General features: G+C 50.3%; 181 protein-coding genes across 181 annotated transcripts; 97 read left to right on the top strand and 84 right to left on the bottom strand.

Moving 5' to 3' along the window:
* Window positions 1-721: 721 nt before the first annotated feature.
* Window positions 722-988, top strand: N7498_003068 (uncharacterized protein; the record flags this gene model as incomplete). The annotated part of the gene is made up of 2 exons (XM_058450130.1): window positions 722-845; window positions 884-988. 2 exons carry the CDS (start codon window positions 722-724, stop codon window positions 982-984), a joined length of 225 nt encoding a protein of 74 aa, XP_058312474.1. The 3' UTR covers window positions 985-988.
* Window positions 989-1,348: 360 nt separating this feature from the next.
* Window positions 1,349-2,220, top strand: N7498_003067 (uncharacterized protein; the record flags this gene model as incomplete). The annotated part of the gene is made up of 2 exons (XM_058450129.1): window positions 1,349-1,401; window positions 1,596-2,220. The coding sequence occupies 2 exons, from the start codon at window positions 1,349-1,351 to the stop codon at window positions 2,218-2,220; spliced, it is 678 nt and encodes a 225-aa protein (XP_058312473.1).
* Window positions 2,221-3,304: 1,084 nt separating this feature from the next.
* N7498_003066 (DYRK family protein kinase) lies at window positions 3,305-5,032 on the top strand (the record flags this gene model as incomplete). The annotated part of the gene is made up of 4 exons (XM_058450128.1): window positions 3,305-3,595; window positions 3,678-4,406; window positions 4,465-4,528; window positions 4,602-5,032. 4 exons carry the CDS (start codon window positions 3,305-3,307, stop codon window positions 5,030-5,032), a joined length of 1,515 nt encoding a protein of 504 aa, XP_058312472.1.
* A 1,205-nt stretch (window positions 5,033-6,237) lies between these two features.
* Window positions 6,238-7,116, top strand: N7498_003065 (uncharacterized protein; the record flags this gene model as incomplete). The annotated part of the gene is made up of 4 exons (XM_058450127.1): window positions 6,238-6,325; window positions 6,458-6,943; window positions 7,008-7,036; window positions 7,096-7,116. 4 exons carry the CDS (start codon window positions 6,238-6,240, stop codon window positions 7,114-7,116), a joined length of 624 nt encoding a protein of 207 aa, XP_058312471.1.
* Window positions 7,117-7,176: 60 nt separating this feature from the next.
* N7498_003064 (uncharacterized protein) lies at window positions 7,177-7,584 on the top strand (the record flags this gene model as incomplete). The annotated part of the gene is made up of 1 exon (XM_058450126.1): window positions 7,177-7,584. One exon carries the CDS (start codon window positions 7,177-7,179, stop codon window positions 7,582-7,584), a length of 408 nt encoding a protein of 135 aa, XP_058312470.1.
* Window positions 7,585-17,318: 9,734 nt separating this feature from the next.
* Window positions 17,319-21,312, top strand: N7498_003063 (uncharacterized protein; the record flags this gene model as incomplete). Its single annotated transcript, XM_058450125.1, has 3 exons — window positions 17,319-17,737; window positions 17,786-19,364; window positions 19,414-21,312. The coding sequence occupies 3 exons, from the start codon at window positions 17,319-17,321 to the stop codon at window positions 21,310-21,312; spliced, it is 3,897 nt and encodes a 1,298-aa protein (XP_058312469.1).
* An 8,252-nt stretch (window positions 21,313-29,564) lies between these two features.
* Window positions 29,565-32,281, top strand: N7498_003062 (uncharacterized protein; the record flags this gene model as incomplete). The annotated part of the gene is made up of 4 exons (XM_058450124.1): window positions 29,565-29,955; window positions 30,461-30,864; window positions 30,930-31,674; window positions 31,734-32,281. 4 exons carry the CDS (start codon window positions 29,565-29,567, stop codon window positions 32,279-32,281), a joined length of 2,088 nt encoding a protein of 695 aa, XP_058312468.1.
* Window positions 32,282-33,484: 1,203 nt separating this feature from the next.
* N7498_003061 (glycosyltransferase) lies at window positions 33,485-36,098 on the top strand (the record flags this gene model as incomplete). Its single annotated transcript, XM_058450123.1, has 8 exons — window positions 33,485-33,582; window positions 33,659-33,810; window positions 33,873-34,228; window positions 34,279-34,751; window positions 34,800-34,908; window positions 34,960-35,301; window positions 35,362-35,738; window positions 35,800-36,098. The coding sequence occupies exons 1-8, from the start codon at window positions 33,564-33,566 to the stop codon at window positions 36,096-36,098; spliced, it is 2,127 nt and encodes a 708-aa protein (XP_058312467.1). The 5' UTR covers window positions 33,485-33,563.
* Window positions 36,099-37,696: 1,598 nt separating this feature from the next.
* N7498_003060 (sugar porter family MFS transporter) lies at window positions 37,697-39,403 on the top strand (the record flags this gene model as incomplete). The annotated part of the gene is made up of 3 exons (XM_058450122.1): window positions 37,697-38,099; window positions 38,150-38,996; window positions 39,052-39,403. The coding sequence occupies 3 exons, from the start codon at window positions 37,697-37,699 to the stop codon at window positions 39,401-39,403; spliced, it is 1,602 nt and encodes a 533-aa protein (XP_058312466.1).
* Window positions 39,404-42,661: 3,258 nt separating this feature from the next.
* N7498_003059 (uncharacterized protein) lies at window positions 42,662-45,109 on the top strand (the record flags this gene model as incomplete). Its single annotated transcript, XM_058450121.1, has 1 exon — window positions 42,662-45,109. The coding sequence occupies one exon, from the start codon at window positions 42,662-42,664 to the stop codon at window positions 45,107-45,109; it is 2,448 nt and encodes an 815-aa protein (XP_058312465.1).
* Window positions 45,110-47,846: 2,737 nt separating this feature from the next.
* Window positions 47,847-49,253, top strand: N7498_003058 (uncharacterized protein; the record flags this gene model as incomplete). Its single annotated transcript, XM_058450120.1, has 5 exons — window positions 47,847-48,008; window positions 48,060-48,167; window positions 48,249-48,640; window positions 48,702-48,766; window positions 48,850-49,253. 5 exons carry the CDS (start codon window positions 47,847-47,849, stop codon window positions 49,251-49,253), a joined length of 1,131 nt encoding a protein of 376 aa, XP_058312464.1.
* A 2,098-nt stretch (window positions 49,254-51,351) lies between these two features.
* N7498_003057 (Zn(II)2Cys6 transcription factor domain-containing protein) lies at window positions 51,352-52,805 on the bottom strand (the record flags this gene model as incomplete). The annotated part of the gene is made up of 2 exons (XM_058450119.1): window positions 51,352-52,515; window positions 52,584-52,805. 2 exons carry the CDS (start codon window positions 52,803-52,805, stop codon window positions 51,352-51,354), a joined length of 1,386 nt encoding a protein of 461 aa, XP_058312463.1.
* A 1,065-nt stretch (window positions 52,806-53,870) lies between these two features.
* Window positions 53,871-57,978, top strand: N7498_003056 (ABC transporter ATP-binding protein; the record flags this gene model as incomplete). The annotated part of the gene is made up of 7 exons (XM_058450118.1): window positions 53,871-54,119; window positions 54,141-54,242; window positions 54,303-54,881; window positions 54,940-55,494; window positions 55,547-57,496; window positions 57,553-57,668; window positions 57,732-57,978. The coding sequence occupies 7 exons, from the start codon at window positions 53,871-53,873 to the stop codon at window positions 57,976-57,978; spliced, it is 3,798 nt and encodes a 1,265-aa protein (XP_058312462.1).
* A 1,541-nt stretch (window positions 57,979-59,519) lies between these two features.
* N7498_003055 (RTA1 domain-containing protein) lies at window positions 59,520-60,739 on the top strand (the record flags this gene model as incomplete). The annotated part of the gene is made up of 4 exons (XM_058450117.1): window positions 59,520-59,541; window positions 59,588-59,966; window positions 60,059-60,299; window positions 60,353-60,739. The coding sequence occupies 4 exons, from the start codon at window positions 59,520-59,522 to the stop codon at window positions 60,737-60,739; spliced, it is 1,029 nt and encodes a 342-aa protein (XP_058312461.1).
* Window positions 60,740-62,682: 1,943 nt separating this feature from the next.
* N7498_003054 (choline/carnitine O-acyltransferase) lies at window positions 62,683-64,634 on the top strand (the record flags this gene model as incomplete). Its single annotated transcript, XM_058450116.1, has 3 exons — window positions 62,683-62,731; window positions 62,796-64,458; window positions 64,508-64,634. The coding sequence occupies 3 exons, from the start codon at window positions 62,683-62,685 to the stop codon at window positions 64,632-64,634; spliced, it is 1,839 nt and encodes a 612-aa protein (XP_058312460.1).
* Window positions 64,635-67,143: 2,509 nt separating this feature from the next.
* Window positions 67,144-67,443, top strand: N7498_003053 (uncharacterized protein; the record flags this gene model as incomplete). Its single annotated transcript, XM_058450115.1, has 2 exons — window positions 67,144-67,157; window positions 67,278-67,443. The coding sequence occupies 2 exons, from the start codon at window positions 67,144-67,146 to the stop codon at window positions 67,441-67,443; spliced, it is 180 nt and encodes a 59-aa protein (XP_058312459.1).
* A 21,155-nt stretch (window positions 67,444-88,598) lies between these two features.
* Window positions 88,599-90,355, top strand: N7498_003052 (MFS transporter; the record flags this gene model as incomplete). Its single annotated transcript, XM_058450114.1, has 2 exons — window positions 88,599-89,992; window positions 90,067-90,355. The coding sequence occupies 2 exons, from the start codon at window positions 88,599-88,601 to the stop codon at window positions 90,353-90,355; spliced, it is 1,683 nt and encodes a 560-aa protein (XP_058312458.1).
* A 4,811-nt stretch (window positions 90,356-95,166) lies between these two features.
* On the bottom strand, window positions 95,167-95,734 carry N7498_003051 (uncharacterized protein; the record flags this gene model as incomplete). Its single annotated transcript, XM_058450113.1, has 3 exons — window positions 95,167-95,445; window positions 95,493-95,539; window positions 95,674-95,734. 3 exons carry the CDS (start codon window positions 95,732-95,734, stop codon window positions 95,167-95,169), a joined length of 387 nt encoding a protein of 128 aa, XP_058312457.1.
* Window positions 95,735-97,205: 1,471 nt separating this feature from the next.
* Window positions 97,206-98,385, bottom strand: N7498_003050 (uncharacterized protein; the record flags this gene model as incomplete). The annotated part of the gene is made up of 6 exons (XM_058450112.1): window positions 97,206-97,346; window positions 97,392-97,422; window positions 97,459-97,610; window positions 97,632-97,983; window positions 98,005-98,175; window positions 98,333-98,385. The coding sequence occupies 6 exons, from the start codon at window positions 98,383-98,385 to the stop codon at window positions 97,206-97,208; spliced, it is 900 nt and encodes a 299-aa protein (XP_058312456.1).
* An 897-nt stretch (window positions 98,386-99,282) lies between these two features.
* On the bottom strand, window positions 99,283-100,251 carry N7498_003049 (amidohydrolase family protein; the record flags this gene model as incomplete). The annotated part of the gene is made up of 1 exon (XM_058450111.1): window positions 99,283-100,251. One exon carries the CDS (start codon window positions 100,249-100,251, stop codon window positions 99,283-99,285), a length of 969 nt encoding a protein of 322 aa, XP_058312455.1.
* A 1,043-nt stretch (window positions 100,252-101,294) lies between these two features.
* Window positions 101,295-102,454, top strand: N7498_003048 (uncharacterized protein; the record flags this gene model as incomplete). The annotated part of the gene is given in 3 exon segments (XM_058450110.1): window positions 101,295-101,465; window positions 101,513-101,840; window positions 101,853-102,454. 3 exon segments carry the CDS (start codon window positions 101,295-101,297, stop codon window positions 102,452-102,454), a joined length of 1,101 nt encoding a protein of 366 aa, XP_058312454.1.
* A 697-nt stretch (window positions 102,455-103,151) lies between these two features.
* Window positions 103,152-104,621, bottom strand: N7498_003047 (uncharacterized protein; the record flags this gene model as incomplete). The annotated part of the gene is made up of 6 exons (XM_058450109.1): window positions 103,152-103,185; window positions 103,244-103,582; window positions 103,643-104,243; window positions 104,302-104,338; window positions 104,397-104,416; window positions 104,477-104,621. The coding sequence occupies 6 exons, from the start codon at window positions 104,619-104,621 to the stop codon at window positions 103,152-103,154; spliced, it is 1,176 nt and encodes a 391-aa protein (XP_058312453.1).
* A 1,795-nt stretch (window positions 104,622-106,416) lies between these two features.
* N7498_003046 (ATP-binding protein) lies at window positions 106,417-109,293 on the top strand (the record flags this gene model as incomplete). The annotated part of the gene is made up of 3 exons (XM_058450108.1): window positions 106,417-106,978; window positions 107,163-108,997; window positions 109,135-109,293. The coding sequence occupies 3 exons, from the start codon at window positions 106,417-106,419 to the stop codon at window positions 109,291-109,293; spliced, it is 2,556 nt and encodes an 851-aa protein (XP_058312452.1).
* Window positions 109,294-109,634: 341 nt separating this feature from the next.
* On the bottom strand, window positions 109,635-110,848 carry N7498_003045 (malate dehydrogenase; the record flags this gene model as incomplete). The annotated part of the gene is made up of 4 exons (XM_058450107.1): window positions 109,635-110,228; window positions 110,298-110,542; window positions 110,600-110,717; window positions 110,786-110,848. The coding sequence occupies 4 exons, from the start codon at window positions 110,846-110,848 to the stop codon at window positions 109,635-109,637; spliced, it is 1,020 nt and encodes a 339-aa protein (XP_058312451.1).
* A 319-nt stretch (window positions 110,849-111,167) lies between these two features.
* Window positions 111,168-112,054, bottom strand: N7498_003044 (golgi SNAP receptor complex member 2 family protein; the record flags this gene model as incomplete). The annotated part of the gene is made up of 4 exons (XM_058450106.1): window positions 111,168-111,608; window positions 111,658-111,839; window positions 111,901-112,000; window positions 112,052-112,054. The coding sequence occupies 4 exons, from the start codon at window positions 112,052-112,054 to the stop codon at window positions 111,168-111,170; spliced, it is 726 nt and encodes a 241-aa protein (XP_058312450.1).
* Window positions 112,055-112,513: 459 nt separating this feature from the next.
* N7498_003043 (uncharacterized protein) lies at window positions 112,514-113,179 on the bottom strand (the record flags this gene model as incomplete). Its single annotated transcript, XM_058450105.1, has 3 exons — window positions 112,514-112,547; window positions 112,608-113,018; window positions 113,118-113,179. The coding sequence occupies 3 exons, from the start codon at window positions 113,177-113,179 to the stop codon at window positions 112,514-112,516; spliced, it is 507 nt and encodes a 168-aa protein (XP_058312449.1).
* A 1,092-nt stretch (window positions 113,180-114,271) lies between these two features.
* N7498_003042 (putative pyruvate dehydrogenase complex, dihydrolipoamide acetyltransferase component) lies at window positions 114,272-115,917 on the bottom strand (the record flags this gene model as incomplete). The annotated part of the gene is made up of 4 exons (XM_058450104.1): window positions 114,272-115,333; window positions 115,406-115,629; window positions 115,697-115,746; window positions 115,808-115,917. The coding sequence occupies 4 exons, from the start codon at window positions 115,915-115,917 to the stop codon at window positions 114,272-114,274; spliced, it is 1,446 nt and encodes a 481-aa protein (XP_058312448.1).
* Window positions 115,918-116,261: 344 nt separating this feature from the next.
* On the top strand, window positions 116,262-122,247 carry N7498_003041 (Arf family guanine nucleotide exchange factor SEC7; the record flags this gene model as incomplete). Its single annotated transcript, XM_058450103.1, has 4 exons — window positions 116,262-120,339; window positions 120,400-120,766; window positions 120,817-121,848; window positions 121,905-122,247. The coding sequence occupies 4 exons, from the start codon at window positions 116,262-116,264 to the stop codon at window positions 122,245-122,247; spliced, it is 5,820 nt and encodes a 1,939-aa protein (XP_058312447.1).
* A 196-nt stretch (window positions 122,248-122,443) lies between these two features.
* N7498_003040 (bifunctional precorrin-2 dehydrogenase/sirohydrochlorin ferrochelatase MET8) lies at window positions 122,444-123,195 on the bottom strand (the record flags this gene model as incomplete). Its single annotated transcript, XM_058450102.1, has 2 exons — window positions 122,444-123,046; window positions 123,103-123,195. 2 exons carry the CDS (start codon window positions 123,193-123,195, stop codon window positions 122,444-122,446), a joined length of 696 nt encoding a protein of 231 aa, XP_058312446.1.
* Window positions 123,196-123,350: 155 nt separating this feature from the next.
* Window positions 123,351-125,056, top strand: N7498_003039 (ribose phosphate diphosphokinase subunit PRS1; the record flags this gene model as incomplete). The annotated part of the gene is made up of 5 exons (XM_058450101.1): window positions 123,351-123,624; window positions 123,683-123,692; window positions 123,747-123,867; window positions 123,929-124,971; window positions 125,026-125,056. The coding sequence occupies exons 1-5, from the start codon at window positions 123,366-123,368 to the stop codon at window positions 125,054-125,056; spliced, it is 1,464 nt and encodes a 487-aa protein (XP_058312445.1). The 5' UTR covers window positions 123,351-123,365.
* A 2,582-nt stretch (window positions 125,057-127,638) lies between these two features.
* Window positions 127,639-127,950, top strand: N7498_003038 (uncharacterized protein; the record flags this gene model as incomplete). Its single annotated transcript, XM_058450100.1, has 1 exon — window positions 127,639-127,950. The coding sequence occupies one exon, from the start codon at window positions 127,639-127,641 to the stop codon at window positions 127,948-127,950; it is 312 nt and encodes a 103-aa protein (XP_058312444.1).
* Window positions 127,951-129,386: 1,436 nt separating this feature from the next.
* On the bottom strand, window positions 129,387-132,291 carry pldA (uncharacterized protein; the record flags this gene model as incomplete). The annotated part of the gene is made up of 7 exons (XM_058450099.1): window positions 129,387-129,401; window positions 129,495-130,040; window positions 130,098-130,558; window positions 130,611-130,871; window positions 130,926-131,547; window positions 131,599-132,152; window positions 132,231-132,291. The coding sequence occupies 7 exons, from the start codon at window positions 132,289-132,291 to the stop codon at window positions 129,387-129,389; spliced, it is 2,520 nt and encodes an 839-aa protein (XP_058312443.1).
* Window positions 132,292-133,722: 1,431 nt separating this feature from the next.
* Window positions 133,723-136,359, top strand: N7498_003036 (RFX family transcription factor; the record flags this gene model as incomplete). Its single annotated transcript, XM_058450098.1, has 2 exons — window positions 133,723-134,387; window positions 134,448-136,359. The coding sequence occupies 2 exons, from the start codon at window positions 133,723-133,725 to the stop codon at window positions 136,357-136,359; spliced, it is 2,577 nt and encodes an 858-aa protein (XP_058312442.1).
* Window positions 136,360-137,093: 734 nt separating this feature from the next.
* N7498_003035 (DODA-type extradiol aromatic ring-opening family dioxygenase) lies at window positions 137,094-138,057 on the bottom strand (the record flags this gene model as incomplete). Its single annotated transcript, XM_058450097.1, has 3 exons — window positions 137,094-137,819; window positions 137,876-138,006; window positions 138,054-138,057. The coding sequence occupies 3 exons, from the start codon at window positions 138,055-138,057 to the stop codon at window positions 137,094-137,096; spliced, it is 861 nt and encodes a 286-aa protein (XP_058312441.1).
* A 624-nt stretch (window positions 138,058-138,681) lies between these two features.
* N7498_003034 (uncharacterized protein) lies at window positions 138,682-141,538 on the top strand (the record flags this gene model as incomplete). The annotated part of the gene is made up of 5 exons (XM_058450096.1): window positions 138,682-138,875; window positions 138,921-139,363; window positions 139,419-140,170; window positions 140,222-140,481; window positions 140,533-141,538. The coding sequence occupies 5 exons, from the start codon at window positions 138,682-138,684 to the stop codon at window positions 141,536-141,538; spliced, it is 2,655 nt and encodes an 884-aa protein (XP_058312440.1).
* Window positions 141,539-142,487: 949 nt separating this feature from the next.
* Window positions 142,488-143,837, top strand: N7498_003033 (histidinol dehydrogenase family protein; the record flags this gene model as incomplete). Its single annotated transcript, XM_058450095.1, has 2 exons — window positions 142,488-142,846; window positions 142,898-143,837. 2 exons carry the CDS (start codon window positions 142,488-142,490, stop codon window positions 143,835-143,837), a joined length of 1,299 nt encoding a protein of 432 aa, XP_058312439.1.
* A 355-nt stretch (window positions 143,838-144,192) lies between these two features.
* Window positions 144,193-146,049, top strand: N7498_003032 (uncharacterized protein; the record flags this gene model as incomplete). The annotated part of the gene is made up of 1 exon (XM_058450094.1): window positions 144,193-146,049. One exon carries the CDS (start codon window positions 144,193-144,195, stop codon window positions 146,047-146,049), a length of 1,857 nt encoding a protein of 618 aa, XP_058312438.1.
* Window positions 146,050-146,413: 364 nt separating this feature from the next.
* Window positions 146,414-147,325, bottom strand: N7498_003031 (DUF3425 domain-containing protein; the record flags this gene model as incomplete). The annotated part of the gene is made up of 2 exons (XM_058450093.1): window positions 146,414-147,144; window positions 147,193-147,325. 2 exons carry the CDS (start codon window positions 147,323-147,325, stop codon window positions 146,414-146,416), a joined length of 864 nt encoding a protein of 287 aa, XP_058312437.1.
* Window positions 147,326-147,936: 611 nt separating this feature from the next.
* Window positions 147,937-149,691, bottom strand: N7498_003030 (glycoside hydrolase family 43 protein; the record flags this gene model as incomplete). The annotated part of the gene is made up of 5 exons (XM_058450092.1): window positions 147,937-148,019; window positions 148,072-148,515; window positions 148,561-148,734; window positions 148,776-149,232; window positions 149,290-149,691. The coding sequence occupies 5 exons, from the start codon at window positions 149,689-149,691 to the stop codon at window positions 147,937-147,939; spliced, it is 1,560 nt and encodes a 519-aa protein (XP_058312436.1).
* A 693-nt stretch (window positions 149,692-150,384) lies between these two features.
* Window positions 150,385-151,951, top strand: N7498_003029 (uncharacterized protein; the record flags this gene model as incomplete). The annotated part of the gene is made up of 4 exons (XM_058450091.1): window positions 150,385-150,612; window positions 150,738-151,139; window positions 151,192-151,551; window positions 151,604-151,951. The coding sequence occupies 4 exons, from the start codon at window positions 150,385-150,387 to the stop codon at window positions 151,949-151,951; spliced, it is 1,338 nt and encodes a 445-aa protein (XP_058312435.1).
* Window positions 151,952-152,815: 864 nt separating this feature from the next.
* Window positions 152,816-155,046, top strand: N7498_003028 (uncharacterized protein; the record flags this gene model as incomplete). Its single annotated transcript, XM_058450090.1, has 2 exons — window positions 152,816-153,181; window positions 153,244-155,046. 2 exons carry the CDS (start codon window positions 152,816-152,818, stop codon window positions 154,963-154,965), a joined length of 2,088 nt encoding a protein of 695 aa, XP_058312434.1. The 3' UTR covers window positions 154,966-155,046.
* Window positions 155,047-156,220: 1,174 nt separating this feature from the next.
* Window positions 156,221-158,109, bottom strand: N7498_003027 (uncharacterized protein; the record flags this gene model as incomplete). The annotated part of the gene is made up of 4 exons (XM_058450089.1): window positions 156,221-156,322; window positions 156,378-156,845; window positions 156,901-157,258; window positions 157,322-158,109. 4 exons carry the CDS (start codon window positions 158,107-158,109, stop codon window positions 156,221-156,223), a joined length of 1,716 nt encoding a protein of 571 aa, XP_058312433.1.
* A 1,582-nt stretch (window positions 158,110-159,691) lies between these two features.
* N7498_003026 (C6 zinc finger domain protein) lies at window positions 159,692-160,365 on the bottom strand (the record flags this gene model as incomplete). The annotated part of the gene is made up of 3 exons (XM_058450088.1): window positions 159,692-159,698; window positions 159,788-159,903; window positions 159,964-160,365. 3 exons carry the CDS (start codon window positions 160,363-160,365, stop codon window positions 159,692-159,694), a joined length of 525 nt encoding a protein of 174 aa, XP_058312432.1.
* A 903-nt stretch (window positions 160,366-161,268) lies between these two features.
* N7498_003025 (beta-glucosidase) lies at window positions 161,269-163,872 on the bottom strand (the record flags this gene model as incomplete). The annotated part of the gene is made up of 7 exons (XM_058450087.1): window positions 161,269-162,562; window positions 162,618-162,780; window positions 162,829-163,078; window positions 163,128-163,350; window positions 163,403-163,455; window positions 163,505-163,698; window positions 163,752-163,872. The coding sequence occupies 7 exons, from the start codon at window positions 163,870-163,872 to the stop codon at window positions 161,269-161,271; spliced, it is 2,298 nt and encodes a 765-aa protein (XP_058312431.1).
* Window positions 163,873-167,093: 3,221 nt separating this feature from the next.
* N7498_003024 (sugar porter family MFS transporter) lies at window positions 167,094-168,891 on the top strand (the record flags this gene model as incomplete). Its single annotated transcript, XM_058450086.1, has 6 exons — window positions 167,094-167,118; window positions 167,167-167,218; window positions 167,271-167,346; window positions 167,394-168,107; window positions 168,156-168,446; window positions 168,502-168,891. The coding sequence occupies 6 exons, from the start codon at window positions 167,094-167,096 to the stop codon at window positions 168,889-168,891; spliced, it is 1,548 nt and encodes a 515-aa protein (XP_058312430.1).
* A 1,729-nt stretch (window positions 168,892-170,620) lies between these two features.
* N7498_003023 (uncharacterized protein) lies at window positions 170,621-172,337 on the bottom strand (the record flags this gene model as incomplete). Its single annotated transcript, XM_058450085.1, has 2 exons — window positions 170,621-170,924; window positions 170,986-172,337. The coding sequence occupies 2 exons, from the start codon at window positions 172,335-172,337 to the stop codon at window positions 170,621-170,623; spliced, it is 1,656 nt and encodes a 551-aa protein (XP_058312429.1).
* Window positions 172,338-176,174: 3,837 nt separating this feature from the next.
* Window positions 176,175-177,997, top strand: N7498_003022 (MDR family MFS transporter; the record flags this gene model as incomplete). The annotated part of the gene is made up of 4 exons (XM_058450084.1): window positions 176,175-176,360; window positions 176,409-176,788; window positions 176,843-177,272; window positions 177,320-177,997. The coding sequence occupies 4 exons, from the start codon at window positions 176,175-176,177 to the stop codon at window positions 177,995-177,997; spliced, it is 1,674 nt and encodes a 557-aa protein (XP_058312428.1).
* Window positions 177,998-179,161: 1,164 nt separating this feature from the next.
* N7498_003021 (uncharacterized protein) lies at window positions 179,162-180,415 on the top strand (the record flags this gene model as incomplete). The annotated part of the gene is made up of 1 exon (XM_058450083.1): window positions 179,162-180,415. One exon carries the CDS (start codon window positions 179,162-179,164, stop codon window positions 180,413-180,415), a length of 1,254 nt encoding a protein of 417 aa, XP_058312427.1.
* Window positions 180,416-180,910: 495 nt separating this feature from the next.
* On the bottom strand, window positions 180,911-182,523 carry N7498_003020 (putative MFS sugar transporter; the record flags this gene model as incomplete). Its single annotated transcript, XM_058450082.1, has 3 exons — window positions 180,911-181,525; window positions 181,578-182,098; window positions 182,148-182,523. The coding sequence occupies 3 exons, from the start codon at window positions 182,521-182,523 to the stop codon at window positions 180,911-180,913; spliced, it is 1,512 nt and encodes a 503-aa protein (XP_058312426.1).
* A 489-nt stretch (window positions 182,524-183,012) lies between these two features.
* N7498_003019 (UDP-glucose 6-dehydrogenase) lies at window positions 183,013-184,939 on the bottom strand (the record flags this gene model as incomplete). The annotated part of the gene is made up of 2 exons (XM_058450081.1): window positions 183,013-184,215; window positions 184,265-184,939. Coding segments are annotated over 2 exons (1,878 nt in total), but the record flags the coding sequence as incomplete, so codon positions are not given.
* Window positions 184,940-186,820: 1,881 nt separating this feature from the next.
* N7498_003018 (uncharacterized protein) lies at window positions 186,821-188,058 on the bottom strand (the record flags this gene model as incomplete). Its single annotated transcript, XM_058450080.1, has 4 exons — window positions 186,821-187,270; window positions 187,325-187,547; window positions 187,598-187,773; window positions 187,825-188,058. 4 exons carry the CDS (start codon window positions 188,056-188,058, stop codon window positions 186,821-186,823), a joined length of 1,083 nt encoding a protein of 360 aa, XP_058312424.1.
* Window positions 188,059-188,696: 638 nt separating this feature from the next.
* Window positions 188,697-190,265, top strand: N7498_003017 (glycosyltransferase domain-containing protein; the record flags this gene model as incomplete). The annotated part of the gene is made up of 1 exon (XM_058450079.1): window positions 188,697-190,265. The coding sequence occupies one exon, from the start codon at window positions 188,697-188,699 to the stop codon at window positions 190,263-190,265; it is 1,569 nt and encodes a 522-aa protein (XP_058312423.1).
* Window positions 190,266-190,995: 730 nt separating this feature from the next.
* N7498_003016 (alternative oxidase) lies at window positions 190,996-191,982 on the top strand (the record flags this gene model as incomplete). The annotated part of the gene is made up of 3 exons (XM_058450078.1): window positions 190,996-191,044; window positions 191,138-191,420; window positions 191,472-191,982. The coding sequence occupies 3 exons, from the start codon at window positions 190,996-190,998 to the stop codon at window positions 191,980-191,982; spliced, it is 843 nt and encodes a 280-aa protein (XP_058312422.1).
* A 507-nt stretch (window positions 191,983-192,489) lies between these two features.
* On the top strand, window positions 192,490-193,664 carry N7498_003015 (Alpha/beta hydrolase fold-3; the record flags this gene model as incomplete). Its single annotated transcript, XM_058450077.1, has 3 exons — window positions 192,490-192,935; window positions 193,027-193,352; window positions 193,375-193,664. The coding sequence occupies 3 exons, from the start codon at window positions 192,490-192,492 to the stop codon at window positions 193,662-193,664; spliced, it is 1,062 nt and encodes a 353-aa protein (XP_058312421.1).
* A 1,115-nt stretch (window positions 193,665-194,779) lies between these two features.
* Window positions 194,780-194,962, top strand: N7498_003014 (uncharacterized protein; the record flags this gene model as incomplete). The annotated part of the gene is made up of 1 exon (XM_058450076.1): window positions 194,780-194,962. One exon carries the CDS (start codon window positions 194,780-194,782, stop codon window positions 194,960-194,962), a length of 183 nt encoding a protein of 60 aa, XP_058312420.1.
* A 1,558-nt stretch (window positions 194,963-196,520) lies between these two features.
* On the top strand, window positions 196,521-199,376 carry N7498_003013 (uncharacterized protein; the record flags this gene model as incomplete). Its single annotated transcript, XM_058450075.1, has 1 exon — window positions 196,521-199,376. One exon carries the CDS (start codon window positions 196,521-196,523, stop codon window positions 199,374-199,376), a length of 2,856 nt encoding a protein of 951 aa, XP_058312419.1.
* Window positions 199,377-200,569: 1,193 nt separating this feature from the next.
* N7498_003012 (uncharacterized protein) lies at window positions 200,570-201,172 on the top strand (the record flags this gene model as incomplete). The annotated part of the gene is made up of 1 exon (XM_058450074.1): window positions 200,570-201,172. The coding sequence occupies one exon, from the start codon at window positions 200,570-200,572 to the stop codon at window positions 201,170-201,172; it is 603 nt and encodes a 200-aa protein (XP_058312418.1).
* A 398-nt stretch (window positions 201,173-201,570) lies between these two features.
* N7498_003011 (uncharacterized protein) lies at window positions 201,571-204,111 on the bottom strand (the record flags this gene model as incomplete). Its single annotated transcript, XM_058450073.1, has 1 exon — window positions 201,571-204,111. One exon carries the CDS (start codon window positions 204,109-204,111, stop codon window positions 201,571-201,573), a length of 2,541 nt encoding a protein of 846 aa, XP_058312417.1.
* A 173-nt stretch (window positions 204,112-204,284) lies between these two features.
* Window positions 204,285-204,551, top strand: N7498_003010 (uncharacterized protein; the record flags this gene model as incomplete). Its single annotated transcript, XM_058450072.1, has 1 exon — window positions 204,285-204,551. The coding sequence occupies one exon, from the start codon at window positions 204,285-204,287 to the stop codon at window positions 204,549-204,551; it is 267 nt and encodes an 88-aa protein (XP_058312416.1).
* Window positions 204,552-204,623: 72 nt separating this feature from the next.
* On the bottom strand, window positions 204,624-207,645 carry N7498_003009 (putative vacuolar morphogenesis protein AvaB; the record flags this gene model as incomplete). Its single annotated transcript, XM_058450071.1, has 4 exons — window positions 204,624-204,681; window positions 204,739-205,191; window positions 205,237-205,345; window positions 205,395-207,645. 4 exons carry the CDS (start codon window positions 207,643-207,645, stop codon window positions 204,624-204,626), a joined length of 2,871 nt encoding a protein of 956 aa, XP_058312415.1.
* A 279-nt stretch (window positions 207,646-207,924) lies between these two features.
* On the bottom strand, window positions 207,925-209,786 carry N7498_003008 (bifunctional nucleoside/nucleotide kinase/histidine phosphatase family protein; the record flags this gene model as incomplete). The annotated part of the gene is made up of 4 exons (XM_058450070.1): window positions 207,925-208,566; window positions 208,619-209,205; window positions 209,257-209,329; window positions 209,730-209,786. The coding sequence occupies 4 exons, from the start codon at window positions 209,784-209,786 to the stop codon at window positions 207,925-207,927; spliced, it is 1,359 nt and encodes a 452-aa protein (XP_058312414.1).
* A 380-nt stretch (window positions 209,787-210,166) lies between these two features.
* On the bottom strand, window positions 210,167-211,371 carry N7498_003007 (uncharacterized protein; the record flags this gene model as incomplete). The annotated part of the gene is made up of 5 exons (XM_058450069.1): window positions 211,337-211,371; window positions 211,245-211,281; window positions 210,941-211,199; window positions 210,445-210,885; window positions 210,167-210,392 (listed from the first exon to the last, which is right to left on the bottom strand). Exons 2-5 carry the CDS (start codon window positions 211,276-211,278, stop codon window positions 210,167-210,169), a joined length of 960 nt encoding a protein of 319 aa, XP_058312413.1. The 5' UTR covers window positions 211,279-211,281; window positions 211,337-211,371.
* Window positions 211,372-211,748: 377 nt separating this feature from the next.
* On the top strand, window positions 211,749-212,604 carry N7498_003006 (histidine phosphatase family protein; the record flags this gene model as incomplete). The annotated part of the gene is made up of 2 exons (XM_058450068.1): window positions 211,749-211,804; window positions 211,848-212,604. 2 exons carry the CDS (start codon window positions 211,749-211,751, stop codon window positions 212,602-212,604), a joined length of 813 nt encoding a protein of 270 aa, XP_058312412.1.
* A 440-nt stretch (window positions 212,605-213,044) lies between these two features.
* Window positions 213,045-213,500, bottom strand: N7498_003005 (gamma-glutamylcyclotransferase family protein; the record flags this gene model as incomplete). Its single annotated transcript, XM_058450067.1, has 1 exon — window positions 213,045-213,500. The coding sequence occupies one exon, from the start codon at window positions 213,498-213,500 to the stop codon at window positions 213,045-213,047; it is 456 nt and encodes a 151-aa protein (XP_058312411.1).
* Window positions 213,501-213,754: 254 nt separating this feature from the next.
* Window positions 213,755-215,724, bottom strand: N7498_003004 (uncharacterized protein; the record flags this gene model as incomplete). The annotated part of the gene is made up of 3 exons (XM_058450066.1): window positions 213,755-214,417; window positions 214,467-215,273; window positions 215,326-215,724. The coding sequence occupies 3 exons, from the start codon at window positions 215,722-215,724 to the stop codon at window positions 213,755-213,757; spliced, it is 1,869 nt and encodes a 622-aa protein (XP_058312410.1).
* A 1,394-nt stretch (window positions 215,725-217,118) lies between these two features.
* On the top strand, window positions 217,119-217,946 carry N7498_003003 (uncharacterized protein; the record flags this gene model as incomplete). The annotated part of the gene is made up of 1 exon (XM_058450065.1): window positions 217,119-217,946. The coding sequence occupies one exon, from the start codon at window positions 217,119-217,121 to the stop codon at window positions 217,944-217,946; it is 828 nt and encodes a 275-aa protein (XP_058312409.1).
* Window positions 217,947-218,444: 498 nt separating this feature from the next.
* N7498_003002 (amidohydrolase family protein) lies at window positions 218,445-219,519 on the top strand (the record flags this gene model as incomplete). The annotated part of the gene is made up of 2 exons (XM_058450064.1): window positions 218,445-218,746; window positions 218,805-219,519. The coding sequence occupies 2 exons, from the start codon at window positions 218,445-218,447 to the stop codon at window positions 219,517-219,519; spliced, it is 1,017 nt and encodes a 338-aa protein (XP_058312408.1).
* Window positions 219,520-219,941: 422 nt separating this feature from the next.
* Window positions 219,942-221,515, bottom strand: N7498_003001 (zinc-dependent alcohol dehydrogenase; the record flags this gene model as incomplete). The annotated part of the gene is made up of 5 exons (XM_058450063.1): window positions 219,942-220,220; window positions 220,273-220,853; window positions 220,921-221,148; window positions 221,222-221,317; window positions 221,404-221,515. The coding sequence occupies 5 exons, from the start codon at window positions 221,513-221,515 to the stop codon at window positions 219,942-219,944; spliced, it is 1,296 nt and encodes a 431-aa protein (XP_058312407.1).
* Window positions 221,516-222,352: 837 nt separating this feature from the next.
* N7498_003000 (cupin domain-containing protein) lies at window positions 222,353-222,964 on the bottom strand (the record flags this gene model as incomplete). The annotated part of the gene is made up of 1 exon (XM_058450062.1): window positions 222,353-222,964. One exon carries the CDS (start codon window positions 222,962-222,964, stop codon window positions 222,353-222,355), a length of 612 nt encoding a protein of 203 aa, XP_058312406.1.
* Window positions 222,965-224,770: 1,806 nt separating this feature from the next.
* N7498_002999 (uncharacterized protein) lies at window positions 224,771-225,774 on the bottom strand (the record flags this gene model as incomplete). Its single annotated transcript, XM_058450061.1, has 2 exons — window positions 224,771-225,056; window positions 225,104-225,774. The coding sequence occupies 2 exons, from the start codon at window positions 225,772-225,774 to the stop codon at window positions 224,771-224,773; spliced, it is 957 nt and encodes a 318-aa protein (XP_058312405.1).
* Window positions 225,775-226,119: 345 nt separating this feature from the next.
* Window positions 226,120-226,961, bottom strand: N7498_002998 (E3 ubiquitin-protein ligase MARCH; the record flags this gene model as incomplete). Its single annotated transcript, XM_058450060.1, has 2 exons — window positions 226,120-226,227; window positions 226,275-226,961. 2 exons carry the CDS (start codon window positions 226,959-226,961, stop codon window positions 226,120-226,122), a joined length of 795 nt encoding a protein of 264 aa, XP_058312404.1.
* Window positions 226,962-227,161: 200 nt separating this feature from the next.
* Window positions 227,162-228,157, top strand: pre8 (proteasome core particle subunit alpha 2; the record flags this gene model as incomplete). Its single annotated transcript, XM_058450059.1, has 5 exons — window positions 227,162-227,205; window positions 227,254-227,273; window positions 227,324-227,374; window positions 227,425-227,988; window positions 228,039-228,157. 5 exons carry the CDS (start codon window positions 227,162-227,164, stop codon window positions 228,155-228,157), a joined length of 798 nt encoding a protein of 265 aa, XP_058312403.1.
* Window positions 228,158-228,398: 241 nt separating this feature from the next.
* On the top strand, window positions 228,399-229,067 carry N7498_002996 (uncharacterized protein; the record flags this gene model as incomplete). Its single annotated transcript, XM_058450058.1, has 1 exon — window positions 228,399-229,067. The coding sequence occupies one exon, from the start codon at window positions 228,399-228,401 to the stop codon at window positions 229,065-229,067; it is 669 nt and encodes a 222-aa protein (XP_058312402.1).
* A 547-nt stretch (window positions 229,068-229,614) lies between these two features.
* On the top strand, window positions 229,615-230,565 carry N7498_002995 (uncharacterized protein; the record flags this gene model as incomplete). Its single annotated transcript, XM_058450057.1, has 1 exon — window positions 229,615-230,565. One exon carries the CDS (start codon window positions 229,615-229,617, stop codon window positions 230,563-230,565), a length of 951 nt encoding a protein of 316 aa, XP_058312401.1.
* On the bottom strand, window positions 230,558-231,747 carry N7498_002994 (uncharacterized protein; the record flags this gene model as incomplete). Its single annotated transcript, XM_058450056.1, has 5 exons — window positions 230,558-230,716; window positions 230,774-231,327; window positions 231,372-231,424; window positions 231,470-231,656; window positions 231,702-231,747. 5 exons carry the CDS (start codon window positions 231,745-231,747, stop codon window positions 230,558-230,560), a joined length of 999 nt encoding a protein of 332 aa, XP_058312400.1.
* A 182-nt stretch (window positions 231,748-231,929) lies between these two features.
* On the top strand, window positions 231,930-233,198 carry N7498_002993 (MOSC domain protein; the record flags this gene model as incomplete). Its single annotated transcript, XM_058450055.1, has 1 exon — window positions 231,930-233,198. One exon carries the CDS (start codon window positions 231,930-231,932, stop codon window positions 233,196-233,198), a length of 1,269 nt encoding a protein of 422 aa, XP_058312399.1.
* Window positions 233,199-233,310: 112 nt separating this feature from the next.
* Window positions 233,311-235,081, bottom strand: N7498_002992 (nucleobase:cation symporter-2 family protein; the record flags this gene model as incomplete). The annotated part of the gene is made up of 2 exons (XM_058450054.1): window positions 233,311-234,937; window positions 234,990-235,081. The coding sequence occupies 2 exons, from the start codon at window positions 235,079-235,081 to the stop codon at window positions 233,311-233,313; spliced, it is 1,719 nt and encodes a 572-aa protein (XP_058312398.1).
* Window positions 235,082-236,921: 1,840 nt separating this feature from the next.
* Window positions 236,922-238,346, top strand: N7498_002991 (stearoyl-CoA 9-desaturase sdeA; the record flags this gene model as incomplete). Its single annotated transcript, XM_058450053.1, has 2 exons — window positions 236,922-237,159; window positions 237,217-238,346. The coding sequence occupies 2 exons, from the start codon at window positions 236,922-236,924 to the stop codon at window positions 238,344-238,346; spliced, it is 1,368 nt and encodes a 455-aa protein (XP_058312397.1).
* A 498-nt stretch (window positions 238,347-238,844) lies between these two features.
* N7498_002990 (M3 family metallopeptidase) lies at window positions 238,845-241,185 on the top strand (the record flags this gene model as incomplete). Its single annotated transcript, XM_058450052.1, has 2 exons — window positions 238,845-240,281; window positions 240,331-241,185. Coding segments are annotated over 2 exons (2,292 nt in total), but the record flags the coding sequence as incomplete, so codon positions are not given.
* Window positions 241,186-241,776: 591 nt separating this feature from the next.
* N7498_002989 (uncharacterized protein) lies at window positions 241,777-242,256 on the top strand (the record flags this gene model as incomplete). Its single annotated transcript, XM_058450051.1, has 1 exon — window positions 241,777-242,256. The coding sequence occupies one exon, from the start codon at window positions 241,777-241,779 to the stop codon at window positions 242,254-242,256; it is 480 nt and encodes a 159-aa protein (XP_058312395.1).
* A 297-nt stretch (window positions 242,257-242,553) lies between these two features.
* On the bottom strand, window positions 242,554-243,296 carry N7498_002988 (uncharacterized protein; the record flags this gene model as incomplete). Its single annotated transcript, XM_058450050.1, has 4 exons — window positions 242,554-242,675; window positions 242,786-242,926; window positions 242,980-243,133; window positions 243,294-243,296. 4 exons carry the CDS (start codon window positions 243,294-243,296, stop codon window positions 242,554-242,556), a joined length of 420 nt encoding a protein of 139 aa, XP_058312394.1.
* A 219-nt stretch (window positions 243,297-243,515) lies between these two features.
* Window positions 243,516-245,926, bottom strand: N7498_002987 (putative C2H2 finger domain protein; the record flags this gene model as incomplete). Its single annotated transcript, XM_058450049.1, has 2 exons — window positions 243,516-245,737; window positions 245,785-245,926. 2 exons carry the CDS (start codon window positions 245,924-245,926, stop codon window positions 243,516-243,518), a joined length of 2,364 nt encoding a protein of 787 aa, XP_058312393.1.
* A 935-nt stretch (window positions 245,927-246,861) lies between these two features.
* Window positions 246,862-250,069, bottom strand: N7498_002986 (mRNA transport regulator MTR10; the record flags this gene model as incomplete). Its single annotated transcript, XM_058450048.1, has 7 exons — window positions 246,862-246,950; window positions 247,000-247,530; window positions 247,587-249,293; window positions 249,347-249,437; window positions 249,487-249,759; window positions 249,804-249,896; window positions 249,944-250,069. 7 exons carry the CDS (start codon window positions 250,067-250,069, stop codon window positions 246,862-246,864), a joined length of 2,910 nt encoding a protein of 969 aa, XP_058312392.1.
* A 244-nt stretch (window positions 250,070-250,313) lies between these two features.
* Window positions 250,314-250,682, top strand: N7498_002985 (small nuclear ribonucleoprotein E; the record flags this gene model as incomplete). The annotated part of the gene is made up of 3 exons (XM_058450047.1): window positions 250,314-250,436; window positions 250,488-250,578; window positions 250,633-250,682. 3 exons carry the CDS (start codon window positions 250,314-250,316, stop codon window positions 250,680-250,682), a joined length of 264 nt encoding a protein of 87 aa, XP_058312391.1.
* Window position 250,683: 1 nt separating this feature from the next.
* Window positions 250,684-251,432, bottom strand: N7498_002984 (5-formyltetrahydrofolate cyclo-ligase; the record flags this gene model as incomplete). Its single annotated transcript, XM_058450046.1, has 3 exons — window positions 251,337-251,432; window positions 250,861-251,289; window positions 250,684-250,793 (listed from the first exon to the last, which is right to left on the bottom strand). Exons 1-3 carry the CDS (start codon window positions 251,422-251,424, stop codon window positions 250,684-250,686), a joined length of 627 nt encoding a protein of 208 aa, XP_058312390.1. The 5' UTR covers window positions 251,425-251,432.
* Window positions 251,433-251,589: 157 nt separating this feature from the next.
* On the top strand, window positions 251,590-252,409 carry N7498_002983 (uncharacterized protein; the record flags this gene model as incomplete). Its single annotated transcript, XM_058450045.1, has 3 exons — window positions 251,590-251,694; window positions 251,743-252,081; window positions 252,131-252,409. 3 exons carry the CDS (start codon window positions 251,590-251,592, stop codon window positions 252,407-252,409), a joined length of 723 nt encoding a protein of 240 aa, XP_058312389.1.
* A 41-nt stretch (window positions 252,410-252,450) lies between these two features.
* Window positions 252,451-253,149, bottom strand: N7498_002982 (uncharacterized protein). Its single transcript, XM_058450044.1, has 2 exons — window positions 252,965-253,149; window positions 252,451-252,909 (listed from the first exon to the last, which is right to left on the bottom strand). The coding sequence occupies exons 1-2, from the start codon at window positions 253,111-253,113 to the stop codon at window positions 252,507-252,509; spliced, it is 552 nt and encodes a 183-aa protein (XP_058312388.1). The 5' UTR covers window positions 253,114-253,149; the 3' UTR covers window positions 252,451-252,506.
* Window positions 253,150-253,404: 255 nt separating this feature from the next.
* On the top strand, window positions 253,405-257,660 carry N7498_002981 (putative non-repetitive nucleoporin; the record flags this gene model as incomplete). The annotated part of the gene is made up of 5 exons (XM_058450043.1): window positions 253,405-253,678; window positions 253,730-256,180; window positions 256,227-256,315; window positions 256,367-256,996; window positions 257,046-257,660. 5 exons carry the CDS (start codon window positions 253,405-253,407, stop codon window positions 257,658-257,660), a joined length of 4,059 nt encoding a protein of 1,352 aa, XP_058312387.1.
* Window positions 257,661-258,292: 632 nt separating this feature from the next.
* On the bottom strand, window positions 258,293-259,486 carry N7498_002980 (TauD/TfdA dioxygenase family protein; the record flags this gene model as incomplete). Its single annotated transcript, XM_058450042.1, has 2 exons — window positions 258,293-258,405; window positions 258,481-259,486. 2 exons carry the CDS (start codon window positions 259,484-259,486, stop codon window positions 258,293-258,295), a joined length of 1,119 nt encoding a protein of 372 aa, XP_058312386.1.
* A 973-nt stretch (window positions 259,487-260,459) lies between these two features.
* Window positions 260,460-261,156, top strand: N7498_002979 (EXPERA domain-containing protein; the record flags this gene model as incomplete). The annotated part of the gene is made up of 3 exons (XM_058450041.1): window positions 260,460-260,724; window positions 260,872-261,024; window positions 261,086-261,156. 3 exons carry the CDS (start codon window positions 260,460-260,462, stop codon window positions 261,154-261,156), a joined length of 489 nt encoding a protein of 162 aa, XP_058312385.1.
* Window positions 261,157-261,254: 98 nt separating this feature from the next.
* On the bottom strand, window positions 261,255-262,623 carry ddiA (putative DNA damage-inducible v-SNARE binding protein Ddi1; the record flags this gene model as incomplete). The annotated part of the gene is made up of 2 exons (XM_058450040.1): window positions 261,255-261,952; window positions 262,011-262,623. Coding segments are annotated over 2 exons (1,311 nt in total), but the record flags the coding sequence as incomplete, so codon positions are not given.
* A 718-nt stretch (window positions 262,624-263,341) lies between these two features.
* N7498_002977 (putative salicylate hydroxylase) lies at window positions 263,342-265,659 on the bottom strand (the record flags this gene model as incomplete). Its single annotated transcript, XM_058450039.1, has 5 exons — window positions 263,342-264,285; window positions 264,344-265,181; window positions 265,226-265,300; window positions 265,348-265,476; window positions 265,534-265,659. The coding sequence occupies 5 exons, from the start codon at window positions 265,657-265,659 to the stop codon at window positions 263,342-263,344; spliced, it is 2,112 nt and encodes a 703-aa protein (XP_058312383.1).
* A 331-nt stretch (window positions 265,660-265,990) lies between these two features.
* Window positions 265,991-267,807, top strand: N7498_002976 (CocE/NonD family hydrolase; the record flags this gene model as incomplete). The annotated part of the gene is made up of 2 exons (XM_058450038.1): window positions 265,991-267,672; window positions 267,726-267,807. The coding sequence occupies 2 exons, from the start codon at window positions 265,991-265,993 to the stop codon at window positions 267,805-267,807; spliced, it is 1,764 nt and encodes a 587-aa protein (XP_058312382.1).
* A 480-nt stretch (window positions 267,808-268,287) lies between these two features.
* Window positions 268,288-268,869, top strand: N7498_002975 (cupin domain-containing protein; the record flags this gene model as incomplete). The annotated part of the gene is made up of 1 exon (XM_058450037.1): window positions 268,288-268,869. One exon carries the CDS (start codon window positions 268,288-268,290, stop codon window positions 268,867-268,869), a length of 582 nt encoding a protein of 193 aa, XP_058312381.1.
* Window positions 268,870-269,021: 152 nt separating this feature from the next.
* N7498_002974 (uncharacterized protein) lies at window positions 269,022-269,428 on the bottom strand (the record flags this gene model as incomplete). The annotated part of the gene is made up of 2 exons (XM_058450036.1): window positions 269,022-269,102; window positions 269,153-269,428. 2 exons carry the CDS (start codon window positions 269,426-269,428, stop codon window positions 269,022-269,024), a joined length of 357 nt encoding a protein of 118 aa, XP_058312380.1.
* A 264-nt stretch (window positions 269,429-269,692) lies between these two features.
* Window positions 269,693-271,284, top strand: N7498_002973 (uncharacterized protein; the record flags this gene model as incomplete). The annotated part of the gene is made up of 5 exons (XM_058450035.1): window positions 269,693-270,082; window positions 270,128-270,615; window positions 270,662-270,751; window positions 270,799-270,914; window positions 270,962-271,284. 5 exons carry the CDS (start codon window positions 269,693-269,695, stop codon window positions 271,282-271,284), a joined length of 1,407 nt encoding a protein of 468 aa, XP_058312379.1.
* A 63-nt stretch (window positions 271,285-271,347) lies between these two features.
* On the bottom strand, window positions 271,348-271,967 carry N7498_002972 (RING-H2 finger protein; the record flags this gene model as incomplete). Its single annotated transcript, XM_058450034.1, has 2 exons — window positions 271,348-271,492; window positions 271,543-271,967. The coding sequence occupies 2 exons, from the start codon at window positions 271,965-271,967 to the stop codon at window positions 271,348-271,350; spliced, it is 570 nt and encodes a 189-aa protein (XP_058312378.1).
* A 1,447-nt stretch (window positions 271,968-273,414) lies between these two features.
* N7498_002971 (uncharacterized protein) lies at window positions 273,415-274,240 on the bottom strand (the record flags this gene model as incomplete). Its single annotated transcript, XM_058450033.1, has 2 exons — window positions 273,415-274,014; window positions 274,088-274,240. The coding sequence occupies 2 exons, from the start codon at window positions 274,238-274,240 to the stop codon at window positions 273,415-273,417; spliced, it is 753 nt and encodes a 250-aa protein (XP_058312377.1).
* An 866-nt stretch (window positions 274,241-275,106) lies between these two features.
* N7498_002970 (N-acyl-phosphatidylethanolamine-hydrolyzing phospholipase D) lies at window positions 275,107-276,185 on the bottom strand (the record flags this gene model as incomplete). The annotated part of the gene is given in 4 exon segments (XM_058450032.1): window positions 275,107-275,451; window positions 275,465-275,776; window positions 275,836-276,109; window positions 276,178-276,185. The coding sequence occupies 4 exon segments, from the start codon at window positions 276,183-276,185 to the stop codon at window positions 275,107-275,109; spliced, it is 939 nt and encodes a 312-aa protein (XP_058312376.1).
* A 1,027-nt stretch (window positions 276,186-277,212) lies between these two features.
* N7498_002969 (uncharacterized protein) lies at window positions 277,213-278,484 on the bottom strand (the record flags this gene model as incomplete). The annotated part of the gene is made up of 6 exons (XM_058450031.1): window positions 277,213-277,381; window positions 277,448-277,666; window positions 277,741-278,120; window positions 278,181-278,290; window positions 278,346-278,382; window positions 278,434-278,484. 6 exons carry the CDS (start codon window positions 278,482-278,484, stop codon window positions 277,213-277,215), a joined length of 966 nt encoding a protein of 321 aa, XP_058312375.1.
* Window positions 278,485-279,241: 757 nt separating this feature from the next.
* On the top strand, window positions 279,242-281,156 carry N7498_002968 (GMC family oxidoreductase; the record flags this gene model as incomplete). The annotated part of the gene is made up of 2 exons (XM_058450030.1): window positions 279,242-279,487; window positions 279,558-281,156. 2 exons carry the CDS (start codon window positions 279,242-279,244, stop codon window positions 281,154-281,156), a joined length of 1,845 nt encoding a protein of 614 aa, XP_058312374.1.
* Window positions 281,157-283,520: 2,364 nt separating this feature from the next.
* Window positions 283,521-284,973, top strand: N7498_002967 (MFS transporter; the record flags this gene model as incomplete). The annotated part of the gene is made up of 3 exons (XM_058450029.1): window positions 283,521-284,610; window positions 284,668-284,841; window positions 284,891-284,973. 3 exons carry the CDS (start codon window positions 283,521-283,523, stop codon window positions 284,971-284,973), a joined length of 1,347 nt encoding a protein of 448 aa, XP_058312373.1.
* A 130-nt stretch (window positions 284,974-285,103) lies between these two features.
* On the bottom strand, window positions 285,104-285,433 carry N7498_002966 (uncharacterized protein; the record flags this gene model as incomplete). Its single annotated transcript, XM_058450028.1, has 1 exon — window positions 285,104-285,433. The coding sequence occupies one exon, from the start codon at window positions 285,431-285,433 to the stop codon at window positions 285,104-285,106; it is 330 nt and encodes a 109-aa protein (XP_058312372.1).
* A 2,009-nt stretch (window positions 285,434-287,442) lies between these two features.
* Window positions 287,443-301,089, top strand: N7498_002965 (uncharacterized protein; the record flags this gene model as incomplete). The annotated part of the gene is made up of 4 exons (XM_058450027.1): window positions 287,443-287,633; window positions 287,868-287,889; window positions 287,941-300,999; window positions 301,066-301,089. 4 exons carry the CDS (start codon window positions 287,443-287,445, stop codon window positions 301,087-301,089), a joined length of 13,296 nt encoding a protein of 4,431 aa, XP_058312371.1.
* A 447-nt stretch (window positions 301,090-301,536) lies between these two features.
* N7498_002964 (alpha/beta fold hydrolase) lies at window positions 301,537-302,490 on the top strand (the record flags this gene model as incomplete). The annotated part of the gene is made up of 1 exon (XM_058450026.1): window positions 301,537-302,490. One exon carries the CDS (start codon window positions 301,537-301,539, stop codon window positions 302,488-302,490), a length of 954 nt encoding a protein of 317 aa, XP_058312370.1.
* A 1,747-nt stretch (window positions 302,491-304,237) lies between these two features.
* N7498_002963 (uncharacterized protein) lies at window positions 304,238-305,104 on the top strand (the record flags this gene model as incomplete). The annotated part of the gene is made up of 1 exon (XM_058450025.1): window positions 304,238-305,104. The coding sequence occupies one exon, from the start codon at window positions 304,238-304,240 to the stop codon at window positions 305,102-305,104; it is 867 nt and encodes a 288-aa protein (XP_058312369.1).
* A 950-nt stretch (window positions 305,105-306,054) lies between these two features.
* Window positions 306,055-311,136, top strand: N7498_002962 (uncharacterized protein; the record flags this gene model as incomplete). The annotated part of the gene is made up of 8 exons (XM_058450024.1): window positions 306,055-307,491; window positions 307,562-308,053; window positions 308,124-308,333; window positions 308,395-308,493; window positions 308,571-309,621; window positions 309,696-309,819; window positions 309,897-310,466; window positions 310,563-311,136. Coding segments are annotated over 8 exons (4,557 nt in total), but the record flags the coding sequence as incomplete, so codon positions are not given.
* A 4,062-nt stretch (window positions 311,137-315,198) lies between these two features.
* Window positions 315,199-317,153, bottom strand: N7498_002961 (uncharacterized protein; the record flags this gene model as incomplete). Its single annotated transcript, XM_058450023.1, has 3 exons — window positions 315,199-315,322; window positions 315,375-317,092; window positions 317,151-317,153. The coding sequence occupies 3 exons, from the start codon at window positions 317,151-317,153 to the stop codon at window positions 315,199-315,201; spliced, it is 1,845 nt and encodes a 614-aa protein (XP_058312367.1).
* Window positions 317,154-317,425: 272 nt separating this feature from the next.
* On the top strand, window positions 317,426-318,769 carry N7498_002960 (E1 ubiquitin-activating protein AOS1; the record flags this gene model as incomplete). The annotated part of the gene is made up of 4 exons (XM_058450022.1): window positions 317,426-317,465; window positions 317,514-317,571; window positions 317,619-317,811; window positions 317,855-318,769. 4 exons carry the CDS (start codon window positions 317,426-317,428, stop codon window positions 318,767-318,769), a joined length of 1,206 nt encoding a protein of 401 aa, XP_058312366.1.
* A 301-nt stretch (window positions 318,770-319,070) lies between these two features.
* On the bottom strand, window positions 319,071-320,718 carry N7498_002959 (Ytp1 family protein; the record flags this gene model as incomplete). The annotated part of the gene is made up of 5 exons (XM_058450021.1): window positions 319,071-319,336; window positions 319,404-319,533; window positions 319,581-320,423; window positions 320,471-320,548; window positions 320,605-320,718. The coding sequence occupies 5 exons, from the start codon at window positions 320,716-320,718 to the stop codon at window positions 319,071-319,073; spliced, it is 1,431 nt and encodes a 476-aa protein (XP_058312365.1).
* A 300-nt stretch (window positions 320,719-321,018) lies between these two features.
* N7498_002958 (SWI5/SAE3 family protein) lies at window positions 321,019-321,387 on the top strand (the record flags this gene model as incomplete). The annotated part of the gene is made up of 3 exons (XM_058450020.1): window positions 321,019-321,042; window positions 321,096-321,181; window positions 321,228-321,387. The coding sequence occupies 3 exons, from the start codon at window positions 321,019-321,021 to the stop codon at window positions 321,385-321,387; spliced, it is 270 nt and encodes an 89-aa protein (XP_058312364.1).
* Window positions 321,388-321,777: 390 nt separating this feature from the next.
* mdr1 (ABC multidrug transporter Mdr1) lies at window positions 321,778-325,904 on the bottom strand (the record flags this gene model as incomplete). Its single annotated transcript, XM_058450019.1, has 2 exons — window positions 321,778-325,458; window positions 325,512-325,904. 2 exons carry the CDS (start codon window positions 325,902-325,904, stop codon window positions 321,778-321,780), a joined length of 4,074 nt encoding a protein of 1,357 aa, XP_058312363.1.
* Window positions 325,905-327,193: 1,289 nt separating this feature from the next.
* On the top strand, window positions 327,194-328,029 carry N7498_002956 (60S ribosomal protein eL39). The gene is made up of 3 exons (XM_058450018.1): window positions 327,194-327,251; window positions 327,324-327,424; window positions 327,559-328,029. Exons 1-3 carry the CDS (start codon window positions 327,246-327,248, stop codon window positions 327,605-327,607), a joined length of 156 nt encoding a protein of 51 aa, XP_058312362.1. The 5' UTR covers window positions 327,194-327,245; the 3' UTR covers window positions 327,608-328,029.
* A 989-nt stretch (window positions 328,030-329,018) lies between these two features.
* Window positions 329,019-329,717, bottom strand: skpA (SCF ubiquitin ligase subunit skpA; the record flags this gene model as incomplete). Its single annotated transcript, XM_058450017.1, has 5 exons — window positions 329,019-329,025; window positions 329,079-329,248; window positions 329,298-329,465; window positions 329,526-329,611; window positions 329,663-329,717. 5 exons carry the CDS (start codon window positions 329,715-329,717, stop codon window positions 329,019-329,021), a joined length of 486 nt encoding a protein of 161 aa, XP_058312361.1.
* Window positions 329,718-330,524: 807 nt separating this feature from the next.
* smp3 (glycosylphosphatidylinositol-alpha 1,2 mannosyltransferase smp3) lies at window positions 330,525-332,404 on the top strand (the record flags this gene model as incomplete). Its single annotated transcript, XM_058450016.1, has 4 exons — window positions 330,525-330,633; window positions 330,816-331,198; window positions 331,253-331,380; window positions 331,441-332,404. 4 exons carry the CDS (start codon window positions 330,525-330,527, stop codon window positions 332,402-332,404), a joined length of 1,584 nt encoding a protein of 527 aa, XP_058312360.1.
* Window positions 332,405-333,456: 1,052 nt separating this feature from the next.
* Window positions 333,457-334,974, bottom strand: N7498_002953 (putative UV excision repair protein (RadW); the record flags this gene model as incomplete). The annotated part of the gene is made up of 7 exons (XM_058450015.1): window positions 333,457-333,573; window positions 333,629-334,093; window positions 334,153-334,470; window positions 334,521-334,600; window positions 334,674-334,749; window positions 334,823-334,870; window positions 334,957-334,974. 7 exons carry the CDS (start codon window positions 334,972-334,974, stop codon window positions 333,457-333,459), a joined length of 1,122 nt encoding a protein of 373 aa, XP_058312359.1.
* A 1,424-nt stretch (window positions 334,975-336,398) lies between these two features.
* On the top strand, window positions 336,399-337,580 carry N7498_002952 (uncharacterized protein; the record flags this gene model as incomplete). Its single annotated transcript, XM_058450014.1, has 1 exon — window positions 336,399-337,580. One exon carries the CDS (start codon window positions 336,399-336,401, stop codon window positions 337,578-337,580), a length of 1,182 nt encoding a protein of 393 aa, XP_058312358.1.
* A 1,452-nt stretch (window positions 337,581-339,032) lies between these two features.
* N7498_002951 (uncharacterized protein) lies at window positions 339,033-341,322 on the top strand (the record flags this gene model as incomplete). Its single annotated transcript, XM_058450013.1, has 3 exons — window positions 339,033-340,322; window positions 340,371-340,475; window positions 340,531-341,322. The coding sequence occupies 3 exons, from the start codon at window positions 339,033-339,035 to the stop codon at window positions 341,320-341,322; spliced, it is 2,187 nt and encodes a 728-aa protein (XP_058312357.1).
* A 634-nt stretch (window positions 341,323-341,956) lies between these two features.
* On the top strand, window positions 341,957-342,921 carry N7498_002950 (translation initiation factor 6; the record flags this gene model as incomplete). Its single annotated transcript, XM_058450012.1, has 4 exons — window positions 341,957-341,991; window positions 342,056-342,127; window positions 342,193-342,279; window positions 342,375-342,921. 4 exons carry the CDS (start codon window positions 341,957-341,959, stop codon window positions 342,919-342,921), a joined length of 741 nt encoding a protein of 246 aa, XP_058312356.1.
* A 513-nt stretch (window positions 342,922-343,434) lies between these two features.
* Window positions 343,435-346,244, bottom strand: set2 (SET and WW domain protein; the record flags this gene model as incomplete). Its single annotated transcript, XM_058450011.1, has 4 exons — window positions 343,435-343,968; window positions 344,018-344,098; window positions 344,152-345,773; window positions 345,860-346,244. The coding sequence occupies 4 exons, from the start codon at window positions 346,242-346,244 to the stop codon at window positions 343,435-343,437; spliced, it is 2,622 nt and encodes an 873-aa protein (XP_058312355.1).
* Window positions 346,245-348,051: 1,807 nt separating this feature from the next.
* On the top strand, window positions 348,052-349,116 carry N7498_002948 (putative AT DNA binding protein; the record flags this gene model as incomplete). Its single annotated transcript, XM_058450010.1, has 3 exons — window positions 348,052-348,093; window positions 348,167-348,281; window positions 348,341-349,116. The coding sequence occupies 3 exons, from the start codon at window positions 348,052-348,054 to the stop codon at window positions 349,114-349,116; spliced, it is 933 nt and encodes a 310-aa protein (XP_058312354.1).
* Window positions 349,117-350,343: 1,227 nt separating this feature from the next.
* Window positions 350,344-353,009, bottom strand: N7498_002947 (serine/threonine-protein kinase; the record flags this gene model as incomplete). The annotated part of the gene is made up of 6 exons (XM_058450009.1): window positions 350,344-351,489; window positions 351,537-351,674; window positions 351,721-352,515; window positions 352,581-352,730; window positions 352,787-352,856; window positions 352,915-353,009. The coding sequence occupies 6 exons, from the start codon at window positions 353,007-353,009 to the stop codon at window positions 350,344-350,346; spliced, it is 2,394 nt and encodes a 797-aa protein (XP_058312353.1).
* Window positions 353,010-353,300: 291 nt separating this feature from the next.
* N7498_002946 (TRAPP subunit BET5) lies at window positions 353,301-354,010 on the top strand (the record flags this gene model as incomplete). Its single annotated transcript, XM_058450008.1, has 5 exons — window positions 353,301-353,337; window positions 353,387-353,579; window positions 353,637-353,782; window positions 353,834-353,922; window positions 353,993-354,010. The coding sequence occupies 5 exons, from the start codon at window positions 353,301-353,303 to the stop codon at window positions 354,008-354,010; spliced, it is 483 nt and encodes a 160-aa protein (XP_058312352.1).
* A 118-nt stretch (window positions 354,011-354,128) lies between these two features.
* On the top strand, window positions 354,129-354,317 carry N7498_002945 (uncharacterized protein; the record flags this gene model as incomplete). The annotated part of the gene is made up of 1 exon (XM_058450007.1): window positions 354,129-354,317. One exon carries the CDS (start codon window positions 354,129-354,131, stop codon window positions 354,315-354,317), a length of 189 nt encoding a protein of 62 aa, XP_058312351.1.
* Window positions 354,318-356,963: 2,646 nt separating this feature from the next.
* N7498_002944 (serine/threonine protein kinase SAT4) lies at window positions 356,964-358,652 on the top strand (the record flags this gene model as incomplete). The annotated part of the gene is made up of 2 exons (XM_058450006.1): window positions 356,964-358,466; window positions 358,521-358,652. 2 exons carry the CDS (start codon window positions 356,964-356,966, stop codon window positions 358,650-358,652), a joined length of 1,635 nt encoding a protein of 544 aa, XP_058312350.1.
* Window positions 358,653-359,880: 1,228 nt separating this feature from the next.
* On the top strand, window positions 359,881-360,942 carry N7498_002943 (amphiphysin-like protein RVS161; the record flags this gene model as incomplete). Its single annotated transcript, XM_058450005.1, has 6 exons — window positions 359,881-359,893; window positions 359,963-360,013; window positions 360,067-360,112; window positions 360,171-360,244; window positions 360,293-360,440; window positions 360,489-360,942. 6 exons carry the CDS (start codon window positions 359,881-359,883, stop codon window positions 360,940-360,942), a joined length of 786 nt encoding a protein of 261 aa, XP_058312349.1.
* Window positions 360,943-361,265: 323 nt separating this feature from the next.
* On the bottom strand, window positions 361,266-361,904 carry N7498_002942 (aminoacyl-tRNA hydrolase; the record flags this gene model as incomplete). The annotated part of the gene is made up of 1 exon (XM_058450004.1): window positions 361,266-361,904. One exon carries the CDS (start codon window positions 361,902-361,904, stop codon window positions 361,266-361,268), a length of 639 nt encoding a protein of 212 aa, XP_058312348.1.
* A 1,216-nt stretch (window positions 361,905-363,120) lies between these two features.
* N7498_002941 (class I SAM-dependent methyltransferase) lies at window positions 363,121-364,262 on the top strand (the record flags this gene model as incomplete). Its single annotated transcript, XM_058450003.1, has 2 exons — window positions 363,121-363,233; window positions 363,284-364,262. 2 exons carry the CDS (start codon window positions 363,121-363,123, stop codon window positions 364,260-364,262), a joined length of 1,092 nt encoding a protein of 363 aa, XP_058312347.1.
* Window positions 364,263-364,779: 517 nt separating this feature from the next.
* N7498_002940 (rRNA-binding ribosome biosynthesis protein RPF1) lies at window positions 364,780-366,069 on the bottom strand (the record flags this gene model as incomplete). The annotated part of the gene is made up of 1 exon (XM_058450002.1): window positions 364,780-366,069. The coding sequence occupies one exon, from the start codon at window positions 366,067-366,069 to the stop codon at window positions 364,780-364,782; it is 1,290 nt and encodes a 429-aa protein (XP_058312346.1).
* A 255-nt stretch (window positions 366,070-366,324) lies between these two features.
* Window positions 366,325-370,723, top strand: N7498_002939 (glycine--tRNA ligase; the record flags this gene model as incomplete). Its single annotated transcript, XM_058450001.1, has 4 exons — window positions 366,325-368,028; window positions 368,083-368,462; window positions 368,568-368,814; window positions 368,867-370,723. The coding sequence occupies 4 exons, from the start codon at window positions 366,325-366,327 to the stop codon at window positions 370,721-370,723; spliced, it is 4,188 nt and encodes a 1,395-aa protein (XP_058312345.1).
* A 395-nt stretch (window positions 370,724-371,118) lies between these two features.
* N7498_002938 (MFS transporter) lies at window positions 371,119-373,012 on the bottom strand (the record flags this gene model as incomplete). The annotated part of the gene is made up of 2 exons (XM_058450000.1): window positions 371,119-372,074; window positions 372,124-373,012. The coding sequence occupies 2 exons, from the start codon at window positions 373,010-373,012 to the stop codon at window positions 371,119-371,121; spliced, it is 1,845 nt and encodes a 614-aa protein (XP_058312344.1).
* A 1,269-nt stretch (window positions 373,013-374,281) lies between these two features.
* On the top strand, window positions 374,282-374,584 carry N7498_002937 (uncharacterized protein; the record flags this gene model as incomplete). The annotated part of the gene is made up of 1 exon (XM_058449999.1): window positions 374,282-374,584. One exon carries the CDS (start codon window positions 374,282-374,284, stop codon window positions 374,582-374,584), a length of 303 nt encoding a protein of 100 aa, XP_058312343.1.
* A 545-nt stretch (window positions 374,585-375,129) lies between these two features.
* N7498_002936 (uncharacterized protein) lies at window positions 375,130-376,147 on the bottom strand (the record flags this gene model as incomplete). The annotated part of the gene is made up of 2 exons (XM_058449998.1): window positions 375,130-375,607; window positions 375,666-376,147. 2 exons carry the CDS (start codon window positions 376,145-376,147, stop codon window positions 375,130-375,132), a joined length of 960 nt encoding a protein of 319 aa, XP_058312342.1.
* A 462-nt stretch (window positions 376,148-376,609) lies between these two features.
* On the bottom strand, window positions 376,610-377,843 carry N7498_002935 (uncharacterized protein; the record flags this gene model as incomplete). Its single annotated transcript, XM_058449997.1, has 6 exons — window positions 376,610-376,671; window positions 376,727-377,176; window positions 377,232-377,295; window positions 377,371-377,435; window positions 377,493-377,684; window positions 377,741-377,843. 6 exons carry the CDS (start codon window positions 377,841-377,843, stop codon window positions 376,610-376,612), a joined length of 936 nt encoding a protein of 311 aa, XP_058312341.1.
* Window positions 377,844-378,870: 1,027 nt separating this feature from the next.
* Window positions 378,871-381,307, top strand: N7498_002934 (uncharacterized protein; the record flags this gene model as incomplete). The annotated part of the gene is made up of 7 exons (XM_058449996.1): window positions 378,871-379,052; window positions 379,115-379,172; window positions 379,225-379,809; window positions 379,883-380,258; window positions 380,315-380,445; window positions 380,506-380,725; window positions 380,784-381,307. 7 exons carry the CDS (start codon window positions 378,871-378,873, stop codon window positions 381,305-381,307), a joined length of 2,076 nt encoding a protein of 691 aa, XP_058312340.1.
* Window positions 381,308-382,153: 846 nt separating this feature from the next.
* N7498_002933 (serine/threonine protein kinase CLA4) lies at window positions 382,154-384,777 on the bottom strand (the record flags this gene model as incomplete). The annotated part of the gene is made up of 3 exons (XM_058449995.1): window positions 382,154-382,566; window positions 382,616-382,715; window positions 382,771-384,777. The coding sequence occupies 3 exons, from the start codon at window positions 384,775-384,777 to the stop codon at window positions 382,154-382,156; spliced, it is 2,520 nt and encodes an 839-aa protein (XP_058312339.1).
* A 711-nt stretch (window positions 384,778-385,488) lies between these two features.
* On the bottom strand, window positions 385,489-386,894 carry N7498_002932 (NADH kinase POS5; the record flags this gene model as incomplete). The annotated part of the gene is made up of 3 exons (XM_058449994.1): window positions 385,489-386,548; window positions 386,607-386,718; window positions 386,771-386,894. 3 exons carry the CDS (start codon window positions 386,892-386,894, stop codon window positions 385,489-385,491), a joined length of 1,296 nt encoding a protein of 431 aa, XP_058312338.1.
* Window positions 386,895-387,329: 435 nt separating this feature from the next.
* N7498_002931 (lysophospholipid acyltransferase family protein) lies at window positions 387,330-388,628 on the top strand (the record flags this gene model as incomplete). The annotated part of the gene is made up of 2 exons (XM_058449993.1): window positions 387,330-388,186; window positions 388,241-388,628. The coding sequence occupies 2 exons, from the start codon at window positions 387,330-387,332 to the stop codon at window positions 388,626-388,628; spliced, it is 1,245 nt and encodes a 414-aa protein (XP_058312337.1).
* A 427-nt stretch (window positions 388,629-389,055) lies between these two features.
* Window positions 389,056-392,679, top strand: N7498_002930 (putative RNA polymerase II transcription elongation factor (Ctr9); the record flags this gene model as incomplete). The annotated part of the gene is made up of 2 exons (XM_058449992.1): window positions 389,056-389,910; window positions 389,971-392,679. The coding sequence occupies 2 exons, from the start codon at window positions 389,056-389,058 to the stop codon at window positions 392,677-392,679; spliced, it is 3,564 nt and encodes a 1,187-aa protein (XP_058312336.1).
* Window positions 392,680-397,215: 4,536 nt separating this feature from the next.
* On the top strand, window positions 397,216-399,579 carry N7498_002929 (uncharacterized protein; the record flags this gene model as incomplete). The annotated part of the gene is made up of 2 exons (XM_058449991.1): window positions 397,216-397,696; window positions 397,766-399,579. The coding sequence occupies 2 exons, from the start codon at window positions 397,216-397,218 to the stop codon at window positions 399,577-399,579; spliced, it is 2,295 nt and encodes a 764-aa protein (XP_058312335.1).
* Window positions 399,580-400,095: 516 nt separating this feature from the next.
* Window positions 400,096-401,532, top strand: N7498_002928 (splicing factor ESS-2 family protein; the record flags this gene model as incomplete). Its single annotated transcript, XM_058449990.1, has 1 exon — window positions 400,096-401,532. One exon carries the CDS (start codon window positions 400,096-400,098, stop codon window positions 401,530-401,532), a length of 1,437 nt encoding a protein of 478 aa, XP_058312334.1.
* A 183-nt stretch (window positions 401,533-401,715) lies between these two features.
* N7498_002927 (zinc-dependent alcohol dehydrogenase family protein) lies at window positions 401,716-402,964 on the bottom strand (the record flags this gene model as incomplete). Its single annotated transcript, XM_058449989.1, has 5 exons — window positions 401,716-401,893; window positions 401,947-402,304; window positions 402,360-402,441; window positions 402,517-402,729; window positions 402,758-402,964. The coding sequence occupies 5 exons, from the start codon at window positions 402,962-402,964 to the stop codon at window positions 401,716-401,718; spliced, it is 1,038 nt and encodes a 345-aa protein (XP_058312333.1).
* A 531-nt stretch (window positions 402,965-403,495) lies between these two features.
* N7498_002926 (uncharacterized protein) lies at window positions 403,496-404,095 on the top strand (the record flags this gene model as incomplete). The annotated part of the gene is made up of 1 exon (XM_058449988.1): window positions 403,496-404,095. The coding sequence occupies one exon, from the start codon at window positions 403,496-403,498 to the stop codon at window positions 404,093-404,095; it is 600 nt and encodes a 199-aa protein (XP_058312332.1).
* Window positions 404,096-404,218: 123 nt separating this feature from the next.
* On the bottom strand, window positions 404,219-406,146 carry N7498_002925 (MID1 family protein; the record flags this gene model as incomplete). Its single annotated transcript, XM_058449987.1, has 2 exons — window positions 404,219-404,889; window positions 404,943-406,146. The coding sequence occupies 2 exons, from the start codon at window positions 406,144-406,146 to the stop codon at window positions 404,219-404,221; spliced, it is 1,875 nt and encodes a 624-aa protein (XP_058312331.1).
* A 515-nt stretch (window positions 406,147-406,661) lies between these two features.
* Window positions 406,662-408,685, bottom strand: N7498_002924 (magnesium transporter CorA family protein; the record flags this gene model as incomplete). Its single annotated transcript, XM_058449986.1, has 2 exons — window positions 406,662-407,241; window positions 407,295-408,685. The coding sequence occupies 2 exons, from the start codon at window positions 408,683-408,685 to the stop codon at window positions 406,662-406,664; spliced, it is 1,971 nt and encodes a 656-aa protein (XP_058312330.1).
* A 1,483-nt stretch (window positions 408,686-410,168) lies between these two features.
* On the top strand, window positions 410,169-411,361 carry N7498_002923 (homoserine kinase; the record flags this gene model as incomplete). Its single annotated transcript, XM_058449985.1, has 3 exons — window positions 410,169-410,586; window positions 410,666-410,964; window positions 411,017-411,361. 3 exons carry the CDS (start codon window positions 410,169-410,171, stop codon window positions 411,359-411,361), a joined length of 1,062 nt encoding a protein of 353 aa, XP_058312329.1.
* Window positions 411,362-412,027: 666 nt separating this feature from the next.
* On the top strand, window positions 412,028-412,452 carry N7498_002922 (signal peptidase complex subunit 1; the record flags this gene model as incomplete). The annotated part of the gene is made up of 3 exons (XM_058449984.1): window positions 412,028-412,075; window positions 412,141-412,200; window positions 412,252-412,452. The coding sequence occupies 3 exons, from the start codon at window positions 412,028-412,030 to the stop codon at window positions 412,450-412,452; spliced, it is 309 nt and encodes a 102-aa protein (XP_058312328.1).
* A 261-nt stretch (window positions 412,453-412,713) lies between these two features.
* On the bottom strand, window positions 412,714-413,231 carry N7498_002921 (SCF ubiquitin ligase complex subunit HRT1; the record flags this gene model as incomplete). The annotated part of the gene is made up of 4 exons (XM_058449983.1): window positions 412,714-412,812; window positions 412,867-412,937; window positions 412,995-413,073; window positions 413,127-413,231. The coding sequence occupies 4 exons, from the start codon at window positions 413,229-413,231 to the stop codon at window positions 412,714-412,716; spliced, it is 354 nt and encodes a 117-aa protein (XP_058312327.1).
* Window positions 413,232-413,772: 541 nt separating this feature from the next.
* Window positions 413,773-415,182, top strand: N7498_002920 (uncharacterized protein; the record flags this gene model as incomplete). Its single annotated transcript, XM_058449982.1, has 1 exon — window positions 413,773-415,182. One exon carries the CDS (start codon window positions 413,773-413,775, stop codon window positions 415,180-415,182), a length of 1,410 nt encoding a protein of 469 aa, XP_058312326.1.
* Window positions 415,183-416,904: 1,722 nt separating this feature from the next.
* On the top strand, window positions 416,905-418,607 carry N7498_002919 (SMI1/KNR4 family protein; the record flags this gene model as incomplete). Its single annotated transcript, XM_058449981.1, has 2 exons — window positions 416,905-416,977; window positions 417,038-418,607. The coding sequence occupies exons 1-2, from the start codon at window positions 416,967-416,969 to the stop codon at window positions 418,605-418,607; spliced, it is 1,581 nt and encodes a 526-aa protein (XP_058312325.1). The 5' UTR covers window positions 416,905-416,966.
* A 419-nt stretch (window positions 418,608-419,026) lies between these two features.
* On the bottom strand, window positions 419,027-419,707 carry N7498_002918 (thioredoxin domain-containing protein; the record flags this gene model as incomplete). Its single annotated transcript, XM_058449980.1, has 1 exon — window positions 419,027-419,707. The coding sequence occupies one exon, from the start codon at window positions 419,705-419,707 to the stop codon at window positions 419,027-419,029; it is 681 nt and encodes a 226-aa protein (XP_058312324.1).
* A 492-nt stretch (window positions 419,708-420,199) lies between these two features.
* On the top strand, window positions 420,200-421,521 carry gmtA (GDP-mannose transporter; the record flags this gene model as incomplete). The annotated part of the gene is made up of 4 exons (XM_058449979.1): window positions 420,200-420,445; window positions 420,501-420,588; window positions 420,655-421,026; window positions 421,079-421,521. 4 exons carry the CDS (start codon window positions 420,200-420,202, stop codon window positions 421,519-421,521), a joined length of 1,149 nt encoding a protein of 382 aa, XP_058312323.1.
* Window positions 421,522-422,112: 591 nt separating this feature from the next.
* Window positions 422,113-423,445, top strand: N7498_002916 (25S rRNA (uracil2634-N3)-methyltransferase; the record flags this gene model as incomplete). Its single annotated transcript, XM_058449978.1, has 3 exons — window positions 422,113-422,320; window positions 422,542-423,365; window positions 423,425-423,445. 3 exons carry the CDS (start codon window positions 422,113-422,115, stop codon window positions 423,443-423,445), a joined length of 1,053 nt encoding a protein of 350 aa, XP_058312322.1.
* A 42-nt stretch (window positions 423,446-423,487) lies between these two features.
* N7498_002915 (FYV10 family protein) lies at window positions 423,488-424,874 on the bottom strand (the record flags this gene model as incomplete). The annotated part of the gene is made up of 4 exons (XM_058449977.1): window positions 423,488-423,919; window positions 423,975-424,169; window positions 424,232-424,771; window positions 424,821-424,874. The coding sequence occupies 4 exons, from the start codon at window positions 424,872-424,874 to the stop codon at window positions 423,488-423,490; spliced, it is 1,221 nt and encodes a 406-aa protein (XP_058312321.1).
* A 348-nt stretch (window positions 424,875-425,222) lies between these two features.
* cbf5 (pseudouridine synthase CBF5) lies at window positions 425,223-426,820 on the bottom strand (the record flags this gene model as incomplete). The annotated part of the gene is made up of 4 exons (XM_058449976.1): window positions 425,223-425,737; window positions 425,795-426,426; window positions 426,500-426,656; window positions 426,712-426,820. 4 exons carry the CDS (start codon window positions 426,818-426,820, stop codon window positions 425,223-425,225), a joined length of 1,413 nt encoding a protein of 470 aa, XP_058312320.1.
* A 414-nt stretch (window positions 426,821-427,234) lies between these two features.
* N7498_002913 (uncharacterized protein) lies at window positions 427,235-428,563 on the bottom strand (the record flags this gene model as incomplete). The annotated part of the gene is made up of 5 exons (XM_058449975.1): window positions 427,235-427,662; window positions 427,713-427,755; window positions 428,148-428,245; window positions 428,297-428,475; window positions 428,529-428,563. The coding sequence occupies 5 exons, from the start codon at window positions 428,561-428,563 to the stop codon at window positions 427,235-427,237; spliced, it is 783 nt and encodes a 260-aa protein (XP_058312319.1).
* A 250-nt stretch (window positions 428,564-428,813) lies between these two features.
* On the bottom strand, window positions 428,814-429,963 carry N7498_002912 (uncharacterized protein; the record flags this gene model as incomplete). The annotated part of the gene is made up of 2 exons (XM_058449974.1): window positions 428,814-429,193; window positions 429,258-429,963. The coding sequence occupies 2 exons, from the start codon at window positions 429,961-429,963 to the stop codon at window positions 428,814-428,816; spliced, it is 1,086 nt and encodes a 361-aa protein (XP_058312318.1).
* Window positions 429,964-430,147: 184 nt separating this feature from the next.
* On the top strand, window positions 430,148-431,161 carry N7498_002911 (prephenate dehydratase PHA2; the record flags this gene model as incomplete). The annotated part of the gene is made up of 2 exons (XM_058449973.1): window positions 430,148-430,213; window positions 430,277-431,161. 2 exons carry the CDS (start codon window positions 430,148-430,150, stop codon window positions 431,159-431,161), a joined length of 951 nt encoding a protein of 316 aa, XP_058312317.1.
* A 241-nt stretch (window positions 431,162-431,402) lies between these two features.
* N7498_002910 (translation termination factor eRF1) lies at window positions 431,403-433,607 on the bottom strand. Its single transcript, XM_058449972.1, has 6 exons — window positions 433,309-433,607; window positions 433,197-433,246; window positions 432,770-433,141; window positions 431,952-432,708; window positions 431,723-431,872; window positions 431,403-431,666 (listed from the first exon to the last, which is right to left on the bottom strand). The coding sequence occupies exons 1-6, from the start codon at window positions 433,433-433,435 to the stop codon at window positions 431,617-431,619; spliced, it is 1,506 nt and encodes a 501-aa protein (XP_058312316.1). The 5' UTR covers window positions 433,436-433,607; the 3' UTR covers window positions 431,403-431,616.
* Window positions 433,608-434,350: 743 nt separating this feature from the next.
* Window positions 434,351-436,530, top strand: N7498_002909 (putative transporter; the record flags this gene model as incomplete). Its single annotated transcript, XM_058449971.1, has 6 exons — window positions 434,351-434,508; window positions 434,571-435,547; window positions 435,608-435,736; window positions 435,791-435,888; window positions 435,942-436,108; window positions 436,158-436,530. 6 exons carry the CDS (start codon window positions 434,351-434,353, stop codon window positions 436,528-436,530), a joined length of 1,902 nt encoding a protein of 633 aa, XP_058312315.1.
* A 41-nt stretch (window positions 436,531-436,571) lies between these two features.
* On the bottom strand, window positions 436,572-437,423 carry N7498_002908 (25S rRNA (adenine2142-N1)-methyltransferase; the record flags this gene model as incomplete). The annotated part of the gene is made up of 1 exon (XM_058449970.1): window positions 436,572-437,423. The coding sequence occupies one exon, from the start codon at window positions 437,421-437,423 to the stop codon at window positions 436,572-436,574; it is 852 nt and encodes a 283-aa protein (XP_058312314.1).
* A 303-nt stretch (window positions 437,424-437,726) lies between these two features.
* N7498_002907 (60S ribosomal protein uL23) lies at window positions 437,727-438,633 on the top strand (the record flags this gene model as incomplete). Its single annotated transcript, XM_058449969.1, has 4 exons — window positions 437,727-437,748; window positions 438,047-438,105; window positions 438,194-438,480; window positions 438,546-438,633. The coding sequence occupies 4 exons, from the start codon at window positions 437,727-437,729 to the stop codon at window positions 438,631-438,633; spliced, it is 456 nt and encodes a 151-aa protein (XP_058312313.1).
* Window positions 438,634-439,331: 698 nt separating this feature from the next.
* N7498_002906 (Tim10/DDP family zinc finger protein) lies at window positions 439,332-439,696 on the bottom strand (the record flags this gene model as incomplete). The annotated part of the gene is made up of 2 exons (XM_058449968.1): window positions 439,332-439,504; window positions 439,591-439,696. The coding sequence occupies 2 exons, from the start codon at window positions 439,694-439,696 to the stop codon at window positions 439,332-439,334; spliced, it is 279 nt and encodes a 92-aa protein (XP_058312312.1).
* A 208-nt stretch (window positions 439,697-439,904) lies between these two features.
* N7498_002905 (BUD31 family protein) lies at window positions 439,905-440,642 on the top strand. Its single transcript, XM_058449967.1, has 3 exons — window positions 439,905-440,126; window positions 440,211-440,341; window positions 440,445-440,642. Exons 1-3 carry the CDS (start codon window positions 439,955-439,957, stop codon window positions 440,586-440,588), a joined length of 447 nt encoding a protein of 148 aa, XP_058312311.1. The 5' UTR covers window positions 439,905-439,954; the 3' UTR covers window positions 440,589-440,642.
* Window positions 440,643-441,264: 622 nt separating this feature from the next.
* On the bottom strand, window positions 441,265-443,376 carry N7498_002904 (forkhead box transcription factor; the record flags this gene model as incomplete). Its single annotated transcript, XM_058449966.1, has 1 exon — window positions 441,265-443,376. One exon carries the CDS (start codon window positions 443,374-443,376, stop codon window positions 441,265-441,267), a length of 2,112 nt encoding a protein of 703 aa, XP_058312310.1.
* A 1,612-nt stretch (window positions 443,377-444,988) lies between these two features.
* Window positions 444,989-446,753, bottom strand: N7498_002903 (aspartate kinase; the record flags this gene model as incomplete). The annotated part of the gene is made up of 4 exons (XM_058449965.1): window positions 444,989-445,086; window positions 445,181-446,430; window positions 446,488-446,568; window positions 446,638-446,753. The coding sequence occupies 4 exons, from the start codon at window positions 446,751-446,753 to the stop codon at window positions 444,989-444,991; spliced, it is 1,545 nt and encodes a 514-aa protein (XP_058312309.1).
* A 1,005-nt stretch (window positions 446,754-447,758) lies between these two features.
* Window positions 447,759-449,404, top strand: N7498_002902 (C78 family peptidase; the record flags this gene model as incomplete). Its single annotated transcript, XM_058449964.1, has 6 exons — window positions 447,759-448,253; window positions 448,313-448,780; window positions 448,829-448,860; window positions 448,911-449,065; window positions 449,113-449,317; window positions 449,365-449,404. The coding sequence occupies 6 exons, from the start codon at window positions 447,759-447,761 to the stop codon at window positions 449,402-449,404; spliced, it is 1,395 nt and encodes a 464-aa protein (XP_058312308.1).
* Window positions 449,405-449,802: 398 nt separating this feature from the next.
* On the top strand, window positions 449,803-450,546 carry N7498_002901 (nucleoside triphosphates FAP7; the record flags this gene model as incomplete). Its single annotated transcript, XM_058449963.1, has 3 exons — window positions 449,803-449,985; window positions 450,150-450,298; window positions 450,354-450,546. 3 exons carry the CDS (start codon window positions 449,803-449,805, stop codon window positions 450,544-450,546), a joined length of 525 nt encoding a protein of 174 aa, XP_058312307.1.
* A 50-nt stretch (window positions 450,547-450,596) lies between these two features.
* Window positions 450,597-451,487, bottom strand: N7498_002900 (non-canonical purine NTP pyrophosphatase). Its single transcript, XM_058449962.1, has 6 exons — window positions 451,279-451,487; window positions 451,155-451,228; window positions 450,949-451,093; window positions 450,850-450,886; window positions 450,736-450,797; window positions 450,597-450,674 (listed from the first exon to the last, which is right to left on the bottom strand). The coding sequence occupies exons 1-6, from the start codon at window positions 451,447-451,449 to the stop codon at window positions 450,606-450,608; spliced, it is 558 nt and encodes a 185-aa protein (XP_058312306.1). The 5' UTR covers window positions 451,450-451,487; the 3' UTR covers window positions 450,597-450,605.
* Window positions 451,488-451,611: 124 nt separating this feature from the next.
* N7498_002899 (type V myosin) lies at window positions 451,612-456,888 on the bottom strand. Its single transcript, XM_058449961.1, is given in 8 exon segments — window positions 451,612-451,818; window positions 451,875-452,089; window positions 452,153-452,226; window positions 452,283-454,772; window positions 454,792-456,139; window positions 456,206-456,395; window positions 456,450-456,582; window positions 456,665-456,888. The coding sequence occupies 8 exon segments, from the start codon at window positions 456,797-456,799 to the stop codon at window positions 451,715-451,717; spliced, it is 4,689 nt and encodes a 1,562-aa protein (XP_058312305.1). The 5' UTR covers window positions 456,800-456,888; the 3' UTR covers window positions 451,612-451,714.
* A 940-nt stretch (window positions 456,889-457,828) lies between these two features.
* nap1 (histone chaperone NAP1) lies at window positions 457,829-459,506 on the bottom strand (the record flags this gene model as incomplete). The annotated part of the gene is made up of 6 exons (XM_058449960.1): window positions 459,298-459,506; window positions 459,160-459,239; window positions 458,986-459,071; window positions 458,348-458,915; window positions 457,937-458,280; window positions 457,829-457,879 (listed from the first exon to the last, which is right to left on the bottom strand). Exons 1-6 carry the CDS (start codon window positions 459,342-459,344, stop codon window positions 457,829-457,831), a joined length of 1,176 nt encoding a protein of 391 aa, XP_058312304.1. The 5' UTR covers window positions 459,345-459,506.
* Window positions 459,507-460,312: 806 nt separating this feature from the next.
* N7498_002897 (uncharacterized protein) lies at window positions 460,313-465,415 on the top strand (the record flags this gene model as incomplete). The annotated part of the gene is made up of 21 exons (XM_058449959.1): window positions 460,313-460,404; window positions 460,458-460,497; window positions 460,554-461,090; window positions 461,150-461,491; window positions 461,541-461,675; window positions 461,732-461,798; window positions 461,866-461,997; window positions 462,051-462,400; window positions 462,467-462,612; window positions 462,667-462,774; window positions 462,830-463,142; window positions 463,195-463,348; window positions 463,403-463,735; window positions 463,793-463,875; window positions 463,929-464,063; window positions 464,131-464,363; window positions 464,422-464,545; window positions 464,607-464,652; window positions 464,708-464,858; window positions 464,915-465,063; window positions 465,126-465,415. The coding sequence occupies 21 exons, from the start codon at window positions 460,313-460,315 to the stop codon at window positions 465,413-465,415; spliced, it is 3,960 nt and encodes a 1,319-aa protein (XP_058312303.1).
* A 579-nt stretch (window positions 465,416-465,994) lies between these two features.
* On the bottom strand, window positions 465,995-466,323 carry N7498_002896 (uncharacterized protein). The gene is made up of 3 exons (XM_058449958.1): window positions 466,295-466,323; window positions 466,145-466,242; window positions 465,995-466,083 (listed from the first exon to the last, which is right to left on the bottom strand). The coding sequence occupies exons 2-3, from the start codon at window positions 466,238-466,240 to the stop codon at window positions 466,018-466,020; spliced, it is 162 nt and encodes a 53-aa protein (XP_058312302.1). The 5' UTR covers window positions 466,241-466,242; window positions 466,295-466,323; the 3' UTR covers window positions 465,995-466,017.
* A 488-nt stretch (window positions 466,324-466,811) lies between these two features.
* N7498_002895 (uncharacterized protein) lies at window positions 466,812-468,825 on the top strand (the record flags this gene model as incomplete). The annotated part of the gene is made up of 8 exons (XM_058449957.1): window positions 466,812-466,963; window positions 467,014-467,095; window positions 467,150-467,246; window positions 467,303-467,457; window positions 467,510-467,537; window positions 467,597-467,810; window positions 467,861-468,055; window positions 468,141-468,825. The coding sequence occupies exons 1-8, from the start codon at window positions 466,854-466,856 to the stop codon at window positions 468,823-468,825; spliced, it is 1,566 nt and encodes a 521-aa protein (XP_058312301.1). The 5' UTR covers window positions 466,812-466,853.
* Window positions 468,826-469,295: 470 nt separating this feature from the next.
* N7498_002894 (D-3-phosphoglycerate dehydrogenase) lies at window positions 469,296-471,015 on the bottom strand (the record flags this gene model as incomplete). Its single annotated transcript, XM_058449956.1, has 6 exons — window positions 469,296-469,324; window positions 469,386-469,467; window positions 469,518-469,619; window positions 469,704-470,293; window positions 470,354-470,661; window positions 470,720-471,015. The coding sequence occupies 6 exons, from the start codon at window positions 471,013-471,015 to the stop codon at window positions 469,296-469,298; spliced, it is 1,407 nt and encodes a 468-aa protein (XP_058312300.1).
* Window positions 471,016-471,549: 534 nt separating this feature from the next.
* Window positions 471,550-473,312, bottom strand: N7498_002893 (serine--tRNA ligase SES1; the record flags this gene model as incomplete). Its single annotated transcript, XM_058449955.1, has 7 exons — window positions 471,550-471,717; window positions 471,772-472,140; window positions 472,199-472,289; window positions 472,343-472,764; window positions 472,839-473,000; window positions 473,057-473,127; window positions 473,180-473,312. The coding sequence occupies 7 exons, from the start codon at window positions 473,310-473,312 to the stop codon at window positions 471,550-471,552; spliced, it is 1,416 nt and encodes a 471-aa protein (XP_058312299.1).
* A 688-nt stretch (window positions 473,313-474,000) lies between these two features.
* On the bottom strand, window positions 474,001-474,806 carry rhbA (Rheb family small GTPase rhbA). The gene is made up of 4 exons (XM_058449954.1): window positions 474,719-474,806; window positions 474,519-474,658; window positions 474,335-474,463; window positions 474,001-474,276 (listed from the first exon to the last, which is right to left on the bottom strand). Exons 1-4 carry the CDS (start codon window positions 474,771-474,773, stop codon window positions 474,037-474,039), a joined length of 564 nt encoding a protein of 187 aa, XP_058312298.1. The 5' UTR covers window positions 474,774-474,806; the 3' UTR covers window positions 474,001-474,036.
* Window positions 474,807-475,229: 423 nt separating this feature from the next.
* N7498_002891 (WAPL family protein) lies at window positions 475,230-477,792 on the bottom strand (the record flags this gene model as incomplete). The annotated part of the gene is made up of 2 exons (XM_058449953.1): window positions 475,230-475,505; window positions 475,558-477,792. 2 exons carry the CDS (start codon window positions 477,790-477,792, stop codon window positions 475,230-475,232), a joined length of 2,511 nt encoding a protein of 836 aa, XP_058312297.1.
* Window positions 477,793-478,281: 489 nt separating this feature from the next.
* On the top strand, window positions 478,282-479,208 carry N7498_002890 (uracil phosphoribosyltransferase; the record flags this gene model as incomplete). The annotated part of the gene is made up of 4 exons (XM_058449952.1): window positions 478,282-478,436; window positions 478,501-478,859; window positions 478,915-479,086; window positions 479,141-479,208. The coding sequence occupies 4 exons, from the start codon at window positions 478,282-478,284 to the stop codon at window positions 479,190-479,192; spliced, it is 738 nt and encodes a 245-aa protein (XP_058312296.1). The 3' UTR covers window positions 479,193-479,208.
* Window positions 479,209-479,530: 322 nt separating this feature from the next.
* Window positions 479,531-480,062, bottom strand: N7498_002889 (transcription elongation factor 1 family protein; the record flags this gene model as incomplete). Its single annotated transcript, XM_058449951.1, has 4 exons — window positions 479,531-479,703; window positions 479,761-479,899; window positions 479,952-479,996; window positions 480,060-480,062. 4 exons carry the CDS (start codon window positions 480,060-480,062, stop codon window positions 479,531-479,533), a joined length of 360 nt encoding a protein of 119 aa, XP_058312295.1.
* A 709-nt stretch (window positions 480,063-480,771) lies between these two features.
* On the top strand, window positions 480,772-481,878 carry rps1 (40S ribosomal protein eS1; the record flags this gene model as incomplete). The annotated part of the gene is made up of 5 exons (XM_058449950.1): window positions 480,772-480,785; window positions 480,924-481,008; window positions 481,074-481,099; window positions 481,166-481,667; window positions 481,735-481,878. 5 exons carry the CDS (start codon window positions 480,772-480,774, stop codon window positions 481,876-481,878), a joined length of 771 nt encoding a protein of 256 aa, XP_058312294.1.
* Between the last annotated feature and the right edge of the window lie 14,836 nt (window positions 481,879-496,714).

Raw genomic sequence — 496,714 nt, 5'->3', positions numbered from 1 at the left:
TGTACTTCGTTCAGTTACGTATTGCTAAGGTTAAGAGGGGATCTACCAACGCTTCAGCGCAGAAATAATTTTCTCCAGGGCTTAACTATGTGTATTGCTGATACGATATTACCTTCAACGATCGGCACGTTCTATGTGGGGTTCATTTCCAATGGCGGGTAATCTAGTAAGCCGTTGTACCATACAAACACAGTTTACAATCAGGGGAAGTTCCGAGACTAAATGCGGATTCGTCTTGTTTCTCCTGTCTTTTTGGTCCTTTTTTATCCTTCTTCTTTTCCTCTCTTCTCAGGACACATTAGGTGTTCTTTGACATTTCCCTACTTCATCTTAATCCCCTTTGTGGTGCCTTTGTTGGTGGATCCTGATACCCTGCGACCGCCTTAGCACCTGCCCCAGCAACACGACCAAAGCTACACCAAAATTATTTTTGAGTGATTGGAAATCTCCCATCCTCAGTGTTCTCCCCTAACGTCCCGAACTGCACATTATCTCGGGCATCGCATACGGCCGTTCCTCTGTTATGCCCCGATATGGACCGGTAACCGCCATTTGACGAGTCGCGCGACTGTGCTCAAGGCTCTTCCGAGTGGGGATTCCAAAGCCGCTTTCTCCTGAATGCCATTGCGGCCAGTTCCTGGCATTTCTCGGTCTGATCAGCGCATCGGGCTGTCAACTTAAGGGATCGGTCCTGTTTCAATCGGACCTCTGATTGGGAACAATGCCCGCCAACCCATCCCAAACTCAGGGAGGGGTCAAGCTGGTTCTGTACAATCCCGCTCATCTAACCCGTCTAGGAACGATGACTCGGGCTCTGGAGGTAAGCCAGATGGGAGCTGAGCCTCGTAACGCAATCAGATGATTGCTCACGTACTTTAAATAGCCGAAACCCCCGCCCGCAGACGTCTTGTAAAGGCCGCTTCAACCACCTTCCATACGAATTCTACGACCAATTTTGATTCTCAGCCCTCGAGAGGGGTGTAGCAGGGCCCCGTGTTGGGGGGACGACTCGCGAGGCAATTGTCTGTTCGAGGCAATGCTCCTCAGGGGCCGCGACCACAGGACGCTTCGCGCTGGAGGTGGGTGTTGACTGCCCCCTGATTTTCGCGGCCGGCAATCGCTCATATTTTACGCAATAATAACTAATTATGATCTTTTATAGCAAACCGTCCGGTGGCTACTTCCACTCTGAAACCTCATCGGTTGACTCCACCAACGATTCGCAAGGGTTACAATCTCCGATCTACGAGTGTGGGAAATTTGGCGAAGCAAGACACCACCCAAATCCCCCCGGACAACATGGATTTTTTGGCGCCAATAAATTTCGACTGACTTCCACAACAGCATCATGGCGGAGCCAAGCTTGAATCATTTCCCCATGCCTGGAAATGGAGGCGCGGGGTCTGAAAATAGGGACTCAGGCCTGTCAACCAACAGCTCCTGGACAAACCACAGCTATGAGAGCAATATCTCGGATCGCACAAGAAACGCGTCCACCCGCCGGAAGAGCGAAGTATCACGCTTCCACGGTCAGAATGTTCCAACTCCTGGGATGCTCACGACCTCCCTGGCAACACCCGATCGCGACGTCAAAGTCTTGCTCAGCCCGCCGCTAATGGTGGTAATCATCCCACTGTCGGGGCGCGAGCTTCTCGCAAGTCAATCAGCTCCGGCGCATTTGCACCCACGAGTGCTTCAGCGAGACGCGCCAGCTTGAGTGCTCGCAAAGTCAGCACCGATCCATCACGAGACCCGAACAATTTCCTTCGGCCGCGGGGTACACAGCCAGACTCGGGACGAGATGAGCCTAAAGTGCCCTCCTCCGTCCGAAGCCTCAAGGCAAAGTCTTTCCAGCCCACTGCACGAGAGCCACCCGGGGCTTATCTGACCGCGTCTGGGACCTCGGACCACAGCCGATCGTCGTCGACTAATGCTGTTCGCACACCGGTCAAGAACACAACCGGAACCCTACTGCACAACGCCCACTCTTCGTGTTCATCTTCCAAGCGTATGTCTGTCATGCCGCATGCAACTGGTTTAGGTGCCCGTACCATCAGTCCCACGGATGCACGCCGCATGAAGCGGATGTCCATTGCACCTCCTGCACCTCCTATGCCACATACCCCACCCACCCAGACGGAGCCCCTTCCTGTTCGGCCTCTTTCCTCGAACTCAATCCCCTTCCTTCCTCCCAAGAAAAAGCATCACCCCATCCTCTAACCGGACCACTCCAGATCCCAACCGCAAGTCCTACAGCTCTGGGTTATCGCTGTCATCGAACACCAGCTACAACTCGATCCGGAACTCTAGCAGCTCGCTTCAGCCACGTCTCTCCCAAAATTTCTCTTCCTCGCGATTACCCACGCCCAAGCCGCGCACGGAGCAATCATCATCGAATGCCGAGGAAGAAGGTGCCTCCTGTTCCCCGCAATCCCCAAGGCTTATGAATCCCCCAAGGGTGAACTGGACGCGCCGGTCTTCCCGGCCCCAAGGAAGTCCAGCTTACCAGTGGATATCAGCCTATTGAACATTGCTCAGGATTCGGACAAGGACCTCCAGGGCCGACACGGTGCCACCGCCGATGACAACAATAATGACTATACGACTGAGCTGGGCGGCGAAAACGCCCGAGTCGCGAACACGAACCTCCACGGTCCTGGGTCGCAAGGGCTTGCAACCATTGAAGCTGCCTCCATTGAACCTTCTGCCACTGGGTACCCCAATGACGACCAAGATTGAAGCTCTAAGAGACCGGGAAGCTGAAGAGCGGAAATCATACACCCCTTCCAACCAGGTCATTTCGAAGACCCCTAGCACGCCAATGACTGCATCAAAGGCATCCAACTTCTGGTCTTTCCGTACGACGATGAAGATAAAGCACCTGCTACTCAGGTACGGAGCAGTACGTCCCACTTTGCGATCAGCTCCTAGCGCAACGGCGGCGTCATTACGGGCGGCCAGCAGTACTAGCGCGTTTGAGTCTCTCGATACGCCCAATGGCACACCGCAATATATCGCCATATGCATCATACACACTGCCCAAGAGCAGCAGCGAGTTCAATGCTCTCCGTCACCAAGCTAGCGGGCGACTATTCCAATAACCGAGCTTCTCAGTCGTATAAGTTGACTGGTCCACGCCCGCAGACACAAAGTGCCAGTTTTACACCTGCTACGGAAAGATTGAGTCAGATTTCGACCCCATCTGAGCCAGAAAGCACTACTGCGGTGTCGGGTCCCTCGTCTTCGGGATCGCTTGAATGTTGCACGAGTTCGCAGCAACTCCAAGATAAAGCCCTCGTCTGACATGGATACGGATCCAGCCAAATACGACCATATGCCACCACCCAAACTCCCGGCATCCGCAACTTGGAACAATTTGTCTTCTGTGCCTTCGACCAGTCCTAGTGTCAAGACATCTTACCTCAAGCCCCGCCGTCAATCATCTGTGTCTAGTATAACAAAACAATCGGCGTCCCCTCGCAAGCCCAGTGTCAGCAGTGAACAAGGCGTCAACTTGGAGCCAACTCGTTCAAATGATTCTTCTGGGAGTCTGGATCCCTCGCATACCCGACCCAACAGCACCTATGTGTCTCCGGTACATAAAATAATCAACTCTGCTCGTTCTAGCGCCGCCGCTTCTTCTCGGCCGACCGATGCCAGCGTTGATGCTGACATAGTGGTGGCGGATGAGGAAATGCGCAGGCTTGGAGCCAAACGGAAGAGACTTTGAAAGCGCCGCCAAAGCATTGGATGAACTGCGTCGCAAGGCGGGACCAAAGGATCGTGTCAGTCCCGCTGCGGCTCTCAAGATGGCCAATTTGAACATCTTTGAGCGCGGCGAAATTATTGATTACCGAGACATCTTCTTCTGCGGCACTCAAAATGCGAAGAAGCATGTCGGGGATCTTCACTCTGGTGCTGCAAATTTCGGATATGACGACGATAGGGGCGACTATAACATCGTGATGGGCGATCACCTTGCATACCGCTACGAGGTTGTGGATGTCCTTGGTAAGGGAAGTTTCGGACAAGTCGTGAGATGTGTCGACCACAAGACTGGTGCTTTGGTCGCAATCAAGATCATTCGCAACAAGAAGCGTTTCCATCAACAGGCTTTGATCGAAGTCAACCTTCTCCGCAAGCTGAAGGACTGGGACCCGGATCGCCGCCACAGCGTGGTCAACTTTGTTGAGAATTTCTACTTCCGTGGCCATCTCTGCATATCGACGGAACTCCTGGGAATCAATCTTTACGAGTTTCATCAAGGCTCACGACTTCCGAGGCTTCAACATCAAGCTCATTCGGCGATTCACCAAGCAAATGCTCAGCAGTCTTACCCCCTCTTGCATGCAAAGAAGGTCATTCATTGCGATTTGAAACCCGAGAACATTCTTCTCGTTCACCCCGTTGAATTCCGAAATTCGCGTTATCGATTTCGGCTCTAGTTGTTTCGAAAATGAAAAGGTCTACACTTACATCCAGAGTCGTTTCTACCGGTCACCTGAGGTCATCTTGGGCATGTCATACGGTATGCCCATCGACATGTGGAGTGTTGGGTGTATCCTGGCTGAGTTGTTCACCGGTTATCCCTATCTTTCCAGGTGAGAACGAACAGGAGCAACTGGCCTGTATCATGGAAGTCTTCGGTCCTCCAGAGAAGCACTTGATTGAAAAGAGCACGCGCAAGAAGTTGTTCTTTGATTCCCTGGGCAAGCCACGTCTGACCGTTTCGTCCAAGGGACGGCGCCGTCGTCCCAGCTCTAAAGAGCTTCGTCAAGTTCTCAAGTGCGACGATGAGGCTTTCCTGGATTTCATCACCCTCTGTCTGCGCTGGGATCCTGCCCGCCGAATGACCCCTCACGAGGCGCTGAAGCACGAATTCCTTACCGGTATCAAGCCGACAGCTCGCCCCAGGATGTATGCTCAGACCACCGCAAGCTCACCCTCTAAGCGTGGCGCCTCAGTGGGCGCCCGCTTCCGGAGCCTCCCAGCTCGAACCTTGAAGACCGGCGGATTTCTGCGCTACCCGTGATGCATCTGGTAATTCTCCGGTCAAGGGCTCCGGGCAAGCGCCATTCGACAATCAACGGTCCACCGCCGTCCAGCCCCGCCAAGCGAGCGGTCTAAGGATTCCACCACCCAGCATTGCCTCGTGCTTCCGCACGAAGCATCAGTGGGAAGCCCGACCTTGCCACCGCGGCGGCGGCGACCAGCTTGGTGAGTTAGCATGGGAGCCAGTGGCTGGTTAGGAACCTTAAAACAAAAGCTGACCAGCCGACAGAGGACCAAATAAACCCTCTTCTCCCCTACGCCCTGTAATAGCGATATTCCCCCTGTTTTCATACATTGTTTTCTTTTGTTCTTGTCTCATGTTCTCTCATGCATCAGGTGGTTTGTCATGTCATGCATTTGTTGATCTGGTTCGGGGAACCCACGGCCAGAAAGGACGGCATCCATCCTATACCCTTTTATGTTTGTGGACAGCATTTGCATCTGGGCCCTGATATGATTCATGCGACGGGGTTTTATTATGTTCATGTCTTTCGTTTGTCCTGCTGTCTTTCGCTTCTATACTGATGACCCATCATTACCCCCATCAGGCCCTTTTCGGTCCTGCTTTTGTACAGTTTGACGTTTTTTTTATTTCCTTGCATCTCTCCGAGAGAATTTCACGACCGTGAGGCTTTCTGTAGAGCATTCGGATTGGCTTTGAATCCAATGCATTACTACGATACATAACTATCCCAATATAGACCTGGAGTACGAATACTGAGTACACGATTGCACATTCTATTCTTTCAAAGGTAATCTTCCAAGCCCTCAAGCCCCGAGGGCTAATCCTTCATGTCACTTGAAGCTTCAGTGATACGAGTCTACGAACCTCGGAATGCTGAGGTTTTGTATAATCCTGACGATCTATCCTCGCGGAATATATACACTGCCAAAGGTACACTCGTCAATACGGGAAATTTAAATCCACGTTATCAAGTCTAATGTTCAAAAAAACAAGATACACTATTGGATTCAGAAGTGATTGTTCAAGATTAGATCTTTCCACTCTCATTTTATCATCAAGTAGACCTCGGGAAATTCCAGTGAGAAACGCTGCAAATCGCGGCTATCGTGTACCTGACAGAGTGGGTCGCGGCGAATCGGACTACTTGGCCTCATCGCCTTATCTGACCCGCACTCCACCTTTCCATTTCTGTTCCTTCACTGCTGTCCTCTCAATTCGCAATGAATGGCTTTGACTCTAAGGGCCTCGATGAGGATGCCTTTGGAGAGAAAGGCGCTCTGTCGGGGCTGAAGACCTTTGACGCTTTCCGTGAGTCTTCTTTGCCCTAACGCTATACATATGCAGACACGCGATCCGCGAACATCAACCTCAAACCTTACCCCAATTTCACCACCACTACGAGACAAAGACATGGCAGGCTAATTTTCCTACTCTTAATAGCGAAAACAAAAGCCTCCTACACAACCCCAACCCACCGCGGTGGCCAATGGACCGTCCTTATTCTCCTCGTCTGCACTGTCTTCAGCTTCTCCGAACTAAAAACATGGTGGCGTGGCACAGAACAGCACCACTTCAGCGTGGAGAAGGGCGTCTCCCATGAACTCCAGCTCAACCTCGATATCGTCGTCAACATGCCCTGCGATACCCTTCGTGTCAACATCCAAGACGCAGCCGGCGACCGCATCTTAGCCAGCGACATGCTCAAGCGCGAGGAAACGAGCTGGAACCTGTGGATGCACAAGCGGAACAAGGACAAGCACGAGTACCAAACACTGAGTCACGAGGAGGAGGACCGATTGACAGCACAGGAGGCAGATGCACATGCGCACCACGTTCTGGGCGAGGTGCGACGCAACCCCAGGCGCAAGTTTGCGAAGGGTCCCTCGATGCGATGGGGCGACACTGCGGATTCTTGTCGAATTTATGGTAGTCTGGAGGGAAACAAAGTACAGGGAGATTTCCATATCACCGCGAGAGGTCATGGGTATAGGGAGTTTGCGCCGCACTTGGATCACAGTGGTATGTTTCGATTCCGATTTCGCCCCAGGTTTGACCCATTTACTTATCCTTCAATCCAGCTTTCAACTTCTCGCACATGATCACCGAGCTTTCTTTCGGCCCTCACTACCCAACTTTGATGAATCCCTCTCGATAAAACCATGGCCGAGACCGACAAGCATTACTTCAAGTACCAGTACTTCCTCTCCGTCGTGCCTACTCTATACACCAAGGGTCGAAGCGCCCTGGACGCATACACCCGTTCTCCGGCGTCGGCCACCGCTCGCACTGGCCGTAACACGGTCTTCACGAACCAGTACGCGGCGACTAGCCAGTCTGAAGAGATGCCCGAGACCCCGTACTTGGTCCCGGGCATCTTCTTCAAGTACAACATTGAGCCGATTTTGCTGCTTGTCAGTGAAGAACGGGGCGGGTTCCTGGCGCTTGTTATCCGGGTGATCAACACCGTTAGTGGAGTTCTTGTTACCGGTGGTTGGATTTACCAGATCTCGGGTTGGGTCACCGAGATTGCTGGGAGGAGGAAGAAGGAGCAGCCTGAGGGATCCTAAACCCTAACCCTAAACCCTAAACCCTAAACCCTAAACCCTAACCCTAAACCCCCCTAAACCCTAAACCCTAAACCTACCTACTAACCTACTAACCTACTAACCTACTAACCTACTAACCTACTAACCTACTAACCTACTAACCTACTAACCTACTAACCTACTAACCTACTAACCTACTAACCTACTAACCTACTAACCTACTAACCACCCACTAACCTACTAACCCACTAATACTACCCTACTACCCTACTTACTACTCACTACCCTACTCCTCTACTTACTACCCACTACTCTACTCCTCTACTTACTACTTGCTACTCTACTCCTCTACTCTACTACTTTATTCTACTACTTTATTCTACTATCCTACCCTACTATCCTACTCTATACTACCCTACTTTATTATCTATAGCGGTTTAGCGGTTTACCCTACTATCTTACTACCCTACCTTACCTTCCTTAGCTACTAAGCTTATATATATTTGTACCTACTACTAACCATAGCACATTATATATAATTAAATACTACTAGCAGCCACTACGCCTAGCCTACTAACTAACCCCTTCCGCCCTATATTCTAGCCTCTATACTATCCTCTCTATTATTCTATCTACCTATGTCTCTCTTATAGACCCCTTTACGCTATACCTCTAGTAGAAATAATATATATATCCTACTAGTATTGAGAAGATATCACTTTATCAATTCCTCTTATATATTAGTACGATATATCATTCGGATCTATATTTATAACTACTAAGCGTAATAGATTTCAACGCTTAATAACTTCGTGGAGACTAGCCTAATCAGGATACTACTAATATTAATCTAACCGCCAAGACTCCCTCTATTAAACTAGCCTACATAGGATTAGTCATCTAGTAAAAAGTTTCAAACTCCCTATCCCTATAGATTCTACTAGTATAAGGCTTGCTTACGTAATATAAATCCCCTAGCCTAGTAGCGAGAGGGCTATAGTATCTAGAACTTCTTCCCTTATAATAATAGCTTACCTCATTCGCGAGATATTAAGGGATTACTATTAGCCCTGATACTAGCCTTAAGGACTTTATAGGGTCTAGAAGTTAGCCTAATAGCTAAGCCTAGTACTTACATAAGGGATGTCTAGCTTAAATAGGGATAGGCTACCCGCGCGAAAAGGTCTTGGCATCCCCCATCAAAAATAATTCACGAAAACCAGACCCCCTTAGCCCTCACTATTCTAGGTCGAAATCTAAAAATGTAAATAAGCCAAAAGATTGGAAAGGCTTTAATATTAAAAGATTTAAAAGACCCGATCGAAAAATACTAAGATTTGACCTACTTAGGGGGGGTACCGTGTTGACTCGGTACCCCCCCCCTTGCCAAGACTTTTTAACTATGGGTACCCCCCCCCCCTACCGGGCGATTCTATGTTTAGGATGCGAACCACCTAGTTCTTACCACAGTATTTTAGGGGCAGCGTATACTTAGGGTAGCTATATAATGGGCTCTCTTTAAGTAGCCACTGCAAAAGCTACCGCTATACCATCTAAACCGCCCTCGCACTCTAATAGTCACAGTTATAGAACCGCACTATAGCAATCTGACTATAAGAAGTGTTAGGTGCATTAAGATCACTAAGAATTCGCTAGCAGAGTATATAATAATTACCCTACTCCTTGACTACCGCCCGAAGTCAATTAGCCGTTAGCTACGGATTAGGCTAGGAGGATACAACGCGGGGAGAGGAGCGACGCTAAGGGCTTACCTCCGCTTAGCGAGATAACGTAGATAGGTTAGGTAAACTAGCTAGGCCTAAGGACGGCGCCCATACACTAGGTGAAGGACTCTAGTGGGAGGTTGCCCAAGCAGACTTAGTAGAGCTAGATAGACCTTAGTGCTTAGTCCGTAGCGGAGGAACGGCCACCACGACCTCCAGTGTCGCTAGCTATACGTTAGATTCCTCTATCCCCTCTACGCCAGCGGGGACCGTCTAAGAAGATGGGCCAACAACCACTAGGTAATAAGTCGCTCCCTAGCCACGCGTGATTAATAACTAGCTCGTCACTCTCGTCCAGGGGAGGGATTCGCGGTCGAGAGAGCGATTATACTATAACCAAAGGTCGGGATTCTCCTAGGCATAGCGGCGCCAAGTATATTCTTGGATTTAATATAGGTTATATCCGATGTACTAGTAGGATAGGTAGGTACACTAGAAGGTATTATAGTATACTATAATGCTAGGAATAGCGGGCATCGGACAAGAGGGTAGTTAAAAGGACCTAATACTACGGATCCAGTCAAGGAACTTGGCAAAATACTTAATAGCGTCCGTAGTCGAGAGATACGGTTTAGGGCTATACCAATAGAACTTACGGAGGTGCCGACTAAGCTACGACTCTATATTAAACACCGCACACCAACAGGGAATATAGATAAAGACGCGATGTAGGGGAGAATAGCGGAAGATCTAGGCAGCGAGTACACGTCCGTTAATAGGTCCTAGAGGATTAGGGGTTCCACTAGACCGCGCCATAGTGGAGGCCGAGACGAGGTTAGTTATCTAGGTGAAGGGGAAAGGCATAAGCGCAAGTGTAGAGGTATTAATATTTTGACCTAAATAGCTACCCTACAGAGGGGCCAGATACAACACGAGTCTAGGGTCACCGCCTACGGAAACGAGGAACTAATAATGGAGGAGATAGTTAATTCTCCCAAAAATTATAAAGCTACGAGGTAATTAATATTAAGGGACGCCTAAAGGGGTATAAAAGCGAGCGTCTATAAGCTAGGAGGAGATAGATTTTATAGATACTAGATAGACTATAGCTATAGACGCGTGGACTGCTAAGAGACCCGTTCGAGTCGTAATAGGACGACCTCGCGATCTTAGCGTAATGCTCGAAACTACTCACTATACTTTTAGTCCTACTTAGCCTAGTTGAATCTCCCACTAGCGGCGAGTCGACGATAGCGATCTTTCTTCTAGCTCAAGCCTTGGAGGGTATTAATATACCACTACGTTACTTAAAGCCAAACCTATATTCGATTAAGACGACGATTGAGTTTATCACGCTACGACTATAGGCTCTCTAGGTCCGAATCATCCTCCTCGAGCTACTCAACGCGAAGGCCAAACTACCGAAGTCCTTCTTCGAGTCGGGGACGCCGCTAGCGCTACTAGCTCTAGTACTTAGGCCATGAAAGTTAGTCCACCTCGCGCCGGTGGGTAATCGCAACGACGATAAGATAGTTTATAAGATATTTCTAGAGCTATTAGTGGTTGCGGTGTAGGGGATCCGTCTAGATGCTATACTAGTATATAAAGGAACGGAGCATACGTTACTCTAGGGCGTGCTCCCAAAGGTAAGCACTAATGGAACCCTCCACTATCCCCGCCGTAGGAAGAATCGGACCACTAGGATAGGACGCGGCGTTATCTCAATCATTTATAATAGTAAGGGTAGCGGGGACGTCTAAGGGCACAGGGGATAACGTGACTTCGAATAGGCTTAGCACCGAGCTAGCGACCTATCCCTAGATAGGGAGCTAGTCTACGTCGAGAGGCGAGATGATTAGAGGCCAACGTTACTACTTATAATACTACTTAACGAGGAGATAACGACTTACCTACGTCTATAGATGGCCGGCCTCGCGCGACCAGAACGTGCGAGCGTTGGGGTACGGTAGGATATAATAGGTCCGTATCTAGGTTTCCTTGAGGCGGAGCCGTTATTCGCGGGCCTAAAGGACCCTATAGACCTAAGCGATCACGCCGTAGCATTATCGGTAGATAACACAATACGTACGGAACTCCTAGCCGCGGCGATCCCAGTCACCCTAGTTACCGTCACTATCCTAGCCCTAGAGGAAGATAAATAGAGTCTTAATATAGCTTACACTCGCTCGCTAGGGATTAATAAAGTGAAGATCGTCAAGTAGGTGATCGTGCTTAAACACCGACTAGAACCCCGCCGCTGTTAATAGCACGTGGCCTGCTATGGCCTTACGAAGACGATCTAGATAGAGCGATTACTGATATTTAAGGGTGCTAAGGGCGCGGAAGATATCCTATTAGAATGCACGTAGATAGGCATTAAGTAGGACTTAAAGGAGGAAGGCCGAGCGGGATTGATGTATCCGATGCTAATGTAGCAGCGAAAAGAGCTCATAGAAAAACAGAAAATCGCCCTTAGTTTAGACCACATCCTAGTATTAGATAATGTACGCTGACTGGAGACTCGGCGTGTTAAAGACTATAGAGAGATGGTGGTTAGGCAAGAACACTATAACCTCCTAATCGATCTTGTTGGCTATCTAAGCGTATCTAGAACACTTAAGGTGCACCCCTATCGCTATACCCTCTTAGACTATCTCTTAATCGGACCCTTCCAGGGGCGCTTAGGTGCGGCGGTCGATCTAGAGCCCAAGACTCCGACGGAGGTGTTGACCCTAGCCACTATATATCCGCAGTAGGCACTGGAGGAATATCATTATCACCTAAGTGTGCTCCTAGTGTACAAAGGTACACGGTCGAAGACTATAAGTTATCTCGAAACCAATATAGAGCTTATTAATGTTCCAACGCCACTAATCGAGGACTAGTGGCGTTAGGTACGTAAAGAATGGTATAGGAGAGGTGGCTAGTTCGATCAGCTAATTAGCAAGGCCTCGCTTATAGATAATAGCGTCTATCGCCGCCAGTAATGCACCACTTACGCGATATTCCTTATAGGTGCCATATAAGTGGGTATAGCACCTAACTAGAGCGGTATAGCACCGCTACTTAGTATATAGATATACTCGGAGGATAGCGAGCGGAGAATGACTTATAGCTCCGCTAGTGTATTGCTAGGAGCGTACCATCCTAGGGTCGAGTGCTAGCGTGTCGAGTTTCTCGTTACCAAAAAGATAGTGGTTACTAGCCGCAAAAATCTCCTTAGACGTATTATATATCTAGTAGTACCGTAATCCCTATTACTATAGAGTACTCTTCTAGGAAGGCTCGATAGTTAAAGACCCCTAGTCGCGAAGAAAGCACTATAGGTAAAACTAAACTCGCTAACCTTTAGGAGGCTAGGGCCGTTGAGGCGAGGCCTAGGCTCTAGCTTCCGTAGGAGGCAGATTCGAAGGACGGTTATTAGTCCTAGGCTAGGCAGAGCTTAATGCTTACGTCTCCACTTATTCTTCTTCGACTACTTATTCCTCTTTATCTACTTATTCCTCTTTATCCACTTATTCCTCTTTATCCACTTATTCCTCTTCATCCACTTATTCCTCTTCATCCACTTATTCCTCTTCATCCACTTGTTCCTCTTTATCTACTTATTCCTCTTTATCCACTTATCCCTCCTATCCCTCCTCTCCTTCCTCTTCACTTAATATATCAGCTAGTGTGGAGGCCTAGTCTCGCTACGGCGAGCCTGATGAAGAGGTAGTCGAGGTCTCAACTGGTTGCTCAAAAGAAACTTTATTATATATAAGCTATTAACTAAATATATAGAGATAGCATCGTCGCTAGCTAAGAATCATAGTAGGGTCTATAGACCTAGGTAGTTATAGGGTCCTTTGATAGGAAATCACCTCTTTCGTAATATCGTAGAAATCGTGGTGGAGGTAGTTAGGGTTCACCGCACGGTTCCACTAGGTGAAGAATAACTGCTAGGTTACAGCCTAAGTCGAGTGCTACGTCTAGAGCTTAAGGTTCTTAGCGGTGAGAACAATCTAGTAGTCTAGAAAATAGATATGGCCCAATAGGTTAACCTAGCGCTAAATCTCCACCTATAACGTATCGAGCCCGTCGCTCTAGAGGGAATAGTGGAAGTCTTAGGTACGCCCTAATAGTGTATGGTTCTATACGTCTGTCTCAATCTAGGGAGCCTAGGTATTGCGCTTAATGTGCTTAGAACTAGATAGGAGATATTGCGTGATTAAAGACCGGTAAACGGCGTATATAGATGGGAGAAAGATCTCGTCTGTCTATATTCGCCAGTTATCTTTCGTGATAATAAAGTGATCGAGAGATAGGTAGAAAAGACGAGGGAACAATAGATAAACCTCAACCGCGTAATACCCATCTAGTCGACCGAATAGGAGATAGGGTATTCGGTAGATAGGCTAGAGTCGCCGTTAAGGACGCGAAGAGGTCGTCTCGATCCACTAGACTAGAATAGGGGCTAGATATAGCGAACTTTAAAGATTGCTAATCTACGCGCGCTACGCTTTCTAGGAGATACCCTTACGGGCCACTATAAGGCTAGATGCTAGGCCTCTAGCGCTATCGATATCCAAAAGAACCTATAGTCGGCCTTCCGGAGAAATTATATCTACCTCGAGATCCACGGTTAGGGGCGGGATAGGCCACAGGCCTATAGGCTATTTATCGTCGTAGGTTAGACCCATAAAGAGTCGTCAGCGCTCTATTGGAGGAAGTAGGGTATTCTAGTCGGTTAGGTACTATAAGATTTACTAATTATAAGGGGCCGCAAGGAGATCGGGACAGTTCTAGGATGCTAGCGTAGATAGTGAGACGCTTACTCGACCTTAGTGGCTTAAGGATAATAATGCTAATAGCGCTAGGTGCTCTTTATAGCTATAGTGTTAGAGAAGTTAGTCTACGAGTGCCCTAGCCAGGGACCGCGGTGATAGGGGCTGCTTGAGAGCTTATATAGTAGTAAATAGGAGACGGTCCACCGGTTCGGGAGTCGTTGGTAGATAAGTAGGCGAGCTATCGATAGTTAGTTTAAGGTGCGGCTCGGGGGAAAGTTAAGTAGCTATAGAAAAGGCTAGTTAGTAATCGATCCAACTAGGCAAGGAATAAAGGAGTGGTTACTAGGAAATTATAAACTATAGGCCTTAGAGGGCAAAGAGTAACTATCTCCCACTAGCACAGCATCGACAATCGAGTTACTTAGCGACTAACTTAACCGAGCTAGCTAGCTCAGGGCATTATTGCTAAGCAACCGTTCTTATTAAAATAATATATTACTATTAAGTGATAATATATTAATACCCTCACCCTCGTGCGAGAGTGGGACCGCACTTAGCGTATCCCTAATTTCGTCGAATTAGCTTCTCGACTCTACGTACCACGTGCTCTCACCGGGAATAATCTAGGGGTTATAGTAGAGAAAGGTATATAGGAATTGTTCTCCAGTAATCTAGGAGTTATCTAGTCGAATAGCCTAAGCCCGTCGACTTTCCTAGACGTCGCGGTAGATACGTAGACGCCCACGACGGCCTAGATAGAGCTTAGTTATTACGTACTAGCTCGATAGGCGAAAACAAATCCGCCTAAGTTACTTTAGTAGCGATAACTAGGGTGATTGGACTTAGGGGCGTTAATAGTATAACCGACTAATCATAGACCGTTAGACGTATCTACTCTTATGCCTTATACGGGAACTTAGGGTAGAGAAACCCTCTACGCGCACTCTACAATATTAATCACTAGGGGTAAAAAATCAACAAAATCATAACAGAGTCTACTCGATCCTCCATATAGAGAGACTCGAGACAAACGTCTATATTAGATAGTATATAACTACTAAGCCTAGTAATACGGATCCCGTGGATATATTAGGGGGAGCCCGCACTAGCTTAGGCCATAAGCTAGGTAGTCAATAAAAATGGTAAGTATAGGATAGAAGGCCGACGGAGTGAGGAGCTAATAGTTACTTAATAGTAGATACGGTATATAATAATCTCTAGGACGATATCGAGCTCGAGTAGTAGGCGGTAGCGGAGAAGCGAGAATCGATCTAGCCCTAGAGCTCGACGCTCTATTCGCCGGAGAGGGGCGCTAGACTAGTATAGCCAACTAGCCAATCGATAAAGTAGGACCGTCGTGCTACCGAAGTGAACTATTTAGGTAATCCAAACTACTTTAAAGCACTAATAGGAAACCCATTAAGACAGCCAGTGTAGGGGAAGCTATTTTAGCGCGGACGACCCTCTAAGGAGAGGCCTCGAAAAAAAGGGGTAGTTAGGGACTGTAGGGTAATAGAAATTAAGGATAACGATAAGGATATACCTTTTCAGGATAGCCCTACAGTATCTCGCCTATCGATAGATACTTCGCCCCAAACTACGCTAAGACGGTCAGAACCCCCTAGGGCTCCATCTAGTGTATTAGGCACGATGCCTCCCCTATTATCTTCCTAGCCGCTGAAGGAGTCTTAAAGGTCTTACAGTAGCGCCGAGACAAGGAGCACCACTACTCCCACAACGTAGTCACGAAACTGCCAAGCCGCTAGTTTAGGAATTGGGTATAGATAAATGGTCCTGGGTACATGACGCTGTACATGACGTCATGATCAATCGAACCAATCAATGGCTTGCAGTCTCTTGTGGGTAAGTGGACGAACATAACTGGGCTCCACAGCTCAATATACAAGGATCTCTTAGCATCTACACGCTATTTCATGTTATTCCAGAAACGAATCTCATAACAGTGAAGCTCCCTTGAGCTATATATTAGTCAAAGAGTTGCTAGGCCTCTTCGACATTTATGTCTAATCTGACTGCTCTTCAACCACAACGTTCGCATGCCGGAAATGACCTTCCGCACTCTCTCTTTTCGCCCCAACGACATCCAAGCTCCATTCAAGAAAATCTTCAAAATCTTGACCTATGTGATGTTGCCAATTCCGTCTTACGAATGCTTTAAGCTCCGCGAAGAATTCCTCGATCGGGTTTAAATCAGGCGAGTACGGTGGTAAATACAACAACTTCACACCAGCATTTAAACATAGTTCTGTTATTCGTTCAGTATGGTGGAAAGACGCGTTGTCCATGATGAGAACGGATTTGGGCTCCGGCCATCTACCACAATGATGAAGAAGCTGTTCAATAAAGTCCTCAAACATACTCGCGTCTGTCGATCCTTGGAAGACTCGCGACATCAAAATGCCATCTTGGCAATATGCGGGGAGAATTTGATACCGCTGGCCGCGCTGGAAACGTGAAACCTGGACAGGTGTCACCCCGCGTGGGGACCAGCCGGTCCTCCTGAACCCAGCCCGTTTATCACAGCCTGATTCGTCTATGAAGACTAGGTGATACGAGCGAAAATCTGAGAGCTGATGCAGATAATGATCTCTCAGATCCGCATTTCGTTCTTGTGCTATTCGTCGTGCTATCTTTTTGGTCCAACCCTGCGATCGAAGGGCTCGACTAACAGTGTATGTAGACACGAGCAGTTCGAATTCGTCATATAGGAAGTCTGCCATTTCGTCCAGGTATAAATCGGGTTTCTCAATCAAGTGTTCGCATAGGGCTTCGAGCATAAACGGTGTGATCATAAGAGGACGGCCTCCAGGGATCAAGGGTGCTCGAACATCGGCGAACATTCGGAGGTTGTTACTGATGGTGATAATCGAACGCTTGCTGCAGCCAGCCGCTTCTGCCATCTCTAAGGTGGTCAGCGATCTGCTGTCAATCATATCACGAATCATCACAAGCTGGGAGGGGGCGAGTCGAGGCGCCATGATGGGCCTCTGTCGCGCTGTCAACCAAGTTTGATGAGGTGGTAAGGGCGGAAGGAAGCGTGATGGAGATGGATCTGGGTCGGTTCGGGCCGACAATCCAGCCGACAACCCAATGATGTACCCGCCGCCTAACTTACCCCTCTTTAACTCTTCTTCATCTCGCCAACAAAGCCTAACTATATATCGAACCCGAAGTTTATACACTTCAACCGCCATCCTACCTACCTGTGTCGAAAATAGGTTATTGTGCCGTGTTCTCCACAATGGATGGTTTATCGGGGGCGGCGAGCGTTATCGCGGTCATTCAACTAACGGGAAGCCTTGTGAAGCTTTGCGGGGGCTACATTCAAGAGGTTAAAGATGCACGAGAAAAAATTTTCACCCTACAACAGGCGATCTCAGGCCTCCAAGGGACAATCCAAGACCTGCAGAAATTCCTTCAAAGTAACGACGGAAAGGCCCTACCTACGTCCTCACAACTAGACCGCGATATTGCCGATTGCATCTCCGACCTCCGAGCCTTAGAAGCGAGACTTGATCCAGGAAAAGGAAAGAAGCTAATGAGCAAGATGGGATTACGAGCCTTAAAGTGGCCCCTGAAACGGACACAGGTGGAGGGCGTTATTCAGAACATCGAGAGATATAAGTCTTCATTCCTCTTATCTTTACAGGTGGATCAAACGTACGTTTAGCGAGCTCGATATTATGGCTCTGTATAATTGACCCAAAGCCTGCGTAGTTCTCTGATGGTCAGCGTGGTCCAAGGTATGGATCTTGAGAAGTTGGAAGGTGCGATGGAGGCAGGGTTTGAGTCATTCTCCGACCGAGACGAAGTCCAATGTCTCCAAGGCACTCGGACCCAGCTTCTACAGCAGATAATGGATTGGGCTATGTCGCCGTCCCAAAAACCCATTTTCTGGTTAAAGGGAATGGCTGGGACAGGAAAATCCACAATATCTCGGACTGTGGCAAGGTCGCTCAAGGACACTAATTATCTAGGTGCCAGCTTCTTCTTTAAGAGGGGTGAAGGGGACCGAGGGAACGCGAAGAAGTTTTTCCCGACATTAATAAGGCAACTGATGCTTATGATTTCTGAGCTGAGGTCTAGTGTGCACAAGGCACTCCACGATGACCCTGACATTATATCAAAATCGTTGAGGGAGCAGTTTGAGAAACTACTCCTTCAACCGCTGCTCGATCTTGACCAACTCGGCCGACAACCTCAAACCGCTGTGATAGTGATCGACGCTTTGGACGAATGCGAACATGACCAAGATGTCCGAAACATCATTCGATTACTGGCTCTTCTACAGAAGGCAAAATCGGTTCGTCTTCGGATCTTCTTGACTAGCAGACCCGAACTCCCAATCAGCCTCGGCTTTTCAGAGATCGCGGCTCATGGGTATCAGGATCTAGCTCTACATGAGATACCCGAAGAAGTGACGGAACATGACATACATTTATTCCTGCAGGACAGATTTGCGAGAATCAAACATGACAGAAATATTTCCCAAGACTGGCCGGGCGATGACGTCATCCAAAAATTGGTCACGATGTCCGTTCCATTGTTTATTTCGGCTGCCACGGTGTGCCGTTACATCGAAAATGCAAAATGGGAATCCAAATTGCGCCTCGCAGAGCTTCTAACGGACCACGCTAAATATATATCGAAAATGGATAAGACTTACCTGCCAATTCTGACGCGACTACTGGACGATCAAGAGAGTGATGAATCGGAGCAGCAGCAGCTCCTGCAAGAGTTCCAGGACATAGTCGGTGTCATAATCCTTCTGGCTGATCCACTTTCTATAAATGCCCTGTCGCTGTTTCTTGAGATAGGAGCAGACCAGATCAGCAATCGATTGGATTTATTCCGCTCTGTTTTGAGCATTCCCGGTGACCGAGATCGGCCTGTTAGGATTCTACATCTATCATTTCGGGATTTTTTGGTCAGATCTAGTAGCAAGTTTTTTGTGGATGAGCAAAGAAAGCACAAAGAAATTGCTAAGTCCTGTCTCAAAACGATGCATAGTCATCTACGGAAAGATATCTGTAATCTCGAAGACCCTGGAGCGTGTAGGGCAGACATTGACCCTAAACATATCCGCCAATATCTACCGTCGGAATTACAGTACTCTTGTCGCTACTGGATACACCATCTCGAACAGAGTCAGGATCTTTCTTTCGGGATAGAAGATGTGATACTATTCCTCCAGGAGCATTTTCTGCATTGGCTGGAGGCGATGAGTCTACTAGGTCTTATATCGGAGGTGGTGGGCATGCTTGATCTCCTCCACCCGCTTATACAAGTAAGTAACATAGAACACAGCTATTTAACACTTACACTAATAGATATAGGGCGACGATAATTCTGTAATATCAAATTTTCTGCATGATGGAACGCGCTTTGTTCTGAAAAACCACCAGATAGCCGACGAAGCACCGCTCCAGATTTATTGCGCAGGGCTAGTCTTTATACCTCGAACGACAATAATTCGCAGAGAGTTCAAGTCGGAGCTTCCAAGTTGGATATGCCAGTTCCCACAAGTTAATGAAAAATGGAGTGCAGAATTACAGACTCTCGAGGGCCATTCGGGCCTGGTCAGCTCGGTGGCCTTCTCGCCCGACGGCCGGCTGTTGGCGTCCGGCTCTTACGATAACACAGTGCGGCTCTGGGACACGGCGACGGGCGGCCTGCAGCAGACTCTCGAGGGCCATTCGGACTGGGTCAACTCGGTGGCCTTCTCGCCCGACGGCCGGCTGCTGGCGTCCGGCTCTTACGATAACACAGTGCGGCTCTGGGACACGGCGACGGGCGGCCTGCAGCAGACTCTCGAGGGCCATTCGGACTGGGTCAACTCGGTGGCCTTCTCGCCCGACGGCCGGCTGCTGGCGTCCGGCTCTGGGGATAAGACCGTGCGGCTCTGGGACACGGCGACGGGCGGCCTGCAGCAGACTCTCGAGGGCCATTCGGGCCCGGTTAACTCGGTGGCCTTCTCGCCCGACGGCCGGCTGCTAGCGTCCGGCTCTGGGGATAACACCGTGCGGCTCTGGGACACGGCGACGGGCGGCCTGCAGCAGACTCTCGAGGGCCATTCGCGCTCGGTTTGGTCGGTGGCCTTCTCGCCCGACGGCCGGCTGCTAGCGTCCGGCTCTGGGGATAAGACCGTGCGGCTCTGGGACACGGCGACGGGCGGCCTGCAGCAGGCTCTCGAGGGCCATTCGGGCTCGGTCAACTCGGTGGCCTTCTCGCCCGACGGCCGGCTGCTAGCGTCCGGCTCTTACGATAAGACCGTGCGGCTCTGGGACACGACGACGGGCGGCCTGCAGCAGACTCTCGAGGGCCACTCGGGCTGGGTCAACTCGGTGGCCTTCTCGCCCGACGGCCGGCTGCTAGCGTCCGGCTCTTACGATAAGACCGTGCGGCTCTGGGACATGGCGACGGGCGGCCTGCAGCAGGCTCTCGAGGGCCATTCGGGCCCGGTTAACTCGGTGGCCTTCTCGCCCGACGGCCGGCTGTTGGCGTCCGGCTCTGGGGATAACACAGTGCGGCTCTGGGACACGGCGACGGGCGGCCTGCAGCAGGCTCTCGAGGGCCATTCGGGCCCGGTTAACTGGGTAGCCTTCTCGCCCGACGGCCGGCTGCTGGCGTCCGGCTCTAGGGATAAGACCGTGCGGCTCTGGGACACGGCGACGGGCGGCCTGCAGCAGACTCTCGAGGGCCATTCGGGCCCGGTTAACTCGGTGGCCTTCTCGCCCGACGGCCGGCTGCTGGCGTCCGGCTCTGGGGATAACACCGTGCGGCTCTGGGACACGGCGACGGGCGGCCTGCAGCAGACTCTCGAGGGCCATTCGCGCTCGGTTTGGTCGGTGGCCTTCTCGCCCGACGGCCGGCTGCTGGCGTCCGGCTCTGGGGATAACACCGTGCGGCTCTGGGACACGGCGACGGGCGGCCTGCAGCAGACCTTGAACACTAAGGGATTCGTCCACGAACTCGCCTTTTCTCAAGAGGGTCCGTATCTAATCACTAACTTGGGCACCCTTGATGTTCAGTCCGGGCACGAAAACCTTGCTTCTAATTCAACCCGCAAGAATCTGGCGATCTGCATTGAGCAAGGGCGGTGGATAAACATGAACGGCAAAAATGTACTATGGCTTCCTCCTGACTTTCGGCCTAGCTGTTCCGCGATTAATGGGGATTCACTTGCCTTAGGACACGTATCAGGGCGGGTTTCTTTCCTACGATTTCGTCTATAGCAGTCGTCAATATTTTCCATTTTCACTCCTTCCTCTATATTCTAATCTCTCTGTAAAAGAAGGGCCTGGGAGAAAAGTAGAATTTATGTGGCCCTTTCGTGCTAATGGAATGTGCCATCAAGTTTCTAAGAGGTTCCAGATCGGATTGCCACAATTAAATGGCTGAGTCAGTGACAAGGTCTGGAAGGTTCTACACCAGGGGAGAAAGAAGAGTACATGCCGTACCCCACTAAACCGCACTCAGTTTTCAGGCTGGAGTCTTATCAGTGGGGCACAGAATTAACAAAAGTGTGCAAATTGGTGAAGCTGGATTTGCACTTGTGTGTAGCTAATTTGCTACTTGCAAAGCGCGGTTCAAAGGGTATTGACCTAATCGGCCAAAATTGGGTTGCAAACTTTGTTAAAAGACATCTAGAGCTTAAGGCTCGTTTTTCACGCCGATACGACTATCAGCGAGCAAAATAAGAGGACCCAAAGGTTATTCAAGAGTGGTTTAATAGCATACAAGCTACGGTTCAGCAATATAGTATCCTACCAAAGGATATCTATAATTTTGACGAGATAGGCTTCGCGATGGGCCTCACTGCGACCGCAAAAGTTATTACTCGCGCAGAATACTACGGTCGGAGATCAGTTTTATAGCTAGGAAACCGTGAGTGGGTGACCACAATTAAGTTAATTAGCGCTTCTAGATGGGCGCTCCCGCCTACAATTATCTTTAAGGCCAATATCGATTATTAGTCCTTGATGGGCATAGGAGTCATTTAACTCTATAATTCGACTAAATGTGCGCAAAAAACGAGATAATTCCTATATATATGCTAGCGCATAGCTTACATCTTTTATAGCCGCTTGATATTGGTTGTTTTGCGGTTCTAAAGCGCTCCTACGGAAGCTTAGTTAATCAAAAAATACAGCTTAGCATTAACGTAATTCACAAGCGAGCCGGCCACCCAAGCGAGCCGGCCACCCAAGCGAGCCGGCCACCCCAAAACACCATATTAAATGCTGTTTTTTACAACCTTATATCTCAACAATCGGGGCTCTTATAGATAGCAAACTCTAAGGCCATATTCTATACAGTAAACAAAGTACTTGGATGGAGTCTAGGAAATTTTGGTAGCGGAATATATATATTTCTGGTTTATTTAGCTAAATTACAACGTAATTTATGGTATTGTGAGTATACGACATTTTGATCGGCTTGAAATTAATATCCACAAGAAAAAATGCCTCTCAATACCAGTATACTTATATTGGAATAAATTAGAGCTTTGGTTGTTGAGATATAAGGTTGTAAAAAGCAGTATTTAATATGATGTTTTGGGGTGGCCGGCTCGCTTGGGTGGCCGGCTCGCTTGTGAATTACGTTAACTATAACGTAATTCACAAGCCACCCGGCCACACAAGCCACCCGGCCACACAAGCCACCCGGCCACACAAGCCACCCGGCCACACAAGCCACCCGGCCACACAAGCCACCCGGCCACCTAACCACCTACTTCCTGTTTATATCTATTTTTTTCAACCAAAACGCCTTTATATTAATTATTCTACCTAACTGGGTATATAGGGGACTTATGCCCTTTTTCACCGCATATAGAACAGGTGTATTGACGTCGTCGCGCTAGTGCTACCGCCTGCTGAATAGGCTGGTTGGGTGCTGCTGGAGACGGTGCCGTAGGCTATATAATAGGCTCATGGGCTTGTAAATACTCCTGAGCTTCCTGCACTGACATACCAGCTTCGTAGGCTATGCGTCTATTAACCCGTGCGCGCTTTTGCTTCTGCGCTACGTTGGAAGCGCGTAATTCCTTAACTTCTTGCTCAAGTAATATACTATTTTGTATAGCGATCTGACAGCCCTTAATAAGCTGGTTTAACGCGGTTTTTGAGGGTGTTGGTGGGCTATTTGAGCGTCGTTTTAGGAAAGCTTAGATTGATGCTCCTTGTTTAAGTAATTTAGCGATGGTCGCTAGTGTTTTTGGGGTAAAAACGCTTGATCGGCTGCTTAGGCGGCTTCCTAAGGGTGTAGGCGTCCGAAGCTGGATATTAAGCTTTGAAAGCACTCGTTCTAGATCGAATAGCACTAAACCCGCTGCTGCGAAGCTATTTTTTATAGTAGGCGCTTGAAAAGCGCTATCGCGATCATTTAGGTAGGCAGCGAGGAAATCAAACTTATCAATATAGTTAATGCTAAGCCGCATTTTTTGATCAACCAAGGTTCTATATAAGCGCTTTAAAACCGCAAAACAACCAATATCAAGTGGCTATAAAAGATACGAGCTATACGCTAACATATAAATAGGGATAATCTCGTTTTCTAAGCAAATTTGGTCGAAATAGGGCGTAAGATGGCTACCGTGCCCATCAAGGACTAATAATCGATATCGGCCTTGCGTACGGCTATTTGTTGATGGTATAAATAGCTTTTGAAGCCATCGAAGGCCAATCTCGTCTATCGTCTATCTATTTTGACTAACTTCAAAGCGCCAATCTCTTAGAAGGTTATTGGTCTAAGCTAGATTATATAGTTTGGCTTTGAAGATAATCGTAGGCGGAAGCGCCCACCTAGAAGCGCTAATTGACTCGATTGTAGTTACCTACTCACGATTTCCTAGTTGTAAAACTAATCGCCAACCGTAGTATTCTGCTTAGGTAATAACCTTTACGGTCGCTGTAAGGCCTATCGCGAAGCTAGTCTCGTCAAAATTGTAGATATCCTTCGGTAGGATACCGTATTGCTAAATTATAGTTTATACGCGATTAAACCACTCTTGAATAACCTTTAGATCCTCTTGTTTTGCTCGCTGATAGTCGTATCGACGTGAGAAACGAGTCTTTAGCTCTGGCTATCTTTTGACATAGTTTGTGACCTAGTTTTCGCCGACCGTCTAGATTAGGGTTGAACCGCGCTTTGCAAGCAAAAGATTCGCCATTTCTCGCACTATAGCTAGCCTAGGGGCTGCTCTACGCGTATCTATTGATAATATCCACTTCTTAAGCGATTCCTCTTCAGTTTGGGTCAGTTTATGGTTGTTGGCGCGTCTTTCAGAGCGATTTTGGTGGCCATTAATGCGGTCGGCGTAGACCTCGCCCAAACCCGTGGGTAGACGGGTTGGACCTAATCCGTACCCGTTTCTTGGTGGGTTTTGGGTCGAGGGTATGGACCTAAAGGTTGGGTATGGGTTGAGATATTAAACCTGTGGGTTACCCGCGGGTTACCTATAGGTTGGTAAATAATATAAATATAAAGAATCTCGTGATATATATATATTATGTATTTATAGGCTATATTTATAGGTATCTAGCTTATAGGTAGTGTATTCCTGTAGAAATAAGGTTAAGGATAAGTATAAATGTCTTTAATTCTAGAACTAAACTAATAAACTATAAACTAATTATTATTATGCCGCGGCCGCTTCCTAGATCTTCCTAAGACACACTGTTGTGTCTCTAGTAGAGGAATATCTTCCTCCTCGTTACTATCCTTATAGCCTTCAGTGTCTAGTTTAGATGCAACACTCTTTCTTCTCTTTCCAAGAGCACGTTTCGAGGGACCTTCCGTTATTAATTACATTTAAATAAGGACTAAACCCACCTATATATCGTCCTTATTACTCTCCTTATTGTCACTAATTAGGTCGACAGTACCCTCTTATTATTGGGTATCTTTCTCTTTATGATCCGCTTCTATCTCCCCTATAGAAAGATACTCCTTCCGAAAAGCGATTTCGTCCTCTTCGACTTTAAATTGCCTTATATATCTATATAATATAATCTCCTAGATTATTATAGTATTTAGTGAGCCTCGACGATAATAATAGATATCCTAAGTAGTGTTAAATAGCTACTCAACGCTAGCGCTAGTTATAGGAATTAAGAGTATATCACGCGCGAGCTTTATAAATATAGGGAATATAATCTAGTTCTCCTTCTAGAACGCTCGTATTAGAATACTAGAAACAGTGACTAAGGTATATATATTAGTATAAGCCTAGTAATTAATAAAATAAGGATACTTACTACTATCGAGATATCTTGTAAGCTCGTCCTACTAGCTAGCTTAGATAGTCTAATCTAGATTAATTATCCGATTAAGGTCTATACCTATACTCTGCGTAGAAGATCCTTCACCGTTCTCTATCTATTCCTCTAATAGACGTTACTTATATAGTTTAAAGTAGTCCACGAGGCTTTATCTATATCTAGTAAGCTACTTAGGGCCCTAATCTTTACTCTAGAAGAACTAGAGCTTATATTATAGTGCGAGTATTATACTAATAGTAAAGAGATCACTAGGAATATTATCTATCTTACTATAGTACTGCCTAAGCTTTTCCTCCGTCGTATAGAGAGCGGTAAGTATAAGCTTCTTCTAGGCTATCTTCTTTCTTATAAGCTACTTAATCGACTTCTTAAGATAGTCGAAGAGCTTATTATAGATAGTAAAGACAAGGTAGACAATAATATCTTTAGTTTTTAATAGCATAGTAGTGAACTAGAAGAATAGCTATATAATCTAGAGTAAATAGTTAATCTAACGCTATTACTCTTAGTTAAATATAAGATATAGATAGCTATACTTTAAGTAAAACTTATCTAAGACGGATTATAGTCGTTTAGTACGACGAAGTATTAAAAACGTCGAATTCCACTACGTACGAACATCTTGTATTAGAATAAGAGCTATAGAACCTATCTAGAGGCTATAGAAAGCTTTATAGCGCTATAGGCTTACGTTGATAAAGATAGCTAAGCTTCAAAGCTATAAAAATAGATTAGAAGTAGGTTTTTAATAGGTTTAATAGTGACGAGCCTTATTTAAAGTGTTAATGATCTCCCATTTTTATTGTCTAGAACGAATTAATTAGTCCTAGGATTTAGTCTATTATATTTAAGTAGTATCGTTCTTTAGATTTACCTTTATCTAACCTAGGAGTTACTTTAAGCTTAGTTAGATAATATAGGCAATATATAGAACGTAAATGATTATAGTATTATCGCTAAGATTAAGGGACTAGATAGTCTCTTAGATACTTACTACTAAAGTATTATTATTCGATATATTATCGATAGTGATTATAAGTACTTAATTAGTTAAATTATACTTCTATAGAAGCTAGAATAGAATAGCGCTAAGGTTAATACCTAAGTGTATTCTATAAAGAGGCTTAAATCCTAGAAGTAGCTCCTAATAATTCTAGTCTTTATTAAGGAAGTAGCCCGTAACTACTATAAATACCTACTAGAAAGGAGATATCTAATAATTAAGGGCAATGGAAATCTTTCTATCTTTAGGAAGTTTCTATAGTATATTCTAATAGCGTTTAAGTACCGTACTTCGTAGCTAGCGCTATACTACCTTTATAGATAGAATATTAAGCTATCTTAGGGCATTTTAGGCTATAGATATTATATTACGGAACCCTAGATACTCTAGAAGCTAGAAGGGTAGCCTTGATTTAATAATAAATTAAAGAAGACTTAATTCCTATTTTTCCTAGCTAAATAGAGTATCGACTAGAGGGCTCCGCGCCTATAGAAGTAGTCGAAATTAGTGTATATCCTATAGACTATTAGGCTAGCTTACCGCTTATATAAATTACCTAATATTTTGGCTTTTGGCTTCCTACTATAGCTAGTAGTATATTTCTTTATTATAGAAGTTCTATTTCTAAGCCTTAGGTGATTAAGGATAGCCTTGTAATGCTTATATATAATCTTTAGCGCGCTATCACTAGCCCTAGCTACCTAATTAAAGTGGTGCTAAACGTCGGAAGAGTGTTATAAGTCCTAGTGTATATACTTCTTCCTTCCGAAGTCCGTTTATAGCCACTATTATATATAGTTATCACTTATTATTTTAGAGTAGACTATATATATAGTGATACGATTAGGTCGAACGCTCTCGAGGGAACTAGGCACCGAGGGCGAAGGTAATCCTAGTAGGATAAAATTAGTATCGCCTATAGAGCTCGCGATATAAGCGAAGTTTTATTAGCTAATCGATAGATTAGGGGTTAGATTACCTAATAGGAGGAGTTGAAGGTTATCTAAAAGGTCTATATCATACAAAGATAATACGTAGGTATTAGTGAATTAAGATATCTAGTGATATAATAATTAACGAGTACTTAGCTAAGGATAGTCAAAAGTCTTATAAAAGAATTTCAATATATAAGCGTAGATTCTAGGGCCTCGTAGTACCCTATTCTTCTAAAGTGAAAAATATAATATATTAATAAAGGCCTATATAGGTAGATAAAAGCTATGCTTATTAGCTTATAGCCTATATATATAATAGGTAACCCGTGGGTAACCCGCTTATAACCTATAAACCTATAGGTAACCTGTTTTCCTTAAATAATTTCCTTCTAAGTCTTTAATCAAGGTAAAATCAATCCACTTTTTCGCATTTAATAGCTTAAATAAGATAAAAGAGCATTCGATTAGTTAACGTATAGCTTAATAAATATATACTAATTATTATGAGATCAAAAATTCCTTATAAGCTATAGGATTGCAAGGACAATATAGAATTATATTGTCCTTACAAAAATATACGTACTACATTCTATAGTTTATATATATTTCCGCACTTCTGATGATAGTTTTAATAAATATTAGTTTTTACAACCCCAATAATATCATATAGTCCTTAAAGCGAAATATATAAGATTACTGCTATTCATTAATTAGAAAATAGACTAATTTCTTAATCTTTTATAAGGGAAAGAGGGTTTTGTTAATTAGAACCACAGAGGTGACCGGAACAGATATAAATAACGGTATTTTATTAAGGTTAATCAGCAGTTTTGTGCGTCTTGGCGTAGACTAAATTAGGATATTTATGCCAAAACGGGTTCTACGGGTATGGGTTTTGGGTATTGGGTATGAACCCGACCCGCGGGTACGGGTCCTGAAGTTGGACCCAAACCCGACCCGAAGCGAGGTCTAGGTCGGCGAGCGTAGAACGTGGAACGTTAAATTGGCGCGCTGCGTCTCGAATAGAGCTAATTTCTTCCTTTTTTATAGCCTGTATAGCTAACAAAAGACGGCCCTCTTGTTCGATGGAATTACGGCTTGATTGAGCGCGTTTTGGAGGCATGGTGGTTGGTAGAAAATAGGAGAGACGCGTTGGGACGCGTAAATTTAGTTGGGTGGCCGGGTGGCTTGTGTGGCCGGGTGGCTTGTGAATTACGTTAATAACTCTTATATTTCTTATATAATTAGTTTAGCGTAGGTATTTTTAGTGGGCCTAACCTATTTTAACCTATTTTAACCTATAAGAACCTATCAAGAACCTATAAGAACCTATTATAACTAGACCTCGGCAAGGACCGGGTCCGGTCCTAAAAGTTAGGACCGGGACCGGACCATGCGGTCTTTGGTCTTTTTTCAAAGTAGTCAGGACCGCACCACGGTCCCCCGCGGTCCTTTGCGGTCCCCCGTGCGGTCCCCCGCAAATTCATAATTATGCCAAGACCTTCCTTTTCTGGCCGTATAAACCGATTATTCAGCTGCGTTTTTTACTGTTATTAAACACTGTTTTGGTATATACGCGAATACTAATAATAAATCAGGTCTACCAATTAACAAAATAGGTGAAATCACCTCGTATTTATTTTCTTGAAGCTTCGTATTAAGTTAATTACTAATGAAGTTTGAATTTCGGATCGTTGTGGTAAGTATTTTAGAATATACTTGTGAGAATGCGAAGATATATATTTTATGGTAGGAGGACACATACGTTTACAAGTGTCGTGTCTACTACTATCCCCACTATATTTCTGACGGCCGTCAGAATTAAGGCTATCTACGGCATAGAAACTGGTGATATCCCTACTAGTTTTTCTGACGGCCGTTAGAAGCTACGGCCTAGAAACTGTTGATACTCCTACTAGATTTCTGACGGCTGTCAGAAAAGAAACTAGTCAGTGCGGATTGGGTTGCTTGTGGGTTCTAATAAGTTCTGACGGTCTTTGCGGTCCTTATGCGGTCCTTATGCGGTCTTTGCGGTCTCCTGGCGGTCCCTGCGGTCTTAGACCGCAGGGATCATAGCGGGGTAGGTTTTATCAGCCAATCACGGTCTATAATTTAGTTCGTTCTATCTCAAATTATTTACCTATCACTTTCTTCAGTATTGGTACCCCCTATTATTTCTTTGTCTAGATAAAAAGAGAATTGTATGTCTTTCCTATAACTCTCAAGCCCTACTACCTACCTTCTCTTTCATATTATTTATCAATATGTCACAGAGCCACGCATCCCAATTCTCCGATAACTATCCCTCATCCATCTTTGAAGATAACCCTGTGGATGCACTCTCCTTCCTTACATCTGATGGGCCGTTTAACCTAGACGGACACGAAACACCAACCTCTACTCCAAGTGTGACTTTCACACGGCCAGTAGTACCTATCCTGATTCCAGAAACCCTTGAGCGTGTTGGGCCATGTGGCGGGAAGAAGTATATCCTTTGGACAGAGATGTTTAACGAAGATTTTGTCGCCTGGTGGTTAAAAACTGAGTACGGAAGTGCAACAAAACGAAATATCTTTGAGGGTAAACGACAGGCAGGCTCTTGGGAGCACTTCCACCAGGTTGCTACGATCTCTGATGGATCCCCTAAGGTGATGTGTAAGCAGTGTGATCATATCCTTGCTCATCCTGCCGACCGGCACCGGGGAACGTCTACTATGAATAGGCATTTCTTACAGGCCGCTACCTGTCAAAAGCGAAAGACTAAAACACATGATATCAGAAAGATGATCTCGAATGGGGTATGAATATTATCTATATAGCTCATTTTATACTAACTAAGATGATTATTTCTAGGCAAACCTTCCGTCTCGCAAAAAGGTCTTTTCACCAGGAGCTTGGATGGATAGGTTAACTACCTTTATTGTTGCTTTACGCCTACCATTTCAGCTCGTTGAGCACCCTGAATTTCGCGCCCTTATCGAAATAGCTTCGTCTGCCCCAACTATCCCTGAAATTCCTGGTGCTAGGACTATCCGTCGGCATCTTCAGGAGACAGTCAGGGAACGTCAGGATTCTCTACTGCAAACATTCCCAGAGGGCGCCAAGCTTTCTATAGCATTAGATTGCTGGACCTCCCCTTTTCGCTAGGCTTTTATGGCAGTCACAGGCTACTTTATTGACCTTGAGTGGAACTACCGTGAGATCTTACTCGGCTTTGAACCTCTACGTGGCTCCCATACAGGCGCTTATCTAAGTAGTGTACTACTTGAGTTACTTGAGAAGCACCAAATTACCAACCGCGTGCTTACGATCACTACTGATAATGCATCGAATAACGATACATTACTGACTACTCTCGAAGAGGCAGTTTCGTCTCTTGAGCTGCCTAGTCATATACCGATTATTCGTATACCATGTATTGCACATGTTATACAGCTCAGTCTCAAGGAGCTCCTTGGTCAGATGGATGCGAACCCATTGAATGATAGGGAAGAGATGGAATGGGCCGATCAGAGATATAGCGCCCGGCAAGAGAACAGACAGATTGTGCAAACCCTGAATAAAGTATATTACCTCCCTCTTTCCACTATTATCTTTCTATCTAATACTAACTATTCATTCTCCTCTAGGTTCGGAAGATTACAGTCTATATCAATAAAAGCCCCCAGCGCCGCGAGAGCTTTATCGGACTGCAGACAAAAGAACCGAAACTTATGCCAATCCAAGATGTCCGAACACGCTGGAATTCCACATTTCTTATGCTTCGGCGCGCACGTCGGCTACAGACTACATTTGATGGATTTTGTGCACAGTTCAATCTGACGGATATGAAGATGGATAAAGATGAATGGCGACAGGTTGACTATCTACTGTCAATTACCTATCCCTTCTTTAAATTCACTTCATCTTTATCAGCTACAACTGATGTGACTATCCATAATGTGTTTGGGATCTACAATGCCTTATTTACCCACGTTGACAAGGCAAAGGCGCAGCTAGCACGAAAGAAAGTCGGGTGGAAGAAGGTAATGAAGCTGGCGCTAGAGCATGGGCGCGATAAGCTTACGGAATATTACGGCAGGACTGATGATATTCCAAATGATCTCTATGCAATTGGAACTATCTTAGGTCCCCGCAATAAGCTTGAATTCTTCTTAACACTAGAATGGGAGACACACTGGGCACCGCGGTATAAGCAGTCCCTTGAGACTTATGTCCAGCCTTACCAGCAGCGTCATATAGAGGCACAGTCAATATCAACTATCCAGTCAATGAGCAACGATATTTCTGACATTGATATCCTTCTGAGACCTACTACATCTCTCCAGTCAAGACCGACCACTTCAGATGAACTCACAAGGTATCTTGGAAGTAGTAAGTTTAATATCTCTCCCTCCTATATGATTACTTTTATTAATCTAATACTTTTCTAGGTACTGTCCAATCAACACCACTAGTATTCTGGAAGGCTCATGAGGCAGAGTATCCTATCCTCGCAAGCCTTGCCCGAGATATCCTTACAACTCCAGCTAGTGGCTCTGGGGTAGAGAGGCTTTTCAACTCTGCTCGCGATATATGCCACTATCGCCGGGGATCGTTAAGACCACAGACTATTCAAGATCTAATGATGTTTATGTGTACAACAAGATTTGATATCCAGTCGGAGCAGCTTGCGCTAGTGGATGAGTTTCTCTCCACCCAAGAGAGGCATACAAAGAAGGAGCAGGATGATGCTGAGCAAGAGACTAAGGAGTATGATCCTATCAGCGATGATGAGGAAGATCCTATAATAGACGCTTCCGTTGAAGTATCTATTGAGCGACCTAGTTTACGCGCGCTAGGGAAAAGAAGGGCTGTTGATGATCAGCTTACTGAGCCAGATGATGATGAGATCCCTTTACCTGATTTTGATATCCAGAGGCGTTCATCAGGGCGGATTCCAAAGAGATTGAGATATGATGAGGATTTTGTATATAATTAGTAGAGACAAAGGGTCATTAGAGGTTAAAATCTTGTTTATTACATAAATCATAAATCATCTACACAAGTGATTTCTGCAAAAATCCTCTTCAATTTTTTCAGTAGGCATCAGCTATGACTATTCCTTATAAAGAATGAAAGTAAAATACTGAAAAATACCTACAGATTCTACATAAAATATGCATATCACGGGGTTTTCTATGTTTGTCCTGTTTACAGGACCGCAGGACCGCACCGGACCGCATTGGTGCGGTCCTTAAAAAGTTGGGACCGTGCCGGTCCTTGAAAAGTTAGGACCGGGCCCTGCATAGTGCGGTCCGGTCCGCGGTCTGGTCCGGTCCCTTGCGGTCCTTGCCGAGGTCTAATTATAACCTATAAGAACCTATTAAGAACCTATAGAAACCTATTAAAACCTATAAAAAACCTATTAAAACCTATAAATAATCTATACCTAACCTATATCGACTATCTCTAAACTAAAAAAGTTTCATAAAGACTAGAGCTTTTTAACTTTATTTCTACTTTACGACTAATAAATATAGCTTAAGGATTAAATAAAATATATTTAAAATAAAATAGGCTATAAAGAATTACTTATTAGAGAAAAAAGTATATTTTATAGGCGTAACGTAAGTAAAGTAGAGAAGATTTATTATCTTTAAAAGAGCGCACTACCTTCGCTCTATAATAGATATATATTTCTACAATAATATAAGCTTCTTAGAATATATTAGGTTTCCACTATAACTCTAGGGCTATATTATATTAAAACTACGTAAATAACTAATTACTAGTATTAATAAATATATATTTAAGTGAATTTCTTAAAGTTACTAATATATTTTAGAGGAAGTCGATAAATTATTATTATAGTTACAAAAATAAGTGTAAAAAATAGTATTAAATTAAGATGAATTAGCCGAATTATATACGCTAAGACTAGGATTTTATATAAGAATAGGTCGAAATAGGTTATTTACGGGTTTTTAACTTTAGATTTAAAACCTATTAGGTTAGGTTAGGTTCTAGGTGCAGAACCCAAAACCCGCGTTGGGTTAGGTTAGGTTTTGATTCCAGAACCCATTCGCGGGTTATGGCGCAGTCTATTCAGTATAGATATCAGTGCTAGGTCGCGTACTTCAGCCATCCTGCAAACCATCCTCACGCCCACCCATCGTCCTAAAGTTATCGAAATTTCTGCCAGGCCAAGCTCAAACTCATATCCAGATGACTGCGTTGAAAATACATCCGAAAACGATGCCCTTAAATTGGACATTGTCCTCATGCTTGTGGGAAGTAGAGGTAAGAACACACGGTACTTGCAGACCAGCAAGCAATCTCTACCGACGACTGACATTAACATTTGAAATATTTCCAGATGAGGTAAAATTATCTATCTTCGTGGGTCAAGAACTGCAACGCCACGGTCACCGTGTCAGGGTTGCGATCCATTCCATCTTTCAGTCCGTTGTCATGAAACGTGGCCTTGAGTTCTTCTCTATTAGCAGTGACCCAGAGCACCCCGTTGCTGTAAGTGAACGGCATTTTGTCGTCCGGTGTAGTAGAAAGAAATTACTGATCAAAAAACATAGAGACGAGATTCTGGTCTCATGCCCGGCTTGGCTAGCTCCCGGAGAGTTGAAGTTCAGAAGAGCAGTAAAATACTAATAGACAGTCTGAAGGCTTGTTGGATTGCTTGTACCCATCCAGGGGTGTGGAAGGAGAAGCCCTTTCTCGCAGAATTGATCATCGCCACACCACTTGCTCATGCCCATATTCACTGTGCTGAGCGCTTGTCAATTCCGCTTCACATAATTTCAACTACGCCCTGGACCCCAACAAGGGACTTTCCCCATCCACTGGCACATATTAGCAGAAGTCATGAGGTTGATCACGAGGCTCAGAATTACCTGTCTCACCTCTTGATTGAAAAATCTGTCTGGCATGAGTAAGTGGGCTTCATTCTTGTCATGAGGCTAATTACTGACTAGTCCTCAGGATTTACCATGTAGTTGATTACTTTAGAAGAGCAGTTCTGGGCTTGCATCGGATTTCTATTGAGGGATGCGAAGATATGCTGCGACGTTTTGATGTTCCCCACACATATCTTTTCCCATCTGCTCTAATCCCCAAGCCAGGAAACTGGGGCAACGGAATTAGTACTTTCCCATCTCCACAAGATTCGAAGTACCGTCTAATATCCATGATAGATATCGCGGGCTATATTGCCGAAGAGAAGCAAGTTCCATACACACCACCCGACGATCTTGCCCGCTTTCTCAAATCTGCAGTCGCACCAATATTCATCTCGATAGACATCTGTCTACTAAGGAATCCCGAGAGATTTGTTCGATGCATCAAAGAGGCCTCCAATGAATACGGTTTTGCTTTTCTTCTACCTAGTACATTCCACCCGGTGTGCGGGATTTCAGAGAGCCCTGATCTCTTTGTGTTATTTAACGTACCGACAGGTAAGGACCTCATGCCTTCGCGAAGAAAGAGCTAATTAAATTGTATAGAATGGCTAGTAACTCAAGTCGATGTTCTATTTACTCATGGCAACGTTCCTACGCTATCAATGGGACTGCGTCATGGAAAGCCGATTGTTTCGCTACCAATTCTTCAAGAGTAAGAGATGAAGTAGTCTGTTCGATTTCCTACGTGTTAACTTCAGAATAGTCGGCCATTCTGGTCTGCCGCCGTCTTTCAAGCTGGAGTTGGACCACCGCCTATTCATGAGAAGGACTTCTCTTGTGAGACATTGGCCCAAGCGATTCGCTATTGCTATCGAGCCGAGACACAAAATGCTGTGAGTTTAGTCAAAGATCGCATCAACAGGGAGGATGGTCTGATAAATGCCGTCGCCTCAATCCATCGTCATTTGCGACGAACGCCTTGCAGTATTGTGAAATCTACTCTTGCAAATTATAGACTCAAGAACAAACGATACATTCAGCTTTCTGCTGTTGCAGCGGAGGTCTTGATCAGATCAAACGCATTACGGCAGTCGGAGTTAGAGCTGTATGTCATTGTTTCTGTCGCTTCCTCAGGGTCTCGTTTTTTAATTCAATGAAAATATAGCATTGAGCAACGATTATGGTGCAGCCAGGACCATGAAACAGACGCCGTTTCAGAGATTTCGGCATCTCAAGTTGCGGTGGTGAAGTCTGTGGCCGTCAAGACTGTGGGAAAAGCCTTGATCAAATCGATCGCCAAACCAACCGTTTCGCATATCGCGGAAGCGTATAATGGCAGAGAGGTAAGAGTCGTTTATCAAAGAAGCCTACTTCCAACGATAGCTAACAAAAGTACTGACAACCAGGGTAATAGCGGCGCAGTTGCGAAGACAAGCGAAGAAAGCCAAAGATCGAAACGTGTTATGGCTATTGATGCTGCCCAAACTGTGGGCTTCATATCGGCCGTGTTTCTGGGAAAAGTTGCGATGTTGCCATTCAAGAGTGAGAGAACTGCAAATATTATTATCTATAACTCGAAAGATGAATTGCTGATGGTAACTAGCTGTCTATTACATGGGAGAAACAGCGTCATACAGCGTGAAAAGTTTGCAAGGCTCCAATCATCGAGAAAAGAAAGAGCTCGAGATTGGAGAGCAATTTGAGCCAGTGAAATTTCAAAGGCCCGTCGATGCGCAAAGCCCAATGAACAGGCAACTGTCCAGAACAATTGAGAACCTTCACGGTGAGCGAGGGAAGAGAGATGTGAGGATACAAGATCCAGGATTTGCAAAGATGGTTCTCTCTGAATTTGAAAACATGTGCAATACCAATGCTGGTAGTGCGTTGGGCCAAGCTAACTGAAGCTATATTTTCAGAATTAGAGACTTCTATGCTTTGATGGCCTGTTTGAAGGAAATCGTCTGTTATTTTTTTTCTTCTCTGTCGTGTTGCAATTTCACAGATGTTGTATTAATCCAATTCATAGATTCTTCAAAGTCATCAAATGGTAAATTTAGAACATGACAAATACCACAGTTTCTGGTCTGAGTGCAAGCTTGATAAAAAGAAGTCGGATGGTTTTCGTATTCCGTCATGCCCTGAACTTGACGTGGTAGTGCGGTTGTGCGGTCGAAACTTGGATCCGCACTTACACAATGAAGGCAAACTCGCTTTCGTCTCCTCGAGGAAGACTAACACCAGACACCACATAAAGGGATGATGCTATCATTCTAACAGTCTGGCAATGACTGTTGCTCTATATGAGCTCACTAGAGGCGGGGGAAATACCACTGGACTTAAATATGCTATAGGCTCTTTTCCTTTTGTTCAGGAACGAGAGGGTGGTTCACTCACCACTAACTTAGTGCTCTCCAGGATGGAGTTATTCAGCATCCACCCACAAATTCCACATGGTTTTCCGCGGTCAAAGCAGGGTGCAAAAGAGCCTGGCGCTAGCAGCAGTTGTGAGAATGGTAGAGCTGATGGGCATTACGCCATGAGTTGTCCCGTGAGAGAAGGTGGACGGTCGGTCACTGAGGGAATCCCAGGCGACCGAAACGGCATCAAGGTCGTCTGGTTGATGTGTATACACTACTCTCCCGGCATATTATGGCCTCAATATTCGCTCCCGGGACAATTGAATATTGCAGAATACCTATGCCTTGGGATGATCCTTCTTCCCAGTGAATAGGACATTGGTGTTCCGACACTATCCACCTAATACAGGGCACTGGCCTCACAGCTACGGCACGACTACCGCTCAAGACGTCACTGCCTTCAGATTAGCTATGTCAGTGGTTTGAACCAATATAGATGGCTGCGACTTTCCTGACACCGAGATACCTCCGCAAGAATGCTTTGAAGTTGTCGCATAGCCCCACCATCAAATGTAAACCCCGCGTCAACGAGGATATGCCGCGGGGAATAAAGATTTCCCTCTAAGCTTTTCCCCAGAAAAAACTCAAAAGACTCCGGGTGATCGAATTGCCATCTGGCCCTCCCTTGCAAACCAACTGCCACGACGCGACGACGCATAAATACGAGTCCGCTAGGCTATTTATGGGCTGATGGGGTTGAAAACGTGAATTATTTTCAGATAATTTACCTTTTGTCCACTGAATCTGATTCCGGTGGCGATAGAAGATCGAACCCTAAACAAGGTTTAGACCACCGGGGGAAAGCGCTTTCCCGCTCGCACCAACTCCCATCCCTTTTCGCCCGCATCTTGCTCACTCAGAAACGATGATCCACGAGGTCACCTTTCTGGGGCTTAAGCGTTCCCCGGACCCCAGATTCGCTTTGCCGGCTCCACCACGGCGGGCAAACATATAAATCTTCGCGTGAGACCCTCAGTCCCCATTCCCAGCCACAGATTTATTTTTCTGACTCGCACCTCACCGTGCCTTTGCCACATCTATTTTCATCTTATTCTCATTCTGAACCTCAAAAGGTACGACACAATGCGGAACTGGTTATCGATGAGAGACTCTTCCGCGCATGCTGCACCAGATGCTGTCTACAACTGGCGCGTCTATGCTCTAGCGTTGTCGGCCTCGATGGGCTCGGCCATGTTCGGTTACGATTCGGCTTTCATTGGTGGCTCGATCACTTTGCCTGCATTCAAGAGGGAATTTGGGCTTGATGATTCGACAGGCGATGCTCTTGCCGCGTTGCAAGCGAACATCGTCAGTACCTTTCAGGCGGGCTGTTTCTTCGGTGCAATCATTGTCTATTACCTTACCGAGCGGTTCGGCCGCAAGATCCCGTTAATCCTCGCTGGACTAGTTTTTGACCTGGGAGTCATTCTCGAAATGGCATCCAAGGGCTCATTGGGCATGATCTATGGCGGACGGGTCTTGACAGGTGCGTATACCGGTGAGCTTATTGGGTCAAGGTTTCATAACAAAGTCTAGGACTTGCGGTCGGATCTTCTTCGCTTATCGTCCCTCAATATATCTCCGAATCCTCCCCACCGGCGATCCGGGGTCGTCTTGTCGGTCTATTCGAAGTAGTCCTTCAGTTTGCACTTGTGATTGGCTTCTGGGTCAACTATGGTGTGAACCAGAACATCCCCAGTACCTCTAGTGCACAGTGGCAGATTCCATTTGGTCTCCAGTTTATCTTTGGCACCCTTCTCATCCTGTTGATGCTGTTGCAACCCGAGTCTCCCCGTTGGCTGATGAAGGCCGGCCGCGAGGACGAAGCCCTCCGTGTCCTCAGCCATATTCGGAACATGCCTGCAGACGATGAGTACATTCAGTGGGAGGTGGATACCATCAAGGAGCAATTGCAGCGTGAAGATGAGCAGGGTGCCAACCGGTCGCTCGTCAGAAAATTGGCTGAGACGTTCAAGGCCGGCAACCGCAACCGGCTGTTTATGGGCATGGCTCTCATGATGCTGCAGAACTTCTCTGGTATCAATGCCCTGAACTACTTCTCTCCGGAGATTTTTGAGTCAATTGGCTTCTCAGGTACAAGCGTCAGTCTTCTGGCGACTGGCGTTTTTGGCCTGGTCAAGTGCTTCGCCACGTTGGCCTTCATGCTCTTCGGAATCGATCGTCTGGGCCGACGTAACTCCACACTGATTGGCTCTTGCGGTGCAATTGTGGCCATGTTCTACCTCGGCACCTTTGCCAAAGTGACCGGATCGTTCCATTCCACCGCCCCGAAGTCTGCTGCATCCTACGTGGCCATTGTCATGGTCTACATCTATTCTGTTTTCTACGCCATGTCCTGGAACGGCATTCCCTGGATCTTTTGGTCAGTAATACTCTTCGTTATTATTTATTTGTGCTCTCCTTTTGACTGTGACTAGCTCCGAGGTCTTCCCGACAGCCATCCGGTCGGTCTGTCTGGTGTTCACTACCTGTACCCAGTGGCTCGGGCAATTCATTATTGTCTACTCGAGTCCATACATGTTTAAAAACATTACCTATGGCACCTTCTTTCTGTTCGGTACGTCGGTCGTGATTGGCGTCGTAGTCGTCCTCCTCTTCATGCCTGAGACAAAAGGTCTCTCGCTGGAAGAAATGGACATTCTTTTCAACGTCTCGGGCTTGGCGCACCAACAGCGCAAGCGGGCCAGGAAGATCATCAATGAAATACGGGAGGCCGAGAACATCGCCAGTGGTGAAAAACAGGCGACTGGCCATATTGAGGAGGCTTGAGTGTAGGGAATTAGGACTTATAATAGGCACTATAATATAGAGCTTAGTTTAGGGAATGAAACCATGCAATACCCTCTAGTTTTCTTTATCGTCTCTAGTTATTGAGTCTAACCTGCATATAAATGGAAGCTCTTACCACATCTAGCATCATAGATATAATAGATAATCAAAACTACTAGATAGAGAATCTTCTAGGCTCTACGGCAACATTTTTAGAGGATTGATACTACCAACCCACCCCCCCCCCCCTCCTGCCTGATTTCCTAGGCACCTGACTTTCTGCCGGTTCAATTCAACGTGGTCATGAAGATTTCTACTCTCTTTAGCTACAGAGATTTTGAATTTTAGTTTTTCTTGCGCAGATAAATCGCTCGCTATTCATTTAACTAGGCTATCTACATTAATATCTACTAATATATGTCTATCTTAATTATTTGATACCCCTATAACCACGCTAACTGTCACGTAGTATTTTCCGATCTCCGACCGCGGTGGCAACCGCGCCTTTACGTCCTCTATACCCTCCATGCCCTCTATTAGCCATTACGTCCTTCAAGACCGTCGTATAACTCTACCCGCTCTCTCCTCTTTGTTCGCGCCCGCGATCGCGTCCTAGAACTTAAAGGTGTGAAGAATGCGATAAAGGATTTTGATAAAGCTAATCCTATTAGGGCATAGTGGCCCGAAAAATCAGGCAAGGGGTTGGTAGTATCAATCCTCCATTTTTATTATCTCCTATATTCAATTTCGCTAAGTTATTCTTGTTTGAAATTTAATAGTCGTGGGTGGGCATTCTTTCCCGATCCGTCAAAATCTTCACTTAATGTCAGGATTTTAGGTATATTTGCATTTATATATGCATTTACCCGGAGCTTCCAACTCAACATTGGAAGTTCTCGTTCTGCCATCTCTCACCGTCTTCCATCTGATTTTCCAACCCTCACTTTTATCTCTCACTTCAGTATTTACTATGCTCCCTCTCCCTACTAACCTATATAACCATTTGTAGAAGGTCGTAATATATAGACAAGATAAATAAATAAATGCCTTAGGGTCCTATGCGGCAGGCTGTCCTAAGTGCAGATGTTTAAAGAGAACTACTGCCCTTCCGTAGAGGGAGGCTACTACTACAGCGTAGTAGCTCACCCCTGGTAGATGGATAAAGATAATAAAGATAAAGATATACAGGAGAGAAATAGATAATAGAAGGAATCTCCCTGGTCTGCCCTTTAGGAGAGAGAGAGAAAGGATATTGGGAGGAAAATTCAGATGAAAGCTCTTGTTCAATTCAGTATGGGTTTTGAGCCATATAGAAGGATATTGCGTTCGGCCGAGATAAGCATTCCTTTCGGTCGAGAAAAGTGAGGGGTAAAGTGAGGGGTAGGCCTAATAACCATGGTTATGTCGGCTGAATCATAGTGAATACCGAAGTGAGAAAAATAAGAGATAATTGGAAGATCAAACGAAAGGCGGTGAGAGATAACAGAACGAGAACTTAACGGAAACTTCCATGTTGAATTGGAAGCTCTTAATATACGCATATTCAATTGCATACACCTAAAATCCTGACAGTAATTTATTTTTGATGTTCTCTAGTTAAAGGTAGCGAAGCCACCCAAAGCGCAAACATATATCTTCACAATTAGTCTTAAGAACTAGAGTTGCTTTATGAGAGCTTACATTATGATATTAATTTAATAGAGAAACACTCTAACTAGTCATTCGCAATAGAATTTACAAAAGCAAACCTAATATTACTAACTATAGTAAGGGGATTTACACTCTAATACTTAGATAAAATACATTACTATAGTAATCTTTTTTTTTGCTTTTGCGGTTAACCACAACTAACCGTGGGTAAATTTGGGGGCCAAATTTGCGATCTTTGCCGCAGTTTAGTTATGGAGCAGTCTAAACTCAGCAACCAGGGAGGATAAAGAAAACTAGAAGGTATTGTTATATTCCACAAACTAAGCTTTACATTATAGTGTCTATTATAAGTCCTAATTCCTTTTCAGTTAGGTTGTTACAAGGCCATGACTATAGGTATAGATTGAGGAGGGCTATCGCCGCACTTTGAAAGGAGAAGATTAGCGATATCTTGCACAGCAGCGAGCCAGGGGGCCGCTCCGCGAAGATCCATAGGAAGAATTCACTTAATAAGAGAGTCTTCTTTATTTTGGGCCAATTTATGTTTTTAGTCTGTGTTTCTAGTCGAAAGCCGTCGCCCTCAAAACGGCTCCATAGAGTTGTGCAAGGTATATCGAATCGGCGCTCTATTTCAAGAACACCTGGAATTTCCTCTTTCCGGTAAGCTTGGATGGCTAATAAGACCCTGCTCTCTTGTTCAATTGAATTGAATTTCGAGTGGATTTAGTGCGCTTTGGTGGCATAATGGGTGGTCAAAGATAGTAGGTGGTGATGTGGTTGAGGCGATCGCAGCGGTGTGGTCACTCGCTTGGGAATTACGTTAAATATCTAATCTAAGATAGATGATATTATCTCTAAATGAGTAGAAAAGGCACCTTAGAGGTTTGCTCCCGGGCTCATAACCTATTATAGTTTGGAGGGAAGTTGATCGATTGTTCTTCGTGATGAGATGCAAGAGGCTATATATGTAATGTGAAGTCCAAATTGATTTGAAATCAATTTGATTATTCATATGATAATGCAGGAATTATTTCCGATGTTGCAGCTATGTTCCTGAAGTGAACTTGCCTTGTATCATAACAGTATCATCATTATCGATAGCACCGTCAATTCCATCAACAAGCATGTGCCTCTGATCCTCAGGTAGAATCCGTTTCACGCCAACAGCAACACATGCTGTGCTCCTCGAGCCATACGGCTACAGAGACTGAGGGTGTTCTCACTCTTCATCTTCTGCTTACGTTCGGATGAGATGCCGGCCTGTTGGTCATAGCGGGCTCTCTTATGCCTATTCAGCCTAAATAGTCTGGATGAAACGTTCTATACGTCCGCAGAATTGACCGCCCCGCAATAATACGTAACGAATCGGTCAAGGATCCCTATGTTTACTGTGGATCGGCCAGGGGACTTGCTTCATTCAGTCCCCGGAGCCGGTAAGTGCGGAGAAAGAAGGAGCAAGAGAGGGCTTAAACTTGCCGGAATATAATATGGAACCTGAAATTCCCCTGGCGGCTAAATTTGACGCGAACGTATTAAGGCAATCGACTGCGACGGCACGGAGCACACATTCGATTGAACATTCTCCGCCTCCGCGGTCAATTGTCTATCATGTCCGCATTCATCTCTACCGCCGCGGCCTTTATGGCGGCGGCCATGGTGCTGCCCAGTCTGGCGCAGGACAACACGAGTTATGTCAACTACAATGTCGAGCCGCAACCCAATCTGTATCCGGAGACTCTCGAAACTCCTCGGTTGCGCGGATTCCCCGACTGCCAGACGGGGCCGTTAGCCCCCACACAGGTGTGCAATACCTCGGCACTCCCCAGCGAGCGTGCTGCCGCCCTCATATCCCTTTTCACCTTGGACGAGCTCCTCAATCACACTGGAAACACCATTCCTGGGCTTCCCCGGCTGGGACTGCCTAACTACGAGGTCTGGAGTGAGACTCTGCACGGCCTCGATCACGCCGACTGGGCCAGCTCCGGTCCCTTCAGCTGGGCCACGTCCTTCCCCCAAGCCATCCTCACTGTAGCCTCGCTCAACCGCACACTGTTCCATCACATTGGCGATATCATCGGAATACAGGGGCGTGCATTCAACAACGATGGCCGGTTCGGTCTAGACGGTTACGACCCCAACATCAACGGATTCCGCAGCCCGATCTGGGGTCGCGGCCAGGAAACTCCGGGCGAGGACACGTTCTGTCTCACCTCCACTTACGCCTACCAGTACATCACTGGCCTCCAGGGTGGGATTGAGCCAAAGACCCTCCAGATTGCATCCACTGCCAAGCACTTCGCCGGCTACGATATCGAGAACTGGCACGGACACTCAAGGCTGGGCAACGACCTTGTCATCTCTATGCAGGACCTGTCCGAGTATTATACGCCGCAGTTTCGTGTTGCTACCCACGATGCCAGGGTGTACAGTGTAATGTGCGCCTACGTCGCCGTAAATGGCGTGCCAAGCTGCACAAACTCCTACTTCCTTCAGACCCTACTACGTGACACTTTTGACTTTGTTGACGATGGATACGTCACCTCTGACTGCGACGCAGTCTATGTGGCCTGGAACCCGCATGGGTACGCGGCCAATTGGTCGACCGCGGCCGCCGATGGCATGCAAGCTGGCTGCGACATTAACTGTGGACAGACGTACCAGCGGCACTTGATAACGGCCTTGGAAGATGGTCAGGTCTCTCGGCGTGAGATCGAGCGCGGCCCCCTCCGTCTCTATACTACCTTGGTGCGCCTGGGTTACTTTGATGGCAACGAGAGCGCGTACCGGCACCTGTCCTGGTCTGATGTGGAGCGGACGGATGCGTGGAACGTCTCATATGAGGCGGCTGTACAAGCCACTGTCCTGTTGAAGAACGAGAACTTCCTTCCGCTCCCGGAAAAGACGCGAAACGTTGCGGTGATCGGACCCTGGAGCAACGCGACCAACCAGATGCAGGGCAACTATTACGGCCCGGCTCCCTACTTTATCACTCCGCTGCACGCGTTCCGCTCGGCGGGATTCAACGTCAACTACGCTTATGGCACCGGCATTTCCTCGAACAGCACGGCCGGATTCCCCGCGGCGCTTGAGGCGGCGAAGAAGTCCGATGTGATCTTCTATGTCGGCGGCATCGACAGTACTGTCGAGGCGGAAGGTCTCGACCGTGAGAATGTGACCTGGACCGGCAACCAGCTGGAGCTGATTCATCGCCTAACTGAGCTGGGCAAGCCAGTGGTCGTTGCCTCGTATGGCGGCGGCCAACTGGATGACTCGACTCTCAAGCACAACCCGAACGTGAAGGCCCTCCTGTGGGGCGGTTACCCAGGCCAGTCGGGCGGTGCGGCCTTGGTCGACCTCATCACCGGCAAGCGCGCTCCAGCTGGCCGGCTACCGAGCACACAGTATCCGGCAGAGTATGTGAACGAGTTCTCCCAGATTGACATGTACCTGCGGCCCAACGGCTCTAACCCCGGCCAGACCTATATCTGGTACCGCGGGAAGCCGGTTTATGAATTTGGCCACGGCCTCTTCTACACCACCTTCCGCGAGGAGCTAGCCTCCTCTGCCAACCATGGTATGCCCGGCATATCCGGCTACCACCAGAAGGGGCACTTGATCTCGCCCGCTGAGGGCAATACCACGTTTAACATTCAAGACCTCCTGAGCCAGCCGTATGCAGGCTACACCGATGTCGGCCACAAGCCGTTCATCAACTTCACCGCGCGCATCACCAATGACGGCCGCCGCACGTCCGACTATACGGCGATGCTTTTCGTTAACACGACGGCGGGGCCGGCCCCGTACCCGAATAAGTGGCTGATCGGTTTTGACCGCCTAGGCAACGTGGAACCGCACGAGTCGCAGCTGATGAACATTCCGGTGCCTATCGAGAGCGTCTCGCGGACCGACGAGGAGGGCGACCGCATCCTGTACCCGGGCCACTATGAGCTGGCGCTGAACAACGACCGATCCGTCGTCCTTCCCTTCAGTCTGACGGGCAATCCAACCATTGTGTACAAGTGGCCTCGCCAGGAACAGGAGGTCCCTCGTACCTGATCTATGGGCGAAGCCTTTATACCCTAGTACAGTCAACTTCTGGTTATATCATAGCCCTCCATCCGAGAGAACCACATGTTATGACGTAATTGGTAAGCGAGTGGGCCATGTAAGCGGGTGGGCCATGTAAGCGAGTGGGTGTTAGAGCTGGAGTTGGACCAGGTAAGGGATCAAATAGAACTGCAAGTATGTGGACGGGAACTTCAACCCCTGCGATTGTGACTGAACTAATCCTTAAGGAAGAGAGTTTGTTAATTACATGAGAGTGCCTTTTCTTCCTTTGTGCAATCACGTGGCGTTGGCTTTCATGCAGGTTCTCGGGAAACCCTCTCATAGAGTTCCTGGTATACCCGATTAGGCATCCGAGTTGCCTCATGTTGTTCAGGGGCCGTAACAAAGCGAGAGATTTACTATATTCTCTAGCAACGTAGGGGGCACTAGTAGATACTGATCGCGTATATTATATAGCCACTGAGTCAAAATTTCCTCCTGATACCCTTGAAGTGCTTTATTAATAGGTTTTTGGGCAGTACGGGTCTATTTACCCTAGTGGACGCGTCCTCGCAGCACCTCATACGAAACAATATATATTCCTGCGCGATCTTCGATAAATTTGGCTTTTTTTTAAAACCTTAGGTGGCTTCGCAGGCCTTAGTTACACGAGATTCGGGGGCTTTAAACGATACTGGCATGCTGGGTGGGTAGGAATAGCTTAAAACGAATAATAATAGGGTGCCAAAGGAACAAACGTTGTTTTTCTCACCGCCTTATCCTATTTTTTACATACCGCCCCTTTATTTTACTATACGTGACGTATCCAATTCTGTTCCTCTTTATGGTTCGACATACAGAGCGTACCCGCGATCTGCCCCAATATTATTGATTTCTACGAGACGAGGGCTATGCCTACGCATTTATTGCGTCTCGAATAGCCTGCACTGTACGACAAGCCCAATATGCCAACGATTCTGTCCGAACGATACCTCAAAAGAAGCAAAAGACAGGTCGACGTCTAAAGCTTATCCCTAAGCGCCTAAACGAGATAATCTTGTGGATTCGAGAGTCTTTAGAGCATCGTTATCTAAGTTATCATAATATCTGTGCTATTTTAGACCTTGGTGTTTTGAAGAGACTCTTTGTTTATCCCTAAAAGCACGTGGAATGACTTCGCATCTACGGAGTAGACTGCGCCATAACCCGCAATGTGGGTCAAGACCTTCAACCCGCACCCGAACCCAACCTAGAACAGCGCATAAGGCCTTTCAAGGAATGGCTTCAAGTCGTACGGCCCCTAGGCTTATGCAGCGTATTACTTCGCGCTAGCAGGGTAGAGAAGTGGCGCAGTGGAAATCACTTACGGCGTATCCCTGGTATGTTACGCAAATAGGTGTTACGCAAATAGGAAATTGAGATTTCAATATCTATTCTGAGGCCTTCACTATTTTCTTGGGAAACGGGGGATAGATGGGTTCGATGCCTCGTTTACCGTGTGATTGAAATCTCTGTCACGCTAGTAACGTATTCGGTAAGCGAGCCGCCCATGTAAGCCAGCCGCCCACCCCAAAACACCATAGCAAAGCTGATATTTTACAACGCAATAACTCAACAATCATGCCATCTATTGGGCTGATATGAGATATATAGGTTATCCTCAGTTAATGAAGTAAATTATATTAATTTCGGAATGATCTAATATCACTTCGACTAGTTTAGACTTGAGAATTAAAGTCTGAATCGACGGCAAGACTGACTTTTCCCTAGCTTCACAGCAGACCCAGAAAATAGATTTCACATCAGGACATGGAGCCGAATAAAAAAGAAGCGAAGCACGTGCAGAAAAGGGAGAGAAAAAGAAAAACGAAGCCGAGGCCGAAGTTTCACAAAAAGCTTAAATTGAGGGGCGGTGTCTCGGAAACTTCTTCCAGAAGCTGGGTCACAGATTGGAATCTGGCATTTTGCTAATAGAAAGAACATAAAAAAAAAAAAAAAAAAACAGCGATTCTACCCATCATACTTCTTGTTAGTGCAAATAATTATTCCTTACCGAGTTGCTTCAAGATGCGAGGTTCAGTTTCGGGCCTAAGTTCAATTCTTATAAGCCATAGAGCGTCCTAACGAACTACCACGCCTCTATCTTTGAATGTGGAAAGGTCAAGTCGAATCACAAGAATCATGCTCATCTGCCGGCATTTCGTTCGGGTATTGAGTCCACGGAGAGACGCCCAATAGTTAGGGTTCGTGATAGTGGGCTTAGCCCCTTAGCGCAGTTTTTCCGCTGTTTCGGGTGGCACCCGATGGAGACCGGCCGGACATCTAGCGGGAGTGATTCCCTTTCCGGTATCCTAGGTGCGTGATTCCTTGTGTCATTGCTACTCGTATTGGGTTCGGTAGCTTAAATGATGAACTAGCGAATCAACTTGATAAATAAACCCCCGCTCCGAAAGGGTTCGTGCGTAGACCGTCGCTTCAAGAATCCCTAGTTCCATGGCCAAATCGCAGATTCTGAAACTTCCCCCTCTCCCTCCCGAACTTTACCTCTCCAGTTCTTTCTTTTGTAGGGAAAATTTGCCTCTTTCTTCATGTTGTCGGCTGGTTCTTAAGGTCGCATTGTCGAAGATGCGACCCTGACAACAAAATATTAGCGACTGCCTAATCAGAGGGCTCATTATAGCCGTTCTAATAAGTAAGTACGACATAAAAAGAGGAAAGGCAAACAGACAGACGTGATCCCTTCAAAATGAGTTCGAAAATGCCTTTAGCCGGTCCAAGTCTGGCCATCTTTATCATTTCCATAGTCATGATGATTATTTCCATTGTGACTGTGTCGATGAGGACCTTCGTGCGACTCTATCTTGTCCGGGCCTTTGGTTGGGATGACGTCCTTATGCTTGCAGCACTAGTAAGTTCCCGGTTGAAGACAAGCATAGTGATTGTGCTAATGATAATACAGGCCTTGTTCTTGGGATTGAACGTGTGCTCGATTGTTGGGGCAAAGAACGGGGCTGGCGGTGATAGAAGTGATTACACAAACTACGATGTCTATCGAATAGCTCTACTGGTGGGTACTGATTGGAAATATATGATATCTCCATCTATAATTTCGGGTCCATGATTTGCTAACCACGATGGCGGTGTCTAGTATTGGTGGCTCAGTCAAATTTTCTACATCTGGGCATCCGTACTTGCCAAAATATCTGTCGCCGTCGCCCTCCTTCGATTAACTATCGAAAAAATCCATCGAATAATCCTCTTGTGCAATATCGGACTCACAATAGCTGTCGGCTTTATGTTTTGGATGGTCCTGCTTCTTGATTGCCATCCAGTTTCGTACTTTTGGAATTACGCGGATCCTTCGAAGACAGGAACGTGTATGTCTAAGGATGATTTGGTCAAAGTCGCATACGTTTACAGCTGCTTGACAATTGTAACCGACCTGACGCTTGCGATCTTACCAATATTTCTTATTTGGAAGCTGCAGATGAGTTATCGGACGAAAATTGCAGTCGGAGGAATGCTCAGCATGGGCGCAATGTAAGAGAATATGCATGATTTCTGATATTCTATGTCGTGGCCGCTAATACTTATGAAAAAGTGCGAGCGTCGCGGTCATAGTCCGGATACCCTTTCTCCGCTTCTATGCCGATACCAATTTCCTACGTAAGTCTCCGCAGAGCAGATGGCGGATGCCACCGTCGCTGGCATGATGAAAACACTCGAAGCACACGCTGATAATTGTCAAGAATCTACCTACCAAATAGCGATATGGTCCGTTATCGAAACGGGTCTTGGAATCACCGCCAGCAGTCTTTTCACCCTCCGTCCGCTCTTCCGGTGGCTTCGTCATGAAAAGTTCTCATACGATCGACACACCCGCCCTTCTAGAAGAGGCTACAATGAATACCAACTCTCCAGTCTCAATAAAGATGGCCTGAAGAAATCTCATCCGAGAGTTTTGTCTCATGCAGATATGCCCGGAAAGAAAAGCAACGTGATAAACACCGTGAACCTCCCACCGTTGCGGGATTTTATCACTTCCAACATCAGCGAAGAGGATTTATACCCCGATACGAGACCTATTGCTTCAAGAAACCATATCACTATCCAAAAAACATTTGCACAGACGATCTCAGAGCGACACAGATAAGTTTCGCCACGTGGTATTGTTTCACCTAGCTTTCATGAACTTTTAACCATTTTCTTTTGTTACACGAGTACATGTGGCTCAAAATATCCAGTTGTTTCCCTTTAAGATCAGGTGCCTGTATTTTAGAACTAGCGGTAGCCTTACCGTCACCAATATTACTATATAAAGGCAAGATAGAGCATTAGCAGTACGCGTTAGATCTTAGGAGTAGTAGAAGTATAGAGTAACTAATAGTAGGGCTTAGGAAGAGTATATAACCAGAAAGACAAGAGCCTGTCATTTATAACTATACTGGATTGCTGTCAAGAGAGGGGTTCAAGGGCAAAGGTAGTAGGAATAGTGTGTTTCAAAGACGGTTCGAGAAAGAATCTCCATATGCAAGTGGTGAAACTGATTTTGATCCTCCCTGTATAACTCATGAAGTATGATTAAGATAACATCAAGCCAGGAAAATACATGCCTATATAAAATGGCATAATTAATTGACCTCGTTCAGGAATGCCCCACTTTTGCACAGCCCGAAAATTTTCTTTGTCAAGGCGGGCTCACACCATTTGGATTTAAACAGACGTTTAAACTGCTATGTACAATATCTCAAATAAAATAAACATTCAAGAGACCATGCTAGCCCTGCTGACCCTGCTAGTCATGCTGGCCCTAGTAGGTAGCATAGGCTATAGCGGATGATTTGGCTAGTTAGAAGGGCTGGATAGGCTTTACTAGGCTTGCGCGCGACCCAGGGGGACCCAGACCCAGCCAGGTCTGGGTCCAAAATCTTGACCCAGCACTAGGTTCTGGGTTACCTCCTTTAACCTAGGCCTAGTGCTAGGTACCCAATTAGGTAACAAACAAGACAAATACGCTAGAGATTTTGACTGCATAAATTATACAAATTCTTCTTGTAATTTTATGTATTCTAAGACTCTTTTTTAGAAGAGGTCGTACATCACATTTCGATTTTGTTCTCCTAGATGGCTAGAGGATATAGATAGCAACATCTTAGTTAGCGTTATTGTCACTTCTTTACCTTATAGCTCAATTTTCACTTGATTTAATACCATTCCCCGCTATGAGTATATCTATAGACTATAGAGGCATCGTGTAATATAGAAGTCTCTATTTTAAGCATATCATATACGCTTACTACCTATAATGTCAGAAGAGAAGTCAAGTCTAGAGCAATCGGAAGACTTTTACTAAGTTTAGCTATGAATATTTCTAAGGCATATCATTATAACTAACGCTGATGTATGTAAGTATGTCCTTATAATAAACAACCTTTAATTAGTGACTAGTATCTAGTCAATCTATCTACTTTTCTGACGTACTTATCAACCCTATGAGTAGATTCCGTAAGAGTTAGGTCTATATAGGATCCGTAGCGAATATAAGGATCTTTAGATATTATATAGATCGTGCCGCCTTCTAGTGCAGACTAAGGACCCATATTAATATATACGCCTTATATGCCGGCCCTATTTTCGAATCGCATAAAGCCCAAATTCAAGGTAAGTCACAATAGTAGCGCGCTATCCTAGTAAATTTAGGCATTATAAGCTTTAGCACGTCAATTAATACTCATTTCGTCATCATGGCTATCTTGCTAGGATCTATATAGCTCGCAATGTTTGCGGGGAGCATCATGCACTGGACGGTGCCGGTAGGTATGAATCAGTGGCGCCGTTGTTTCTTGCACTTGAATACGCCGCGATCTGCCGCAGGGAACGATGAGGGGACTATTACAGCCGTCATCGAATGTAGTACCAGAAGCGCAGACTAGAAGGATTTGCCTTTTGATTGAAGTCCTATTTTGTTTACTGCTCCGTCTATCATATGCCTTTCTCTCCGTTAACGAAACAAATGCATCACGGCCAAAGAAGCGCCAATCCAGTTCCACTGTTTTTGCCCCACCATGCCATTCCATTCCATGTAACAATGTAATCAAGACCATCAATGCAAGCATTCCGTACGACCATTGCATAAGGGTTGCCCTATCCGTTCTTCTTACGCTCAGATCCAAGCCTTCCGTATTCGGCAGTTCAATGGAGTACGCAATCTGTCGTGTCTCTTCATCGGGCGATCCCCCAACACAATCGCTTCATATTTCCGTTGTTTCTCCAACCAACACTGACTTCAACGCCCTTTGTAACAAATCCGCGCGCTTCGCCGCCCACCAGCATTTATCCTCAGGTAATAAGATCTTCGCGGCGCGATAGAAGTGATACATCAGCAGCAGCGCCCTGGGATCTCTCTCTCTTAGCATTTGGATGAACGGGGCGTGACAGAGCATCGGGAAAGTGAGGAAGAGTCTCGACACGTCATCGACCAGAGACGGATCGTCCTCTAAGAGGGACCTTGATCCCTCGCGGGCGTCGGGCAGAACCGCCAGAATGTTGGAGAGTCGACAGACGACGGCCATATACGCTTCTAGCGGATCATCGGTCGGCTCGTATCGGTATTCAAAGGTCAGCCGACGACTCTGGTCTGCACCACCAGGCTGTGACAGTCGCGGAAGCGTCAATGCCCGGTGATCCAACGCGGTATCGTACCATTGCGCGAAGAAGTATAGGTATTGGGATGCATCGAGACGGAATGTGGTGAGCGCCTCTTGGACCGTCCGGCTGGGCTGGTGGAGGACCCCGTTAATGAAAGTGGAGGGTTTACGGGTCATCAGCGGTATCGCGGTCAAGAAAATCTGCGACATCCCGGGGGAGAGCGTGAACAGGTGGTCCTTAGCAAACTCCAACGAGAGCCCGACCGAGTCGGTGCCCATGGAGACAAAATCGACATTCATCCAAGCATCGTAGTAGAGCAGAATCCCCGTGCACAGCAGGGCATCGATGTTTGCCTCGGTGAACCGCTCCGATAGCGCCTGTCGATACAAGCGAGACGCCTGAGAGAGATGGGCGATGGCTGCCGTGGAATATCGGGGGTCGTTGGGCACCAGCACGGATAGGTGCCGGGCCGCGAGGAACAGGATCGAGTGCATCAGGTATTCATGTTGGAAGGAGAGCTGGAGCCCTTCATCCCACACCTCTTTGAAGATGAGCGTCTCGCGCGTCGCGCACGCGAAGTGGTGGAAGAGCTTCAAATGCAGTAGATTCAAGTTCGGATTAGCCGAGTCCAGCAGGCGCTGCGATATCGCCGTCTCTATCGACGGAGACCGGGATCGGGATGGCATCGTCCGCTGCAAGCGCGACGGCCATTCACAGTTTTCGCGGCGCTTGGCACAGTTCGTGCAGGCCGGCGTGCTCTCATCGCACTGTGGGGACACTTTAGCTTTCTCCCTTGTATAGTTACAATAACCAAGGTCAGCGTTCCGAACTGTACCTTGACTCTGCGGCGTTTGCACGACAAGCAGCCATTTCTGGATTTATGATGGGGCCGCTTCTGCCTCGATAATGCGGCCTCCTGGTCCGAGATCTCCCGCAAAGCTGAGCGATCTTCCGTTGCAAAGATGAGTCTGGAGAAGCCAACGAAGGAGCCGTGAGGAACGGAGGAGGAGGAGGAGCAGGAGGAGCGAAGAGTGTCATTAGAAATGCCAGCGGCCATGATGAAATTGCTCACGGGTCCCTCTGGCCATGGCCCAATTCCAATTCTCCTGCAGAGCCGATCGTCTGTGGGTTGAATAGAGCCACAGCAAAAAGACAAGAGGATTGACAGCCCGCTCTTGTTTCTTGATGCCTTGATCGGCCTAGTGCCTGAGGCTCGTTCAGATGGTCGACGGGTTCCAATCCATACGTGTGAATTAATGGATTGCAGAACGGGTCTGCAGGATGGGATTCAGGGAGGGGGGTGGCTCCCTCTTCCAACATAACCTTGCCTGCGAGTGCGACTTCTAATTTTACTTGAGATGAATGAATGACAGAATGAATATTGGGAATATTGGGGGCAGAGAATGGAGTCGATGTAACTTCTCGAGCGGGAAGCCGGGGGGCGAATCTGAATCTGAATCGGAGGAGGCGGAAGGGCGGCATGCTCGCATTCCCAAACGAGAATGCGAGGTCGAGTCACGTCACGTTTTCTGCCCGCTCCCGCTCGTTCGGTCTTTCTCGTTTATTTTGTCCCCTTGGAATCCACTGAGTGATCCTTATCGACAGGGAGCGGAGCTACTCGACTCCAGGCTGATAGATTCAGCTCGGGTGGATGCCGTTTCAGCGATAGAAAAATTAAAGAGAATAGAATAGATACATGCTAAGCCCCATTTTTGTAACTTGGATCTGTGATTCTGCAGGGACGGGAGACTATCAGCTCGCATGGCTTCGCATTTCCCCATCGGGACGGGGAAGCGGTACCTCGGTGGAGGGTGTAGTATGAACCATTCAGAAGGGCCACACAAGTCATGCCAAGAACCATCGAGAATATCGGTCCATCTTTTCTCATTCTCGGTCTTCGTTTCTCTCAATGGAGTATGCGAGTGTCTGAGAGGATATAGGGGGGAGGGGGGAGCGGGTTCCGAAACGAACGCGACTTTGACGGCGACCCCGACAAGAACATCTATAAGTATGCCCATCAATGCCTCCGATCATCCCTCGTCAATCAACTCTTCCCTCTCTCGAATCACGCCTGCAGCAACTTCTTATCTATTCCTTTTTATAGATCTATCTTGGCTCCGTCATGGGTGCGTCTTCCGTCAAGAGCCTTCAGTCAACGGGCCACGATGCTCGGGCCTTGGATGAGGAAGAGGCCCGTCTTCTGCGGGCACAAATTCAGCTTCCTTCCTCGTCCGCTGGATATGGCTCGATTTTTCGTTTTCGAACAAAGATTGACACGCTGGTCTTGATCATGTCCGCAGCGGCGGCAGCTGTTGCCGGCGCTGCCTTGCCGTTGATGACCGTAGGCGCCTCTTCTCGGGCAGCCATTCTGGTGTTAACATGTACTGTATAGGTGGTCATGGGATCCCTCACCGGGCAATTCGCCAATAATCTCAACGACAGCTCGTCGTTGTCTGCGTTTAGCCATTCGACGCGGCGTTTGACGCTGGATCTGGTATATCTAGGTAACGGGTCTCCCCCACCCTCCATCTAGCCCGTAGTATACTGAAGTCAGCCAGGCATTGGTTCCTTTCTCGCTACAAGCGTCAGCTCCTTTGGGTTCACCATCACGGGCGAATCCATCATGAAACGCCTGCGACGAACCTATCTCTCCGCCGTCCTGCGCCAGAATATCGCTTTCTTCGATTCGACCGGGCCGGGTGAAGTGACCGCACGGATCTCCAACGACATGAATCTCATTCAAGACGGGATCTCCCAGAAAGTCGGCCTTTTGATCACAGGCGTGTCAGGATTTTTTGCGGCAATCATCGTCGCTCTCGTGCGTGATTGGAGACTAGGCTTGGTCATGGTGTGTCTTCCGGTCGTCGTGCTGTTGATCATGGGCGGCCTGGGGTCCAGAATGAAAGCATATCAGGAGTCGAGCAACAACGCATACGCACATAGCGGCAGCTTTGCGGAGGAGGTGATCTCTTCCATTCGGACGGTGACGGCTTACGGCTCTCAGGAACGGTTCCAAGCCAAGTACGACGAGAGTCTTCGTGAGGCAACCGCTTTGGACTTCAAAGCAAAGGTGACCATGGGCATCCTGATGGCCTTGATGTTCATGGTCATGCTCTGGGGCTATGCTCTGGCAGTGTGTCTCCTCTCCCTCCGACACGGATCGGCATGACCTGGATGGCTGATTTTGACAGTTCTGGCAAGGGAATCGATTCCTGCAACAAGGCTACTCCAATATCTCCCAGATCATGACCGTCTTGCTGGCCAGTGGCATGGCTGGAGCGATGCTGGGACATGCCGCGCCATTCATTGCCGCCATTGCACAGGCGGCAGCGGCGGCGAACAGGATCTTCGCTACTATCGAGCGAGAGTCCCCCATCGATCCTCTCGCACGGAGCGGCAGACGGTGCGAGTCCGTGAAGGGTGATATTGACTTTCGCCATATCAAGTTCATTTACCCGTCGAGAACAAATCACGTCGTCTTCGAGAATTTCAACCTGCACATCGCAGCGGGCAAGATGACTGCAATCGTAGGCCCCTCGGGCTCGGGCAAGACGTCTCTTTTTTCGCTCATGGAACGACTTTATGACCCCGTGCAGGGCCAAATTCTCCTCGACGGCATGCCGATTGGAGATCTAGACGTTCACTCGCTGCGATCTCAGATCGGTCTTGTGGCTCAGGACAATTTCCTTTTCAATACGTCCGTCTACAATAACATCATGTATGGGCTCGGGTCACAGGCCAACGAAGTACGTGCATGCTTGCGCTGAAGCTTAGATACCGCTGACGAGAAGCAAATAGCTTGACGACGAGAAATTAATGGCCCTTGTGGTAAAGGCTGCGAAGACTGCACAGGCACATGAGTTTGTTTCCGCCTTGCCCCAAGGCTACCACACGCGTGTGGGAGAACGGGGATCTACACTGTCGGGCGGACAGAGACAACGGATAGCCATCGCGCGAGCGGTCGTCTCAAACCCTCCAATTCTTCTTCTTGATGAAGCCACTGCCGCGTTGGATACAAAGAGCGAAAATGCCGTCCAAGCCGCTCTTTATGCGGCAGCGAAAGGGCGTACAACCATTGTCATCGCCCACCGCCTCTCAACAATCAAGAAAGCCGATACTATTGTTGTGATTGAGTGTGGTACAATTATAGAGCAAGGGACTCATGAGGAGCTACTCTCAAAGCAATCGACATATGCGAACCTCGTCGTAACACAGCAGCTCCGGCGAGAGGAGGAGATGATGGAAACGCAAGAGAGCCATGACTGGGCTGAAACAGACGTGATGCGAATGGCGATGATGGACCGCCAAGTTTCAAAACGCTCGGGGGGAGGGTCCCGATTCGAAGAAAGTAGATCATCGGTCTGGAAGCTAATGAAGGTCGTCTGGTCCATTAACACTCCAGAGAGGAAGTTTCTGGTTGTCGGTATCCTCTGCAGCCTCTTTGCCGGACCAGGGTATCCTGTCCAGGCCATATTTTTTGGCAACGCCATCATCTCGATTGTGGATCCCCAACTCAGCACCGGCCATCACACTGTCAATTTTTGGGCACTTATGCTGCTTCTGCTGGGGCTGTTCATGTTGGTGGTTTACTTCGTGCAAGGTCTTTGTTTTGCCATTGCGGGATCCAAGCTCGGTTCGAGAGCTAGGGTACTCGCCTTTGCTTCGATCCTGCGACAAGACATGCTATTCTTCGATGCCAAAGAAAACAGCTCCGGGTCTCTGGCTGCTTTCCTTGCCGTCGAAGCGAGTAAACTGACGGGCATCAGTGGAACCACGCTGGGAGCAATCCTCAACAGCGCCATGACTCTCGTTGCTGCGGTCGCAGTTGCATGTCCATTTGGATGGAAGCTTGGTCTCGTGGCCACATCCACTGTACCGATTCTGCTTGCCTGTGGCTTCCTGAGACTTTGGATTGTCACGCAGATGGAACGACATGTCAAGCGGGACACGGAGGCGGCAGCAACGGCGTGCGAAGCCGTATCTGCCATCCGCACAGTCGCCGCTTTGACCATGGAAGAAGTCATCATCAACCAGTACGAGCACAAGCTGGATGTGGAACACCAAATCAATCAGCGCTACGACCTGTTCTCCAGTCTTGTTTTTGCAGCCACGCAATCATTCAGTTTATTCATCGCCGCTTTCATCTTCTGGTACGGAGGGATGAGACTGATCGGGTCCGGCGAATACAACGTTCAGCAATTTTTCATTTGCTTCATTGCTATCGTCTGGGGTGCGCAGGCCGCAGGCACGATCTTTTCATTCGCGCCGGATATCGCTGGAGCCAAGGAAGCGGCTGCTCGGCTGGACACGCTTCTCTCCCGTCAGCCCACGATTGATGCTTTCACTGCGGAAGGAGATGCGGTCGGTGACATGACTGGAGATCTGGTTGTCGAGCAGGTGGACTTCAATTTCACATCGCGACCAGACTGCCAGATCCTCCATCAGGTCAGCTTCTCGGCGCCGTCCGGCAACTTTGTTGCCCTTGTCGGGGCCAGTGGCAGTGGCAAAACGACCGTCTTGAATCTGATTGAACGGTTTTATGACGTGGTCGGCGGCTATATTACGGTGGATAACAAAGATATCCGCCAATACCGACTGAGTGCACTGAGGAAGCGGATGGCAATGGTCGAGCAGGACTCCACTCTGGTCGGCGGCAATATCAGAGACTGTATTCTCGGCGATACAGAGGATATCAGCGACGAGGAGATTATGACTGCGTGTCAAGATGCGAACATCCATGATTTTGTGGTAAGAGAGGCGGTTATCCATGCTCAAGATCCTGACAAATAACAATTATCATCCAGTTGTCTCTTCCAGACGGGTTGAGGACCGACGTTGGTGCGCGAGGTAGTCGAGTGTCTGGTGGGCAGAAGCAGCGGATCGCGCTGGCAAAAGCGCTGCTGAGAAATCCCAAGATTCTGTAAGTCATTGCTACGAAGGATGATCCATGGAAAGGCCATCACCATCTCATTGTTTCCCGTAGCCTTCTTGACGAGGCAACATCTGCCCTAGACGCCGAATCCGAGAGAATCGTTCAGGGCGCGCTTGATGCCGCAGCCAAAGGCCGCACGACGATTGCGGTCGCCCATCGCCTCAGCTCGATCGCCCACGCCGATTGCATCTACGTATTTGATAAGGGAAGGATTGTGGAGAGCGGCAAACACGAGGAGTTGATCAAGGATCGAGGCAAGTATTGGGAACTTGTGCGATTGCAGGATCTAGGTAAATAGAGACCCGGACGTGTTGTGCGGTGAGCGAATCGTTTGATAAAGAAGACAGACAGTATTCTTACTCTTGAAACCCCTACGTGACGTTTTGCCTTCGGGATAGCCGTCTCAGTAATCATGGCAGTTCTACTCGGCGTTTCCACTTCGCACTTCTCCCTCCCTCTTGGTTCCACGCCGTCGCTTAACTTATTTTACTTACTTATTGCAAATATGGATCGTCATATTTAGCAGCCCTGTGAGAAGTTCTGCTGCTCAGTAGCAAACCAACCTCCCTCAGTGTTCAATGGAGACCCATGCGCCTGTATCTCCAGGATTCAAGGAACGGGTGGACAATACGAACACGAAGCTTCCCGAGAGTCAAAGCACCAGTATGAGCATCAAATACTCAATAATCCTCTGCATAATGGTCGCAAAGGGCGACCTTGTGGAAGGACTGTGTTCCTATAGGTCAAGCTGAAACTGAGGAGATATCGGAAAATCGGAAGTCAGAGAGTATTCGCCACTCAAAGGTGCAGAGAAATCGGAATGTCGGAATGAGAGGAGTCCTTTTCTTTGATATCAACCGCCTCGAGGTCATGGGTCCAGAACGTTTGGGGGGGGGCGTAGCGTATGTCGAGTCCGCACGTAGGCGGCCAGTATAACCGACTAGACATTAGCTTTGCTTTCAAGGGCGTGAACAACGACACGAATCTCGCGCCGCTGTAAAATGCCGCGGTCAAATGTCGTCCGCTAATCTACTAGTCGACCATTCTAAGCGGTACACGGTAAACCCGATAAAGCGGGCCCAGAGCTCCACTAAAGAAGACACAGAAACGGCCCCACCGGCGATCTTGAGATCATGGATAAAGTCATCGCGGAATTGGAGCGCAGCAGGAAAGGACGCTGTGGTTACCGAGAGTGGGTGTGCAATGTCGCCATACGAGATCGTGAGGATTTGGCTACCCGAAAGGTTTGTGGACGAGCAGGAGGCGGATGGTTGCTCCAGCGTGGACCAACTTTTAAGACGTTGAGTCCGACAGGGCTGCCGGATGTAGAGTGTCATCGGTCGAGATCAACATGGCGGCAAAATTTAGCAGCCTATTTTAGGCTACGGCATACTCTCGCGCCGACCACTGGAACCAGGCCAGCCATATTCCTTTATTTATCTCAACGCACCGAAGAGGCAAGGTCGGAGAATGGATCACACTGGATCTGCTGGTTGGGTCAGCTCGATTTGCAGCAACGCTAGCTGAGCTTGCACCCCAGGCCCCCATTCCTTTGTTCAAAGATGATAGTCACCCCAGCCCCTTTGGATCCTTTGGGACTCTGGGGTCTTGTCGGTCCTTGAGAGGCCAGATTTAGATCTGACTGATCAGGCAGCAGTTTCCCCGGTCACGGCCCTGAAACTTGTCGATCATCCGCGCCATGTAATCATTAAATGTTAGCGCCTGCCGTCAGCCCGTAAAGTTGATTTTCATTTTTCGCTCATCTACTGTGCCGGTCTTCCCGCTCGCACTATCTATTGATCTCTTCTCAGTGCTGCCATACCGTGATTGGCCGTCGTCATGGGTTGGCCAAGTCATTGCAGTAGGTTTTCTATGCGGGTGATCCGGGACTTAAGTGACCTGAATAGATCTCTCCGACGAGAATGCTCAATATGCTTATTGTGCTAATGGCCCTGCTGCCATCTTTTTCACGGTTCTGTTCGGGCTGACCGCAATCGCCCACTCCGCTCAGGCGGTGGCCTACCGTAAAAGGTTTTGCTGGGTGATTGTGGTGGGCACTTGGTGGGAATGTATTGGGCTGGTCATGCGCACCTATTCGACCATCAATCAGACCAAGTCGACGACGGCATCCGCCGGGCAGCTACTGGTGCTGCTGGCCCCGCTGTGGGTGAACGCCTTTGTCTACATGATCTTCGGTCGTATGGTCTACTACTTCGTGCCGGAGAAGAAGGTGCTAGGCATCAAGGCCGATAAGCTAGCCAAAATCTTCATCTGGCTGGACGTGAGGTGAGCCTCGAATTTACCGAGTTCCGAAAGGGGCCGCTCGGCGCCCCTCCCGGCGCTCGACTAGCTAACCCTGTGTCCTTCACCCACTATAGCTCCTTCATCATCCAAGCGACTGGCGGTATCATGGACTCGGACTTTAGTAATGAGATGAACCGCATCGGACTTCGTATCTATACGGCTGGTATTGCAGCGCAGGAGTTCTGCATTGTGTGCTTCTGCGGACTGCTGTTCGCCTTTCATCGGCGTATGCAAGAGAGGTATACTGAATGTTCTCGGGGCAGTCAGTGGCGCACGTTAGTGTTTGTTATGTACGCCACTTTAGGGTGCATCACGGTAGGTCACTCTGATTTCGATACTGCGGTGGTCCACGACTAATACGAAGATAGATTCGAATTATCTACCGCCTGATTGAATTTGCCGACACCAACACCGTAGGCACTAGCCCGCTGACTGTCAACGAATCTCCCTTCTACTGTCTCGAATGTCTGCCTATGTTCGGCGCTATGATCATTTGGAATATCTGGCACCCAGGCCGCTATCTCCAAGGCGAAGAGAGTGATTTCCCCAAAAAGGTGAAGGTATCCCGCAAAGAGAGGAAAGGTATGAAGCGGGAAGAGAAGGCCCGCAAGCGTCAGAATCGCGACCGCTCGTCTGGCCGCAAAGGTAGCCACTATTCTGAGTATCAGCGGGCACAGTCCTCCGATGGAGGGGCCTGGAGGAAGGAATCCCGTACACCTATCCAGTGCAAGGACGAAGTTAGGTTGCTATATTAGTAGTCTTTTATTTTATGTCGTTGAAAATAGCAATTGTGACTCTAAGCGTGATTGCGTATTCAAAATTTTGGGCAAAATGTTGGTCTAAAAATGCCAAATCTGCTGTGTGGTACAGATCACTGATATTGGCCTACTTCTCGCCAAGGACAGGGGCACTAGAGCACGGTATCTTTGAATTAGTTTAGGAAACTCCAAATGAAGTCTGGGAGGACGGACGTGATCATGATGTATCGAGGATCATCTAGCATAGTTATACAGGCACGATAAACTGATAGGACGCGCAGTGGAACGAGACGATTAAATCTCACAGGGCAGCCTCAGTCATTTATACCACTATGCGCAAGTAGCTTTAGTAGCCAATCTCTCCTTAAAGCCTAGCTAACGTGTGGTAGTCAAGTCTAACAATGGTTTCAATACACTTTCAATTCTAGTCGACACTCAGCCAATGCCTAGACAACATCTCAAGGAACCCATGATAAAGCACTCATAGGTAATATGTTAGTCTCCGACATCTGCTTGTACGATTTTAAAAATACAAGTCAACTTCCGCCGTGATTGCACGCACTAATGCAAGCTACTGAACCAGCTTCGTGTTGGCCAACGGCTTATGAGAACCCCAATTATTCGGTCATTGGGAGAAATTTTGGAGATCTGGCTGGGCTTCCGATGAATGCCTATAAGATCACGTAATGAGACTAGGGCTTATTTTCATCTCCAGCAAGTCGAATGCCTACATGCCCTACGTCTCACTAGATGAAATAGGAAGCAGGGCATACAGCCACCACCATAGAGTAAATTGGGCCTGCCTAAGGATATAACAGGAAACTCACTTAATAAAAATATCGTGGCAAAAAAAATAACAAGGATGATTCAAAATGTAATAAATAGGTCACTAGGGCGGTATAAGTCGGAGAACCGTCGCTATTACGATCATTACTAATAATACAAGAATAACCGTACGTAACTACTTATAGATCCCTAGTAGTATAATCCGCAATCTCTAAGTGATTAGTGAGTTACATACGAGATATCTCAGCTACTCAAAGTTATTGCAACGTTACTAAGGATAATAAGAAGGTGATATAACGGAATATAACGTGATAGATCAAAAGTTAGTCTTTTTTTTCTTAGATCCGACGGAGTCCTTGTGGGATAGAACTTGAACCTAGACCGACCGTGAAACTAGGGACGCGTTCACCATTATATATAAATAAACTTTTAGGGCTAATTTAGAGATAGAATACTTGCGACATCGCGAAAATGCCAACTCCGGTGGATAGGGGCCATAATGTATTCCAGGAATGTAATACTCCGACCTATAATACTAAGACAAGGACCTACCTACATAGGTTAGGTTTGGGTTATATAGGTTTGGGTTAGGTTATCTACCTCGTCTTAAAACATACGTACGGGTCAAAGAAGTCGACCTCAAGCTAATCTATATTTACAGGTTTGGGTTGGGTTGGGTTTAGGTTGGCGCGGGGTTTGGCGTAGCCTAATTCCACCCGTGTGTGCCACTTGCCTATGAATTACTTACGATCGATAAGCCCACATGTGACCTAAATTTACCTCGGCTGAACCGCCCTATATTCGGACCCCCTGTCGGGCTGATACCCGTCTATAGAGCCAACGCCTACGCACATTCATTGCCCTTCCTGGAAACCTCGGGTCGAGGAGGACCTGGAAAGAACCGAGGCCCGAAGAACAAGCATCACTAACGAAGCAAGGAAAGTTTTCCGCGACCAATATATTTGATCTCCAGAACCCATTGAATACTATCTTAAAGTTCCAGAACATCGTTGGTATGTTGAAGGAACTCGGAAAGGCTCGCACGCAGTCAACGGTCCTCAGACATCGATTTCAAATCTCTCAGCTTTCCAAGGCAAGTCTCGTTCCAATGGCTTTGGGTGAAGGTAGAACTTATATTTAGTCAGAGCACAGGAATGGCATCGAGAAATGCACGAGAGAGCAGTAGCTCTGCTTTACCAGCAAGTATGCAGTTCATTATAAGCCAGCCCCATATAGATACGTCCGTCAGTCGTCTAAAATACACTAGGCTACAAAGAAGACAGCTCGAAGGGCCGAATGTTCCGATTCGAAGACTCCATCCCCAAACTCCCTGTCCCAACCCTCGAAGAAACAGCAGCTCGATACCTCAAGTCTGTCCATCCGCTCCTTTCAAGCACCGAACTAGCCTCAACAACAAAGGCCGTCCAAGAATTTATCAAGCCTGATGGGATTGGTGCTAAGCTCCAAGAAAAGCTGATTGTTCGCCGTGAAGACTCGAAACACAAGAATTGGCTATACGAGTGGTGGAACGATGCGGCGTACCTGACATACAGAGACCCCGTTGTGCCATATGTCAGTTACTTCTATTCTCACCGCGATGATCGAAGACGACGAGACCCTGCCAAGCGCGCCGCAGCTATATCTACCGCGGCGCTGGAGTTTAAGAAGCAGATCGACGAAGGTACATTGGAGCCTGAATATATGAAGAGGCTGCCGATGTCGATGGAGAGCTACCAGTGGATGTTCAATACCTGCAGAGTTCCCGCTCGACCTGCTGATTACCCAATCAAATATTCCCCTGAAGAGAACAAATACATTCTCGTTATCCGCAAGAATCAGTTTTTCAAGGTCTTACACGAAGTGGATGGAAAGCAGCTGAATACTTCGGAGTTGGAGCAGCAGTTCAACCGTGTCTACGAACTGGTGGGCAAGGTGGCCCCTGTCGGTACTTTGACAACCGAGAATCGCGATATCTGGACGGAGGCAAGAGAGATCTTGCTAAAAGCCCATCCGACGAATGCAACGTCAATGAAAGAAGTCGAAGCAGCTTCATTCGTTGTCTGTCTGGACGATACTGCCCCCGTGACCTTGAAAGAGCGAGCACACCAGTACTGGCACGGCGATGGAGAAAACCGGTGGTACGACAAACCTTGCCAATTTATCATCAATGACAACGGGACCTCTGGGTTCATGGGCGAACATTCTATGATGGACGGTACCTCTACTCACCGACTGAATGAATACGTAAACGAAGTCATCTTCAACAATCTGCTCGATTTCTCCGACCCTTCGGTCCGCTCAAACCTCCCGGAACCCACTGTGATCAAATTCTACGTCAGCAAGGAGGTACAAGCCGAGATTGAGCGCGCCCAAAAAGACTTCAAGGAAGTCATTGATGCCCATGAGTTAGAGGTTCAAGCCTATCAAGGTTACGGCAAAGCCTTGATCAGGAAGCTGCGGTGTTCTCCGGATGCCTACGTCCAAATGGTCATCCAATTAGCCTACTTCAAGATGTATGGCAAGAACAGACCTACGTATGAGTCAGTCATGACACGGCGATTCCAACAAGGTCGCACAGAGGTTTGCCGCACAGTCTCCGATGACTCTGTAGCGTTCTGCAAAGCCTTCGTTGATCATTCCGTCATTCCCAAGGAGACCGCTGCTTTGTTTCACAAGGCGCTCAAGGCACACGTTGAGTACGTTTCTGCTGCAGCAGATGGGAAGGGCGTGGATCGCCATCTGCTTGGACTAAAGAAACTGCTTAGTTCGAATGATGAGGTTCCAGCCATCTTCAAGGATCCTGCTTACAGCTACTCGAGCTCATGGTACATTTCTACCTCGCAATTGAGCTCGGAATACTTCAATGGATTTGGCTGGAGTCAAGTCATCCACGAAGGGTGGGGAATCGCATATATGATCAACGAGAACAGGTATTTCACCCCTCCTGAAGCTAGAATGAAGATTGCTAATAATTCCCAGTATCCAGTTCAATGTTGTGTCAAAGAACCTTGGAAGCGAGCGAATGAGCTTTTACCTTAGCGAGGCCGCAGGGGATATTAGGGACCTTCTGCTCTCTACCCTCGAGCCGGCCACGGCAAAGTTGTAGATGACTGTGAGAGGTTGATGGACGGGTTTTCTATACATTATAGTTAGGTAACTAGGATGTCCCGCATACCTGGCTCTTTATATTTCCAGACACCGTTTTAATGTTGTCTTACGAGCCTCCCACGCATATTTTATAGTCAATTCGTGGATCCTGTTTCCATGCCAAACATCAGGACAGACGTACGCCGACCACTTCTACTAATCGATAATGTCGTTGTCATGTGGGGTTTACATTGCTTCTCTTCCGCTACCTATTGCCAATTCAAATTCCAGCTTCTGGCATAGGTTACTGTAGCAGAGTCCACGGAGGCACATCAAAAGTTTCGACACCCGTAGCCTCACACTGAGAATTACTAGTGACACAACAGCTTTTGCTAATGACAGAGAATTGGTAAGGACACCCCATCTTTAAGTGAGCTAACTATAATTAACTTTATTGGTGACGTCACGCAATCAAGAGGGACAAAAAGAGTAAAGTTTAGCCGTAAACGGGTCACCTGTCGCTGCGGTCTTAGACTGTAGCGTCAGATAGGGCCCTAAGCACTCACTTGTAGGGAGAGAAAGTGTTTGTATTGCAGTGGTCTCTAAATACAGAGAAAACGTATACAGAAGAAAGGTGGGAGGGACAAAATCGAGTCTTGATCGCGTGAGAGATGACGAGCGACCACCGAGAGTAAGCAACTAGCTCTTATGAGGCAGTTATAAGAAAGTTACACTATACGGAAGTTTAGGAAAGTCATACATTTCTAATACGTATTTCGAAACAGCACCTAATACACTATATAAAAAGCGATAACTTATATTTTAATAACAATAATTAATTACGAAGCTTCCTTACCATACTTACTTTAAGGAACGTTTATTGTGATTATAGGATAAAGATACTAATGATAAGGGTAGAGATAGTTTACTTGAATAGGTATAGACCTGGCACTCACCCGCGGGTGACCCTGCGGACCCTCCACCCGCACCTCCTCTTGGCGGGTGGATGGTCTAACATCCTGACCCTCCGGGTCCCCATGTGACTGATTTTACGAAAAAAAAGTCACGTTTTAGGCAGAAAAGTCATATTTTCGGTGTCAATCCACGTAGTTATCCATCCGAAAATAGTAAGGGGTGTCCTAAATAGGTAAAGTGTGTCTTATGCGGGTCGGTCGGACGCGGGTGACCGTCCAGGGACCCTTGGAGGGTCAGGGTCAGGGTCGGTGAGGCTGGACCCTGACCCTTGAAGGTGCGGGTGGAGGTTCCTGACTTTGAACCCCCGCGGGGCGGGTTGAGTGCCAGGTGTAGTAGTAGTAGCGTCCAGGTCAGGGAAATGCTAAGTAATTAGGATAGACGTATCTAATTAGATACTGGATACGGAGTAGAGATATCCCGAACCCAGACACCCCCGTCAAATATTCGAGAGACACCCCTTTTTCTAGAATAGCGTAGAGCAAGGGTAAGCGTTTCCTCGTCCGGACTCCGGAGCTCCTCCTCGGACGAGGGGAAGTCCTCCCCGACACTAGTCTCCCCGCGCAATCCTTCGGGGATATCCTCTAGTAGCAAAGATTACGCTATAGCCAGATCCACCGTCGCTCCAGGGAGTGAGACTCTCTGTGCCTATTTCTCGCTTCCGACATCCGACATTGGGTAGAGGAGCCGAAGCGCTTTCGGACGCGGGGTCCTATCCTTCTGCTGGGGTAATGCGGATGAAAAGTGCAGCGCAGTGACCAAGGCGCATCTGCCTCCGGCACTGACCCCACAAAAAATTATTTGGGTAGGATCTTCATTGCAATCAGGGTGTACTACTGGAGGCGGTAACCCTCGACCCATTCATAGGCCGAAATCAGATCCTCGGTTGTCGCGAAACCGGTGCATGGTTTAGTTGAATAGGGAGAGAGCGCTATAATGGGCTGATAAACCAGTTATTTTACTAGTTAGTTAGTTAAGCGAACCAGAATTCGAGTTATTCAGCTGAATAGAATGGAATACCTAAACAATCTGCTGGCAGAAAATATTGATGCCTATATTCTAAGGCAGGAATGGTGCGAGCACCAAAGGGTGTGGTGTATCAATTCTCTAACTAAATTACCAAAGGGTATAGTAATAACTATAGAGTTCTTTTCACCGCTAATTGATCCCTATATTTTGTACTCGAATAAGTTAGGCTATTCACGTGATTAACTATATCGGCCCTTAAACTGTCGCTTTATTTCGCAATATACCACTTCCCGCCTACTATCTTAGCAATTAACTAGAAATTGTTTGCGTATACCACCCCCTTGACACTGATGTCTTTTATTAACGAAGCTATCACCTACCTAGCCCCTATTTTATCTTTATTCGAGCCGCAGAAAGTGCTAGACAAAGAGCCCGTGGCTATAGCGGGAAGCGAAAATAAAAAGACCGCTAAATAGCTATTAGAAAATGCCATCGGAGACGGCGATATAGATATCGTCCTCGTGGACTTCGAGGAGAACGACCTAGAAAATCCTTTAAATTAGTCATTAATACGTAAATAGTTAATTATGTTCGTTATCTCGTAGATAGGTTTTGTTAGGTGGGTCTTTTTCTTATCTCGCTAGTCTCTATATATCTACTATCGTCGACTAACTAAATTAGTGTCTTTTCGATAATAACGATCGTGCCTATAACGCTATAGATCTTGCAAGAGTTCCATTCGCATAATAAGCTCGACTAGACCTTACTCGTCACGATTTAGGAGCTTAGGGAAGGGATTAGCCTATTTTTTATTACACCACTCTCCAAAAGATTTAGCTAGCTTCCTATCTTCTATATTAGAAATCTTCTTATACTCTATTACTTAATCGCTAGTACCCTAAGCGTAAATATTCCTATACTAATTACGTTCCAATTCTTAATAGGTTACTTCCTATCGATTCTCACCCTTAGGCCCGCTATCGTTAGAGATTTATTCTAAATAGAATAAACTAGCTAATCTATAGTAGTAGTTATAGGAACTTAGATAATAATAGATTTCATCTTACTAATTATAGGAGCGTATATTATATAGAGCCTAGGTTAGCGATGGTCGATTTAGCTAGTGGCGATTATACTTAGATTCTTTAGTTTTCTATTACTAGCTATACTTTAGGAAATATATATAGTCGTTATTCTAAGGCGGAAGACGGAACGTTTATAAGAGGAGCGTACGGATAATAAGAAGTATCGTTCTAAATATTAGGCCTATATTAATATATCCACTATACTCAAAAACGCTATAAAGCTAATATAGATCCTAGCCTAGTCTCCTATCCTTATTCTAATAACGAGCTATATAGCTATAATATACGTCTTAGTCTTATTAATTCTTGCTATACTTACCAAAAGTATAGAGTCGACGTACCCTATTATCTTTTCTAGCGGCTCTATTAGCTTAACGTTTTTAAGTCTCGCTATTAGTAATACTATCGCTTTAATCTTCTATATTTTCACTTCCGATCGCTATATAATCCACTAGCGAGAAACGAAGGGCGACGTATTTAAGCTAGAGTCTTAGTTAGTGTATCTACTTTTTGCTATAATTATTCTTCCTATAGGCTTCCTAATCTACGGATAGATATTATATTTTTATATTTAATATATTATGCCGCTTATTAAAACGTATACTATAAGGTTTAGTATAACGCTTTCCGCTATACTAGCTAAAATATATATAGTGGATATTTACGAGATCTATAGGGTATCTACTATAGCTACTAGTATTATCTTCTAAGCGACTTCTAGGGCTTTTCTATTGTTAATTAGCCCTCCTTTATATAAAAGTATTAGATAGGGCTAAGATAACATTATTCTAGCCTTAATCGTAATCGCTTTTATTCCCCCCTTAGGCTTACTAATAAGATATAGAGACTAGTTTTATAGTAAAGAACACTTTAGAAAGTCTAGATGTCGGGATTGGTAGTATATGAAAATAAGAGAGATAAATAAATGCCTAAGGGTCCCTATGCGGCAGGGCAGTCCTTAGGACAAATATTTGTAGAGAGAAATACTACCTCCCGTAGAGGTCGGCTACTACTGCGGCGTAGTAGCTTACCCCAGGAAGATGGATGTAGATAAAGATAAAGGGTCTCTTTAGTCTGCCTTTATGAGAGAAAGGTAGTAAGAGAATAATTGAGATGAAAGCTCTTGTTTTATTTTAGTCTGGTTTCTAGGCTATATTTATAGACAGAAATATTCAGTTTATCTGGCTAATTACCTAAGGTAATATTCGCCCGAGGTAATCTTGCCGTAAACGTGCTATTGCCCGAGGTAGGTAAACGTGCTGTTACCCAAGGTAGGTAAACGTGCTGTTACCCGTGGCTATAGACAGGATAGGCCTAGACCTCGCTTCGGGTCGGGTTTGGGTCCAACTTCAGGACCCATACCCGCGGGTCGGGTTTATACCTAATACCTAAAACCTATACCTGTAGACCCGTGGGTTCTTGGCGGGTACCCGCGGGTTACCCGCTAAGAACCCGTTTTGGCATAAATATTCTAATTTAGTCTACGCCAAGACGCACAAAACTGCTGATTAACCTCAATAAAATACCGTTATTTATATCTGTTCCGGTCACCTCTAAAGTTCTAATTAACAAAACCCTCTTTCCCTTATAAAAGATTAAGAAATTAGTCTATTTTCTAATTAATGAATAGCAGTAATCTTATATATTTCGCTTTAAGGACTATATAATATTATTGGGGTTGTAAAAACTAATATTTATTAAAACTATCATCAGAAGTGCGGAAATATATATAAACTATAGAATGCAGTATGTATATTTTTGTAAGGACAATATAATTCTATATTGTCCTTGCAATCCTATAGCTTATAAGGAATTTTTAATCTTATAACAATTAGTATATATTTATTAAGCTATACGTTAACTAATCGAATACTCTTTTATCTTATTTAAGCTATTAAATGCGAAAAAGTGGATTGATTTTACCTTGATTAAAGACTTAGAAGGAAATTATTTAAGGAAAATAGATTACCTATAGGTTTATAGGTTATAAGTAGGTTACCTATAGGTTACCTATTATATATATAGGCTATAAGTTAATAAGTATAGCTTTTATCTACCTATATAGGCCTTTATTAATATATTATATTTTTCACTTTAGAAGAATAGGGTACTATAAGGCCCTAGAATCTACGCTTACGCGTTGAAATTCTTTTGTAAGACTTTTAACTATCCTTAGCTAAGTGCTTATTAATTATTATATCACTAGATATCTTAATTCACTAATACCTATATATTATCTTCGTATAATATAGACCTTTTAGATGACCTTTAACTCCTCCTATTAGGCAATCTAACCCCTAATCTATCGATTAGCCAATAAAACTTCGCTTATATCGCGAGCTCTATAGGCGATACTAATTTTATCCTATTAGGATTACCTTCGCCCTTAGTGCCTAGTTCCCTCGAGAGCGTTCGACCTAATCGTATCACTATATATATAGTCTACTCTAAAATAATAAGTAATAACTATATATAATAGTGGCTATAAATAGACTTCGGAAGGAAGAAGCGTATACGTTAGGACTCGCGACACTCTTCTAACGTTTAGCACTACTTTAATTAGGTAGCTAGGGCTAGTGATAGCGCGCTAAAGGTTATATATAAGTATTACAAGGCTATCCTTAATTACCTAGGGCTTAGAAATAGAACTTCCACGATAAAGAAATATACTACTAGCTATAGTAGAAAGCCAAAAAGCCAAAATATTAGGCAATTTATATAAGCGGTAAGCTAGCCTAATAGTCTATAGGATATATACTTATTTCGACTATTTCTATAGGCGCGGAGCCCTCTAGTCGATACTCTATTTAGCTAGGAAAAATAGGAATTAAGTCTTCTTCGATTTATTATTAAATCGAGGCTACCCTTCTAGCTTCTAGAGTATCTAGGGTTCCGTAATATAATATCTATAGCCTAAAATACCCTAAGATAGCTTAATATTCTATCTATAAAGGTAGTATAGCGCTAGCTACGAAGTACAGTGCTCGAACGTTATTAGAATATACTATAGAAACTTCCTAAAGATAGAAAGATTTCTATTGCCCTTAACTATTAGATATCTCCTTTCTAGTAGGCATTTATAGTAGTTATAGGCTACTTCCTTAATAAAGACTAGAATTATTAGGAGCTACTTCTAGGATTTAAGCCTCTTTATAGAATACACTTAGGTATTAACCTTAGCGCTATTCTATTCTAGCTTCTATAGAAGTATAATTTAACCGATCAAGTACTTATAATCACTACTAATAATATATCGAATAATAACACTTTAGTAGTAAGTATCTAAGAGACTATCTAGTCCCTTAATCTTAGCGATAATACCACAATTATTCGCGTTCTATATATTACCTATATTATCTAACTAAGCTTAAAGTAACTCTTAGGTTAGATAAAGGTAAATCCAAAGAATGACACTACTTAAATGTAATAGACTAAATCCTAGGACTAATTAATTCGTTCTAGATAATAAAAATAGGAGATCATTAATACTTTAAATAAGGCTTATTACTATTAAACCTATTAAAAACCTACTTCTAATCTATTTTTATAGCTTCGAAGCTTAGCTATCTTTATTAACGTAAGCCTATAGCGCCGTAAAGCTTTCTGTAGCCTCTAGATAGGTTCTATAGCTCTTATTCCGATATAAGACGTTCGTACGTAGTGGAATTCGACGTTTCTAATGCTTCGTCGTGCTAAATAATTATAATCCGTCTTAGATAAGTTTTGCTCGAAGTATAGCTATCTATATCTTATACTTAACTAAGAGTAATGGCGTTAGATTAACTATTTGCTCTAGATTATATAGCTATTCTTCTAGTTCACCACTACGCTATCGAAAACTAAAGATTTTATCGTCTATCTTGTCTTTACTATCTATAATAAGCTCTTCGACTATCTTAAGAAGTCGATTAAGTAGCTTATAAGAAAGAAGATAGCCTAGAAGAAGCTTATACTTACCGCTCTCTATATAGCGGAGGAAAAGCTTAGGTAGTACTATAGTAAGATAGATGATATTCCTAGTGATCTCTTTACTATTAGTATAATACTCGCACCATAATATAAGCTCTAGTTCTTCTAGAGTAAAGATTAGGGCCCTAAGTGGCTTACTAGATATAGGTAAAGCCTCGTGGACTACTTTAAACTATATAAGCAACGTCTATTAGAGGAATAGATAGAGAATAGTAAAGGATCTTCTATATAGAGTGTAGGCATAGACCTTAATTAGATAATTAGTCTAGATTAGACTATCTAAGCTAGCTAATAGGACAAGCTTATAAGATATCTCGATAGTAGTAAGTATCCTTATTTTATTAATCACTAGGCTTATACTAATATATATATCTTAGCCACCGTTTCTAGTATTCTAATACGAGCGTTCTAGAAGGAGAACTAGATTATATTCCCTACGTTTATAAAGCTCGCGCGTGATATACTCTTAATTCCTATAACTAGCGCTAGCGTTGAGTAGCTATTTAACACTACTTAGGATATCTATCACTATCGTCGAGGCTCACTAAATGCTATAATAATCTAGGAGATTATATTATATAGATATATAACGTAATTTAAAGTCGAAGAGGACGAAATCGCTTTTCGGAAGGAGTATCTTTCTATAGGGGAGATAGAAGCGGATTATAAAGAGAAAGATACCCAATAACAAGAGGGTACTATCGACCTAATTAGTAACAATAAAGAGAGTAATAAGGACGATATATAAGTGGGTTTAGTCCTTATTTAAACGTAATTAACAATGGAAGGTCCCTTAAAACGTACTCTTAGAAAGAGAAGAAAGAGTGTTACATCTAAACTAGACACTAAAGGCTATAAGGATAGTAACGAGGAGGAAGATATTCCTCTACTAGAGATATAATAGCGTATCTCAGGAAGATCTAGGAAGCGGCCGCGGCATAATAATAATCAGTTTATAGTTTATTAGTTTGGTTCTAGAATTGAAGACATTTATACTTATCCTTGACCTTATTTCTACAGGAATACACTACCTATAAGCTAGATACCTATAAATATAGCCCATAAATGCATAATATATATATATCACGAGGTTCTTTATGTTTGTATTGTTTACCAACCCGTAGGTAACCCGTGGGTAACCTATGGGTTTAATATCTCAACCCATACCCGACCTTCGGGTCCATACCCTCGACCCAAAACCCGCCAAGAAACGGGTACGGGTCGGGTCCAACCCGTCTACCCACGGGTTTGGGCGAGGTCTAGATAGGCCTAATAACCTCGGTCCGGTAGGCAAATAGAAAGAGAAAGCATAGTAAAGGCTAAAGTGAGAGCAAAGTGAGAGATAAATGAGAGATAACTGCAAGATCAGATAAAGGCGGTGAGAAATGGCAGAACGGGAATTTCAGCGGGAACTTCTATGTTGAATTGGAAGCTCTAGAAATCTGCAGTTATAAATGCAGACACCTAAAATCCTGACACTAGACGATAAGTTAATTATTATCTATAGTAAATAGTCTTTATTCTATATCGCTAGTGCGTAATTATAATGCTTAAGAATAGGGATATTTATTTAAAATAAATAAATACTCTAGCTTTAATACTCTCCTATAACTACTTATTATCACTATTCTAAGTATCTCGAAAAGCTATATAGGGAACTCCTAAATTCTAGCGTTAATATTTAAAGAGATAAATACTCTAGATAATAGGGTAAAATCTATTATACTTACTTGGTTCTCCACTTAGGAATCTACCTATATAAAAGCGATTACCTCGTCGACCTATAATCTATACTAGTAGTACTATTTATACTTCTCGTTAAAGTATATATAAGTATTTTCGTTAACGTAATTACTAATAACGATATCTATTATAGTGGCCTAAGATATATAGTCTATTATATAGCGATCGCAAAGCGTAAGCGGAAAGTTATATACTAGCCCTCTTATTAGCTTTTAGAGGCTAGTAAAATAAAGAGTAAGCTCTTAGATATAATTTTCTAGGCATATAGATAGATATACTTTATAACGACGAATCTTAAATAACTCTTAGGGGGATATTAAATTACTTTATACTACATTTTATAGCCAAAGACGCTATTATATCTAAATTTAATTAAACTAATTAATATACGAAGTTCGAAAGCTTATATATACGATAAATAGCGCCTACTAATATATATATAATTACTCGGTTAGCTTATCTAAAGCTTATGTCGCTCTATACCCTTAGATAGCTAAAGAGGGTGACGTTTACGAACCTAGTTCTAGTCGATTAGCCTTTAAAGCCCTCCATCTTTAGGTTTTTTGCTTACTACGTGCTCTAGGACTTCAACTTGTGTAGTATTTAGGAACAAAAACTAGGCAATCGATTTATATTTAGGATATAGGACTTCTTCTACGTTCTTGTTATAGTAGTACTCCTTAGGTGTCAAATAATAATCAAGACGTAGCTAAGCAAACTCCCACTCAAAGAATATTTCTCTCGACGGAATGCCTAGATTCCAAGCATTATAGATATAGACAAACTAATCATCGGGAGATATATTTATTGGAGCAATCTTAGAGTCGTACTTAAAGTATAAATAATATAGTTTCTTTAGCTAGTGCTAGTCGTCTCTAGTAAGATACTAGATTTTCGCCTTACACGAGTCATCAGAGTCAATGGCGACCATTACTACTATATTAGTCCCTCCGTGCTCCAGCATTCCTTCAACGATAACGCTCTTGTTTAGATATTGCCTAGAAAACGAAACACGATTCCAGCGAAATAAGCGGATTGGATTCTTTATAGTTTTCGGCAAAAGCCGATTACTGCTTTTCGAATCAGAGGCCGGGCTTACGTAGACCTCGGCAAGGACCGGGACCGGACCATACGGTCTTTAGTCTTTTTTCAAAGTAGCCAGGACCGCACCACGGTCCCCCGCGGTCCTTTGTGGTCCCCTGTGTGGTCCCCCGCAAATTCATAATTATGCTAAGACCTTCCTTTTCTAGCCGTATAAACCGATTATTTAGCTACGTTTTTTACTATTATTAAACACTGTTTTAGTATATACGCGAATATTAATAATAAATTAGGTCTACCAATTAACAAAATAGGTGAAATCACCTCGTATTTCTTTTCTTAAAGCTTCGTATTAAGTTAATTACTAATGAAGTTTGAATTTTGGATCGTTATGGTAAGTATTTTAGAATTTACTTATAAGAATGCGAAGATATATATTTATATAGTAGGAGGACATATATATTTATAAGTGTTATATCTACTACTATCCCCACTATATTTCTAATAGCTATTAGAATTAAGGCTATCTATGGCCTAGAAACTATTAATACTCCTACTAGATTTCTAATGGCCATTAGAAAAGAAACTAGTTAGTATAGACTAGGTTACTTATAGGTTCTAATAAGTTCTAACGGTCTTTATAGTCCTTATATAGTCTTTACGGTCTCCTAGCGGTCCTTACGGTCTAAGACTATAGGGATCATAGTGGGGTAGGTCTTATTAGCTAATCACAGTCTATAATTTAGTTCGTTCTATCTTAAATTATTTACCTATCACTTTCTTTAATATTAGTACCCCCTATTATTTCTTTATCTAGATAAAAAGAGAATTATATATCTTTCCTATAACTCTTAAGCCCTACTACCTATCTTCTCTTTTATATTATTTATCAATATATCATAGAGCTACGCATCCTAATTCTCCAATAACTATCCCTTATCTATCTTTAAAGATAACCCTGTAGATACACTCTCCTTCCTTATATCTAATAGGCCATTTAACCTAGACGGATACGAAACACTAACCTCTACTCCTAGTGTGACTTTTATATAGCTAGTAGTACCTATCCTAATTCCCAAAACCCTTAAGCGTATTAGGCTATATAGCGGGAAGAAGTATATCCTTTAGATAGAGATATTTAACGAAGATTTTATCGCCTAGTGGTTAAAAACTAAGTACGGAAGTGCAACAAACGAAATATCTTTAAGGGTAAACGATAGGTAGGCTCTTAGGAGCACTTCCACTAGGTTGCTACGATCTCTAATAGATCCCCCAAGGTGATATATAAGTAGTGTAATTATATCCTTACTTATCCTGCCGACTAGCACTAGGGAATATCTACTATAAATAGGTATTTCTTATAGGCCGCTACCTATTAAAAGCGAAAGTCTAAAACGTATAATATTAGAAAGATGATCTCGAATAGGGTATAAATATTATCTATATAGCTTATTGTATACTAACTAAGATAATTATTTCTAGGCAAACCTTCCGTCTCGCAAAAAGGTCTTTTCACCAAGAGCTTAGATAGATAGGTTAACTACCTTTATTATTGCTTTACGCCTACTATTCTAGCTCGTTAAGCACCCTAAATTTCGCGCCCTTATCGAAATAGCTTCGTCTACCCTAACTATCCCTAAAATTCCTAGTGCTAGGACTTTCCGTTGGCATCTTTAGGAGATAGTTAGGGAACGTTAGGATTCTCTCTTATAAACACTCCTAAAGGGCGCTAAGCTTTCTATAGCATTAGATTACTAGACCTCCCCTTTTCGCTAGGCTTTTATAGCAATCATAGGCTACTTTATTAACCTTAAGTGGAACTACCGTGAGATCTTACTTAGCTTTGAACCTCTACGTGGCTTCTATATAGGCGCTTATCTAAGTAGTGTACTACTTAAGTTACTTAAGAAGCACTAAATTACTAACCGCGTGCTTACGATCACTACTAATAATACATCGAATAATAATATATTACTAACTACTCTCGAAGAGGTAGTTTCGTCTCTTAAGCTACCTAGTTATATACCGATTATTTATTGTCAGGATTTTAGGTGCATGCATTAATTCATGTAGATTTCCAGAGCTTCCAATTCAACATGGAAAGTTCCAGTTGATGTTCCCGTTCTGCCATCTCTCACCGCTTTCATCTGATCTTCCAATTATCTCTCATTTATCTCTCACTTTCCCCTCACTTCGGCCTTTACTATGCTTTTAATCTACGTCAGCCTACCAAACCGAGGTTATTAGGCCTATCCTGTCTATAGCCGCGGGTAACAGCACGTTTACCTACCTCGGGCAACAGCACGTTTACGGCAAGATTACCTCGGGCAAACAGCCTACGCTTACCTTGGGTAATTAGCTAGATGAACTGAATATTTTCTGTCTATAAATATGGCCCAGAAACCAGACTGAATAAAACAAGAGCTTTCATCTGAATTATTCTCTTACTACCTTTCTCTCCTAAAGGCAGACCAAAGAGACCCTTTATCTTTATCTTTATTCATCTTCCAGGGGTAAGCCACTACGCCGCAGTAGTAGCTAACCTCTACGGGAGGTAGTATTTCTCTCTACAAATATTTGTCCTGAGGACAGCCCTGCCGCATAGGGACCCGCAGGCATTTATTTATCTCTCTTATTATTATATACTACCAATCCCGACATTTATCTACTATATATTATATATATTATATAGCTTAGTCTCAAGGAGCTCCTTAGTTAGATAGATATAAACCTATTAAATAATAGGGAAGAGATAGAATAGGCCGATTAAAGACATAGCGCCTAGCAAGAGAATAGATAGGTTATATAAACCCTAAATAAAGTATATTACCTCCCCTCTTTCCACTATTATTTTTCTATCTAATACTAACTTTTCATTCTTCTCTAGGTTCGGAAGATTACAGTCTATATTAATAAAAGCCCCTAGCGCCACAAGAGCTTTATTAGACTATAGACAAAAGAACTAAAACTTATACTAATCCAAGATATTCGAACACGCTAGAATTCCACATTTCTTATACTTTAGCGCGTACGTCGGCTATAGACTATATTTAATAGATTTTATATATAGTTCAATCTAACGGATATAAAGATAGATAAAGCTAAATAGCGATAGGTTAACTATCTACTATTAATTACCTATCCCTTCTTTAAATTCACTTTATCTTTATTAGCTACAACTAATATAACTATCTATAATATATTTAGGATCTATAATACCTTATTTACCCATATTAATAAGGCAAAGGCGTAGCTAGCACGAAAGAAAGTTAGGTGGAAGAAGATAATAAAGCTAGCGTTAGAGTATAGGCGCGATAAGCTTACGGAATATTACGGTAAGACTAATAATATTCCAAATAATCTCTATATAATTAGAACTATCTTAGGTCCCCGCAATAAGCTTAAATTCTTCTTAACACCAGAATAGGAGACACACTAGGCACCACGATATAAGCAGTCCCTTAAGACTTATATCTAGCCTTATTAATAGCGTTATATAGAGACACAGTTAATATTAACTACCTAGTTAATAAGCAACGATATTTCTAATATTAATATCCTTCTAAGACCTACTATATCTCTCTAGTCAAGACCAACCACTTTAGATAAACTTATAAGGTATCTTAGAAGTAGTAAGTTTAATATCTCTCCCTCCTATATAATTACTTTTATTAATCTAATACTTTTCTAGATACTATCCAATCAACACCACTAGTATTCTAGAAGGCTTATAAGATAGAGTATCCTATCCTCGTAAGCCTTACCTAAGATATCCTTATAACTCTAGCTAGTGGCTCTAGGGTAGAGAGGCTTTTCAACTCTACTCGCGATATATACCACTATCGCCAAGAATCGTTAAGATTATAGACTATTTAAGATCTAATAATATTTATATATATAACAAGATTTAATATCTAGTCGGAGTAGCTTACGCTAGTGGATGAGTTTCTCTCTACCTAAGAGAGGCATACAAAGAAGGAGCAGGATAATGCTAAGCAAGAGACTAAGGAGTATAATCCTATTAGCGATAATAAGGAAGATCCTATAATAGACGCTTCCGTTAAAGTATCTATTAAGCAACCTAGTTTACGCGCGCTAGGGAAAAGAAGGGCTATTAATAATTAGCTTACTAAGCTAGATAATAATAAGATCCCTTTACCTAATTTTAATATCTAGAGGCATTCATCAAGGCGGATTCCAAAGAGATTAAGATATAATAAGGATTTTTTATATAATTAGTAGAGACAAAGGGTCATTAGAGGCTAAAATCTTATTTATTACATAAATCATAAATCATCTACATAAGTGATTTCTACAAAGACCCTCTTCAATTTTTTCAGTAGGCATCAGCTATGACTATTCCTTATAAAGAATAAAAGTAGAATACTGAAAAATACCTCTAGATTTAGGCATTGACATAGCCCGCCCGCGGGTAGGAAGTCCTACCCGTAGCCCGCCCGTGGGTATACCCGCGCGGGTATTGTCTTTGCCTACCCGCCCGTGAGTCATACCCATTATACCTATAGGTACCCATAGACACCTAATTCTGCCTGATTTGGCCTGATTTGGCCTGATTTAGCCTGAATTATTATGCAGATTCTGCTAATTAATCTCTGTTATTTACGTCTGTTTTAGTCGGAACAAGTAATATCACCACTTTTCAGCCTACCTACTAGGTAATTTTAAGAAATAAATTTATTTTATATAGTTAAGGGTCGGTTCATTGGTTTTATTAATACTTTAGGCCTATAGAAGTAAAGATAACAAAGTGGTGGTACAAATTATAGTTAGTGCTTAAAGATATATATTTGTTGTATACGACCAAACCACTATATTATTTCCTTTAATTTTGTAATTTTATTATAGTACAATACGAGGTTATTAGGGCTTATTTTATTATTTAATTAAATTATTATAGCTTCTTTTATCTATACTTATCTTATAAACACTTAATTATTAGTGTAGGGTGTGTGGTTAAGATAAAAAGGGTAGAGTTGAGAGAAAAAGTTAAAAATTTTTGGGGGGCATAGCTCTCAGCGAATTCTACGGGCCTACGGGTATACCCATAGGTATATCTATAGGCATATAGAGATTTAGGCCAATAGGATAGACTAACCTAACCCACTTAGTAGTGATTGGCTCCTAAAGAACTAATTATATTAGCGTACATACTAAAATCCCTTGGTATGCCTTGCCTTCTAAGCTCTTTCTCTTATTTTGGTCTCGGTTTCTCTTCACTTTCGGCTAGTATAGCACACCTTTCGGACCCTATAAGCCAATCTATCTATAGCGATAGTATTGATCCTCTTTTATCTGATTCCTTCTCTTTTGAACTAAAACCATCCGAACCAACTGGAAGCTAGCTTAATAAGCCTAACACCACCCAACCACTACTACCACCCTCTATTTAACGTATTAGAGACCAGAAGCAACAGTGGGCACTTTAGACGGAAATGACGAAGGCTGAGTTTATTAAATAGTGGCTTACAACCTAGTATAGGACGAAACCTAAGGCAAAACGTATCCGTTAGGATAAAAAGGGCTTTCAGTCTCATATCTAGGCGTAGTTTAATCAGATTGCATATATTAATATTGGGAAGCCTAAGGTTATTTGCAAGAAGTGTAGTGTTATACTAGAACATCTAATCTCTAATGGGACGTTAGCAATAGTTAGGCATTAGAAAAATAGCCTATATCGGAGGAAAACCAAGCAAACAAATATCAAGCATTTAATAGAGAAAGCGGTATATTTACTAGAGAGAGAAAAGTGAGAGAGAAGTGAGAGAAAAGTGAGAGAGAAGTGAGAGAGAAGTAAGAGAGAAGTGAGAGAGAAGTGAGAGAGAAGTAAGAGATAACTAACCTATTATTCTCTCACTAGGCAATCAATTCCTACCTATCCTAACCTTGGTCTGATAAGCTCTAGTAGGAGCAGCTTTTGACCATAATTACTAGCCTACGCCTAACTTTCTAGATTATCGAGAACGAGCACTTCCGGAAGCTTCTACGCCTAACCTAATCCGCCCCTTCGGTCCTAACCTTTCCCACCGGTCGTATAATATAGCGCCGACTACAAAATATAGTCGAAGACCGACAGAAAGATATCCTTCGGACGCTTCCACCTTATTTAAAGCTCTCTATTAGTCTAGATTACTAGACATCCCCCTTTCAGCAGGCATTTATGGCTATAACTAGCTATTTCCTAGACTAGAATTAGGATTATCGCGAGGTGCTACTAGGATTCGAACCTCTAGAAGGCATATATACTAGACTAAACCTTAGTTTAGTCCTATCTAAGACCCTTCAAAAGCATTAGATTCTAGACTAGGTTATAGCTATTACCACGGATAATACATTAAATAACTAGACGATGATTGCAAGCATCTAAACTAGTTATCCTAGTCTACCTTTTATCCGCATTCCTTGCCTTGCGTATATAATTTAGCTTAGTCTAAAATAACTTCTTAGTTAGATAAAGGCAAACCCCTAGAATAATATAGTGGAAATGGTTTAGACGGAAGAGCTTAATTAGACTACGCGGGCTCGCTAAAGGTCTAGAAAGCTAGATATTACGAATACCCTTCGTAAGGCTCGTAGTCTTGCTATCTATATTAATATAAGCCTATAGAGACGGGATAACTTCCTAAAGTCTTAGGCTAAGCAGCCTGTATTAGTCCTAATCTAAGACGTCCGTACGCGTTGGAATTCAACCTATCTAATGCTTCAACGGGCTAAATGGCTTCAACCTAATCTTAATTAGTACTACAGGGCCTTCTAGGTTGATCATTTAATAATTAATCTAGAGGAATGGCGTTAGATTGATTACCTTCTTTATCTTACTAAGCCTTTCTTCGATTTTACTTTGATTATAGCTAAAACTAAAGATATTACTATCTATGGTGTCTTTGGTGTTTATAATTTGCTTTTTGAGTACCTTAAAGCTTCAATCCGGCAGTTAAGGCGGAAAAAGGTTCGTCTCCTCTATTCTCTCCCTTTTCCGATAATCTTGACTCTTGCTTTTAGCACTTTAACGTATATAATAAGGGTTAAAGAGCTAAAAATCAGAGTCAAGATTAGCGGAAAGGGGATTTATTTAAGTCTCACTTACTTACTTTTCCTTTACTTCTAGGCTAGGTGGAAACAATAGATGCTTAAAGCTCTTGAATTAGCTAAAAATAAGCTTCGAGAGTACTATGCGAAAATAGATGATCCAGAACTTAGTGATATCTATACGTATAGTATAATCCTCGCCCCTAAGCATAAATTATAGTTCTTTTCTGGCCTAGATTAGTAGGATAAAGACTATTCTTTTTTATATTTAAAAAGCTTTCACGACCATATAAAAGCATATTAAATAGAGACCGATTTAATCTCAAAACCCTAGGCTTCCGTCTAAACTAAGTTTAATTAAATGCTTAGGCGAAAACCTCCGTCTACCTAGGACTAGGATGAATTGACCTAATTTCTCTAAGGGGGGTAAGCTTACCTCTCGTTTCACCTCTCGTTTTACCTTTTGTTTTACCTCTCGTCTAATTTTTTTGGTTTTACTTAGGTTTGGTCCTAATTAGCCCTTGTCTATTCTAGAAAGATCATACGTATAAGTTTCCTACCCTTGCACGTATAGTATGGGATATCTTCTCTATCCCTGCTACTAGTGCTGGTGTAGAAAGGCTATTTAATTTAGCCTGTGATATCTATTATTATCGGAGGGGTCGTCTGAATACTTCAACTATCCAAGATCTAATGATGTTTACCTACATAACTAGGTTTGAGATAGAAGATAAGTAGCTAGCTTATATCCGATCTCTATCTATCCACGAGGACGGCGAAACAGAGGAACCTTCTAAGCAAATAGAAGGTTTTAAGCCAATTAGTGATACTGAGGATGAGGTGGATAAGGTGGATAAGCTAGATAAGCTAGATGTTTCTAGGCTATCTTCTATCCGGGCTAGTAAGAGACGAAAGAGTGTTTTGTCTGATGAGAGTGATAATAATTTAGTGTCTTTGCCTATAATACCAGAAAGCCAGATTCGGGCCTCTGGGCGGGTGAAAAGACGTCCTCGGGGGCTTAAGGGCTTTGAAATTCTATAGATTAATATAGGTGTTATTCTTTTATTTAACCCTCACTTCTCTCTCTCATTTAGTTACCTTTTGGTCTGTAATTTTACAATTTGAATACTAAAAGTTACTACATAAGATGCATTACTTATGCCTCTCTATATCACGGGTTTCTTGGCGGCCCGTGGGTATACCCATGGGCGGGCCTGCCTACCCCTACCCGCCCACGGGTTTGAGGGTCCTACCCGTACGGGTATACCCACGGGCATGTCAATGTCTATCTAGATTCTACATAAAATATATATATCACGGGGTTTCTATATTTGTCCTGTTTACAGGACCGTAGGACCGCACCGGACCGCATTGGTGCGGTCCTTAAAAAGTTGGGACCGTGTCGGTCCTTGAAAAGTTAGGACCGGGCCCTGCATAGTGCGGTCCGGTCCGCGGTCTGGTCCGGTCCCTTGCGGTCCTTGCCGAGGTCTAGGCTTACGACCCAGTCGAACAGATGGCGGAGAAAAGGCAACGCCGAGCTAAAGGAATCTCAAATTGGCAAAGACGAATGGGTGGGGAGGCTTGGCTGCAGCTACGCACTAATGCAGTGTAACCCGAACCTATTGCGCTAGACCGGGACCTCATCCGTCTAATCATCGGGCTTTTCTCCACGTACATTTGTAAAGTCGGTATTAGGTAGAGCTGGGAGGTCTCGGAAATCCTAATGCCGAAGATTACACATGCATATGTACGCACTGAATACTTTGTACAGCGCATGCGAGTTGTGTTAGACTGGGATTTCATCCTTCAAATTGTTCGACTGGCACGAGTGGGGGAAATGGATTGAGCAATACTTACTTGCTAACTAAAATAACATGATAACCAATGCAACTTGGTCCAGGGTTCCGACTGGAGGGCATTTCCCCTCCTTCGTGATTTCGTGTTGACACTGTCCGTCATAGTCTGCGCTAGAACTTGATGAGCGTACAGTCCCATCCCCATGTTTCCTCACCTACACTACCACCCGACCACCGCCTCTATCACCGCTTTCTCGTTTAGATCGCTATTTTTCATAGTTCATAAGGCCACAATACATATCCAGCTGCAAAATAAGGGACTTTCTACCCATGTAGATCACTTATCATATCGCTTTGCCTACTATGCCTACGACCCTAATATCAGGCTTTTTATCTACCCCTGCCCCTTTACCACTAGACCTGGCACTCACCCGCGGGTGACCCTCCGGACCTCACCTCCTCTTGGCGGGTGGCGGTTCTAACATCCCGCCTCTCTGACGGTCACACGCAGGGTCCCCACGTGACATCACGTTTTAGGCAGAAAAGTCATATTTTCGGTCTCAATCCACTTACCCATCTATCCTAAATAGTAAGTCGTGTCCTAAATAGGTAAATTGTGTCGTATGTGGGTCAGGGTTACGGTCAGGGTCGGTGAGGTTGGACCCCGACCCTCGGCGGTGCGGGTGGAGGTTCCTGACTTTGGATCTGCGGGACGGGTGAGTGCCGGTCTATTTACCATGCACGCCTAAGAATTATAGGTTAAACCTTATCCGTGACTAGCGCCTTCTTATTAAATACCATGAGGATGGCTAGAGTCTAGGTGCTATAGCCCGCAGGCTAGGCCTCTCGTACGGTTAGGTCTAACATACCTGTACCGTCAGCAAGCAGGCTACATCAAAGCATACGAAGGGCCACGATCTAATCCTTACACACGAAGACGCCAACTATACTATTGCCTCTATTCAATTAGTTTCTAATAATCAAATTTAAGGATTTGATGAGCCTGTGCTAGATCTAGACCTACTATATTCTACTTAAAAGCAAGCGCTGGAAAGCTGTGGCTATACTGAGAAAAGAGCGTAGGTAAAGCCACCGCTTTAATGATCAGCGGTATAATCGATCCCTAAGGATATAAAGATAGAAAGGCTACGTATTGTCATTCAAGAAGCATAAGACACAGTGCCCGAAAGGTTTCTAAAAAGCCTAGCTGAATCAATGCATCGCCGGTGTGTTAAGGTGATAGAGAGGCAAGAGTATGCAACAGGCTATTAAGGGGTGCTAATGTGATATAGATAGCAGAAAATAAAGTGGATAATCAAGTGGGTACGGGAAACACGTGGTAGGGAACTGTAATCTTAGCCAGCGCATCATTTGTGTCATATACCTCGGATAACACCGTTGTCTTCGGTTCTGAAACCGGTTAGCGATGTGGTCCCCTTGGAGGCAGAACGCAGTTCCCTTGGAGGCAGAACGCAGTTCACTTGCCTAAAGGTACCTTTCGTACGGAAGCACTGCCAACGGAGAATCCTACGCTTATGCGGGTCAATTTCCACCTATATAAGTGCAACAATAGCGTCTCCTTCCATACCTACTAAGTAATAGACAGTAGTCAAGTCAATGCTGACTAGTGACAGGCTACTAATGCGCCACAACGATAGCGCGCGAGTAGCTATTACAACCCAGGATGCTTGGCATATAGTCGATCCATACGTGTTTTGTTCCCCCGCCTCCCCACCTCTGAATCTCCACCTATATTTTGCCGTTTATACCATATGATCACCCCCTTCATTCAATAAGATTGAGAAGTGGTAGATATTGTGGCCTTGAAAGGAAAGCGGTGCACATTGTGGCAAAGTGGAGGGGACAAAACATATGCTAGGAAACTATATGTCTTATTTGGGGTAGCTAAGTGCTTGGTTGCCATCAAGCATCAAGATACCTAGTGATCCAAGACAATACGAACAGCACTAACGTGCCTTGGTATGAATGTGCGGGCGTATTAACGACCCTCATTTCAATTGTCACCTCATGATGCTACCTTATATGTGTATAATATCAAGAAGCGTGTGCACATTTTTCTAGGGGTTTGAATGGTTCGATCCTTCCGAATATCCAGGCATAAAGTCCGCAATGTGATAAGGCGTTTATGTAAGGCCCACCACGTGGGGAAGCAAAATGGGCTCACGGACACGGCTAAAAATGCGAGCAAGTGCAAAACATCCGACCAGGAATAAAGAATGGAACGAATCACTCCGAGGGACGAATATTAAGACCAATCGCTTAGACGGGTCGAAACCTAAGAGGGGATATCTGGATTTACCCAACTCTATAGGTTTATCACCTACTAGCTATCAGCATAGGTACATACCAGTGCGCCTGCATTCGGAGTCATCGTCCACATCACCTCATATATACTCGCGTGCTCCATTAGTTTTATGTACGGCCAGCGAATAAGTCTGGCCAGGGGTATTAAGTCACCTACGTATTCAACTGGAATACGGCCGCCTTAAGTGCTATATAACCTCCCCCCCCCCCCCCCCTTCCCCCCCCCCTAACCATCTCCATCATTCACGGATATTAATCCCAGACAAGACAACTTGTTATATTGTCCACTCACAATTTACAAACCCACACTCTTCAAATATGGTAGGATAACCTTAGAAATCTTTAATGATACAGGACATACCTAACTGGGTTCCAGCCTCAATCCGCCAACACGACTACAACTGAGGAGAGATCTTAGCTATGGCAGGCGATACAGGAAGTCCAAAACCTATTCAAACCGGAGAGGCCTGCCACTCGTAATGCCAACGCCGATCTTACTACCGACGCCGAGTCCAACAAGACTAAAGATGAGCCTTTAAAACTCAATTTGCTCAAGGCCCAATTCAATTCCGCGAGATCCAACATTGCGAATGTGGAGGAGCAGCACTGAGAGCCATGTTATTATACTTGGGACTGTTGAAGGAAGGTGTTAGCCTGAAGGCATTACTGACCTATTTGTCATTCCTTTGCTATATAAGTATACTAGCTAGCCTTCCATTTTCTTGGTAGAGAGGACAACTAGTTATATGAGCATATAACCTAAATCACCTTTCGCTAGTGACTACCCTGTTTAAAACTAGATACAACAAATTAAAGGTCGCTCCTTTCTCAAAAATGTCTGTTGAACGGCCTATCTGAACGTAGTGCTGCCATTTTCGATAGTCTTCATCAATGGACAAGAATAGGGCGCTAACGAGAAAGGCTGCTTTCCGGAGTAGTAGTTAACTGTATCAGCGTCGTACATCTGTTTAGTCTAGATAGCAGGCTTTCATTTACGCGAAAGCGAACACGAAAGGTTTTTGATTAAAGCTACGGCAACATCTCATCTCTTTACGAAAGCCACTTAGGGGTCGCCCTAATCAGCTTTGTGTTAAGTTTGTTCGCGGTTGTTATCTTTGCGTGTGAGGGATGGTATGTTATGGGAGGTGTCTAGAAACGACCTTTCAATTTTCTCGGGACATAATGTGATAGCATACTAGTCTAGATGTATATAGTCCTTGCTGTTAGAACTAGGCCGGGCAGGCTCCCTATCTCCAATCTAACCCCGGGATAACGAGTCAATCATTATATGACTGAAAAGGGGCACCCCCTCTCGGACTCCGAAACGGTCAAGGAATAATCTTTTTTAGCCTTATATATAGGGCAATCAGGCTGAAACGACTATATAGGGACCCTTCGTTGACCTATGGTACGTACACTCCACTCCAATGTCCCCACTTCGCACGGTTCACTTAGGTCCGGAGGGGAGTCCGGCGGCCCTTCCGGCGGGAGGATTCTTAAGCAAGGATCCATAATAGTATCAACCCCTTTATACAGGATGTGTGTACATCTAATCGACAGATTGGGTGCAAGGTTTTTTTGATTCTAGCACCGGACCCCTGGCTACGGTCGAAAGACGCTGTGAAAAGGAGTGCGTAGGCACACTAGTGTGCTGATTGATGGAATTGAACCCCCCAGAACCATCGATCCCACGATGCAAGTAGTTTGTCTTCGTAGGTCCGCGAGGCGCAATGTCTCAATGCTCTTATCTATTTAATCTCCATCGCCTGTGACAAGAAGCTCCTCCATATGTAGATCTATATATGTAATCCTACGAGCTATATCTTTACCCAGAACAACTAGCTCAAGGTGGCTGACCGACGAGGCTTTACTTAACAACACATATGCGTCTGCATTCGGAAGAAAAAATTTGGAACTTTTGAAGGATTTTTGAGGGATTAAATTACACATGGAACTCCTGCGGTGACTCGCCATCGGTTCGTGGAAGCCGTAGTTAGACAACGAATACACACTCGTTCTAATAGATATAATGCTAAAAATCAGCAATCCGTCTAAGAAGATATTCCTAAAGGAATCTACCTATTTTCTCTGTCTTTTATTGGGTGAATTGTCATTGATTGACTTTGCAAATTACTCTTTCCCAAGGTGGCGACCTACATATCATAATCAGCATAGCAGTGCTACTGCTGTAGCCTGATAGCTAGTTTAGGGGTGTTTCAATAGAGGTCAAGCTATGTGAGCTGTCGAAATCTCAGCTTCAAACAACCCGCAAGAGGCACCGCCGAGAAGGCATCCTGCTGTTCCACATTTCCTGTGAATTCATCATCCAGAGAAGTCAAGTAATCCGTATAGACGGTGGCAAGAAGCTCTTTGATGACTGGTTGTGAGTTGCATCGTCAGCACGTTATTCGATGAAACGGACAGCACGGAATGGTGAAGAGATGGGGTGGTAAATTAGTGTTGCGATTTGGAAAACAAAGAGATCAAGATAAAATATACAATCAGAAAAGTGACTGGAAAGGTATTACATCCATGATCTATGTAGTACTGGACGTGGGTTTTGTTGATAAAAGTATAATCACACGGCGGCCAATCGAAGGTATGCTATTTAGCCCAGATTATTAACCGCCCTCGGTGATTTAAAATTTTCACTTAAAATGGTTACTATTTTCAACTCTTGGTTTTCTAGGTAGGGGGCTCTAATGAGGAATAGCTCCCGGACGATCCCTGTCTAGTTATCCGCGTCTCAGGAGGGATCTGTATGCCAAGGAGTTAAAAAAAATAAAGTCCGTTCCAGGTTTCGTTACCTCCGTTATCTATCTCCGTCCTTTGTCACGCCTTTGTTTATGCCTATTTATTTGAGATTTCGCAGCCTCATTTACCTCCAATTCAGACGGTCGTCAACCTTGTTGTTTTGTGTTGCATGGATCATCACGAGCTTGTGTCTTCCTTGTCTCTTGCTTGCTGAGGTCTTTGACTTAGCTTATTTCTGAAAGTAGCCATTTATCTCTGTCACCGCCACAAGTCACAAGGGAAATGGGCACGCCAAGTTTCAAGAGCGACAACAAGAGCCAACCAAAAAGTCCGCCAAGTCGCCCCAGCCATTTTAAACTTGTCGTGGACCAGACTTTAATTACTGATGAAGTCCGTCACCACGACTACCCTGGTAGCGGCACGATCGAGGATCCGTACGTGGTGGACTGGCTCCCCAACGACCCCAAGAATGGCTTCAACATGTCACCGGCCATGAAATGGGTCATCGTTATGATTTGTGCCTTCAACACCCTGGCTTGCTCGTTCTCCTCAACTGTCTTTGCCGGCGCAATCTTTCAGGTTAAGGAGTACTTCCACATGTCTGACGAAGTCTCTATCCTCACTGTATCCCTCTTTGTGCTAGGCTTCGCCGTTGGGCCCGTCATCTGGGGCCCACTGTCCGAGCTCTACGGCCGCCAGTCTATCTACCTCATCACCTTAGGCGCCTCGATCCTATTTGCGGGCACATCTATTGCCTGTAACGAACACGGCATAGCCGCAATGCTAGTTCTCCGCTTCCTCGTCGGCTCTTTCAGCTCGGCCGCTATCTCTAATTCACCCGCTGTGGTCGCTGACATCTTCGTGCCAGCGGAGCGGGGACTTGCCGTCATGGCGTACTCGATGTTCCCTTTCCTTGGCCCTACGCTTGGACCCATATGCGGCAACTTTCTCGCTGCCAGCAGCGGATGGAGGTGGGTGGACGTCCTATGCACGCTCTTCTTCACCTTAATGTTTTTCCTCGGCCTATTCTTTGTGCCCGAGACCTACGGACCTTATATCCTGCGACGTCGGGCCGCCAAAATGAGCAAGGAGACAGGCAAGGAGTACATCAGCAAGCTTGATGTCGGCCTCCCACACAAGACTCTTGGCTCGACCCTGAGCACGGCCATTGTGCGCCCCATGGTCATGGCGGTGATTGAGCCAATCTCAATAGGCATGGCCGTGTACGCGGCCATCATTTACGGCATCCTCTATCTTATCTTCGCCGCCTTCCCTATTATCTTCGTAGATCAGCGTCACTGGACCCAGGGTGTGTCGGGCCTGGCCTACGTTGGTATCATGATCGGCCAGATCTTAGGCGTACCCTTCTACGTGGTTCTCGAGTTCAGGTACCGCAAGAAGATTGCCCGTCCCGGCGTCGTGTCGAACCCCGAAATGCGCCTCGAGCCGGCTTTGTATGGCGCTATTATTCTTCCCATCAGTCTGTTTTGGTTCGCTTGGACATCTTACCAGAGCATCCACTGGGCCGTTGGCCTAGTGGGGACCATCTTCTTTGGACTGGGCAACGTCCTCGTCTTTATCTCCTTAACCAACTATATTATAGATACATATAGCCTCTTTGCCGCCACGGCAGCGGCTACCAACTCTATTGTTCGCGCCCTATTTGGGTTCGCCTTGTAAGCTTCCCTTCTCCGCTTTTGTCGCCTTCTATCTCGATGCATGCAGCTAACCAGCCATTCCTCCTAAACAGCCCCCTCTTCACCATGTATATGTACGAGAACCTCGGCACGCAGTGGGCCTCGTCCATTCCTGCTTTCCTGTCTTTGGCCTTTGCCCCTCTGCCCTTTGTCTTCCTCAAGGTCGGCCCGACACTGCGAGCCCACTCCAAGTTCGCCAACGAGGCCAAGGCCCAGCTGGCCAAGCTGCAGGAGGTACGTCAGAAGGTCGAGGAAAGGTTCGAAGAGAAACGTGCCGTCGAAGTCGATGTCGAGATGCTCACTGTTCCCACCCCTCAGGGGTTGAGCGCCAGCGATAAATAAGTGAAGGACCTGCATCTCTGATTCATAGGTGCCAAAGTTAGTCCATCGGAGTCAAGTTTCAGGTTGGATCTCGTGCTTTTATCCCTCCTACAGAAGCTTCATATGACGTCCCGTTTTATTCATTTTACATTAATTTTGAGATTGTGCCTGGAAGTGGCGAAACTAGAAATATGGCTAATATGGAATTGGACACACTATAAATGATCGCTATCCATTTACCTCGGATCCGTCCTTTTTGCGCATGAGGTAACAGACATACATGTTCGGTACCCAATATCCAACAAACCGTCAGAATTTTGACCTCATCACCACCAAATTAAATGTAATCGGGCTTCAAAAGGTGACTGGATTATATTGTAAAGCTACTGTACATGGTCCCTGGTCAGAACATCCTGACCGAACTTTTGATGGCAGAAATAATCAGGGTTGAAATATAAGGTACCATAATATTCGAGATCAGATTTACCCTTATACTCATCGATGTTAATTCCCGAACCCTAATCTAAAACACGCTAATCAAAATACGGTAGAGACGTCGATTCCCTAGTTCCAGGAATAGATCTTGTATCTTACTGGAAGACGCGCGCGGGGCGCGCATCGGCCCTGAAACGATGAAAAGAAGAGGATGGTTAGTAAGTAAAAAGTGTAAATAGAGGGTTGAAACGGTGAGGCGTGAGTCACATACATATTAAACAAGATAGACGAATAACAGAAGGCATAAGCATAGCTAATACCTAGGTCGTGGAAAACGTGAAAAATAGGATTGAATTTGTTATGTAGAGACTTCAACTGTTGTATTTTGATCTAGCAACAGTTTAGGATGTTTTTCGTGGTCTTTGGGAACGTCTCCTTGGCGTAGGAGTATATGGTTGTGGTGATGATTGAGTATCATCGGATGTGTCTGGCCAAATTATCTAGGTTTCCTCCTCGTCGTCATTTAGAGCATCAGTTTCAGTGGGTGTGTACGATAGTTGGTTAGTTGAGGTCGAATCTCCTTCCAACACAGACTTAAATGGAGACTAAGCGTTAGCTCTTTGGGACCAGCGGTCCTGGCGTTTTCGTTTACTAGTTGTTGAAGATGGGGTGAGGGGCAGAGACTGCGATATAGTTGGCAGGAAATATATATCGTCTATAATCATAGCTAGTTGGCGATTCTCTTTAGTGACGCCAAAAATACGCCCAGTCAGAAAAATGCTGGTGTTGATGTTTAGTGGTGGAAAGTTCGCCTAGCGTTGTCCGTTCTTAAAATATGCGGTCAGAAGGAATGTGTGATGGCTTCGGGACGAACTGTTGTAAACTGTAGATTGGAGACGATAGTGTAATAGGGTTAGGCCATCGTTTAGCTAACCCCCGCGTTCGAGAATAGTTCCAAGAACGGTGACGATAGGCTAAGCCGCTTCGGGGCAGTGCATAAAATATAAATCTATGTCTTCTTGATCACTAGGGTGTCTAGATTATGTTAGGTTTGTTCTTAGGGGGAATGGAAGTTACTAACCGGTCAACGCTGCTAGCATAAAGAAGAATGTGGAAGTCCTTATTATTAGAGGAGATTGTAAGGAAAGAGCCCCATACATAGATGAACGTGTTTGGTTGGTATAGTTTAGGTTAGTTGCCCTCATTAAAAAATCGAACCAGGGTGGGGATATTATCTTGTTCAACATCGTCTAATCGTATATCTTTGTCTAGGATATTAAGTGAAATACGCAACTATATAGATAGTCCTTTACCAGGGCGCGTTGGATCCGGTTCGATATGCTCGATAAAATCGCGGATATAAAGAATTGCTAGGAAAGATTTATTTAATGGCATAGCGGAAAGAGATATAGTTAAGTATAGGGCTTAATATTGTAGGAAGAATAGAAAGGTAGTGTATATATAGGTTTATAGGTAAAAAGACGAGGAAGGTGGGAGGATGCGAAGGATAGTTTATTCTAGGCTAGAACGCTATATGGCGGGGCCTAGCAGGGATTGCCTGGTCGAAACCGGTGAAGGTGCATAACTATATATATAGATACGAATATGATTATGATTAGTCTAAACGTTCTCTCACCGCTCCTCTTAGGAAGAAGTTAAATAGAGCATAGAGAGGATGAGGTTTGTCTTTATTAAGTTAATCACGCATATACGCAAGACGTAGAGGAGAAAATTTAGGTATATAGTAAGTTATCGGGAGTTATTTTTGCTATACAGTAAGAGTATCGAGCTCGAGAGCTTGCAATCTTTATATCTCACCTAGCAACTAAGGATCCGGCCTGTGCTAGAGGTCACTTATATTAATTGGTTGTAGAAGGTGAAGACTAGTCAGTGAGCGTAGGCGAGACAGTTACACGTAGGTAGAGCAATATTTCCGGTGCGAGTCTTGGCGTCGACCATTCCGATCATCCTTAAGATCCAAAATAGTGGATTCTAGGGTCGCACCCTAAATTTTATAGTCGGTAAGACAAAAGGCTGAATAAATAGGAATCTGTCTCCGGCGCACTAAATAGCCTTTCACTATTATGGACGCCTCGAGTGGAAAAATGGGTAATACATTTTCGTCTAATAAATAAATAGACACAGATTTAGATCGGTTTAATTTAAACAGAAGGTATACTAGAGGTTTAGTATAGAAGATATATAATTCATCGAGTTCGTGAAAGTCCGCTATTTAAGTTTAGATTAATTAAGGCAGGTGACCAAATATATCTTAGGAGCGGTGACTTATAGTTTGGGTCCACAACAACGCCTACCGCCTATCCGGTTACACTATTGACTAATCCAATAGGCGTGTATATATTTATTAAGACCATTGTCGGCATAGAGAGTATATAGAGAATAAGCCCTAGAAAAGGGATTTTTGCGCCTTGCTTAGGAAGACCGAGTAGGTCATCCGCGTGAAGCGTTAGATCTATTAGGCTGGAAGACCTTGTGCGGGTGTGGATAGTAGGGAAAATGATAATTCTCTGATATCTCGCCTAAGCGAAACGCTCGATCTAGAAACGATTTATAACGTGTCGAAGAGCGTTTAGCTTAACGACTGCTGTTGTGGTTTATAGATAAGGATCGGTTAGTGAAGTGATCGCCTTTAAGTTCAACGTTAATATATTATTATTCGTGAGAGTGCTAGCCCTCGCTCGTGTTAGTAGGTTTCGATATGGTAAGTCTTCTGCTTGTCGCATTTGCTCATGGAGGATGATAACTTACTTAAATTGGGACTAGATAAGTTTTCCGTCCTGATCGGTTTTATTCTTTGGCAATTTCCACAGGGCTTAGCCCTAGACCGGAGGAAATTAGTAAAAATCTCCTATAAGAATAACGATAGGCAAACCACTAAAGAGGTCCGGAGAGGATCTATTAAGGGATCGCGCGATCTTGCAGTAGGTGTTGATAATGCTAAGTGCGGAGAGATCTACTATGCTTACCTCGTCTATAATTATAACTGTTTTGCGCGACTATAGCCTACGGACCCTTAGTCCTACTCCGGTTCGTCGATACTAGTTTAGAGAAATTCTAAGGGATATATAATATATACTTCCTCCAATAACATTAGCCGCTGCCCCTATTAGGGCTATTAGGATAATCTCGTTCTTACGGTGGATTAGATCTATCGCGGTGACAATCGCTTTAATTATCTAGCTCTTGCCTATACCTCCTTTACCTCCGACGTAAAGGAGTGTTTGTTTCCGCTGCGAAGGATTATATAGATGGTTGGCGTAGATAAGTGCTTCAGCGAGCACCTTCTCCACGACAATGCGTTATTTCTTATTTAGGGGGACTATCTCGCACACGAGGGAGGTTATTAAAGCGCCCGTCGGATTTTGGTCCACTCGTAAGCGATATTATAGCGAGTCAGGGAGTGGAGCTAAGTCAGTGAGTATAGGGACCAAAACTTCGTCGACGAATTCGAGATTGAAATCATCAAGATCCAGTACAGTGGTGGCTAACGTTTCGGTGTATAGATCTTAGTCTATAAGTTTAGTAATATTCTTAATATAATCCTGCTATTCTTATAGGGTAGACGCCGGAAAGAAACTGAGACTAGAGGATTTATATAGCGCGTTGTCAGGAATATAGAGGGGTCGGAGATTTTATGGTTGTAGAGATAGAGGGAAAAAAAGAAAATAAGGCGAGAGTGGCGATTCGGCGCTAGGCATCTTGGGCTTCCTGCATCCAGCGCCGAGTTATTGCAAAAAAAGCAGCCAAAAGGGTCTCTTTATCTAGAGAATCGTCTAAGTTTTGTGAAAGATATAGACGCTCATTTTCCGAGTCAGACGCAGGGTACGGAGGATTGGCTAGTTCTTAGCCAATCGGGCAAGCTTATTGAGTAGACTAGCTACGTAATATAGTATTAGCTTGGCAGTCACTTTTTGATTTACGCAAGAGTTCGATGTTTTATGTAAATGTTCGAATATATGCCGGAAGAGTTGATTCAACGGACGTCTAGATATAATGAAGAATTTCGCGTGTGGTTGTAGGTGTAGTAGGTGCTTAGTGAAAAAGCGAGAATAAGTTTTGCTAAGGAACGAAAAGTCCAAGGAGGATCTCGGCTAGATCATTCTAAATAGCTATGGTTGTAGGATTACCACCTAGCACAGAATCCTCCGAAGACTGAAACTCCGTTAGCTCTCCTTATAGGGTTACTGTCGCCGTTTAAGATGGAGACTAAGCCAGCCTTTGCACGTGCGTACGGTGTTTTGGATGCTTTTCATCGAAGGGTATATCTTCTGATATCGCATCCTAGCGCCTCTTAGTGCGTACTATTATATAGTACTCGAAGATGGATAGGCAGGATAAGTGATCGCTACGCAACTTATAATTATCGAATATATTTGCTAGTGCGGGGGCACCTTAGTCATAATTGTATGGCTCTTCTCTAATCGTATCGGACGGCAACGCATCTCCACGGTGTTGTTCTGATGGAATGATAGAACGAACGTAACGTCTAAGCCACTAGAGATTAACACGAGTGAAGTTGTAGTTAAGTGTGTAGTAGGAGGGTAGTTGGAGTAATATACTCGCCACCTAAACTCCACTAATTTCCTGGTCTTGTGATAAGCTATTGAAGCAGCGGAGAGCAAAATTGTCCATACCCCTTTATCGAAGTCTTGAATCTGCCGTGGTAGGAGTAGGGGCGGCGTTTGCACGTTCAATTATCTACTTCAATAATGTAGTTTTCGTCACTATATAGCACGGTGAAATGTCGTCCTTAGTAGCATAGTTAGTAATATAATATAGAAGAGACAACGATTTTGACACGGTCGGAATCTAGGAGATATCATAATTTAAGCGGATGCAGCTAGTAATTAAGGGGTTCTATAGATTAACCTAGGTATGGTTACGAGCAAGGTGAATAATGCCGTGCTCGTCTACTTTAGATACGTCTAGAAGGTCTCGAGGCATACCGAAGCGACAAACATTATTGATCAATCTTTGCTGACGGTATTTAAAGTAGGTTACTATGTGATTCCTAGAGTGAACTTATTTAGTATGAGCAACATAGTTGCTGTCGCGAAGAAGGTTCTAAATGAATTCCGTGTCTGTTTCCGGTCTAGTCGACGGAGGAGGTTTGTGTGAGACGGGTGTTCCTAGGTCCTCATCCAAGCTATATAAGCTATGCATCATAACAGTTTCCAAAAAGCTAACCATTCGATTTGCAAAATGATCGTCTACAAGAATACAGTTACGTAGGCGGATGAAACCAAGATTGCCCCGAACCCACACTAATGTGTGTAGATGTAATATGCCTCGTCTATTGCTTTCCACCACACCAAAGTAATTAGAGACGTTCCCAAGAACTCTAATGTCGGTAGGTTTGCTACCGAGGAGACTATCAAGGACCGCCTTGCACGTATAGTGGAAGAATCTCGCTATAGCCACGGGGTCGGAAGTCGCTGTCGCGTATCGAATAGTTGATACTATATTAGTAGAGAGGTTAGTTGAACACTCTACGCTAGCAAGAACTAGAACAAGAGGGTTCTGAAGATCGGAAGGGTTAATTATCAACCAAAATGCTAGCATCCCTTCTCGAACGAGGAGACCTCGAAGTTCTCCCCGTATCTATAATTTTTGGAAGAAAGATCCCGGTACTTAGACACCGATAGCAGTTATGTTTTTGAGAAGCCTTCGGACTAGCGGATCCGGGGTGACTTAGTTAGAGGCGAGCTCTTCAGCCGCCTTTTATAGGCGATCAATATTAAGTGAGTTTAAATCCCTAGATATAGTGGTCCATTAGGATCGTTTAATGAGGAGGGAATTGCCGAGACACGAATTTCTTAGCTATATAACGTTATATAACAAGTATATAAACGTCCTATAACGGGCAAACCTAAGAAATTCAGCCAACACTCTGCGTAGCTAGTTGGAGAAGGACTTGCCTCCAGCTATAGTGACGAAGTGCCTAATTCGCGAAGGCAATAAGGGACATAGGTATAGTACGATCGTCCAGATGACCTCTAATGCCCGCGGGAAAAAGCGTAGGGAAGGTAGATATAAGATAATGAGGATCTTGCCATTAGTTTAAAAGTAATGCCTAGCCTCGAATACTATATTTAACCACTAGAGGTCGTTGCGGGGAAGTAGAAAGTGGAAGAGTGTGGTTCGCGTGCCTAGTGAAGGTATATTGAGGTTGCACGTCGAGCAATAGGTTATTAACAAGGTTATACACCGTGTTAAGCAGACGTAGATCAGGGTTCTAGCGATCTCTATTTAAGTTAGTGATAACAGAAGCAGTGATTAGAAGAGGATCATCGGTAAAGTGGTTATAGTTGTCCTCTACGGCTTACCAGTCATTTTCGTAGTTACCTTCCTATAAGTTGACACTGTAGCCACCCCGTTCGTAGTGATCCGTGTCGCCTAAATATATAACTTGCTACTATAAATCTAAAGGTATAAAATCATCGGGCCAGTGATCCACAGCTGAATGATCTATCGTAACGTCTCTATACAAAGGGTTATAACGCACGAGATAGCGAAGAGCAGCAAGAACCTTATATTTACGAATAGTCAAAAATAGCTATAGATCAGCGTCAGTGGGGGATCGTTTTCCTAGCTAGAAGACTTTAATAAGCTCAGTGAACTGCAGCTCAGGACTGGGCAATATTCGAAGGAGAGGTTTTGGGTCTTACGGTATAATGATGAAATGGCCACGTAACGCACGGTAGTTTGCCGGCGACGTTTGACCCCTAGGCCGTAATTTCACAACCACCCCAACAGGGTGAGATTTGGCGATAAGATATTCTTCGGTCAGAGTAAGATCCTTGAGGGCGCCAGGATAGTGCTAGCAAAGAGTTATATTCACATTATTTTGGGCGGAGAATTTCGGAGTCGATCCTCGAAGGAGCGCGGCATAGCATATCGAGCAGAGACTCGAGAAACCGTCATTGCAACCGCAGCTATCGAGAAGCCCTTCCAATGGCCGCAGCAAGGGATCACTATCAAGAAATCGACGTATATTAGTACTAGGGACAAGCTTGCCGCAAGAAGAGCATATAGTATCTCCGCTGGCAAGTGCCATCTCGTTCTCAAAACGAGCTATAGACAACCGAATGTCTAATGGGGACACAGCAGATAGGAATATGTTCGAGGCAAGTACGCGTAATTTATTTTCTTTTTGCAGAAAGTTCACTCCTCGGTTAATGGCGAAAGATGTACTGTCGGATTTTGTAGTCTACGGATGAGGAGTTGGGCGTGGCGGAGGCGGAGGTTGAGATTGTCGACGTTTTCGCCGAGTGGGATTTTGAAGAGGATTTGGCCGCTCGAATGAATTGATAGATAGGTCGAAAGAGCTTGCATATAAGTGGCGGAAATCAACGGGCGGTTGTATAATGGTTAATTTTCTAGACCTGCAGTCAAAACAACGTATAACGCTAGCTCGAACAGGAAAAGGGTTCCGACAGTTATAACAAGGGGAATAAGAGGGATTTAAAGATGGCGAAACTTCATAACTCGCACAGCGGATATTTGATGAGTTTATGGGGATTGGAACATGGCAGTTCAAACAGGGACGTGTTTCCAGCAGAGGGGAGAAACGTGATAGTCGACAAGCGGGGCATCGTGGCGGTTGGATAGTTATAGATAGACGCACTTAGCGGCCATAATCATAACAAGGCCGATTAGATAACATCGCGGGACAGTAACTTAAAGGAATGTGGAGGGGTAAAGCCTATTGATGATATAGCGACAAAAGACATCGGTGGGTAATACACAACCGAGCGTCGCAGTAAAGCGATGGCCAAAGAGCAGGACACGAAGCAATCATAGAAGGACAACGTGCAGAAATATGCAGACAAAGCCCTACAACCCTAAAGCCAAGAGCATCTAGTCCGAAGAAAGAGACAATAATGCAGGTACGGGCGCGAGCAATGGCGAATGGGCAGCGCGCGTGGCAGAACGGTCCATACATAGTTAAGCCACCTCTTTTTGCAACGTCTCGCGCACACGTACATTCGCGTTGATTAATTCCCTTTCTCTCACTTCGTTCGTTTCAGGGCATATAACGTAGTAGAACGGCGCCGACCGTATTTTACATGTAATTACTAGAAAGTACCCTCTTCCCTAGTTATCTCCTAGCAAACCGCCTTTTACCCTCTCCATGACTTTCTGAGCGTCATCTAAAGGAGACTCATCGTATAGCTCCAAGTCTTCCCCCTTCAAAGTTTTATCTCATCCGTGATATAATTCAGTGCAGAAAATCACCAAGCTAAAAAGCCATTTTTCACGTATCAAAACCGTGTAGACTGATTTATAGCGTATCCTAGCCGGAAACAATATATGCCGTAAGATGAATATGTGGTAAAAACTATATATATCCAAATAGATATGATCTATGTATGGACGGTCGTGTCATTTCTCACATCTCTCACAACTCTAGAGTTGAGATAGTTGTTCTTGAAACGTTAATTCTGAATTCACTCGAGGCCTAGTTACAAGCTGGGTGCTACTACTGTATTCTAATTTTCAAGGAAAACCCTGGCTTCTACGCCGAGCAAGCTCTCTGCATTACGAAATGCAAACTTCTCCAAGTCCTTCCCCGGAATTAAGCCACTTTTCTCAACCTCCCGGAAGAACTCGAGCCCTTTTTCGTTTGTTGAGAATGGATAGTCAACACTGTACAGCACATGATCAATCGAAGTAGTCTGCAACAGGCACGCCAGCGGAGGAAGGGCGAACATGCCGCTCGTTGTGATCCAGACGTTTTCAGTCCACACCTCTCTCAATCCCCGCCTCCGACCCCATCTCTCTGAAGTCAAAATGACCCTCTCAAGCTGGAATGGAAGCATCTCTCCCATGTGTCCAATCAAGATCTTGACCTTTGGGAAACTGTCGAATAATCCACTGGCAAATAACTTCAGAATGCTGAGCGCCGTCTCCGAATGCCATCCCCAACCAAACGCACTCAGCGCAAGAGCGATTGAATCGTCATAGTCGCCCTTGTAATGTTCGGCCATATCATCAGCTGGGAAAGAGGGATGTATGTACACTGGGACATTTAATTCCTGCGCCTTCTCGAAGACGGTCCAGAACCGTTTCTCGTCGTAGAAATGTCCATTGACATGACTGTCAACCAATGCACCAACGTAATGTAGGTCCCGGACACACCGCTCCAGCTCCTTTGCGGCGGCAGCTGGGTCATCCATTGGAAGCATCGCAAATCCTGCCATTCGGGTTGGATTTTTCGAAATAGCAGAGGCAAGTTCGTCATTGGCTGTTATACAGAGGGCTGTAGATCTGACCCCAGGGCCATGTGAAATAACCTGAAGAGACACGTTTCCTTCGTTTAGATCTTGAATTCGCTCATTACCGAGTGATTGTAATTTGGTCACAATATGTGGAGGGAAAGTAGCATAATGGTCGACCCGTTCGGCCTCGCGAACTTTGGACGAGACGAAGTGCTCCTCAAGGGCAATCAAAGGTAGCATGATGGAGGAGAATGCTATAATAATAGCGATGAAAAGGGGCGAGGCGGGGGAAAATCTAGTTCCATTAAATACAGTTTCGTTCGGTCATAGCTTGTTATCTCCGATTGTAAAAATCCGATCCGGGGACGGATTTAACTCCTCCAGCTTGGATCTGCTAATTGCAAAAGTTTTCGGGGCATCTATTTGCGGGCTTCGATTTTCAGAGGGAAATATTTTGGCTCTGGACCCTTTCAAACCCAATAACTCTGCAATGCACCGTCATGATCTTCGCCCCGAAATTTTGCTTAGTAACATGATGTTTGGTCACATGATCGTCATGACCTATGGGGCTGATGCCTAAAAATGATCGGTGCGAACCAAAATGACTGCTCTAAAATTTCCGTCCGGCTTTACGGGCACATTAATATTATGGAGTGCTACATTAGTTATTGCTGTTACAGAAGGAATGGAGCAGGCCATATATATACTTCATGAAACACAATTTGATTGCAAGGTTTCCATTTAGCTTGGTTCTCGGAAAGATGGGACGAGAAATGTTTCCAATGTAGGCTTAGTTTCTGATCTACACCAGCCGCACATCATATCAATAGAAAGGCCCGTAAAGTCCTCCTAGGCTGGTATAACTTTTCGTGCTTATCGTTCCAGGAACGGAGTACTTGTTTGCCTTGGTACCATATCCAAGCCATCCGAGTAAGACATCGGAACCCGAAGCCCTCGGGTCTTATCTTCCTAAAGGTTCTCACCTTCGGCCACCAAGGTCCCTGGCAACGACGATAAAAGACGGAAATCGGAGAAATCACTCAACACATTTTTGTCTTTCATTGCTTAAATGTTATATCGGTCGCATGTCAAGCAGGGGGAAAAGCATGGTGTTCAGAAATGCGATCTGCAAAATTCGTCCCAGTTACGCAGGTTGTAAGTGAGATACCACCAAGAAAGCACTTGCAGTTTTCTGCATGTTCCTGCGCGCCTGGATCGTAATCAAGCAGGCAATGAAATACTAATGGTTCAAAAGTGCGGATTTGCGTGTTCTTCCACTGCTTATGGTCGGATTTGCCACGTATCAATTAGAGCGAACCAATATCTCCAGCGCACTGACGGGTGGGTTAGCCACCGCGATATCAGTCAATGAGGACACGATAAACCTCGGTAACCAACTCATGTTCCTGGGCGTTATCATACTGGAGATCCCTTCTAATATAATTTTACACGTGGTGAATATTCTCGGTCTGTTTGTGGCAAAATTAGCTAATGAAGACAGATTGGCCCTCGGCGGTGGATTGGTGGTCAGGTTTTTATCTTTGGCCTGGTTGCTGCCCTACAAGTTTTTATTCGGGACAAGGCCGGATTTCTTACAACAAGAACCATTTTGGGTCTTGCAGAAGCGGGGTACATTCCAGGGGCCATGTTCACCTTGTCAACATGGTACACGAAAGATGAGATAACTAAACGCATTGCGATTTTCTTCTTCGGGATGTTTGGTGGCACGGCCGTTTCGCCATTGCTCGGCGCGGCGTTGTTGAGATTAGACGGCAAGGGCAGTCTTACTGGCTGGCAATGGATATTTCTGGGTAATGATATCCTTGATCGTTAACGAAAAGAATTTGGCGCTAACTTTGAACTCGTAGTTGAAGGGATTTGGTCCGTTACAGTCTCTCTGGTTTTGATGTTTTTCCTCCCGGAAAGAGATACATTGAAATCAACATTGGAAATTGACGAGCACCTGGAAAACGAATCCCGGGCCAAAGAAGCTACTGCTCGAAAAATCCCTATCAAAACCGTATGGAAAACACTCACCAATTTCCACAAATGGCCGCACTTTGTCGCAACAGCTTGCATCTTTTCGACGTGGAGTCCTTTGACAATTTATACTCCCAGCATCCTTCTGTCTTTGGGGTTCTCCCGGATTGAGTCCAATGCTTTGGCTTCTATTGGAAGCTTCATGACTTTGCCTGTTGTTTTTTTCTTCGCGTGGTTGAGTGATAAGACTCAAAAGCGTGGTCTGATGGTCATGGTTGCCAGTACAACGTACTTCATTTCGCTCATCGCTTTGAAGTTAATTCAACCACATGTAGGCAGATGGTCCAAGTTTGGACTTTGGACAACAGTCAATAGCCTAGCCGTGGGTTACCATCCTATCCATAATGCGTGGATACAAATGAATAGTCCAGATCCTGAAGAGCGAAGTATTTGCATGGTGTGAGTAAGCCTTACGGCCTTAATTCTGTGCGCTTGCTGATGAGCTAATATCTTTAGGATGTGTATGTTTCTTATTACGTATGGCGTGACTACTTCAAAGCTGACTTGCCGCAAGTTGTCATGACAGCAACTGCTGGTCTGATGGCAGGGACCCAGATTTTTCGCGAAGACGACTCTGCAGAGCTTTATCCAATGGGGTTGCTCGCTATGATATTCCTAGTGCTCGTGGGGCTGATCTTAACCGCACTGCAAGATATTATTTACCTCGTGCACAATCGTCGTATAAAGAGAAGATCTGGCTCCGAAGCATTGAAGATACTCTGAGAATCAGGTCTCATCACGATGTCGATCAACATAACAAATCGGGAGGCCCCTACCGGGGCAGCCGTGTCGTCAAAGATAATCCGATCCCGCACCGCGCAGGCATTCTAGATGAACGGGTGACGTGTTGGCGTCAACTTGGCGCGCGGAGATGTTGGATATCATGTGATCACTCATGAAAGACACGATCGGCATGGAGCTGTCACGGATGAGTATTACTGCCTCATGGTGAACCACGCGAAGAGGCTTTGTCTACAACTTTGCAAAATAGCGTGCTAACCGGAACTACGAGGGGACCTTCGGAATATACCGTTCATGTTGCAGAATGGGACACCGGACAAGGGGAGTTCCTGGGAAAGCGCTCTTATATTATATGTGGCTCACAATATCCCGGATCTGTCGGTCGTTTCGTTGCTGTAAGTTATTAGTGATATTAAAACTACATGGAGAAGCAATAGACGTGTGATCCAACCTTTGAGATGCATTTTCCCAATGTTGATTGAGCGAAACCATCTTGATAATCGTGTCGCTGTTTTCACCGACGGGTAAGCCCGACTGCTCATGGCTGGCTATGAGTCTGGCTGAATCTGTTGAGCCTCGACGAGCAGAGGTACTTAATTCACTTCGGGACAGGTGGTACTGCGGGTCCCCTGGTCGGGATCCGTCAAAAATTTGGCCCGATGATTGTGGTTGTTGTTTGGGGCGGCGAAAAGCTCGGCTGGACGAAGGCGATTGTTGCTTGGTGTATGTGGTGAGCACATTAAGAGCAGGGAGGCAAGAGCAGATGATTCCGAGTCCCACTTCCGCATTGCTATAAGATCGGGATTAGACTTTATTCAAGAATCATGAGATTTGGGTTCATGCGACTTACGCAGTCAAAATTGACTTCATGAACATCCTGGTATCGTGAGGAAAGTCTCTTTCGTGAATACCAATCACAAGACGGAACAGACTAAAAGCGACTGCTATGCCGCCGAGCCCGAGAAGGAATACCACTTTGACCTTCTTCCAAAAAGGCATTTGCAATGACCAGGTCAACGCGACTGGGAAGGCAAAGATAGCAATATCTGTCAAAAAGCTGATGACGGAATCTGCGATGATTACCCCCGCCTGGCTGAGACATGTCGCATTTCCTCTCTCGGAGAAGATCCAGTAGGCAGAAACAGGGTTGCATATGAAGATTTTGATGAACGTGATGATAAAGTAATAACCAACAACCACTCCTAGAAGACAGTAGAGGGACAGCACTCTCCTGGACCAAGGTTGGAAGACCCTGATCAGAACATATACGAGGCTACTCTTGACAAAAAGAGCCGTCGGTGCGTAGATTGCAGTGGCAACGTAAGATATCTGCGATCGAGTTAGCAGGAGCAGGAACTGCGTGCGAAGAGTCGTTGCCCTTGCCTTGATGCAACTCTCATATTGATCTTGATTTAATCCATCGCGCACTTTGGTGCATCCGGAAAATCCGTCTGAGAAACAGATGAGGTGAGCAACAAATCATTCCGATTGGGATATCCCAAAACATACAGATCAAGGCGTTTGCGCAGTATCCCATAAACAGGACCTAGCCATCAAGGCGTTAGTGGATGACCACACGTGTTTGTACCAGGATCGTCTCCTACCCATCCGATAAAACAAAGGGCTGCAATGGTCAGCAACGTTTCTTGATCGATCCTGATCGATCGGCTGGTTGCGCACATACCGTCGTCGATACCGAGCGCGTGATTCACTTTCCATCGAACGAAGACCCGGAGGAGTACGAAAGGCGTCGTCACAATAAAACAGAGAATTTGCGTGGCATAATTGATCAGGAACAAAAAGTTACCGTCATAAATGGTAACTGACATAGAGAATAGCTCCCACGGAGTCGAAGTGGCTTGTCGGCAATCATGATTTTCGCGCGAGATCTCGTCACAACAAGTCCCATCGGCTTAGTCAGGTCGGTAAATTGCTTGCCACTTTGACGTCAACGCGAACCATACGGAGTACACCGTGGTATTGGTCTAACTTAAATTGCTTCGGATGTCCTTGTGTGGGTAAGATTTTCACGATCGCGCAGGCACCTCTGGGGTAGTCTCAGCCGCACCTCAGCCGGCCATAAGATAACCCGCTAAGCTTTATCCGCCAAGCGTGTGGGTGGGGTCGAAAAAGAGAACGATTGTTGGCTGATCAGATGTGTGTGTATTTATTCTTGGTTTCGGTCATTCCTTCGGGTGACTGGACGACCGGGAAAAGAGAGGCGGGTGAAATACAGTAAGTACATAGTATGGAGAGGCGATCATCTTCGCGCTAACATAAGGGGAGATTCTTTTGCCGTAAAGACGACAGTGCGCACCCGACCATGAACGCGATTTGAAGTAAGGGGTACGGTTTTTGGCTTTCTCTTATAATATTGCTGGTTGTTTCAGCGAGCTGCTGTAGAAAATACCCCCGACGAATTGCTGCCCAACTCCAGTCCCCTGCAGACAGATGGGGGCGAACGGTGGAGAAACGCGGAGATGAAGTGAACCCCCCACATTTCAGTCTTCAACCACGGTGGAGCGTTGATCGGCCGACGCCGAGTTAGAATCGCGACTTTCCGGAGAGACTCCGGGGACTTCGATAATGTTTTTGTCTCGACCGTCGGGGTTGATATGACGGGAGATCGTGGAGATATAGATCGCTGCCGATATTGAGGATGACGGCATGTTCGGCAATGGCGACGGCCGAGCTGCCTCAGTACCAAGTCACCAATGCAAAAAGGCTTTGACGCGGTCTTCAGGGGGAGATGCCATTTTTCATGGTGTGTCATCCATCACCTATGATTTCGAGAAGATTGCGGAACGTCTGGTTTCTCTAGAGAGTACCGCGGTAGGCACCGGAGATCTATACAGCGTTCAGGTGGGACCGGGGTCTCTGCTGGCTCTGCAGCAGTCCAACGGCCGTCTGTGGGCCCGGTCGAATGTGACAAGATACCTACCTAGCAAGAGATCCAAAACAGTCAAAGCTATACCGATCGCCGATAAAGTTTGGTACAATCTGTCCCGGTGGCCGCCGTTCACGGGTGGTCTCAGGGACACGTATACGGTCGAATAGTGAGGCTAGACTGGGGAATCGACGAAATGACGCCGAGCGAGAAACGCGTGTTGGCCGCCAAACGTGATTCGGTTCACTACGCCCGTACTCAGGTCGACTGTGGAATCAAGGACTAAGACGGACACGACCGGAACTCATCACCAACGGGGCCCCCGACTCCGAACAGAGGAAATCCAACACAGGGCATGGACGACCCCGGGGTCAACTCGGTGTAACAGACCAACAAACAGAGCGGAGCCGCAGCTCAAATCAAATCAACTTGACGCGAAAGCCAGCGCAAAACGTGCGTGGGGCTTCATGATTGGATTGCTTCATCTTTTTCACCTGCAGGCTGCAGTGACTGCATGGGTTCAAATGACAGACGGTCCCCGTCTCACCCACAACTGTCTTTCTTTCTGATTTCTGTCTCGGAGTCTCAACCTGCGACGGTGCTCCAGCCATAAGAAGCCGGTCTACTGCTACGTCGCCAGCTCTCAGTTCGTCGGTTCTTTGCTTCCTAGCTGTTCACCTCTTCTTCTCCAGCTCTCCACTTCGCCCCCACGCGGAGCTAATAGCTCCACCTGCGCCATGACCGATCCCTCCGAGGATAGCAAACACGAGGTTGAGCTCGAGAAGGCTAACGGCTCGGCTCAGCCTGCCCCTGAAGCCTCCGTCAAGGATGCAGCCACCACCACCATCCCGGATAATACCCCTAAAGTGGCAGTCTGCAAGAAACACCCCGATGTCAAGTCAGAGAAGAAGAAGAAGAAGAAGAAGAAGAAGAATCGGAGTAAGAAGAAGCAGGATGCCTCCGAGAGCGAGTCTGACTCCAGTGAGTCGGACGATTCGTCCAGCGAGTCCGATTCGGGCAATGCCGATTCTGAATCGATCGCCAGTGAATCCGAGTCTGACAAACGCAGGCGGCATCGTCTAAAGACCAAGACCCGGACCAGGCGTGCCCAGAGGGACAAGAAGCGACGCAAGAAGAGAAAGGTGCGATCGCGCAAGTCAAATGCTACAGACTCCGATACCGACTCGTCCGATGACTCCGACACCGATTCTGTCTCTTCTCGTGACTCGGACTCGTCCCTGGACGAGAAAGCACTACGCAAGTTGGTGACCCGACTGAAGCTTAAGAAGCGGGCCAAACGTCTGCGGGATGAGACCAACGACGATCTGGGGACAAATGATCCTCTGGGGGAGAGAGTCGCCGGGACAAGCGATCGAAGAAAAAGAAGCCGGCATCCAAGGTAGCATTCAAGCGTGTAGATCAACGTGCGTGACCCCCTCGTTCAACTATTGACATCTGACATTGACGCTGTGGGATTCCACAGTCTGGGACAGCACCATCCACAAATACAAGCTCAGCGAGACCGTGGATGACCCGGACGCCGACGAATGGGACCAGTACATCTTCACGGTACGCCGCAAGTTCAACTGGGAGAACAAGTATCTGGAAACCGTTGTCGATATCAAGAGCAAACATCTGCGTGATGCGCTCGCCAAGGTCATGGACGGCGTCAAGGGTGTCAGTTTGGTGCAGGAGCCCGCCATCGTTGACCCCAATATGCTGTTCTTATATCTAGAAGAGACGAGGCAGTGGATGAAGGATCTCAAGCGCCAGTCGCGCAGCGAGAAGAAGAAGAAGGCCCGCAAGAGCGCCGCTACCAAAGCGGCGCATCTCAAGGTGCTCGTCAAGTACCTCGACACCGATTACGCCGACATCAAGAAGACTCTGTACCCGCTACTCGAAGCCAATACCATCACGTTTGATCTGCTGTGGGCTCTATTCAAGCCCAATACCATCGCCTACACCCCGACCTACGGAAACAGTGACGAGCCGCGGGCCTTCAAAATTGAATATGCCATCAAGGAGTCCTCCTTCATGAAGGGCCAGTGGTACAGTGTGGAGGGGCGGTACTTGGAATATGACGGCAAGGACTTTGGATTCGGCACCATGTCTGCAGAGGTGGAATCCTTCAAGGGAGCCCGCAAGATCACCAGTCTGACGTGCTATCCACTGCAGTATCACCGTGACTCGGAGGCTCTTCGCGCACGGCTGATCGAGCGTGGCAAGCGGTTCGTCGCCTTGCGCGGCATGAATTACCGTTTCCATAAAGGTATGGCTTTCTTCAAGAAAAAGCGTTCCTTCGTGGTCAAGGTTAATATCAACGGGCGGGTCATGATTGACCCTGCCATTCACCGACGCATCAACCCAAACTACCCCATCAGTACCGTTCGGCCTAAGGATCCGGACCTGCTAGATCCCTCCGAAGCTGGATTCAGCGACCCGGACGATGACGATAGTGGTGGCTGCTGCTGCGGAGGATCCGACTCGGACTCCGATCGTGGGTGCGCATCGGATACTCCGCGGACTGTCTACAAAGTCATCGAGGGCGACGATGGGAACCCGCGAGTCGTGGAGGTGGAAGTAGACGAGAACGGAAATGAGATTCACAAGGAGAAGATGGATCGCATTGAAGGAGACGCTGCTGACAGCAAGGAGCGAGAGTTCACGGAGGAGGAGCTGCTCGTCGCCAGTCCGGTGGTTCTGGGCTTCGCCTTCAGCGAGAAGCTCTGGCTTGAGTTTACCATTTCGGGCATCAGCGATATCGAGTGGAATGTCGACGCCTTCGGCTCGCTGGTGCTCCCCAACAACCAAAAGTCCATCGTCAAGGCATTGGTGGAATCACACACCTTCCATGCAGCCGAGAACATCGACGACGTGATTCAGGGCAAGGGCAAGGGTCTCGTCGCCGTGTTACACGGTCCTCCGGGAACTGGAAAGACTCTCACGGCCGAGGGCATCGCAGAGCTTCTGCGACGACCGCTGTACATGGTCAGTGCCGGCGAGCTGGGAACGGACTCGCGCACTCTGGAAGCCGAATTGAACAAGATCCTGGATATTGCACACTCGTGGGGAGCCGTGCTTCTTCTGGACGAGGCCGATGTCTTCCTCGAGAAGCGCACGATCCACGACATCCACCGCAATGCCCTCGTCAGCATCTTCCTACGGTTACTCGAGTATTTCCAGGGGATTCTATTCCTGACAACCAACCGAGTCGAGACTTTTGATGATGCCTTCCAGTCCCGTATCCACGTTGCATTGCGGTACGGCGATCTCACGACCAAGGCCAAACGGAGTATCTGGAAGATGTTCCTGGAGCGGGTACGCGCCATCGAAGGAGTCCACACGAGTTCTTTCTCGGAGGAGGACTACGACGTGCTATCTCGGCACACCTTGAACGGCCGTCAGGCGAGTGATCTCTTCTGGACGGAAAGAAACAAATGCTAACCAAGACACAGATCAAAAACTCGGTTCGCACCGCACAGGCGCTGGCAGTCAACGAGCGCTCACCTCTATCGATGGATCATATCAAGCGAGTCCTTGACGTGGCGGAGACATTCGATCACGATCTACGTGGAGGAACGGGATACTTGGATGCGATGCGTAGCTACACTTAAGGAATCTTTGGGAAGTTGATGAACAACTTCTTCTGCGAAAGGGCGGGGCAACTGGAAGCGGTCGTGGCGACACGATGCACGGGGGGTTGCTTTATTTTCCTTTCGGTTTTTTGTGTCATCCCATGTTCTACTCGAGACGGTAGATTCAGCAGATGCCGGTTCATGGTAACGAACCCTTTTTAAATTTCGGGACTAGAAGAGAGGACTACGCAGTGTAAGGTAGCGGTGGACAGCCGATCAGACCGATATTAAATTATGACATAGATATCGATCTAGTAACACAGATGCCGACGGGACTGTGGGCAAGCCGGGACCCGAAAATGTTATACAAGAGGTTTTGCTTAAGGGTTAGCCTTGACGAAGTCAACACCCTTCTGGATGTTCTTCTTGAGGTCAACGAGGCAGGCATCGAGGAGCTTCTGCTCGTACTCGTTGATCTGGCCGACCTCGTGGATCTTCTCGACACCGTTGGGGCCGAGCTCGACGCGGGAAGCGAAGAAGTTGACGCCCTGGTCCTTGAACAGAGGGGAGTCGACGAAGGTGGGCTCGATGATGCCCTTCTCACCCTGAGCGGCGCGCAGGAGAGACTCGGCGAAGCGAGCACCGGCCATGGCCATGGAGAGGGTGGCGGAGCCAGCACCGTCCTTAGCCTTGACGACCTCATCACCACCGAACTGGATGCGGTTAACGAGCGCGTCACGGGCCTCACCAGCGATCGAGGAGTGGTTGGACTGGGACAGAAGGGGAACAATGGTCACACCGGAGTGACCGCCGACAACGGGGACCTTCTCGTCGGAGGGGTCGGTCTTCTGGACCTGGGAGATGAAGCGCGAGGCGCGGACAACGTCCAGGGTGGTAACACCGAACAGGCGCTTGGGGTTGTAGACACCAGCGGCCTTGAAGACCTCGGAGACGATGGGGACGGTGGAGTTGACCTGCGACCGTTAGTATCAATGCCATGATGCGAAAAAAAAAAAAAAAATTGCGGGAGATCGAGAGCGTACGGGGTTGGAGATGACCAGGATGTTGGCGTTGGGGGAAGCCTTAGCGGCGGCCTTGGCGAGGTCGCGGACGATGGAGGCGTTGGTGTTGAAGAGGTCATCACGGGTCATACCGGGCTTGCGGGGAACACCGGCGGGGATAAGGACAATCTCGGCGTCCTTCAGAGCATCAGAAAGGCCCTGCTCATCGGGGTTGTATCCGGTGACGACGCTGTTGGTGTTGATGTGGCTCAGATCGGCCGCGACACCTGTTCAAAAAAATGTCAGGAATGAGTTCGAAGGAGAAGCTCCAACCACAAACGTACCAGGTCCACCACGGATATCGTAGAGGGCAAGCTGAGTGACACGGGGGTTGAGCTTCATCAGCAGCGACAGAGGCTGGCCAATGCCACCGCCGGCACCGAGGACGGTGACCTTGGAGGCCTGCGAAAGTGAGCAACGTGCAACAACAAAGTGTTTGGGGGGCAAAGGAGAAAGGGGATTCGACGCACCTGGTTGGCCGAGGCCGAGAAGGCGCGCTTCTGGAAGAGGTTGAAAGAACGGCGGGCAAACATCTTGATTTCTCTCACAAACGTGGATGGAGAAGAGAAGAGGGAAGGGGACGAAGGGGAGAAGGGAAGAGATTGGGTTCCGGTGAGAGAATCTCCACAATTAGCTTCCGCCCTCCCGATACTCGGCCCATCTTCCTCTATGATTGGTCTCGGCGTTCGTCAATTCTCGTGCCTGTCGCGGTTTAATCCTATGCATGTGCGATTTTTATTCGTGAGATTGCATTTGCATTGAAGTCTCCAGAACGCCGTCGCTGATGGAAAAGCCAACCCCCAACAAGATACAGGAACGAGCCCCAATACAAGAATTATACAATAGGCGAGCTCACCGCAAGAAGTGCAATACAGCCCAGCAAAACAGGAAGAAGACGATGACGCCGCCCCAGAATATCCACTTGTCCTGGCGTGCCCGTCGCTCCACCTTCCGGATAGTATCTCCGCTTACTCCCAACGTGTTGGCTACGCTATAGAGCCTCCGTTGGGTACCCTTCAGGACCTCCCGCTGCTGGCCCAGGTCGGACAGGACTGCGCGCCCTCGGTCCAAGAAGTCATCCAGCTGGTTATTGGTGTTGGAGAAAAATGATTGCTCGCGTAGGGCATGGCTTTCTCTGCTCTGGTCTGCCGGGCCCGCGCCAAAACTCAGGCCGGAGGACGGCGCAAAGGCGGACGTGGTTTGCGGAAGCGAAGACTGAGCGTACGGATTCTCGGGTGTAGCAGCGTGGTGCGGGCGACGGCCTAGAAGTTCATTGCGATTGGTGGCCGATTGCTAGAATGGGTCAGGATGAAACAGCGAGAGGTTCGGCGTGTTGACATACTGCATCCTCGCGTTCTTTGCGCAGCCGGTCGAATTGTGCGCGGTAGTCGCCCAGTTCGTCACGGAAGTTCTTGACTCGATCAAAGGCCTTTTGCTGTTTTTCGGGAATAAGCTCCTTTTTGGAAAGGGCTGAGTAGTCATCGACGGTGCGAGACAAGGACGACAAAGATGCGGCGATCTGGCCTGTAGAGACGGAGGTGTCAATTACTGGTCCACGGCGCATGAGATAGAGAGAACAACGCACCCTGTAGAGCGGGAGAAGAGGTCTGCGGGGACTGGGAGAAGGTGTCTAGATCACGGCGAATTGCAGACGACTGCTTCAGAGCCGAGTTGAAGAGGGAGTTCTATCAAGATGTCAGGAACGATCCCGGAATGCAGGATGTGCAGACACAAACCATAGTGTCGAGAGTGGCAGCTGCCACGTATATGCAACGGTTAGTACACAGGGGGCGAATACAAGTCGAATCAATGATCGAAGTCGAGGGAGCCACTCGAATGTTATCACTCCGCGCCACGCGAAGGCCAGGTGTTTGGGCCCCTCACCGCCTTCAGGCACATATCCAACGGTTTTCTTGCCTTGATACTGGTCTCGGCCCTTCTCTCTACTTGGATTCGGCTTCTATTCAGAGTCGTTGGAGGTTGACAATTAACTTACACTCGGGATACTCGTACGTTGCGGAAATGTCTACAATCAAGGGTCCAATCACGAAAATGGTATCGTTAGGGTTATTGATACAGCGACTCCTTTCGCGCCAAAGACACAGAATGCAGAATCGAAAATGAATCAAGACTCAAAAGAGCAGGGATGGTATATGGAAACAAAAGAAATCAAGCAATCAGACACAAGCTGGCGTCCCTTATGTGGGAGGATACTTGTTCTGCAGGAACCACCTAGAGACGACATTAGCACCACATCACCTCTGACTGTCGCTCGTTCATTCGTTTACTCACTTGCTGACGAAATAGTCCACCACACCGAAGGCACCCACGGCCCCAGACCACAGTCCGATCGTCTCCCAAGAGAGCTTGCCCTGCGCGTGCTTGTGATAGGCACCGAAGCCCAGACCGGCGCCCACGAGGGTGTACAGAACCGCGTTGCCGATGTAGACCGGGTTGTCCGAGTTGGGGCCCAGGCTGCTCTTGGCCTTGCGAGCCTTGACCTTCTTACGGGAGTCCTCCTCCGCGCGCTTCTTCTCCTGCTCGGCGGCCTCGCGCTCTAGGCGCTCCGCCTGAGTGGCGGTCTTGACATCCCGATTGAGAAAGTCGGCATCGACCGCAGTGACGTGCGGGGAGTCGACATCGATCAACGAGGCCGTGCTCTCCGACTCGTCCTTGTAGATGCCGCCCAGTTCGGGCGCGCGACTGCGGTAGGTATTAGCATGTGATGCGACGGGGAAGAGAGTTCCTATCACTTACGCCTGTTCAGCGCGTTAGCTTGTATTTCTCTTTTCACGAACGAACGGCGCGCTTACCTCTTCGGGCGACTGCTTGGGGCCCTTGGCAGCAGCGTCGGCGTAAGACATGTTTATAAGGTAGGGATGTAGATGAAGGTGGTACTGGGAAATCGTAAATCAGCTATGGGAAGCTGGAAGAGAGCAGAGAGTGATCACCTACCGGGAACGTAAGGTGAGGTCAGGGAGTGTGGTAGGCGGGGGGTTGAGGTTTTATACCCGCCGTCCAAGGAACCAGGGAAGCTCGGGGTGTGACATCACGTCATGGATTTGGTGGAGCCACCCTTTGCCCGCGACCTAGCTCACCACGCCTCTTTTCTGTTGGTATTTTATTGTTTTTCTCACGAGAGTGGTTAGATGGGGCAGTTTTAGAGCCTCATTATCTACTATGAATTGTGTAGGATGAGCAAGTGACCATAGTGGTCACTCTCAGCGCCCAGCCACTGACGTGTGATCCCGTTCCTCGATCATATGTTGGAAGTTGGACATTGTTTACTCTCGAATCTAGATTCTGGATCAGGCCATCGATCGGTCTAGAAGGTCTGCTTCTGAAATAAACTTCAAATCAAGCAATTTTTATGTTTAGTGCAGGCGTGGACGTGATCATTTTTTGTATCCTTCACGGCTGGCTACATGTCAATATATAGTGGAGTGGTCATCCCACCCTCAACCCCGTTCTCATCATTCTCCTCGACCAGTAAAAAGCTCCAGGGCTTTTTGTAACCTGGCAAGGCTATCAAAACCACGAACGAGTTGGATATCCAGATTGTACTGGCAGCTCGATGGCTATTCATGCCGATTTTGCCGAGGCAGAGGTGTCTCTCAGGAGCAGCATATTTCGCAGATTTGCCCACCAATGACCTTAAAGATACCCCCGATCAGATCTCCTGGTAGATCTTTGCTACATTTTTTTGAAGTACAGCGCTCTTAGCCCGCACTAGACAGTCCGCTGGCTTATGCCAGACCCACCGGCCCTCGGGAAACGCCTGACGGGAAACAACCCGAGGAATCTACTCCTAAAAGTCTGTTGGGGTAAAGATCACATAGGAAATGAGATTGAAGTTGCTAAAACCAAACAAGAAAATGGACCTATCATGGGTCTAAAGGTCACACGTTTTAATACAAATTACGGTGTCAAACGGCTCTAGATTCCTCGGGACTGCCTTACAGCAGGAGCTCCAGAGGGTTCTCGACCACCTTTTTCAGCTCCTTGATCCACTCACCACCGACGGCACCGTCAACCACCTTGTGGTCGAAGCTGCCGGTGACGATGATCTGGTCATCCCACTCGGTGACGGTGCCTTCGGCGGTCTCGACGGGGACAGCAACCTTACGGACGGTGCCGACGGCCAGGATACCGGCCTGAGGGGGGTTGATGACGGCGGTGAAGCGCTCAACGGCGGGGTTCATGCCCATGTTGCTGATGGTGAAGGTACCGCCCTGGTACTCCTCGGGCTTCAGCTTGTTGTCGCGAGCACGCTTGCCCAGGTCGCGGACCTGGTTGGAGATGCTGGAGAGACCGAGACCCTGGACGTTCTTGACAACGGGGGTGATCAGACCGGAGGGAGTGGCCACAGCAACGCTGATGTCAGCGGTGTTGTGCTGGCGGATGACGGCCTGGCCGTCAACCTCGATCCAGCTGGAGTTGACCTGGGGCACCTTCATGAGGGCGGCGGCACAGGCCTTGACCAGGAAGTCGTTGACGGACAGCTTGTACTTGCCGTCAGCAGAGGCATTCAGGGCTTGGCGCAGCTTCATCAGCTTGGTGACCGAGAGGGTAGTGGAGACGAAGTAGTGGGGGTTCTCGGCCATTGACTGCTTCAGGCGGTTGGCGATGGTCTTGCGCATCGAGCTGATGGGAATGTCCTCGAAGGAGGCGGCGGCGGCGGCGGTGGGCTGGTACTTCTCCACATCCTCCTTCGTGATCTGGCCACCCTTCCCGGTACCCTTGAGGGCCTTGAGAGGCACACCCTTCTCCAGAGCCAGGGCCTTGGCGGCGGGGCTGATCAAGGCCTCACGGTCCAAGCTGGGCTGGAGCTTCTCACCGGAGGTCTCGGGCTCCTGAGCGGCGGGCTCCGGAGCCGGGGTAGGGGTGGAGGGCTCAGCGCTCTTGGGCTCCTCCATCTTCTCAGCACCAGGGGCGGCCTTGTCACCACCGGCATCGGCCAGGGTGAAGGACTCGAAGGGGGAGACGTCGGCACCCTCCTCAACAAGGACGGCAATGGGCTAATTAATTAGAGGTTAGCTTGGGAGGGGGGATGTCCGCGGAGAACCCATGAAACTCGGGAAAATTCTTACCGAGCCAACAGCGATATCCTTCTCGCCAGTCTCCTTCAGGACCTTGGCCAGGACACCATCCTCCTGGAACTCGAAGTCCATCTGCGCCTTATCGGTCTCGATCTCGACGAGGACATCACCGGGGGCAAGTGTATCACCGGCCTTCTTCTGCCATGCGCCGAGGTTTCCCGCGGTCATTGTCGGCGAAAGGGCCGGCATGGTGATGATGGTGTGCGGGGGGAAAGCTGTAGAGATGATTGCATTAGAATCAGATAGAACCGGAGATCGTGTTTGATTCAATTGGAGCCATACACTTCGAGGCATAGAAGCGGGAAAGAGCGGAGATCGCGGGCATTTGAGATCTGCGCGAACGAAACACATCAGTATCATTGAATTACAGTAACTCATATCGGCGGTGCGTACTGCATAACCTCCTGGAACTTATAGGAGACCTGGGGGCGGCGCATGGAGGCGGCACCTCGAGCGAAAAACATGGCACTCGGGGTGCGCATCCGGACGGCGGCAGCAACCATGATGGGTGGAATTGCTCCTGCGTATAGATTCAAAAGGGCCCTCGACACAGATACAGAAGCTCAATAGGATCCGGCGCGAGTGTGGAGTGTGAAGGAGCCGGGGAAGAAGAGTGTTGGGTAAAGATGGCCTCTTAACAAGTCAGGAACTTTTCTGTTGAGCTTCTGCGGTTCCCGGTGAGCGGCCTCTTCCGAGTCATGTGACGTGGGCGACACGTCCTGACTCAGCGCGCGCCGTAGTCCCGATTCGGAGAAGACACGCATTCGTTGCTCTTGCGTTGTATACAACACTCCAAGTGCCGATCGATGCTCTAGATTGCTCGTTTCGCCCCCCGTCTGCTGTGACCATGGCGGACGTGGACCCCGGCTCCGAGCCGAATCATCATTCCGACTCGCCCGATCCCGAGAAGGCCTCCGTGCATGCCTCCGCCGAAGCTCCCTCGGTTTTGGCAGACGACAAGCCCGTCCTGACCGAACGGACAGAATGGCAGGAGGTCAGGAAAGAGGCTGCGGACCAACATGAAGGACAGGATTTGCCGAATAACGAAGAAGAGACCGAGGAAAAGCCTGAGGTTCCGCCTAAGGATGAGGAGGAGCAACCCCCCGAGGAGCCAGAACAACGAAAGGCAGACGTACCGCCTGAGATCCACGAGCCGGAGCCCATGGAGGACAATGTGCCACAGAGTCGAATGCGATCCGATTCTCGATCCACGACGGCTACCTTCGCTACGCAACGGTCCGGCACAGTCAGCTCGACTGTTTTCATCGTGACCGCCCTCGATACCATTGGGGCTTCGCGGGAGGCGCGGAGGAGCAAAGAGCTAGAAAATGCGGTGCAGGTGGCTCTTTCAAATGTCAGGTCTACGGATGGGCAACCGATTGACCCCGAGCTCATCTTTCGCCCGCTGCACTTGGCTAGCAAGACCCTCAGCGTTCCGCTCCAGGTCACCGCGTTGGACTGCATTGGCAAATTGATCACATACTCTTATTTTGCCTTCCCATCCGCCGATTCCGAAAACGAGGCTACCCCCGAAAAGCCTCCCCTGATCGAGCGTGCCATCGATGCTATCTGCGACTGTTTTGAGAACGAAGCCACCCCCAACGAGATCCAGCAGCAGATCATCAAATCCCTCTTGGCAGCGGTGCTGAACGACCGAGTCGTGGTTCATGGAGCTGGTCTCCTGAAAGCCGTTCGCCAGATCTACAACATCTTTATATACTCCAAGTCGAGCCAGAACCAGCAGATCGCCCAAGGGTCGCTCACCCAGATGGTGAGCACGGTGTTTGACCGAGTCCGGGTCCGGCTGGACCTGAAGGAACTCCGGACTCATGACGTTGAAAAAACCGGAAGTGGTCTGGACGCGTCGGCCAGTGACCAGGGCGGGATGTCGGAGGCTGCTTCTGTATCGGTGGCCGACCAGCCCGTGACCAAAGAGCCCACCAGCGAGAAGCTCACACTACAGAGTTTCGAATCTCCCAAGGAAGTCACGACTGTCAACGACAATGCGCCGACCACGGTCACTCGGGCCAAATTGACACGATCTAACACCCGCTCAATGTCCGGCATCCCTGAAGAGAAGGATGATGATAACTCTGCCGAGGATGAGGTGGACGAGGTCTACGTCAAAGACTCTTTCTTGGTCTTCCGAGCTCTCTGCAAGCTGAGCCACAAGGTTCTTGGTCATGACCAACAGCAGGACATCAAGTCTCAGAATATGCGGTCCAAGATTCTGTCGCTGCACCTCATTCACTATCTCATCAACAACCACATCAACACCTTTACCTCTCCGCTTGCAGCGATCAAGAACAGCTCCACCAGTACAGAGGCGATGACGCTTCTTCAGGCTGTGCGACCTCATCTCTGTCTGAGTTTGAGTCGCAATGGCTCGAGCGCGGTGCCTCATGTATTCAAGGTCTGCTGTGAGATTTTCTGGCTGATGCTCAAGGACATGCGGGTCATGATGAAGAAGGAGCTGGAGGTCTTTCTCAAGGAGATCTACTTGGCGATTCTCGAAAAGCGAGCTGCCCCCTCCTTCCAGAAGCGGTACTTCATGGAGGTCCTGGAGAGGTTGGGTAGCGACCCGCGTGCACTGGTCGAGATTTATCTCAACTACGATTGTGATCGGACTGCCTTGGAGAACATCTTCCAAAACATCATTGAACAACTCTCACGCTACGCAAGTGTGCCGGTTGTCACTACATCTTCCCAGCAACACCACTTTCTGGAGCACCACACCAAGATGTCTAGCGTTGGGGCTGAATGGCATCAGCGTGGGACACTGCCTCCCTCGCTCACAACCGCCAACATCACACCTCCTCCGCAACCGGCTGCACCAAGTATTCCGCCCGATTATATCCTGAAGCAGCAGGCTCTGGAATCTCTTGTGGAGATTTTGCGGTCCTTGGACAATTGGGGTTCACAGCGTCTGGATGACCACCCAGTCCAGACTGCCGATCCGTCCAAGTCGATGGATAACTCCCGCGAGTCTCTAGACACCAGTATCGTTGCCTCGCCGCGCCCCGAAGCCCTTGACACGGGCCGGTCTACCCCTCTACCTGACGATGACCCGAACCAGATGGAAAAGGTCAAGCAGCGAAAAATTGCTCTGATGAACGCCATTCAGCAGTTCAACTTCAAGCCCAAGCGTGGTATCAAGCTTTTCCTCCAGGAGGGATTTATCCGATCGGATGCCCCAGATGACATTGCCGCCTTTTTGCTGCGCAATGATCGCCTGGACAAAGCCATGCTGGGTGAATACTTGGGTGAGGGTGAGCCCGAGAACATTGCCATCATGCACTCATTTGTGGACGCAATGGAGTTCACCAAGCGACGCTTTGTTGAATCCCTCCGCTCATTCTTGCAGCATTTCCGTCTGCCCGGAGAAGCCCAAAAGATTGATCGATTCATGCTCAAGTTTGCGGAGCGATACACAACTCAGAACCCCAATGCTTTCGCCAACGCAGACACCGCCTATGTGCTTGCGTATTCAGTGATCATGCTGAATACTGATCAGCACAGTGCCAAAATCAAGGGCCCTCGCATGACCAAGGAAGATTTCATTAAGAACAACCGCGGTATCAACGACAACCAGGACCTGCCTTCTGAGTACCTTGTGTCCATTTTTGATGAAATCGCAAACAACGAGATTGTCTTGGACACGGAACGGGAACATGCCGCGAATATTGGCATCCAGCCCTCTACCCCAGCCGGGCTGGCGACTCGCGCTGGCCAGGTGTTTGCGACCGTTGGCCGCGACATCCAGGGGGAGAAATACGCCCAGGCGTCTGAGGAAATGGCCAACAAGACGGAGCAGCTATATCGCTCTCTCATCCGGGCTCAGCGCAAGACGGCGGTTCGCGATGCTCTTTCGCGCTTCATTCCTGCCACCTCCGTTCGACACGTTGGATCGATGTTCAATGTTAGTTGGATGTCCTTCTTGTCTGGATTGTCCGCCCCCATGCAAGACACCCAGAACATCGAGACCATTCGACTTTGCATGGAGGGTCTGAAGCTGTCGATTCGCATAAGCTGTGCATTCGACTTGGAGACTCCCCGGGTCGCATTTGTCACAGCTCTTGCAAAGTTCACCAACCTTGGAAACGTAAGGGAAATGCAGGCCAAGAACTTTGAGGCTCTGAAGTCGCTGCTCGATGTTGCTCTCACCGAGGGTAACCATCTTCGCAGCTCATGGCGCGAGATTTTGACTTGTGTCAGCCAGCTTGACCGGTTGCAGTTGTTGAGCGACGGTGTTGATGAGGGCTCGTTGCCCGATGTCTCGCGTGCTCCGTCAACAATTGATTCTCCTCGAAAGTCCATGCAGAGCACGCGACGAGCACGCCCGCGCTCGGTGAACGGTCCAACGGCTTTCCGTGCAGAGGTTGCCATGGAGAGTCGATCTGCTGATATGGTTCGTGGCGTAGATCGAATCTTCACCAACACCGCCAATCTGTCGCACGAAGCCATCATCGACTTTGTACGGGCACTGAGCGAGGTGAGCTGGCAGGAGATCCAGTCTTCTGGGCACAGTGAGTCTCCGCGAACATACAGTTTGCAGAAGCTGGTCGAGATCAGTTACTACAACATGACTCGTGTCCGTATCGAGTGGTCGAAGATCTGGGAGGTCTTAGGCCAGCACTTCAACCAAGTTGGCTGCCACTCCAACACTACGGTGGTCTTCTTTGCCTTGGATTCGCTCCGACAGCTGTCGATGCGGTTCATGGAGATTGGCGAGTTGCCCGGCTTCAAGTTCCAGAAGGACTTCCTGAAGCCCTTCGAGCACGTCATGGCGAACAGCACTACTGCTGCCGTCAAGGATATGATTCTTCGCTGTCTGATCCAGATGGTCCAGGCCCGGGGTGATAACATTCGGTCTGGATGGAAGACCATGTTCGGCGTCTTCACGGTGGCAGCTCGGGAGCCCTATGGTAAGTTCCTCTCCATTAATATATTGCCTCTTGCGGAATCGATAGTAACGTTTTAAACAGAGGGCATTGTGAACATGGCGTTTGACCATGTCACCCAAATCTACAACGAGCGATTCGGCGTCGTTATCACCCAGGGTGCATTTGCGGATCTCATTGTCTGCCTGACTGAATTCTCCAAGAACTCCAAGTTCCAGAAGAAGTCGTTGCAGGCTATTGAGCTTCTCAAGTCGACCGTCACCAAGATGCTGCGTACTCCGGAGTGCCCGCTCTCTCGCCGCGGCGATTCTGCTCCCAAGCTTCCTGAAGAGGGAACCAATCTAGCGAAGCAACTCACTCGCCAATCCAAGGAAGAGCAATTCTGGTATCCGATTCTCATCGCTTTCCAGGACGTGTTGATGACTGGTGATGATTTGGAAGTCCGATCTCGGTACGTTCCCTCATTTTTCAGATATTTTCCTCCTACTAACCGGAAACCAGGGCACTCACATACCTCTTTGATACCCTGATCCGCCACGGCGGTGATTTCCCGCGGGACTTCTGGGATGTACTCTGGCGGCAACTGCTCTGCCCGATCTTTGTGGTTTTGCAATCCAAGTCCGAAATGTCCAAGGTCCCCAACCATGAGGATCTTTCGGTCTGGCTGTCGACCACCATGATTCAGGCTCTGCGTAACATGATCACCCTCTTTACTCACTATTTCGATTCGTTGGAGTACATGCTGGGCCGCTTCTTGGAACTGCTCACTCTTTGCATCTGCCAGGAGAACGACACAATCGCACGAATCGGTAGCAACTGCCTGCAGCAGCTGATCTTGCAGAATGTCTCCAAGTTCCGTGACGAGCACTGGACTCAGATTGTTGGGGCCTTTGTGGAGCTCTTCAACAAGACCACGGCGTATGAACTGTTCACGGCAGCAGCCTCGGTGTCGAAGTTGACTGACGCTGCGGCCACCAATGGTGATATCGCCCAAGTTTCCGAAACTGGCACCGAAGTTTCGACCGAGTTGCCCGATGCCCTGCAGCCGAACGGATCACAGAGCACCACCACGCTCACGGACGGGGGTGACCCGCCAGCGCAGAGCGAGGCTCGTGCCGAACTCGAGGACTACCGGCCCCATGCCGATCCGCAACAACAGCCGGCTGCGGTCACCGTGGCACGGCGTCGCTTCTTCAACCGCATCATCACCAACTGCGTCCTGCAACTTCTGATGATCGAGACTGTCCATGAACTGTTTTCGAATGACAATGTCTACGCGCAGATTCCTAGCCACGAGCTCCTGCGGTTGATGGGTCTTTTGAAGAAGAGCTACCAGTTTGCCAAGAAGTTCAACGAGGACAAGGACCTGCGCATGCAGCTGTGGCGTCAGGGCTTCATGAAGCAGCCTCCCAACCTGCTCAAGCAGGAGAGCGGCAGTGCTGCCACCTACGTCCACATCCTCTTCCGCATGTATCACGATGAACGGGAGGAGCGACAGAGCAGCCGTGCCGAAACCGAGGCGGCTCTCATTCCGTAAGTTCTTCAGCCTTTCCATCCATCCAATTTCTGATACTGACTTGTTTTTCTAGTCTCTGTGCGGATATCATTACCAGCTTTGTCCGTCTCGATGAGGAGACCCAGAACCGTAACATCGTGGCCTGGCGGCCGGTGGTTGTGGATGTCATCGACGGCTACAACAACTTCCCCCAGGAGGGCTTTGACAAACACGTTGAGACCTTCTACCCGTTGGGAGTGGAGCTTCTTGGCCGCGATCTCAACCCGGAGATCCGCGTCGCACTGCAGTCGCTGCTGCGCCGGATCGGCGAAGTCCGCCTGGGCGTGGCGCCGCCCAACCCGCTGGACGCTCCGATCAGTCCGCGGAGCTCCGTCTCGCAAAAGGGCTCGCGCCGCGCCAGCCAGCTTTCATCTTGATTCAAATGGTGGTTTGTATTTTGGGATATACTCACCCGGCTTTGTGATATACGGGTGATCCGGCGTCTACTTGATTTGTGCTCTCTATTGTTCCCCCATAAGCATCCTGCTTTTTTATTTACCCCCTCGCCCCCACCTTCTTAGGTTCTCTAGAGATGCATAGGTGTACTCATAAAATCTTCGTCTTTTCTCATTGTCATACTTCCTGGAAGGCAGGGACTTTGCCAGACTCGTAATAGGCCAGTAATCCGTCCATGTCATCCTCGGACATACGCACGAGCTGGTCCAGACTCCATGATTCACACACGGCGGACATCCACTTCATCCGCTTGGGGCCCTCGTTGGCGTCGGGTGCGACCTCACGCAGTTTCTTGCGCAACTTTCCGACATTCTCGATCGCAGTTCCCATGTTGTCCGGTAACGTCTCGGCGATCTTCTTGCGCACGATGCTGGCCAGCTTGGGTCCGTTGCCATTTGTACTGACCATTACCTGCAATGGACCGTCGCGGTGAACACTCCCAAAATAGAAATCACACTCGGGTGGCACATCTGCAATATTTGCCGGAATCCGCTTCTCCTTGCAGAGCTTCCACACCTGAGTCGACGCTTCCGGATCGTCAATGGCGCAGAGCACCATATCAGCGTTGTCGAGATCGCAGGGCTCGAAATTGCGGTCAACATGGCTGACTTGTTTCTCGGCGACTCGGAAGGCCACCTCCTCATTGAGGCCGGCCGAGGGACTGACAACGGTCACTTTGGCGTCGGCGTTGAGTGCATGCACGATGCGCCCGGCGGCGACCTGAGCTCGGGTCAGTTACGAACGCTGTATAAGCTGCGCACGGAACATGGACTCACCTCGCCACCGCCAATCACCACGATATGCTTGCTCTTGACCTGCCAGGCCAGAATCAGCGAGCCTCCTCCTTGAATCTCGGGGAAATTCGACATTCTCGAGGTACTTTGGGGTCAAGGTTCAAGTGCCGAAGATAAAAGATAAAGATAAAGCGTGGGGCATACGGCGGTCCGCACACACCGCCCGCGCACTTTGCTTTTCCCGAACTTTTTTCTTTTCCTCCATTTTTCTTTCTCTTCTTCTTCCTCCCAAACATTGAACTGCCATGCGGGGCGTGCAGATCTTCTCGGGGACTTCCCATCCCGGCCTCGCAGATACCATCTGCGAGCGCCTGGGTGCCTCTCCCGCCAAAGCCGACCTGGGCAAATTTGCCAACGGTGAGACCAGCGTCAACATCGGCGTCTCCGTCCGTAACCAGGATGTCTACATCCTGCAGAGTGGCAGCAATAAGATCAATGACAGTGTCATGGAGCTTCTCATCATGATCTCCGCGTGCAAGGGTGGTTCGGCCAAGTCTATTACTGGTATGCATCCGTCGTCTTCTCTCCCGAAATGAGAAGAAAAGCTAACGATCTCTTCAAGCGGTCATGCCGTATGCTGCCCGTCTTGTTTGATCCAATCACAGTTGCATGCTGACCCGGACGAGGTATTTCCCCTACTCGCGTCAATCCAAGAAGAAGAGCCATCGCGGCGCCATTACCGCCCGTATGCTCGCCAACCTCCTCTCCATCGCCGGCGTGGACCATGTCATCACCATGGACCTGCACGTACGTTGCCCCGCACTTCTTTTTAATCCGCACTCGTATTGATAGAAGTATCTCCCCTCAGGCATCTCAGATGCAAGGCTTTTTTGGCAAACCGGTCGACAACCTCTTCGCCGAGCCCTTCATTGCCCGCTGGATCCGGATGAATGTGGAGGGCTGGAGAGATGCCGTGGTGGTGAGCAAGAATGCCGGCGGTACCAAGCGAGTAACTTCGCTGGCCGATACCCTGAAGCTGAACTTTGGAATCGTGACCACCGACCGGCGCCGCCCCAAGGTCCCCGTCACCATGTCCGACAGCACCGTCTTTTTCGACGCCGTCGATGAAGAGGCTCGGATTCCCAAGGGCCAGCAGCCGTTCGCGCTTCACCTGCAGAATGCCCAGGGTACCTCTTCCATCCCGGAGAAGACCGAGCCGATCAATGTTGCGCGGACGCTTCTGCGTCCCGAGACTCCCCCCGCGGCTCGTCGCCCATCGGAGCTCGAGGCTCAACACGAATACACTGATCTACGGGTGCAGGATGTCATCACCGGTCGTCTGGTCCAAGGTCAGTTGGTAGACGATGATTATCACCCCGAGTCCGGCTCTCAGTCCGATGGCACCACTCCTGGCGCCGTTGGCAGCGGCAGCGCCGACAATACCGAGGTGGTCCCCGATGCCATGTGCAACTCGATGGTCTCCAATGCATCCTCTCTACCGCCCGACCACGCGCTGGGCGGCTCCTTTGACGCTGCCGAGTCGGATGACGATGAGGCGAGCGTCGTGGGCTACGAACACCATGAAAAGACCATCACACTGGTGGGCGAGGTCCGCAATCGGCCCGTGTTCATTGTGGACGACATGATTGACAAGAGCGGATCGTGGATCGCCGCCGCCGAGACTGTCGTGAAGCGCGGCGGTGCTCGCAAAGTGTACTGCATTGCGACCCACGGTCTCTTCGGAACCGATTCGCTCGCTCAGATGGAGGCGTGCCCTTCCATTGACCACATCGTCGTCACCAATACCTTCCCAATCGAGCCGTCGATGATTCGGCGATCAAAGAAGTTGATCGTCATCGACGTCTCCACCCTCCTAGCGGAGAGCATCCGGCGTCACCACTACGGTGAAAGGTGGGTTTCACTGCACCATTTTCCCATTGGATCATGCTAACCCCCCCTTGATAGCGTCTCGGCTCTCTTCCACCTTAATGACTGAATGATGGCCGACGGCCGTGACGAATTTGAAAGAAAGAAAGAAAAAAAAAAAAAAAAAGGAACACTTTGACATTTCTAGGGCGGCGTTGCTATTGATCTTGCAGACTCCGATCTCTGCATGTACAAGATTCCACATGATACCTCTGTTTTCTTAACTTGACCGAATGGAAAACACCATTTACCCAAGCAGTTTGCTTTCCCGCAGACGATCTCGTAGAATGACGAATCCCAGAATTTCCCCAGCGATGCAGTCCACTCTGGGTACTGCAGGAGCATCTCGTCACTCACGAGGTGTTCTTAACGGAGCGTTGGCAGATCAGACACCGAGTCTCGTGCGCCGGTTCTTTTTGCTTTTCTCATCGAGCGAACGAAAAGGACCGGATGCGAGACCTGACGAGGATCGAAGGCACCGGTTTCTGGTGGGTTCCACTCACACGGCTTCTGGCGGTGAAACCGGTGCCCGAGAACCCCTCGAACATACACAGATATCAATAGCAAACAGTTCAGTCAATCTATGAAATCCAGTGGCAATTGCCGTTCCGTCTTTCCCCAATATCATTCGGATCATGTACATCATCTCGATGCCTCAACGGTCGATGCGGCTCGCCGCCTTCTCCCCAACAGTCCGGATTCCGTTCCGTTCTGGAAGCCGATTCGGGAAGAATTGTCAAGTGGCCTGGATGCCGAGACCCTCCAAGTGGCTCGATCAACGGTGACGGCGCATCCGAACCGGTCAGGTCCCGTTTCAGCCGCTACTTGACACATCACCGGTCATGAGCCAGACTGCCGCGTTGGGCGGAGACGTAACTCGTTCATCAACTCCCCTAGATCGGCGATGGCCTGGTTTGAAACGAGACGCGTATGGTCCTCGTTCTCGTTGACAGGTGCCCAGACGGGACGGAACGCGGATGAAAGAACCCCGGTACTTTGACTTTATACGACGAGGAGGATCCACCGCAACGATCCCCGTCAAGCATCAGCGGAGGCTCACGAGTGCGACGCGTAGTTTTTCGGTGTATAGTCGTTTGGCCCTACCGAACCGCTCCGAAAGAGTACCTCCCTCATTACCGATCAGGGACGTGGGATATGGGATATGGGAAACCCGTGGCCGTGGACGTCCCGAGTCAGGAACTCTCCGTAGCAACGATGAACCGGTGCACGGGCGGTCATTCGTCGAGGACAATTCCATTCTCTTCCGTTTTTGCCGAATTGGCATCCCAACCCCACCGATTGGACCCGAAAAGCGACAGCTCGAAACTAACGCCGGGCACGCACTTCCGGTCGATCGTCATCTGAACAGGGATTGCCGGACTCGATACTCCGTACTCGTCGTCACTCGTCACTCGCCACCGTCTCGCTATCGTTGAAACCGAAAATGAACGGGGAGCACCGCAAGAGGCCGGGACTTTTGTCAGGGAGCCATGTGGAGAACCGGAGAACTAGGCCCCTGGTCCAAGCGTGTGGGATGATGTATCAACTCTATCGAGCCAGGGCCAAAGTCAAAAACCACCGGAACGCGGACTGTAAGTGGTGTACTTTGTCCACCGGGGGATCGGACCCAACCCGGATTGCTGGGATGCATAAGCCCGCGATCGGCTCAGATCGACGCGAGTGTATTCTCTACTGGATATTGGCTGAGAGCTGGGTGGACGTACCAGGCGCCTCGACGATCCTTTACCGTTTCCAGGCCCGGCAGCTCGGGTTTAGCGGGTTCGGCGCGTCTATGGATACGCTTCTGCGAACCTTGCGAACCCTTTCGGGACCTGTTCCTTTCCTTCTCGCGGCCACCGACACCCTAGCTCCGGTTCCAGCTCCACACCCTCTCTTCCCCCCTCCTCTATGTAACACGAGTCAATCTGGAAAATCAAATTCATAGCCCCTCCCCCCGCCTCCTACCGGGCACTACCAGCTCCCTTGCCCTTACCGGATCGACGAGGACCAATGGCCTCCGCCCGATGTAATGTGATCGAGATCATTCCCACCCAGCCGGACGTCAACTACGATCTACCGGGTCCTTCTGCGCCTTCGCCTAAATTGCAATGCAGTCTAGATGAGCCTCGGGCAGATCTAGTTTGTTTCCTTCGCCCTTCCGCTTCCCGCACTACCTGACATTCTTCCACTCACTCTATTTTGCCCTTTTTTCTTTTTCTTTTCTTTTTCCAGTCTTCTGTTGACCCTGAAGAACACCAATCAACCGGCTAGGTGCGTTATCGACGGAATTTCGCAGACCGTGTAGAGCTTTGGTTGTCGACTGGCTCCTTCCAGGATCCGTCTTCTTCGGTCCCCCCCCTCCTTTTCCTGAGAAGTTGATGAAGAGTATATAATGTCCTGGTCCGGCGGCTCTTGAAGCATTTCATCTTTCATCCCTCTCCACCATCCTCCGTCACACATCACTTCGGATCCGTTGAGTTTCTTTGCCATTGAGTTTCTCCCGTGCTCGGTGAATTATCTTTGATTCCTCCTTTCCGCCTCCGATCCCGACACTTAGAACCAGTTTCCGGTGATCGACGAGCATCCCAATCCCTCGGGCCCTTGATCATTTTCCTAGTTTGGTAAGTGACGGAGTCTCGGGAACATTATCAGATGTCGACGTCGACATTGACATTGACATTGACATTGACATTGACATTGACATTGACATTGGCATTGACACTGACACTGACTCTGACACTGACTCTGACTCTGACACTGACTCTGACGCTGACGCTGCCCAGCTCTCTCTCCACAATGGCCAACCAGTGCTCCGGTCATGTCTTCGCCATCGTCCAGGCTACCAACGGCAATATCCTGACATGGCGCTGCTCCGACTGCAACTCGGGCCCCTTCGTGGCGATCTGGCGATGCAAGATCTGTGGCCATTGTCGGTGTAATGCCTGCCACAATGCCAAGGCGTGAACGCACTCCCGAGTAAGTCGACTCATTCATGATCGTGTGGAATCAAAAGTCAATTCGAGCTTGGGACGGTTTCATTCGCTCGCTAACCTTCGTTGAGTAGACCGCATTGGCCTTTAGCCTCTTGCATGACCCCCGAGCAAGGGTATCCCATCCACACAATCCCGCAATCCCTCAGCCCGCCTTGTTCTCTGCTTCTCATTTTTCTTGGCTGCGTTTGGCGACGTGTGCGCATTTGATCGGCTCCAAAAAGTGGTCGGCTTTCCAAAATTTCCATGGGTGTCGGTGTTGCATCTGGATGGAGTTTTCTTTATTTTATTTTCCCCCTCTCTCTTCGTCTTCCTCTTCTTACTACCATTTGTCCGCGTCTAGATGTGTGCTAGATTTTAATTTTTTCGTGGGCTTGCATATGTTCTGCCTGGATTCATGGTCATGGCGTCCGAGACATTCTATCTCAAGTCACAGTTACAATAGCAAATGGAGATTTCCGGTTATACTACGTTCTACTGGTTACCCACCTAGGTACTTCCGTACTTCCGAAGTCGAGTAAAGAATAATTTGTCATGTATGCTTTCCAACCTTGCAAGGTCGTGCATCGATCGAAGACCGACAATTCGGCTCGAGGACGATCGCGATTGACTGCGTTGGCTATGCAATCCCCAGTCGATCGTTCCCTTACTTTGCAAGGTAGGGTGCAGGGTCTCGTCCTCCCTTGTGCGACGGAATGTTATAGTGCGGAGCGGGGTAGCAATGCCGAGATACCATTTGCGCATTCCCTACCAACTTAGCCAACTTAGAACCGGTCCGTCCTGGCGCCCCCATTATTGTGCGCCTCCGATTCAGCCCATCCGTGTGGCTCGGGGGATTAAGATGACGCCAAGCCCAGGCTGAGGCCCCCCACTAATCCTATCTCGCGGAGAAATTTTTCCTTTCGAGACCAGCGGTGCGCCAATCGTGCGGGCTGGAGGCATATTCTTGTGTGTGCGCCACCGGCCAATTCGTTCTGGTCGACCCCGAGTACCCGAAGCACTACGGACGATGTCGGTTCAGCCGGTGCAGGAAGCGAAAGTCCCAAGGAGCAAATGGCATTAAGGATTTCCAGGGGTTTGGATCCGCTAACTCTATTTGCGTCCATAGCCCCCACTTCAGCACCACGCAAGGACCAGCTGCTGGTACATACTGGGAATGTGGAGGCGCCGGTGGGTCGGGCAAAAGTACGGTCTGTACAGGTAGGTTTAGACTATGCCGATAGCGTGGTCCTGCAAATTAAATTTATCCCCTAGCTGCTTTCCAAGGTTATCCAGGGACATGGTTCTGGGGGCTAGTGACTGCACCACGTATGAGGATTTACGGAGTTTACTCCCGGAATGATGCAAGAATAGAACATGTGTCAAAAAATGAAAACAAAAGGTCTTGCCGACGAGGAAAATGAACCAGCCCTAGGTGTAAATGCTCTGCCGAATTGAAATATGTTAGCACTGACTCCAGCCCACACCGATCCGCAGGGAGAAAACCAAAAAATAAAAACAAAAACAAAAGACACTCACCTCGGTGATCTGATTCACGGCCAGCCCGGGTTCGGCCATCTCTGCGTCGCACAGGAAATCCAGCGGAAGCCACACCAAGTGACCCTTGATGCGATCTAACTTCTGCCGCACCTCTGCAGCCGGCATATACGGATCGAACAAGTGACCCTGTTTCGTCCCACGCGGGCAGAAGCTATCGTAGTCCTCAAATGTTCTAATATTCTCATCCGGGTCCGCACGGAACAGCATCCGATACGTGTCCGTGTTGACGCTAGCCTGCTCCGTCCAAGTGTTCCAGACCGAATCGCTCAGTGGGTCGGTGACCAATTCGTTTTCGGCGCCCTCTAGGATCTGATTCGGACAGACGTTTGGAGGTTGCGAGTTTGGGTGGCTCGAAGCGTCGAAGTCCTGTGCGGGCAGCAGGCCTAGATGCTCTCGCCAGAGCTGACGGCGGAGAGTTGCTGCATGCCGAGCTGCACGGTACGGCTTACCGTCCATTCTACTGTCGATGAACTCTTGGTCTTCCATGACGATCGCCAGCTCGCTATCGTGTGAGCCAAGCTGGGACTATACGCCCCCAGAGACATTAGCTAGGTCCCACATGAGCTGTCGGAAGCCACTTACCCGGTCATTGATATTGGCACTGCCGCAAATCACGATGCGGTCGTCGACAATGCACACCTTGCCGTGCACGTACAGCTCCTCCTGGACAATGTTGGCTTTCTCGGCCTCGGGGTCACCTTCCCAGATCTCGTCGACCATCTTGCCACCATTCAGCATGGTAAGGTGAGCCACCGAGTCGCAGCTCGCATCGCCCTGCTGTGCCTTGCGCCGTTCGACCTGTTCTTCGAACTTCTCCAGCTTGCGCACGTTTTCTTGCTTCTGAGCCGAGTCGGTCTCATAGTCCTTCTCATTCCGATCGCCTTCCTTGCCAATAGACGGGTGCACACTCTCACTCATAATGGACTCGGCGATACCGCGCTGGATCTCCTGATAGTTGACACCGGCCTTCTCCTCGAGCTCTTCAAGAGCGGGAGTCTTGTTGATTCGGTCATAGGCACGCAACGCGAAAACGAAGATTTGTTCTGTTCAATCAGTCAGTATCACTCAGCAGTCAAAGCATGAGAGTAGACCTACGCGTAGGATCAACTCCCTCCTTCTTGATTTGACCCATGATTGAGTTCTCGCCGCGGCAGATCGATTTGTACTGGTAGTCCATGATGGCCCTGGTGCCCGTCGCCGCGCTATCGCGCAGGTCACCAGCAAATCCGGGAATGGCGGGAATAACGATTATGACGCGGAACTTGCGTCCCTCCTTACCGGCACGAACGCAGGCATCGACGATGGCACGACCGATCTGGTTGTAAACCGGGTGCTGCTGTTCTCCGGTGGCAGTGACTGGGGGAAAATGTCAGTAATTCGAAAAGATTGCTTCTGCGGGAGTCGTCTCACTGAAAAACTGGTTCTCGATGTAGACAAGGTGCTCGGCGTTGCGAATAGTTTCGCAGTACGCATTCTGGATACTATGTTCGTTCAAAATACCACTGCTCCAATCATCACTACTTCGCACGATCTGGGCGCGAACGGTACCCTGCTGTCCACGGGGCTTGCCAGATAGCGGCGTGAGAGGGTGCTGGATATACTCTCCACAGGGATATTTGGGCCGCTGCACGGCGATGATATCCTCGTCATCTCCAGTGTGGCCCTCCATCAGTAGCCAATCTACGTTGTCGCTGCGTTTGTACTTGTCGCGCTTGATGAAGTTCCAGCGCAGAACAAAGTGCTCTGCGATATCGTAGACGGAATCCCCGACCAGGCCCATGGCGACATCATGCCACGGCATTCGGCCGTAGTCAACCTTGCTCAGCTCATTGCTCTGCCAGTCGTCCACACTCTGGAAGTCCATGATGCGATTGTTGTTGAAATCCTGGCCGGGGAAGATGTCGTCTCGCAGGCCACCGGGGTGGACATCGGCGAGAGAGTGCTGGTTAGCGTCCCATCGACCAAAGCAAAGGTCGATGCCTCCGATGAACGCCATGGCGTAGTCGATCACGATGAATTTTTCGTGGTGTGCCTATTATATCCGGTAAGAATTGGACAAAAGCTCGATTGCTGATAGACATACCCAGTAGAGAGTCATGTCAGCTGCGTTTTCGAAGACATTATGGTCCGGATGGCGCAAGACACGAATATTGCCGTGGCCGGGGGTGCCCTCGGGACAGAGACTCTGCAGGGCATGTTTGGTGTGTGCAGAATTGCAGGTCAAGGCCTGGTTGACTTCCTTGTACACGATCACATAAATCTTGACGCCTGCTTCAGCGCGACGTCTTAAGATGTGATCCAGACGCCATTCCTGGTGCTTCGCGGGCGGGCGACGCATAAATAATTCCGGGGAGAGCCACCAGTCGGCAATGTAGATGGTCTCGGTCGCCTTTTCTAGGGCTTCGGAGACCGCCCAGAGGTAATCGAGGGCATCGACATACCACTTGAGGTTGTTACCCTCGCGAATTGGAGCGAAAGAGCCGAAACGGTGCGACTCGGAGATTTTCGTTCGCTTCGCATCCGTAGCCTGCTCATGTTCCTCGTCGTGGCGGTGATTAGGGTTGACGATGTTGAAAAACTTGCCAACCTTGTGCTTCAAATGCGCAGCCTTGGCTTTGGTGTCGTGAAGACTGTGGTCTAAAGAATTGTTAGTAGCTTGCGCGGGGTTCTCGGTTTCGCGGTACACTGTTCGCGGTTCACAACAGCAGGACCGACCTCGGAATGACTCCTCCAGGTTCTCAACCTTATCTTCGAACTTTTCCTTGAATTTCTGCATGGCTACCGGAGATGTTCAGGGGAGATGGAGAAAAGAGGGGAAGTCTCAGGCCGTCAAAACCCCCAAGCTTCAAAGCCCCAAAAATAACCCCAAACAGTGACATCACTGCAGCCCTACTGCCCTTGTACTGTATGCGCCGCGTATTTCGGCGAGAGACGCTTGGCGCCGGTCGGCCATCGACCACTACCACTGACATCAGCCGACGTGAAAGGCATCCGTGGTGCTGTCCCGTTTCCGATCCAATTTCCCGTAATTCTGAACCGCGTGGAAGGAGATTGGGGTCCACCCGTTGATCCGTGGGAACCGAGCGAGACCATCTTGGCAGTCTGGGCATGACGGTGTACGTGTTATTGATCGATGGTTTACCTTTCCGTCCAATTGCTCGAGTAGCCAATAATCTACCTAGGTAGAGGTATGCTTGGAGACAACCGAGTCGATCTCGGGATGGTGGGGTCGATCGTGGAATAAAGCATTCCGATCAGCAGTGGAGTGACATATATGTTTCGGGAAATCGGTCAGGGACATGTGTGACTGTATCTAGGTAGGGTTGCACTAGCGGGTCGGGGTTCATAAAACCCCTTTGCATATCTTTTGATGCGAACAAGGCCTACAGAAACCAAGATTCCCCGGTCGTCTCTCTGATGACGTCGGAGTTCGCGAGGTGTGAAGTACAGCCTGAGGCCATCAACAACATTGACAACGCAATATCCCAATCCTAGTTAGTCCATTGGAGAGGATTTAGTAACCGGACAATGTTCTCGTTTGATACTTCGCTATTTTCCTGCGTTTCGTAACAATTGAGTCCCTTTTAGACAGCGACCGTCGCGGGTTTCTACACCTGTATCTCGCGACCAGGCAGGCTCTTCTTGGCTCTTTCGCTCACGAATATCCCAATAAATAGTGCAAAGGAAGCCGGCTACTCCAGGAGATAACGACAATAATTCCTCCTGCAACGCGGCGATAACAGTGTTGTATTTACATATTTCCTTTGTTTGTTTGGGGCGGAATGCTTACCTCAGCCACGTGACCCGACCAAACAACGTTGTCTGAGGAACGGCTTCCTCTGTTTATCCTCCTGGACTCGACTTGCACAACGCGGCGACCGCTAGCCCTGCGGACTTGGGACGACTTTCGTTTGGCTTCTTGTTGATTGTTTTTGACGACCGTTGGTTTTGTGCGGCTTTGATACGTGAATGTGCCTCGTCGCCGAGTGTTCAACCGTGCAAAAATAACACGACCTGTGCAGGTCCTGGTCATCTCCCTGGTGACGGGCCTCCTCCACTTCCCAGATTGGACCGAAGACAAACTAGGATGCCTCCAGAATTAGGTGAGAACCCCTTCGGCTCTCCACATGGGAAGCCTTGCTCATGATTTCCATCCACAGTACGCGCCCCGTCGCAAGGAAGCGTCGTGTCGCAGACCACACAACATATGGGTCCTCACAGCCGCCCTGGCACCGCAGACCCCATGCGAGGACGATCTGAAACCATTTCGCGAGCCGGTCGTCGCCCTAGGTCCCGAGGTTCAACGGCTAGCATCCATTCGAGCACGACCCAGCAGACTCAAGACCAGCATCTCGACGGATTCCCACAGTTTTTACCGTCTCAGGTCGGCGCGGGCCAGGCCATGTTTGGGAACAATCCGGAAGACATGATCATGCGTTTTGGACATCAGCTCGCCCACCAGCCGCATGCCGCGTCGTTGGAGCATGGCATGCGAGACTCCCATTCCGTGGCTTCGCGTCCAGATGAGTTTTCCGGTCACGCCATGCACGGACATAGCCTTTCCCATCACGGATTGCCACCGGATATGGCATCCAACGGTGCACCTGTTCCTGTTCCGCAATATCAATCCATGTACGACAGTGGGATGGAAAATCACCTTCCCGATCATATGATCGAGGACCAAGAGGCGTCTGAGCCAGGTGCCAAGAAGAAGAGGGGTTCCAGCTCAACGCTCGCAAATGACAACGAACTGCGGAAGCTGCTTCGTCAATACGAAGGGTTCAGCTTGCAACAAATGGCCGCCGAGGTCATGAAGCACGAAGGAGCCGGTGGCAAGGCAGAAAAGGTGAAGCAGGTATTTGCCATGATCTGGTAAGTCAAGCTCGTCATCACCCATTTGTTTCCCTTTCCAGTCTTTTGACTCGAGTTTAGGTTGCGTGAAAACTGCCGGAAGAGTAATGGTTCCGTACGACGAGATCGGGTGTACTGCTGTTATGCCGAAAAGTGTGGAACGGAGCGAGTGTCGGTTCTCAATCCTGCGTCGTTTGGTAAACTCGTCCGTATCATCTTCCCTAATGTACAGACTCGACGCCTTGGTGTCCGTGGCGAGTCCAAGTATCACTATGTCGATTTGTCCGTCATCGAGGAAAAGCAACAGAAGCCTGTTCCTCTTAATGCCCAGGTGGCCCCTAATCCGCATGTTCCTGCCGGTGTTCCGGAAAGGCCTGCTAGTGTGATGCGCTCACGGAGGTACGATGAGTCGCCATCGGTTCCCCCGGGCAGCGCTGACGGACGCTTCAGCGTCAGCGTCCCTCCACCCACAGCCGACACTGCGGTATTCCCATCCCCTACCACATCTTTCGCACCCCGATATCCTGCCAATTCTTCGCCATCTGGGTGCAGCTGTCAGGGTCAATCCCCCTCTGCCTCCGAGGCCATGATCACCACCGACAATGTCGGGCAGCAGGCTGGAAAGATGATCCACCAAATGCTGCAATTCCCCACCGATGAAGTTCCCGCGGTCGACAACGATGCTCTCGTCCTCCCAGATATCCGCGGTTACTTGCCCGTGAACACGGATCCCAAGGTTGCCGAAGCGCTTGCCGCCCTCTACCGGTCTCACTGCATTTCCGTGATCGACAGCTTCCGGTTCTGCAAGGAACGCAACCTTCTCAAGTACTTCTCTGCCTTCCACGGTACCCTGACTGTCCCGGTCCAGAAACTGTTGACGCACCCCAACCTGGCACCGTGGATCAAGGAATGCGACTGGTTGATGTACCAGAAGATGATCGCATTTGTCGCTCCTCTCACGACGCAAGTCGTGCCCAAGGTTGTTCTTGACGCCTTCAGCTCCATCTCTCACAAGCTTTGCGCGCACATCGTCGAGACTTTCAAGGCTCAGCCTTCCCATGTCTCTATCGCACGACTTCTTCCCGCTCACATCTTTTGCAATCTTCTGAAGCACATGCTCGATGTGAACCAAGCAGCCAATGCCGCCGCTGCATGGCTCTGCCACCCCGATAACCGGAACCAGATGTGGTACGACTTCAGGACTCTTGTTGATCCCAAGGACATGATCTCCAAGGCCAACATCCCGGCCTGCGCCGAAAAGGCCACGGAACAAATCCTCAAGCACGACGTTCGTGCCCTTCTCACCCCATTGACTGATGCCGATACCTCAACGGGTCTTCCTTTCTTCGCCAAGCCGGACCTTGCGGACGATATGGATGCCCATCCCTTCCCCGTTGACACCGCTTCGGGCGAAGACTACAACTTCCCGGATAAGTGGGTGTCATTCATCTTGAACCTTCCGGCGGTCTTCGCCCATCACCGCTCCCAGTGCATCGTTGAGAAAGTCGACGCTCTCTGGGACTGTGTCCTTCACCGGCTCACCCTGGGCGGAGCAGCCAGCTTCAGTGCCTGGTGGATGACGAAGGTCTTCTTTCACGAGATGATGGTCTGGCAGGCGGAGAAGGGCGGCTTCATGCGAAGCACTGCTAACTCGCTGCAAAGTGTGACCTTCGGTGCCGAACAACCGAGTCTCGGGAACTTCAATATCAAGCACAACGTTGATGGTGTTGCCCATGGTCAGGCAAAATCCAACACTACCCCTTCAGTCGATACAAACCGAACTCATCGCCGAGCTGGCGATGAAGAATCCGACGTGAAACACGCCTCCGACGAGAAGGAGCTGGCTCTTGCGGAAGCGGGGTTTCAATCCCCTAACAATGATGACAGCGCAATCGATCTGGGAGATGATCCCATGATGATCGCGGTGGGTAAATACGGAGACATGATGGCCTCCGACCCTGCAGATGCCGAGGGTGATGTGGTTGTCATCTAAGTTTACTTTATTTGCGGTTTGTTCATTTCGGGGTTTGACAGGAGTTGGAAATATCCCAATCGGTGTTCTTTTTTTTTCTTTTTCTTTTCCTTTTTCTTTTGTTCGGTGGGCGGCGTTCCTACGAATTGTTCTGCACGAAGAGATGAGCCATGAGCACGGGATTTGACTTTGACGAGTCTTCCTTGCGAGATCCCCCCCTGTGGGGTATTTTGTTGATCATCCATACAGCATTTAATCGGCGTGGCGAAATAATCCTCCTTGGGTTTCTTGCTTTGCTTCCCGTTTCTTTCTGTTTCTTACTTGTTGGCCTCGTTTTCGCTGGAATCAGGCCTGTCTGTGTATATACGCACCTCATACGTACCGGATCCGTGGTTGCACCTTAATAGCATAGGCTGTGGCTTAATGAACGCATTCAAGGAACATCTGTTGATGGAACATTTTCCTATGGCATTATACTTGACTACGAGGGAGTAATAAAACTCCACCGTTCTTCTCCCTATTCATTTCTTGACTTCGAATACGAGCTCATTTCCAACTCGGCTCCGGGTTGACTCTTTAGGAGGCCGAGCTGTGCGGAGTATCTTTCGCAGAATCTGCTCTACCTTGACTCCGGTACTGTTTGATCCAGAGACGGACCTGGAGAAGGCTATTGTGAGCTTCCAAGAGCTAGTTTCGTTCTGGGGCTGAATGATATTGCGCAAGAAACGATACGTCTGAATAAAATAGAAAGCAAATTACACTGCAATCTCCTTTGGCCATCTGCCCAAGGTGAATTGCGAATTACACATGTTGGTCAACTCCCAACTCTCAGCGCCCATCATCGCAGGTGCGTTCTCATCTTCTGCATCTCCCGCAGCGCCAGCCACGAAAATAGCAGCCATGAAGTGGTCGTCGGTGGCATGTGCATCCCGGAAGCGAGGATGCTTCATCAGCCGAGTCATTGCACGGCGTAACTGTGGACCGGATGTCTTGGTAATAACGTCCTCGACAGCCTGACGGAACTCCATAGCCCAGTCCTCCGGTGGAGACTCCAAGGCAAAGTTATCGCGGAATCGCAGCATTGGAGCCCATCTATTCCGGTATAGATTATGAACGGCACCTCCTGTCCCAATGAACAAATAGTTCTCCTCGCGCAGCGGACGCAAGGTAGCGCCGATTTTCATATGAAAATGAGGATCGTAGCGAGCATTTGCAGAGACCAAGGTCGTAGGCGGACAATATGCCGGGAACATGCGAATGAGAATGAGGTAGACATCATGAATCCAATCAAAAGTCTCATTACCGCCAACGTTGAACCCCTCGCGGGCCAGCATGTCGATGCATCGGTTCGCGGTGTCCAGGTCGGGAATGAGCTTGTAGTTGACGTACTTGTCCGGGTGCACGTAGGCCACAGGGCTCTTTCCAGGGTTCGGATTTGTCGCTAATTCGATTCTATCGCCCATGCAGTCCCAGTGAGCACCCTGCATGTTGTTAGCTCTGAGTTTCCAACCCTTGGAAACGGACAGACAACACTCACCATGATAACCACTCCCTTGATGTTCCGCGCCAGGGCTTCATCTCCGCACTTTTTCCAGTAATCGGCACTTTCGGACTCTTCTCCCAGCATCATGGTCGAGCCGTGCGAGAAGAAGTGTACCGGTGTGAGGCCTAATCATCGTTAGTGGGAAAGGGTCCGAAGGGGCGAAGGGACTTACCCATCTCGATGATCTTGACACAATATCAAGGTAAGATTAACCTGACGACGATGCAGTCCCTCATAACTACCATATATGAGTCCTCCGCTTGGAGCGGAATACATCCACGACGGAGCCTCGGGTCGAGTCCCCCACATCCCGACCGCCAACAACCCGTTCAATTGGCATGCGTAATCCTCGCCCCACGGGACTGATTCAATCCATCACTAGTAGGGAAGCTAGCGGCCGTTCAGACGAATCACACGTCTCCCAATGCCGCCCCTGTTCTTCGTAAATCTGGGGAATCGCGCAGTGGAGCGGGTACAACAGCGGCCATCGCGCACATTCGGGATTCGGGATCACCAGAACATTATTACACCGCTTTAGTGTGCGCTAGGCCCTGGTTGAGCGGCAGTTGAGGCATGATCTTCACTGAAGCCAGGGGTCTTCATCTGCTTAGCGTCTTGAAATTGTCAGCCCGGTGAGCTGCCGACTTCCCAACTAGCCACGAGTGTTTCTGCGTGATGGCCGCTTGATCCCGGATGACTTCCCCAGATTCTCTGGCCTGGCCCTACTTCCCCTCAATTTAAGTGACTCTTCCTTCTCAACTCCCCCTAAGGTGCCCTCTCCGTTCACCGGATGCTTGAACATGTTCGGTGATTCACCCGGCCAGCTGAACACCTCGCCTCCCGTTAAATTCAAAGAGAAGGATGGAGGCTACTTCCAATGCGGCTTCTGTAAACGCCACTATCACCGGGCAGACCATTTGATCCGCCATATTCGATCGCATACCCGTGAGAAGCCCTACGTTTGTGATGTTTGCGACAAGGGATTTGCACGCCCGTCAGTATCTTGGCCTGTTGATTCTCCGCCACTGACACTCCCTAGTGACCTCTTGAAGCGCCATGCCGCAGGGCATACTTATGACAAGAACCGTAAGCGCAAAAGAAGCTCCTTGGTTGCAAAACAAAGTCGAGTTTCGCAGGCTTGTAAAACTTGCGCCTCCTCGAAGCTAAAATGCGACGAGGAGAAGCCTTGTCGGCGATGTCGCGAGCGAAATCTTCATTGCGACTGGCAGGATGTCGCGCAGGACTCATCCCCAGAGCTGCTGCAGCGCATGCCCGACAATCACGGTGCCATCTACAACCACGGTGCCATCAATCAACCCGTTGACTTGACCACCTTGGTCGCCTTCTCTCCCATGCCTACGCCAATGGACGAAATTCCAGCAGCCAACAATACCATGATGACTCCGAGTGGACATGCGCAAAACCCGGTCCTTTCACCGGAATTATCAGCCGGGAACGAACCGATGGCAATTGAATACGGCGGTAGGATTGTACTCTACCATCTTCGTGATTAACCCGCACTCACAATAGCCGATAGTGTCACCTACCGATCAAGAAAGTTCCATTTTCAGCGTCGACGGCACCTTTTTCCCGAATTTCATTCCAGACGCACTGATTTCCTCTCTGAGTCGATACAACGATCCTTTCGACCCATCCATTCTGATCCCCGAATTCACACATTACGGCGCATTGGAGAATCCTCCCTACGACTTTAACTTGACGGATGGCGACTTTGGGCTGATAGACCTGTATAATTCCCGACGCTTCCCTCCAGATCTCCACGGAAATGAACCGCAAGATTGCTTTGATGCTGATAGCGGTATTGGAATTGGCGCCGAAGCTTACCATCGCTCATCATTGTCCGCATGGAAGCCCGTTCATGAAGACCGCGCATTTGATGACCATGAGAATCTGTCGGTACCACAAGCCATTGACAGCCCCGAAGCCAGTGCCACAGACCGGCAGATCTTGAGCGAGCGGCTTTCTTCAAGTAGCCGGGATCTCATCTTTGGTCTAGTTCTGGAGGTCAGCCGCGAAGCCAACTTGACTCGAATTATGAAGTCGTTCCCGAGTACGGACCTTTTGGATGGATTGATACAGCAATATTTTGAATACCAAAGCCTTGAAGTGGATTCTTTCATCCATGGGCCGACCTTTCGTCCGAATAGCGAACACGCAAGTATCCTTGCGGCACTAGCTTCTGCTGGTGCCGTTCGCTCACCTATCCCTACTATCAGGAAGCTGGGCTATGCATTGCTTGAGATTGTGCGCTTGTATATGCCCATTAAGGTTCGTGAAAGTGTACTCCTGCGATTGATCCAACCACTCACCACACAATAGTATGAAAGAGATAACAGCACCACGCGAGATCTACGAACCTCACAGACCTATGCCTTGAATCTGGATATAGGGATTTGGAGTGGTAATCGACGGAAGACCGAGATCGCAGAGAGCTTTTCCCAACCCTTGATAACAATGCTTCGGCGAGCTTTAAGGTTCCGACGATCGGTCTATACTGCCATTGTGCTTTCGGTGGAAGATACGGGAGACGTGCTTGAACGCAAGTGGCGTGGCTGGATTGAACAAGAGTCTTTCAAAAGGTAGTAATTACAACAGATATACTGATTTGGATTGTGCTAATATAACCCAAGGCTTGTTTACCATATATTTCTTCATGATTCCCAGACATCGATTACTCTCAACGTCAACCCTTTGATATCTTATGCAGACCTGGAACTTCCACTGCCGGCCGCACGTCAATTATGGGAAGCCAAGACAGCCACCGAATGGAAGGAACTCTATTGTGCAATTACCCCAGAACGCGTCCCATCCCTCGCGGACCTCCTCCGCGACATCTCTCATCTATCAGTATGCCAAGACCGCATCGATACCCAACTAGCGGCTCTAGTCCTCCTTCACGGGCTATCCGCTCTAATTAACGAATACCACCGGCTGAAATTCATCTCAACCAGCAGTTCCAAACATTGGCATGCTCTGGTAACAAACTCCCGTCAACAAGAACTCGACCAGGCACTCAAGCATTTCCGAATGGTATGCTCAGAACTACGAGTCCAATGCGGACCCGAGATAACATTAGTGTGTGAGGTCGTCTCCATGCTGCTTCACATGTCCCTCGAGGAACTGCAGCTATTCGCCGGCAAGGAGGATAAACAAGGAGCCCGTCGAGTCTATCACTCCGCCCTTGAATGGATCACAAGCCCCGATTCGAGGCAGGCTATTTGGCACGCAGGCCAAGTCGTGCGTGCCGCTCGACAAATGGCTCCCGGCTCATTGACAGGGTTCTTGGCGATCGGAGTCTATTACGCAAGCCTGGCATTTTGGTCGTACGGAGTCGTATCTAAAGCCAAGAACGCCCAGCTTACAGGAAGTTCTGCTTCGCTTTCGGGTCAGGGACCAACTGTATTTCTTGATGCAGATGAGGTGGCGGATGTCTCCAAATTTGTGACACTGGGCTGCGGTCTTCCTGCACTACAAGGGCCAGATGGACCGACTTTCCTTGCAGACCCTGGCATGACAATGAAAGTTGTTCAGGGAGTACTCCGGCCTGATAATTCTGAGAGAACACCGCCGCTGGTTCAGAGTCTTGCTCAGCTGATGTGGGATCTGGGACATTGTGTGGATAGCGGGGGGCCGTGAAGCATCGGCAATTTGCGTATAGTAAAACGCGACTCAATACGACAGACACGCTGAATTCCATCGACTCTACCATTTCCTAGTCTTTTGGAGGACCCAGAATTGCTTTAATATCGCAGGACGTTGTAGATACTGGACAAATACAAGCGACCCCATGACTTAACAGCCACCTGTTGCACTACTACCGCCGCACACGTCTCCCGTGCAGTTGAACCCAGATGTTCCGACAAGGTTTTCAGAGATAACGAGAACTGAGAAAAATACATCGAGGATTCGATTTTTTCAAGACTTTCTACGGCTAACGCTCGCCGTAACTCCAATTTATGCGTTGTTTGAAAACAAGCTATACAGACTTAATATGTGGAATATCATGTCCCTGGATCGACAACCTGTAGCATGAGTGGAAATGCGCGCAAGCAAGTTGGGGTAGTGGACAACGAAGGTACCGGGGTCTGATATAGTCTGCATCCTTACTTGTACATTGTAGGACAGTTCAAAGAGTCGTGCTATAGTTGGACCTCGGTTGTTGAAACATGACGGGACGGGTGGAGCTGTCTGTGCGGGGCTCCAGGCAATGCAGCTTCGCTGTTTGAGGCCTACAGTATTATCAGCGACGGGAAAGGAGAAAAGAGACAAGAGAAAGGTAATTTCATCGGCAGTTACCGGAATCCATAGTTATGAGGCTTTACGCAAAATAGTCGATGAACCACCGACATTCCCCCACATTCCGAGACTCGTTGAGCTCACGCGCTGCACTCGCACCCTCATGCGGGGTGTATTGACATCGGACTCGGCTCCGACGCCGATTTCAAAGGAGCCTTGGAGAGCTTCGTAGTCAATGGTGTGTCCGTTCAAGGTTCTTATATAACGCGAACGAGTACTGCTTTGGATTCGCAAATATCAAGAGAATTGTTTCATAGCTCCCAAACTACCTACCAACCATTCTACAATAATGGTCTTCAAATTGAAGCAACGGAATCCTGCAAGCGCAGGCCCCGCACCTGTAACCGATACACCTGCAATTGTGCGCGGTGTCATCGGTGACATTCGAGCCAAGGGCGATCAGTCAGTGAGAGCTTACTCGGAAAAGTTCGACAAATGGAGTCCTACAAGCTTCAGACTCTCTCAGGATGATATCGGGAAAATCATCGCCTCCGTTCCACAGCAGATCCTCGATGATATCAAGCAAGTGCAAGAGAATGTTCGAACCTTCGCCTTAGCTCAGAAGGCGTCGCTTAAGAATTTCGAAATGGAGATTCGTCCTGGTGTGCATTTGGGCCAGAAGAACATTCCGATCAGCTCGGTTGGCGCGTGAGTTCTCCGAGCTTGGGTCGGGCAGCGTTGATACTCATTCAATCACAGATACATTCCCGGCGGTCGCTATCCTCTCCTGGCCTCGAGTCATATGACGATTCTCACGGCCAAATGCGCAGGAGTCCCTCACGTCACCGCGTGCACGCCTCCCATTGCCGGAACGATCCCGGCGAACACCGTTGCCGCAATGCACTACGCCGGTGCAGACGACATCTATATTCTAGGTGGTGTGCAGGCCATTGCAGCCATGGCTGTGGGTACGGAGACGATGAAGAAGGTAGATTTCATTGCCGGGCCTGGAAATGCCTTTGTCGCCGAAGCCAAGCGCCAGCTGTTCGGAGAAGACATCGGCATCGATCTGCCAGCTGGGCCGACGGAGATCCTGATCGTTGCAGATGAGCATGCCGATCCATTCACTGTCGCTACGGATCTCCTGTCTCAGGCCGAACACGGCTACGACTCTCCTGCAGTCCTAATCACGAACTCTCAAAGTGTGGGCGAAAAGACGATCGACGAGGTCAACCGATTGCTGAAGATTCTACCCACGGCCGACGTTGCTGGAGTTTCCTGGGACCGTTTGGGAGAGGTGAATGTAGTGGATAACCTGGACGAGGCATACAAACTCGCAGACGACTATGCCTACGAGCATGTGCAGATCCTCACACAAAAGCCACGCGAAGCATTGGAAAAGATGTCCAACTACGGAGCTCTATTCCTAGGCGAAAAGACTTGCGTCTCATACGGCGACAAATGTATCGGAACCAACCACGTCCTCCCGACTCGCGGAGCAGCTAGGTATACGGGCGGACTATGGGTGGGCAAGTTCTTAAAGACAATCACCTACCAGGAGGTCACCTCACCGCAAGAAAGTGGGGAACTCGGTCGACTATGTGGCAGGGCAGCTAGAGCAGAGAATTTCGAAGGACATGCACGATCTGGAGACGCTCGGGCCCATCAATACCTAGGGGACCAGTTCGAGTGGATCTAGATTCGTCACTGATAAGGAGGTGCATATGTAGAATGAAAAATCTTATGCAGGAAATAGCCTGAATGGATAAAGATTACTATATACGAATTGACAGATGAGTCACAGCTCTGGAGAACCCCGGATACTGAATTCCGTTGATAAATCTCTTCTCAGAACATGACGTGCCAGTCTCCACCTTAGCTATTTAACCGTTTTGAGGATCGCGGGGCAGCGAAGCTCTTTAAATATGTTTCTTTTTCTTTTCGATTGAGAGTGGGCTCTCTTTCACTTTCTGACCTGCAGATTTACTATACTCCTCGGGACCTTTAAATTGAATAAATGACATAAAAACATCGTCGTGACGGTGTCCGGAACTATGGCACCACCCGTGGACGACGACGCCAGCGCCAAACCTGGCGCGCAGATTCACGTCGCTGACGTTGGATCCTCTGCGAATTCGACCCTATCACCAGCGACAACACTGGATAGTATCAGAAGAGCTTCGGAAGATGCAGCCCATCCACAAGAGTCCCAGGATGTCACCGAACTACACAAAATTCCCACAACAAGACCTCGCCGAGATTCCCACATGGGTGAAGCATTGGAAAACCTGGCTAGTACCATGTCCGTGGTTGAGCAACGCCCAGAAAGTTATATGGAACTCGGGGCAGTTCCTTCTCGACGCAGTGAGCGGAGTACGACGCGGTGGTCGATTCGCCATCCCTCCCCAGAACGAATGCCCGATCTTGCGGAAGAGGCAGGTGGTTCTCCAACCCGGACCAAGTACCAAGGCGTTCCTCCAGAAATTGGCAGTTTCACGGCGGAGGTTATCTTTGTGTTTGTGTGCTCTGCCGGTCTTCTTATGTTCGCGTTCCTCCTTGGTGACATCACGGTCAATCAAGAGGAGTTGAAGAGAGCATTGGATATCACCAACAGTGAACTTCCTTGGCTCCTGGGAGCTTATACTCTTCCGTTGAGTCTTTCCGTGGTGATTTCGGGCTCACTCAGCGACTTGACGCCCCCGCGGATGTTGATGGTCGGCGCCTTTGCTTGGATGACGATTTGGAACGTCGTCGGCGTGTTCTCCGTCAAGCCTAGCATGGCAATTCTCTTCTATATTGTACGCGCCATGCAAGGGCTGTCTGTAGGGGTCCTCGTTTCTGGATCAATGAGTATTCTGGGTCGCGTATACAATCCAGGGCGTCGAAAGAACCAGGTATTCTCTGCCATGGCAGCCACATCGCCCTTCGGCTTCTGGTTAGGTGCCATTCAGGGCGGTGCTCTGAAGGCCCACCTCTATTGGATTTTTGGAACGAATGCAATTCTCTCGGGCCTGTGTTTAGTCGCTGCCTGGATCACTATTCCTCCACTGCGGCCTGTCGCTGACATCGCCGGCACGGAAGCACCAACGATCCGACAGTTCGACTTCCTCGGAGCATCGCTTGCAGTTTCCGGCTGCGTCTGCCTGCTATTCGGTCTTACGCAGGGATCTGTTGCAGAGTGGTCACCATACACCTACTCGTTAGTGATAATTGGCATCCTGCTGATCGTGGCATTCTTTTTCGTCGAGCGCTGGGTCCAGCGCCCACTAATTCCGAACCGGCTATGGGAGACGAAAGGATTTACACCGCTGATGATCGCATACTTCTTGGGATTCGGTGCATTCTCTGGAGCCTGGCAGTTCTACGCCGTCCAATTCTGGCTTCGAATCCAACATACCGCACCGATTACAGTGGCCATCTACCTACTCCCGAACGCAATCGTCGGCGTGTTAGCAACATGGGTCGTGAGCAAGACCCTGCACGTGGTCCCGGGGCATTACATATATCTTACGGCCATGCTCGCCTTCGCGCTCGGCCCAGCCTTCTTCCTGCCCCAGACGTCGGGAACCTCCTACTGGGCGCTATCCTTGCCCGGCGTTGCGCTCGTCACCTTCGGACCGGATCTCTCATTCGCAGCCGCATCGATCTACATTACCAGCAACGTTCGGCGATCATACCAGGGAAGTGCAGGTAGTCTTCTGGTGACGGTGCAGAACCTAAGCACGGCGGTCATGACGTCGGTAGCAGATGCGATTGGAAACAAGGTGGATAAGACGCCTTCGGGAGATATTGGATTGGAGGGTCTGCGGGCGATCTGGTGGTTTGGGCTGGCTGCGGAGATCATTGCGGCCCTTATTACTTTGATCTGGGTGAGGATTCCCAAGGAGGAGGAGAAGGAGCATGTTCTTTGAGCGATTGGACGGTTTTCGGAATTTTTTAATTTTCAGATTTGACTCGATTAGCATCGGCGATCTGGTGAGGGAGAGAAAGGATTTCGGTTTAATTTGATACTATTTCGAGAGGATCTACTTCTAGTCAACACCAAGTTAGTCCCTTCTTTCGGCTAGGCAGCTATCTTTTCAAGACGGCGTACATTACGACTGTCTATACAGTACCGTACAGCCTCGGCCTGAGGTTAAGTTCCTCAATGGTGGCCCTCCCTCATATGATTGGCCTATATGAGGGAGGGGATCTCCGGTAAGTGTAAAAAAAGAGTGAATAAGACGTACCGCACCTTTTTAAAGAGTCATTATCATTCATTTATAATTCATTCGACTAGATGTAGCGGAATATCAATTTTTCACCACGTTTCGCTCGCCAAGCATTGGTGGAATTCATCAGCTCGGGACATCCCCTCACCACCCATTGCCATTTCTTGAGAAATGCTTCTGTGAGCTCCCAATTCTTCACATCCCAAGGCTCTCCCCAGACCAGCAGCCCAGCCTGACCATCTGTCGGAGAATCCCAGAAGCCCATGATATCGTGGCAGAGCTGTTCATCGTCCCAATCATCGCCCGCCTCGATCAGATTGTCGCGCATTTTCGGTAAAGGGAAGAAGTCGAGCCAAGGATGATGGGGTACTGTTCTTTGGATCTTGGTCGGTCGGAGGCTGAGGGGCATCTGGGTATTATCAATCGATAATAACTCTTCTGGGCTTGAGGCGAGGCTGAAAGGCGATATCGCGTCGTCGGTCATATCATCCATGTTGAATCCGATACTTTTCAAATTGTTTCCACATGCTCGGAAGACGTTGACTCTTGTCAGCGTCAAGAGGTGGTCGGAGGTAGGATCTCCGAGCATGTAGCGTTGGTACGCCGTCTCGGCAAACCGATGGAATAACATGCGCACAAATCCAGGTTGAAGACAGCCATTGCCCTTTATTTCTGCCGGCGAGCTTTCAGAAACACCTTCCAAGGAACTGTTCCCAGATCGCACTACCGCAGTGGACGGAGAAGCGACCACACTCTTAGGATGAACGTCCTTATTCGCCTGCCGCAGACGTCGTCCTAGCAAACCATCAGCATCAATTCACGCAGTGATATCGAAACACATACGGTGGGCCCGCTGATTAATCCGATTCTGGCGTCTTCGCCGCTCAGCCGGGTCGGTAAGGCCCGCCCAATCGTCAACGGGCTCAGACGGTGCAGCGATCGACTGCACAGTCTCTGATTGTGGAGTGGTGGCCATGACTGTCGGCGCTAGGTGTCACGTCACTAGGTGTAGTGTCAGCAAGATGAAGAGGATAGGAGGCGAGTTCCTCTTTATGCGGGCCCAATCATGGGCTCCACCAATTACGGCTGTGCCTTGGCAGGGAGAAGAACGGAGTTACGAAGAGATCCGGTTCCGTATTGTCATGTTTTATCAGTTACCGTACGGATGCATCATGGGTCTGGACAAGATCTGGTTATCTATACGGCAGCATCTAGAAAATGATATTTCCTTTGTGTCGCAATGCAGCTGATCATGTCCAGGTGTGGCATCACTCCCCATAAGTCAACACCGAGATTTACAGGCTCAGAGTAATCCAAAGATCATATCTGGAAGCAGCAATGATGGAATTCAGTTCCGTTTAACATTTATAGCCCGTATTCCAGTTCCAGTACCAACATCGAGGATTTCCTGGTCCAATCAGAACCAGACCATGGAATTTACTGCAAGGTCAAAAATACCTAGGGCTGACGCAGAGGAGCCAGATGTAAATTCCCGCCAAGGGTAAGTACTTGCGAATTCGAATTGTTTTCAAGGTCTTTTTGGGTGGTCAATTTGCGTTACAGTGTAGCTCATACTCCCTCAAATTTCTATCTAAATTGTGCATATGAAAAGTCGGCGGGACTCAAACACCGTTGACGTTCCCCAAATGCATAGAGCCCCAGCATCATTCCTAGTTCTTTGTTAGTATACTTTCTTTGACTTTTTTCCCGGTGATACTTTACCTGTAAACGGGGCACCCACTGGTGGTGCCTTAGTTGCGGCTTGATTAGACACGCTGCCAATCCATTCGATGTGGTCTGTCGATTCACGGTATCCAAAGCGATACTCGTTGCCGCATTCCACCACGAGCACAACGGTCGATGAGCCCAAAGGCCTCTCCACTACATTACCCTCCGATGGCCGAAAGCGAAGGATTTTATGGTCGCCTCGTTTCCGAATGCCGATACTGCTATACGTAAAATAGGTCCACCAGCAGGCCGTCCCCGCTTCCGTGTATTCAGAAGTCGGCTCAAAGGTCAACTCCGTCTCCCAAGTGCAAAATCGATGAGCCTGTTTACGCAGAAACAGAGTGGGACAAGCGGGAGCTGAAAGATTGTAAGGTCCACCATACAGACGGAGATGGTTGGGGCGCTCAGTGAGCGAGTAGTCCACCGTGAAGGGCGTATCTATATTGATTAGCCCGGATTCGAGTACGTCGTCTTACATCTTACTCTTCCGGTACCACCCCAGCTGGAGTTTGGGGCAGACGAAATCGTCCCTCCAGAGGACGGGAACTGTGTGTTGGTAGAGACCGGGTCCGACAGACTGGATCGTGATCTTCTCGCTCCCATTGAACACGGGCCAGTTGTTGACCCACTCGACTGCAACGAGGAAGGTTTCACGCCCTAACAGAGTTAGATTGATCACTGAAGGCTGAATCACTAACCTAGCACGGATTCTTCCCATTCTTCGCCTCGTCGCATAGGTCGTACGCCCAACAGCACTGCCCACCACTGGCCGTTGACATCTTCAACCAGATCGGCGTGGCCGGTGTTTTGCACCTCATCTTCCACACCATTACGCCAGAGGGGATTACTTGGCCCAACTTCCCAGGGCCCTAAAGGTCCGCTCTCGCTGCGACAGACCCATTCGCTATGTCCACTCTCGGTGCCGCCCTCTGCCGTGAACAAGTACCAGTAATGACCGCGCTTGAAGATGTGAGAGCCCTCCGCAACACCGGAAGTTGATTCACGAATCAACTTGGGTTCTGATGTAGAGCGTCCGGTGTCCAGATCCACGGTGCAGATGTGAATGGCAAAGTCTTTGAGCTTGGCACCGGGTGTAGGTTGAAGCTTGCGATAAGTAGACGACAGATAGACCACCCCATCGTCATCCCAGAAGAGCTATTTCCATGTCAGCCCAAGGTGTCTTTCCTTACTGCGCAGTGGGACTCAACTTACATCCTGATCAAACCCAACTTGATCAAAATAAACAGGATCCGACCACGTACTATCATCCCAGATATTACTGGTCTTTACATAGAACCCCTGCGGCCAGACCCGATCATCTTGCTGAGGTCGATATCGCTGAAAACTAGCAGCAACGATATAAAACACACCACGGTGATACCTGATGGTCGTGGCCCACACGCCACCCCCGGGTTCCGGTGTATGAATTTGAAGCTGAGTAGGTCTGGTCAGCGCATGGCCGATCAAAGTCCACTGAATGAGATCACGGCTATGATAGATCGGGGCACCGGGGAAGTATTCAAATGTCGAGGTCACGAGGAAGAAGTCGTGGTCAACGCGGACGATGGAGGGGTCTGGGTTGAAGCCGGGGATGATGGGATTGGAGAAACTCATGGTTTTGTCAAGACTGGTGATACATTATCAGATTCAGATCGGATCATGTAAGGGGTTATATGTGGAGGAATCGTGATTTTCTGGGGACTGGGGATTTGATTGGTGGATAATTAGTGTAATGTCCGGGATGCAAAGAGAAAGTCCAAGCTGGGATTCATTTGGGTGTTGAGAACAGATATACTGGCACTTAAATGGCTACGATGTGCATCGAGCCCTACGAATGTCTTGATTAAGAAAACAGCTGCATTCTGGTGCGGACTCGATGGGTACTGAACCTTAGATGGTATTGAGCACAGGGCTTAGGAGTCTCAAACAGATATACTTCGCTCCGCCTCTCCGTATCGAGTGCACTCCTTCGTCGATGTATACAGCGAGACAGATTTGATTCCGTCTAGAAAGCTCCAGACAACTAATGGCAGTCCAAGTATTTGATTCGCTATACTATGGATTTCGCTTAAACGCCGCGCCAGCACGTGATGCCCCCGTGTCGAGAGACAACCCCACGCCGAAGTTCTGCCGGATCGGGAAACGCGGGAAACCCTCCGACGCCAAGGATCTCCGCATGGACGTGGCGGTGGGCCTTGACCAAGTCGAACGGCCTGGGTCAGGTGTCAAAGCGAGACTGCAGTCTCTTCTGTTGCATGTTGTCCTCGGAAGTCTTACCCCCGTTCTGATCGCTAGAAGGCGCTCACCATGGCGTCCACCTGTGTAGTTCAGGAACAGCCACAACAAACAGCGCACGAGACGAACATTACGCTCGAGGTTCTTCCTCGTGAGGTTTCAGCGGCAGAGTCCCTATGTGGTGACTCGGATAGCTTTCGAGCGTTAGAAAAGTGGAATCAACCTCGTATCAACATCTATCGCTCTTTCTCGACCTTTTGGAGTTTCTTGGTGATGGGAGCGAACGATGCGGCGTACGGTGTAAGTGTTCACAAGATGGCGAACCCGGACATGCTTATACAAAGTCCTACTGGATAATAGGCTTTAATTCCATATGTAGGTTCTATCTCATTTTGGTGCCGGGTGTCAAGCTCACAACCGTACAGCTCGAAACATACTATAACCTCTCATACACGATTGTGTCACTGGTATTTTTATCACCTCTGGTGGGCTATACTCTTGCAGCATTTCTCAACCACCGCATCCACTCCAGTCTGGGACAGCGTGGTGTGGCATTAATTGGACCAGGGTGCCATCTGATCGCATACATCGTGAACTGCACGCATCCACCGTACCCAGTACTCGTGGTCTCCTTCATATTTGCCGGCTTTGGAAATGGCCTAGAGGATGCTGCGTGGAATGCATGGATCGGTAACATGGCTAATGCCAATGAGCTGCTGGGTCTTCTCCACGGTGTATATGGCGTAGGTGCCGTCCTGAGTCCGTTGATTGCGACGTCGATGATCGCCAGAGCCCATCTGCCCTGGCACTTTTTTTATTATGTCATGGTGAGGCTTCCCCTTCCTGCTCAGATGGTCACCTAATCAGTGGTTTCATTAGGTGGGATTTGCAGTTGTCGAGCTTGCGACCTGCGGTGCATGCTTCTGGGAATCTACGGGCGCGGTGTTCCGTGCAGCCAATTCTCATGCGATCGGAGATAATAAAAAGGGTGGCCTCAAAAGTGCGTTGTTCAAGCGACCGTCGGCTCGGGTTACTTGGTTATGTGCTCTGTTCCTGCTGGGTTATGTGGGAGTGGAGGTCGCACTTGGTGGATGGATTGTCACCTATATGATCCGTGTCCGACACGGAGCTCCATTTGCTAGTGGTATGACAGCCACTGGATTCTGGCTGGGTATCACTGTCGGCCGAGTAGTTTTAGGGTTTTTGACTCCGCGAGTGGGCGAAAAGATGGCGATTGCGGTAAGACTCTCCCAGGCACCTCGAAGACAGAGCTGAAGATCCACGGCTGCAGGTGTATATTGTGCTTTCTATGGCATTCGGTCTGGTCCTGTGGCTCGTGCCTCACTTCTATGCGTCCGCCGTGGCAGTTTCACTGCAGGGCTTCTTCCTGGGTCCACTCTTCCCGGGCGCAGTAGTGATGATCACGAAACTCCTCCCACGACACCTCCATGTGAGTTCGATCGGATTCACCGCTGCATTTGGAGGCAGCGGAGCGGCCATTCTGCCCTTCGCCGTGGGAGCGCTGGCACAGGCCAAGGGAGTCGAAGTGTTGCAGCCGTTCATCATCGCTCTGTCCGGAGCCATCTTCCTCGCGTGGCTGGGATTACCGCGGGTGTCGAAGGCGCGACGGAACGAGTAGGCCGAGCTTGCCATCAACGAAGTGGCAGCTCGTGCCTTTTCACAAGCGCGAAGAGACGCATCTGACATGTGAAAATCGGGACCGATCTTCTTATCTGATCCGAATTGCATTTAAACTCCCGAACCGCGCCCCGATGATTCTGGATTTCTTTTGACGCGTCCTCCAATTTCACGTGTCAGGACATAGAACGGAGTATACGGGAGTAAACCGGGGATCAATATTAATGTTCATAGATGTCATGGCTTTGTCAGTTGTGAGTGTTGTTGGTTTCCGTAGGCGTGACGGCGTTTCCCGACCATCGGAGGGACAAGACAGGGTTATGTACAGGATGGCCGGGCATAAATAGTCACGCGGTATGAAGGGTAGTCACGACGGCCACCCTAGGAATGTATACCGAGGTCACCTGTCCCCGAAATGAAAAGGCAAGTCCAGCAGGACAAAAGTGGCCGGGAGTTGCCGCAAGGCAGAAAGCCGCCGATCGCCACCACTGCCGGGGTGACGATCTCTGGGAGTGCGCGCACTTAGCCCGACATCGGTGTTGGCTGACTTCGGGACTCGCCCATCCGACACCAAATTCCCGAACACGTCGTAGAAACGCCGACGCAGATGCGGGGGTTCAGGCGGGAATACATGTCTGGTTTATGTATTGCTAGCATACCGACAATGTCAACATAGCGAACTCGGCAGTTTTCGGCCAGTCGCACTTTCCCGATCTGGGGCGCAATTGGGCCTCGGCTCTTTCCATTTTCGGCGGCTGATTTGGCCCGAGGCCTGGAGAATCGTCACCGGGGACCCCAGAGTATTATTATAATCTCCTCCCCACGTTCATTCCTTCTCCATCCCTCTCCCTATCCGCTCTCCATCATGCCTTCTCCTCCTCCTGACTGGGTCAAGGCCCTCAAGCCCTCGGGCCCGCAGGGTTCCGAACTGCTCGCCCAAGAGCGTGCGCAGTCTAACATTAATATCGACAAGCTGTCCGAGTTGCTCCACACCAAGGAGGCTCTGGACCGACAGCAGAAGATGCTCAGCCTCCTCGAGCCCGAGAAGGTCTTTGACAAGTCCCAGAACCACACTCTCGGTCGCGTTGAGCGGCTGCAGCGCTCTCTGGCCAAGGCCAAGCGCCTGCAACAGCTGGCCGAGGAGAACCAGTGGTCCATGGAGGAGCTTCATGCTGCCAATGAGCTTATTGGCGAGCCTACCCCTTACGGATTGCACGCAAGCATGTTCCTGGTACGTACATTGACAATAGCTTTTCCCCCCAGAGTTCCGCGTCTAACCGGCTTATCTTTTAGGTGACCCTCCGGGAACAAGGCTCTCCCGAACAACACAAGCTCTTCCTTGAGCGTGCCGCGAAATACGAGATCATCGGTTGCTACGCCCAGACCGAATTGGGCCACGGTTCCAATGTCCGCGGTCTCGAGACCACCGCCATCTGGAACCAGGAGGACCAGACCTTCACCATCAACTCTCCCACATTGACCGCCTCCAAGTGGTGGATTGGTTCTCTTGGTCGCACTGCCAACCACGCCGTGGTCATGGCTCAGCTGTTTATCGGCGGCAAGAACTTCGGCCCCCACCCCTTCGTCGTGCAGGTCCGCGACCTCAAGACCCATCAGCCCTTGGAGAATGTCTACGTGGGTGATATTGGTCCCAAGTTCGGCTACAACACCATGGACAACGGTTTCTTGCTGTTCAACAATGTCAAGATTCCCCACATTAATATGCTGGCCCGCTTCTCCCGCATTGAGAAGGAGACCGGCAAGTACATCCGCCCCGCTCTCCCCTCCTTGGTCTACGGTACCTTGACATGGGTGCGCTCGAACATCGTTCTGCAATCCGGTGGTGTATTGGCCCGCGGTGTGACCATTGCTACTCGGTACGCCGCCGTCCGGAGACAGTTCCAGGACCGTGATGCGGAGCCCAGCGCTGGTGAGAACCAGGTGCTGAACTACAAGATGGTGCAGGTCCGCCTGCTCCCCCTTCTGGCTTCTATGTACGCCCTGCACTTCACCGGTCGCGGTATGATGAAATTGTACCAGGAGAACCAGAGCCGTATGAAGGCTGCTGCTTCGCCTGGCCAGAACTCGCGTGGCCCCGGCCCCGAGGAGCTTCGGGCTGGTGCCGACCTGCTGGCGGACCTTCACGCCACCTCTTGCGGTCTCAAGGCTCTTGCTAGTACCACTGCCGGTGAAGGTCTCGAGGTCTGCCGTCGTGCATGCGGTGGCCACGGCTACAGCAGCTACAGCGGTATTGGATCTTACTACGCTGACTACCTGCCCACTCTCACTTGGGAGGGTGACAACTACATGTTGACCCAGCAGGTCGCACGCTACCTGCTCAAGTCCGCTCGTGCCGTCCTTTCTGGCAAGGCTGCTGACAACGATACCTCCCGCATCCTCAAGACTTACCTCGACCGCCGCGACAAGGGTGCTTCCTTTGATGTGCTCGAAGAGGACAAGGACATTGTGGAAGCCTTCGCCTGGCGGACAGCCCACCTGACCTTCGAGGCGCTGAAGCACCGTGATGCCGAAAAGCGCTCATGGAACAGCCTGCTGGTTGACTTCTGGCGTCTTTCCACCGCCCACTCCCAGTATCTCGTGGTCCGCAACTTCTACGAGGCCGTCTCCTCCCCTGAGCTCGCCCAGGCCTTGGACCCCGAGACCAAGACCCTCATGCACGCTCTCTTCCGCCTGTACGCCCTGCACACGCTCGAGCGCGAAGCCGCCGAGTTCTTCTCATCAGGTGCCGTCACCGTGCGCCAGATCACTCTGACCCGCACCACAGCCGTGATGAAGCTCCTCGATGAGATCCGCCCGCACGCCATCAGCTTGGTGGACGCCTGGGCCATTCCCGACTGGCAGCTGGACAGCAGTCTGGGACGCTCCGACGGCAAGGTCTACGAGGACTTGTTCCGCCGGGCCAGCCAGGAGAACCCTGTCAACGACCTGGTGTTCGACCCCTATCCCTGGAACGCGGCGATTCTCAAGAACGAGGCGCCCAAGAGCAAGCTGTAAAGCTTTATGTCTTCATTTCTGATTCCCGATCATGTGTATTCTTTATATTGATGTTTTTACGTGCATTCGGCTTTGGTTAGACAAGAGATAAGAATAGATCTCATAGAACTGTCAATAGATTACCGTGTTCTAAAATCTTGCACCATCATAACATAATCGCGATATTCTGCTGTAGCTGGCTTTCAACCAATCGGTGCGCTAAACTTAACAAGCAGGTCAGATCTCTGACCGTTTGAGAGCTTTCGTTATTTGAACTGTTACAAACAAGAAAAAATCAGAACAAGAGGGAAAATGAAAAAATAAAGGAATATTCAAAGGTCGTGCCCGGGATCGAACCGGGATCGGCGGAATCAGAATCCGCAGTGATGACCATTACACTACACAACCAACTGAGATGTTCGTCGGGATCTTGTATGACTCATCAGCCATAAATCAGGCCACCCGAAAGCGCTTCTAATCATCCAGGTTAAGAAATACAGCTCGCCGCGATTTCGGATCAACATGCTATATACATGGAGGTGGTAGTGCTTTATATGGTTTGTAAGAAGCTGGATAATATCAAATGCGGGCTTTTAACTGCTTAAATCGCGTTTTTAAGGTAATTTCAATGATCTCTTGGGAACTATATATTTTGACGTTTTAGGCAAGTGGACTGTCTATGGAGCTTCAAAAAATTAAGTAGTCAATATCCCAATAATAGAGTTATCATCAATCTCCGAATTAATTAGAATACAATAGTAGCTTCTTAGCTTGTAACGAGGCCTTGAGTGAATTCAGAATTAAAGTTTCAAGCACAACTACCTCGTCTCTACAGTCGTTGGAGATGTGAAAAGTGACACGATCGTCCATGCATAGATCATATCCATTTGGATATATATACTATTTACCACATATTTATCTTGCGGTATACATCGTTTCCGTCTGGGATACTCTGAAAATAAGTCTATACGGATTTTGATACGTGACAAATGGCCTTTCAGCTTGGTGATTTTCTAGCCTTTACTTACGACTCGTAACATGGCATCCTATGTTACTCGCGCCACCAGTGGCCTGGGTATCCTCGGAATTTTACGCTTGGTTAAAGATAGAAGAACGCGTGTGGACACGAAAAAGTGGCTGGGTGAGCGGCTCACTTATATAGGCGGCTCGCTTACCGGTTACGTTAAGTGGACCTTTTCGTCAGTTAAGCCTGCTAGTGTCGATTGTTTTTAAGACATAGCCTCAAAAAGCCATAGGAAGAAAAACCAGATCCCGGCTAAGCACTCTGCTGCCCAGAGTATGTCTGCTCCATGAATGGTGCCGCATTTTCCATTTCCTCTTCGGTTGGTAGGTTGACGATAAGGAGATAAAGAACATGCTGGTCGATAGGTCAGTATCTTGGAAGCATAATGAGGAAAGCAAAAGGGCCGTACATGGCGAAGAACACGCTTCACACCGTTGACTATCAAGTTGGCTCCCCCAAATCCAATTTGAGTTCCTCCTATTCCGGGACCATTTGCCGTCCTCTGATTATCCATCTGGTTCATGGTTGTCTGGCTGGCATAGTGTTGGTTATAACCAATTTCGCCTTGACTCGGCCGATCCATCGTCTGTTGCTGGCCCATACTACCACCTATCATCCCCATGCGACCTCTTGGTCCTCCGTAAGACATTGCCAATCTGTCATTTAAGGGGCTGTGAGATCTCATCATGGCACGGCCATCCAGACCCCCTCCACCACCTAGCCCGCCGAAACCGCCTCTCACTGGCATACTCAGCTTCCCAGCAGTGACGAGTGCGAGGAGGTCACCACTGTTTGTAGGGTTACTGGGGTCGGAGTAGCACGATGTGAAAGTAGGCTTAGGTCCAACGGCTAATTGACTATCAGGGGTTTCAAGAGCCTCCAGGATATAGTTAGCAAGTGACAGTTCTTGGTTTTTGTGCATGACAACATACATGCTTGGCCTGCGCGCGACGATCGAAGTACTCGCTAGCAAAGTTTTTCACTCCTTTGATCTTCTCTCTCTTTGATCTGGCTGCTCCTGTTTGATCATCGGCCAATTTATCGAGAGCAGGGAAAACAAGAGGAGCCGTTTCTGTAAATGGAACGCCATTTGTGGTACCCACGGAAGGCTTGAAGTTTCGCACAACTTTGGCAATACCTTCTGGAGGGGCTGTACTTTTGAGAAATGTCTCGTTGAAGTTGATTCCTACTTCTGTAGCATCTGTCTCGGGTGTCCAGGTCAAAACCATAGCATGGAGGCCCCTTGGCTGGAAGAATTGCTCATTCATCTGGTCCATGACCGTGTGGTATCTGTGTACGGCACCGAGTCAGTACAATTTCTGAAATGCAGAAAGCAGATGGGGGAGAGTCAACCTTTTTCGACTTTGCATGTTTTTCATTATCTCCACGGTCAGATAAAGCGCCACGGTGGCTGCTTGACCAATTCCGGGGGCGAGGTGTAATGGTAACAAAGCAATACCGGCCATGTTGATAGCGTTTATCCACGGCGAAGCTTGTGTGGCGGTATTGAACGTTTCCAAGAAGCCGAGAAACATATCCTGGTCAATTCCTGCATTCATCAACTCTGGCGCATATGCTCTGATGAAGCCACGAGTCCGGTCTTTAGGTCTGCGTTGAGGCAAGACCACTGGAAAAGCCAATCTTCCCGGTGACTGTATCTCCTGCGGGAGCGGATAATCATCGATGAAGTACTGGACCGTTTTCTTGGGATCACGAGCAAAGGGACGTTTGTTTGGATGAACAGGTTCCCGTGAAAGGAGGTCATCCTGCGCGTCATCCAAGTCCCACTGCTCCTCATCGCCGTCCTCTTGCGCGCGTCCTCCTTCTCCAGAGCTTTCCGTTTGACTCAAATGTGATCCTTCTCCCTCCAGTGTCGGTATAAATGGCTGTTCTGCACTGTAGTGGTAGGCTGGTGGTGGGACGGATCGTGCTTGCTCGCCATATGGGGCCCGAGATTGATGCTGATGCGTTTCACCTGTAGGCACCATCTTTGTCTTTTTCTTCTTCTCTTTGTGTGCCTGAATACTCTCTGACGCAAGACCAATCCCGGCTGCAATACCCTTGGCATAGAATCCAAGGCCACCAAAGCCAAAATGTTGACCCCGCTGGTCTCCCTGGCCAAAGCCTTGATTGTTGGACATGCTCGCGATTTTGGATATTGTTGTTGATAAAAGAGTTGAAGATGCGAAATATGGGCTCTGCACGTTTAGAAATGAGTGTAGATTTGAATGGAAAAGGGGAATGAAGAAGGGGATTGCGATCAGGGGAGAGTCGGATATGGACTTTAAATATTTAGACGTCGAGCACTATACTCCGACAAGGTTGCCTAATAAGGTTAGTGCAGTTGTCTTTATTTGGAGTGCACCCCGCTAGTAATCCCCGCTAGTCCTAATCCAGTAAACACATCGAGCTTTGCCTCTGGTCTGCACCACCTGCGTCGTCTTCAGCCCCTTTTTCTCTGATTCTGGCCTTGCCACTCCATTTTTCTCAGAGCTGATATCATTTGTCAATGATATCTCTCCTCGAGTCGACCAACCTGGTTTTGTTATGGACTCCACTCGACCTAGTCACTTTCCTAGGAAAGCTCTGGAACCGGGCAATTTAACCCTAAAGACGAATGGAAAACGGGGGACTCTACAGGTAATTGCACAGCGTAAACTTCAATCTTGAAGCCTTTCTTGACAAAGCTGAGCCAAATATGTATCAGTTACTAGGGTCAAACGTGAGAAGAAAATTGAGTGGTTAAGTTCTTACTACTGGCTCAAATTGTTATAAGATTTAGTTTCTCATAACCGAATCACTATCGCACATTTTTTTACAGTCATGCATTCATTCCAACGTATCTAGTCTTGGTCTTCATCTCGTCGGTTGCTCAGTTCTACCAACAGTGAACTTGTTGAAAACGGGGGTTGTCATTCAAAAGTGTCTCTGAAATTCATCAGGTATCAGATCACATATCAAGATGCTTGCATGATTATTCGCTGTGTCCCAGGAATGAGACCCTTTATGCTCCCGTCTCTGATGTGCTGCAGGATACCAAACGGTTGCTGAAAGCCTGTCATGGCTACAATCGTATCGAGGGTTTGCAAGATCCACGCATGGGTAGCAGAATTGTTGTCCGTACAAATGGCTGAAATGAGTAAAGGCCATGGTAGCCGGAAAGCCCCTGAAAGGCCGGGGGTACCAAATAGAAAATGATATGCAACGCTAGCGCAAACATCATCGACCAGCTGGTTGATGGTGAACGTGGACTCGGAAACCATCCGTCGACATTCAGGCGACTTGCGTAGCTCACAAATATGCAAAGCCATCGACCTGTTATTTGATTAACAATGATGCGCGTTTGACGATAATGGTTCCACATGGACGAAATAGTGAGATCGTGATACACATGATAACTATCACCATGTACGAGAAAACGGGCATCGTTCTCAGAAGGAGGACTCGAGTTTTTGATGACCGCATACTGCCAACGTGGGCTTAGGGACATAGCCCAGCATCTTAAGTCGGTTTCAAGATGAAGGGCTTCTCCAAGCAAAGGCCCTAGAGCCTCAACGGAATAGTCCGCCTTTTCGATCTTAAGTGATAGATCGTTCAGCTCAAGTAGTATGTTGTATAAAGATTCAATTGGCAGCGAGTGCTCGTCTCTCTTAGATCTTGCCAATCTTGATAACTCCTTTATCTTTGATGAGTTATGGCCCGAATATCTGAAGAAAACGCCGCTTATTGCCTATAGAAGTAATGATTAGACTCCAGAAAGTTAGATTAGAGCATGAGAGACCCACATTTTGTAACCGCACAAGTGTAAACATTTCTAACCCGGACTCTGAATCTAATTGCTCTTCGCCTCGTAGCTCCAGCAGGCTTGTTGCGCCTTGGACATGATTCATCCAGGAACGCATAGTTTCCGAGGATTTGGCTTCCGATGTGATCATCTAGTGAGTCAATTAGTCAATTAGATATTGACACTGGCAGGTAGAGAAGCCTGAGGTTACCTCGTATGTACCAAGCAATATCACGGCCCCCAGAGTAGAATCGGACTTCGCTAACACTTCGTCTCTTAGCGCTTCGTTGGTAGCACGCAACGCTAGGCTATATTCTTCGCCCGCCGCGCGCCGTAATTTAGGCAATTTCTGCACTCTCGCCATACTTGCCAGCCCCACAGCTTTGATTGTGGCTTGGAGCGCAGAAGAAGGGTTCGTTGTCAGTAGCTTCGGCAAGTACCACAGGGAGCCTTGGTCCTGGACGGTCCCCACATAATAGGTAAAGACGTGAGACATGGCTCTCTCATCGTGCGAAATGGGCGGAGGAAGTATATCCACTGGGGAATTTGGTGAAGTCGGCTGGTCCGTCGTAACCGGCTTCCGCGACAAGGTAGCTCGAGCTTGAGCCTTCATTGTCACCTCCTTGGTCTGATTATGGATTCTTAAAGTGTTCGGGTCCCGATACCCCGTGCACTCTTGGTGCACTCTCAAGCATTGCGAGCAAGATGGACGACGCCGATCGCACTGTCTGGTCAACTAGTTGTCCTTCTGGGTCTAAGGCATCCAACATACTGTCAGGCGCCGCTTTCGGCACAAGGCACACCCCAGCCCCAGCTTTCCTCTGTAGACCATCGTCGGGTAGTGGCAAGATTTAACCCAGAATGGCAAGGACTTCGGACGCTAACGTATGAGAGGGCTCGGACAACCGATAGTGGAACTTATCTTGGCTTTAAAGCCAAGATAATCCTCGTCGTAAAGGGGGGATGTAAGCAAGGCAAGCTTGAGGGGGCCAAAACCGGCGTTAAAGTTTAAAGTGGGGACTGACGAGGTGTATCGAGCGGCAGAGCGCCTCATCCTAGAGACCGTGTAGACCGTTGTTACTGTTTGATCAACGAATATTCTGCTGCAAATAGTTAGGATCTAGGGAAACACAAAGAGTTTTCGTAAATAAGCCGCACAATCCATAAACTGGGGAAAAATTACGTCCCACCACTGTAACCTGACGGATTTAGACTGGCCGACGGATCCCGATACAATCATGCACCAAGGGCACGGGGTGACTACGCTTGGCGATTGTTAGATATTTCGAAAGCATAACGTAATTACAAGCCAGCGGGCCACCCTAAAACACTGTAGAAAGTGAAGCGAGTCGCCCACCCCAAAGCACTAATAAACGCCCGCACCGCCCTACGGTGGGTGGAGGGTCCCACATCTCGACCCTTAAAATGATCACCCTTAGAGTCTATAAATAGGACAAATAGGTAGAAAACGTGACTGAATAAACTACCTATACCCACAAAGGAAGTGTATCCTGGTCTAGATGCTGAATGTAGTTGTCAAGGGCAGATTACGGCTCGACTGTCCGACATAGACCTTGTACTGACCCTCCTGCAGAGCCCACTGCTGAGCATTTACATCCCAACTACTCAAATCCCTTCTTGTCAACAAGAAAGTGACAGTCTCGCTCTTGCCACTGCCGATAGTAACCTTCTCAAATCCACGGAGCTGACGGACCGGTCCGCCGGGAATTCCGAGGTAAAGCTGAGCAACCTCATCACCATCAACGCTGCCACTGTTCTGGACCTGGACGGTGACAGTGACAAGCTCATCCCACAGATGGGGGTTACCACCCTCTAATATATCTGCAGTAGGGGGGTACTGCGAAGTGGGCTTGCTTGACTTCTGCAGTTTCAATCCAGAGTACTTGAAGGTTGTGTAAGACAGGCCGAATCCGAATTCGAACCGGGGAGTAATATCCTTCGAGTCAAACGCGCGATAATCGATGAATTGACCCTCGGTAAAGTCAGCCTGCGGGAACAACCAGTACTTGCCCTCAGGCAGGGCTGGCGACAGGATGTTTCCGTAGTCAGATGCCTTCTTGGCGACGGTGTAAGGAAGTCTGCCAGACGGATTGGCATGGCCATAGAGAAGATCAACGAGGGAGCGACCGGTATCTTGGCCTGGCAAGTGGGCGAACATGACAGCGGTGACGTTATCATTCTCGATCCAGTCATCGACGATACGAATACCAGCGTTATGAATCACGACCACGGTGTTAGAGCACTTTTGAGCGACATTGGTGACCAAAGTGTCGCTGTAGTCATCAGTCAAACCGGGACGATCGAAGCCCTCGGTAGAGTAGGCATTGACCAAGACCAAGCAGACGTCCGAGGTAGGATCAACATCGGGATCCTGGGAATAGATATTCCACATAACGGAAGTGTTGTCCTCATAGGCCTGACGGTTGATTGCCTCAAGAGGAGAATCAACATAAGCAGCGGAGTTGGCACCCGAGCCGCCTCCGACGTACAGGGTGCTGTTTTGGGTTGCGGTGGGCTGGGAGACCGAGGGGAGAGCAACATTAAGATAATCGGCATTCACAGCATCGTATCCGAACACCGACACAAGTTTGGGAGCCTTAAGAGGCAGGGCGGCGTTGGTATTCTTTACCAGGACGTGACCTTCAATGGCGCCCTGGAGGAGAGCCTCCTTGGAGTCGGCCGACTTTCCAATAACTCGTTGGTGAGGAGAGTTGACATCAGACGGCATTCCAATTCCGGGATTGGGGATGCCCTTCTCCTGGTTAAGCTGGTACCAGGTTGCCATAATACTAAATAGATGTTAGCTGATTATATCCCAAGCACGTCCACAAGAGAAATGCATACCGAGTTGCCATATCATCCAGTCTGGAAGCCTCCATAGAGCCATTTTTGATGGCAATGGTGAGGTTTTCACCCCACATGTCGGTGGAAGGCATAACCATGTCCAAGCCAGCATTAGCGGCAGCGATACCGGCATGCTGCGCACCCCAATCGGTCATAACGTAGCCTGGGTACGTTTAATTTGAGTCAGTTTGAGGGAAAGGGAGAGGCTTACCTTGGAAGCCGAGCTCGGTCTTGAGAAGACCGTTCAAAGTCTTGCTGTTCTGGCAGCCATAGGAGTTGTTGACACGCTGGTACGAGCACATAATGGATGCACTACCAGCCGCGACGGCATCATAGAAGGGCCAGAGGTACAGTTCGTGCATAGTCTTGTCATCAATATTGGACGACACGGCCTCGGTATACTCTCCCTGCGCATTATCCTCTGGGACACGGTTGGTCTCTTGTTCGTATCCGATATAGTGCTGCAAAGATCAGCCACTGTAATCTTCCAAAGGAAACGAGGGAATTTACCTTGGTGCACGCTCCCACACCAGCGGACTGAATACCATCGACGGTGTTGTAGATCAGACCACCGCTGAGGTATGGGTCGTCGGCAAAGCCTTCCCAGTTACGACCGCCCTCGGCGATACGACCCAGAGGTCCGGCAACAGGACCAAGAACCATGTTGACGCCCTTTTTGCGGAATTCTTCACCCATGAGCGCTCCTCGCTGCTTGGCAAGGCCCTTGTTCCAGCTTTAGAGCGTCAGAATACGCATTTGACAAATAATGAGATAGTGTGACGTACCTGGCTCCGACATGGAGACCGGATGGCCAACTACTAACATAGTCGGTTCCTCTCTAATGACGATTAGTGTATTGAAACAAAAGATCGCTGTTAGGAGCTTACCAGGCCATTTTCAGCATCCGAGACGCAGAAGCCGGGGAAGTCGAGACGAGGGATGGGAGAAATGTTGCCGGAGCAGCCATTGCTGACGGATGTTCCAGCAGTCAGGTTGACCTTCTCCTCGGGGGTGAGTTTGCCAACGAATGCCTTGGCTTTCTGGTAGGCAGCTTGCCAGTCGCCCGAGCCAGTACCCTCAGCTAGATCAAAAAGTCAGCAAGCCGAAAGAGCAAACGGACAGAAGGAAGCATACGCGAGGGGTAAACAGGCGGAGATAGGCCGTAGAAGTAAGAATCGTCAGTGATATTCCCAGCAGCATTGGATTTCAGTGCAAGTCCGAGCAAAAGCCCGAGAGTATACATCTGGAGTCCCATATTGACGTCTGCAGGCAAACACGCCTGAACACCTCGGTAGGAATCGTCAACTTATAGGTCTTGGAAAGGGTGGTCCCGAAAAGAGATCCGAGCTCTGAGCGCTCCGGAGACGAGAGCTCTCAATTAGACTTCCCTACAACTTGCTCGGACTATAATGCGCCGCAGTAATTTCGGCTAAGCCTAGCGTAGGGCGCGTCATACGAGCACACAGAAAGAGGGGAGAAGTGTATAAGACCGGGTCAATCCATGCCCGAGGTAAACATTGCGGGGAAGGAAAGAGGTAAAAGGCGGGATTAGGGCCTTCAAAAGTAGAGACGCGACGGAGTTAAACGGCGTATTTAGCACATTCCAGGGACAAAATGACTCAAAGGGGATATATTAGTGTTGATCATGCTTACAGGCGAAACAACGTGCCAGTGTAATGTAGCAACCGAGCAGATTAGATAGGGACGATCTATGAAGCACAGATACTTGAGGTAGCATTGGACTTTGTTTACTTTGTGCTCGGTATAAGAGGGCGCGGCGCCGCCCGCTTCCCCGCTTCCCCTCTCTCTAAGTACACTTTCAATGCAGCGCACATACCTGCTGCAAGTGGGTGTTATAAGTCGGGAGCTAAATTGGTTTTATTCAAAGTGAGGTTTGAGCCTCCAAATTGTTATGTCATATACGTCCGTCCAATCTTCGTCAACGTAGCTTGCTGGAACCTCCTGACGGTTTCACTAGGGAAACCGTTGGGAGTCTTGAGTGAAGCAAATGTCAGAAAGTCCGCTTCCTTAAAAGATATGAAGATGTGTTTTTGGATTGGAAGTTGAGAATAAGAGCTCTGTTGTCAAGGGCTGGCGAAGTTTAGGCAAAAGGGTTCGGGGTCGGACCGGTGTGGTTCTGAGCCGAGTAGGTACAGCCGAAGTTATGCCGTGACAGATGTCTAGTGGCTCGCACGTGGTGCGGTAGATGCTGCGTAAAGAAAAGGGGTAGGTCAGGGTCATGCGACCGTGAGTGTTGCAGCGTTATTGTGAAGACACCACTCGTACGGTGGCAGGCAGTCCTTTATGAGTATCGATCCTGAAGTGACCCATTTATCAGTTGCTCCACGGGCGCATTCAGTTCTTTAGTACTGTAGGCAGTAAGAAATAGAGCCAATAAAGTCCTGCTCAGTCTACCAGTCCTGATGTTCCGGTGTAAGTTGAGGTATCTGGGCCTTGTGTCTGGCAAAGAGAGTCGGCCGATAAAACGCCGCTCGCCTCGAGACCAGTAAATCATATACTCACTGTAGTCGCCTTCCCATGTCAGAGGGCTTTAGAAAGACTCGAGGCTCGGTATCTAGTCATAAAGTGACCGAGCATTCGACTAGATAGATATAAGAGTAGATACAACTTTAGGAATTCTATCATTTTCTCCGATCAAATGCACATTTCTCTCTTTGATCACTCTTATTCTCAAATATTACCACGAAATACCAAGAAAAATACTTGAAATATCTAAATTATAACCTGCTATACAGTGTATCATGGGAGGCTAAGATTCCTATAGGATTCCTATAGGCGAGAGGCCGGTCCTATATCCCGCGTACAGGCGGAAGGGACAGTCTTATATAGACCACGGGAAATGTCAATGTCCACCACATAACTTGGCCCAAATCCAGCAGACGACAGACCCTCTGCACCAGTGAGACAGCCAGCATGCTCATGGTCAAGTAAATGAAGATTTTGATTCTCCATCATAAGCACTTGATGCGTTGACAGAACCTCAGGTTGAAAAGAGAATCCGAGACAAGAGAAAGTCTGCCCGACTTAGGAAAAGTACATAACAAGAAAAACGTCGTGACTTTGGCCCAGGGCCAATGATAAGGACCAGGTGAAGGTCCTTCCAAAGTGGCAACACCCCCGCGGTGCACGTGCACGAATTAACCGAGTTCTCGCTCCAACACAACTGGTCTCGACCAGATTATATCTGATCGCGAGTCTTTTTGAGAGAACTTGATTTCACGAGAAGCCAATATCCCGGCGTCTCGTCTTGACCATTTAGACTGCCACCATCTCACGCACGGGGGTGTAATAACTACGGCGCACTTGGCAAGACGCCACCCGCGTAGCGCCCAGTGGCGCCGCCACGGCATTGACGTAAGCGGGCCGCTGAATGGCCCAAGCTCCTTGGATTTGGGATGTTTGAATTTCGGTATTTGACTCTCGCTTGAGTCATCTCTGTTTGGAGAGGTTCGGGTATGGGGCCCCGTACCCCAGAAACGGGCCCATAGTACTCCGTAATTGTGGAAAAATAACCGAGATTTTAACCACTTTTATCCCTGGACCGAAGTCACGAGACTTGCCTCGAACAAGTGAAGACGTGTTCGGCTTTCCCCCAGCACAACGTGTTCCCGAAGTGATCGATCAATATAGGGTCTAGAAGCTTTCAGAACATTAAATCGTTTCCGACCAGTCGATGGCGTAGAGATTTCACTCAGTTGTTGCTCCTCCGCCGGACTTTGGAAGTTGACCACCAACACTTTGAACCCGATAGTCAACCTGCACGGTCAACCTGTGATAAAAAGCCATAGACGGCAGTCCACTTTTTCATGAGTCCAATGCTACCTGGGGATACATTTTTGATTGGCCATGAGCAAAGAGACCCAAAGTGGACGAAACAAGTAAAGCGCATAGTTCCCGTGGCGATGCTCTTAGTCGGCCCATCCATCCGGGAATTTCTCCTCATTTGGGACCAGAACACGATGCCAAAGGCTCAATAAGGACAAAACCACATCGTCGCAGCCGGTGGCATGACGTCGGCATGCCGATCGGGGTTGTTCATACTGCGGGCCGGCTCTACTGGTACAGCTTCGTAGCTACAAGATCGGGGAACGGCACAGGTGCCACAAATATAACCGGGTTAAAACAAATCCGAGCCCAATCGCTCACACCGCAGCGGGTAGCAATCGGCCCAAACCTGACTTGAATAGACCAAGCTTCGGATAAAAACAGTCGGTTAAAAGCACTACAACCGAACCGACGCCGGCTGCGCCAATGACGCAGTCCGATTCTCCCCCGGAATCCTCTCGAGTCTATTCTCTGCATCCTATCCGGGCGATCCTTTCTGGACTAGGCGTCAAGCCCCGGCCCATGACTTGAGGGAGTGGTTGGCCCGTGGATCCGATTCTACTCGACATAAAAAGCTGCTTTACCCCGGCATTCTATCTAGCTAAGGTAGTCGAGAGGTCGCCCGCAATCATGTATCGTATCTCGAATATCTACGGTATGTTCATGATCATGTTTATCATCAATCATGCTAATGAATGAACAGTTCTCGCCGCGTTCGGCACGATCGGCGGGGCGCTCTTCGGCTTCGACATAAGGTACGACAAAGATGGACGATGAACATTGTTGATCACAACTAACAAACAACAGCTCGATGAGTGCCTGGATTGGCGTTGCCACCTATATGGATTACTTCGGGCACCCTAGTTCAAATCTCCAAGGAGGAGTATGTCCATTCAATCCCACATCTGAACCCAGCTAACATTGATTTAGATCACAGCCTCCATGTCCGCCGGTTCTTTTGCCGGCTCCATCGCCGCCGGTTGGATCTCAGACCGCATCGGTCGCCGAGGCGCTTTAAAGATCGCCTCGTTAGTCTGGATCGTCGGTGCAATGGTGCAATGCAGTTCCAAAAGCGTCACACACCTCGTCGCCGGCCGCGTGGTAAGCGGTCTCGCTATCGGAGTAACCTCCTCACAAACCCCCGTCTACTTATCCGAGCTAGCACCGGCTCGGATCCGTGGCCGAATTGTCGGTATCCAACAATGGGCTATTGAATGGGGTATCCTGATCATGTACCTGATCGCCTACGGCTGTGCAGTCGGAGTTGCCGGGCCAGCTGCATTCCGTATCTGTTGGGGAATCCAAGCCGTGCCTGGATTGATTCTGTTTATTGCCCTGTGGTTCTTCCCCGAGTCGCCGCGCTGGCTGGCCAGCAAGGAGCGCTGGGAAGAGGCGTTGGATGTATTGGCTCTTATGCATGGTAAAGGGAACCGCCATGACCCCGTCGTGCAACTGGAGTTCGAAGAAGTGCAAGAGGCAGCAAGAGTTGCGCACCAGGCAAAGGATGTTTCCTTCCTTGCGCTGTTTGGCCCTAGGATTTGGAAACGGACCGCCTGTGGTATGAGTGTTCAGATGTGGCAGCAGCTGCTGGGAGGTAACGTGGCGATGTATTACGTTGTTTACATCTTTGAGATGGCTGGAATGGTACGTGTATCGCAACGACTCGAGAGCACAAGGCACTGACTAGTACAGACTGGAAACACCACTCTGTGGTCCTCGGCTATTCAATATGTCATTTTCCTGGTCACCACTGGGGTCATGCTGCCATTCATTGATCGGATCGGTCGACGAACTTTGCTCCTCACCGGTTCTGTTTGCTGCATGGCGGTGCACTTTACCATTGCAGGCGTCATGGCTTCTTATGGTCATGCCGTGCCAGAAGTGGACGGCAACGCCAACCTCACATGGGAGATCAAGGGTAGCGCAGCCATGGCCGTTATTGCCTTCTCCTACATTTTCACCGGCATCTACGGATTCACCTGGGTAAGTCGTGCAACTTCCAACCCCTAAATGTTAAACCCTCATTAACAAAACGCAGGCCCCAACGGGATGGATTTACGCTTCCGAGATCTTCCCCCTGAAATACCGTGCCAAGGGTGTCGGTCTCTCCGCCTCAGCAAACTGGATCTTCAACTTCGCCCTAGCCTACTTCGTGGCGCCAGCATTCCACAACATCCAGTGGAGGACATACATAATCTTCGGTGTATTCTGCTTCACGATGACCATCCACGTGTTCTTCACGTATCCCGAGACTGTGGGCCGGACTCTAGAGGAGATCGATATGGTGTTTGACACGGATATTAAGCCGTGGCGGACAAACCAGATTGAGGACAAGTTTAGGATGGAGCTTGAGCAAAAGCAGGGGAGGGTTGTTGAGGGGGACGCTAAGGAGGAGGGAAGCAATGCCAGCCATGAGGAAGTCGTTTGATCTTTTTGATCTTCAAGTTTGTATATAAAATTTGAATGTCTAAATTCGGAATGCATAAATTGATGAATAATAAATTTTACATATATGCACAAGCTTCCCATAGCCTAGTAGCCCCTTCCAGGCTACTAATAGTGAGTGAAAGGTGCTAGAACTACTAATGCACTAGAGCCCAAAGTATACATCTGTTCAATCCCCTGTATTGATGGCATTATTCTTCACCTTGATACGCACTACTCGTGCATTGGGGTTAGACATGTATCTACAGTATATTACTGACCGTCACCTACAGACCTTCTAGAGAATACAACCATCATACACATGCTGCAAGAGTTTCAAGGCGCAGTGGGATGCAACCGGTGCCCACCGGTGGTCTCGCCTCTAGGTGGGGGCCATGTGGGAACGAAGATGGTCCAATTATGACCCCCTCCTCAAATTATCCTACACCTGCTCTTATTTTCACCGCAAGTTTCGAGGGCTTGGATTTTTATATCACACTCCAACCGATTTCGTGAGAACCTCCGTAATGCCTTTCTACTAATGCCTTAGAACTAATAATGACTTATGAGGCGTTGTAGGGCAGCAAATGTTGCCTTCAGTCTTGCAGCATGCCTGGGTTTGGGGATTTATGGGCAGCATTTCTGGCCTCGCTCTCAGTAACTCCTAAATGGGCCCCATTATGGTGTATCTTATTCATAGGAGCATTGACGGCCATACTATTGTATCTGAGAGACCAGCTCGGCGAGCCGCCCGTTTCTCCCTTAGACGTGTCGATCTTTCTGTTGTGGCCTACTGCCCTATTGTGTTATACTGTTAGGAAAGGGGTTCGCCTTGAATGGCCTTTACCTGTTGTGACAGAACTTCTTGGCTGGTCAATTCTCCTGGTCCTGTGGATGGCTGGCACTTTTGTGTTCTATCGTCGAACAGGACGATCTTGTATGTTGTGCGCCTCTCGAGCTTCAGGCTTGGTTATTAACATTTTAGTCTAGGGCGTGGCCGCAAGAATCGTCCTTACAAGAATCGGAGCAAACAACCGCTATATAGAGGATTTATTCCGAGGCTGAATATGGGCTTGCTTACCCCCCTTTATCCCGCCTACTACATAGGTGATTCGACCGGATCGGAAGTTGAATACATGGTACCTGCATTCTCATAATACCAGGCTTCTTTGACCAAGGTCGTCTACTGGTGAATTGGACATCAAAGAGATTTGAGCAAAGCTACAGATGTCATTGTTTGGCGTATTGAAGGACACACCCAAAACATGGGAAAGGCGCGGAGATGCCAATCTCTTTCTTAACCTTGGAAAACGCCCAGAAGATGTGCCGAACCCTTTTATCCCCCACTTTTAGGGCAGAACTGGTACTATGTTGTGTAGATCAGTGGACCAATACCACCTCAGTCCTACAACGTAGCCCGGAGATTTACTCCTTGGAAAACACGTGTAGTGCACCAAGTGGGTTTGACAGTCGACCATCTCGGCGGCCCCAAATCATCCAAGGACAAACCTAAACTTTGGAGATCATCGCACCACAGATCGAGATCTACAGAACCAAGTGGAGCACCAAACGGTATTCAATTAAATATGAAACAAATAATCAGTCTAACAAGGGTATTGGACCGTTCTGAACAGGATTCGACATGAAAAGAAGGAAACTCGGCGAGCCGAGGGCAAGTCGTGAGATCGTCACGGCATGCCGGTCCCGAAGGACAGGGTTGAGTGAGAAACCGCTTATATCTCCTCATTGGAGTTACTATCACTAGCCTTCTCGTTGTGCTCAACGTGCTGGTGGTTGCGGGCAGCGTTCTTGGCGGGGTTGCTGAGAACGCCGACGCGGCGAACGGCATCGTCCTCGATATCATCCAGAGTACGGAGGAGCTCGCCGTTGGAACCGTACATGTGCGGCTCGTCACGGGCGAGAGAGACGCAGTTGAAGACGTTGGTGGTCTTGTGGAAAATGCGGTCCATTTCTTCCAGAGAGCGGCAGGTGGTCTCGGGGAAGAAGAAGTAGACGACCGGGACGATGGCGGCGTTACTATATGGAGATATGGAGGTTAGTAGTGAATGGGAGTAGACGAGAGGGGAGAGGGACGTACATCACAGCGAAGATGATATAGGTTTGATAGCCGATGTTGGCAAAGGCGATGGGGGTGATCATGACGACCATGAAGTTCCAGATCCAGTTGGACGAGGTTGAGAGGGCGTTGGCCGGAGCACGAATCTTCAGGGGCACGATCTCGGCAGGATACAGCCAGGTCATGCCGAGCCAGCCGACGGCGAAGAATGAGTTGAAAACAAAGAGGAACACCGCCTGGGCAATACCAGCCTGGGTCCCCTTCGATGTCCCTTTGTGGGCAGCAGAGATATTGTCGGTGATGGCCAGGATGACCATGGAGAGCGACATGCCAACAGCGCCGAAGATCATCAGAGTGCGACGACCGAACTTCTCAACAGTGAACACGGCCACCCAAGAAGCAATAAAGTACTCGGTGCCGTTGAGGGCAGCAATCAGACGAGACATGGTACCGCTCATGCCGACCTGCTTCTCGAGCAGAGTGGGAATGTAATAGGTGATCAGGTTGATACCGGAGATCTGCTGGAACATCTGGTTGATGTAGGCGAGCATAGTACGGTGGAAATGGCGGTCCTCGCCCATGGTGAACATGTCGCGGAATGAACCCTTGGCCATCTCGAGTACGGTAGCCTTGATAGCGGTGAACTCGGTATCGATGAAGAGCTCGTCGGTGTCATCACCCATCAGACAGGTCAGAACTTCACGGGCCTCCTCTTCGCGACCCTTCAAGATGAGCCAGCGGGGGGACTCGGGAAGGAACATGACTGCGCCCAAGATGATCAAAGCGAAGAAGATCTGGAAGGCCAGCGGGAATCGCCAGGCGACTTCGTTGGGATCGGCAAACATGAGACCGAAGTCAATCCAGTAACTGATCGTGATACCGCAGGTAATCATAGCACCCTCGATCATGACCATTTGACCACGGCGATGAGACTTGCAGCACTCGGATTGCCACGTAGGAACGGTAGAAGTGTTGATGCCGTTTCCGAAACCAGTCACCAGACGACCGACGACGAGCTGTGCGAGCTCATACGAGGAACATTGCAGGATAGCACCGATACACATGATGAAGGAGCCGATGAAGATGGCCTTGCGGCGACCCAGCATGTTACCGAGCCAGATAGTGGGGATGGAACCGGCGAAACATCCCAGGTTGTACGCGGCGACGGTGATACCCTGACGAGTGGATTGGGCACTAGAGTCATTGGTGGTGGTGTCGATACTCGGGAAGTATTTGTTGAAGGACTTGAGGGTGAGCAGACCACCGGTGACACCCTGATCGTAACCGAACAGCAAGAAATCCATACCGGCCAGAACGCCGATGGCAATTTGAAGCTTGATGCCATTGAGGCCCAAGAACCGTTTGGTAGGCATCTTGGAGAGGAGTGAACGTCTCCTTGGGTTTTTTTTCCCTTTTCTTTGTCTATACCATTCAACGGGCCGAGAGAGACCAAGATAGACAAGACCGAGCCAGCCGGAGAGAGACGCGAAAGTAATTAAAAAAAACGACGTAGATCCACGGGGACGCGGACGCGGACGGGTTTTTAAACAGCCTCACGCCGTGCATGGGGCCATGACCCCAATGACCAGGGGTTTTTCCTGGCTTAGTACCGTTCTCGCAGCAGCCGAGCCGGGCCAGAAGCAGCAGACGTGATTCGAGAGGCAGACGGATCCACCTGCTATGGGGACAGACTCATGGCACGGACATTTCGGGCCAGCCAGAGGCAACGGTCCCCGCGGCCGATTCCATCTCGTTTGGATCTCGACGTGAAAGTCGGGGCCACGCGAGGGTCTGCCAATGAGACCCGGCACGGAACCGGGCGAAGGGTTCGGCTTCACCAGGTTCGGTTAGTTTCGGTTTGGGCCTCTGACTCCTCAGCTCCCCAGGTTTAGTAGAAACCCCGCCGATCGGGCCTGTCAGGTTTTGCCTTTCGATGGAGTCTTCGTCTCCACGCGACCCTCTCTCCGCACACAGAAAATCGGGTCCGAAGTGGGATCTGGGGGCCCCTCATCGGACCTACGTAGCTATACAGTACGCCGGATGATGATTTTATTTTCTGGGGCAACGGTAAACCTACACACGGGCAGATCTTTCCAAGGGGCGAGGGTGGCAACCCTAATCGCGTCCACGATTCCCATGTAGCAAGAGATGCGGTACACGCTCAAACCCAAGCTACCGGGAAAGAAACGAGCGACTTGGCGCGGAGCACAAACCGATTCGCCAAGCGGCCAAGTGGCCAAGTCCAAGTCAAGATAGGATAAGCTACCACAAGCCACCGAGTGGGAGGCTTCTCTGTAACCCAGTGTCGACCACTCATCGGACATCCTCCGAGCGTTGCCCCTCGCCATTTCAAGGAACCAACAGCCATCGATGACCGCCCTGATTTTCCACGTGCCGCAAACCGCACAATCGAAAGAAACAAAGAAACATCGCCATCACCGTCGCCGGGTTACAACTTCCCCATGATCCAGTCGTAGCCTCCGCTGAAAGCGCACTAATTGAACTCCACCGCACCAACGCGAGACCGGCGACATAACATCTCCCCATTGGCCTCCCCATTCGTGTAGCGCGGTTCCGTCCGAAGTCTGGGGGATGCACAGTGCGACCTGCCCAGATAGGCAGTTCCGGTCAGTCTTTCCGTCTCGCATGGCCTGAGTCCATGGACATGGTCGGCCCCCCTTGCGATATTCCATTCTAGAATGGCGTCGGGGCCCCATGATGCCGTGATCGGGCTGGGCGCCTCCCGCCCGCCACTGAGGTCATTCGTGACTCGGGGCTTTGGTTTTTATTATGGTTCAGCCATGGCGTGGAGATCACGGAAGGGGCCCCTCCGAAGCCTTTGCCCGTGCTGTATCCGTATGCTGTACCCGTATGCTGCACCCGTATGCTGTATGCCGTGTCGCAGGAGGCGCAGGAGGCGCAGCTATCCTGGCCGCTGTACTCCGTACGTAAAATGAGGATACACGAGACTCGCTAGGTTTTTGCTGGATGGACCGTTGACTCTTTGATCTTCGAGATAGGGGCTGAACACCGGAATTTTTTATTTTTTATTTTTTATTTCTTATTTTTACTTGGCCTCTATCGACAGTCTGTAGATGTCGATCTGTGATCCGTCTCCGATTCCTGTCTGCTCGGTGCGAACACGATCGCCGCTGCGAGGTAACCAAGCCGTGGATGCCATTGGCAAGTCACCTTGTTCTGCTGGGGCTGAAGGATGCGGCTCTCCGGCCGGGCTCAATGTTGATCGACGAGGCGTAGTTCCAACGCCCGACCGGGTTTCCTTCGTGATCGATCTATGAGAAAACGCGGCCGTTACTTCTAGAACCATGGGGCGTCCATCGCTGGGGTCCCCCATGGATCGCGGGGCGCTGAGGATGGTCCTTTCCTGTACGACGTGCATCCTGCGAGACGCGATACTCCACGGATGATCAATGCCGGTGGTCTTCACCGCTCGAAGGGCAAGGGCGTCTCTAGAAGCTAAATCGCTCGAAGGTGTGTCTCTGTTGTTTCCCTGCAGGATTCATCTGGGCGCTCTTGGCCGTCGTTGGAAACTCCGAGGCTGCGCTCGGAACCGGGGATGTCCATGTAAGATGCATTCATTATCTTGCGTAGCACGCGATTGATGAATTGGCTTTCATTGGAGCAATTGTGCAATCTGCTCACTCTTGGAGCCTTGGAAACACCCGAGATCTGGTTCACGTCGCAAGTCACTTACCGTTTCTTCGACCCTACAGTAGCTCAATCTGATATTCCCTGCTCTAAGATCTATCAATTCAATTTTTCACGTCCAACCGATACATATTCACGATCAACAAACTACCCACGCTAATGCATGAGCCAAAGCATGCAAGTAATGGCACATACATCACCTCGGACAACCTCCCTGAAACCATTAGACCTGCTTCTTGCGCATGCAAATCTCACCGCTTCACCCCATCAACTCCCTTCAACGTTCACTTAGAAGGGCCCAACTGACAGATGACATCGTGCAGATAAGCAAGCGCGGAACCCAAGCCCACACGATCCAGGAATTTCCCTAGGGCATTCCTCGGCACTACGCTGGCCCAAGCGAGTGGGACCCCTTTGGGATCTACTTTGCTCATGCGCCGGACTTCGGGGACTTATGCCCCTTCTTCTATCCCTGGCCAACTTTGGAACTTGAATTCACAGGAACCACTTTACCCCGAATTGATATGACCCATGAATCGAGATTATGAGCCCTTGTGTCTCTCCCGTAAATAGAGATACCGTCCGTTTAAAGATTTCATCATGTGTCACCATCCCTATATTCAAATTTTGACATGAGGAAGCATTAGCACCCGCTTGTATCACATCAACTCGGATATCACCAGCTCAGTGTATTGGGCTCAACCTACGAAGGCGTTATGTTATGCCTGTGCGATGGTTTACTCTGGGACATGGGGACCGACAGGTTGAAGGCGCCAATTCGAGTCTTGTCCCTGGCCCAAGGAGGGCCACACATGCGTTCTAATGGCACAAGTACCTTACACCTGGAGGGAAGCCCCATTGAATGCCTGGCCAGCACAAACTTTCGAAGCAGGAAAAGAACAATCTATCGGACAACCCGCTGATCGGCCTCAAGTGCTTCTATATATCCGTCGGGATTTTATTGGTACGCAGTTCGCTCAGATGACGACAGATAATAATCCAGTCACGTTGTTGAAATCTCCGTGTCGCGGATAATTCAAAGCTAAAAACAACATAGAATCTGACGAGGCCAAGCACATTTTCTTCGGAATGTAGGGACACGGACTCTACCGAAATCAGGGATCATTTACCAGAGGATAGCTACGCGACAAGGCAAAAGTACCAATGAATCCTTATCTCGCTTTTCAAGATCGGATTATAATTTCCAAAAGATCTGAAGAACCACACTCGTGGAACGAATAAAAACATCTAGTTGGGGCAAGTTCGCGTAGTGATGGAGCCGGAACATACCACCAAGCAACGTGGAATGTGTGCAAGAGCTCCAGCACGTACAAGCTCCTGTACCCCCTTGCTTGAAATGATGGGTTACAACCGGTATTAAGGTTGCAGTTCTACAAGAGCTAAAAGCTGGATCCTGGGGGGAAGCTTGGCTACTTACCTTCAACTCTTCTCTCTCAAATTATCCGAATGTTCCAACATACTTGACTCCGAAAAGTTTTTACGGTCTACGGGAATAGACCGGAAAGCTTTCTCGTGGTTTCATGGCCGACAGTTCAGGGATGCGCGATTGTCATGATGGATATATCGAAAACGAATACCGAGATGATATCCCACTAAAAGAGTCTGGGAGTGACGACAGTGCGGATGATGAGAAGAAATACCCGACGACTGCAAAGCTGGTTCCTATTCTTGTAGGACTGTGCTTTCAGTCTTTTTGCATCGCGCTGGTGAGAGTGGCCTGAACATTGACGTAATGTGAGCTGACCCTTTTTTAGGATAACACCATCCTTGCGACTGCAGTCCCAAAGATCACGGAGCAGTTCAATTCCCTCGAAGACCTGTCTTGGTATGCAAGTGCCTATCTCTTGACGACCTGCGCGGTTACCCTCCCGTTCGGCAAGATCTACACGTACTACTCCACCAAATGGACGTATGTAATCGCCCTAGGGCTGTTCGAGATGGGTTCTTTGATATGTGCTGTGACGCCGACGTCGAAAGGCCTGATATTGGGAAGAGCGATTGCTGGGATCGGATCCGGGGGGTTATCTCCGGGTGCTCTATTGGTGCTGGCCAACAGCCTGCCGCTTCATCGCCGAGCGCTCTATTTCGGAATCATTGGCAGTACCAGCGGCATTGCAACGGTGACGGGGCCACTGTAAGAATATGTCCCATTTCAAAAACTTGAAGATATTTGCTGATAATATGATAGACTGGGTGGTCTATTGACTGACAGAGCCAGCTGGAGATGGTGTTTCTATATCAACATCCCCCTCGGTGCCATTACTGCGCTGTTCATCACTCTTTTCTTCAAGGACTCTCCAAGACACACAAAGATCGAGCCGGGAAAGATGAATCAGCTGCAGCGGATGGATCCTATTGGAATCCTCGTCTTTATCCCCGCCATCATTTGCATCCTTTTGACCCTTCAGTGGGGAGGCACTAAATATGAATGGTCCAACCCGCGCATCATTTCAATGTTTGTTCTCTTCGGAGTTTTCGGAGCTTTGTGGTGCGCCGTTCAGTTCTGGAAACAAGAAGAAGCGACCGTTCCACCTCGACTTCTCAAGAATCGAAATGTTCTTGGCGCTGTGATTCATGCAATGTTTCTGGGAGGCTCATTCTTTGTCTTCGGCTTCTATGTAAGTCTGAGACGTCTTCTAAACTTGGCTTGTTACTGACTTCACAGCTCCCAATCTGGTTCCAAGCTATCAAGGAGGATTCAGCATCGGAGTCAGGCATCAACAACCTCCCCATGGTCGTATCGATGATCGTCTGCTCGGCAATCGGCGGTCTCCTCGTGAATCTCATCGGATATTACACACCGCTCATGTACCTTGGAAGTACCCTTCTCACAATCGGATCAGGGCTATGCACCACGTTCAAAGTCAACACCGGCCACGGCTCGTGGATCGCATATCAGGTCATTATAGGAATGGGCGCAGGAGTCGGTTTCCAGCAGTGTATCAACGCACTCCAAACAGTTCTACCACTGCACGATATCCCAGTTGGAATCGCCATCATCACCTTCGCACAGAGCCTGAGCGGGGCTCTCTTCATATCCATTGCCCAGAACGTCTTTCAAAACCGGCTCGTTGCCAATCTCGCTCAAAACGCACCAAATATCAACCCAGCCGTTGTTATTGAAGCTGGCGCAGCGAATCTGGCAGACCGACTCCCGAAAGATATCCTCCCCCCCTGTGCTATATGCATACAACATCGCTGTTACTCAGACATTCTATGTATCGGTGGCTACAGCCGCACTCTCGTTCTTCGGAGCGAGTCTTGTGGAGTGGAAGTCTATGAGACGATCAAAGGAGTCCAAGCAGTGTTCTTGAAGGAGTTGGCGGTGTTGTCTGAGCGTTGAGCGTTGATCTTGATTCATTCATGACCTTGTACACATGTGAATAAATCTTCCATTATTTGGGAGTACTCAGTGCTAGTGTTAATAAGGGTCGGATTTTTGTATTTAAATCGAATGAATGAAAGGAATTGAGTAACATGCGCTGCCGTATTCATTGATTTTCTAAACATCTCTGCTTTGAAATCAACCCACGTAGAGGACTCGTTGACACGTTGACATAGTGTAGCATGATTCTGCATGATGATGTTATCTTAATTGCAGCGATGATTTGCACCACACCACCAGGTGACGGTAACTTGGACGCTGAAAATGGCTACATTTGACGCCATTTTAAGCGGGTTAATTACCCGAATTTTAGTCATTAAATCCACACGTGACTGATTTCGACCCACTTTTACTATGTGCTCACTGAAGTAGTTAACAAAACCAGAATTTGTCTTCTCGTCTTCTCTGCATAGCCAATATTTTGCTACTCTTCATCATATTCAATATTCTCCCTTGTTACTCAAGAATTGAGAACCATGGACCGACTGCCACTAGAGATTAAGCATCTCATCGCCAAATGGGTGAGCCCCTTTCTAACGTGACAACAAACAGCTCTGATCAAGGCGGCAGACAGGCGACGAGTCCAAGGGAAGCCTTCAAGCGCTATCTCAAGTAAATCGAGAATGGAATAGAATTTCTGGATCACTCTTATACCACCATATCATCATCCGCTTGAGAGATGGGGAAACTCCCCACAAACTGCTCTATCTGCCGGATGCCCTACGTGCCCTCACCCAAGTGAGACGACTGAGTATTGTGGCGGAATACCGTATACACCCTCGAAATCTTTATAATCCTTACCACCACATTCGTGATGTTCTAGAAAAAGTGAATTTAGCGGACGCGCCCATCCCCCGAATTAGTGGTTATAGCCCGGGAGATTGGGCTCCTATCATCGATCTCATTCGACAACTGCCTTGTTTGCACGATTTAAATATTCTTGTTCAGAATGGCGGCCCGCTCAAGCTCTTTGAGGCTCTTTCGCAATATCAACCCACTTGTCGAGTGTCTATTTTCACCGCTTGGACTTTTTTTAACCGGGGTGACCTTTGCAACGCCTGGCTTCTTTCGCCATTGCTGCATGCTGTCCACTTCACCTGTTTCGAAAACCCGAACCACAGGATGTTTTGTGAGCATCCCGATAGGATCCTTCAGCGCATTGTGCTACTTGCGCCTCATGTCAGGCAGATTGCATTGCAGATCAGCGCGTTTGGTGAGCGGGGTCCTCAAGAGGATTTTAATGAAACGATCAAGTTAAAGCCGCAAACCGAGATTAAAGAGACACCCTTTCCCGCTAAAATTGAATCACTATCGTGGCCTCTCAATACCAAAATGACAGCCGAGCAGTTCCAGGAGTTGCAAAAAATTACGGATTTTAGTTTCCTGAGATCGTGGACTGTCGGCTGTATTGAAGACTCGACGCTACTTCAGACCATCGTGAATATCCACCCTTTCCGGCAGTTGAGCCGACTCACCCTCGCCTTATTCCAACCGGAGGCGGACGACCAAGGATTTTGGCCCGCTGCGGAGTCGATGTTCAAATCCCTGCCCCCATTGACGTATCTCTGTCTTTTGGGCGCATATGCCCCCAACTTCCTAAGTGGTGCGGTCCTTTGTTGGCATGGACCAACACTGCTCGAGTTGAAAGTGCACAAGGGATCCCATACATGGACTGATCAAGACCTGCGTAGACTTTCAGGTAAGGGACAGATTGGGCCTATATTTTCATCCCAGGATATTTTGGAGGTGGCAGGCCAATGTCCATCTCTACGGAAGCTGTGGATCTGTCTACAAAGATACCGAGGTCTCGAGTCGGATGTCTACGCCGCATTAGGCCGGTTCCCATGCCTTGTGGAGCTCGACCTAGTGCTGAACTGCGTGCCTGAAATGGGTGTCAACAAGATGCCGATCACGCCCCGTGACTTGACCGAGTTTGAAAAAGGCCTAATAGCGGATCGTTGGAATGAGTGCCTTAGATGGTTTACTCGGGACTGTATGATCAATTGTGCTATTGACGAGACTCTGGCCAAAGCAATTTTCACACACATACTCGCAAACCAGGATGCAAGACGCCTTCTACAGCTGAGGATTCACCCTCTGTATGGCCAAAGGAAGAAATATTCTTACAACGGCCCAGGTGGGAGAAACAGAGCCCTGCACTTTGATTTCGAGTTTCTCAAACTGCTGGCTCCCACCTGGACGGTTAAACTTGAATTTCTGACAGGGCTGAGAGCGACAAAGTGCGTCCAGCCTCGCCTCCACCCAGATCGTTTTCAAGATGATACATTATCAATCTTCAAATCCATTTGGACAACCGAACCGGACGCCAATACCTGGCCGCTTGATTGGCATAGCTGGCCTCTACAATCAGTGTAGACCAGACGGATTATATTATCGAGCCTTTGTAATGGACTATATCTTAGCATCATGATAGTCTGAAGTGTAACTGAGGTATATACCAAAAGTTTCTTTCTTCAAAAAACTGCCTTATTTTAAACTCCGGTAAGTTAGGACCAGTTTCAAGGTCGATTCGGGAATCAGATTCATAGATTGTGTATGGCGGCAAGTGTTCGGAGGAGGGGGTTGGCGGTGGTGTTGTTTCAATTTATCAACTCACACTATTCTCCGGGAGTCGATCACTTCTGAAGGCAGCAGTTTTACTGTAACGTAGATTACGCTTTGAGTCTCCTGTATGTACTTGGCATTTGGCAAGACAGCGGTGCCGAGTATATCTTTATCGAATAATCTATCATGCAAGTCTAGTATCCAATTTATACGTCTAATATCCAATCTATGGTGTGTAATGTATGTCATGACCGTCCTGCGTGTTCTCGAGAGTTGTCGTTCAAAGTTCGTATCGTGAAGTATCCGTTAGGCCGTCGATTTAATGATGGGTCGTCGCAAAGAGTTGAAGGGGTTCTTTCTTCCGGAAGTTTTATGTTTAAACGCCTCCTCGATTTCGTCCAAGGATCGGCCCTTGGTTTCGTGCATAAAGACCGCACACACAAGAGCAGTGAGGATGGAGCAACCACCAAACAGGAAATATGCTCCGAAAGAGCTTTTAGCCAAAAGAATAGGCGTTGTGAGAGCAACCAAGAAGTTGGCGATCCAGTTTGAGGAATGACCCAGGGTTGTTGCCGATGCACGGGTGCGACTCGGATGGATCTCGGGCACGTAGATCTTGATGCTGACTGCCCATGTCATAGAGTAGATGACGGCAAAAATGTAAATGGCAACGATTACAACCCAGCGGCCAGCTCCAAATGTCCCGTGAACGGCATTTCCTGCGTACAGTCCACCAATCAAGAACATGACAATGCCTAGTCCAATGCCACCATAAATGACACTGCCTCGGCGGCCCCATTTGTCTGCGTAAAGCAATCCGAAAATAGTCACACAGAATATTACGAGTGCCGAAATGCCGGAGGCAAAGAAGCTTGCTTCTGATGAGGCAAGTCCGGCCTGCTGGAAGAGCAATGGAGCGTACTAAAGAGGATGTTAGAGCACCGGAAAAACAAACAAGGAGTTCTGAACATACGTAGAGCACACAGTCAATACCACTAAGCTGCTGCATGCTCATCATGAAGACAACAAGAGCAGTGCGCGACCGAACATCTTTGGAGAATATGTCGAAGAGTTTGCCCATGACGCTCTCCTTGTGGTTGTCGGTCGTTTCCACGACGCTTTTCCTGGTCTCCGAATTTCCTGTAGGGGCGGAAACTTCAACTGTCTCTGACTCCAGTTCAACTTTTTCGCGCTCAGCGTGGCTGACACCCAATTTATCCCATGCCTGCTCTGCCTCTTCCCGGCGGCCGTGCAATGTCAACCATCTCGGGGACGGAGGCAGAAAGAAAAAGGTTGAAATACAAAGCAGCATTGATAGCGATGCAAGAAGAATAAATGGGGTGCGCCAGGAGAGCGATGATTTGATACCCGAAGATCCATAACAAGTGAAATACCCCGTCATGATCCCCGAAGTAATCACCAATTGTGGACCCGTCGTCAACATACCCCGAGTACTGGTGGGTGAAATTTCCGCAATATACACCACAAGAGTGCCTATAAAAGGGTTAATAAAGTCCAAGGTAGTATCTTCGCAACGCAGTACCTAGGAAAAGCCCCTCTCCCAATCCCTCTACAACTCTCCCAGCGATAAACATCCCAAGCGAGACAGCAGCAGCTTCAATAGCAGCCCCAACCCCAAAAATAAAAACACCAATGCTGATGCCTTTCGACCGACCGAGTTTATCAGCAAGGTGGCCAGCGAAGAAGGAAGAAAGAGCAGCAGGAATCAGAATCGAGGAAACAATAAGGCCGTGAATGGTCGCATTTTGGCTACCTCCAAATGAAGCCTTGAAATCTCTCATATCGGTGACCGGGCCGATCACACCCGTATCCATTCCGAATAGGATGCCATTTGCAGAGCACAGCGTGCTGGCCAAAACATATGGTGGTGCTTTCTTCATGTAACTGTGAATTGCCATTTTAGAAATTATCCGGTGCCAAGACCGAGATTTTATTAACCGATTGGGTTGCCTGGCATTGAAATAGGCCAAGCGAATGCAAGAAGTGAAGTACAAGTACCAAAACAGGCAGCAAATATGACAAGAGAATCGAAACCAAGAGAGAAATCTAATCTCCCCGGAGGAAAAGAGCTGTGGAGATGGAAAAAATCTGTTGTAATCCCCCTCCCCCACGTGCACCCCACTACTCCACCAGATAACAGCGGAGATTCTCGGTGGCCGCCTTATCACTGCGGGTAAAATCCTATGAGGCTGAAATAGAATGAATAGAAACTGATATTGATGTGAAGCAAGTAGCAGAGTACGTTGGAACTAATAAGCAAAACAGCTTTTATTGCCCAAGTATACAACGAAAATTAAAAGTACAGCCCGATGGTATAGACATGGCTTGCAACTTACACAGACAACAACTTTGGATATCAAAATCCAAAACTCAATCAGCTTAGAATGCTAGACCGCCAGACCAGCAGACCCGATGCTTTCAACGCGGATGCCCAGCTTGGTCATTTCTGGAATGTTGATGATACACCGACCATCGAACAGCCACCTGGGAGATCCCATCTCCCCGGCGATTTTCTTCCAGTTAACCATTTCTTTCGGAACATTTTTGCTTGACCCGAAACTCGGTTCTCCGTAGGTCGCTCCTGATTGACAGTCTGGGCAATCGGCAGAGCAATCCGGCTCGGTGTTGAACCGTGCATGGAAGGATGGCGCGATATGGGAAGAGACGATGTCTATATGAGTCGTAGTTTGCGGCTTCTGGAGTACCTTGGTCTTGGATGGTGAAGGGTTCACAGCAACTGGGGTATTCCGGAATTCAGGGAAATCGGTAACAATCAAAATCGCGTTGGAGCCAGCACAGGCCTCATAGACATTAGAGTAGACTTTCACACACCCGCCATCTTCGCTGAGGACCGAGGGACCATAGGGCTGCAGGGCCCGGACCTCGTTTTCAATGACAAGACGGTTGCAGCAAGGATCAAAGATAGCAATTTCGTACGGGTTCTCATCTAAAAGCGTCTTGATGATTTCGAGTGCAGGTGCTTCTCGAGTGTCCGAGGTGTTGGGCTTGAAGGCGTAACCCAAGATACAGATCTTTTTCGTGACGAGTGTACTGTTTAAGTGGCGGATGACTCTCGCAGCGAAGCGATCTCTTTGGTACTCATTCATCACGTTGACCTGCCGCCAGTAGTGTGCAACTTCGTCCAGGCCAAGGGATTCGGCAATGTACGCCAAGCTGGCAATATCTTTCTTGAAGCACGAGCCACCGAATCCAATACCCGCTCGCAGGAATGACTTGCCCAGCCGGGTGTCCATCCCGATGGCCGCGGAGATCTCATTGACCTCGGCGCCTGTCGCTTCGCAGATTGCTGAAATGCTGTTGATACTGCTCAGGCGCTGAGCGAGCATAGAGTTTGCGACAAGCTTGGCCAGCTCAGAGGACCATACATTGGTCGTGAGTATGCGCGATCGATCGATCCAAGATGCATAGATTCCTGTTAGAGATTCTGCAGCGGCTCGTCCCTCGGCTGTAGGGGCAGAACCAATGATGATACGGTCTGGATGGAGGAGGTCTTGAACAGCTGTTCCTGCAGCAAGGAACTCGGGGTTTGACAGGATTTCGAAATGTTCACCAGGCCTTTGGATTCTGATCTGTAAAACGTGAGTGTCAAGGAGCACCACCAAGGGCAATAGAGCGTACCATCTCTTGAATCATTTCTGCAGTTCTGCAAGGCACCGTCGACTTCTCGACGATAATAGTGTTGTTCTTCGCATGACGCACAACTTCCGCAGCTACTGCTTCGAAGGCTGTCATGTCCGTTGCGCTGCCTCTTCCAGTGCCGCGCACTTTTGTCGGGGTGTTTACCGCAATGAAAACGGCGTCCGATCTCTGGATGCATTGGGATACATCGGTGGAGAAGAAAAGATTGGGCATTCTTGATTCAAGCTCCGAGGCTACATAATTCTTCACAGAATCATTTCCCTCCTGAGAGCCTTGCAAACCATCACGAGCAATACGCACAATCTCTGTAAGACCAGGCTCATAGATTGGAAGATGCCGCGAGTTCCATCTTCTGATCCGACGGTCGTCTTTATCAACAACCGTAACTTTCACGTGTTGGTTCTTGTAGGCAATAATAGCAGCTGTCGGTCCACCGACGTAACCGGCACCAACAACACAGATGTTTTGAATGGCCCGTGGAGGAACACTGTGATCGACATCACTGTTTGGATCGGGTGACTTCTCGCGATAAGAGCTATCCGTCTCGTCGGTGCTATCATCAAGGCGGGGACTGCCGGATTGACTTCTGTCTGGTGTACTTGGTACAGTACAGAGATCGCCGGAGACATTCGTCTCGAAATCCGCTGTAGACTCGCTTGACATCATAATAGGAGTAAACAGCCAAGTCAAAAAGATGGGGAGATAACTCAGGAGAATAAAAAAATAAAAGCGTAGAAATGCGGAGCTCTGAGCGTGGTTTGCAGCTTCAAGACCCTAGGGGGAGATTGCTTATTGTAAATGTGGTCCCTGCTAACGCCACACTTGCCCTGGCCAGTGAAAGATTGGAAAGATAATAGTAACGAGATTTAATGCAACCCAAGCTCGGCAAAACCACCGAGCGACGAAGCAAAATACGGGAATCACAGCCTGATCATACAGTCTGAAATACACACTAATAATATTCACGCGACTTGTCTTGTCAAGGTATTCCCACTGGAAATACAGTCTATAAACTAACGTGCTTTCTGCTGACCAACTTTACTGATTCACGCCTTCGCGATCAGAGGAATTATAACCAAGTTCAGAAATCCATAGCGTCATTTCTGTCTTAGAATCTGCGAAAAACCCTTTCTGTATATGAAGAACCGTCGAAATGATAGATCACGCATAGAATATATGCAATCTGCAGATGAGGATGCAATACACTCAGTACCACCAAGACGGGTAAAGTTGCCCCCGCCAGAAACCGAGTCGTACTCGTACGTGTCCGGGGATAAGAAAAAGGGGAACCTCGTATTTTGCTTTTTATTTGACCTGTAATTTACCTGATCTTCGCTGGGATTGACCGAGGCCTTCCCGCCATCCAGTCATCCAAGTGCATGCGATCAACATTCTTCACCTTCATACTGAGATCATTTGACTGCGCTTTTCCTTACGCGGCGTTTTAGGTACCAGATAGCTCCCTTGCAAACATGTTATCTGAGCATTTCTCGCCGCTCTCTGCCCTCTCCCAGCATGGTATCGATTGCCTTGGTGCATCTGGGTTGCGTTGGGGTCGCTAGCACTAACGCTTGCCAAGCTACCCAGTCCGCAGCTGTGGATGCAGAGTGACCTGGGCGACCGGGGCCGTAGCGAAAACAAGTTCCGCCCACTGGAGACTGAATTGTCGGCCTGTGAGATTGCACGAGGTTCAAACAAGACCCTCTATTGGCAGTGGCTTAGACGCTGTTCATAATGATTTCTGGCCCCCATCTTCTCGGAATGTAACAAACCGAGTATCGGTCAGCCCTACAGCGGCCCACTGTGGCAATCACTTTCCGGATTCCGCTGCTTTCACCGAACTTGCAGGCCGTAAGTATGTTTATTTGCTGACGATCATTTCTAGGACCCTTTAAGATCCTCGTTTCCCTGCCCGAGATTATGGATCCACTTTCATTATAGCTCGGAAGCACCGGCTTTCATGTCTTGGATCGGTCGGTCGGATTTCATTTTAGTAGCCCCCATAACCCCATCTTTGATTTGCTAACAAGTAACTAGTGCCTGTCCGTTCATAGCACCATTTCTCGAGTGGTGTCTCAGCCACTCCACACCAAACAAGGGTCCGAGGACTAGGGCTATGCTGCCAAGGAAAGCACAGGTTATCTCCGTATGCTGACAGCGCTCCACACTGGCTTCGGATACGGTCCGCTCGTTTGTACACGGAACAGGGAACTTGCGGCTTTGTCGGAAACCGAAGCCCAAACAATGTGGTAGCGTAGTGGGAATCCTTGGCAAACGTATGACCTATGGGGGTATCGGGATTTGGAAAGGGAGCTCGCCGCCATTACGAAAATGACGGAAATACGAGTAAAAGATACGAGCTAGTTTTGTGATGATGACTAGGGCTTTATCCAGTTCAGGTATGTATTTCGCCAGATAGATCTAACAAGCAGCCCTTAATAATTAAATCAGGATCAGTAAGTGAGAGACAAGTACAGAACGCGTGGAATGTCCGCGTGAGAAAAATCTATTAAATTTATAATACATGCGTCGAGACTATGTCAAAGTTGCCCGTTTCTTAGAATCCAACTCCACTTTGCTGAAGAATGCACAGCCTGCCAACACCAAGGAGATACCAAGCCCATTCAAAATGTTAATAGAAAAGTCTCCGAAAACGGCAATACCCAAAGCAAGTGTGAGGGCCTGCTTGAGATTGCCACAGACTGTAATAGTAAGAGCTCCCGCAAGTCGGTTCGTCTGGAAGCTCGACACATTTAGCACAAAAGCCAGGCATCCATTGCCAAGAAGGAACAAAACAGTCGTAGTGATCGCAAAAGCCGAAGCGTCCTCAGTCCGCTCGACCATTGCCTTTTGAAACACCGGGATCTCTCCAGCGATGATTGCGATGATAAATGACTGAGCTGCGGCAAGAGGCGACATTCGGAAAAGAAGCTCCATTGGTGGAAGCGCCAGGGAGCCGGTCATCAGGCGATTTGTTGTCACAGTCTAGAAACGTTAGCTTCTGGGTAAAGCGGCCAAGGTGGCCAATATTCTTCATACCTTCACTGCAGCCAAGATCACGCCTCCCAGCGTAACCATTAGGCCCAGAATTGTGTAGTTATAGTCGCCAGCGGTGCACATCCCAGCACCCACGACAATAGGAATCAAGGATAGATATGTCGCCATCGTATAGGACCGAGAGAACCAGACTCGGTAAATCAAAACGGTGAAGAGCGGCACGGTGTTACGAATTATTTGGAAGAATGCTAGCGAAACAAGAGACCTAACGAGGTGAGTAAAAGTCCGGGTAAACAGGACGAGGTGGAGTCATACAGTGACAGATTGGACATCGCAATGTTCGATGTGAAGAGTACGGAAAATGCTCCAAGTATAAGATGCTCTCTCAGGCTGAGTTTCGAGGGCTTGAAGTAGCCCATTTTTAGCATCACGAGGGTTCCGAGGGCGGAGACAGTTGTATGCAGGCATGTTAGGAGCCAAGGAGCTTTGAACTGTAGACACTGTTAGCAAAAGCAGGCACCCTGATCCAAGAGGCTCCTCACAGATCCCAGAATAAATTTATTATAGATAGTGAGGGCCATGCTAAACCCAAAGTACGTCGTGAGCCAGATGCCCTTTAGTGTCGTGGGGGTTTGGTATTCGAGCTCGGCATGTTTGTTGCCCTGCTCGACTTTTTTGTTGGCCTCAAGGTCATCAATATCGCTGCTAGATGTCGATTCATCATTACTGAGAAGAGCGAGCTCTGCCTCTTGCCGTTCTTCGCTCCTGCGGCCCATTTTGGTGGTTCTATGATCGATCCGACGGGGTTGGCGACTGGCGCACGAGGTCGTAAGCAGGGGACAATGAAAAGAAGAAATTGAAGATTTCAAAGCGTTAACAATAGATCTGACCGCTAGTGCAGATTAGTTTTGCGTGCACGAGGCACACATCAAAATTACCTGCCAACGCACAGGTGGCATAAATAATACGGGGCGTTTTTCATCGTACTTCGTAATCGTACTCCGTACAGCGCCGGTGCTCCACCGGGTCTCTCGCGAGACATCTCAAAAAACAGAAAGCCTAATTGCATAGTACGTCAGCCAAGGGTCCATAGACTATAATAGTCACGCCATTGGCCTTGGTCTGCTTAGCCTGAGATCCAATACCGGATTTCGTGGCGCCCGTGGCGCCAGACTAGCCCTGATTTGTGTATCACAAAAGGGGAGAGAACACGACAGGCAGACCCCCCTTTTCGCCCGCTGTTTGATTACCGGCTTTAATCTCCACAGACTGGAGTACTTTGACCCTTGGCACAGGTCCCAGGCGATGCAACCGGGCATGCGACACCTGGACTCGTTGATCTAGAAATAGCACAAAGCCATTCCCTTATAGCGTCAAGGAAAACCAGAGTCTTCACTGCAAAGTGAAGTACACAATGCAGTTGTTGAGTCGCTGGCAATGGACCGGCCTGGCCGGATTGATTGTCATCGCTCTTATCACTTTGTTTCAATATCGATCGCCGATCGCCCGAGATCCGCTCGCGGTATCACCGGTATCACTCGATTTCAACGCAACCGAGGCCGTTGAGGAATCGACAATAACTTTGGATTCTACAAAAAAGTCACCTGGAGTATCTAAATTCCACCTCTTGATACCAAGCACGGGATCGAATCACCAACTATGCCGAACTCTTGCGTCCGCTACAATCCTGGGGTACCCAGTCCCTGTTTTCAACGGCTGGAAAAAAGAGGGTGACCTAGACGCGGCCAAGACGCATCTAGCTAAAGTACGCAATGTTATGCTGTATTTAGAGACCCTTCCGCCCTCCTCGGACGATGATCTAGTTCTTATGGTCGATGGCCTCGATGTGACTTTCCAGATCCCTCCAGATGTCTTGATCCAGCGCTATTTCGCCATCAACAGAGCAGCGAACGCTAAAATTGCGACGCGCTTTGGAGAGGACTACATTAAGAGTCTGCCACCAGATGACGCTCCCCGACAAACAATTCTCTTTGGCCCTGAGAAAGTATGTTACCCGACAGACTGGGCTCGTGTGGGATGTTGGGCAAACCCCCATGACATCGGCATTCCCATTGGTGCATTTGGACCCGATGATGGACAGTTTAGCCATAATCTTCCACGATGGCTCAACTCTGGCACTATCATGGGTCCCGTGGGAGATATGCGACGCCTCTTTGCGGCCACCTTGGATCGCATCAAGGATTTCTATGACTCCACCCAGGAATTTAGTGACTCCGACCAGAAATACATGAGCGATGTATGGGGTGTGCAAGAGTATTATCGTTCTATGAAGGAACTCGAACCCTTTTTCCACGGCGACATCGATCCAAATCGCGTTGTGCCGACCGGCGGGCCTGAGAAGGTGATTCCCCCTTATATCCGAGATCAGAGGGCAGAGCTGCACGTTGGCGTTGATTACCGATCGGGAATCTTCCAAACCAACGCAGGCTTCGAACACGTCGTGGAGTTCCTCACCTACAACGAGACCGGAGCTACAAACAGCACCTCAGCAGCTTGGGTGACCCAAAACATCAGCGAGTCCCCAAACTTCAAACCCTTCAAAATCTCGCTACCTTCCAACCTCGCCAACTCAATTTCCAGCTTGCTGAAATCGATCTCTCACGCTGTCGACGCTATCCCAAGTGTCACCGAGCTCCGCCTCGGAACCAACATCGTAACCCAGAACATCTACGGCATGTATCATTGGACCGGAAGCAAAGATGATATGGATACCTTATGGGGACATATGTGGTTCTATCCATACGTGCGGCCGCTATTCCAATCAGCCATTGCGGCGTTGAAGGTGGACCAGGCCATCGGTGTCGCGGATGGGCGCACTTGGGTTCCCGCTCACAAACTTCCTACAAATTCAACCGAAATAGAAGGTATTCGGGCTGCTGGAGCTTGGGCTGATATAGATGGTGGGTGGCTGGGGTGGGAAGAGATCTGTGGGAACTATGAAGTTGAGGTGTTTGGACCTTGAGCTGTGGCTTTCTGCTTCACACCAAGGGACTCATTCTTGTAAATATGCTCTATATTATTTAATCATAGAATTGGGAGTAACCGTTTTTAAGAGGACAAGATCAGTTGCTGCGTTTGATGGAGTGGAAGTAAACGCTCCCGCAGCGCCGTTCTCATGTTTACGGCTGGTGATCCAGGAATGACTCCTCCCCTATTAACGTATGGCATCATAATCCGAATGATCAGATTTAGCCAGAGCCTTCCCCATAAGTGAGTCACGATATATGCCATTATTTACGTTAGTAACTGATCTACCCGACAATATCGGATGAAACCGGGGATTAAGGTTCGACAAGGCGTGGTTGATCGCGATATTGTTGAGATCTAGGCTTGTTATCGCACTTACACTGTACATCTTAGAACACTCATTCTCAACATCAATGACATTCTGCATTCTGCATTGTAGGTGACAGAATCTCCGTTTGTATAAAGTGGGCCAATTCTGCCCGTTTAGAATCTACTTTCGCATCATTGAATCATCTTCAAGCGAAGAAGTTGCTACAAAACCATCCCTTTTATCTTTCATTTACCAGGCCATTGAATCTACTTTGTTCAATTCATGATGAACTTCCAAATATCCCTCGGGGGCATTCCCCGTTTCCCTATTCTCTCGCTTCGCTCTCCGCACAATTCGTTACCTAGGAACTGCAAGACAATACCTCCAAAGCCATGCATTTTTGGCAGAAGACACCATGCAACCGACACAAAGCCTGCTCATAAGTCTTCTTGGGCCCATCCAACGTGAGTCCAAACCTTGCTCTTAGCAGAAATCCTGCTGGTCAGCTACAAAGGACATGAAGCTAACCCGGCTTCATAATTGAAGATATACCAAAGAACAAATCCTCTCCATTCAAACCGCACACCGGAAAGCGCGAAACTGGCAAGACAAGGTGGCACTTGGCTCCGTACGAATGTTACGCTGGGGTATGGACTTTGTTACTGGGTATCGATCTGAGCCAGCGACTGCAACCTCTATGCCTCAACGTTATATCATGACGGAGGAGAAATGGATCACCCGGTTCATCTTTCTTGAGAGCGTCGCAGGTGTTCCTGGAATGGTAGCCGGAATGCTACGACATCTCAAAAGTATAAGGAGATTTCAAAGGGACTACGGATGGTGAGAACCCAAATTCACCCTTCCCAAATACATAATCTGACATCCCCCCAGGATCGAAACCCTTCTTGAAGAAGCCTACAACGAAAGAATGCATCTCCTCACCTTTCTAAATTTAGTGGAGCCAGGCCCAGGCATGCGACTCATGGTCCTCGGTGCCCAATGGGTGTTCTTCAGCGGATTCTCCATCGCCTATCTCATCTCACCGCAAATATGCCACCGCTTCGTCGGATACCTTGAAGAGGAAGCGGTGATAACATACACCAAAGCAATCAAAGATCTTGATAGCGGCCATCTCCCTCAATGGGAGAAGCTGGAAGCACCTAAGATGGCGATAAAATACTGGCAAATGCCCGAAGGCCAACGGTGCATGCGCTCCCTGCTGCTGTATGTGCGTGCTGACGAGGCAAACCACCGGGAGGTTAACCACACACTTGGAAATTTGAACCAGGAGACGGATCCAAATCCCTTCTCGGCGAATTTCAAGTCTCGGGTTCAGAAGGTGACTGAGTCAGTCGGTGTGATGGGGCAGCTGGATCCGCAAAGCTGCAATAGGGAGGTTTGAATTGCAGTTCTCCCGGTCGCTTGCTAGATTATAGAGGTTTTTAGATTCATTAAGGTTAAAGAAGAGTATTTATTATTGACAATATAACAGGCATCTGTGACATGTTGCGGATCATACCGTTCATTACGCCAGTCCAGAGAACTGTTGCCTTTGATTTCCTCCAGTAGCTATTCCGTATTGTTGTATTGAAAGTCCCGGTGCTTTGGATAATTTACTGATAAGGAGCGTCAAGCGATTGGTGGCGTGATGGGTGGTTGAAATAGTAGGAGTAGGGGTGGTGAGAATTACGCGTTCGCGTAAGAGTGGCCAACCCGCTTGTAATATACGCAACCGCATTTATCCTCTCCACGATTGCTTCTTTTGGCTTCCTTTGAGAGGAGCGCCTCTGGGCCCGTCCCGACTCTTTGCCCTCTGATAAAAGTCGTTAAATGCTAAGCCCTCTTGGCGATTTTTGCTTGGCATCACAACCCTAAACTTCTCACGCAGGGCGCAAGACTGGTCGGTGACATGGCGCGATCATTGGCGGATGACGATGCAGTTCCCAACGGCTGGCGGACTCGACAGCCAGGGTGTGCCATCTGGGTCATCATAGCTATCTTTCGAGGCCTTTTAGAGGCTGTTTTCTACAGTATATACTACATCCCGAGCTTTTTGCGCCAAAGTCCAAGGTGGACCTACCGCGAGGCGTACACGACACGGCTTTTCAAGGGATGTTTTCGTATTATCACTGAAATCGGGTTCACGCAATCTTTGAGCTTGGAACCGGGCAAACTTGGCGATCGCTGGGTGACCATCGACCCCGCGCCAGCCTCCGCGTATTGCGGTGACTTCACGAGCGACACTATTAAGCCGGAGACGGTCGGCGGTACTTGGTATCCGAAGCTACCATCGAAGCAGTCGCTACTGGAAGAACAGGGTCTAGTGGTTTTGTCTTTCCATTCTGGCTCGCTCCTGTGGTTGACTGGACGGCCAGAGGACTCGAGGCCCACAGCAACCCTGCTGAACAACAAGCTGGGCGAGAAGACTCGCTCTTTTTGGCTGCAGTACGTACCGTCTCGCCGGTGGCAGTAACCCAACACCGTATCCCGGTGCCATGCAAGATGCGGTAACGGCATACATTTACCTCATTAAAGAAATGGGAATTTCTCCGTCACGCATCATCCTCGCAGGCGATTCCACAGGCTCGACTATCGCAGTAGCCCTTCTGCGCTACCTTGTCTCCATCAAGGATGTACAGGACCATGAACTCGCCCACCTCCCACCTCCAAAGGCATGTTTTTTGTTTTCGCCCTCGGTCGAGTACTGCTTTGAAGGTGATCCTGAGGCCGTTAGCGCGAACAGGAATATCAAGACCGACTACGTCGAGGCGCGTATGATGGCATGGGGGGCAAGGGCTATCGCGCCCCCCTGAGACTGTGCGATTGGATGATCCGTATATCTCTCCGGCACTACATCCTTTTGCAACCCCGGTTCCAATTTTCATTCAGGCAGGAGGCGTGGAGGTCCTCTGTGATAGTGTTCGTGGATTTTTCAACGCGATGAGCGCTATTCCGGGCAACGTGGCCGAACATTTCGAAGTCCCAGATGTGCCGCACGATATATATGTTGTGGGCCATTTGCTTGGATGGCCGAAGGAGCAGGAAGATATCCATGAGGCTGCGGCGAGATTTGTTCTACAATAATCAATTGATGTTTTGATTCACTCGTGACGCTGGCGGGTGGGTTTAACTAGTACTAGATAGAGACCAGCCGGTTAAGAGTGATTCACGAAGGTTGCCATTTAAAAGGCAGCTCCCCTCCATCCTTTCCTATCCTATCTTGATATTTCGAATGGAATGTAATGTACTCACTCTTCTTGAAGGCGCGACCTTTGTCACAATTTGACTCTAATTTTACTGTACTACATGTATTAACGATGACTCGTTGATGGCAATATATCTATCACGACGACAGCATTGGCGAAATTACGGGGCGATGAGCCAAACGAGTTGGCGTCATGCAGAATCATTTCCCGGCAATCAAGTAGTAGGAGTAGAGCGGTATATCTGATTTCGAAGTGTACTGTAGAACGAACTTTTCGTCTGTTGATTAGATGAGCCCGTACTCAGCGATCCCTCGGCAATCAATACTATCTCCGGCGTGAACTCGAGCTTCACCAAGCTGAGTTTCTCGAGGAACGTCAGAAGGCGACGCTGATCAGTACGTGGACCCTTGCATCGAAATTCTGCTGGAGCAATTCTCGTATTTTGCAGAGAGTTGAAAATGTCTTGATCTTCATGAACCAAGTCGCTTCTTTGCATCGCGACATTGGGCACGTCGACCACCGCGTTGAACCGGGTTGTTGCAGAGCGCGGAGCGCGTTCTGCCAGGTCAAAGCAAAGTCAAATCAAGAAATTACCATGGTCCTTGGGCGCGAAGGGTGAGTATATGACATCGACGACGTCTCAGTGAAAGGTCGGTCTATGACACCGACGACATCAGAGTGAGAATCCGGTCAGCCTTCCTCGCCGGCGACACCACGGCTCTTTACCTACCCACGAGAATCCACTACATTCTAAAAGAAGCCGGACATCTACAAAGAAAGTTCAAGAAGACATGTAAGAAACAGAGGAAGGGCAAAATCGACTCCACCCACGTCACATCCAAAGCGAGGTGACTGTCGTTTCCTCGTGCCTGGAAGAAGCAGCCCGAGTTCATCCCGCGGCACCGCCAATGTCCCGCAATGCGCCACAAGACTGCAATGTCATGTCAGGAACATGGACCCGACGGGACTAACGTGAGAGTTAATTCATACGTGATGGGCATGCAAGGAGATGGCATCCCTGGCGAGGAACCCGAGACGTTCACGTTCAAGCCGGAGGGTCGGAGCCGGGCGCAGACCAGCGAGGCCGACGCATTGCTCCAGGGAAGCACAAGCGCACCATCGCAAGCGACCCAACTTATGATGACGGTGGCTGAAAATTCAGTCCGGGGCGGTTAAAAATATCGCGTTTGAGATATACAAGGGTGATCGGGGAGATCATCCGATCCTGCTGTATATAGATTGAAGCTTGTGAAGACCGAAAAAAGGGAGTTCTCGATCTTGACGAGACAATTCCCTTCCGACTCCTACCGTCGATGCAAGTGAAGCAGCGGATACCGGAGATTAAGAAAGTCGCGTAATATCGTGAGGCGTTCTCGAATGCGGCGGGGATGGTCAGTGCGCCGAGCGGCGGAATGAGAAAATTTTTCGTCGCCTCGATGATCCTTGACGATTTCCTTTCCCACGGTACGGTGGACGATCTTATTTTTTTGGCACCTCATTTCCCCTGAAACGGTCTCCATTGGCATTTCAAGCTAGTGATTCACCATGTCGTACAGTGTCAATCCGGATCCGCGATGATCCGCTACCGCGAGTGCATGACGTCGGGGGGAAACGAAATAAGGATGAGCGCCCAGGTGACTTGGCTCTGCACGAGATGGAGGCCGGGGAATAGAGGAGCCAATGGTACGCGCACGAACGGTCTGGGGAGACCCCGGATGGACCGAATGTCTTTGAATCCTGCGATGGGACGGTTGCTAGTGCGCCTCCGGAGCGCCGATCATCTCCAGCCGATCAATTGGCCTCCGGGGTACTTGCGCAAGATAACGGTAAATTGAAGGACGAGTCATAGAATTATGGGGACTGCCACTACGCAGGGTTGTTCGGTTCCTGGACCTCATCACCCAGGGACCGCCACGGTGCTGGACTCGGTCAGCTCGTGCGCCGCGAGTAATGATCGGCCGAGTCGCACAGGTCGTAAAAGTTTGCACCGGCGCACCGCCAATGAGCACACCGGCGACTCCACACTCCGGGGTAAGCTATCCCTGAATTGGAGGCAGGCCGAGAACCCCTCCTTTCCTGCCCTCTCCTGCCCGGTTGGACCCAGCTCGGATCCAGGTTCGGCCCACCGTCAACGCCGCTAAACGACCAGAGTGGAGTCGGCCCAAGGTCGAGTCCCCCGCGCACTTTCCCGATTCGAGCTTAGTTCTCCCATTCACGCCTCTCGTCGACCTGCGCCGCGACCCTCGATCCTGCCCGAGAGAACGACCGTGGATGGAATTGACTCAATTAGGGACATGTGAAGGACGAACCCACCCCCTGAATCAGAGTTTGTCCCCCAATTTGGGTCCTGGTGCCTCGGGAACCCTCCCCAGACGCCCCGCTCCCTCACGCTCTCGAGCCCACTCCTGGACTTTCCCGTGATGTCAAGCTCTGAACAGCCTCAGCAGATGTGACGGCAAGTACGGCACTACCCCATCACATGGCATTAATCTCCGTCTCCTGCCTCGGTGTCGATCCACATCTCGGTCCACGGTGCTCTAGTGTCAGAGCCCGGTGGAGGGTTTCTTCCCAAAATGATATTCCCCAGTGGCGATCACCGTGGACTCGAAAATAAAGACCTGGCGGGACCCTTCTCTTGAGATTTTCCCAGGCTCTTCCTTTTCGCGGCTCTATTCCCCAGACGAGAAGCCCATTGTGACTGCGGGTTTGAACGCACACAAGATATCGAGCCACCATGCGTTTCATTCCTGTTCTCGCGACTGCCCTGCTCGCCGCCAGCAATGTGGTGGGAGCTTCGCCCGCAGGCGCATCGGCTTCTAGCGCGCCTGCTGTGAACAACGTGGAGACCGATACTGCTTCGGCCAACACCGCCCAGGTGAATGCCCCTCAGGCTGCTGCTACGTCTCAGGCCAGCACCGCCAACACCAATAATGTCAATGGCGAGGAGCAGGATACTGCCTCGGCTAATGATGCACCCGCCAGCACCGCCAATGCCAACACTGTAACTGTGAACACCGATGGTGCGGTCAACACTGCTTCTGCTGCTGCTGCTGCGGCGGACACCGCAACCGCCAACACGGCCAACTCCAATGGTCTTCTGAGTGATATTCTTGGTGGTGGTTCTTCCACGGCTGACACCAACTCTGCCAGCTCCGGTGGTGCTTCCAGCACGACCGATGCTGCTGAGACCGGCTCGAGCCAGACTGCCGAGGCCTCTCCTTCAGCTACTGCTAGCAGCTCCGACTCCAATGATTCTTCTAGCTCCGGTTCGATCACCGGCGACATCGAGTCGACCCTGAAAAACCTTCTCGGTGGCTCTTCCGGCGGCCCTCTTAGCGGCCTCGAGTCGATCGGAAGTGATCTCGAGAACCTGCTCAAGGGCCTTGGCGGTTTGCTGAACCCCAACCTGCTCAGTGAGATCGAGGACACTTTCAAGTATCTCTCCACTAGCTTGGCTCCCCCGGTCGACACCAACATTCGTGTTCTCCTCAGCGATTCCAACACTGCTAACATTGCGAACCTTTTGACCAATGCCAACAAGCTGTTGACCGCCCAGAACACCGCTACCTTGAGCAACATCCTGTCCAAGGCTGACACTCTCCTGTCTGAGAAGAACCTGAACGGCATCCAGGCCCTGCTTGACAACGTCGACAAGATCAACGACCTGGTTGTGAAGGCTGACGGTCTTCTTGCTGACAAGAACGTCCAAAACATTGAGAGCCTCGTTGACAACGGTGCAGCTCTCCTGACTCCATCCTTTACTGCGAAGACCACCGCTCTCATCGACGCTGCCGGCAAACTCTTGACCGACTCGACCGTGACCGCCTTGCAGTCGCTCCTGAAATCGGTGGTTCCTCTGATTCCCGACCTTGAGTCTCTCTTGACTAAGGCTACCATCGACGACATCAAGACTCTTCTCACGAACGCTAACTCGCTGCTTTCCGAGTCTACTGTCAACGCGCTCAAGACGCTTCTCAACGCCATCGTTCCTCTGATGCCCGAGCTCAAGGGCTTCCTCACCAAGGATACCTTCGACGAGCTTTCAGGTCTGCTCAAGAACGGCAACGCGCTGCTTACGCCCTCGTTCGTGACCAAGACCCAGTCGCTGATCAATGCGGCCGGTTCCTTGTTGACTCAGTCGACCGTGAACGCCTTGGAATCGCTCCTAAACGCGCTGGTTCCTCTGCTGCCCGACCTCAAGTCTCTCTTGACCACGGGTACTATCAACGACATCAAGACTCTTCTCACGAACGCCAACTCGCTGCTTTCCGAGTCTACTGTCAACGCGCTCAAGACGCTTCTCAACGCCATCGTTCCTCTGATGCCCGAGCTCAAGGGCTTCCTCACCAAGGATACCTTCGACGAGCTTTCGGGTCTGCTCAAGAACGGCAACGCGCTGCTTACACCCTCGTTCGTGACCAAGACCCAGTCGCTGATCAATGCGGCCGGTTCCTTATTGACCCAGTCGACCGTGAACGCCTTGGAATCGCTCCTAAACGCGCTGGTTCCTCTGCTGCCCGACCTCAAGTCTCTCTTGACCAAGGCGACTATCGACGACATCAAGACTCTTCTCACGAACGCCAACTCGCTGCTTTCCGAGTCTACTGTCAACGCGCTCAAGACTCTTCTCAACGCCCTCGTTCCTCTGATGCCCGAGCTCAAGGGCTTCCTGACCAAGGAGACTTTCGACGAGCTGTCCAACCTGCTGACTCAGGGCAGCAGCTTGTTGAGCGACTCTTTCGTCAGCGAGACCAAGGGTCTTGTCGCTGGCGCTTCGGGCCTGCTTACTACGTCGACCGTCGACAGCCTCAAGAAGCTTCTCTCGGCTCTGACTCCTCTGATGCCCGAGCTGACCGGATTCCTGAAGCCCGCGACCTTCGACGAGCTGGAGACCCTCCTGTCTTCCGGCGCCTCGCTCCTGACCCCCGAGTTCGCCAACCAGACCAAGAGCCTCGTGGCCAACGCCGACGAGCTCCTGACCCCCGACCTCGTCACTGGTCTCAAGAGCATCCTCAGCCAGGTCACGCCCCTGCTCCCGGAGATCAAGAAGCTGCTCACACCGACCACAATCGACGCTATCGGCTCCCTGCTCTCCAACGCCAACGACCTTCTTACTCCCAACTTCGTCAACGAGACTCGCTCTCTCATCGATGGCGCTGGCGACCTCCTCACCCCCTACGTCATCGGTGGCCTCGCAGAGCTCCTCACCGGCCTCGTCCCCGTCGTCCCAGACATCAAGAGCGAGTTCCTCAACTCGACAACTCTGCACAACCTGGGCTACCTCCTGGGCAACGGCACCGACCTCCTCACCCCCAAGTTCGTGGGCGAGACCTCAGACCTCATCGACGAAGCGGGCTCCCTCCTCGACGCAAAGACGGTCGGCTACCTCAAGACCATCCTGGGCAACGTCGACAAGTCGATGCCGCAGATCGAGTCGCTCTTGGAGCCCGACTCGATCACGGGTATCACGACGCTGTTGCACAACGCCGAGGACCTGTTGTCAGCCAAGTTCGTTAATGAGACGCAGACCCTTATCGGCGATGTTAGTGGCTTCTTGCCGCTGATTGAGGCATTGCTTAACAGTCTATGAGGGGTTTAATACGGTTTATACGGTTATTCAATGATTGAAGGATATGACCTTGAATGTATGAATTAATGCGTTTTTAATGATATCTTATTTTATTCAATTATTACCTTGCATTGGCCTCGTAGGAAAGTAAAAGGGATGTCTAGAAGATGTTCAAGACGTTCACCTAGGTAAAGAAATAGATGGAGTCTGACTAGAGGGCCGACCCAGGGGTCCATTCTAGGTATGCCAGATCAAGGTATGGAGATCTTTCTCGGTCATCGCGATATCTTCTTCGTGTCGGGTCTTGGTTGTACATATGTACAGTCGGAGTCGAAAACAGATCCCCCCGTAGAAACTAAACGATTCATCTCCCGAGCCTTATTTCATACTGCGCTTATCTATATCAGGCTAGTATAGGAAATAGTTGTGGTTACAGCTCTTTCCAAAGCCACTACTTTCAAGTCATTGTATAATACCATTTCGGCTTATTGAAATTACTTGCTTGGGTAGTGCGTAGCATCTTCGCACTTGCAATTTTGTTGAAACCGTGCGATGTAATCAGCAAAAAGTGAATGACACGGGTTAAATGGAACTTAGACTCGGTTGTGGTGGGGTATGATGCAAGTTTCTTTTTGTTCCTAGGCTTGAATATTAGTTGACAGTTTACCGTTCCGCGAGACGCCTTTTATGGTTGCGTGGCCTTTGACACAGGAACAATGATATTGACCCTAATGAGTTACCTGGGGGTGGCCTTTCTCGTGGCCGTTCTGTTCATCTTACTGCGCATTGTCTATTGCTCTGCCTGCAAAGGTAAACAAACGCACCTGCAAAAGCCATCTCATTGAACTCAGCCGACAGGGATTTTCTTGATATCTGAGTTGTGCAATCCGTTACCGAAACTCTCCTGGTCTACATTAATCTCGAATTATTGACCTACAAAGGCAATTGTACAGGGAGATCTAGATCTATAAGTCTCTAGACTACCTTTATTTAGACTATAAATGAGTGAATATATAAGTCTAAACAGAGCAAAAGTCTTAGTCGGGAAGATGAACATCCTCCAGTTCCATGAACGACCGTTTCGAGGTCTACCTCAACCTGTTGCTGTATCTATTTTGCCATCCATCCGGGACTCAGACTCCCTTTTCTCACTTTTTACCTCTCCCATCAACTCTACTCCCCCATGTTTACATCCTGTGCCCTATCCCCTCAGCATGCATTTCACCAATGCCATGAATCCATACCTTCTCATCACCCAGGAGGAAGAAGAAATGCTGAGACCCACCACCATTGAAGAACTTGACGGACTCATGAACGAACTAGAAAAACAGAAGTACCCCCGAACCGAAGTCTGCATACCCACGCTCGTCTTCCAAGAGCCGGCGACGCCTTACCCTACAACTGAAAACGACGCGTCCAAGCTCACCCTGTCCATGCCAACACCGTCTGTCAAAGTACTCATCAAGCCCGCCCAGGCATTGACACCTACTAAAAGCCCTTTCAAACCAATCCAGACTCCCGACAAAGCTCTTCGACCAAAACGAACCCGAACAACACCCGCCCCATCCCCATCGAACGAGCGCAAGAGAGGAATCCCTATTCCCAAAAGCTGGGAGACCGCAAGCTCCGAAGACCTGCTACTGTTCAAACTGAAAGAAAACGGCGGATCCTGGATGGATATCTCGGCAGAATGGAACCGGATCAGCGGGCTGGAATACGCGGCAAGGACTCTCTCGAATCGGTGGAATAAAATCACTTCGACTCTTGGAACGCCGCCTGAGAAGGTGTGGGATCTGGATGCTAGTATGTTTCTCTAGATGGGATTTTGGATTTTCGGAGAAGTTTGTGGACATGAGGCTTTCATGTCTCTCATTTGATGGGTTACTTTCGAAAGGGGGATTGATTTCGATTATGGAATGAGATGATGGGAAGGGTTTATTATGATTTATGTGTCTATCATGATGTGATATGAATGATATTCATAATGTGTAAGAGACCAGCAAAATTCGTAGAGAATACTGAAAGCATAGAGAAGATCTATCATTGTCTACGGCAGAAGAGGAGTTCACGCGGAGAAACGCGTGAGAAAAGGGCAGCAGGAGCACACCAAAATACTTCATTCCAATTGAAATTCTACCTAAGCCCAAAGAACCGACCAAACACCAAACCATCCTAGGCCTAGGATACCTATCACACTATCATAAATCATAAGAAATCAAAGAACGCTCAACTGCCTCGGCCCACTACGCACACTCAGACCAGGCCCACTCCACTCCGATGAATCCGAGTCTCCACGGTGGCGAGAACCACCAGTGCTCGTGCTGGCGCCGATGCTAATACCGGCCGTAGTGAAGGACTCGGAATCATCCAGAGTAGGGGTGCCTCCGACCATGACAGGGCGGATTTTAGCACCGACGAAACCACGTCGGTCTCGACCTGTGCGGCCGCGACCGAGCCAGTTGTGCTTGAGGGCTTTGCTGAGGACTTCGATCCGTTCCTGGGAGGGGTCGTCTGTGTGGACGCTGGCGAGGACGCTGACGCACTGAAGCATGCGGCCGACTGTTTCGGTGATGACGTGAGAGGAGTCGGCGGAACCGGCGCGATGAATAATGGTCGGGCGCTGTTTTGATGTCGGAGGAGACGAGACGGAGGAGAAAATCATTGGGTCTGGGTTGGAGGAGGTGTTGGATGCAGCGCGGCTGCGAGAGTTGCTGCTTGAAGGCCGGGGGTTGGCGAGGGCGCTCATAGAATCGGACGAGTAGCTGTTTGCAACACCAGTGCTGAGCATGGTGGATGATTGCGAGTTGAAGCTGCCGAACCCGGCATCCAGGGACGCGGCAGTGCCGGGACGGCCGCCGCCGGTGCCGGTAGTCTTGGCTGTCACGCTGAGGGTAGGGAATCCCGCGTTGATGCTGTCAAGACTGAGCCGGGAGAAGGTAGCTTTGAGAGCCTCATAGCGGTTCAAGATGATGCAATCCCGAAAGGCAATCAGCACCAAACTCCGTACATCGAGGGTTCCACCCACCGGTGGTGGCCCCCAAAACTCGAGGGCCTCCCGGCTGGTCATGATCGATCCACAACCCTTGAACTCAAGGTCAAGAGGAAGGAAGACAGCCTGGATAAACGGCAAGATGGTACCAAAGACCAGCATCCAGATCTGTACCAAGTGCGGAACAAGCTTCTCATCCGGAACGCCAACTAATGAGCTGTGGTTTAGAGTAGCGAATCCCGTCTCGAGCAGTTCCTGGAGGTCCATGATGATCGCCGCGGGTGCTCGTTTGTGGACACAGCGCTGCAAGTGCACGAGGACGAGCTTGTTGAGATCTTCAATGGCAATGCGAACATCTTCGCCATCAAAAATGACCAGCAGTTTCGCCTTGAGAAAGTCCCATGCGTCCTCGGGGGACATGTTGTTCAAGCCAAATCCCTGCAGCGTTTCTCGAAGTACGGCCTCGCCTAACACTCCGCCCGAGCTGTTCAGCGATGATGGGCCAGGGAATGATGTCACGGAGCCGCCAGCAGAATTGGCCAGCCATTCCATCTGCTCCGATTCGGCGAGTGCCTTTTCCTTTTCCTTTCCCTCCTTCTTCTTCTCACGCAGAGCCCGTCCACCATGGAGAAGATCCAAGCCACTGACTGATTTGCCAAATGTTGCAACGGGTGCTGGAGATGCAGGACCGGTAAATGAATAGAGAGATTTGGGGGCGTTGGGATCCGCAGGACGAGAATTGCTCGACGCCGAGGAGAGAGGGAGGTTATAGTGGTCATCACCGCGGTCCTTGAGTTTAAGCTTCTGCCTGGACAGGAAGTGGTGCCTGTGCTTATCCTTATCCTTGTCCTTGTCCTTCTCCGGTGGCGCTGGGGATCGATCAGACGGCACGACGGTGCTCACGGACGCATTCGAAAGGTTGTACATAGAGGAGTTGTTGGACGGGAGATCTGCCAGGTTGGTGGTAGACGCGCTGACGATTCGCGATAAGCCGGCCATCTTGCTTGGCGAGGGAAGGCCACGATCACGCGGGTCCTTGTCTCGGCTGAGATTGATGTGTTTCGGTTTCGAGAACAGCTTCTTCTTCTTCTGTTTTTCAGGTGGTGGCTCCGATGGGTGTTGCCCGGCCCGCGGGAACACCACATTGGCAGCGGTTGTTGCGACATTGGGTACTGTCGGAGGAGGAAGAGAGGGAGACGGCTGGTGGTTGATACGCAGAGGTTGGGGCATGAGCGGAGGAGAGGCACTGCCAGGCCGGCTGTGGCCTTCGCGAGGACTAAGCACGTTTGGAGAACGTCTGTTCTGCTGCATGGCCGCCTGGGCCGCGATGCGAGATGCCGAGACCGCTGGCATCTGATCTGATGAGGCGGTGGGCAGAGACGGTTCAAAGAAGCCTTGGGAATGATGTCGAGACCGATGTCTTTGTAGCTCCGAGGAGGGGCCTCGACCAGAAGGCCGGCGGCTATTTGAGTCTGGCATGTTGCGAGGCGCGTGTTGAGGCGAGCTCGTGGCTGAGGTAGAGCGGGGATGGGGAGAGAAGTAACCCCCTGCCGGGGGCTGAGTCGTAACTGGGGTAATGGGAGCCGCCGAGACCGTGGTTACGTTGGAGGAGGCATCGCTGCCGGAGGATCCGGGGCGGCGCAATTCGTCTTCGTCGCTATCATCTTCCTCGTCTTCCTCATCAGAGGGGGGATTGGGACGGCGATAGACGGGAGGGGCTCGCTGAGGACGCCCCGGCGAAGCGGGAGAGCGCAGGCTACTGCTCATGGCTCTTCATGTCCCAGTATCGGGACAACAAGGATGCAGCAGTGTTTGTGTCAAGTTGAAGGCGCAAGCTGCCCCCTTCCGGGCTAGCTTCGCCGCCGCCGATCTTTCTCCCCCCACCAAATCTCATTCTTCTCCCGTCAGTCTTGCTTCCTTACTCTATCTACTTTGCAACCATGCCCGATTCTCTCGCTCTTCAGGCGGTTTACACCGCTCCTGGTGCCACCCAGACTTTCCAACACGCCATTCCCACTTCCAATGCCGACCCATTCGCTGCCAAACAGGCCCACCTCACATCTCTGCAGACTCTCGTCCCGCAGCTGCAAGACCAAGTCAATGTCTTCCTGACCGCACGAATGGAAGAAGACAAGGGCAAAATCTCAGAGAAGGAAGCCAAGGAAGAGGCAAACTACGGCGAGGAGGTAGTTGAGGATGATGCATGAATGTGCGAAATATCTATGCTACACTGGGTATCAAAACGACGCTCGAAACGAAACCAAAACCGCAGATGCTCTCTACCCGGAACGAATGCTGGACCTGCGATTCGTACAGCCCAGATGGACGACAGTGTTACTAGAGGGAGGGGTTAGACACGACCAGACAGGAGGGAGGGGGAACAGGAGGACTTACTCGGGAAACACGTTAATCACACTTCCTCCCAATCGCTTGTGACAAACACCACAGATCCGTTCTTCTGTGACGGTGACGTGGCGTGCCCGGGTCCCGCCCCCCCGAACGCCTTCACCGAGGACGAGCTGGGCCTGGGTCTGCATGTCGCGGGACTTGCGGAGGTTGGCTACGATGCGGGCCTCGTTGAAGATGGAATTGGCTGCACGCATCCGGCCTTTGAAGTAGAACTCCAGTTCCTGCGCAGGCAGCTCCGCAGGGATCAGGCTCAGGGCTGCGTCTGCCGGTAGCCGGGATCCGTGTTTGGCGAGGACGATCAATGCGGGGCCGTGTTGGGGTGGATAGCCGTGTGGCGGATCGAGGTAGAGGGACAGAAGCGTGAGGTAGATGGACTTTTCATTTTCATCTTCATATTCATCGGATTGGCGTTCAGTGAGATGCACTTGGTTGCAATACCTGTCGGGGTTAGCGTGGACTTGGTATACGTGGAATGTAACATACTCCTCCGCTTTGTCGTGGTCATGAAGCTTGAACACGTAAATCTCCAGAACCTGGCGATGTTGGCCCATCTTGCTAAACACGATAGCTCGTGCTTCGTAGAAGTCTGGATCTGTACGATGTTAGATACATCCGGGTTTGGTGTGGTGATTGATACATGCCCTCGCGATCCAGCCGATCCAACGTCTTGGCTGGTGAATACTGCTCACTCTCCTTGAGCATGGCTAGGAACTTATCCTTGCATTCTTGATCACTCTTGTCGGCATTGATTCGATCAAGATAAAGCATCAAAAGCCGCTGGTGCAGGTCAGGCGACATTTCATTCCATTCACGAATGACATGCTCAAGATACAGAATAGCAAGTTTGGCATCAATGCCCTCCAAAAAGGCAATGACTCGAGATCGTGGCAGCGTCTCTGCGTTTTCAGTTTCCGCCAAGAAGATCTCCATGCCCAATTCATGATTTTCACGGAGCGGCCATTCGCCAAACTCGAGAATCAAATCGATTTGGCTAGGTGGAAGGTTCTGCAAGTATGCGGCTGTGCGGGTCGGTCCGCTTAGCAGCCCCGACTCGTCCTGGCCAAACCTGCGAAGCAGTTCCAAAGCCTGGCGGTGGAGCTTCTTGCCATAGAGAAAGTCGATCAGATCATTGTACCGACCTGTCTCTTCCAGGCGCTCCATGACCACGTCGGGATCACAGAAATTGGCAATGCGGAACAGGGAGCCCGCGAGTGATGGCGTCGCAAACATGTGTGCCCTAAACAGCGTGGTATCAACCAGTCGAGCTTTGGCACGGATGGCCTCTAAGAAGGTGTCGGGTGTCGGAAAATCGAGTAATTTGAGCACAGAGGCGCTCACTTCGTCCGTGGCATCGGTAGGCGCAGGTATTTTCAAATTGCCATCCGGGCCAAGGTATCGCTGGAAACGGCGACGGACATCTGCCAAGTACCCCTGGAGTTCACGGACTGAAGACTTTAGGTCCTTCTCTTCGTCACGAGTACTGCTGGCGTCACTGCCCTCTTCAGTCCTTCGGAGAAGAGACCGGACAGAGGGAGCATAGAGAGACCTTTGAAGCCCGTCCTTTGCCCCTTCGAAGGACCCGTCGGGTTGAGACCCGTTGACATGATCCGACCCGTTCTGTTCTGGAACAGCAGATAGGTCACCGGCAATCAAGCGGGGATAGAGACGAATAACGACTTCCGGAGGAGCGGCCACTTCGGTAAAAAGATCCAAAGAATCGCGGTACTTACGCAGAGCGAACAGGCTTTGCGCTTTTTCAAGCTGGGTCGAGCGTAGTCGACCGGGTTTGTCTCGTAAGAGAGCATCCTCGAGCATACCGAGCATACTGATTGCCTCGTCCAAGTAACCCTTTTCAACGAGGGTGTCGATCTGCGTATCATAGCTCAGGGCTTCCATTCTCCAGATAGTCCGGTCACTTGCGACAAGGAACCCTTTTCCAGCATGCGCAAGGCTGATATTCGGCTGAGGAATATGCAGAATGCTAGCCGAGGGCAGAGGGATAGATTGTAGCAGTGAAAGGGTCTCTGGATTTCGTACCTCGAGCACACCTTTGGCAGTATCGTGCAACGCGAGCAAAAACGGGTAAGAGTATCCAATTTCTACCGGCGCATGGCTCCAGGGAATCTGCCGCCGACCGAGCGCCTGGCCATCCACATCAATGAAGTGGGTATTAATGTCCTTGGCCAACAATATCTGGCCTTCGCTCAATCTTGTAGCAAGCGGCCGAGGCACCATGCCACCCATGCCGATATAGCTCATACTCGCAGCACCGACCCCTGTAAATCGGCCCGACTCCTCCATGTTGCCCGGTCCAGGCAGCTCAGAGATCTGACCATTCTCGATATCAGCCATAACAAAGCTGGAGCTCAAACCAACAACAATCTTCGTAGCAGACACCCAGGTCATAGTCTTCACCGCGCTAACCAAGCTCAACTCCGTAGTGTTCGGCTCCAGCTCCATATCCCGCCACACCCACATAACAATCTTCCTCTTAATAGCAACCACAAGCCGAGAGACGATAGCGGGGACATTGGTATCGGGATCATTGACAACATTGGAGGTAATAGCGAAAGCAGAAGCACCCTTAGTCTGCGCGAGTTGCTCATGAAGCTCGTAGGTCTGAGAGTCGTGAAGAGAAACATAACTCCCAGACAGCGAGACCAGGACCCTGGCCTCTTTCACAAGCGCCAGCTGCTCGATCTTGTAGCGGGAGAACTTCTCCAGTTCGCGAAGGAGCTCGGTTGTGCCGTCATCGGTGACGCGGTAGATGCGGAGGGAGCCATTGTTGAGGCCGGCGAGTAGACGGTCGCCGTAGGCGAGGACGGAGTCGATCTTGGACTTGTCGCGCGGCTTGAGTTCGACCAGCGGCCGCGCGGTGAAAGCGGATAACATCACAGTCTTGGAGAAGGGTCAATTCATGTCCCTGGGGTTTCTTGTTGCGCTGCTTCGAGGGGAGCTCCGGCCATGTGACGTCTACGGCTGAGTCAGGTCCTTATGCCTGGAATACAAGGCAACAAATTGAAGTATTTTAGTTAACTAGGTTTACTAACTAGTTACGGAGGCAGAGTCTTGTTGTACATAAATGGTATTTTTGGTATCTGACGGTGTCCCGTCTCAGAAATCTCATATGTACTCCCGAAGCCAGATGAAAGACAAACGCCGTTCCGATGCTCAGTGCTGGGCCTCCTTAAACTCCTGGTGCTTAGCCGAACTGCCCTTACCACGCCAGGTGGAGACGGCAGGAATATCAGCCTTGAAGCGCTGCTCTTCAGTGCCGTATGCACGGGGAGTAAGTTTGATGAGAGTGTGAAGTGGGACTTCCATCCAAGGACTGTTCTCCTGGGGCACGTTCATGAAGTAGGCATAGATACAACGGAGAACAGCCTGGTGGGTGACGATGATAACATTCTCACTGCGCTCCAACTCCATGATGATGGGTTCGAGCCGGATGACCACGTCGCGGTAGGACTCTCCACCGCGGTAGCGATAGTTGTACTTGTCTTCATCGCGCGCAGCAAAGTCTTCGGGGTACTTCTCTGCGATTTCCTCGTAGGTCAGGCCGTCGCACACGCCCGAGTCCAGCTCGTCCAGTGCCTTCCATTCCAGCTTCTCGTAGCCCGTCTCTGCCTTCAGGTGGCGGGCGGTTTGGATCGTGCGGCGGAGAGTCGATGTCCAGATGACGATCTTGGTGTTGGGGGGAACTCCAGACTCGCGCAGCAGTCTGGGCAATGCCCGGGCATATGCCTCGCCACGTTCGGAGATGTTGGAGTCGCCACCGATTTTTCCAGTGAGATTGAACTCTGATTCACCATGCTGCAAAAGAGTGTCAGTTTCTGATCTTAAAAACAAGAATAAGCGAACATACCCGAGACAGCCAGATGGACCGCGGCTTGATGTGCAGGTTCTGGATGTAGTAGACGAGCCGACTCGACAAATAATCCTTGATCTGGTTTATGATCACGGTTGAGCCAACATTGATGAGCTTGACATAGGTGTATTGTTTCTCGTTATCGCCGATAGTCTCGTATGCCTTTTCATAGTTGCGAATGCGGTTGCGGAAATCCATGGCAGCCAGCTCCGGGTCCTGGCCCTTGTAGTCTGGTGATGTGGTCTTGACTTCGAGAATGTTGGTCATGATCAGATCCTCGTCATCGCAAATGGACTCGACGAATAGGGTCTCGATATCGGCATCCCGACACTTCTCGTAGATCCATTTTCGACGCTGCTCGGTGGAGTTGGTGGCATCCAGGATGGCTACTACACCCTTGCCGGTCTGGAACCAGCTGAGCATGTCCGACATGGCCATCTCTGCTGCAGCGCGACGCATGCGCTCACCTTCCTCATTGTGAGGGTCAAAGAAGGTAGCCGCCGGCTGGGGGGTGTTGTGCCGACGATAACTACCGACATTGAAGACACGCGCGGGGATACCAACCCAGGCCAAGTATCGCATAGCTTGATTCTTCATTAGCCTTCATTTCTTATCTCGCCCTCGGTATCACTCACCCTTGCCGGCGATGAGGCTCTTGCCTCGGGCCGGCAGGCCGACCATCACCACACATATCTTGGACTCATCGGACTGGACGATATTGTTAGAAAACATATTGATCGAACCGATAGTGTAGAGTAATCAAGAGGAAAAACATGGGAAGAATCGAAGTGCAGAATATCAGACGATAATAACGGCAAAGATGTCAACGTCCCAACTCGGCGTCTGGGCGTCGTTGCCTGTCCAGGACATGCCTCACGTGGGGTGCATCCCGACACCAATTACATCGGCTGAACTTCAGAGAATACATCTGTGTTCATGACTGCAGTATATGAAACCCCGTATTGATCCACGGGGCTACAGACTAAAAGCAAGCCTATCTGGGGATAGCCGAGGCAAACCGAGGGGCAGCGCAGGGATCCCCGCGGAACACAATCCTGCAGATGATCCGTGGGGGTAGAGGTCAAAATAAAGGTAACTTATTACTCACGCTAGCAATGAACACCTTGTGCTGCTGCTGACTCCTGATCACACTTCCAGTCGACATGTCTGCGGTTTGAATGTGTTTCGGGAAGAATAGGGAGAGGTTCCGAACCCGCGGGAAGGGACAAGCAGAACGTGATTAACCCAACATGCAGGCCAAAGAGACTAGGTAGAAAAGGGGCAAGCGAGAGGCTCCAAGAATAAGAAAAACTAGAAAAGTAAAAAGAGCGCAAGTGGAAAGGTTGAGATCGCGCAATGCGGTGAAGGTGAATGAGTCTGGATTTCTCCGGCTCCACTAACGTCATCCGACCCCGTCTACGTGGGAATCCTGTCTACAATCCCGCGACATTTGGAACCTGCTTTCCCGTTCACTCGTAACTTGTGTTCTATTCATGATGCATCCCTCTATAAGAACTCCGTTATGATTCTATCCCTTTCATGCTTTCATGCAATGACCGGCTCACCCTCCTTGCGCTCCCCAGGTCTTTGGGTGGGTCCCCGCGCACGATTCACTCGTAGCGGGCCTCCCCAAGGACCCAGCTGGCCGTTCAAAGTGTCCATTGACCGCTGTGCTTCCTCCGCCGTGTTCAATTCCACAAACAGATAGTAGTGGTCACCGGGCTCGAAGCGCTTGGCCGGGTGGGGAGCGAAAAGCCTGCTCACGGCCTCACTAATCGAAATCAATATAGCTTCAAAGGGGATGGAATGGCACTGGAACATACACGCTGAATCCTTGGAAGAAAGTCTTTATGTTGCTTTCAATAGTCTCCTGCTCCGCCACTCGCGGCAAGCCTCCGACATAGACACGCTGGTTGGAATCGGCAACGGGCGTGATGGTGGTTGCCGAACCGCGCCAGCGAGCGTTGCCAATATTGTTGGATACTGCTCTGTTCTGTTCACCAGTTCGTTCACCAGTTCGTTCACCAGTTCGTTCACCAGTTCGTTCACCAGCTCGTTCACCAGTTCGTTCACCGGTTCGTTCACCGGTTCGTTCACTGGCAGACTTGGTGACACCGGGCTTGATCCTGACAGGCCGGCCCAGCATCTCGTGGCCGTCCAGCTCGGTCATGGCTCGTTCGGCAGCTTCTTTGGTCTGCAGGTCGACAAAGCAGTAGGAAGGGTTTCGGCCGGTGAAAGGATCAATGGCAATATCGATGCGCTCGCTATGAAGTTGAACTCAGTATATGAAGCAGAGGTCCGGGTCAAATAGTTGCTTACACCGGGTACTGGGCAGCTGTGAACAGCGCCTCCACATCCTCCGATTTGGCCGCATAGGGCATGTTTCCAACGTAAAGGCGGCGGCCCTCCGAGATAGCTTGAGGCACATGGGGTCCTGGACGACTGAAGGCGGAGCGAGAAGTACTGGTACGTGGAGAGGGAGAAGCCTGGGGGCTGTCGCCCTTAGTACGCCAGTTGGCGGAGTTAAAGGCACGTCCATTGGTGCGGACATTCTGATAGGGAGTCCTGGGAGCTATGTCTGGGGTCAGTTGAGAGCTGGAAATATTCTGGAAAGTTTACTCACTCTCCTCCTCTCTGGGGATCTCGGTGTCGGCCATTGTCTTTGAAGATGTTAGTTTCCACAGAGCAAAAAAGCACTCAAGAAATTAAGCTCACCGAAAACGACCCTGGAATCACCTCACAAGCTTGACAGAACCAGAAAACCAGCAAAAACTAACTGCGCCTGCCGTGATCTTTCCATCCATAATTTTTTTGTTTGCGTTTGCACTGTTTGTTCGGACCGAGTGGGGAGGGCTTTTTTTCCGCTGCTCCACCGCCGACTATTTAGCTCTCGCTTCCGATTTTATCCTTTTCTTTCCTCAGAATATGACAGATTTCCACACAAGTGCTGGAGCTCTCGCAGCCCCTGGGTCATTGACTTGACCATGGATGTATCTGCGTTGGGTTACCCAGCCATTGGTTCTTTGCCTTCAAACATGCGTTCATAGGGACATCACTCCCAACGAGCTCCCAGTTTCAGCTTGTTTCTAGGCCTGTTCCTGTCAAGGATCCAGCCCGACAAAACAAGATGAAACTGTTTCTCATCCGCCATGCAGAATGCCAGCATAATGTGGGCCAAGCATTGTATGTCCGCGGATGGAGCACCAGACCCAAACTAACAACGCAGAAACACTGGCAACGTGGGCCTGACCCCCCTGGGGCGCGAACAGGCCAAACGTCTTGCTCGGCACTTTCGTGATCGTCCAATTTGCTTTAACCGTGTTCTTTCTTCGGATCTCAGTCGTGCTACCGTGACCGCCCAAGTCATCTGCCGGTATCAGCTTCGCAGTGGGCCTCCGCTGGAGCCCTTCCAGACAGCGAAATTGCGCGAGCAATGTTTCGGATGTGGATCAGTGCCCGTGGCGCCAGAGCGAATCGAATCAATAAACTCGATGAAGATGCGGATCAATGGGTTCCTGCGAGATCAGGTCCTCCCCTTGATGGCCGATCGCACTACCAGCAGCGATGCGGTCATTGGCGTGGTGGCGCATGGGATGATCTTGCAAGTTCTCTGGTCGTGTCTGTCAGATATCTTCGGCTCGCAGTCATTCCATCTGGCCCATGCTGCGAGTACTGCAGACTACATGCACCCAGTGTGGTCCAACACGGGTGTCATGGAGTTGGATATTCGTCCAGGGGGTCCGCCACGTGAGATGGTGCTGGCAAATGCCGTGCACATGAACGTGGATCCACCCTGGCTCATGAAGGCCAGACCGCCAACGCCGCTGGGTGGAAGCCCGCCGTTGATAGGGTGGTCTGTGACCATCCTGGCGGTGAACAGCACGTTGCACCTGGAGAGAAATGAAATGTGCGAAGCTAGGCAATGCGTGAGGCACCCGCCGATGGACGAGTTCTATCGCCTCATGGGACTGCTTGAAATGTGAGTCCTTTGTTTTGCTTTTGCTTTTGCTTCGATGATGAAATATCGATTTCTCACAGACCTGTTCTGAATTATCTTGAGGATAACAATCCATACATCACAATTTCTGATGAAGCTTTAAACTGTTTTGTGTTCCACAATTGATCGTTGCTAATGATCATCAGTCATCAGTAATACCATGCCGTCGCTCCTCGAAGACCCACTGGCTGTTAATTCAGTCGGTGGGAACGGTCTGAATGGGTAAGTTCTTTTGCTTTTGCTTTGCTTTTGCTTTTGCCCTCCACTTCAATGATGAAGCATGATTTCACAGACCTGATCTGAATCATATTGAAGACAAAATGTCAATGTCCAACTGCTATCTGACTTGTGGAAAACTCCTATCTTGCATTTCGTCACGCCGCGATATGATCTTCGCTAACGATCATCAGACATAGGAACCCTGAGTCATAGTGATAGAACCGAATAAGATGAATGCAGATGAACCTCGAACTCCTTTTGTTTCAGTAGCCAGTCCTTAAGATCAAACGTGCCCGGTCGAAGAAGCTCCGTATCGTTGTTCCAGACAAACGTCTTACCCTGGACAGACCTTCCATGCCCAAACTCGATCAAACAATTTGCTAACGAGTATGCATCCGTTTCGTAGACGATCAGGCGATCTCGATCCCGGAGAGAGCGGACTTCGTATGCTACTCCGCTCACGGTGTAGTCCGGGCCGTGGACGAGGGTAGGGTAGTCTCCCCACATCCTGCATTGCCATCCTCTGATTCTGGCGGTGTAGACCTCGGGCCTGTGCGGTTGTTGCAAGACACTAGCTAGGACGGTGCGGTCCATGAGGGTGCCATAGAAGAAATAGTATTCCACTCGAAAGCCATCCTGTTCAGCGGTGGGAAATTCGGCCATACGAACGCGAATGGTGATGTCTTCAGGGGATTGTGTTGGAGACAAGGAAATTCGCGGAGTGAGAGGTGGCTTCCCGTGGATTAAGGTGTCGAGTTGTCCGTGGGTAACCCCCGACCCCGGTTCAGTTTTGGGTTCACGATAAACTCACTTTTTGTTATTCGAAAACGAGGCGTATATGGGTAGCATTCACATAGAGTCATTATACATAGTCTCATAAATCTACACGAACACAAGACGCCAACACCAAAGCCATGTCAAGCGTTACCAAGATCCCGACTCGGAGCCATGTCCTCCCTCTCGTACAAAATCTCCGGACTGACATCCCTCCTTAGAACATACCTCTTCAGGAAATATGGAATCTGCCTCAACCCATACCTTGCATGGAACCGCGTAGGTACCGAGAAAACCTGATCCAGCTCCTCGAGCGTCTTATTCTTCGTCTCGGGCATAAACAACAAAACAAGCCACCACCCAACAATATTCCACCCAGCGTACCACGCAAAACCACCCTGTGTAGTGAAAGCATATCGCAGTGAAGGCCAAGTAACACCGAGAACAAAGTTGAAGAACCAGGTAGTCGCCGTCGCGAGCGCCATTCCGTACGAGCGGACGTAAAGCGGATACGCTTCTGCGGAGTATGTGAAGGGGACGGGACCTTCGCCGGGGGAGTAGACTATGCCGAAGAGGTATGTGCCTAGAACGATGCAGCCTATTCGGGCGGCGTGGCTGGATTCAGGGATCCAGAAGGAAAAACCCGTGAAGAACATTGCGACGGACATGAGGGGAAACGTAGATAGTAAGAGGTTGCGGCGGCCGAAGGTGTCGATTGTGTAGATTGCCGGGATTGCGAAGAGCCAGTTGATGACGCCCCAGCCGAGAGAGGCTGCTAATGCGGAAGCTGGAGAGAAGTTTGCTTCCTGTTTTGAGGGTCAGCATATATAGAATTCTGGTAGTGGACTGAAGTACCAGAAATATTTCGCTTGAATAGTACGCGATCACGTTAACCCCACAGAATTGCTGCATGAACATGACCAATTCCGACGCGATCATCGCCCGACGGTTACGCGGGACAGTAATCAGTTCCAGTAGCTTATTCTGACCGAGGACCATGGTATCCTCGGCTTCGAGGAGGACGTGCATGTAGTACAAGTCACGGGCCGCTTGGATCTTATGGTGACGCAGGGTACAAATGGACTGGTAAGCGCGAAAATATTGCTTCTTGCTCATATACCAGCGTGGCGACTCGGGACAGGTGAAGACGAAGCAGCAGACCACCAGAGCGGGAAACATGGCAGAAGCCATCATTAGACGCCAATTGAGTCCGACGATGGCAGAGGTATCGGACACCTGGTAGAAGATCAGGTCTGCGGCGTACCCGAGCATGATCCCAAAAGCCGTCCACATCTGCCACTGCATAACGAGAGCACCACGGATTGCTGGCGGCGCTGTTTCGGCGGCGTAGACTGGCACAGTCGCTGATTTGGGGCCGATGCCAAAGCCCAGCGCGAAGCGGGCGACGAACATTGCCCACCATGTTGACACGAAGCCCTGCCAGAGACAAGCAATGGCCGAAAAGCAGCACGTTATGAAAATTGTTCCTCGGCGACCGAACCAATGGTTGAATGGGACCGTGAGCCAGCACCCGACGAGGGCACAGCAGAGGTATGGTGCGGCGTTGACAAGGCCGACTAGCCAGGTGCTTCTCGAATCGTCGCCGGCGATGCCGAATTGGTGTTTGTACCAGATTTGGGCTCCGTTTACTACAGTTTCATCCTCCAGGCTGTCAGCACATTCATCGTCACACAGATGACAAACAGTGACTTACCATTCCCTGGACGGCCGCAGACAGCGAACACAGCGCAATAACCGCATACATTTTCCATGGCTGCGACCAGCGATGCGCAAACTCGCGACGCAGAACCTCCTTCTCCTGATCCGTCAATCCCGACACACGATCATATTTCTCAGGGCTCTGGGCAAGCACAGCACCCAGCCCGAAAGCGCGAATATCCGATTCATCTCCAATTTCATGAGCGATCGCAAACCTATGACCCCGTTTGCGCAGTTCAGCGTGGCTATACCCAGCCAACGGGTTGGAGAGTTTAGCGTTGATGTTCCGACGAGCGCGCTCAGCAGCAGTACCAAACGTGCGCTGCGGCACGAATTGGGGCTTGGGGACGGTCTCGTGCTCCTCGAGCATCCCTCTGCCTGGTTTGGCGAACATGGTGCGCAGAGGGTATAGAAAGACAAGTCAGATGCAACAGCAAAGGGGACTCGCCAGATCACGTCGATCTGAAAGAGTACCACATCGACCGGTGCTGAGGGATTGCTGGGGCCAAACCCGGATCATCCTGCAGATGGGTTGATCCCGGTCGATTCCACTTGATCCCGGGCAACGTCTGTGGTGGCTGGTAGTGTCGGTGACGGCCTCGGGCGTACACCACTAGTAGGGGCCGGGCTATGGTTTGTCGTGACTTCGGTGAGATGCGCGGAGTTATCACATCGAGAGGCTCCGCGCTCCGCGCCTCGGTGACGCCAATGCTGACGGGGAGTCTGACACCAGCCTCCACCAACCTCCATGCGGGGCGTCGATCACCCCGGACCCCAGACCCCCTTTGAGATGCCTAGGCATCTTTCAAGGGAATCAAGATCCTTAGCCCCTGGCGGCTCTAGTGACGCGCCGTTGTGTGGCGCCCTAGCGTCAGGCTCACACTACCCCGTACCTGCGAGCTGCGAGCTCTTTCTTTCTCGAACTACACCCTATACATCATCTATTTTTACCCCGCACAAAGCATTCGCCGCGGACTATAATATGCCCCGTGTTACCAGTAGTTCTCCCGAGTAAGCATATGAGAAAATTGCAACGGAGATGGAAGCCATTCGCCTGATCCGGGAAAGAACGCCAATTCTTGTTCTCGAGATACATGCCTGGGGTCCCTCCATGGAAAATTTACTCGACAGTTCAAGAGATACCCTGGCGGAATGCCCCTAGCAGCAGGCTAAAGCGCAAGCATAGTCGCAGCTTGCCAGGTCTTCCCGCCCGCAAGCTGAAGAGTCATACCCAGAGGGAACCATTCCGCCGGACCTGCCTTATTTGAGGGTTGAAATGAGGCATCGTTCAAATTCCAGAAGATGGAAGATGGTATTGGGCATGCGACATTTACAGCCGGCTATCTTGTGACGGTGGAGGAGGAGGAGGACGAGGAGATGTATTGCTGAGCACATAGTAAAACATTCCTGTATTCACCGAGGGAATGGCTTATACTAAATCCATAAGGAGCTAGAACTCAGCCGGACGTTCGCCGCATCCCATTCGAGGACCAATCTTCAGACACGCGGGAATAACACTTAGCCATGAAGTGATTGGGCCATCCACGATTAATGACGTCCAACCATCCGCGGCGTTCGCCACTCGAGCTATTGGCGTCGAGTAATTGGAGTACCATTCATCCCACGCGCGGTCGAAAAGTGTTATGCCCGTTTAAGCTCCGCCGCAAAACTCTCCCCCTTTCCCCCCTCCCTTACACGCCCACCATATAATCAGAACAAAAATCCCAGCGCCACGCCACGAGCTGCACCCGCCATGCACCCCAGGAGCCGCACCCCACCCTGCCCAATATGTCCGACGCCGAGAAGGGGCCGACGGCTATATTCCAAGTTGGGTCCAGCAACCAGGCACTGGGGATATCCGTGGTCACATTCATGTCGATCGCATTATACAACGCCGTCGAGCTAGCAGTCCTGATCCCGCTCAGTTTCCGCCGCTATCGCAGCCTCTACTTCTGGGCACTCCTCACGTCCAGCACGGTGGGAGTAATCCCGGCCACACTCGGGCCAACATTCCAATACTTCTCAATGACGCCGCTATGGTTAGCGGTGCTCCTATCGAACCTCGGTTTCGTGATGATGGTCCCGAACCAGTCGATCGTCCTCTACTCCCGCCTCCATCTCGTCTCACAAAACCTGCGACTTCTGCGATTTGTGCGGTGGCTGATCATCCTGAGCATATTCGCGATCATCATCCCGACAGTAATCCTAAACGTAGGCTCAAGCTACGTCCCAACCACAAGATGGGTCCGAGGGTTTCAAGTCATGGAACGAACCCAACTCACCTGGTTCTCGACGCAAGAAACACTCATCTCAACGATATACATCTACGACACAATCCGGATCATCCGCCTCGGTCCCAGTGGCGACAAGCGGCGCCATAAGATATTGTACGAGTTGCTGGCGGTGAATGTGATTGCGATTGCGATGGATATCGCTCTGGTGGCATTGGAGTATCTGGGTTTTTATTTCACGCAGGTTATTCTGAAGGCCATGGTCTACAGTATTAAGTTGAAGTTGGAGTTTGCGGTGTTGGGGATGTTGGTTTCGCTTGTGAATGCTCGCGGGTCGCAGCAGGTGAATTGGCAGGCTGAGTGTACTTCGTCTGGGTATTCATGAGCTGTAGAATATCTCACATTACAGATAATAATTACAGACAGGAACTGAGTGGGACATTTCTGTTTAAAGATAAAAAAAAAACATACAAAAAGTACGAGTGGATCCTTGCGGGAAAATATTTAACAGATGGCTAGAGATCATGGTCTCGGCACGAATCTTCCGAGTGTCGGGAACCCCTCAAACTGACGATCGTGGCGTCACTAGATAAGTTCCCGAGATACTATCAGACGGCGTTAGATCCATAGTAACACAAAGAACGAACACCGTCGGATAGGACACCACGCCCCACAGAGCCGAGCCGCGCCGCAAATGCGGAGGTGGAGCTCAGGTGTTAGGCCCGACGCCGTCGGATGCGAGCCGATTCTCTCCTTCCGACATTCTCGCGCACGAAACCCTCGGGGTAAAAGTAGAGGCAGTTCCGAAGGTGCGGGGCAAGCGGACATATAAAACAAGGTTCTATCTTACGGTCACCTCATCACTTATACACACCACCTCAAAATGCTCGGAAAGATCGCCCTCGAAGAAGCCTTTGCGCTTCCCCGTTTCAAAGAGAAGACACGCTGGTGGGCAGGACTGTTCGCGACAGACGTGGACAAGCATGTTGCCGAGATCAACGACGTTGACTCGATCCGGCTGAACTTCGCCGAGAAGCACGGCGTCGGGCTGCAGATTCTCTCATACACTGCGCCGGGTGTGCAGGATATCTGGGATCCCAAGGATGCACAAGCTCTGGCTGTGGAGATCAACGATTACATTGCGGAGAAAGTAAAAGCGCATCCTGATCGATTCGCCGCTTTTGCGTATGTCCCACTCCCACCTCTCACTGTATATATTCCAAGCTAACCGGTCCCTACTCAGAACACTATCCATGCACGACCCCAACGAAGCAGCTCAAGAACTCCGCCGCTGCGTAAAAGAGCACGGCTTCCTAGGCGCCCTCGTCAACGACACGCAACGCGCCGGACCAGACGGCGACGACATGATCTTCTACGACAACGCCAAGTGGGACGTATTCTGGGCAACATGCACCGAACTCGACGTCCCACTCTACCTACACCCGCGCAACCCCACCGGAACAATCTACGAGAAACTCTGGGCTGACCGGAAATGGCTCGTGGGACCACCCCTCTCCTTCGCACAGGGCGTCAGCCTGCACGTCCTGGGCATGGTCACGAACGGAGTCTTCGACCGCCACCCATCCCTCCAAGTAATCCTCGGCCATCTAGGCGAACACATCCCCTTCGACATGTGGCGAATCAACCACTGGTTCGAAGACCGGAAGAAGCTTCTCGGATTACAAGAGACATGCAAGAAGACAATCCGCGAGTATTTCGCGCAGAACCTATGGATCACAACCAGTGGGCATTTCTCAACGACGACGTTGAATTTCTGTATGGCCGAGGTTGGCGCGGACCGGATTTTATTCTCGATTGATTATCCCTTTGAGACGTTCGCTGATGGATGTGACTGGTTTGATGCGGCGGAGTTGAATGAGGTTGATAGGGTGAAGATCGGGCGGGAGAATGCGAAGAGGTTGTTTAAGCTCGGGCCTTACAAGGATAGCACTGCTTGAAACCAGCGTCACAATCTACACTCTTCGATCATTTTTTCGAACCCTATCTGCCAAAGCACAGTAGTCTGTTTTCAGAATTACCGGATCATTCTTGTCGTCGGAAATTGTATTGTTTTATACAGAAGTAACCAGAAATACACTCCTGGTAATTTGCTGGAGCTGAGCTACTTGGGCATAAAGGGTTTAATGGTGAGAGGCGGTAATAAAACATCGGAAGGACCAGTTCTCTTCTTTAGACAATATTGATGTCCTCCCCTCTACTTGTCTTTTCACTGCCACGAGGCACAAACTTGAAGCAACCTCAAAAGCTATATTTTCCACAATCTTGTTATTTGAGCGTCGAATGCATAATGCCATTTTAGATTCGAACGCGTGTGAAATAATGAAATTTTTGGGTAAACTTTTATGCAGCACAACGAAGCTCAGAGTTTTGTCAAGGCAGGAGCTCCTGGTGACGGAGGCGCAGAAAACTTTGTCTGGACGAAAATCTTCTGGACACCCGGTTCACGCCTATTGTATAGCTCATAAACCTTGTCCATGTCCTCGAGCTTGAACCGGTGGGTGACCATATGGAGTGGCTGAATTCGCTCCTCCTGAATACACTTCAAGAGGTCGTGCCAGTATTTTTGCACAGGAGCTTGTCCATTACCAGCGAGATGGACCCCGGTCTCCATCATGGAGCCGATGTTGAAATGGTTGCACTAAAATGCCACGTTAGTGAAGTTGTTTTACCATAGGAAAGGTACCACACACATAACCGGTATACACGCCGGTGACACCACAACGCCCGAATCCACGGACGGAAGTAATCATCTCGTTGAGGAGTTCAGACGTATCCGTTTCCATGCCCAGAAGTCTTTCAAAGTAATGGGCCCATCCTTTCGTATACTCACCGGCGGCACACTCAATTGCCACATCGGGTCCGCGGCCGTCGCACATTTTCTTCAGAGTCGAGGTAACAGTCTCGCCCTTCGGAAGGTTCGTATACTCAATTGTCTCGAGCTTGGGTAGAATCTTCTTGACATGCTCTAGCCGCCATTTTCCCAGTCCACCGTCGATAAGGATAACCCTTTTGGCGCCATGGAAGAAGCTGAATTCAGCGGCCATTTGTCCAACTGGGCCACCTCCCCAAATTGCTACAGTATCACCCTTTTCAACCCCAGTGTCAACAACGGCGTTCCAAGATGTTCCCAGAACATCAGAAAGGTAGAGACCCTTTTCATCAGGGACGTCGTCGGGCAGCTTAAGGAGGTTCACGTCCCCGTACGGGACTCGAACATATTCCGCTTGACCGCCAGCGAACCCCCCCGTGAAGTGGGAGTATCCAAACATACCTGAGACGGGCATTTAGTATAACAGCCTCACCAAAAATCGGCGTAGCCATTTGAAAAAGAAACGTACCGGCTGTTCGACGCCCATATAACTGGCTGGCATGCTCGCTCGAATTAGTCCGCTCACACATTGAGGACAACTTCTTCTTGCAATAATAACAATCTCCACAGGCAATTTGGAAGGATGCCACAGCGCGTTCGCCCACTTTGACCTTCTTGACTGCCGGTCCCACGGTGTCGACAATACCGCAGAACTCGTGGCCGAGGATATCATCTTTTTCGAGATCTTCGATGGCCTCTATAGATCGATAACGGATATCGCATAAGCATATCCAGCGACACTTCATTGAATGTTGAAAGTCACCACATACCGTGGAACAGGTGTAAGTCACTTCCACAAATAGTACTGCCCGTCACCCTAAGTATGACATCTCCTTGATCGATGATCCTCGGGCGAGCCGTATCCACTATAACAAATTGTATTAGCAGAAAAATCGAATTATGCTGGGAAGCACAAAATGAAATAAAGGCCGCGGTGGGCAGAATGACTGACCAACTTTAACCGAATTCTTCCCTTGCCAAGTCAAGGCTTTCATCGTATGGCTTGGATCGCCCATTCCCCGAGCCCCGTAGTTGCTAATGTCCGTAGTGATCGAGGCACACATTGTGTATTTTCCGCACAGAATTTCCGTTCGAGTTGATTCCCGGATACAATAATGTTCTTCGTTTTAATCAATTAACCTTCAGCCGAACGCCTCCGTTTTTATATAGCATAAGCGAGGGAAGAGGAAAGCGAGGCGCGTTCGGTTTTACTGACATCATCCTTAGGTGTCTGTGTTTACGTCACTATGTTCGTATTTCAGCCAAATTTGTGAATCGAACGGAAACTTAGGAAGTTAAGATCGTGGATCTCATCTTCACGTCATCTGCGCCATTTAAGTATTTTATAAGGAATTAGTAGTCACACCCCACGTGATTCTTTAAGTGTCTACCGGGCAGAATTCTGAGTTTTTCGTTTTTGTTAAGAAATTTCTTCTTTTTGACGATAGAAATGATTCTTTTTAGGCCTTTACTAAACCCCTAGCCATTATCTGACGAATTTTCTTTTTCAGTGAAAAGAAAAAAAGTATACAGGCCTGGATATTTGTAAGAAGAGACTTGTAACTAACTTAAAACCTTGTTAAAAATAGAATTTTAGCCTCTTTTTGAAAGTAAGAACTTTTAAAAATTAAATAATTTGTATTCATAGGTGCTAAAGTAATAAGTATATTAGTTTTCATATTTTAAAATTAAAAAAAATTGAAATACAAAATGGTGGTTTTTGAACAACTCGAGGTAAAAGAAACGCGATCAATAAAGGCGGTAAAGAGACTGTTCCCTCCGCCACGTAGATACCTTAAAAATCACGTCTGGCTTTTGGGGATAGGGGGGTTACTTTTCCAAGTCCTTCATACGGTTATTTAAAGTTCTGCGGTTCGAGCGATACACCACTGCTGGGTAATTTACGACTCACGCAGAGACAGTGTCAAGTCCTGAGCAACGACCTTGTTGCCTTCCAGTCGCACCTGCTCGATAGGCTGAAAGACGAAGAAGACGCGTAAAACACCATTGTTGTCTTTCTTTTCAGTTATATTCCGCCAAGCATGAGCCGTGCCTCGTTGAACAAACACGTCACCCTTTTTCAGTACTTTCTTCTCGTCGGAATCAAGAACTAATTCTGTAGCGCCATCAATGATGACACCATAATCGAGGGTCTCTGTTCGGTGCATCGGGACCCAAGTGTCTGGAGGCACCTCGATAATTGTGCAGGAGGTGCCTCCTGGCGGATTCAAGGGCGATGGATCCGAGAGCTGAGAGTGATAGTGCTTAATGTCGAGGTTGGCTTTGGACTCTGGGACCGCAGAAGTTGGAGGGGAAAGCCCTTGCACGGGAAATGTACTCGTGTTATAAGCCAGAGCATAGTCTGACGTTGGGGGCTTGCCGGGGGGAACCGGGAACCCGGTGAACGATACCTGCTCCCCAACCGCGTCGGTAAAGATAGCTCGGCCGCTTTTAGGATCATGGGTTGTTATGATCCGACGAACTGGCTGGGGATTCCTTTGTCCGGTTGACATATCGAGGTCAAGATCAAGGAAGAATTGGGTGGATGCTTAGATCGGGCTGTCTTGCATTAACACTGAGAAATATGCCAAATTTGAGTCCAGAAACACTCGACACTTATATTATCAGTTCCGTGAGGCATATGACTAAAACGTTAGATCACCGTAGAAGTCAGCAAGTTAATGATGAATCAATGTTTTCGTCATAAGACGAAGCTATCATTGTGACTTTCAATTATCCATGGATCGTTTTACCAAGGTCTGAAGGCCCGAGGAACGCTTTTCCGACATTAAACAAGTTCTTCTTTCCTATTCGTAATCTTGATCTAGACCAAGGTCGGCTGGTGCGTCTGGATATCTCCAGTGATGCGGGAGTGGATCCGACATCATGCCACACGTCCGGATTGAAAAGACTGACAGCCCGTCATCTTATACAGCACGTCCCGTAATTTTTGTCACCACCTATACTTATACTCTTCGATTGTTTCTCAATCCATAATTGCCAAGACACGCTAGCTTATATTAGGAGTTTTCCGCAGCATCCGTGTCAGTGAGTCTGTGTTATTTATTACCCAGATTACATTGTATTTAAAGCATGTATTAGCTTGTAACTTCAATGCATCCGACACCTCTATATCCCCCCGGGGCCCAATCTTCAAAAGAACCTCTTGAGGGACGGCGTATCTTAACAATCACGTGTGGTCGGACCGAGATGGCGTCAAATCTAGCTCCTTCAAAGCATGGGCTTATCTTTGACTGATCCGCAGTGGGGAGCTATCTATGTTGCAGATGGCGCACGCTGCTAGCTGCAATAGGGGTACCATCCTGAGAATCTTTTCTTATATATATTTGACAGCGTCAAAGGACCATCTAATCAAGGCGGATGTCCCCGCAGCATATAGTCTTGATCGACGCTCTCCGTGATTATCTCTTCGAAAAGCCCACTCTGTACCTTGACAAATTCACTACTCAAGCAACAAAATCAACCATCACTCCGCACGAGTAGAGAAGACATGCTCAGAGGCTAGTCTGAGGCTGACGTATTTGTCTCCGTATTCTCCAGACCCTACATCCCATTTAGAAATTCTTCGCTGAGATTAAACTCTCTATTCGCGGGCATTTGGAGTTTTCGTATTGGTTGAGCATCCCCATATAAGTTAAAAGCGTCTTCAGAAACCACGAATAGCTTTTCACTGGCTACCAGTGGTGGCTTGCTCCAAAATGTAACGAGTAAAACATTGGAATCATCGCATTCAAAAGTACCTAAGCACCGCCCTTATGATATTGCAAAAATGTGCGTATTCCTGTCCCGTGAACATCACACCGGCGACAGGAAATCGAGACAATTTGTAAACGTAGAAAGACAAAAATAGCAGTAATGACTCCCCTTCATTTATCAAACACGAGGAAAACCGTAAATTCAGGAACACGTGTGGACTAGTCGCATATGTGTTCGGAATCTATTCTTCCGGCCAAAAGCCTTCCCGCACTGAAAGCACTGGATCTCATCCGGCGATATATGCATAGACTCAATGTGTCGCCATAGACATGATTTCTGAGAGAACCTACCGGAGTATTTGCAGCCAGTCCAGCCGCATTGGGCAGTAAGTACAGTTAAGATGCCATACAAAATGTCGCTATTCCGGAGATCTCCTTTACACAGACTAAGCATCTCCGCATTAGGGTTCCAGAGACAACCGAAGAGTATAAGCGGTGCCACCGATGCTAAAACATACTGGAGGAATGCGCAAATGTGGAAGTAAGACTGAAGATTGTATCTGACATCAAACATATCTCGTTGTTTAGGTCGTGATGTAAAGGTTACAGTTCGCATGTCTCCATTGGCATTCCGATTGGGGCAAAGAAGCGGTCTCGCATTGCGCATAGGGCATTACGGTAAATTTTGTAGTTGTTGCAGCAGCGCGACAGGTATTCCCAGATGAGTTCGAGGTAGCGTGCTAAGTCGAGGCGGGCAGAGCCGGGATGTTCCTCTGCAGCGAGCTGGTCGCTGCGTAGTTTGAGGAACTTGCTGTAAACCCATTCTTCGTAGAGAGTGAGAAGCTGTAAGAGGAATTCTTGTTCTGAGGCACAGGGCTTGGTCAAGTTGCTGATGAAGGTTAGTCGAAGGAAGCGCGAGACCGAACAAAGTCTCACAAGAATACGACGCAGGCCATCTGGCGGAAGCGTTGCACCTGGACCACATCCTCCTGCTCGAGGGACTCCAGTATATCGACGACAGGCGCCGTCGCATCCACAGATTCCTGCACCTGGTTGTCGACGACCGCGATCCAGTCTAGGATGGAAGAAGCGACTACCGAGGCATCAGCTGTATCCTCGGGGTTGAGAAAGTCCTCAGATTGGCGAAATAAGACGCATTCCAGGCGAATGACATTTTTGATGACGGCTACGGAGCGAGCACGAGATTCTTTGCGCAGCTTTGGATTCGAAAGCAGGTCCTTTATGTCGTCAAGGGGGTTCTGCTGGGCCTCAGTCGGGACGAAACTTAGAGCGAGATGAGGATCGACTTGTTCAGAGCGGATCTCCTCCTTCAACGCGAGGGTGAACAGTTCCTCCCAGATTCGCTCGTCTGCGGAGTTGCCCAGGGCATCGTGGTACTCTGGGAATGGTTCACTGTCGTTGTCCGGGGTCTCGACGATTACGATGCTTGCCGAAAGACTGTCCGTTGAGAGACTGCTGTCATAAAGGGAGTCCTCAGCCTGCAGCGGCGACAGACTCGGGCAACTGTCCGAGTCAGAGCCGAGGGTGAGCTGGGTGCGCACGGCGTCGAGCAGTGCTACCTCGATAGGTGGCTCGAGTTTCATCATGGTGGAAGTACGAGAAGAGATGGAAGAGATGGAGAGGAAAGATGGAAGATGAAAAAAGTTGATTCTGGCTAATGGAGTTTACCACCGCTCAATCTGAAAAGTCGTAAGAAAAGTCGTGAGACAAGGACGTATTCATTGAATTGAGAGATGGTTATGCCTTCCCCTCGACATCTGACTGGTAAATGAAGCAAGAGCACGACGAGGAACAAAACGTTCCAGTGTCGCGCAACAAGCCTCGCAGACAAGACGACGAGAGTTAATGAAGGCAACATGATTCTTCGCACATCGACTAATCAGCGTGTCATTGGTACCCGAAGGTAGGACACGGCAACTTAAGTAGTGCGATCATTCAGTTTTCATATCCTCATCCTCTGGCAGAGGGACATCCATCACTCTCTCGCCCGCTTTTTCTAGTGTTCGTCTACTCCAGGACCGTACACCTTTGTAAACAGCCTGAGCAAGTTAGTAATGACCGAGTGATCTTGTTGCTCGATACATACCCAGAGAAAAGTACCCACGCCGACGACGATGACCAGCCAGTTGAGGGACCGGGCCCGGTCTCGTCCTGTGGTGCGGCCAGCCATGATCCCCGAGCGCGGGCCCCAGAACGGAGAAAAGACCCATAGGGACCTCACAAAGGACAATAAACCGAGAGAGGCCAGTCCCTTGACGAGATGGGCAATCCACGAAGCTTCTTCAGTAAGCTCGTCTTCCAACTCTGCGTAAACATCGTCGAGAGGGCCGAGGTACAAATCAAGGATGGGGTCAGCAACAAAACCAAGAATGAAAACTGTAAAAAGCAAAATGGCGATGGTGAGGAGGAGCTGTGTGCCAGCACTACTGATCCACCTCGCCCAGGTCAGACGTTGTAGCCGATACTGAAAGCCGCAGGTCGGGCACTGCCAGTAGTTCCTCGCGCCGTATCGGGGGTCTGCGTGCCGCCATATCTGCAGGCAGTTCTCGTGCACATATCGCGAGGAGCCTTTGCATCGGCAGGGGCGGAGCAGACGACCGGACTCTTCTGATTCATAAACAACGCGAGGTCTCTGGAGGAATTCCGAGGGCTGGAAGGTAGGCAGGACAGATTCTAGACAGATCCGACAGACTCGAGGAGGGTAAGCCGCGTCTGTCGATTCTGTTGAGTCCTGTGTAGCCGACTCTGGCTGAGCTGTCGCGGCATCGGACATGGGAGAGGTGAAGAGAGCAGAAAGTGCGTGAAAAAGCAGCTCCACTTGGAGCATTTATTGGCAGCAGCCGGCTAACCCGATGGAGTTCACCGCCTTTGGCAGCTCGCACCTGAGCTTCCCCCAAACGTCACCCTCGTCTGCCTACATCCTCATCTTTTAATCTGTCCCCTTCGCCGTGATTTTCCAACAGAAATCAAATCATGGCTGACCGTTACTCCTTCTCCTTGACAACCTTCTCGCCCAGGTATGTACCTCCACCTTGATAATTGGGTGACGACTAACACATCAACAGCGGCAAGCTGGTGCAGATTGGTAAGATCAACAGACCGGGTCCAAAGTGCAATCATTAATCGAATCAACAGAATATGCCTTGAATGCAGTCAACCAGGGTGTCACAGCTCTCGGTATCAAAGGTACGCCCGACCAATGACTCCGCTGGCCCTCCCATAACTGACCACCACAGCTACCAACGGAATTGTCCTGGCAACTGAAAAGAAATCCTCCTCGCCTTTGATCGACCCGCCCTCCCTCTCGAAGATTTCGTTGGTCACCCCAGATATCGGGATGGTATACGCCGGCATGGGCCCCGACTACCGGGTCCTAGTGGACAAGGCGCGGAAGGTGTCACACACTGGCTACAAGCGAATCTACAACGAATACCCGCCGACACGGATACTGGTGCAGGACGTGGCGCGGGTGGTGCAAGAGGCCACGCAGTCTGGAGGTGTTCGGCCGTACGGTGTCAGTCTGCTGGTTGCGGGCTGGGACGAGGGCGTGGAGCCGGAAGGTCAGGGCGGCAAGACCGGCGGTATCCTCAAGGGTGGTCCCAGTCTGTACCAGGTTGATCCCAGTGGTAGCTACTATCCCTGGAAGGCGACGGCCATCGGCAAGCACGCTACCAGCGCGAAGACTTTCCTGGAGAAGAGGTACACCGAGGGACTGGAGCTGGAGGATGCCATTCATATTGCGCTGTTGACGCTCAAGGAGACGATTGAGGGTGAGATGAACGGGGACACAATAGAGATCGGTATGTTTCCAGTTTGGGGGTTGAGGATCGAATGACGCTAACAGCAGCAGGCATTGTTGGCCCGCCGGCAGACCACCTGTTGGGCTACGAAGGTGTTGAGGGTGCGCAGGGACCTCGGTTCAGGAAGTTGACCAAGGAGCAGATCGAGGACTACCTGACCAACCTGTGAGGATGAGCTAGAACGGGAATGACTTTGTTGCAATGACCTAGCAAATGAGAAAATATTGAACCACACCAGACAGCGTTCCGCTCTAGTCCACTAATTCACTCCTCATCACATCCACATCATCTCCTTTCTCCAAGAACCCAAGAGACTTGTCGAACAGGGACCTCTGCAAGTATTTGCATTCCATTGAATCTCTCCTCATCTTGTCAATCTCCATCAACTCCAATTGTTATTACCCTGCCACATGCGTCTTGCCATCTTCTTCACCATCTTCCTTCTTATACCCACAAACCTGAAACCTCTAGTTTTCAGGACGCCCTTGAGTGACTCCCGCCCCGAGAGACGGCGGTGTCCAAAACAGAAGAAAGTGATCGTTACTGACTCTTCCTCGACATCGGCAAGCTCAGCAAGCAAGGACGACATGCGCAGCAAGGAAATGCCGATTGAGAAGAAAGTCGTCGCTTCCAAGCGTACCTCAAGGCTGACGGACAAGGAAACCGACGACGGAGATGAAACTCTAGTCAATACGAACCGCAAGATGAGGGCAGCCATGAACAGAACGAGGAGGAGACCAGCGATCAAGAAGAAGACGGTAGCAACAACGCACAGAATGAAAGCTGTGGCATTGGCCCAGGCCCCAGATCTTCCGTCGGTTCATGGCGATCGTGACATCAAGCCAGAGACATCGCCGATTCATAACATGCCCATGGAGAGGAAAACTCGACCTATTCCTATCACACAACGTCTAGATGACCCAGAGCCGAGTCTCGAAGACGCCTTCGACGCGATCTACTTTGTCGAGGATATGGCCAACACTGTGAGGGAAATCGTCAATCGGGTCGATCAGAAGTACCGTCGCCATGCTCGGTCCTTCTTCGACAAGAGATTCGGGAAACAAATCTGGAAGGACTGAAGACAAGGATCATCCATCTTTCGCGAAGGACGAGACGAGAGTGCTATTGATTCTTATTTGCATGCATTTTTCACTACGGATTGAACGGATTGATGCATTTCCTTTCGTTGCTGATCCGGCGTTGCTTTTTTCTACTGGTGTCTAGTTTCGAACTCATCTCTGTCTCACCGACGGGTTACTGCAGCGATACTTCACGAAGCCCGCCCCCGTAGCTCATATTGTAGTGCGACAATAGGGGAAAAAAAAAGAAAGGGTCAGTGACACCCCTGTCACGAATCCCAACAAGGAATCCCGTCTCGCAAAGCCATCACGAAGCCTCGGACCCCCAACCAGCGCTAGTAACAATGGCGTTAGCTAGATCCAATGATTGGAAGTTTCAATTTACCCCAGGTTTTGACCCCCTGGGTTGAATTCTGGACTCGTCTCACGCGTGCGCAAACAGGCTGCAATTGATTTCACTCTACAACCTCTGTACGACGTCAAGAAATGCCCCCCTGGCATAGGGCAGGTGAACCTGACTCCTGATTCTTCACTCAAACCTAGCAGCATGACCGACCCACCCCAAGATCTACTAGATGGGATCTCAGGCGAGCTCGCATCCGGAGGCGACGTACTCCAAATGATACTAGTAACGTTTATCGGACTATCATGCTACAACGTCGCCGAGCTGGTAGTGCTAGTGCCGGCTACATTCCGGCGCTGGCGGGGCCTCTACTTCTGGTCATTGCTTGCGTCGGGATGTATAGGCGTGGTGCCGTATTCGATCGGGTTCCTGATGAAGTTCTTCACGCGGGCTGATTCGGTGTTGTCGGTCACTGTGTTGACGGTTGGGTGGTGGACGATGGTGACGGGGCAGTCTGTTGTGCTGTATTCACGGCTGCATCTTGTGTTGCGGGATGAGAAGGTCCTGCGACGGGTGTGGTGGATGATTGTGATGAATGTCTTTCTGTTGCATGTTCCGACGACGATATTGACCTACGGGGCGAATATTGTGCACAGCGGGGAGATTGCGTGGGTGGACGGGTACAATATCATGGAGAAGATTCAATTGACGGGATTCACGATTCAAGAGAGTCTGATTTCGACGCTATATGTGATCGAAACGGTCAAGTTGCTTCGAATCGGCGCCGAATCGACGATACGTCCTGATGCCCGGTCGATTATGTACCAGTTGATCGGGATCAACTGCACCATCATCGCCATGGATCTGCTGCTGCTAGGGCTGGAATACGCCAATTTTTACGCAGTGCAGATCACGCTGAAGGGGTTTATATACTCGCTGAAACTCAAGTTTGAGTTTGCCGTGCTAGGCCGATTGGTGGACATCATTCAGGGTTCGCGACACCCGATCTCCATTGCCATTGCCGATACCCTGCCTCTATGCTCGTTCACACACCAGATGTCAGACCAACATGATGACCAGCCCGAGGTGGAGCCGAAACATAGGGAGATGGTAGAAGAGCGTTCGTGGAATCCGGGAGGCGCAATAATTAATTAGTATCGAGCAAGGCTTCTTCCATCCATTCGTATTCCCCTTCTGAGCCTTCGTCTTGGCTGTCGGCGATTTCATTCTCTGCTTTGCGCTTGCGGCTGGGTGTAGGGTCGGGTGATTTGATCTCGTCTTTTGTCTCGACCTCGTAAAGGCCGTCCTGTACGAGTAAGCATCCGCCCACGGCGAATATCCACAGTAGATATAAAGAACATACCGATTCGATTCGAAACGGCACGATAAACTCCGGCATTCGAACAGGCAGAGTCTTCCCACCACGCTTGGTAACCTCCGCAAACCTCGCATTAGGAAGATCGCGATACAAGACAATGCGAGTCTGCACATTAGTCTCCCAGGCACCACCCGCCAAAACAGGATGCAGAGTCGCGCGAGGCTGGCCCTTGATCTTAGTGTGGGTCTGATTGATCGCCAACACGGCAATATTGCGAGCCGCAAGGCGGGCGAGATGAGTAGCCAGCTCACTAGCGACATTCCATTTCCGATTGAGAAGCCATTGCAGCTGAGCCTTGTCGGTGATTTTGCCTTGGGTTAGGCGGTCTTTGAGTTCTGCGGCGTTGGGGAAGTAAGATGGGAAGAGACACGATACAGAGTCGATGACGATGAGGGAGGTTTCTTCCGGTGGGAACCCCTTTGGTGGACGCATTAGTAGTGCTAGAAGGTGCGGTAGTGTATGTGCCCGGAAGTGGATCATGTTGTCCAGGTTGGATGTCATTGCTTGTAGTCTGTGGGTCGGTAGGGGCGAGCCCGTGTCTGGGATGTGAGCCGGATGCCATAAACCAGGAGATGTAGCATACCGATCCAGACGACTTTTCCGCCATCGCGAATTGCTTGCGATGCAATGTTTAGACTGATCAGATTAGTATAATTCTAAAAGTATCGGCGAGAAACTCACGCGAAAGAGGTCTTGCCCGCGCCTGGCGGCCCAAATACCTCGGCCACCTGCCCGCGCAGGATGCCCGCGCACCCCTGGTCTAGATCATCTAGCGCCTCGTCCAGACGTGCCAATCCCGTGCTGATCGGGACTCTGGTGGCAGCAGAGGCGTTGAGAGATTGCGAGGCCGATATGGACACCACGGGTACTACTGTTGTCAGCGTCAGGCAGTTTCTCAAGGTTGTTGACTTACGCGTCTCCTGGCTGTCGAGACCAAGCAGGTCCTTATTGATGCTCATGGCTGGCGCATCGGTCACGAGAAACAGAACATCTCATTCACACCGTCTGGGACTTTTCCCTGGTCCCGTCGTTGATGAAGCAGTTCTCGTGTAGTCGAAAGTGGATCGATCGATCGGTGGGTCCGACACCGAGAAAACGCAACTCGCCTCCGAGATATATATCCAACTTTCACGACGACCTGATGTCAGTTCCTAGTGTGCGGGATGTCTCATTAGGAGACGTGTCCCTCATTCTGGTCATTCTAATCTGCTGCCCTCCATTACTGGCTCTATTCCGCCCAGTCCAATCCCATCCCAAAGGATGCCGAAGACTCGGTCTCCCGGAAGGGCAAAGCAACTTGGACGATGAATTCGATCCCAAATACAGCGCAGGCGTGCCAAACACATACGACTCAAAAGGCCGGCCAACCTGGCGCGTCAAAGCACTATTCACCTACCCGCTAAAATCATGCGGCGGCATCGAGCTCCAAGCCTCCGAAGTCGTGCCAACGGGTCTACAATACGACCGACAATTTGCCTTCGCCGAGCACAGCGCGGATGGCTGGAACTGTCGCACTCTGCGAAACGCAGGCTTTCAACGTCTAGCTCTGATCCATCCCGAGATCTGGGTGCCAGACCCATCAGCTCCAGGTTATAACTCAACCGTGCAAGGCGAGATGGTAATCTCGTACCCGCGCCTCGCACCGACAGGGTATACCGGCCTACTCATCAAGCTGTGCATGGCAGTGGGAATTGTCAATCCACGCCGCAGATTCCGCGTCCCACTCAACCCACCTCAGGGCAGCAAGTTCCTGTTCCCACTCCTCCCAGTACGAATCTGGAAAGACAAGCCATTGGCCTGGGACTATGGAAGTCTTCTACCAGCCTCGCTACACACCTACCTAGGCCTCGACCCAAAGAACTCGCCACTAAAACTCTTCCGCGCGAACCCAACACATACCCGCGAAATCCACCGCAACGCCCCACTGGCTTCAGACCTAGGCTTCCAACCCAACACAGCATTCGCAGACGCATATCCAATCCACCTCCTCAACCTAGCAAGCCACATGGACGTCGCAGTGCGCTGTGCATACGCGATTCCAAAACTGAGTATTCGTCGATTCCGCGCGAACATTATCACGCAAGGACCGGGTGCGTTCGACGAAGATGGTTGGAAACGGATGGCGATTGGTGGAGTCGAGATCCACGCAGCGTGTCGGACTGTGCGGTGTCGGCTCCCGAATGTGGATCCTGATTCTGGGGAGCGGCATAAGGCGGAGCCGGATCGGACGTTGAAGGCGTATAGGAGGATTGACGATGGGGATCGGACGAATGCATGTCTTGGAATGCAGCTTGTTCCTGCGATAGAGGAGTTTCGGCTTTGCGTTGGGGATGAGGTGGTGGTCTTGGAGAGGGGGGAGCATCGGTATATTAAGATGTTGGCGCCTGGGGAGAAGGCGGAGGGTGTTTAATCTACGGTGGAGGTGGAAGATTTGTGTAAAATAGAATAGAATAGAAATGTACCATACACTGAATGCGAAGGCTAAATGAGAACAGGGGTATAGATAAAATAAAGGTCGTTAACTAGGACTTGGAAGGACCTGCTGGTACGGGAGTTGGTTCCACCTCATCGGACTCGCTGGCAGTCCACACGGTCGGCGCATCGTCTGGCTCGTCGGGGATGATCAGGTTCAGAATGAGACCCGTAATGGCGGTCACAGCGAAGCCGTTCTCCATGATCAGATCGATGGCATTGAGCAGACCCTCCAGGGCATGGTTATCTCCATTGTAGGAGAAGAAATAGGACCACCAATCGGGGACCAGCGTGATACCCATTCCCAAGGCGAAACTAGCCGTAATGATGAAGCGGTTGCGGCGAGTGAAGTTGATGGTAGCGATGATGCGAATGCCAGATACGGCGACGCTACTGAACAAAAAGCTGGTCATACCGCCCAGCACGGCACTAGGAATGGAGACCAGGGCAGCGGCAAATTTGGAAAAGATGCCCATGAGCACCAGGAAGAAGCAGCAGCAGTAGCCGGCATTGCGGTTGGCACACTTGGTCAACGCGATGACGCCGTTGTTCTGAGCAAAGACGGACATGGGGCTGATAGTCATCAAACCAGCCAGCAAGCAGGTCATGCCGTTACCCAGGACACCACCCTGGATGCGCGAGTCAAAGGTAGCACCCTCGACCTGGAGTCTGGAAACATCACAAGTGGCAGTAATATCACCGATGGACTCCATCATGATAACCACGTACAACGCCAGTAGTGGTAGAATCAGCGGGGGGTAAATTGTCAACGGGAATGTCTTCACCCAGGCAAAAGACGCCACGGGGGCGGCATCGATACCCGACCTCTCGAAGTAGTTGCAGGCAGCCGCAACAATAGATCCGACCAGCAGACCGACCACGACAGCGCAACTCTTCAAGATCGGCGGACCGAAGCGCTCGCATATGATGATCGTGACAAACACGAGGAATCCCAGGCCAATGAACTCGGGACTACCCCACGGTAGAGCGTGAGGAGCATCAGCACTGGGACACATAGGCCTGGTAGATCCGCTCGGATAACACGACGAACCACCGCCCCAGTCCTGCATGGCCGATTTGATGAGTGTGGCACCGATAAGCAGGACGGTAGGACCAGTGACGAGTGGAGGAAAGACGCGGGCCAGCACGCTGCTACTCATGAAAGACAGACCGATCTCCAGCAACGCACAGAGACAAGAAGTACCCAAAAGAGCACCATAACCCTGCGGACAGGGCAGTTTAGTCCCATCAGAAGAGGTGGGGCAGTACCCCGACTTGTACATCTGGGAGAAGGCACCCTCGGCAACGGTGATCGTTGAGAAAGAAGTACCAACGACCGAAAGAAGACCGGTTCCGATATAATACTTTGTGCCCTTGACATGGAGGCGGAACATCTGGACAGCACTAAGAAGACCAGAAACAATCAACGAAGTCGAGACCAGATACTGAGAGAGTTCATCGCCAAAGTTGACGCCGGATGCACCACTTAGAATGATAGGCGGTGAAATAACACCCGCTAGCATAGCGAGCGCATGTTGAAGGCCCAGGATCAGAGCCAGTGCGACGGGCACACTATCCTCGAGGCCGAAGAAGGGTGCGGTTTTGCGGGCGCGCTTGGTGAAGGGCAATCGGGGAATAAACAGATACGCATAGTCGTATTCGCCGATGAGGCCATCCCTTGTTATCATTAGCAGTGCATACCGTGGAAGTCGTTCAACTTGAGTCATACCGAGTAGTGAACGTCCTGACGACTCGACGTAGTTTATTACTAAAAGGTCGCTTGGGCGCGTGATCGGGCCCGAGCTGATCGGGGCCGTCCATGATGATGATCAAGTCTGAAATTCAAGCTTGGCCATGAACCCCCGGGAAGACAGGTGCATATATACAACACCCAAAAAATTATTATTGAAGGTCTTCGTGGAGTGGAGAGTGTATCCGATAAGATGCCCAGGCCCGCATTAGCAAGAGGATCGCATAAGGTGAAGAAAGTAAAGTTCGGAACACGGACCCTCTTATCTGCCGTGGGGCAACTCCACCCACCAAGACACCACTTTGGGAGAACAGAGATAAGACATGGAATGTTTAGCCGCCGAATAGCCTTTCTACCATAGTAGTAGACTTTTGTCTCTCTGTCTTCCTTGTATGTCCACACGTGTGACGGTGGGTCTACGATGTGTCTGATAGGACCGGGTGAGGATCGGGGGCCCCCGAGCCGACGTCGAGATGACCGCTGACGAGACTCATTCGACGCCCCCGTATCATGGATATCTGGGGTTTATCTCTCTGGGCATTGAAATCTGGCGGAGGTTCCCGTGGACAGTGGAAGGCGCCGATTCTTATCGGCTGGGATTGGCTTTGGGGGAAGGTGTATCCTCATCTCTATATACGATGACGGAGCGAAGGACATGCCAAGCCTGACTTCCCTGGGCTCCCCAGCCTTGGGCTTCCCTGAATCATGCATGACCTTGGTAGTAGTAGGTTGGCTGCCAGGGCAAGTGCCACTGTATCACGTGTGTCCCTCGGGTTTATTCGCTAGCGAGTACGGAGTTGACATGTTCGCTTCATCTGCAGCTAATTCACTTCTGCAACCTCGGCGACCTTGGAGCAGGGGCTCAGCAGCCTTCTCCACGACTCGCGACCGGTTAAGAGGACATACATTATCTCATCCACGTCAATATGATGCTGTGGTTGACATTTACCCGACAGAGTGTTTGTAGTTTTCGTGAACTTTCTTGATTTGCCACCGTAGAGCCGTGACGCAGGTCCAGGGCCGTGCGATGGCCGTGCGAATAACCTCGAAAATGGCCGGACATGTGATCGGCAACAACTTAAACAAAATTCAACAAATTCGGTCTGCTATTTGGACAGTACTGTACAGTATATTACAAGTTGAACTACCGCAGAACTCATGCGTAGTCAAGACTGAGAGAGAGCAACAATCTACAGATGATCTCTACAAGAGTGCATCGATGGCTGGTAGTGACAGATGGGTTTTAGCCATCGCTTGGGAAGCAAGCCTCAACTCAGCCATTGCCTAGGATAAGAAAAGAATCCCAATTGCTTGCCTAGGTATGAGTCAAAGCATACTGTGTTCTATTCGCAGGTGAAGCTACACGCGTCTGGTATACTGTAGGGTCGCCACATGGTAGCTCCCAAGCAGCTCCCGAGCAGCTCCGATCATCTTCCATCATCCCCCATTATCTCCCATCATTTACATCATGCAATGTCTTATAGGCCAAGACAAGTGGCAGCACGAGGCCTACGCAGTCTAGACCAACAAGCACGATTCGAATGCAGGGGCATGAGTGGCACGATAAGTAGAACTCGTGCCGAAAACAGCGGCTTACCTAACTAGTTGCCTCAGGCCACAAAGTGTTGGGGCGGACCCAACACTCGACATTATTCGGAACCGCTGAGTGTCGCCACTCGTCGAATTGAAGAATTGATCTGCTCCTTTTCTTTCCTCTGCGCTTTTCTTCTTCTTTCCCTAGCCTCGGCCCTTGTGATTGAGTTGGGTGGAAAAACCCGTTCTTCCCCGTATCATTGGCGATCGAACCTTGCCTAATCTACTCATCCCCAACGTTGGTCCTAGGTGGGGCCCCCATATAAGAAAGGCTTTGTCCCCGACCTTGTCATACTATCCCTCTTTCACATCAACATCATGTCGACCAAGGCTGAGGCTTCCCGCCCTCGGGCGCCTGACACCAAGAAGGTGCACATCGCCGACACTCCAATGACTCGCAGCAACTGGTACAAGCATGTCAACTGGCTGAACGTCTTCCTCATCCTCGGCATCCCGGCCATCGGCTGTGTCCAGGCCTTCTGGACGCCACTGCAGCTCAAGACCGCCATTTGGGCTGTTGTTTACTACTTCTTCACCGGTCTCGGCATCACTGCTGGTAAGTAATTCGAAAACGATTGGGACAGGAAGATTGAACAAAGCTGACGAATTCCAGGATACCATCGTCTTTGGGCTCACTGCTCTTACTCCGCCAGTTTGCCCCTTCGTATCTGGCTCGCCCTTGTTGGTGGCGGTGCCGTCGAGGGTTCCATCCGCTGGTGGGCTCGCGGCCACCGCGCTCACCACCGGTACACCGATACCGAGAAGGACCCCTACTCCGTCCGCAAGGGCTTCTGGTACTCCCACCTCGGGTGGATGGTCATGAAGCAGAACCCCAAGCGTATCGGCCGTACCGACATCACCGATCTCAACGAGGACCCCGTCGTCATCTGGCAGCACCGCCACTACCTCAAGGTCGTCTTCGGCATGGGTCTGATTGCTCCCATGGTCGTTGCCGGTCTGGGCTGGGGTGACTGGCTCGGTGGCTTCATCTATGCCGGTATCTTGCGTATCTTCTTCGTGCAGCAGGCCACGTTCTGTGTCAACTCCCTTGCCCACTGGCTCGGTGACCAGCCCTTCGACGACCGCAACTCTCCCCGTGACCACGTCATCACCGCTCTTGTCACCCTGGGTGAGGGCTACCACAACTTCCACCACGAGTTCCCTTCGGACTACCGCAACGCCATCGAGTGGCACCAGTACGATCCCACCAAGTGGACCATCTGGACCTGGAAGCAGCTTGGTCTCGCCTACGACCTCAAGCAGTTCCGTGCCAACGAGATCGAGAAGGGCCGTGTGCAGCAGCTCCAGAAGAAGATCGACCAGAAGCGCGCCAAGCTGGACTGGGGTGTTCCCCTGGACCAGCTTCCCGTGTTGGAGTGGGATGACTATGTCGAGCAGGCCCAGAACGGCCGTGGCCTCGTCGCTATTGCCGGTGTCGTCCACGACGTGACCGACTTCATCAAGGACCACCCCGGTGGCAAGGCCATGATCAGCTCCGGCATTGGCAAGGACGCGACCGCCATGTTCAACGGCGGTATCTACTACCACTCCAACGCCGCTCACAACCTTCTCTCCACCATGCGAGTTGGTGTGATCCGTGGCGGCTGCGAGGTCGAGATCTGGAAGCGGGCCCACAAGGAGAACACCGAGTACGTTCGCGACGAGTCTGGTCAGCGTGTTATTCGGGCCGGACAGCAGCCCACCAAGATCCCTGAGCCCATCTCAACTGCGGATGCCGCTTAAACACAGATTGTTACATGTCTTGCATCGTGGAGGGCTGGTGTCCCGGCGTTTTTGTTTCTGATATTCCTAAAAGCGAACTGTCACATAGATAATCTGTCATGAACTAGAAACGAACCTTTCTTTATCCTCTTTTATTCGTTATTGGATTCGATGAGTGTAGCCGTAAAAACTGAAAGTCTAACCAGGTTAGAGGGAAGAAAACGCGGGGGCTCGGTCACATGACATCAACAGAAACTTCCCCATGTAGATATAGCTGCATGTAAATCCATGGATCGTCGGCGTATTCGTACGATCCTCTAGCCTAGACTCATTGATCTATCTATCCTTCAAATGTACCAAGGGTCCAAAGCAATTCAGCATCACGTGTGCTCTCAAACCGACACCTGAGGCACGAACGGCGCCGGTGCCGGCATCCTGTTACGTAGCTCCAAGTATCAACTGCAACTCTAACTGCAACTGCAAGTACACACCGCATCTTAACCTGCCGCCACCATAGCCTTCACCGCTCGCCAACCCCTCCTAATCCTCCTCCTGGCACTCATCGTGGCGCCCTTCCTCCGTCTCCCCGCCCGCCTTTCCTCCGTGTTGGGTCACCTCCGAACCAATTCGCGATACCTGACAACCTCCAGCATGGCCCCCGCTCACCTCCGGCACCCGCCGCAGGCGCCGCCCATTTTCACGGCCACCCCGCAGTCCTTGGTGACGGACGCCGAGCGAATCATCAAGAGCTCCCGCACTATCCAGGACAAGGTCGTCGCCGAGATCAAGCCCGAGGCGGCTACCTTTGCCAACGTGCTGCGGCCGCTGGCTCAGGATGAGAATGTTATGGCTCTCGAGGCTCATATCCTGGGCTTCTACCAGGCCGTCTCAACGGATCAGAAGCTCCGGGATGCTTCCTCCAAGGCGGAAGAGCTGATGGATGAGTTCTTTATCGAGTCGGCAATGCGGGAGGATGTTTACAAGCTCGTTGATGCTGCCCTGAATAAGAAGGAGTCCATTGACCCTGAATCTCAGCGTCTTTTGGAGAAGGAGCACAAGGACTTTATTAGAAATGGATTGGGACTTCCTGCTGGCCCGCAGCGTGCCCGGTTCAAGGAGATCAAGATGCGGTTGAGCCAGATCAGCATTGAATTCCAGAAAAACCTGAATGAGGAGAACGGTGGCATCTGGTTTACTCCGGAGCAGCTGGACGGCGTGCCGGAGGATGTTCTGTCCGGACTGAAGAAGGGCGAGGGCGAGAACGAGGGCAAGATCTGGTTGACCTTCAAGTACCCGGATCTGTTCCCCACCATGAAATACGCGACCAACCCCGAGACCCGTCGGCAGGTGATGATTGCCAACGAGAACAAGTGCAACCAGAACGTGCCACTCTTCCGTGAGGCCATTGTGCTGCGTGACGAGGCTGCTCGCCTGCTGGGCTACCCCAACCACGCCGCCTTCCGGATCGAAGACAAGATGGCCAAGACTCCCCAGACTGTTGACAACTTTTTGGGTGATCTGCGCAACCGACTTGCTGCCGGTGGAGAGAAGGAGCTTAAGACTCTGAATGCACTCAAGCAGCAGACCGAAGGCAAGACGGATGGTCGTTACTACCTGTGGGACCACCGATTCTATGATCGTTTGTTGCTGGAGCGGGATTATCAGCTGGACCATCAGCTCATCGCTGAATACTTCCCTCTGCAGACTACTATCGAGGGAATGCTGAAGATCTTTGAGGAGCTCTTTGGTCTTGAGTTTGTTGAAATTACTGGTGAGGACCGCGATGCCGTCGCCCCCACCGGTAAGGGCAATGACATTGTCTGGCACGAGGATGTGCAGGTGTTTAGCGTTTGGAACGACGCGGGCGAGGGCAGTGGCTTTGTCGGATACTTGTATCTGGATCTCTTCCCTCGTGAGGGCAAGTACGGCCACGCCGCCAACTTTAACCTGCAGCCGGTATGTATCCTACAATCCACGGAAGTTGGGCATGTCTAATATTTTGTAGGGCTTCATCGACGCTGATGGCAACCGACGCTTCCCTGCCACCGCCCTGGTGTGCAATTTCACCAAGCCCACCCCCAAGAAGCCCAGTCTGCTCAAGCACGACGAGGTGGTGACCCTCTTCCACGAGCTGGGCCACGGTATTCACGACCTTGTCTCACGGACAATTTACTCTCGCTTCCACGGCACCAGCACCGTACGCGACTTTGTCGAAGCACCCAGCCAGATGCTGGAGAACTGGTGCTGGACACCATCGCAGCTGCGCTCCCTTAGCCGCCACTACTCTACCCTGTCCCCCGAGTACCTCGCCGGCTGGCAAGAAGCACACCAGAAGCGCAGCGGCGGCAAGACAGCCACAGGCCCGCCGTCCGAGCGCATCCCCGACGAAGTGATTGCAAACCTCATCCGCACCAAGCACGTCAACGAGGCCCTCTTCAACTTGCGCCAGCTCCACTTCGGCATCTTCGACATGACCGTCCACGAGCCCTCCAGCCACGCCGACATTGAAGCCCTGCCCATTTCAAAAACATACAACAGCCTACGCAAGGAAATCACCCTATTGGACGGGCCCGAGGCACTAGGCGAGGGAGAAGGATGGGGCCACGGCGAGGCCACCTTTGGTCATTTGATCGGTGGTTATGACGCTGGATACTACGGATACCTCAGCTCGCAAGTGTACTCGACGGATATGTTCTACACCGTGTTCAAGGATGACCCCATGAACAAGGAGGCCGGACGGCGGTACCGGTACCAGGTTCTTGAGAAGGGTGGTTCTCAGGATGAGATGAAGACTCTTACTGAGTTCTTGGGCCGTGAGCCGCAGACTGATGCTTTCTACAAGGATATGGGCTTGGCGTAGAGCCTGCAACTAAAGTAGCTTTGACATGAAGAATTGTTAGTCACGCCATGCATCAGTTTACAATTTATGCCTCTTCAATTAAATCAGAAGACGTAGCCAGCTGGGATCTAAGAACAAGAGCGCCGGAATGTTTCCAGAGTACAGCTAAGAACTTGGGATGTAGAGCAAGATGCGATAGCTGATAAGCCGACCGCCTTCACCTTCTCCACGGACCTGCATTCTCTCCTTCACCTTTTACTGCAACCAATTCCAACTCAATCCTACTAAAGCTCTCAAATTAAGCTCTAGGGTTTCTGTGAGTCAATCCCCAGGTCCATGACTCCCCGATTTCATGAGTGCCGAGGCTCATACCTATCAATGGACAAAGCTAACCCGTCGCATGCAGACTCAACTGAATCACCTTAGACGCTAGCCCTGAGCTCCAGTCTCCAGAAACAACTTTCAAAGCTCGAGTCTACGAATTAAACGCCATTCTACTTGCTTTCTGCACCGAAAATTCGCCATTGGCCTTTGCCAAACCCACCCCAAACCAACCAACCCAGTCCACCAATCCACCAGTCCACCAGTCCACCAGGACTCTCAAATCTCAAAATGGCAACCCAACGCCTGCCAATCCTGACCCAACACTGCCGTTTCTGCAGCCATCTCCTCCTCTCCACAACGCGCGATATATCAACCCTCCCCCGCCGCGGCGGCGACGGCCTCGACAAAGCAATAATAATCCCCCTCTCCGCCGAATCCACATCTACCACCGACTCCAACGCCGAGTCTAAAAACCACATAACCCTCCTCCTATCAACAACAATACCGGATCGTCGAGCGACGCTAATCAGACGCGAAGACGGGATCGAGAAGAGGATACTTTTGCGCTGTGGTCGGTGCCGGGTCGTCGTGGGGTATTATTTGGATAAAGTGCATTGGGGCACAAAGGCACAACAGGACGAAGGAGAGGGGGAAGGGGAGGAGAAGCCGCCGGCGGTTTATATTCTTCCTGGGGCTCTCGTTGGGACGGAGGGAATGGGGGGTGAGGGGGTGGGCGAGAGGGAGTGGAGGGAGTGGAACGGGGAATAAGATGAATCCTCTACTTCTTCATCTCTTCATGTCCTCGGGGTACCTTTTCCCAAATTCAATGGCCTTGCAAAGCGCAAGGTAGGAGATTCACGTGAAAATAATATATATTCCAAAAACCAGGTAGAAGGTCGAGCACGTACGCGCAAGTACTTGGCAACTACCCAGCGAAGAGCGAATAAACAGGTACGAACAATAGAAAAATACATTCATATCTCAACCCTGGAACTGGTCAAGATACAATCCGACGCGCCGACCCATTCCGTAACCATAAAACGTAAAGGCAGATCATAACGGGTATCAGTTGGCCAGGACGGTGCGCACGAGGTCGGTGTAGTTGATCTCGCCGGAGGAGGTATCGACGGCCTTGAGAAGTTCGTCGACTTCGTCGTCGGACATGCGTTCGCCGAGGTTGGTGAGGACTGGTGTCTTGGTTAGTGATTGCATCTTGGGTGTTGGTTGATGCCAGGCCATTCAATGCGATCCTGGAGGTCGCGGGGCAATAGAGACACGGCGCGGGAATGAAACTCACTATATCGCAGCTGTCCAACGCCAATGAAACCCGTCATATCCTTATCAAACACCTGGAAACCACGGCAATACTCCTCCGGCTCGCCGGGGTCACGGAAACCACCGGGGCGGTTGAGGACCTTCAGGAAGGCATCGAAGTCGACTAACAACACAATTAGCGAGAGAATCAAGCGATGGAACTCTCGAGATACGTACAGTCACCACCAACAGACTTCTCGAGGTCCGAGATCTCAGCGAGAGTGGGATTCTGGCCACAGGCGCGCAGCAGGTCGCCGAGGAGGTCCCCGGAGACACGGCCAGTGCCGCGGCGGTCGAAGAGCGAGAACGCTTCTTTGTAGTTGGTAGAGGCCTGGTCCTTTTGATTAGCCATGATGGATGCGAGAGACGTGGTGGTATCGGGGACAAGGGATGGACCGCGGATGGAGGGGGAGGCGGAGGCGGAGGCGGAAATGAAGGTGGCCCGGAAGAGGCAAGTCGTCAACAACGGGGGATCAGAGCGCAAAACGTACCATGATGAAGCACAACAATTGAGGGGGTTGTGAAGATTGGAATGTGATGCAGTTGGGGAAAGGGAAAGGTGGGAAATGGGTCCAAGTGGGATCGGCAGTTGCGAGGGCAACGGTGTGGATTCAACTAGCGGAGTACAGTACTAACATTGACACCAGTACACACTACGTGCATGCTGACGGTCTCAGCTATGATTTCAGCTATAATCTCGGCTATGATCTCAGCTATGATCTCAGCTTCACGATGCAGCTGTCCAGCAGCCGCGACGCCTCCCCCAGCAGCTCCCACCGCGTATTCGCAAACGAGTCGCGCAGAATGATCAACAGGCCCAAACATTCGTTCCGACCCTTCATCCCCTCTAATTCATTCGGTTCGCGGACTCCCGCGACTCGTCGTAGATACGTCTGCATATCGTGCCTCTGTTCAGCTCGCGTCGCCAGTACCGGTGGCACTTGCAGGGGGCCGTCCAACGCGAACCCGTACGTCCATACGGTCAGCGCGGCGAAATAGATTACCCACGGTCGGTTCAACAGGTAATCGTCGCGGGCGTCGTAGTCGACGGATGGCATTTTCAAGAAACAGGCCGAGAGGAACCTCAGCGCGTAGAAAGTGGCATCGCGCGCCGAGGCCTTGGTGGCCCAGCGCTCAGTCTTCTCCCGCGCCGTACTGTAGTCGCGCGCGGTGATGGAGCGACCCATAAGACGACCAGCGCCAGCAAAGATCTGAAGATCGACGATATCGACATGAGACGCAATATGTGCGATGTGATGCAAGACATCGCGGGACTCGGATTCCATCGATGTGGACGAACCCAATGCCTCGTCAAAGTCGTGGCGCCAGTTATCATACGAGCGAAGCAGTGCCGTGCGCCATTTATCGCGACCACCAAGAGTCTGACCGACTCCGAGTGAACTGACCTGCAAGTCTCGCTGATTCAAATGCCAACCGACACTCAGCAGACCAGCCATTATAATAGTCCGACCGAATGCATTGGTCCGCACGGGTTGCCCGTTGAGTGTCCGCTTGAGACTATCTAGGAACATGGTCGGCCGCACGCCATGGGATTGTAGACTCGATTGCACGCGAGCTACTTCGGCTGCGCTGGTTGCTGCCCACAAGGCTTCGTCGCAGGGTAATGGGAGACGGAGCTCATGGGCTACCATTTTGGCGGAATGGCCGAAGATTATAGCGTGTGTCGAGTCCAGCACGAACGCAGCGAATGCGACGCGTCGAGTAGCCTCCGCCTTGATCCAGTGCGACCACGACTCATCCTCTTCCTTGGTATCGGGTGTATCAAACGACGACCGACCGATTAGCGAGCTGCCCCGGCGCATCAATGTCAAGGTTGTATCGTGGTGGATATGTGCGCGCTCATGCAGGGCACGCGTAGAGAACGACTTCTCGTAGACTTCCAGTAGTAGCAGCGCCTGAAACACCCAGAGTCGAGCAGGCGGCCTGAAATCAGTATCCATAAAGATCTCCCATCTCAAATGCCACGCAATAAAACCCGCCAACTCCGCCGCCGCCTCAGTCGCCGCCTGTCCATGAATTTTATCCAACGTCGCCGCCCCAATGGCTATGATAGCCAACAACAGGAGGTTCGGCGTCCGATCCGCCGCGAAAGTGGGCTGGTGTAGGATGGGCAACTGCGCATGGAAATTATACCAGTACGACCCGATATACGTCTGCATCATGCGCAGACTCAACACATGGCGATCACTATCCAAATCACCATCCAAAAGCGCATCTTTGCGCTTCGCATCCGCCGAATATGCGGCCTCGTTGAACCGCGTAGCCATCAAATGCAACAGTTCCTTCCTCTTCTCCTCCGAAATGATCGCTGGCAAAGATCCCGAGTCCAGAATACTGGTCACGCTCATCGGATGCTGCGGAATAACGGTGCAGATATTATTATACGCCGGCTCGTTGACATAGAATTGGTTATGATTCTGCATCAAGGGCATCATGCCATAGCCCAGCGGCGCCATAGGTTCACTAAACAACCACGCCGCAAAGTCATCCGCCATGGCGAAGGGTGATCGATTGTATGTCTCGCCTCCGAAGATTGGGTATGCATTTGACACGGAGTCGAATTCAAGCATTCCGTTGGCCTGGCTGAGAACGCCGGAAAAATCCGTATATCCGGACACGGGCACGCCTGCTGTTTCGATACCTGTGGAGAGAGGGTAGGGTGTATTAAGCGGAGATTTAGAGGTTGTAGCGGGGCCAGTCATGAAGGCATAGTCGGCGTTCATGGAGGGGGAGGACGGAGACGAGGCAGCGATGAGCGTAGTGTCATCGTGCTTGTCAGTTGCAAAGGAGTCGCGCTTTTGCAGTTGTGAGCCGCGGGTGGTATGGCGCCCGCGATGGCGGATGCAAAGGTCCTGGCGCACAAAGGCGCGGTGGCAGTTTGGGAAATCGCAGTGAAATATCTGCTTCGGGGAGTCTTTGCAAGAGTTAGCCCGGCACTGACAAGAAAACGGGAGAACTTACGGTTCAACTGGTGTCGGTACAGGTGCTCGGCGCGCGAATAACTCTTTCCGCAGCCTTCGTGCGTGCACTCGAATTTGCGATCGGTTGGGGCACGGCGGCTGCGACGGCGTCGCTTGGAGGGTTGTTCGTCGGGCTCGGCCATGTCTGCTTTTTCAACGAGGAGCACCATTGGGTGCCATAGCAGGGCTGAAGATCGCTGCAAGGGATGTCGATCAGGTGTGCCGTGGGCCACGTGGAGTACAAGAAGGAAGTATGTGGAGGTCGCGAAGTCGAAGTGACAGTTGGTCCAAGTTCCGGGGATGCGGAGATGCAGTGGGGTCAGTTTTAGGTTCGGTCACCTCGGTGAGGGTAACTCCAGGCGATCTCATACTATTGGCGCACCTGGGGAGCAGATAGGTATAGAAAGTATTTATTATACTTGTGCTTCTTATATATATATCCTCGGTGTGCTTATTTACTACATCTGGGCAATTCAAATAGCTGAAGTTTGGACCGTTCCCTCTCTTCTCACGAAAGATTGCCTCTCGATTATACTTGGACCCTGTGATACTCCAAATGAAGCTGTCTAGGTAAACAGTAGATTGTTCTGTCAATCGGGATTGCGCGGATACAGATGCGACAATATGTCCGATAATACAAGGGAATGCCGACTAGGGGCATGCACGTCATCGTGCACATCTCTATCTAGATATATCGTGCATGGTGGACCCCGGTCTATTTTAACCTGGGGACAACCCTGGCCCCGGTGGAAATACAGGTAAATAGAAAATACAGAAATCTACCCTAGATACGGCACAATATAAGACATATCTATGTATTCTCTACCTGGGCATCATGGAGCGTAACTGGGACGCGCATCCCGGGGAATGGGATCTCTGGCCGGCTCACCAGCGGATCATAAATTCGTCACAAGACGACCGGATTTCGAGCCATCGTGCCGCATATGGCGCGTCAAGAAGTAAGGACCCAACACCTGATGTGCAAATGCGCCGGGGGTGGTTTTTGTTCCTGTTTCCGGGCGGGCCCGAAAACACCAGAAAGTAAAAAACAATGTACATAAGAACAGATTTCATCCATTCATCCGCTGAAGCGGAACCGGGTTGCCTCCAGGCGGCCCAGTCCGTCCCGGGGGGCGACGTTGCGGCGGCGGTACGAGTTAGTGAAGTCTAAAAGGGTTAGAAAGATCGAGGAAAAAGGGGCATGGAAAGGACTCACCTTGCAGAAGAACCCGGATCTTTCGGGTCTCGCCAGACTGCACCTTGTCGGAAATATTCTTGAGCAATCGCTCGGCCTCGCCCGGCTTCATGGTTCCGGCCGGCAGCATATGCAACGTGGTCTGTAGCCAGGCTCCGGTCTCTTGGGGAAGCAGCTCAAACATCGTCATCATCACACCCGAGGCATCCGGGAAGCAATCACCAGGGAATGTGAACATCATGCCAGTCAACACACGCTGAGCCAGAGGCTGGCCCTGCGATGCAATGAGACCCTTGACGGCCTCCCGCACCTCGGGCGGGTTTGTGTAGGGCTCACCCTCGGGGCTGGTGAACTCGGAAACCAAGGGCTTGTCGAACGCGAAGCCGAACAAGTCCCGGTAGTAGTGAAGCGTGGCGATGAGAGGATCGACCTGCTGGAGGGTAAGGGCGCTAAGAGCAGCAGAGAAAATAGGAACGGCCAGAGACGAGCTGATGCACTTCTTGGGGTAGTAGCGGACAGCGTCGGATGACAGACGGAAGAAATCCTCAATGACTGGAATGGAGTTAGAAGATAATAAGATACGAGAGAAGAGGGAAAAGCAGTCTCACCATCGGGAAGGTTCTCCGGAGGCAGGTCATTCAAAATCCGGAGGAATGCAAGGGCTTGCTGTTCGTAGAATTGGAACACGGCGTCACTAGTGGCTTGATCCACGTACTCAGCACCGTCAGAGAACTCGCGTACCACTGCGTCAGTGGCCCAAAGGAAGCAACCCTCGCGGGAAGCCTCGAATCCACTGGCAATGCTCTGGGCCAAAGTGGGCAGCAGCGGAATCATGGCAGTCCGGTACGAGATGATCATGTAGCGCCAGCAGCGGCACACGCGCTCCAGGATAGGCGTGGAAGACGTAAAGTTCATAACAATCGTGGTCATTATGGGCAAGATCTCGCCGACGTATTTCACGGCCGGGTTTTCTTCACCGAAAGGAATAATGGGGGTAACAACCTGCACAAAGATGGTAATCAACTGCAGATGATCGGCCACCGCTCGCTGTCCTTCTTCATCCTGGGCATTGTTGGCGAGGTTCATAATTCGTGCCATGATCGGATCACAGAACATCTTGAAGGAGTCGTAAATCTTTTCGAGAGGCTGCACAGAGACCACGGCAGCCACACCCTCGGTCACTTCCTCCTGGCTGGTGGGCTTCAGCTTGTCCAGCACCGATTCGAAGAAGGAGTGCAGCTGACCGATGTGGCCGCCCAGCAGCTTCTGGCAGTCAGTGCCCAAAAACTTGAATGCAAGCGCAGCCGCCTGCACCACTTCTTGGGAAGAGTGATGGAAGGCCGAGATGACATAGTTCAACTGAGCCTCGAGAGTTTCCGGGTGGAGGGCGGTCCACTCGGTGTACCGAGCCAGAGCCATGATGGCCTGGAACCGCACCTTCTCCTGGTCAGGGATCTGGACAATAAGCGGGACCAACTGGTTCAGAATGGTGTTTTCCTCGGGATCGACCATACGTCCCATGGCACGAAGACCGAAGAGAGGAGCTTCCAGTTCCTGCCAATGGGGAACGTGATCGTTGCTGGCCTGCGACGCGTACTTGGCCACCCATTGCTGGATCAACTGGTAGATCTTGCCCAGGCAGTCTTGCACACTGACAACGGCGCAGCAGTCCTTGAGTACGTCTCCCATGGAGTGACGGAACTGGCGGAACTTTTCTTCCTGCTCACGATCACCGCCGAACAAATCGGTTTCACCTTCCTCAGGGTTGGGGAATTCAAGGTGCTTGACCATGATGTCTACCAGCTGCGAGAAGATATCCTGGAAATTCATTCGGGCTTCCACAAACTTCTCGATGGTGATTTGCTGCTTGAGCTCGTACCAGAAAATGAAAGTGAGTGACACAGCCTCACGTTCCCAATCCCGTGCAGCGCACTCGAGGTTAGCCTCGACCAAACCCCGGAACTCGGATGGCAAACGAGCAATCAGAACGGCCCAAGCTTCGCCAGCCTCTGCGAACATCCTTGTAATACCCTTGAACGCCTCCAGGTCTTCAGCCTCGGCGGTTTCGGCAATCTTGTGTCGGAGAGCCATCAACCGGGGGTATAAAGCTTGGATGATTGGTAGAGACTCATCGACATCCTTGGTGTCTCGGTAGAGGGTGCAAAGGCACTCGACACCGGCTTCAAATGACACATCATTATCCAATGCCTTGATGATAACGTCCATCAAAGGCGACTCGACGACTTTGGCGGCGGGGATTTCGCGCAGCCACGAAGTAATACAATCGAGAAGACGCGGGTTGGTTGCGGCGGTAGCTAAATAAATCAGTCATATAATTCAATTTTTTCTTGTCCGGAGTAAAACTCACGCGACGATTGAGCATACTGGATCATCAGCTGCATGACCTGCTCCGCATTATCTTGCAACAGCTCCTTTGTCCGGTCGAGTAGTTCGTCCTCCTATGAAGAGGTTAGCATTGTCTAGATTGACAGCCAGAAAATCACCCACGCTGAGGTTAATCTTGCGACCCTCTGTCACTTCTTCCGGCAAGATCTTCAAAAACTCCAGCACGCAGTCCCCCGCATTGCTGCCCAATGCCGAGGCGACGGTAGCCAACACGTCCTTCCATGCGATCATCTGAATCGCCAAACTCGCCAAGCACACACATAGCTGAGTCTGAATGGGGCGGGGTCCCGAGGCAAACGCCACGAGTAAATTGAGGACGGAGTCTCGAAGCGCGAGTAACGAGTCGGGAGGGAGTTGGTCCAAGTCGAAGACGATCTGGAGAGTTAGACGCGAACCAGCAATGATTGTTGAGTATTTACCTTTCCCTTCAATGTAGTCGCCGCGAACAATTTAGCCTCTACGGGCACATCGGGTGACTGTAATAGCGCATGGGTGGTCGTCCATGCCTCGATCTGGGATGCGTTAGAAAGAAGCGGACATGATTGCAATGCGGACATACAGATTTCTGGAACTTCTCCAGGAATTCATGAGCCTGGGTCTTCTCGGACCTAGGCACGTTCCCTTGCATGGTTGCGACGGCCGCTAGGACCGGGGCGAATGCCTGCCCACCTTCCTTGCTGGCCATGATGGAAGACACGTAAAGAGGCTCAGCAGTGCAGAATGGGCATTCGACCTAAAAAGAACGAATGGTGGTTGAGAAAGAGGCGGACGGGGGGCGCAAAGAGTGCAAGAGGGAGAGGAAGGTGGGATGTTGGTGCCCGTGACGGGCGGCGGCTGCGTATTCGTATTACCGTACGTCACGGGACGCAGAGCTTTTGACTCCTTCGTTTCTATCTTCACCTTATCTGCTGTACATCACCACCTTCACCATGGCAGGCCGCAAGACATTGTTGGCTCCTATCCACTACATCTTCAGCTTGCTGCAGAAGCGCGCCACCGTTCACATCTGGCTTTACGAGCAGCTCGCCTTCCGCATCGAGGGCAAGATCAGGGTTCGTGTCCCGCGCCAGGCTCGGACTGGGACTTTCTGCTAACCGCATCAGGGCTTCGATGAATTTATGAACTTGGTTATTGACGATGCCGTGGAGGTGCGCCAAGCTACAAAGACTGAGCAGGAGAAGCGGAGACCGCTTGGTATGTCAATTGAAACCCGAAACCCGAGTGCTATGAAGCTAACGCAGACCCAAGGCCAGATCCTCCTCAAGGGCGACAACGTCTCCCTTATCCAGGCCGTTTAAATCATCGCACCAAATACCGACCATCACCCACCACGATCGCATCGATCAGCCAGTCATGCTCCGCGACGGGAATATCTTGGGCGAGCAACTGCTCCTGGAGAGAAAGGGCAACTACCACGGCGTTTAGTTTTCATTTGAGGGTTTCAAAACGGGGTTCTTGTTTGAATTGGGTTCTTACCCAGGAATGGCATTTTCTTGCTCCATTTAGAATATCGCGTTAGGAAATGGTCATAATACCCTTTGCCATGGCCGAGTCGGCGGAATCCCTGATCAAACGCCATCCCCGGCATGACAATTAGATCCAACCCAGTTCCTGCGAAGCAGTTTCGTCGGCCGGGGATCTGTGTAAGCTGTAGTGAGGGGATGCCCCATTTGTCGGCTTGTAATGATTCGAATTCGGTCATGGACTCGAGAGCGAGCATGTCCATGACGGAGGTCTTGTCGACCGTGTGGATATATGGGATGTAGACGTCCTTCCCGCATCGTAAAGCATCCTTTACAATACTAGTAGTCGATAGCTCTCCGGTCGGCATCGACAAGTATACGGCGATGCTCTTTGCATTCTGGTACTCGGTGAGCGACAGGAACTTGGTGGTCGCGACACTGGCTTGCGAGGGGTCAGTGATGAGCACGAGACAGAGACAAAAGACGGACATTGCTGGTTGATAGATGTCGCAGACAATCTCCCCAAAGTGTCGCGCATCTGTTTGCGCAACTCGCGCTTGGCCGATTGGAAAGCCATGGTCTGTCAGACCCCGCGGGAAGTTTGTCGGGGCAGAGTTTCATTCCAGACGATAATGATAAGGGTGGACCGGCATGCTGAGGCCTCACCCTGTTTTGTCCCCACTTGAATGAAGGGATTCCTTTTGACCCGGCCTCTCCTTTCTCTTTTCTTCATCAAGCAACCATGATTTGGATTTGGAGTCTGTTGGCGACTGTCAGTGCGGCTGTTACTGTCGATGACATAGTCGGGACATGGACGACCAAGTCTCAACAGGTCCTCACGGGCCCGGTATGTATACTCCAACATAAACACAAAACAGGAGACTGACGTGGACAGGGATTCTACGATCCGCTCAATGACCGACTGATAGAGCCCGACCTGACGGGCATTTCCTACTCGTTCGATGCCGACGGAAACTATGAGGAGGCGTTCTACCGCGCCCTGGCCAATCGTGAGTGGATCCGATCTATGATCTATACAGAACTGACCGACGAAGCCACCGACCCCGAATGCCCCAGTGGCATCATGCAGTGGCAGCATGGCTCCTACAAGCTGTCCGCTAATGGATCTTTGGCCCTCCACCCTATTGCAGTGGACGGCCGTCAATTGTTGTCGGAACCGTGTCGACAGGATTTTGGCGCGTACACTCGATACAACAACACCGAGCACTTCAAGGTATGATCCGGTCAATGTGGTTTGTATGGATGGGCTTTGACATTACTAGGAAATCTCCGTATCCATCGATAAGTACCATCGAGCCCAACGCCTCGACTTGATCAAGTCCAACGGCGAGAAAATACAACCCATGTACCTGGCATATCGGCCTCCCAAGATGCTTCCCACCCACACATTGAACCCGGTGCCTACTAGCAAAAAGAAGCGTGATCTGTCTGGAGCTGGTATTCATCAGGCTATCAGGGAGGAATTGATCAATCCGGACCGATGGTGGTGGTTCGGTGTGATGATGACTTCTCTTGGCGGCATCGCCTTTTTCTTCTCTTAAACAACTTCAATTTACTGTCAATGAAAAATTTATTCTCAGAGGGGATATATTGTAATAGTAACAGGTAATGTACACAAGGCTTTGCAAGAGTTTATCCTCAAGCAGAAACAGCCTTCTTCACCAGTCCGGCAACTTCCTTGCGATCTGCCGGCTTGCCATCCAAAGCGCCACCGGGAGCAAACAGAGACTTGAGGACCTGTCCAATCTCCAGCTTCTTCCCAGCCTCCTTGATGGCGGTAATTTCCTTTGCGATCACAGCTTCCACTTCATCCACACTCAAAGTCTTGATCTGACTAGCATACTCTTCCAGGATGGTCACCTGCGCATCCTCTTTCTCCTTGAGATCTGCCCGCTCTTCCTTAGCAAATTGCTCAGCGGCCTCTTTCGCAGCGGAGGCGCGTTTCCGGATGAGGGAGAGGAGCTGGATGTCTGTCTGAATGGGCGAGGCGGTTTTGGCGGCGTTGTTGGTCTCGGAGATGAGAGCGCGAAGAACATTGAGTCTAGACAGGTATGCAATTAGCAGTGGCAAAGCGAAAAAAAGCCAACTAAATCTACCTGGAGGTGTCCTTGGCTCTCATAGCAGTCTTGAGATCATTCCGTAGTGTGCTCATTAACGGAGGTAGCACCGGGCTGGAGGAATTCCAGCGCACCCAAAGGGGAGTGCGCAGGGGTACTCGAGAAGTGAAACGAGCTGCCTGGAACATGACTGGATTCAACGGTCAATTGTCAACTGTCGACTGTCAATTGTGAACAATAGCAAGAGCAGAACCGACTTGAGGCGGAAGATCACCTCGAGTGGTCCGTGCACCGTTGTTGACCTGCGAAAAGAACCTGGAAACCAATTCCTCCACCAGCTACAGCTTTATCCGCGTTTTCCCACCTCCCCTTCTCTGCTGCGTGTGTTTTCTTTCATTAGATACTGCAGCTTCTTTTTGTCTCCTCGGCGGGGGAGCTTTTTCCTCTTCTCCCCTTCCTACCCTTGCAAATTCTCCGCCATGTCGTATCCAACGCTGCCGAACCTCCCTCCGGCGACGCCGCAGAAAGCAGTGCCTGGTGCTTACATGCAGACTCCTGCTGTCGCCCGACATGACAGCCTCTTCAAGTCCCCGATGCAGCCGACGTCTCCACGGACACCAATGACGCCGATGCCCAAGCTGCCTCCGACAACGACCACAAAGACCTTGAGCGCCGAGGAGCGTGGAGCGCACACCATCAGCCAGACCCTGGCTATGGAGGCGCAGTACCCAGATTTGGATAGCTATCTATCTCGTCAGCGCACCGTCTCCCCGAAACCATTGACACGGGACTAACATCTTACAGAAGGAGTTTCCTCCGAATATGACATCCCCACGGCCCAATCGTGGGCGCCTTTCCAAAAAGTCAAAATGTACAATATTCCCGACCAGATCTTCGATCAGTACAATCGCGCACAAGTTTCGACGAGCATGGGTCTTTTCGCCGAGTTGAATCACGCGTGGGTGGCCATCGACAACGCGCTGTACCTCTGGGATTTCACGCACCCTAACCCTCAATTGGTCGGGTTCGAGGAGCAACCCAACAGCATCAACGCTGTAAAGCTGGTGAAGCCGCGCGCGGGCGTGTTCTTGCCTGCCATCACTCATATGCTCGTGGTGTCGACCACTGCCGAAGTCATCTTGCTGGGTATGAGCTGTGAGACAACTCCAACCGGCTCAAAACAGGTTGCGCTCTATCAGACCGGAATGGCGGTGTCAATCCGTGGACTCGACATTCACGTCTTTGCTTCCTCAGACACCGGCCGCATTTTCTTCGGAGGCTCATCCGACAACGACATATACGAACTCACCTATCAGCAAGAAGAGCGATGGTTCCAGGGTCGCTGCGGCAAAGTTAATCACACGAGCTCGCGTCTCTCCGTTTTCAGCCCATCCATCAGCTTGACGAATCTGGCCCAGAGAGCCCTTACCGAAAATGTGGAACAGATGGTGGTGGACGACAGTCGGAAACTTCTCTATACTCTGTCCTCTGCGTCGACTATTCGGGTGTTCCACTTGAGGGCCGATGGATCGCTCAACCTTGTCATCACCAAAATCGCTAGGGACATCTACTCGAATATCGGACATATCATTGGATCTAACGAAACTCTTAACGAGAGGGTACAAATTGTTTCTATCAGCCCGGTTCCAGCCGCCGAGGCTTCGCGATACCATTTGGTTGCGACGACGGCCACCGGGTACCGTATTTACCTCAGTGCCACGGGCTCGTACAGCTGGGCGCCCAGTCAGAACGGCACCAACCCTCCCACGAGCATGCAAGCCCAGCATATCAAGACACCTCCTATCGATAATGCCGCCAATGCGAGCATGACCCAGCAATTCCCGATGGCTGCCATCAAGTACCCTATCCACTCTTTGGCGCCTACTCGGATGGCCTCGCGTTTCCCTCCTGGCTATTTCTTCTGTTTCACGTGCAAGGATGCTACCCAAAAGGCAGATACATTGTTTGTTTCATCCCCGGACCCCGGTCTTCTTGCTCGCCCGGCACGAGAGCAAGGAGTCCTGAGCAAATCTGACGAGTCGGGCATCTGGCTGAGTCTGGGTGGCCGCGCAGAGGATATCGGGCTTTGCTCACCACCTCCGCCAACCACCTCTGCCGGGTTTGGAAATGAGCTCGCAATTCAGTTCGATCACCCTGCTGCGGAAGTGGCTATTCTCACAAACTCTGGAATCCATATTGTCCGTCGACGACGCCTGGTGGATATGTTTGCCGCCCTGGTGCGCAGTGGCGGGACTAGCGAAGAGGGTCTGGAGGGTGAAGTGGTCAACCTGATCAAAAAGTACGGTCGAAGCGAGGTCCTTGCTACTGCTCTGGCTGTGGCTTGTGGCCAGGGTGTTGAGATCTCTTCGGATCAGCGCCTCACCCAGATTAATGACCCCGATGTGCTTGAGTTTGCACGAAAGGTATTTATCGAGTATGGTGGTCGGCCGCAGTCCAATGAAAATGCTGTGCCTGACTCGACATCGGCCATTGATGCTTGGAATCCCTCTCCTCGCCATCACGGCATTGCTCTGTATATGTCGCGTCTATTGCGGTCGATCTGGCAGAAACAAATCGCCAAAGTGGGCAGTGCCCCGAACGGTGCGATGACCGTTGCTGCTTCGGTGGCTGCTTCCAAGCTGCAGACCATCCAGCATGATCTCGCAGCTCTGCAAGACTTCTTCAAGACAAACAAGAGCTTTATTGAAGGCTTGAGCGGACCCGAGGCCCTTGCCCGAGTGACAAACAAGCAAGAGGAAACCGCTCTGCAGGCTGAGCACCGTGCCTTGCACTCTCTCGTGCAGCTTGTGTCACACACGATTGAGGGAATTTCCTTCGTCCTGGTCCTCTTCGATGAGCGAGTGGACGAGATTGTAACCACGCTCCCCGCAGAGTCGAAGGAGCGTTTCCTCAAGCTGACCTTCGAAGAGCTTTTCAGCAGCAGCAAGGGTCACGATATTGCCAAGGAGCTGGTCAAGGGCATCGTGAACCGCAACATTGCGAAGGGTTCCAACGTTGAGACAGTGGCCGATGCACTGCGCCGGCGGTGCGGCAGCTTTTGCAGTGCAGAAGACGTGATTATCTTCAAGGCACAGGAACTGCTCAAGCGTGCGACAGAGGCCGGTGCCAATTCGGAATTGGGCCGGAACTTGTTGAACGAGAGTTTACATCTTTTCCAGCAGGTGGCTGACAGCCTCCCGATGGACTATTTGGTTTCGGCCGTGGACAACTATATTGCCAACCAATTCTTTGCGGGTTAGTTCTCGTTGTGCAGCCCCCTTTTCAGTTGCTGATTCTTTAGGTGCTATCCAATTGGCCCTTAATGTGGCCGGCCGCTCCGACAAGGCGAATATCGCGCTCTCCTGGATTATGGATGGGCGACCCGCACAGGTGCTTATGCCCTCAGAATTCTCAGCAATTCCCCAGCTCACCCAATTGCAGGACACCCGCAAGGAATACTTCTATTTCCGCAAGCAATGTTACGACCTTATCTCCAAGGTTGTACTTGCTGTCGACACCCTGGCCGCATCTGACCCCGGCTACATTGACGGCCAATTAACCATTATTGCCAAGCGCCAGAACGAGGCCTACGGTGTTATCTCTGATTCCACCGACGAAGTGTTTCTGACTAGCTTGTACGACTGGTACCTGGAGCAGGGCTGGAACGACCGCCTTCTGCAAACACAGTCGCCGTTCGTGGTCACCTACCTCGAGCGCAAGTCTACCGACGACATTGCGCACGCTGATCTGCTTTGGCGGTACTACGCTCAGTCTCAGCGGTTCTTTGAAGCCGCCAAGGTTCAGTTCCAGCTTGCGCAGAGTGCTTTCACTCTGCCTCTCAGCCGACGCATTGAGTATTTGGGCCGTGCCCGCACTAATGCTTCAACTTTCACTCCAGACGTGGGCCGCCAGTCGAGACAGCGCCTGCTACAGGAGATTACCAACTTGATCGAGGTGGCCAATATCCAGGATGATCTTCTGCAGCGATTGAAGGATGACAGTCGGATTGCTGCTGAGCGGAAAGTCGAGGTTCTGCGTGATGTGGATGGTCCCGTGATGGACATTAGCACAGTATGTCCAACACCGTAGAAGTTTCCCACATTGATACTAACAGCTGCAGCTCTTCAACCAATACGCCGACTCAGCCAGCTACTACGACATCTGCCTGCAAATCTTCTTCGCTGCCGACTACCGCAACGCAGCCGACATCAAAGCTACCTGGGCAAACCTGATCCAAGACGTGCACGAGATCACCGAAACGCGCGGCACTCCTCTCCCCCACGAAGCCGTGATCGAAAAAGTGCGTAGTCTCGGCAGCCGGCTCCGCATGTCCGAGACGGTCTTCCCCATCCGCGAACTGGTCCCACTCCTAGAACGCTACTCCCTAGAGCACCAGTACCACCGCCAACTCAACCGAACACACTGGGTCGTCGACCTATTCCTGGACCTCGGCGTCCCTCACGAATCTCTATATGGCGTCCTTGAAGCCATGTTCTACACCGACGAAGCCCCCTTCCACGGCTCAAACCGCCGCATCATCGCCGCAGACCTAGTCTACCTACTCAACGCATGGTTCATGGAAAGCGCGCGGCCCGGCGGTACCGTCTTCGGGTCTGATGTTATGGCCGAGCGTGTCTCCGAGACTCTGGTGCTCCTTCAGCAGGGCGGCGGCTCACAAGATATCGTGGAGGCGAGTCAGGAATTGAGACATCGGATTGCGGAGCTGGTTGGGTGAGGGCGGATATTTTTTGGTGTTTTTCTTTTCCCCTGTACTCTAGTGGCACCGTCGCTGGGCGTTTTTTTGGCAGATGGTAATGAATGACAAATCGTGCGTCCGCTTTGCACTGGAACTTTTGCCCCCGAGGCCGGATGGTGGGATTTAGTACATGTACATGTACAATGCACGTACTTTTGACCGTCTCTAGTACACGGCACAGCCGGGCCAGGGAGATATTGCAATCAGCTTAAACAATTTATTGTATTCTCGCTGTCATTCTAGATCTCTTAGTGATTTCTTCAAACGTCCTCTCGGGCATCGTTTAATACCTTTCGAGGTTTCCTACTGAACGTCTCTTTGCATGCCCGGAGCAATAGTCATGGCCGCCTAATCCAGCCCACTATAAATGTATCTCCTCGGTCCGGCTGTACGTACAATGCTCTAAGCAGATCTATGGATTCCTATTCGTCTACGCAGTTCTAGAACAACACCAATTCAGGATCCAGCCTCTGGGACATGCATTAAATAAAGTAAAACGTAGAGAACAAGACCAAGAGCACAGTCTATAAAAGGGAATCATTACAAGTAAGCAGAATAACCAAACCGAAACCAACGTCTATGACAACAAAACACGCTTTTGGGCCCAACCTTTACTCGAACTCGTCATACACGGGAATCGGCTTCTCGCCGAGCGCAATGAGGCGGAAGATATGCCGCGCCTTGGCGCCGTATTCTTCATCGAGGTAGTCGACGATAGCAGAGTCTGCAGATCAGATCAGATCAGCACGGTCCATCATCAGGAGAAAACGAAAGGAAGCAGCAGGAAAGGGAAACTCACGGGTGGTAGACCGGTTATCAAACATCACAATAGTCCTAGGCTGCCAACGCACTCTGGCCTGGAAGTCATGGCCGGTAATAATATGGTTCATCAAGAAATCCGTCATCCACTTCGTCTCCGGTTCCTTCATGCCCTGGATACGGGTGATAAACTCGGCGTTCAAGAACAGACATTTCTCGCCGGTAACAGGATGCACCCGAATCAGCGGGTGGACGGTGTCGACGGGATCTTTCCGGACCAGACCACCGGTGAGCCGGGTGTGGTTGATCATTTTGGCGGAAGAGTGCACGACTTTTAGCGTATCGAGGAAGGCTTGCAGTGTTGGACTGAGGCGCTTGTATGCCATGTCCGTTGCGGCGAAGACGGTATCTCCGCCTACTTCTGGGCCTTGGAGGAGGCCGAGCATGACATAGCCCGGAGGTTGGATCTCGTAAGAAACGTCCTGGTGCCAGAGGGTGGTGGTCGTGCGCTGGGAGAGGAAGCGCTCAATTTCATCGCGGTTGCCGTCGCGATGGATAACGTGGAAGGCAGGGTGATTGCGGACGGTGCCCGAAACAGGCTGGTAGTTTGGTTTACCAAAGTAGCGCATGAAGCGTTCCTGTTCTTCGGGGCCGGCATCGATCAGGTCCTGGTCCGGGAAGGCGACGACCTTGCGCTCGGAGATGAGCAAGGCGAGCTCGTCCTTGGCGGCGTCGGAGAGCGTGCTTAGCTGGACGCCTTCGACGACGGAGCCGATGCTCGGCTGGATGTGGTTGACTTTGGCATCCGGGCCCAGGAGGTTCCGCTTGGAACGGTCCTTGACGCGCAGGGCCGGGTCATGGTAGTCGAATGGCGGCAGTGGGTTGAACCACATTGGATCCCAGGTTGGTAGGTACTGAGGGTAGGGCGTGCTGACCTTGGACTGCTTGTCCACATCGACGTAGGGGATGTTGATGTCATAGCTAATTGGGGCCTCCGGCTTGTGGGCATTGGCCTTGGAGCGGATTAAGGGGGCAGAGGAAGGCATGATTGCAGGTGCCCACTGGGGTGTGAAGTATAGGATGAAAATAAAAAGGTCTGATCAGATAAGTTGGCTTGCCCACCCCGTTATATAGATCGGGGCGAGTCGTCAAACCCAAACCCACCTGGACACCCCTGTTCAAACACTAGCCCGTCCAACCCCCTTCATCTCCGGGTCGGTGGGAGGCGCTCGCCAGAGAAGCGGTCAGCACGAGCCAAAAAAAGCAGCTCAAAGGGATGGAAATCCCGGTGAGTTCCGTGGGGATTTTCACCGCTCCAAACCTCGGCCAGAAATCTCCGTGGCGCTAATGCGGTTGGGGTGATAAGGAAGATGCAGGTGGGATGGCAATTGCATTATCTGCGGTGATCGGTAGAATCCTGTCCACGGTAGCGGGTCTCGAGGGGAAGAGCGTAGAACACCCCCTAGTTTGAGTTGGCCCCCGGAACACACTAGTTACTTGGGACCGGGATCGTTCGTCTGGAAGGCTCCATCTGCCGGGATTGATGGGATTGATTGGTCGTCCAAAGATGCGGTCTGTCCTGGACCTCATCGTTCTTCGGACACGTCGAGAACCCGGCAGCTTAGATCCCGCCGATGATGCCTCGTACGGTACGGAGTAGATGGCACCCTGGATGCAGCTCGGCACAACCGAGGTACTCAAAAGACCCAACGCGGCATCGTGATGCAATGTCAATCGCCCCAGGTACCTTGGTTGACAAGTGGATCAATTGGGCTCGCTGCCCGGGATCGGGCCGCTCAGTCCCAGACTCGAATGAAACGGTGAACGGAGTTCTCTAACCGTCCCAGGCCGACCAGACGGTCCTTCGTGGTGGTGGACCAGATCTCCGAGCTTAAATCGCCAAAAAAAAGCAAACATGACCGGATCGTCGGGTGGCCCCACTGCTCTGTCAGGTACTTTTTCTTAGGGATTTCGCCGTCTTCTCCTTCGATCTCATCAGATAATTCCCTGATGCCCACCATGCATCTCCCCACCCGCAAGCGCGACTGCGCGTATCTAATCTTCTTCGCCACGCACATTCCCATCATCTTCCTCGTCGACACCGTCCCCCTGCAACCGAGCTCCCTAGTCTCCAACTTATCCCTGTCCCTCCGCGACTTTTACATAACCACCTACCGGGATAAATTCTTCTCCGATCCCCCCACCTGGTTCACGGCCTTTATATGGATGGAACTCCTCTACCATGTGCCATTGAGCCTGTGGGCCGTGTGGGGTTTATTGTGCGGTGAGTTTCCGTCTCTAATCCGGCCTACGTCCTAGGAGGGGGGGGGGGGGGGGGGCATATTCACCTCCACCTACCAGTCTGGACCGGAAGCTACATCATTCATCCCCGCCCGAAGGATTCATGCTAACCGTCGTGGGTCACCTCCAGAGCATCCATTGGTTCCTGTGCACCTTCTCATTTTCGGGGTACAGGCCTTTGTCACCTCCCTGACGTGCCTGGTGGAAGTCTGGAATTGGCCGGACCGCTCCGTCGCCGAGAAGCAGCAGATCACCTCACTCTACGGCCCTTACGTAGCTCTGGGTATGTCCCGTCCGTCCCCTGCAACACTTGGAGAGTGTCTAACTTAGCTGATTCGTCGAAGGTGCATTCATGGCCCTGGATATGGTCGTCCGTCTACGAAGCCAGCTGCTCCCGAAATCCAAGCGCGAGTAATAGAACGAGATGCACCACATAATCGTACACATTCGTTACGTGCAATGTTGAGAAACCCGCTAAATACAAATCCCTCCCCAACGCCGTAATGAATGCATTTAAATCAAGAACCCGATTGCCCCGTCCAGGTCGCCCTCGGCGGCGTCTAGGGCCCGTACCGCCTCCTCCCGGGTGAATCCCAGCTCTGTGATCTTGGCAATCGAATCCTGCGGCCAGCGCGAGGCGGGTGCCTGCGGTGCTGGTCGGATGTTGATCTCGGGTGCGCTGGCGCTGGCGCTGGCACTGGCGCTGCTGGACTCGCCGGGCTTGTTCTCCGCCTGGTGAGTGACGGCACCGGTACGAGCACCCACCTCGGCACCGTCGGCGCCCTTCACCGTCGGCTCGTCCTCGAACTCCTCGGTCAGGTGCTTGGGGATATCCGCCTCGCCCAGGAACGACACCGCCTGGTCCTGGATAACCAGCGCCCCGCGCTTGAGGTCGATGCACGCCTGGTGTCGTCGCAACATGTCCAATCCCAGAAGCAGGTCGATCTGCTTGCCTTCCATGACGGTGAACGAGCACGGCAGGAACATGTCCCCGATCTTGATCTGAGCCGAATGCACCCGTCCCAGAATCGGGGCGGTGCCCACACCCTTCGCAATACCGCCGTAGCGTCGGTCGACCAGACGCATGATGTTGCACGCCGTAGCACATTCAGGCGACATGATAGTAACCTGGGCGCCGGAGTCGACGAAGGCGTTGAGGCGGTGACCGTTGACTTCGACGGGGATGTAGAGCATCGTAACGCGACCAAAAGCTGTACCCAAATCAGTCCTGCCCAACTTGAAGAAACCCAATTCAGAAGGGGAACTCACACTCGGGGTGATGCTCCATAGCATTATGCAAGTTCTCCGTAACCGCATTCTGGCGAATAATCTCCTCGATCTCCCGCTGGTTCGCCGGATTGAACGGATCGGCATTCAGCATCGCAATCCTGGCCTCCTTCTCCGCCTCCTGCTGGCTCTCCCTCTGCTGCTGCGAAAGCAACACGTCCTTGAACCGCTGCGCGTTATCGGCCGCCTCCGCCAACTCGGGATTCTGTCTGCGCACCGCCTCGCGCACGCGAGGATCGCCTAGGATATGGAGCCGGATCGTCTCCGGGTCCGGCATGCCCGGACGGGGTTGGATCTGCTGTTGGCGAGGGGCGCTGGGGCCGGGTGTTGTTCGTGGAGCGGGCTGGTTTGGAGCGGGGCGGAAGGTGACGTGCACGCCTAGCATATCGCCCTCGGCGATACCGACCTGGTCGAGGGTTTGCGCAGGGTCCTGGAGGAGGGCATTGTTGAAGACGAGTTGCTGGGCTTCGGGAGGGATAGAAGTTTCGCTTTGCACGATGGCTTTGAGGAGCTCGACGGTCATGTCACCGCCGACTTCGAGGTTGATTATGTCCGAGTCCGCCTGCTCGGGGCGGATGACGCTGACGGTGATACGCCTAGCTTCGTTAGAGAGTGCGGGCGCAACATTAGGGGGAACTCACATGGCTGGTGCGGGGATGGGTGGGAAAGGACAGGAATGAGGGACGATGGACGGAGCCGATGCTGATTAAATAAGGGAACGAGTGGAAGGAGATGGAAAGACAGTAGACCCCTTACATTTTGGTCCACCCGTACTAGTACCAGTAAATCCTGGGCTGTTCTATTCTAGCCCAGTGTCCACTCCCATTGCAGTACGCGTGGATCCCCGCATCAGGAGCTCCTTTGCGTCCTACACGTCGCGATAGCGCCAACCGCCTCACCCGGCGAGCCTCCAAGCTGATTACCCCCTCCGCTTTCCCGTCACAAAATCAAGGAAACTGCGGTGACGATTCAAGACAGAACCATTTGGTTATTTGAGCTAGTATTTACCTCGGATTACACTGACAATGACTGACTCACCCCGCAGAGCCGGATCACCGGGCAATCCCGCTTGGGTCCGTCGATAACAGCCTCAAACGGTTTGCCTACATGTCCGAGGGGTCTGTGTGATGTGCCGATGCTGCGGTTCCTGCTGCACGTAAGGGCATTACGGGATAGCTCGGTCATACGATTCAACCCTAATCATCGGCCTGCTGGTATCTAGCTCGCTGCACTCGTCCCAATCAAGACATTTCAGATTATTGCACCAATGATATACTTAACGGGGATCCTTAAACCTTCACTAAGATACTAAACTACTCAATCCGCTGAGCACTAGACACATCTGGCACACCCCGCCCCTCGGTGATTTTCGCATCAATGACCTCGTCAATTGGAATCTCCGCCAACCTCGTCACGACATGGTGCAGCGTCGGCAGCGCATCCCATCCGAGCGCACTAATTTCGACCTTGGCATTTGTTGTCCGTCGCAGACGTGTCACCTGAGACGGAAGGACCTTGGACTCCTGAGCATGCGGCACGAAAACGGGGTACTCGGCCTCAGCCTGACCCTTGGTATCTTTGCCAACCTTGGGGATATATCGATATACCAAGATGCCATCATCATCCTCCCCTCCGATAGTACCCTTGTCGGCCGCGGGATCCTGGTCTTCTAGATCCTCGAGCTCGAAATGGCCCCACACGGCCCCCTGCCAGCTCGTCTGCAGGCGATACGAGCTGCTCCGCTCGTGCACGTCGATGGCCGTATACAGCTTCGGCATGCCGAGCTCTTCGCGCCCCGAGACAATCGGATCCGCCAGACTCTCGAAGAGAATAGGCATGTAGGTACCCTTGAGTACCTCGCCGTTCTCTTTCTTATACTGCACGCCGTGGATATACAGTCCGATATGTCTGTACCCGCCACCGCCCAACCAGTCCATACCGTTCAGCGTGGTCTGCGAGAAACTGGCCCGCGCGACGGTACTCGGCGAGATAAAGCTGTACCGGTCATTCGGGAAGAGGTTCTGCAGGAGCGTACGGCTGGTCTTGAACTTGATGGACGCTGTCATGAAGGTCGACTCGAGTGACTTGAGTGCTCGATCCCGACCCATCCAGTCTTGTCTGGGACCTGGCATTGGCCCGAACACGATGGGTTGGCGCCAGTACATGTGTGGGGTTTTGGACCAGAGGTACTTTCGCAGGACTTGGGCCGAGTGGTCGAACTCGTCGTGGCCGTAGATGTAGGCGACCATGCCCATGGCTAGAGGGCCAGCATTGATTACGATAGGAACGTCAAGGATGGGAAGGGAAATACATACCTTTTTCCTGGGAAAGAAGCTTACTCGACTCGCGAGTCATCTCCTGGACAGTTGTTGCCCGTTCATGACGAGCCATTTGGTATACCTTTAATCTCTCAGGCACATCCTGTCTCGAAATACCCCTCGGTAACATAACAGCCAACGAAACCGCATCCTCAATCGCCATAGCCCCACCAGAAGCCCGGTACGGCAAGAAAGGATGAACGGCATCACCCAGCACAGCCATTCTACCATTTATCCACTCGGGGAGTGTATCCATATCCAGGAGAGGCCACAGCTTCAAAGTAACCGGATCCGCCTTCTCCAACAACTTTCTCACCTGAGGATTAAAATCCTTAAACACATCAAGCAGCGTGTCCTTTCCAATCTGCTGATTATAAGAATCCCCACCGACATCAATAGTAGTCATCGAGTCCGGATGGATACAAACGAAATTGAGTAACTCGTTATTCGCACACGGATAAATGACCACGCGCCGATCAGACGAGTCCCACATATCCACTGCTCCGAAGTCCCGCGCGACGCTATTGGTTTCAGGATCACCGAGTGCTTGTTGGCGGGCCATTAGGAAGCGGAAGGCGTTTTTGCCAGAACTGAATGGGGTGTTGATCGTCGGTAGTTTAGTTCTTGTTAGAGAGTGTACGCCGTCTGCGCCGATCAACACGTCGCCAGAGATGATCTCGCCGTTTTCGAGAGTCACGGTTGCCAGGTGAGGATCGACGTCGACTACTTTGCTGGCCGTGTGTAGGACTGCGGATGGACCACGGTCTGAGGCTTGAGCGGCCGCTTTGAGGCCTTCGTGGAAATGGGCGCGGTGGACAAGGAGCCAGCGCTGAGCCTGGTTAGCTTGCCATTATTTTCTGGGGGTCATTAAAGACGTACATGTCTCCACATCCCAGCCGAGTTTTTAAGCTGAGTGATGTGCACCGGTTCTCCATCAGGCGTGTATTCGCGGAGCTATACCGTTAGTGAGACTCCAATCCTGGGAAATGTACAGGACCCACCAGCTCGGCTTCTACAGCCCCAAACTTAGTCGCATCAATTCCAAGCCGTTGAAGGACGCCGTTGGCGTTCGGCGACAGGTGGATAGCAGCGCCGATTTCGTTCGCGAAGCGCGAGCGTTCGAAGAGCTTCTGCGGTCAGTCCTTCATTCCTAGGTAACGGGTAACTGATAACTGGAAAAGACTCACTTCAACGCGATGGCCCTGCTGTCTCAGTGCAATAGCAGCAGTAAGACCACCAATACCGGCGCCGATGATCAGAATGCGGAGACCATCCTCTGGATTGTTCAAGTCTTTGAGCTCTTTGATCGCCATCTTATGACTTGATTAGCTTTCTGGACAGCTGTAACTATCTCGATAGCTATGAGCCTTCTAAGTTCCAAGCCATCCGCGTGGGCCCGAATTAATATTTATGGCAGCCACTACCATTACTAACTAGTTCCTGGCATTTCCGTTTGGATTCCCAATGTCACCCACCTCATCGGGGTGAATATTCTCGGGAGACGGTTTCGGCTCCACATCGGGACAAACATGCGGGGATAAAACGAAGTAAATGAATTTGTGCGTCTGTAGATAAACAGGACCATTTATTACAATCTGGCAATTTCCCCTCATTTTAATCCCTAAAATTGCTACTGTATTCAAAATGCCGAGCCAGATCCAAGACATCACCACCAAGCACGAAACCCCGACCTACATCTTCGAGCAAAATGCCACCATAACGCTCAGAGATGGCTCGGGCCTAGTCCGTTGCAACGTCTACCGCCCAAAACCCTCAGAAAGGGTCCCAGTCCTGGTAACCTACGGCCCCTACGGAAAAGACATCCCGTACTCCGACTTCCACCCCCAAAGCTTCAGCGAAGTCAACCCCGAGCAACGCTCGCAGCATTCAGCATGGGAAACACCAGATCCGGGATATTGGACATCACAAGGCTACGCAGTCGTGCGCGCCGACGAGCGTGGAACAGGCCAGTCAATGGGAAAACTTGACACCATGTCTCGGGGGACTAGCGAAGCATTTTTCGACGTTGTGGAATGGGCGTCTGAACAGGAGTGGTCTTCAGGGAAAGTCGGACTCCTGGGAATCAGCTATTACGCCGGAAGTCAATGGCGCGTCGCCGCGCGGCAACCGAAGGGCCTCGCGTGTATGATTCCCTGGGAGGGGATGTCTGACTATTACCGTGACCGGTGCCGACATGGTGGGATCCTGTCGAATAAGTTTATCAAGTTCTGGTGGGATCGGCAGGTCGTAAGTAACCAGTACGGAAGGCCTGGTCGGGCTGCTAGGAACTGGGGACCCGATACTATCGAGGGTGATCTGAGTGAGGAGGAGCTGGTTGCGAATCGCCAGGATCAGACGGTTGATAATGAGGTGAATGCCTTCCGGGATGATGAGTACTATGCGTCCAAGGAGTATAGTATGTCTGATATCACTGTGCCGTTGCTATCCGTTGCGAACTGGGGTGGGATTCTTCTTCACCTGAGGGGCAATGTGGAAGGGTGGACGCAGGCTGGATCGGAGTTGAAGTATCTCCGCTTCATCACCGGCCGCCACGATCTACCATTCTACTACGCAGAGGAAGTCGAGCTGCAGCGCAGTTTCCTAGATGCATTCCTCAAAGGTGAAGATCGCGCAGGCTGGTCGACAGGCAAAGCACCCAAGGTGGACATGGTCCTTCGCAAAGGCGACGTAGGACACAACAACGCAGCCGGTGAAAAGACATTCGAGCGAAGAACCGAGCACGAATGGCCTATTGCTCGCACGCAGTACACAAAGTACTATCTCACGTCCAAGCGGGAATTGAAGACCCACGCACCAGTCGAAAGACCAGTGAAAATCACCTACGAAGCCCTAGGAGATATCGACAACCCCAGACTCGTCCAATTTACCACAACCGCCTTTGAAAAGGAAACCGAGATCACGGGCCACATCATCGCGCATCTGAACGTCTCTATGAGTCCGAAGCCAGGCGTACCTACACCAAAGGATATGGACCTCTTTATCACACTGCGCCACATCTCACCTTCAGGAAAGGAGGTCTTTTACACCGGTACGGCCGGTGATCCCGTTCCGCTTTGCAAAGGCTGGCTGCGTGTATCCATGCGCCAGACGAACCCGGAGCACCCGTGTCACAGACCCTGGCTGCCTCATCGGGATTACTACTCGACGGATGTCCGGCCTGTTATTCCGGGTGAAATTTACCCGGTTGATGTGGAGGTCTGGCCGACGAATGTGGTTGTTGAGAAGGGAGGAAAGATTGTATTGGAGGTTTCTAGTGGGGATACACAGGGGTGTGGGTTGTTCCAACATAATTCGCCCATTGATCGGTATGTTTCCAAGGCCTATGGGTCGGTTGAGTGGTTGCTAATGGTGTTTATAGGTCTACGGCGCGTTTTGAGGGTCAGAATCATATTCACTTTGGGCGGGGGGAGAACTATGTTACTTTGCCGATTATTCCGTAGTTAGTTTGGAGAGGGTGGAGCATGTCATAGATAGGTTATCCTTGGAGTAGATTCAATTCATTTTTTCTTTGTATAATGAGCACTTCAAATTTGTACACAGGTATCTTACGAGCTTGAATATTATAAATCTTTGTTCAGAGGTTTATTTCGGATTTCTGACCCTTCATTTTCACCTTTCCCAGGTGGCCAAGGGCGAGGGCCTATACTTTACAGCATATGCATTATCTAGGAACCAGCGAGTACTATAATGAAGCTATGACTTAATCACTACATCTGAACCCCTCACATCCGAATATCTCCAATTGTTAAGTCCGAAGTCCGACCCCACAGTCTGGAGCCGGGAGCCGATGTGGTCGAAAGTGGTCCCGAAGTGGACCAAACAAGATATAGATCAGGAACACGCAAGTACCTCGGACATAACCACACCTTCAAAGGACATACCATACCCTAAGTCAAGTCACAGCACAAACCACCTATACAATGGCCGTCAAGGCCCCCAAAAACATCCGCCCGCTGAACCGGTACATAACAACCCACAATAGCGCCGGCCAAGCCGTCTTCTCAAGCACCCTCTCCGAACAAATGCCAGTTCAACGCCTAGCCGACGGCGCAGACTTTAGCCTAGCCTACACATCTGACCACTTCCCCGCGCAACTCAACAACGAAGCCGACATCAGCGAGTACAGCGCTTACCTCTCAACTCCACCGGGAATTACAATCTCCACCGGCAACGTGTGCCGCATCGTGGACATGCAGCCCGGAGCCCTGAGTCCCATGCACCGCACCGTGAGTTTGGATTACGGAGTTGTGCTGGAAGGAGAGGTTGAACTTGTGCTTGATTCCGGTGAGACGAGGCTGTTGAAGAGGGGGGATGTTGCCGTGCAGCGGGGAACAAATCATGCTTGGAGGAACGTTACGCCCGACCTTGTCGATGAGAAGGGGCGGAGAGAGCCGCAGTGGGCGAGGATGCTTTATGTTCTTGCGCCGGCGACGGAGATGGAGGTTGGGGGGAAGAAGTTGGGGGAGGTTGTTGATGGGATTGGGGTGCGGGCTAGTACTTGAAGATGTGTCTAGGACTTGGAGAGATGTTACAGTGTGACTCCCTTTCTTATAGACAAATCGGAGGATTGAAGAAGTGAATATATGATCGGATATGTAAATGAAATGTAGTCTTCAACTTGTAAATTGTAATATCAAACACGAAGGAAGTGCAATCACCACTCCCCGCCAACTTGGTAGTGGAATATCTTATCATTGATCCTCCCTCCAGTAAACCGCCAAAGCCTCGCGGCAGACTATATTCACGTTAACATCAGAATAGCTCAATTAGAGTAGATATGCTTACCGCATTAAGCCAAACACCATGCAACATAATCTGAATAAAAGCATACTCCGCAGGATTACCATTCCCTGCCGGCCGCTGCGTATAATCCAATTCTCTATTCGTAGGTCGATAAGCCGGAATTCGACGATGATGAGTCGGCCAAGTTGGCAGAGAATTTTGTTGGGGCTGAGAAGACTGGTTCAGCGCGAGAGCATCCTCCGCGCCGCTGTGGTGGACTTCATAGTCGGCGAGAACGGATAGCGAGGTCGTGTTGGTAGTGGTGACCGTGATAGACATGATGAGGATAGAGTAGAGAGATCCGAACGCTTTCCAGAGACTTAGAAACGGCATTATCAGGCGCGGAGGAGGTGGTGAGCTTGGGATGGAGTTAGGGTTGCGGGCCCGCATTCTCCTCCACTTCCCGAAGACTGGGGAATCTCGGGGTTACGAGACTCCGAGCGGGTCTTAGAGCGGACTATGCAAGTGGGCGCGTGCTTCAAGTATCTCATCTTCGAGCTGCTCTGTCAATTCTTTTTTCTTGTTGTTCGCATTCCGGTCATCATGGATCTTTCGCGCATTGTTGCTGCTAATATTGACGGCCGCACCCAGAACACACGGTACCGTCAAGGACAGTTCCATCGCTTACAATCCGTGCTCGTGAAACATGTTGCAGAGATCCAAGATGCGCTCCGCACTGACTCGGGCCACTCTCTTCAAGAAATTCGCGCTGAGGTCCTCTTAGCCCTACAGGAGCTGCGAACACATTACATGTCGCTGAGTTTGGAGAAAGACTTGAAGGTTGAGTATCGCATTGCGCACGGGAAGGATAATGCAGATGGCTTGCACGGCGCTGGAATCGTTTACATCGTGCCATGCACACATACGCTGTTCTTCTCCGTCATTTCTGCCCTGACGGCCGCTCTTGCGGCGGGGAATTGCATTGTCCTGGAGGTGAGTTATTCAGTTCAAATTAGCGAATAATGCTGACTGTCTTAGCTGCCTCAAACAACAATGGCTCTACCTGCAATTTTGCGCCAGATTCTTCCAGAGGCACTAGATCATGATACCTTTGCAATAACCGCTCAGCGGCCCGATACTTCATTCATGAGCAAGACACTGCTGGTTGCGCAAAGTGAATCCGATGCTCCAAGCGGCTTGATCTCGCCTACCGCCCGAACTGTTGCCATTGTTGATCGCACGGCCGATGTTGCCGAAGCTGCGCAAGCCCTAGTGGCAGCTCGATTTGCGCTTGGTGGCCGTTCAGCCTACGCCCCGGATGTGGTTTTGGTGAACGAGTTTTCTATGAAGCCGTTTGTTGAGGCGGTTATTCAGCATGCTTCAAAATATCTTGCTGGTGAAAACGGCGAAGCTCGACAGATGCCCGTCTCACGGCGCTCTGCTTTACTGGACTCTATTCAAAAGGAGCGGAGTGCACGAGCGCTAGTCTCGGGGAGCCACTGGGGAATTGTGGAGGTGCAGGACAGGTACGTAGGTGATATCCGGTATTTGTCCCGTGCTAATGATGAATAGGAACTCGCTGTTGCTTCGAAGGAAGATTGAGGAGAAAGTGTTGCTGGTACACCCCGTTACCAGCCTGGATGATGCCATCGACATTAACTGGTATGTGCCTTCAGGGTAGAGATAATGGTATTCACTAATGAAAGTAGCAACGAGACACTCGCCGCAACGTACGCATTTGCAGCTCCGGCTTCAGCAAAGTATCTGACCCAATTCATCGACGCCGACATCTCATGGGTGAATCACATCCCCAGTCACATGCTGAGTATGCCCATCCTCAATCTATTATCACAAAGAGTCTAACCAAAGTAGTCGGCCCTGCCCTGCCCCGCAACACACCATACAGCCCGGACACTCGCTACGCCATAGCATCCTTCCAGCGCCCGCGCCCCCAACTAATCATCCCACCCACAAACGCCTATACAGCCCAGACAATTCTAGACAACGCCACCAACACCACCACCCTCTGGCGCTCCGCCCTAGCACCACTCCCGTCGACAAATCAACACCCAGGTTTCAAAATCGGCTTCTTTGAGCAGGGAATCATCACCGGCGGCGTACTAACGCTGGCATCGCTGTTGGCCACGATTTCTACAATTGGATATTACACATGGGTATACGTACGACGGGGGTGAATGTATTAAATCATATCTCATTATTATGCATATCGCTGAACATTCCAAGCTCTATTAATGCCACTAGCGCAGACCGTAGAGGCCTTCAACAATACGATCATGTAGACTCCGGTCATGCCGCATCTGAGGCTGGCCCTGTTCCAGATCCGGAGTCATTTCATCCTTTTTAGTAGACTTTCGTTGTGTCTCGGGCTTGAGATCAACGCGGCTGTATCGAAGTCAGTATACACTCAAACAATGGTATAGGAATCAACTTACCAAACAGGGCAATTCGATCCCCTCGCCAACCAATCCTCAATACACTTCATATGATACTGGTGCCCGCAAGGCAAAACACGCAGCAACTGATATTGCACGAAATCTTCCGTACAAATCGGACAAGTGTGATTTGCCGTGTGCTCGACGAAATCCGACTTCTCGTCTAAAGAGTCGATAGATCCATCGCAGCTTGACTTCCGCGTAGATTCGCAGTCATATTGGATGATAGGAATCTTTTTCAGAATGGACTTCGTCACGCCGCGTGCTTGATATTTGCATGCTTTGTGGTGGCGGGAGCGTAAGATGCCGATTGCAAGTCCCAGGATGATTAAGATACCTGCTACGCCTGCAACGACGTAGAGGGTGATTTTTTCGTCTTGGGAGAGGCCTCCCGAGGTTGTAGTCTGTGATCTCGCAGAGAGCATGGTGTCGATTGTTGGGTGGAGAGAAATAACACTTGCTTGTGCGAGTTGAATTGTAGACGCCAGTATGTAGAAAATTGAGAGTGTTGAGATTGAAGGCATTGCTAGTTCAAGCTATTCCAGCAAGGCAATTTGAAGTCCGTTGACGGGAGAATCTTGTGTCTCGCAGCAGTTTAGAACACGCACAAAACAAGCGATTTGAAGCTATAAAGCAATCCCAATGGAATGATAATGCTTAAATATGCCTTTTCATTGTAAAAGAAACAATTCAAAGCTCTCGAAAATTCTAGCTTCTTTTTATTTGGGCGGGCGGGTGAGCTCACTCGCCCGCCCGCATATGAAAAAAAAACTCACCCGCACATAACCCGCGCCGAAACTCCGCTAGAAAGCGAACTGATGACAGGGGCCAGTCGAGCCCCTGCATGGGTGAATAGATTGGAGCTCATATGATTTGCGTGTTACAGTAGCTTCCAAGGTAGATCTCGCATGCCACTTCCGAATAAGTGTCGGATGAGTATATTTGACTTTGGTTCGGAAATTCGGAGGCCGACATGGCAGCTCGGCGGAGCAGTTTTAGCTCTGGTCCGATTCACGTCAGAGGCGAGTACATACATGAGTCTGGGTGTTCTGAACTCATCCTATTCCTGGATTCTCCTGGCCAGGTACCAGTCGGGATATCTGCCTGAGGCCCGACAGCGGTTACCGAAGGCTTCAGTGGGTCTGAAAATTTAAGCATCCTGTCAGGCACGATTGGAGTACAAGACGGAGAGTAAGACCCATGGTTCAATTCACTGACGAATAGCTCTTGAAATAATATAATCAAGTTGTACGCGCCAAAGCCTCTCTTCACTTCTAACATCTTTATAGGCTTTTACGCCTAGGACAAGCTTTATATTCCCTATACTATAGCCACTAACTACGATATTCTTACAAGGCGTCGTCCCCGGTCATAAAAAACAAAAGGAATTTAGCAATTTGGTTCTTTCGGAAATTGGCAGAGAGTGTCACGGCCCCCATCGATAGAGCTGCACAGCAGGGATCCCATGTCATGCAGGGCTAGAACGTTCGGTAAGCGAGTGGCCATTGTAGGCGAGATGCCACCACGAAACACCATAGTTGAGGCTATATTGTATAACTTAATATTCGAACAACCAGGGCATATTATTAGTTTTTCTTGTTATGATCTATTCTCTATTATGTATTGAGGATATATAGGGGGTCTTTGAATATTTTCAATATTGCCTTAGGGGCGCTTTCATCGAGGGGCGCTAGTGAGCACTAGCCTAGCGCACCTGAAAGAACTGGATGCCTATGGTAAAATACCACCTTGGCTCGAGACCGTTTATTATTAGTCAGAACGGCTGAGGCGCATCGTTTAATCTATTCGCTCTTTGACATTATGATAGCATTGCCTACCGCCTCCATCATCTTCATGCACATCTCCAGCCATTCATCGTTCATTCCTAGCATCATGGACTGGGATAACTACACTCAAAATACCGATAGTCACAACTCCTCCGACGCGATGGATACGGGGTTTCGCTGCGGTCTCTGCAATGGACTCGGTTGATGGCACCAGGCCCAGACTGGCATTCTGAACCACAGGATATGCGGACTCCGAGGGAAACTTCCGCAGATCTTCGACTTGCACCTCGGAGCCAGCGGGAATCTCAGGACGCGGGGTAGTATAGTAGTCTGAGAATTCGTAGTCGAACAGGATGTTCTTCTGGGATGGATCGAACTTGGCGGGGACGTACTCCAACAAGTGGAAAGGGGTCCCTTCGCCGCTCAGGACGGCCGGCAAGATGGAGCCATGCTCGTACTGGAAACTATAACCGCCGGTGTCGGTCCGGGGCAGATCTGGCGCCAGAAGTGCTTTAGCATATGCCAGCACTGACACCTGAGTCACGCTCTGGGTGACGAGGGTCGTCAGGAATTGCGCGCGACTGGGCTCCAGATGACGAATGCCCCGAGCAGCCTGGTTGTCGATGGGAATCAGTACCTCGTCGAACTTCCGGAACGGAAGGAGAGCGTCGCGAAGCAGCCCCATCTGGTGCATGTTCATTGAACAGTTGCATCAGGTGCGGCTGACTGCGGCGCCCGAACATGAGCTCGACATTTACCGGAGTCAGCAGATAATTCTCGCATGGGCTGCGAATGTTGAGTTCGGGCTCGAAGGGGCCATTGGAGGCTTCACTGGCCCATCTGACGAGGGTCTTTCCGATTCGATCGGCCTGCTCCTTCATCTCTTTGCGCGAGAGATCGGGTCCATGCATGAGGCTGGGGCCTATCGCGAGCACTCCCTTACGTCTTTGAGGTTATGGTCTGCCCAGCCAGTAAGCCCCCTAGGCCAGCGAGGCGGTAGATGGCACTTTCAGCGACAGGTTTTATCATGGTTGCTTTGAGCATGCCGAAGATTAGGAAACTGAGAAGCAAGATCTTCACGGGGATAAGTTCTCTCATTAGTTCGGTGAAAGGGTCTTTCTGTTTCCCTCAATTCCTAGTAGTGATTAATAATTGTGCCCTGGTCTCTTTCGGAGGATCGAGGTCAGTTCGCGGATTCTTCGTCAATCGCGACCACCTATCTCCGGCCGTTCGAGTCGCAGGAGCGGAGGCGACGCAATCATGATAACGCTGTTGTAGGCCTTGGCCTGTTATCAATGACCGCAGAATCGACATCTCCGAGAGATTCAGCCCGCAGAACGTAAGTTTAAGTGCTCATGCCGCCTGCCACGGAGGAATTTGTATATCGCCAGCTTTCCCGAAATCCACCCATTGTTGTATCCGCGACCGTTTCTTCTCGTGTCTGTGATTATCTAACCCCATATTCCCTGTTGGTAGATCTAGAATAAAGAAAATAATGGCTGCAGTAGCAATATCCACGTCCACACCACTCCGATCGCGCTAAACTGAATTCGGTCAGGACAGGAAACGTCCCCACTATCTTCTCTTGATGTATTTCTGGTAGAACACATGTGTGAAATCAAAGTCAATTAATTGACACAACCAGAGGTGGAGAAGATAGTGGGACTTGTTGCATATCACAGGCACATTACTTCTGGTAAATGTTTGAATGCTCGGGAAAATCGGTGAATGCGATCCACCAGATTATTAAAATATGAACTCATCAGACACTTAAATCTCAGAACTCCCTACTCTCCCCAATATTGCACACGTCAAATACTCCAGTCTCAGGAAGTCCGCTTTTAGCGAGTGCTTTCCTCAATAACTGTGGTGGTTCCATCGCATCCTCTTCCGCCGCGGCCCAAGTTCCCCAGTGAATTCCAATCGCCTTTTTACATTTCGTATCCTTGAAGATCTCAACGGAGTCATAGGGATTCGAGTGGATGGAACTTAAAACATGTCGTGGCTTATACGCTCCTATTGGGATCAGGCCAAGATCAAATGGTCCCCGTAATTCGCCAATCTGATCCCCAGTCATCAACGTCTTTAGGCAAATGCGGGACTGCGCGATAGCCAGTGTCACCTGCAAAGTACACTGACTTACCACCTGAGGAAACAGACCAAGAAGCCCACAATGTGGCTGCTTTATCAAAAGGAGTACGCGCAGATGTATGTTGACAAGGGAGGCATGAGATTCTAGCCTTAACATCATCGTCGTTGGGTGACTTCACCAATGTGAGATCGATGTCCTCCCACCAGTCGAGCTCGAAAGCGTCTTTGATGCCACAGTCAGCGAACCATTTTTTGAGACCCTTTGGGACACAAAATTGGGCCGAAGGGTGATGTTTTTTAATTTCAAGGATGGTGGGGTACGAAAGATGATCGTAATGAGAGTGGCTTATGATAACCTACTCATCATAGATATATCAGCTACCAGTGAACCGAGGAGAGTGAAAGAATGACTTACACAATCAATGGTTGGAATATCAGAGATGTCACAAGGCTTGGGTGTAAGCCTTCTATGGCCTATCCAGGAGAATGGAGAACAGCGGTCTTCGAATACGGGATCAAAGAGAAACCGTAGGCCAGTCGGAAACTCAACGAAGTAACAGGCATGACCTAACCATGTTGCACGCAGAGCTTGGCATCCAGTTCTAGACGGGAGGAAGTTTGGTTTGACGACAGGTACAGTTGATGAGGTAGTATCAGGCCTCTGGCTGTCTCCAGAGAAGAATTTGTGCCTGAAGGCCCATGTCAGCAATTGAACTACTGTTGATGTGCATAGATGCTGGGCCAGGAAAGCACACACTGAATCATGGCCCTGAATAGTGCAGGAAAGGACAATACACGAGAACTTTCCCATGGATTTGTAAAGCCCGTCACTTCCCCATTACCTCCTGCATCTCTCACCCAGTGGCTCTTGTCGCTCGAGCTCTTCGGCACCGCTCTTGATGCAGTCGGCGTACTAAATTTCACGTTATAATCACTCCCAGAACTCATCATTTTGAATCTTTGTAACGCAGTGTTTATTAAGTGCCGGGGGCGTTGATTCAAGAATAATGGTCGGAAGCTGTTCCACATAAGGCACTTATAGCAGTCCGTCGGCCCTGGAATAGTAAGCGTTACAAGGAATGAAAGTGCCTCACCCAAACTCAGAAGGCGGTCGGTTCTAGTCGTTATCCAATGAGATATACTGGAGGAGATAAGTAGTTGGTTGCGCTCAAGCCTCCTCCTCGTTTCAGTTTTGTACTAAACGGGGGTTAGTATCAGGCGTACAACCCTTCGCGCAGATGTGGTCACAGAAAATCCAAAGAGTACAGATGCAAGACAAATGAATGCTTCCCTGAATTATCAGAGATAAACGGTTTAAGATAGATCTCCAAGAACCAAAACATAAAAAATACTAGTCACTATCAATTACTCTAGGTATGCCTTCACTATGTATGTATTTATTCGCTTGTAAATTCAATATATCCTACACCTTCATACCCCCACCTTCAAAAAGCCCCCCCCCCCCCCCACAAGGGCCATCTTAACCAATCACGAGTTTGTTGAACCAAGATGGCCCCAAACCTTGCTGTTTCAAAGCATGAACTTATCCATGAGATGATCCACAGTGGAAATTGATCTATATCGCAGATGGCACGGGCTCCTGGCTGCAACAGGAGTACCATCCTGAGAATCTCTTCCAAGATATGGATGTTTGGCTGAATAGGCGGTATCTCCAGTCCAACACAACCGAGTTCCAAGATACATCGATCTTTCCATTCGCAGGAGGCGATCAACAGCTGAGAAATTTGCAAGCGAGATCAGATAAAAGACTGATTTTACGGTCGGTCACAAATCACATTGTGGACTCAAACCGGAAGTCTTTCCACGTCTGAATTCCATCAGGAGCTGCTCCGTTCGACGCCAACTCAGTATCTGACCGTCCATCTATACCGTCATCACTCCACCTAGTTGTCTCGGTGGTTTGATCTTTGTTGTTCGTTCTCTCCGATATATTCTCACTCCTGTTCACACCAGCATTTATGCAAGTAAGAGAATAATTTTGGGTAGATCTTTGTCTGCCACTAAACCTTTTCGAACTCCCGGCCGTCGCACGTCTTGACGAGCCCAGCCAACTTGCAGGAAGCACCACAGAGAAAACACGACGGAGGAAAGGTAAATTACCAGCGACGATGGCGACTTGCTCTTCGACAATGCTCCACATCAAAGGAATGGGCAAGGTGTAGGTCACATCGGCGAAATTGATGTGCATGAGGCTGACCACGCGGACCATGCTAATGGCGCTGACGCTGTTGGTTGAATGCATGTTAGTCACATACTCGTAGGTATTCCCGACTCTTAATAGAAGAGCAGTGGCACTTACAAGAGTCCCAGCGTGAAAGCTGCGGTCAAACCCACTTTCCGGCCGACCGGTAGCTGTAATTTCCAGATATACGGGATTGGCAGTGACATGACCATGAGGTCGGTGACCATGTTCAGAACCCCGGCCACCACAAAGGCAACGTTCCGATTCCCGCATTTGCCGCCTGGCAGCGTGGGGTTCCAGTTAAACTCGATTGGTTGGCAAAGAAGAAAAGACTCTAGAACAATACTCAGAGCCCAGGCCCAAACGATCGCACCTGTCACGTAGATTGCAATTCGCATTGTCGGCTTCGAGCCGAAAAGCTTGTAGTAGAGGATCATCATCGACGTTTTGACAAGGGCGAGACCGACTCCGTAGAGTGCTTGACAGATAATAATCATCTGTAAAAGGCGGAATCAGTTAGTGGACTTCCATTGTAAGGTTCATTCAATTTCTCATACCTTCAGCACAAATTCAATGTCTGCAAAACTGACATAAGTCGTGTGTGGTCCCAAGCCACCTTTTCCTTCCATTGTGATCGCATGGTGTCCCACGCCTCCTTTTGTAACAGCTAAGAAAGTCCATTTGTAAGTCATTGCCACCTTTGTAGTCAAGAAAAAACATACCTAAGATGACAACTATCGACGAGACGATCACCATAGACTGCACTTTCAGTCAGAAATAGCACCGACCGGGAGAAGCCAATGAACACACCATTGCAACCAGCATGAAATAATCGTCCAGTCCCAAGCTGATATTCCTCATTTTCCGGGATACAACCCGAAGGATCGTGGAGAAGATCGAAACCCATCCTAGAACAATTATAACAATCACGACCTCCCTGCCATCTTTCGATTCGAGTCCATAGGAACCCATTGCAGCATAACCATGCAGTGTGCTTCTGTGAGCATGTGCCGTTTATTGACAGGTTGACATGATCCAAGTTTGACTAGAAGGAGCAAGAGATTGAGTGGACTAAAATCGCCTTCATGCTAATGCCTGTGCTCGGTCCCCCACGTCTCCACAGCTTACGGTTCGGTACTATCCGTATTTGTTGACAGTACGTACACCATATCCATTTTCAGGTCTCATTGGGGGCCGCCACCAATTTACGACTTGTCATGGGGTTTCAAGGCAGCCTAGTCAATTCCTCCCTAGCCTCTGATACGATGAATCCCTACGGCTGCGGGGTTTGGGAAAGCTTGAAGCTCGCTTAGAACCACGGAATCTCCCGGAGCACCCGCACTGAAGACTAAAACTTGTGAAGCATAATTATTCACTTATTCGTTGGATCTATTACCACGCCGTTACCACGCCTTTGCTCCGCCGTTACTGCGCCATTGGTCGCTTATGAAGCCACTGGCGAAGCAGCTTTTCTAGCCTTGTTCTCAGGGGGGTTAATAAGACCATGAGGGGTAACATATTCAGAGAAATCCTGTAACCTTGCATTCTGTGACTCTCTTCAGAATTTTCTGCAGTGCTAGAACAGGGCCGAGAAACTCAACACCCGAAAATTTCAGTCATGGTGCCATTGGATACAGAGTCCATTGAAGGACTCGAGAACAAACAGTTCGACTTTGTCATTGTCGGTGGAGGAACTGCGGGCTTGGTGGTGGCCAACAGACTTACAGAAGACCCCAATGTCAGTGTCATTGTCCTGGAGGCAGGGACCAATCGTCTCAACGATCCTCGAATTATGGTGCCGGGCTTAGGGGTGACCACGTTTGAGGATGCAGACTTCGATTGGAACTTTCGATCAATTGCTCAGGTACGTTGCCCCGTTAATCAATTAACAACAGTCTTATCAATTGTGGCTCACCAATGGAGCCGGGGTGTAGGAACAACTCAACGGTCGCAAACTCCTAGCAAGCAAAGGTCGGACGCTCGGAGGCTCCTCAGCTATTAACTTTGGTATGGTTATTTACCCTTCGCGTTCCGGATTGAATGCATGGGAGGCATTGGGAAACCACGGCTGGGGTTGGGATGACCTGTCCCCGTATATTCGCAAGTTTCAAAAAGGCACTCCACCTTCGGATGCAAACCGTGAATTTTTCAAGGGGATGAAGTATGATCAGAAGGATCAAGGTGCCGATGGTCCTGTTCAGGTGTCATTTGGAGACCAATATATGCCGTATCACGCTGCGTGGATGGAGACGTTCAAAACGTTGGGATATCCACAGGTCGATGATCCGATCAACGGTGCTGGTACCGGACCCTTCGTGACTCCAGGTGCAGTGGATCCAACGACCCACACTAGGAGCCATGCTGGAGCCGCTTATCTAGGGCCGGAAGCCCAGGCCCGGCCAAACCTACGAGTTGTGACAGGGGCTTTGGTTCAAAACATTGCGCTCGAGAGACGAGGCGTCAGAGTCACCGCCACTGGCGTTCAATTCTTGAAGGACCAGAAGACGCACACTACTTTAGCCAACAAAGAAGTCATTCTTGCTGCAGGAGCAACACAAACGCCTCAGATTTTAGAGCTGTCTGGTATTGGAGATGAGAAGGTCCTCCGGGCTCACGGGATTGCCCCGATTATCAACAACCCTAGCGTTGGGGAGAATTTGCAAGACCACGGCATTGTTGCGTTTGGATACGAAGTTGAGGATGGGCTTCCATCCGGTGATATGGCCAGGGATCCTGCCGTCGCGGCCGCCGCAATGACTGCTTATCAGACGGATGGCTCAGGTCCCTTAGGCATGGTTCCCTTTGTCTCCGCGTTTATGCCGTGTGTCAACCTCCCCGAGGAAGAGCGTGAAAAACTGCTTCAAAATCTCCAAACGTCTATCGAAAGCCCCAGCACTCCCCGAGCACAGAAGAAGCAATTCAAGGCAGTACAAGAGCTGCTTATGGATCCAGAAGAACCTACAACTCAGTACATCATGGCGCCATTCCAGATGCTAGCACGAGAAGGCGATAACCCTAAGCGTCTGTTTGGTATGGGCCATCCGGGATTTTTCATCAGCCTTGTCTCCCTCCTTAGTTATCCGCTGTCCCGTGGATCGGTCCATATCCAGTCTGCCAAAGCGGGAGCTGCTCCCATTATTGACCATGGAACGCTACGTCATCCAGTTGACCTAGAATTTCATGCCCGCCACAGCATGTGGTTGGACAAGATTGCAGAGACTGAACCAATGGCGTCTCTCCTCAAGAAAGGAGGTGAGCGACTGCACACACCGGAGCCATTGACAGACTTGGAGAAAGCCAAGCAACTGTGCAAAGAACTTGTTTTATCTATGTACCATGTCAGTGGAACTTGCGCAATGATGCCTGAGGAGGATGGTGGCGTCGTGGACTCTCATCTCAAGGTTTATGGGACTACGAATGTGAGAGTTGTGGATGCTAGTATCTTTCCACTGGTACCTAGGGGAAACATCCAGGCTACTGTGTTCGCGGTGGCAGAAAAGGCGGCGGATATTATCAAGCATGATCTGAAATAGACTTTCGCTTTGGCAATTGACCTCAGCGTTGATAGATATGATTTGTGAACACGGGAAAACAATTCTGCTATACAGACTGGATATGGAAGCAAGCCTGGTTTATGTCTCTTACATAAGAATCTCAGTGAAAAGATGTTTCTCTCAAATGCAGTATCTTACGCCACCCTGCCGTCATGAAAAAAGGGGTCTCTATTCTGAGAAAAGGGAGGTCGACGAGTAATCTTTATATAGATTAGGATGTTTTCAAGATAGTATTCGAGGAAGAATTGGTAGGTGTACCAAAGGGAATCTGATTTTGACTCCAACTATATCGTCATCGTTGAAAGAATTACAAGTCATCTCTTCAACGCAGAAGATGATACTGAGGTGTCTAATAATACTGTACCTCAAAATAATATCGGCATTTGGTCCAGCGGTCAGATCTCTGACATATATAATTTTCACGTGATACAATCTCTTGCTTGCTTTGATCTTTCAGCCCTCCTCCTGAACATGAACCACCCTATATCCACAATAGAGACGATTTTGCCAGGCATGGAACACTTGAATGTGAGTCAAGATACTGTTTGTTCATCAGAAGAGACCACTAAGCTTTCACACTCTTAGATACTCCAGCTGACGGATACCGAAATCGTTCCAAAATCGGCTCAACCACTGAAATCATCGCTTAATCCTCAGTATATCGACAAGAGCTTGAACCAAATACAAACTCTGTGCTGCCCAGATCTTTCATCGTCAAAGTAGAAAAGAACGATGGTTCTCGGGGGTTTCAAAAGGAGATTGACGCCTACCACAATCTACAGTCACTTCAACTGTTCTTGGCAAAGGCTCTTTCCGTGGCCGCCGTGCTCTTTTTCTCTCTGACGTGGACGGAAGAACTCTGTACGAAGCTGCTCAAGCCGACATTGATGAGAAAACAATTGAAACTCATCTTAAAGAAGCACTATATGCTCTGTGGAAATGCAAAGCCGAGTACAATGATGAGAACCCGAACAACTTTCTTGTTTGCAAAAATAATCATATCGTCATCGTCGACCTTGAGGAAGTGAAATTTCTTGCTGAGAATCCATCCTGGGAACGCAGCGTCAATTCTGGCAACGTGGAGTACCTGTTAAGCAGATTCAAATTCATAAGGAATCCTGGTCGCCCTCGATCACTAATGGATTTTTCAAGAATCCATTTGAACGGCACTTGTACATCTGGCACGAGCGTTGCTCCATATAATTGATAATCTATCGGTCTTTTTTCGACTCTTCCGAATAAGACTGCACACATTATTCCCGCCGCACAGGACGACTAGATTTGGAAGCCAGACGACAGACATACGAGACCGGCATCCTGCATACGGACTCCATCGCGGGCGGTCTTAGACCCGTTCGGAGGGCGCACCTGCAGACCGCTCGAGGAAGGTAGACTGGTTGAGAGATCCAACTTGCGGGCCGGGGTCCACTAACCCCACGCACTCGCCCCTCACCACGACCACACCTGGATGGCTGGATGCCCTCTGGGGTTCTGATCGACTGGACTCAAAAATCCTTGATTTCGATCGGCGCCTGTCCCCTAACTGATCCCGTCACATCGTGACAGCGACTCATTGTGTGGCATGTTGCCAAACACGGCACCACCGCCACTTAGCTTGGCGCGAAGTACATAGACCTACAGAATATAGACGTGCAATAAATTCTTGTGGACCTATACCACAGGCTTGCAAGTGCTGAAATGGCTCAATCGGATCGCCATCACACCCAAAAAAGAAAATCCGGCCCGTTCAGGTACTAGTGCATGATGTGGGGAGACGGCCAAGCGTAGTCTATGAGGTTGACTGGGGTATCGGAGCAAGGGAATCGACATTAATATGCAAGGTTCATGCGAACTCATGCATGGACGTACATGGTGGCAGTGTCTTATGACTTCCGCCCGGATTTCTCGTATTATCTTTTCTTTTTCCTCTATCTTTTGGCCTTAGCTTTGGTAGCTGTTAATTGGCCAATAGAGTGATCATCTTAATAGGTACTACGTAAGGATGTAGATCCTATGGCGACATGTTGCTGCAATGATAAAAGACATGCAGCTTCTACCTATTGAATCCTCTGGCCAGGGGCTGCAGTTTGAAGAGTCTTATGTGGCTCCGGCAACACGACGTTTTCTTCTCATTCTTCTTCTACTACGCGCGAAAGAGTGCTTTTATTCACTAGCACATATGGAGCACCCAACATTGCCGAGTTGTCGATGGCGCTCCTCCAAAACTTTCACTATCATCTGCATCTCCATCGCCTTGTTTACGGGTTGGGCCCCATATGCTGCCATCAAATTTTGAGAATTTACGTTGGCTGACATATCCTAGATACCTTTCTCTATAGTTTCATGGTCCCTATACTGAATCGCATTCTTGAAGGATATGGAGAGCTTGACCGGGATCCCCAATTCTACGTCTCTGCTGTTCTTGCCGTCCATGGGCTCGTTTCACTTTTTGCAAGCCCAGTAATAGGCCATTACTCCGACAAAAGCCCTAGGAAAAAGCTGCAGCTCCTACTGTCGCTAGGCGGATGCTTGGTTGGTACAGCTCTTACGGCGGCTAGTCGAACCCTCTGGGTCATGTTTGTTGGACGCTGTTTCCAAGCTGTCGCCGGATCCGGAGTCTGGGTGGTTGGTCTGGCCACTGTCGCAGAAGCCGTGGGAGAAGAACATGTTGGAAAGACAATGGGGGTTGTCATGTCATTTACGAGCGCCGGGATGCTTAGTGGGCCAATGATCTCGGGTCTTCTCTTCCAGAATGTCGGACACTGGGCCGCTTGGACAGTACCATTTGCCTTACTCATGGTAGACTTGATTGCTCGTTTGGTCATGCTTGATCCGGAAACCCCAGACAGATCTTCATTAGGTTCATCGCATCTATCCTCGGCCATTGCTCAGGCGTTGTCGATAGAGACAGATGAGACAGATGAGGCAGATGAGACGCCTCCTCTCCAAGATCCCGAACGCTTATTCAAATCATCATCAAGCGATATTTCGGACAAAGGAGTGCAAGATTTTGCTTCTCTGCGAGCTTTCTATGGCTTTCTTCTTACAGACCGCCATGTTCTGACAGCCCTGCTGATCACTACTATATCTGGGTCAGTCATGACCAGCTTTGACACGACATTACCGCTACATGTAGAGGAAACATTTGGTTGGGGCCCTTCATACACTGGCCTGATGTTTTTCTGTCTTGAGATTGGCATGGTTATCGGTCCTGTCTCTGGTTGGATTCGTGACCGATTTGGGGTACGAAATCCTGCGGTTCTAGGTATGATCGCGTTCGCCCTATTGATCTGGCTGTTAGGGGTTCCAGGCAATGCGTCATTTCCGTGGGCAAGTCCAGATACCAGAGGTTCAACCATTTACATATTCGCCCTTATCGGCATAGGGGCTGTAAGCCCGTTCTTAAGTGGCATTGCAACTTTTGAAGTGATAGGTACGTGTGTTATTCTAATTTCGCGTTGGGTATTCGGATATTCATTGAAAAATCTAGCCGTCGTCAAACAGCATCAAGCAGAGAATCCAAACATCTTCGGCCCTCATGGAGGCCTTGCCCGTGCGCTGTCAATGACCGACGTGGCTGCTACAGTTGCAATGATGGCTGGGCCTATTATCTCCGGTACACTACATATGACTGTGGGCTACTACTACATGAATCTCATATTTGGTTTGTTTCCTGATCACCATCAATGAACAAGGGTTAACTCTGAAAACAGCATTTATATTCCTCTTCTTGTCACTTCTCACCCTCGGTTCGCTGCGAAACACACACCCCAACCCATCCAGCCCGCAGCTATGAACCAATTGTGCGATTCGTAGCTTTTGCGATGTATGTTAAGACATAATAATCAAGAAAAGGAACGAGATGAGATATAGCGATAGAAAAAAACCCTCGAAAAAGTAAGCTTCGCCCTTAGTCATTTTCACAGCTATGCTTCAACTACACCATCGGTATTATGGTTGAATTTCTCCGTAGAAACAGCATTTTCTGACTTGCATGGCCATGCAATGTCTTCGTTCGTGCGTTGATCTCGATCCTGCAGAAGATCACGAATATGCTTGTTTAACCAATACTGATGAAGGATATATGGTTCTTCATTGGCCGCACCAGAGATTAATCCCCGGCACTGGCCTTGAGCACCGCAGTTGCACTGGAATGGCTGGACCATTTCCCATTCTGTGCTGGGGTAGAAGAATGTGAGCTCATCCCCGATTGCGAGGGGTCTGTCACCCGCTACGCGCACCTCATAGCGAGACATGTCAAATATGAGGCTGGGACTGCAGGAGTGATTGCAATAGACGAGATCCGAGTTGAGTTCGATACGCGAATCCTTCCCATTTGCGACAGAGGTATAGGTCGTATGTTCCACGTCAGTGGCGGTGTCGATTTTTGCGAAAAGAGAACCCGCAGGCAGATTCACGAGAGATCGGGCCGAAGAAGAGTAAGGTTCGTCACTCTTCCGTACTTCGAGCCGGTCGGGGTGGCTTGGCTGTGCTCAGAAAGCTTTAAACTCAGACGCTTCCGCTGTAGTTTTTTGAAGAGACATAGTAATAGGCTATTAAAAATCCTGACTTGATTGTTGGCTTCATGAGCTAATTTTTTGGGCTTTAAAATATTTGGCCAGAGAGGACACCGCCGATTCATGGATACTGCCGATGCATTGGACACTCCACCGTCGACGTAAATCAGTATTCATGCAGTTTCTCTTTGCAGAACTAGCTGCCTAGTACGCAGCTAGTCATGTAAATCATTTCCTGCCCTTTTTATTACTGGCGGTCTGATTACTGTGTGTCTATAGTTACAGTATCCTCAGCTAGCCACTATGCGAGGCATGAGCACGTTTCTGACTTGATAGGCTCAAGCACCCTAGTGCGGTACATAAGCTTTTAACTAAATGCTTTATGACATCGAAGGCGCTCGACCTATTAGATTTAAATTGGGTTCCGGACTAGATGCATATGTATGTAGATCGTGTTGCACTGTGCCTGCTGTTAAGAAATAAGGGGGCGATCGGATGAAAAGAGGATGGACATGTAATTGATAGTAAATTCCGATACTGTTTTCTGCTGGTTCTCATGAGGATATTTATACCCTTTCTCTGAGAACTGTTTTCTGAGGAAAACGCATACAAAACTGTTCTTTCACACCGCTAATTGGTGATCTATGAAGGAACTGGATAGATAATCCGAAGGGAAGGTGATGTAGATGGGTGCACTGCATATACGCGCTTATTATGCAGCCACTTTCGAATATCTTCATGGGCCTAGTTGACCAATCAGCAGCCGTCTGGGCAGAGACGCCGACCGATGTTGGTGCCTTAGGATGAGGGCCTTTCCAATCTCCAACACCTGTTGTGTTACGTATATACATATTGCCCTCCTGTTCGCCTTGATACTCCACTATCCACGTTACTCGGTTTTCATGCGGTTGTGTAGATCTTTTCCCGCGCTTCTTGACTGCTGCCGGTCTGATTACTATGTGTCTGTAGCTGCAGTATCTTTAGCTAGCCACTATGCGAGGCACGAGCACATTGTTCACTTGATAGGCTCAAACACCCGGGGCATATTGGCTTTTAGCTAAGTGCTTGACGGCATCTGTGGTGCTCGATCTATCACATTTACACCGAGTTCTGGACTAGGTACATATGCATGCGGATCATCTTGCACCGTGCCTGTTGTGTTACGTATATGCATATTGCGCTCCCATTCGCCTTGGCAAGGTCTGCAGATGCTCCACTTGAAAGCCCGCCCCTCCCCCCATCCCGAATGGTCCAGGAATAGGGGACTTGGTAGGTACAGCAATTGCCAGATCTTCCCCGATATTTTCCTTTATTCAAAGCGAGCTTCGCTTGCCGGGTCAAGGGATATTATCACCACCCTACTACTGCTACATTGTCATTGTCAATCCAGACAGGAAGCGGGCAGATCTTTCCACCACGGATGAATGACCTGTTTACCTTTTTCGTTGCTCTAGTGGGTCTGTAGATCAAGTCCCGACGCAGAGCTGGAGAGAAGTCTTGATCACCCACAGCTCCTGCAGTCCGAACCTTTGAGAATGGAGAATGGATGTATCAATACTAGTCACATGAGCTAAAATGACTGACTATTGAATGAGTGCATTGTCTGAGTTACCCACAACAAAGCAAGGGACACTAGAGTAGACCTAGGGTATCTTCATGCGAGATTATTATATAGTTGACAAGTCGTTTTCATATTGGCTGGGTATCCTGTGAGATCAGTTAAACTTTCACTTTTTCCTGTGTCGAACATGGACCCATCAAACAAGGAAGACGGCATCGAGCCATTGTACTTGGAACAGTGCATGTTCCCCTTCCTCAACACCTCGTTCGAGGGCAGCAAAGGGAGCGAGGAATTGATTTCGATACATTTGGAAGATAAGCTTATTGAATTTTGTGAGCGCAATCGCGTTACGCTTTCTCAGATTTTCCAGGTCGCCTGGTGTGTCTTGCTTCGCTGCTACACACGGTCAGACCACCCTACCTTTCTTTTCCTCGAAAACGAAACAACATTTGAACTATGCCAAGATAAATGCAACTCAAGCGGTCTGAGGTCCTTGAATCTGTCAAGGAATTGTGAAGTGGAGCGTCTACCGAGGGCTCTTCGTTCCTTTAATGTTTCCGAGCTCAGAGAAAGTGGAGAGAAGTGGGTGAACAGTGCTATTACATGGAATAGGATTGTTCATTGCTCTGAGTCGGTAAGCCAATCAGCTCTTCAGCGACGAGAGTGTTACTGATCAAAAAAATAGATTAAAGTCATCGTCGAGGTTCGCGGGGATCATGGGACATGTTCGGCGGGGCTCCGATACTCCGAATGTCTTCTAAACGAGGAACAGGCAATGAATGTTGCTAGCCTTCTTCAACATGTCCTTAGCTGTTTGATCAAAGTTCGTGCTTGGCAGGACATGGAACTTGCCTCGCCACGATCAATGGACCAGCTCTCCAAGTGGAACTCATCTCTTCCAAATCGTGTGGATGCTTGCGTACATTGGTCAATACTTGACCGATGCAAGACCCAACCAAAGTCCACCGCGGTTTGTGCATGGGATGGCGAGCTCAGTTTTGCTGATTTGGATTCACTCTCTTCGAGTGTGGCACAACATCTGATTCAGTGTGGGGTCGGCCCTGAAAAATTCGTCGCTGTATACTTCGAGAAGTCACGCTGGACTACGATAGCCCTTTTGGCTGTGATGAGGGCCGGTGGAGCCTTTCTCATGTTGGACCCGTCATTGCCTCAAGTGCGGTTGCAAGGCATGTGTAGCCTGCTGAGCATTGAAGTTGCTTTGGCTCCAGGTCACTTGGCGATCGCTGCTGCCAAACTCGCATCGAGGGTGATTGTAATTGACGACGAGAACATCCAGCGTCTTCAATCACCCTTGCACAGTACAAACTCGTCTTCGAGTATTGTACAACCACAAAATGCTCTTTATGCTGTGTACACATCAGGCTCCACCGGGACCCCGAAGTGCATTGTGATCAGTCATGCCTCATATTGCTCAAGCCATAGGCATTTCACAAATGCTCTCAGGCTCGACTCCAACACTCGCCATCTACAATTTGCATCATATACATTCGACGTCAGTGTTCTTGATCATCTCTCCATATTGATGGCAGGAGGTTGCATCTGTACACCCTCTGAGACAGATCGACAGTTCGAGACCGCCAAAGCAATCAACGATTTCCGTGTCAATTCACTAATGCTAACTCCCGCGGTGGCTCGTATTCTGTCACCCACATGTATTCCGACAGTCAGAACCCTCATGCTAATAGGCGAAACAGTATTGCCTTCCGACCTTGGTACATGGTATGGCCATGTGCGCCTGCTTAATGTTTACGGGCCAGCGGAATGCACCGTTTTGACAACCACTCATGTTTTCGAAAACGACACCGACTCTCGTATCATTGGCTCCAGTACTGTGGCAAATTGCTGGATTGTGGATCGAGACAATATACAAAAGTTGGCACCTGTCGGAGCAATTGGGGAGCTTTTGATCGAGGGCCCCATTGTAGGACGCGGTTATGTGGATAATGAGGTCCAAACACGACTTCATTTCATTCCCCCTCCTCAATGGCGTCTCTCATTTCCCGGGGCAGATCCAGATGGTACAATTTATTGTACTGGAGACTTGGTGCAGTATGTAGCAGATGGCTTGATCCGGTATATCGGCAGAAAGGATAGTCAAGTAAAGCTTCATGGGCAGCGACTTGAACTCGGCGAAGTGGAACACCATATCCGCAAAGCCTTGCTGGGGACTGGATACGGAGTGGTAGCAGATCTGATTCGTCCAAGAGACAATGTCAAAGGCCCTCTCTTGGCCGGGTTTATCCAGGGATTCATTCCGCAAAAGCCTGAGGGGCCCAGCGCTCACGATCTTTTTGCAACCCCGTGTAATGAATTTCGGCATTTGGCAGAGCACATCCAAGAGCATCTGTCAGAACATCTTCCGCGGTATATGATTCCGGCGGTCATGATTCCGCTGAAGCGCATCCCAAGAAACAGTTCAGGAAAGGCCGACAAGCGACTGCTACGAGATGCTGCATCAGAGTTCACTCGAAGTGAACTGGATGATTTCATCAGTGTTCAAACCGACAGAAAGCTTCCGAGCTCTGCGGAAGAAAAGAAATTGTGTCAAGTGGTAGAAAAGGTTCTCGGCGTCAAGATGGTTGGATTGAACGATAACTTTTTCAGTCTCGGAGGTGACTCTCTCCAGGCCATGCAGCTAGTTCGTGCCATATCAGAGGTCGGACTTGATTTGTCTGGCGCGGATGTCTTGAAATCGACGGCACTTGCGGATTTAGCAACCAAAGTGAGGCCGAAACGCCGGAGGAGCGAGACGATACATCCATTTGCGTTAGTCAGGCCCATTAGCTCTCAAAAGAGCGTACTCCGGACCGTCCAAAAAGCCTGTAACCTTGCATCGGTCGACGAAATTGAAGATATTTACCCATGCACCCCATTACAGGAGGCCATGGTCGCTCTTTCTGCGAAAAGATCAGTTGTGACATATGTCACCCGTTTTGTCTCTCGGTTACCGCCCAACATCAATCTTGGCCGACTCCAAAAGGCTTGGGATGCAGTATACACGAAAATCCCAATCTTGCGGACTCGAATTGTTCACTCTGAACAGAGTGCATGGCAGGTTGTTGTTTCTACTTCCATCGCCTGGCGCCGCGAAGAGACACTCGATACCTATGTCCAACAGGATACTGGCAAGTCCTTTCAACCGGGTGATCCATTGATACGCTTGGGCATTGTGAGTGCAGGTAGCATAGATTACTTTATCTTCACAATCCATCATGCCCTTTACGATGGGTTTTCATTGCCGAGAATCTTACGGGCTATTGACTGCGCCTATCTTGGTCAGACAATACCGCGATGGGAGCCGTTCAACAAATTCGTTATGTACTTGGCAAGTCTTGATTATCAGAAGGCCGAGACTTTCTGGAGAGCAGAACTGGCCGGATTCTCAGGGGTATTATTCCCAAGCCCTTCGTCTGTTGACCATCACCCGATCGACATGATGACAAAGACACAATCTGCCTCCCTACATGTACCCAGTGCTGTCGCGGTAACAATGACAACGGCCATTCAATTCGCATGGGCGCTCACCCTTGCTCAGTACGCTGACTCGGACGATATCGTGTTTGGCGTAACACTCTCGGGGCGGAATGCGGCCGTGGATGGAATTGATGAGATTATGGGCCCGACCCTTACGACTCTCCCGCTGCGAGTGAAGTTAGATGGCCGAATGAAAGCCGGCGATGCGCTCCGAAAGCTTCAGCAAGACAGAGCTGCAACCTTACCTTTTGAGCATTTCGGACTCTCCAGAATTGCATCGCTTGGGGGCGGTGCGGCACTTGCTTGTCGATTCCAAAGTCTGTTAATTGTTCAACCCAACAGCAATGACATGGCGCCGTCTACCATATTCGGGAGTCAAGTAGACCAATCGCCTGTTGAGATAGTTGACAATTACATTTTGATGTTGGAGGTGAAGCTCAACAAAGGAAATTCCACACTGCTTGAAGCTACATTCGATCCCGCAGTTGTTGATGAACTCATGGTAGAGGGAATCCTCCGACAATTTGTACACAACATGAATGAGATTACCAACCATCCTGAGATCAGTTTGCAGGAAATGGTCCCCATCAATACCGAGGATTTTCAGACGATCAGAGCCTGGAATCTACACCTTCCATCCGAGGTCGATATCTGCATCCATGAATACATTCGGCAATTTTCGGAAACGAACCCCACAGCGCCAGCTGTTGCTGCATGGGATGGGAAACTATCCTACGAAGAACTGGAAGTCTTTTCAGATAATCTGGCTGCCCATGTTCAGGAGCTTGGTGTCACTCGTAATGCATATGTTGGGATCTACCTAGGCAGGTCGATGTGGACTGTGGTGTCAATGCTTGGTGTCATGAAAGCTGGTGCTACGTTTCTACTGCTGGATGTCTCTTTGCCACTTTCTCGGCTTCGACAACAATGCCAGGATACGCGTCCAGTTCTCGTCATCTCTTCTGACGAGCACATGGCCAATGCCTCTTCTCTGGATCTCAGAGTACTCAACATCGCTGAGCATAGAAAAGGCTGGCAGGAGATTCGCCATATCTGTTCCACCTTCGTGACTCCTGCAGACCCCGTTTATATAGTTTTCACATCTGGGTCCACTGGAAGGCCAAAGGGGGTGGTAATCGAGCACCGAGCTTTCTTGACGTCGGCCATAAAAAACGGATCCGAGCAAGGTGTGGATTCAACCTCACGTGTCATTCAATTGTCATCCTTCACGTTTGACGCTTCAATTGCTGATATCCTCTATCCCTTAATCCATGGAGGTTGCGTCTGTATGCCCACCGACATCGATGCGCGCAACAACATTGAAAATGCTTTCAACGAATTTGATGTGAATTGGGCTTCCTGTACGCCATCGTTGGCTCGCGTGCTTGATCCGTCCAAAATGCCTACTCTGCGCACCTTGGTCTTAGGCGGGGAAGCACTTAAGATGCAGGACGTCCACATGTGGGCAGGTCGGATTCGTCTCGTCAACAGTTACGGCCCCGCGGAATGCTCCGTAGACTCTATTGTGCAACCGGATGTTACAGGACAATCGGACCCTAGAAATATCGGCCGAGGTGTTGCTGTCGTCCCTTGGATTCTGTCTTCTCGGAAATCAAAACATCTGGCTCCTATTGGAGCAGTTGGTGAGCTCGTCCTTGAAGGTCCAACTTTGGCTAGATGTTATCTCAACGATCCAAAGAGCACTGCATCTTCTTTTATTGAATACCCAGAATGGCTGTCTCGCCTACGCAGTGGTCGACCGGGCCGTCTGTACTGCACGGGTGACATGGTTCAGTATAGTCCCCAGAGAGATGGATCGTTGTGCTATATCGGACGGCGCGATAACCAGGTTAAGCTGCATGGACAGCGGCTTGAGCTGGGTGAGGTTGAGCAGCATCTGATGAATTGTCTGCCTGATACTCGAGAGATCGTAGTCGATCTAATTACGCCATTAGATGGTGGCACACATCCTGTCCTCGCAGCCTTTATGGTGCCAGCAGCAGCATCAGCTGATCAACTCGACAAACAACAGTCATCATCCCTGTCCCCTTCAAATGGCACAACACGACTGTCTAATCACGATCTTTGGACCCGCGCAAGTGATGGATTCCACGAGCAAATCAGATCTACGCAGACTCTGCTACGATCTCGCATCCCGGGCTACATGATCCCGACCGTGTTCCTTACCCTGGAGTCAATGCCCCTGACTTTGTCAGGCAAGATTGATCGTCGACGGCTCAAAGAAGAATCGGCAAAGCTATCTCGCAAGACACTAAGAGATCTCACACCATCAACATCATCTGAGGATGGTCCACTGGGACAGGTGGAGACGATTTTGCGAACAGCCGTTGCCGCAATCCTAAAACTGCCAGTCACAGAAGTAGGCATGCAGGATAATTTTGTCCACCTTGGAGGCGACTCGATATCGGCTATAAGACTAGTGAGCACTTTGAAAGAATCCGGATTGGCAATACTTGGCGCGGAGATACTAAGTTGTCCATCCCTGCGGGCAATGGTCAACGTTCTTCGTCCAAATACCGACAAACAGGCCACTACACATCTGCCATTTTCGCTTCTACCAGATTCCTCTCGATTCAGCATTCTGCATATTGCAGCTAACCAGTGCAATGTGGACAGTTCCTATATAGAGGATATTTATCCGGTATCCCCGATGCAGGAGGCACTTCTAGCTCTGACTCTGAGACAGCCTCATGCATATATTGCCCAGCTCGTTTGGGATATTCCCGAGGGCACGGAAATTTGTCGCCTTCGAACTGCCTGGGAAGCTGTCTTTCGGGCCAACCCAATTCTACGAACTCGTTTTGTTAATCATGGCTACACTCTATACCAAACAGTTCTTTGCTGTCCCTTTGAATGGTCACAAGATGCTGAACCTTTGGAAGTTTGCTTGGGCGGCACTCTGGCTAAGATAGCCATTTCCAATGTCGACCAAAGATGCCAGCTCCGGCTTTTAATTCATCATGCTCTCTATGATGGGTTGTCGCTCCCTCTTCTATTACAACAAGTCGAGGCCGCATATGGCGGAGCGTTGCTCCCTACGCGGCCGTTTGCCCCATTTGTGGCCTATACGATCGGACTCGATCATACTGCTAGCCAAAGATTCTGGGAATCCGAGTTCAAAGATTTGACGCCAGGAACAGCTTTCCCATCCAGGGCTGATCCAACTGCTATGTCATCTCGGATGTCTTCATCTCACACAGCACATTTCAATGATCAGAAAACTTCCAAGTTCACCATGCCCACGATGATTCATCTTGCTTTCTCCATCCTTCTGGGTCAATATATACTCTCTGAAGATGTCATTTATGGACTGACTCTTTCTGGGCGAAATACACCCATTGCGAACATTGAGAATATTAGTGGGCCAACCATCACCACAATACCCTTCCGCGTTCAGCTTTCCCTGAATTCCACCATTTGCAACAGCCTAAAATCGATTCAAGAGCATTTGTCCAATGTTATTCCCTTTGAACAAACCGGATTGCAGAGGATTCGATCTTTTAACTCAGAGACTGAAGCAGCATGCAACTTTCAGACCCAGTTGGTTATTCAAACGACACACGAAGCCTCCCACGAAGCACAATCACCCGTATTTCAAGAGCCTCCTATCCAGAGTGACGAATACTCAAAATTTGCCTCCTGTCCTTTCTTATTGATATGCACGGTGCATCCAGGTGAACGAAATGTTGACCTGACGTGTAACTTTGATACGTCACAGGTGACCTATGATCAGTCTGTCGCACTCTTACGACAACTAGATCATATCCTTCAGCAAATTTATCATGACCAAAACCAGAAGGTCTCAGAGCTCGAAATCCTCAGTCCACACGACTGGGATCGGATCAAAAGTCGAAATGCCATCGTCCCCGAAAGAGAAGGTCAACTTGTGCACAATAATGTTTTTGCAAATTGCCAATTCCGCCCAAACAAGATAGCTATCGATTCATGGGATGGGAAATTCTCTTACAAAGACTTGGAAACTTATGCCATGCAGTATGCTGGCATCATTTACAGAATGCATCCTGGAAAAGGCCATACGGTGGCCGTTTGTATGGAGAAGTCTCGATGGACCATTGTGGCCATTTTGGCCGTCCTTCAAGCAGGATGTACATGCGTACTGATTGACCCAAGCCACCCATCGGACCGAATTAACTCTCTCCTTATTGACGCTTCCGCTACAATTTTGCTTGTCTCGGATGTCACACGGGCTGCGGTCGAGCTGTCAAGTTCACAAATCATTGTGGTGTCTCAATCAATGCCTGTGACTCCCCCGCAATCACCGATAAATTTCTGTGAGCCCGACTCACGAGACCCTGCCTTCATTTTCTTTACATCAGGAAGTACAGGAAAGCCCAAGGCAATAGTACTGAGTCACTCTGCCGTTTCGACTGGTATACGTGACCTTCACCTCCCCATGAGACTTGACCAGGCGCGAAAGGTACTACATTTTGCTTCTTATGCATTTGATGCAAGCATATGGGAAATCTTTGCATGCTTATCATCTGGGCTATGTCTCTGCATCCCTGCTGATACAGAACGCGCCTCCAATCTCACTGGCTTTATCCAATGTCATGGAATTGATTGGGCATTTCTCACCCCATCCGCCACAATTCTGTTGCAGCCGGAGAATGTCCAGTGCCTTGAGACCCTTGTAATTGGAGGTGAACCATTGTCCACAACCGTTTATGAGAAATGGGCTGACCGATTGTCCTTAATTAATGCGTATGGCCCGGCCGAGTGCACTTTCGTTGTCGCAGCTGGTCAATTACCTACGAAAGGCTGGACCCGTGGCACCATCGGTCCAGTCATCAACGGACTAGGCTGGATCACGAGCCCTTCTCAGCCCTCAAAATTAGCTGCCTGGGGTGCTATTGGAGAGTTCCTGGTTGAAGGACCAACACTTGCCACGGAGTATATGAATGACACCGAGAAGACCGCGGCAGCCTTCATACCCGGCCCTCCCTGGCTCTCTCATCTGCGTGGAAATGACCAGTCTCGCCTTTATCGCACAGGTGACCTTGTTCGATACACAGACGATGGTATGATCCAGTTCATCGGACGACGCGACCGTCAAGTCAAAGTCAACGGTCAGCGCATTGAGCTTGCAGATATCGAAACCCATCTGATCCGGTCTTTTCAACCTGGAACAACGGTTGCTGTGGAATTGATTCAACCAAAATTATCTTCATCAGCGGCTAGCCCACGTCTCTGTGCATTTATTTGCCTCGGGCTCGATAGCACACCTAGACCAAACAACCCACGCCAGGGAGTGTTGGCGGAAGTCTCGGAAGAATTTCGTGATCTCGCTCGGGCTTCAGTGACACGAATTTCTGCGGAGCTTCCTCCCTACATGGTTCCTAATATTTACATTCCCCTGGACCATATGCCCGTCACACCAACTGGCAAATTGGACAGGCTTCTGCTCCGTGATTTAGCTACCACCAATGATCTTGGCAGCATGATGATGATGACGGATTCCCCCACAGAGACGCGTCTACCTAGCACCCAGATGGAGCATTTGATTGCCAGTCTGTGGTCCGATATACTAGGCCTCCAATTAGATACAATCAGGACTGGTGATAGTTTTTTTCACAGTGGTGGAGATTCCGTGATGGCAATGAAGCTGTCATCAGAGATCCACCAACGAGGCCTTATATTGACCGTTGCGGATATTTTCACTCATCCTAGACTGTCAGAAATGGCAGGAATAGCGAGAGTATCAGCCCTGCAAAGCGGCACTGGAAAGACTATTCGTCCATTTGACTTGATTCCGATCACAGCCAAAGATTCGGTTTTGGAAACTGCAGCGCAGCGTTGCTCAGTTGACCTCGCGCATATTGAAGACGTCTGTCCATGCACATCGCTACAGGAAGGAATCACTTTTCTTTCAATGAAACGCCCTGGGGCATTTATGGGATCGTTCACATACACCCTTGCCTTGGATATCGATGTCTCGCGCTTTCGATCAGCGTGGCAGGCTGTACTTAAAGCCAACTCAATATTGAGGAGCCGAATCATCCACACCGATGCCCTCCTTCAGGTTGTGGTCCGTTATGAGGAAGTCTGGGACATAGTAGAGGACATTGGCGAGTATGTTGCGTCGTTCTCACAGCAAGGCTTCTCCCTGGGCCAGCCGCTTCTGCGTTTGGCCCAAACGAAGCCTATCTCTGGACGCAATGTCAAATTCGGATTCGTAATTCATCATGCTCTGTATGATGGCTGGTCACTCCCCTTCGTTCTCAATCAGGTAGAGAAAGCTTACGGAGGCCAGACGCTTCCTGAGTCCTCATTCCGATCATTCGTTGGTCACATCTTGACAGCCCATTCGACAGAAACCCAAGATTTTTGGAAATCTCAACTTCAGAATTTCGACGGACACATGTTCCCTAGCCTACCAACCCCTGATTTTGACCCCATTGTGAACTCGACTGTGCAAGGTACAGTCCTGACTCAGAAAGTGCCAGGATTCACGACAGCAAATGTCATACAACTAGCATGGGCTTTGACACTGGCCGACTATACTGGCTCAGAAGATACGATTTATGGGCTGACCGTTTCTGGTCGAGAGGTTGATGTGCCTGGTATTGACCTTTTTACCGGCCCGACAATCGCCACTGTGCCCTTCCGATTTCACACAAGAAAAAATGAGACAATCATCAATGAATTGAGCAGGCAGCAAGTCCAATATGTGAGCATGCATTCTTATGAGCATTTTGGCCTGCAGAATATTCGTCAACTCGGCGGTGATGTATCCGCAGCATGCAGCTTCCAGAATCTGCTGCTTATCCAACCATCTGCCAAATCTGTTGCATCTAATCGGGCCATTTGGACCGAAGACGAACAACCGCGAGTACCCGAAAACTTCGGCTCTTATGCTCTTGAGGTCACCTGCGAGCTCTCAGCTGCCGATATATCCATTACCATGGACTTTGATTCACGTGTGTTGACACTGGAGCGGGCGCACCGAATGATGTCGCACTTCACGCACAAGATAGGGCAAATCCAGTCAGAACCCATGAGTAAGATCTCATCCTTGAGCTCATTGAGCCCAGAGGACCATAAAAAGATCATGCAGCTCAATGGTTCCCTTCCAGACCCTGTTAATGGATGTGTGCATGACGGCATTATGCAAAAGTGTGCGGAGATGCCAGACGCGCTGGCAGTCTGTGCATGGGATGGCCAATTCACATACGGAGAACTTGAGAAGCTATCAACCCACCTTGCGGCGCATCTTCAGGCTCTAGGTGTCAAGCCAGAGATCTTGGTCCCAATTCTCTCGGAAAAGTCTTGCTGGACGGCCATTGCCATAATGGGGGTTATCAAGGCCGGAGGTGCTGTTCTTCTTCTGGATCCTAAGGTTCCAGAGGAACGAATGCGCCACATCTTACGAAGCATTGGGGCCAAGCTTATCATTTCATCTACTAGATATCTCTCTGTTGCCGTCACCTTGGCACCCGCGGCTATGCCAGTTGGACCAGACCACTCCCCTGGAAACTGTGATCAAGGCGCTTCTTGTGTTTCTGCAGTTACTCCTCAGAACGCTCTTTATGCTATCTTCACCTCTGGGTCCACTGGACGTCCTAAGGGAATCATCATCGAGCATGCCGCATTCTTGACTAGTGGCCGAGCGCAGTTCCGGCCATTGTACCTGGATTCGCAATCTCGCACCCTTCAATTTGCATCTCACATGTTTGATGTGAGCATCGCGGATTATCTGTGGACATTTCTGGTCGGCGGCTGTCTTTGCATTGCTTCCGAAGAGGCTCTGCAAAATGACCTTACCGGGGCTGTGAACCAATTCCACGTCAACCGCATCGAGTTGACTCCTTCTTTGGCACGTGTGCTACACCCAGACAGCATGCCCACTCTCAAGACAGTAATTCTAGGCGGCGAGGCCATGTCGCAGGATGACATCCGGCAGTGGACTGGTAAAGTCCGTCTAGTGAACGGTTATGGCCCAGCTGAAGCGTCTGTATCCTGCATCGTTGCCAATGTGGATGCTAAGTCGGATCCGAGCAGAATCGGACGGACTTATGGTGCTATTCCGTGGATCGTTGATCCAAACGACCACGAACGACTCCTTCCCATTGGTGCCTCAGGGGAACTTCTCCTCGAAGGACCGATACTGGCTCGGGGATACCTGAACGATGCCGAGAAGACTGCAGCTGCATTCATCGAGCCACCGCAATGGCTGCGGTCCTTGCGTCCCACCTCCAGACTTTACAAGACTGGAGACTTGGTTCAATATGGGGCCGATGGAGCCATCCACTTCCGCGGTCGGAAGGATACGCAAGTGAAGATACGAGGCCAGAGAGTCGAACTGGGCGAAATTGAACATGAAATTCGCAATTGCATTAAGGCCGATGTCGTCGTCGAAATGGTTTTGCCTGCATACCGGAAGTCTGACCCACTTCTGATGGCTTTCGTCCATTATCAGGAGTCAGTGGAGATGGAAGGTGGGACTAGTCAACCGGCTCCCGAGAGCAGCATTGAGCTATTTGATTGTGTCAATGACCAGCATCGTTTACGGGCACAGGAATCAACAGAAGCGGTGAGAAAGAGACTTCCATCTTACATGGTGCCTCCTATCTTCATTCCCCTTGTCAGAATGCCCGTTTCTACCAGCGGCAAAGCAGATCGCCGTTTGCTGCGTCAGCAGGCGGCATTGCTTTCCCGGGAGAAACTAGAAGCATACATGACTCGGAAAGAAATTCAACAGCCACCAAAGACACCGGTTGAGCAGACACTTCACAGGATTGTCGCCGACGTCCTTAGGCTTGATGATGGCAGTGGATTTGGAATGGAAGATAATTTCTTTTCGATCGGCGGAGACTCCATCATTGCTATTCAACTCGTCTCCAAGGCAAGCAAAGCGGGCTTTACCTTCAGAGTTACCGATCTGTTTCGGACCCCGAAACTCTCCGATTTGGCCAAACTCACTGCAGACAGTGAGATGGAGATAAAATCCTCGACAGTCTCGTTCAGCCGGTACCTTGGGTTTGTAAATGACAAGGACATGATCGACAAGATCTGGTCGTCTCGGCCTGCAGCTCTCCAAAAAGAGAATATTGATGAGATATATCCTGTTCCCGAGTCTGTTGAGCGCATGTGGTATCAACCACCGGAGTATTGGTGCATCAACTTCGAAGGTCCAGTGGATTATGACAAGCTTCAGCAAGCCTGTACGGCATTAGTCGAGAGACACAGTGTCCTCCGGACCGTTGTAGTCCCATTCCAGGACAGCCTCGTTCAGATTGTTCTCAGTCAGATTGACACCTGCATCCACAATCAAGGTCTACGTCCCACACTTGAGAGCTTTGGGAAGGAGGTGCGTTGTCGTGAGAATGTTGTCGCTCCAACGATCGAGTATCCGGTGACACAGTTTTCGTTTTCGCATAATGATCAAGGGAAAGGCATTCTCATCGTCCGCCTCAGTCACGGACAGTTTGATGGGTACAGCTTGGCAATACTTTGGCAAGATTTGAAAAGTTTGTACGAAGGGTCGTCTTTGCCGGAACCAGGCAATATGACTGAGCACATCAAGCATTGGGTGATGGGCCAGCGGGGTGAGAGTTTCAACTTCTGGAAGAATGTCCTTGATGGAGCTGGAGTTTCCAGGATTGACAATGGGTCTTTCGGCCACGAAAACCAGGCGCCCTCCGAGCGAAGTACTCACGGCACTGTTACCGCCACGCGCTATATAAGGCTTGGGAACGCTTTGCCACAGTCTTTCACCCAGGCAACGCTTGGGAAGGCTGCTTGGGCTTTCCTCCTCTGGAAGCTCAGTGGTAAATACAGCGTCGTGTTCGCGCAAACCGTTAACGGCCGGAGCCAATCTTCAACGGATGTCCCACAACCCGTCGGCATGTGCCTCAATCATATCCCCGTCCGAGCGAACTTTGAGAATATGCGCTCTGCTCTTCATCTCATGCAGAGTCTACAAGACCAACACCGCGACAGCCTGGATCATGAACTAGTTGATTTCCGTCAGATTGTTGAGAAATGCACATCCTGGCCTAGCGGGACAACCCACCAGAGCAATTATCTGCATCAGAACATTGATCCCGACGTGCCATTCAGCTTTGGCAAAACTCAAGCCCTGGTAACGTGCGAGTACGAGTGGCTCCATCCTCCAGATCAAATATTGGTGGAGACCTACCCGACCGACAAAGAAGGCGGACTCCGTGTGACGATTGATGCCTGGCATGATGTCCTCGATCAAACAAGTGTATGTAGGGCTGTTGACATGTACTCCGACCTGCTTGTGAGGTTCTCAACCAATCCCGATGTTCAGCTCTCGGATCTGTGGGCTGAGTGACGCACTTTTCCTGGGAATGTCCAACGCTTGTTGGGCCATTGATGCCACTGTGTATGATTTAGTCAAATCAATGACTCTTGCTAAAAAGTTCGTTTCGCTGGCTAACAAACTATCTAAATCGGCATCCTGAGCTTGTTAGTCGACTCTTTCGTAGATACGACTATCCAGATATCGATATAGGCCACTATCTGCTATGGGTGATCTACCAGAGGAACATCAAGAAAAGATCGTGGGACTTTCCCTAGCCTAATTCAGTTTAGCGTAATCTTAGTGGGGCGCTGGACAGAAAGCGTGAGTGTCTGAGGGGTAATCTGTTTTCGATTTCTACTGCAGTTAAAACTGGCGGGATCGTCACAATCTCAATCTCTACGACCTATCGGAAACATAGCCGGGTCTGCTAGATTAACTTTGGGTACAACCTTAAGAAATCATAAAACTATCACCACAATGGCCTCCTCAACCCTCCCTTTGAACGGCCGCCTCGTCAACATCGGCACCCACTCTCTGGCTCTCTACACTCACGGCCCAGAGCCCAGCAGCTCCAAAGATCCCGTCGTATTATTTATCTCGGGTGTGGCAAGCGATGCCCTCAACTGGCAAGCCGTGGTGCGGTTGCTGGGTCCCTCACTGCGAAGCTACACTTACGACCGTTCCGGTTATCACAACTCGGAGTCCTCGCCGCTCGCACCCTCGGCCGAGAACGTTGCGCTGGAGCTCTCCCTTCTGATCGAAAAGGCGCCTATCCCGAACCCTCTGATCCTTGTGGGTCACTCCTGGGCGGGCGTGCTGACGCATGAGTACATCGCCCTTAAGGGAACTGACCAAATCGCCGGTCTGGTGCTTGTGGACGCCAACCATGAGACAGCGCCACTAGTGATGGACGTGAACGATCCAATTCTCTGGACTGTTGCAGCGGGGGTTGAACCATACTCTGCCTGGGGCGTGGAAGCGAAGCACAAGTTGACGCAGGAGGAGTGGGACGCATTCAGGGCGGCGGAAGCAACCGAAAAATTCGAGCTGATTGCGCACAAAGAGGACTCCGAGAACTACATGCCAAGTTTCGAGACGCTGCGGAAGAAGGAGCTAAGTAAGAAGCAGCCACTGGTTGGAGATAAACCGGTTTATGTGATCGGGGGCACACGAAGCAGGGATTGGAGTGGATTGTACAAGGCGGGCGTTGCTAAAGGGAAAGGGACCGAGGAGCAGAGGAGCCATGTGAGGGAGTTGATCAAGACGGTCGATGCGAAGAGTGAGGGTCTCATGAAGGAATTCTTGAAACTCTCTACGAAGAGCGAGCTTGTCTTCGCCACCGAGAGTGGACACTTTGTCCAGATGACCCAGCCGGAAATTGTCGTTGATGGAGTGAAATGGGTCCTACACAACCTACCAGCATCTTCTTAGTTGCAGGCAATAAGTAACATTAACACTAAGCACCCAAATCTATTAAATAATTTGTATGTTGAACGCTGCTTGGCGGAAGTAGTTGTTCCTCACGTGCTGATTTTACTATTATATAGGTGACGGTAAAAATTCCGCCTCAGGAAGTGATCGGATCCCGGAGCACAGGGTGAGTTAGTCACCTTGCCGCCCTGAGCTGCGCCCTGATCGATCTCGACCCTGAGCAGCCTGATCGCCCACTCTAATGCTTAGGCAAAAATCAGCCCCCCCCACCCCATGGGGGGTTCGGATTATCAATTTCCTTCGTTTAGTCCGATACCTTGGTAAAAGCGAATAATTGAAAGCACCTACTACGAGTCTATGATAAGATGATGGCACCCTATGAAAGTGGTTTTCGGTCGATTGCGTATATAGTATAGGTTACCTGACAGGATAATTCTCACACCGAAAATCGGAAAAGAATAAGGAGGACCAAATTACATACGCACAGACCCACACCATGGCGCGCCCGCATTGCGCCGTGGCGGACTAGCCCACGGGCCACGGACCCAAAGCATCCCTAATTTCCGAAAGTTATCCGGTTATGCCTCCCGAGGGCCGCACGATCCAGTCCCCCAGGACTTGGCATTGCTTAGCTATAGCCTATTACTTGATTTACTAGACAAGTGGATAAGCCTTTACAATTTAATTTAATAGCAACCTCATCTCATTTACGACCTATGGTTCTAGGTGTTGGACACTACGGAGTAATTATTTCAGATTCACCATTTGAGACATGTCAGGGCACGGACTCCGTCGGCAAGGGTACCTCCTACTTAGTATCTTTAGTATTTACCACTAAGGTCCTTGTCCTTAGTACGGTGGTACGATAACCGGCCCCTTACAAAATTTACTATTTTTACGGATACGCGAGGGCTCGCCATCCAAACGATCCTGCCGCATTTGCAAGGGTGATCATACAAAAGAGGCAAGATATCAGTACAGTAGATCTACACTCAATCTAACATAAGAGTACTATGTACTAGCTATATAAAAGGCGTCCGAGAAATTGACCAAAGTCAAGCAGAGTAATCTGCTAATATATAACTCCTACAGTCTCTCATATCGAGAACTAATAAAGTATGGCTGTTGTGCTATTCGAATTTGTTGTGAAGCATCTTCTGTATGATCACCCTTAAAAAAGCGGCAGGATACGGTTTACGTGGGCAGTATCGTTTAACTGGGTAGCAAGGGCGCGTAAAAAATGGTATTTTTTGTAAGGGGCAGGTTAGTAGATACCGCTTAGAAATGCCCGCTAGTTGCTAGATGTTAGTTGTTAGGGCGTACCCCGTAGTACATCCTGCGATGTAGCATCGGTACCACTAACGCTATCACTAGTAAGGTTACTACTGAAGTTACACTTGCAGGGTCCTTCTGAAACCCCTATTTCCTCAAGTTCTGTTGTCCTTCGCCCTAGGCACCTCCAGGGCGATTTGCTTGTGACCAGTTATGTTCGGTACGATTTATAGCTACCCGCGGCAAGCCCAAACTGGGCAAAATTCCGTGTCCTAACGCAGTTCGGGCGTGAAGTTCAAAGAGGTTAGTTCTGCACCATTCCCACCCGCCTCTAGATTTTCTGCCATCCTCGATGCACCTTCTTCTCAACTGTTTACAAAAAAACTGAAAAAGTGATCAATAACCAGACTGTGTCTACTCAAGCCCAACGCCTCTGACCTTCGAGTTGTCTCCAAGTTGTCCACCATCCGACAGAATGATCTTCTTCGATCGGTTGAGCTATCTCTGCTGGTGTCTTCTGCCACTTCTGCTGGCTACGAATGCCCAGCAAACCTCTGGTTTCGTGGAAGTCGATTTGATCTTTCCACATAATGAGAGCTACACGACGTCCGACTTGATGCCTTTCGTTTTTGCCATCCAAAATCCCCAGCTGGCTATTTGGTTGAACCCTAGCCTGGAGGTTTTTATTTCGAGGTGGGATAGCGATCGAAACCTACAGATCTTCCCCTGGTTTTTGGAATTGTGGAAAATGCAACAGGAAATCAGACCCGATCCTTACCTCATTTACACGAGTCTCGGAAACATGACTTCCATAGATGCGATCTACAAGCTCGAATGGATTCTCACTACATTGAGCTGTTCAGGGTCTGCCGCTGATGGCAGCCTGAATTTTACTCAAGTGACCCAGAATAAAACTTTGTGGTTTAGCACCAAGAACGGGGCCCAACCACTGGATTTGGTCGCTGCAACAAAACACGACACCTGTGCGGCAAATGAATCCTTGAACTTCGATATCTCGGGCCTGGAAAAGGTTCCTTCGAATGATCTAGGTAATTTGACTTACAGCCCTTCATGTCCCGTCCTCGCAAATGTTTCGCTGCCTTCAGTCACCCCGACTCCTTGTGCAGTCACGATAAACTCGACAGCTGCATCAAGTATCACTGCCGCTCTCAGCTATTCTGCTTGCATAGATCAGGTCCCTGATGTCTCAACCTGTGGTCCTCCTCCGGCACAGACCCCAACTGCCAGTACCAATGCTGGGCGAACATGGTTGAAGCCTAGGACCAGGGAACCCGTATGGCTTGCAGGAGGCTTGGCTTGGCTGGTTTACCTACTTGGATGATCTTGTACCCCTTCCTTTGGCTCACTTCCAGGCTTGTTCGTAAAGGACTACGCCAGCAATATTTCTATGTCACTTAATAATGTACTGCAGTCAATTTTGATATGAAGTACTGAAATACACGAAAGGCGAATAATTATGGCCGTATAAAACTCTGAGTACATCAAATAACGAAGGGAGATCAAAACTGTGGAGTTGGCTGTATAGTTTGTAAGATCGAAAGCTTCCCACTCCTTGTTCGTTAAAATTTTGACCTCTGCAGACTTTCTCAACGCTGCTTCCGAGGTAATGTCTCTAATGACAGAAAATCAGAGTCTAGCATGTGGCCCCATGTCATGGCCCCCACGATGGTTCGGAATATTATACCTCGAATGTGGATTTTGCACGACGAGCTAGTGCAGGCAGAAGTTGACACCTCTCGGGCCCGTCGGTAAGTCTTCGGCCTCCGGACTCGCCTTCAGTCAACGCCCCTGCAACGCAGACGGCGACTGGACGTCTAGCTCGTCCACAGAAGGAAAATTTCGCACTAGCTCCGCTAATTCTCGAGCTAGCTCTTAGTAACGTTGTATGCCAATTTCTCTTCGAATTCGTGACATAAAAAATGGGCTCATTTTACATGTCAGCGATGAGAGACTCCACCCTCTCACGGACAGGCCGAAGTTGACTGTACACATTTCATATGGACCCAATCTGTTTCGACCCACATTGTCACGGTCCTATAACCCTGTAGAGTTAGTATAGAACCAATGGTCATCGCGGGCGAAGCGGGGCGCTGACTTGGGGCCGTAGAGCTGCCACTACCGCTGATATGCGCAGGCAAATCTGACCATAATCCCTTAGCTCATCCGAAATCAAGGTGGATGGCTATAAAAGACCCTTTTCGCACCACTCCCTGGTAACAGGAGGCTAGCAACAACTTTTCCCGCTCTTTGAGCCAGTCATTCTTTTTACAGTCTTTGCCTATTCTCGTGAGACAAGTCATTCAAATGATCTTGCAATGGTCCGCGGTGGCTCTAGGGGCCGCAGGCTTCCTACTATTGTCTGCGGACCCTGTCACTGCAAGTGCAGGCTATCATCCGGGGGAAACAGCGTGCCCGGCGCTTTGTAATGCCGCTGGACCTTACCCTTCGAATTGGTCCCTCTACCACAACTTTGACCAACTTCAATACTGCAACCAGGCCTTGTTCCTTGACTTTTCCCTCTATGATGATGTCGACAACCCAGATACTCTGCACCGTCTCTATTCCTGCACCTCTTACGGTGCGGACTGGGCCAATCAACCGAAGATATCAACATCTGTGGTACCCGTTGAGACGGTGAATGCCACGTATCAGATCGGGTGGTCTTCTGATGGAGGTGTGCTTGCAGCTGCTGATATCAGCACTTTGTCCAGGCAGATTCGTCGGTACTTGGTAAAGGGCTATGGGGCAACGAACGAGTCGAATATTCTATTTGCGCGCTCCAATGAGGCATCCGTCGGTGTGTATCTTGGAAGCGGTATAGAGGACAAAGGTGTTGGTTCATTTGCTCTGAAGGCCTTGGAAGACCATCTATCCACTACACGCATCAGGTCAGGAAGCATTGCCATGCAACTCTGCATCTCTGATGATGATGGGACACACTTCTTTGGATTGATGGCCACGAGTAATGGGACCTTTAGCTCTGTGCAAGCTGCCATCAAGTCGTGGTCAGCCGCAGATTGTCTCTCGTTCGATTCTTCCAGAAACATCACTGGCCCGGCTATGTTCACCACCTCTCTGCTTTCCTCGAGGACCAAAAGTTATGTTTCCAACGTCACCAACAATACCAGTAATCCGATGCGGACATCAAGTTCTCCTGCTCCCTGGCGCTCCAATCACCCTCTGGATCCGACCAACCGACTTTCGGCCCGATCTGACTGCAGAACAATCCAGGTTCAAAGGGGTGATGGCTGTCCTTCTCTAGCCATTAAATGTGGCATATCAGGTGCACAGTTCACCAAGTTCAACCCCAGTTCTACCTTGTGTGGAAACCTCATTGCTGGGCAACATGTCTGCTGCTCAGCTGGGAGTCTTCCCGACTTCACACCAAAGCCTAATGCAGATGGCTCATGTTTTCCATACAGTATTAAGAGCAATGATGTCTGCAAAACCATTGCCGCAGCACACGGTATCACAGTCACTCAGCTGGACGAATACAACACTAAGACATGGGCTTGGCCTGGTTGCTCTCACCCGCTCTGGGTTGGAACCACTATCTGTCTTAGCTCGGGAACTCCACCTATGCCAGCTTATGTAGCCAATGCAATTTGTGGACCCCAAAAGCCAGGGACTAAAGTGCCGCCTTCTGGCACTGACATTGCTACCCTGAATCCTTGTCCATTGAACGCATGCTGTGATGCCTGGGGCCAGGTAAGTTTACTCTATGAGGCTCACTAGAGCCACTAACTATACGAGACCAGTTACTAATCATTGGCTGCAGTGTGGCGTCACCGAGGAATTCTGCACAAGCACCACCGATGGGGCACCAGGGACCGCCGCCTCCGGCACCAATGGCTGTATCTCAAACTGCGGAACTAACTTTCCGCCGAGCAGCCCGCCTGCGGTTTTTCGAAGAGTCGGCTACTTTGAGGGGTTCAATTTAGACCGCAAATGCCTTTACCAGGATGTTCTGCAAATCGACTTCTCGAACTACACACATTTGCATTTTGGATTCGCCAGTCTCACGCCGGACTATCAGGTGCAAACAGGCAATATTCTCAGTTCGTTTGAGTTCAACAACTTTAAACGCATCGAGGGTCCAGCTAAAATTGTTTCCTTCGGTGGCTGGGCCTTCTCAACAGACTCAAGCACATACAATATTTTGCGGAACGGCGTCCTCCCTGCTAACCGAGATACATTAGCAAAAAACATTGCTAACTTTGTCAATGACCACGACCTTGATGGCGTTGATATTGACTGGGAGTACCCCGGGGTAAGTTGAGGATCAGGCACAGATTAAATGAAGTCGTTTCTGACCAGATTGATCTAATTTACTTATTCAGGCACCTGACATTCCGAACATTCCACCCGCCTCTGCTGATGAGGGTTACGACTACATATATTTTCTTTTCCTCCTCAAAGGCTATCTGCCCGATAAATCTGTTTCTATTGCAGCTCCCTCGTCATACTGGTACCTGAAGAACTTTCCGATTCAGACAATCAGCATGATCGTGGACTATATTGTTTTCATGACCTATGATCTTCACGGTCAGGTATGTATGCTCCACGGCTTTGACTAAGTAGAGCATAGTACTGAATTCTTTTTTCTCATAGTGGGACGCAAACAGCCCATGGTCACAAAGCGGTTGCCCCTCGGGAATGTGTCTCCGTAGTGGTGTCAATCTGACAGAGACTCTCAACTCTCTTGTCATGGTATGAAAAGTTCAATCTGGCATAGGCCCACTCAAGTCACTGTCTGTAAGCTAATGAGTAACGTGGAATTTTTCTAGATCACGAAAGCAGGAGTTCCTTCCAACAAGATTGTTGTTGGTGTCACCAGTTACGGTCGGTCTTTTGCAATGGCTGACCCGGGCTGCTATGGCCCAGATTGCTTCTACACTGGCACTGCACTGCATTCAAATGCTGAACCAGGTGTTTGTACCGGGCAAGCTGGATATATTGCGAATGCGGAGATCAAACAGATCCTGAGTGATCCAAGCCGTGTCAATCAACACTTCATCGACGACAGCGACTCTAACATTCTGGTGTATGATAACACCCAATGGGTCTCCTGGATGGATGACCATGTCAGATCAATACGGACACAGTTGTACCAGGCATTTAATTTTGGTGGCACTACCGACTGGGCTACAGATTTGGAGTCTTATCATCCTGTTCCACCTCTTTCCACCGCCAAAACCTGGCCTGAATTCATATCAAAAATCAAGTCTGGAGGAGACCCTTACGAGCAGGGAAACCGAACTGGTAACTGGACCACACTAACCTGCACAGACCCAGCGGTGCAGGGTGTTGCCGACTTCACCTCTCAAGAACGGTGGAATATGTTGGATTGTCCGAATGCATGGGAAGATTTGAAAAATGTTTGGGTAACCGACCAAAGGGGTCATTTAAACTATCCGTTCTCGGCAGCTCTTTCACTCACGATGCATGGGCCAGAAAACACAAACTGTTCCGATTTGCAGGGTCTCTGCCCCGGTGGTAAAGAATGCACTAGCTTTGTAGGCGCCGGATCAGGGCCTGCGGCATATGAAATTTGGAACTCTTGGGGTATCATTCATGCGGTATGCTTTCTCTCACTATACCAAAATTTTATCGTTCTGGCGAATCTGACCTTGGGTGAACTTTGCCTATTCCAGATGTTTGTGAATTTCAATTCTGATCTACAAACTGCGTGGTCTGACCTCATCCTGCCTCAACTCACGATCTTCGAAGATACTTTTGCACCAATACCTCCGGCTCCAAGTGATCAATGGATTTTTCTGCTAGTTGATTTAGTCACACTCGGGGTTTCACTGGTTGCAGGGCCCTTTTTCGACACTGGTAAGTACAGTCATCTTATCATATCCACTTACACATTAGGACTTGACATTTACTGATTGGGAATCTTCGAACAGTCCTCAGTGGAATGGCAGCGTTTGCTGACAACCCAAATACGTTGGCCAATCTGAAAGATGCCACAATGACTTTGATTGGACAAAGCACAACCATAGCAAAAGATGCACTCCAGACCCATCAAGTGTAAGTGAGCTCACATGAACTTATACTCAATTTTTCGGTGGCTTTGGAGCAGTAGCTGACCATCAAGCGGTGAGTAGTCGTGGATGGACTCCGCAATCACACGCTAAATTCACCGCATACATGGGCCAGGCTGTCTTCGGGTGGAGTAATTTTACCATGAACGTTCTAGCAGATATCTTCTGTGGCAGCGACAATGGATTAAGTATGCTCACCACTCTCATGTCCAACGGGCAACTCATTGAAGGGTCTGCTGGGATCGTGAGCGCAGACCTCCCTGGCAAGCTTGTTTCATCCTTTGAGAAGCACATTGCTAAGTCTCTATGGGCGTATACAATTCCAACAATCTGGAGTCTTTCGCCGGATGTATACCCTTTCGTCATCGACTCAGGTTATGGCTGTGACACAACTGACCCACTCAGTGAATATCTTAGCTCGGACACAATGCATTCCTCAGGGGCTTGCATCTCTGGCAAGCTATATTATCTGGCTACACCTAAGGGCAAAGCACGGGAAAGTAAGGTGATATGCTCACTACACGGCACGTGCCATGCTTCATCCCACGACAACTCGTTCTCTGCACTGCCAGGCATTGATACCATGAACGGGGGTTCATGGGCTGGTATAACGGTCAAAGATGTGATCAATGGGTGACTCATCCTCCCGCTTTCGGTAGCTTACAGTCTGGCTATGGCTCTTACTGCACTATTGAATGACTGAGAAGAGAGCTAATTTTTGGGGCTTAGATCCGTGAATACGTACCAGGCCAATAACAATGCGAACGGCGCCTCAACGCCTAGTCCTTACGACCCCAAGACTGTCGCCAATTTGATCCAGGGAGACTTTACAACCCCAGGTTACATTCGGCTGCCTGTGTGTAGTCCAGATGTTGCCTTCGCGGCATGGAATCAAGTTGGCGGACCCAGCACCCACAAACCAAGCTACCCATGTATTCCACCAATGGGGGTGAATGACTGTCGTACTTCTACCTTTGTGGATCAGACAAGCGGTGCATCTCCACTGGTGTCGGATTGTCTTGAGCTTGTCAAGGAAGTTGAAGGCATGTTGCATAAGTCATGGGAGGTTTCCGATGCCTTTAAACAGCAAAAGCAGCTGCTGCGCCATGGAACCTGTCGGTTTGGGATCCAGGGTACATCAATCATTGGAAACATCGACTTCCATATCGGCTCTCAGGACATTATCGACATTATCAATCAGTCAATCAAGCAGTTTGGAGGATCTGGCAGAGTTGGTGCTAAAGGTGACATGTCTTGCGATGGCGACGTGAAGGGACAGCCTGTTCTGTGGGGACTTTACTAGATCCATCCATTGCGGTCTTAAAATCCTTGGGGCCTGTCTCTGTGGATTGAAATCGGGTACTGACATTCTTTCTCTCTTTCTCTGTCATACTCTTTCTCTCTTTCTCTGTCATACTCTTTCTCTCTTTCTCTGTCATACTCTTTCTCTCTTTCTCTGTCATCCTCTTTCTCTCTTTCTCTGTCATACTCTTTCTCTCTTTCTCTGTCATACTCTTTCTCTCTTTCTCTGTCATACTCTTTCTCTCTTTCTGTTGTTCTCTTTCTCTCTTTCTGTTATTCTCTTTCTCTCTTTCTGTCATTCTCTTTCTCTCTTTCCCTTCTCTTTCCCTTCTCAATCTTGCAGTGCATAAGCTAGATGAATTATTTTCAGGTGCCTGAAAACGCGTCAGGCGCAATGTTTCATGGCGGCGGGGCCAGGAAAACCTTACTTAGTGTGTATTGGCCAAGCCGATTTCGAAAATGACTGTACATGGCTAGCGTGGCTAGTCGCAATATAATAAGCGAACTTGGACTCCGTCATTTAGTCATCCCCACTTCCAAGTTACCCTCGGAAGGTCGTATTCTTTCTTCAAACCCTACGTTAGCGCCTCTCGGTTAGCTCCTTGAATAGAGTTGTGAAAAGATCGAGTGTCAGAACGTGCTCGCGCTATCATTCATTTCCAAGTCACTCTTCGCGTTATGTATCAACTTACTAAGGATGATCTTGACGAGTCCCCCGATTTTGAAACCCCTATCATCCGAGCCACGGCTAAGCGGGACTCAGCTCTACTGGAAGCCCTTTTGGTCCGTCATGCAGCATCCTGTGCAGAAAATGATATAACTGAGCATGAACGCCATTATCTGCAATACCTAGGGCCAATGGAGTCATGCCCGTGCCTGACTATCTGTCGCCTATTATATCTGCCACCAACGCCCGTTTGCCGCAGAACGTCCGTCTTCTCTTAGCCGCAGGAGCAAACCCAAATGGCATAGACCTTATTAATATAGGGGATTATTCAGTCCGGTATATCCGCGGCCGCCATTTCCAAGACGATATAAATAGCACCACGGCGTTCAATCATCGGGCCTTCGTCTTAGCAAATGCACAGCAGAAGGAGATAAGTCACCAAATATGTCCCTTAACCCAGAAGTAACTTGATGAACGGGCTCGTGGCTTTTCTCGTTTTTGGACGGAACCAAATGTTCCTGGTCAGAGACTGAGATCGAGCTTGAGAAAGGCGTTGACGGGGCTAGAAACCGCGGCTAGAGCTAGCAGTCTAGAGATTCTTGATATGCTACGTGCGGCTGGTGCCGATGACACCGCATGGGTGCAGGAAGTCTCGTTAGATGAGAAACAATTTCAAGTTGAAGACAAGGATTGGTCAATCTCATTTTTATCTATATCGTCGCCTATTCACGAGGCCATTGCAGCAGGTCAGCAACCTATGCTCCGACATTTACTCTCTACCTGTAGGTATTCGCCTAATTATCGCCCTTATGCTGCACCAACCGTCGCTCTTCCACCACTATCTTACGCTATTGCTCGATACGATTTGAATGATTCCGGGGTACAGAAATGTCTGGTCGATCTTTTATCTCACCCCCAGTTGGATGCGAATTTACGCACACCAATCTTTGGAGTCCATCCTCTTCACTTCGCAACTGCGCACCATAACCTATAGCTCCTGTCATGGCTAGCAGCCTTTATTCCTGGCGGATACGGATCTGCAGGTACCACGTCACTGGGGCACACTTTACTTCATATCGCTGCACTTCCTTTTACAACCCATCAAATCGTGACTCGCAAACCGGAAGTAGCAAGGAGCATTCACTGCGCTCGCACGTTGGATTCAGAATGGCTGTTCCATAGGCTACCTAGTCCACTGCATATGGACTTCTCTACCCCTGAGGAGGTTGACTATGGAAATGATCCAATTCCTATGACAGTTGCGCAACAGCAGGCACAACAGGCCACCATCAGGGCTTTGTTAGAATGGGAAGGTATCGATGTCAGAGCAAAAGATGTGGAAGGAAACACCGCTTTACATTACCTGGCAGGAACTTTGAACATGAGTGATATTACGCTCGCTATGGTCCGGGCAATGGATGGTGGCGAAGAAGTATGGCATGAATCAAAAAATTACTATGGGGTAACTCCGAGGCGGATGTGGGGAGAATAAGATGGGGGGTGGGGGGGGTTGTGTTAGTCTCAATCCCTTTGCCGTATGAACCGAGGTCTCACTATTACTCAAACTCTAAAGAGATACTATTATGTTCTACGAGACCAAATTGTACTACTGGTTTTCGCCATGTTATCAGCTCGGGGTTGTATAAAGGCGGAGTTTCGTGGGAAATTTTTAACGTGAAACGCTAGTTGGTAAACACCAGGAGACACTAACCGAATTAAACGTCGTAATAGACGGCGATCATGAACTTCCTTTCAGATCAGATATAGACACGTGTGGGCCAAAACAGGAGGTGTTGACAGATAGGAGCGATGGAGACCCGAGAGAAACCTCAGAATAGTGTCGACGGAATAGAAAGATTTCCTGTGTTTATCGTTGGACTATGTAGAGGTTCTCGTAGACAAGGTGGTTTCACAATTGTTAGATGAAATGGTAATCAAGTCTGATCCTTGAACTGAACAAGAGCCGTTCGAAGAGATCATGGCGTCCTCGCCCTGCTCCCTCTCCTCCTTTTTCCATTATCCATAGTCTCACTCCTCCTGCGATGTGCTCTCTGGCCGGCAGTATTTCCGTCTCGGTTCAGTCCGTCTCGCGAGCTGAGCGGTCAGTTGCGTAGATGGGTAATTCGCGGCGTCCTCCCTGAGGTACGAGGTCTTGCCTTGGATCATGCGACTCTGATTCAAGTTGGTGTCAATTCCGGTATTTGCTGACTGAGTAGGAAGTCCCTACAGAAGTCCGCTCATGGTTTCAACCAAGCTCTCTTTATTGGCATTCTAGTATATAGAGGTGATGTGTGGCTGTAAGAGTGTATGTCTAAGTGTTAGTTACTGTTTCGTCCCAGCAAACACTAAGTCGCCGCTTCATCACTAACCGAGAACCAGAGGCCCAAGTCGATATCGGTTGAGGAAGGGTAGAGAAGTGAAGGAAAGAAAGAGGAGATACAGAAGTGAAGAAATTGTAGTATAGAAGTGAAAAAAGAGAAAGAGAGGAGTGAAGAAAAAGAGAAAGAGAATTGAAGGAGGAAGGTAGGAAGGTAAAGAAGTGAAGAAATAAGGGAAAAGTTAAACTCCGAATCCTAATATGATTATAAAAGTTTAGCGCTTCATGTATGCACGGGTGTTCAGGCAGCGAAAGTACCAGAGACTGTTCATGCATTCTGAGCCAGCCTTGTTGACCTCGACATCTTGCAATACCACTGGTTCAGCACTGCCAGTGGAAACCCACACGGCACAGCGTCCACATCGTATCACCTGGGATGGTTACCCAGAAAACGAGATACCAGCTGATATTCGAGAGTGGCTCAATGAAAACGAGGAACGCGGTGAGTCCAGTGTTAGTCCACTACTATGGAAAGCGAACAACCTAACCTAATCTCCAACAACAGACTGGCCAGATTATTGGTCCGCTCCGAAGCTGGCTTGAAGCGCGATTGGGCGGAGATTGCGTAAGAATGTCCCCCCACCTGCTTTCGGAAGTAAAACGTGGTGGACCTTTTATGCACAGCACCAGAGTCCTGGCTCGGTAAGTTCATTCAACTTACACCTTGGATGGCATCTGAGATAGGGTCTCGGGTGGTCACGTGCTACCAACCGGACACTCATGGACCCACCATGAAGACATGTATGTACACATGGAGCTTCAATACTGTACAAGTCTCATAATTGGCATATTTCTATCTTCCGGTGAGCATCGAAGTACCGGAGTGGACTACACCTCCAGACGACTCATTGCTAGATAGGCTCCATCTTGACGCCAAGCACACACCAACAACATCTCGCCATCTACATCTAACCCAGCATAGAAAGTCACAACCCAAATCCAGAATCGTAGCATCATTTATTGTCATCAGTCATCAAGTAAAGGTTCTAGTCAAGGGTACAAGGTGTGAAAAAAGGCGCTCATCGGAAGCCACCACTAGGGAAGTATCTTGGGCCAGCATAGCCATGAGCAATAACACTTTGAATATCGATATTGCCGTCACTGCGAGGACTCCAAAGCTTGATGAGAATAAAGCGGCCCGACCTAGAGGCAGTATTAGTATCTCAAACTCGACAAAAGAGGAACAGAGACATACGGAGGCGGGTCGAACTTGATGCTGACCATACTCTTCTCCCGCTCGATGAAGAAGCGTGCATGTGGTTTCATCACCTCCGCGCCAGCTGCAGTCCCATTACCATTCCCATTCGATCCAGACATTGCGGGAGGGAGAGGGTCAACTAGACTCGGGGGTGGGCGGCGTCTTGAACTCGGATCGGGATACTGCCGGCGCATGGTTCCTATGCGGCGCTGTAGTTCGAGACGGCGGCGGTGGAAGGTACTCATTGTGGTATCATCGTCATCATCGTCATCGCTTATGCTGTCGTCGGTGTCTGAGCAGAGTAAGTCGTCCTCTCGGATGCGCTCGAGCTCGGTGATGGAAGGTTCGTCCTCGTCATCGCGTTCGGTGAACACGTTATCTTCGGAGTTTTCATCGTACTCTGTGGTCACGCGGAATTCGGCTTGGGGGTCATTCGCATTTCGGTCTGTATTCTCGTTCTCTTCAGGTGCGGCGTTCGAATCGGGGCCCATCAGGACAGTCCGCTCTAGCGACTGAAGAGGAGATCGAAAGGCATTTAGGTATTCTTGGGACGGCTGTAGACCGGTGCGGCGAGGGCGGCGACGGCGACGTGTGCTCGCATATTGAATCTGGTATTGGGCGGTGCGGGCAAGGAGCTCATCAGACGTCATAGACACAAACACCATGCCTTCCTGGATAGGAGAATCAAATCCGGTGCGAGGGGCTTTGATGACAATCTTCTTCAAACAGAAGGGTGCCTCGCCTCGGTGTCTCAGCACCAAGTTACATCGATCAGACTTGGTGCAGTAAACAGACTGGTCATTCCGCAGGACATTCTCCGGGAACGAGCTATCCCCATCAGGATCGTAAATCCCTCCATCACAGCTAGCAATCTCCATCTTCAGAGCGCCCGGGACAACCTGGCCATACTGTCCGTAGTTGAACCCCCGCATACCCTCGCGGTTGTCATCGGTCTCCAACTTCCGCCGCTTTTGCCTTCCGCGGCCATCGCGGCCGGTGTGAGGCGGCTGGGGCATGAGGGATGGAGTTGGGAGGGTCTCGTTAAGGGTCGAAATTCCTCGGAGGTCAGGTCGGAAAGAACGGCGTCGGAGGGTTCGGCTGGCCGGTGAGAATGGCTCCTGATTCGGAAGCGGGCTTGGAGATGAACGCCGATGCCGATTCCGTTCCGCTCGGAGCTGATCAATAATAGAGGAGTGCCTTGCGTCTATGGCGGTTTGTAACTGCTGGATTTGGCGCTCGGCTGAGGCTTCGACTTGAGCCAAGTTGGTGCGATTAATACGGGGCACGTCCAGGTGATGCTCTTCGATGTGCTGATTCAACGTCTCTAATGCACGATTTGTATCTTCTGCATTGACTCGATTGCTTCCAGACTGGATCAAATTGCGCAAGTAGTCTAGGTGTCCTATGGGAGGTGGTGGTCTGAGAGTGGAGCGTGGACTATCACGCGGGGTTTCGTCGTTCTGATCCGGAGTGGTGTTGATATCCGAGAGCTGGTCAAGACTTGCAAGGGCCCTATCTTCTCTGAATCGTAGTTCTGATAGAAGCGTATCGAGCACTGGATCGTCCTGGTTCTGGAAGGTGGTGCCTTGCGAGGTCAAGGCTTCGATAAGTTGTTGGGTACGGGGATAGCGTTCGCTGAGTCCGGACGGTTCACTGGGGCCACTGGGACGGGATGGGCGACGGGAAGAGGCAGGGGGATAGTCGTAGTTCCCTGACTATGTTTGATGGTTTAGTCCGCAAGGTTCGGGCAGAAACAAACGTCATGAAACATACCATGGCGGTGGGTTAGTCCGATCATGTACCGCTTGAACGACTATTGCCTGGTGACAGAGGGGTCGATATGACCAGTCTCACATCAAACATGAATGAGATCCAAATAAGGGCCAGGGAATAATAAACAGGCAGGGATATCCAAAAGATTGAAATCGTGGGACGTTGGCTTCCTTGGGAAGTTGGTTATCGGGGAGACACGTGATTCGCATTAGATCATCGTTGTGTGGGGAGAGCTTGAGCTTCTTTCCTTCACTTTCACTTTCCAGAGGTTCAAGATGGCGGAACCTTCAGAGAATGGACAGACGATCAGCGCTGGTAAGATTCTGTTGTCTGTTGAAATGACGAATGCTAATTGCTATCCAGACGAGATCGCCCTGTACGACCGACAGATTCGCCTCTGGGGAGTTCAGGCGCAAGAGAAGTGAGTTATTCGGATTGCGAGAAAGATACGCCCCTAACAGCCGACAGGATCCGGTCTGCAAATATCCTCCTTGTCACCGTGAAAGCCCTCGCAAATGAGGTAGCAAAGAACCTCGTTTTGGCCGGCATTGGCTCACTCACGATTGTCGACCATGAACCCGTCACCGAGGCGGATCTGGATGCGCAATTCTTCCTGGAGGAAGCGCACAGGGATGAGGAAATAATCAAACAGGGCAAGAAAGTAAGGCAACTCCCACTTTGGAAACAGATATTAACCAACCCAGCGCGCCGAGGTCGCCGGTCCTCAAATCCACAAGATGAACCCTCGCGTCAAACTGAACATCGACACCGATGACATCCGCACCAAGCAGCCAAACTTCTTCGCCCAATTCGACGTGACCATCGCCACAGAACTGGACTACGAAACCAACACCACAATCAACGCAGCCTGCCGCCTAGCCAACAAACCCTTCTACGCCGCAGGCCTCCACGGCTTCTACGGCTACGTCTTCGCGGACCTAATCTCACACGACTTCGTAATCGAGCGCGCCAAATCCAACGTCCCATCACAACACCAAGAAACCCCCACCCGCAGCATCGTCAAAGTAACAACCAAGAAAGAAGGCGACAAGACCATCGAACTAGTCACCAAGCGCGAAACATACTCCCCGCTCCTCCTCGCAAACACATCCCCCCTCCCAGAAGACTACATTCGACTCCCACGCCGCCGCAAGCAAGTAACGCCCCTTCTTTCCTGCCTGCGCGCGCTATGGGAATTCGAAAAACTCTCCGGAGGTCGGAAACCCACCTTCTCCCACGCCGACTTGGAAAGCTTTACCAAGCTTGCGCGCGAAGTGCATCAGCAACTGAAGCTCGACATGGGTCTTTTGGATAGCGCGTTTTTGCGCAACTTCCTCCAGAATCTAGGGTGCGAGCTTAGTCCTGTTGCGGCGTTCCTCGGCGGGTCGCTGGCGCAGGACGTTATCAATGTTCTCTCGGCGCGTGAGCAGCCATTGCAGAACATGCTACTTTTCGATGGGGAGAAGTCCATCGGGCCGATTTACCCGCTTCATCCTTTCTTCCCGCCGGAGATGGGGATGGAGAGCTTGGGGGCCGTGCCGCCGGTTGGGAATCCGATTCCTGTGGATGTGGATGTTGATGCGGTGAATGTGGATGCGGAGCCTACGACTATCTCGTGAGTGGATAGATGGTGGTAGTTACAGGAGGAGACTGGAATCGTGGGCAGATTCGGGGATCGGTGTTCGGATGGTTTGATTTACGATTTCCTTTGAATTGCCTAGATAGAGCCTGAGGGCCATGACTCATGTTCGTGTACGATATTAGCAAAATGCATCTGACCACAATTCTTCTTTCCCTGCAGTCTCTAAAAGCCAATGAAGATGAAAAGAAAACTTGTATATGTCCATTGGAATTAAATGCTCATATACTGCAGCAGAACCCAACGCCAGAGACATGAATGCAAAGCGACCAAAATTCAACCTAGTGGTGAGCGCTCTCCTTGGCCATTTCTTCATCGTCGGTCTTTTTCGGTCCCATCGAGGACCCGGCTTCCTCTTCCTCGTCGCTGATCAGACCCTGCAGCTCAAAGGCCTCGGCGTCCTGGATGCGCGTGGCCTCGGTGGTGCGTGCGCGTCCGTTCATGGATCTGCCATTGGCGTGGGTGTATTTGGCGCCTTCTTGAGCGTCAGTTGGCTCGCCTTCGGGCCAGGCGTGGACGGCGTAGATGTGGAGGAGGATGTTGACGACTAGAAAAATATTAGTGGGTGTTCGTAGAAAACATGATTAGTAGTAGAGATAGAATAGACCACATACAGAGGAAGAGGATGAAGGCAACGCTGTAGAGGATCAACACGTATGAAACGTGTGTGATACCTGCATCGTTGAGAAGCTGCATCTGTTCCTCGGTGGCGCCCATGAAAAGGAACCCGGAGGCGTACAGCAACTATGATAGTTAGTCGAAGTCCATCCAAGTAGGGTAAGGGAACATACAAATGGTGGGAGGTACTGGAAGCTGTTAGGATCATTGCCACTCATGCTGACAGCAGGCTTATCCCTCAGCACAAAGGAGATCTCAATGAGACGGGTGATACCCGCCGCCATGAGAGTATATCCGAAGAGAGAGTGGATCATGGTACTGATCATCAAAGTCTGTGGGTGTGCCGACATGGCATACCCAGTCATGAGAATGACAATAGCCGGGATGAGGTTGCGCTTAGGCCGACCATTGCGGCTCCGACTCAACCACATACCCAGCAGACCAGCGCACCACCAGACAATACCCATGGTAGTATGCTGCAGATCATTGTGCGCCCAGGGACCGCCCCAGCGGTGCTCAGTAAAGGTATTAACACAACCCCAAGCCGCAATAACAAGCGAGTCAAAGAATTCCTGGCTCCGACCAGTCCGGCGCAACCAGAACTGTCCAACCAGCAAAAGGATAGTCAGACAGATGCCGTACCCGATAAACGCACTGCCCATGATAAAGTGCGCCAGACACTGGCCAAGGTGATCATCCTGACAGAAGCCGAGAGAAGCAATGCCACCAAACAGCATTTGCATCCAGCTAACAACCGGCATGATCTTTCCAATAACTCCATGAGCCATAACGAAGATCCAGCGGATACGGGCCTGTCCAGCCTTCTCAAGATGCAATTTGAGATAGAAACCCAGCGTAACCTGCACGACCAGCAGAAGCATCAACCAGTTCGCAAACTTGGCATGGGCATTCGGCCCAAATTGACGACCCTTGTGCGCATGGCCGAGGAAATAGGCGACGACAGCGATAACGGTTCCGACAATTTGGAGGGGGACGTGCCAGCGCGAGCGGACGATCTATAGATCATTAGAGCTGCACCAAAATCATCATGAAGGAAACATACACCGAGGACCATGCCAAGCGGGAAAATAATTCCAAACGCAAAACCCATCAGGATTATATGCACCCATAGCGTGGAGTCCTGTAAAGTCGTACAGTCAGCGGGGGGAACCTAAGGCAGTAGAACAGAACACGTACCATCGGTTCCAGAGAAACCGCCGAACCCTCGGGGACATTCTCGTGGCCGCCATGAGCAGAGACTACGCTGGCGAAGAGCAGCGCAGCCCAGAGGGGGGCTGATCGTGACTGCATGATGAGGTGGTTGAGAGAAAGAAGGGGAAGAGACGAAACGGGGAAGGTAACGGGGCCGATCCTGTGCCAATCCGGCGCATCCGATTTAACACTGAGCTTCCCACCAACTTCAACTTTTTAACGCTCAACGAACTGAGAAGTCTGTGTTTTTTGACACGGTCACTCGTTCCCAATACTTTCTTGACTCGTTCACCTCGCACCTTGCCACTTGAATTTCGTTCCTGAACGCAGGATTATTCAGCGAAAGGCTGTGATTGGCAGAACGCGTATACAATCGACGGGGACGGAACGAGACCCACAATGGACGCCCGGGCCTCACGACTGGTCCGTTGTCTCCGTGGTGTATCAAGATGAACTGACATTGATTCACTGAATAGAACTCTCTCCGAGAGTCAATCGCACAACTGGAAGGACAGCAGCTCCAGATGGAGCTGGAGCTGGAGGAGATCCGGTCCAAGCTACAGTACGCTTCCGGTCACAATTGCAGTCTAGTGTCTAACTGGGTGCAGGCAGGATCCTTTGACTACGGTGAACCGACATATTCGCTTGCTCCATGAATACAATGAGATCAAGGATACTGCGCAGGGCCTTATGGGGCTGATTGCGGATGCAAGGGGTATGCGGCAGGTTGAGGTTGAGAGGGAGTTTGGGGTAAAGGAGGGGGATTAAGTGCCCTGGGGACCCTGGAGGTTCAGGGGGCCAAGTACAAGGAGTATTTTTACAGCCAAAGAGTGATGATATCGGATCAAACTACGATACTACATGAAATACGGGGTTATGGATTAATGAGAACATGAACTGCATTCACCTCTAATCGAATTTTCGATGCCGACAACGCCCGTCCACAACTCCAATCTATCACAAACATGGAGAAGAGATCAAAATTAATACAAGGAATAGAGAGGTGTAGAGTGAAGAGAGATGAAACAAGAGGGTGATGGTATGAAATGGCCAAAGGTAGTGGGTATGTATGCAAAAATCAATGGCAAATGAGGATAGGAAAGAGACGGAGAGTAAGGTAGCAAGAGGTAGGAAAGTGGTAGATATAGCGAGGTAAGTTTAGTGAGTCCTGCCCAGAGTCTGCAGGTTGACGAGCTCGTAGTAACGGCCCTTGTTGCGCAGCAGCTCGGTATGCGTGCCACTCTCGACGATCTTGCCCTGGTCGAACACGTAGATGATATCGGCCTTTTGGATCGTGCTCAGACGGTGGGCCACGGCGATGGTGGTGCGGCCACGGGCAGCGGCATCCAGAGCAGCCTGGACAACCTTCTCGGACTCGGAGTCGAGGGCCGAGGTGGCCTCATCCAGGAGGAGGACCTTGGGGTTGCGCAGGAGAGCGCGGGCGATAGCCACACGCTGCTTTTGACCACCTGACAACATGCCTCCCTTGCTACCAACGACGGTGTGGAAGCCTTCGGGGAGGGACATGATGAAGTCGTAGATGTTGGCGTCTTTGCAGACCTTGATCAGCTCGTCTTCGGGGACGTCGTCTGCGTCGATACCGAGCAGAATGTTGTCCTTGATGGTACCCTGGTACAGAGTGGGCTCCTGGCTAACCAGTGCCAGGTGGCTGCGGTAGGAGTTGAGGTTCAGATCGGCAATGTTGTGGGCATCCACGTACACGCCACCAGAGAGGGCGTCGTAGAAACGTTCAAGGAGTGCAATGGTCGTACTCTTTCCGCATCCACTAGGTCCGACCAGCGCGATGTACTGTCCAGGCTTGACACTGAGGTTCAGACCGCGAAGGACAGGCTGCTCAGGGCGAGTGGGGTAGCGGAAGTGGACATCTTTGAACTCAACCTCGCCCTCCATGTGCTCGACGTTTGCACCCTCGGTGGACCAGGTGTCGATGACGGGGCGGCGGTCAAACAGCTTGCGGAACTCGTTGGCAGCGTTCTTGGCCTTGCCCATATCGGGCGAGAAGGAGAACACAGTTCCGGCGGACTGAGCACCGAACAAAATCTCGCTGAAGCAGACAAAGAATTGGAACATGTTGTACTCGTGGTGACCAAGGAGTGTACCACCGTACCAGAAGCCGAGGGCAACACAGAAGAAAACCAAGGCCTGGGACATAGCATATAACAGGGACGACTTGAAGACCGAGATGAGACTTGCGCGGCCCTGGCCTTCCAGCTGGCCATGGTACACACCCCACACGTCATCCTCACGGGTAAGGGATGCAACGGTGCGGATAGCGGAGGTGGCCTCGCAAGCATAACTGGCAGAGCCCTCGTAGGCGAGCTTGGAGCGCGACTGGAAGGCGGCAAGCATGTAGAACCGGTAGAAACCGCAAGCGAGAAGAACGGGGACAACGGAAATACAGACAAGAGCCAATTTCCATCCAAAAGAAAGCGAGATAATAATGGCCGCGAGCAGGGTGGTCGAGGTCATAAGGATAGTTCCAAGAGTCTGTCCGCTGATACCAGAAAGGTGCTTGGTCTCGGTCGAGAGGAAAGAAGTCAAAGCACCAGTGCTGTTTTCCTCCTTGTCGAAGAAGTTGATATCCTGGCGAAGCATAGTGCGGAAGGCCTTGCTACGCGCCTTGCGGATGAGACGCTCGGAGCAGTAGGCGAAAGCAATGCCATGAACGGAGAAGGTGATGAACTGGACGATACCAACCACGAAGAACATCAATGACCAGAAGTTGGCGTCAGACCGAAGCTTAGCCCATTGGTCTCTCGGCAGAGAGAGAGCGCTGATGGCTTTGGCATACAAGAAAGCCTGAGTGGGTTGGCCACCACCGGCAAGGATGGAGAAGCACAAACCCAGGACCAAAAACTTCCATTCCTCCTTGTTGAAGGAGGCAATGAATTTGATCAAGGTCCAGAGAGAGTACTTGGGTTTGGGGTCGCCGGCCCGCTTCTGCAGGATGACACTCGATACAGACTTGCGGGAATCGGCGCGGCGGATATCCTCCTCGAAGAGCCCAGAGGCGCGAGCGCCCTCCTCGCTCTTCGACAGAGTGGCAGCACTGGCAACGGACTGAACGCGAGCGACATGGCTCTTCTCGAGCGCCTCGTCAGAGTCAGAGTCGTCCTCATCCACGAGAGCATCGGCCTCCTTCTCCTCGTTAATGCGCTGAGCCTCGACGAGTTTGGAGTAAGCGCCATTGGTTTCAAGCAAGGCATCATGAGTACCCTGTTCAACAATGCCACCGTTGACAAAAACGACGATGTTGTGAGCAGACTTGATAGTGGACAAACGATGAGCAATGACAATGGTAGTACGACCTTCGGCAGCGCGATCCAGAGCAGCCTGGACAACTCCCTCGGACTTGGTGTCCAGAGCGGAAGTAGCCTCATCCAGCAGAAGAATCTTGGGGTCAGACACGACAGCACGGGCAATGGCAATACGCTGCTTCTGGCCACCAGAAAGCAAGAAACCGCGCTGGCCGACATTTGTCTCGTAGCCCTCAGGAAGAGTAACGATGAATTCATGGGCATTGGCCATCTTGGCGGCATTCTCGATCAGCTCTTGAATGCGTTCCTCGGGCTCATTCTCGAAGCGGGTTCCGATAAGACCGTGGCGGATGTTCGCGTAGATAGTGGTGCCAAACAGAACCGGCTCCTGGCTGACCAGAGAGATCTGGTGACGCAGCCAGCGCAGGTTCAGGTCCTGGATGTCGTGGCCGTCCAGGTAGATATTGCCACCAACGGGAAGATAGAATCGCTCGACCAGGCCGACCACGGTACTCTTTCCAGAACCCGAGGGTCCGACAAGGGCAGTGGTCTTACCAGCAGGGATCTTCAACGAGACATCCTTCATGACAGTGACTTCCGGACGGGAAGGATAGATGTGCTTGACATTCTTGAACTCAATATCACCAGCGACATGTTCAAGGGTGAGACCCTCATCGGTAGTAGGATCCACCGGCGAGACGCGGTCGATGGTGCTGAAGATCTTGGCGGCAGCAGCCACGGCGTTGGTGAAAGCCTGTCCGTTGGGGCTGACGTTGCCCAAGCTGAAAGAGCCAATGAGAATTGCCATCAGAATAGTCAAGACTTGGCCGACATTGACCTTGTCCTGAACTAGAAACCTGGATCCCATCCAGAAGCCCAGGCCGTAGTTTAAGAACATGATGCCAAACATGGCACCAACCATGACACCGAGAGCCATCTGCAGGCGCATTCCCCACCGTTCAGCTATGCGCAGATGCGCCTCGTACTGCTTGGCCAGCTTATCCTGCGTGCCAAAGGCAGTCGCATTGCGAATCGAGCTAATAACCTCTTCGGCGACAGTGCCACCAGCACCGTAGGCATCGAGAGACATCTTGCCGTACTTGATAATGAAGCGGGATCCACCACCCATAATGACGACCAGCGCCACAATGGTAGAGGTACAGATACCAGCCAGACGAGCATACTTCACGTACGCCACAATAAATGCAGTGACGAACGTGGCCATGGCGGTCAAGGTCAGGCCAACCTTTTCTGAGATACCGTCCTGGATCAGGTTGGTGTCGGCAGTGATACGGGTGGTCACCTCACCGGCACCCAGCTTATCGAAATAGGCGATATTTTGGCGCAGAATGGCCTCCAGGTAGTGCTCACGAATCTTCTGAGTGATGTGCTCGCCAGTGTAGATGAAGCCGACGGTGCTAATATAAACGGTGATGAACTCGGCAATACCGAGGTAGATGAAATACAGAACGTTCTTGGTGAGGTCGTGGTAGAATACGTTATAAGGAGTGGTACCATACTCGATTCCTGAAAAAGATGTGGTCAAGGAACCAAAGAGAATCTGCGAGCATTAGCGATGTAGTTCAATGTCGCCTCGACCACACGAGAACTTACAGTGAACAGAGGTAGAGCAGCACCCGCAGCGATGGCGCAGATCGCGCTGACCACGAGAATGAGCAGATCCATCCTCGAAGAATATCGGTAGAGTCCAAAGAAAGAGATCTTGACATTGGGTGCATCCAACTGCTTCTTGAGAATCTCCTTCTCGTGTTCAGGTAAATGCGCAAAGATCGCATCGTCATCTAAAGTCAGAGCGGTCTTGCTTGCATTCTTATCTCCGTCTTTTCCATCATCCTTGGGCGCAATGGCCGAGAGAGTAGATCCGGAATCAAAGGTAGGGTCGTGCTTTTCGACCTCGTTGAAGTCTTCATGAAGAGTTTCAGGGCTTGCGATCATCTCGTCGGGGATCTTTTCCACCGCAATGATGCCTTCTTCGGGTTGCTGCATCGTGGCGGTTGCGCGCGTTTAGCTAGTTGTCGAAAGCAGGCCCACTTTTGGAGGAGCTTCACTCCATCCAGACGCAGGATGGATTCGTTATATCGGGTAGATAGAGAGTAACGAGAAGGGTGGGAAGACTTAGGTAGAGGGGATCAGACGGTCAACGGGAAGGGGTGTAAAAGGGATGGAACAAGGGAATGAGGGATGGCAAAAAGGGAACCTTGGCCCCTCCGTGTTTGAGCAGCTGTCGGACAAACGATAAGAAATAAGCGATCGGGCCAACTACCGCGAAAGTCGTAGTAGTATTGGACTATGGGACTCCGGAGTAGATTTGGAGGCAAGAAAACGGGTTCGAGGAGGGTGGGCCGGGAGCTCCAGATTCCGGCATGTTTATGCACATGCGCCCGCGGCGCGTTTAGGCACATTCTTGTCCCGCCGCAAGGGCATGTAGGGGATCATTACTTCGCCTCTATCTCCTCTATAGCTATTCGACAGTCCCTGAGAAATTCTTTGTCTGCCTCCTCGTGCAACGTGAGGAGTTCAGGAGAGCAGCCAACGGTGCATCTCAGATCTACGTCTACCAAAGTTGGAGGTCGTAAAATTAGGCTCGGGTGATACATGGGATGATCGTCCATATTTTGCGTACATAAGATGACACACGGTGATGTGCGAGTCCGAATACGAACAAGTGGGTTCTCTTTGACTCATGGAGTACTCACTTTGGACGCGGCCACGGCTGAGTGATGCCCGATAGAAGCTAGAAGCTTGGTAGCCTAGGGCCCACTGCGAGACGTTAAGCGATCCGCCAGTCGCAAACAGTGGTTTGGCTTGAATTTCGATCCAATATGGACAACGCTCTGGGTCCGTGCTTCGGGGATCGGTGGAATTCCTGGTCCGTTGCTTATGTACAGTATGGTCCTGGTCCTAATCCCGATTCAAGAGCGGCAAATCTGTAGGGATCCCGTTCCGGTAGAAGTTGCGGTGACCGGGGTCATCCTGTAATCCTATGGTCATCCTGTAACCCAAAACCTGATCTGATCAAATGTGACATGCACGACGCGATAGAGTTATGCCAGTCCTCGGCCGGAATGTACGGTGGACGTGGCGGACACGCAACGGACAAGCAACGGACGAATTGGTCCGGTGCAGATCGGAGAATTGTGGCCTTAGGCCAACGTCTCATTTCTCAGGCACTCCAAATTATGTCATCATACGCCTCAGGTCAAACTCGGCCCGTCACCTGACCCAGCCGAAGCGAAGCCAAGCCCTGCCCGCACACAAACCATCCGCTCCCCAAGGTCGACAACTTCTCCCATCCAACCAGCTCGCCGTCGCGACCAAGCCATCAAGATGCCGGTTAGTGACACCACTATATTCCGACCTCTTCGACAAGAGAATTACTTCCGCTGACTCTCCCTGCGTCCACAGAGCCACAAGACCTTCCGCACCAAGCAAAAGCTTGCCAAAGCTCAGCGTCAGAACCGCCCCATCCCCCAGTGGATTCGTCTGCGCACCGGCAACACCATCAGGTAATTAACGACTCGCCCTCGAATTGTTGGACCGGAAGAAAAAAGGAGATGCTGGCACCCAAATCGACCGATTCAACATGACGGAAAAAAAAATTTTCTACGGAGACACAGATGGACTAACAGCCATCCCACAGATACAACGCCAAGCGACGACACTGGCGCAAGACCCGCCTGGGTATCTAAACGCCTCCCAGGCCCGTCTTTGTACCCATCTACGCCCTCGAGATTCCCGTTCCCCGATGTTGTGTTGGATATGAAGATTATGACGTGACGCCCGCCCCCGAAAAGAATCTTCCAATCCCTCGACTTGGTCGCGCTAGTTTGATGGAACTGCACAAGTCTGCAACTGTCCCCCGGGTGTATTCGACAAGCCGAAGTGTTATCCGACTTGACCTGATTTTCCCCACGATTTCCAAGGGGAGATGACGCCCACCGAGGCACAGTGCAAATGATATTATGAATGTTGGGATGGAGTGGTTACGGGTGTTTGGGCAGCATTTTCACCGGAGATCAGGTTTCCGATGGCGAGAGGGTTTTCCTTATTAAAAATCTGATGGAATCGAATTGACGTCCCTTTTGTCTTGGACTTGCACTGCTGTGTTGCACTCTTGTCGGTGTTTCCATGTGCTGGCAATGTAGTCTGTAGATGTTCGGTTGTGCCGTGATGTACGATGCTTGGGCTGTGTCTTGGGATGCTGTCTGACCATGAGGGGCCGCAAGTTCCCCCTCTCACCTCGTCTTAAATCACGAGTTTGGCACGGAAGTTGTTCACGAGACTTCTATTCTGTAACCCGAATCACTAGTGGTCAGTCCAGAACCTGGGACTATAGGTTGCTATGGTGCTGCGCCGCCTGCTAGACCTTTAAGTGCGTCTTCTGAAGATGGTCGTAACAGCCCACCTGTTGACGCCATCAAAAATATAGACACCAGGACCATGAAGTTACAGAAGTGGCGATCTCTCCTACCACTAGTGTCTCAGCAGCTCGCCTCCCTGGATTCCCCCTGGAAGCCCCTGGATCCTCTCAATCTCTAACAACGGACCGCCAGCTATAATGCCTATGCTACTCCGTACAATCCCAAATTTGAGCCATAGGACACGCCACACCACATCTCAATTTGAAACTACAAGGACGTAGCCGAGGCTTGCGAAATGAACTCCAATATCCAGACACTCCCAAACACACCAAACACTCCAGATCGAACAGGGTCAGAGTAGAACCCTTGTAATATATATAGCCACGGTTATTGACATTCATTTTACAGATCACATTTCATACCACTACGGGCAAAACCTACAGACTTTTAGAGTAGCAAGAATATGTAGCAAGATATGAATTCTCTCTAGTCAAGCCCCTAGAGATACAGGATTTTGGAGGATGTATTGCCTTAGCAGTTTGCAGCTCTCAAAGCACTGGATGGAAAAAAGCAAAAGCCGCTGAGCCTAACGCCATAAGCAAGATCCCCCAATCCAGGGCCCCGGTCCATCTACAAGCACGGGCAAAATCCTCGGGTGAAGAGTTCATTTTCATTCTTGGGGGAATATCGTAGAAAAGGGAAAAAGGTCGTGAGACAGCAAAGTATAGAGGTAGGAAAATCAACGGCTAGAGATCGTAGTCAGTGAAAGCTCAAGACAAGGTTCACAGGGGTGGCTTACTCCTCAGCCCACTCGTTCTCACGGCGGATCTGGTCCTCCTCCTCGGGAGTGAAATCATTCTGGATGTTAAAAGTTTTGCGGATCTCCTCGGGCGACTTTCCCTTGATCATGTTTGCGACGGTCTTGCAGCCGACGTCGAGAAGGGCCTTAATGTCCAGGTAGTTGGCCGCCTGTGAGAGTCAGTTTTTGTTCCGTTTTCGGGTGTAAAACGGCACTCACGAGGATGATCTCGAAGAGCATCTCCTGGTCCACCTGCATGAATTTCTGATCCCACTCATCGATGTCCGTGGTCTTGCGACGGTTGTCGTCGTCGTCGCCAGCGGTGGGGGGGTCGTTCTTGTGGTGCTCACACCACTCGATAACCTTCTTCAGGACGGCTTCATTCACCTGCCCGGCGGTCAGTACATGAGGGCGGCATGAGTCTGGAGGGGGAATGGTGTCACGTACATTAGGGATGGGAATAGCCTCGCCAGAGTCACCCAGATCCTCGAGCATGTTCTTGATGAGCACGGAGCGCTCAGCGACGGCGCGCTCTGTTCAATGTTAGCTTTGGGCATGCGTGACCTCCTAGAGATGCAACGTACCAACAGTGATTTCAACTCCATCGGAGCTGGTGAGGGAGATCTGCGAAGCAGACATGATTGTGTTGTGGAATGAGTTGAAGTCTGGAGAAGTTGAAGCGTCAGAGTTGCGTGGAGCTTGAGCGGTGGAGAGGGGCCAGGCGGGCGGGGTCGGGTTAGGCGAAGGGGCTTTGGCAGAACTCACGGTGTCAAGGGAGGTGTGAAATGGTTTGGAACGAAAGATGTGGAGAAGGGAATCTGAAGATTTAAAGAGAAGAAGTGAAGGGAATGGGAAGTTCACAGGAAGTGCGGGCGTTAGTCAGTCGAGGCTCTGCGGCGACTTCCTTTCGTGTTCAGCCCCCAAAGTGCAAGGCCCCAAGTGAATGGTGCCTGTTTGACTGCAACCGAGTCCCCGATCCCGGGTTTAGGAACGTGTCATTATCTTGCTTCCGAAACAGTCCTGATTCTGATTGTGTTTGATGCTCCGTCGACAATTGTGTCAATTTGGCTCATAGTATGCCCCGACCGTGTCCATACAGTGCCGAATTGGGACAAGTAGAGACAAGTGGGCCGATGCACATGGATGCGACCCTCGTTCTCTTCAGGAAACGTGGTTGATTGAATATACCAAACGAGCACCACCCCGTACGTCAAGATACCTTAACTATAGATCCCGTAGTCCATAATATGACAGGTCGGCATGACGGGAGGTACCGTGTACAGGGCAGACTCAAGGGAGACGAGACCAGTCGCCAGTGATATCATCGCAAACAATCAACGCGTTTTTTCTTTTTCCCCTGTTGTTCCCGATCTGACCCCCTTTCACTCTCTTGTAGACCTTTTTTTCTTTCCCTCTTCATTCCCAGCATGTTCTGCCCCTAGAACCATGTGGCGACGAACCTACCTTCTCCTCCTGCTGCTCCGTGTTTACTTCGCGCTGTCGCCAAGCTACCTTCACCCCGATGAGAATTTTCAGGGCCCCGAGGTCTTTGCCGGTAAGCCTGCAATGCGATTCCCTTGCGATCCGGACGAGTGTCCTTTTGCGACGCGCTTTTTTTCGTCGCGCTTGGCTTTCTTTCTTGGCGATTGCCCGTAGCGCGCGCCGCGACAGCCCATGGATCGTCGCGGATGTCGCGACAGCCTCATCCTACCAACCAGCTAACACGACCACAACCAGGCCGCATCTTTTCCTATCCCTCTAGACTTCCTTGGGAATTCACCTCCGACCGGCCCATCCGCAGCATTTTCCCATTATGGCCAACCTACGACCTACCGATGAGCCTGCTGAAATGGTTCTACATGGAGATTGGGTCAGGCAATCCACCGCCACAGCTGGTATACTACGTTCTGCGCGGGGGAATGTTCCTGCTGAGCTTTGTGCTGGAGGACTGGGCCGTGTATGAGCTGGTGCCGTCCCCGCGCTACCGTCGTGCGACAGTGGTCCTGGTTGCCTCGTCATATGTCACCTGGACATATCAGACGCACACTTTCTCCAACTCCCTCGAGACGCTGTTGGTGGCCTGGGGGCTGGTTCTGATTCGTCGCATTGTTGAGAGCAAGGTCCGTTCCGTTTTATGCAGCTACGCGAGGAGTTGTCCAACTGACTTGCTGCAGCAACGATCGTCGTTCTTTTCGTATGCCGTGCTCTCGTTTATCACCGTCGCCGGGGTCTTTAATCGCATTACATTCCCTGCCTTTCTCCTCTTCCCTGGGCTGCAATTAGTCCCGTACTTTTTGCGCAGGTGAGAATCCTCCTGTCTTCTCAGTTCGAAGGCGCATGTACTAATGAATATTCAAACCAGACCAACGTCCTTCGCGGCCTTTGTCGGCTTTGGCGCCCTCTTCGCTTCAATAGCAATATACACCGACACGGCCTTCTACAGACCCTCCTCCTCCTTCCTTGAGAACATCCGCAACCCAATCATCACCCCTTTAAATAACATCCTCTACAACACCGACGCATCCAACCTCGCAGTCCATGGCCTCCACCCACACCACCAACACTTCCTAGCAAACCTCTTCCAGCTCCTAGGCCCCGCCTACATCGCCATGATTCTCTCCCTCTTCAGCTGGCCAATCGTGCCAAGCTGGATGCGCAACGCGCGCGCCCTCTCTGCCGTGTCAGCAACCTTCATCCTCTCCATCTTCCCCCACCAAGAACCGCGCTTCCTCCTGCCATGCGTACCTCTCCTCCTAAGCTGCATGCGAATGCACCGTTCGCGAGTCTTCCTGACCGCATGGATAATTTTCAACGCATTCATGGGCTTCCTAATGGGCGTCTACCACCAAGGCGGGATCGTTCCTGCCCAACTCGCAATGCGCAGCATCGTCGAGTCCAATACCGCAGCACAAGGCATTAAATCCATGCCCGACGCCAGCGTCTTCTGGTGGAAAACATATTCCCCGCCTCAGTGGCTGCTCGGTCCAGACAGCAATACGACCCAAATCGACACTTTCGATCTGATGGGCATGCCGGGGCTAGAATTGATCCAGATTTTAGACAAGGCCGTCCCACGCTGCGCCGTCACTTCACCGGTCTTCCTGGTCGCGCCCACGTCAGCTTCATTCCTGGACGAATACACCTCCCCCTCCACCCCCGCCACACCCCACACTCCAAACCTCCAACTCTACCGCCTCTGGACACACCGCAAACATCTCAACCTGGATGACCTCGACTTTGGCGACGACGGTGTTTTCCAGACTTTGAGCAGAGTGGTAGGCCGCCGCGGCCTGGGCGTGTGGTCTGTACGACGCGCGTGCAAGTGAGCATAGGCTCCGTCAAAACATTCTTTTCTGGATTGGCATTTGGCCCTGTACTACTTTTTCATTTGGATCTTGGTTGATATAATGATACCCTTTTCTATCTTTCAGGGTTATATTTTTGAGATACATAGCATTCTTTAGCCCATCTGGATGGGTGAAATGAGCTTAGACGGGATTTCACGTGCCATGTACTTCGACTTTAATTCGCAATGTTCCAAGCTTATGTCTCATGTAATTTTATGATATTTCTGGTTTCTTTTTATTTTCTACCTAGATAGAATTAAGTAGGTAGGGTCAATATTTTATGCTCATTTGTTGGTGGGGTGGTGGTCCTGATGACCCTGGGACTAGTGCAGGAAATATATCGGGACAAAGTTACTTTTCGCCCGCGTGGACTTGACATAGATAAGAGAATGGATAATATCGACATTCTCACTTAGAATTACATATCCTCGGGTGAACCTTCAAAGGTAACATAATGCAATGGAATATTCTAAAGCAAGTATGGCCGTAACCCTCCCAATGTACATGTAGATGAACCGATATAGAACCTCGGATCACCTGTGGATTATTCGGAAAATTCTCGGCACTTTTCAAAGTTCAAGTTGAAATAGTAGATAAGCATGCCAAGTAACTAGCGAGATTATCTACAAGAACGATCGATAGATCACTCGCTCACGGGTTAGGATCTCATGATTCCAAGCACCAGACAGCGCACGGACCAGTACCGAATCTACACCCGCCACTCACCAAAGCGTCCGGGGTATCTCGTTGACCAAGAAGCGGAGAATGATAAATAATCTACACCTAATCACCTGCAAAACCACAGCGAAAACGTCCCATTTTGCCCATTAAGGTAAATACATGACAAGTCGTTTCGAGGAGGGTAGAAGAGCCGGACAGCCAGATGCAATGGCATCCATGCCCAGCAAGAAGACACCGAGGGTGATCGGGATCAAGAAAACAGAGGGGGAAGTGGGGTTTCTGCCGGGAAAAGCAGCATGATTGGTATTCATCAGAACATAAAAGAAAAGAAGAAGAAAGTGCGTTCACGTTTACTCCTCGTCGTCGTCGGGCTGGTCGAAGAGGAAATTGGCGGCGAGCTCTTCGTTCTTATCGCAAGCGAAGTATGCTTGGATAACGGAGTCCCGGGGGAAGCCTAGACGGCACAGCTAAGGGGTTGTTAGTATTGAAAATAAGGGCTGGGTTAGGGAACAGGAGACTTACACGCTCGATCGCGTCCCGCTCCTCCTCTGTGACTGAGATGGCTTGCGTGCCCGGGGGCAGCTGGCCCTCCTCGTCCTCACCGAGATCCTCACTCAACAGCTGCAGGAACTGCTCCGAGTTCTGTCCGATCATCGCGGCAATCTGGGGGTTACCAGCTGCAACCTGTTGCAGAATGGGCTCCAACATGTGGGGTTGCTGCTGGACGAGCTGACGGAGCTGCTGGAAGTGGGGGTTGCTGCGCAGGAAGTCCAGGTTACCAAGAGGCTCACCTCCACGACCACCACCGCGGCCGCCACCCTCACCGGCCTGAGCAGCGGCTTCAAACATGTTGAAACCGCCATCTTCACCCAGCGCGGCGGCGGCGGCGGCAGCAGCAGCACCGTCATCATCGGCTTCAGAGGGGGAGCCGTGTGCCTGGGGCTGCTGCTGTTGTTGTGGCTCCCGAGCGGGTTGTTCGGGGATACCCTAGCGAATGTTAGAAAAAAGAAAAAAAAAACAGTTGTGAAGGTGTTGGAAAAATTTACAGTGAGAAGATATTCAATCGCACGGTCCGGGTTGAAGAATGCAGCTCTCATAGCACGCTCAGCATCGGCTCTGGCGAATCCCATGGTCTCCATCTGGCTGATTGCACTCTCGGCATCGGTGCCCATAGTCAACGCGGAGGGGTCGTTGAAAGCGGCCTGGTCGCCGGCGCCAGCCGGGGTCGGCGTCGCAGGAACAGCTTGAGTCGAAGCTGGGGCAGGGGCAGGAGCAGCAGGGGCAGGGGCAGCGGGGGTCGACGCGGGGGCTCTGGCAGCCGGAGTGGAGGGAGCCCGAGAGGCAGAGGCGGCGGGCTTCGGTCCCTGGTTCGATGAGTATCCTTTCGTGAACTTTGTAGCATGACGCTTCGTACCTTGGCAGGCAAGCAGACCAGGAAATCCTTCTCTTGGATGCTATAGGACTCGACCGTCTTGTCGTCCTGCAAAATCTTGCCTGTTGCCAGAAAACGGGTTAGTTGCAGCTCCTCGGAAAAAGCTCCCCATCTTGATATTTTCGGACTACACACCAGAGTAGATGACCTTCATTCGCTCCGCATCATATTCGCCCTTCTCCTGAGCAATCTTTGCCTTGACTTCTCGAACCTGCGGCACAAAATTGATCAGCCCCGCACCGAGTGGCGTTGAGGTTTATTTCAACGGTATAATCATCACATACAGTTTCAGATGGCTCGACATCGATCACGAACTTTTCCTGCTTCAGATCCTGTATAACAAAAAGCCGATGTCAGCGGTTTCAGTCTGACACAAAAGGTCCAGGGCGTTGAGGACCGCGGTGCCAGGATGACGGACCTTGAATGTGAGCTTCATTTTGCCGAGTGCCGCCGGGGAGATCTGGATAGAGGGCGGTAGATAAGAGATGGCGAGATGGAAGAGAGGGTAGAGTTATAAAGAGGAGGATCAAGGATCAAGAGGGGCGCCGAGCAGAAGTGACGATGATGCAGCAAACGAGATGCCTGAGGCGGGTTGTTTGCCTCACCGCCCCGCACTGTTAATGACCAAAGGTCTTCATTCTGCGGTATCCTGTTAGTTACCTCCTTGTACGAAGTTATATGAATAATCATCCCTAACTACTCTAAGAATAGCGACTAATTTATCAGCAGGGATGCCAAACCTGTATTATTCCGCCTGTTTTCATCTGTTCTTGTGTGCTGTCGTCATTGCACCGGCGTCCGCAAGTCATCGATGTTGAAAGACAGGGACTCTTTTCCAGGGGCAAAGAATGAAGATCTGCACACCAGAACTCGCTTTTGTACTCAATTAAAGACATTATGGGCTAGCTTTGCTAATAGCGTATCCGCGCTGAGGTTGCAATGCAGCAGCTCGATCAGACATGGGAACGGACAAGACCGACAACATGGGACAGCATTGCTTATGAGGAATCCACAGCCGGGACTTCGCACATACCAGGTTGACAAATGACAATGGTCTCCCCGGAACTCTCGCCTGCCATTATATGAGATCCGATTGGCAGTCTCCACCAGGATTAAGACCCTTGTATCTATGTCCTCCGTGGACCTGGTCCTCGGTTACCCAAAGCCACCCCCTGTGGATCCTCTACGTACTTTAGAAAGGCGAATTGCGAACTGCATTCAGCACACGTAGACAAGAGAGCCCAGGGGAACGCAGATGACTTTACCGGGGCGACGTATCACATTCAGCGGCACGGAGATCGGACGGGCGATCAGTTCTTCTACTCTTGATAGATCAGATAGATAGTTTCTTGTTAGCGGCTCGATTAACAGCACTATGGAAAGAACAGGGCCTGGCCATCTACTTCCCGGGGATTTATCTGCAGACAGCTCGTTCTCCACCCGTGGACTTGTACACCTGCATTACGACGCATCAATTCCTGACATACAGTAGCCCCAAGTAGTTTCTGTGCCGGACCCTCTCGATTCACCCGATCTGCCCCAGATTCTAACCACTTCCCCGGGTTGACGGATCAGATCTGCTCTACACATGTCTACAGAAATATGACATGTTAACACGGCTTGATATACACTTTAAGCCACGCTGCTCTCTTCGCCCCGTCCCGCTGGCGGCCCACGTTAACTATGCTCATAAATATGGGTGCTGCCCCCTATACCTGCATTCGATTTTTTTTTTCGAGATCCATAGACATTTTGCTCCCCCCCCGTGGACGCATTCATTTAGCGTGGAGTAGCTTGATATCAACTCGTTCTTTATTGTGTGTCGAGCTACCTCCGCTCTTTCACGTTCACTCTCTAAAAATGGTTACCGTCATGTTTTACTGTCTGGCAGCGGCCGCCGTCTTTTCGACTTTGATTTCCACGATTGTTAGTGGCATGGCTTATGCTACCTTGCTGTCTTTATCCTCGCACACTACCGGACTCGCTCCCATCAGCCTCGGTGCTATCAGCTGTGTAGCATTGATTGGTCTGAGCATTCTCTTGCATAAGGATATTCGAGGAAATGGTCAATGGCCGGTCTGGAAAGTGGGAGTGTTTGGTTTAACTGGTGTATACCTCCTCGTCGCCGATGTATCTTCTGCAGGGACCATGGCGACCAACCTGGCCTCGCCTTCGGGTCTGTGGATCGCCCGTTCGGTCTTTTGGGCTATCTCGTTCCTGATGCAAGGCTTGTACTATGGATATCTTCTAGTGCAATTGGCACAGAAGAAGCCCGACCCAACCTGGCCGCGGTCGTTCTCCCAGGAGCTCAAAACACTTCCCGAGAGCCCGATCTCAATCACTCCTCCTTCACCACACTACGACCCTCACTCCGGAGTCGCAGGATTTGACACCAGACGATCATCTCTCCGCAAATTCCCTCGACGATCTAACCGGTACTCGGGTGGAACACTCTGTCTCCAAAACTCCGAAGATGCCAAGAATAACTCGTTCGAAACGAGCTCTTCAATCTCCTCACCGGAGCCATCGCCCACTCAAGACCACATGCCCAACCTATTCAATGGAGACACTCGCCCACTCCTCCGAGGCAAAGACAGCATCCGCAGTATGCCCAGCCTCCGACAGGAGCCCCGAGTTCAACAATCGCTCGACAACCTCGTCAGCCCATCCCCAACAGCAAGCACCTTCAACCTGGAATCTCCATCCCAATCAACTTTTAACTTAGCCGAGAGCCGCGAACACAATATCCACCCGCTCTTCCGGTCCAACAGTCCTTCACCATCGCCCACACCCACACCGGGTACAACGGTAAAAGGCTCACCGTCTGCCGGCCAGACAATTACCAAGAACACATTAACGCGCATGCGATCCGCGCGTTCCCTGCGTGAGCAGAATATGCGCACCCCCTCGCCGCTACCTGAGAGTAGGCCCGAGCTCGTGCGCCAGAACTCGGGTGCCGGGTTGTGGTTGAGCTATGTACGGCGGGGCGCTTCGCAATACGAGAAGAGATATGACTTGAATGAATCGCCCGAGGAGAAGTGACTTTGACTTTTATTTTTCATTGTTTTTTAACATTCGTTTTACCTGTAACGATGTTTGTACAAAGATAGGCGTTGATGTAAATATCATGGGATGGGATTATGGATTGCAATTTTATACATGAAGTGCCTTTTGATTATAGAGGAGCTGAATCGGTATTGAACGCTACAGTAAGAGCTAGAGAGCGAGTCGAGTGCTGATTGCCGAGTGTGACTCGTATAATAGGCTCGGGTCAATGGGCCGCTGTGTTGGGACATGGCCGCGTTCGTCGCGAACTCAAGCGGATCGGGATGCCTGGGGTAGGTAGTGACCGGGAGGTATTGTCGGTATGAACAAGATAGAATCAATGGAGAATGAAATCAATAGACGGTCGACATGACCATAGGAACCAGTCAAGTGCCTGGTAGTCATGGGGGCGGGCCAACGTAGACGCGCGGGAAAAATCACCGACCACCTTGTAATCTTCCTCTATTCTTCTATTCCAGTCTCTACTCATCTTCCCCCCCCCCCCCCCCCCCCTCCCCTTCCGATTCCTTTTCTTTCTCTATTCTACTTTCTGCTTTCTGCTTTCTACTTTCCTCCTTTCCTACCGTCCTACTTTCTTTACTAGATCATTTCCACGCATCGTCATTGCTGCCCTTGCGTCCCATCCCATTCGCGCGCCACTCCACCCGGGGCTCCAGTCAAATCCTGCGCCCCGAGTAGATCCTTTCCACCCAACTTCTTTTACCTCTTCTCAATCTTGACCGTCATCGCCCATCCCCATCGCGGCATCTTGCCAAAGGTTAGTTTCATTCCCGTTGTATCTTTTCCACTCCATCCGATTCCTCCAATCCCTCTTCCCGCCCGATTCTTCCCGGGTCTTGTTTTTCATTGCGCCCCTGTCCAAACGTCCCTACTTCCGTGTGGATCGCGTGTCCCTCTACCATACTGTCTGTTACTTCTGCCATTTCCCCCATTCCCATTTCTCGATGAGGCGATTGCCTCATCGCAAGACATTGTCCTCATTGCATTTTTCCATCCCCTCCTCTTTTCCCCATCTCTTCGCATCGCAGTCGTGTTTTTTCGTCAGTTTCATCCACCCCTTGTCCATTTCATCTCCCATGTCCCCACGGCGCATTTCATAATTGATTTTCTCGTGTCTTGACTGGGAATTACTTCCCCTTCCGTCCTTTTTTATCTGTTTGACTGACTCCGCAAAGACGACAGCGATGGTGGGTAGAAGAGGCCGCCGAGCCACCGCAGGGCCTGCCATTCACTCCAGTCCGGCCACGCGATCCTCGCGCAATGCAGCTGGTATTTTCATTCCCCGTAAAATGTCTCATTTCAATTACTGATTTTTTATTAGATGCTGTAACTACTCCCACTCCCACACGCGGCCGAGGCCGCGGTCGTGGTCGTGGTCGTGGCCGGGGGAGGGGCCGCTGGGCTAATCACTGGACTCGCAGAGCCAGTATGCCAGGGCGTGTTACTACTGAAGAGAGCCCGCCACCCGGCCAACCTGAAGTGCGTTCGCACATCATCAAGTTCCGAGTAGGAGCTCCTGCTCTTCGCACTTTGCAAAGTGCGTCGGGCGATTTCACTGAGGATGGCGATACCTCCCCTTCCTCAAGCACTCCTGAGGACTCTCAAAATCCCGAGACGCCTCGTGTGCGCCGATCTAAGAGGGCCATGGCTGTTCCCGAATCATCGCGGACTACTCGGCAGTCCATTCGTCTGATGCCTTCTGACATGGCATCCGACACTCCCAGTAAATCCGTCGATGCCGATGCCAGCGAGGATGACGGCTACTCGCCTCATAAGGAGAGCCAGGACGAAGATTTCGAGCCGCAGCATCGCATCAAGAATGCCTCTCACACTCCTGAGCCTGCATCCCAGCATCAATCTGACAGAGATCAAACCGAAGAAGATCACGAGATGGCTGATTCCGGCTCTGCAGCCTACAATCATGACAGTCCTGTTACTGACGAATCACCTCGTGGAATGTTCTCTCCGCGCTTGTCACGCAAACGCAAGTCCATCGAAATGAAGGATGAAAGCCAAGATTCGGAATCTTTCGGTATCTCGGAAATCGCCCACAAAAAGCCCAAGATTGAAGAGGAGGCCGAACCTACTCCCGACAGTGCCCTGCAGAACGGCAATGGAACCGAGTCTCAGTCTGACAACACGGTCGACGCACTCGTTGCAGATATTGCCCCAGTAGTTGCTCCCGCCCGAGGCCGAGGCCGAGGACGCGGAAGTCGTGGTGGCTGGCGTGGACGTGGTCGAGGTCGAGGACGTGGACGCGGCAGCCGAGGAGGTGCCATCGGACCCATTCGATCGACGGTGGTTCGCGCACGCGGTCGTGGCCGAGGCCGGGCACGCGCATCAGCAACCGCACTTCGACGCGGCGGCAAGAGAATCGAAGACGAGATCTGGGATAGCGAGAGTCGCCGACGATCCCCTTCACCTATTCTACTTACCCAGCCGATCAAAGATCGACAGGATGAACTTGCATCACTGTTCAAGAAGGTTGGACAGGCACAGCAAATTGCACTCAGTGTGCTTGCTGATCATTCCATGACGAAGATCGCGCGGGACAAATTTGCGCACAAGGAATGCCCGGAGTTTGTAGAGATCCAGAAGGAACTTGCCGAATATGAGCGCAAGGCGCTGGGTCGGTTCCGTGAGGACTACGACTTGAAGGTCGATACTGCGGAGAAGGTCTACGTGGGGGAGATCTACAATATTAAGGAGCGAGCGAGGGTGAGCTCTTTCTCGTCTGCCGTGCCAGACTTATCTAACCGTTCTCAGGAGCAAATCGGAGAAATCAAACAGGAGATGTTCCATGCAGCCCGTGGCAAATACATGGAGCTGGTCGTGGGCCGTCAGGCAGCCGAAGATGATGAACATACAGAGGTGAGCACGACATCAAGACAAGCTTTGAGTGGATATCTCAACTAACCTTTTCCAGACTGATGGTTCCGATCGCGATGGCGAGGAGCCGCAATACCTTTTCAGAATCGGCAAGGCTGGTATCAGAGAGGTCGAGCGCGGGTACGTTGCAGAAGCTGTTCGCAACCCCGACGGCGCAGCTGCGCACGAACGCGGCGACAAGATGTGGGAGGACTTTATCAAGAAGGTCCAACTGGGCGAAGATTTGAACCCACAGATGCGCGCTCTGGATGCAACCGTAGACGCAGCAGTACAGGAGCAGATCGAACGATCTTTGGAGAGTCTCTTACACGCCGTACAAGTTATTCACGACCAAGAAAGCAGGAAGGCATCACAAGACGCCTCACCCAAGGCTCTCTCCATGCTGGCAGACACTGCACTTGCCGAGCCACCCACACCGCATCTCCCACAGATGCGCACCACCGATCCTAATATGCAACACCCCCACCGTACGCTCCTCCCCACGCCATCTCAGGTCCCGCACCCACCTCCGCCATCCGGCATGGCGGCGCATGGCCCCACCGATCCCCGATCCTTCATTCTTCCTCGACCTTCCCCGATTCTCTCGCAGCCTCGTCATCTCCTCCCGGCACGCCAGCAACTCGGCCTGCCGGACCCGTTCGCCATGAACGGACCCCCGCAGCTACCGCCGCCCCCGGGCTCGAACTTCCGAAGTCTGCCTCTTCCCAACTACCTTCCACCTCCGGGGCACCCAGGACCCCCGGGACCCCCAGGCCCGCCCTCTATGTACTTCCCATCGCCGCATGGGCATGGACATGGGCCTCCGCCTCCTCCGCCTCGTCGATACTAAAGTGTACACCACCTTAGCATCCGCTAAACCCGCGAGCCCTCAACTGCAGCTCGCAGCAAAAAACTGTACCATTACAAGATCATCGGACGAGGGAAAGCCGATGATGTGCACTGATTCCCTCTGATGTACTTTACTTTTCTCGTCCTTCAGCGTCGGCGTTTTGTCCCCATTTGGGGGATGTGTCATGGGGGATCAACCGGTCCCAGATACCTAGTGTTGAGACTAGCAATAGCAGTCTTCATTCAACGTGCATGCAGTAGTCCACATAGCCTCGAACTCAGCCACCAGGCAAAGCGATGGATCCACCGTCAACATGAGACAGGATGAGTCAAAAAGTAAGCAAGTACCGATACATAATCTACCGTACATTATACCGCCAAAGCGAAGTACCGGTACAAAGTCACTCTTTTCCGACCCACTCCAGCGGGGCATCCGATCCACGCTCTCTGATTGGCGCGAGCTTTTGCTCTTTTTCACCTTCATCCCACTTGCACTTAAAAGACCGAGCATCACCACCTCAGCATTCAACTTGCTGAACCCTTGATTCTTTTTTTCCCTCGCGCACATATTCAGTGCGCTCCATCCCATTACCGTGATACCCCCGACCGAGACCGTTACTACCGGACACTCCAGCATGGCTGTGCGCGCGCAATTCGAGAACTCCAACGAGTAAGCCAACCTCTACTCAGGACCGAGAACCCCAGAACCAGAACTAATTCCGACTGTTTTACAGAGTTGGAGTCTTCTCCCGCCTGACCAATTCCTACGCTATCGTCGCAGTCGGTGGCTCTGAGAACTTCTACAGGTGTGTACCGAGCCGGAAGAAAAAAAGCCTCGGACAGAAAAAAAATTGATACTGACAGCGACTAGTGTCTTTGAGTCTGAGCTGCAGGATATTATCCCCATCTGCCATGCCACCATCGCCGGCACACGTATCGTCGGTCGGTTAACGGTCGGGTAAGAGACTTTCCAATCCATCCCAATCACATCCCAACCCAACCCAACCCCTCTCCTCCACTTGACTTCTCCAAACCAAACTAACAACACTCCAGAAACAAAAACGGCCTCCTCGTGCCAACAACGACAACGGACCAAGAACTCCAACACCTCCGCAACACGCTACCGGACAGCGTAAAAATCCAACGCATCGAAGAGCGGCTGTCGGCGCTCGGCAACGTAATCTGCTGCAACGACCACGTGGCGATCGTGCACCCGGACCTGGAGCGCGAGACGGAAGAGATCATCGCGGATGTCCTGGGCGTCGAAGTATTCCGGCAAACGGTAGCCGACAACGTGCTGACGGGCTCGTACATGGCGCTGTCGAACCAGGGAGGAATCGTGCATCCCAAGACCTCGGTGCGGGACCAGGACGAGTTGAGCTCGCTGCTGCAGGTGCCGCTTGTCGCGGGGTCTGTGAATCGCGGTAGTGCTGTTGTTGGCGCGGGTATGGTCGTTAATGACTGGCTTGCGATTACGGGGCTGGATACGACGGCGACGGAGTTGAGTGTTGTGGAGAGTGTGTTTAGGTTGGGTGAGATGGCTCCTGGTGGACAGGGTGCTGGTGTTAATAAGGAGAGTATCGTTGAGAGTTTCTATTAGACTTGGGGATTTGTGGTTTTCTCGGGTGGTTGTGGTTTTGAAGGTGGAAGGGTGGAACGATGGCTTTTTCAAATTTTTTTTTCTTTTCATGTTATGGGTTTGATATGCTTTACGAGGCTTGATTTTCAGTGTTGGGATTGCATTTTATGGAATCTGGCAATGATTTGATGACTGAGATTGGTTTTTGACTCTCGTAGTGTTATAGATGGAGATGGAGATGTTGATATTGAAAGTACGTTCTTATGGTATACTCGGTGCCTACACTTTATACCAGATCTGCAAACTCGTTTGAGGTACAACGGTCAAGTCCAACTCCATGATTGTAACTGTCGATCGGGGTATTGGGTTATGGTTCAAAAATACAAGTCAGAAATCAAAAGCTCAACGCTCCCCCGAGCCGGAGATATGCACCTTTCCCCCCTCATCTTGAGTCTGGTCTTTTCTTCTCTTCGCTTCATCCGCCAATATTCCATTCTCCAATTGATAAAAGGCAATAAAAAGACTTGTCGTAGACTATACTTTCCCCTCGATCCCCATCTGCGATTGCGATGGTTTCATATCCATCTCCACGTCGTAGCCGGGTGACTCCTGAGGGGGAGGTGGTGCGGGTGGAGGTGAGGGATCATCTGCTTCTTGATCTCTGGACTCAGACTCCGGGCCCGAGTCCGAGGGTGGAGGTGGAGGTGGAGGAGGGGTGGACTTTTGTCGTTTGGAAGGAGAGCTACCTCCGTCGCCGTTGGGTTGGAGCTGCTCTTCTTCGCGCTTTCGTTTGAGCGTTACGTCCTCGTCCAAGGGTGAGGTGGAGGTAGGTTCGGTGGAGCCTGGCTCGGCCTCGTCGTCGGACATTTTGACCTCTTGGTCGGGCCCGTTGGTCGCGCCATCCTGCTTCGCGGCCTTGCGCTTCTCGCGTTCTTTTTGCTTGGCTGCAGCTTTGTCGAAGAAGGATTTGCAGTAGCTTTTGACTGTTTGTTGGTGTTTCTCGCTGATCTGGGTGGGATCGGTTACGCGGTTCTTTTTGTAGTCGCCGTCAACGAGCTTCTTGGCTGTCTGTTGGTCGTTAGCGTTGTTCAACTCAAGAAGAGCAAGGGAGGCGTACGTCTTTGGCAAACCGTTTCAGATGGTCTTTGGGGATTTTGTGTTTGTATTGGTCGACGACAGACTTGATGTGAGGGTGTAACTGGCTTGTCAGCTTATTTCCAGCTGTGTTCGGTATCGGCAGATTCGGCTTACTGTATTCTCATAGACCTTCATCTGCTTCTCCAGGGACAGCTTCTTCCACCAGTCATGCTCCTTTTTCTTCTTCTCCGGTTGCTCGGACGGTTGTGGTGTGTCGGGTGTTTCGGTCTTTTGCTCAGAGGGGGTCTTTTCTTGTGCACTCGCATTGATGATATTGTCGATGATATCTTGTAACCCTTTGCTCTTCTTGGTGACCTGAGGCTCAGCGGGTGTTGCAGGGGCAGTCGGTCTATCCCATGTGGTGTCGCCCTTGGCCGTGTAGTAGTAGGTTTTACCATTGGCCTCTGCCAAGAACCATCCCTCCGGCAAAGGCTGTTGCGACAAAGGCTGTTGGCGACCGCGGCGGTTCGATTGTCGGTCCCGAGGGTGCTGTTGTTGGCGGTTGCGAGACCGCTGCTGCGGTGGACCACGTGGAGGTTCGTATGTAGGCGAGGGAGAACGTACGACAGAGCGTTGATGTTCGCGTCCAGGATCGCGACGCTCGAAGGGATTGTGTTGCTTGGGCTGGTCGCCAGGCTTCATGCGAGGAATCCGATATCCCAGCTCCAAGTTGGCCCAGCTCTCCAGCAGAGCGACGGCCTTCTTTGCCACGCGCTCGTCCTCGCTGGTAGTCAAAGGCTGGATCTTCGACTCGATCTTGGAGTCGTTGATCTTATTCCGCGTGAGCCGCGGGAACTTATCCAGGATGTCCAAGATCTGCAGCACCACGTTCTGATCTTCCTTCCACATCGCCAGTTGCGAGTTGAGGATTTGATAACCGTGCATCTTCACGACGCGGTTCCGCACTCTTTCGTCCTCGCAGCGCTGGATACGTCCCAGAAGCTTGACGGCGATCCACTTCTCCTGGCACTGCATGAGAGCTGCCATGACCTTGGTCACGCCATCCTCATCCAGGGACTTGGGCTGCACACTGTCCACATACTCCTCGTCGTCCTCCTCGGTCTTCTTCTTCTTGGGACGGCGCGCCACGACAGTATCCCAGCCTTCGGAGTCATCAATACCGAGAGCCTCGATCGTCGCGTTCGAGAGCTTGGTGGCACGCTCGGTCTGGGTGCGCCCACCGATGAATCCGGTGCAGTTGGGCTCCCCACAGTAGCAGGGTTGGGGGTCCGCACCATATCGATCCACGTTGTAGTTGAACACCAGTTCCTCGCCCGCCTGGACCGCACGCTCGGCGAAGATACCCATGCGCAGCTTCTCACCCACCACCCACTTGTCGACATAACAATTGGGGTTGCACGAATGATTGCAGAATCGACCTAGATTCCCTCGCTTCGTCGCATCCACGAACTCGCCTTTGTTCAGAGACATGAAGTAAAAGTGTTTGATGCCCTCTTCGTCGTACTGTCTCATCCGACGCCGGAACTGAGCCTCTCCCACCACCTCCCCAACATACTCGAAGATCAACTGGTGCGGGTCAAGATTCGTTTCCGCCCGTAGACCGTATCCTTTCTTATCCGTTTTGATGACCGATACATCCGCATATTGTTTCTTCTGGAACCGCTGATTCCGGCAGTCCGCGCCGCAGCCGCAGTCGCCCACGCACTCGATCTTGGTCGCTCGATTGATACAATCGGAGTCTTCACCACATGCCAGATTCTGCTTAATTTCGGGTTCTACATGTCATTAATTAGCGCCGTCAACAGAGAAGCCCGGCGAAATCTCGGCGCAGGGATAAGGGGAAAAGTGACAAGAGACCTACCCCACTCTTCAGCGCAGTCACACTCCATGGCATGCTCGGTGTAGCCCATGTACTTGTTGGCGTACCAACAGGCCTCGATCTGTTCAAAGGAGGCCAACGCGTCGGCGGTGCTGTCTGGCAGGTGAGACCAGAGCTGCGGCGGTCGAGACACGACTTTCTGGGAGGAGGTGCGCGAGAGCTTGGGCGGCTGCCCAGGCTCCTGCTTGACAACGATGTCACCGCCGACGGTCTCCTGTTCTTCCTTCATGCTGTGATCGGTGCCGGGGGATTTCAGGTCGGGAGAGCGAGAGGATGCCGCGGGGAGGCCATTTTTGGTGTCGCCGTTGACCGGCGAATGCAAGGCTGCCTCGGGGTCATGCGAGTCCGCGCTGCCATGGGCAGACATGACGACACGGACTACGAGGATAGAGAATGCACAGAAAGTAAAGAAAGGTAGAGGGCGAAGGAAGGGAGAAAGCAGACTTGATTGAGATAATCCTAAACTGAGGCGCGCTCTCACCGCCCGCGCCGCGTTCTGTCCAGTTGGTGCAGAAGCCAAGCAGGAAGCACGAAGCACGAAGCATGAAGTATGAAGCACGGTGTAATGTAGAGTAGAGTAGGGTGGAGTATAATTGACGTGTCAAACCGTCAAGGTGAACGAAGGAGATGTCCTGTTCATGGCCACGACCCAGGCTGTATTTGATACTCGGTCTGATCGCGAACTGAGATCATTTGGACAGCACCTGAACGTCTAGCATTGTCCGAGCAGTTATAGTGAATCTGCACTCATCACCCTGCCTCCCTAAGGGACCTTAAAGTTAGGAGGTAGACAGAGAACGACGACAGCACTTACGGGTCGGAACCCGGTAGGAAAGGGTTGTAGATGAGGCCGGAGAAGGAAAAACAGCTCGGAGCAGGCGGTGCAATGCATCTACGGAGAGTCCAAGAGCGGCCAAACGATAGGACGAGAGCCAACCTGGCAAAAAGCCCCCCTGCAGGGCCACGTCCACGGGCAGCGACTGCAGACGCGGAAGAATTGAGTCCGGGCGGGAAACGATTGGACAGGCCGTGATGATGAGAATGCAGAATGCAAACGGCGTCTGTGCGCGATAAGTCTATCCTGGTCTGCAGGGTTGTCGGGGATGCCAGGTGTCTTATACTACCAGTGATATCAGTTATAGTGATGGAGCCGGTGTACAGTACAGTACTTCCGCCGAGATCCTATCTAGGAAGACGGTCCAACGTACATTGGAACCGGAATGAAGTCACCTCGGGTGTCAAACCTCGAAGCTTAACCTAACTTTACAGTTCCGCGTTGCAGTACATTGACGTTCATTCCACACTAGCACGTAGCGAATCCTACTGCATTGCATTAGGCCCGTACCGTCCAGATCGAACCCCTTTCTCTTCTAATTCCAACTGGCAGAGTGGATCGACCCTAAACCGCCCCTGGGCCTAGCTTCAAACACAATCAACCCAACGTCCCGGGCCCCTCCTCCTCCTCCACTCACCCACCGGCCCTCATCGTCTCACTGGCTCGAATGGCCCCGAATGACTGGGCTAACCATCCCGACCCGGTCTCACTGGCCCGAATCTTTCCATCCTGCATCGATTTGGGACTAATGTCTCCTAATTCCACGGTTTCCACCCGGGAAAAGCACTTGCTTCCCGCAGGACGTCCCTTGGCTCTGGGCCTGCCAGGGCCAACCGTTTCCGAACTGTACGACACCTCCTGATGCATGGCCCCCCCCACTATATCGTACTTTTAGCCGTAATTTTGGGGATCTGGCATTTCTGGAAATGATGAAAGTGCCCCGTAATTCTTTCCAAGGCCCTGCAGCTTTCCTCTTTTCCTCTCTCTCTCCCTGCGCGATCCCGGCTGCTTCTTTCCCAGCCAATCCATTCAGTCGTTTCCAGCCGGGACACATGCACCTTGTGTTTTGATGCCATTTCGTGTGGCTGATGCGTGTTTTCTTCAATTGCACTCCTTGAATTTGGGTTGGTGCTTTTTTGGCTATTTCGGTCCTTCTTTTTGACTTTCTCTTCTATGGGATATGGACACTTAAGAGTGAACCTTGTCTCGCTCGCGTGTTTTTGTTTTCTGGCTTCGAGGGTCGACTTTTCGTGTGTGGCACCCTTTCACTTTCATTTGACACCCGGGTGGTAATTTGCGTTTTTGATATCGGAGATTTTGTCCATGGTCTGATCTGGATATGTCGAATCCAGCCGATAGACCGTGGACTGAGGAGGAGAGGGTATGCCATCCCCGATATACGCGAATGTTGCGACTGATCGCGAACCTACGCGACACACGACTGACCGAGACAGTATGCCCTGCTCACGGAAATCCTCAAAAAGGCCGGCATCCCGTCGAGCCATCTCGTTCGCATGATCAACGAGTTCCGTATCAATCCCAATTGGGATGATATTCCTCTGCCGCAAGGTAGTCAACATCGACCGTATATCTCACGAGACCGAACACACCGTAACTAACCGATACAGGTCGTTCGCTCAACTCGTGCAAAATGGCTTTTTTCAACATGCAGCACCAACCGGGACAGCAACAACCACAAAAATCTCATCCACCACCGACACCAATTCTTCGTCCCGATACGACCGGGACGCCCGTTCCCATAGATCCAACGATACGCAAGCGACCACTATATCCAGCAGAGAAACCACTCGCTCCGCGCGCCATTCAGCCCCGGCCACCAGCCAGCATCGCATCCTACAGCAGCGAGAGCTCCGCCCAGCTATCACCACGATTCGAAGTCTCCGCCAGCGAGCCACCGCGCAAACGAGGCCGCCCAAGCAAAGCAGAGACCGAGCGCCGCAAAGCAGCCGCCGAAGCCCGTGGTGAACCCTACCCACCACCACGGCGCTCCGGTTCAGGCCGCCTGAAGATCTCCTCGCCATCAAGCCCCGCAGGTCCGGCACCGTACGCAGTACCACCACCCCCGGTAATGGCCTACGACGTGCCCACGGCACGTCCAATTGTACCTGTTCCCCCGGAAGGCCGCGACGTGCTAACCCGGAACATGGGCCTGCGGGAACTACCACGGCCCCAAGAGATGCCTCTGCCATCACCACATGCATTGCAACTCGGTCCGCCGGATAGTTTTCCCCCGCGTCTGAATAGTACCAGTGAGCGTGGCTCTTTTAGTGCTATTCCGGATCGCTTCTCGCCGGATGGCCGGAGGAACTCGGTGACTAGTCGTGGTGAACCGCCGTACGAAGGCCGGACGAGTACCACGCCGGGCGAGAAACCGCCCCAATGATGTGTCACATGCACGTCGATTACGATCGACTGTTTTCTTTTTCTCATGAATCCATGAACTGACGAACAATAGACAGCGTTTCTGTGTTTATTGTTGTTTATTTTAATACTGCTTGCGTCTGCTTTCTTTCTACGCACGCTCTTGCTCACCTTGATCTTCTCGACTCATCACTTATCTTCCACTATGACAATACACCACAAGCACAAGCATCGTGCACTGATGTGTCCATGACCACGATGAAGATGGCTCTTTGCCTACGCCTACGACTATAAATTGATGCTCTGCATCTTGCCAGCCTTTCTTTTTATTTTTACTTTTTTTTTTTCATTGACCTTTCCAGCTTCCAGCTTTTGCTGATAATTTCTGCTTGCTCAGCCATAGCGTGATGTGACATGCACCCAATTATGACTTGCATGCGGTGGTCCTTTTGAGCCTTTCTTATTCGCTGATGCTTTTCACTCTCTGCCTTGTGCGTTGTGTTTCATCCTCACCGCCGACCTGGCGTGCTTTTGTATTATTTAATCATCTCATTCCTTTCTGTGTGCCTTTCGTGCATCTCCAACTGTTCACGGGATACATGTCGCAACCCACCATGTGGACTGCCCCACATTGGGTTTTTGTTTCTTTTTGTTGACATTTTTTTCTTCTTTCCTGCCTCCTTCCTACTTATGGCGCTTGTAAGATTATGGACTGAGATATAATACACAGCGCAAATGCTTCGTCGATCAGTATTCAAGTAAACCACTATGTAATATATATGATAGCTACCTTACCCTAGTAGACCTACTAATAGGTACCCAGCCTAATACGCAAGTCACCGATACAAAACCAACCTTGGAAATCCCACACCGCGAATCCGGGGTCTCTCACATGTACAGGTTATATCCTGGGAGACGTGTAATACTTCCGCTCCCAGATCCATTTTCCGTGCATGGAACTCAGCCTGGGAGATCAAGCAGGTTTACAAAGGTCCTTCGTATACTGAGAAGATTATTGACATTCTTCAGTTTCTTCAGCTGGCATCTAGCCTACGATGGACTCTATTTTGTACAAGGAAACGGGTAAGATTGACCAACTCGCTAAAGGTACACACATGCAGCAACCATGCAAGGAAAATGAAAAGCGAGAATGCAAGCTGTGGAACCGTCGTATTCACTCTCCTCCCCTCGTCTCCTCCCATCTCCAGTACAGAAAGCATCCTGGGTATACTTAACAAGAGCAACACACCTATAAAGTATCACGAGCACGACCCAACAGCCTGCGAAGCGAATCCTCTCCTCCAGTATTCGACTCCGAACCCGGCGTGCCCGTCGCCTCGTTCAACGATGCCTCGGGACCAGGAAGAGACTGCAAGGAAAGAGACGAGGAGGGCGGGTGTGATTCACGCCGTTCGGCAGGTTGGCTCTGCTCGGACTCGGGGCTCTGTTCCTGCTCTCCCTCCTCCGATCCCTTCTGATCCATCTGACTCCGCAACAGACTAACAGCCGCACTAAACCCAGCTGGACCCTTGCGTGGAAACGCATCGAATAACTTCCTCTGCTCAACTTGCAGGTCCAGCGCTCTGTCCTTGACAAACTTCAACACATCATGGGTATTCTGCACCCTCCGTGTCAGGTAGACCTTGGGCCCGGCGCCAGGGTACGTGTCTGATTCAATACGCTCCAGCTCCTGTCGGTAGGCAGTCTCATAGATATCGAATTCTGCAGCTCCAGGTGATTCGCTGACGATTGGCTCGGGCTCGACTTCGTCTGTGCTTTCTGGCTCGGCGAAGATGGGCGTTGTGTCGCTTTCGATGTCGTCGCTTGGTTCTTGTGAACTGCCGGTGTATGTGGATGGGCCGATGAAGAGGAAGGGGAATTCTTCTTCTAGTGGGTCTCGGGCGTGGCCTCGGGTTCCTTCCACGCTTCGTTTGGTGGTTGCTGAACTGGCTCGTGATAATGTGGGGTGAGGGGATGCAGATTGCGAGTGGGTTTGCGTAAAGTCGGCTTTGCCTGTTGATCGGCCACTATGTATTGAGCTGGAATCTTTTCTTTCGGGCTCGAACACTCCACTAGGCCATCGGCTGCTGGATGGGCTGTACTCTGGCCGGGAAGAGAAACTTCCTTCGCTGTATCCTGAGCCTTCGGCACCGGAGCCTTCACGGCCTGCGCCCAGAATAGGATGTCGCCCCAGAGCATTGCGAATACCACCGCCTAGACTGGGACCGCCTGGAGCATTCGCATCGAGTCCAACAGCGGGAAAGTCTTCGCTGTCATCCATCTCCATTGGCGGTTCAACGAAATGCGACTCGTATTCGTCACCGAGGATACTTTGTATTGACTGTCCTGCCTTTGAAGGATCGACCAGCCGTTTAAACTTCTTCGCGGCTTTCATCTGCATCCTTTGTTAGCAAAGCCCCATTGACTATTAGGTTCACGTACCAATGTCATCAGAGAACCCATGTTCGTCGTAATAGCACGGTTCATTTCTTCCTCAGTTGGAGGCTCGACAATCTGGGCCGTGTTCTCCTCGAAAGGGAGCAGCGGGTCAACGCCGTTTCCTGTCACCCATGGATGATCCTACAAAGTCAGTAAACACCCAACACAACAAAAGGAACAAACTGACCCGCAAGTCGCGCATTTTGATGCGCTTCTCTGGATCTTTCTCCAGAATGCGACTCATCAGATCCTTAAAATCCTCATCCGGCTCATCCTCACATACCACCTGGTCACTCCGAATGCTTTCATACAACTCAAAGATGCTTTGTTGTTCGAATGGAAGCTTCCCATACCGGAGGCAGTATAGAGTGACTCCCATGGACCAAATATCAGCAGCCTTGCCAGAAACATCACCATGCTTCACAACGCAAAGCTCTGGTGGCAGGAATGCCGGAGAGCCGACCGACTTGGCCGTGAACATGTTCGAATTCTTCTCGAACATCTCCGAGACACCGAAATCAACAACCTTTAGCACATCGTCGCTGGTCACGAGACAGTTATCCGGCTTGATGTCTCGATGAACAATACCCTGGGCATGTAGATATTCAATTCCCAGTATCAGATCGCGAAACCAGCAACGACAGTGCTCGTCGTCATACGGGTCGGCCCTTTCTCCCAATCCGATCTTCATCACAACTCCCTTCTTGCACATTTCCATAACCATATAGAGCGAATCTTCATTCGGATCGTCTAGCACCTCGATCAGCGAGACCAGGTTATTATGATTCAACTTTTTCATGATCGCAATCTCCTCCTTGATCAGATATAGCGGATTCTTCGCATTCACATTGTCGTCTTGCGAGGGATGGCGATGAAGAGGCGAGTTGAATCCAGTACCAGGTCGTTGGGGTCCTCGCGGCCGGCGCATAAGATGCGACTGAGCACGTTTCCTCAATCGCGATTTAGAGAATTCTTTCACTGCCTTTGCATATCATGTGTGCAGTCAGCACTATTGTTCGCGGGTGGATCTCGATGGGCGCTCCATACATATTCATTGCCAAACTGATCAGCAGCCAGATGAACAGCCCCGAACGATCCTCGCCCGATCTCTTGCCTGATCACATATTGGTTGATGCGGTGTTCGGCCGAGCCGTCGTCCTGGCTCGTGGTATATTCGGAGCGGGCGTCCAGCGTTTCCTAATGTCCCATGATCAGTTGCGGGCCTGTCATGAACGGGCATTGAGGAAACTAACCTTCACAGGACGCCTTCTTCGAGGGTTTCGTTGACGATGTCTCTGTGGACTATCGAATGATGAGGCCGAGCTGGACGTAGTTCGCGTCGTCAGGCTAGATCTCCAATGAGGATAGCGGTGAAGCTTACTCGACTCTGATGGGCTGCGGGGGTACACTACCCGCACCATCTATAGAGTCGCCCGAGGGCTCAGGGATATTGGGGGACGTCTCGGCGCGGTCCATTGTTGTTGGAAGATTCTGAGTTGGGTTGGTGTGGGGTAGAGGGGTTGGAAAGTTAGAAGGCGGGGGTTAGAAATAACGGGGGTGCAGGCCCGTCAGCCTTACGGGAAAAGCTTTCTACAGGCAAAGTCAGACGAATAGGAGTAAAAGAAGAATGCAATGTAAATCCCAAGTCTCATCAGGCAGCTTCTTCCCTTTATCGCTGGTTGTTATCGATTAGACCGCGTTCACCGCCCGAGTGCCAACTCCCCTGAACATCAACAATCTCACTTTGGAGTGTCATCATTGCCCACCATGACCGTCTACTCTTTCTATATTTTCGATCGCCACGGTATGTGCTGTCTCATCACTCTGTAAGGAACCTAACTGACCCTCTCCAGCGGAATGCATCTACAAGCGCCGCTGGCTACCTCGCCCAACCTCGATCGTGGGCAAATCCAACCAGGTGCCGGGAGCCGCGCCAGCAGGGCTTGGACAGACTGTGAAAGCAGGAGATGATGATGCGAAGCTGGTTTTTGGAACGGTCTTCTCGCTACGGAATATGGTGCGCAAGTTGGGTGGGGAAGAGGACAAGTAAGCCCCCCAACCTGGCACGTTCGGGTTCAATGGCTAACCACAACCCGGTTTCAGCTTCGTTTCATACAACACCAGCCAGTACAAGCTGCACTACTACGAGACACCGACCAATATCAAGTTTGTCATGCTGACGGACCTCAAGAGTCCCAGCATGCGCATCGCGCTGCAGCAGATCTATATCAATCTCTTTGTGGAATACGGTTTGTGGCAACTCTGGGCTGCATCTAGACAAGTTCTAAGTGAGATTATAGTCGTCAAAAACCCGCTGTCTCCGGTCGAGCACCCCGGTGGCATCGGTGTTAACAATGAGCTTTTTGAAGAGTCCCTGGAACAGTTTGTGGTTCGTTCAACCCCGGAAATCATGGCGTCTTACGCCTCTTTTTTGTTGACTTGTTTCTGATTGTTAGCAGACTCGTGTTCTAGCGTGATACCGGCAAGCACCAGCATCTGATGCTGCACCACCAAGCGTGATCTTGGGAGGCAGACCGGTCATTTCTTAAGTTACCAGTCTGTTCAAGAGAATTGGAAATCCGGGGATACACCGCAATGGCGCTCCCCAGACGGCACGCCTTTGAGCTGAGCCCGACACCGCCTATCCCAAACGAGGCCGCTCAGTTGAATCCGCGCTCCCACGTGGCGCGCACGCCCGCCCTTGAGAGGGGACAATCCCGGACCTGCACCATAGCTCTCCTTTATATCGACCAGGAACGGAGAACAGAGCGCCGACGCAAATGAAAAGGGAGAAGAGGCGGGGTAATTCGGAAGCCAAGGCGGCATGTCATTTATAATCGATAGGACCCCAGGATGTGGCTTGATTCGGCATGTGTCGAACGAGGCTGCACGTTGAGCCGTCTCACAAGAATAAAAGCGCCAACTATCATCTACGAGAGACACTGGGCGTCCAATCAGTTCAGTTGATGCAGCCAAGACCCATCAGTTTTCGATCCCGCCGGGGCTAATGCACGGGTCATGCCGTGGCTTCTAGGATCTGGTCCGGGCATGGTGTAGCCCAGATAGAGAATGAGTAAAGAACCAGCAAAGAGAGAGTCGAAATCTTGGAAAGGAGCTGAAAGCGAAGGCGTTCACGGTACGGGGACATGCGAATCTTGCTTGTAACCTGCTCAGCGCATCCCACCTGCATGCATTATATCCATGTAACCAGCCACGGCCCGAGCTTATGCACGTCGAGCTGAGGACCACAGCTTATCTCGAGCTCTTCACCGCACAGCCAATCCACAGCCTGTAACTTTACCAGATTGCTGCCTTGCAATGCAACCCGCCGAACTGGCGGTCAGCAATGAATGCACTCGGTCCAGTGGAAAAGGTTCCTTAGGCGTATCACCCACGCTTGTTCGGTGGGGTTGAGGGGCAACGGCCTTTGTACATGTACTTCATCTCGGGCATCTAGCAGCGGGTGCTCAGCGGGTGCTCTTGTACTGCTACCAATTGAAGTACGCACCTACTTTTAGGGCGAAACATCGTGTCTATGTCTGTACGCGAGATGTGCAGTGGGAATTAAATTCCATCAATCGCACAGCGAGAAAAGCCCCTCCCCAGGGCCCCCTCATTGGCAGGAAGAAATGCCTCGTAGTGCACACGCATGGCCTTCTCTTCTCGTTAACCGTTTTCGCATGTGCTCGGTTCGTGAGCACGGCCGAGGTCGTCCGAGTAAATAAACTCTACAATCAATCACACAATCCGGGGTAATTGACCCATTCTGAAGATGAAAACAAAGCCCGTAGATACGTCAGCCACTCCCACGGAATAGACGGTGAAGCCCGAGGCTCCCCGTGCAGAGCTGATAGCCCTGATAGGCCATAGGCCCTTGTTCTGGTTTATCGATGTCGGACAAAGCCAACGATCATCTGAATGACGCTGCAGCCCTCGAGCTTACACCGCGCGCATCAAGATGGGGTCATACTCCTAGGCTGTGACTCCACGCGGGCTCCACGAACCGCCCGATGGGGAGGTGTGCATGATTGTCCCCGTGCTGCGGCGATCGTCCTGAGCGCAATGGAGATAATGTTTCAAGGTGCCCGGGCCTGCAGTAGTCTGTAGTTGGGTACAGAAGTGAAACGGAGAGTGATTCAATCGCTTGCTCTCCACTCTACATGCTACGACTACACGGAGGGCATCGAACTGGATGTACATAGACCAAGTAAGAGCGGTATCGCATGCCACAACAACCCCTCAGTGCTCGAGTAAGCGCCACACAGCGCACCCGGCGCATCGGCTCTTGCTGCTGGTGCGGGGCCGCAACCGAATCAGGTCCCGGCTCACGCCGGTGCGAAAGGTGCACAGCCTCATACAACCACGAAAGTAAAAAGCGCAAAGCAACAAGTAGTGAAGAGGAACCATCAATCCCTCGACGTCACACCATACGGCATCAGGTACGTGTCTCCAAGTTGAGTTGGGGGAGGGGGGGACGTCATTGGGATCATCCTGGCAATTTCGGACACGGAGTACTGGGGCAGAGAATTGCTTAATCTTCCTTAGCTTGCAAACACGGAAGAGGGAAGACCCAGCGTCCGTTCCAAGGATCTTCCGCGAAGAGGCCGGTTAGTATTTTATTATTACGGGTGTACATTAAATCTCTCACCTTGGCCTCCCGCGGCAGGAGAGCATGCGCCACCACAAAGGAATCGATCCGTAACATCCTAGGCAGAAGGGGACCTACTCGGGTATAGGGGACTGCTTAGCAAAGTCTTGGAAGACATTGTATCATTACTCCGGATCAGTTAATACTGTACTACCGAAGACCGCGGTAACTCTGTAGTATGTAATGTACAGAACTGTACGTTGCAGTTCCACATTTTCCACTGTGGACTCTCTGCTTCTGCGCCGACTAAGCCTTATTAATCACCCCGTAAGTAATCCCGCCGTTTCCCCATACAACGAACAGACTCGGGTCAGACGTTCCCCCGTGGTATTCTAATATTTCAACCGGTTCCGCCCTGCCCACCCCCCGTAGCATCGCCAATTTATCCCCCTCTGCCACCACTCTTTTTTTTTTCTCCTCCTCTTTTTACTTCGCATCTTATATAGTTCCAACATACCCACGCTGGGTCTTTCCCAGCGCCCTGCCTGTTTTTACGGCGTGCGCCTCGCAGCGTTTTTCTTTTCATTTCTTACAAATACCACTTGAGCTGTCGTCACTTTCTCTGGTTGCCTCACAAGTCAGGCCACACAAACGCCCACAACCACGACCACTTTTTTCCCGCCCGCACCTCTTCTCTCATCACCTCGCCCCCAGTTCTATCGCCCCGGTTGCAGTTGGTAGCTTCACAGCTTCCAGCTTCGTGCGAGCGACGCTCGTCCTCTTTCTCCGGGGACGACGTGATCTTTAGTCTCCCCAAACTTTCTTCGTCAAAACTACCGCACATGACTCCGTCTTCTCCTTCACCTGTTCCGTCCGCAGTCTCCTCCGCCGCAAATTCCTTACATTCGCATGACCGGGATGGAGACCCTTCGGTAACACGCGCCCTGGCGGGCATGAATCTGTCCGCGCTCCCACAAAATGGGGACGCCCTCTCCTCCGCGTCCTCCCCGGCCCCGAAAGCTCAGAAAGCCAAGATGGCCAGCCGTCTCTCGCGCATGTTTTCCGGCACCGGAAAGCAGACTCCAACTAGAGAAGTCGATTCTCACCGTGATCCTCTCTCCGACAGCAGCCTGGAGAGTGTTCATCCTCCCAACGGCAAGGAGAAGTCGTCAACCGTCAACGGAAACGGAAAAGACAAACCGTCTTCCAAACCGTCTTCCAAACCGTCGTCTCGTGCAAACTCCAGACCTCCCTCTACTCGAACCCCGTCTCGACAACCGTCTCTCAAAGAGAAAGATGAGTCCGGTGCCAAGAAGAAGACTGGTGGTGGCAAGGATCAGAAAGACGTTGCCACCGTGCACAAGCGCTTCGAGCTTATCCCAGAGCACTTGGGCAACCACTCCCATAACCTACGAAGTGCACGACGACAGGAGAAATTAACCGACCTCCTCCGAGACATGCTGGGCGGTGGGAGAAAGAAGGGAGACGATCAGGTCGATGAGACGCAGTTGTCGCTGATGTCGACCTGGATCGATCAGTTTAAAACCGAACGCGACAAGTTAGCCGCCGATAAAAAGGGCGGCCCGAATGCCACGGCAACCCTGGTGGACAAGTACGGCAAATGCCAGGAGATCGTCGGCCGTGGTGCTTTCGGTATCGTCCGCATTTCGCACAAGGTCGATCCCCAGGACTCCAAATGTGAGCAGCTGTATGCCGTCAAGGAGTTCCGCCGTCGTCCTCAAGAGACTGCCAAGAAATACCAGAAGCGATTGACTTCGGAGTTCTGTATCTCCTCTTCTCTCCGCCACCCCAACGTCATCCACACCCTCGATCTCCTGCAAGATGCCAAGGGCGATTACTGTGAAGTCATGGAGTACTGTGCCGGTGGTGATCTGTACACCCTGGTGCTTGCCGCCGGCAAACTCGAAGTTGCCGAAGCAGACTGCTTCTTCAAGCAGCTGATGCGCGGCGTGGAGTACATGCATGAGATGGGCGTTGCCCACCGGGATCTCAAGCCCGAGAATCTGCTGTTGACCACGCACGGTGCCCTCAAAATCACCGACTTCGGTAACGGCGAGTGCTTCCGTATGGCCTGGGAGAAAGAAGCCCATATGACCGCCGGTCTGTGTGGTTCTGCACCCTACATCGCCCCCGAGGAATACACCGAGAAGGAATTTGATCCCCGCGCTGTAGATCTGTGGGCCGTCGGCGTGATCTACATGGCTATGCGTACCGGAAGACATCTATGGCGTGTAGCCCGCAAGGACGAAGATGAGTTCTATCAGCGTTACCTGGAAGGGCGCAAACACGAGGATGGATACGCGCCGATCGAGACGCTGCATCGGGTAAGCATGAGCAGGACCGAGGCCTTGAGTGTACTTTCAACTGATATTTTAAAGGCTCGCTGCCGCAACGTGATCTATTCTATCCTGGACCCTAACCCCTCTCGCCGCATCAATGCCTCTCAGGTCCTCAAGTCCGAGTGGGTGCGCCAGATCAAGCTATGCAAGGCTGGCGAGGAAGGGTTCTGATTTTCGTTGGGGTTATCGAGTCGGGTTGCAAACGGTACCGGCGAGAAACTAAAAGGTCTGGGGTGGGGGATGGATACTTTCATTACCCCGTTATACACATAGGGTGGTTATCTCTCATTGGACCCGTTCAAGGAGGATGTTTGTGTCCTTGCAATGCTCCTAGATAGGGAGGCCCTTTTGTTTTATTTTTCATTTCTCGGCGCAATTGTTATATCCTTTTCAGCCCGTGTTTATCTTAGCTCTCTTGGTTTGGTCTGTCATGTTTTCCACGTCAATTCAACGAAGAGTCATGACTGTTTTTTTTTCTGGGTTAGAGTCGGCGTTGGGTTTTGCTTGTAATACTATGATGAGGGATGAGCGGTAAGGTTGTACTGTTCTGGATGTCTGACCACTTTGTCTGCTTTGGGTTCCCGTACATTTCACCCGTCCGTTTCTGTACATAGCAGTTCTCAGTTTCTCAATCAACCAGAAAACACATCCACATCCATCCACATCCACCTCCCTCCACCATCACCGCTTCCTAGAGTAAGTTCCGTGCTAACGTAGCATGACATCAGTCTGAAATGCGTGGCTCCCGCACACCCCAGCCGACGGCATCCGATACGGACCTGCTCTAACCGGAAGATCGATGATTGGGAAGTATCTGATCCTTCCCACGTCAGCCCTGACCGAGATCGACTCAACCCTGCTGCATTCCCGCGGACACCGCGCATTACCATCCCATTCACAATCAAATTCACTAGTCACGCAGCCTTGCCTTGCCAAGTCCCTCGGTCCAACAGTCTTTAGGCACCACCATTCTCGTCTCGGCGATGCCATGGGTGGAGTAGTACTGCAGAACCGCAGCCACAGGGGAAATAATAACTCAAGGCACCGAGGTTCTGCCATTATCCCAGTCGTTTTTAATTTCAGAGCTCATGACCCCGTTTTACGGTTACCAACTTTCCCTGTCCTGAATGACCGTAAATTAAGACGCGCAGTGTTCAGCCCTAATGACGTAGCCGCATCCGGCGCTGACTCAGCCCGGCACCGCCACACCCGTAAGGCAGACTCCCGGGTTTCCGCCTTGGACTGCGACATTGAGAACCGAGACCTCGCCGACTGGAGTTTGACTCCGTTTACTGTTCCTGCTTGAGTTATCTGCGTCCGATCCAGAGGCTTGATTCTACGTTTCTTGTCAGCTCGTTACTCGCTCGAAGAGGAATCCTCATCCGAATCGAATCCAGCCATGTCGTGGGCAGGTACGCCGTTTGACCCCCCGCCGAGTACTCGTCAATGAAAGAGGCCTTGCTAATACGCAGTGTGAATAGGGTTCAAGAAGAATGTCGGCCGCGCTACGACGCAGGTTATGATGAAGACTGGTGCGGAATGCTACCCCGCAGCGGGCAGGGGAATGTACTGATGGATCGGACAGGTCACGTCGAACGCACGAATGATCGAGACTATGAGATTGAGGAGCGGTATGGGCTTTCTACCTTTGCATTGCGTGTGAGGTGTGCGTGCTGATTCGGGATGCAGGCGGTACCGGACTATGGAGGCTGCGTCGAATCGGCTGCAGAAGGAGGCGAAGGGCTACTTGGATTCTCTGCGTGGTGAGTATCATGATACCCGAAGCCGGTGAATGGCGCTGATGAGAGTAGCCATGACTGCGTCGCAGATGCGCATTGCGGAGACCATTGATGCGTTCTATGGGGACGCTGGTACTAAGGATGGTGTGAGCCGGAGTTACAAGACGGCTGTGGAGGATCTTGATGCGGAGACGATCAAGGCTCTGGATGGACCTTACCGGTATGGATGCAAGGTTCTTAATCACAAAGCTCTCGCTAATTGATATAGTACAACCGTCCTCGACCCCATCTCCCGCTTCTGCGCCTACTTCCCCGACGTGAACGAATGCATCAAGAAACGAAACCACAAGCTCCTGGACTACGACTCGATGCGCGCCAAGGTCAAGCGACTCGTCGAAAAGCCCGACAAGGATGTCACCAAACTGCCCCGCACCGAGCGCGAAGCCGAAATGGCCAAGCAGGCCTACGAGCAGCTGAACGAGCAGCTCTTCACCGAACTGCCCCAGCTCATCGATCTGCGCGTGCCTTACCTCGACCCCAGCTTCGAAGCTCTCGTCAAGATCCAGTTGCGTTTCTGTGCGGAGGCGTACTCGCGCATGGCTCAGGTGCAGCAGTACCTTGACGCAGAGACGAGAGATCAGTATGCTCGCGGTGATCTGGATAACCGGGTTGAGGAGGTGCTACAGGAGATCCGTGATTTGAGCATAGCCGGGACCGTTTAAGGTGGTCTTTTTTCTGGGATACGTTTTAGCATAATGCCGGTTGTCTTTTTCTTGTTTCTGCTCTCATGGGGTCTCATGAGGAGTCAGATTTGCTTCGCTTCCTGTTTTTATTCCCAGTCTTGTACATGATCAATGGGTAATTTCTTCCCTCTCGCGAAGAACGCAAGGAGTTCAATATGCAATGCATTCATGAATATGCAGGGGTATCAATCATATACAAAGCTCCCAAAACCATATCGTAACACCCTCTATACAAAATGCCCATTCTAAACCCAATCCCAATGCGATGCAAAAACCACCATCAATCAAGATTGAGATCGAGATCAAGACTTCGAACTCTCCTCCCAATAAAACTCATCTTCCAAAACACTAACAACCGGCTCTGCAGCCCTCTGCACAGCAGCCCGTTCACCAGCCCCCATCTCGGAAAGCACATAGTCTGCAACAGCATTCTTCTCCCTACTCTCCGGTCTCCCAATCCCAACCCCAATCCTCAGCACCGACAAATCCCTCCCCCGTTTAACAGGATACATCCCCTTCCCCCTCAAACTTTCAAACGAACTGATCAACCCCCGATGCCCCCTCAAACTCGCCGCTTCAGACCCACCCCTCTTCACGCGCACTTTACCCAGCGGCGCCTCCAGCTCATCGTGCAATATGACCAGCGTCGCCGGAACGCCGATTGGGGCCGGAACTTCAAAGCCAGTGCGAGATGGTCCGACAAGTTTGTCAGCTTGTGACAGCCACTTGTTCAAGTTGCGGACTAGTTTTGGGCCGGACTCGTTCATGAAAGAAGGGCTGTAGTATGTCGTATAGTATTGATCGACTGCACCGAAGCGACTGCGGAGGAGTGGGAGGAGCGCATCTAAAAGGACGTGGCCGGCGCTGTGTCGGGTGAAGCGGTAGGGCTTTTGGTTGCCGATTGAGGCTATGAAGAGGAGGCGGCGGGGTGGAGTTGTCATTTTGGCTATGTACCGCCGCCTGGGGGCCGGTAGAGGTGAAGGAGTGGCTTGAGTAGACCCGCTTGGGGAGAAGAACCGGGTTGCTGGAATTTGTTGGTTGAAATTTCCGGAGGTTTGGATCAGGCACGGGAGATCGTCTCGTGACTGGTGCCGTTCGTTGCCTGATGTGGAAAGACACTGGGTTTCCCGTTCTGGATTCGAAACCGAACTGCTGGGTCTCGCTCGGACCGGTGGAGACGTGGATTTGTTCCGGATATTATGCATCCTTTTCTAGATTTGATTGCTTTATTTTTATTTATTTAATTTTTTTTTTTCAGGGGGGTTAAGGTTATAAGGAGGTGGTAGGGTACAGTACTAGGGAGGTAGGAGTTATGAGTTAGGTATGGATTTTGACTGGACTGGGTTGGAAGACTGGACCGCCTATAAGGGGTGCCCGTCAGCGTTTCCTGTGTCGTACTTTTGTAGGGCACCTGAACGGTAACTGTCATTCTCAATTATAGTCCCGGTCTAGGATGCATATGCAGTGATCTCCGATTCTCCGTTGGACCTTGACAAGGGTCCAGCGTATACATCGTCATCCTATACTTCATCTACACTCGGTCATCTCTGTACATGGCGATTCCTTGATAATGGAGCCATAGATTCCCAACGACAATCCTATAAGCACTCCTTATCAGGACGGATACAACCTTGGAACTCTCACTTCAAGTGATCATCCCCAACCCCACCCGCGCCGCGACCTAGCCCGGTCAGACCCCCGGTCCACTTCAGCTGTCGAACTCCCCCCGCCGTGGAATACGCAGTGGTCCATAGGCCCTGGGCCTTTACTGACCTGTTCGCGTCACTTCCTGGTCTCCGCACCCTCCTTTTCCCTTCACCCCGTTTCCCACCCGTCTCCCTGGGTTTTGATTTCTAATATACTTACCATCTATCACTTCCCGACTTTCGGCCTTTGTTTTCTTTTCTTTTTTGCTGTGACGTACCTCCGTCTGCGTTGTCGGATTCCACTATATCCCGTCAAAAGACTTTCCCTTCATTGCTTACTGGCCCATCGATGTTTCGGTTTCCTCTTTCCTTTGTTGTCAATTGACCGTTAGAAGGTCGGGATATGCCCTGGGCTTAGTCCTGGACCCTGACCCCTTGTCCAACCTATGAACACAGCTGGTTCTGTATATACCCTTTTCCTTTTCGTTCAACTGTCCTAGACCGTCATGTCATGGACGACATATTCATTCAGCCGGAGGACCTCCGTCCCTCTGTCGAAGAACCCGAGGATGGTTCAAGCTTGGAGCCCGACTCCGACACTGATTCTGATGCCGACGCATCAATGTGAGTCTCTCTGCCCATCCCAGTATAAGACCCCGAACTAAAACAACTAGAAAATCAACCAACTCGTACTCCTCACGCAACCTCCAAGTAACAATGGAAAATAACCGCCGCTACGCCGACGACTCTTACTTCATGCCCAACGACGAGTCCGAACTAACACGCCTCAACATCGTCCACCAAATCTACTTAATCCTCCTAGACGGCCGCCTGACGACCGCCCCACTACAAATGGAACGGCCTCGCATTCTCGACATCGGCACCGGACCCGGCGACTGGGCCATTGGAATGAGCGCCGAGCATCCAAATGCCCAAATCATAGCCTCAGACATCGGAGTCTTCGATTCAGGCCTAGGCCACCTCTCCCTACCAAACGTCGACTTCCAACTCGCAGATGCCAAATCGCAATGGACCTACCACGAACCATTCGACCTAATCCACATCCGCGGCCTCTCCGGCGCCTTTAATAACTGGCACGCCATCTACACCCAGGCTCTCGCCCACCTCAAACCCGGCGGATACATCGAAGTCGCCGACGCCGATCCCGCCGGCGATACGGTTGCAACCGAAGAGCCGTCCCATCTCCGCACATACGCCGCAGCCCTCCGCGCCGCAGCAGACGAAACGGGATACCCCCGCGACCTAAGACATCTCCGAACAGACGCCCTCTCGGAAGCAGGTTTCGTAGGCGTCCGCGTGCAAGAACGCTCCATCCCGATCGGTCTGTGGCCCGAAGACCCCCACGAGAAAACGCTCGGTAAGATGGCGCTGATTGCGCTGCTTGAGGGACTTGAGGCGTATGCGCTACGCACGTTGACTCGTTCTGGGCGCTGGTCGCTTGACGAGGCGAAGGATTTGTGCGAGAAGGTTAGAGGCGAGTGTGTCTCTGCGAGGGGGCTTACGGCTAGAGTGAGGATTGTTACGGGAAGGAAGCCTGTTTCTTTTGCGCAGAGGAGGGGGGAGGTTCTTGCGAGGGCTATGGCTAAGGTTAAGGTACTTAATGAAGGGCCTGATTTACCGAAGGATGAGTAGAGCTGGTTACATTGGGGGTTCCGTGGGGTTTTTGTATCATATTGGCATTGGCATAGGCATAGCGTATTTCATTTTTGGGGTGTATTTTTTTGATGGTCTTGTTATAGATTCTTAGTTGTCCTTGTGGAATGGAGTACATGTCCGAAAACCTTTCATATTGTCAAATAGATGCGGTACTAGCGATGTGATAAATGATGGACCAGAACTTCCAGGCGGTACATGCAAGAGCAAGGTCGCATTGGGATGAGAAGTGATTACTTAAATGATCGTAAGAACAATCTCGAGATTTAGTCCATGATCCCCAAATTAGGCCCACTTACAATATCTCCTTGGTTCGGCTGTACATAGCTGGATGGATAATCAGATTGAAGACAAGCTGCAATCACTAGAATAGTCTATGTTCATTCGACATGGATATGTAAACCTAGGTAAACCGGGTAATATAGTCCGGGATAAAACATGAAAACCAGATGCTTTTGGATACTCCCCAAACCCCATGCAAGAAAAGACAAACCCATTACAGCTGGAACTTCGTGCGAATTCTGTCCGTTTTTCCCTTCCACTCCCACTCCTGTCCGCTCGCCCGCTGGATTCCCTTATCCACACGGCGCAGCTTCAAAGTGAATCGTGGGCCGAGCTCTTGCAGACCGGTCCGGATACCCTCTGCACCCTTCATCTCCTTGCCGTCGGAGCCAACAACTGCCTTCTCGGTCTCGCGCTTCTCGCGGAAGACGTAGCGGTGGCGGCGCACGAAGATGTAATCACGCTGGTTATGCAGGGTCACGACTTGACGTCCCTCGAAGTCGGGCTGCGGGGGGAACAGTCTGCGGAACAGGTGCGCCGTCAGAAGACCCAGGGGCGTGCGGAAGTTGTTCAGGATAAGTTCGGGCCAGTGTTCCGTTGCACGACCGTGGCCGGGTAGCCGCTTGCCCTCGATCCAGTTGCTGATGCTGAAGTGGAAGGTCGGGCCGACCGGAAGATGGACCATTGTCAGACCGCAAGGCTTCTTCTGGTCCTCGTTCAGGACGACCAGAGTGGTATACTCGCGGTTCGAGGCGAATTTGGCAATCTCACGGATCGAGAACTTGTGCGAGTGACGGTGCGCTGAGCGCCGGATGTACACGCTGTTGGGAAAAAGACCTGTCAAAATCTCGGCTTCGTCATGGAGGTTCGAGTTGAGCGAGGTGGTAATGAGGATTTTCGGGGCCGGGGGAGTCTCGTCGGAGAAGAGCGTAGGGAATTTGGCGGCGAGGGCTTCGGGTGCCAGGCTCAGGTTGGTACTGCGCGCTGAGGCTGTTGGGCTGGTGGCTCGTTCGGTGGCAGAGGGAAGCGACGATTTCTTTCGTCCGCGACTCGAGTCTTCGTCCTCCTTGTCCTCGTCGTCAGAGTCTTCGCCGTCGCTCGAGGCGATCATACTGTCGATGGACTCGTTGTCGGATTCAGCCTCTTCACTGTCGTCTTCGCCATCCTCCAGCGGCCGATTCAATTCGTCTTCTTCTTCTTTCTTGGCACGCTTAATGCGTTCGACGTCCACGGCCAGACCCAGGCCATCCTCCTCGGCGTCGCTGTCGGCTTCGTCCCAGACACGCTTGCGTTCGAGAGTCAGAGGAACGTTTTGACGTAGGCGCTCTTCTCTCAACTTGGGGTTCTTGGCTTCTTCCTTCTTGAAACCGTAACGCTCGGCTCGCCGCGCCGAGTCCTTATTTCTCTTACGCTTGATGTGCATCATCTGGCGGCGCATTTTGTTGCCAGACTTGACATCAAGCTCCGCACCAGGCGGCGGCCTCCCTTTTCCTTTCATTCCCATGGTGAATGTGGTGAGTGGGTAGTGTTGTACTCGGTTGATCGACAGTTCTGTCGCAAAGAAATAAATTATCACGGAGAATTGTTGATCCGGAATAGCGCTCCGACAACCACGCGATCTTTTGATTGTTGATCACCGTTAAATGAGGAGAAATTATTGAACGAGACAAAAAGACCAGCGTCCGTCACACCCAGCCTTCCTAATTGACATCTCTTTTGCCGACTGCCCTGTGGTGTGACCGAGGGCCTGTGTGGGTGTATGACTCAATTGCTGCCGCGCATTTCTCCCCGCTCTTTTCTTCCCCCTCCATCGATTCTCGCCAGGACCTTCACCTGTTCGCACGCGCTCCAGAAGCAGAACCGCAATCCCAAGATGGCCACCGTCAAAACCAAGACCGGCCAGGAGGTCGACCGCCTCGTGCTGGACTCCATGCTCCGCCGCCGCATGTTCTACACCCCTTCCTTCGAGATTTACGGTGGTGTGTCCGGTCTCTATGACTATGGCCCTCCCGGTACCGCCCTGCTCACCAACATCACGGACGCATGGCGCAAGCACTTCGTGCTCGAGGAGGACATGCTCGAGGTCGACTGCTCCATGCTCACTCCCCACGAGATCCTCAAGACTAGCGGGCACGTGGACAAGTTCGCCGACTGGATGTGCAAGGACCCCAAGACTGGCGAGATCTTCCGTGCCGACCACCTGGTCGAGGAGGTGCTGGAGGCCCGTCTGAAGGGCGATAAGGAGGCGCGCGGACAAAAGGTTGAGGTTGATGCCGAGAAGGAGGCCAAGAAGAAGAAGAAGTCCAAGGGCGAGACCAAGGCTGTCAAGCTGGACGACGCCCTGGTGAAGGAGTATGAGGAGACCCTTGCTCAGATCGACAACTTCGACGGCCCCGATCTTGAAAAGATCATCATCAAGTATGACATTCGCAACCCTGCCACCGACGGTCCCGTGCAGCCTCCCGTCGCTTTCAACCTCATGTTCCAGACTTCTATCGGTCCCAGCAGCAACATGCCGGGCTATCTGCGCCCCGAGACTGCCCAGGGTCAGTTTTTGAACTTCCAGAAGCTGCTCGAGTTCAACCAGCAGAGCATGCCTTTCGCCTCTGCCTCGATTGGCAAGTCTTTCCGTAACGAGATTTCCCCTCGTGCCGGTCTGCTGCGTGTCCGTGAGTTTCTCATGGCTGAGATTGAGCACTACGTCGACCCGGAGGGTGGCAAGAAGCACCCCCGCTTCGTCGAGGTCAAGGACGTTGAGATGTCCCTGCTTGACCGCGACGTGCAGCTGTCTGGCAGCACTAAGACCACCACAATGACCATCGGCAAGGCCGTCGAGACTGGCATTGTCGATAATGAGACTCTGGGTTACTTCCTGGCCCGTATCCAGCTTTTCCTGATTAAGATCGGCGTTGACTTCAGCAAGCTGCGTTTCCGTCAGCACATGCAAAACGAGATGGCTCACTACGCCGCCGACTGCTGGGATGCCGAGCTGCAAACTAGCTACGGCTGGATTGAGTGTGTTGGCTGCGCTGACCGCAGTGCCTACGATTTGACCGTGCACAAGGACAAGACCGGTGCCCCTCTCGTGGTGCGCGAGACCCGTGCCGAGCCTCTGCGTGTTGAAGAGTGGCAGATCGACCTCGAGAAGAAGAAGTTCGGTCCCCGCTTCAAGAAGGACGCCAAGACCGTCGAGGCGGCCATCGACGCTCTCTCGCAGGAGCTACGTGAGAAGCTCTCCCTGGATCTGAACAACACCGGCAAGGTTGAGATCGACGTTGAGGGTGTTGGCTCCGGCAAGGTTGAGCTGGACAAGGAGCTGATCAACATTGAGAAGCGCACTCGTGTTGAGAACGTCCGCGAGTACACCCCCAACGTCATTGAGCCGTCCTTTGGTATCGGCCGTATCCTGTACAGTATGATTGAGCACGTCTATTGGTCGCGTGCCGGCGATGAGGCCCGTGGTGTACGTTTTCTCTCTTGTTTTTCTCATGTCTATTGCTAATCCCATATGGTATAGGTCCTTTCCTTCCCCCCTGCTGTCGCCCCCACCAAGGTTCTGCTGGTCCCTCTCTCGACCAACCCTGCCTTCAAACCTCTGGTCCAGAGCCTGTCATCCAAGTTGCGCAAGATCGGCGTCTCCAACCGTGTGGACGACTCGTCCGCCAGTATCGGCAAGCGCTACGCCCGTAACGACGAGCTGGGCACTCCCTTCGGTATCACCGTTGACTTCCAGTCCGTCAAGGACAACACGATCACTCTGCGTGACCGCGACACTACCAAGCAGGTCCGAGCCAGTGAGGACGAGATCCTGGCTGCTCTCAAGTCGCTCACAGACGGCGACGAGACCTGGGCCGATATCATCAAGCGCCTGCCCGAGTTCACCGGCCAGGAAGTTGAGTAAATCAGTTAGAAGCTTGGACTTCTTTACATAAAATATACACCATTTCGATTTACGCAAAATAGTTTCTATTTTTATTTTTTACTTGTAAGATCAGATCTAAGTAAATCAAAGGCGGCAGTCCCGATCCGGCCATCCGCGCCAAGAATCCGGGGCAACCTCGTCATCGTCCATCTGTCCTCTCCTCCTCCGTCCAGAGCTCCAATCCCCACCATGGCGCCCACTGTACATTCCGCGAAACTCACTCTCTCCTATCCGCTCTTCGCAGCAGACTTTGACCCGCGCAATAATGGCCGCCTGTTGGTCGGCGGCGGCGGCGGCGAGGGCCGCAGCGGAGTTGGAAACAAGATCGTGAGTGCGGCAGCTTTGTTTACGAGAGAACCTTACTGATTACTAGATTTAGTCGCTCATCGATACCTCACACCGACATGAAATCACCGAAGCCGTGGAAATGAACCTGTCGCGCGATGAGGACTCGGTCACGTCGCTTGCTGTGGCGCCGCAGACCACCGATGAGGAGCACTCGATGGTTGTCCTGGCTGGCATTAACAGCTCTGCAGTAGAGCAGAAAAACAACAATAATCAGCACATGCGCGCGTTTCGGTTTGAGGCTCCGCGAAAGGTGCAGGCTGTAGCTACAGATGCGCCGGAGTCGGAGGGCAAAGAAGAAAAGAAGGACGAAGTTATTCCTGGAAAGGCCACACAATTGTCAAAGGAGTCGCTTTTCCGCTCGAAAACCGGGGAATCGGGTGATACCTATCAGCGCGTGCTCAGACTGTCGCCTTGGAGGAAACAGGCCGATGCTTCGGAGAAGAACACGCAGGAATCGAGAGTTGGAGCCATTGCCACGGGACTCGCGCCATCAGGAGAGATTGTTCTTTTCCACGCGACAGAATGCCCCAGTGAATCAGACGTGATCGGCCGTATTCGACTCGGTGCCAACGAGGAAGCAGACGACATTGATTTCGCTAGTCTTGAGTACGATGCGGACTCAGGCAAAGAAACGCCGGGCCAGTTCCGTATGGCTTATACCAACGGTGTGGATGTTATGGCCGGCGATATATCGTCTACTACACGCTCCAATGCTGCTCCGGATATTTTCAGGGTCTTCACCATTCCTTTGCCCAGCAGTGGAGCTCGCGCTGCTCGTTCCAAGTTCCGTTCTCTGCGCTTCTTGTCGCCTACGAGCATCTTGATGCTGCAGAATGCCGCTGACCGCGGCGGCTGCGAGCTTGTTCTCCTCCAATTACACAAAGAAAAGGGCGCCCAGGCAAAGATCTTGTGCCGGCGCAAGCTCCCTCGAGGCGTGAAGATCGGTCTTGGTCTCGATGTATGTCAGCTTGGCACAAATCCAGCCGGCCAACAACAAACCATCATCGCCGTCAGTGGCAGCGACCATTCCATCTCGCTCTTCACACTGGAGTACGGGCCAAACAAAGGCTACGGCAAAATCCAGCCCTACACAACCCTCCGTGACGTGCACCCCTTCTCCATGACGAAGCTCTGCTTCTCAGCCTTCATCGCTCCCGCCCACCCTATCAGCCCGGAGGTCGGCCCACAGAAAGTCAAGCTCGCATCCGTCAGCATGGGCAATACCGTCGTCGTGCACACTCTACCCCTCCAGCCCTTCCCGCCTTCTTCCCGTTCTCCACGCTACGTCCTGACTATCCCCGGTCCCGCCGAGTTCTGGGAAGGACTCGTCTTCAGCTTCGCCCTGCTTGTATCTTTCCTCGTTATCTGCACCGCGCTCCTCTCCTTCGCCGAGATCCGCGGTGCCACCCCGCCCTACCTGGGTGCTGCAAACTACCTCCCAGATACTTGGCGCGAGAACTGGGCTGTCGAATACGAAGTACCACCGAACGGCAGGGGCTCTTATGAAACCCCCATTACACTTTCCGATGAAATTCACTCTCTGAAGGATATCCTTGACCGCGTACACAGCGCAGGCGCCGCCCCAGCCGATCTCGAAACCGTAACACCGCATGCCCTTTCCGTGATTGTGCGTTGCAACAAGCCTGGCATGGACGCAGAGCAGAGCATTATCGTTGAAACGTCCTCTTCATACAAGGGCGCTCACGACCCCTCAGAAGAACGACTCTGCGCCTGGCAGGAGATGAATCCCGCTGACCGGGAATCCTGGAAACGCCGTCTTGAAGTTGCAGGCCGTTGGGTTCCTAGTCAGGGCGAGTCGGTCTTGCAGAATGTCATCTTCAGCGAGGAATGCGGGCATCTGAGGGAGTGGGTGGCGGACGAGTTGTAAATGATGCGGTTTTATGTTATGAATTAGTATACATGTTCGATGATAGACGATCTTAAGCAATGTATTAATTTTATCATTGGCAAGAAGATGAGGTCGCAAGTCGCCAGATCAACCTAGGCAGCGTATCGTATCACCCCGATTTAGGAAATGGGACTGGCATCTTCCAGGGCTTTATCGCCAGCCCTACAATAAATAGCACTTTCTCTCCCTTCTGTCCCTTTTTTTCTTTCCCTCTACACCGTCAAAGCTTGTGCATAGAAATGAAGCAGGCTCGTTATGAATGAACACTGCTCTGTGTTAATTATCCTGATTAATATTATCTAAATCTAAACCCAACATGACCGACATCATCTCAAACTCATCCCGTCAACATCATAATCTCCATTATATAAACATTACTCAGCCTGGTCCCCAACAGTCGTCTCCTCGACATTAGTCTCCGAAATAGCAAACTTACTCAGCGCCCTCAATCTAGCTCCATAAAAGTAGAGCAACCAAATCCCCAAAATCCCAATAACGCTCAATCCACCCAACAAACTCGTACCGCGTGCAACACCGAGATTTCCAAAAAGCGGATGCGCAAAGATCACACTCCCGCAAGCAAGCGCACTCCGGAAGAAATCATTCGCGGCGAACAAACTCGCCGCATACTGCGGATAGCTGAGCGGGATATACACGAACAGACACTGCATGACGATAAACACGGTCCCGCCGTAGATGGTAATCCCGATTGTAGGCACGATCCAATGGATCGATGCTCGGGCAGTCCACGCGAACAGGAAGAGACCGACAGTCGGTCCAACGGATGCAGCTAGTGCCGGGATAAGACGTGCTTCTGGAACCGGGAAGCCGTGTTTCGCGATTCTGGGGTTCATCCAGAAGTAGATGTATGAGAAGTACACCGCGATGCCGAGGATACACGAGACGAGGACGCAGAGGAAGACGAGGCCGATCTGGCCCAGGTTCATGTGATAGTCGACTGGGTAGACGAGGGGGAAGACTTCGAAGAAGGAGTAGTAGATGCCGTAGATGATAGCGGTGTAGATCTGCACGAAGAGGACGGCTGGATCTTTGATTGTGATTTCGATGGGTTTGATCAGTGCGTCGACGGTTACGGCGGAGAGGCTTAGGTTGTGCTGGTCGATTTCAGACTGGGACATGAATTTCGGATTGTTGTTTAGTTTGCGGAGGCGGGATGCGCGGCGGTAGAGGATTGTTGCAGAGCTTGTTTCCGGGAGGAACATGAACATTATTATAAACACGGGCGCGGAGGCCCAGATCGATTCGAAGAGGGACCAGCGCCAGCCTTTTACTGGGACTGCGAATCCGCTAAGGAGGGGGCCGAGGGCCGCTGGGGTTTGTCAGTTGGATGTATGTAGATGAGAGAGGGTGTGACTTACGGCCACAGTAGGCAGCGGAGACCCAGGCCATTAAGGCGTATGGAAGGGACATTAGACTGTACATGTCGCCGATGGATGCACCGCCAGAGGCGAGACAGGGCGAGCCGAAGAAACCCTGTAGGAAACGCAGGACAAGGAGGCCCCCGAAGTTGCCGACGAAGGCAGTCGGGATGGAGATGATCACGAAGAGGAACATGGTGATGATGTAGACTGGGTTTCGTCCGATGACTGGGATTTCGCTCAGCGGGGAGAAGAGCAGTGGCCCAGTGCCATATCCAAGGACGTATAGCGACAGGCCGAGTGTAGCGACCAGGGTGCTGACGCCGAATTCCTCCATGACTCCCTGCGTGGAGGACGTATAGATGGCCGAGGTGGTGTACACGACGAATGTATATAGACAGATAATCGTGGCGATGAGAGCGCGCTTGGTGTTGGACCAGTTGTGCGGGTTCTCGGGGTCGTCGGTGTAGTACCAGTCGACCAGGACGACGCCGTCTTTGGTACGTTTCGGGACGATGGGCGTCGACTTGACTTTTTCGATTTCATGGTGTTCATTTGCCTCCAAGCGATCTTCTGTGAAGGGGAGTGTGCGTTCGGTCGAAACTCGACTGAGCACATCGCCGTCACTTTCACCGTGGAGGCTTTCAGCGTCATGGCTTTCGCTGTCGTTGCTATCGCCGGGTTGTCTTCCTTCGCTACCAGGACTTTCTGGCTCCGGCTTTTCGGTCTGTGACGAGCCCTTCCGTAAGGTATCGGGCTGGTTCATTACATCGATCCATGTCTCCGGAAGCTGAAAGTCGGCCTTCTCTTCAGGGTATTGGAAGTATTTGTTTTTGGTGACCAAACGGACCAGCTGCCCGAACGGGGCTTCACGAATGACGGCCTCCATCGGATTGGACTATGAATTTTGATTCTGCAGATTCATGGTGACACGAAAGTTGATGGACTATATAGTGGCTATTGTAGATGGACTTAGGTGATTAGCAAAACCACCTCTAAAGCCCGAGAATTAGAAATCAGAAAATGCCAAGCCAGCCTTCGAATCTCATATTGAAGCTACCGTGGAGATTAACTTCCAAGCTGTTCCAATGTGGTAAACGGTGGGCCTCGTTTATTACTCATCGCCATTAGAAATCAACGTGGTTGACACATTCCCGGGGTTTAGGTTGCGGAAAATGGATACCGTCGGGAGGCACGCCATTTCACTTTTTGGAATTGACCCGAGCCCGACTGATGAAAAAACAAAAATGTCAATTACGCCGAGAACGGGCCGGTCGCGTCATCGCTGTTCTGAATCCGTGGGATACCAGAGAAATAAGCAGAGTGCAATCTAAATAACTATAACTACTACTGTGGCTTTCCCTGCTGACATACCCAGACCCTTGGATCGCCATGATTCATCGATCGGCAACAAGATCTTATCTCCATCATCCTAAATCATGAGATTGTGAGCTTTATCCCCGGTGTATGTGCTAGGATCTTTGAAGCTATTCTTCGCTTTCTACTTGGCAATGCTACCGTGGTACCCAAGGGTACTTTTAAGCCTCCATATCTGAGCTATGCCTATTAGAGGCTCTACCCGAGGTTGTTGTAGCTGGAATCACCCACATGTGTAGATGGGTTGTCAAGTACGCTAGTACCAATGCTAGTAACGATGCTAGTACCGGATTGACAGTAATCGCCAGCCCGGTTGGACACGCATAAGCTGACGTTGCGTCAAATGAGTCTATACTCTTTTGGTACTGTAGACATCCGGAATAGCTATCTTCCAGTTTCAAGTTGAAACTTACCTTTGAGTTCACCACCGAGATGACTAACACCGATCACACGACTTGAATAACGTCATGAACATACGATGTAAGTAGCTTAAATTATACCTACCCCAGAAAAAGCTGCCATCCCAGGCTCAAGAAACTCGGCTAAAATCATCACTTATCGGTGCAGAATGGACCCAGGACGCAAGATACCGGATCCAGAAGTACAACGCCCATCCTTAGGACAAACTGCAGAGGGTAAGCTAACACGATCCAGCCGTTGTCCAGAAGTGAACAACGCCACTTCAGCAAGTACGGAAAGCTGCCACGGCCCGGTCTACTCGGCCAACAATCAAAGGTATCTCCAACCGACCCTGCAAATCTCATACATCTCCACGCAATACATGCTAACAAAAGACTTTTGGAAAATAAAGGAACGAACATACTTTGACTCGGGCGACTTTGCCCTCTCAGCTGCTGACCGCGAAACGGACAATGGCGCAGTCCATACAGGCAGAGCACATCCTCAACGAGAGAGCATTTCACATCCTTATGCTCCCATCCCGGCCAACAGCAACGTGAACAAGGATGCCAACGAGGATCCGTATAGGAAAAGTGCTAGTCCCGAGAGAAGTCCACTTCTTCAACAGACGGATTATAAAGGGGGCTCCAATGAGAGAAAGGATTCTATCACCCATGAGGGTTGAAGTAGGTTTTGAAGCGAACCAGCGTTTGGAATCGTATGAATAACGAATATGCGAATACTGATTATGGATTGGAGTTTTGATACAGGGGTTTTTTAAAACCCGGTAGGCCTTTTGTACTTACAAAGATTGTTCCTAGGATAGCGGAGCGTGTTATTCCCTATGTAGATGATTTCCTCTGCCCCTTGTTGGGCTTACCCTACAATTTGGGGATCTACTGCTTATACATGACGAGAAAATGTGAATATTTTCAGGACAAAAGAGGTTGCTTTAGTTTTAAGAGGCAACAGAAACTAATTACGGGTACGGCGTAATATGCAGTAGACTACTGAACATTGCGTGTTCAAGATACAATACTTTCGTCTGAATAATAGGCATCGACACTCATCCTCGTCCCGTTTCCAACCTGATCAATGACTTGTTTGAAGGCTCCAATATTCGTACTCAAATCATGTACTTTGAGCTGTTCAGTCTGGTATAGAGCGTGCTGTTCGATTCAACAGTCACGGCTCGTTCATAGCCTGTATGAGGCAGGATACTCTCAGACCCTACCAAAAATAATATGGCTCTACAGGTTTCTCTTTGACCTGGATTTCAAAAGGCACCTCGTTCCCCAACAAGCGCACAAGTTCGTCTACCGCAACTGACCAGTCGAACTGGACAATATACTTCTGGACCTTGACTGCCGCCATCGGCTTCAGAAGATGCACCATCGCATCCCGGTGCGGGTATTCATTGTCAAGGCGCCCATCAGTGAACTCCACTCGAAGGCTCTGCAACGACTTCATCTCGGCGATGGTTTTCCAGGCGGACTCCCAGAAGAATGGTATGTCGAGAGGATAGATACCCTCGGTTGCATCTATGCGCGTCCCGAACCAGTATAGTTGGAGCAGAAAGTACAGATTAACAGAGCGAATGCTGTGTAGGCGCTGGGGGGCAATGGTACGTTGGAGATCCACGATAGTCCGCGTTTGGCGAAAGCTGAGAATGTTTTGGGAGTAGAGGAGATCAATTGACTCGGAGTATCTAGTTCGATTAGTGGGGGCTTTCGCTTGCTTAGATGGGGAAGATTCTAACAACATACACCTGCCGGCAAGAGCGCAACAATCCCAGTCTGACGGGGTAAGGAGAACGGTCCTCGGGCTGATACTCCCTTGGGTACCCACTCCGGGCCGTCGTGCCGTCTTGCTTGTAGCAACGGCCCCAACATGGGTGCTCTAAGCCCGGAATATCGGGGTTCTCATTAACGCAGCGCCGACTCAGGAGTCGCTGGTCTGCACTGGAGACATGGAGCTCTGGATGATCTGGAGAGGCCAGGACTTCCTGATAGATCAGATACCGGATCTCTCGTGGGAGCGTAGTAAAATATGCAGATTGCTGCTGATCGCAGGTTCTTTGTTGGCGACTATTTCGGACCAAGCCCGTGTTACTAGGTGGTAGTGGCAGCGTCAAGGTCCGTTCGCGGACCGCTGGCAAGGGTTCAGGACGGTCGCTGATGCGCTTGCACCTCTCAGCAAGCTTCTCCTCCTCTCGGCGTCGAGCAGTAAGACTCCATGACCATTTCATGGCGAGGTCGTCGTGGTCGGTTTAATGGTTGATGGGGAGGAGGAGGGGGAGAAGGAGTAGGGAAATACTCTCCGTTATATGTATCAGGCTGCGAGGCTGAGTTAGTCTCGGCATCAGGCCCCCGACTGATCTACGAGCAATAAACCAATCAACCAATTAGTTTGCTTATGGCTAACGGAGGGGATTCTCCGAGGGGCTAAGTTTGAATGGTGCATTATTCTATTTTTGTCGTTTCCTGTGTATCTATGAACACTCCTGTACCTAAAGTACCTATATAGCACCCCATTACTGAGAATATCCGCGACTGGCACGACATAGATGGTAGAGACAAATTGCAAAGTCTACCGTGACTTATAATTCCATACAGAGATAAATACCCAGTAACAAAACAATGAAAAAACTATGTAGCTTCCCTAGGTATACACCATAGAAAACGCTATCCTGATAGACCATAACCGATCCTTACTTGTCCTCTACATCACCATTCTTCTTCACCCGCTTCCCTTCCTTAATGTACCTAATGGCTATAACTCAGTCAGCAATGTACGTGAGAAAAATCCATAAAAGGGACCAACATACCAGACCCACAAAGCGCAATCGAATCCGCATTGACCTGTGCTTGCCGACTAGGATCACTGCTTCCCTCCTGCGCCAACTTCCGACACCTGTTCCACCCATACCTAACAGTCAGGAAGCTGGGCCCATCAACATCCACCGACTCACCACCAACACGTGTGTGCGTTAGCTCGTGCAGAATCACTTTGTCGAGCAGCGAGGTCACATCAATAGGCGTTAGCAACATGTGCGTCTTCGATAGGCCTTTGCTGATTGCCCGCCAAAATAGACCCTTAGCCTCGGCTTCTTTCAGGCTTTTAGTGTCTTTAGATTTCATCCAGTTGAGGAACCATGGGCATAACTGAACCTGGGACGGCTTCTTGCGATCCTTAGGTACCTCGGTGTAGGCTACGACAGGTTGGGCGCCTTTGCATGCCTCAAATGACTCGTCCTTCTTGAAGACATAATCAAGGTCTGTATAAATGTCAGATCGGAGAGATTTTGAAAGTTGTTGGCTTAATGAACCTACCCTTATCGTACCATTGACCGTCAGCCCTCGCTTCAAAGCGGTCAAAGCCACAGTATATTACGACCTGCTCATCTGTCAGTCACTTGTATCCCTATTATACCTGGCACGGCCGTGCCAGAGCTGAACATAGAAGGCTTACCGTCACACCGTCCGGATCCTCGTTATCTTTACGATCCTTTGCCTTGGCGAGAAGATTCATACGCGCTGTCACAATCAGCAAACCAACCTCAAGGATGAGAATATAAGAAGGGGTCAACATACTTCTCAGTATAGCAAGTCGCTCGTTATTCGGCTCTTCGTTATCTTTTGTAAACATCCACTTGACAACATCGAGGATGTTGTCCTTGTTCGGGCCCAGGTCCCCACCGGAGAGGATCTTGTTGAATGCATCGGACTCATCGACTGCCATCGAAAAGGCACTATTCACGGCGGTAGTGACCATGTCATTGAGATCTGGGGAGCGGAAACGTGTTATTCAAAGGTCAAGAGGGAGAACTTGTCTGGCTTACCACTCGTTTGGCATGAACTATCGAGCTTCCACGCCGGACCCTTTGCACTGGCCAGGCTGATTAGGCCAAAGGCACAAAGTAGGCCTTGCAGGAATCTCATCATCGAGTATTAGATGAGGCAGATAAAGAAAAAAATAATGTAAAATGAGTTGGTGAAGAGGCCAGATGAAGAGATAATGGAAGCCTATCCCACAGTGCGAACGTTAGCATCTTATATCTTCGCCCATTTAAAGCAGCATTTAAAGCAGCATCTGATAGTATACGACCAGCCAAGAACAGGCATCCAGCGAGCTGAACTGCATCGCCCCGACCGTCAACTGCGTGAGGGGTATTGCATGAGTGGAACGAATCAATATCCATTGCTAAATTTATTGCATTGCTCCTCTCGTATGTCTCGTTTCAGGTACATAGACCCTGCATCTGGTAAATAGCCCCCGCCACCAGGTGATATACGGCCCCCGCCACGGAGTAAGTACCGAAGTTACGTACAAACCGCCCGTAAGATTTCCTCGGAGGATTACCTAGTGCTGATGTGGGAGTATGCAGGGTCGAATAAAGGTATCCTTTTGGGAAAGCTAAACAGAGCCAAGAGCATTTATTGGGCGCCTTATCAGACCCTGATCTATTGCTGAAGCCCCCAATAGCCCCCAATCTATAAAAAAAAAGAACGCCCTCGGACCAATGATGGCCGTGTGTTTGACGCCATAGCTCAAGACCCTGCATCTGCACCCTCGCGTAAGCCATGTGGAGGCCGTGGCGATGTGGGGCGCCTGATCTATAAACTATAATCTGATAGTACTACTACTGGTGATAGTTATTTTTCGACCCTTATTGACTATTTACGACTTTCCACATGCCATCGACATCCTTGAGATGGGGCCAAATCGTGCACATGCGACGTTTCATTAGATTCAGCTGCTGTCAGCCCGCTATCAACAAGGTCAGCAGAGCAGGCCTTGGGCAAGGCTGGATATCAGCCATGGACTTATTTTTGGGACTGTTTTTTCGTCCGATGACGTGGGGGCTACTGGAGGAGAACTACTGGAAGAAAACCAGAGGTATAAAGTATATAATGCCCTCCGCTGGAGTCGTTGAAAGAGCCAAGTGATAATCTTTCATACTCCATGATCATGAAGTCTCTTCTCATAGCATCTTTCTTTATTTCGGCGGCCTTCGCCGGGCCGGTCGAACTACCACCACAAGTAACTCCACCCCCGAGCCTCGTTGAAAAGAGAGGCGTCGGCCAGGTGGACGCAATTGTACCTACAACCAGTGGGCAGATTGGAATCAATCCGGTTCTCGTGACTCCAGTGTTCGTCGCTTTTTCTGTTTGCTCTTCTTAAAATTGTTATTGCTTATGCTAATACACCTTAGTGACACCACAGCACCATACAACACATTCTTCTCGGATTATATCGACGCCAAGGGCAGCGTAAGTATATCATCGCACTGATTTTCAATTACCCTCGCTGATAATTGTCCAGTGGACAGCAAAAGACACAGAATACATCACCCAAGTCCAAGTCACAACCAAAGACAACAAGCCCACAACAGCCACCGTGACAGCCCCGGTAGCCGTTATGACCGGACCCAAAGGTGACTTGGACGTCCTCATGTCACCCAAGCTCGAACAGCAGCTGAGTGACATGATGGGCAAGGTGCCTGCATGCTCGAAGAAGCGGGAAGCATTATGCGGGATTACCCAGTTCCTCGAGGACTTCAAAGCTGACAATTCCGAGCTGATTAAAGCCCTGAACGAAGCCGTCAAGGACATCCAATTCCTAAGCGAGGAGGTCCTTAAGGCCCTGGGTACTTCTGCTACCGCACAGGAGGCCCAGATGGTTGCGACTGGCATTGGCGGCATCAGCCTGGTCTGGATGGCTTTCCAAGTTTACGCGAAGAACCATCTCCCGCTCGCGTTTGGGATTCGAGACCCACCGAACAATAACATCCCCACCGTAGTGACTCCTCCTCCTAAGAAGCCCGAGAAGTGTCCGGCAGATGCGCCCAAGGGGAAGGATGCCCCGCTCTGCCCGGACTGCAAAGGGAAAGATGATATTTGTCAGGATGTATGTATCTCGTCCCTTCTCTTCCCCTCTGTTTCAATGCCGGTGGTATATACTAATGACCTGGTTCGTATAGGGCAAATACAAATACTGTAAATGCCTCGACGTGATTGAGCCCACATTCTTCCCCTTTGACCAGGATTGGTTGAACACACAGGCCGATGTACTCAAGTACGCTCTTGTCCATATGGACGACGCGCCCAAAGTGACCTGCTCCGACACTACGTATTCCAAGGCTGTCGCGGTCGACGTCGCTTTCGTGAACAGCCTGTCGGATAAATTCTGCAAGGGCGATGCGAAGAAGGCGCGCAATATGACGCTTTCCGGCGACGACATCTCGTCCCAGGCGTATAAGAAATACACCTTCGACTTCTCGTACACTCCACCCAAGGACGTGAACGAGCAGTGTGACACGGATTGTGCGGGGGCCATCAAGGCTATGACGGCTGGTTGTAAGTGTTCCCATGGAGCCAGTGAGTGACGCTGTGCTAATGACATGGAATAACAGGCGAAGGACTGAACAGCCATAGCGTGCAAAAAGGAGGAAAAGTGACTCTTCCATGCGGTGCGGAGTACAGCTATAACATCAATATGCCCGACCGCCCCGACCAAGCGGACATCACTTGTGCCAATGGAGGAGTACGTACCCCGCCCACGCGATGATTTCAAGTGCATTTCTAACTTGTGGTTTGAATGCAGGCCTACAGCGGAGCCATCGATGTCGATATCTCCTTCTTCCAACGCATGTCCGAGAACTTCTGTGGCAGGGACCTCTCCAAAACTCCCAAAGTGGACCTGACCAGCGCCGACATCAAGTCCAGCGCTTACCAGGGCTACAAGTTCCACTTTGAAACAGACCCGAGAACAGACTGCGTGCCCGACTGCAAGGCTACATTCGAGAAGATGATTATTCCAAAGTGTAAGTCCCACTTCCATCCTAACCGGACCGGCCCCAAGACACTAATAAAGTCATACAGGCGAGGGCATCAATAGCCACGCAATCCAACCATCCGGTGAAGCCACATTCGCCTGTGGTGCCAGCTTCAGCTACAAGATTGAGAAACCTGCCCAAAGCTCGCCCCCGCCCACGGGAACGACACCGGGAGACAAACTCGGCTCGCTCCAGTGTCACGGTGCCAACGACTTCGGCAAGCACAAAGACATCTCCCCCGGCTTTCAAAACCAGTATACTGGTTGGGCGTGTGCGGGCACCGCTCTTTCTTCGAGCATCATGGATGAAAAGAGTGATCCAATTGTGTGGCAGACGATGACGAATGGTGCACCGTACTATTACTCGATCTCGTGGGTCAAGGGGTGCAGAGGGGCGAAGCAGAGCCCTTGGACCCCGTTGGGGGATCAGAAGTACCCGAATAGCAAGGATCAGATTACGTGCACAAATCTGTTGAGGAAGGATTACACAGACTGCAATAACGGTGGGGTTGGAGGAATCAGGGATGCCGGGTGTTTACGATATGAGTTCAAGGCGCAGTATACTAAGTAAGGTGGGAGTATGGGAGGGAAGAGACTTTGGGTAAATAGGTGTCATGAGAGCCTCTTTTCCCTGGAAGAGGCTTGTTGAAATGCGGAGAACTGGTGTTGACAAGATTGTTCTGTATCGGACCAAAGAATTTGATCGCTTTTGCAAGACTTATCCGTCAGAAGCAGGCACGTCCCTCGTAGAGAAGGTCCAGCTCTGGGAAGACAAGTACGGCAGTCAAACCAAGTAGCTGGGTGATCCGGGAGAGTATGGGTGGTTTCTTGACTTACATCCAGGTTGTCAGCCTGCTGCGCTAGGGCATTTATAGACCATTGTAAAACTTAAGAAGACGGTGCTTGGACCGATATGTACTGCTACATATGCTGGTGGGTTTAAAAGACGCGAGGAGTTCCCAGGAAGATCCTGAAACCTCTACTGTTCACGATCAAGCCACAGCCATCACATTGCTATATCAAATTAATTCAAAAAAGGAGCCTTGATTCAGCTAACTTTGCTTTTAGTGCCGACATAGGCAAAACGCAGTCGGATCGTCACGTCATGGGGATCGGATAAGGTCAAGGTGATGGTGTAGGGATGTATCTTTTGTGCAAGGCAGGGGATTATCATGGACGCGAAAGAGCAGAAGCAAAGAAAAACGCCGAATTAGCCCACGCCAAGGTTCTGTATGTGTAAAAGCAGCAGGAAACAACGTGTTCAGGGGAGGGCCCATGCAGGTTCGTTAAGAATAATTGAAAAAAGACGGGCACTGTCTATCCGGAGGCGCGTAAATCGGTACCCATATGTGCGCGCAAAGTTTCTCAAGTTCCCAATTTGTAGGGAGATTATGCGATGTTGGAGAATGCCATGGAATTACTGGCCATTGGCCTTCTTCCATCGTAGCAGTTCGGCCAGGCTGGCGAGGCTGCAACCCATCTGGAGGAATTCGTGGGCGAGGAGCTCGTCGGCTGTGGCACGGCTGCGAACGTCCACGCAGAGACACACGCTCAGGAAAGCCTTGAGCTCCTTGCTCAGCTTCTCGGGCTTCTTCAGGCGTGGGGTTCCGTTTGTCGCGATGAGGTACAACGCCTTCAAGGGCTCTTCGTTCAGGTACGGCGGCTCGGACTCGATCATCTCGATAGCCATGATACCCAGTGACCAGCAGTCGACCTTGGGGCCGTACTCTTTCTGCTTGACAACCTCGGGTGCCATCCAGTACGGAGTGCCGACCATGGTAGCACGCTTGTTCTTGGACTCGGTAAGCTTGGCACAAAATCCGAAATCAGCTAGAAGGGGTCAGTAAATTGTCATTTGTAGTGGCTGGATCTGACTTACTGATTTTGACGTGGCCGACACGGTCGAGCAGCACGTTGTCACTCTTGATATCACGGTGGATGATGTTCTGGCTGTGCAGGTGGGCTAGCCCCTTGCAAGTCTATAGACACAGTGGTCAGTAGGTACGATAAGAATGGGGGCAAAAAGTAACAAACCTCGGAGCAAATCGTGGCAATCTGGTTCTCTTGAATCACCTGGTTGTTATCAATGACATCTGTCAAGGCACCGCCCTCCATGAACTCCATCACTACCCAGAGCTCATTGCTGGACTCCTGCAAGAATGAATCGAGGAAGTTGACAATGTTGGCGTGTTGGCTGTCCTTCATTACAATAATTTCATTGACAATCAACTCCTTGCGGGGCTGGCTGCGCAGGTCCATCTGCTTGATAGCCACCTGGCAGCGGGGTCCATACTGACGGTAAAGCTCGCGGGCCACAGCCGATGTTGCCTGCTCCTTGACGCGTGCCACGTACACAGAGCCAGAGGCACCCTGGCCGATCTTGCGTTGCTTGCTGTAGGACTCATTTGGGTTGTCCTTGGACACTACTGATCGCAACCGGTCCATCACTTCGTTTTCGGTCATGGCAGACATGCGCACCTCCTTCTGGCGCGGCTCGGGCTTCTTGGTCAGGGCGGCTTCGGCCTGACGAACACTATCAGAAACACCTTGCTTGCTTGCATTCTGCTTGTTGGCGATGTTCAGGGGCTTCACAGCCTGGACAGGTGCGGGCAACCGGGTCGGAGGAGGCCCTTGAGCCTGCTGGCCCTTGGATCCGTTGGTTGGTTGGCGGGAGGCCTGAGCCCGAGGATCGTTCGGAGGATAACCAGGGCTGGGGAAACCCTGACTCTGGTTCTGAGAACCGGGTGCTCGGGACGGACTTTGTCCATAGGGACTTTGCGAGGATGGGGGAGCCGGAGCCGCACGTTGCGCAGTCAATTGGCGAGGGTCTTGGCCCTGGCTACGAGCCGCAGATCCAGGGGCTTGCGGTGCAGGGCGACTTGGCTGGTAGCGGGTAGTCGAGGAATCCGAGCCACCGTAGCCACCAATCTCTTGCTTGGCTAGCGGTTGGCGCGTCTTGGGCAAGGACGCATTGTATGCTTCGTCATCCCTGCGGCGCTCTTCCTCCACGCGGCGACGTTCCTGCTCTGCCATTCGCTTCATCTCCTCCAATTGTCGCATCTTGTCCGCAGCTCCCGGGTCATTGCTTGACTGGCCGGGAGATGAGTTGGCAGAACGCGTAGGACCGTCTGCACTATCCAGACGCTGTGTCGGCCCTGGCGGGGGAGGGCGTGGGGGAGCAATGGAGCTGCCCATGGTGTTGCTGCCGAGCGGCTTGGCTTGGCCATTAGCTGCGCCGCCCATGCCGGCGTAGTACTGAGGATTCTGCTCGCGCATCTTGATATCGGAGTAAAACTCCAAGACCTCAATCACAGCCTGGGGGTTCTTCTTGTAATCTTCCTTGGTGATAGCCGAGGCGGTCAAAAGCTTCTCCCACTCTGGGGGCAAGCCCACGAAAGCGCCGGTCTGGGGGTCAAAGCCAACGTGAACTCGATGGCTGAAGTTCGTCGGGTTACTGACACCGCCCATGCCCGGGCAGCGTTCATAAATCTTGTCGATCCAGTCGTAAATCTCGTCATCGGTTCTCACCTCACAAGTAATCGACTTGGTCGCCACATCGCGAGAGATCATGGCGGCCTTGGAGCCCGCATCCTTGGGATTGGCCAGGCGCACGATCTCAAAGGCCATCTTGGTATCCTCCGAGCGAGACACATTGGTAACAGCCGACAGCGGGAAGGAGAGAACGCTCTTGCCGGTCTCACTCTTCAGAAACTCGATTTTGTAATCACGCAGAATCAGGTACCGCTGGCCCCAGGTTGCCAAAAACTTGTCTTCCTTGCAGCGCACCGGTCCTTCTTTGACGATCCCCATGCTGCCCTGTCCACCGGTCGGGCTCCGGGCAAGCGATGGCGAGCTGGTGTTGGGAAAAAGCGAGAGATTGCCACCGGGAACGGGGCCGGGAGTACTGGGCGATTGCAGAGACATCTGGCTGAACGAGGTCGCCACGTTGGGATTGTTGTTGGTTGGAATGGTCAACTGAGGCCGATCAGTCGGGGGGCGGGGAGCCGGCCCCGGATTCATGAACTGATCCGGCGTGTACATGGTGCTGCGGAGGGTCAGTGGATGTGGTCTGGGGGTGATCTTCACCGTGTCAAAGACCGACTCACTTTCCGTACGTGGACAACTTGCTAGGGAGTTCAAGAGGTGGAGAAAGAAGCGCGCGCGCGCCGAGACCTCCTGAGGCCCCTCGAAGCTAACGGCTCTGAGGACGGGGAGAAAAAAAAGGGTCAGCTCTCACGTTCAGGGGAGCGCCAAAGACGATCCCAGGGGGGGACGTGCAGTGAGTGGTGTCCCAGGGGCGGTGAGGTGGAGAAAGGGATCGAGGCAGAAGGTCACTTACGAGGGAAATAAGTGAGCGGACCTCGCACTGCGAGGATTGGCTCGAACAACCGGAAAGCAAAGCGCGAAAGTTGAAGGCCAAAAAATTGGGGATGGTGGGGGATGAAAGGAAGATAAAGAGGAGGGGGGTAACATTCGGGCGGCAGACGATCTCAGGGGACTAAGGACTATCACCACTAAAGGTAACCTACGATCAAAGGTACATAGGCACTGGGGGGCCAAGACTAGTCTCAAGGCTCGACATGGATCAATCTACAGAAAACACGCTTCTGCCAATCACGATGCAAAACGCGGAGTCGAGATCCACGGTCCGTTCTGGAAGACCCGCGCGGTGGATAAACGTGACTAAATAGAGTAGAGTCGGGGAATACTGTAGTATCGTGGAATTGATGGGTATTATAAAATGTCATAGTCTCACTCTCCAAACGGATGATTGAACTTGAGGAGCCCATTGAGGCCGCCCACCCATCCTTCGTGCGCTTCTTCGCCACTGCTTCTCCGCATGACGCTGGGCACGCCGCCCTGCCATTCATTCCGGCCATGCCTCATCTCCTCATTCCACACTCGGACCTCCATACCGACTGCCATCCCTTGGCCTAGGTTGACACCGTCTAGACTGACTTCCAGTTCTCGTCCACGATTCTTCTCGCTCAGCCGGAGTGTGATGGGTGTGCTGGAGGGTAAAACTAAGGGCCTGAAACTGAGACTTCGCGCACAGATGGGAGTCAACAGGATAGACGGTACCAAGGGGTGCACGATGCTGCCGCCACTGCTCAGGCTGTACGCCGTACTTCCCGTGGGAGTGGAGATAATAATCCCGTCCACCACGGCCTCGGTCAGGAATCGGCCTCCCACCCAGATATCCACGACCGCCAGATGTGGTTCTTTACCACGGTGGATGAGCAATTCGTTCATGACGTACACCCCCTGGCCCTGGTCGGTTTTGCCCCGGATCGGAGTAGACTCATGGCCGTCCCCGGTAAATAGTCCGACCTTGAGTCGGTTGCGCATCAAAATGGGAGCTCCCCGAGTTGAGCCCATGGACTTGCCCCGGACAGAGGACCAGCCAGTCGGCCCTAGTTGTGTGTCCTGCGCATCCTGCGCGTCCTGCTTGTCCGCTGCAGTCTTTGTTTCCAACAGCGAAGTGCGATCTCCAGCTCCGGCCCCGGACATGTAGACTTCTCTAAACGCCCGTTTAAACTCGGAGAACTTCCACTCGCTCAGGAAGCCCAGGGTACCCATGCTGAAAGACAGTACCGGGGGTACATTAGAGCATGTCGCAAATAGCGAACTCGCGTGTAGAATCGTGCCATCTCCACCTAACGTCACGGTGAGGTCTACCTTGTCGTGAAATGCCGTGGGCTTGTCCTCCAAGGATGCAGTATATACAGGGAACGAAAGAGACGAATGGACCTCGGCGGCGGTTTTGGATTCGAGGACGACGGCAACAGAGGGATATGTAGAGGTAATATGACTTAAGTCACAGAACGTGTCAGCCATAGACCGGCTTTCCGGTGTAGATACCAACGTACTTTGCGAATTCAACGAGCGAGTCAGTCACTGCCGGGGCGCAGTCCTTGCGCACCAACAGGACGTTGCGAGGCGGCGCTGGCCATCGTAAAGATAACAATTCGCCCTGGGTTTCTATAGCAGCAAAGTAAGCCTCCGAATCAGCCCTCATGCGCAAGCGCCGCACCTTGGTATTTGGGAATCAGCCGCTGGGCCAGCCCAGCGACATCGCGGATCTCGTGACGCGGCGCAGACGAAGAGAAGCAGCGCAGTAACCGGCCGGGGAATCTGCAACAAAAAGCGCACTGCATGGTTGTAAGGCCGGGATGACCTCGGTCATGTGTTGTCGAGTTTGGCGCTCATTTGGCACTGGAAGGAGGTTGGAGCTTCGGAGAGTGTCACGAACTCCGCCGATTGCAGCCCCACCGCCTCGAGAGCTCTGACGTTATTAGGTTTGGATGTGTCCACGAGACTCGTTCTTTGTGCTTGACTGTCCGGTCGTTCTTTTCTGCTTTGTCCCTCATACGTTTTTATCTCTCCATTTCCATTCTTTCCCTACAACAAACTCCCCAAGACCAGCTCCGTTGCGGCACAAGGCTGCAACCGAGGCTGCACTGTTCGATCCCGCATCCGCCGCCTCCCGATTCTTCGGTGACTCTGGTGGGCTCTTCCTGCTCCCCAGTGCGTGCTGGTCCCCAATCTAGCTCGGTCAGGATACCGTCCTTCTGAGAGCGAAGCATACCGCCATGGATTCAGGCGAGGTTCGCCCGCGCAAGCCTTTGGCTGTCACCGCTAGCGAGCTTCAGAAGCACTCGAGTAAACCCTCCACCGAGCCCCGCCTCAAATATGGCATTACCATGCAGGTACTTCGATCGCTACTGCTGGCTGCGTGGTTTAACGGATGCTGCATCGTCGTTTTTGTGACTCAACTGGTCGGCTCCCCGCTTTACCTGATCAACAAAGACTACTTCTACTCCTACATGGCCTACACGAAACAGTGTTTCGGATTGATGATTACAGCTCTCACGGAATGGGGTGCCCCAACACTCTTTCGAGTTAGTGGTGATGAGAGCGTACGAGGACAGCTCCATCTAACGGAAGATGGTATGCTGCAGGCCAGCTTCCCGGAACGCCTGGTCATGATCGCAAACCACCAGGTCTACACCGACTGGATTTATCTCTGGTGGTTCGCATATACCAATGTGATGCACGGCCGCGTTTACATTATTTTGAAGGAGTCGCTCAAGTATATCCCCATCATGGGTCAGGGCATGATGTTCTACGGCTTTATCTTCATGGCCCGGAAATGGCAATCTGATAAGCCTCGGCTTCAGTACCGCCTGGAGAAGCTCAAGACCCGGCACAGCGGATCGCATTCCGGCAACCCACAATACGATCCTATGTGGCTGATGATCTTCCCGGAGGGTACTAATCTTTCCATCAATACGAAGACGCGGAGCGATGCGTATGGAGCAAAGCAGAACCTTGCCTCTCTCAAGCACATGATTCTTCCACGGTCGACCGGGCTATTCTTCTGTTTACAGCAATTGCGCGGAACACTGGACTACGTTTACGATTCTACTATTGCCTATGAGGGCCCGCCGTAAGTTTGACTCCGATCTCGCCACATTTGACCTGCCATTGACAGCTTCTATAGAAAGGGAAGCTATCCCGACAAATACTTCACTCTGCGCTCAACCTATGGACAGGGACGCCCTCCGACCTCGGTCAACATGCACTGGAGACGTTTCGCTGTCTCTGAAATTCCTCTCGATGACCAGAAGGAATTCGAGGCCTGGCTACTTGCTCGATGGGTTGAGAAGGACCAGCTCATGGACCAGTATTTCGAAACCGGTAGATTCCCTTCCGAGCTGGCTGGATCCATCGAAGCCAAGAAGGCTACCGAAGAGCAGAAGATCGCCATCTCAGCTGGCTATATTGAGTCTAATGTTCGATTGCACCACTGGGCCGAGCTGGGCAAGATCTTCATGGTGCTGGCGGGACTCGGGTTCCTGTGTCGGTTCATTGGCAGCTGGTTTGGCTAAATGGGATGAGTCATGAATGATTTTGGATTTTTGCGAAGGCATCATGAGAAGACGACGATACTTAGAAGCATTTCCTATTCTTACAAATAAAATATTTGTCATGAGTGAAGTGTGTTGGGGTTCAAAGGGTAAGAGGTCGCGTTGTCTATACTGGGTGTGGCGCACCTGTGGCGGTGTACTCCAGCCACTCCCGTTCACCAATTCTCAACTGACCAAATGCCGCGACCTGCGACACCTCCGAGCCACTTGCGCGTCTACGGTGCGACACAAGGGTTTTCCAGCCTCGGCTATCGGTGCAAGGCTTATCTACTCCAATAAAATTGCTGGGCCTCGCTTGATCATGAGTTGAGAGCCCGTCACGATCCTTTTATCCAGTCGCACCCCGGTGACACTCTACCCTCCCTCACCCCCGGCGCAAGTCGCAATCATGGCGCCCCTCGAAAATGGCCACGCCAATGGCTTGAATGGAGATGCACTGCCTCCAACAAGCTCAATGGCCTCTCTGCGATTCTCCGATATCCCTGACGCCATCGACATTCCCGCCTCCAGCTTCGATAGCGAGGTCGAAGTCAGCCTCCTCGACCTTCCCGAAGACCCGACTGAGCTTTGCACACTGTTAGAGAATGAGAGAGCTGCTAAAAACTTCTGGGTTATCATCGCCCTGGCCTACGCCAAGCGAAAGCAGATCGACCATGCCATCGACATCCTGAACAAGGGCTTGGCCTCCGTGGCCCATGGCGCCACCAAAGAGAAACTTGGACTTCTGGGCTGGGTTTGCTGGCTGCTGATGCTGAAGAGTCGCCAGGCTCCTCGAGTCGCGCCTGAAGGTGAACTTTACTCTGAGGCCAAGACCAAGGACCACTACCTGCAACTCGCAACTTCGACCTTGAATGAGGCCTCGCGTCTAAACCCGGCATACCCGCCTTTGTTCCTAGCGCGTGGTGTCCTATGCCTCCTTCGTGCGTCTTTATATCCGCCTCGTGCTGCTCGCCCAGGCGCTGTCGATACTTCGGAGAGAGCGGAGGCGCTGCGGCAGGCATTGAAGTGTTTCGATGAATCTTCCAAGGCATTTGGTGGCCGCAACATCATGGCTATTCTGGGCCGCGCTCGTGCACACTACATGCTGGGAAGATATGCAGAGGCTCTTGATGGCTACCAGAAGGTCCTCATGAAAGTGCCTCACCTCACAGACCCCGATCCTCGAATTGGTCTTGGCTGCTGCTTGTGGCAGCTGGGCTTCAAGGACCAAGCCAAGGCGGCGTGGGAACGATCACTCGCCCTTGTATGTTTCTACTCTGCTTTCTTTTTTTGTTTTTATGTCACTAACCAAAGTTACACACAGAACCCCGAGTCCAAGGTCGCCAACATCCTCCTCGCCGTGTACTACCTATACGACAGCTCCCGTCGACCCACCGCCGATCCCATGTTCGGCTCCCTGTACAAGGTGGCCATGACCCAGTATACACAGAAGGCGTTCAAGCTGGACAAAGAATACCCTATGACCTGCGCCTTATTTGCCAGCTACTTCCTCCTGCGCAAGCAATACCCGACCGTTGAGACTCTTGCTCGCAAGGCTATCGAACATACAGATGTCATGCCCATTGCCAGTGACGGCTGGTATCTACTTGGCCGCAAGGCTCACTATGAAGGCGACGCCGCAAAGGCGACAGAATTCTATAGCCGCTCCGACCAAGCCCGTGGTGGTGGTGACAAGGGCTACCTGCCCGCCAAATTCGGTGCTGTCCAGATGCAGGTGACGAACAAGGACTTTGACGGCGCCAAGTTCCGCTTGGAGAAGATTGTACAGCAGTCCAAGAACCCAGAAGCCATGATTCTGTTGGCAGCGCTGTATGCGGAGGAGATCTTTGCTTTCCAGAGGTCTGGCAGCAAGGAAGACAAGTCGACCGAGGTGAAGCGCGCAATCGGCCTTTTGGAGTCTGTTCGTTCGATGTGGAAGGACGAGAAGCAGAAACTGACACCAGACGAGTCTGTTCTGGTGTATCTTTCTCGTCTCTACGAAAGCAGTGCCCCGGATAAGAGCATGCAGTGCCTGACCCAGCTGGAAGAGCTCCAAATTGCTGGTATCCCCGAGAGCGCGCGTCCGGACGATATTGCGAACGAGGATGACATGAAGGCTGTACTCCGCGAGAGCCTCCCGCCGCAACTCCTCAACAACATGGGCTGCTTCCTCTACCAGAACGAGAAGATTGCCTCTGCTCGTGGCATGTTCCAGTCTGCGCTGAATGCCTGCGTCCAGTCCCAAGAGAGAGAGGATGGCACTGACAACGACGCCCTTGTCACTACCATCAGCTACAACTTGGGGCGCACTTATGAAGCAGCGGACATGTGGGACGAGGCTAAGAAGGTCTACGAGGGACTTTTGGAACGCCACAGCGACTACACCGAAGCCAATGCACGGTTGACCTATATTGCCCTGCGCCAAAGTCCCACGGACGAGGGCCCGAAGAAAATGGGCAAGCTTTACGAAGTGGACTCCTCGAACTTGGAAGTCCGGGCACTTTTCGGCTGGTATCTCAGCAAGTCCAAGAAGCGTGTGGTCAACCTTGCGGAAGACCCCGAGCAGCGCCACTTCAAACATACTCTGCAGTACCATGACAAGCATGATCGGTACGCCTTGACAGGAATGGGCAACGTGCATCTTCTCGCAGCTCGTGACATGCGCCGTGATACAGATCAGGAGAAGGACAAACGCCGCACTACTTACCGACGTGCCGTTGAGTTCTTCGACAAGGCCCTGCAGTTGGATCCCAAGAACGCCTATGCCGCGCAAGGTATCGCTATCGCTCTTGTTGACGACAAGAAAGACCACAGCTCCGCTGTTCAAGTCTTCTCCAAGATCCGCGACACGCTCAAGGATGCCAGCGTCTACCTTAATCTGGGACATGTCTACGCCGAGCTTCGACAGTTCTCTCGGTCGATCGAGCACTACGAGGCTGCCCTGGCCAAGGACCGCTCGCGTGACGTGCAAATCCTGGCCTGTCTCGGCCGCGTGTGGTGGCTGAAGGGCAAGCAGGAGATGAACTTGATTGCGATGAAGACCGCACTGGATTACGCACAGCGCGCACGTGAGGTCTCCCCGGACCAGCTCCACCTGCAATTCAATGTGGCCTTTGTGCAGAACCAAATCGCCTCCTTAGCATACAGTCTGCAGCCCACGCAAAAGACTCTGCAGGATGTGGAGGAGGCCGCCGAGGGACTCAAGGAAGCCATTGATACCTTTGAGCGTATCTCCAAGGAGAAGAACCCGCCTTACCCCAGCCAGGCTCTGGAACAACGTGCCAACATGGGTCGCACAATCAGCAAGCAGTTGGACCGAGCTATGCAAAGCCAAAAGGAGTACGAGGAGAAGAACGCTGCCAAGCTGCAACAGGCTCGTGAGGCCCGCGAGGCTGCAATGAGGAAGCGCGAGGAGGAGCTCCGCAAGGCGCAGGAGGCTGAACTCGAGCGCAAGAAGCGTATCGCCGAGGAGCGCCATCAAATGCTCGAGGAGACTCAGCGCATTGCGGCGCAGCGCGCCGAAGCTGAGCGCGCCCGTGAAGAGGCCGACTTGACGGACGATTCTCAGGGGGACAAGGTCAAGCGCACCAAGAAGAAGCAGCCCTCCAAGCGCAAGAAGAAGGGCGGCGACGACTTCATCGCTGCAGATGACGAGGGCGACCAGCTCGAGCGCAGCTCCGAGCCTGAAAGCGACACCGAGACTGCACCCAAGAAGCGCCGTCGTCTCGAGCGCCGGTCCGGCGGCAAGACCATCACAGCCAAGGCCTCGTCTAACAAATTCAAGAGCAGTGAACGGGTGGTGGATTCCTCCGACGAGGAAGAAGATGCCCCGACTCCCGGTGAAGACAAGGAAGATCTATTCGGCGATGACGAGTCGATTCAGGAAGAAGCTGCTCCCCGTCGACGCGAGAAGGCTTCCCGCCGCATCGCGGATGACGACGACGAGGACGAGGAAGAAGCGCCGAAGGCTGGAGAGGATGACGAGGACCTCTTCGGCGATGAAAAGGGAGAAGACACGGAGATGCAGGAGTGATTGCCACATTACTTTCCTATTTTCAAATTTATTATTTTCTGGCGTCTGGAAAAGGCAAAGGTACTTTGCAATGAACAGTTTGCGAGACTTCTTCACCCTTGTGTAATTAGCCTACAGTTTGAATTGGATATTTAGACTCCACAAGAAAAAGTACGTAACTTCGGGTATTTGCAAGACAGTATCTCTACCTTCCAAGGTCGGTAACGAGATGCAAGGCAAGGCGTATCATGTCTCACGATTCAGCCCCCAATCCCTACTCCGTACACCGCATACATTCACAACATACCAGCCCCCAATCGGGTAGCTTCTAGCCCGTGCTGATCCTCTTGAGTTCAATCTAGCAAGTAATTTCCGGCACTGCATCTCGGGTGTTTCGCATACAAGATACGCTCCGAGCTTAGTCGTGGATCAGCGCTGCAGCATGGAGTAAGCAACACCTAGTTCCGCAATCGTGCATTGATGTCGGGCTAGATTTAAGGTCTTTTAAATTAAGGGGTTGTAAGTTTTTTTCTATGGCATTTTGAAGATATACCCTGCTGGAGGACTACCTCTATCGTTGGATAAGTGGTTCTCACGTATACACAACACGATACAGTTGAGAGTAGCCTCGCCCTCGAGTTGAGTCAACCGCAGCACACTGTAGATTCGCCTCTATCTCAAGTAACAGACCACGGCCGCTAGGGACGGCCCTAATGTATCCTCAAAGGCAATTGAAATAAGATCATCACTTACTTGCCAGGACGATCTATCAGTAGTCAATGTGGAAAGCAGCACATCGACAGACCCAAACAACAACCATCCACGCACGCAATAGCCAATTTTTAAGATGCTTCCAAAAGCACTGCAACTCATGGAAATCTTTAAACTTTCGAGTTCATCACGGAACGAGACCTACTCTTCAGGGCCCGATACTTCCTAAAAAGCACCCTATTCCGACCCGATCAGCCCGGCACTCGGGGTGCGAGATAATCTTCCCTGGGCAGTGGTGTAACGGAAGAAAAATATCGCAGGATCGTAGTGTTCCATCGGGTTGTGGTCGAGAATTGGTGGATGATGGAACTTTATTCTCTAAGGTTGACAGCGAAGCTTGGCGTCAGGCTTGTTGGCGTTCGGCGACATTTGGAAGACTTCTATGAATGCCAGGGGCTCTTTACTTCGACAACGTAGTCCTTTTAGGAGTCGTGCAGATATACGAATTAGGTGTATTCTGATTTTGATCTTATTCAGTGCTACTAGATGCAAGGTTAAAATGATGAAATCAAGCTCGAAAGCATCCATTGCGGTTCTGCTCCATATGTATGCCTCGGATCTGTCTGCGTCAACAAATCTTCCGAGTTTTACCCACTGTCTTATCTTCCTACTGTCCTGTCTCCTCTCAACATCTGACTACTCGCTGTAAGCGCACACACGCCCCATTGGTACCGGGAACGGGCCATGGGAACTCCTCACACGAGCTCCGAGCTCCAGAGACTGTCTCGACTCTCGAATATTTACCCTTATTGGGCTATCTATAGCTCTCGTTCCTGCAAAGCTCGCTATGTCGTCGACATTGGTATTACCATGGAGGTGCTGAAAAAGCCAACCTTTCCGGTGTAGAGAATGCCAAAGGTAGCGACAAGAAGTCTTTCCTCGACGACATCGACCTTCTCCGAAGGTCCTCAGTGACGGCAAGCTCCTCCGCACCAGGCGCTCGAGGCTGAGAGCACCGAGGACCTGATCGACGTGAATCTCCTGGCAACGACTGCGGCTACGGCGGCAACTGCTATGTCGGCGGTGGCATAGAGTAAATAAAGATGGGTACGTTCTGACTCCCCGTCCTTGAAATTCAGCAAAACTAACAACGACTAAAAGGATAACTCCTGGATGTTGACCCACTTTTTATCTAATAAAAGGACTGGCATCCAGGAGATTAAAGTGGGATGATTGATGGTCTTTTAAATTAAACCGTTCGAACTATAATTTTCAGGATTTGGACCATGAGCTATAGCGTAGATCCGCCGTTAGATTGAGACTACGGGGGCGGGATCGATGGAAATCAATCGATAGCGTGTGTCTTAGACTAGTCCGTCAATAGTCGGCCATGATTGACAAAAGAGGCCCACGCCTATCAGGTATAGCAGTATAGCACGATACCTGAGTGTACTGTATCTATGTAATTATTGGCACAAGGTTCATACAGGCAGGCCATTCGCAATGGATCAGGAAGGATTCGACCTCGCTTGCACGTCAATTGACCACACAATCACGAGGCAATTTAATAAATTGCTGCCTCTGCCCCACGACTCAAAAACCGAGCCATCTCTGTGTGGTTTAGGCGACCGTTACGTCCCACCGACCATGTGGCCGGGCTACATGAAACTAACCATCTACGCTTAGGCTAAAACTGTAACTAAAGGAAGAGAAATTGCTAGAGATATGGTAAAATCCAGATCCGTGCTAGAAATGGAAACTCCTTGCCGATGTTGGAATTGTTGGATTACCACCAGCCGCGCGAACCCAGTCGCTCTGTTTACGTTTACAATTTCCGAGCCCCGGTGAATCCGTGCTGGGGGCCACAACGCGTCTGCCTCGGGATCCGAGGGGCCCTGCGCGCATGCATTTGCAGGTACTCCGTACAGTTGCATCTGCTTCGCCTCGGGGAGACAATAATCCCGGTACCTGCATGAAGCGCAGGAGTCGCGGCCCATGTGATATTTGCGTCTAGCCTCACTGGCTCGGGTATACAGTGTCCAGGATGTTGAACCCAGACCCGGTGGCTGAACGAGTCAGATCCAGGAGCCGAACAGCCCAATCATTGCCCCGTGCGAGGTTCTCCGAGCATACCAAGACCCAATCAATACTATTTCGGGGCAATTGGTGGTAGGAGCGTTGTTCCCACCCGCGTTCGCCCATGACGACGGGGGTGGAGGAGAAGGACATTTACGGACCTTCTCAAAAGGTTAGGTCCAGAACCCGATCGTCGTTCGAGGGAGCCTCTTCACTGGGTGTCGAACAGTGGAGCCCAATTGCTGGGACGTTACCGAGTGTTCTAGACGAGGGGGATCGTCAGGAGTTTACTCTGTGAACTCGGTGCTCCGTACGGAGTTCTTACACTCCGTTTCCAAACGTACAGTGTACGGAGGGTACTTACTGTACTTGATGCGCGTCAAGAGTCAACACGTTTTACGCTTGACACCGAGACGCTCGTCTTTCGGGTCTCCCTTGTTTCAACGGATCAACCGTTGGTCCCACTTAGTCCCCCCTCGCGCACACGAGGGACGGCTGAATATGGCGATGTTCGGCAGGTATCCATAGGGCTTGGGCAGTCTTGGGTTTGGGCACGCCCTAGAACTCCGAAGTGGGGATGTCTATCTTACGGTGATACATTTGGGTGGTTTCGAGTGTGTTCTTAGTAAGCCCCTGCCCCGTCTCTCTCCCGGCAAGCATCGAAATCTTCCAATTCGGTCTGAGACATGCACCTCGCAATTGTTCTCCCCGTTCGGTGAGTTCCGGGGGAATCGAACCTGCAAGAGCAGGGGGACAGTTCACGGTGGAAAGTTCACGCAAGGAACGGGAGAGCAGGCCGCACGGCAGCCTCCGATCTCCAGATAAGAGCTTGGATCGCGTTCGCTTGAACTGCCGTGGCCAGATTAGGAGATGGAACACAGATCCTCCCCCCCACCGGGAACATGCGATCGAAGCCCTACTCTCTCACACTTCCTACCGTTCTCTAAGTTTAGTCCTACCAGTACGGGGCGCGTTCGTTTCATAGATTTCACGTCAGAAACCGTTGGCGGCGGAGCCTGCGCTAGTGGCGCCGGGGAACATGGGCCAGACGAATGGTCGAGGGCATAGTATAGTGGTGTTGGATCTGTGCATATTTCACATTCCTATACCCCGACCTCGGTTTCCATGGATCTGTGGAAACGTAGCGTTAAACTGTAAAGACGAGGTACTGCGGCGGTATTGCACGCCGATACTTACTGAACCGGGTTAAGCGGAACCCCACGCTCAAACACGTTCAGAAGGCAAAACCCCTGGTGCAGGGTGCATCGCCCTAGCCTCGTGCTGGGAATTGGCTTCGTTCCGTATCTTTGGAACTGTACCGAGTACAGTGTACCAAGGCACGGGATGGGGCACGGGATGGGCCTGGTCGTGGTACCTGGCCGGGCACTTAGGGACATGTAGCTTACGCTATCTTGATATAAGAGCTGGAATGAGATCTAGATAAGACTACGGGCTGTCAAATAAATAAGCTTGGTTGACAGATGACGGGGAAAAGGCGAATTGCCAGTGGCACCTCGCGGCAGCGTGCGTCTTCGTGCAACGGCCGGGGCCCCTCGAACCATCATCATCGTGCGGCACCCCTGAACTCGGCTCCACCCGCGTATCGCGTCTGGTATCGTACCGCTCGTTTTAGTTATAGGTCGCTTGCTCCCCCATTGTCTGGTCTGGGACTTCTCTAACCGTCGCCACGGTTTATGCTCACCGTCCTATCATGAAACAGGCGCTGTCGGGGCTCCATCTTCGCACATAAATTGGGGGTTGTCCTTTATCATGTATACCCAGTCAACTTTCTCGCCTCGCATGACGGGTCAGTGGGAGGAGGACGGGCACAGCGACCCGCCGTCCACCCGTTCCTCGAATGATCCTCCAGAGCATATGTCTCATATTCGCTCGCGGTCAACCGCTCATACCGATAGCCCCAAGCGGATGTCCGTATTTAGCGGCCGCACTCGCAGTAACACGACGACCTCCACCTCGTCCCGCCGTTCACCAGGCTCCTCCATGACCTCCGTTGATAGCTCCGTCCCGTCTCAGGACGAGCGGACCACTTCCGCTCTGGGCATGCGCCCGGAGAAGGATCGTTCACGTTCATTTCTCGCTCGTGGAAGCCGGATCCTTCGCCGTCAGGGCAGCAAGGTCAACATCGTCGCCACGCTGGACGAGGAAGACGAAATGGATCGCGAGGCTCAGCAGCAACCTCGAATGGATAAACCCGACATGTTCGGCCGTCGTGCCCGGCGCATTGACACCCGTAAGTCGTTGGCAATTGATATACCTTCCCCAATTGAGTTCGGGAGTTGAATTGACTCATCATATGCAGATGAACGCCTGAAGAGCCTCATCTCCGATCCCTTCGACTTTCACCATCTTACCCATACCAGCCCTTCCCAATTCCAATACCTGGACCGGACCCGTGAGAACGATCTCGTCACCGAATTCTCCGTCATTCGGGCGTCTCAACGGCCCGAGGCGGCCCTCAAGGGCATTCGGGCCGACGACATCCACTTCCGCAATTTCTCCGCTGAAGATTTGGCCACGTATGGCACGGCCACGACCGTTGATGAGCCTGCTCCTCAGAGTCCGCCGCGTTCGCCATCAGCGTTGGGTTCGACCAGTCCGTCGGGTCACGTTCGAAGAGATTCTCGCACTTTCGAAAACTTCTCTCGGCCGGTTTCGAGATATCCTCGATCATGTCCTACCACGCCTCCGCCTCCAAGCGTCCCGGAGAGTGAATCTGAAACGGATGAACCTGCGCCCCGTGCAATTGATGAGATTTTGGGCCTTTCGTCACCTCAGACGTACCCGGAGTTCATTGAATCGGCTCCCTCCACGCAGCTTCGATTCAGCCCAGAGCCGAATGATACATATACGCGTACATATTCCGTGAGCAGCCACTATGATCTGGAAGACGTGCCAGAAGAGGAAGAAGCTACGCGGCTCTGGGAAAACAGCCCGGATGCAAGCATTGGCTGTGCCCATTCCCGATCCACCTCCCAGGTGAGTCCTGGTATGGTTGAACCTCGCTCGTGCAGTGTGGCTCCCAAGGTACCGCTGTCGATCTTCGTGGCCGAGGAGCTGTCGAGAAAGTTCTCCGAGGCTCTAGGCTCGCCGACTCTTCCTCAAAACCTTCCCAATTCATCCCCTAATGCCCATGACACCATCACTCCACCGGGCATGTCGGCCGTCCACCAACCTTCGTATGAGGATGAACTATACGGTTCGTGGGACGCGGATATCGACTACTGCTACGAGCATGCAGCCGAATCCACCTCCAACTTTGACTGGTCGCGCACCTCTCTGGAGGAGGCACAGCAACCTCAGATCGGAGTGGCCTGTAGTGATGAGCCCTCCGGGCTCGGAGCTCCCAAAGCTCGCCATCTGCAGCCGAGTCCCCTGAGCACCTCCACGCTTCCCACGCCGGATCTGGACCGCAGCCCGGCACGTTCAGCAGCCTTGCGCTCGGCTGTCACCCCGTCAACCACGGAATACGAGCGGGATTTCATGACCGGACGCGCAGGCGACTACTTCCAACCCGTCAGTTCCTCGATCCTGCCGTCCGTCCTGTCCAAGCAGATTAACCAGGAAACGCTGTACGAGGACTACTTGACAACTGATGCGGAATCAGATCGGCACTTTCCTTTTCACCAGGGCATGATTGCCTCGGAGAACAACCCTGTCTCTCCGCGGAGCAGCTTCTCGCCCATCAGCAAGTGCAACTCCCAAGAGAGCTTAATGCTCTCCCGTGCAGCTTCCATCGTCCGCAAGCACCGCTCCTCCGTATCTACTACCAGTGTACCGGAGCTTATCCATAGCCTGTCAAGCAGCCGTGAGCTGATGCCCACCGATAGGCTGACTGCCGGCGAGACTCTCAGCCGCCCCCCTTCTTCTCATCACCACCGCCAAACCAAGAGTCTGGAGACGCATCTGCTACTTCAGGCGGGTAGCAATGCCAACATCTCCGCCTCGGACCTCACTCTCCCCACTTCTCTGGCCCATGACCGCGCCAAATTCATCTCCGACGTGGATGTCCACACCGTCAAGGTCGACCAAGTCCTCCCCGCGGTTCCCCTCAAGAACCCGAACCGTATCAAGACCCGAAAGTCTTCCTACTCTCTGTTCCCCACCGCTCATTGAGCCTCCTTTCTGCTCTATTCGGGAGCAAAAAACCTGTTTGCATATCTCTGCTGTTTCTCTCGCTCCTCCCGGATAGAGACATCACACGAGTCCACGACCTGTTTCCTATATCTGTTCAGCCTTGTTATATGTTTGTTATACGTTTCCATCGTCTCATCTCGATGCATTTCTCAGCGATGTTTCTGGTTTGGTGTCTGGAGGGCCATGGGACAAAAGCACTTGGAAAAGAGGGTTTGGAAGGGATGGATTGGGACATTCGCTAGCTGTTTCTTTTTGTGACCATAGACACCATTGGTGGATACCGTGGTATTGAATCTGACTGAGCGATAAGTCAAGACCCCTGAGCATTAGTAGTGTAGAGATCTGGTATCGTACTTTGTTTGGGTACAGTATATAAAACCGATTGAGCGAGGTGGAGTGCATTGTTGGCCGGTCATCTGACCGCTAAGTCGCTATCTTATCTCAGCTGTCACCTTCAACCCACCGAATCTCTTACTTCGCAACCTTCGAGCAACCATGGCGTCCCCTCCGTCCCAAGCGCTAGCCAAGCGATCGGAGGGTGGGCTCATGCTTCCTCCTCCCGCTCCAAAAAGAATCAAGCGGCCTGCCACCGTCCTCGACGAAGACGTCTACACCTCCGCCCTCTCCCACATCATCGCCCGCGACTTCTTCCCGGGCCTTCTAGAGACCCAGGCCAAGCAGGAGTACCTCGATGCCCTGGAATCGAAGGATAAAGAATGGATTACAAGCTCCAAGAAGAGGCTGGCCAGCGTCATGCGCACCCCGACGCCTGGCTCGAATGCGCGCCGAAAGACAGATTCTGGGTCTGTCACTGGCACGCCGCAGCATTTGCCCGGTCTAGCAGATGAGACTCCCCGTGGCTGGGGAGGGGACACGCCTATGTCGGTTGCTTCAACTGCCACTGAAAGAAAGGATCAGGAGATTCCTGATGTCTCGAATATGGGCTTGCTTGCCTTTCAGGCGAAGTACACCAGTGAGGATAACGAGTCCTTTAACAAGGTTCTGGATAAGCAGAATGCGAAGAAGAGAGAGAAGTACGCTTGGCTCTGGAATCAGAATAAGGTCCCCTCTGCGCGGCAAATCGCCCATCACCAGCGTGAAATAAAGCGTATAACTGCTCAGGGTGGCAACCCGGAGACTGCCCTGATCAAAAAAGACGACTCGGCGCCAGTGATCAAGACAGACCTTAATGCACGACCTGCCAGGCCGGATAGCTGGAACTTTCGCCCGGACAACACACTCATGTTTCTCCCGTCCTCGGTCGAGGATGAGCATGAAACGCTCCACCAAAAGGCAGAGGCATCCTCTCGCGCAGGTCCAAAGCGGACATTGTACCAGAACACACGGCTCCTAGACGTCGATGCCGCAGCCGCCGCCGACGCAACAAAGAGCGTCCCACAATCACCGTCTCTCTCGGCAATCCAGGACGCAATCGCCGGCCGTCCACGGCTCAGCGAATCCGAGGCGGCATCCGCAGTACCAGGCGGCGAAACACCCCGCGTAAATGGCTACGCGTTTGTCGACGAAGACGAACCCGAACCCGAACCTGTATCCTCAGATTCTCTCGAAGCCGACTGGCGCCTCCTCGGATCCAGCGATTCCACCCCAAATCCCTTCCAAATTGGCGAAACCCGCAAACGTGAAGCACTACACCATCGCATGGTCGATCGTGTCGCGCGGAATAAACGCGCTGAAAAGGCCGCCCGCACTACCAAAACACCCATCTCGACTCCGCGCTTCGCCAGTAGTCCGCGCATCGACTTCGGCCTGCGTTCCACTCCGACTGCCCCGGGCTCGGGTTCTGGCTCGAAAATGCTGACTCCTGCTGCGCAGAAACTGTTGAGTCAGGTTGGGAGTACGCCAAGGGCTTCAGGGTCAAAGTCGAAGTCGGGATTAGGGAATATGTGGACTCCCACACCGCGACGGAAGTGATTTTTCATGCATTATGACTACGATACCATGGGAGGTGTTTTTTTTTGTTACTTTTATATGACGGGTAGATGTATAGATATCAATTAACGGTGCAATGGCTGTCATTGCAGTCCGTAATATAGCATTCCGAGACTTTCTTCATTTTCATAGCCCAAGCCTGTGCCTAGCTAAGAGTAAACGTCCTCACATTCTAATGACCACCCTGCCCGTATGCTTAGCAGCATAAAGATCATCAAAAGCAGCCTGCGAGTCCTCGAAAGAGAAAACCGTCTCATCCAAAAGAGGCTTCAATCCAACCTTCTTTTCCGTCAAAAAGTCACACAGGTTCTGCTGATCCACCTTTGATCCAACAGCAATACCCCTACACAGTCATCTACGTTAATACCTACCCCAAGAAAGAGATAATGGACATACCTGATCGTAGCACTCTTGATCAAAACCGGCAAAATCGTATCCGGATACCGATCAACATCAAACCCACCCAAAAACCCAACCACAGAAACGGTTCCTCGCCGAGCCAGCGAAGCCAGACTCCGAGCCATAGTGGTAACACCTACACTCTCGACCACGACATCGACCCCCCGGCCATTCGTGAGGCGGTGGACCTCTTCCTCCCACTGCGGATGGGTTCGGTAGTTGATTGTATCGATGGATCCAGGTTTGCCCGCAGACAACGCAAGGTCTAGTTTCTGGTCCGAGGAGGATGTGATGATGGGGCGGATGTCGGCTGCCAGGCAGATGAGGAGTCCGAACATGCTTACGCCGCCGGTTCCTGGTGTCGTCAGCTTTGGGTTAAAAAGATTGGTGAGGGAAAGCGTGTAAGTTACCTTGAAGTAGGGCTGTGCCTTTGGATCGGGGCATATCTAGCGCTGTCCATGCGGTTGTTCCGGCACATGTTATACACGCCGCCTGGATATCGAGTATCCCATATCAGCAATCTGACCGAGTCTGATATAAAGATAACGCCGGGAACGTGAATCACACCTCTTCCCAGGACGGATGTTTCGGCAGTTGCAGCAAGGCATCCTGCTCAAAAACCGCATACTCTCTCAGCACCCCGTCAACATCACCGCCCAGCATTCGCTTGGTGTCTTCCGTGCCGTTCATGTTGTCCAGATCGAAAATAGGCACAACGTGATCCCCGATCTTGAAATCGTGCACTTCGCTGTCGATCTCAACTACCTCAGGCGGCGCAGTCTGATGCCGGGATCCCACGCTCGATTACCTCCATCGGGTACTTGCCGTCCATCATTGCGACGTCTCTGTAGTTGAGGGAGACGGCATGGATGCGGATTAAGACTTCCGTCGGCTTTAGGGGCGGGGTTTGTTCTGTTGTTTGTTCGAGGGTTTTGGGGGTGCCGGTGCTGCGTCGGAATGATTTGTAGGTTGGAATTTTGGTGATCAAGATCCAATGGTGGATGAATGATTCCATGGAGATGTCCTTGGTATTTTTATAGCCTGTTGGATGAATCTACATTATTAATGAGGCTGTATGGCTGATAAATTTACGGTGGGATAAGATGCTCAATCATGATCGCGTAGATTACAGATCTGGTTCCCCACTTGAACGATGCGCCGGTATCCCACAATATATCCAAATGGGCACCTCCCAGGACATTTAACTTATATTCAAATCAATATAGCGCCATCTAATTCTCAACCCATGCGCTGTCAGAGTAAGGTTTCCCAAGTATGAGTCCGGGGTTGCCCTCGGGACGAACAGGAACGGCACCCGAGATCCTAACCGGCCCGAACTCGGGCCACCTTCAACGGTTCACTCCTCGACATTTCCATTCTATACTCGAATTACTCAACCGTGAAATATACACAGCAGGTAAGTACATACCAAACAGATTTCAAACGTATCGCTCATCTAGTAATACAGGTATAGCACCTTGCCTGGCTCTGGTATCAGATCGTGTCTCATGCATAATCAAGTGGACCAACATCTGCAATCTGCAACATGAGCATTGACTCAGACGCCGGCCCGCAAGGCTCAGATTCAACGGCTGCATCTTGCAATGCTCCTTGCACGAGCACTGCTACCCCAGACCCGGATTCCGCTGCTTCGAATGCATCAGAATCTGCGGACCGGGCCCAACAGACTCAATCAGGTTCTGGATCTCTCCTTACATCGTTGTTGTCGCCCTTCAGCTCGATATTGCATATTTTACCGGAGAATAAACCCGGGGAGGTATCAACATCCGAAAAGAAAGATGCAGCTCAAAGTCAAGATTCATCAATCCCACAAACAAATCCATCCGACACCCCAAAGGATCCAGAACCGGAGTCAACTCCAGAACCGTATTATACTCCGAAAACAACACCAACCTTCAAGCGCCTTGCAAAACTCCGTCTGAGCGGAACGAGAGAGAAACAACTCATTCGCGCAGCTGCCCGTGCCCATAACGATCCCCCGCCTCCACCGGGTCTGGGCGTATGCTGTGGTAGCTCGTGTGATCCCTGCGTGAATGAACTCTGGAGACAGGAGAGGGATACTTGGAGGGAGAGATGGGGGGATCATGCCGTTGAGGATAAGAAGGATTCGGAGTTGGAGTGGTGATTTATTATACCTTATCCAGTGTCTGGAACCTGGGTATTTGGAGTGTCTACTCCTACGATGAACGGACGAGAACATAAAAGATCATTGCTATGAACATGTACAGTATACACAGTCTATCAAAGTCTACCACAATGCCCACCAAACTCCCCACATCCCAAACAACATGTAAACACTCCCCCAGACGCCCATCCGAGCACCGATATTCAAGTAATAAGCAGCCCCGAGATAGCTACACGTAATATCTCCATCCGGATCCCGATATCCATAAGATGCATTCAGCCACTGTCCCCTCGGACAACCGAAACCAAGCGACGTCGGACAATTCTGAACGAGGCTGTGACAGACATCCAGACACGGAAGAATCTCCTTGTACGGGCCAGGTTGGATTTTTGTGTCGATGAGGGCGTTCCGTGAAACGTTCGTGATCACGGATTGTCGGTATGGGCTATCTTCTGGAAGGGAAGACCCGTTGATAAAGTCTTGTCCGGCGTTACGCACCATTAGGTAGGTCGCGTTGCTGCTGAAGTCTGCGCAGCGGGGGATGCTGACGCTGCAGAGCCATTGCTTGTAAGCGTTTGCGCAGTCGGAGCAGCCGACTGTGAGCGAGAACATGGATTCTTGGCTGGCGTTGCATTGGATTTGTTGAAGGGAGTAGCTGAAGTTTGTATAGTAGGATCGAGCGTTGTTGTCGTAGATGTCGCGAAGTTCGGGGATGCTGATTTTTGGATTCGAAGGGACTGCGTAGGCTACTTCTGAGCAGAAGCTGAGGTTGAATAGTACGGCGCAGTTGTCGTCTGGGTGGTTGATGGTTAGTTGATGTATGTGATCGCACCGGGGATGTACAAACCGGCTTTGGTGGTGAAATTCATCGGCTGCCACACTTTTCCTCCGCCGCCAACGACGCCGTTCCCGGATAGTGTCGAGTTGCCCACCATCGCGAGGATCCCGTCGTACGTGGAACTCTGGTTGAGGCCGGTGATGTAGAACTGCTCCTTGGGCTTGTTTCCAAGTCCTCGGCTGGTCATACCCACCTCCACCGAGTTGCTAATTCGTCCCACCTGCGACAGCTCGTCCAATGCACAGAATGACTGCTCCAGACCGGCAAGCGCCGTGCCGTTGATGTTGTGCGCGAACATGGTGTATGGGGGCGTAATATTCATCCACTGCTGATAGTTGGTCGAGTTGGGATCTGAAAGCGTCAGGTTGTTCGTCACCAAAAGCGCAGCAGAGTTGTCAGCGTCGACAAAGTAGAGGAAGGGTTCATCGTAGTCAACTTCATGGAAGAAAGCGTCAATGGAGGCTGCGATTTGGTATTTGTAGGAACCCGAGTAGGCCGTTGAGTTTGGCGCCGACACCCCAATGAAGACATCGCCAACTGCACCGAATTCAACACTAGCATAGCCCCCTGCTGCGGTGATCATGGTCTGTAAAGTGTCATCTTTCCCCGGCCCAGGCTCCTGCAGCTTCTCTGACGTCGAGACATAAACCTCCAACTGAGGGAACGAGCCTGCATCAGCAGTATTGTTCGAGATGGGTTTACTGCACGTCGTCAACGACAGATAAACTGTGGTCGAGCGATTCCCCGAATCTCGTCTCCGCAGCTCGTGCTCGATCTCCTTCGAATCGTCCAGACCCCGCGAATTCAAAAATGCAGGAAGTCCCTTGCCCGCAGCGGCCTTTTGGCCATTCACCACCTCCGAGGTGATATACCACCACTGCGTGTCCCCGGCCTCAATGGTCTTCTCCTGGAAGTTATTGTTGGCCAAAGACGTGCCCATCTTGGGGTATCGTCGCACCAAGTCCAGCCCGTTGGACTCCCCATTCTCATCTAGGCTATCCCGGAGCTCGAGCCCATTGAACGAGTCCAGCGCAAACGGCAGCCCCGCTCCGTCGCTAACGACCGGCCCGCCGACGTTTACGTTCTCGGCTCCGAGGCCATGGGGCAAGACGCCCTCCGCATGGGCAGTGGGTATACTAGCGAGGATGAGGGGGAAGGCGGTAATGACTGTTGCAGTCAGGTAGCACTGCAGAGTTGTGGAGAGTAATCGCATGGAAAGTCGATTGGAGCCGAATTGTGGAACTGCGCATGGAGGGAAGTTTCGGGAGGCGCGCAACCGACGAAAAGTCAGGATGAAGGACAAGCGGCGGAATCACACACCAGCTGGAGACCTTTTCCTAAAGGGCGTAATACCTTCAGCGGCATGTAGTCGGGCCGACGAGTTGTTTGGGAGAAGAGGCGGTGCTATCGCGGAAATCATCCTTATCGATTGTTGCTGCCTTGGTGCCTTCCTCCGCTTGACGCGTGTCTCGATTTTCTACACAGTATTTTCTTAGTTGCTTTCCTATGCTACATTGAAAGCGGAAGATTGGTCTGAATTCGTCTGTATTTTCAGAATAAAGAATAAAACTATTTAAACTATACCAAAGATACCTGATAACTGTACTTGGACTGGCAGAACGCTCACAGAGCCGCCGTCAACTCGAAATGAATATATCAACACATGGCTGGTGAGAATGATCACGGATAAACAATAAACTGGAAGAAGACAAAGAACGACAGAGAGGATTAAACCAGCTTCTGCCAGCGAGCAAGGGCCATGCTAACAACGACGATAGCGCCCATCACGCCGATGATGCCAAAGAACCACGTAAGTCCAGCGGTGTCTTTTCCAGGAACATTGACGTTCATGCCGAAGAGACCGCAGATCAAGTTCATAGGAACCAGGATCGTAGCAATCAAAGTGACCTTGCTCAGCACCTTGTTGACGTGGTTGCCCAACGCAATGTTGGTCACGTTCAGCTGAGCTAGATAATTGGTGTGCGAACGGCTCAGCATCTTCTCGAAGTGTGCCAGGTTGGACATCATGGTCACGACGTGATCCTGAATATCACCCAGGTAAAGACCGATGTCACCACGCGGAGTCATCGCGTACTGTTCATTGCAGCGCTTGGAAAATCCGCGAATGACGTCCGCCTTGCCGCCAAGAAGGCGCATCAAACTCATGACTTTCTTGCGCAGACCACCAATCCGAGGGAGGAACGACTCAAAGTCATCGACTCGTGCGATAAAGACGTGGTCTTCGATCGCCTCGGACTCAAGCTCCACATCGCGAATCACAGGACCGAAGCTATCGACGATGTCATCACTGGTAAGGTTGTTAGTATACTGGCTGGGGAGACGAGTAAAACTGAAACTTACATCATAGCATAACAGATCCAGTCACTGCTGAGAGAGACATAGTCGCGCAGCTTACCAATACGCTTACGCACATTGGAAGCATGAGGGTTGTCCACGAAGGAAAAGGTCAGGACACCGTCGCGGAAGACGACCATGTAGAAGTTCACCGGCTCCATGAACTCCTCGCTGGTCTTGTCCATCTGGAAGAAGGTACGGAAACAGACAAAGTAGTACTGCTTGAACAATTCAACCTTCTCGCGGGCTTCCTGGGTCTGAATATCCTCCTGCGTCAGAGGGTGAATGTTGAAGGCGCGAGAGATGGCACCCAGCTCATCATCAGTGGGGTTGACTACATCGAGCCACCACACACCTCCCTCGGGACCAAGCTGGAACAGATCCCGGAAGGTGTCACCCGGGAGCACCAGATCTCCCAGGTCAGAAGCGTGCACCGTGGTTTGAGATTCGGAAGAGAAGAATCCAAAGCGAGTGGGCTCGTTAGTGTTCTGAAGCGTCTCCACCAACTCCTTCTCATCCATCACCTTGCCGACGTTGTCGGCTTCATCGAATACATCGGACGAGTCAGATGTATCAGTCGAGTCGGACTTTTTGAACTCGTCCACATCGGAGCCCTTCAGGCCGGGTCGAAGATCATAAAAGACCCGAGGCCTCTTGCTCTGGGAACTCAGGCTGTGCTTGCGGCGGTTGCCTGCCGTAGCAGTCCTGAATTTCTGGTTTAGAGCGACGAATTCCTCCAGCTCCTCGTAGTCAATGACGGGGATTCGACCGGGCTCTTCGTAAGTGTGGATGCATGTGTCTTCGGGCGCGATGACAGAGGCATCACCGAGCTGGGGGCGAATGGCGCTAGCATTGCTGAATGTCGGACGTCGACACTGGGTGCCGCCTGAGACCGTGCGCTGCAGCATGGCCTCCAAATCAGGAGGCGCATGGCTGTCCAGCGTATTGGCCCGCTCACGGCGACGCGGATCGGCGAAAGCCTCGACGGAGTTGGGCGGGGAAGACGAGCGAGCAGACACGGACGAGGCTCGGTCGGCATTGGCGAGGTCCTGGTGGCCACAACTGATGCGACGCGGGGTGTGGAAGTTGGCGGTAGGATCAACTGAGAAGCGGCGACCCACCATGTTCACATCGTCGTCATCAATGATCGCCTGTTCAAAGTCTCGAAAGACCGGAGCGGCCTCCCTGAGAGCGTCCTGTGCCTGGAGCAAGTCAGGGCGTTCCTGCATTTCTCCACCAAACCCCTGCGGGGCGGTGTCATGTCGGTTCAAAGGCTCCTCCTTCGGGGCCTCAATGCGGGGCATGTTCATATAGTGACGGTGATCATCCAACTCAGGGACCGGTGTGCTGTACCTAGTCAGGCACAGCTCCTTCTCGGAGCGCGGCGACTCGGACATTTTGTCTCTTAAAATCTGTTTATGACGCCAGATTGGCTAATTTTTGCTTTGAGGAATTCGTATTGGTCTTATAGTTGCACTTGGCAGCACGACAACCGCAGACGCAAGTCGGTAAGAGGGCGGTTTATTGGTGACGGCCCTCCATCCATGAGCCAGACCCTTCGCGAGGGCCTGACGTTTACCGACACACGTCTGGCTGCCAAAGTTGGAGGTGGGAGTAAGACAAGTTAGGGGGGTCTGGTGTCGCCCCCGCAGAAGACCCGGAACTTAGGGCCCGCAAGAGGGTTGAAGAGAGAAGACTGGGTGTAGCGAAGGCCCGCCAACTTGAATAAATGAGACGACGGGGAGCTCGGCTGCTCCAGAGCTGCTGTTTGGGACGCGAAGGTCGCGAACGAAGGGAAGAGGTCGAGTTGGGAAGCTGCGCAGATTCTTCAACCTCTGTCGAACTGCGGGGTTCTCAATGGACCGGCGTAAAAAAGATTGCTTCTCACAAAAAAAAAAAGGTAGCGAGAAGGCTTCCGAAGCAGATGTTAGATCACGAACGAGAAAAAAAAAAATCTCGTAGGGTTAGAAGAATGGAAAAAGGCGGGAACCGTCAGAACGAGGTTGTGGCAAAGAACCAAAGGACGCTAAGATGCTTGCGGTTCCACTTTTACTGTAAGTGGACACAGTCACAAAGTAGAAAATAGAAAAATCTAGCCCGTTCACCTTTAGAAGGTGAATTCGATACTGATAAAAGAAAAGGAAAAAAGAAAAGGTCACCTGAAGGATATGAAGTCGCTATTATACCTAATTGACCGTGAAAATTTTCATCGGCGGGTCAAGTTGCAGATGGCGCATCTCGGCCCAGCGTTTAACCTCTTTCGTCCATACTTTTTTGAGCCTTCGTAACGCCGTGAGGCATTTATTACCGAATCCCTATCGGCACATCCTTGTCTACTTTGCGTAGGGTCCCGGGTTATAGGTCCCGGGGCCGCCGATGTCTCTTTTACTCTCCGGCGGCCATGGCGTCCCATGAATCATTCCCCTATTCGAACTAGTTCAGACGATGGGGAATAAGGTATCACTCTGGAGGACCTTAAGGACCTTCCTAAAGTGCTTAATTCATGCGTAGGCATTCAATCAGTACCCAAGCTAAAGTGCTTAGGCGAGTTTCAGTATGGGTCAGCCCATGAAGCATTAGGGCTAGCTAGTGCCCCCAATGACACCGGTGACAGGCAAAGTCTAAAATACCCAGGTGACCTGCATGTGCAGCACACAAGAGATCTCTGGTTCAATCGTACTAAACCATAAGGGCCCAATCATTAAGAGTGAGCTGATCAGCTCCACTTGATTCCCCGACGTCGGACCGGGGGAATTTTTTGGTGCGCCAAGAGTTTCCGCATTCGATCGAGTCATAATTCGACCTGCGATTGAAAAGTGACGGAGTAACTTAAACTTAACCTATAGGTCATCTTCCAAGGTTTGGACTTCAGATTCAAAGATGACCTCCTTCGTCATCCGAACCCCTTGCTCCTCGGCCAACATTGGCCCCGGTTTCGATGTGATCGGCCTCGCGTTGTCCCTCCATCTCGAACTCCACGTCACGGTCGACTCCAAACCCTCGTCCGACCTGCCCTTGAACTGCGCCATTACCTATGAAGACCAAAGCAAGAGCACCGAGCAGATCTCCCTCGACCCCGAGGTCAACCTGATCACCCGTGTAGCCCTGTACCTTCTGCGATGCCACGATCAGCGCGCGTTCCCCGTCGAGACCAAAGTACACATCATCAACCCCATCCCGCTGGGTCGGGGCTTGGGATCGTCGGGCACTGCAGTCGTAGCCGGTGTTATGCTCGGCAATGAAGTCGGCAAGCTGGGTTTGAGCAAGGAGCGTCTGCTCGACTATTGCTTGATGATTGGTGAGAGAGTGTCCCGCGTGGTCCTGCAACAGAAGACGATCATGCATCGGTACTGGTACACCTTGACTAACTTTCGTAGAGCGACATCCCGATAACGTGGCCGCCTCGCTTTTCGGAGGCTTTGTGGGTACCTACCTCAACGAGCTGAAGCCCGAAGACGTTGCGCGGAAAGAAATCCCGCTCAGTGAAGTCCTGCCCGCACCGGCTGGAGGCATTGATACTGGGTTCACCCCCCCGGAGCCCCCTCTCGGAATCGGTCACTACAGAAAGTTTAACTGGGCCCCCGAGATCAAGGCCATCGCCATCATCCCGGACTTTGTCGTGCCCACCGCCAATGCCCGCAATGTGCTCCCGGAGAACTACTCCAGGGCGGATGTCGTATGTGACCCTCCAGACTCATGAACTTGAAACAATGCTGATATCCCACCAGGTTTTCAACCTCCAACGCGCGGCCTTGCTCCCCGCGGCATTGGGAACTTCCCCGCCGGACCCTGATATGATCTTCCTGGCCATGCAGGACAAGGTGCACCAACCATACCGCAAGACGCTGATCCCCGGTCTGACCGAGATTCTCCAATTCATGACTCCGGCCACTCAGCCAGGCCTGCTTGGTATCTGTCTCTCCGGTGCAGGTCCCACCATCCTGGCCCTGGCCACCGATCGATTCACCGAGATCGCAGACCGCATCATCGCACAGTTCGCCACCAATAATATCACCTGCCAGTGGAAGCTGCTGGAGCCCGCTCATGCTGGTACCACCGTGAGCCCCAACTAATTCCGGGACCAACGATTCCAACTGCGTCATTTGGGGCGATCGTCCCTTTTAACCCATGACGCGCGCGAGAGACCATAAGCGCACCAAATCCTTCGAGCCTTGGAAGCACGACGCTAGAGCGAGCGAAGAGCCCTTGCTGAAGAAGGTCCTTTTTTTTTGGAAAGATTTCCACGCGCTGACATCATGTGCCATGTGTTGACGCACGCTTCCTCGGATTCACCGCTGGTTTACCAGTCCGCGGTGCAGGCTGCACGCAACCTGATACACGGGTTGCTTTTGCCTTGACTCTGCACAACGGCTGGACAGAAGACCTATCACAAGTTTTGCTGTACTCCATATGTACGAGTGGACCCTACACAAGTACAAGCAAATATAGAGATAGACATAGATGAATCATGAACATATACGCCACATACATGAGTCTACTTTGACTTTTATAATACTCGGTGTTGATTGAGTTCTCGGCAATTCAGCATTCAGATATTTATAAACACAAAATGATCTGAGTGGAGAGAGTATGAAACCTCGTTGAGGTGTAGACTAAAAGACTCCAGGCGGAGGCGGTGGGCAAATGACAACATTGCGATAAGCGGCTCGCGGCTCCCCAGGACCTTCGATTCGCGACGTGATCATCATTACCATCTCAGCCGTTCCCTTTTTTACACAATGGACGAGCTACTTGCACCTCTCCGGGATATTTTCGAGGGCCAGATTGTACGTCTCCGCCCGTTGTCGTTTCACCAACCACCCTGGATGCGGCCACAGCTAACTCCTCCCAGGACTTCCACGGTCAGCGCCTTGCAGATATCTTGAGCACAGTCTTGTTGATTATCTCCGGTGTAAGTCATGACAAACACTGTATACCCTGCCGCTTGCTCACACATCCTTAGGCCGTCAGTTTCATCGTCGGATACATCTACAAGGACATCCACCTCACGCTATGGATCGGTCTCGCCGGCACGCTATTCACTGGACTCGCCGTTATTCCACCCTGGCCCATTTATAACCAGAACCCGGAGAGATGGATGGGCTCTGCGGGCGGGAAGGCAATCACACCCAAAGTACTCGTGGACGGGGTCAAGGTGGCTTGAATGAGATCTAGGATTTCAAATATACTGGTTCAATCTACAATAGCGCGATTTACTAGGACGGGAATCGAAAAAATCTATCGGCCTTTGATGATTTCATGGCAAATGAGGACCCTGAACGCCAGAAAACAAAACAAATCATGTCCTTCACGCATCCCCGAGTAATCGTAGCCATTGCGCATGGGCGAGTGGCAGCAACCGGACTTCCGGCACACACATTCTCTCTCCGGTAATTTCTTTTCGACTCGAACGTTCATTGACGCTTTACCGACCGTACTTCTGGAACTCCCAGTCTCGGTTGTCGAGCGGGCAGACCTGGCGAGTCTTCAACCATCGCGAGATGCAGTGGAAGTGGAATGCGTGCTGGAGTAGTGATATCCATTAGACCAGTTGTCGAATAGTAGGCTGTTAACTCACGTTGCAAATACCCCAAGCGACGGTGCACTCCTCCGTCGTTGATGAGCCTTGGTTGGCTTGACACTCGATGCCTGTCGGCGGGTTAGTATCGCGGGTGCAGATGGCGCTACGATAGACATTTCACATACACAAGTCCATGATGTGGTTTCGGCAAATGGCACAGTTGTCGACAACGATATCCCATGCCCAAAGGGCTACGGCGTTCCACTGGAGAAAGATCAGCTTCACGGTTCAAAGTGGCTCCCAAGGTAGTTCTGTACCTTTTTGACCTCAAACTTCTTCTTGCCGTCGCCGGAATCCTTAACAACAGCTTTGCCCTTGGACGAAGCGCCCGCAGTGGAATCCTTCATCTCCACGTCCGCCATGGTGTTGTGTAGTCGAGGTTAAGGTTGAGGATGGGTGGTGGTAGGGTGGGTGGTCGAAGGTAAGTCCGGAGGACCTCGGGAGAAGCAGCCGCAGGCGGGTGTCACCTTGACACCTTGGGGTAATCGAAGAGAGGGAATGACGGTAGACGTAGATAGTGAAGAAAGAGCCTCACCAAACAGCTTCCTTAGGTTCAACCCCACTGAACGTGAACTGTGGCGGAGAGTCTTAGTCATTGGGTCCCCGCCTAACCTTCCGTCACTTGCCTTTGACTCCTTCACTTCCCACCTTCTACCATCTTAGACATGATTTCCGCTCGCCATCTGTTCTCACTTTGACTTTCTCACGTCCCTTAGAAAGGCGTTTCTTTTCTGCACTTTCTTTACCTTCCTTTTCCCTGCCCGGCGTCACAATATCTAATATCGACAGCTGCTGAGCAGTGACTGGACTGGCCTCCGCTATCTTTACCTTCGACTTTCAGCGTCTGCCCTTTTCCCTTTCAACTTCGCACAGGCTGCCTATTTTTTCAAGCCACCCGTCGCCATGTCGACTCAGTTCCCTCATCCTCCCACTCCTAAGGGTGCCCGCAACAACCGTCGTCCTCAGAAGAAGAACACAACTCCTCAAGTACAGAAGACTGCCCTGCTCAGTACACCCCCATCCTCTCCCCCAAGAAACATGAGTCCCGCTGGAGCTGCTACCGACTCCTCGAATAATGTCCAATCCAAGAAGAAGCCTCCGCGCTCGGGCAAGAAACCGAGCCAGAGCCAAGGCAATCGCGCATCACCTGCGCCGAATGGACATGCCCGCACCTCTTCCCAGCCCAGTAACGGCACCCCTATGAAGGACAATGCAGCATATGCGGGCCCAACCTTCCACGCATCGCCTGCGCCATCGGCTCTGCCGATTCCCAGCTTCTTCTCCAAATCCTTCCCTGAGTCGGACCTTGCGCCCACTCTCGAGACGGATAGCGAGGATGCGGAAACGGAACAGGATCTGGAGACCACTCCCTCTAAACCGCGAGCACGACCACCCCCTACCCAACTCACTCAACCCACGACAAATGGGTCCGAACCCAGCCCTCTCGACTTCCTTTTCAAGGCAGCTGTGCAGGCGAGAAACTCAAACGCCACGCGAAGCCCGGAGTCTGCCGCCCGGATGCACTCCCCGCAGACCGATTCGAAAGCGCTCCCTCCAAAGCCTCAAACTGCTCCTGGTGACGTCTTCGCATTCGAGATGGGTTCTCCCAACGAACCGCGAGCGCATATTGGCCCTGCTTTCGCGCCGTCTTACCAGGATCGCATGGATGCTCTCCGATCGTCCAGTTTGCCCTCTCACTCCCCGAATGCGATGGACGACCATCGCCGAGCGAAGAACGAAGAGCTGAAGCATATGCTGCTCAACCCGCGTCCTCAGAAACCGCCTTCGTCAATGTCTCCGGCTACGACTCCGAATCAGCATGGTCCGTATGCGCCTCGCCCGAATATCAACTCCAATGTCCCTCACTATGCGACTCCCACGCGCACACACTCGGGTCCTTCAGTGCCACTCTCCCACGGCTTCCCGGGCCAACAACAGCCGGTGCCCAGCAGCGCTGGCCGCCCTCCGGTTTCATACCCATACGCCAACGGCCCGCAGCAATTCCGCAACACCAACTCTCCCCTGAGACGCGAGGTCCCCACCAACACGCACCCTTCTGCTCGATCCTCGCCATCTCCCTACGGATATTACATGCCTAATGCACCCATGCAGCAGCCAGACTTTGCTTCTCCCCAGCCTCAATACGCAAACGCGGCGTTCAACATGCCCACGAATTCTCCGTCGCCTTCCAGGTCCCTGGAGACCAAGCAGATGGAGGATGATCTTCGCCGCATCTTGAATATCAACGCAGCTCCGACGAGCTCGGCCTCGGCTATCCCGCCGGGCGGATATCAAAGTTCCTTTGCTGCTTAAATCTTTGCCTCTTCACAGCTTCCGGATGATGATCTGTATGATCTTTTTTCCTATTTCCACTTGACTTGTGTTTCTTTCTTGTTTTATGTATTCGGTTCATAGGGACATCCTGGACTGGTCCAAGGTTATTTCCCACGGTGGGTTTTGGTCTCCATTTCTCGTCAGGGTGCTTGGTGTGGTGGTGTTTTCTGCGATACTCGGTTCATGCTTCTCGGTACAGTTGAGGTTCCTTTCGGGGTCTCCTTTTGCATCGTTCGGAGTCGGGATCTTTCCAAGTACTTGTGCCTGGTTGGTTTTCAGGAGATTTCAGCCGAGGATGGCTCATGATATGCATTCGCTCTCTGCTTTTTCATGTTTCGTGTTTCGTGTTTCGTTTTTCATTCCTTTCGTTCCGTTTGTCTCTTGCGAGAGACCGTCGCTCTTTCTACTGGATTTCTTTTTGTGTACATGGTGCATTGGCTCCGATCGCAGCTTGTGGTAGGCTTGCCTCGCGCCAGTTCCCTCGTGTTGAAATTCCCTTCATCCCCGGGTCTGTGGACTCGGGATCTGTCTTTATCTATGTCTGGTGTGAATATCATGCCGTCCGCTCGTTTACATCTGTTTCTCGTAGTTTGGAGAATGTTGTACAAGCATAGGGAATCACGGCTAATAAATTTCCCCGAGGTTGTACCTTTGGCGGCGCAACCAAGAAAATCAAGGAAAAAGCGAGATCTGGTACTCCATAGGGCAGTTGATTACGACAAATCACCGGCGTCGCCGAGTTAGCCCCCAGCCACTAGCCACTGTGCTAGCCGCTCCGGGCGTTCGAGAAACGCCGTTCCTTCAACAGTGTAAGTTCGACGGCGCCGAAAGGCCACAGTTTGGTTCCCCGGCGCTGATCCTAATTAGAAATTGGCCTGGGTCGTGCCCAGCTTCAAGGGTCCAGGGCTTCGGGGAAGAACGACATTATCATCATTGGACATGGTCGATGTGCGCGTAGAACCGTTGGGAATTAGACAAAGGGATGACGGGGGTGCAGCACCGTTGTACACTCCCCTTAATCTGGTCGTGACGCCACTGCAACTGTCCCCCGATCCACTTCTTTTTGTCGGGGCCACTACGGAGTCCTCGTCCTATTTTTATAACACGCCTTGTTTTCTTGTTCTCGCAGCAGGGTTGAATGCATTTAGCTGAAAATTTAGCTTGGGGGACTAGGAGAGGACCCGTCCAATTTTCCAATGAGCAAACTCCGTCCTTGTGGAATCACAGAACACGCTAGAATCGCATAATACTTGACATCGACTCTCTTCGTCGATCGTGTCTCGGACTTGATGAAGCTTAATTCGACAGATAAGTCTGTACGCCACGGGCAGGCGTGGCGGACCCTGCCAAATGTGCCTAGGCAGCCTCCAGTGTTAGGCCTCCTTAGTAGCCCATCCCATGAAGGATCTCATTTAGGGAGTAAAACGGTAATCGCCACCTACGTACGGAGTGGAAGGACGTAGATACATAGATAGGTAGATAGGTAGACACGTAGACAACAGACAGGCATGCTGCGCCCGGCGAACCTGGCGACATCATGATCTGCATGCCAGAGTAGGTGGAAGCTGGATGCGGCCAGGGGGGGGAGGAGCGGATCCTTCAAATCACGGGGAAGTTCTATCATAATTTTCCCTCCTTCCTGACTAACCATTCATCACGTCTTTCCTTTCTGTTCCCTCCATTGCTTTGCTCATACATAGCCCGGTCGCCAATGACCTCCTTGTTTTGTCGTCCTCTCTGATCCCCTTTCCCTCAGCCCAGCCATGGCGAATCTGTGAGTCCCAACTCCTTCCCCTCTCTAGGCCCCCCGTTCCCCAACTGATCCTCTCTCCAGATTCAGTTCGACATGGCGCTCGTTTTGGCATACCATGACCTCCTATGACCGTCATGCCACCCACGATTCACCCTATCGCACTGGCAGACACGTTCCGCTCAGCCAAAGCCGCCATGAACCTCTCACCTCCATTGCTACCAGCGCCGCCGACTCTCGCCCCGACCTCTCTAATCCTTACGAAGACGAGTCTCTCAAGGGCCTGGCCAACGCACAATCTACCGAACTCAACGGTTCTCCGACCGAGCCGGGTTCCCCGAGCCGCCCTTACTCGCCCGGCATGAGGTCGCTCGCATCACAAAAACGAGGATCTAACGATCAGCCCGACGGCGCCGAGATTCAGATGCAGAGCTTCCACGACGGTGCTCCTCCCCCTCCGCCGGTCGCACACTCGTGGCGGAAGATCGAGCGCTGGCTGGAACACAACTATGAGGAACTGCTGGACAATCTCGGCGAGGGATGCACCCAGAATGATATTAACGAATTGGAACACGAGTTGGACTGCAGCCTGCCCTTGGAAGTGCGCGAGTCCTTGATGCTCCATGACGGTCAGGAGCGGCCCGGTCTGCCCACGGGTGTCATCTTCAGTTGTATGCTACTGGACTGTGAGGAGATTGTCCAGGAGCGGAAGAACTGGAAGACCGTCAATGACGAATTCCTCAGCAACTCGATGATGCACAGTGCCCCCGTTTCTAGTTCCGCTGCGGGCTCTTCGGCCGCCGCAGGCTCGTCCCAGCAAGGCACGTCTTCATGGCGGAATGACCTGCTTGATCGCCAGGACTCCCAACCTCCTGGTGCCGTGCAAAAAGCCTATGCCCACCACGGTTGGATCCCGATTGCTCGTGACTGGGGCGGTAACCACCTCGCAATTGACCTGGCACCCGGCCCGGCCGGGAAATGGGGCCAGGTGATTATCTTCGGCCGTGACTACGATTGCAAATACGTGGTTGCTCGATCCTGGTCTGCATTCCTGGCCACCTTCGCGGACGATCTCTGCAGCGGCAAGGTTATTGTGGACGAAGAGACTAACGAGCTGCGGTTGAAGGAGTTCAAGTCGCAGTCTGTCAATCCCCCGTACCTGGAGATCCTGCGGTGGCGGACCGACCAGAAGTACGGCCGTCGCCCCCCGCGCCGACGTGGCCCCAACGGGTTGGGTGTGAACGCAGCCGGTAACCGCAGCAGCAAGGACTCCCCCTACGGCAGCCCGACTCGGGCTGAAGAGCGTGGCCGATCGCCACACCGTTTCCCCAACCGCGGACCTGCCCAGAGCCCCAAGACTCAATTCGGCATGTCGAGCCCTCTCGCTCGCGTGACCGAAGAAACCTCCAGCTCTGTCGCCACCGCGGCCCCTACCATCTCAGAAGACCCCCGGGAGCACGGCAGTAAGGAGGAGCAGGAAGATCTGATGGAGGTGGCCACCCCCCAGATCTCCAACAAGGAGAATGAAGGATTCGAGAAGACCGAATCGAAGTCAACAGACTCAGACAAGACCGAGAAGACCGACGATGCGGCAGGACCCTCGAATGTCATGGACTCGGAGGTCCTCGGGGAGATGAAGAACGTGGCCATTTAGAGCTTGTCTTTACACCCCGTCGAGTCCCACGATCTTTTTTCTTTCTCTCTCAAGGGCACAAATCAGGCGTCAATGACGAACTTTTCTACGTGACACTGCTCTGCTTCCGTGTATAGAATTCCCCTTTCCTTGTTGTTTTGGTCCGGGCTGCGCGGCATTTGTTGTAACTCTAGGGAGCTTTTGCCTTTTCTTTTCTTCATTGCTTTGATTCGCCTGCTTTCGACCACTCTGTTGCTCACGGTCTCCATTGATATCTGCCTGTAATTCTATGATGATGCAGTGTTAGTGTTTCTTTTCTACTTTCGTGTCTGGCTACAATTTATTTCCGCTCTGCCCGGTGGCTTTGGTCTTCCTTGTAGGGATATCCTCGTATGTTCGATGTTCATCATGTACAAGACTTTCATAGCAGGTCGTTCAATTCACTCCCAGTCGTCATCGTCGTCATCGCGGTTCCGTCGAGTATTCCCACTGCGAATCGCCTTCGCTGGACGTCGTCTCCGCACCGTGTCATCGTCACTGCCACTGTCCTCTTCGACCTCGTCATCATCCTCGCTAGAGAACTTGGCCTCCAGCAAAACCTTCTTATACAAAAGCCTCTTCTCGAGCGTCTGGACACTGAATTTATCCGTTCCTTCCACACCCCCAGTCCCCAGCCCTTCAAATCCAACTATCCGATCAACGCCTACTCCATCCTTGAACCCAATCACGCAAGGCAACACGCGAATACCAAGCTTCTCCACCAAGAACGGCGTCGACCGCACATCCACCCGCGCAAACCGCACCTCGAAGTGTCGCCCCGCCAGCTCCTCCAATCGCGCGTCCATCACTGCACACCGGGCAAAATCATCGTGCGCAAAGTGTACAATGCACCGTGTCGCTTCCGTCGTCAAGTTCAGCACGCCCTGGTCTCCGTCTAGTGTCGGGTATGGGCTGTCCCGTAGGCCGGCGCCGTGGTTTGTGTTGGACGTGTCGCGGTTGGTCTTTTGTGAGGCTAGCTCGGCGTTGAGCTGTTGGATGCGGTGGTCACGGTAGCTTAGGTCGTCTTCGTTCTCGAGGGCGGCGAAGAGTGCCTCGTCGTCTGACTCGTGGCCGTCGGGCATTTTTGGTGTGTGAGTGGGGTTGTGGGGGATGTGCGGTGCAATTGGAGGTTGACGTATTATTGGAGGTATTTTGAGTCCATTGGAAGTGGTTTATGGAGGTGTGTGTCGAGGTGGAGAGTTGAGCAGGGGAGGGTTCCCGATCTTCACCTACTCCACCGTAACTGCTCGCGTTATACTTTAAGGCGCTCCCAGAGGCTCCGAGATCTACAAAGACCAGAGCATGTTAATCAACTCTGATTCTAAATTCCCTGTACTAATCGGTCCAATCGATCTCATTCAAAATAGAGCGAGCAACGAGTAGATTGTTGTACAACAAAAGTCCGAATCCGAAACTAGGCGCTGAGTCAGCTGCCCCTGGCCCCTGGTCCCTGCTTATGTCATCCGCGTTTCCGGACAAAGGTTCTTTTTCTCCCTTCGAGTGTTTTCAGTTGCGCGTTGTGTACGCTCCACTATCTTTTGTCTCTGCTTTTAACCACCACCACCACCTTCACCATGGCCGAGGACAAGAAAACATACGACTACACCGTCGAGATGGACAAGCTCGACCAGGGCAACAAGGAATTCGAGGCTGCGCTGCCTGCGCCGCAGCCCCGGAACACCCCTCCCAGTCCGGTCGCCAGCAATCCGGCCCTGCCGGTTCTGGCCTACTGTGGTTCGTCCATTATGATGACCGTCATGAACAAATACGTTCTGTCGGGTTTGGACTTCAACTTGAACTTCCTGCTGCTCATGGTTCAGGTATGTGGTAGCTTGAACGATAGAGTTTTGGACACTTCACTCATTCTCATTCTAGTCTCTTGTCTGTATCGCTGCGATTCAAACATGCAAGTCCATGGGTCTCATCACCTACCGTGACTTCAGTGCCGATGAGGCCAAAAAGTGTAAGCCCGCCCCCGTCCTCCCGTTCTCTGCTCTGAAACAGGGATCTAACGTGCACCGCTTGACAGGGTTCCCGATTACTCTCCTCCTCATTGGCATGATCTATACCGGCTCCAAGGCCCTCCAGTTCCTTTCGATCCCCGTGTATACTATTTTCAAGAACCTGACCATCATCCTCATCGCCTACGGTGAGGTCCTGTGGTTCGGCGGCTCCGTGACTCGAATGACCTTGTTCTCTTTCGGTTTGATGGTTGTCAGCTCCATTATTGCCGCCTGGGCCGACATCAAGCACGCCGTTGAGAGCAGCGGTGACACCTCCAGCCAGGTGTCGACCTTGAACGCCGGCTATGTCTGGATGATGATCAACTGCCTGTGCACCTCGTCCTACGTGTTGGGCATGCGCAAGCGCATCAAGCTGACCAACTTCAAGGACTTTGACAGTACGTGCTTTTCCCCCGTTTCTTCTTTATTCGAGTCTCTAACATTCTCTAGCCATGTTCTACAACAACCTGCTCTCCATCCCCGTCCTAATCGTGTTCACCCTGCTTGTCGAGGACTGGTCCTCCGCCAACCTGGCCCGCAACTTCCCCGAGAGCAACCGCAACGGAATCATCTTCGCCATGGTTTTGTCCGGTCTGTCTTCCGTCTTCATCTCGTATACCTCCGCCTGGTGCGTGCGCGTGACCTCGTCCACCACGTATTCGATGGTCGGCGCCCTCAACAAGCTGCCCATCGCCCTATCCGGCCTGATCTTCTTCGACGCCCCCGTCACCTTCCCCAGTGTGTCGGCCATCTTCATCGGCTTCGTCAGTGGCATTGTCTACGCCGTGGCCAAGATCAAGCAGAACGCCATGCCCAAGACCGGCATTCTCCCCACCTCCAACCCGCTGGTCAGTGCCAGCAGCCAAAGCATGCGTGATTCGCTGCGGTCGTGAGACCCCCCAAAAGCATAGATGAAATGACCCTTTTTTTTTTCGATTACATCCTGGCCCAGCCAGGATCCGCGCATCACCGTTTCCCTATGGTGCCATTGGGGATCCCATTCTTGCATGTGTATGATTCATGGTTCATTTGCAGCCCGCCGGTGCTCTTGTGTCGCTACTTCTTTGGTGTTGGTGGCTTTTCTTTTTCATCTTCCGTCTAGGGAAATGCTTGCCATCTTGGTCTGCAGTATGATTTATATTAATTCTTCTTTCCTTCTTGTGTTGTGTGGGCATAGCCTGATCTTGACTGTTTTTAATGTAAATAGCTATGCCTTGGAGAATAGACCGCGATTTTTTTTCATCTTCCATTGTTCTCAGTACCTTGATAAGAAAATACTGTATGCCATTTAATAATACTATCCATCATTGGGAGTAAGCAGAAGGAGTCATTCGAGTGCCTTTTTCGACTTGTTATAAAGTAGGTTGTCATAGATAGCAGCCGCTTCGGATCTTCGATTGACCGTCCCGATTTTCAACTCTCGCCATCCACCTCCCAACTTTATACATCATTCTCACCCTCAACCACATATCACATATCACAACATGCCTCGCAAGAAGCAAAGGGGGCCCCCGCCCCGCTCCAACAGACCCGGCCCTCCAAAGCCAGGGCCATCGTCACAGCCTAAAGCCAAGGGATCTAAGCAGGACTCTGGAGCTGCAAAAGATGCGCAGAAGAAAGCGCCGGTGCAGGCGAATCAACGACCAATCGTGCCCTTCCTGAGGGGAGATCGCATTTTGTTAATTGGAGAGGGTGAGTTTCTTGATTTTGTTTTTCTTTCGATTGTTCTTGCTGGAATGCTTTGTCCTTGACCTTTTTGCATTTGATTTTCGAGAGATTTGCCAGTCCATGTCTGGAGATGACGCCCTTGGGATGTTCCAAAATGGATTGAGCGCTTCTGATTCCTCTCCAGCCCTGCTACTCATCGTACATACCTTGCATCAAAGAAGAACCGAACTAATAATATGGACCAGGCGACTTTTCCTTCGCCCGCTCTCTGGCGAAGCAATACAAGTGCCGCAAACTGCTCGCCACTTGCTACGACTCGCAGGAGACTCTCTTCGAGAAATACCCCCAAGCAGAGCAAAACATCAACGACATCCTGCACTCCAAGCCCAAGAGCTCAGAATCTCAAGATCAAGAGAAGCAGAAATCAACCAACTCGCCAAAAGTCCTCTTCTCGATCGACGCGCGCAAGCTCGGTGCCCAGGGCGGCGGAGGTAAGGAGATCAAGAATGGTTTCCCGCGACGAGAGCGCAAGATTCCTGCTTGGAAGGCTCAGCAGCAACCGCCAGTCCCGAAACCGGCCAGTGGGCCGTGGGATGTGATTTGTTTCAATTTCCCGCATGTCGGTGGAATTTCCACGGATGTGAATCGGCAGGTTAGGTTCAATCAGGAGCTCCTTGTGGCGTTTTTTAAGGCTTGTGTGCCTTTGCTTTCTGCGGCGCCGGATCCCGTTGATTCTGACGATGAGTGGGAGGGGGAGGATGAGGATGAGGATGAGGATGAGGAAGAAGAGGAGGAGGATGCTCAGACTTCAGGCAAGGCTTCACGAACCGGGCCGGGTCAGATTCTTGTTTCTCTCTTCGAAGCTGAGCCCTATACGCTCTGGAACATCAAGGATTTGGCCCGTCATGCAGGCTTGCAGGTTATCACCAGTTTCCGCTTTCCGTGGACTTCCTACGAGGGTTATTCGCATGCCCGGACGCTTGGCGAGGTGGAAGGGAAGAATGAAGGGAGGGGTGGATGGCGCGGCGAGGATCGCGAGGCTAGGATGTACGTGTTCGAGGTGAAGAAGGTGACGCAGGGGAAGAAGAAAAAGAGAGAGCGAGAGATGACTCGGATGATAGCGCATAGCTTCCGTTTCCTTGCATTTAACGATTTATACCCACATACGAAAATTAAATTTGCTTTGGGACTTCACATTATATACACCTTCTTCATCTCCTTCTCGTCGAAGACCTCGCCAGTCGTCGGGTCTTTGACTTTGCCTGTCTCGACAGATCCGACATTCTTGCTGATTTCCAGCAGTCGTGACTTGCCGTAGACTCGGCCGTTGGGCAGCACGATGGCGTCGCTTTCCACGTAGCTCTTGGAGTGATGCGCGTATGGCATCCTCCGTGCTAGCTCGTTTAGTTCTGTAGAGCAAATCGGGCACACGGATGTAGATGTGGACTGGGAGTTTGAGCTGGATGATGTGTATGCTGAGTGGCAGAGCGGTGTCTTTAGTGCCGATAACCCAGCTGACAGCGCAATATGTAAGAGTGGCTGTGACGGCAATGAGAGGAGCTCATGGTGAGTCTGCACAAATAGATCCGAAAGATACTTCCAGCGATCCGGTGAGAATAGTGACTAGTGCACATGTTATTAAACAGGTCACTGTTGAGGGGAAATTGGACTTTTTTACCTTGTACTTCTCCGCCCTCGAATCCTGGGTGAAGACAAGCAACCCAGCAACCTGGTTGACTTCGTCTTTTTGAGACTCAGGATTGAGAGATAGATACTTCCTAGCATGGCTGATCGCCTCCACCTTCTTCGATAAGTCCTTCGTTCGGACCATCTCAATGTATTGCTGCAGCCGCAGCTCGAATTCCAAGTTATGCTGCAAAGAACCCATTAGTAAAATGAAAACTTCCGAAGTAATAAAAGATTGATCGGACATACCTGGCTCTTCTTCAATGCAGCTTTGTTCTCGCCACACCACTGCAACGCCTCTTTAGTCTCCCCGCGACGCAAGCTCTCGACGACCCGCTGACACTGCGTAAAAACACCGAGATCGACAAGATCCTCAATCTCCCGGTCCTTCGCCAGCTGCTTCGCACTATCCGAGTACCCCGACCGCAACATATGATCCACGAGTAACCGATCCAGCCGGACACGCGACCATTGGTCATACTTGACATCAGCCAAGCTCGGGATCTTATGCAGCGTCTCGAGGTGTTGGATGCGTTTGCGAGACTGGGTCTGGATTTTCTTCTCTTCTTCTTGTAGGCTTTGCATCTTCCGTTTCAGGCCTTGCATGCGGGAAATCATTGCGTCCAGTGCGGCGAGGGTTTGGTCGGGGGTGTGGGTGTTCGATAGTGAGGCGTTGGCGGCCTCTTTGAGTGCCGGCAGGACATACTCTTTTTCTCTTTCCACGGATCTTTGGACCGTTTTGAAGTTTCGTCGGGCTAGCTCGTGGGGGAGGCGGAGGAGTGGTTGGTCCTGTGGAGGGGTTAGTTCAATTCCGGTAACGGCGTCGAGACGTTCGTACCAAGATAAGGTGGCTCTCAGGGTTGAGCTTTATGGAGGTTAGCTCGGCTGCCATGTTGGCAACGGATACAAGCTGGCTGTCAGAGAATTCTGTCTCGGAGTGTTCTTTGAGGCTGGTTCAAGATTGTAGTGAGGAGAAGATCCGGCGATGACGAAGAGGGGAATGCGGAGAGCTCGAGTCACGAGATTTTGACCTCCCCATACGTTAGTTACACCTTGAATTTACTTCAGTACACCATTACTTGCATTTGCTTCATTTACAACCGAGTGAATTTCAACAAAGTGTTGTTCGAAGCAACTAGAAAATAAATTCTTCAAACCGGCAGATTCCCTTTTGACCCAAGACTCCGGAAAAATCAAAATATGGTACAGGAAATGGACCAGCAGGTCTTCCTGAGCATCTTTACTCGCTGTCATCGCTGTCCTCCTGCTTGGACTTCCGGCGCTCCTTCTTCTCCTTCTTCTCCTTCTTCTTCTTCTTGCGCTCGGCCTTCTCCTCGGCGGTCTCGCCCTCGTGCTTGCGCTTCTTCTTGTCGTCAGGAGAATCAGCCTCAGACTTAGACTCCTCGGCGGGAGCGGGAACGGGCTCGGGCCTGGCCTCGGGCTGCTCTCCGTCCTCCAGAGGAGCGTTGTAGTCCTTGTACTCGCTCTTCCACTTGGAGGGGGTGGCCTCGTTGGTGCGGCCGTACTTGTCGAGCTTGCCGGCGGACTTGAGCTTCTTCTTCTCAAGAGCAGTAGGTCCCAGACCCCAGCGGCGGGGGTACAGGTCGCGCTCCATGATGCAACGCTTGACCTTGGCCACGACACCGTGGTCGCAGGTGGAGAGCTCAACGGTAGACATCTGAGCAATACCAATAGCAATAGCCTCACCCTTGGTGGTCATGAGGACAACCTCCTCGTTGACCTCAATGCCAGCCTCTATAAAGTAAAAATTAGAATCTTGCTATCATATTCAGGGACAGGGAAATGACGAACCGAAACGGAGGAGACCGGGAATCATCAGCTTGGCACCGTAGCAGACGGCGTTGACGGCGCTGTCCTTGACGACAATACGCTTGTAGGAGGTGAGCAGGCTCTCCAGGGGGCTGATGACCTTGCGCAGGTAGGACTCATCGCGCTGGTTATCGTACACCCACTGGGCGTCCATCACATCGTGGAGGGTAACCATGCCCTTGGACTCATCCATAGCTCCGGAGCGCACACGACGCAGCTCCTGCATGTGGGCGCCAACACCGAGCAGAAGACCCAGGTGAACACAGAGAGTACGGATATAGGTACCGGCCTCACAGCTGACCCAGAAGACACCAAGGTGACGCTCATTGTCGAACTCGTACAGGGTGCTCTCGTGGATGGTACGGATACGGAGCTGGCGCTTGACGGCAGAGATCAGGGGAGGGCGCTGGAACAGCGCACCAGTGAGGGTCTCCAGAGCGCGGCGGAACTGAGCCTCGCCGCCGGGGATCTTGTCGTGCAGACGAATGACACAGACATACTCCTTACCGGCACCCTGCTGGGACTTGACCAGGCGGGTGGCACGGTCAATGCAGACGATCAGGCAACCAGTGACCTTGGGGTCAAGAGTACCGCTGTGACCAGTCTTCTCGGATCTATAGAGAACCAATTGGTCAGAATTGTCGGTTTGGGGGAGGGGGAGGTCGGGTTGGATGGGAAGAAATTTACCTGAGGATGCGCTTCATCCAAGCCACGACCTCGTGACTGGATGGGTTGGAGGGCTTGTCAAGGTTGATAACACCGGAGCTGATGTAGGACTTGAGGTCACGCTTGAGGGGCGAGGCACCAGCAGGGATCGGGGTGAAGTGACCGGTGCGAACGAGCACTGCGCAAACACGCGGTTAGCCATGACCAAAAAGATCATGAAGAAAAGAACGTACACTTCTCGTAGTTCTTGAGGAGAAGAGGCCAGTCCTCAGAGGAAACGGTCGGGTTAACCGCCTCGGGCTTGATGGCGTAATCCATCTCCTGGTTATTGACGGCGGCCATCTTAAAGGTTGGTGGTTGTCGTCGGAGTCTCCAAGAGACCAAAAATTTGTTCGAGGAAATTTTGCGAGTGCGCCAGCTCCAGTGCCGAATGTGGTTTAGCGCCCGTATTGACTCACGTGACCCGTGGCAGCGACTATTTTTTTACTTTTCAAGTCCATGATGTTGGTTACTTTTTATCGTTGTGATTGTTTGAGGATTTGAATGTTCAAAAGCTCATTGCTGGGTATGCAAGATATCTGTTATGCTCCAATCACCCATGGTGCGTGGATTATCATAATTTACACAGTGGCTGGAGATGCTCACTTCTAGGAACTAGAAGCACTATGAAGGCAGGAAAAATCATGGACGCTAGAAAGAATGCATCTCTCCTGCTGAACCTGATCCGAGTCCATATCATGTCACATATCTCAATCACTAACCGAGTCGTCGCCCGGAACCACGAGTACCCCAGGAGCCCAGATCCTGAGACGATGTCCAGCCACGAGTCCCCGAGTCCGGCTCGGGCTGGGGATCAGCTGGTCGTGATGGGCGATAAGCTCTACCGTAAGCGCGGCGTGCGGCGTCCGGGGTGTGTCTGAAGATATAACGCCGCACCCAAGCCGGAGTGAAGATGTAGTTTTTTCCACCGCCAAAGGTTGGGTAGATGCGGGTGAGGAAGTCGTATAGATGGGAAGCGATAATCCCCGTAAACTGGGTCTTGACCGGACCCCAGCCAGACCTGACCAGAGTCATCGTGAGAATGGCCCAGGGAAGCCACAGCACGGGGATCTGAAGGACGAAGAACTTGACCTTTTTACCCCGATTGTCTTGGGCGTAGGTGTGGGCGAATGCCAAGATCAATGCTGTCAAAGTTTAGTGCACGCGCATGAAGGCTCGCGATACAGGAGCTCACCTTGAGTGAAAATGAAACTTTGGAGCCAGAGACCTGCAGAGACCTTGGGAGGAGTTAGCATCGGGGCAGGACAGACGGAGCTACCACGGCAGACAAATTGGAAGTGTGAAAGTGGAAAATTGAATGGCATTGGGAATAGATAGATGATGTTTATGTAGAATGTAGGGCACCATAACCACCGGCGCGAACTTATAGAATCGCGACGGCTATCTCAAAGGTAGTCCCACCACGCCCACAACGCATGCAGCACCAAAAGATTTTGCGAAAACGGTGCTGCACGGGATGCAGGGGTAATCTTCCTCGCTTCCAGGAACCGCTTCAGCTAGTGTATGGCTGGGCGGGCAGATATGCGAGGTGATAGAAAACAGAAACGAGAAAAAAAAACAAACGAGAACAAGGCTCTGCCGGGAGCTCCGGGTACAACGAGCCACTTACCAAAATGGTGCAAGCTACAAAGATCAGGTAGACGAAAAAGTCTCCAGGCTGGCTAAAGCGAGGTGATCCAATTTCCAGGGAACTGCCGTAGTGGTACACTGTCGGCATCATTAGCACCTTGGGTCAGACACTGCACCGAGGTACCGTACTGAAGTAGAGATCAAAAAGAAAGTCGAAGCTCCAGCCGGTTAGTAGAAAGGGAGTCACCAGTCGCCAGACCTCCGGGAGCGCCTTGAACAGCTTGCCCCTCAGAAACACAACATTATAGAAACTGAGGGTTTCGCTGTAGTAGAGGAGCGACTCGACCAGAGCCAATGCAGTGATGGTTCTGAGAAGACACGTCAGTCAACATTGCACCGAGCACGAGACAAGGACACGCACCGGGACACCGGAGGTGCCTCCCAGAACACATCCATCTCAGATGAGGGAGATAAGAAAGTGCTAGAAAGTCAGAAAGGCCAGCTCGGGGAAATTACAGGGGTTGGAGAAGGGAAAGAAAAGAAAGAGAGGAAAGGAAGCGGGAAGAAATAAAACGTGTGCAACCCTACGGCGATGGGTTTCTCCGGAATCCGGCGGCTCTTGGCGCGGCTCTGCTTTCGCAAGTTTACAGTGTTGTCCTGACTTTATACCCATTGTTATGTTCGTTTATTTCGGCATTGCTATTCACTAGCTCAGACTACAGGTCCTCGCGGTTCCACGAACAGCCAGACCGCCATCGGGTCCCTCAATCCACACATCCCATATGCTGCCATCGTTCTTGGGCCTACCGCACACCGTCAATTCCTCCTCGACAAACAGAGGCGCTAGATTCCTGTAATCAAACCCATCCAGGCGAAGACTCAGTCTGCTTAGGTTGTGCTGTAGCACGCTCAGAAGCAATGTCAACGTCAACGGACCATGCACGAGCAGGTTTTTATACCCTTCCTGATTCTGTGTGTAATTCTTATCCAGATGAATCGAGTGAGCATTAAACGTCAGTGCTGAGAAGCGGAACAACAATGATTTGGTCGGTAGGATAGAGTGACGGAAGGTTGCCTCGGAGGGAGCTGTCACATCGCAAGGTATGGGTCAGTACTATCTTCCAATGGCGAGAATTGAATGACGACGCACCTTTGACAATTCGGTTTGGTTTGCCAAACTGCTCTCTATCCGATTGGATCTGCTCCGAGGTCTTGCACCGCATAAATATGAGATCGCGATTCTCGATGACAGATGACTCCCCCGCGTCGGCTTCATTTTCTGTCCATAGCCGACTCCAGGTTTGGGCTTCTGACTCCCCCTCCGGTACCGTGCCGATGCGTCGCTCGATAGTGACTATGACTTTCTCCTCCCCTTCCCGTCCCTTAACAGTCACATTGCGCATGGACTCGATGCAGACGGCTCGACTTCCATCGAGAAGAGGGGCTCCCGCGGGAAATCGGAGCTTCCCTCCTGCCCAGAGTCTTCGATTGAAAGGATCTCCTGGTGTATGAAGGACGTCTGTGCCGTCCGGTAGTAATTGCGACAAAGTAACCTGCGGAGGGAAGTAGATCAAGTGGTGGCCGATAGGTAACGGTGACGGGTTCGTGATTGAAGGTAGACTCGTCTGTGCCTCGCCTGTATTCGAGGATTGCGGTAAAATGTCGTATAGCGTTAAATTCAACAAATGCGAGGGCTGAGGATGTAAGTAGTCGTACATCAATGGGAGCTTGCGCGTGGTAAGCTCCTGCTGCAGGCGCTCAGCGAGCGAGGAGTGAGCCCGGCATTGCGCTCGATCCAGCGACAGCAAAGGCCGGGCAAGCTTCGTCGTTACGGACGAAAATCTCCCTCGAACCATCTCGGAGCAAGATGAGATGATGTGACGCCAAACGATGGACGAATCGAGGACGAAGTTTGCCTTGTTTGTTTGGGTAAATACGCACACCGCTCGGGGACGATCTCAATGGCGTCGGGGCTCGAAGATGGTCAATTGTATTTGAGAACTTTGAACGGTGACTCGAAGCGGGCACAATTCCACAACTATGAACATGCCATTGGGTCACCTGAGAGTGGCCTTCCTGGGCCCCCGCGCATCCTTCTCGCATCAGGTATGAATGGAATGCTGCAACCCCACAGCTTAACAAGGATCCCTGTTCTGACTGCTGTCGTAGGCCGCCGCCGAGTCCTTCGGTCGTACTTCTGCCGACTTGCTTCCTCATGTCTCCTTCGCCGATGCCTTTTCTGCCCTTCAACAGCAAGAAGCCGACTACGCCGTCATCCCTTTCGAGAATTCCACCAACGGGTCTGTCGTCCAGACTCTCGACCTTCTCGCGGATCGCAATGACTTATATAAAGACGTAAAAGTGTGTGGAGAGTACTACTTGACGGTACATCACTGCCTACTAGTCCGCAAGGGCACATATCCCTCCGGCTGGGAGGGCTACGACGGCTCGATCACTAAATTATATACTCACCCACAAGCATGGGGCCAATGTGAGCAGTTGCTCTCTCAATATTTCAAGGGTGTGGAGAGACAAGATGTCTCGTCCACATCAAAAGGTGCCGAGATCGTCTCGAAAGAGACGGAGGAGCGTGGTGCAGCCATCGCCAGCCGATTTGCAGCGGAATACCACGGCGTGGATGTCTTGAAGGAGAATATTGAGGATCGAGCGGATAACACCACCCGCTTCCTGATTTTGAGGAACATGCGCGCTGAACGCACGGCGCAGCTGGAACTGGAACAGCCAAATGTGCTCGGGCAGGATCGACCTGCCGCTCCCACCACCCGCAAGACGTTGATCTCGTTTGCGATTGACCATTCCCTTCCTGGTGCATTGGCGAACGCACTGCTGATCTTCAAGGCCCACGGTCTGAACCTCACCAGTATCAACACGAGACCCAGCTTGAAACGGGCTTGGCAATACATCTTCTTTGTGGAGTGTGGACGGACTCCCTCTGACGAGAACAAAGAGGCTGTCCATAAAGCCTTGGATGATCTTCGGCATGTCACCGAGTTCTGCAGGGATTTGGGAACCTGGAATGATCAGCTTGGCTGAGTTGATTTTGCCATGATGTGATGACGATAAAACGCCCGTCGTGCTTTCTATATATTCTATTAATATCTTGTTTAACAAGAAATACATTCCGGGGCCACTACAAGATGGCATACTCAAGTGCTACATTTCAATGTTCAAGATTGAGCAAAGCGTGAGCAAGTAAGTTCCTGCCTTGCCCTGCGTATATCATACCGGATCGAACACATAAATTGGGGAGAAATGGTAAGCTAAGCAAACCATATGGGTGTATTTTTCAGAACATAACGAGTAACGATAAAACATAAAAGAGCGAAGAATCAAGAATGGTCATCCAGGGTAACGGCGACAAGGTGGTCGCGCAAGTCGAATTGCCCCATGCCACCTTAGCCAAAGTATCGGCAAGCAGCAATGGGTGACCAAATGTTGCAGAGAATCGCATCCAACCTTTCAAATTGCAATTTACACCTCATGTTCGTCTAAGACACTGAGGAGACCTCAGTGCGCATATCACGGAGCTTGGATGACCCTATAAGACAAATGTGTTAGGAGGCGGACCCAAAGATGAAAGAGCTCGAAACTCACCTCTGAGCAGCTTCACGGGGCTTGGAATAGGCCTTTTAGCGGAATCCTCTACGGATACCAGGGTTCCAGTCTCGAAGCCGCCTTCATGACCCACGGGGCGAGCCGTCAGAACACTCGCCGAGGGAGCTTCTGGCCGTTCATCCTCGCTCTCTGCGAGGGCGCTCAACCGTCAATCTGCAGTAAAGTCAGCGTTCAGTTCCAGGTGCCTGTGGGGGTGCATAGGTCTCACCATCGTAGAACTCGTCGTCGTCGCTATGATCGGCAAGCTGTTCAAAGTTCACCTTGTATCGGAGAATGGCTCCAATACCACCGAAGCCCTTGACGAATTGGTTTCCTTCGCCGGACCGGTCCGACACAAACTCGAGGGTGGCACCAAAGTCCTTGTAGGCCTCGGCGAGCCACTCCAGGAAGGAGCCCGAGTCGACAACCTCCATTTCGGTACCAGTATCCTTGTCCATGAAAAGCTCACGGTTGCTCTCCTGGAGCTTGGTGGTGTGAATGATCACCTCATCACCAGCCGCGCTCTTCAGAACCCAGCGGGTAACATCCAGGTTCTCGTACACGATCAAGATCTCGGCAGCACCAAGCTCCAGAGCCTTGAGAGTATCCTCAACACCGTAGCAGACTCTGCCGGTGTCCTGGCTAATCTCTTGGAAGTACTGGCCGATAAGCTTCTTCTCCTGGATGAACTTGACGCTGCTGAGTGTCTCGGCAGCCAGTTCGATGGCTTGGTTAAAACCGTTCTCACCACCGTACGACACGTCGACAACCTTGATGATCTTGGCCTGAAGACGCTGGTCGAACAGGTCGGACTGGGCGAGGTCGTTCTTAAAATCGGCAGAACCAGCCAGCACCAGACCGGCAACGTTGACCTTGTCGTTGGTAATATAGTTCTGAACAGCCAATTCGGCAATCTTGCGCACATAGTTGTGACGCTTTTCCTCACGCAGACGGGCGAAACGCAGCGCGGATTGACCACCACGACCCTGGAGATATTGTATAAGAATGACTGGATATATTGAAAATTCGAAGGATGTAAAAACTCACGTGCTTCTTGGGCAAGTCGACGGAAAGACGCTGAAGGATTTCACGAGTATTGCCACTCAGGGTACCGAAAAGCGCACCGTTACCGTCCATGATAATGAAACCGAACTTCTGGTCCGACTCCAGCAGCTCACTCAGAGACTCGGTGTGGAACTTGTTGTCACAAAGGTAGAGGGAGGTGTTGATGGGCTTGAAGGGCTCGAAGTCGATGTTAATCTTCCGCTCCTTTCCTTCCGAGGTGATAATTTCACCACAGTAAACAACCAGTCCATTCGGGGGAACCTTGTTGTACAGCTTGAGACGCTGCTGGGTGGAGGTAATGGCCGACAGAACGGAGAGTCGGTTCACTCGAGACTTGATGTTGGAGGCGGTACCCTGGAGTTCGTGGTTAGACGGCGATTGAGATTCGGACGCGAGAGGGGAGACGTACGTATTCTTCAGCCAACATCTTGGCCGCGCGAGAAATCTGATCCTTCGGCGCTATAATTGAGAGTTAGTGCCATGCATTCTGCGAGCGAAAGGAGAGCGAGCGAAAAACGTACGGATGATGAGCGAAATCATGGAAGTTCCATTTCCGCGGGCCGATTCAAGACGCTTGATCAGCTTCTTGACCTTCCAGATCTCGATGTTTTTCTCGGCTTCACCGGGTTGCTGCTCTTTGGAACTCATGTTGGGCGAGGCGAAGGTGGACTGCAGCGAAGGGGGAGAGTAGAGGCCTTTGCCTGTCAACGCCTAACCGGAGTCAAAATGGGAGACCCGACGTAACGAAAACGAGGTTCGTTCCTAACACCTATGCGAGGTCAGTTCGGTTCGGAGACTTCAATCGGGTCATTTGAAGCGCACAACAGGAACGACAACGGGAAACGGGTGCACACCTTACTGATTGACGTAAAGTACGGCAGCAAAAATCCTCAGGCACCGTGGGGTCGAGGGGCTCCGTGGGCTGAGGTAAGCCAGGGCACGCGGTGGGTTGTACCCGGTACTTTGGTTTTAACTCAAATTGTGTGTATTTACAAGTACTATCTACTTACAACAGCCTCCATCTCTTTTTTCTCTCCGCTGCAGAATGCAGCTCCGATCGAGTTGCATCGTAGGATTGGGGAGTAACACCGAAATGACCCATGGGCGTGTTTCTGTGCCTTTTCCCCCATTTGTTTCATGTCGGGGATGTCTCTATACAATCCCTAGCTGGCTATTTCAAGATCCAACAGTTGTGACTCCAAATGAATCTGTACTCAAGACATGAAAACCATTTCCAGACTCCATGAACCAAATTCCTACTGTACATACAACAGCGATTTTCATCCGACCGTCTCAACGGAAACGAAAGTCGGGCGCTATGACACATGAAAAGTGTGAATCCTGTCCTATGTCTTATCTGCTGCACGCTATCACCCCACATCCCAAGCTAAGGAGCTTCGGCGATTCATTGCCTCCTTATCTCTTAGAGCTGTCCCCGGGCAATAAAAAGGACTCTGCTTGCGTGTCCTGCCCTCTGGTCTCTACACTTATCCTGCCCTATACCAGGGTCAATACACGACCACGAACCGACGCGTGCGGGATTTGCTGATCAGCCACTCCGGGATGTCGTCCAAAAACAGGGTCACGGACGAACATCATGAGAGCGACACGCTTCGACCCTCGGCCTTGAGGATCCCAACAGGCGAGCCGAGCTCATGGGACTATGGGCGCTCTAGTCGAGAGAATCCGATCACCGAGGCGGACAATTGGGGCCGAAGAAGGTATCGTCTCTGCCAGGCCCGCATCGGACGCTGAAAAGCAAAAGCTTAACCTCGCTTTATAGGTCATCCTCCTTCGGCCGCCTTCGACAGGTAGGAGGCCCCAACAGTATCGATAACTTCGCCCGCTCATGGCAAAGAGCTGCTGCCTTCCCCGAAGTGATCCCGCGACGCTCCTCGTTTGTAGAGGCAGACACCGACGATGAACTTGCTATTGACGACGACGAGGTCGGGGGATCCCAGTATCGTCGCCGCTCGGGCGACTCAGATCTTGATCCATCTCTGTACCTGTCTGACACTGATGACTATGGTGAGGAGGAAGGCGCGGTGGACGATGCAATCTTGCATGGGTCACAAAGGTCCAAGAAGGGAATACCGAGAACCGGGCTACTAGCTTCGTCTCCGGACAGAGCCCATGTCGCTTCGTACGGTACGATCTCCTCGCGCGTGAGTGAATCAGCTCGACAACATGCGATTCAGCTCCATAGAGAGCAGCAAATTGGAGCTGATGGGCTTGGAGATCCCGATCGAGAACCCCTCCTCCTCAAGCATGTTCAGCATGAAGACGGCACACAGGAGGATATCATTGTCGGGCAATCTACCCTGCCGCAGACGGTCTTCAACTCGGTCAATGTACTGATAGGCATCGGATTACTGAGTCTTCCGTTGGCAATGAAGCATGCCGGGTGGGTGCTCGGGTTATCGTTTCTGGTGTTTTCTGCAGTGGCCACGGCTTATACGGCCAAGATTCTGGCCAAATGCCTGGACGTGGACCGCTCTCTCGTTTCGTATAGCGACATCAGCTATCTAGCATTTGGGAAATATGCTCGCCTTATCACCAGTTTCCTCTTTTGTATGGAGCTGCTGGGGGCTTGCGTAGCTCTCGTGGTGCTTTTTGCAGATAGTCTATACGCTTTGATTCCAGGTCTCAGTATTCTACACTGGAAAATAGTCTGTGGAATGGTCCTGATGCCCCTGAATTTCTTGCCTTTACGTTTTCTCAGCGTCACTAGCATCCTTGGCATCGTCTCCTGCACTTCAAGTGAGTGCTTTCCAGGTCCTTCCCCTATCTTTTCCTACGAACATTACTAACTTATCAAAGTTGTCATCCTGATTTGCGTCGATGGGTTGATCAAGCCAGATGCACCTGGCTCCCTTCGGCAGCCGGCCACCACGTTCCTCTTTCCCGAGAACTGGGCTACTCTTCCTCTAAGTTTCGGTCTCATCATGTGTAAGAAATTCCTATTCATGGCCAAAGACCGAGAAGCTGATCCCCAGTTTATAGCACCCTGGGGCGGGCATTCTGTGTTCCCCAACGTTTATAAAGACATGAGGCATCCTCAAAAATATGAGAAAAGTCTCTGGTCCACCTATTTATTTACAGTAAGGGAAATCCATATCCACAAAAGCACACCCAAGACTGACCAACACAACAGTTTTCTCTTGACTGTTCCATGGCGATTCTTGGCTGGGTCATGTTCGGAGACATGGTCCGTGACGAAATCACGGCCAACATCCTCACCATCGACGAGTATCCGCAAGCACTTTCCGTCTGCATTATCATCTTCATCTCAATCATCCCGCTGACAAAAGTACCGCTGAAGTGAGTGGAGTCGACCCTTCGTCAAGAATATTTGCTGACGTTGATATAGCGCCCGGCCCATAGTATCCACATTTGAGGTCATCTGTGGAGTAGGGAAAGGTCGTGGATCCTCTGGGGCATATGATGAGAAGATTCAAAAAGTGGTGCGAGTAGTGGTCCGCATCTTCACCGTGACTCTCATTGTCGTACTGGCCATTGTCTTCCCGTCTTTCGACAGGATCATGGCTTTCTTGGGCTCATTCTTGTGCTTCACAATCTGCATCATACTCCCACTTGCCTTCTATCTGAAAATCTTCGGGAAGGAGATCAGTAGAAAGGAGCGTATCGTTGACTGGCTTTTGCTGGTCTTGTCTTCGATACTGGCGGCAATCGGGACTGTGTGGGCATTCCTGCCTAGTGACATGATCTCGGGAACAACTTAGTCTTGTGCAACATTGACCAAGACACGTTCATTAACATGGATTCAGCCCTTGTTGAGGATGACCGCAAAATTATTCCTCGTGTGGCCAGGGTTGAGCATCTCCTTTTTGAACGTCCGGGGCGAGGGGTTCCCAGTATAATGCCATAATTGATAAATCAGCTTGTTGGTCCGTTTGCTTTCCACTAAGTGAAATCCGAGGCTCGCGAAAATGTCAAGTAGCCTCTCTTCCGTGAGATAGCGCGAGTTGTCGATGCAAGCCACCGGTAGGACAAAGAAGAGGGTGGGCTTGAAAGATATGGAACATAGAGGTGTCAAGAATTTGACGCAGCGCTTGAACATTTCGCCGCGGCCAGTGGCGTCTGGTACATAGTTGAGAACCAAAGACAGACTGATCACATTAAAGCGCTCTTCATCCGTAGATGGTAGAGGCCGTTCCATGAAGTCCTGCTTGAGAATGCCGGGCTCTTGCGAATTAAGATCGATCCGCGTCACATCCAAGGCCGGGGTCCTCGAGCAGGCATTCTTCGTACTCAACGCGCCAACTTCAAGGACACGCAGTTTGGCAAAAGAGGGTTCCCATTGATCCAGCTGCGGCTTGATCCAGTCAACCAAGGTCTTACTGGAGTCACCACCACGATCCGAGGATTGACCGAGTTTGCTGGCAATCTGATAGCTTTCCAGTCCGCCGTTTGCATGGATCTGGGCATCGATACTGCTGACTCGGGCGTCGTCTCCGGCCTTTAAAGCCTGTGCTCGTGCCTTGAGCAACTGATGATGTGAGCGAATGAGAGTGCGAGTCGCCTTGGAGGACAGAGCCGCCTGCTTGGATTTGACCGTCGGCGGTCGACCAGTGGACAGTAGACCCGGCCGTTTAGACCGGTGCTTGGGAGCCATGTGAAAGGTAATGTAGTAATTTAACCAAACAGAAAAACAAAGAAAAGTTCATGCCATAGATACTTGACCCGAAGCGATGGGCGGAAGAAAAATAAACTTCAATTGTAAATTCTCAAGGCAAAAAATCCGATGTACTCCAAACACGGCATCAAAAAAAAGCGGCCCCACATCCCCGTGACCTGGCTTACTCATCTCATCTGGATCACCTGACCCACACAGCGCTAGGGTTTTCGCTTAGCGAAGCCACTCTGAATTGTTCGACTCACGACACTGCGACAATCATCACGACAGCGGACGACAGCCATGGCCCCTACTACCAAGCAAGGTACGTTCCGATCGTTGCGACCTTGCTATTACCTTTCCTGCCAATTACGAATTGTGCGAGAATGTGATCCGGAGGATGGAATTTCGCATTTCAAAATTCGTTTTGAAGACACTGCGCAAAAGAGATGGGAATGATGGGAATAGCTGGCAGAGGCACACACAAGCGACATATACTCGACGAGACTGCAGTCTTTTCCTTTCCTCCGGATTTCACATTCGTCCGCACCAACTTGCAATTCCTCGAACCTGCAAGGCATTTTTTCAAGATCCGCGCAACTGATCAGTATTTTCTTCTACAGGCACCCGCCCCGCCGCCCGGGCTAACGCTGCCGCCAAGGCGGTTGTTAAGGGCTCTTCCGTACGTTCTACCGCTATTCCATGATCGATTGCATTGCCGGTCATGTCGAATTCGCCTTCGCACAAAGTACTGACATATTGGGAAATAGCTTCACAAGTCCCGCAAGGTCCGCACCTCGACCACCTTCCACCGCCCCAAGACTCTCCAGCTGTCTCGGTCGCCCAAGTACCCCCGTGTCTCCATCCCCCGTCAGCCCCAGCTCGATGCCCAGAAGATCATCCTCTACCCTCTCAACACTGAGAGCGCCATGAAGAAGATCGAGGAGAACAACACCCTGGTCTTCATCGTTGATGTTAAGGCCAACAAGCGCCAGATCAAGGGTGCTCTCAAGAAGCTGTACGACGTTGACACCGTCAAGGTCAACACTCTGGTCCGGTATGCACTATTCGATCTCCCAATATGAAATGTCCCAGTAGTGCAGCTCACTAACTCACCTATAGCCCCGACGGCTCCAAGAAGGCCTTCGCCCGCCTCACCCCTGACGTCGATGCTCTTGACATCGCCGCCACCAAGCTGGCTATCGTTTAAAAGGGCAGAAATGGATTTCTTTGGTTTTAGGCGAACTCTGTTTTCCACCGTGGTGATTCTCAATACCAGCCAGTCCTTGGCTGCGTGTGCAGCAACGAGGGCTGAATGATTACAAAAAAGAAACATTTCTTGACACGATCTAAACTTGTGCATCAACTCTGGCCTAGGGTCAATCACCGTAGTACTTGGGTCGTATGGGCCCCGCCTCGGGCATTGTCTCACAACTGTCTACCAGTAGTAAAGATTAGTACTAGCATTGCGATGCCCAGCACCTTGTGGGGATTTTGATGGAGCTTAGTACTTTATTTAAGTATAGGCGGCATTGGTCTACAGCATTTCTCATTCCACATTAATCCATTGGTCTGTATAACACTTGGTTTTGCATGTCTAAAGGAACCACTGTATGTTGACCATCCAGTCTTCCTAAGTACAAGGCAAATAATTACGAGGCAAAGAGATATACAGGGAGATCATTGGTTTTTGGCTCTAGTGTACAAAGGACTCAAGCAGTCCACATCAATCCAACCCGGAGTAATATGCAGCAACCAGATATAAACACAGTTCTGTGTCATTCCAGCCATGTCTCTGTCATAACATATCAAAATTGAGGGCGATTATCAACAACTCCGGGCCAAACTATGGTCTCGGCCATAGTCTCAGCCATCGCCATCGTAGATCGTAAATCGAAAAAAACGAATTTAATGGCCGCCGCGCAGAACATCCAGGTGCTTCAGGATGGACATCTGGGTGTCGAACCACCGCTCAACGCAGTTCTGAGCGCATGCCTCCTCGGTCCGGTCGAGAGTGCCGGAGGTGATGGGCTTGCCGCGGATGCACTTGGTGAAGCAGACGTCGTTCAGTTGGTGGACAGCTAATCGATACAATCAGTATACATCAAAGTTATTAAGATCATAGAAGCATTGTCTCTCTGTGCGTCTGTATGGACTGGACACTTACCCTGCTGGATGCTGGACTTCTGCGCCTCGTTGGTAAGGACGGTGTTGAGCTCCTTCTTGTCGGCGTCGCTAAGGCTGGAGATATCGACCTGAGTTTGAGGATCCATGGTTGCGGAGAAGTTCAATGATGGGAAGTATAAGGGAGAGTCGAGCAGGGCGAAGCTACGCAGTGCAGTTCAACGCAAAATCGAAGGCGGTGGAACTCGGCACAAAAATGACGCGGCGATCATCGCATTTGTCGCTCGCAGGGTTTCTCTCCAGCACACCTTCAACCTCACAAAGTCCGTAAAACACTCATTCCTACCAGCGTTGCATCGTCGCTTTCTTCTGGCCGCCTTTTTTCATTCACATCGCACCGGCTCAACATGCCCCCCATTCGCACATCCCGCAATCGCAAACCGCCGCCGGCCGGCTTCGACGATATTGAAGACACCCTCCTCGAGTTCAGCAATAAGATGAAAGATGCAGAGAACGCTTCGCATGATGGCAAGAAGAAATACGAAGTGCTTTGGCCCATCTTCCAGATTAGCCACCAACGTATGTTTGGTCCTTTCCGTCCCCTCACCCCCCACCCGTCTCTCCGCGGGTTGCTCTTTCACAATACTGATGCTCTATTTCTAGGTTCACGATACATTTATGACCTCTACTATGAAAAGGAAGCTATCTCTAAGCAGCTGTATGACTGGCTCCTGAAGAATAACTATGCCGATGCCAACTTAATCGCCAAGTGGAAGAAACAGGGCTACGAAAAGGTATGCTACATTCCCTCTATCTCTCTCTTTAACACCATGACTTTTCTTGTGTCTTAGTCGACTTATCCCTGGTGGCATCTTGCTGACTCATTGTCGTCTACAGTTGTGCTGTCTTCGCTGCGTCCAAACAAAAGAGACCAATTTCAATTCCACCTGCATCTGCCGCGTGCCCAAGGCCCAGCTGAAGGAAAACCAGACCATTCAGTGTGTCAGCTGTGGCTGTCGGGGCTGTTCCAGCAGCGACTAAAAGAGCGACTCGAGGATATGAGTGGTTCACACGGGGCAAATGACGGGCAAGGGCTGGTCGGGCGTTCAGGTCATGCATGTATGTTCTTTGATGTTAGTTGGATTCTGCTCGGTCAATCATATCTGGATACCCTTTGAGAACAATGGCTAGACAAGTAATAAACGTTCAAATTGCTACCTAACCAATAGCGCCTCCGGATGGATGTGCCTCCGAATGTGTCCTGCCCTAGCTAAAACGGTGAAACCCATGAAAGATAAAAATCCCAACCCCGATATCCCAAATCATGAAACCATTGCTTGCTCATGTACATCTTAGCATCGTCATTAAGGTCGTAACCAGGCCATTCCGGGCAAAGTGAGAGTAAAGGTCAGAATCAGCCCCTCGGCGCAAGCCCAAAAAACTCCCGGAAAGAAAGCACTGCCCAATCCCAACCTGGTAACATCCGAGAACCCAACTCCGCGACCCAGAAACGCAAAAACAGGAGACTGTAGGGTGACAAACGTGACCAATGTATAGGGAGAGTGAAAAAAGCCAGTCGGGCTAATGTCGAAAATAACGCCGGGAACAATAACCCAAACAGAACCAGACCAAACAGTGCAGGCGATCGAGATGGGTTCAAGCTTCAAGCTGATCCATTAATAAAATAAAACAGAACCAGGAACGAGACGCGATAATTTTAAAATAGAGTGGTGTTGCTGCGGCCGGTCAGATGCGGCCGTGAGTGAAGCGGCTTGGTCTTCAGGGTATCGTCTTTGGAGGCACCTCCAATCTTCTGGAAGCCCTGCAAGAGATCAACCCCATCCACTTCACCCGGGCTATCATTACTCTCATCAAATAGATGGAACGAGAAGAAGTCATCCTGACTGGTATCGCCCAGGCGACCAACACCAGGAAGTTTGGAAGGTGATTCGGGAAACACCGCGGACTTCGAGCGACTCAAAGAGGGCATACCCATTCGTGTGTTCACATTGACCGAAGTGATGTCGGCGAGAGCAGTGTTCCCACTATCCGTCCGGGGACACTTGACAGAGCGCTTTTCGGGCGAACCATATGCGGCAGATGAAATATGATCATCATGCGAGTCGGCAAATACGTCGAAGGTGGTGTGGAAATGATCCTGGGGTGTGTAGGTCGAATCCTGAAGGTTAAAGGCGGGACTCCAGGGGAGATCATCGTCCGCGAGACCCAGATGCTTGATGGGAGAGTTGACCATCTGCTGGATCTTTCGGCGATGGTTGCGCAGGTTGGTATTGGGGGACACAGAGGGCGGGGGCTTGGCCGGCTTCTTGAACTTGATCACAGGTGTCAACGGAGGCGGCAACATACTGACGAACTCTCCCCGCAGAGGAGAAGAGCCCACCATGGTGCCAGCTTCTTTCCTGTGACCAGGTTGTCCCGGGCTAATATCGTGGGATGAGCTGCGCATGCGCGCGATCTCTTCCTCCGCACGGCCACGCTTGATGCGCGGCGGTTCGATATCCAGGTCAGAGGTCAGGATATGCCCGGCCTTATTAGGTCTTAGAGCAGATGACTCCAAGGACGAGAAGTAACCACTGTCGTTCATGGTAATAGACTTGCGCTTCCGAGGGCGCTGAGCCGGGGTGGGGCCCGCCTGGGTCGGAGTTGGAGGAGTTCCCTGGCGTGCAAATCGAGGAGGAGCAATAGGAGGGGAGGATCGGAGGGCGTGAGGGGGAGGTGAAGAACGGAGTGGTGCTGTTTGATGCGACTGCACATGGGCATTCTCGTCGGGAGCATCTTCTTGCAGGGCAGGGTCAGACGCAGGCAGTGTCGCATCGGATGACAGGTCATCGTTGCGGGGAAGAGTAGACGGGGGTGCCTGTCGCGCAGGCGGCGGCGGGACCATCCAGGTCGTAGTGCTTGCGCTCTGCGGCTGGGGAACCAAGTCGCGCTGCGGGACGGCAGGAAGGGGCAGGCTGGACATTGTGGCGCGTCGAACCTGCTTATCCTTCAGGAACTGCATCTCCATACCAGGCTCGATAGCCCAGTAGTTGCCCTTGCCAGGGTCATCCTTAGGACGCTCCTGCTTGATGAATGCTTTGTTGAGACTCAAGTTGTGTCGGATACTGTTCTGCCAGCCGGGGTCGCTGTTCTTGTAGTAGGAGAATGTGTCGGAGATCCATTTGTAAATCTGAGCTAATGTCAAACGGCGGTTGGGCGCACGCAAGATGGACATGCCAATCAGCGTCGCGTAGCTGTAGGGCGGCTTGGTGCCGTCATCCTCGATTGACGGCATTTCGTGGGGCTCAGGTAGATGGTGAATGGGTGCGTCTTCGCGCTTTTGCTTTTTCGCAGATCGCTCTTTCAAGGGGGCTGCTTCCATGAGGGTGCGCTTCAACGGAACCTTGGCGTCAAAAGAGGGTTCAGGGAAGTCGGCGAAAGTGCCATTGGACGGGTCCTCCGGGTTCTGATTCTCTTTGGATGACTCGGGATTAACACTTGAGAAGGTGGTGAAGAGGGCCGATTGCGGCATGGATGACTGGGTGTAGATAGGGAAAGGCGGTTTCTTGGTAGGGGAGTCGGTAGTAAACATGGGAGGAGCGGGAGCGGAGATTGGGACGAAACCGAGTTTTCGCCCTGGATGCGAGCCCTGGACTGAGAGACCTTTTGTCGGCGATGGCCTGTGCACGGCAGGGTGGAATGAGTTTTCAATGGGCTGCAATGGTAGCGGTGAGGGTTGAAGACGGGGCTGCGGTTTGATCGCCGGATTTGCAAATGGGGCCAGGGCCGGGGAATTGTGCGCGCCGAGCGCTGAACGCGTCGATCCCATAGTACGGAAGGAAGGAACGAGGCAGTCACGTCACTAGTCCACAGTAGGGACCATATGACGCGTCGGAATCACACAGGTGGGCGCGACTTTTTGTTCCGATATGCTGCAACAGGTTCACAAGAGCCGAGCCGAAGGTGATGAGACTAGACTGGACTGGACGAAGAAAATTCCGGTTGGGCCAATTGCAGTCCAGGAAGAGGAGTCTGATCAGCAACCTCAGGCCGTCATGCAGCTGAACTAAGTGATATGGCGAGCGTTGGGCCACAAAGCGCTAAGAAACGGCTGACACGTCCGATATGACCCAGGCAGATCACAGTTAGGGACGTCGCCGGGGTGACTTTCACCACGAGAGGGCTGTGAACTGATTTTGAAAATGCCCGAGAGTTGACAAGTTGACCAGAAGACCAAGATACGAGTTGCGATCGCTGAAAGGCCCTGCCTAGAGTCTAGCAGAGACGTCGAAAGGAAGTCGTGAGAGGGACAAGAAGCGATGACAAGGGGAGGTCCAGGACTTCGCGCCCTTTTGTCTTTTTCCTTTTCCCCTCTTTTCTCCGAAGTTAAGCAAGTAGACGATGCAGGTCGAGTCCTATGGAGGTGGGGGGAAGAGAAGGGTAGATGGGTGCAGACGGTGAGGGTGAAGGGCGGTATTGCCGATTGCCAGTACCCGTCAGGTATGGTATGACGCGCACGCGTCACGCGTTTTGACGTGGAAATCGGAGTAAAGATACGGTTACATATTACAGTACGGCGGTTTCCCAAACGTACGAAGGGATTGGTGCTCCTTGCTCGAGGCATTTGCGATGCGCGGATCTTCTCTTAGTGTGGAAGGCTGAAGTATGCGCTCCACTTAATGAGGTGTACTTGCATGTGCTCCCCGATAGACTATAGATACTATAGATCCTACCCATATCTATAAGTCTCTTTTGGTACTTCCCTTTGTACGGTCCCCAACAACGTGCCTAGAATCTCCTTCCAACTCATCACGCACCGTCGTTGATTATAATCACATCCCATTCTATAATTAACTCTCCAATTGACTCCCCCTGATCGTCCTCGCTGTTTCTGGTATGCTGATGTAACTCTGAGACAGCGATTGCGTCGGACCATCCCTTGCTCGTCCCAGCCTCCAATTGGCCGATGATCTTCAACTAACGTCCCTGGTGCATCTCTTTTCTCAGTTTCATTGTTCTACGCGCATTCGCTCGAGGCCAGTGGCGCATGTTCTGCACGAGACTTTCAATTGTCTGTATGCACCACTATATAGAACCTTTTCAGGATGTCTAAGTCTATCGGGACCGCCCCAAATGGGCGATGGCCCTTGCATAATCTCTCAGGAACCCGTTCATGTACATTATATGCCATAGAAAGAAACACGTCCCTCGAATGTTGAAACAGGGACCCTCATATTGGTACCAAAAGGGGGGGAAAAAGACAACGCCACGCCCATGCATCAAACAACGAAAAGCATAATGCTCAGTTCCCTCGACTTCTTTTCAGGGTCCTCGGGAGGTGGATGCACGCCAACTTTTCTAGATAAAACACAAGTATTAAAAAAAATAAAAACCGGCCCAAGGGATATCTAAAACGACAATGAAGGTTGTTCACAGGACATCTAGTCCAAAAAAGTGAACATGCTGGTGTGGATGATGTTGAGAGCGCGATCCGCGTCGCGCTCTTCGATGACGCAGGAGATGTTGATTTCACTTGCACCTGCAGGGGGGAAGACGTGCTGGTCAGCTTCATCCTTCAAGGGCAGAACGTGAGGGGGAGAAAGGGGTGTTGCCATCGACAATCATTGACTCACCTTGCGAAATCATCTCGATGTTCACGTGGTTTTCCCCGAGGGTGGTGAACATACGACCAGCCACACCGATCATATTTTTCATCTGCTTGCCAACCAAGCTGAGAATGGCCATCTCCGGGATGATATCGACCATCCCGTACTTCCCCAGATCATTGAGGGCCCCCTTCAGATCATCGTCAATGACTTGGTACTCATCCCTTCCGTTCCCATTCAGAAGGGGCACCTCGGAGTGGAGGGCCATCGACACGTGGACCTCGCTGGTCGAGATCAAGTCGATCGACAGGCGCCACTTGTCCAACACCGAGAAAATGCCGGCAAAGAAACCATGGGACAACGATCGCTTGTTCGAGTGAACGTTGATCACCAGGATCTTATGCTTAATGGTCACGGCCGTGGGCCGCTTCGGTTTCTGCATGAAACTGGGGCTGCGAGTGCGGAAAAGACGAGGATCATGGCCAGGGGTGGTCCGTTCGAGCTCGGCAGTGGAGTCGGGGAAGATGACGGTGCCTCGGTTTTTCGGGTTCATGACGTTCTTGATGCGAATGGGGATTTTAGCGCGGATGACCTGTTCCATGGTGAAAGGATGAATCACTTCGGATCCGTAAAAGGTCAATTCGGCGGCTTCGGCGGGCGTGATAGCGTGGAGAAGGCGGGCCGTGGGCACTTTGCGAGGGTCTGCGGTGAAGATGCCATCCACCTCCTTCCAGACCTGGAGCTCCTTCGCACGGGTGCCGACGGCTACGAGGGCGGCGCACAGATCCGTATAGCCACGGCCGATCTGGTCGAGCAACCCACCGGGGATGGTACCGAAGTAGCCGGTCAACACGGGTACCCGATATCCACATTCGTTGACTTTCTTGCCCAGGATGGCAGCCAGATTATTGTAGAAGTCCTGGTCCAGACCCTGCGCACCGATGGGGAAATCGATAATCTCGGAGAGATCAACATATTGCGAGTCCACCCCGCGGTCCTGCAGTAAGGCGGCCATGAGCCGACAGCTGAGCTTCTCGCCGGTGCTCATCACCTTATCCACGCAGCGGGCACTGATCTCCCCGAGAGTCTGCGCGGCTTCGAGGACTTTGAGGACCCGTTCGCATTCCCCGTTTATATCGGCCACCACTTGATCCCTCAAATCCACCGATTTCAATTGTTCCTCGGCAACTTGGACATGCTCCAGGCGAACGGCCTCGACGAATACTTCATATTGCCGTGACTGGGAGTTCTCGGCGTCCCGGGCTGCCCGCAGTAACCTGTGTGACGGAGCGTTAGAACGTCGAAGTCGAGTAAACTGCCGTCTAATGACTCACCGGTTGGTGGTGCCTTCGGCTTTTGTAGAACTACTTCTGGCCGAGCAGACAACGGCGACTCGATTGCTAACGAGACTGGGTCTGTGTGAGACGGTTGCATGTTAGCCCTGTGTCAGATGGGAATCAAAGGTGGAGGACAAGAGAGCGTACTGGACAACCTGTTCTATAATGTTTAGAGCAAACTTGCCGACGCTGGTGCCGCCGAACTTTTGAACGACCCAGTTGCTATGGACCCCATGGGCCTGAGGATTATCCTGAAGGGACATGGCCACTGATAACAACCGGGGGGATGGAAATTGAAACAGTTCACAACATGGAGGGGAAAGTCAAGCGAAAGCGGAGTGGGCCGCCTGCGGCATGCTCTTCATTTTTTTCGGTGAGTCAGTCAATTCCAGCGAATTGAGTTTTTCCGCCTTCCCCTCCAGGAACGCGATGTCGGAGGGGCGCCAATCGCCAATCACGCCATCGCCCCTGCGGCGATAAGCTGAAATGACGCACTTTTACCCTCCCTGATTTGCACGCGTCGATGGCCTGAGGCACTCCTCGACTCGACCTCTGCTCTTCAAGGTATTTCTCAGCGACCTTGCTAGTCGGGTCCCATCTTTCTCGAACGATCAGGTTGCTTTCGGAAATATCTAGTCTCGTAAGTTGGCCCGCAAACGAGTAGGGTATATAATATTTATCTCGCCGCACTCCAAGGAAAATTATACAACTAGGGAAGGCCGTCCTTTGACAAAGCATTCTTGTTTTGTATTTCTTTTTTTTTTTTTTATATCAATAACTATATTTCAATGGGCATGCTATTTGGATGGGCATCGGCAAAATGCGTAAGTGATTGGTGATGTTCGAACTGAATGCACCGAAATGTACTATGTATATTTTGCAGTATCCACGGGTATAGCACGTTCGCCCATACCGAAGTTGATCGTTTCCACAAATCGAATATTCCATGTCATCGTGCAACATGCATCTGCCAACACCCGTAAGCCACGACGGAACGATAAATGTCTTAATTTATTCCGTAGATCTATACAAGTGTACGTGTGCATATAAAACGGGTCCCGGTTCTTGGAGGCGTAGGTGGGTCCGCGACCGCCCCGAACATCGTTTTCTCCGACTCTAAGCATCCGGCTCCTAGAACAGCAACGTATTTTTTTGTTTCTTTCTCACGAATCTCGCTCTTTGCTGCATCTCATCCAAGCTCCTCTTGCTGTTTCCAACGCAGCTTCTTTTCCCTGAATGGCCCTCTCGACCATTGTTGCCTAGCCCAAATGGACGACCACAATACACCAACCTGTCCATTCTGTCCATTCTCTGACCCAGACGCTGGTTTCGTTGCAGAACACATTGAATTCTGTCATCCAGATGGGGGTGCCGGACTAGCCATCCAGGATTCATATCCTCTCAACACCCGCAGCTCATCATCGGCATCACCGCCTATCGACGATGGGCCAGAAAAGTATGTAGACTGTCCACAAGGGTGCGGGGAGATAGTCACGGCAGCTGAACTATCGAATCACCTGGACTTGCATATCGCAGAAGGCGTGGCGCTTGACGACGACACCGCCGAGGAGCCCTTTCGTGGTGACCTGGTGTCCAGCGACCATGATCTCTCAGACAAGGAGGACTCGTTGAATCTCCCCGGAAGTCGAAAGAGCGGCAAGCAAAGCAGTAACCGGGGCTTCTCCAGAGCAAATGGCTTCAAATCAGCGCGGGCGCGGAGTCCCCCAAGCACAATCGGACCAGATGGCGCGAAGCGGCTCGGGGTAAGTGACCATCTTCGAGTTGGAGTTTACTTGGGAAAAATTGCTAATACAGTAGATAGCGTTCCGAGCTAGGCCCTCATGCACATGAGAAGAAGATGCCCTCCTGGCTTAGGAAGATGCTGGAGAAAGGTGGCCGCACCACAAAGCAGACCCAAATCACATCAGACGGGAAACTCGCAAGACACACACGAGTGGAGAATGAGACAGAACAACTTATTCCCGTCATCGCGAAACTCTGTGAACAGGACAAGTCCGTCCAGCGCGCTTTTCTATGTAGTACGAAGGTCCGCCACGTCTGCAAAATGCCCCGAGAGGGTGGGTTCTGTGGCTACCGCAATATTCAAATGTTGATCTCCTACATCACCAAAGCCAGAGCACCGGGTCATGAACATTTCCCGAGAGGAGTGCCTACTATCATTGAACTGCAGGACTTGATCGAACAAGCTTGGGACATGGGATTCAACAGCACCGGGAGAACTGAGACGGGAGGAATCAAAGGCACTCGAAAATTCATCGGAACACCGGAGGTGAGTTCTCTAGACAAGGCTTTTGAATACCCGCTGACCATTGCATAGGCTCAAGCCCTCTTCATGAGCCTTGGGATCCAGTCAGTCCCTGTCTATACCGTGACTTGGGCATATCGCTAACACCGTCTAGATGCGATGCAAGTAGTCTAGCAGAGTCGAAAGATATGCGAGCCTGCGACTCTCTTTACATGGAAGTAGCTGCCTACTTTCGATCGGCATGCTCGCTCGACGACAAGGAGAAGGTTTTCAAGACCGATCTACCGCCAATATACTTCCAACACCAGGGTAAGAAACCTAGCTCCCCAAAGTATTGCATCTAACACTGGGAATAGGGCATTCAATGACCATTGTGGGCTTCGAAATCCGCGACAAGGGCAGTGCCAACCTGCTGGTGTTTGATCCTATGTTCAAGACTTCCCCCGGCATCCAGCGTCTCATTGGGTCATCAGCCAGGTCCGACAATCCGGCTCGTCTGCTCAAAGCGTATCGACGAGGATCCTCCTATCTGCAGAAATACAAGCTTTTCGAGCTCCTCAAGTAAGTCAATGTGACTCAAGGATCTCCCAAGTTACTGACAACGGCAGATTATGTACACCCGACCCGATTCCGGCGACCAACACATAGGATAGGATCAAATCTGTTAATCTATTGTTTATTGCATAGCGAGTCATCAATGATAGAGCCATATTTTCAACGCTAATACATCATCGGCCGGATGGTGTAGTTGGTTATCACGTATCGTTAACACCGATAAGGTCCTGGGATCGAGCCCCAGTCTGGTCAATGTTTTTGCCCTTTTCAAAAAGCGTCTAAATTTTTTTGGCGGGCGCCGTGAGTGGGCCCTGGACATTTTGAGTAATTTCGAATTGAGTGCCACTTTGCGATAAGATAACCAGGAGCAACGTTAGTCCGAGGCATTCATTATTCGTCTGGGGAACATCGTCACCTTTTTTTTTTTTTTTTTGGTCTCTCCCTTCAATTCTACCTCGTCTGCCTTTATTTCCCTGACGCAGTTACGAAGGATGCGAACCGCCCCGAATGTGATTATCACCGGCACCCCCGGAGTGGGCAAGACCGTGCACTGCGAGCAGCTGGCGCAGGAGATCGGGCTTAAGCACCTGTCCGTGAACCAGATCGCCAAGGACCGCGATTGCTATGAGGAATACGACGAGGAGCGCAAAAGCTGGGTCGTTGATGATGACAAGGTACGCTGCTGAGTTATGACTTGGCTGCGACGTTGTTGCGCCCTTTCTCTCTCTCTTTTTTTTTTTCTTTCCCTTTTTGTTGCCCACTTTGCTTTGGTGGGGTCGAACAGCCTCGACCATCGAATTGACTTGCGCGGAAGCTGACTCGGTCTGTGTGATTTTAGCTGCTAGATGCCATTGAAGATGAAGTGCTTCAGGGTGGATATCTCATTGACTGGCACGCTTGCGACATGTTCCCCAAGTCCTGGATCGATCTCGTCGTGGTCCTTCGCTGTCCCGAGACATCAGTCCTCTACGACCGTCTTTCCTCGAGGTATGGATTTCTCACACCGCTGTATATGCGCACGTCTAACCCACGCATCTCATAGGGGTTATCACGAAGAAAAACTACAAGAGAACCTCGACGCCGAGATCTTCGGAGTCCTGCTCGAAGAAGCGCGTGAATCATACGACGAGGAGATCGTGGTGGAGCTGAACAGCGAAAAGGACGACGACGTCGACGCCAACTGCATGCGGATCTCACAATGGGTGGAGAATTGGAAGCAACAACATGCGAATTGAATACCGGATTTTGTCTTGTCTATGATCTCCCGGACCTATCTATATATACCCATACCCTTTTATTGTTGTCCCTCAGCCAACCACTGCTGGAACTTCACCAGAGCCTTGTACCGGTGGGAAATCCGGTTCTGGGCGAGAAGGGGTCAGTACGCGGCTCAACGCCCTCGTGAATCAAACGCGATATCTTACTTTTGCCTCCTTCTCCATCTCTGCGTAGGTCTTTCCCTCGTACTCGAAAATCGGGTCCCAGCCTGGAATGTCCGTTAGGACCTGAAGTCGCCTGCAAGTTTCGTTGATACTTACCGAAGTTGGTCGGGCCTCTGGGCCGAACAATGGATCCCTGCGCATCATTACGATCAGCTTTTAAAGTTACCGTAGATGTTTAGTCGAAGCTGGACTCACCTCGGTGCGTCCCTGGAACAAGATGGGCTCGGCTCCAGGACCCCGACAGAAGGCAAAGGTGCATACGGCTTCGGCAGTCCGGTCGTCGAACCCATCCAGCATCTTGTTCAGACCTTCGTGACCCACAGAGTCCATAAAGGACTTACTAGATTGCGATCAGTTGCCGAGGGGAAAATGGGGGAAATGAACAGGCGGATTGTCCTTACATGTACGGTCCTGGCAGGCCCTTGAGAGCGTGGAATTCCAGCGCAGTATCTTCAGTCAAGGCCGGGCCATTGATCTATATTCAGGTAAGCTTTGGTCCGTGAGGGCCAATTCAACCTGACCTACCGCCTCCGCTGCACGACGGGCCTTTTCCTTGGCGATTTCTTCAATCGTGCCCTGGATTTCCGGCACATCCACGGCCTGGTTGTCGACCTCGATGACGTTGCCGAGAATGGCGCGCACCTCGGTGAGCTTGTTCTTGTTGCCCGTGATGAAATTGAGCTTGGTCAAGGTCATGACGGCGGTTTGCGGTGTTGGTGGGAGTTGCAAGAGAGTTCAACCGGTTGGCTCCACCGAATTCCCCCGCGGCAGGACACCGCTCGACCCGCAGTGGTTGATTGTTGTATCACGCATCTACGTCATTTCACTACACACATATCTAGAAAGAATCATATCCATCACTGTATTGCAAACCCGAGACCACCCAGGCATATGGTCGTGGTGAGATGTCACCGGTCGTAATCCGTAGCTCTCAGAAAAATCTAACGTCTAATATACAGAACTACTCCTCGAGCACCCCGTTTTCCATCTCAAGCTTCTCCTGTTGCGCCATCGCCTGCGCCGACACAATCTCAGCTAGTCGCTTCAGGCGCGGTGTTTGAAGCCCTGCGTGATAGTTAGTAAGAGCCGGGGGAAGAAGGAAGTAAAAGGTGGTCACGTACAGGACGGGGTGTACGTTTCCAGGGCCGTGATGACCCTGGGCTCGGCGATCTCATAGGGGCCGCTGTCCTCCATATCCACCGGAGTCAGCAGGAGAACATCGCTCTTCTCCGTGACTCGAGAGGCGACGGCCTTCATGATCTCGCCATTGATGGGCTGCTCGTAGTCCGCAACGAGGTACTGGTTGAGGAGCTTCTGAATTTGGTTCGGGGAGAGCCTGGACAGGATTTAGCACACTTTACAAGACAGACAAAACGGAAGTCGGTCCGATCCCACTTACATCCAGCAGATATCCTGAATGATCTCAATGTCATTCAAGGTAGCCTTCTTAAGCTGAAGAAGCTTGGTCGCTTGCTGTGACGGTGTTAGCGAGGCATAAAACACAAACAAGTTAGCGGAAAAAACTATACCATCAAGTGTTCCAGCTGCAGCGTCCCCTCTGGCATATCGTGACTCTTGCACCACTCCTCGATCCGGGTAATGTTGTAGTTGATCTGGAGACCGCGCTTCCAGGACAGGAAGTTTCGTCGCATAAGAAGGTCGTTAAACGCCGTAACGCCCACCAGCCGTAGAAGCTCGGTAACAGTCTGCGTGATGATGGTGTCCTCAAGGTAGAATGCCTTCATCGCCCGATAGACACCATTGAGAAGGCTCAGAAGGTTGTCCATGCTGTAGGCGGGGTTGTTGTTCGAGGGCAACAGCTTGCCGAGGAAGCGATTCGTCTCGCTGGTGACGAAACCAGGGAGTGATTGCGACTCGATGATGGCTGGTACAATCATCTTGTACAGCTTCTTCTTCAACACCTTCATCCAGGTGTGGTAGATGTTGAACTCCAAAGACTCTAAGTCATGTTTCACAATTTCCAAAAGACGATCGTACTCATAGTTATCGGTCTTCTGAGCCTCGTACCAATCCTCAGCCAGGAAAACGAATGACAACATTTCGTGCACGTTCGACAGCCAGAAAGCGCCAGGGTTGACCGCATCATCACCGTCATGCTGCATGACTTCCTGCTGAATCGACTGCATGACGTTGGCCAGGAAACGCTCGGATTCCTTCACGAAACCGTTGTTCCACATCTCGGATGTGACCAGGTTGATCAGGTACGCAGGGAACAAGACTTCCTTTTCAGTCGGGGGTGGGGTTGAGCTGGGGAGAGGAATCTTGAGGTTGCGAATTAGACCCATGGCGACTTCCTCGTTCAAGGCTTCCTCTTCAGACAATAAGTTCTCGAGCTCTGCTTCGACTGAATCCAGACCAGGGGAGATCGCTGCGCCTGAACGAGCGGCACCAGGTCCAGGGATTGCCATCGATACCGGGCGCGGGTTGTAAGCTCCACTGAAGCGGTCGATATCGATCTTTTCCGCACCGGCGCTGCGTCGCTTGGGCTTGGGCTTCTTGGAAGACACCAGGTTGATCAAACTGCTTGCAGGAGCCGGGGCCGTGCCGCCATTGGGCATTTCGCCATTGAGACCATTGACTGGAACCGATCGCTTGGCGACCTCCAACTGTTCCTCCAATTCCGAAACACGTTGACGAAGAGCAGAATTCTCCTTCTCATGGTCGCCGTCAAGCAGCTTCAGGCGGTCTAGCTCCTCGTTGGTAGCACGGAGTGCCTCGCGGGAGACTCTTTCCTCTTCCTGGAGACGTTTGATAGTGGCCTGAGCTTCAGCATGGTTCTGCTGAAGCTTGCTCATCTCTTCCTCGACAGCCTCCAGACGGGCTGCCGTGATACCTGCCTGGTTGGCCTCGGCCTGGAGTTCCTTGGCACGGGCTTCCAGGGTGTTGTGTCTGCTCCGCCACGACTTCAGCTGAGTTTCGTAGTTCTCGAGCTGAGAGACCAAGGACTTGTTTTCGCGCTTCAGTGACTCCAAGTACTGTGTAAGCTCCACCACCTTGTTCTCCAGCTTGTAGGATATCTGCTTGAGATCTCGAGCTTCCTCACGCAGGCTCTTATAGATCTTTCTGGCCTGCTTCCGTCGCCACAGGTTCTGAACAATGACCACCTTGTGGCGGTACTGTCGCCAAGAACGCAATTGACGCCATGAGCGGAAAGCTCGTTGGATAACCTTGGCTGCATTGCCATTGATCGAGTCCATAATGTTCCGCCGGCACAGGAAACCCTTCGTAACGGATTGGAACAGGATAAAGTTTTGTCGGATCTCATTGTACCGTTTCCTGTCCTTCGAGCCGCGCCAGACCCTCTGGATCGTGGTTGCAGCCTTTGTCCGACGGATTTCTTGGGCATGCTGCCTTGCCAGGAATCCACGAATGAAAGCTTGGGTGGTGAGAATGGATTCGCGAGCCTCAAGATAGCGGCGGCGGTAGTATTTGCATCGCAAGTTCTTTTGGATCATAATTGCACACTCGTTCAGTCGTGATGTACGCAGATTCTCCAGGAAGGCAAGCATGCCCGCCCGGAAAAAGATCTTGGTCAGACCCAGCTGGTACTTGTCCTGCCTTTCCTGGCTGGCATCGCCCAGTGCCTTGCGAAGGATGGCATGACACATATTTCGGATCTCAGATGTCCACTGCGAGGAATGGCAAAGCATGTAGTAGCGGATGGCAAACTCCTCGTAAGTCCAACGAGTAGGATACCCTGCCGTACTGATTCTGACAGTTTCCAGGACACCGCAAGCTCTCAACTGACTGAGAACCATTGGCCCCTCGAATTTCCAAGCTTCCTTGGCTTCATTGGGCTTAATGCAGCGGATGTAATGCACCTCGGTGGAATTGATTGTGGCCATCAACTCGATCAACGAGGATTTGAAGATTCCTCCAAGTGTGGGTTTGCGGTTGACAGCAACACCAATGCGGCGGCCAGGAGCCGCTGCAACCGGTTTGGACGAAACAGCTGCGGAGTCCTTGTCACGAACTGCAGCGGCAGTGTCGAGAATCTCCTTGATAAACACATTAGACGAGTTCCGCAGGACCCCCAAGGTGCTCGTCAGGAACAGTATCACGGTTCTTTTCAATGAAGCCGTCAGACTCGTAAGTGACATCAACGGCATAATGACAAACGGTAAATGCAGATTTGCCAAAGCGAGGCTTCTTGTAGAACTTTTGCTTATCGGCAGCAAAATGGTGGTGAAGCTTGGTGACGAACTGCTCATCAGAGCCCATGGGGAGGCGGGACTCTTCATCCAGCAGCGCCAAGATTCCAAGCTTTGCCTCGATCAGGTCAATACAAGGCTGGTTGTCCGAGAAATCAATGAAAGTCCAGTCAATCTCTTCGCGGACGTATTCTTCCTGCTCGAGCTTGAAGACATGTTGATTGAATTCCTGCTGCAGCTTTTCGTTCGCGTAGTTGATGCAGAACTGCTCGAAGGAGTTCTTGGCAAAGTGCTCGAAACCGTAGATATCCAGCACACCAATGAAGGTTACAACTCGCCCGAGAACCTCGTCAGTGGCCAGGCCACGGTTGATCTTGTCCACCAGCCAGTCAAAGAGACTCGAGTAGATGAACTTGGCAACCGAATCTCGGACCACAAGGGCTTGTTGCTGGGTGAGATTAGAGGTAATCTTCTCGCCTCGAGTGATGAGTTGCTTCTTGATAATCCACTTGGCAAATTCGGTGACATCGATTCCGAGCATCTCACAAGCACGCACAAGCGAGGGCTCCGACGGCGAAAGGGAAGAGTCTGTGCGAGTAGCAGTAATCTTCATGTTACCGAGGTGCAGCAAAGCCGCAAGGATACGGAAAATCTCAGTCTGGTCCTGCTGCGACACCCCGATAGTGGCCAGAGATTTCCTGGTCGCGTCAAATTCAGCCTTGTCGTCAACACCGTCAATAATCGGGATACCGCCCTGGTTGAGATACTCGAAGTCCTCAACCGGCAACAAACCCAGCTCCTGCTTCTCGTCATCGGTAGCACCGGCCACCAGTTGGTAGAAAATGTGGTAGTTGCGCTCCTTGAGGGGTTGGAACACAAGTCTCGAGCGTTCAAGCAGGTAGGTCCGGATCTTCGCTCCGATGATGTTAGTCCTTTCGTCGAACATGATCTCGATGTATTTGCCAAATCGGGACGAGTTGTCATTTCGGGTTGTTTTGGCGTTACCAAATGCTTCCATGACCGGGTTCGTGGCGAGGATCTGCTCTTCGGTCTCACTGATGGCATCCGCTCGGCTCGTCGTGTATTTTCCAGGCTGGTCCGAGGACTCGCGAGTCGCAAAGTACCGCATGATGTATTTAGCGCTCACGGTCTTACCAGCACCCGATTCACCGGAGACAACGATTGTCTGGTTCTTTCCATCGCGAAGCATGTCACTGTGTGTGTGTGGATCCGTAAGAAGACAATTCTCATAGAAAGGCAGAAAGAAAAGTAGCGCTTACGCAAAAGCTTCCTCCGCGATGGCGAACAGATGCGGTGCCTGCGAGGCACGCTGTTTTCCAGCATAGACCTGCACCATCTGTGGCACATAGAGGGAGTCCACCCTGGCGAAAGGGTTGGTCGCAATCAGAACGATTCCACTGTAGGTATATATTTCTTTCTGGGCATAGCGGAGCTTTATAGCCTGCAGGACTTTTAAAGCCGTCAGTTGGGGGAATAGGATCGCAAGCTGTTAGCGGGACGAACCAGCAGGCTCATTCAAGTGGGACAGATTGGTCAAGTCCTCGCTCGCTTCTAACATCGCAGGGTTCATCAACGGCGGAAGGTTTGAGTTGTTGTCGACCTGCAGCTCAGCCTGCGAGGTCTCCACGGTTTTTGTCTGTTTACATCCCCCAACCCGGTCAGTATTTCTGCAAAGCTCGGTGGTCTAGCCTGGCAGTGCTGGGTACAGCAAAACCCACCTCGCCATTCTCCAGCTCAAACACCAGCTGCACTTTTTCTCCATCCACCAGCTTCTCCTTGACCTCGGAGGCCACCCAGCCCTCCGTCGGGTCGGGCTGCCATGCCCTTGTGCCGACCTCGTAGATGTGCGCCATGGGACCGATGTCCGATTGTGGTACCGAACGCAATCAAATACCGGAGAGAATGAAGTAGGAAAGCGAATCGTCTAAAAAAAATGCTGGATGGGGGCTTCGGGGGAACCGGATACAGGGGGAAAAAAGGGTAAATCAATCACAGTCGCAAATGAGCAGTCCAAAGACAAGGGGTCTGACGGTGACCCCTCATCGGCTCATACTCCGAAAGAAGAAGAGAAAAGGGAAAAGAAATGAAGATGTCTGGGTTAGAGGATGTGAGAAGGAAGCCCTTGTAACAGCTGGCCATTAGCGAGAGCCCCTGAGCTTCGCGGGACGCATTTGGGGAGCCGCGCCACACCCCCACAGCCCTGTCACCGCCATCCGCTTCTTACATATGCACCATGCCCATGCACCATGTACCTTACTCTCATCTGATGTCTAGATCTCATCCAGGCCAGCTCGACATGGTGAATAGTAGGTGATTTGCTTGTGTACATCTAGGGTGCGTCCGAACACGGAGACACTGCTAGCTGCCTCTACTAATATGATGCCCCCAAGGTCGGGGTCCCGGGGTCCCTGGTCCCCTGTTAGTTACCAACTACCTAGATATCTATCTACCTTTCGAGACATTTTAGATGTACAGAAAATCTCTCTTCGCCATTACCATGGATATCAGTCTGGGTTCCGCAGTGTTTATTGTCAAGTCCATACATGTCTTCTGTCAGCAAAGTACAACCCTAGAAAGGTATAGAGGGATCACATCTACGGACTGCTACGACTAGTCCTGACTGAATCATCTATAAAAACAAAGTGGTGTCTATCGCCGGTGCCCTCTCGACAATCCAGGGGCTGGAGACGAATATTACACACTGATTATGCCGATTGATTGGAGAGTATTAGGTAGACAGGGGAGACATGGAAAAAGTTCACGCAGTGCAGGGGGGCAAAAGGCATCAGTGAGGAAAAGGAAACGTAGCAAAATAACATCAACGAGGAATTCCATGAAGCATTCAGGTCTGCTCGCCCGGGAGGCTAAAATTTTTTCCTTTCTTAGTTTTGCTTGCACTCGGCAGCCTCCTTCTTGGGCTTGGAGGTTCCATCCTGAATGGGGCAGTTAGCTCTGGAATCAAGAAAAAAACCATATGAATAATTCCGTACCTCTTCATCCGAGTCGTCTTCGACGTCACGGTCCGATCCTTGCTCGTCGTCGTCATCATCATCCTCGTCCTCGTCCTCCTCATCCTCCTCGTCCTCGAACTCATCCGGGTCCATTTCATCGCCCAGCTCCTCGAACTGGAGTGCCTCACCGGTGAACCAGTCGATCGCGCGGGGGATCAGCTTCTCCTTGATGTCCTCACCCAATTGGTAGTCAAGCTCCAGGCGCTCTTCGATATCACTGGCGACGGACTCGTCGTCATCGGTGGGGGGTTGCGGGGGAGAGAAGAAGTTGAAGAAGGATTCGGTGGGCACACTGACTTTGACAACGCGGGTCTGCTTGGTGTCTAATGAAGGTTGTTAGTAAGGGGCCGCTATGTAATAACGAAATGAGGAAATAAAAATCCCACGTACTCTTGTTGCGTTGCTTCTTGCTCTCGAGGCGGAGGGTCAGGTCCTGGTCGGCCTTCCAGTCGATCTTGGAACCTTCGGCGTGGTCGTAGATGAAGTCACCGCCGTATCCGTTCTCGTCCTTGTAGTAGTAGGTCTTGGAAATGGTCTTGTTGGTGAAGAACTCGTTCTCCGCAAACTCGAAGATGAGGCGGAATCCGGGGCGGTCCAGGTACTCCATGCGAATGTCGGTGAGGTTCTTGAGGGCCTCCTCGTCTCGCTCGGTGATCATCTCGGCGAGCGAGATCTGGTTCTTCATGGCAGAAAGCCAGAACTCGGGGATACCGTTCATGGACTCGCCCTCATCCTTCTTCTCCTCCTCGGCCTCGTTATTTTCTTCTTCTTCTTCTTCTTCTTCCTCCTCGTCCTCCTTTCCGGCCTCTACCTCACTCTCAGTCGGCTCCACACCACCGTTCACGATCGTAGACCGGCGCTGGTACAGTGGGGTGAACTTGGCGAAGTATTTCTTCTCGAGCTCCAGGACCTCCTCCTGGAACTGAGCCTCCAGCTTAGCGTGCTCCTTCTGGATTCCCTTCAGGCCGGCCACGCGGCGACGGACAACCGGGGGAGAGAGATTCGATGTAGCCCGATGAGCGACCGACGAGCTGGCCCAGCTTGCCCTGGATCATGGAGACCAGAGCCGGGTTGCGGGCGAAGAGGGAGGCAGCAGCGGCGGTATCCAAGTTCTCTGCAGGATAGCGGTCAGAGACGGCGACCGTAGTGGAGGGGGAGTGGAGGAAGGTAGGGGAGAGGGAGATATCAGCGAGGCTACTTACCTTCCTTGATGCTGGACACACCGGGCTGCTGGGCGTGCGAGGAGATCGGGGCATTGTTAGCCGGCGTGTTTTGCGGGGTCCTTTTTTTTTCAGTCAGTGTTTTTTGCACGATAAGCGGTCAAGGAGGAAAAGCCTTACGGAGCGACCGGGAAATCGGCCTTCTTATTCCTGATGGGCTCAGACATGGTGAGAGTGGTGAAGGGGGAGAGAGGGTGAAAGAAGGAGGGAAAGAGGGGAGGAAGAGTTTGTATGAGTTTTGGGGGAGGAAGATGGTCTGGAAGATGGTGGGATCCTTAGCGCCGGTGGCCGGAGGGGCTTGGCGGGACGCGACTTGTGGTTGAGCAGACTGCAAAACTGCTCCTGCTCCCAACACTTCGCCCCTTGACTTTTCTTCTATACCCGTACTTGGTCACTTTTGGCCGATGCCTCGTAGGGTACTCTTTATCAGTTATACCTTTCCCTGATCTTTTTTGATCCTCTGGGTTCCCTTTCCCCTCCTTTCTGGTGGATCTCCTGAGCCATTCCATGCGGTCGCGACCCGTTGCCATCCACGGTTTAAATTTAGAAACATTTCCCGGGTTGCATCGATCATCTGCATCAAATAAGATCTCGGAGATGATCGAGTCGGGTTGACAGACAACGGTCGCCATTTCACGATCTTTATCGGGTTCTATATCTCTCTCTACCTTGCTGCATCGTCGGTGATCATAGCGTAGCGGTCTGCATAGTAATTACGCAATCTGTCTATACCGAGGCTTCCCGACCATCTCTCTGCGTAGCCGTGACCGCGACAAAAGTTGTAAAGAATCCGCACATCCAAAGGTCTTGGGTGGCGTTACGGCAAGTGATGGATGAGTTGCTTATTTTCCGGCCTGAGGCTTTTCAAGGGCTGCAGCCTGAAGATAAGGTCACGTGGTGATAACGACGTGTCATGGACTTCGGGGAGATCGCCCCTCACAGATCGAGCTTCCCGGCGGTCAGCTCTTGTCTGTCATGTTTTTTCCTTCCTCCCTGGTAGCGCCTCGGCACAAGTGGTGATGCAGCCCCGGAACCTTGTCTTCGCATAGTCAATATCTCCAGTCGAAGTGGAGCGCCGAACCCGGCCATCGCATCTCTAGGAGACGCAGATCGCAGATCGCAGAATCAAATCACCATGGGTAGTCGGCCGCACTCTCCACCGGGGACCGGTCCTATGGACCTCTCAATGTCCCGGACGAATCTCCGCCGCGATTCCCTGAGAAGCAGGTTGGATAGTCAGTCTCTTGTCTCACCCGAACATGGTGCTGATATTTTTCTAGTATGAGTGTGGTGTCGGACGTGGAGATGGCCCGAAATGAAGTATGTGAATCGAATTGCCCATCGGCTGTACGTTGTAATTGACCTTTATGCATTAGGTTTTCGACGGTCCCATCTCCGAAAGCATCCCTTCAAGCGTCGTCTCTTTCTCCCATCGTCGCAACCGAACCGGGTCCACCGTCAGTTTCACCTATTTTCAGGACGAGGAAGACTTCGCGGAATGGTCCAACGAAGATGCGGTGGATGTGGACAGCGAAATCGACGATACGTCGGTGAACGGATTCGAGGAACCTGACATTGAGTCCGCGAGAGGGTCCTTCGTCTCCAAGAGATTATCACACTCTCGTGATTCTGCCGAACACCCTCTTCTTTCTCGTATCATCTCCTCGAGCTCGTACGGTCGAGATCGAAGGCTTGGAAGCAGGCTTAACCAGAAAGTATACATCGGATCGGAGGATTTGACGGCAGTCTTCGCAGGCTTTTCTACCAGCCGGGGTGGGTTCGCTCTATATCTGGCATTGTGCTTCCTGACTGGTGGATTCGGATACCTGCTCTTTCGCTGGCTCCCTCGATGGCGAGTCAAGTTGATTGGGAAGGCGACTCCCCTGGGAAAATGCGATTGGATTGCAATTGAGGTGAGCATGTCTTGCATGATGCGTCCGATAATTCAACTTGCAGCTGACACGCCGCACAGGATCAATGGAATCAGTTCTCTGTCCACGATGTCAGTAGCCAGCCATACGGACGCCCGCTTTCTACAGTCTTTGTGGATGCCCCAGGTCACGCCTATGACGAAGATAGCGACCCAACTCTTGTGTCTCTCCGGTTCCTTGACTACAGATACTTGCGATTTTGCTATCACCCCGTTGAGGATAAATTCGCCATGATAAACGGCTGGAAGGATCCTGCTTGGACCAATGCGAAGGTCATGCGAGCCGGCCTCGATGCCGACGAACGCGACAGCAGAGAACAACTCTTTGGCCAGAACGTTATTGACATCCAGCAGAAAACTGTTCCTCAGCTGCTGGTCGACGAGGTTTGTAAATACTATCCCTGCTTGTATGTCGCACATTCTGACCGATCAGGCTTTCCATCCGTTCTACATCTTCCAAGTGGCGAGTCTCATCCTATGGTCCATGGATGAATATTACTACTATGCAGTTTGCATTTTCCTCATATCCGCATTCAGCATTGCAGCTACCGTGCTCGAGACAAAATCGGTCCGTTTAAACCACATCATGATCGAATTCAACTCCAGAGACTAACCAAAGAGCAGACCATGCGTCGACTGAGAGAAATTTCAATGTTTGATTGTGACGTCCGTGTTCTCAGGAATGGATTTTGTGAGTCCACCCGGTCTTCATTATCCTCGATGCATAATATTGGACATCGACTGACAATTTCTCGCAGGGCGTTCGGTTTCTTCACAGGATCTGGTACCTGGAGATGTATTCGAGTTTTCCGATCCGTCGTTGAACCAGGTTCCATGTGACTGTATCCTGCTGTCAGGTGACTGTATTGTGAATGAGAGCATGCTCACCGGTCCGTATTGGAGTACCCCCTATTCATTTAACGATGTGACTGACATCAAACAGGCGAGTCTGTTCCCGTGTCTAAGACACCCTTCACAGACGATGCTCTCAACTATCTCGACCTCAGCGCCCCTTCCATCCACCCTAATGTTGCCAAACACTTTCTGTTCAGCGGGACGAAAGTTATTCGAGCCAGACGACCCCAGAATGTGGACGACGATGAAGCCGTTGCGTTGGCAATTGTAGTCAGGACCGGTTTTTTGACGACGAAGGGTGCATTGGTCCGATCAATGCTTTTCCCGAAGCCATCTGGCTTCAAATTCTACCGTGACTCCTTCCGATACATTGCGGTCATGGGTGTGGTTGCGCTCCTAGGCTTCATCGCCTCGTTCATCAATTTCATTCGACTGGGTGTAAGTCTAGCAACCCTCCCCTAAAATCCCCCCAAAAAAGCAGCGCGGAGAACTGATCATTTTCAGCTTGCATGGCATCTCATTATCGTTCGCGCACTTGATTTAATCACGATAGTTGTCCCACCGGCTCTGCCAGCAACTCTCACCATTGGCACCAATTTTGCACTGTCTCGTCTCAAGAAACAGAGCATTTTCTGCATCAGCCCTCAGAAGTGTGTAAATCCCTACTAAATCTGCATCATCGTCGCTAATGGCCTTGTCAACAGAGTGAATGTGGGTGGTAAATTGGACGTTGTCTGTTTTGATAAGACCGGGACTCTCACAGAGGATGGCCTGGATGTCCTCGGTGCACGTGCGGTCAGCGGCAGCCAGAGGTCTGTCTTCCACTTCGTTCAAATGGCGCTCCTCAGTTATGGCTGACTATCATAGATTCTCCGAGTTGTTGTCCGAAAAGTCCGCGGGTCTCCTTCTTCCTCCGTCTTCCGCAGACTCTCCATTTGATCTCGAGAAACAACGAAAGATTATCTACACCATGGCGACATGTCACTCTCTTCGAGTTGTGGATGGCGAGTTGCTAGGAGATCCCCTTGACGTCAAGATGTTTGAATTCACCGGTTGGTCATATGAAGAAGGGGGCAATCATGCCTCCGAGCAGACAACCCCCAAGTTCGACACGATCAGCCCCTCCGTTGCAAAGCCACCCGTAACCCATATCGGAGAAAGCCAGCAAAATGGACCCAATGTAAGTTGCTTACTGCGCTCGTCTGAATATTCGTTGACCATTCCATCCGCAGACTCCCCTTGAACTTGGGGTCCTACGGAACTTTGAATTCGTCTCACAGCTTCGTCGCGCCAGTGTAGTTGTACGGCAGTATAGCGACAAGGGAGTGAGCTCCTTTGTCAAAGGTGCCCCCGAAAGCATCAAAGATATCTGCGTGCCTGAATCTCGTTAGTTACTTTTCCTTCACAACCCCCCAGCCCAATTGCTCAACCTGTCTGCAGTTCCATCCGATTACGATGATTTCTTGAACTACTACACCCATAAAGGATACCGAGTGATTGCATGCGCTACCAAATACGAACCAAAGTTGAGCTGGATGAAGGTTCAGAAGTTGACTCGCTCCGAGGTCGAAAGCGATCTTGAATTTCTTGGCTTCATCATCTTTGAGAACAAACTGAAGCCTAGTACCTCAAGCGTTATTTCAGAGCTCAACCTGGCCGGGATCCGCAATGTCATGTGCACTGGTGACAATATTTTGACTGCAGTCAGTGTCGCTCGCGAGTGCAAGATGATCGGTCCCGATGAGGCATGTTTTATCCCGCATCTTGTGGAAGGTAACACCCCTCAAACTCCATTCGACCGCGTGTGACTGTCGCTAATCATATGTGAAGCTCCTGGACTCGTTGCCAAAACCTCTCTCATTTGGGAATGCGTGGACAACCCAGACCTTAGACTGGACCCGAGAACGCTACTGGTAAGATAACTACATCTCAGCTTGTGGCCTGCTACCTAGCTAATCAATTAAAGCCTCTCGAGACAGATACCGATACCGACCCATCTATTCCAGGGAATGCTCTTCGTGAGCGCAAGTATTGCCTCGCTGTGACTGGTGACGTATTCAGATGGATGATTGATTATGGAAACGAAGACGTCCTGAACAAGGTGAGTTGCCACCGTGTTTCTGTGATACCTCGACAAGCCTGTTGCTAATGAATTTTTGCAATCGCAGGTCCTGGTCATTGGAAGGGTATTTGCCCGAATGTCACCAGATGAGAAGCATGAATTGGTTGAAAAACTTCAATCGATTGACTATTGCTGCGGTTTTTGCGGCGACGGCGCAAATGATTGCGGTGCGCTGAAGGCCGCAGACGTTGGAATTTCATTATCCGATGCTGAAGCATCCGTTGCTGCACCTTTTACCAGCCGGCTATTTGATATATCTTGCGTGCCAAAATTGATTCGGTAAGTCTCCTCCATTGTCCTGATTGCGGGAATTGAGACGAATTAACCATCTCCGCAGAGAGGGTCGAGCTGCCTTGGTGACAAGCTTCTGCTGCTTCAAATTTATGAGTCTCTACTCAGCGATTCAGTTCTCCTCAGTCAGCTTTCTTTACACGTCCGGGTCAAACCTCGGTGATTTCCAGGTAAGTAGAGGATGGATGAACTTTGTCCGATTTCGAGAAGATGGCTAACGCAAGTTTTCAGTTTTTGTTTATTGACCTAGCCCTCATCATGCCCATCGCCATTTTCAGTGAGTAGCGATTCGTCTCCTGGTCAACCTCAGCCCTGGCTAACTCTTCAAACAGTGGGCTGGACCGGTCCTTATTCCAAGCTTTCTCGGAAACGACCAACTGCGGACCTTGTGTCTCGAAAGGTCTTAACCCCTTTGCTAGGACAGATCACGATCGTGGTTTTGTCCCAGCTCGCGATCTTCCAAACTGTTCAGTCTCAACCTTGGTAAACTTTCTCATCGTTTATCGCTGCCCTGGTGAAGTTGCTAATAGTCCATATAGGTTCCAGCCTCCCCAACTAGACGTGGAAAAGAGCAATATTGTAAATTCGGAGAATACGGCTCTATTTTTATTCTCCTGCTTCCAGTACACTTTGACTAGCATCGTGTTGAGCATGGGACGGCCTTTCCGACAACCGATGACCTCCAATGGTGAGTAATAGACACTTCGTCCACTATATTGATAACCATATCTGACTGATTTGTCTCGTTAGCGCCGTTCATGTGTACCATTATCATCGACCTTCTGATTGCAGGCTTCATGCTCTTCCGGCCTTCGGGGTGGGTGGTGGAAGTTATGCAGCTGACTTGGATGTCAGACGGGTACCGCATTTGGATTCTGCTGTTCGCTTTCGGAGCCTTTGCGCTGTCCTGGATGGCCGAGGCCGCTGTCTTCCCTCGTCTCGCGCGCTTTATCGGACATGCTCGTGCCCGCCTTCAACCAACTTTCCGCAAGAAGCGCCGTCAGTACAAGGTGCTCCTAGAGGATATGCGCCTGCGATAATTGGCAATTGATGGGATTGGCACTGTATTTATACATAGAAATGTGGATAAAGAAAACCAATTACGGTTTACTAATTACAGAAGTTCTGCGGGACACACAAAAAGAACCACGTACGTGGCACAAAAGAAAAACATATTATAGGCGGCGAGGGGGAAGTGACGACACCCGATAGTGAGCAGAGAAGCCGCAGCTAAAATAGAGTTGTTCTTGTTAGTCTGGGTGGTGAAGGGGGAGGGTCCTGCATGGAGGAAGAGGTGGAGACAAATGGAAGAGTAGACCCCTAGACCTCCTGGAGTACGTAAAAGGGATTTTTCTCTTCATTTGCTTCTTGATGAACTAAAGCAGCCTGTTTGTCATAAATAACTTTCTCGTAACAAGTTAACCGTAGATTCAACCTCGGTGGCCAAGGCAACCAAGTTGTCTATAACTGTTGCATTGGCAACTATCAGAACTGGTATGATACATTTCAACCGCCCAACCGGCAAGTCCTGCTGCAGGGGGAGAATACGAAACAAGACGTGACATGAAAGAGCCTAGCGGCTCCTTTCGGTTCAATTGAACAATGGTTCGAGATTGAGGAGGGGCTTCGAGACCACCACCGCCTAGTGATCCCACGGGTGTTTCCAGCCCAGCAGGGCCGGGCCATCCTTCTTGGCACGGTACATGAGCTGAGGGAATCGGGGTCAGTTCCAATCACTTGCGAATAGTTTGGCAAGGGGTATATCGTACGAAGAACCACATGCTGGCGCCCAGGCCCGTGGCAATGAAGCGGTAGAGAGGTCGCGCCGGGTGGACGTGGACAGGGTGATGAGAGGGGCCTGCCATGGCTGGAAGGAAGAGGTTAGTGTAGGCTCTTCATGGGATGTAGAAATCACTCACTGTCGGTGAGGTGTGCTCGCTTCACGAAGTGGCAGGTTGCTGGAAGCGGATTCCACGGCGCCCCGAAGTTGTCGGCGCGGTCACGTGGTCGGTGACCGTGCCTTTTCCCTCTCGCCTCTCTCTGCGACTCGGTCTCATAGGATCTGGCAGGCCAGACGTCTTTCTCTCTGCCTTTATTTGGGCGACTCTGCGCTCTTCATTACGCCTTTCATTCCGGCCGCTTATATTAGAAGACGACTTTGAATGGCCGAGTCCAATACCCTGTCAAGGTAGCTTCTCCCGAACCGCAAATGTACCACCGCTGCCTCATTTCTTCGATCTGCCATTCACTCTTACTTTGAGCCCGATCTGTGATGTGGCATTTTAACCCGAGCTTCTCATTGTCTGAAACCAGCGCGACAGACCCTACCTGAGTCTCCAAACGCCTTACGCCTACCGTATGTGTCTCGACTGAGCAACAGCCCTCCAATAACCAAGAAGCTATCCAGCCACAATCTGCGCTACAGATTCCGACTATTCTTTTTCTTGGTCGGCTCCGGAGGCCGACTGTGAATACAAGATGGCTGTCGCATCTCTTGAGAATGATGATCACGGCCAGCCTCGGTTTCCAGGCTGCTGCAACATTCGCGATTTCGCATTTATCGACAAGCTCGGCGAGGGAACCTTTGGGTAGGTCGGCTCAAGGTATAATGTGTTGCAGATGGCTGACTGGTTGATAGTATGGTTTACAAAGCACGATCCAAGAAAGACAACTCGGTCATGGCCCTGAAGAAGATTCTCATGCACCACGAGAAGGAGGGCGTAGGTGTCCCTTTCACTCTTCTCAAGCATTATCACTAAATCATTCCCGGACAGTTTCCCATTACTGCAATTCGAGAGATCAAACTCTTGAAAGCCCTTTCTCATCCAAATATCTTGCAACTCAAGGAGATGGCCGTTGAGCGAAACAAGGGTAAGATCAATATCGGCATGCAAAATCCATGGCAGCCTTCCTGACATCTGTACTAGGCGAAGGGCGGAAAAAGCCTAACATGTACATGGTCATGCCGTACATGGAGCATGACTTATCGGGACTACTCGAGAACCCAGATGTCCAGTTTACCGAGCCCCAGATCAAGTGCTATTTAATGCAGCTTCTTGAAGGGTTGCGGTACCTGCATGCGGTACGAACGCTTCGATCTTTGGTGAAGAAAAGTCTATCTAACCCCATCATAGAACTGCATTCTGCATCGTGACATGAAGGGTGTGTTGATCCGTGAGCATCAGTTGATTGAAATCTTCAGCTAACCGGTCATGGGGTAGCTGCCAATCTTCTTATCAGCAATGAAGGAATCCTTCAGATCGCAGACTTTGGGCTCGCGCGACCCTTCGATGAACCCCCTCCACAGCCTGGCAAGGGCGGGGGAGAAGCCAAGAGGGAGTACACCGCTCTTGTTGTCACCAGGTGGTATCGACCGCCCGAGCTACTTCTTCAACTCCGGCGGTACACAACAGCCATCGATATGTGGGGGGCCGGGTAAGCTTTACCATCATCTTCTCCCTCCGATCACCTCTAATGACACACAGGTGTGTTTTCGGCGAGATGTTCAAAGGAAAGCCTATTCTCTCCGGCAACACTGATCTCGATCAAGCGAGGCTCATTTTTAACCTCGTGGGTACTCCAACCGAGGAGAACATGCCTGGGTGGAGTTCGCTCCCGAGCCTCGAAGGCGTGAAGGACTGGGGATCCAAACGTGGAAATCTTGGGGAGGTCTTCAGAGAGTAAGAAATCCTTGAACTCGTGTTGAGCCTGCTCTCCAGGGACAGGCTCTCAGGCGGGAGGCGAATTGACTAACAGTTGGAACAGTCTGAGCCCGACAGCCATCTCGCTGCTGTCTGAACTTCTCCGGCTCGACTGGCGGAAACGGATCAACGCCATAGATGCTTTAAAACACCCTTATTTCACCACGCCTCCACTACCTGCGCGCCCCGGTGACATTCCCCGCTTCCAAGATTCCCACGAGTTGGACAAAAAGAAGCCACCACAGCGGCCACCTATGCCTCCTGCACCCGCAGGTGGCTCCGCCAATACCGCCTCCAACGGAGGGTGGGCTAGCTCTGGCTCTCGAGGTCCAGATTCGCGCAGTCGCATCCCAGGTGCAGCCCGTGGAGGTCGATCGAACGCCCCGGGCTCGGGCGGCAACTTGCACCGGGGCGGGCCATTCCCACCTTCGCGGGATAACGGACTACCGCCGCGGCCTCCCGTGTCGGCTCGCCCTCCATGGGATGGGTCACAGACGGGCAGGTCGGATGGGAGAGATGACCAGCGACGAGACCGACCTGGTCAGAATCGGACCGGCGGGAGATTCTCGAACAACGTCGACTCGTACGTTCCCAACTACGGCAATCCTCATGAGCGCCCGCGCGATTCGGGTGACCATAACGCCCAATCGAATCCCGAATGGCGCAACTCGAATCGCCGTGATTATCGCCGTGACGCTCCTCGACGACGAAGCCGAAGTCCTAACTTTAGAGACTCGAGCAGAGGGTGACATTTGAAAGTGCATCGTGCCGACTTCAATTCAATCGGGTCATTTTACCTTCAGGTCATCATGACCATCTTAGATCCCTAGAACAAGGACATTCGAAACCAGGAGATCGGAATGCCCACCATCGTGGCGTGGTCTATTTAGGCCTCTCCAAGCCGCTTTGGAGTGTCCGTTCGTGGAAATACATTATTCTGCGCAAACTTGCCAGGGAAGATCTCAATCCTCAGGTAGTAAAATAATCAAATGAACACGTTTCATATCAATGACTTTTCTCTAGCTTCAATAAACATGCAAAGTACAAATTTGCTCTATTACACACATGTCATCGGACAGGCTTCTTGTCGCCTGGGAAGATCTTTGCATATACAGCCTTTTTGAGAGACCTCGTTGAAAGAGTCTCGTGAGTTCGTCAAAATTGAACCTTCCGGGTTCAGATACGTAAAGTTGATTACAATGGAGCAATCGATGCTCGTCTAGTACAAAATGCGGGTCATGATTCGGGCTGGACGATTTCAGGTTAGAATCGATGTGTGTAACTCTGGAAAAGGGGAGGGTATTCTCACAGGGAAGGCTCTCCAACCTCTCGTACAGGTCCTTGATGTTCGTGGTGTTCACGTCGCTGATATCAGCCATCAGGTAGGCAACCTGAACGTACTTAGTAACTTGATCCACGGCAATTGTGACCGAATACTTACATCGCCTCTGCTGTCGGTCATCTGCTTGTCGACATTGTGGTCGCCAATGATTTCGTTCACCTTCCGCAACACACCGGGAATGTTCTTGTGAATATAGACAACCTATAACCAGTCGGTCAGTCTTAATCTCGCTCTCCCAAGTTACTCTCGCCAACAAATCACAGCCGCAGCGAGAAGGGAACTTACCCGTGCGTGGTCAGGCTCCTCCATGGTCAGGGAACGGAGGTTAACCTCGGGCAGGTTGACAGCGCCCAGAGTGGTACCTTCGTTGACGTAACGAGTCAGAGCCTGGGCAACTTCCACACCGATCGCGCTTTGGGCCTCCTCGGTGCTGCCTCCGATGTGGGGGGTCAGAATGAGATTCTTGAGGGCACGCAGGTCAGCTCCCCAGGTGTTGAGGTCGTTGTTGAAGTAGTCGCCGTTGCCGGCAGGCTCGTTCGGATACACATCCAGCGCAGCACCAGCAACCTTGCCGCTTCGCATGGCATCAATGAGCGCGGGGATGTCCACCACGGTTCCACGGCTGGCATTGATCAGGTAGCTCCCGGTCTTCATCTGGTCAAACTGCTTCCGGCCGATCATGCCCTTCGTCTCCGGAACTTCGGGAACATGGCAGGTGATGAAGTCGGCCTCGGCCATCAGAGCATCCAAGGTCTCGACCTGACGAGCAGTACCGAGGGCCATCAGGTTGAGCACATCGTAGAAGATGACCGACATCCCCATGGACTCTGCCAGTACAGACAATTGGGCACCGATGTGACCGTATCCAACGATACCTAGAAGGCTCGGTCAGCAATTGGCGAGCCGAAACAGAGCAGTCAAGAAACGATGCCTACCCAGCGTCTTGCCACGGATCTCCCAGCACTTGTTGCTCACTTTGTTCCAGGTTCCGTTGTGCATTTCGTTTGAGCGGTCACCCAGCTGGCGCGCGAGGGCAATGATTTCTCCGATGACCAGCTCTGCAACACTGCGAGAGTTGCTGAAGGGCGAGTTGAAGACCGCAATACCGTGGTTGGCAGCATACTGGAGGTCGACCTGGTTGGTACCGATGCAGAAGCACCCGATAACGATCAGATTCTTGGCCTCCTTCAAGATGCGCTCAGAGAGCTTGGTCTTCGAGCGAATACCGATGACATGAACGTCACTGTGTCACCAGAAGTGGTCAGCAATGGCCTTTCAATTGGTACGGAAGGAGGTCCAACCGGATCTTCTCAATGAGCTGATCTTCGGAGAGAGAAGACTTGAGGAATTCCACTTGGTAGCCCTGCGCAGACAGGATGTCACGGCCGGCCTGGTTCACGTTCTCCAGCAACAGAACCTTGATATCCTCGGTCGCAAAGGGCTTGAGGTGCTTCGCATTCACCACGGGGATGATCCGTTGGAGAGCGGAGCCGTGGCTGGAGGGGGAGTGGAATGAAGCCGTGGGCGAGGTCGAGAGGTACTGGGCCTGGGCGGCCAGCTCGTCCTTGCGAGGACGGATATCTTGAGCAGTTGCCATAGCGGAGGATTACAGATGAGGGAAGAATGAGGAAGCCGACAGATTCACTTCCACTGGGAGGGCTCTATGAATCACTTCCATTATATAAGCCTCGCCGCGGATCTCCGGAATCGGACCGTTTGCAAGGTTGAAAACAGACGGATCCGGCCCGAACTGTGCTCCTCCTATTTGTTATTTTTTACCTTTTTGGCTAATTAATTTTTAAATTTGCACACTGACTCATACTTGGGAGAGGGGGGTCCTCAGGCAAGTCAATTGCGTGATAGGATAAGATGGAGAATCCTCGGAGGGCGCGGGGCCTTTTTTTTTTCTCTTCCCGTTTCTTTCTTCCGGTGGGAGTAAGACGGCAGCTAACGCGATAAGCCGGTGTGGGGCGATTATGATCTACATTGAACGAAGCTATATATGTATTCTTGTACCTTAAGTCCCTACTAGTTATAGTGAATTTATGGATGTCGCCTGAAGGTGACTGGACTCCTGTAGATGAGGTATCGAATGTAGGTTTGGATTTCTGGCTTCCGCTCGTCTCCCCATTTAGACTTGGAGACTCTGCATCTTCTTGGCCGCCTCGTCGGCACCGGCGGGCTTGCCCTTGGCCTTCGCCCTCTGGGAGGTCGAGTCCTTGGGCAGCTCCTTGGTGTAAGGGATGAACTCCGGTGCACCGGGAATGTACTTGCGCAGCGGCTCGGGGACCTCGATACCCTGTACAATTGAGTTAGCGCACGTACGGACAAAAGCGCGAGACCAAACACTGACCTCTTCCCTTTGGAAGTTCTCGAGGACGCAGCAGAGCGTTCGCTCGGTCGCACAGAGAGTAGCATTGAGGGCGTGGACGTAGGTCTTCTTTAGGTCGGTGGCCTTTTTGGCACCGAAACGAATATCAAGTGCCCGCGACTGGTAGTCGGTGCAGTTGGAGCACGACACGAGCTCCTTGTACTCCTGCTGGAAGGGGAACCACGCCTCCAGGTCGTACTTCTTGGCCGCAGCGTTGTTCAACGCTCCGGAAACAATGGCCACGACCTGATAAGGGAGTCCCAGGGACTTGTAGAACTCCTCGGAGGTGGCCATCATATCCTCGAAAGCTTGCCACGACTCGTCGGGCTTGGTCAGAACAAATTGTTCGATCTGTGCAATGTTAGATACCGAGTCGGAGTTTGGGGGTGTGCGCGGTATTCCGGCCTACCTTCTCGAACTGGTGGACACGGAAGATCCCCCAAGCATCCTTGCCGTGCGCGCCAGCCTCTTTGCGGTAGCATGTGCTGTATCCGGCGTACCTGTCCCCATTTCGTTAGCTTCGTCTTCGAACAGGTCAGAGTGCATGTCTCACTTGATAGGCAGGTCCTTCTCCTGCAACCACTCGCTGTCGTGTAGGGCAGACAGCGGTTGCTCCGAGGTCGCAATGAGGTACTTGTCCGTGGACTTGTCATCACTTTCAGTGACCTTGTACAACTCTTCGTCAAATTGCTCGAGCTGTGCGGTCTTCGCCATCAGATCCTTGAGCATGAACTGCGGGGGCTGGTTGGGCTTGTAGCCCTTGTTGAAGAGGAACTCGAGGCCATAGTTAATCAAAGCCAGGTTGAGGAAGAGGCCATATCCGGTCAAGCAGTATCCACGGTGGCCGACGATCTTAACACCGCGCTCCGGGTCGTATCCATCCAAGCGAGTCAGGACTTCGTGGTGGGAGAGGCAGCCGGGTCGCTCCATGGAGACATTCTCGGGGGCCCATGTTCTGATAATCTGGTTGTCATCCTATGTCCCGCCACGTGTCATATCAGCATGGTGAAACAAGCCTGACGGCGGTGGTTCTGGACGGGGCTACCAACCTCATTGTTGCTCACGGGGACCGAGTCGTGAACGTAGTTGCCAATCGGCCGGATTTTGCGGTCCCGCTCCAATTCCTTCTGGACGGCGATGTCTTCCGCCTCCTTCTTGCGCTTCTCAATATCGGCTTTTTGATTCACCAAGTCACTAGCGTCTTCCTTGGCCTGGCCGCCAAGAGTGAGTATTTGCTGGGTAAGAAAGAAACACGGAGGTTCAGTACCTTCTTCTTCTTTCCAATCTCCTTCTGGACGGCATTGAGCTCGGAGCCGATTTGAGTGGCCGCGTACCGTGCTAGTACCAGTCAGCACCATACATATGATCCTCGCATCGACACAAAACATACCTCGGCGGGCTTCTTCATACAGAGCGATCACTTCTTCAACAACTTCCTCGGGGGCAAACCGCCGGCGCTGGCTCTCCTTGATTTTGTTTATGTCACCACCGCGCTCGGTGATGAAATCGTTAAGGTCGAGCATGTTGAATCAACGAAGCGCGAGAAAAATGGCAGTGAGTCAGAGCCGGGTACCTCAGTTGTGGAGGGGTAAAATGCAAAAGTGCGCGCGCACGGCGGGGCATTACTTAATCCCGCCTGCGATGCTTCGAAGGTGAAACCACTCCGATGGCAACAATGCTAACCTCGGAACTTAGACTTGCGCGTCAATTGACCAGTCGAGGCCTGCGAGGCCTATTCATTATTCTATGCACGCTGCGATACCAAAATACAGATCCCCTAGCCTAACCCGAAAAAGAAATCCTTCATGAATCATGCAACCGAACCCAATGTTCCACCAAATCCAGAAAAGATAATCAAAGAAAGAGGAAGAGAGAGAAACAGAGAGAAAAAAGGAAAGAAAAGACCTCGGGTACGAAGACTCGTCCCGACGGAAAGTTCAACGAGGCCATTGGATATACCCATATGGTAGCTCGGTACTCGCTTGGATACTAACTAGGTAAAACAATAAGGTCAGCCAGCAATGACGCGAGTAGCTTGAGGCAAGATTAAGGCAACATGATGACCTGGTAAAACCGAACTATTCGAAGAATGGACAGTCACAGTGGTCGAGTTGAAACCAACCGGTTATCGCGGGACCCGGAATACCAGTAATGCATTTTGCTTCATTTCTCAGGAGGAGGACGATTGCGTAGCTTCACATACCGTGGGTTACAGCTAGTTATCTCACAGCAAATGGTCCAGGCTAATCACATAACGGCGCACTTGTTGCCGCCGGTGGGCTGAGACGGGTTCTGGGACTTCTCGATCTCCCCTATCATCAGGTCGAAGGCCTTGGAGACATTGAAGTCCAGGAAAGCACTAGCTTCCGTGAATGCACAGTTCACTTCTTCCGCTAATTGCCGGCCCTCATCGAGAGAGACTTGGCGTTGTTCTGGCTTGAGATCGCTCTTGTTGCCGACCACCACCAGCGGCACTTCATCCGCACCCTTTGGGGAGGTTAGAAATTTCACCAGAGTCAAAGGCACTGGACAGAACAGAGCTTACCAGGTGATTCAGAATCTTGTCCCGAATGACTCTGACCATTTCAAATGATTGTCGCGAGGTGACCGAGTACACAATGATATAACCATGGATCCCAATGAAGTGTTTCGAGTTCAGGATACTGTACTCATCCTATTGCAGAAAGCATCAGCGAATAATGCTTTTCTCGCAGGGGGAAAATGCATACCTGTCCAGCAGTGTCTACGATCTCAGTGGCGTAGTCTTGACCATTGTACTTGATAATCCGGCTGAAGGTATTCTCAATTGTGGGGTAGTAACTTTCCACGAAATGATGCTCGACAAAGCGGACGGTGAGAGACGATTTGCCTGGAATCCTGCGTTAGACGATAAAATCCGCTTGAAAGTAGGGCAGGGAAAGATCCGTACCGACGGAACGGCTACCGACAATTGCGATCTTTCTTTGTTTCGGGGCGGCAGGCATCTTGGAAGGGGAACAGCGAGCACGGCTCGGAAGATTGTCAAGTTGGAATCGAAGATGGGGGACAGGGAATGATGACTGATGAATTGAAGGTGAACCAGCCTGGGAAGATGGAGAGGAGAGGGGAGTTGTTGCGGTCGGGTGGCAAAGTTGCATGAAGCATCCGGAGCTCTCCTCTTTGCAAACGCTGCAAACGATTACGCGCCTCGGCCGATCCTCAGTCCGACCGATCACCGATCCTCCTACTCGTTTCTACTTGTCTGCTCAGTCTCACCTTTTTCTTTTACACATGGAAAGTATAACGATGACAAAAGAAGTGGTATCAGTCATTCAACTACCTAGATATAGCCCCATCTCTACCTACGCCATAGCGCCAGAGACAAGAAGAAGAATAAGAAGAAATTATGTACAAAATCACCCTCAAAAGTGATCACAAAGGCTCGTGTACAAACACTATCACTAGTGCTCAATATGCTTGACTTGGCTGACAAGGCTCTGGAGACGAGCGACGAAACCACTCGCCTTCCCCTGTGCTTGGGGCGGGTGTAATTCCTGTTCGATCTTTCGATGGTATTGCAAGAATTCATCCACGGTAGACATGACGATTGCCAGCCCATTGGAGCGCATTGGCCTCTTTATTTGAACTCGTGCATCCGCGTCGAGGGAAAGTGCTAGAAGGAGTACTGCTAGATACCCCACTGCGACATTGTGATGTACTTCCAAAACGGAATGAGCCTAAGAGGTCTTGTCAGATGTCAACTCGCAGGTTATTGAGAATGAGCCTTACCTTGGAGGTTGAATCAACATTATCCGCGAAAAGATGTAATAGACGATCAAGAAGGGACTCGCCCCCATTGGAAGCTTGGAGGAACATGGCACGCGATGCTTCACTTTGTTCGGTCAGGTTGATGAGTGCACCGAGCGCCAAAATCACCGTGTCCAGGGGACTGTTATCCTGAGCTAGAGAATCCTCGGTCAAATCTCCAAACTTGGTGATTGCAATCTCAGCTAATTGCCCGACCATCGCAGACGTTGCAAAGCTATCGCACAGCATTGGATCATTGTTGGTCATATTCAAGATTACCCGTATATAGAGCATCTGCATTTGCTGGCTGGCTGTGTCTGAATCGTCTTTCGCGTACAGTAATCCATGCATGCCGGTCAGTAAACTAAGGATGTCGCGGTGCTCTCGCTGAGGGGGGTCTCCCAGTGTAGTGTGCACTTCCAGAATCGATAATCCTAGCCCTAGGACATGGGACTTCTCGGGTGCAAATGACCGAAATCCGTCACATTCAGGACTCTTGGAGAGCAAAAGGTCCACCAGCTGCTTCAACAAGGGCGTAGGAAGCCCACTGGGGCACTCACCCTTCTCTTGGAAGGCCGAGATGATGATCTTGAAGCAGTGTAACGCAAGGAAACAAGGAGAGAGCTGGATTGAGGTATCGTCCTGAAGCAAGGCCGACCGAATCTGCGAGGCAGTGCTTTGTACCAAATTCCGGGCAGGTCGAGATAAATTGCTCTTCTGGGCCTGTGCCATGATGAAAAGGTCATCCTGAACGCTCATTAGAATAGGAGACGTATCCAGAAGCTTGGGCCATGCGGCGGTCGCGATAATATACGGCAATGACCTGCCCTGAGAGGCAAGGCCAAAGGCGCAGAGAGCAAGCGCAGCAGGAACAACGTCGAGGTCAGGAGAAAGACAATCTACTAGTCTCTTGTCGAAGCCACAATCAATAAACTGTCGAGCTAGTTTTGAATCCAACAGTTTGCCACAAAGTTGGGTCAACGCACTGCTTCGACCTGATACCGAATTTTGTGGATCCTCAATATCCTCGAAGATCGACTCGACGGTGCCCCGATATCGAGCGTTTCCACCCGCCTGTCGTAATTCGTGGATGCTTCGGACTGTCCCATCGTCATCGTTGTTGATCTCATCAATTGCGAATATACGTGCACTAGGCATACGCTCGTTGGATCCGCGTGGTGAAATCAACGGGTCCAGCTGCTCTAGATCCGTGGGAAGGGCCTGGCCAAGAAGGTCATCCAAAAAGGAACGTTGGCGGGCATACGTCACTTTGGAGCCTCGAAGATGAGGGGAGGCAGGGACAGTAGAGTCCTGGCCATAGCCGTCAAGATGGCCTTCGATTGGCACGGATGGTGATCCAACGTCCTTTGGGGGACGTGGGGGATGTGGGCCGCGGCGAGCAAAAGGTGAAGACAGCGGACTATCCATTGGCTTTTTGGGTGACACTTCATCATCAAACTGCCCTCTTGTAGCTAGTGAATCAATTAATCTTCTTCGACCGGGAGTCGTGCTTCCAGCAGTTGTCCGAGCGACCTTTCGAGGACTAGGTAATACAGGATTCCTAGAATTTGATATTTTGTTTTCAGAGGGGCTCTCCGTCCGAGCTTGCCGCAGTGGTTCACTGTCCTCGGAAGAAGAGCGTTCAGCCTTGGTAGACTCGATAATATTTGTGGTATCAGGAGTTGTCGTGAATGTCTGCCGAATGGGCTGTGAACCTCCTCCTTGCTTTCTCCCGAATAGCCGGCTGGGGTCTCGTGCGGTCTTCTTCGTCCGTGGGGAGGCATTCTTAGCTACGGAAATGCCCGCATCTTGTTTCGGAGTCGAATTATTGCGGGGTCTGGGGTTGGTATCGACTATCGAAGCAGCTCGCGATTCAAGACTGTCCTTGTGCAAGGAAGCATTTAAACTGGAGCCTTGACGCCTTCGCTTCCGCTGTACAATGGTTTTCTGGCCCTCCTCATCTGATGACGGTAGATTGTAGATGCTATCTTCGGCGGATTCCCGTGGTTTTTCAAGCGTTGGGGCCATAGAGGCACCCGGGCGTGATGATCGCTTGTATCCTTTCTCGGTACCTTCGAGCTTACGGTCCGGTGGGCATGATCCCGTAATATCTTTGACCGTTGATGCGCGTGCGGATATGGTCTTTGAAGGCGGCGGATTCCTCGTGGAAGCGCCATAGGTCACCAGTCTTCGGTTTCGGGGTCGCGGGTGGTCCATTTTCGCTCTTATGATGGTCGCAAACGCGTCGCATTTCATTCAAGTCAATGAAGGTCGAGGGGCGATGAACGAGCGAGTTCACAGGTTCAAAGAGACCGATCCGATGAGAAAGGCAAAGTCTGGCGATGAAGACATACCGAACACCGAGGCGGTTTCACGCGGAAGGAGAGTTGGAAGGGAGAGACAGAGATCGCGAAGATCCCAGAAATTCCGTATCTGCTTTGACCCCACGAAACATCGAAGGTGAGGTAAAGGGGAAGTCGAAGGTGAGAGATGGAACTCCCTGGTCGGCTCAAGCTCGAGGCTTATTCAGCGGTGATGCAACCAAAACGACCCAGTGCGGAGGAGGGCGCGTGCTCGAAGACCGCAAGATGCAGATACGAGATAAGGGTAAATCCCATCTTCTTTCCCCCCACTCGTGTGCGCGTGCACAGACGCCATATCCGACATTATCCACACCTTCGTACCGTTCTCATCTCTCGAGGCGGCATGGCTGGCAAAGATCCGATCCCATCTCCTGCCCAGGGCGTGGGTCCTATCTATCGACCTGACGGTGAGAAACCGACGGCGACGGTGTCCAAAGAGGTCTCCTACGAGAATGTCCACGTCCTCCCCCAGACACCCCAGCTGATTGCTCTCTTGACGTAAGATCGTACCTCCAGCATTGAGGGGTGAGGCCGTTACATGTATATCTGACTGCACACACAGGATGATCCGTGACCAACGGACAGCTCGTGCGGACTTCATCTTTTACTCCAACCGAATCATTCGATTGTTGGTAGAAGAAGGACTGAACCACCTCCCGGTAGTGGAACAGTCCGTGACGACCCCGGTCGGACGGGCCTACTTAGGCGTGAAGTTTGAGGGCAAAATATGCGGCGTATCCATCATGAGAGCCGGAGAGGCCATGGAGCAAGGCCTGCGAGATTGCTGTCGGTCAGTCCGTATCGGCAAGATCTTGATCCAGCGAGATGAGGAGACTTGCATGCCAAAACTCTTCTACGACAAGCTACCTGCCGATATTGCTGACCGATGGGTTCTCCTTCTGGATCCCATGTTTGCCACGGGTGGGTTTCGAGCCCTTTCGAATCCCCTCAACCACACTGACGTGTCATGAATCAGGCGGCTCTGCTACACTAGCTGTTGAAGTATTGAAGGAAAAGGGTGTACCCGAACACCGGATCCTATTCCTCAATCTGATCGCCAGCCCCTCCGGTGTTGCGGAATTCGCCGAAAGATTCCCTAAACTTCGGGTTGTCACAGCCTTCGTTGACCAGGGACTGGACGACAAAAAGTATTCTATCCTACTCTTCCTCGCAGATTTCGAAACGCACTAATGCACCCACAGATACATCATTCCGGGCTTGGGCGATTTTGGTGACCGATACTATACATTGTAGCTTTACACAACCTCGACTACGACGACCAATCGTCCAAGCTTACCGCTCATGTTTGTCCCAGCCGAGTTTGCGGACGAAGCAGGAATATTGGTGGCATCGGCACAACATCTTGACTCCTCGGGGGAGTCCCAGAACACCCTAGTTCAGCTGGTCTCCGAATATCATCTAGACCATATAGGGGTTCGATGGAGAAACCTGTCCTGCTGTACTGAAACCGGCTAGAATCAGAGGTAGTACAAACAATATCAAATTGGTGGATGCGCCGTGTGTATATGAACCGAGCTCCTCAAATTGGTACCATGCCCATGCGCCGTTCGCCTCCGCGCCTCGTAACATGATCAATAGTCTTCCCCCTCGTAGGTATCGCCATCTCCAACATCCGCCGATGCATCGGGCTTGCTGTTCCCGGCCTGCGTACTCGCGCCCCCGTCGTATTGGTTGGCCGTGTCCTTGGCCACGGCATCACACGCATCCACCCAATCCGAGTATACGTCCACTGCGGCAGAGAGGTCTAACACAGAGTCAGTCAGGGGGCACCGGATGTATGATCAAGGCCTTTTCCACCCACAATTGATGCCCGTCTGGAACTTTTGGCCGCAGACTTTACACGACAGGTCTCCTAAACCCAACTTCTTATCCAGCTTGACCACGACCGAGTTCTCATGGTTGCAGAATAGACATGCGAAGGTAGTCGCAAGAGGTTCCCGCTGCTCAAGGTCAGTACTGTCGGATGGCGAATAAGGGAGGAGATGTTCGCACCTTTCGGGGCCCTTGCGGCTGCCGGCTTGACTTCTTGCGCTTTCCCTGAGAGGCAAGTGGGATCAGTCATGTTCCCCTGGAAAGCATGAACAATAACGAGAGACATACCATGCTCTACTTCAAGCGATGCAGACTCGAGAAAAGGCGAAGGCGAAGGTGTCGTTGTGAGGGGTTGGCTCGTGCGGAGAATGGGTATCGTATCGGAAGAACGGGGCCTCCGTCGTCCCAGCATCGTCATTCCACAGAGCGAGTATCAATTCGGTTTGTTAGGTAGGATGACTATCTAGGCACTTTCTACATACACCACAAATCTCATGTTGAATTGCTGTCCTGATTTTATGAGGACTGTTACTACCCAGCACTTTAGAAGATACAGGTTAGAGATTGGGTAGCAGTAGCACTTGGAAATCCAAGAAACAGGTGATACCTCAGATATCAGCATGTATCTGCCCAGTCTCTGAGGCAAACGAGGTGAACCAATCAAAGCACCATCATTCATAGGGTAGTGAATGCTTCCCAGGTGCCTATGTAGTGAACTCGATCGATTAGTGATTAGTGACTGGCCTGTGTGTATTTGCCTCAGGCTTCGAGTCCGAAAAGGGGAAAGTGCGAAGATGGGGAATTTCTCGACTGTGTGTCACGTGGTTGTCTTACATCAGCCAGGTAGGGCCCGCGCACTTCGCTTAGCGAGTTTTCTGTGGGTTTTCGATTTCAACCCTCCCAGTCGACCCGAGCGAGAATCTCGAAACCCTCCGAAGCGCCGTGGTGCGATACCTTTGTCTGTCTTCCAACAACACCCAGATAGACCCGACTCGCAATCATGGCTGTTGGAAAGTAAGCACTTTCCTCTCCCCTCGTTTTCTTGTTCTCTCGTTCACTCGATTGTTTTCTTCGCTCCTCCCCCTCGCCCCTGGCATCTCTTGAAATCAGCACCTCGTCGAATCACCCCGGCTAATCCAACTTCGCTTCCAGGAACAAGCGCCTCTCCAAGGGCAAGAAGGGCATCAAGAAGCGCACTGTCGACCCCTTCACCCGTAAGGATGAGTACTCCGTGAAGGTGAGTGTCCCTATCGGTTTTTTTTCTCTTCGGTGCCCTGGGAACAATCGCTGACCATTCTACAGGCCCCCTCCACCTTCCAGACCCGCGAGTAGGAACCCCTTTTTGGATCGACCCCTCGGTGATAGTATCTGTGTTTGCTAACGGAATCGAAAAGTGTCGGCAAGACTCTGGTCAACCGTACCAGCGGTCTCAAGAACGCCAACGACTCCCTCAAGGGCCGTATCTTCGAGGTCTCCCTCGCGGATCTGCAGAACGATGAGGACCACGCTTTCCGCAAGGTCAAGCTCCGTGTGGACGAGATCCAGGGCAAGAACTGTCTTACCAACTTCCACGGCTTGGACTTCACCACCGACAAGCTGCGCTCGCTGGTCCGCAAGTGGCAGTCTCTCATTGAGGCCAACGTCACCGTGAAGACTACCGATGACTACCTCCTCCGTCTGTTCGCCATCGCCTTCACCAAGAGACGCCCCAACCAGATCAAGAAGACCACCTACGCCCGCTCGTCTCAAATCCGTGCGATCCGCAAGAAGATGACCGAGATTATTCAGCGCGAGGCCGCCAGCTGCACTCTGTCTCAGCTCACCCACAAGCTCATCCCCGAGGTCATTGGTCGTGAGATCGAGAAGTCCACCCAGGGCATCTACCCCCTGCAGAATGTGAGTTTTCCCCCTCCTTCGGGTTGAATCTGATCGTACCCCCTGATATTAACCCATCATGTCACAGGTTCACATTCGCAAGGTCAAGCTCCTGAAGTCCCCCAAGTTTGACCTGGGTGCTCTCCTCGCCCTCCACGGCGAGTCGGCCACTGATGACAAGGGCCAGAAGGTTGAGCGGGAGTTCAAGGACACGGTCCTCGAATCTGTTTAAGGGTATTTCATTTTGAAGTGGTGTCAAATACTGGTCAACCATGGCAGTCGTTGTCTTCTGATATAGGAAAACAAAAAAGTTCATGACATGTATGACATATTTACATCACTGGCATCGGGCCACGGCTGTCCCCGTAGATGACCGGTCTAGCCAGGACAAACCAAAATTTAGTGCAGTATGCAACGATCTAATCTGCAATCCACTGGTAGAAACCGCCTTGCTTGCGGTTGCATTGTAAATCCCGACGGAGTCATTGATTTAGTAAGGTCCCCGGTTTAGTTGAAAATACTGGAGGAGGCCCCCTCCTGCGTTGTCCAATATGCTCGGGTTCAAAAAATACTTTCCGACAAGTAATCGCTGCCCCACGAGGAGCACTGTCATTCCGATCAGGGTAATTCTCGGGGCCGAAGAGGTCGAGGTACATCCTCTTCATCGTCTCGTATCTATCAACTTTCCTTAAACCTTGAAGTATGGAAAGTGGCGCCCGCATCTTTCCTCGTTGCTTCTTTGTCTCTGGTAAGTTCATTTCCCTTTCGGTGCTCGTATGCCCCCCTCACACCGAGCAAAGTTCATCGCGCTAGAGTGCTAGAGTTTTTTATGTGCTTTGGGCATAACCTCGGCACTTTGGCGCGTCTAGTGAGCCGCGTATTCTTTGTCGACCATGTTAAATACTCGAGGCTTTTAAGTACCACGTGAGCATAGGCCTAGTCAATCTTTTGCTTCTCTAGGCTTACGGCCACTGCACGAGCAGTTGACAGGTAAAAATCAATTAGCAAGCCTACGATATTTCATTCTCCATTTCATGATACTATTTTGTGGGATGGTGGTAAATTGGGTCTTGTGGGTGTTCGAAATTTACAAGTGTTTTTCATGGCCGTGGATGAACCTCTTCTCAAAAGGTTATCTATCCACTACGATTGTACCTAGGTGTGATATCCCGACTCATCACTGATGGTACCTTCTTGAAAAGTGGCAATTGCTAGACTAACACTGAAAGTTCATTACGCTATTGCGTCTTTCGGTTCCTCTTGGTAGGTATGCGTGTATTTATACTTATGGGTAGACTATACGATACAGCCACCCGGTTTTTGCATGTCCACCCGTAAAGTCAGGGACGAACGGTGCCTAGGTTCCGCAGTCATTGATTTCCGTGGCGGGATTCTATACCTTGCCCTTGTGTGTCTCCGGCTATCAGGAGTACAGGTGGGTGTGAATTATGGTATACTTCAATATCTACGATTTAGTTGAGACCAAATTACAATCTCGATGTTTTCAACCCCCTTCTGCGATCGTTGCCCAGGAAATGGGCCAAATTTATCGAGTGTCTCGGCAAAGAACCGCTATATCAGAAACGAGAGCACAATCTTCGCGATATTTCATGTTACAAAGGAGCAGCTTCATTCGCTGTAGTAACTAGAACTTGTCAAGCTAACTGCTCCTGTCACCTTAAATTATGACCTAGCTTTATCCATCTATGGGCAATACTGGGAACTCTCTAGCCATTTGTGGATGCTAGGGCTCATTTAGTAGTGATCTTCAGCTGTGTTCACACCCATAAGGCCAGGATTGATGCCACCAATATTGTAGATTTGAAACCGTTTTATGGTGGTAGGACTGTCTGCTTACTGAATTCTGGGTCTGCAACTTTTGCTGAACTCCAAGTCGGCGCCCCTATCGTGATATCTTCACATATAAGCCAGCAACGATACCGCACCGTGCCGGATCATGCTCTAGACCCCGTGGTATAGACATGTGAGCTCACGTATGTGTTTCATATTTATTGATGTTCAACAAAGTCGATTATGAATAATAAAGCTACCGGTCAGGGATCCTACTCCCTGGTTTCAGTATTCCAGTATCTATATAAGAGTCAAGACCCGACCGCTCCCACAGCCCAGCGCATTCAATTCCATTCTGTCAGGATTTTAGGTGTACGCATTTATATATACATATATCTAGAGCTTCCAATTCAATATGGAAGTCCCCGTTCTCCCATCTCTCACCGTCTTCTGTCTGATTTTCCACGCTTCTTTGTCTCTCACTTCAGTATTTACTATGCTTTCTTTCCCTCTGCACCAGCCTACATAACTATGGTTGCTAGGCCTATCCCTCATTTCATGACGTTCATATTATTGGGTAAACGGCAGACTCATCTCGGACGAACGGAATATTTCTGTCTATAAATATAGCTCAAAACCTAGACTGAATCGAACAAGAGCTTTCATTTCAATTTACCTCCGGGAGCACTAGCCTTTCTCTCTTATAAAGGGTAGGCTAGGGTGATTCTCTCTATCTATCTACCAGGGGTGAGTAGGCAATGACATAGGTCGCCTATAGACACCTAATTCTGCCTAATTTGGCCTAATTTGGCCTGATTTAGCCTAATTTTTATATATAACTCACTGACTAACCTTTATTATTTATATATATTTTCGTCGGAACAAGTAATATCACCACTTTTCAGCCTACCTACTACGTAATTATAAGAAATAAATTTATTTATATATATAAAAGGGTTACTTTCATTAGTCTTATGAATATTTTAGGCCTATAGAAGTAAAGGTAAAAAAGTAATAGCAGAAATTATAGTTAGTGCTTAAAGATATATATTTATTATATATAACTACACCACTATAATTTAGTAATCTTCCTATAGTATAATACTAGGTTATTAGGGCTTATTTTATAATTTAATTAAATTATTATAGCTTTTTTTATCTACTCTTATCTTATAAGTACCTAATTACTAGTGTAGGGTGTATAGTTAAGATAAAAAGGTTAGAGTTAAGAGAAAAAGTTAAAGAATTTTGAAGGGAGATAGCTCTTAGCGAATTCCATAGGCCTATAAATATATCTATAGGTATATCTATAGTCGTATAGAGATTTAGGCTAATAGGATAGGCTTATTTAACCTACTTTATAATAATTAGCTTATAAAGAACTAATAATATTAGGCTATATACTTTACCTAAATCTATTTATTTCTTTATATTTTATCTTAACTTTTCTTACTTTATCTTTACTCCTAGAAAGGATAGAACCTTTAGACTTTATAAGCTAATCTATTTATAGTAATAGTATTAACCTTCTTCTTCTATTTAATTCCTTCTCTTTTAAACTAACTAAACTAATAAATAGCTAAATAACTAAACTTATATCTTAACTACTATTACTATTACTCTCTATTTAATACATTAGAGACCGAACTAAAGACTAGGCTCTTTAGATAGATATAATTAAGTCTAATTTTATTAAATTTAATATAGCTTAAAGCTAGATATATAATATATATATTAGGATAGAAAGGGCTATATCTTAGATATATAAATATTATTTAATTAAATTATAAATATCTAGAGTAGATAGCCTAAGGCTATATATAAATAATATAGTATAATATTTAGTTATATAGTATTAAATAGGACGACTACTCTATATAGGTATTAGAAGAATAGTAGCTATTAAAAATTAAAAGGAAAATAAATAAATATCTAGTATTTACTAAAGAGAGAGAAAAGAGAGAGAAAAGAGAGAGAAAAGAGAGAGAAAAGAGAGAGAAAAGAGAGAGTAAAATAAGAGAAAACTAACCTATTATTCTCTTACTAGATAGTTAACTCTAATTAATCCTAACCTTAGTCTAAAAAGCTCTAGTAGAAATAGCTTTTAATTACTATTACTAATCTATATTTATCTTTCTAAATTATTAAAAGTAAGTATTTCTAGAAGCTTCTATATCTATCTTAATTAGCCTTTTTAGTCCTAACCTTTCCTACTAGTTATATAATATAGCGTTAGACTTCCGCAAAACCCAACTTGGGTCGAGACCTTCGACCCAAAACCCAACGCCAAGAACCCAACAATAGAGTTTATTGCATAAATATACATAAAAGTGCCAAGACCTTCCTAATTAGGGCTACTTATGCACTATTATGCACCATATTGGGTCGAAGTTGGGTTATTGGGTTCTTGGCAATGCCAAGATTGGGTCGAAAGTTGGGTTCTGCGGAAGTCTATATAGCGTTAACTATAAAATATAGTTAAAGACTAATAGAAAAGATACTATTTAAATACTTTTATTTTATTTAAAGCTCTTAATTAGTCTAGATTACTAGATATCTCTCTTTTAGTAACGTATTCGGTAAGCGAGCTGGCTATGTAAGCGAGCTGGCCACCCAACTATTTTTTCGCGTCCACACGCGTCCTTTTATTTTTTACTAACCACTATACCCCTAAATCGCAGCCGATCGAGCCAAAATATAGTTAAGTAAGAGGGCAGGGTCCTACTAGCTATTTCTGCTATTCAGAAGTATAAAATTAGCTTAATTCATAAAGCAATATACTATTTTAATGTTCCGCGTTCTACCCTTTAAGAACGGCTATCTAGTTACCTAAACCGCTCTAAATCACGCGCTAATAGTTATAAATTAACCTAAACTAAAGATCTATCGTTTAAGTAGTAGATACTATTAATAGATTTACGTAGAGCTACCCCTAGGCCTACGATCGTACGAGAAATAGCTAATCTTTTACTTATAAAGCGTGGTTTAACCCTAATCTAGACCGTTAGCGAAAAATAGGTCTATAACTTTACCTAGCGCACTCTAGAGCTTCAATCACGCTTTTCACGTCGATATAACTATTAGCGAGCAAAATAAGAGGATCCGAAGGTCATTTAAGGGTGGTTTAACACTATATAAACTATAATTTAGTAATATAGTATCCTACTAGAGGATATCTATAACTTTGACGAGACTAGCTTCGCGATAGGCCTTATAATGACCGTAAAGGTTATTACTCGAGTAGAATACTACGATCAGAGGTTGGTTTTATAGCTAGGGAACTAAGAGTGGGTAACTATAATTAAGTTAATTAGCGCTTCTAGATAGGCGCTCCTACTAACGATTATCTTTAAGGGTAAACTATATAACCTAGCTTAGGCTAATAGCCTTCTATATAGCTAGCGTTTCGAAGTTAGTTAAAATAGATAGACGATAGATGAGATTAGCCTTCGATAGCTTTAAAAGCTATTTATACTATTAATAAATAGCTATACTTAAGGTCGATATCGATTATTAGTCCTTAATAGGTATAGGAGTTATTTAACGCTATAATTTAATAAAATTTACTTAGAAAACGAGATAATTCCTATCTATATACTAGCGTATAGCTCGTATCTCTTATAGCCACTTAATATTAGTTATTTTATAGTTTTAAAGCGCTTATACGAAACCTTAGTTAATTAAAAAATATAGCTTAGTATTAACTATATTAATAAGCTTAATTTCCTTATAGTATACCTAGAAGCTCGCGTAGACATTGACATGCCCATGGGCCTCTTGGCGGCCCATGAGACCAAATGTATAAATAATGCAGTTTATGTAGTAATTTTTTGTATTTACATAGTAAAATTACAGACTGAAGGGTAACTGAAATAAGAGAGAAAAGTGATATTCAGGTGAGAGCAAACGTCAAAGTAATATTTAAATGAGAGAAAAGTGAGATTTATATTAATTTATGTAGTTTTATAGTCATCCAACACCCTCGGTCGCTTTTTCACCCAACTAGAGGCCCGAATCTAGCTTTCTGGCATTATAGGCAAAGAGACCAAATTAGAATCATCCACCTTATCTATCTTATCCTCCTCACCCTCCTCACCCTCCTTGGTATCACTGATTAGCTCAAAATCTTCTATTTCCTCGGAAGTTTCGTCTAATTCACCCTCCTTGTGGATAGATAGAGATCGGATAAAAGCTAGCTACTCATCTTCCATCTTAAACCTAGTCGTGCATATAAACATTATTAGGTCTTAGATAGTTGAAGAATTCAGATGACCTCTCCGATAATAACAGATATTCTAGGCTAAATTAAATAACCTTTCTACACCAGCACCAGTAGCAGGGATAGAGAAGATATCCCATGCTATACGTGCTAGGGTAGGAAACTTATGCGTATGATCTTTCTAGAATAGACGAGGGCTAATTGGGACTAAACCTAAGTGAAACTAAAGAAATTAGATAAGAGGTAAAACGAGAGTTAAAATAAGAGATAGGCTTACCCCCTTAGAGAAATTAGGTTAATTTATCTTGGTCCTAGGTGGATAGAGGTTTTCGCCTAAGCATTTAATTAAACTCGGTTTAGACGGAAGCCTAAGGTTTCGAGATTAAATCGCTCTCTATTTAATATGCTTTTATACGGTCTTGAAAGCTTTTCAAATATAAAGAAGAATAGTCTTTATCCTGCTAATCTAGGCCAGAAAAGAACTATAATTTATGCTTAGGGGCGAGGATTATACTATACGCATAGATATCACTAAGTTCTAGATCATCTATTTTTGCATAGTACTCTCGAAGCTTATTTTTAGCTAATTCAAGAGCTTTAAGCATCTATCGTTTCCACCTAGCCTAGAATAAAGGAAAAGTAAGTAAGTGAGACTTAAATAAATCCCTTTTCCGCTAATCTTGACTCTGATTTTTAGCTCTTTAACCCTTATTATATAGGTTAAAGTGCTAAAAGTAAGAGCCAAGATTATCGGAAAAGGGAGAGAATAGAGAAGACGAACCTTTTTCCGCCTTAATTACCGAATCGAAGCTTCAAGGTAGTCAAAAAGCAAATTATAGACACTAAAGACACTATAGATAGTAATATCTTTAGTTTTGGCTATAACTAAGGTAAAATCGAAGAAAGGCTTAGTTAAACAAAGAAGGTAATCAATCTAACGCCATTCCTCTAAATAAATCATTAAATAATTAACCCAAAAGGCCCTACAGTACTAATCAAGATTAGATTAAAGCCATTTAGCCCATTAAAGTATTAGATAGGTCGAATTCCAATAGATACGAACGTCCTAGATTAGAACTAATATAGGCTAATTATTCTAAAGCTTTAGGAAGTGATCCCGTCTCTATAGGCTTATATTAATATAGATAGCAAGATTGTGAGCCTTATTAAGGGTATTCGCGATATCTAGCTTTCTAGATCTCTACTGAGCAGCTTAGCTAAGCTCTTCCGTCTAAACCATTTCCACTATATTATTAGACCTCGCTTCGGGTCGGGTTTGGGTCCAACTTCAGGACCCGTACCCGCGGGTCGGGTTCATACCCAATACCCAAAACCCATACCCGTAGACCCGTGGGTTCTTGGCGGGTACCCGCGGGTTACCCGCCAAGAACCCGTTTTGGCATAAATATCCTAATTTAGTCTACGCCAAGACGCACAAAACTGCTGATTAACCTCAATAAAATACCGTTATTTACATCTGTTCCGGTCACCTCTGTGGTTCTAATTAACAAAACCCTCTTTCCCTTATGAAAGATTAAGAAATTAGTCTATTTTCTAATTAATGAATAGCAGTAATCTTATATATTTCGCTTTGAGGACTATATGATATTATTGGGGTTGTAAAAACTAATATTCATCAAAACTGTTATCAGAAGTGCGGAAATATATATAAACTATAGAATGCAGTACGTATATTTTTGCAAGGACAATATAATTCTATATTGTCCTTGCAATCCTATGGCTTATAAGGAATTTTTGATCTCACAACAATCAGCATATATTCATTAAGCTATACGTTAACTAATCGAATGCTCTTTTATCTTATTTAAGCTATTAAATGCGAAAAAGTGGATTGATTTTACCTTGATTAAAGACTTAGAAGGAAATTGTTTAAGGAAAACGGGTTACCCATGGGTTTACGGGTTATAAGCGGGTTACCCGCGGGTTACCCATTATATATACAGGCTATAAGCCAATAAGTATAGCTTTTATCTACCTATATGGGCCTTTGTTGATACATTATATTTTTCACTTTAGAAGAACAGGGTACTACGAGGCCCCAGAATCTACGCTTACGCGTTGAAATTCTTCTGTAAGACTTTTAACTATCCTTAGCTAAGTGCTCGTCAATTATTATATCACTAGATATCTCAATTCACTAATACCTACGCATTATCTTCGTATGATATAGACCTTTTAGATGACCTTCAACTCCTCCCATCGGGCAATCTAACCCCTAATCTGTCGATTAGCCAACAAAACTTCGCCTGTGTCGCGAGCTCTATGGGCGATACTGATTTTATCCCACTAGGATTACCTTCGCCCTCGGTGCCTAGTTCCCTCGAGAGCGTTCGACCTAATCGTATCACTATATACGTGGTCTACTCTAAAACAATGAGTGATGACTATGTGCAATAGTGGCTACAAACGGACTTCGGAAGGAAGAAGCGTATACGCTAGGACTCGCGACACTCTTCCGACGTTTGGCACCACTTTAATCAGGTGGCTAGGGCTAGTGATGGCGCGCCGAAGGTTATGTGCAAGTATTGCAAGGCTATCCTTGATCACCTAGGGCTTAGAAATGGAACTTCCACGATGAAGAAACATACTACTAGCTGTAGTAGGAAGCCAAAAAGCCAAAATATTAGGCAATTTATGCAAGCGGTAAGCTAGCCCGATAGTCTATAGGATATACACTGATTTCGACTACTTCTATAGGCGCGGAGCCCTCTAGTCGATACTCCATTTAGCCAGGAAAAATGGGAATCAAGTCTTCTTCGATTTATTACTGAATCGAGGCTACCCTTCCAGCTTCTAGAGCATCCAGGGTTCCGTGATATGATATCTATAGCCCAAAATGCCCCAAGACAGCTTGATATTCCATCTGCAAAGGTAGTACGGCGCCGGCTACGAAGTACGGTGCTCGAACGCCATCAGAATATACTGCAGAAACTTCCTAAAGATGGAAAGATTTCCATTGCCCTTGACTGTTGGACATCTCCTTTCCAGCAGGCATTTATGGTAGTTACGGGCTACTTCCTTGATGAAGACTGGAATTATCGGGAGCTACTTCTGGGATTTGAGCCTCTTCATGGAACACACTCAGGTATTAACCTTAGCGCTATTCTATTCCAGCTTCTACAGAAGTACAATTTGACCGATCGAGTACTTACAATCACTACCGACAATGCATCGAACAATAACACTTTGGTAGCAAGCATCCAAGAGACTGTCCAGTCCCTTAATCTTGGCGATGATACCGCAATCATTCGCGTTCCATGTATTGCCTATATTATCCAACTAAGCTTGAAGCAACTCCTGGGTTAGATGAAGGCAAATCCAAAGAACGACACTGCTCAAATGCAATGGACTGAATCCCAGGACCAATCAATTCGTTCTAGACAACAAAAACGGGAGATCATTGACACTTTAAACAAGGCTCGTCACTATTAAACCTATTAAAAACCTACTTCTAATCTATTTTTATAGCTTCGAAGCTTAGCTGTCTTTATCAACGCAAGCCCACAGCGCCGTGAAGCTTTCTGTAGCCTCCAGATAGGTTCTATAGCTCTTGTTCCGATACAAGACGTTCGTACGCGGTGGAATTCGACGTTTCTAATGCTTCGTCGTGCTAAACGACTGCAATCCGTCTTAGATGAGTTTTGCTCGAAGTACGGCCATCCGCATCTTATGCTTGACCAAGAGCAATGGCGTCAGATTGACTATTTGCTCTGGATCACACAGCCGTTCTTCCAGTTCACCACTGCGCTATCGAAAACCAAAGATGTCACCGTCTACCTTGTCTTTGCTATCTACAATAAGCTCTTCGACCATCTTGAGAAGTCGATTAAGCAGCTTACAAGAAAGAAGATAGCCTGGAAGAAGCTTATGCTTACCGCTCTCTATGCGGCGGAGGAAAAGCTTAGGCAGTACTATAGTAAGACGGATGACATTCCTAGTGATCTCTTTGCTATTAGTACAATGCTCGCACCACAACATAAGCTCTAGTTCTTCTAGAGTAAAGATTGGGGCCCTGAGTGGCTTACTAGATATAGGCAAAGCCTCGTGGACTACTTTGAACCATATAAGCAACGTCTGTTAGAGGAACAGACAGAGAACGGTGAAGGATCTTCTACGCAGAGTGCAGGCATAGACCTTGATCGGATGATTGGTCTAGATCAGACTATCCAAGCTAGCTAGTAGGACGAGCTTGCAAGATATCTCGATGGTGGTAAGTATCCTTATTTTATTAATCACTAGGCTTATACTAATATATATACCTTAGCCACCGTTTCTAGTATTCCAATACGAGCGTTCTGGAAGGAGAACCAGATTACATTCCCTGCGCTTGCAAAGCTCGCGCATGATGTGCTCTCAATTCCTGCAACTAGCGCCGGCGTTGAGCGGCTATTTAACACTGCTCGGGATGTCTGTCACTATCGTCGAGGCTCACTAAATGCTACAACAATCCAGGAGATTATGTTGTATAGATGTACGACGTAATTTGAAGTCGAAGAGGACGAAATCGCTTTTCGGAAGGAGTATCTTTCTGCAGGGGAGATAGAAGCGGATCATGAAGAGAAAGATGCCCAACAATAAGAGGGTACTGTCGACCCGATTAGTGACAATGAGGAGAGTAATGAGGACGATACACGGGTGGGTTTAGTCCTTGTTCAAACGCAATCAACAACGGAAGGTCCCTCGAAACGTGCTCTTGGAAAGAGAAGAAAGAGTGTTGCATCTGAACCAGACACTAAAGGCTATAAGGATAGTAACGAGGAGGAAGATATTCCTCTACCAGAGACACAATAGCGTGTCTCAGGAAGATCTAGGAAGCGGCCGCGGCATGATGATGATCAGTTCATAGTTTGTTAGTTTGGTTCTAGAATTAAAGACATTCATACTTATCCTTGACCTTATTTCTGCAGGAATACACTACCTGTAAGCTAGATACCTATAAATACAGCCCATAAATGCATAATATATACATATCACGAGGTTCTTCATGTTTGTATTGTTTACCAACCCGTGGGTAACCCGCGGGTAACCCGCGGGTTTAATATCTCAACCCGTACCCGACCTTCGGGTCCATACCCTCGACCCAAAACCCGCCAAGAAACGGGTACGGGTCGGGTCCAACCCGTCTACCCGCGGGTTTAGGCGAGGTCTATATATTATTCTAGGGGTTTGCTTTCATCTAACTAAGGAGTTGCTTTAAACTAAGCTAAATAATATAGGCAAGGCAAGGAATTCGGATAAAAGATTAACTAGGATAACAAGCTTAGATGCTTATAATCATCGTCTAGTTATTTAACGCATTATCCGTGGTAATAGCTATAACTTAGTCTAGAATCTAATACTTTTAAAGGGTATCAATTAGGACTAAACTAAGATTCGACCTAGTATATATACCTTCTAGGGGCTCGAATCCTAGTAGCACCTTCTAGTAATCCTAATTCTAGTCTAGGAAATAACCAGTAATAGCTATAAATACTTACTAAAAGGGGGATGTCTAGCAATCTAGACTAATTGAGAGCTTTAAATAGGGTGGAAGTATCTAAAGGGTGTCTTTCTATCAGTCTTCGACTATATTTCGTAGTCGACGCTATATTATGCGACCAATAGGAAAGGTTAGGACTAAAGGGGCTAACTAGGATAGGCGTAGAAGCTTCTAGAAGTGCTCGCTCTCGATGATTTAGAAGGGTAGGCGTAGGCTAGTGATAGTGGTTAAAAGCTATTCCTACTAGAGCTCTTTAGACTAAGGTTGGGATCGATTAGAGTTGACTGCCTAGTGAGAGAATAATAGGTTAGTTTTCTCTTATTTTGCTCTCACTTTTCTCTCACTTTTCTCTCACTTTTCTCTCACTTTTCTCTCTCTTTAGTAAACATACCGCCTTCTATATTAAATGCTAGATATTTATTTATTTTCCTTTTGATTTTCAATAGCTACTATTCTTCTAATACCTATATAGAGTAGTCGTCCTATTTAATACTAGATAACCAAACATTACACCACATTACTTGTATATAGCCTTAGGCTACCCACTCTAGATATTTGCAATTTAATCAAATAACGTCTATATATCTAAGGTATAGCCCTTTCTATCCTAATGTATACGCTATGCGTCTAGCTTTAAGCTATATTAGGTAGTAAGCCACCATTTAATAAAATCAGACTTAGTTATATCTATCTAAAGAGCCTAGTCTTTAGTCCGGTCTCCAATACGTTAAATAGAGGGTGGTAGTAGTAGTGGTTAGGACGTAAGCTTAGTTGTTTAGCTATTTATTGGTTCAGTTGGTTCAAAAGAGAAGGAATTAGATAGAAGGAGAGGGTCAATACTATCACTATAGATAGATTGGCTTATAGGGTCTAAAGGTTCCATCCTTTCTAGAAGTGAAGATAAAGTGAGAAAAGTTAAGACAAAATATAAAGAGATAAACAGGTTTAGGTAAAGCACGTAGCCTAATATTATTAGTTCTTTATAAGCCAATCATTATAAAGTGGGTCAAACAAGCCTATCCTATTGGCCTAAATCTCTACACGACCATAGGCATGCCTATAGGCATACCTATAGGCCTATAGAATTCGCTAAGAGCTATCCCCCCTAAAAATTATTCAACTTTTTCTCTCAACTCTAACCTTTTTATCTCAACCACACACCCTACACTAGTAATTAGGTGTTTATAAGATAAATATATATAAAAGAAGATCTAATCATTTAATTAACTAATAAAATAAGCCATAATAACCTAGTCTTATACTAATATAGAATTGAAGGAAATAATATAGTACGATAGTTATATACAATAAATATATATCTTAGAGCACCAACCATAAATTCTACCACTATTTTTTTACCTTTACTTCCATAGGCCTAAAATATTAATACGACCGATAAAACCGACCCTTTTATATATATAAACAAATTTATTTCTTATAATTACCTAGTAGGTAGGCTGAAAAGTGGTGATATTACTTGTTCCGACGAAAACACATATAAATAATAAAGGTTAGTCAGTGAGTTATGCATAAAAATCAGGCCAAATCAGGCCAAATTAGGCAGAATTAGGTGTCTATGGGCGACCCATAGGCGACCCGGCCCGGCCCTGGGCCTAGGGTTGGGCCCATGGGCGACCTATGTCAATGCCTAAGCTCGCGTAAGCGCTTTTCTAGCGCTTACTATTAAAAATAGCTTCGTAGTAGTAGGGTTAGTACCGTTTAACCTAGAACGAGTACTTTTAAAGCTTAATATTTAGCTTTGGACGCCTATACCCTTAGGAAGCCGCCTAAGTAGCTAATTAAGCGTTTTTACCCCTAAAACACTAGCGACCATCGCTGAATTACTTAAATAAGGAGCGTTAATCTAGGCTTTCCTAAAACGACGCTTAAATAGCCCCCTATCGCCCTCGCAAACCGCGTTAAACTAGCTTATTAAAGGCTATTAGATCGCTATTCAAAATGGTATATTACTTAAGTAAGAAAATAAGGAATTATAGGTAGCCAACGTAATATAGAAGCAAAAGCGTATATAGATTAGTAGGTTTATAGCCTTTAATACTAGTATATTAGTGTAGGAAGCTTAGGAGTATTTATAAGCCTATAAGCCTATTATATAGCCTATAGCACCGTCTTTAGTAGCACCTAAGTAGCCTATTCAGTAAGCGGTAGTACTAGCGCGATGGCGTTAGTTTACGTATTCTTTATATAATTAGGTTAGGTATAGGGTAAATTAATATAATCAGAGATAATTTAGTGAATATAAAGGCGTTTTGGTTGAAAAAACTAGATATAAAATAAAAGTAGGTAACTAGGTAGCTGGCTCGCTTACCAAATACGTTAAGTATTTATAGCTATTACTAATTATTTCCTAAACTAGAATTAAGATTACTAAAAGATACTACTAGGATTCGAACCTCTAGAAGATATATAATGTATTTCACTACTGAGTGGGCCACACCACTGAGTGGGCCACCTAACCACTTTTTCGCGTCTATACGCGTCCTTCTATTTTCTACTAACCACTATGCCACTAAATCGCTCGTAAATAGGCCAAAAGTCTATCGAATAGGAGGGCCGCCTTTTATTAGCTATATAAGCTATTAAAAATAAAGAAATTAGCTCTATACGCGACGTAGCAAACCGATTCTAAGTCCCTCGTTCTACCCTCTAGCGCTAACTACGCGGTACTATAAATCACGTTAAATCTCGCGCTAATAGCTATAAATTGACCTAAATCGAAGAGGATTCGCTTAAATAATAGATATTATCTATAGATACGCGTAGAGTAGCTCTAAGGCCCTCTACAGTGCGCGAAATAGCGAATCTCCTACTTCTTAAACGAGACTCGACCTCTATCTAAACTATCGGCGAAAACTAAGTTATAAAATTTGTAAACCGATATCCTAACCTTAAATTACGCTTTTCACGACGATACGACTATTAGCGAGTAAAATAAGAGGATCTAAAGGTTATTTAAGGGTAGTTTAACACTATTTAGCGAATAATTTCTAAGCACGATATCCTACTAATAAATATTTATAATTTTAACGAGATAGGCTTCGCGATAGGCCTTACTACGACCGCGAAAGTTATTATTCGCGCGGAATACTATGGTCGGAGATCGATTTTATAGCTAGGGAATTAAGAGTAAGTAACTATAATTAAGTCAATTAGCGCTATTAGGTAGGCGCTCCCGCTAACGATTATCTTTAAGGGTAAACTATTTAATCTAGCTTAGGCTAATGACCTTCCGAGAGATTAGCGCTTTAAAGTTAGTCAAAATAGATAGACGATAGACGAGATTAGCCTTTAATAGCTTCAAAAGCTATTTATTCCGTTAACGAATAGCTATACGTAAGGAAGATATCGACTTCTAGTACTTAATAGCTATAGTAGTCATTTAATACCGTAGTTCGACTAAATTTACGCAGAAACTAATATAATCCTAATCTATATACCACTATATTCCTTATATCTCTTATAGCCACTTAATATTAGGTGTTTTGTGGTTTTAAAGTGATCCTACAGTTGGCTTATTAAGAACTAAATATAGCTTAG

Source organism: Penicillium cinerascens (assembly GCF_028974065.1).
Source record: "Penicillium cinerascens strain IBT 15544 chromosome Unknown contig_1_segment0_segment0, whole genome shotgun sequence".
NCBI lineage: Eukaryota > Fungi > Ascomycota > Eurotiomycetes > Eurotiales > Aspergillaceae > Penicillium > Penicillium cinerascens.
The sequence above is the reverse complement of the archived record's forward strand: the minus strand, read 5'-3'. Positions and strand labels throughout refer to the sequence as shown.

Coding starts and splice junctions, on each gene's coding strand:
- N7498_002905 (XM_058449967.1), top strand. CDS start 439,955: ATGCCCCCCATTCGCACATCCCGCAATCGCAAACCGCCGCCGGCCGGC. Junction 440,127..440,210: donor CTTCCAGATTAGCCACCAAC/GTATGTTTGGTC, acceptor CTCTATTTCTAG/GTTCACGATACATTTATGAC. Junction 440,342..440,444: donor AGAAACAGGGCTACGAAAAG/GTATGCTACATT, acceptor TGTCGTCTACAG/TTGTGCTGTCTTCGCTGCGT.
- N7498_002899 (XM_058449961.1), bottom strand. CDS start 456,799: ATGGCGCACATCTACGAGGTCGGCACAAGGGCATGGCAGCCCGACCCG. Junction 456,140..456,205: donor ATCGCGGAGGAAGCTTTTGC/GTAAGCGCTACT, acceptor ACACACACACAG/TGACATGCTTCGCGATGGAA. Junction 452,227..452,282: donor TGCAGCTGGAACACTTGATG/GTATAGTTTTTT, acceptor ACACCGTCACAG/CAAGCGACCAAGCTTCTTCA.
- N7498_002982 (XM_058450044.1), bottom strand. CDS start 253,113: ATGTTCCAGGCAGCTCGTTTCACTTCTCGAGTACCCCTGCGCACTCCC. Junction 252,910..252,964: donor AGAGCCAAGGACACCTCCAG/GTAGATTTAGTT, acceptor ATACCTGTCTAG/ACTCAATGTTCTTCGCGCTC.
- N7498_002896 (XM_058449958.1), bottom strand. CDS start 466,240: ATGGCAGGCCCCTCTCATCACCCTGTCCACGTCCACCCGGCGCGACCT. Junction 466,084..466,144: donor GCGCCAGCATGTGGTTCTTC/GTACGATATACC, acceptor CGATTCCCTCAG/CTCATGTACCGTGCCAAGAA.
- N7498_002910 (XM_058449972.1), bottom strand. CDS start 433,435: ATGAGTTCCAAAGAGCAGCAACCCGGTGAAGCCGAGAAAAACATCGAG. Junction 433,142..433,196: donor AGATGTTGGCTGAAGAATAC/GTACGTCTCCCC, acceptor CACGAACTCCAG/GGTACCGCCTCCAACATCAA. Junction 431,667..431,722: donor CCCCGTGAAGCTGCTCAGAG/GTGAGTTTCGAG, acceptor TTTGTCTTATAG/GGTCATCCAAGCTCCGTGAT.
- rhbA (XM_058449954.1), bottom strand. CDS start 474,773: ATGCCTGCCGCCCCGAAACAAAGAAAGATCGCAATTGTCGGTAGCCGT. Junction 474,659..474,718: donor TGTCGGTAGCCGTTCCGTCG/GTACGGATCTTT, acceptor GCAGGATTCCAG/GCAAATCGTCTCTCACCGTC. Junction 474,277..474,334: donor ACAAGATTCTGAATCACCTG/GTAAGCTCTGTT, acceptor ACCTCCCCAAAG/GGTGCGGATGAAGTGCCGCT.
- N7498_002956 (XM_058450018.1), top strand. Junction 327,425..327,558: donor CGCACCGGCAACACCATCAG/GTAATTAACGAC, acceptor GCCATCCCACAG/ATACAACGCCAAGCGACGAC.
- N7498_002900 (XM_058449962.1), bottom strand. CDS start 451,449: ATGACCTTGACCAAGCTCAATTTCATCACGGGCAACAAGAACAAGCTC. Junction 450,887..450,948: donor TGTTCCAGGGACGCACCGAG/GTGAGTCCAGCT, acceptor AATGATGCGCAG/GGATCCATTGTTCGGCCCAG. Junction 450,798..450,849: donor CAGAGGCCCGACCAACTTCG/GTAAGTATCAAC, acceptor CGGACATTCCAG/GCTGGGACCCGATTTTCGAG.